The 576,716-nt window shown below is 43.1% G+C and overlaps 10 protein-coding genes across 31 annotated transcripts; 5 read left to right on the top strand and 5 right to left on the bottom strand.

Moving 5' to 3' along the window:
• Positions 1–128,239: 128,239 nt before the first annotated feature.
• On the top strand, positions 128,240–129,122 carry NANOS1 (nanos C2HC-type zinc finger 1; the record flags this gene model as incomplete). Its single annotated transcript, XM_082308045.1, has 1 exon — positions 128,240–129,122. The coding sequence occupies exon 1, from the start codon at positions 128,352–128,354 to the stop codon at positions 129,120–129,122; it is 771 nt and encodes a 256-aa protein (XP_082164171.1). The 5' UTR covers positions 128,240–128,351.
• A 7,532-nt stretch (positions 129,123–136,654) lies between these two features.
• On the bottom strand, positions 136,655–171,801 carry EIF3A (eukaryotic translation initiation factor 3 subunit A). Of its 2 annotated transcripts, none has more exons than XM_082309650.1 (22): positions 171,672–171,801; positions 167,638–167,828; positions 167,299–167,435; positions 163,982–164,145; positions 162,512–162,711; positions 161,278–161,486; positions 160,081–160,252; positions 158,928–159,032; positions 158,013–158,111; positions 157,192–157,308; positions 155,923–156,108; positions 152,762–153,109; positions 152,120–152,224; positions 150,203–150,316; positions 149,811–149,933; positions 148,628–148,781; positions 147,402–147,586; positions 145,526–145,614; positions 140,487–141,268; positions 138,982–139,156; positions 138,337–138,506; positions 136,655–136,982 (listed from the first exon to the last, which is right to left on the bottom strand). In XM_082309650.1, the coding sequence occupies exons 1-22, from the start codon at positions 171,718–171,720 to the stop codon at positions 136,741–136,743; spliced, it is 4,116 nt and encodes a 1,371-aa protein (XP_082165776.1). In that variant the 5' UTR covers positions 171,721–171,801; the 3' UTR covers positions 136,655–136,740. The 2 variants fall into 2 exon arrangements, with proteins under 2 accessions (XP_082165776.1, XP_082165777.1); XM_082309651.1 differs by lacking the exon at positions 171,672–171,801 and adding an exon at positions 171,012–171,143.
• Positions 171,802–174,536: 2,735 nt separating this feature from the next.
• Positions 174,537–196,734, top strand: DENND10 (DENN domain containing 10). 11 transcript variants are annotated; one of them, XM_082309023.1, is made up of 13 exons: positions 174,537–174,610; positions 175,708–175,904; positions 177,145–177,224; positions 178,759–178,907; positions 179,099–179,210; positions 179,593–179,693; positions 180,875–180,982; positions 181,581–181,675; positions 182,379–184,571; positions 185,154–185,535; positions 185,702–190,108; positions 191,610–191,690; positions 195,994–196,734. In XM_082309023.1, exons 1-9 carry the CDS (start codon positions 174,565–174,567, stop codon positions 182,553–182,555), a joined length of 1,065 nt encoding a protein of 354 aa, XP_082165149.1. In that variant the 5' UTR covers positions 174,537–174,564; the 3' UTR covers positions 182,556–184,571; positions 185,154–185,535; positions 185,702–190,108; positions 191,610–191,690; positions 195,994–196,734. The 11 variants fall into 11 exon arrangements, with proteins under 11 accessions (XP_082165149.1, XP_082165145.1, XP_082165154.1 ...); XM_082309019.1 differs by lacking the exon at positions 195,994–196,734 and having other exon boundaries at positions 185,154–185,437; positions 190,030–190,108; positions 191,610–192,515; XM_082309028.1 differs by lacking the exon at positions 195,994–196,734 and having other exon boundaries at positions 185,154–185,437; positions 190,008–190,108; positions 191,610–192,515.
• SFXN4 (sideroflexin 4) lies at positions 189,939–203,292 on the bottom strand. Of its 4 annotated transcripts, XM_082309029.1 has the most exons (14): positions 203,237–203,292; positions 203,071–203,136; positions 200,677–200,751; positions 199,689–199,715; positions 199,530–199,584; positions 198,705–198,730; positions 197,236–197,286; positions 197,085–197,150; positions 196,898–196,966; positions 195,536–195,626; positions 193,584–193,699; positions 192,509–192,594; positions 191,284–191,398; positions 189,939–190,066 (listed from the first exon to the last, which is right to left on the bottom strand). In XM_082309029.1, exons 1-14 carry the CDS (start codon positions 203,273–203,275, stop codon positions 189,989–189,991), a joined length of 960 nt encoding a protein of 319 aa, XP_082165155.1. In that variant the 5' UTR covers positions 203,276–203,292; the 3' UTR covers positions 189,939–189,988. The 4 variants fall into 4 exon arrangements, with proteins under 4 accessions (XP_082165155.1, XP_082165156.1, XP_082165157.1 ...); XM_082309030.1 differs by lacking the exon at positions 199,689–199,715; XM_082309031.1 differs by lacking the exon at positions 200,677–200,751.
• A 1,749-nt stretch (positions 203,293–205,041) lies between these two features.
• On the bottom strand, positions 205,042–210,333 carry PRDX3 (peroxiredoxin 3). Its single transcript, XM_082310364.1, has 7 exons — positions 210,251–210,333; positions 210,111–210,180; positions 209,779–209,920; positions 208,851–208,986; positions 206,964–207,067; positions 205,744–205,909; positions 205,042–205,234 (listed from the first exon to the last, which is right to left on the bottom strand). The coding sequence occupies exons 1-7, from the start codon at positions 210,284–210,286 to the stop codon at positions 205,181–205,183; spliced, it is 708 nt and encodes a 235-aa protein (XP_082166490.1). The 5' UTR covers positions 210,287–210,333; the 3' UTR covers positions 205,042–205,180.
• Positions 210,334–215,999: 5,666 nt separating this feature from the next.
• Positions 216,000–386,294, top strand: GRK5 (G protein-coupled receptor kinase 5). 2 transcript variants are annotated; one of them, XM_082310118.1, is made up of 16 exons: positions 218,905–219,062; positions 288,580–288,675; positions 327,602–327,714; positions 336,447–336,524; positions 357,008–357,108; positions 360,057–360,149; positions 363,217–363,280; positions 363,786–363,926; positions 365,048–365,238; positions 369,784–369,821; positions 370,645–370,734; positions 372,009–372,217; positions 381,030–381,167; positions 383,610–383,747; positions 384,577–384,708; positions 385,505–386,294. In XM_082310118.1, the coding sequence occupies exons 1-16, from the start codon at positions 219,011–219,013 to the stop codon at positions 385,601–385,603; spliced, it is 1,773 nt and encodes a 590-aa protein (XP_082166244.1). In that variant the 5' UTR covers positions 218,905–219,010; the 3' UTR covers positions 385,604–386,294. The 2 variants fall into 2 exon arrangements, with proteins under 2 accessions (XP_082166245.1, XP_082166244.1); XM_082310119.1 differs by lacking the exons at positions 218,905–219,062; positions 327,602–327,714 and adding an exon at positions 216,000–216,022.
• Positions 386,295–414,854: 28,560 nt separating this feature from the next.
• Positions 414,855–437,883, bottom strand: RGS10 (regulator of G protein signaling 10). The gene is made up of 5 exons (XM_082310158.1): positions 437,754–437,883; positions 431,226–431,344; positions 429,656–429,742; positions 422,754–422,897; positions 414,855–419,182 (listed from the first exon to the last, which is right to left on the bottom strand). Exons 1-5 carry the CDS (start codon positions 437,800–437,802, stop codon positions 419,036–419,038), a joined length of 546 nt encoding a protein of 181 aa, XP_082166284.1. The 5' UTR covers positions 437,803–437,883; the 3' UTR covers positions 414,855–419,035.
• Positions 437,884–447,815: 9,932 nt separating this feature from the next.
• On the bottom strand, positions 447,816–470,699 carry TIAL1 (TIA1 cytotoxic granule associated RNA binding protein like 1). 5 transcript variants are annotated; one of them, XM_082310281.1, is made up of 12 exons: positions 470,285–470,466; positions 463,200–463,296; positions 459,643–459,792; positions 459,249–459,303; positions 458,851–458,938; positions 456,865–456,940; positions 453,520–453,628; positions 453,120–453,215; positions 452,949–453,033; positions 452,536–452,659; positions 451,912–452,051; positions 447,816–450,936 (listed from the first exon to the last, which is right to left on the bottom strand). In XM_082310281.1, exons 1-12 carry the CDS (start codon positions 470,311–470,313, stop codon positions 450,819–450,821), a joined length of 1,167 nt encoding a protein of 388 aa, XP_082166407.1. In that variant the 5' UTR covers positions 470,314–470,466; the 3' UTR covers positions 447,816–450,818. The 5 variants fall into 5 exon arrangements, with proteins under 5 accessions (XP_082166407.1, XP_082166408.1, XP_082166410.1 ...); XM_082310282.1 differs by having other exon boundaries at positions 459,643–459,741; XM_082310284.1 differs by lacking the exon at positions 463,200–463,296 and having other exon boundaries at positions 470,285–470,699.
• Positions 470,700–489,648: 18,949 nt separating this feature from the next.
• On the top strand, positions 489,649–507,412 carry BAG3 (BAG cochaperone 3). Its single transcript, XM_082309253.1, has 4 exons — positions 489,649–489,847; positions 501,529–501,885; positions 504,017–504,391; positions 506,089–507,412. The coding sequence occupies exons 1-4, from the start codon at positions 489,671–489,673 to the stop codon at positions 506,860–506,862; spliced, it is 1,683 nt and encodes a 560-aa protein (XP_082165379.1). The 5' UTR covers positions 489,649–489,670; the 3' UTR covers positions 506,863–507,412.
• A 23,665-nt stretch (positions 507,413–531,077) lies between these two features.
• Positions 531,078–576,414, top strand: INPP5F (inositol polyphosphate-5-phosphatase F). 3 transcript variants are annotated; one of them, XM_082309448.1, is made up of 20 exons: positions 531,078–531,179; positions 546,126–546,206; positions 553,442–553,578; positions 554,975–555,103; positions 555,816–555,983; positions 556,360–556,416; positions 558,009–558,207; positions 560,618–560,797; positions 562,365–562,432; positions 562,876–563,000; positions 564,371–564,448; positions 565,206–565,326; positions 565,879–566,007; positions 567,473–567,590; positions 568,157–568,355; positions 569,361–569,432; positions 569,519–569,592; positions 570,895–571,023; positions 571,782–571,869; positions 573,119–576,414. In XM_082309448.1, the coding sequence occupies exons 1-20, from the start codon at positions 531,083–531,085 to the stop codon at positions 574,251–574,253; spliced, it is 3,384 nt and encodes a 1,127-aa protein (XP_082165574.1). In that variant the 5' UTR covers positions 531,078–531,082; the 3' UTR covers positions 574,254–576,414. The 3 variants fall into 3 exon arrangements, with proteins under 3 accessions (XP_082165574.1, XP_082165576.1, XP_082165575.1); XM_082309449.1 differs by lacking the exon at positions 531,078–531,179 and adding an exon at positions 531,653–531,735; XM_082309450.1 differs by lacking the exon at positions 554,975–555,103.
• Positions 576,415–576,716: the final 302 nt, after the last annotated feature.

Here is a 576,716-nt window from a genome sequence, read left to right as displayed (position 1 = left end):
CTGCTAAGGGGAATGTTGAAATAGAACTCAACAAGGACAATTATCTCTGTCAAAGGCTTTTGGTGATCGATGTCAGCTGCTGTCACAGTAGGAGGAGGGAAAACTACAACATGAATATTTGATTAAATTAGGCCAACCTGAAGTCTCTGCCAGAGCATGTGATGCAATGTGTTTTCTATGGGATGGCAGGGTTCTTCTTTCACAATGGATTATATCGTCTTGCTTCACCACCTTCTTTTTCTTCTTCAGCTGAAGTGCTTTTAGCACTCATAACAAAAGGTACGGCTTGTCAGTGCTGGGGACATCTGGCATCCCAGGCCAGCGCAGCAGCAGACCCGCTCCCTCCCCAGCATGCTCCCCACTAACCTGAGATGCAATTATTGCAGACAGGCGGAGGGCACAGTCAGAGCAACCAGACGGGCTGAGCTGATGGTCTAGCAATTGGCTGCCTGCAAAACCAGGCAGCCCTGCTCTTCCATCCCACCTCTCCCTCCCAGTTTAGGTCTGTACATTCCTGTCCCTTTTGTCAGTGCTGACCCTTATATTGACCCCCAGCCTCCTTCAAGCTGATTCAATCTGCTAAGGAGGCAGATATCAAATCTGGGGGACAAAAGCAAGTGAAGTTTCCTATGCCACAGCCAGTACAAGGCCAAGGGACAAGAACATGAGCAAGGATGCCAGAAGGGGGGAAGAGGCACAACCCTTGTGGCAACAGTAAGGAATTGGCTCAGCTCTCCCAGCAGCCAGAGAAGCTGCTGTATTCAGAAGGAGCAAGTGCTATCAGGCCTCTATTTGATGCACCTCAGGCAGCTGAGACAGCCTGGGAACCATCTACACAGAATTTACTAACCCCTTGGTATTTATTCCCTTTTTACTCATGATGCTTTACATCTAACCTAGATGATAAATCTGTACTTGATCCTGTTCTTCATTCCCTTTAGAGAACTACGCCGCTCTGCACTCTCTTAGGCACTACGTGCTGTTAACAAATCACCTGCAGCGTGGATGTTTGCTTGCAAAGACTAACCTGTAGGGAATGGCTTATTTTCATTAGCAGCCTGGTCTATTGTTCAACACAGATCCTAAACCTGAAAGATGTAACCCAACCTGCCCACTCGGTCTCCTGTGTCAAAGACGTTTTCCCAGACTAGCCAGTCTCTTCTGGCAGATGCCACCAGAACAGGAATCCCTTGCTACCTCAAGCAACTCCACAGACCATGCTGCCAAGCAGTCACCTCCCCCTGCCCCAAACATGCAACCGCAAAGAGGGACCTGTCCACCTATCCTGCTGACCTCCCTCTCCCACAGCACGGAAGATGTTTCTAATCCATTGAGGCAACAAAAAATTAGCAAGCAGGAGTGGCTCAGACAGGAAACTGAGTATTGCCTCCCTAAGGAAAAACTGTACATAGCGGCATTTACAGCGTGTGTCTCTGACTGTAAGAGCAACACACCAGTGCTGGAAGAGACCTTCTGGGTTGCTAAGACTCACTCCTGCTATCACAACTAGCTCTTCCATGTAAAATTGCACATACATTGATCAAACTCTCTTCTTAAACTAATTAAGTCTGTGGCATCTGTTGCAAGGCTATACTCCCCTAACGCCTAAAAGCTCTCTGCCAATTTGCAGCCTCTGTTCATTTTTGCAGCTGGTTTATACTCATTTTCTCTGTTTACCTCCTATCAATTCCATTGACTGACTCCTTAACCTCGTATTATTTAGTGTTTCATGGTGTTCCTTCATGCTCCAACACTAACAAAAGGAAGCGCGAACACAGGAGAACACATTCAGAGCAGCAGGAAGAATCATACAGCTTTAAACAATTATGAAGGGATAGGGCAAAAGGTAGGGAATAGCCCACAGCTGATTTTTGCCATTTTCTGCATCATAAATAAACAAAGGGACTAGCAAATTGGACCTATGAGTTTGAAATGAATGAAGATTCTCCATGCCGCACGCAAATGGAACAGCATTAATAATCTCATACAATGGCCGCTTCTGTGTTAGATCTGCATTAACGGGGCTAAGCAAACACAGCTGGGGAACGGGCTTTGGGGAAGAAGGAACGCTTGAGAAAAAGAAACTCCATTGTTGGAAAGAGCCAAGAAGGCAAATTTACTGTTACTGGAATAACATGGTAGAACTCACCAGACAGTCCTTGTAAATAGATGTGGGAAGTTATGCTTCCTCTGCTCTGCAGAGGGAAGATGAACATGAAGAGTTTGTGTCTTGCCTCTAAGCAAGCAAGAGCTACTTTTAGTGTTGTTTGATTCCGTGGAAGAAGGATCAAGGTTCAGAGGCTCAGTGGTGCATGGGTTGGAGCCAGCCAGAAACACGCTGGGGATGTAAGAGAGCATGGCCCTGCAGCAAATAGGGCTTCCTCTTTTCAGTGGTTTGCTCTTGCTTGATAGAAAGTCATTCGTTATTCAGGCTTCTCCCTTCCCTCCAATTAATAGCACCCCCCTCCCCAAGATTAGCAGAATGGACAGTACACAAGAGCAGTTAAGAGAGAGAGGGAGAGCTCTTAAAATAGAGCAGTTCCATTTCCGTGAAGCTCTCAAGGTCATCTTTCTTGGCTTTCAAGACACTTGTTTGCAACACCTCCTCTTTCAATAACCAAGATTCAAAGTTTCCAAAGTCTTTTATGGAAAATCTCCTAAAATGTATCACATAATGGCCTTTCAGAGAGAACATCTTGAATTCAGGCAATGGAAAACATCTTCACAGGCAACAAGCAAAGAGGTAACTTAACAAAGAATCATTATAGGAATGATTAGGCTTTCTGCTGGTAACATCAAAGAGTTTATTTACTTGATACAGGACTGGAAAATAGACCAGAAAATGTTATAAAATGTTCCAGCTCATCTGAGAGCAAGCACAAAAGCTTCATGTACAGTTGTATCACCCTTTCTAAGCTGAAAGCAAATAAAAGCCTCGTGATGAATTCCATGAGTACAAAACCACAAGAAGCTAGGGGCTCTGACCATAGTGCGTTTAAGTATCTGCAGAGATATAACTTGGTTTCAGAGAAATTCTTGGGAACAAGTCAAACCATTTCCATTTCTATGTTTAAAAAAGCTTGAGAATTTTTGAAGTTGCACTGAAAAACTCAAAAATTGATCTTTTCTTCATTTAAAATCACAAAAGCTTAGGTTTTAGTTGCTGGAAAACATTCTTTTCCACATTTTTTATCGAATAAAAACTTAGAAACAATCAGCAGAAATGGTATTTTGGGTGCAATTTCCATTTCTGTCAAAGCTTTTGCTGCTGAAAATTCTGGCAAAGATGTTTTGTTGTTGCTGGCACTACTACTCATTTGTAAAAATCAGCTAAATTGCTAGAGACAAGCACAAGCAATTAACAGTCTCTTTATTGCACTATACATTAGTATCTTGTTTTGTTTCAAGGTAGTGGTGGTTTGCACCAACACAAGAGGTTCAGGAGTGAAGCGAGCGGGGACAAGGCAGCAGTGACAGCTTTCTTCCCAACTGAAGACAAGGGGATGCTCTGTGAGCCCAGCAGAACCAGGCACTGCTCCTGCGCAGGCTGTCCCCATTTCATGATGAGCTGGCTCTACCGATGACCTGCCAGAGTTGGGGATCAGACCTTACTTATTCCCAGAAGTAGGAGTTGAGATGCCTTGTGGAGGAGTCTTTGCTGCTTAGGAATGACAGAGCAAGTAGGATCAGATGGAGCTGCAGGTGTTCATATCCTGATGATGAAATAACGTGAAGAACACCACAACTTAGCAGGGTGGTGGTGATATAGCAGCTAGCGCAATCAAAAAACCAACTCCAGTTCAGCCTCCAGTAGGCATAATAGGTACAGTCATTCATGCTTGCCCTACCAGGACACCTAGCAGAACTGTCTACGTTTGTTGGGGGTGAGCATGCAAGAGAGAATATTTATACCAAAACACAGTGCAGACTTAGTTAACAGAAACAGTTCACAAAGTCCAGTTTTTCACTGGAAAATATACTGGGGTTTTTTTTGGTAAAAGCATACTAGGCCATTCATTTTCACATTTTCAGAACAACATACTCTATGTCAAAGAAATGCTTGGGCCAATGCAATACTTTTTAGCTTTTTTGTTTTACATTTCTGTGGGAAGATGAAAAAAGTTGGGGGGATCAACCCACAGGCATTTTCCTCACACATTCCTAGTTCAGTCAGCAAACCAAAAAATCAATTCTTCACCCATTTCTAATGCTCAGGGTCACTAAATGTGAAACACATTCTTTTCCAGTAAGTCATTCCTAATAAAAGGCACAAAAGTCAGTGGGCAAATGGCTTTTGTGTGGATCTGGAGACATACAAATTGAAATTAAACTAGTGTCCAGCATTCCCTTTTCTCCACAGAAGACGGGTATTGAAGGGGAATCGTTTTCTAGAAGCTAGTGGATGTGTGGGTTAAATTGTTCAATAGGTTTTATGATGATTTTGCTAGCCGTTCAGCATAAGTAGCATTTTACTATAGTGGTTTCTGTGCAGAGAAAGGTATTGGATGTATTTCAATGAAGCATTTTGCTAATCATCACTATTATGAGCTTAGTTTAATAAATAGATGATAGCAGATGAATGGTCTTGCTCTCAATGTCCAATTTTCTTTCATTTCTCTCTTCACAGAAGGGGCATTTACATTAATGTAGAGAGAGGAGAAGGCAGCAGTGTGAGCAGGTCCCTTGCTGATCTAACATTTTCTCCTCTGTAGCTACTCAATTCCCACTATGTCTCTGCAATAAAAAATTCCAGGTCTTTACACAGCGCCTGTCAGCATGGTGGGGTGGGGACAGCTTGATTTTCACCGCAGGGGCCCTCTTGCATCCATCACAGCACAATTTAATAGTGATACTAAAAGCAAAGTAAAGCTTTTGCCATATAGGAAAAGTGAGAAGTCACTCCCCTCCTGCTTCAGCCCACACTCTTTGTTTGACCAAACAAGGTGACCGAGTCCCTCTCACCTCTTCAAAACCCAGGGCTTGCTTCACTTGCAAGGGTTTGGAAACTATTTCCAATGTTTTCTCACAGATGGTCACTGGCAGTGGAAGATCTCCTCCAGCACAGCTAAGCCAGCAATCCCGAGCACGTCCTGCCTCCATCACGCAATCTCCCTCTCAGCCCCACAGCTCCCAGCATAAGCAATGCAGCCACTGCTTCATATATTTTTCTGCTCACACAAACCATGCACTTCATGATTTCAGGAGACAAAGCACCCCCACAACAACAAGTTTTTGCAGAGCTGCAGTGGTCCCACGTCCTGTGCCAAAGTCCTGAGGGCAGTGTGCCTGCCGCTGCGGCAAGTGAGGGGATGCTCAGGGGACGGAGATGTAGCATCGACACAGCCCCTCTGCCTCCAACCGCCAGCTCTCAAACCCAGCTCTGCCCTCCTTTGCCTGTCTCTCCCTTTGCCCTGGCAGAAGCTCCTTGTCTGGGTGCAGCCCTGCACTTATCTTCGGATTTGGAAAGTTCAATATTGCCAGCATGTGTAGGGAGCTGCTAGCCAGGTCCTGGAGCTGTACACACGGATCAACGAGCGATGCAGATCCTGAGGCTATGACCCAAGTTGTGCATAGCGGGTCTAAAGACCTCTTCCTGTACAAAGGCTCAGAGACAGCAACCGAGCACACTCTCCCCATTCGAGAGTTTCATATATACTTCCAGGGGTAATTTTCTCATGCCTCCTAATATTCGAAGGCACAGAGCTGGCACAAGAAAATTACTGCTGGAAGTTTAAGCAGAGACTTACAGGGTGGGGGGAGACTGGCTGTACTTGTTGCTTTAGTAGAGCCCACAGCGTGTTCGCCCAGTAGCTCGCTCACTCTAAAGCATCACCGTAGCTGTACAGACCTGACTTTTCCTTACCCACAGACATACACACACACACGCACTCAGGATGAGGCTGGAGTTGTAACTCCATGGTATAGCTTTGTCACAGCTGTCACTAGTTCAAGCAAGAGAGTCAGGAAACTCCTCTTCCATTTTGAGCTAACCGCTGAGCACTGTGTTAATTTTCTGGGTCAGCATCCCAGGATTTTCCTTTTCCTAGCATGCTGTTCAATACTCTCCACTCTTTGACATCATGTACAACTTCTATAGCAAGAAAGTGCTTAATCCTCTCTGAAGTAATTTCTTTCTTCTTTTATGACTGGAGCCCTGGACAGTCTGTTATGCTTCAACCTCAGCGCTATATTTAACTCAGCCATCTTGTTCATTCTTCCTCTCGCCTACAGCTTGGCTAAAAGGAAGAAATTGCAGTCATGAATAAAATACCAGGAAGAAAGTCAAATCGTTCAACATGCTTTTACGCAAATTACAGCATCTGGAAAAGGGCTGGATTTCTACAATGTTCTTCATTCTGTTTAGGGAGGATTTCCATACAGCTTACTGCTCGGAGGTGAAATGCAAGAGTTAGAAAGATGCGACCTTAGGAACATAACAAATGGGACAGAATTTGAAGCAATGGTCAGGTAGCAATAAAATGACTCTGGTCACAGGGAGCTGCCTCAGACTCCTGAGCTAAGTTGAGGGCTTGCTTCTGCAAATCAGGTCACAGCACATGCAATGGGCAAATGTAGCTCCCAGGGTATATATTTCACAGAGTACTTTCCAGCACACTTTGGCCACCACTGTACATTCTTGCTCAAGCAAAACCCATTCAATGTGGCATTTGGCATCACTTCCAAAATAAGAAAACTCCATTTGTCTACATTCAGATGCCACCGCGCTGTACGTAACTCATTACTCTCCGTGTTAGTTCTGACACCCTTTTCAAAACCAGTGCCCTCTCATTTTGTTATATCCATGGGATGCAGCCACAACACAACGAAGAGGAAGAACATGAATTAGGGCTGCCTGATTCTGACATTGATCATATGGTTGTCCTGCCTCAGCTATATGGGGTGGATACCTTCACCATCTCATCCACACGGCGAGGAATGACCACAATTCACAGTATTGACAATCCTGAAATGTCCTATGTACAAGCATTAGGTATGTTTGGTTTTTGTCTGAGCACCAATGTTCAACATCTCTACAGTTTATTTAATGCTGCTTTGCTCATCTTTAGCAGAGGCATATTTTCCTGAGGCATATAGAGCTTGCGTTGGGGGAAAAGAGGACAGCTTTTTCAGATATCTCTGCCTAAAATGAGGCTCTTACCTACATGCAAAGGCACATGAATATAAATAGTCTGATCTTCAGAAGGATGGTAGATCCATATAATTTTTAATGACCTGGGAACAAAAGTTGCTAATTCTGCCTCTATTCAGTCAGTTTTCTAAATATGACATTTTTATTTTCTGTTCCGCCTGAGCACACACAACTGAGAAGCTCCAGGTTTTAGCCTTTGAAATGTTACTACAACTGTGTGGGTGACAGCCCACAAAGCAGACACCAGCACACACATGTGCTTACAACACAAATGTTCAGATAAGTCTAAATTCGCAGAAGCGTAATGTACTGAAAAAGTTCATCAACAGTCACATTTTTAAACAATTTCAATCTGCTCTATTTCATACATTTCTCTTGGTGACAGCAAAACCCCATGCAAATCTGCTGCATGTTCCCAGCAATAGAAGGGGCTTGCATACACGCTGGCAGCAAATGATGAATTTCACATTCGGCTTTGAGACCTAGACAAACTGAACTTAAAACCCACCTTCAAAAGCATGGCACACACGTTAACGTCTCCATTCCCAGTGTACCATGCATGAACTGCCTCTACCCTGAATCTAGACCCTTTTTGATTGCTCCCCAAATCTGGAACTGATGCCAAAGCCACAGATAAGACAAAAGCACCAATATTTGTTTAGTAGCCAGTTAAAGGAAGAGCAAACTTCTTTTACATTTTAAACTTCAGATTGTTCTGACAAATGAACCGGGAAAAAGACGAGCCAGGAGAAACTGAAGCCTTTAGACTGTGACATCCTGCTCTCAGCAGGGATTTCTATCACGGACAGATGCTCCATATCCCCAAGCCCTCTTAATGGCCCTACTTCCAGTCACAGCAGAAATGCTATTCTCCTCTGCGCCCTTCGCCGCAGCAAGGACCGGTGGGAGATGATGCCTCCAGCCACCACCCAGTGGCCAGGGAAGTCTTCCCTATTCCCGCTGCCCCGTGATAAATAAGGGAGGTGTGGAAAGGCCAGTTGCTTTGCACCAGCTGGCCAGGAGGTTGGAGGAAGGCCAACCACCTCATTGTTCCGTGAGGCTGCTCACAAAGGCTCTTTTTTTTTTGTTGTTTTGTGTCCTTTTTGTTCCACCAGACCCACTCTGAATAGGCATTTCCTTTGCTATTAATGAAATCTGCTTCAATTTCAAAAGTTCTGTTTGCAGGCTGTAATCTCAGTCCCAGTCCAATTTAAATATCTGTTGTTTTGGTGGTGGACTTCTGGACTACGTCCCTCTAGCTCAATGCCAAAAACATAACGGAGAAAATTTCACCCACCGTTAGGAGCCATCTGGTTATGCTGCTCTGAAAAGTGAGACAGATAAGGAGCTGTATGATACCCATGTAAGGCAATTTGCTGGCCTGTTTATCATACCTGACTCTGGGGTGCACAGCTTTATTTTGATTTGATAAAAAGCAAAGGAGTACAGCTGCAGCACGCTGCTGCTTCACTAAGCCGACAGATGGGCATCACTGTAAGGAAGCCACATGGCATTTTTTTTTGTTAAATTCAGCTCATTAGGTTTTATCTGCAATATGTTGCTGTATTGGCAGAAAACCTTTTAGCGAGCAGAAACATTAGCCAAAGTTTGTCAACAGATATGGGGAAGATCCTATTGTGGAAGGATATGTGCCGGGGCAGGGGTGGGGTTTGATTGCTTCTCAATGCTCTGAAGTCGGCTCTTCAAACTTTTTTCAGCTCACTCTATAATTTGTACCGTAATTGTAGTCCTGACTAGCATATTAATAGAGCTGCTATTCACGGTTTGCAGTTGCTGGTGCATTTCAAGAGAGTTGTTCACAAATCACTTTATCTGAATAGGTGCAGAAAGTTTGTCAGCAAAACCTGGAAAGTGGGAATTTTTCCTTGCCTCTAACATAACAAAAAGCTAGATGCCCACATTTCTGTAAAAGTGAAAAGTACATTTCAAAGTTGAGAACCATGTCTGCTTTTTCAGGCTGTATTATTTTGAGACATTTTGAGCTGTAAGCAGTCCTTTCCTATCTTCTGTCACTGCTTTAATTCCAATGGGCCAGTTTAACTTTCTTCAAGAGGAAAATGAAGCTGATTTCCATGCACTAATAGCAGCTTTGGCTACAAATTAGTAAATTTAATATTTGGAAAGCAAAGGAAAGTATTATCAATCCACAGAAGTATCAGAAACTTTGGAAAGTTTCTCCTCAGGCAAAGGAATTGAATGGGCTGCTCTGGGAACTCCCAGATATTTCAATGGTTTAGACTGGATATTAGGAAAAATTTCTTCACCGAAAGGGTTGTCAGGCCCTGGCCCAGGCTGCCCAGGGAAGTGATGGAGTCCCCATCCCTGGAGGTATTTAAAAGCCGTGTAGATGTGGTGCTTAGGGACGTGGTTTAGTGGTGGACTTGGCAGTGCTGGGTTAACGGTTGGACTCAATGATCTTAAGGCTCTTTTCCAACCTTAATGATTCTATGATTCTATGAGGAGCTCTCACAGGTCCCTCTGACATGCAGACACGCACCAACTTACTGAAGGTCATTTAGTTAGCCAGGAAGCAACCGCATCCGCATCTTAGTCCAGGTCAAAATTGTGCTTTTGAAGCAACCAGTCTGACCATTCCCTCTTTGCTTTGGGTGACATCCATGAAGCAGTCGGGGAGCACACACTTTGGATTCCTCTTGGATGAAACTAAACCACCAGATGAGCTGCAATAACACCCCAGTCCTTAATGGGCACAGCCCATTAATTCATCTGAAGCAACCCCCCAAAATACACACAGTATGGACATCAGGGCCTCGGCACCATTTCACCCTCCACATCTTCAGTACTGGATTACTTGCTAAAGTAAATGCATCAAAGAATCTCTCTTGTTTTAATTTATGGGTGGTAAATTTAATTTTACAGTGGGGGGTTTCATTTACTTCAAATTCGAACCAAATCAAATTAAAGTCAACCAAAATTTAATAACTCCAGCTTAAACAAAAGTGGGAATATCCACACAGTTTTCTGGTTACTCTAAATTTACCAGTCTAATATGATACCTTGAATTAAATCCTACCAACTCAGCATCTAAAGTAACCTTAGTATCTGTAAAAGAAAACGTTTTTCAGTAATGCAGAGAGTTGAGCTATGTTTTCCATTAGTGGAAAATGTGATCACATTCTGAGACACTTCGTATTTTTATACTGGCTTTTATTTTTAGCTGTTTCTGTATTAGAGCAGTGCCCATTATCTTGCTCTAATTAAAGGTCACTGCTCCTGTTACTATCTATAGCTATAAAACTTCATGGTAGGCTGCCACATCTTGACCCAAAATTAATAAATGTACGTTAGATCATATATTTCCCCTTTCTTCAGTTGCCTAGCCCGTGTGCGTATAATAGCCACTCTCCAGCTCTTTGCCATTTTAGGAGTGTGTCTGAAAGATACTGCAAAAGGGTAAGAAAGATCACTGTTTTGGGGAGATGCAACTGTAATCATCATTCATTGGTATCCATCACTTCGACTGGGGTTTCACCAGCAAGGACCGTGCAGGCTCCCATAGCGGGGAACACGCCAGCACCACTGGTTTGCTGTCTGTTTGCCAGGGCAGATTTGAGCCCGTGGTCTCCTCCCAGGAGACCAGCTACAGTGCTGGAGGTGGCAGGGATAGCCGCTGCCTTTGGTAATCACAGTCCTCCTACGGCAGTGGTACCTGAGCAAACTAGGTGTGGGAATCACTGGCTGAAACTGAAATCCCTTGTGGGTGGATTTGCCTTTTTGCTGGATTTCTGCAGAGCAGCCAGCAAAGCGGAATGCTAACCCGTAAGTAAAGTTCACTGGCATTTTTGTAATTCAAATAAAGAATACCTTAGACTTATTGCCAGCTCTCTCTGGCCTTACTTCTGCTGCTGTGCAGTCAGAGCTTATTTTACCAGGGGTAAAATGGACTCTATGAAAGCAAACAATGGTTTCATGTGTAGAAAAGAACAGACGTGAAGTTTGCTTTTGACTTTTTTGTTGTCATGATGACCTGAATCTGCTAACCATCAGTGCAACAGAGCCTACAAAATAAGAGAAACATTTATTCCCTCAGAAATAGTCCTGTTTCCCAGTAGTCCATAAACTCTGCTCATTTCAACACCAGACGTTTTCCTGCATCTCAAGCACTAGAAATTTTTCTGTCCTTTTAAACTTCAGTCTTGCTGGGGAAAAAAAATACAATATCTAGTCACACATGAAAGAGCTAAGCTCCGTGGTAATTGAACAGCAGAGATTCTACACTCCAAATTCTGCACGATAGCTTGTGTGGATATTGCCTTTGAAGGGCAGAAAGGGGAATGGCTTTTCCTGATAACCATAACCATAGATACTACAGGAAAAAAGCAAAGGGCTATCAGCATGGTGGGAGGGAGTGGAAAGAAGAGAGGGCAGGCTTGACTTTGGAAAAATGCCCCCAGGTTTTACCTGAGACAGGGTCTCTATAAAGACTCTGCTGGAAGTAAGAAAAATCTTCTGGCATCCAAGTTGTAATTGATATTCATGAACATGTATGAGATTAATGTACTCACTTGGCACTGCCCTTCAACCTTATAATGAAAGCAGTCAGGTCTGAGGGAAGACAGCGGAGAATAAAGAGGAGCAGGAAAAGCAGAAGTGAAAAAGGGAAGGGGAATAAGCAAACAGAGCTGATTGAAATATTTCCTTTCTACGGATCTGCTGGCCAAATGCTGGTCTGTTTTGCACCACATAACACTGGGCTTACGTTATGTAAGGGTCAGATTTTCCCTGCTGACCTGAGCCACTAACATATCCTAGATCTGTGCTCTTTGCAAGCGTGCATCAGAGACTGTAACAAGCTACTCCACAGAAAGCTTTTCTGATCCTAGAAGAGCAGTGCTGACCCTTCACCGTTTGGTTTTAGGGACAGGACACAGGACAAAAGGGACCTAGCACACTGTCAGATTTCCTGCAGCTGTGAGCCATGCTGTGCTAGAAGCATCAGGCAGGAGGATCTCCAGAGCTTGGATGTGACATGCCACCAAAAGCTTCCCAATGGCTTGGTACAAATCTAGGACACAGTATATTGTGCCACAGGAAGAGAGCGGAGAGATAAAGGGACCCCAGACTGTAGCTTTTGTTAGAGTTTTGTTAGTTCCTCCCTCCCTCAGTCCTGTAATTTAGCAGCCCTAGGTGCTAACTCCTCATTGTGCTACACCTTGCACTACAGCAGAGAAAGCCTCTCGGTCCCTGCCGCACCACTGAGCTATGTTGCCTGGCTGTACCCTGAGCAGTCTGCCTCCTGGGCTGCCTTCCTCTACCCAACCAAAGGCCAAGGCTTTTAGCAAGCAATCTGAATGTTTCCAAACAACTGGAGTTCCCTCATTCTTTGTCATGGTCTCCTTTACACTATTTTTTTTTTTCTGACCATCTTATTTTCTGAAATGCTTCATCAGGTAACTATAAAATCCCATCTGTGGTATTTCATTTCAAGGACCAGCAGTTTTTGCATGCTGGCACTGTCTTTGCTGCAGAAAGCAGGATCAAGAACAAGCATTTTCCAAGCAACTTTTCTGTTAAATCTCAGGAGACTCCTTTGTCTCTCCTTATTCACTTCAAGACAGCAGAGCTTCATGCACCAGGCATGTTCTCGTTACAACCTCTTCAAAGAATCGCTGTCCCCTGTGATGAAATCTCTCAGAAGATGAAGTTGTCCAATACCCTGACATGCTGCCACTTTTTGTTTGTGCTGTTCCCTTTATGCTACAGAGGGTGATCAGTGTTGCCTTGTCCTTCATCCTGCAGAAAACACAGATGCATGTCCTAAAATCATTCAGCTGCTCTTTGGAGGACCTTGCCCTAGCCTTGAACACTGGTACTCTCCAGCAGAACATTTTCAGCTCTTTACATTTTGCTGATTATCTTGACAAGACTTTCAATTCCCTGTGCTTTCAAGGTAGAGCAGGAGGAGGGTATTGAGAGATAGCAGGTCATTCTGTCCTCTGCCATTCTGTCCATCATCATCTTAAGAGACATTCAGTCCAGCGTTGGCCATGGCTCAGTCCTGCCTTTTCATTAACATCTTTACAGAAGGACTAGACGATCATACGGTACTAAGTGAAATGTAATTGTGGAGCCAAAGAAAACCTTTCTGTTGACCTCTGTCTGTGATTAGTCTCAGTAATAGTGTTTGCTGTATTACCCATAGACCCTTACAGAAATGATGCTCTTCCTCTGGTGTACTGGAAAAATGCAAAAATACAGCTAAAAAACTGTAGGAAGGGCTTTGTTTGGGGTGAGACGGAGCGAAACCATCCTAAGAAACAAAATCATGGTGATGCTTATAACCCCTGTCTGGCTCCACCTACACCGCAGAATCTCTTCTCCCAAAACTGTGGTGTAGCTCAAGGGTTGTACAGGAGATAATTGCATTCTCTGCTCAGCTTTGCTGACATGCCATAGCAAATCTGTGTACAGCACATTTGACATAAGACTGGACTGCTTTACAGTGAAAGAAAACTTGAAGCTTATTGTGGAAAAGAAAGAAAGTGAAAACTTAAATATCGCTACTGAAGTACTACCATGGAACCTCCTTAGACTAATGTTCCTATGTCCAAGTTTCTCCAGAAGCCACATACCCGGTAATATTATATCCCCATCCCACACTACAAAATATTCTCCAGGGTGAGGAGACAGCTGTTTGTGGTGCATGAGGGAACAGGCAGTCCATCTGGGAAATAAAATTCCCATAAGATGTCCTTTCAGTATTTCTAAATAAAATGTTATTCTTCGTTATCTGACTCAAGGGCGGGGGGGTAAGTAAAGGACAAAGCAGGGCTTTTCTCAAAAAGTTTAACTTCACTGAAAGTCCTGTTTGCTGCTAAAAACAGTTTCAGAGGACGTTTTCAGCCAAATCTAACATATTTCTTAAGGCTCACAGCTGAGTGTGCTGAAGTGCACTTTGGCCCACAGGCTGCTCGGGGGAGTGTGGCAGGGGCAGTGTTTGGGGAGGAGCTGCTGCAAAGAAAGTGGAATCATAGAATTGTTTAGGTTGAAAAACACCTTTGAGATCATCAAGTCCAACTGTTAACCCAGCACTGCCAAGCCCACCACTAAACCATGTCCCTAAGCACCACATCTACACGGCTTTTAAATACCTCCAGGGATGGGGACTCAACCACTGCCCTGGGCAGCCTGTGCCAGGGCCTGACAGCCCTTTCAGTGAAGACATTTTTCCTAATATCCAACCTAAACCTGCCCTGGCGCAGCTTGAGGCCATTTCCTCTTGTCCTATCGCTTGTTACTGGGGAGAAGAGACCGACCCCCACCTCGCTCCAGCCTCCTTTCAGGCCGTTGTAGAGAGCAATAAGGTCTCCCCTCAGCCTCCTCTTCTCCAGGCTAAACAACCCCAGCTCCCTCAGCCGCTCCTCACCAGCCTTGTGCTCCAGCCCCTTCACCAACTTCATTGCCCTTCTCTGGCCACGCTCCAGCACCTCGATGTCCTTCTTGGAGTGAGGGGCCCAACACTGAACACAGTACTCGAGGTGCAGCCTCATCAGTGCCGAGCACAGGGGGACAATCACTTCCCTGGTCCTGCTGGCCACACTATTTCTGAAACAAGCCAGGATGCTATTGGTCTTCTTGGCCACCTGGGCACACTGCTTGCTCATATTCAGCCAGCTGTTGACCAACACCCCCAGGTCCTTTTCCGCCGGGCAGCTCTCCAGCCACTCCTCCCCGAGCCTGTAGCGTTGCATGGGGTTGTTGTGACCCAAGTGCAGGACCCGGCACTGAGCCTTGTTGAACCTCACACAGTTGGCCTCAGCCCATCGATCCAGCCTGGCCAGGTCCCTCTGTAGGGCCTTCCTACTCTCCAGCAGATCAACGCTCCCGCCCAACTTGGTGTCGTCTGCAAACTTACTGAGGGTGCACTCAATCCCCTCATCCAGATCACTGATAGAGATATTAAACAGAACTGGCCCCAGTACTGAGCCCTGGGGAACACCACTTGTGACCGGCTGCCAACTGGATTTAACTCCATTCACCACCACTCTTTGAGCCTGGCCATCCAGCCAGTTTTGTACCCAGCGAAGAGTATGCCTGAACAGTTCTGCAAGCTGTAGTGTCTACTGAAATAAGCTTAATGGGAATTTGTCTTCTTTTTTTCTAAGGAAGTCTCACTTCCTCTTCAGGATCATAAAAGAATATGCCAGACCAAAACCTGCCTGTACTTGGGTGTGGTGCACATTTGATTAAAATCAAAGAGAATATTACTTAGGGTCCCGCTCGCACTTACTGTGTAGTAACCTCATCGCTGCACGAGTGTTGCTGCAGTCACTGCATCGCTGCACGTGCACGCTGCTGTCCTTTGCCCTCCAATGCAAGGAACCCGCGGGTGGTTTGAACACACTGTCTCCATGAAAGCTGCAGTGATAGCTAGCAAGATGCTGAAGACTTTCAGATGGTATTGACCCTGGTGAGAAGGGAGGGGATTCAGAATCTCCTCTGGCCCTCGCTTTGCCATTGTATCTTGTTTAAAAGGGTTGTTTTTACCATTATGAAAGAAGTAGGTCACAGATAGCCCTTACCAGTTCCCGTCTACCCACTTTACTACTGATGTGGATTAGCACAAAAAAAGTAACCTTATTCTTTTCTCACGTAAGGACGATGCAAATTACCTTCTCATGTTTAATTCCATCACATGAAAAAGGGACAGCTGAGCTGCCCACATCTCCATTTGATTTTCTTCTGTACATTTTTTGCTGGGTTACTAGGACTTCCCCTCATCCCTTTTGTATCAGCACAGAGACAAGACCTTGTTAGGTTGCCTCTTTGTATTTAAGAAACCAAATCTGCCCCCCTGCTGACACTGAAAACCCCAGTGGAAAAAAAAAACACTTTCTGACCTCCAAAGTATTTTCTGAATTAAGTAGATCCTTTCTTTTTCACCAGAGACCGCAGAACAAAGCTGGTAGTGATTGGTCTTTATGAACTGAAGAGATATTGGGAACCGATGCAGCTCAGCATTCAATGTGCCGTTACCCCAGAGACGAATTCCCTCCAATTTACCTTCCCAGTTTTGTTTCTCTCTTCTGTGGCTGCATTGTCCTCCCTCTACACTTATCCCAGGGCTGAGCAGGGAAAGCGTCGAGGTCCAAGCTGATAAACCGCAGATGAATTCCACCGCTGTACTCAGCAGCTCTTTCTGTACTTTAACTGACTTCTTAGGTCAATCAGGACTTTATAGGCCAGTTTTTCCTTATCTTGAGAGTAAAAGTGCACATATGGAATGGAGACATTTATATCCAGCTCCAGGAACAGCGTGCTAACTATATTTATCATTCCAGGCGATTGTGCCAGACTCATCACCATGGTACCTGCAGCGCACAGACTTTTAGCTACGGCCTTCTGATACAGAAGCCATTTGGTAGCCCTCACCCAACTGCTGGGAGCCATGAAGTGCAAGGGACCATTGATGCTGCTCTCGAGTTATTTGGGGAGGAGGAGAAATGTTAGTCTTGTTAATCATTTCTTACTGTTTGCATCGTAGTACACTCTGGTATGCTAAGTGCCTCTCCTTCCAGGCTGAGGGTTTGTGGATTATTAATCATCCGTACTTTCAAATATATAAATCATGATAACACTAAAGGCAAAGGAGGAGAAGCAGCAAGCTGCTGTTAACCCTTCCAGCTCAGAGGACGTTGTCTTCCTGCCTGATATATTTGCCTGATCTCACCAGGGGTCCTGGGTTGTCCCTGTGCTAGTCACCTCTCCAAGAGAGAGGCCCCTATACATTTAAAGCCATCCTCAAACCCACTCAACACAGTAATCTCACATCCACCAATTTTGGGGTCGCAGGCCAAGCCCAGATGACTGGGAGGTCCCAGGTGCCAGGCTCCTATAATGAGGGGAACCAGTTGGCTGGAAATGGGACCCCACTTCATTGCTTGTACGAGAACCTGGAACAAAATCACACAGCACTGCTGCAGACCCAAGTATCGTTAGGTGGAGAGAGAAAGGAAGACATGTTGGGCATTGAAAAAATACAGAGAAAATATGCTTGCTGGGGTTCTCAGGACCATAGAAACTGGGCTAAAGATTCACAGGTGACTTGATGCTAATACAATTCTCAGATTGAAAAAAAAAATTACCTCCTTCCCTCCTCCTGAAGCATTCTAGCCTTTGCCTAGGCTAAACCAGCATTTTTTAACTGGAGCAGACCTTCCTCAGCTGGTCTAAATATTATATCCAATAAATATTTATTGGAGTAAGGCTGCATCTAAGCCAAGCCCACAGGCTAGACGGTCTTCTAGTCTACAGGAAATCTTTCAAACTGTACAGACCTTCATCAGTGCCAGAAATCTACGTTGACTTCAGTCCCAGCTAATGAAGTTCTCGAAAGCCAGAGCAAACCTGTGCTCAGGCTGGACTCTCTTTCAAAGCTCTGACAAGCTCTGTAATCCAGGAATCACATCTTCCATTAAGCTCCAGACAGTGCATAACCGTACCATGTAATGTATCACTACACTCCTCCAGCTGATCACAGCTAGGAAACAGTTTAAAAACAAATAAGTTTAGTCTAAATAAATCTGCAATAAACAAATAGGCCTAAAAGGGCTATTTTCAAAACTTTCACTTTTTAAAGTAAAATCTTTACAAAACACTGATATTTCAGGGTAGGAAGGAAAAAAGAATGGTTAGGAAAGGTTTTGGGAAAAAAAATTCAATAAGATTAAGATTTAGTACTGGAAAAAAAGATGTTTTGTGATTGAAAAGACAAAATTTGCAAACCAAAACCACCTGAAGTGATTTATCTCAAGACAGCATCACAGTCTGCTCACAACAAGACTCATCTCAAGTGATTTATCTCAAGACAACGCCAGCTCTGATTTCTCCCCACTTCAGTGCCAGGGAATCCCCGCCAGCCAAGAAAGAGAACGACACTCGCTTCAACTCCGGGACCAGCCTCGGCGTGCGAGAGACGTGCTGCTGGGTGCCATGCTGCTGCGACCTGCCCAAACCCCGGTCTGCCTACCCAGGCCTTCAGAAGGCAAGTCCCTGGCTGAGGCAGGGGGCTAGCTAGATCATTAGGCTAGATCTACAGAAAAATAATTCCACCAACACAAGATTTTATTTCAGGGAGATCTCTCCTTTCTCAAGTTTGTGTATAGACATGAGGTTTGATCATGCCGAGCATTCTAGGCTGGACTGGGGAGAGGAGGAGGTGCTGCTGCTTAGAGCAGAAGAAAGCTATTGTAGCAAAACCACCACAGTACGCATGCTGGTAGTATTTAGTCCAACAGTTTGGCCATTTTAAAATTAAATTATAGCACAGAATGACAAATTATTGCTAATTGTCATGACTTGTGTGCATGTTTTATGCTATGGTGCAGATTAATATTTTGGTTTTTTTCTGTTGTGCTACAATGTTTATAGCTAATAACAGTAAATCTGCTTTTTATGTCACTAGTCAGCCATAATGCTCTAAAGGCCTTGCAGCAAGGCAAAGCAGCCAAAATCCTAATTATAGCGATGATGACTGAAAGCTGTAGTTGCAGTATTTCTAAACGTTGGTTTGATTTCAGGTTTAACTGTGTCCTGACTAGGCATGTTTATAAGAGATCACAGAAGGCTGGTTTGTAAGTATATACAGCCAGATTCTTATGTAAATCAGCATAGTCCCATTTCAATCGCCTGGGCTCCAGCCCCAGGGAGAGGGTTGGTGTCAGTGGAGCCACATCATTTTCCAGAAGCAGAGCCCATTACATTTAAGAGTTTGCAGTACCAGAGTGGGTCTTAAATATTGAAGGTTTTATCCTGCAATGGGCTAAAAGGATTCGCGTGTCCTTGGAGCAGCAGGCATTTAGTGCATCTCTGGAGAAACCCAGTGCTCTGCATAGTCATTTTCTGTTACCATCTGAGCAAAGCTGTGTACGTACTGTCACGGTGGGTAAAATTCACCCTTGTGAAGACAGTCTGCGCAGAGCACACCTTGGTTCGAAGCTTGCTTCAGCCTTCGAAGCAAATACGAATGAATTTATACAAGGGACAAACTCCATCCGCTCTAAATTATCCTTTGTACAGCCCTGGAGCTAAAAACCCTATGCACAGAACTGTATCGTGAACATGCATTCGAAATCTCTGCAGATATGACAGGGTCAGTGCAATACCTCTGCTTAAATTTAGATTGACAATTACAGAGAGCAGCTCTAGCATTTCTAAAAGGAAAAATATATCTGGTTCATATCTGTGCTAAGACTCAATAGGTCCAGCATAAAGTGTCTAGAATACCAGCAGTGCCTCAAGATACATAATAATCAATCTTATCTGCATAACTTATTCAGGTATTTATAAATAGCTAATAAAATTGAGAAACCTGTAAGCATATGAAGCAGGAACAAAAGATATGAAGATTGTTAAATAAATGCGAGCTGCTACAAAACTTTCTTGCCCAGCTGTGATTAAGCCACGGCAAGGTTCAACCCTTCGTGTTCTGACGCGGGGGTGAGGATCAGCAGAGGCATCGAGGTCCCACCTAGGGCAGCCCGGGAGGGTGGAAAGGTTGGCGTTGGTAGAGGAAGCCTACTGCCCAGCTTCGCTCGTGGGGCATACGGGGATGTTGGCTAGCCTAGCTGGAGCCGATAGCAATTTTTCACATGGACAAGCTCTCAAGTCTCCAGGCAGAGGAAAGGGGCTGCCATCCCAAGAGCTGCCTCAGGGAACCTGCTCTAAGATAGAAGCAAAGCTGTTCTCTAAGTAATTATGCCAGGAAGAAGTTAGCTTTATCTCAGAAGTTAGCTTCTGAACGCAAGAAATACTTCAGAATACCTGTAGAGCAGTATCTGTCCCAGAATAGCTCAGCAATCCATCTGCCCACACAAACAAGCCGTCAATGATTCATCTTGCACAATGAGAATGACTTTTCCTGGAGGGAAAAATGAACAGTAAGGATTTGTGGCCTGGCTGAAGCTCAAGTTACATCTCCAATACTCTCTTCATACAGTGAACTTCTCCAGGGCTCTTCTCAAACGCTGTCACAGGCAGAGGGGGCAAATTTAGCTTTCTGCTGCATTGGTGTCAGTGGCTTTGCCCTCACGAAATAAGCAAATATTAGCTCATTTTGTTTTTCATCTTTTTCTCAGATGCCAGCTCTTATTTTTTCTAATCTACCTAAGAGTAAATATTGCCAGAAGCAAGACTCTTCTTAGAACAGCTCCTGAATCATCTCTCCTGTTTTCTAAGAGCATTTGAATTAGCCCAAGAAAGCCACCCTGTAGTCATATAAGCTATATATTGAGCATACTCAGTTGATTACAATCACTGTGGTTTCCTGGACTAACATTTGAATGGGAAAAGACATTCAAAATGAACCAATATTAGATATAGGCCTTGCAGGCAAAACACTTATTGTGCTGAAAACTTGGAATACTGCAATATGAGAGAGGGGAAAAAATCCTGTCTAAGTGTTTTATGCAAATTGTAAGAAAGCAAGAAGAAAAAAACCATACCAGAATCCACCAATTGGATGTTGCTTTATGGGCAAGTTCTTCGGCAGAAAACAGTAGTAACTTATATTTTCCACATTGAAATTGAAAATGCACTTATAGTATAGTGGATTATGGCTTTGTGAAATATCAGTTTTCTTTATTTGCTTTTGCAGGTAGTTAAATTTAAGCACTACTTACATTCGCCCTCATCCCCAAATTTAAAAGGCAATAAATTGCTTTAGTATTTTCAATTTCTTTTCCTTCAAGAGATGTAAATTGATTGCCTCAATCCCTCCACAAACTTTATTCTTATGAATAGGGGAAAATAATTTACAAGGCCATTTGCCCCATCTAACTCCCCTTCAGTCCTGGGTCTCCTTTCTCAGAGGCCACCACTACAACGCTTCGTGTCCAGCAAGACAGGAGAGCAGCAGCAGCCCCCATAGCCCCATGTCAGTGCCGCCCCGCAGCCTGCAAGAGAGGGATGGGCACGCTCAGGGTCTGTTGGACCTTTCAGCTCAGCGGTATGGAAAATACAACTGGACTCAGAGGAGCAAAGGGATAAAGGATGCTCCTCAGAGACACTCTTGGGATGTGCCTGAAAAGTAGTTCTTGGGCTAGCAAATCACTTGGGTATAAACCAAACAGATTGGTTTTCAAACTTCCTGACTGGCTGAGGGACAAATCAGCTATAGAATAAGCATAAAGTAACCTGACCAATTAAAAAGCCAGATGTTGCTAAATGGCACAGTTTAGCAAAGTGAAGGCTTGGACTCAGGCCAGGAGCATGACCACTTCAGGCTCCAGCCTCAGGAGCAGCAGTCTCTGGTAAACCTTGCTGCAGTGCTTTGAGGTGCTGTCACAGGAGATCCGCAATGTTCCTCTACAAGAGGTGACCACCTCCATCCACCGCACAGGACCTGTCCCATGCCTCTGCCTCACTTTCCTCTGGTCAGTTCAACCCATAGTTTAAAATGCCATGAAGGCAGGTCTGCACAAACACCCAGCAGCAAGCTGGGCTGGCTGAGGCAGAGGCCAAAGCAGTAGCAGGGAGGAGGATGGGAGCAGCATGAGTGCCCAAGCCCATCTCACCTACGTTACTGGTTATTCATGGTAGGTTCTGGTCACAATGAGCAACAGGCACATAGGGTGACACCCTCCCATAGACATGTTGCTTGCCACCGGCATGAGCTGCCAGGCACCTTCGGGCTCAGGAGACCTCGCTGCTGAGTGGCATGGCTCATCAGAACCATGCGCCTGCTCTGGCCCTTCTCCTGCTCCCACGCTGGCACACGTGTATGGAGGAACAAACCTGTATGAAAATCCAAAATCTATATCTAAAAAGCCTTTCAGTCATGCACAGTCAGAAAGTTGCCTCCACAGCTAAGATTATTGAGAACAGAAGTTTGTTTCAGTGAGCTTTGTGGGTGGCGGGTCAGGCTTTCTTCTGCCCCCAGCACAGCGGGGATCCAAGCCATGGCTGGAGCCTTGCCAAAGCTACCTATTTGTATAAAGGTCAGAGCAAGCACAAAGCTTCTGTCAGTGCAGTTTCAAAACACATTAGACTGACTAAATAAATAAATAAAGAATTTATTTAACTAAATAATTAACTAAATAAATTCTTTAGCAGGCCAATAGCATGGTTAAAAAAAAAAAGGAAGCTTATTTAATACTATCTGTACCTTTTGATTCTGCCATTCAGAAAATAAAAATACAGCAGCATGGGAAGTGATGAGGGGGACAAATCAACTCAGGGAGGGTACCCTCCCCTACATGGTTGGATTTTTCCAGGAATAGTGATCGTTCCCTAAGCAAAGCCTTATTGCCATTCATTGCACACATTCCGTACAGCCTCATCAGCCGTCCCGTGTGCAGTGCAAAGTGCAAGCGTGCTTACTGTCAGATGACAGGAAGAAAAATGCCATCACCAGGCCAGTGCCTCCTGCAGCAGATCTGCAAAATGGAAACCTGCAAAGCCTTAAAGGGTAAGGGGCTGGCAGCGTGGCTAATTCTGTAAATAACTTGCACGCCTCGAAAGGGAGGCACATCTCTTAGGAGAGATTTTGAGATAAGACAGACAACCCGAGAGCTGCAGCTGACGTGCACAAGCAGCAGGGGTGTGTGGCTGAGAAGTGTCGGACAGCAGAAAGCACGTCCTCCCCGAAGCCCTCGCTGCGCTCTTTCTCTGCTGCTCACTGAAGACACTGGCTCTTCCTGGCTTGCTCATTTAAAAAGCTCCCTAAAAGGTGAAGGAAGCTGCAAGAGAAGTGAAGCATTTGGCAAAATGCAGCCACTTGAAGATGTTACACGCACAGAAAGCCTGTAATCCCATCCCCACCCTCATCTACTGTCTAATGACAGCCCATCAAACGTTCCCTCTTTATTAAATGCAACTGTGAACAAAATGAGCAAAGAAATATGGGGTTTAATTAATGTTTGCCTTGACCATAAATGAAAGAGAACTTTAATTTTTTTTACTGTGTTTTACTAATCAGAGTCATTCAATATCTTGGATGCTAGTAAATTAATTCTGAACTAATGAAGTTAAAGGAGGTCATTTGTTAGAGAAAACTGATTACATATCGGGATCTCCTGGGGACCTAAATGAGAAAATCACTGTAATGAAAAAATATTTTAAATGATGCAGGTCAACCAAGTAGATCATTAAGGATACAGGGGGGTTGGAAATATTAATGACGCCGTGACAGGGAAATGCCAAAAGGGAAGTGGACTGACATAAGTAAGCAGAAAGGCATTTACAGTGCTAGCTTGGGTTTTTTCCCCTTTTAATAATTGAAACACATGAATTTCATTTAGTCAATTCAAATTAGTCACCTGTGCCCAGATATTTCAGTGACAGCATAACAGCAATGCGCTAACGTGCATTATGTATGTGAATTTATTTGTGCAGTGCATGTGGCACCTAAGGACCCAAGCCAAAATATGGACTGCATTGTACGAGACATGGGAAAAAGTATGCAAGGGGAAAGGAGGGATCTCTGCTTCTCAGAGGTTTAATTTCAAGAAGCAAGTAGCAGTTGAGGGATGGAGGCTTACATGGCATGTTATAGGGTCAGGTACAGCAAGCTAGGCTAGTACTTGAACACAGCTAGCGAGAGCAATGGGAGCAGTGGAGCCTGGATGAACAAGAAGCACTCTCAGGGGCTGGAGCTGTGGTCTGTCTAACCCAGAAATCCCACTGCCTTGGACCACGGCTGTGGGAGATGCTGTTTAGGGAAAGCACGTGAGCCTGACCACTCTCTGCAGCCTATTGCCCCTGTGCTCCTCCAGCATCTGTAATGACTGCAATAGGGACATAAAGAGCACTGCTTTACCTGCACTCTTTATATCCACTTCAGACCCAGCGTCTGAAATTAAATGCGTTTAGTTCTGTTTTGAACCTGCTGACACCATGACATTCCGCAACTTCCTGCGGCAAGACATCCCAGAAGTTCATTGCCTGCTATGAGAAACAGTACTTTCACCTGTCTTACACTCATCTCCTACCAGTTTTAGTGAGTTCCTCCACCCAGCAGTAGTGCAGAATTTGGAAGAAATGGTTCTGCATTCACCTGATTCATGATTTTACTAACTTTGATGATATCTTCCTTACATCTTACTCAGCAGCAAAATAATTCCCAATGCTTTGCTCTCAGTGCCCTTCCTGAGGACACCCAACGCTGTGTTGGCTTCTGTGGCTGCCATTGCACATGGATCTCTTGATTTCAAAGAGCGCTCAGTGATGGCTCTTTCCTAACCTCTAAGTGCCAGTTTTGAGCCTGGCATTACGTGGGCAGGATTTAGATTATTCTTTTTCCTGATGCATCAAGTACTCTCCTGAGAATCCCTTAAACATCCCTCTTACCACATTCACATCAACGTTGGGGGTGTGACCAAGCCTAATTCTGCATGGCAAAGCACATAAGCATTCAACACAATGGGAACATCTAGATAGCATCCATATTCAGGTTTGCTGAGTTTTACTGAGTTTACAGAGCTTCAGGATGCTCTCAGGAAAAAAAATAAAATCAAAGGGGTGACTGAAGGTAGAAACCAAACAAGGCAGGAGGTGCAAGCAACGTCATCCCATGGGAAGTGGCAAATTGAGCCTGGCAAGGAAAGTTGCATGGCATGGCTAGAAAAAAAAAAGGGGGGGGGGGGAAGAAAAGAGAAAGGAAGAAAAAAAAAAAAAGAGAGAGATCTCTGTTCAATAGTACAAGGATGGGAGGATCCTCTCATGAACTGAAAGAGGGTAGATTTCGATCAGATATAAGGAAGACGTTCTTCACTACAAGGGTGGTGAGGCACTGGAAGAGGTTGCCCAGAGAAGCTGTGGATGCCCCCTCCCTGGAAGCATTCAAGGCCAGGTTGGATGCGGCTTTGAGCAACCTTGTCTAGTGGAAGGTGTCCCTGGCCATGGCAGGAGGGGTGGAACCAGATGATCTTTAAGGTCCCTTCCAACCCAAACCATTCTATGATTCATTCTATGATTCTATGAATTCAGGAAAGCAGAAGGAATCTAGGGAATATTAGAGGAGAAATTCATATACTACTGAAGGAGAAAGAAAACAGTACCAAGAAAATTAGTTGAAACAATCCTTTATGAAAAGGGAAGTAAAGCAGATAAGCTTTGTAAAAAACAGATGTGTCGTGCTTTATCAGAAAGCCATTTATTCAAAGGAAAGAAGAACCAAAAGCGATCCTAGATCCACTAAATCCACTTTTCAGGATTTCTTCACCAAATTAGGCATAGAGAAATATGCTAGTCCTACAGAGAAGCTGCAGATTATTTAAATGAGTACATCAGGCAGTTCTATCACAAAGAGATGTAATTAGATTTGAGAAGCCAATACCTCAAGCAGAGCCTGAAAGGGTGATCAACAGTTTACAGCTTGGAAAACTCCCAGAACTGGAAGCCAAATTCTTCAGAGCATTTAAACAAAAACTCATCCCCTCATTAAATGGAGCATTTGCTGAAATTCCAGGAAAGACTAGGATGAAGCTACCACACTATTCCCACATAGAAAAAGGCAAAGCCATTAATTATTGAGGGTTCTTATGATTTATTTCTCTTTTAAATATGGGTATTAAAATTAGTGCTAAAAGGATGATGAGAAGATGGAGATTGCTTTTTTCAATGGTAAGCATTTCTGACCTTTTAGTTACCAGTTGTTTAATTGCAGTCTCCAGATGAGCAGTAATAGCAATTGATTTGTGTTCATTAAACTCTATCATAGAACCAAGAACTAATCCTGATGTTTTACAATGTAAAGACAGCATTAGACTGAGTTAAGTAACTACATCAGTTAATATTATGATGATGATTTGGCTTCAAAGTAAGAATGCCTCGTATTGAACCGAAAGCTAGAATTCCCGTAAGAGCTTCTTCATTAAATATTCCTCAAGAATGGAATTAGCCACAACTGTTTGTCTCTTTTTGACTGCTCTTTCAATCAAAGTTTTCTGACCATCTTCAAATGAGAAGCCCCAACAGTTATAAAGCAAATGTTGTAAGACCCAACTTTCATTATAAGTATGCATATAACTATCTCCATTTATATCCGTTATATTGAAATACTATGAAAGCAGGTATTAATTAAAAAAAACCTGAAGTTATCAACCATCTGACACAAAACCCAAAAACATCAAGTCTTTGCATGTGTGTGTAATACCTAGTAGAAAGGGCTGGCATAGTCAACTGAAGATGTTAGTCCAGTACAAAGCAAACAACAGGAAAAGAAAAGCCAAAAAGGAACAGATTACTGACACAGTATAGGGGGTGGGGAGGAGCTTTCATTCCTACAGGAAAGCAGAAGGCAGGTTTAAGGCAATACTATGTGCAGAAATGTAACTCTCACCTTACCGGAACCTGAGAATTAACTTGTGCCGTATCCTACTGGTGTTGCTGCAGTGTGGATGCCGCCCATGAAATTACTGTCCCACAAGGAATGTGAAGAAAAAACATAAGCTTGAAAGAAACTTGCAATATATTTGCTCTCACCCCAATACAACAGAAAATAGTATGACCAGAAGTATGAGAGTGATGTATTTCTCACTCCACTAATCTTATGTGGAGGACTACATTTACAAAACAGCTAATTACAGTTTGAATCATAAGTAATCACTGAAGCTGAGTTTCATTTTACTCAGATGCATAAATTTTCCTCACCTATAAAACTTAGAGCAGATGTACAGCGGCTGTACATGGCTGATGCTATCATTAAACATGGTTGATCCACATAGAAAATGAACAGTGGTTTGCCATACTTCGTATGCACATTTAGAAGGCAGTATATTATCCATGCAATGTTGAGCAATAATTTCTCCATTCCTAACCATGGAAGAACCATATATTTTAATTTCTCCATTCCTAACCATGGAAGAACCATATATTTTTTTATATATATGTGTGTATATACATATTTAATTTAGAGCACAGATTGGCCTAAGTTACAACAGTAAAGCATTTGTGTTCCTGTGACAGGTGTTCTTCACAGTTTGGCATCACCACCCAAATTTCTTAAGACGCCTTCACCTTTTGGCACAGCAGCCCTTGGAATGTACAAATTCCAGCATTTCAGCATGCCCCAAGTTGTGTCTACAGAGACGAGTTCTGGTTGCCGATGGAAATTCAGGCTGCACGACTCAAGATGCACACGTGCTCAAACTGCAAGAGGACATCTCTGAAATCTGCTCTGATGATTATAACTTTTAAAAAAGGGCAAAATTTGTCATCAGTGAAGCACAGGCATTAAAAGAACCCCAAACTTTTTTACTCATTACTGTCAAAAAAACCAATGGATCCATTACTAAAGTTTAGCAAAAGTATTAGCTCAATAACAAAAGGAAATTATACCCAAGAAGTGTGTTTCTAAAGAAGCCAGTTGACACTTGCTGTTGAGGGATTCCTCATTACCATTTAACACAAGATCTTCTTGCAAAGTTTATTTCTCATTTCTAAGACAAGAATGAAGTTCAAGAGATTTATTATTAAGACACAGCCAATAAATTCCTTCTTTTATTTTCCATTCAAGCATGCTCACAGGGTTTCAGCCCCATTGAGAGTTGGCAGCAGATCTTTGTTCTCAGTTACTACTACTACGACGCAGTAGAATTCAAGCGAATTGAAGCACTGTTTCAAAATAAACATCTCTGCCTCATGTCCAAACATTTCATGACATCGTACCACAAAGAGGCTAAAGTAGAAAACCAATCAGTTATTCTAACCGCTATTTCCTACAGCTGCTAACTGTAGCATGGTAACGAAAGCATGGGGTCTTGCACAGTCCTAAAATATTGCAATCTCTTGGCTGTGAAAGAAGAGCGTGGCTCAAGCTGAAGCAATCTACTTCACACCAGTCTAATCTTGATGTAATTAGAGGATCGCTGCCAAATATAAAGCATATGCTTTGTCCAAAATCTCAATGCAAATCTCTATGTGTGTATATATGTGTTGAATTATTAAATTCAGAAACCCATAGCAACATCTATGATAATATATACTGCTGCTATTATTATACACAAGAAGCTCTAAAGCCACTTTTAATCAAAAAAGATCCTTTTAAATCTATACCTGGTTTTAGTGACATTACTGTTAATGCAGCTGATGAAATATTAAGCATGCAATTACTGTACATGCTCTATAAATGGCTTTCCTGACATTCAGGCTATATAGAAGGCTGTGTCAAAATGAGAAGGAAGATATTTTTCTCCCAAGTATCTTTTTCCCAGAGAGGGATTCAAGATTAGGTTGAAAGCATTTCACTCAGAAGAGATGAGAGCCCCAACCAAATGCCGCATTCATTATAAAAAAACAGACTGGAGGAGAGAAAGCAGCAGAGCTCCCTGTTGCTGTCCTGAAAGAAGGTGGGGCAGCCGTGTTCAGGCTCCACACCTGGGGCTCCCATCTGGTACGTGCCGAGTCACTCACAAAAGGAAGGGAGAAGCAATCTTATGAAAGCTTGTTACAGCCTTGCAAGCACAAGGCACACACGAAGAGCGTGGGATAAAGGTCACTTCATGCTCATTTTTCTAGGAAAACAGCATTCAGAAATGAGAGACGGCCACAGTCTGATCCCCGACGCAGTTCATGTACAGTGTAAAAAGGGAGGGTCATTTTGCAGGCATCCTATTGCCACCCCACTTTTGGAACTGCAGCCACAACCGGTATTGACTGAGAGCATCTAATGGTCTGATATGGATGTGCTAGCGTAATTGTATCTACACAGGCGGGTGCCAAAAACGCACAGACGTGAACATTTGAAGAGCTATAGTATCTGTCTGTCAAGTACACAAGGCTCCTAGTAAAACCCAGTATAACCAAAATATAATTCCTCGCTGCAATCAGCATACTGCACCCACTCACCGCGTGTGCACCCACGTGCACAGTCACGCTAGCCTATGCACTGATATGACTAACAGTTATTGGCACACCCAGGTAGAAGCCCTACAAAAACAGTTGCAGCGTGGAACATTTATAACCCTTTGTGATTAGCCCATTAGAAACCTATTGCTGTGGTTATGGGCAACCTGCTCATTATTGAGACAACATGCACAAGAAGGAAAAAAAGTAGGTCCTTTTACTGTCATAGGCACAAATGTTGCTTCTTCTTTACATACAGCATCCTTCCTCTTGGACACTACCAATGGCTCCTGCAAACATAGGGAGAAGTCTCCTATTCTGGGGCACTGCTGTCTGTTCTCCCTATGATTTTTCTCCTATGAAATGGAAGAAATTGGCAGCCAGACTGGGGAATCCTTTCATTTCAGCACTCACCCTTACTAGTTTCAGAGCTGTGCCAGAAACCCTCATTCTCCCTGGACCTGAAGCTCCTTCCTACATTCCTGGCTCCTGTAGCACAATTTTCTTTCAAAAAGAGCATCATCAGTCCCCTTCTATTATACAGAAGCCTCTTCAGGAAGAGGCATAGCTGGAAGGATCCCAACAGCTGGTATTTATCCAGGAGACTGATAATTGTATGCAACATGGGCCTCAAAAAATGATTAGTGCAGTAGAGACAGCTTCTGCTTTATAAATATGTGATATAGAGGAGGTCAGGCTAAATGCAACAATCCCTTCTGAACTTAAATACTATGAATCTATGAAAAGATCATTTATTTTATTCAGTGTCCCATAACTAAATGATTATGCTCACCCTTCTTCCTAGCACATCACTATTGGTGACAGATTCACAAAATAATACTGCTCCAGACAGAATGAAAGATAATATGCTCAAAAAGAAAATTAATCTACAGTATTTAGATATTACTACCAGGAGGCACAAAGATATTATTCATTTTGGTCTTGTATTAGACAGCAACATCTGCATCAAAACAGATGCATTTTCAAAATAGCAGTTAAAAATTACCCAGTTGATACAGCAGCTGACATATTTCTGGTGTATTGCATTGTTTCCATGCAGCTGGAGTTCTGCATTCAATATCTTAGTCGTCTGGATCGGGAAAAAAGTTCTTTCCCTTTCTTCCCTTATGAGCTTGGATCTGGGATACTGGATGATAATCTAAATATTTAAACTATTATTCAAGTCTTTAATCAATTGTACTAAACAGTCTTTCTGGACATATTCCAATATAAAATAAAATGCTTTGTGCTGTAATGGAAGAATTACTGCTATTAAAGGATTTAATCCTAAATATACCACAGTGCATTTCTTTATATATCAAGCAGAGTCTGAAGGGCTGCTATTTTTATCAGGTTTGTATTTTACAGATAAGTATTAACTGCAGATTACAGGATTAGTTCACACCAGGTTTCCCCACTATACAAAGGTAGAGATTTGCAGAAACAGCAAAGCTAGACAGTTCTTAGCTAAAAGTACTGCAAGTTTAAATATCATTAAGATATTTTCATACTTGTCTCTCTCTCACGGTAGCAACTTTCCTGTCGCTAGGACAGATTCACTGGCATCCCAAGGAAAGGTCTATAACAGCTGGAAAGACAAAAGGCAATCGCAGAGGATGGGCATGAATATGCTGGGCTTGGCAACGTGATCTACAGCCTGCGAGAGCCACCGCAGAACCCGCTGCCCCACAGGACACAGCACAGCCCTGGGCAGGGAGAGCACGAGGGGTCCAGCCGATGGGATGCTGCTAGAGACAAGCCCAACGACGGCGGTGACACCCATGTCAGCAGAACCACGTATTGCATTAGGATACAAGGGAAAAACCCACCCATCAGAATAGCTACTGTAAAATAGAGTTAGAACTTCTTTTGGCAGCGTCCTGGAGGGAAGTACAGCAGCAAATGCACTGTGTGAAAATTAAAGCTGAGAGAAGAGGGAGGATTTTACTTCAGAGAGGTGTTGAGGGCAGAAAGCAGGGTTATTCACAGCCCGTGCTCGTCTTGCTGGCTGCCCAGGATAATCAGAGAAGGGATGTAATATGGGAAGCTAGGAATGATGAATGCAGCGACTTGAAAATATTTGCAAGCATCTCCTTCAGTCTCATTAGGAAATAATTGTTGTGGCAGTTTGGAGCTATTTGGGAACAAAACACATTTAAGTGAAACTGAAAGGGAGGAAAAATGATACTCACAAAGCTATCTAAGGATTCAGGTAAGAGCTATTGGCCTGCGTAGAGAATGGATACCAGAAAGCAAATAAAGAAATGATGGGAAGAGAAAGCACTGGGGGCAGAATAATTGAAAACCTCACTAAAGTATTGGGAGACAGGAATCTGGCTTTATGAAGGAAGCACTGAAGAAGAAAAGAGCAAGCCCAGAGGACGCCGCTGTCAAATATTTAAGAGCAGAGAATGATAGATTGGAGAAGATTCCTGATGGATGCAAAAGGAAAAAAGTCCTCAGATGTTTCCTTCAGAAGGGGGCTATACAGCTGAAAGTAGGTGAACCTGCACCGCAGAGGAGGGGATGGGATTAGTTCTGAATCCTTCTGCAGTCTGCATTTTTAAGGTAGCAGTGACATACTTGACTGTAAACAATATGGCTCACAAGCAAGACATGAACAGGCTCGTGTTCACAGTGACATTTTTCAGGACATCTCCCTTTGATACAGGCTGGTTACCTCCTTTTCGAAGCATGACTTGCACTGGGGACACTGGAGCCAGGACAGGTTTGTTGAGTTGGCCTCTGAAGAAAGGACTTTGGTTAGGGACCTGGCAGAATGCACTGGTGACAAATTAAAAGGGAATTTCTCTAAACTGCTTCTTCAAAGAGGAAGGACAAAATTGTCCACCAACTGAAACCAAAAAGCAGATGAGTCACTGGAGGAGACGAGTGTTCAGTTTAATTCATCATCTTTCATATTCCAGAGGTTATTTCTCCCCAGATGAGAGGAACAGGTTTGTGCTGAAGCACCAGCTCATAACTCTGAAACAGTGGTTTCAAATCCTGGCTTTGCTGCTTGGTTTTCCCAGAGCAGTGAACATAATTCAGCTGACCCCGTGCTTCATTTTCCACATGCAAAAATAAAACACTCGCACATCTACATTTACATTTCAGGGCTCTGGGAGAAGACTGGACACCGCAGAAGGGTTGGGCTCAAGAATCTGATGTCCAGATTGACAGAAAGCCAAGTGAAGGATGGATGTAAAGAGCAGTAGCCCTATTTGGGTGGGTCAGAGTTGGTGCCACAGGAATGATTTGTTTTTCCTCTCAATGGCAACACCATAAAAGCCTTTCTGACCAAGGCGAAGCTTTTGATTTTAGAGTACCTGACAAAGTGTGCTGAGTTGGAAGAGCAGTGCCAACAGAGCAGTTGGAAGAGCAATTCCAACCATTAAAACAGTTTCACCCCTCCTCATCCATCCCTTCCCAAACGGGTTTTGAAGAGGAACTCATATTTCCACAATAGGGAAAGCCTGTGCCTGCTGCTAATAAATTCAGGTCCCGTATTACAAATGGGCATCAGTTCATAAGTAATGGTCTGACACCAACTAGATGAAATTCAGTAAAGACACAAAGAGAACTGAAACACAAAAACATGAGTCAGGGATAACTGGTTTGGCAGAATCGCTGCAGAAATGGAGGTTATTACAGACCAGCTGAATCTGAATCACTACCATCATGCTGTACACACAAGGTTGATCCTGCTCGAGGATGCACTAGCAGATGAGTTACATGCAAGACATGGGAGATGAACATTCTGCTCTACACACTGTTGAGAGATCTCAGCTGGAATATTGCAACCAGATTTGTGTATCACACTAAGAAAAATGTGGAGAATTTGGAGACAGTTCAGAGAAGATCAACAAGAATCATAAGTATAGACAAAAATTATTTACAGGGAAAGTTTGAAACAACTGAGTTAATTTTCACTATAGAAGCAGAGTCAGTCATTGCCTTCTATAAGACAAACAGGGTATCAGTCTCTAAATAGGTAAAAGCAGAAAATAACTTATAAAAAGACTAGGTAAATATCTTCGCAGGCTAGACAGACCTGTTTCTGCCATGGAACAGGGGGATAGACTAGCTCTTGACCTCTTAAGTGCACTCCAAGCTTAAATATAGCAACATATATCATAGGATGTACTAGAGAAAAAAAGTGTCTTATTTGTTAAATACTGTGAAATAACATAAAGTAAATCTCAAAGTTATTAATACGCTGAAAAAAAACTACTAAGTTTTTTTGTAACTACTGTAACATGTTGGGCATACGTATTATGACATACGGATGCATGTCTTGATAAAACATCAAAATCAATTACACTCAAAAATACTGTTTGTCTAAGCAATTGCATTTCTTGTAAACACATTTAAGGATTGATTCAATAATCAATCCTCGATTCATCCAGTGAAACTGTAGCCAGGAATATGCATGCTGACCACAGGGAAAGTTACTTAACCCCATTCAGCTGGTAATTGCTTTCTAGCTTGAAGCTTGATATCTTTATAAAATTTTAGCTAGCAGAGCAGCAGATGATATTCCTACTTTCCATGCAAATACATAATCCTTTTCTGAAGGCTACTAAGCTCTTTGCCACCAAAATCAGTGGAACTCCAGCTGTTTACATCGGATCTGTGAAAGGCTTTGAAGATGAAAAGAACTGTGCAAGTGCTAAGTGTAGCTATTTTGGCAAGGAATCTAGACCAGAAACACAGGCTGTTACACACAGATCCTATTGTTTCCTGTCAAAAGTCATCTTTATCAGCATAAAGGCAGAAGCCAGCAAAACCCAGGCAGTCTGATAAAAAAGAGGGGGGGGAAAAAAAAAATCATTTGAGATCCAGTAGTCATTTTCCTAGGATACTTTCAGAAGCAGTCTTAGCAGAAGGGTACAGTAAAACTTTACTTTGTGTCCATTACTAATCTTTTCTTGTATCAACTCTAACGTTGTTTTTCAGAATTATTTTTATTTATTCTGACATGGGATTTGATCAGTCACTAGGTCAGGCTAGTATTTGGGGGACTCCCCAGCAACATCAACATACGCAGAGAACAGGCGAGGGGTATGGAAGTTGAGGTGAAAAGGGCTGTTCATGAAGAACATCTCAAGGTAGAAAGCAAAAATACGGGGTGGAAAGCATTCTGAAGAACCCAGAGCACAGCAGATGAAAGAGCCCTAGAGAAGCTGCCTGGCATAAATAAGAGAGAGCAGGTACAAAGTTTTTTTGTTTGATTTGGTTTTGGGGGGTTTTTTGTTGCTTTTGGTTTTGGAGGGGTTTTTTAGACAAAGGAGTCTAAGTCTCAAGGTCTCGGAAAAAAGTTCAAAAGAGAAAAAGGTAGAAAAAATGGCATTGGAAACACATGCTACAAGCAGGTAGGGAATCCACAGCTAAGGTGCTGTACAAATCAATTCCTCAGTAAATGTAAATAAAAGCAGAGTAAACAATGAAAAGAAAGAAAAGCACTGGGAAAAAGGTGAAAGAAATACCTGCAGATAAACAGGCTGGGTTTAGGGCAGTACTCAGGAAAAACATACCAACATACTATTTTAAGACAAATCTCGGAGAAGTCTGCAGGACCCAACTCAACCTGCTATAATAATTTCATAAAATCTGAGCAGGCTCTGACAGCATCACACAGAAAGCGAAAGATGGTAAGTTCTGTAAACCTGTGACATCCCAAGAGATTGATTAAGCTGACAGAAAACATTTACAGCAAGTCATCACATGCGGCAACAGTGGACAAGATGATGATGGAATGGTTAAGGATGCTACAGAAGTCAGACAAGGATGCATGCTGTGTCCAGATTTATTTCTACTGGCAGCTGAAGCTACGGGGCTTTAGCCTAACAACAGCTTTAGCCTGGAAAGAAGAAACAGGAAAAACTGAGCTGTATGAAAATGCTGTTGATCCGTAAGTAAAACTGACCTCATGTCATGGATCACAGGGACTTCATAGAGAATAACTGAAAAAGTGGATGAGAAGACCATAAAATTCAATCTAGGAATTATTAGAGGACAACAAAAAATATGGCTGTAGGTTCAGGTATCCCAAAATCCTGCAGGCTCTGAGGACTCCAATGAGAATGGGAATCGCGAAGATGCTGGAAAGAGAAGGATCATGCCTGTTGCTACTGACTGCAAATGAATCAAAAATATTACAAGATCTATGAGGTTAAAGCTATTTTTTACAAAATTCATAATTGAAGCAACGCAGCAGGCTGGAATATGAGGGAAGCAAGTGAAGAAAAGTCATTGGCTGCAGAAATTACTTTAGGTAAAAGGTAATGAACTACATGGAATAACAAGGTCTAATGACACAGAGCAGTAGGATGTCTTATTTCATTTCTGTTGTTGCTGTTGAGTTAATGGACACGCTTCACATCCAAGTTTGCGGAGCACAGAGGTAAGCAAACACCAAGCAACATCTAGCTTAAGCTTTCCAGTGTATAAAATAAAATGCAATGTCACAGAAACATGGACTTGAGCCAAAGCCCCCTGGGGCCAGAAAGGCTCAGCACACTCCTGCAGGTCTCTGCAAACCCCAGACCCAAGAGGAGCACAGAGAATCTGCTGTTCTGAGAGAACTGACCACATTAGTCATTCATGGATTCAGACTATTGCCCAGAAAAAGAGCCTCTATGCATTTAGCATAGTCTTTTCATCACTTCCCATCTTATATTTGATCATCTTATGCAGTGAGTCGGGAGAATTTCAGTGAATTCCCTTGAGAGCAGAAGACTGAGGTATTCAGTATTGACCTCTGTGACTGCTCGAAGCACAGATCCAGTTTTTCTAGAGACCAGCTTCCTCTTCTCCACGTGTCTTTGCAGTCTTGTCCTGGTTTCAGCTGGGATAGAGTTAATTTTCTCCCTAGTAGCTGGTATAGTGCTGTGGTTTGGATTTAGGATGAGAATAATGTTGATAACATGCTGATGTTTCAGTTGTTGCTGAGCAGTGCTTACACTGGTCAAAGACTTTTCAGCTTCCCATGCTCTGCCTGGTGCACAAGGAGCTGGGAGGGGGCACAGCCAGGACAGCTGGCCCAGACTGGCCAAGGGGCTATTCCATACCGTATGGCGTCATGCCCAGTATATAAACTGGGGGAGCTGGCCGAGGGGCAGCGATCGCTGCTCAGGGACGTGCTGGGCATCGTTTGGCGGGTGGTGAGCAATTGCATTGTGCATCACTTGCTTTGTATATTATTGTTGTATTATTATATTATTATTATTACTACTACTATTACTACTATTCTATTTTATTTTACTTCAATTATTAAACTGTTCTTATCTTAACCCACGAGTTTTCTCACTTTCACGCTTCCAATTCTCTCCCCCGTGCCACCCAGGGCGGGGAGCGAGCAAGCGGCTGTGTGGTGCTTAGCTGCTGGCTGGGGTTAAACCATGACAAGTCTTCACAGAGAGTATTCAAAAGGGTCAGGAGATCTGCTTCCTGGGGAAGCACTCACAGACAAGGCCAGCATGGTTTCCTCATCCCCTCCAGCCCATCACGTACCTGCAGGCTGCACAGCATTGTGGGGTATGAGGGACCTAATGTCATCCTGCTTGTCTTTCTCTTAAGAGAAGGGCTGCCCTGGACCCTCACATCCTAACAGCTCTTGCTAAAATGAAATAAAACAGGGAGGGGAGATGGGGGAAGAGTAAACTTAAAGCAAAGGCTTGCTGCTATGGTGAATTTCCAAACACTACGTGAGTCACTTAGAGGAAGTTTCTACATGCTTATGTCTTCCAGCTCAAATACTGTAATTAAATTACCTTAGCTACTGACTGGAAAAAGCTTTATTATTGCAATAGCTAGGTCTGAAGATGAATCATATTGCCATTATACACTGCAGGTGGTTTATCACAGAAGTCACCCAATTGCCTTTTAGGACAGGTGGCATTTACTAAGAGAAAAACACACTTTTTAATTTATAATAAAATAATAAAAATAAAAAAACACACTTTTTCTATCTAAGCAGAAGATGCAATCCCAACCATTGTCCATTCTCAAAAAAATAGCCTGAGAAGGCAGCATTTAAAGGGGAGAGACAGACTTCAAAGCTGTTCTAGCACTAGTGATTAAATCCTAAGAATTTAAGTCTGTTTTGCTTTACAAAAAGAGCTGAAAAACCCAGCAGCCCATTACCGATATCTTTTGCAGCCTGCATTAGTGTTGTTCACACTAAGATTTTCCTTGAGCACAACTGAATGTATGTATTTATGTGTACGATCAAAGACGTGGCCATACCGCTGTCACTTAATATGCCGTGAGACGGACAAAAAATAAAGGCATGATGCAAAACTATGCATTCCATTTTAACAAACATTTCTCGGTGAGGTTTTGAAGCAGACCCTGCTTCCATCATCAGCAAAAGCAATATGATTTTCTAAATGGCTCAGCAACGAGAGTGTTGAGATCTTTTGTTATTCTGGCCAAATTAAGCTGAAATAAGTTGCTGCATATTGAGTGCTTTTAAAAATGTGGTTAAGGGATCAGAATGTTTCTCTCATATGCCTTTAACAGAGAAAGGCTACTACATCCAATTTTACAAAGGGCCAGATGGGGCAGTCCCTACAGAGGGTAGGAGTTTTGTGGGTAGCAGCACTGAGCTTGGGACTAGTCAACTGAGCCCTCGGTCAGTATGAATGAGGGCTAATAAATGCTGTGGTGGATCAAATATGGGTTTTTTTCTTCTTGCTTCACCAGAGAAGCCACAGGAGAAGAGACAGCCCTTGGTGTTCTGACCTCTTACCCGTGTTTTATCTCATGTAATGGCACTTATGACTGTTCTTTCTTTTTCTGTAGAGAACTGATATTATTAAGCCAGAGCGAGAACAAGTCATGTACAAAAAAGTTCCTTAAAAAGGCAAAAATTAGTCACCCTTGGAAAAACAATAAGGGAGGAATGTGAATAACACAGCATTTCCTGTGGCTTGTATACTTATCTCATACCATAATGATCAAGTGGCTTACTTGTCTCTACCCGTTACAAAAGGGATTCTTTGCATTTTCACGTGGTCCTGCTGTACAACCAACCACACAGTTTTACTACTTTGTCTTAGCTATTTTGGTGCTTAGATACTCAAATCCTTTCCCCTTCCCCCCAGTAAGTAAATTTTCCAGGCTAAAGTTCAAAGTAAATTCCAATGTGATTATACAAACACATGCATACTGTAGATTGACATCATACAATGCTATTCTTTGTTGCTGGATTTTTTTTTTTTCTTTTTAGTTTGCAACAAATTCTGTATGCCTGGCTTGCTTCCCTAAAATAGTAGCTTATTACACCCTACTGAATAAGATAGAACTGTATTTATTCCTCTGGCAGTTTGGATTTCACAGGAAAAAAAGCTCATGATTTAATTCATAAAAATAGACTTACAAAGGAAAAAATAAGAGTAACAGACCTTATGAATCTCCCTGTTTATTAATGCATGCGATTAGTGGAGTGGAGAGAAAGCAGGTTTATATGTTTCAGTCCATCATGACTGTGAAATTGAACTGTAAATGGTACCTAGTGCAGTCAAGTGAAACAGACACCATGCCGGGAGTTAATGGAAATGTGGAGAGCTTTTCTTTTTAACAAAGTACTCGAGCAATTATCCCAGCACACCCACAGTGAAATGAGATAAAGTTAGTCTGTGCATTACAAAGGCTGTTAACTGCAAAATAAATTTACTGACAGCCATTGGGAACCTTTCGTTCGTTTTTTTCTTTTTCTGCACCTATTAGCTAAAAATGACAAACAGCATCGGTGGGAATACACAGCCAGGGCTTTGTGGGGTGGGACATTTGTTATGGGCATACACTAGCAGACAGCCATTTGCTCCATGTGATAGATACTTCTTAACACAGAACACAAATAAATAGTTCAAGAAAGTAATAAGCTTCATTTTCATGCTCACCTGGAAAAGAGGTGGGGGTTTGGGAGCAATCTGAAGCGGCCTTGTTCTGCCACTCCGGGAATGCCAGCACTAAGTGCTCCTGACAACCCTGCTTTGCTGTCAGGGCTTTGTATTGACATTAACCTTTTATAGTAATAGTAAAAATACATCGGAGCTTCCTCGCGGACTCAGCTTTCCCATCGCTTCCCTGGCTGCCTGTAGCACCAAAGAGTGAAGGTCACGTTTGAGGCGTTAGCTGCTTCAGTGTAGCGTTGAACTCTGGGGACAAACAGGGTGAACGGCAAGTCCCGCTTGCCCTCTAAAACCCACCCGCGTCCACATGCTTAATAAAGATCTCCTTCCTCCAGCTCCACCTGCTCCCCCAGCAGCAGTGCGGCAACACCAGCGTGTCCAATGGTAAAAATGGATCTCCTGGGGCAGAACTCACCCCCGTGTGCACGGTCAGGCAGAAAGCCCTGCCCAGCTGCCTGCAGTCTCTCACCCCCCATCCAAAGGGGAGCTTCGGTGATGAACCATGCGGGTGAAAACACAAAACACTCGTACAGTCAGGAACCTGAAAGGGGCTCTGCTTCCTAAGCAGAAAAAAGAAAACCTCAAGCAGACACCGAGAGAGAAAGGCTACCCATATAGAAAGTATTCATCAGTGATCACAACGGTTTTCTATAGATTTTCCATTTAAGGGAAAATCCTTCCCTTTCAGAAGTTCATTAGAAAGCACCACTGGTATGTTACGGGTTACATTCCAGAGGAGACCCACCCCAGCATTTTATGAGACACCCACTAGAGAAGCTGATAAAGGAATGATGTTAAAATGTTTTGGAAAAGCAAGCCATTTAAATATCAGTTCAACTTCTGTTTTACAAAGTCCTTTATTGCTAGCGAGGACTGTGCTTAGGCCTCTTTGATATATCTTATTGTGATACCTTAAGTAGCAGCACACTATTTGTTTTTTATCTTGCTATTTTGAGAGCAGCTCAAACGCAAACCAGCATCAAATACAGTACATTGACCCAAAGTCAAGCCACGTTTTATGTAATACCAACGACATCTCTTACTCCTACGGCAATACGATCTAGTTTCTCTTTGCATCTCCAGTGCAGATGAAAGAGAGGGCTATTTACTCACAACTCTTCCTTTGCTACCTCTGGTCTCTGTGCTGGGGCATCACTCTGTTCTGCAGGTGTATTGACTTCCCTAATTCCCTCTTCTGGAGCTCATTGCTATCAGCCTCAGTTACTCGACCTCTGAAAGCACCCCTTCCTTCTTTTCAGGGAGGTATGATTTGAAGATCTGTATCTTTTGGCCTCACAGCTATTATTTATGGCTGTCAGTCAGACAACAGAAACTGAAATTGAAATAACCAATGCTATCCCTTGTAACAGACCTGTTACTGTTACTTTTTCCTGACCTTTATTCAACATAATTAAAATTTATTTCGGTTTCCCTACTCATGTATCTTATATAAGCATCCTACAAACCAATATACCCCTCCATAACCTTAATCCCAACCCCAGCAAATAAGAGCCCGTTAGCTCTGGGAACTGCTCTGATTTCAGCCTTCCTGAGCCACACACAGGCAAAGCTGTCCTCACATGGACCCTTACCGCAGAGAAGGGACACTGTAGTTTGCAACAACGGTTAGACATGAAGCCAGCCTGGACCCTGGGGAAGTCACTGTTCCGTCCCGCCCAGAGCTGCTAATGCATGTGTACTGGCTCCTCTCGCTGCCTTGCAGCATTTCCATTTCTTTGCATGTCTGCCAGATTCTTTCCATGTTACTTTTCCTTTGCTGTGCAGTGTAGCAAGATGCCAGCTTTCTATTTTCTGCACCATGTGCGCTCTGGATCTAGCATTACGCTTAAGATGCTATCAAGTAGCCAAATGTGACACGTTTTCAAGGTTGGCCTCAAGGTAGCTAACTCGGGGAGTAAGCCTTTCAATCACAATCAGATACCAATCAAACAAAAATAGATGAGGACTGACAGCAGGCTGGTGTTATTATACTATCTATTTCCAGCTGGTTTAGTTCAGGATGTTTTTATCAAGTGAGGCTCCAGCTCACCTCACTAGTATGCGAGGAAGGCGGGAGGGGACATGGTTGTACAAAAATGGAATAGTTTGTGATTCATAACTGAAGGAAAACTAAGACAATGGTTTCCCTGATTTATTAGATGTAATTGTGCCTCTAGCATCATCATAAGACAAAGCAAATCCTAAAGATAAAATCAATCTGGGGGAGGAGTAGGGACCCACAGCTGCGAAGGCATCGTTTCAAGATGCAGCTCTTCTCCCTCCCCTTGCATAAACATTACATCAAAATTCTTGTAAACCTGCAGCTACCCAAAAGGCACTCCTTGTGTCCTCATGCACAGCACAAAGTTCACTATTGACTTCAAAGGAACAGAAAGATACTGAGAATTTTTACCTTTAGTTTGCCATGCTGATATAGATCAGGGAGATTTGTAGACTTTGATCTTCTCTTATTTAATTAAAGTCAGATGGAGCCCAGTTGAAATGTGAAGTTTCAGCTTCAGCAGGGGACTCTATGGCCCAGCAGAGTTTTCTCCAGTCTTTCATCTCCTCCGATCAAAGCTCCCCATCCTGACCCAGCTGATGTCAAATTATTCTGATCAGATCCTGGTGAAGAACTGTCTTTTTGTTTGTGATGGGGACTTCCTGTGAATATCACAAAGGCATCTCACATGGAGGAGCTACACTGTTGTTTACCGTACTAGCTTCAAAATACATTTAAAAGAAAACAGACTTTGACTGCTCCACAATCCAGTAAGGACCACAGCCAGAGCCCTTTAAATACAGGGAGAATTGCATACATCTTGGATCAAGATCTAATATAGGTTCCAGTCTTTCACTGGCTTGTTGCTAATTTTGCACCTGTAAGGAATCAAAACAGTGATTTGGAGTGTAGCTGGCCTGAGAATAAAGAAGATAAATGAGAAGTTGTAGCTTCTCTTTAAAAAATTGGGCTCAGGTTTCATAAATTCATCATTTCACCTGAACAGGTTATAGATGATTCTAACACTACCTGTTCTCCAAAATGTTATCTCTACGTGTTATGTCTTCTGTCCTGCTTGTTCATCTCACTTTCATCAGAGATAAATGTTGGTGTCACAGTGACAGAACTGTTGTAGCCCACAAAGCATAACACCTGGTTACAAAGCAATATTTACATCTTTGAAAAGAAACGCCACCAACCCATAGGTCCCGTGTAAAGCCCTGAGTCCACAAAGAGCTCTGCAGGAATAGGCCCCTTTGGCTGCTTGTGCAAAGTCCCATTAATTCAGGGGGACTTTCTCAAGCAAAGTTCCTTTTGAGCACACAAATAAAGTCTACGTCTCATGTGCAGTCCCCTCATTCTTCAGTGGAGATGCTCTACCCTACTACCCCCCAAAACCCACCAAATGTCATGGCTGTGGCTACCCATGGCTGAAAGACTACTCTTATGATCCAGACTGATTTACCTTCCCACTTGAGAACTTGGTAGCATGGTCTCAGCAGGCTTGTAACAGCCTACAAGGGCCATAGAGACATGAGGTGGGAAAGACACTTGCATTGCAATATTGACAAGCCAAACAACATTCAGGTGCCTCAGGAGCTCAGTTGCTCCAGTTAATTACCAGGGAAATTAGGAGCACCTTACCACTGACCACATATGCAGTCAAGGCTCCTGTTGAAGGTATCAAAATTACCTGTCTGAAGTTACAGGGATTGAAGACCACTTGTTACTAGTAAGGGCCTGTAATAATGCTGCTCTAACTAGTGGGATTTGGACCTACATTTGCTAATGATCTGACAGCTGGTCCCTTCTTCCAGCGGCAGGATCTTAGAGATTCCCCAAAGTAGATGTATCAGTGGGAGTTAAATGTCACCATCTACCTTTGGCTGATTAAACCATGTTTTCCTACATCTGATACAATTGTAAGAGTGCACCATGCTGATCAGGCACCCATTTTGCACAAAATGTCACACATGTTTATTATTAGATTAAGCTGCAGTAGGTTTAATTTTAGATCTTTTGATTCAAGTGGTGCAATGAAGATTAAATGTTAGGCATTATTAAAGATGCAGATGTGGTTATATTGAATTATAAACCTCATTAAGCGCGATGTCCTAGACAGGCTTGTGAGATAAGCTACAAAGGACTTCCTTACTTCATTCTAAAGTTATTAAAATATTAGAAGGTAAATCTAATCATAAAAATATTATGATAGAATGAAACTGATATTTTAAAAACCTTATTACAAAAGACTATATTTCTTTCATGTATAATTACTTCCCTCTCAGTTTAGATTGCTGGATTGATATTAAAATGCAAGTATTTTTCCTCTTTTGAACACACACAAAAAGCAAATACAATGGAGACAAATTTTGTCACTGCTTTCAGTGCCTGAGCCTTGAAAGGTCCTCCTCCTCATTGTCAAGCTTTTAGTTCTCATCAACATTAAAGTTATCCACTCATGATTATATCTGGTAGCAAGGCCATCCCCAGTTGCACGGATGAGTCGTTGAGACACAGCTATCACAGGAAATACATGGTGGGATTTTGGAATGTCTGAGGTGGCTGAATTTAGAGAAGAGACCAACAGCGTGGAACAGGGCAGAGATTCATGAAAAAAGAAAGGCACACAAAGAGGATTCTCAGATCTCCTCATCAACTCCTTTAATATCAGTCAATTGCTATAGCCTTCTCTTTTGTAGTAGAAGAGCAGGGGGTACACAGTGAAACTTGAAAGGGCAAAAGGAGAAAAGTTTCAACTTAATGAAACAAATTTTATTTTATTAAGCACATAATGAACTTGGGGGACTCATTGCTATGAGATATGGAGGTTCCCTATCATCCCACTTCAAAAGATTCCCTGTCCGCAGGGATAATAAGAATTTCACCATGTCGTTGGTGAGGACAAATGATCTATAAGAAAGAAAAGCATTGCTGGCCCAGACCATCAGCCAACCGGTGACTGATAGGTGGGGAGAAAACTTCCCCATGGGAATTCCATAATTGCACAGCCTAGCACTTCCCTCGCAAGGGTTTTGCTCTGGCTCTTACTATCAAGACCAAGACGTTACTCTAACCCAGCAGGGCAATTGCAGCTCTTTCCCCCCATGGACAAGTGCAAACCATTTCACACTGCATCAGGACTTTCATAGATTTTGTCAAAACCCACTGGAAAGCCGCATCCAAGTTCTGGAGAAGTTCTCACTGCTTTTGCTAAGCATTCCCCCATTGCAAGGCAAGGCTGAGCTATGCTAAAGCCATTGCCCGATCCTTAGGTTTTACAGATGGGCAGCTTCTCCCTCCCAGTTTAAAGGACATAAACTCTTTGTCCTAGCCTGGACCACCTCTAAAAAAAGCCCATAAAATCCTCCCGTTCAAGATCCATGTTTTCTAAACAGGGCTTTCTTCTATTTCCCCATTAAACTGTGGCAACTCTTTGACTGCGCTAGCTAAAGGCCATTCTGATACACTGCAAATGTAGAGATAGCGATACTACTTCTCATTTGCTAAACCACTGTATTTGTAAAGTAGTGTAAGAATTTAAGAGCATTTTCTATAGGTGCATTATGTCAACTGAATGAATTAATTGACCACAATGGACTTGATCCATGATAAGATATTTGAATTTGCTTGTTTGCAAGACTTGCTAGACCAGATAACCTGATTTGCCTCTCAGCATACACAGCAGGTCTCTTTTCAGATAAAGCCGGGAAAAAAAGGACCAATTGATTTGACTGCATTATATTTTACATCAGATGTTCCTTTTGGGATTCTTGTAAAAGCTGGCATTGATTTATAGCTATCTGTCATTGACTTGAGGCACTTGATGTCAAAAATGGCAAGATAAAAAAGCTTGTTTTACAAATAAATCTTTAAGAGCAGAGCTACAGCAATGATTTTTGTGAAGTAGGCAATCACATTCTAGTGTGTTAGAGTTTGAATATTGCAGCTATTATGAGAATTTGAAAATAAAACATGAAGATACCTCACAGCCACTAGGAAGGGAATTGAGGAACTGGGAAAGCAAGACTTGTAGCAGAATATCCAAATCTTTTATTAAATTTTTCCAATAGAGAGTTACAAATTCTCCTGCTTCCTTTTAGCTGCTTTTCTGTGTGACAGGCTAAACATTTTTAGGAACAAGGAGTTTCTCCTATACTTAAACCAAATTGTATTTAGTACTGATTTTTTTTATCAGCCAGAATAAAATGACAGGATTTAAAGGGAAATATTAGATTACTTGTGAGTGTTTCTGAGAAACAGCATGGGTGGATATTTTTATCTTCATTTCCTTGTCTTTTGCAATTTTAATTTGAGAAAATGCATACACTGTGAAATGTTCAGTTAAATATTTCATTGTTGGTGCATGCTGCAGAAAGCAAAAAAAAAAAAAAGATATTAATACTCTAAAGAACAGTTCTCATATATTTGTTTTGGTGGGTAATTTGTTAGTGTAAACTGAAAAAAAATCAAGATTCCTACTGAGAGCAGACACTCTGGAAGAAGGCAAAAAGTAATAAGGCACTATAATGAATTCAGATGCTGCAGACAGAACTACTAAATAAAATACACAAATGGGGGAGCCAGGAATATTGCCTTTTCTTCTGCTCTATAAACATAGGTCTGCAGAACTTGGATTGCTTCCGTAGCTGGAAGTAATAGCAGCTCCTATATCCTCATTGAGCAAAACCAGTCATGACAACACGATCTCTCACACAGCCTGTACTTTTTAGCACATGGACAATTGTAAGATGACTCACTGCACTTTTAATTGCAGCTTTGATCATTAAATCTTTTTTGAATTACTGAAGACTTCATTTCCGCTTTTCAGTTACAAAACCCATCAGAAAAGGATTTGAGGTTTCAGGTTAGGAAGTTCAGCTTTTCTTTTAAAATTCCCCCCTTGTTCAATGAGCATCCACAAAGTGCTGCAAACACCAAGACAAAGCAAAAGATAGGCCACACCAGACCAACCTTCTTAGCCTTTAGCACCCTACGTTGGCATCCACCTCTTTATCTTGTCTACCATTTCCAGGCCATAATTTTTGTTGCTTTGGTGACCTACCAAAACACTAACATTTTCATTGTAGCTGTTCTGCTTCTGGCACTAATTACTCCTTTCAGATTAATCAGATGCTGGTTATATTTTTCAGTGAGACTTTATATTCAATACTCAAGGAAGGCACCACTAGATGGCTCAAGGGACTAGTAGGCTGCTTCTGCTTCACAGAGGTCTCTAGACAGGGCGTTTGGTGATGGCCCCCAGGAGGCATGGTCCTCCAAAGCCAGCCTCTCTTGGCCACGGAGGAACCGTTCAGGCCACAAAAAGCAGGACCCAGTTTTGCCCTGTTTGGGGTCCCTGTGGCACCACGCACTGACACCTCTCCTCAAACAAAAGCAGCTTCTCCCCAGTCGTACCGCATGCTTCGTGAAGTGAAAGGGCAGATCTTGCCTCGTAAAGGTCCTGCCCTGTTCTGACAGAGCCCCATTTCTGTGCGATGCATCAGCAGTCAACAGAGGAAAAGGACGATCCCTCACTGGCACATGTGGTTTGCTCAGAAATGCTCATTCTGGCTTTTTTCCCTTGCATAGCCACACGAATCCCAGAGCAACTTGTCAGTGACTTTTAATTCAAGCTGCTGATTAACGCAGTTGGTAGTCATAATCACCAAATGTTTCCTCGCTGATGTAAATCCCGTCCCCGATGGAAACCCAGGACCTTGCCACAGCCCAGCTTGCGAGGACAGTTCCTCTGTGCACGCTATGTGCAAAGAATGAATTTAGGCATTAGCTTAGCAGACTTTTAAGTCTCTCTGGTCATAGGCCCCAGAGAGGTGCATCCAACTGGCTGCTTCTAATAGTTAATTTGTTCCCCAGTTGGAGAGGGAATTTTTCTCTTTAACAAGCTCTTTAGTGCGACCATTTCTCCCCTAACCAACATCAGATCTTTTTGACTTCCGCAGAGTCACTTTAGATTTACACTGATACAAGAGAGGTAAAATTCAGCTCCTTATTATACAGCTGAGCTTGTCTGCTCAGGGAAGTGTAAAGAAATGGCAAGGGAACTATAAGAGGAAATTACAAATAACGTCGATAAAAGCAGCAAAAGAATCACAGCTCTTATCCAAGTGTGCTACAAAAAGTTCTCTCAAAACAATTCCACTATTGTACAGTCTTTTCCTACAACAGCACTTATTTCATCTACTCCCACTCTTTGGCAGCCCTCAGGTGGACACAGTCTTGCTCCAGTCATTTTCTTATGGGGGAGGGTAGGAACTGTAGCATTTTTAATATTTCCACAAGTTTCACACACATTGATAAGCAGCAGAAACCCGGTCAGCTTTAGCTGAAACGCAGCAGTACGGTAGCCAATTTATCTGGGATATTTAGAAATGAAAAATGGGTCAGTCCACTTATTAACAAAAACCCTCTAGCTGCCAAGAGAGCTTTCGGGCAGCCAAGGACTCATTGGTAGGAGTTTCCACAAATCTTGTTTTTGTCAGACTTCTTACAATAGGGCAACATAATCAGCTGAAATTAAAATGGCCCTGTGTTAGACAGTCAGCAAAAAAGAGGGCCCAGCCTTCAATTAGTGTCACCGCTAACAAGCCATGTGAAAGATAATATAATGGATCTTGGCTGATTTCCTGCCAAGTTTTCCAGACCTCACTTTGCTTTTTTGACTTTACATGCAGTATCATATTTAGCAGGACTAATGAGCCTGCATTCCTCTAATGGGCCCACCCCAGCATGTGAGTTCTTTTTTTTCTTTTGTTTATGATCTCCCTTCCTCAAGAAATCAATGTTTTGAAAAAAAACGAAGAATAAGGTCTTTGCAGCATTATCATTTCAAGGTCCCTGCTCTACCCTCACTTTTAGAGCACTCAAATAATTTTTGCCTAGCAATTTCAGAGGAAAGTCACAAAAAAGATCTTTCTGCAGGATTGCAAGTGTTTCTGCTCCTGCTGCAAGGGCCCAGAGCAGCTCAAATTGTTACACTTCATTGGGGAAACTGATGGAAGGAAACAGAGAAACAGAAGAGAAATAAAAGCAAAAGATCAGCAGAATTCATACAAGAAACTTGCGCTCTGCTTTCTAAAGAAAAGGGTATGAGTAAGAGCCATCCTTTACCAGCAAGGCATTCTCAGCATCGCCCAAGAGCACTCTGCTAGAGAGATGATGGGTTATAACACACCTTCTCTGAGACCAGAGATAATGGCCGCTCCTTATCCCGAGACCTGGAACAAATGCAGCACGTGGAATTGGGGATGCTGAAAGCAACGAGCCTTTCAGCCCTCTGCATTTAGGGCATTTCCTCTGGTAAGTCTTCCAGGACAATTTTGGTGGCACCGGAGGGTCAACCTTAGCAGCACAGTTCATCAGAAAGCAGCTGCCATCACTCAAACGTAGCTGAAAGTTCCTCCCCAAGGACACAGAAAAGGCCAAGATACTCAGTGCCTTCTTCATCTCACTCATTACTGGTAAGACCAACCTTCAGCAGTCCACAGTCCCCGAGACCAGTGGGAGTCTGAAGCAAGGCAGACCTACTCTGGTGGAAGGGGCATCTGGATTCAGGTTAGGGAACATTTAAACAAAGTGGACATACACAAATCCATGACAGCTGATCATGAGGTGCTGAGGGAGCTGGCTGATGTCATTGCAAGGCCATTCTTGATTGTCTTTTTAAGATCATGGTGATCGGGAGAGATTCCTGCAGACCAGAAGAAAGCAAATGTCACTCCTGTCTTCAAGAAGGACAAGGAGGAGGATCCAGAAAACTACAGGCTAGTTAGCCCCATCTCCATCCCTGGGAAGGTGATGGTTTCCTGCCTTTTATGCTCCATTTCCAAACATCTGAAGGAAAAGGTGGTGATCGGGAGTAGTCAGTATGGGTTTATAGGGGAATAGTCCTGACACTCCTCCTTCTCAGAGACCCCAGGGGCACGTTTTTAGTGTCTGACAGCCCTTGGTGACATGAAGAATTTGGTAGAGACAAGTAATCAACAGCAAGAGAAGAGCTTCACTTTTGAACATCACGAGAATCAACAAAGATAATGACTGCTACAGTTTTCTTAAGACATTAGTGTTAATAAAATTCATTCTGAAAAGGCCAAGACATTAAGTGCGAAGCAGATGATGAGCTCCAATTGCAGCAATTACCGATTGACTATGTAATGTGCCCTGGTTTTTGCTAATGTCCTTGTCTTCTTCTCCCCCTTCTTTGCCCCTTCTGCAACCGCTAGCTAGCTCTTCTTAGGCAATGGACTGTGGAGTGAGACTTCATGTGTGACGTGCTTTGTTTGCTGATCACAGTTTCTCAAATTCCAGTCTTCCAGTGATTTTGCCCCCCCTGTTGATTTTATGGGGATATGTATAAGGTCTCTGCCCTCTATCCAGCTGTCACTTTTCACGAAGCCTGTAGGGACACAATTATCGTGAGCACTTTTTATGCCTTTGTGAAGTAAAACCATCCAACAGGTTCTGATATGTAACCATAAGGTCACACCAGTTTGTTTCATGTAAAAAATAAATCTCAGAAAGAAAAAATTTAGGTAAGAAAGGAAAAACCTCAGGTACACACTCAATCTACTAGGTCATGAGGTCTCAACAGATTTCTAATGCTGATTGAATGTTGAACCTTGCTGCACACTGCCTGGGTGGGGCATTCCCATTAATAGTAGCATGGAAATATGCTGAAACGTGTGAAGTTTCAAGTGCAGAAAGTTTCTTGCTAACTTCACTGAGTTTGAGATATTACCAGAATGTAGGTTTCATTAAGAGTTGCTTTTTTATGCATATGACAGAGAGAAATTGCAGCCAGTGGTGTCTTTGCTGAAAAGACTCCATTAGATTGCCATTAGTTGCTAATAATATATCATAATTATTTTTATAGGGTTAAGCTTGTCTCTTTCCTCATCCACCTGCCTTGCAGAGATAACCTCTAAGAATACCCTGAAGGACTGTCAGACTCCAACTCAAAAGCTTTGCCCTAGCTAAATTTTCTAAACAATTCATTACCTATAAAAGATTGGTGAAGAACACAGAGATATGACTCTCTCTCTCTCTCCAATTTACATTCTCGTATAACTCCACTCAATGCCTAGTCAGACTCTGGAATAATTTGATTTTTCTTCCATTATTACTATGCAAAGATATTCCATATATTAGTGCAATATCCATTCATTCTTCAGAACACATCTCATTTGCCGTTAGCTACACAAACACTTGACTGTACTTAAAGAATTGCTAGTCACAGTCGTGTCACATATCTCATTTAAAATAGCCATTTTATTTAGTGTGTGTGGCATGGTTTTCAAAAGGTTGAGCCTTAGTAGTGCATATTTCTACTAAAAAATGAAGAATAAATTCACTGCTAAGGTATATGCTTGTGTATGCGCTCGTGTTGTTGGAAAAATTAAATGTTGATACTTCATTTTCTTCTTACAAGCTTTGCCTGGAAGTGAAGCTTATCAGTGAATCCGTCAGCTCTAGTGACAGCATCTGCTGCCTGACCTTTATGCAAGCATGTTAGATGATTTTAATTGTAGAGTTGAGCACCGCTGCTGTATAAATAAGAACAGCAGAGCAGCTGGCTTGACTAAGTCTCGCCAAGAGGCTTGCTTTTTTCCTCTGCCTAAAATCCTGCTTCTGTAGGCTGAGTCCTGCTGTGCATTGGACACCTCTAAGGCTGGAACTAGCTCCAGTGGCTTGAGAAGGAGCAGGCAAATGGTCTATCCCTAGGAACAGGCATGGATGACTAGACCTGGAAACACTGATGACGTGCTACAGCTTAGACCTGAGCTTGGGAGGAACTGAAATCCATGAACCTTTCAGCAGTGAGAGTCCAGCACAGCCATTTTGAGAGCAGGACTAGTTCAGGTCAGAATAACTAGCTATGCCGCTTGCAGATGAAGGTCAATGACTTTTTCTGCCACTGTGAAATGACATCTTTACACACCATGGCATGCTAAATACTCATTTTCTCAAACTGAATTAACATACTTGAACTGAGTGCCACGTATCTGCTTTCTGGACTTTCTTTCATTGCAGGAACTTTAAATGGTGACATGATCTCACCAGCACATATGAATCTTCACTGCACAAACCCTCTGAACTAAAGCCAAGTTTAATTATAATATGAAAATTTCCACAAGGAGAGTGAATCAGACTTCTTTGTGTGAACCAGAAGATGCTGTAGTGCTCTCCAGAGTACGTTACATACGTAATCTACAATAACAAAAACCAAACTTGTGCGAATGGCAGTATTTTCTGGGAAATGAGTAACATGGTGAGGTGGGAAATTTTTTTTTCTTATTATTCTTTTTGAAGAACAATAAATTTGCAGAGATGGAATTTGGGAGGAAACATAACAATATTAGTGCATTAACATTCAAGGCAGCTAATGCTTTCAGGGGGAAAAAAAAAACAAAAACAAAAACAAGAAGACATCTCCATTTGTGGAAACAGTCAAAACCCAACTGGACATGGGCAGCCCACTCTGGCTGACCCTGCTTGAGCAAGGCGGGTGGATTGGATGATCTCCAGAGGTCCCTTCCAACCTAAACAATTTTGTGATTCTGTGACACTAAAGTATCAAAATATTTTTTTTTCCTTCATGTTTTCAAAGTGTTTCAGCATTTCTGCTTTGAGCAGGGGGAAGCTTTCTCTTCTAAACTCAATGATTCTAGTTTAGAAGTGCTAAAATACTTTTTGAAGTTTTAAATTGAGATTTGAGTTTGCATTTCAGAATGACATAGATGAAGTATATTTTTTTAAATTTGGGGGGCTAGAGAAAGAGGAATAAAGCCTAAATGACTTACGAAAGAAGAGAGATCTTTCAGTTTGAATCAAAAAGAAAAGTTTTGTTTGTTTTGCCAAGATAATTTGCTTGTTGCTATTATTTTTAGGTTCAGCCCTTGAAACAAAATAAGAAAAATTTCTATCTCTGTTTCTAAATACAGTTACATTAAGGTTACAGTCTTCTCGATCTGTAATATCAGTTGTATAAAAAAAAAAAAGTGGAACCAAACTACAGGAACACTGTTCTGGATTCTGGGTGCTTTCAAAGTTCAGAGATGCTGCAAAAGAAATTCATTCCAAGCAACATGAGACATAAGGAACCCCAATTTAATATTTCAAGTTGTGAAAGATGAAGTATCAAATTTCCATCCTATCTTTTCTGCTTAGATTTGTCCAAACAAATTAGCACATTTCAGGAACATTTCCACTTTCTTTCATCTGTCTGGTTATTCCAGAAGAGTTAACATGTACTATTTCTTTTTCTTATCCAACCACTTGAATAATATCTGCCCTCTTCGTCAGCTTCCTAAAATAACTGCCTTTGGCAGGTTAGAAAAGATTTTTCATTCTCAGGCACAAAATAGCAGTCAAGTAATGAACTTAGGGCTCAGCCCAGCAAATATTTAATTTGGCAAGTGCTAAGTTTTAACTCATGATATCTCATCTTTACATTCAAATATTTCAAACAGGCAATACATGCGTAATGCAAAAAGCTAGAAGCAAACATCACAGCATTTAGAAAATAGCTGGAGGTTTTTTGCTATGTAAATTATTTCTGCTTAAAACATCAACCCAGAGTAATTGTATATTTTGTTTAGAGTGACAACTGATTTTTTCATGTATTTGCTGTCTTTTGATGGCAGATAAGTGGGAAGGGAAATGCACTCTCTGAAGGCTTTTATCAACGAAAATCACAGTCACAAAATTGCACCATGGAGCACAGCAATATTTCCATACTTTACTGCACTTACAGAGAGAAAACCGTCATTAGGGCTAATAGGGTGTCATATAAAAAGAGATGTTTCTTTTTACAGATCCTTTATTTGGCCAAAATTTTTCCCCCTACAGTTGCAGGAGGTGGGAGACCATTACAGCACAATTTAAAGCATTAGGCTTTCCGGTGAAGTGCAGCTAATATTTTAACAAGGGGATCCAAGAAAATTCCTGCTAGCTCTGTAGACTGTGCTAAAACCCAGGATGGGACAGACTCACCCTGGGCAGTCTATTCACCTATATTGCATTTAAACAAAAGGGCCACTATCTTGAACCAAAGAGGGAGCAGAAATACATCCCTAAAGCCTTGCTTTGCTGTACAGACATCCCTTGTTCCCAGAAGATAAGGATCGCTCCTCCTGGTGCCCTTCACGCATGGTTTGTAGGACAGACATTTCAGGAGAGCATCAGTAAAGGCAGCTGAGCAACTACCTTTTCCTGGGAAGAGCTTTGGGAGGGCTGTTTGTTTGCTTGTTTTGGAGTTCTCTGGAGGACTTCAGTCCATTTGAAAGGGAAACCATGCTTTTAAGTGACCAGGAAAACAGGTGGTGGACTCCAACCAAGGCTCCATGGGATTTCAGGAGAACAGGCGTGCTCACCACTGGGCAGTGACCTGGGCTGTGTCAGAAGCCCTGTCGTCTACTTCTGCTGTTGCACTGACTCATGTTTACTAACGCTACCAACGCCCTAATTGCCTTCTGCTAAGTGTGAGCCCTGACTCGCAGTAAGAGTTGCTACTTCTACTGTTAGGAATGAAATTCCCGATGGGCAGACCCCTGCGGATTCACAAGAATCATCACAGCAGCTGTAAAACCGTTTCATCTCTCTATGACTCAATCACGCTGCTAATATTTCAATTATTTGCAAGTTGTGTAAACAAAGCTATTCTGAGATCCTTTGGAAGCACCAGTCTCCTTCTCCAAAGGCCACCAGTTAGTCATGGCTTTATTCATCAGGAGCCCCTTCATCTTGGGAAGCGTCTCACCTAGGTGCTCTCCTGGCTCGCTCTGCACAGCTCCTTGTGCCGTTGCTCTCCGCTGTGCTGCAGCTCCTCCTCTGCACCCCCTTTACAGTCAAGAGCACAACATCTCCCGAAACCCAGCACACGGGATCCAGCCCCCGGTGCCGTTCTGTTTGCAATCTCCATGGATTATTACCATAGTAAAAGCAGCAGCTGCCTGAAACAGATTTCTTCTCAGCAGAGTGGTGAAAAATGGCTGAGCCTTCTCAGCCATCCTAGCTTGGCAAGTGACAAGAAAAGCTGCACCCATTTTTGCTCCAATAAAGTGGTGTGAAATTAAAAAAAAAAAAAAAAAAAAATCTCAAATTCTGCTTCTGACCCAAAACAGTATTAGTATTAACACAGGTGCACCTTTAACCCACTGCCAAGGAAAAAAAACTCAGTGAAAAAATGAAGATGATCTCTAAAAAGTCTCTATCTTTTCCCCAACTATCCCAAACAGCTTGAAGCTGCACCAATCTGTTACAGTATCTGGTACTACAGGAGGCCCCCAAGGTAACATTGCAAATAACAAAAGTCCCAATCCAAACTACTTGATTTGCAAACACAGAGCAGGATCCCAGGCTCTCCCCACGACCAGGGAGCCCTGGCTCATGCTAGGGACAGCCGTTAATCATTTATTTGTTTGCACAAGGAAGAACGTACTTCTGAGATGTGGTTGAGATGTGGTATAAATGGGCTCCCAAACGTGAAGAATGCAATCATCAAAAGTTACGGCTAAAACTGAACAGAGAACTGCTAGGGGTAGGAAAGCATATGAGAAGGAAGAATTTGCTTAGCAGAGTAATATATATGCACCATGTAGGAAACAAAAAGGCTTTATAGTTTATAAGGATATACCATCTTCCAGTTAGGAAACAGGGCCCAGATCCCTCTCCGTTCAGGACTGGGAAGCCAGCTGCCAAGAGCATCTTTCACAGCATTAATCAGAACGGGGAATTCGGCCTCCGCTGTGGCTGCGGACAGCAGTCAGACGGGGAAGGCAGGTGGGGACCCGGGCTGGGCGCGCAGATGGCGCTGCGCCCTGCCCGAAAGCCAGGCGGTCTGCACAGGGTCGCGGCTGCCTCCATACATGCGGTGACAGTCATTCGAGTGCTCAGGAAAGGTGACAAATTCAGGCATGGAAACTGCCATTAATCAAGTCACATAACTCATTGTCTGTATGCAAGTAAAACATAGCGAGTTGTTGTTTGGGTGTCCCAGTCACAAGACCCCTTGAACAGCTATCCTTCTGCTGAAACCTCCTCCTGGTTGAGGCACTGTTTATTTTCTCTGTACACATCAGTGTCACAACTATTAGGGGACTATGTGCTTTTGTGTTTCATGTCATGGATTTCATCTTTAAAGCGTTCACCTCAACTCTTTACCTAATCCCCACTCGGCATTCAGAAATATCAAGCACAGCAAGTATGAAACATTGTCTTACTCTGCCAATATTCAACTCTTCATCTACTTCTCCAGCAAGGAGCTGGTTTTATCTTTATTTGGGATACTTCAGCATTCCTTTAGGAACTGATAGAAATGCTGCAGAAAATAACAAGTGATTTTTATTATCTTCTTAATAATTGATTGGATAGAATGGAGCTAGCTCCCTACTAAAAAAAAATAAATAAATAAACCAATAGCCTGATGCCCATAAAAGCTTTAGGTCCTTCCACAAGCTGAGTTTCATTTTAATTGGGAGGTAATAGAGAAAGAGAGAATAGCTCTGAATGGACAAAACTGTCAGAGACCTCACCGTACAAAATAGTAGCTGAAGTGCTGCAGTTTCATCTTTTAATTCTTAAGATGCACAGAGGAAAGTAAAAGCCTCTTACAAAAACATGACCGTTCTCCTTTACACTTCTCTTCTTTCTCCTTTTAGGAAACTCATTGTTTCTAGTTCTTTCACAAATGAAGGAAATACAATTGTTGAGTAGGATCTTAACAAGGAGGAGGAAAATGATACATTAATAGGTACTGGCCGTGGCCCAAGGCCATCTCCTCGGAGTCCATCCCTACTGCCACCTAGATATTGGGAAAGCCCACAGACTGACTTGGCTGCACTTAGTTAATGGTCACTCCCTTAAAAGAAACGTTCTCGGAAAAGACACAGAAAACAACCCAGGGGTACTGATTAGTGGAGATATAAGGGCTAGTTTCTCCTTTGCCCAAGTAATACCTTACCAAGGTCGCACACTTCCACCACTTTCAAACACATTTCCTCTTGGAGCCCAGTTATCACAGAAACCAAGTAAGGCAATCAAATTCTGCCCAACCCAACAGCTGGGATTTTTCCAGCAAGGGAAATATCTGTCTCAAAAAAAAAAACCAAACCAAACCAAAACAAACAAACAAAAAAAACACACTAAAAGTTTTCCTACATTTTATAGATTATTTAGTTGCTGTTACAAGAGTAGATCCAGTAGGTTTATTTGCTCAGTATATTTCATTCTGGTCTTTAGCAGATAACAGACCTGTTTATCTTTTCCAAAAAGATAGACCTACTTCCTTCACTTTTGCTTGGAAGAGTCCTTTTCAAGTGATAGCTACAGAAAAATAGATTATAGGAATATGAATAAATCATATTACACAGGTTTTCAGAAGAGAAAGATTGAAAAGACCTTTACAGATCACCTAGTTCATTTCCCTGACAATTAAAGACCAAGAGGTTTTCATAACGTTTTAACATAGCGTTAAGCCTGCATTATGTGAAATAAAATATTATGTGAACATTCTGCTGTCTTGTAAAGAGGATTAAAAAATAAAACAAAACACACTTCCCATCATATCATTAGAGACCTGATCACAGAACTTCAGCTACTGCTACCAGAAGTACCATTTCTCCATATTCATGCTCTTTGCATAGCTCCATAGAAAAAATTAAAAGGTTTCCTGCAGAGCGTGATAACAACGTTGCTATGTCAAAGCCCAACTCTGCGTACGTGTGTGTGAAGGTAGGGAAATAAATTAGAGGTACTTACCACCCTCGTTTGCTGGCTATAAGAAGATGTAGTGGAGGATCTTCTAGATGAGCAAATACAATGTTCTTGCACAAACCACACTCTCACAGTATAAATAACTTAAGATTAACAATTCATTTCACTTGAACTGAGAAGTGGTTTGAAATAAAGGCATTATCATTTCCCATGACTATCATACTTCACAAACACCAGGAGACACTGAGATCACCGAGATGAAACTTCTTTTATTTCACAGAAGAAAATGCTACTCTGGAAGCAATCAGTGGTCAGCAGAACATAATAGCAGCTGACATTTCAGGTCAATATGAAAGCAGCTTGGAGCCAGCCATTTTGGAAGTGCTCCAGTTTGTCACTTCGTTGCTAACGAAGACAATGTTGCAACATGTTTTGTTTAATATAAAAACCAGGATAGGATCATGGGAGAATTATTTCCCTCTCAACTTCACCCCCCTCCAAACCTCTTTCCAAATGCAATTGTTCTATTTTTAAAAAGCTCATTTGTTCTTATTGTTTTTGCATCAAGTTGGCAGCTCACCCATCTGTCTCCCACTGTGCTTAAAAAGATGTCGTGATCTTGCAGTCCCAAACGCAGTCCTGATGTTTCCACTGAGCTAAAACACATCTGCAATGACAGCTTTCACTTAGGAGTGAAGCTATTTTTGAAACAATGACAACCTCACTAGTCAGATTTCGGATGCATTTATCAAAAAAACAAAAAAATCCAGTACCACCTCATCCAAGGTACCAGGATGCTCATTGGTTAAGACATTAAAACCAAAGCTTGTAAAAGCTTGTTTAAAGAGATCCTAGCTTCACCATGCAAGTTGTTTGATAGCAATACAACACAAAGGTGGTTGGGAAAATGAGGCTGCCTTTAGGGCTGCCCTTCACCCAAAGTCCCACTGCAATATCTTGAGCAAACCCCCAGCTCCAAAGAGATCCCATGGGGTCCCTCAGATCTGTGATGGAAATACCAGGTGAGGCATCCCTGGAAAATGACTACTTGCTCCATGTCAACTGGGAAAGAGACGGAAAGCGAGCAGGTAACTGAACCAATGTGTTAAAGACAGCCAGTTTCAGGGTTTCACATCCAATTCTTGCAAGTCACTGAAGGCAGACCCACTATTTTGCAGTTTTCACTGAAGAAAATAACACTGTCTTATGGCCAAAATCAAACTGCATGTACTTTTACTTGCCTAATAGCAGTGATACATAGCGGAGAGAGTCAGAAATGTAACATGCCATCAGTCTAGGTCCCTCGTTCTCTCTGCTGCCTCAGGTTTTAGCTGTCTTAGTGAAGACAGCAAGGTCTTCAAATCTGGGATTGCCTCTACTGAAACAGTCTCCTCCAGAAAAGCAACTCTGCTTTTAGATGAGACCTCAATCACAAAAGTAGTATAAATACTAAGAAGCTTTCAGACCTGGCACAACTGCCAGCACAGTTTCTGACCCTAAATATGTGCACTTTGGTTACCTCAGTGGGTTCCTTCACCTTATTTTAGGACTCAGCTAAGAGGCCCCAAGACTCTTTGGCCTGGTAGAAAACAGAGATTGAGTCACTTTCTCACTCTTAGACTTCTTCCCTGTGAATCAAGTCAGCGGCAGAGTAGACACACACTTGCCATAAGTATGCTTCATGGAATAAATAGGTTTGACAGCTGAGCATTTCTGGCAAGATTTGCAACCAAACTTGCATTTTTTTTTTAAAGGAACAAAGCAGACAAACAGCCAGGCCACTCAGAGTGACAAATCCCAAGGAGTCGATTTTTTTTTTCTTACCACATTAATGAATATTCTGTCACTTTAGTAGGGCAAACATAATTGTTCAAGCTGCTATGCTGAGACTAATTGCCCCGTCATTTACAATTAGAGGTGTTAATATGGTCATTAAGACGTTACAAATGGCTCCTGAACACCCTCTCAGGTCACCACGATGTATGGAGCACCCTGGCAGATTAGCAGAGGGAGTTAGAGGTTGAGGACCTGAGGAGGTCACAGTGCCATAGGAAATGCAACAGGAGAGAATATGCCACAGCCTTCGTTCCTCCAAAACCCTTGCTGGCTGGCCAGGAGCGAGCGGACCCCACTGAAGGAAGACCCAGGTGTACCCCAGCAAGATGGCCTTTCCCCACAGGAAAAACACCCCCATTCAGAGAGGACTGGCCACTTCTACAGAGCCTGCCTGCAAGACCTGCCAGCCCATCCGACTCCCTTGCTTCCAGATGCTGCAACCCCACCGGCCCTTCCCTCCAGCAAGCCAAGCAAGGCATGTGATGCCACAGGTTCCTGGGGACCATAAGTCATCAGAATTAGATTGAGAGTTCACTTATAAACTTTGCAAAGGGAAAGAGCGTCCTGTAACTGATTTCTTCTGTCCACAGAGCAGCCGACATACAAGACAGTGCACTGTGAAGCTTTTAATCCATATTGCTTGAGAGTGCAATTGCACCCACTCACATAGAAAACTTCTCTCAGTTAACCAAGCTGTTAAAACTTGGTGGGTGTCAGGATAGTGAGCGCAGCCTGTGGGGTTTTGTGCCATATTAGCTGGAAGAGGCTGCATTTGCATGGAAGACTCCAGCTATATTCTACTTTGAAATGATCTGGAGGCATTCTTTTTCAAGAGGTCAATTTTTAAAAGAGGCATGAAAAAAAAACCTCTCTAAAAATAAACCAACTCCTGTGAAAAGGCTTGGCATTCCCCTGTCAGGTTTCAGCAGCTAGGAAAGAGAATAGTCTGTCTGGTGTTGGCTTCCAGCCACAAGGAAGTTCATATCTAATATAATCAAGCCACATTAGAAAGAACTGAGCAGATAAGAAGCCAAATGCAACTCAAACCACAAAGCCTCCATTGAAAATGTGTTTTGACTCCAGAAGGGGGAGAGGAAAAAAGAGAGGATTAGAGATTCAGGGCCCAATGCTCCTCTCAATTGCCCCAGATTTACACCCATTAACACACTATTTACACTCCAGCAGAGTTGGTCCAAATTCCACTTTGCTGTGAGAAAGGCAAGCGCTTAACTTATATCAGCTGCAAAAACATTTCCGATTTCTTATCTCTTTCCTAATTGCCATTCAGGAGACAGTGTGATTTCTGTCACGTCCTGCCTTTGCCCATTTATTCTGAAGGTTAAAAATGTCACAGAGTAACCAGCATTTAAAAAAATAAAAATGTTTGTAGATACACAAGTCTGTTATTGCAACTCCAATGAGAAAATAATGCTCTCTTTGTACTTGTTTTCTCTTGACAGACAGCTTAAATTAGGTTGCTGAATAACTTGGTACATGGTACAACAGTAAACCTGTCACAAAAGCATGTTAATCAAAGCACAACTGATACTTGACATCCCCCGGTGAAAGGCATTTTTACAGTGTTTCATTAAAATTGAAAGGAGGATTAAGAGGCCTATTTCTTGATTAATGTCTCTCTCTGACTGGGAGATGTAATCCTATCTATAACCTCAAATTACTGGAAACAAAATTAAATTTCTGCCAGCAGATCATTCCAAGCACATATGACACCGAGCACAAAAGTATTCATTTCTTTACACTCTTTATCCAACCTGGAGACCCTCTAAGTTGCAAACACCGCAGTGGGAGCGCCACCGCCACTCCAGGTTACCGGAGATGCTGTGGAACAACCCCTGAGCTCTACGGGGGTTGGACAAACATTTTGCAAGCATTGCTTTTGGTGTCAAAAATTATTGCAAAATGATGCGGGGAAATCCCTGGTGGCAAAGTAAATCAGATTGTTAGAGAAAGAGAAAATTTCACAAAAGCAGAAGTTTAGAGAGAAGGTATTCAGTCAGCCTTGTGTGCCACACCAACGCCAACAGTGAAATATTGTAGTCAACACAGCATACCAGGGTGTTACTCAGACATCTTTGGGCTTCGGGGTGAGAAAAGGCAGCCGGTCTGGAAGAAACAAAATATCAGGATTTCTGACAAGATACATCCTCACTCTCTTCGCCGCCAGATGACAGGGATCCTCCTAGGATCCCGACTCTCCCTTGTGACCGATGGCGTGTTGAGAAGTGGACTCTTACCCCCCACCACTGTGCTTTTCATTCTGTAACTGACACAGGGCCAGGAATTCGGTGTCAGGAGTGCACGTTCCCAGCTGGTGCAGGGACCGCGGAGCTATGCCAGGTAGTCCTGGCTCACCAGCCCCGACAGGGAAGCCGGCTCCCTGCCAGCGAGCACAACCTCTGGCACATTTGCTTTCAAAACCCAGCATTACTTGTACCAGCAGTGCTTGGAAGCTGTGTGTGCTCAGGGGAAGGAACAAAAGATGATAAAAGTGGCACTAATTTCAGCCTGTCCAACACCGGACAGGGTGAAGACAGTATCAGGTCAGTAACTCAGCTGCAAACACAGCCCCAGACACCTGCCAAGATCCCCATTTCACAGCACTTACTGCTCACACTAAATGGCAAAATCCTGCGCGGCTAAATCCCAAGAAACCCAAAACAGCTGCATGTCCCATTCAAACAGGATAAAACCATGCCTCAGCAGTCCACCCCAGCAGTACATGGCTGCATCTCCCTCAAACTGAGGGTTACCATTGCTTCCAAGAGCTAACTCCAAGTGGGCTTTTGCAGCATCCCAGGCAGACATCATTTGGCTTCTCAAAGGCCAGCTAGACCAAACCACTTGCAGCTTTGCTGTTTCAGCCACTTCTCCCTGGGAATATTCTCTGCCTGCCTCAGCCAGAGGGTTTATCTTCAGAAGCCAATAGTTGAACTAGAAGCCTAAATTTTCAAGGGCACCAAAATGCACAAGCGTTGGACTCTCAACAGATGCTCCTCATATTTGTGTGCTCCAGTATTCCCCTCACAAGACCATTACCACCCAGTGCCAGGAACAACTTCTTCTGTTAGATAAGAGCCAGAACTTTTCCAAGCACAACCCACATGCACTAAGATGTTAGCAACTCGCCTAAGGCTATATCACGTTTCACAAATAGCTCAACTTTGATCTTCTCTTTAGTTGGTCTGAATATTACTTCCCTCACCTTCTCTCTTTGCAATGCAGTGCTGTGTCGCGGGGGAAGCCCTGTGATTTCAATCTCCTTGGAGGCACTGCCACTGTACCCCGTACTCACCATCGCTGCCTGCCCAGTGGTACCGCGAGACCATGTCAGAGTTGTGCTCGGTCATGAATACCTGGCAACTTTTCTTAAACAAAAGAAAACATTTAACACTAAGCTCTGGAAGATGGCAGAGCATTAAATGCATGTTTTTAAAACAACATTGAAATATGTTCATGTATCTGACCTGGATCTTGACCAATCAAGTCTTACTCCAGATTTCTGCAAAGGGGACAAGTTTGTAGCTCATCCACCCCCTCCTTAAATTTTTCTTCCCCCATTGACTCCTTAGCACCAGCTAAACACCTCTGTTCTCACAACTGTTTTGAGAGTCAGGTTAAAGCAGTCTGTGGAAAGGGCAGGGTTCAAGAAACAAAGAGGGCCACGTTATCCTCAAAGTGTTTTAAAGACAGTAAATATCAGGACACTCTTCTCCTTCCCATATGCGTTTCTTGGCAAACCTGCTAGCAAGTTAACTCAATGTACACATACGGGCAAGTACATCTGAGAGATGAGCTTTGAGATACATCCTTTTATAGTCTCTGTAATAATTTAATAAGCTACATGCTGTTCCCAGAGCACATTCATGGGAGAGAGGGGTTGTTGTTGTTTTAGCCTTTGCAGCTTTGTTAAGCTTTGAACTGAGGGTATGAGGTTGTACAGCAGTAAATGCACGGCAAGTTGCCTAGAATTTTCCATTATACCATTTATATCACATAATCTTAGTACTCTTAAACCTGACATTTTTTATGCTATATCCACTGCCTGAAAAAAGAGCTGGGTCTTTTGTTGCCATTTATAACATCCCAATAGATCTTAGAGTGTCTTACCAAAGGGCAGGTTTAAACATTGCTACAGTAATTAAAAATCTAGTCAGTTTATTTAAAAAAAAAAAAAAAAAAAAAAAAAAAGATGTATCGGGCATTTAAAATCTTCAGGGTGAAGTCCTTCAGAGCAGTATTCAACTAAACTTTTTTTTTGTTAATCTCACTTTAAAAACTCAATTTCTTCCATGAAACAACTTCCTCATTTGCAATCTAACTTGTAAGGAAATATTTACACCACATACACTGGCTTATTTATCTATTAAGTGAGCCATATGGCAACAAGACTGGCAATTTAAGTGGGAACGGACAACAAATAAATGGTGCAGAATGCTAAACCTTAGACAGCAGCAAAGGCTGGTTCAGAGGTGAGCTTGAACAGAGACAAAAAGAATCATTTCCCAAAGAGTGAGAGGAGTCTCGAATAGAGGTCATTAGTGAAGCCACGGGATAATGAGACTGGTGTGCTGCTCTGTTACGAGTATGTTATCATGCAGAGCGTAGACCCCAAATCACTGGTCCATACTGTATTCATGTGTTCATTGCTCGACCTCTGCAGCCCGCTCCACACGACATGCCGGACCATCGGCCCCCTCCAGCCCCGCGCTGCAGTGACCTCCCGCAGCGCTGAGGAAGGGGAGTAGTCCGAAGGGGAGGCCAACCAGGCTGAGCGCTATCAAACAAAATGAACTAACGCTCCTGGATTCTGGCTGTGCCGATGGCAGACACACAAAGCAGGCTTAGGTCGGTGGAGCCATTTGCAGGGATCTGGCAAAATTGAGCACAAATCAGTGTCTTGAGAACACACACACACACACCCCCCCGGACTCTAAAAGCTGCTTTAGAGAGAGGAGGAAGAGCAAAACCTGCCCAGCAGCTCACTCCCTCTGCTCCCCGTATTACTGATGCTGGTGAGAGGGGAGGGAGGAATGCAAATCAAGATTTCTCTAGCTCTGCCCTCATCTGTGTTATGCCCATTTGAAGCTTTCTGCTCGCATTTCTAAGTACAGACATGACTCTCACTGCACAATGCTGGGTAGATATCGTTAACCAAGGACATGGTTATCCTACCTATTTGCTCTCAGTAGGAAATAACAGGAGGGTCATTAGGGAAATGGGAGCTGGCAGGGGAGGGAAGGGGCACATTTAAGTTTTCTGCATTTCAGCAGGGCTAGAAACAGTCAAATGGGTCACCCCACCTTGACGGGGCATGCTGCACTAGGGCATTGAAGGCAAGATCTTAACTCAGTTCACCTCAACAATTAACACCAGTCTGCAGCTCAAACGCTGCTTGATGTGCACGCAACCAAGCTGAATGCAAGAGCACAGGGCAGGGATAGCAGGGTGGCATGAGAAATAATGCAGGAGGACCTGTGCCTCCCATGTGGAGCAAAAACAGGAGCTGCCTGGCAGGGGCACGCAGGCCCAGAGTTGAAGCAAAGCCAAGAGCAGACCTGATGCAAACCCCAAGGAGCTGTGAGGAACAGACCACGTCCCCTGCTCGGTTTTGTAAGATGCCCTTGACCACCAGGTCATCTAAGTGCCCCAAAGGAGTCCCACTCCCTTTTTCAGCCCATTTTAACAGCAACACACAGCTACTTCATTTTTTCCTATTCACAACGTTATTTATCACCATTATCTTGTCTGGTCCTCAGGCTCAGTTTGGATTAGCACACGCAGAGGCAGAAGTCAGTGCTTAAAGGAGGAGCCCCTCAGTAGCCGAAGAAGATGGTGGCATGAAGAGACACAGCAGAGCACATGGCAATGACAGGGTGTTGGATCTGCAGCAGCAATGCTGGCTTCGGGGCCTAACCTGAGGTGCCTTAAACAGCCTTGGTTATCCAAAAAACCAAATAACCCCATTCCTTCCAGCTGGATGCCAGCTGCAAGTCACTGTGGACAGTCCCTTGTGATTCCTGACATCGCCTTGGTACCCAAGGCACCTATCATGAAGGGGTATAGGGCTTGGTACTCTTTACCCTCTAGTCAACATTTGATTTTAATAAGAGGAAGGTCAAGTCCTTACACAGCCAGTAGCACCAATACAGACTTTTTGTGGGCAGAGGGAGATAAGGAGCATGCTGGCTTCTAGCTTTTGTTAAAGCATGAAGTATCACTTAAAGCCTACTGCAGCCAGCATCATAGACCAACTCCTGCCCAACATTTGTCAGCCTTAACTGCAAAAAAAGCAGAATTTCTTCTGACTTATTTAAGATTAGAGCCCCTCCCAATGTTAGTCCTACTGGGGAATTTTACCTGTCATGGTTATCCCATTATTGAAGTTGTAAGCGTGAAGGTTTTGGGCACAAAAATCTCTTTGGTTATCTTCAGAAAATAAATGTCTTTAAAAATGCTTGGGTCTAACATAGGGACTATGTGGAGGGGAATTTGTGCTGGGAATTTTAAAAGGCCTGAGGTATAAACATTTCCACAGCTACCTGATTTGGTAACCAAGAAATGGGAGGATAGCTTAGTGTATTATGAGGTTGATTTCTTTTCTGATTTCTATAACAGAGTGTTTTTATCATGTGAAATGATACTCAGTGCCACAGCTAGTTAAATAAAACAAGTGGGAGAGAGAAGAGAAATAATTCTGAAACCTTTCAAAAATGAAGGCTTTCTTCCAACTCAGGAGCCATAAATAAAATCAAGTATTTGCCCTCAGGGAAGAACTTAACACAACTCCAATTCTGCTAAAGGAATCTTTTACCGAGGCACGTCTTTGCCCTCGCAGTCTGCTACCATGCCTTCTCATCACTCTCTTCTGTTTGGGTGTCAGAGTCACTCTCTGCATTTAATAGCTGTGCGCTACCAAAAGTCACCCTGAAGGAGCCAACAGAGCCAATAAAATTTGGACAAGCCTGATTTCTAACAATTGCAGCTCCCTGAAACAGGACTTCGGCCTTCAAGGCTTCTCAAGCAGCCTTCACACCCCACCAACCCCGACACCTCCCACCATCAATGCCCAAGTTTCTCGCAGCACCACGACGACCCCGTTCCTTACAAGACAGTGCAAAAGCTGCAGAGCTTTTCGCTGCTGCTGCAGGATTATTTCCCCGTACTTGAACACATACTCCATATGAAGCTGTTCCAGGTTGGAGAGCTTATCTCAGAAGGGGCTCCCAGCAAGCCAGTTTACCACACTGTGAACCATTTGCAATCCAAGTTCATTTTCCCCATCCATCTGGAAGACACAGAAGCCAAACAAAATCACAGCTGAAGACCCATGTAGGCACAGTTTCCTTCCCCTTCTTTCACCACAGTTAAATACTGTCGTCCTCCCCCCCTCAAAAGCAAAACAAACCCCAAAAACAAAAGCAAATCAGAACCTTTTATGAAGCAGAGAACAACAGTGCAATGGGTTGTATGATGTCAAGATAGCCAAAGACTTCATATAATAAATCCCAAAGGTCACACAAGGAGCCACCTCACTTATGCACATATGCAAACATCTTTATACTATTAAGGGTTTGTTTGTGAAGGGTTTGTTTGTTGCGTGTTTGTAGTGAAACACACACAAGTCTGATAGCCCTAACAGACCTAATTATTAGCTACAGCTTGATTGCTACTTAGTAGCAACAAATCTATTGCTGAAGAGTTAGAAATGGTACCACACAGTTATGTTAGTTGTTCTACATCCATACCAACATTACATTGGTCCCATCTTCGGTACGTTGGCAGGGCTGGATGGCTCCTCCAGCAACACCTTCAGCAGCACCGATGACAACGACAACGTAGGGACTGGAAAGCCTGGGATATACTGGTACCTTTTCAAGAAGCATCTTTCTATCTCCCCCATCTTATCACTTCCTCAATGTCATTACCTAGTTTAGGCCCCCATTTCTGGTAGTTCAGATTAGCAAACAGTTTTAACACCTGCTACCCTGCCAGATGTCTAAATCAGCCACAAATCCAACTGCAACAGGCCAAATCACTTTTTAATCCCTGTATAAAACCAAATCACTTGTATAAAACCAAAGTCGCTTCCCAGTGAACTGAGTAGAGCTGCCCCAAATTTACTACAGTATAATACAAAATAGTGTGGAAAATGAGACTATGAACAAGTTCCTATACAGGATGGCTTACAACAATTGGTGACATTATTTTCCTCTTGGAATAAAACCTGTCAAAATCCTGTAATTAGGTAAGAGAATGCCTTTGATGCACAAAATTTATTTTCAAATACCAAAATCATCCAATATGGAGTAAATCTATGTTCATCTTATTTGTCAAAAGCCTCATTTCCAGCATGATTTACGTTCTTCCTCAAAGACTTTCTAAGCCAGGCTGCCCTAACCTCAAAACAGTTGCAATAACCCAGAAGTGTGTGCAGTGGCAAGTGGGTGCTGAGGCAATGTTGTTTCCAACCTGGCTTTTTCTGCATTTCCATTTTTCCTGTGTTTACAAAAAGGTAAAAAGTTTTATATTTCAAAAAAGCCTTCCAAAGGTATTACACCTATTAACCTCAAAGCAAGATAAACCAAACGTTGAATACATGCGCCTATAACTGTTCACAGACTGCTTCAAAGTGTTTTACAACTTCTTTGTAAAGAAAAATTACACACAAGCATGCTCACACTGTTAAATAGTATGTGGAAAACTTGGGAGTTGTTTTTAAATAAAAGCTGCTAGCACAGCAGATGCACCGTTACTGCTGTTTTGCGGGGGGTTGTTCACTTTAGGTACAGCAGCCTTCTGCCTTCACAGCCCTCCTGGTTCTGGAGCTGTCGTGAGCAGCTCTGAACAGCTGCTTGACTGTACAGAGGACCCCCAAACTCCACAATACAGCCCCCCAAGTCAGCAGGATAACTCCAGAGCCTGCAGAGGACAGCAGCTTCCCAGTCAGCAAAATGACCCAAGACCCTCATGGGCAGCAGAAATGAGAATCCACCCCAAAAAAAATAAAAAATAAAAAGTATATATGCTTCAGTGGGATGAGGAGGTTGCATCCAGCATTCAGGTGTAGGGACTGAGCTTTCCCAGAAGAAATACAGCCCCACAGAGCCCAGCCAGGAATGTGCCTACAATAGCACGGATATAATAATATGTGAATATTCCAATAACAACATTGGAAAATGCTGAGTTTGCCAAAGCTGATTCATGTGTCGGGGGGGGGGTGGGGGGTGGGGGGATGAAAAAAAAAAAAAGTGATTTTAACACATCTTGTTCCTGCCTCCTGTTTCTCTCTGCTTCTTTCAATTTCAAAATTCAAATGCTATAACTGGAGTCGAGTGAAAAACAGAATTTTTGTCATATGAGGAACTGACATTTTGGCATGTTTTTACACTGAATCAGAACAAAAAAAAAATCTAAAATTTCTCATGAAGTGACAATCCAAAAAAATCCAGTTTTGAACTCATCCATATTGATACATTTAAACATTTTGTTTTGAGAATGTCAAAGCAATGTAACAAATTAAATCCTTCTAAAGTATATCAATATTTTACGTGAAGAATCCAAACAAACATGGAAACAAGGATTTTACCTTACCAAAGCAAAACAAAAATGTTCCTCAGTTGAAAATATCTGTATGATTGACATCTCTCAGTAAGACATTCTGATTTTGATGAAACTGCATTTTCTGACAGAAAATTATTCCATCAGAAATTTTTATTAGCTTTCCTGCAATATCAACATGTTTGTTTTACACATGCCTGGAGCACATGCCACTTTGCAATATTTTCATTGGTTAGGTGCCTCCCCATAAACATGAGGATATTACACTGAGTCTGGGTTGGTTTCTCCCCATTCCCCCCTCCCCACACAGAACATGTACATTTATCATCTGATTAAAAACATTATTTATCTTTATATAAAAACATATATTTCCTAACAAGCCAAGACATTTATAAATAACTTATAATACTACAGCCGAGTGCTAAACATCATGATTTAGGATGAAAGAAGAAACCTTTCTGATCATTGTCCTTTAGTATTTCAAAGCCCATTTTTCATGTTTATTTGCTGTCACTGGTGATAAGTGATTGCCTTGCTGTATTGCGTTTCCTCTGCAATGGCGAGTTGTTTGCAAAAGGAATGGAGGACAAGCTGTCACATCAAAGAGAAAAGACTAAAACCCACCAGGAGGTGAAGCAGGGGTTTATTGTCTTTTGCCCTGGGTTTTGACAGTTAATTAGCTCTCATCCAATTTATGCTTGTGTGGCAGCTACACCAGGGTCAACAGCAACAACTCCAAGGTGAGGCAAATGCAAAGGCTACAAGACAGGAAAACCTGCTACAGAGCCCCAGGAAAGCAAAGGGCTTCATCTTTCACCCCCAGCCACAACTGATGGACTCGTTCCCTAATGAAGCCTTTGACTTGTTTATTTTTTCCCCTCACTGCACAGAGGCTTCTTTCGACAGCTTTGGGCACTGAGGAATTACCAAAGCGGCTGCTAAATTAAGCAGTCAGCATAGCAGCATCTGTAGAAAAAACACTGTCCCTTCAACTTGCTTTGTGTCAGCTGCCTTGGGAAGAGGAAGAAGAGGAAGATGTCAACGAGGAGGTGGTAATGAAGGGCTTCATCCAGAACCTGTGGTGCTCCATGGGGCCGGACTTCACTGTCTGCCCTTCAGGATCTTTGTGCCTCCTCAGCCACCTCTTCTGGCATCCAAAGATCTTTCAAGACTTTGCAAAGCAAATATGCTTCCCCTCTCGTTACCTGTTGCTCTTTCTGCTGCTTTAGTGGGTTTTGCCACCTGCACTTTTTCTTTCCCCCCACACCGCCAGTTTGAAACTCCAAGCGCAGGGAGCAAGCAGTGCCCAAGCTACGTTCCTGGCGCAGGAGCAGGGAAGCAGTATTTTCACACCATGGGATAAAACCTTTGATCAAATCACATGTCCTAGCTGCAGTGAAAGCTTAACCCCTGGAAGAGAGCTGCCCTACTTGATCCCCAGCAAAACGCAGCAAGGCCTCACCTCCAAAAAAAGGTTGGATCTATGTAGAGGGCATGTAAATGTCTCAGCGGAATGTAACAGACAGTAGCACTGGAAAAAAAGAATTGGAAATAGGATGCAAATTCACTTTATATTGGAGTAAACATCCACTGAATGGGAACTTCCAGACATAACTGAATGAGTTGAGGCTCAGACTGGAGAGCCAGCCCTGAATACTACAGAGCTCCTTGGCAATGCCTAAGACATGCTCTATTTCCAGGCAAAACCTTCATACCTTGTAGATAGTATCTGCTGTCTCAAAAAATAGTTTATTTTCTAGACTTAGCCATTCAGAGCTGGGCAGGTTCTAGGCACACATAAAGTATCTTTCCTAAAGAGACAGCCTCATTTAGCCACATTCAACATGGAAAGCACTACAGCAAAACTAGCACTGACAAAATATCCAGAGTCCTATCTAAATATTGCACTTTCCCTGTGTTAGCACCTGATGGGATCCAATGGCTGAATTCCTCCTTTCCTGCCCCGTGCTCCTAGGTACATCCCATCAATGATGCCACAGTCCTTTATACTCTCTTCATAAAATACATTGAAAAGTCACCAGCAAATTGTGAGCCTGAAGCACAGAATTATCCAACTTTTTATATCAAAGTCACTTCTGGGGGAATTACCTCTAAGTGAGCCAGTCTGTAACAGGAGTCACCACAAGCAAATACCGAGCTACCAAAGACAGTGGTCATCCTTCTGCTCATGGCCTCCGGAGGCAGATTGTGAGATGCAGCAAAGAGCCCGTACAAGTTGTCTGCAAGAGCTAACTACTCGGGTCTTGTGGATGCAAAAGGCTGAGAGATTCCAGCTAAGCTGAAGAGCCCGGCCCCACACATTGGGCCAGCAGCAGCCAAGGGGGTCAACACCTTGTCCTAATCCCCTTGGAGGTACCAATAGAGGCAAATGCTTCCGCACGAGTCCCCTGCTACTCCGTGAGGCACAGCCACCCCTTGTGACTTCCCCTCTAAGAGCCCATGGCTGAAGTGACAGAGGGGGACCTCTGTTTTATGAGAGATCTCAGCTCAAGTTCACTGAGAGCAACTTGGAGCCTTGTCACCCTTCTCTCTCTCCATTGACAATGGAGACCCTGATGTCCCTCTGCAGGGCCCAAAACTGTCACCCTCTCAAAGCATAAATGCCTCTTTTCTCTGACTACAAGGAGCTAAGCCCCTAAGAGACCCACCTCATCTGAGCACCTACGGCTAGGCGGGATGATTCTAGCTCCTGCAGCCTATTCCTAACATCATCTGGCATAACCTTATATTAAGCAAAAAACCACAATGCTGTCTTAATGAAGGACAAATGTTAATACAAATTGTATGAAAGTGGTCTCATGAGACGCACGCAGCAAACCAAACAACAGACTAAACTTAGCCCATGAGCTTGTGGCTTTGTGTTTCTCTCAGCTGTGAGTCATTGTGTGGGGTAGAAAACTGCTTTCCGCCCCCAAAATATCACGGAAAGTAAGCAATGCCTCACATTACAGTAAGAGAGGCTCTACGCAGCAGGGGCCAGAATTGTGTTATTCACAGGGAGCCTGAAGACTTGGCAACGTCACGGCCAAATCTGTCAATTACGTTTCACACAGGCCATTGAGCAACCAGCAGAAGAGAATCATTTTCAGCCAGTCCTCAGTGAGGTCCAGATTAGAAATAGGATAAAGACCCTTTCAACTCAAGGTCATCTACCTCCTTTCTCTTTGCTTCCTTGAAAGACTCATTCCAATGTTCTCTCCTCCCCTGCTATCGTGAACATTGTGCACAGCGCAGGTCTTTTCCCTGAGGTGACATGATCTGTGGCTGCTGCCTCGGGACTTGGATGCATCGCCCGGGAAGGCTGCCAGCCGGACAAGGGAAGCGAGCACCTCTTGCAGATTAGCAACGAGTCCAAACAAGCCTTTCTTCTGCAGAAATTTGGAAGTTTGAGAGTTTGAGCATGTACGCTAAACATTTCCCAGCAGATTTAACACATTTGCATTGGCAAACATTCAGTGATTCAGCTCAGGCCTCCCTCACCTTCAAAAATATGCACAGCAGGTATCCTGGTTTGTGTTACCTGAGCATGTCTCTGGGAAGCACCACGACTCACCACACTGCTTTAACTCAGGTACTGCATCCGCTTTGCAGTGCGGGCATTAAAAAAAATAAGGTACTGAATAGTCAACTCAAAGGGAAGGGAAGTCAAAAATCCCTGAATCTGAGTCTTCTGCTTTGATCAGGAGACAGTTTCCTCTGTACACACATCCCTTAGCAAAGGAAAACACGTTCCTTAATACCAGCTCCAGGATGTAATGCATAAGCATAAAGAGACAGCCACCAGTGAGAGGTAAGAAATACACATATAGGCAGCTTAACAGTAGCTTTCCAGATGTTTAATATCCAAGCATACTAACTACTGCCTATTTTGGGACAGTGAGCCATGACTGGGGCCATAAGACATGGGCCCTCATGTGCCGTCATTGCACCAGCAATGAATCACGCAGCACAAGGAGTCAGAAGTGTCTCAAATGCCACGACCAAGGCAGGTGCTGGGCTCTGCAGGAGAGAGTGCTGATCGCATAATGGAGGAGAAGGACTGTGTCTTGTCTGAAGTGTTGCAAGACCAACCAAGGTGGGATTGATACCCACACCAGGCGTTTTCCTAGATTTTTTTTTTTGTACCAATTTCCCCCAGCCCATACCCATAAGGAGCACCAGATACTCCTCCACTATCTCTCACCGAGGATTATCCACACTTCTTTTGGATTTACAGAGCCTGCATGCGGGGAGCAGAAACTTGAAAGGAATCACAGCACTTTACCACCCTCTCCATTAAAAGAGCTTTTCCAAATATCTGTGGGCAGATGCTACTGCTCAAAGGACCTGAATATGCAGGAGAGCCAAGACCCCCAGAGCACAATGACCTGTTTTAAATGTCTGTTTGCCTTTGGGAAGAACACGGTGAGGCTTTTGAGAATGAATTCTAGAAGGTAAAACTTCGAAAGGAAGATCAATATTTGGATATCAAGTACCTCTCCATTTCAAAACCATACCAAGAAGAACATTTTTGACATGGGCATGCATATCTTTTGTCAATGGAGCTGTAAGTCAGACTCATGAGGGTTAAGGGCGTTTTTTTGAGCTACCTTCAACCCAATATTTTACAAACATCGCTTGTCATTTCTGACCGCACTGCAAATCCATTATGGATGAGGAAAGAAGTCCTAAAACACAATTAAGAGCTGGAGCCATGAGGTTATAGCCTTGCAGCTATGAAACAATGACCTCAGCACAAGGAATAGATGGAAGATACGCTAATCCCTATTAAAGAGGGAAGCTGGCAAATAATGCTTTCTAAATCATTTAAATTTGCAGCATGCTGAGCTGAGGGTGCATGAGGCTGGAGGGGAGCTGAAGTAGCTGTGCCAATAGATTTATCTGCTCCCTGGGACTCAAGAGGCACCCTGCTAGCAGAAGCACTGGAGAGCTGGATGAGCACTCTGTGTCTAAACATGCACACAAACACACACAATTTTTGGTCTCATCACCCAGGGACTAGAGGGGCTTTCTGCTGGGGGCCTCCCTGCTAATACAAAGCAGCCTTGTTCACACAGACCAAGCATAGTTTTAGTTTTAGGATGTCACAGCTCCAAAGCAGCCCTCAGGAGACACTTTATTGAAAAGCTTGTCCCAAGCCTTTACTCATACCCACATCTTTTTTGCCTTCCTAGTGCTACAGAGGAGCTCTGAGCTCCCTCAAGCTCTCAAGCACCCTCTGCACAGAAGTTGCAACACAAGATCGTCAAGGGCATCACTTTTCTGGCAGGCTCTTCTCCTCCCTCCCCCCAGTTTCAAAGCCCTTGGCTTTTGAGCAAGTGCAAAGTTTTCAGCTTTGAGCGGCCACTGGAAAAAAGGCGATGCAACCTGTGGAGGAAGAGATGTCAGCAGAGAAGCAGTCGAGCAGGGGAAAGTCTCTGTTCACCACAGGTCTGCTGGCAGTCAGAGATTATGAGATGCAGCTGGGAGGAGAAGTGCCATTGCACAATCAGTCAAAGCAGCAGTGTTTCTTTTAGAGGCATTCAGATGCTTGGGCATCCTACTGAGTCTCCAAATAAATAATATTTGATTGTGACAAGTGCCTAGCATACTTCTGAATGCTGTAAGAAAATAATGCACCGACATTATGAAAATATTAGAGTGGCATAAGTCAATCCCACTCATCCTATTAAGAACAACAACAAAAAAATCCAAAAGCCCACACATTTGATTAAAAAAAAAAAAAAAAAAAAAGGTCCTCACCACCATTAGCAATCATAAAAGCCACTTTTCTGGCAAGGCTCAAGCTACCTGCAGAGAATTCACTTTCCTTGTCTTCTGACAAGAAGCTCAAGGGAAAAATGCCATCCATCCCTCTCCTCTATATGCTTCATCCTGCTCCATATGGTGCTGCCTGATAGTAAATGAGAAATTAAAAACATTACCACGAGCCTCTGCCCTCTCCTCCCCCATCGCTTTCTCCCTGCGGTGACTGTACAAAATATGCTGGCCCAAGCTGGAGATGGAACCATTTAACTGCTGAGCTCCGGAGCCACAGACGAGCTCTCTGTTGTCTGCTCAGTTCATAGATGCCAGTTTTGCCAAGCACTGAGTGTCTTTCTGAATTATTTTGTCTTGGAAAATAACGCTATTGACAGACAAACTCTCCCTATGGATTTTTTTTTTCCAAAACATTAAAAAAAGAGAAACAGAGACAATCAGAAATTAAAACTGACTAAAACCTTTGAGTTTGAGGCAGGCAGCTGTAAGATGTAATATTATATCCCAGTCCTTCCAAAACAGAATTTTTAGAGACAACTTTTCTCATTAAAAAAAAAAAAATTCTGAACTAAAACTATTTTCCAGTAAATTCTAGTCATAATCTTTAACTGCCATTTTACTTTATCTCTTAGATCCCTTCAAAATCAGCTTCAGCATATGCCATGTGCAGTTGGTTCCTTCACAAAAATATTGTAAAGCAGGATCCAAGCTTTTTTTTTTTTTTTTGAAACTTCAGAGTAATTGAATGGAAAGCCCAAGAACTGGGGGAAGCAGTCAGTAGACACTGAGTTTTTATTTTTATTATCCCCCTAGCACCCAGAAGTGGAGGCAGGGGCAGGTGCCACATCGACTTGGAGGAAGCTGTCCCTCCCCAGTGCACGTGGTAGGAGACAAAGCCAAACAAAGGGAGAGGAGGTCACGGCGAAATGGGCACGGTGAACGTGACAAATAACATCACCACGTGCGAGCGTATGATCTCTGTAGATTAACCTTGGCTCCTCACAGAATAGCCATTATAATCATCTCATTTTTGTAGGCATCATAGCCTTTTGGAAAGATTTGAACGCTGAGGGTAATTAAGCTTTGTCATCTGGCTATCACAGCAACGGCCTTGACTTTCACAGGCAGCGCTGCCGGCGCCGCTGAGCCTCCTGCGCACAGGGATGCTCTGCCGAGGCGATCCCTGCCCTGCAGGCAGCACCTCGGCTCCAGGCCTCCGGCCACATCAGCTATTGCCCAGCTCTTCTCTTCCTCACTTACCAAGAGTGAAGACTGAAATATTCATGAGAAGGGTACAAGCGCTGCCTTTAGGAAGGACGCTCTTGCATGCACACTTACACGCACGTACATGTCTGCCTTCTGTGTAAGGCACTTGGCAAGGTACCAGAGCAGAGCCACCAAAGCAAAACCACCAGTGATCAGCTGGCTAGCCCATGAGCCTGGGGAGATGGAGGCTCTGTCCATCACAAAAGTTGCAGTATGTTTTCAACAGGAGGTTTCAAGAAACATTGATTCAATTGCTCCATCGATTTTTCCATCTATGCCCATGATCTGAAAGAGCAGCAGGGCAAATCGTGACGTCTGGTACCGCTCATACAGGGGCACCGGCTGGGATTCACGCTGCCCGTTGGGGTCCCTGTGCAAGGTTTGGGATGCTGCAGTCCCTGTTCCCACCAACCACTACACCAAAACGTCCCCACCAAGAGGACAAGGCCATAAAGTGCCTCAAGCAGAGCCCACTCAAAAGGCCTGGAGAAGCGTGCAAAGGAAGAAGCTATAACAGATCTCCATTTTTCATTCAATCTGTGAAAATAGCTCACTCCAAGATTTAAAAAACACTGATAACTGCCAAAACCACCTCAGACTTCATAACTGCCACATCAACAAAATCTATGGCCTTAGCTACAATTCACTTAGCATACTTTGTACAAGCCAAGTTCAAAGGTACATGGAAGCAGAGAAAGCTGCCTCCTGAAAGGAAACACTGGCTTCATCATTTAACGAAACCAGTATAACCTGAGAAATCCCTGCTTTTCCCACCTTCTTCCCTCCTACAGCAGCAATGGCATGTATTTCCCATAAAGAGAGCATGAAGAACAGGATGCATGAAGCTTGCAAGCTGAGGAAGAAAAGAGCTGACAGTAGCCTATAAATACCAGGGAGTAGAGAGGAGGAATTCAAGGATAAAAGTGAGAAGTGGCCTGAAACTGGAAATGGAAAAATCCATGCTGAGCGTGATGGAGCTCTTATCTATGAAGAGAATTACAAGGAAAATCATTTACCTGGAGAACATGACTATAGATGCTCAAAAGAAAATGAAAAGATACTTGCAGGGAAACACAGTAACATAATTCCCCCTCTAACTAGAGGACTGTTTGGGGTACACTCAAATATTCGCTCCATCTCTTACAAAAGGCAAAGGGATTCATACCTAATCAAAAAACCTACCATAGCATAGGTCAAAAAGTGGGTCCTATCTAGTAAGCCTTTGGAAAGCACACTTTTCAACTAACTGTTTGCCAGGCCAAACACTTATTAAATATATTTTTGCCATAGACATAAAAAAAGAAATCTAGTAGCAGAGGGCTATGTGAGAACACTCCTCCTCGTTTGATAGCTGTTTCTCCAGCAAGAAGGATAATGCCACGTATCTTGCAATGCATATACAGAGGTAATTCCTGTTCTTCAAAAATCAATGGGACTTTTGCCACAACGTCAGCATCCAGATTTCACTCCAGGGCATTTAAAATGCATTTCAGTTCTCCATGCTTAGACCAAAATGCTGGCCAGGATGCCAATGTCTCCTCATTTGAAAGGAGCGGTTAGGCATTTGCCAAGCCTCAAAGTACGTGCCATCCGTGCTGAAGGCAGATTGCACCAGATGAAAATGGTTTCTTCCCTTTTAGCAGGCAAGGCTGCCTCCTTACACCCCTCTCAGATGCAGCCACAGCTCTCTGCATGCTTGTGACCGCTATCCGCGGCAGTACTTACCCACGGGGCCCAGGAGCACCAAACCCAGCACCCAGCCTCCTCCCCAGCACTGGCTGCTCATGGCACAGCGTGCTCTACGCTCAGGAGAGCCTCCTGCTCCTGTGCCCGAGTCATGGCCATCAGCAAGCAAAACCCAGCAACACAGTTTCCCTCACTGCCTTTCCACAGAGCTGCCCTGGCACAGAGAAACATGGCCAGTAAAATGAAGAACAAAAACAGAGACAAGACGTTCCCTCCTGGACAGCTCAGCTGTAAAAGAAGCTGTGAGATGAGACCAGGCTGAAATGAAGGGTAACCCCTTCAGATCTACATGGCAATTCTTTTCGGACAAAGGTTTCCCACCTCAGGCAAAAGGTTTGTGATATGCCCACCACCCTAAGCTTTTGTGATGTGCTGAAATTGAAGTGTTCCAAGCAGAGTCCATTAAAACCTGACACACAGAAAGGCAGGAAACCCCCAGCATTCATAAATCCAGGAATACGCGCACGCTGCTCACTGGCATGGCCTGAGCTCCAAGCCTGCCGACACATTGGCAGATGTCCCCTGGGCTTTTCCAAGCCTTTGAGGCTGTTCAGTCAAGTGTAGACGCTGTCTATGAGCCCCTGTCATTGCTTTAGCTGCTCTGTTTGAAGGTGTCTATAGACTTGGGGCCCCTGCGCTAATGCAGCACAGTTGCAGAAAAAGCTTTGAGGGAAGCTTAAGACTGGGATAAACAACTTATTATGGTTAATGGTTTTCTCAGTATTTCGACCAATGCAATGCCAGTCACCCAAAGGCAGGGCTGTGAGTCTCAACATTAGCACAGGCATAATAGAAAGTGCTTTTCAAGGTCTATCTTCCTGCTGATATTGGATTACTTTATATTGTATCATAAAAATTGTCCAAATGGCAGTTCAACAAGCCAGGACTTGATTCACAGACCTGCCATGTTACTGATGCAGCTGAGGTCAAGAACTATAAATAGAGCAGATAATTAGAAGGGAAGTGCGTGCTGCTGAGCAAACACGTCAGGCATGGGAAGATTTTCTGCTCTGGAAAGGTAGAGAAACTGCGTTTACAGAACTACCCGAGCACCTTTTTTTGAACTGGTTAGAAAATGCATCCAGCAAAAAACAAGGACTTGAAGGCTTACAAATACCAGAATATCAGCCTGTATTTGTTGCAGTGGCTCTTTTAGGGTTTGAACATGGGGCTCTGTATAGACCTGAAAGACCAAATTCACCAATGGCACGACACAATGCAGGCAGCCCTTAGCAGAGCTGTCCCCTTATTTCCCAGGAAAATGAGATATCAGGGACAATCCTTAGGGACTAACAGATCACGTTCATTGCTGGAAGAAATGAAGAGAAATGCATTGCAGCAGAGAGCTGTGCACAGCTTCCACCAGCGGAAAACAACAGGCTTCACCGTCTTGTTTTACACCCTGGAAAGCAGAGCATGGATACCTCCCACCTGGAAGAATTCAGTTGACCTGTCTGCTGGGAGAGAAATGCTTACTTTGATACAGACGCAAAATATCAAAAGGTTTTCATTCTTCCCTTAGCTGTGAGTTTTGCTGGTTTTCCTGTCTCATGTCAAGATTTGGTTAATTTTTGTGCTTTACTTTCTTCTCAAAAGCTGGCAACACACCACCTGTTTTGGATGCATCTTTGTGTCTAAGGACACAGTAGACAGACAGTCCATTCATACTTTTAAGAGACACTGTGCGTGCGGACATGAGGCAATATTCAGATGCTTCAGAAGACATACAATCCGCATAATTCATCTTGTCAGTAGAGTAATGCTATGGCATTGACGAAACCCCTACATAAACACCCAGCTGGTAATGTGATTATGCCCTGAGGAAAAAAAGATTGATAGTCTTAGTGATTTTACTGTGCTATAACAACAGAAGCCATCTTTGTCCACGTATTTCTCTAATCCTTTCCTGAAACATTACTACATACCATTGCCTGACAAAGGTGAGCTCTACAAGTTAATAATACGTCACAGAAAGAGCAAGCTAAAACCCCGGTGTTAAGCTTGAAGCTGTAGCCCTTTTGCTCACTAATGAAGCTGCAGGTACCAGAGATATTTTTAGGATGCCTGCAAACCTTGTTATAATCCACAAAGGAAAGTTTAGCTATGATAGGAAGACACAGAATGTTACAGAAAAATAAAAACTAAAATATCTCCCGGTGCTATTAAAAATGTCCAAAGAGCCAACAGAAAAAGCCTTACCTGACATAAGGCAAAATTGAAACAAATATTCTTCAGTGTTGTAATTCCTGGAACAAAACTTATTAGCAAATTTAAATTAATTCCGCTCCAGGCGTTATGATACGCTATCAGTTACTCCCGTACCCCCCCGGGAAATATTTCGCTATTGCTGTCAGTCAACTGCTTGAATGCTTGGAGTTTACCAGCTGCATAACATATATTGATTTTTGATGAATGACATCTCTCTCTGGGCCATTATGGGTTTGTTTTCAAACCTTATTTAATTGTTCGCCTATTTTTCAGTGAAATAAATGCAAAGTGTTTATTCTCCAAAGGCTGTAAACAGAGATCTCAGGTCTAGTTTCTATGACAACCTCACTTGATACGGCAAACCTAGATTATCTCTAATGACAGACATGAAGTTTAAATTGCACATTCTGCACAAACAGTGCACTGTTGACCTTTTATTGAAAAATGGAATACAGTGTGATTAGCATAATGTGCTATATGAAAGGGAAAATTGTGGAATAATGCAGATTGTACTCTAATCATAACTACAGTGCTAATCTCTAGCAAACTGTTTGCCAGAACACGAAGCTTTAAAAATTAAGATTTTTCCCAGACACCATTTTCAAATCCTGTTAGATAGTAATGCTATCACATTAAATAGTTCTCAGATAACACTTGCTGCTTCTGCTATTTTTCTCCTATTGCAGTTTTTAACAGGGGAGTAAAAGTGGATAAGGTTATGTAGAAATATGGCAAAAAAATTCCAGCTACGAGAACTATTTTTAAACCTCCTGAAGGCTTTTTTTTTTTTTTTTTTCCTCATGCTTACAAATTCATTTGGAAGCAAGAGCCAAAAGACATAGTCCTTTCTGTCGGGTGCTGTCTTCCAAAACATGCATGTTTTCCTAGGAGGAAAATCTGCATGTATGCTAGTGAATAAACCCCAGCTCATCTATGGAGACAGAGAGGCTGCAGGAGACATTCTGCTTTGCAAGAGCAGAGACGGAAAATATCTTGCCTTCATATGCAGCAAGTTTCAGCAGGCTTTGATTTTGCCGGCTATGATTTGTTGCTGCTCACAGAAATGTCTGCAGCAGTTTACAAACTGTTAATACTGGGGGGAGTTCGGTGCATGAATTGAGGTTCCCATTGGAGCTGAAAGAGTTACATGCTGCTGTAAGGGGACAGCAGGCTAAGTCTGTCCTTTCCCCTGCAGAACACTTTTAACTTCATTTCCTTTAAACTTTCATGAAAGAATAGGAAATATTTCCAGTTACTGAATGAGATTTCAGCTCACTTGTATTCAACCTAATCAATGAACAGTCTAGAGACAACCAACCAAACAAAACCGTAATTAATATCAAAATACAGTTAGAGATAGTAGAACTGATGGGTCAAGGATTTGGAGATGAAGCAGAGAGACTTTCATTTCTGCAGCGCCCAAAAGTAATGCCTGGTTGACTGTTACCCTTCTTCCTATGTTTAAAAAAGTGTAAAAAGTAGCATTGACTATGTTTCTAGTGAGTGACAAGTATGAAGGAAAAAGATGAAAGCAGCTCTCCATCGCATAGTAGGAAGTCTTGGATTGTTCGTGCCTGGCCATGAAAACTGAAAAATCATAGGCACTCAGCTACTGCCCCTCTTTCTTCCAGTGGATGACATTCAGCAACCAGATCTTATTAGCATCACATCAAAGTGGTCTCTGCATCCCTCCCTATTCAGCAAACAAGCTAAAAATTATTTTCAGGTGCTAGTCTACAGAACAATGCCATTAGAGGAAACCTATTCCCTCATTTCTCTCTCACTCTAATGGGTTTATGCCATTAATACTGTCAGCTGAGTTGTTTTCAACCAGCAGTTAAGGCAGTAGCAATAATAAAGCATTTTTTTAGCACAGGCAGACCCCAGCGTACTCGCATTCTAAGCAGCTATTCACTACTACTGCTATTCTCTGCATATCAAGAGATCTCTGTTTTTCAGGGTTTTCCATTTGGCAGTATTGTATTTTCCATAATAAGCATTGTCTTCCACTACAGCAGCTGACAGGAAGGAATCGATTCATGTAAAAGACATCCACTTGTTTTCACATGCAGTTATTACACTTGTACATGTAATCCTGTCATTTGATATATAAGATAGGAAACCGTGTGTTTGTAAGGCGGCGCGTCCAAAGCTTAGGTATTTCTAATCCCTGCAACGCTGCCCAAACTTGTCTGCTGTAGGAGTGATTTTCAAACTTCACTGCCTCGTGCGATGGCAACGAGCCTTTGTGGTGCTGCTCAAGTGGTGGGTTATGGGGCAGAGGCTATATGGACCGTATCTGCACAGCTGTTCAAATGTTACCATATATTTTACAAATCTTCACCAAAAAAAAAAATCAACTTAAATATTGACAACAAAAATGGCAGCAACAGGCAACATGTCTGAACAGTAACTTTACAAGCAGTCTCCCTACCTACTGGTATGTCTAAACACAAGTAAATGAGTGCTTTTAAAGACATTGTAAATTATAAACCTATTTAAACATAGTCTCTCACCACCAGCCTCTCCATCAGACTAATACATTCCCTGGATGTTCACCTCCACAGGTCGGAAGAAAGTAAGTACTTCCTTGTGCTTCTACCACATTGCTTCATTTTCCCTTGGAATATTTTTAGTTAGAATACTGGCTAATTTTGGTGCCTCCAGTTAATTCTTATCCTCTGTTTCACATTTCCTTCAGGCACAGTTTGCATAGCTCTAGTCACTTGTACAAATATTTAAAACCAGCAAGACAAACCAAGCATAACAAATCCAGAAATAAAGCAACTCCCACAGAAGCTAATGTTTACCCAAACCAGAGTATGAAATATTCCACACCTCTCTCCAGGCAGCCTCCTCTGTTTCTCTAAGGTGGGATCTGATGGCACTGTGGATAATAAGGACCAAAGAGCCAAAGTCCCTGCCATTTCTGCATTCCCACCTTCGACCCTCAGTTGTTCAACCTTTCCAGCCTACGCTACGTCATCCTGGAAAGGCTGCGGCTCCTGTAGGCTGAATGCAGGTGCAGACTTTGAGGTGAAGATGCATATATCAGTCCCATACTCATCATACAGAAGAGTCTGGACTCCAAGCCAGACACAGACACTGTCAACCCCATCATAGGACTGACCTGTGAACAGGAATCACCATCTCTCTCTATTGCCCCATGCCTTCAACATGAGCTGGGATTTGGCTACCCTAACAAAGTGAATGAAAAAGTTCAATTGGGCAAGAAAAATTAACAGACAGACCTAATTAAGTAAATTATTCCCATCAAAGTAAAGCATGTTGTTAAAAACAATGAAAATTCACACTAGCTGATACAATCACCTTCCCACAGTAAGTAAACATCTCCTACAAAAAGTCAGACAGCTGAAATACCATTTGTTTTGAAATGAACTTTTAGCCCCATAGCTCAGCCAAGCATCCACATATTTTTTTCCCTGAAACATAACCAGCTCCGCGAGATGCCAGACAGCTAGGAGAGCACTCCAGGCTAGAAACAAAAAGATACTATTGTCTTGGGACTGCCACAGTCATTGTTCCTACCTATACACAGCCCACCACTTTTGTAAGGCTGACAAAATAGTTACAGATAGCTCTTCCACTCACAACTGCTTAGCAATGCTGTGAATTAAAGCTGGAGCTGGAATAAGGCAAGTGGCAGAAGTGAAACATAATATGCTCGGTTGCTGCTGTAAGTAAGGACCAGAACCAGGAGTCCCAGACAGATGCAAAACTCCAGTATGTTTACCCACATCTTTATAGACACAGGTAGCTCATCCTGCAGGTGAAACTGGTTTCCCATTCACTTGGAGGATTTCTAGTCCTCTCCCCTGCTCAGTAAGTTGAGAGATCCCTGAACGGCCACCAAGCCTTTAGCTCCCAGCTGTGGGTATCCGAGACTCCCCTTTGCAATCCCCATGAGCACAGGGAAGAGCTGGGGTGCTCAGATGGCAGCCGAATGTTTCTGGGGCTCTGAAATAAAACATCCTGCAATTCAAGTTCTGTAGGTAAAGTACACTATTACTCTATATAGGATTCAGTATGCTCTCTGTCTACCTATATGCAACATTCATTCGCTCTTTGATCCAACTGGAAACTAGATTTTTAAGTAAAAATCAGGTTGATATTTACAGTCACATACTTTAAAAATTACTTTTAATTTTCAAGAAAAAGGCATTCATAAAAGGAGTTCTACCCTTCACAAGAGCCTCTGCTTCAACCATTTGTTGGCATCCTTTCCGATACTCTTTGTAATGACTAAGGACTGTTCAGGACCTTCAATAGCTATCACTGCATCCTCTGGGAAGAACATATTTGATCAGGAGATGTTGGGGAACTATTGTCCCTGTCCATGGAGGGGATTCTTAACCAGGTCAGGAAAAGCATGAGGGTAAGGTTTCTCAAATTTTTTTTTCCAAAGTCTTCATCTGCTGTAGCCCCTTTCTTGCTTTCCAGCAAGGTAACAAGGACACAACACCATAAATGAGTGAATGTGAGCAGACAGACCAATCCCAAAGCAGGTGATGGCTTGCAGCTAGGGTGGCTTCTAGATTTGCTGGATTCCTGCTATATTGACAGGCTGTAGCAGAATTTGAGAATTATATTATTAATCAGAGCCTGTGAAAAACAAGATGAGAGTCAAACTGCCAGGCATGATAGGAATGTAAGTCAAAGGTGTCTGTAAACTTCTGCTGACCCCTTACACCAACCAGGTCGAGAGCTTTTTCATTAATGCTAATGCTTTTCATATTAGTGCTTCACATAAAGAAATCCTACTGACTGCTAGGGTCAAAGAGTTCACAAGATGTGCTGGCCACATCAGTAATACACTGATGATTGTTTCTGACATGACCCCACAGCTAATGAAGGGCCATTTGTGAGGGAATTGCTTTTCACGCAGAAAGAGGTTTGTGATGAAGGTATAAAACACATCTGGAGTAGGACAGGCTGCTGCTTTCGTGATGCAGTAATGAAAAAGACCACCATCCTACTGAGACACGGTGTATCTGCGCAAGTAACACACATCCCTGCGTTTCTTCTTCCCATTCCTGTCACTAAATTTTCTCATACACAAGATGCTGCTTCCACTCCTGGTTTCTAAATGACCAACACCCCTCTATTCATGACCCCGCATCAAGTACTTCACCTGTAAAACGAGACATTTTGAAGCCCAGGTGAATACTACAGCTCATCATTTCTCAGCCTGCTACATCTCCTGCATGCCTCTCTTGCGGGGCCCCTGTCAACAAACCTTTATGAAGGATAAAAGGCTCAAATGCACCGCAGGACAGGGCTAACCAAGTTGTCCCAATCTTTTGTATCTCCACTCACGTTACTGAAGCTTTTGCTTTCTAGCCTGCAGTTTGAGTCACAGTGCAGAAAGGACCCCAGGAGCAGGGATTGCAGAGCAGCAGAACAAGCAAGCCCCTTAGCAATACGGTGGGTTTGTTCAATAAGCAGCTGTCTGCAATCTGTTCTATAGTCTTCTACTAGGAGATCCATAGCCACAAATTAGCCAATGAGTTTGCCTTGCAGTGTAATCCCATGTTAGGCAAGATTTCCATCTCCTTTGGCTGAGATCGGTTCCTGTGCTTGCCCAGGCATGAACCTACTACAGAATCATAGGAAAGAGGTCTGGAGGAGGCTTTAGAAGGTCATCCAGAAAGGGAAATTAACTCTAGCACTCCTGACAGATATGTCTCTAACCTATTCTAAAAGCACTCTATAGAGACCCCCAAGAAACTGGGTCTGAGAAGCCACTCTTCTTGTTGTTTTAAAGAAAGATAGTCTCTCTTACTGCATCTTCCCAGGATCTCAGGAACAGCCCTCACTTTATGTAAATTATGCTCTTTTGTGATAGCCTGGAGGCTCTCTTCCCTAACAGATAACACCTTATCTGTTTATAAAAGACCTTCTCAGACTTGTATGTTTAATTTGTTAGTGAATAATGGTTTCATTATCTAATAGGAGGGGTTACATGTATTATGGGGGACTGCAGAATTATAGGGGTTTTAATCATTTGCACCCTGAGGAGAGCAAGTTACCATAATAGTGTATGAGTATATAGGTATTACAAGATTTTGAGGAAGAAGGGATTGCATGAAATCTACAGAATCAATCAAGCAGAAAATCTACAGAGATCATAAGCAAGGAACAGTCATGCTGAGAACATTTCCCTTCATCACCTTGAAGAGGACTTGCTGGGAGTAAAGAATACCATATTATGAAAAATGTCAAGATGTCAGATATTCCTTTTCATCCCTCAGAGTGAGGTGAGACAGTGTCTTTCTCAGTAAGCCTCTTCTGCTGGATCTGTTGTTCCTTGCATAAATATGGTATAATACCAAGCAAGGAACAGCAGTAACAGAGACTCAGGTTTCCCACCCCACCAGTGACCTGCAAAACCATGGATTCTTCTGCTGGAGCTGTTTGTCTCTATGGTCCAGGAGGAACATGCAACAAAAAGCTCTTTTTTAAAAAAAAAAAAAAAAAAAAAAAAAAAAAAAAGACTTTTCCACAGGAAGTTTTAGCTTTGATGAGCCGTTGCTCTACAGCACAAATACATTTAGTCAACATTCACAGCCTCTTCTTCAGCTTCCTACTCAGGTAGGGGAATGAGGCAACTGTTCACAGCTTTATTATTGCTGCTGTTCAGGTTGCAATGGAGAACAGAAGTCCAAAAGGTATCAGAGGACACAAGCAAAGAATTTGAGGTCAGCCTTCAACCACAGCACTTTTCCTTGGTGTCTCTCATGGGGTTGGTTTTCCCCCAGAGAATAACTGGCAAAACTTCATTCTGTAAATGGCTGCAGTTCAGACGACAGCCACCAGCACGGATGGTGTAAATCAGGAGGACATGTACCATACCTCTTGAGACAAACCAGTTACAGCTGGCAAAGTGCAAAAGTTTTTCATAAGAGCTGGGCTGCTGCCTTAATCTAGGGCTGGCACAGAAAAAAAACAAGAATCCATGTGTTCAAAAGCTTATCTGTTTCATTCAGCTGTATCAGCTGGTCTAATAAGAGATATCTCTCCTTACAGCTCTCACCATGGAAATGGGAGTCATTTATCAAGAAAGACTTTTCCATGAACTACCTTGACCTTTTCTGTCGATGCTGCTTTTTCACTGTGATTTTTACACATTTAGGGGATAGTCACACAGTCTAACTTTAAATGCATTACGAGCTTAGATGACCTATATAATAATGGGACCCCAAAAGGAGTTGCAGAGAGCTGTTAGAGTCCTCCAGTTAGATGCTACTGGTATATCTTGCTGTGTCCCAAGTACTTACCTCCAGTATATATTTCTATACGTAGACTTAACTATGGAGCTAAGTGGATTTATATTGATTGCAGTGTTGTTACAACACATGCCAATATGTATACTTGAAGCATATTCATTAAATTCCAAATTATATATCTTTTTAAAGGGTGCTAATAGCACCATTTGATGTTGTAATTATCGATATTGGCTTCCTGTAGAAAGAGCACTCAAACTACCAGCTAATTTCACATGGAAAACAGCTGTCACATGGTAATGACATTAAAAGTCACTAAGCTGATCTGCATTCAAAGCCATGCCATAGAGGTGAAAGGCCCTGTAGCCAATTATTACTCCTCCGAGCCAGACAGTCCCCAAACACAAGCAACATATGCAGATCCATCCCTCCTTGTCTTTAATTAGATCCTGCTTACCCTCTGTAGCAACAGCAGTATAAGTGAGAAGGGCACATGTTAGGCAGTGGGGAAATAATCACAAAGAGATCCCAACGCGCGCTGCCTGGCATGTCCTGCTAACACCTGCATGCTGTAGATGGGAAGGAAAACCAGCAGCAAGAGACAGCTTTTATAGTGTCCATGCTGCAAAACATATGACTTTTGTGGAGCTAATAAGCACATGGCATTCTGTGCAGAATCTCCCAAGTGTCTCTGTCCACTGCAATGACCATATCACTGACAGATTAACGATGACTGCTTTTTCTGGTAGTTGTGGGTACACAAGGAATACAGGTTTGCACCCACTGCTTATGAGGAAATAACTTTAAAATCATCATTGGCACAATCTGATGCTATTTGAGTGAATCTAGTGAATCTACTCAATTTGCAGTGATTATGAAATTGGGCAAAGGCTAATAAAAAGGTCCAAAGAAAGGTACTAGAGCAGCCAAACTGCCTTAGTAGAGATTTTCCAGCCAAAAACTCACCTGGCTGTTGCTGCAGGTTCTGATACAGAGGACTCCCAGGCCCATATCTATGCTTACTCCCTGCAAGGTCCCACTTGCTCTGACTCCAGCCTTTCTGGTGGAATTGCCACAAAGTCCAGTTCTGCTTCTCTTTCCAGAAGGAAGAAGTCCCACTGCCAAAGGTCCCAGCCCTCGATCTCTTTCTCACATCTCTCAGAAGCTTAAGCTCATCTTTTCTGCAACACCAGCCACTCTACAGTAGCAGACAGACTTCTTGTGAGCAGAGCGGCGTGACAGAGGTCTTCCATTGCTTTAGCCTGAAAAAGTGACACGATCCATATGAGTATATATGAACGGGATTATCCATACCACTCAAATAATAGTGGTTTACAGGTCTTTCCCACACTACTCTAAGGTATCTCCCTTACAATTGCTCCTGCTGTTCCTGCACGTGACTTTGCTTCGTCAGTAAGTCCCTCCTCCTTTCCCCCAGCTCTTCTCCCTGCTGTAGCCAGTTTCACCCTAGGAACCCACTCTACCACTGGAGGAAGAGAGACCAATCCTTTCATGGTTTTAATCCCTGTCAGGTGAATCCCCACCATACCAGCTGCTGCCTATTCACCACCCTACCTATTTGGCAGAACCAGCTTTCTAATGTGGAATTGATACAACCTGCTAAAGAGTGTGGCCAAGCAACAGTCAAAGTCTTGACAGCCCACTAACCCAGTGCAGGTGTGGCAGCAGCATGCACATACATTAGTCCATTGAGCATCTCCTTCCCAATCCCAGAAATCACCTCTAGAAAGGAGACAACCCCCTGGGATCAGCAGACAAGAAGCACAAGATCAAACTAAAACAGTGAGTCATGCACAGAGTCATTCTCATAGAAATCTCCCTCCTTCTCTACAGTACACTGACTTCAACACTTACTCAGTAACAGATCAAATATTTCATTTCTGAATTTTAAGGGCTGCGTATTAAAACAACATCAAAAAGGAAAGGAATTGTAGCATAAATAATCATAGCTGCATCCACAAACTGCAATTAATCACTTATTTTTTTACACTGCAAATTGGAGTCTATGAATTTTTTGTGTTTCCACAAAAAGTTAATGTGGATTTTTTTAAAAAAATCACTGCCTAAGAGTTTCCAGAATGATCCTATGAATTTCACTGCCATTGAGTCAAGAATGACCCGTACATAAAGAATCTGCAGTAGGAAAAGACTTCTGCACTTTCCCCCCAGAAAAAAAATGGAAGAAAGCTCAGAGCACAGAGAAACTAATGGAGTGCACGGAGCGGGAAGGGAGGGTCTGACACCGTGCCCTCAGAGCTATGGCTCAGACTAATGAATTATCTCTGCTTGGTTAAATCTCTGGCATTACTAATCAGACAAGAAGCATAAAACGGAAAGTTCATTAGCAAGATCATAAAAGAGTCATACTGACAAAGATCATTCGACTTGGCGATAGGAAGGTCAGTTACAGGAATCAGGAAATCGCTTTAAGGAAAACAGGTTAGACCAAAAAGCAACTCTGAGTCCAGAAAAGGCCGGCACTGGAGTTGTGTGCAATGTTCTGCTTTATTTTTTGGAACATAAACAGGGAAACATTTCCTTTGACAGTGGATGAACTAGACTTTCTTTAATCAACATCATCTTGGCCCGGGGTAAGCTGGACAATATCAGCTTTCCCCCACGACTGATTCATTTACCTTCACTGGGACCCAGACATCCCACAGCTCCTCTGTAGGAAACGCTTTCAGCACAAGTCACAAGATGGTCTCAGAAGCAGAATTTGTTAATTGTGTCAAATTACATGTGAAGGGTTTACAATATGGATCACTGCCCACTTGGGATTTAAAGGAGATCGCTAAAGTAATTTCAAGACTTCAGGATAATTCAGAAACCCCATTCCCAGAGGTCACTAAACGCTCTGTCCCCTTTTTACTACTACAACCACGCTACACTGGGGGTTGGATTTTTTCTTCAGGGTAGGAGGGAGAGGAGGGGAAGTGGTGGTGGGTTTTTTATTAGAATAATTAGGAGGAAAAAAAATCAGAATGTGTATATTCTCCATATTTAGCCTGGTTTCCTAGAGAAATAAGGAATAATAAGGCTTTATATGCATCCTTTTCACTTTTGAGGTCACTAGCCTAATTCAACCACATTTCGGAGAGAGAGCAATGGTAAAGGGATTCCCACACATCTCATGGACTTGAATTAGGCAGCTAGAAAGGAGGGAAGAAGTTATTGCTGCCTCTCAGGAAAACAATACAACCTGAGGTCGGTCATTCCTCTGTTAGGAAGGCTGCAAAACCAGGAAAAATTCCATCTGCACATCTGTAAGCCTTGAATAACCCCTGCAAAAGACACAGATCTGCAGGAAATTCAGTTGCAGTCCTGATGCGTGCAAACAACAACTTCTAATCCGACGCCTTTACCTGGAGATGCTCCGCCAGCTGAAGCAGCCAACTTCCAGCAAGCATTTTGCTTTCCAAAGCAACTATGCCAGCCAAAATGGACTGAGGCATAGAGGAAATTAAGACATTTGTGTTTGGTTGTTTCTATACAAGCCAGCAATCAAGAAAAAGCCACTAGTCAAGGTTTTCCTGCCTCATCTTTCCTGCCTCAGCTCCAACACTTTGCTGCTGCTTAGTGGGAGCCGGCAAGCTGCATCCTCGCCAAGGGCACTGCTGCATCCCGGCAGCCCTGAGCACTGATCGCCGGCACAACAGGAGCTCCTGCACCCCAAAAAACTGTCAACAGGAAACAGAAGAATCTCACAAAAAAAAAAAAAAAGGTATTTTTTAGTGTTCAGCAGTGAAGTCAGCAAGAAAACATTTCAAGCATGCAAACACGCCACTCCCACTGTAGCCAGGCAAAGGTAGACCCCAAGCACCTTGCCGATGCCACTCTCCCTATACGACTGAACTGTGTCAAGTTCCTCTTATTTTTTCCCCTCAAAAAACCAGCACCCTCCCTACCCTACAAGCAATTGTCACGATGCACATCGGGAAGAAAGTATTAAATAAATGTGAATGGTTTCTAAGCACCCTGCTCCATGCAGGATTAACCTGTAGAAGATACATTTTGGAGAATGGTCCTTTATATTTATCCATGTTCAATGTAAATTGCAGTGGGGAAAAGTATCCTGACCACAAAAGAGCTAGCCAGTTTTACAGCCACGACACATAACACAATAACCATTTAGCCAGATTAAAGCATACTGAGAGCTGCATCAAATATTGTTTCGAGCACATAAAAACTGCTTTAATATTTAAATGTATCCCATGGCTGGGCTCTTTAGATTTGCTAGATTCACTGGGGCTGCACAGCTATTAGCTTCTACATTTCATCTTCAATTCCTCTTCACAGTAGGAGAAACATAAAAATGAGGGTCACTGCTTGGTCATTTCATTACCCCTGGCAGAGAAATGTGCTTTGCGCAAATGAGGAAATATTTTAGATGTAGATTGTTGTAATGTTGGTGTGACAAAATAAAACCAGAGTTAAAAAATAATAACGATATTATAATGGTTATTTTGTAGAATAACATTAAAATAATACGCAATGTAGCAACAGTCCCCTTATCAAAGGGCCTGGTGTATTTCATTGTCATCATTTAAAAGGTCCATTAGCAAGGGCCCTGGAAATGTATGGCTCAAGGTCACAACCAAACTAAATGAGACTGAGCAGTAACTCAAAAACATTAAACTGTTTATGGTTAGAAGTCCAATGAATAAATCCCCAGTGCACACACACACACAAATCTTAGTGGCGAACTCCTCTACGAGTCTCCTTTTATTATTTCTCTGAAAACAGAAACTCAGTGAAAGAAATTGATAATCTGCTTAAACTCAGCAATGGATTAGATGAAATGTCACTTTGGGAGATGTGTGACTTCCTGCCACAAACATGGATTAGGCTGCGCAAACTGTTTGGCAATGGGCACCCTTGCGAGCCAAACACAAACAGCGCGCTCGCCCAAGTCCAGCGGCCCCGACAGACGAAGAGATGGGCAAGACCCAGGCAAGAAACACGGGCTGATGCAGGCATGCGGCCCTCCACCGCCACATTGCCTGGGGACAGCTCATGTTGGGCAGGGGGAGAAGATCACTACTAGTCTTGAGGAGGAGATTAAGTGCAGAAGAAACAGGAACACAACGCTATTTAATAATCATGACCTGTGAGGAGAAAACCAATCATCTTACTAACCCTTAGCTCTATTTGCACTATCTAAAGCACGGCATTTAACGCATATTCTAAGTATCTGAATAAAAGGGACTTGATTTTCAGTCGTCCTCCCTCAAAAAAGTCAGAGGGAGGTATGTGCTTCTGCTTTACCAACTTTAAATGAAGATTATTCTCATATGTTACTACTTTGCAATTACAACATCCAAGAGAATCACTTCTGGCACTGAATGAGAAATTTTGTTGAAATGAGAAACCTAGCATTACTTACTGCAAGGCTATTCCTCCGCAGCTCTCTGCTCTGGCCCTGAGCTCTTCCTTAGATCCTCACGCTGGTCATTTCACTAGCCTTGGAGGATCAGGACATGTGTCTTATGATGACCGTACCAGGAATTTCTGTGTATAAGAATCACTGAAGTTGGGCATACTCAGCGCAATCAAAGTCACAAAAGTGTGGGAAAGTCATTTAGGTGGTTTTGATGAGAAATATTTTGGTATATTTAGACACATGTACCAAAAGACTCTCCTATGAGCAACAAGATCTGGAACAGCCTCCAATGCAGAGTATGAGGACCTAAAGACCCAAGCCCAGCTGAATATTAACAAACACAGGAAATCTTTCCCAGTCTTATTGTTTCTGCCTGAAAACTGTTCTCCTAAACCTCCCAGTTTAATATCTCTCACTTTCATAAGCCTTATAAAAATGCCAGAAATGGAAACAAGATTCACGTAACACAAATGCAATCAATCACAGAAAGTGATTCTTGGGCAAAAAAATGCATAAAGTATACTCCGCTGCCACCTGTAAATGGAATTCAGCTTCCAGGTAACACGCCTTGCTGACAGCATGTTTTATTGATGTCACAGTGATCTTGTATTTCATTTCCTAGCTGAGTGTGGATGCAAGAGAAAAGGCCTTTGCAAGCAATTGTGCTAACGCTTTACATCTGGCTGTGCTCAACAGCCATTTGAAGGCTGTAAGTGCCTGGAGAGCAGTGGCACACCTCTCTGGAAGTTTAATCCATGACAGGAGCTGAATGCACATCCAACAAATTATAAGTTACATATGAGGAAAAACATTATTCTGTTAGCAGTTAAGTCACAGCCCTGCAATAAGTAAATTGCAAAGCAATACAGCTTTGTCTAATGACTATCAGTTGGCCAAAAAGAGCTCAGGGGTATGTAACACAGGCAGAAATAAAACCCCATACATCTTGATTTAGATACGTTGAAAGCATTTCCTCTAATACAGCTTTGTAGTTTCCCACTAAAATCTTTCATCACGGCAGCCCTCAGCTCCCATGCATGCAGCAGTACAGCTACTACAGACAAACCCCCTCTGCCTGGTGGGTCACTTAATCGGGGCTCGCATCTTCCCCGCGTACAGGATATGATTCAAAAGTGACATAATGCACATTCATCCCAATTTCCCAATAATCCCCTTTCACCACTTGTGGAAATGCTTGGTCAATAAAACGTAATGACATTATTGCAGTAAAGTCATTTTCAAGTTAAGTGCCTGGCTCTCTGTCTCCGGGACCCCACCAACAGTCAGGCTCCATCGCGGCAAATAAACAAAGGCTTCAATTTTGCCTCATGTTTGATTAAAAGGGGGATAAAAGCTGGGTTTAATGATCTCATTTACTAAGGGCTAATCCAGATTCCATTTAAATCAATGTGAGACTGTTGCCTTTAAATGCAGTTGGACAAGACTCCACAAATGTAGGACCTCTCCTTTCACACACACTTCTTAAACCCTTCTTGCCAGGATTTGTCAAGTCCCTCATGGTGGCAATTCCTCCTTGTGTCACAGATTCACCAGGCAATCAGGATGCGCTGGGGCAGGCTGCAGGGTCGGTCTCTAAGCAAACTGAGCCCTCGGGAAGAGGGCTGTCCACTAGCTGGCTATGTTCATGGTGCCCAGTTGGTCCAGCCCCAAACTGTAGACATCATGGAGACACAACGTGACGCCTACAGTGCATGAGCCGTACCTGCAAGGCTGGAGGTAGTATCATCCAGATAGATTCAGCTCCCTGACCTGTCCAATTTCACTCCTGTCTAACCTCCTCCTTCTCCCCCGTGCAACAAGGCAGAGCTCCACATCATGGGGTAGGGAAGGGACACAGGACAGAGCCCAGCCCTGGCTGAGCGAGGGGCTGCAAGGCAGCCCAGGCCATCACCCCAACACCAGGCACTGCAGAGCAGTCAGACCCCAGAGCTGAAGCTGGCACAGCACTGTGGACACACAAGCCTGGGAGCAAGCTCAAGGCCAAAGCAATGCGAGTACATCTCCTGTGAGATGCGTGTATCTCAGCAGGGCAACTTCGCCATGGCTGCCACCATCTTTGTTTTGAAGCCTGCTGCATCCTCAGTGAGGAAAAGTAAGCTAGCAACTAAATAACAAGCTTTTAAAGGGCAAGATTTCCAGGCTGGCATCTGACAGGGCTTCCTGGAGTAGCAGAGGGAAGCGCTACTATTTATAAGATGGTCATCAATGTTACCGTCAAAAGCACTGAGCACCTTTTCATTCCTTACAAAACCTCTGTCACTCAGGACTGGAAGTCATCCCTGTTGAATTCCCTCCTCTGTAAAGAAAGAAATAATACTGAAAATGAATAACCAACAGCGGAGCTGGGGAGGGGAAGAAGGACTTCTCCAAGAAGGGAGGATGAAAGTGGCAGCAGAAAGTGGTTGCAGGGGAATGAACTCTAGTTGTCCCAAGGCAGGTTGCACTGGGGAATGGGAAAGAAGTCCCTACCCTCCCACGGACCCACCAAAACCTCTTACAGGTAACCTCCCAGAAATTCTAACTGACCCTGCACACAGCACCAGCCCTGACGTGGCCCCAGCCTTTATATCTCATCCACTCAAATCCACACCCCCTTCAGCACCCCGAGAAAGCCAAGGACACCTGAAAGGAAAAGAAGGTAACTGGAGACTCCCATCAACGCTCTATGTGATCTGCATGTTCCAGCTGAGAAGTTTAGCAGACACCGGCATTCACTGCTTAAATTGCACTGTGCCACCACAGGCTGCTCGTGGTGTAAAAAGACATAGCGCAAGCCTCACAGTACCTAGAGAGCAAGCCATGGACCAGGGCTCCACTTTGCCAGGCACACAAATTTCATGGATATTTCAGGTATTTCTAATATCTCCCGTTTCGTAGGACCAGGTCTCCATGTTCTTGAAGGATCATTTCTCTCAACACATACACTCCCTTCCAGGGGGAGGGGGGGGAAATCATTCTTCATTTATTCTTCTCTCCTCTCTTCAATACTAACTGCAATAATTTTGCTCAGATTTGGAAACTTGAGGGGCCCCCATGGAGACAAGACAGTCATTTTTCCATTACAGCAGTGCCAAGCAGCCATCCCTTCGCACACCCTGCCCCACGACCCACGCTGAGACAGGGAGCACCACTGAACTTACCGCTTAACTTTCTGAAATGTATGAAGAGTCCCCAAAGGAGCTTCCAGAGCAGAGCCTCAGGCTGGAACAGAGTCACGTCCTAAAACCCCAGAGCAGGGAGGCAGTGACTTAATGACAGTTCAGCCCATGAATCTAGAATAGCAACTCATTTATTGTCTGAAGCTGGAATCCACTCTGTGTGATGACAGATAGCTTAGGAGAAGCAGACCTTGCCTGCCAAGTGAACTTCAAAGAGGACAGGGGGAAAGCAAAAATCTGGCTAGAAACCAAATGCTTTGCTAAACCTAGATAACACACTGTTTACCAACAGCAAACTAGATTAGGAAAAAAAAAAAAGATTTATGCAAATGTTCTTAATTTAATAACTGTGATCAGATATGGCTTTGTTTCTTTCATGTAATTTGTGTAATACAAATAAAGTACAAGGGTTCTTTTCCACTATAGGAAATGAGAATTATTAAACATTGCACTGAAAAGCAAAGGAATGTGTTTATTGACATGAAAAATGATCCTGCGGATACAAAAGCTTTTGTACGTTAATTGTTAAATGTCAATGCAATTTAGAAAGTGGTTGCAGAAGGAAAGAATTCCTTTCCAAAACAGAAGTGGCTTTTCCTCATCTACCAGCCTGATTCAAGACTGCATCTTGAAAGTATTTATGGCTGTGTTTTGATCGGTGACACTGGGTCAGTACCCAAAAACATCCTCACTTCATATTGATGTGGTTACTTGCTAGGAGGCATAAAGGAAGTGAAGGATTTCCTCCCAGTTTTATTACTGAATGCTCAAAATGTTTCCTGGGGTAAACAACACTAAAGCCATCTGTTTTTTCCTCTTTTTTTCTTTTTGGAAACAAAAGGAGAACAACAGTAGCAACTAGTGAATGGAAAAGTACAGGTCTAGAGCTATGTAATGAAAAAGACCTTCCTCTGAAAGAGGGAGGGGAAACAACCACACACGTCTTTGGCTGATAATAAATTCAGCAGCGTTGGAAGGACGTCTTTGAACATGGTGTCTCCGGTCTTCTGTCCCACTCCAGAAAGAAGAAAAATACAAAATGTGTGATTCAGCTGCCAGCTAGTTAGAGATGCTTCAGTAAATTAAATTTTGGACTGGCAAATGAAGGCACTTCTTAAATTCTTTCATCACAGCCTGTTGATTTACTGCTCCAGGGGCAGAAAAAAACCCAAACCTTTGCAGCCCCGATGGAGAAAGACAATTGAAGAAAACTTATCATGCAAACATGAGCATATTTGCAGAAGGAAGTGAATACATTTTATCCAAAACCTCTTCTGTGAGGCTTGCAAACACTGCTAGGTACAGAGCAGCCACCAGCAGAGCTAGTTGCGCTAAGTCAAAAAAGAAGACGTGTTTCACCAGGACAGAACAGCAGAACTTGCAGAGCACACTGTGGGGCCCTTCCTCATCGAGCACCACCTGCAGAGCCTCTGGTTGGAAAACCTCAAGACAGTTTAACTAATATAGAGGAAAGGTTGATGTGTCGCGGGGTGTCTGCCAAGCTCTCCCTTCCATGTCCAACACTTTTCTCTGCCAAACCATATTCAGCCATGCTCATGGAGATCTCTCCCTTCCCAAAGTCTCTCCTTAAAAGACATTTCCACAGCTCTGCAAAAGTGGTCCTCATAGCTATGGACAATCCATGGCTTTCCCGGGAGGATGGTCAGAAGCAGCTCATCTTCACTAGCCCTTATCTAGAAAATCTAAACGCAGGATTGGCACTGGGGGAGACAAATACAAGGAAAGCCAACAGGAAAAGGAATCCAAAAAGTAGAAATGAAACCTAATGGCTGAGCAGAACAGTTTGCTGCCCCGCTCCTGCCTGGAGAAACACAGGAAATCATACAGTTAAATGACTCATCTGGTAAGCTGGGCTCATTAATAAAAATGCTTTTATGACAGTTATACAGCAAGGGACAAGGAATGCAGGCGATGCCTACAGCCTTGCAAGTCTACGTGGGAACAAAGTGCCTCTCCTAGCACCTCTGCAGTTGTAGCCACACAGCTCAGCATATGTTCCCCTGGCACTGCTGTGGGGCTGCAGTTGTGTTTCTCTGTAAACCATGGTGGGATTAATGCAGAAAGACCATGCACAACTCTGGGATCTGTACTGTCGTAGAAGAAATTGAAAAATTTGAGAGTATGAAGAAAACTCCCACCAAAATGATTTAAAGGCTGGGGAGGAGGAACTGCTTCCAGCAAGAAATTTGATGGGCAAGATTTGTTTAGCTTATCAAAGAGAGGACCAAGGGTGACTTGATTACAGGGTATTAAGCACCTCCATGGGGAGAAAATACCAGTTGTAAAGGGCTCTTTAATCTAGCAGAGAAAGGCTTAACAAGAACCCATGGCTGGAAGCTAAAGCCAGACAACTTTAAATAGAAAATACAGTTCAGATTTTAAACAGTAAGAGCAAACTGGCAAAGGATGCAGTGGATTCCTCAGTCCATCTTGAAAAATGCCGCACAGCTGCCTCCGTTTGTAGCAAGGGCCAGCCCTGCAAGGAGCACTGCTGACACCCTTCCCCTCCACACCGGGCAGAGCTCCAGCCGCAGGAGATGCTGTTAAAGCGGGAGAGGGGCTCAGCCTCCCACACCCGCCTTGCGCAAGAGGCCCTGGCTGTAGCTGTGCTCCCTTCAGCGCAGGGTATCTGGATGAGATATATGGAGCGCCGAATAGTTCCTTCTACATATATCTAATAGAGAGAAATTTGAAGTCGGCATTCATTAAAATGAATACAAATTTACCGCAACTGATTTTGACTTTCCACCTGCAGAGCAAGATTCAAAGAAGATTTAAAGACAGGTTTTTGGCCACTGTTTTGTAAAGCATTTGGTATCCTAGTAATGTTTGGGATTCTTCCTCCTGTCTGACTAATTACTTCTATTTCCTGTTTTCTTTGGAATTGCTACTATGTTCTGCATTGCTGGAATCTGAAATATTGTTTCATGGAACATTATTGTATTTATGCATACCACAAACTCCAGAGATGCTGAATTCCTTTTTGTTCACTGCTCCAGCTTTTGAAAAAATGTTTCCCATCTCCGACAAATATTAACACCCCTCCCCAAAAAAGCGTGAAATCTTCAAACCTGTATAAAAATGTTTAACCACTAAAACACTAACTGTTTTCATTTAAAGCGAAAAGAAAAACAAAAAAAAAGAGTGGCTTCAGTTTTCAAATACAAAATAACATGTTGTTGACAGTATTGAAAAGACCCATTTTGTCACAAAGCCAGCTTCTGTTCAATAAACAGTGATGAAAAATTATATTTTTTTACTCGCACTAGCTGCCTGCCTAATTCTGTGCTCTAGCAATTTGGTGAAAAAAACAAACTTTGACAGCCAGTTCATGTGTTCATTTCCTTCAGCTGAAAGAAAAGTCTTGGTATTAAAGCAAAGAACAGGGAAATTGCAGTTTTTTCCTAACACTGCCACAGATCAAGTGATGGGTCCATGATCACACAGGCAATTTCTCTTTTACTACAAAAAAAAAAAAGGATATAATATTCAATTTCAGGAAATACTGCTTTTTGGTTTAGTGCTTTCACATCTGTAAGGGGATGCAGGGACAGCTGATGGGAAACCAAATGTATTTTAGCTCTTCATTATGTTCTTTCATACAGTAGCTTGAAGACACAGTTTTTGTGTATAAGAACCTGGGATTCTGCAAGTCAACTCCCATAGAATTTCCACTTTTTAGGTACCTCCCTCTCTCCAGCCAGTGTCATGCTGTAACCCGTGCACATGTGTTTTATAGTCTTTGTCTCCTCCTCATATTCAGGAAGGTTCTCCGCTGTCTTGCTTTTGCGTCCTTTTCCCCACACACCACTCCTATTCTCGTCATTAATGGTTGATAAATAGCTAATGAGTGGATTGGACATTAGGACCTCCCTTTCCATCTGGGCTGCATGCTATTTTACAGGCCCTGCTAGATCTTTATTAGATTTGGGTGCAGATTATTGATTTAGGTAGATGAGGTCGTCGTAACCTCATCTCAAAGAGAAAGGAAGCAGGAGAAGCCAAATGTAATTCAGCTGTTATTTTCTGTAGCAGTGCAAGTCAATGGGAGAGAAAAAGTCAAAACAAAACCAAAAAGTGTCCATTAAAAAAAGTCATAACTGGACCTTATACTAAATGCAATGCTCTTACCAGCACTTCAAAGCAAAATACCTGAGACAGGGTATAAAAGTTAAGAGCTTTTCCCAGTTTAGCCCTACAGAATAGGTGGTAGGTGCTAGTAAAGAGTCAATGTTAATAAAATGCCAGGCTGTTCCTAGGGCAAAGTGACATCTATTTATAGAATAAGAACACTTTACCTAAGATATAGTGATGGCTTAATAAAAGGACATCTTTTGCTTAAGTTATTTTTACTCCTGTTAAATGGCCATATCAGCACCCGCAGATCTAATAAAAACAGAGCTCAGACTTTGTACTAAGCACTTTTGAGCATCCTGCCAGAGGTGACTTAAGCACAGAAAACTTGCATAAAGGCTGGCATTCGAGGCTAGTCCCTCTAAAAGACCTCAGCATGCTGTCACCACTTATAATCCCATGAATGTGAACACTGAGAGTGTACACAGGTTCAAAAAGAGACTGCATAAACACATGGAAAAGAAATCCGGAGAGACATTAGGAAGGAAATCCTTGCATAGATGGGTACAACAGTTGCGTATTCATCTTCACCTGAAGCCCAGTCCACCGGCGGGGAAGCGTGAGCCCAGGAGGAGGACAGCACTAACATGGCTGCTGTGATCCTGGCAACTCAACAGCAGCCATGTGCCTCCTCCTCCTCCTCTTCTCGGAATGGTCTCAGGCCAGCCCTGCCTTTCCCAGCTCCGTCAGACAGCTCACAGCTGTAAGCTCAAAACAGATGTGATTCCAAACTAAGCACCTGCCTCTGGGATAGAGGTGCCAACTGCAACTCAGCACTCCCTCCGCCATCCCCATCTGTCCCCATCTGAGCCCCACGAGCGCTTTTGTCCTCGTTCTCTGTTTTGGGGAATGTAACCCAGGGTGGCAAATTCCACCAGACAGCAGAGCACTTAGTCAAGCTCACAAAGGACTTGTGTATTGTGTGCCTAATCCTTGGGCATTTGGGGATTCCCATCCTAAAACCACATACCAAATCACACAAAAGCCGTTTTCACCTGGACACAGAGTTGTTGTTCACTCCTAATGCACCGTGACAGGCTGCTGGCTGTTTCCAAATCACAGCTCTTTGATCTCCTCATTCTAAAGGAATATGAAATTCAAGACTGCTGGTTGTATCCGGGGCTGTCCAGTTGCACTAAGCTCCCTCCCTTTCACATGACACCCAGCTGGTGTTTACCTCTGCAGCCACGTTCTGCTGTGGAATTCCAAAATCACCCAGCGCGAGAGCTTGTGGGAAGGAGGCTTGGGTTGCTCGCGCACGCTAAACTCCAGAAAGACTTTGTCCAGCTTATGACTGAGTCTGTGCAAGCCACTCTGTCCTATTTAGCAGATGAATTTGGTTACCTGGAAGAATGTCAGGCTGGCAGCACAGCCCTCTCCTTGCAGTGCCACAGCAATGGACAACAAGGAGACCTGACAACTCAGCAGTGCCAGATCTATTTGTTTATTCCTGTGTTTTACCCGATATGGCCAATGGTGATATGAGCGCTCATTTGCCTCTCATCCACAAATGACCAGCATTAAACGTTCAGCTCATCAGTATGTGGTAATAGTGATACAGGATTGTCTCTCTCTCTCTCTGTTTTCGGTAAGAAAAACCACCAGAGAGAGCAACATATTCTGTTTTACTGCACCTGCAATCAGCTCCTGGCCAGGCACTGCAACCTCACGGCCCACCAAGCATAGGTGCATCTCTGACCCATCTTGTTTTAAACCAGCCAGAGAGTCAACACCCTGGGAACTGATGTGATTTCTGAGACACTGGAGAAGAACTGGGACAGTTTTCAAATTGTACACATCTCCAGGCACTTTTGCAGCCTGTGCTGAATGCACCCAGACTGGGCTGTTTTGAAGCTCACGCCGTAAGATCCAAGCCATGCTGCAGTCTGCAGCAGAGCAGTAGATGTAACCCTCCCTCCCTGGGGCTGTGGGGCCAAAACTTGGGTATGCTATGGTGCATGACCTGCCCCAGGGAATCATTCTCCAACAGTGATGTCTGGGACACTCAAAAGAAAAGTTGAACATATTTGTCCAAAATGCAATTAAGAAACTACTGCCACAGGGGCAGAGCATCCTAGCCTTCAGTTACCATTTTGTGATTTCACAATTACACTAAAAAGGTCAAGACATCTCTTCACAAAACTGGTTTGAGTGAAACATTATGTATTTCTATCTGGTGTATGGGATGACTAGCCTGTCTCCAGCTCTTACCAGGTGTGCAATAAGAGGCTGATTCCTAGTCTTCCTCATCTTCTGAAGACTAGAAAGACCTTTGGATCAAAACCACAACAAATAATAGCAGTCACCTTCACCACAGCTGAACGTGCATGCCATCCGTGCGGTGGGCGGGTGTGAGTTGTATGCCCATGTGAATGTTCATTTTCTAGATAAGAAGATGGGGAGAAGCTGTAAAGTGAAAGGTTTTATATGTTTGACCCGGTAAGGGTCTTTCTGCAAGCTCCACTCCCTGACTCCAGCTTAAGCCCAGTTCTCTCTCACTGGACTTCACTGCCACTACAGCCAGAATTTCCTTTTTGCCTCATTAGCCAGAGCAGTAGCTTGTTGTTTTCAGGCTTTGCCAACACTTCCTTCCTTCTCCCCATCCATAATGCTCCATCAGACATCATCACGCTTCAGTGAGAAAATAATGAAGAAAAATGTACATTCGACAGAGTTTGCTGAGACCACTTGCTTTGCTAGTCTCCATTTTGCTTTTTGTTAATTCCTGAAACATTTCTGCCAGGCAATACCCACTCTGCAGCATGAAGTAACAATATCAATATACACTACCTGGATTCCCTGTGGACATACACCAGTCTCCTCCTCACCTTGGGATGATAAATATCTTGCCCCCAACTGATTAGAGGTTACCCATCTTTTTCTCGGCAAAACAAACACTGAGATTTTCCTCACTTCTTTTGTATTTTGCAAATTCTTTGAGAAAGAAATCCTTGCTGGAGATGTTTGCAGAGAAGTTAAGGACCCATGAGAAGTAGTACAGTGAGCAGGACACTGTAAGGGCCATGAGAGCATCCTCCCCTCTCCTGGAGGTTTGGCTGCTGGGGCTTAGGGTCAGACAGGCCTGATCCTGACCCACAGGCTGACATCCCGGCCTGGCCTCGGCCCATCCCTGTCCCTGCAGAGGTGCCTGGTGCTCCGGGTTGGGGGCTGCCCCTGCCTCCCCAGCCTGCCCTGCTCCCTGGCTGGGGACGGTGGGACGGATCCTGCCCTGCCTGCCTGGGGAATCCCCGCAGCTCCTGGCCCCCGGATAGCTGCCAGCCCACATGCTTGCCTACAGCTCCTGAGCTCCCACCTCTTCCTTGCTGCAGGAGAGACCTTTGGGGATCTCAGCACCTCAGTCCCACCCACTTAAATCTGCTTTTACACCTGGGTCTGAGTCCTGTTCCCCAATTCTTCCTCAAGAGAACAGCAGCACTTTCCTGTCTCACAGCACTGCGAGGTTCAACACTGAGGTGCTAAGGCAACGCTGAGAGGGGGCCCTGCCTCAGACTGTAGTCCTGGTCATGACTCCAGGACACTTGCACAGTGTGAATGGTCTCATTTCCTCCACGTATCACCATTTCCATAAGTGGTCTCTGTTCGGCTGATCCCATGCTGGTAGCACAGCAAACGCACACCAGAACTGCACGACTAATAACAACCTCCCGTGGAAGCTACAAAGCAGGGCTGCAGACAGCGATTTCATTAGTCGCTAACGCAGCAACTAAGAACGCAAAGCATGGACACCACCAAATACCAGGTGGCACAGATCTGAAAAACCAGTCAGCACACAAGTCAGCCAAAATCTGAGTCAGGAGCACTTGAGAGACTGTGAGACTTCTCACACCTGTGAGACCAGGCTCCCGCAAACATGACCTGTGGGAATACCCTGCAGAGACCTCTCTGGAGCCAAGCAGTGCTCCTCAGTGAGCTCGTGCAAAGGTTACACTCTCCTACATAACTGTGCTGGTGAATGGTTGTGCTGGCTCCTCACGTCAACCCTGAGGTATCCTTCAGGATGTCTGGGCTCTCTGTAGGCGTGTGTGCACACTTAGCATTATAACTTTACTTATTTCTCAGAGATTCACTAAAAACAGCTTTAGCATCAGTAAATGCTTCCCCCTAGATAGCACAAATAAATCACTAAGAAGCCATAACAGAAGAAACAGTCACTGCTAATCACACGAATGGTTCGGTAATCCTAAGGATCGCCCAAGCCTTCAGTACCATAATCACAAAAAAGAGATCAGCCTCTCCTCTCTTTTTCCATCTTTTTTTCCTCTTCATTTCACCAAGATTTCCCCGTTCCCGGATGGGCAAACTACAGTGCTCTTTGCAAGTCCTGTCCAGCACAAACATACTATAGGACAAAAAACCTATTTCTAAGAAAAGAAGAAAATCCAATGTCTGTGTCTGCACAGCAGCAAAGGGAGATGCGGTAGTGGACCTGGCAGTCCTGGTCCTTGGTGTTCACACTGGCCACGTCCCTGCTTCATATGGATACACCTGAACATGTGCATGAAGCTAAGGGCTCCTCAGGCACTTACCAGCATCTGTGGCAGCAAGCCACAAGAAAGAGACAGAAATTGGTACATCCTACGTGCTTGGGAAGAGATACACCATGCAGTTAACCATCAATGTACACAGCTTATTCCATCCGCACCACCGTTCATCCAGAGAAATCTCTGAGTCACTGCTGCCAAGAAAGCAGTGACATTTCAAAGTAGCCACACACAGATTAACCAGCATTTATGTTGGCTCCAAAAGAGTCAACACAAGCTGATCTTACAGCCTCAGACACACCAGGCCTCCTGCTGCCATTTATTTGGCAACAAACAGAGATCAGTCTCATGTTCTCATTCCTCACCATTAGGTACCTCAAGTTGGCTCACTTCTTGGCCCAGGCTCAAAACCCATGTCATCTGCAGCAAACACAGAGCTAAATTGTGCTTGTGGACACCTGGTCTGTGGATGCATTATTGGCTCTCACTCAGAACACAGTGTTTCCTAAAGAGTTACAAGCTGGGGTAAATGAGAAGGATTACCACATAACAAACACCAGTAGGTCCTCCTTAATCGGAAACTCTGCTCTATATTCCTAACCACCATCATCAGACACCTTATCCTTCAATGTATAGATCGTTTTCAACCTGTGGCCAAGGACACCTGGGAATCCTAGGATGATTCTGCAAAGGGTAATTAAGAAAAGCGAGTCTATTGTTAATGGGCTTAAATTAGCTCTATGGGGATCCACATGCTGACTGAAAAGTTTTTTTAATAAGAAAGAAAAAGGCTTATACAGATATTCACTGCACAAAAGAGATCATTCACCGAGATGGACAGAAGTCAGCTCCAGACACCTTCTTGGCCCTAAGTCCCTTTCCCACAAACAGCACGTACTGCGTCTGTACCCCTGCACACTGACCAGCTTAGTATCTGATGACCTCCCGCTATGCTCACCTACCAGATTCTCAGCCTGTTCCTGCTGGATCCTTGACTTTGCCAAAAAACAGAGCGATGAGTTTTGAGTCTGACTCTTAATGCCTATAGCTACACAGAGAGCATGCCAACAGAGGTGGAAAAGACCATCACAGCTGCAGAAATGCCTCTTACGGACCAAGCGGTTGAGCTCTGATGCAACTAGACTGACATGATGCAGAGGGGAGGTCTCCAGGTGGTGTCACCTCGGAGGCTGCAGAAGGCTAGCAAAATCCTCCTGCAGGTCCTCAGCTCTGTACTCATTTCTTCCTTTACCACACCCAGCTTCATATATATATACATATATATACATATTATACACACAATCCCACCTCACGCCTCCCCTTCCCAAGGGGTCTCAGGCAGCAAAGGCTTATATTTAACATTTTAGAAGCCCCAAATCCCAACCACAAACTCCTGGAACAAGCTGAGGGACATACTTCCAAACTTGTTTGTACCCAAACACCTACACAGTCACCTAGTTCACTCTTGCAGCAATCCCACTGTGTCGATTACTACAAGGTGCAATTCTCTTGCACTTTCGACAGTACTGGATGTAAGCAGTTTGCATGGATCCGCAGCTGTGATAAAGTAGATGTTGATGACAAGCCTACAGCTCAAATTTGCTACTGTATTTGTCTGAACAGCAGGGCCCTGGGAGCCTGCTTCTCCACAACCTGAATTCCCATCTGAGCCAGGACCTGACCCTGCCTGGTGCCCTTTTTCTCCACGAGCTCCTGGAGTGACTCGTTTTCTTCTGCTTCACCAGTACCTCTGCCTTTGTGTTTCCCTCTCTGCTGGATCCTGGAGAGCATACTCTATCTCATGATTTACATGAAGAATCCCTGGGTTAAAGTTGCTTTGGGATTCGAGCCGCTTTATGTTTAAGAGTAGCAAGCATAATATTGTGTGAAGATAAGCAGTTTTTTAACCAGCAACACCAATACCTAAAACCATTAAAAGTCTTCCTATATGAACTCAGCCCAAAAGAACCAAAATCAAACAGCAAAAAGTCACTGGAATGAGAAGGAAACAGGAGAAAACTCCTTCCCTAAAAACAGTGTTCATAGAATTGAAAACAAACTAACACGGAGACAGCTCCTGTAATACAGTATCGCTAATCAAATGCTACAACACGTTCGCTCTGAAGAGAAGGCGCACGTCTTGCCACATGCATCCAGCCCCTTCCAAACTTCATTAAAGTCTAGTAAAACATAAGATAAATATCATTTGCATTTATTGTACGAATGAGAAGAGCTTGCCAGATGGGGAGCTCTCCTCCAGCAGGGCTGTTGTTTTCGAGGAGAGGAAAGCACTAGCACTACCCAGCTGTTTGGGGCCTGTGATGTTCCCACTCTTAGAAAACCATCGCCCCTGGCTTCTCCCTGTAATTAGTTAGTGCTAATACCCTTGGTTAGTCTGTGGAAAAGTCACATTCTGAAAGATCACCCTTGCGAACAGCTGTACTCATGAGACAAAACGTCACCACTCCAAGCTGTCAGCCAATTCATCTCCAGCGAAAGTCAACCGGGCCATAAATTGGGAGTTCTTTATCTCAGGACAGCAGACCGAGCGGGGTTTAATTGCTGAGCTATGCTAATGAGCCTTGTTTGCGACACAAGGTGCTTCATGGTGGCTCTGTTTGAAAACATGGTATTGTAACCCCCCTGAGGGCACATACAATCAGCTTAAAACCACGGCCGTCTGGATACAGAAAAGAAATCATGTAACGGTCCCTTCAGCATGGCACATTATCAAAGGCATCATTAACAGCTGCTTCATGGAGTGGCAGGAGGCTCTCCTGGGTCAGCTTAGTTCAGTTCGCTCCTATTCTTTCCTCCCTCCTGTTTTTTTCTAAATCATGAGTTCTGTAAACATCACTGTCAAATCATCTGCAGGGGAACAAAAAGATATCAAGAATTAAGTCTTTCCTAGCAGATAAGGGCTGTGTCTGTTTTTAAAAGGAATTAAAAACAAAACAAAACAAAACAAAACATACCCAGGGAAAAGCAAACAGACAAAAGAATAGCAGCAAAAGTCTTTCTGGCTGACTTGAGACAAAACCTACTGCAGCCCGGATTTCACTTTGTTCCTTTTGGATTAGGGGCTGCAGTAGGGAAGACAGTATTTTAACATTCACATTTAGGAAAAGAATAGCCCAGGTGGACACGAGGCTACAGGTTTCCTTGTTCAGATATCATGTTCGTTTGCACCATTAACAATGAGGCTTGCTTGACAGAGAAAGCCCATTTCTGTGGGGAAGGCCAGTGCTCAGTGTCTTTAAAAATCAGTAGTACTTAAATATCGCATTATTATTCTTACCGTACTACCCAGGGACGCGTGACAGGCATCTCAGACCCCATGTGCTAGATACTCTCCAAATATCTATTTCCCCAGTCCCCGCGATCTTTTAACCTGGGGGCCCGACCTTGCATATGCTTACACACTCGAGTAACTACCAGCATCGCATGGCCCTACTGAAATCAACAAAACCGATGAATGGAATGAAATCAGTAATTACCCATGTGCTTAATTATTTGCAGAACTGGGGGCTAAGTGCTTCATTTTTAGCTTTTTGCTTGAAAATATTAGTTCTAATCTAGCAGGCCTCACTTTGCGCTCAGTCCCACAAGGAACAGCGCGGTCTGGCCTAATTAAGCAAAAGCACTTAACGAAGTGTTTAACTTTAAGCACGTGAACAAATCCATTGACTAAACGCTGAGTTGCTTGGGTTAGCATGCTCAGCCCTTTGCAGGATGGGACCCTTCAACCCAAGAATTTGGGGTAACATAACCACGGGGGGAGACCAGGACTTGAATCCCAGACCTGCCCAAGGCCATGTGCGCAGGGTGCTGAGCACCCCGGGGCTTCCCTGGCTGCTTCCCAGCAGTGCAGTGGGTGAGCCAGGAGTCCTGGCAGAGCTGGGGATCCACCGATGGGTCTCCCGTTCCCTTCCTGGATGGCATCCGAGTTTGCCTGTGGAAGAGGGTGCAGAGAAGCAGCGCTGGGATTTAAAGAGAAGCTGCAAATGTTCTCTGTAATTAACTGACTGAAAGTCTTCACGCTCAAAAGCACATCCCTCATTTAACATTGGCCACAACTCCCACTCTGCAGCCGCAGCATGGTTCAGGGGAAGCAAAGAAGCAGCCGAGCCCTGCTGCAGTGTGGATGTCCCCGGGGACTGGAGGGGAGTGGAGCTCCCTCGCTGCCGGACTGGGAGAAGCATGGGACGGGGATGGGGGCTGCAGCCAGGGACTTGCAGCCAGCACCTCTCTGCACCTCTGTTTCTGTCTCCTTTTTTGCCAAAGGAGGAGTTCCTGGGACAGGGCGTGTGCATGAGACCCAGCTCTCCCCCCCAGCCTGGGCTGCCTGGGATGAAGCCTCCAACAGCAGCTTGCTTCTGACAAGCATTAATTTTAGGCCCTTTAGGACACAAAATAATGATAACACCCTCCCTGGAAAAAAAAAAAGTCCCCCTGGGCCTGTGTAAAATTAGCAGTGTGCCGACTGTCCCACTTTCGCTCCTGCTATGTGGGGCAGCCTGGCTTATTAATACACTGGACTCATTTCAAGATCCTTTGCTTTCCCCCTTGCAAGGGGAGCCCGGGGGCAGCCAGCCTGCTTCTCCCAGTGCTCCTGAGGATGCCTCTGCTCGCCCTGATGGCCAAAGCCTCCTGCGTGCCACCCTGGGAAGGCAGTGGGAGAGGACGGGGCAAGACAGGCAGGGTGGAGAAACTGCAGGCTGCCCTGGCTGCTGCAGGGGAGGAAGAGGAGGGACACACCCTTTGTTGGCACAAGAGACCCCCCAGCAATGAGGCTGTGGGGCAGAGGACAGCTGGGATGCTCCAAGGGGGAGAAGATAAGCCGCAGGTGCCCTCCACCTTTCAGAGCCCCTGGCAAGGCAGCAGAGACTTCAGTGCCACAACCCAGTGCTCAGGAAGGGGCTGTCCTTCTGTCCTACACACACGGACACACAGACACACACACACATGCCTGGTGTCACGGTTTAACCCCAGTTGGCAACCAAGCATCACACAGCCGCTCACTCACCCCCACCCCCACCGCTGGTGGGATGGGGGAGAGAATCGGAAAACAAAACCCATGGGTTGAGATAAAGACAGTTTAATAGGGCAGCAGAGGAAGAGAAAATAATAATAATAATGATAAAAGAATGTGCAAAGCAAGTGATGCACAATGCAATTGCTCACCGCCCACTGACCGATGCCCAGCCCATCCCCGAGCAGCCATCGCTGCCCCCCCCGCCAGCTCCCCCAGTTTATATACTGGGCATGACGCCATACGGTATGGAATAGCCCCTTGGCCAGTCTGGGCCAGCTGTCCTGGCTGTGCCCCCTCCCAGCTTCTTGTGCACTGGGCAGAGCATGGGAAGCTGGAAAGTCCTTGACCAGTGTAAACTCTACTCAGCAAGAACCAAAACATCAGTGTGTTATCAACATTATTCTCATCCTAAATCCAAACCACAGCACTATACCAGCTACTAGGAAAAAAATTAACTCTATCCCAGCCGAAACCAGGACACCTGGAAACAAAGCACAGCCTAACAGGAAAACTCCTCGAAAGTGGCATCATTACCATAATCCAATATTAGTATAAAATACAGCCTCTACCCAGGAGCTCAGAGGAGATTGGTCCCTTGAGACCTGTTATCTGCCCAGGTGAAAACCTCCTGTAATGACTCCCTAGGGTGAGGGAATTTCAGAGCTGTGAAAGAAAATAAGGTTTTTTTTCTTCCAGTGTGGAAGAAAAATCCTGGCAAACCTCAATTGTCCAAAGACTGACGGGGGGAGAAGGGAAAAGGAGAGGTGACCCCCAAATGCATTTACAAGTGACGTGACAGCATGTGTTACAGAGCCGCTCAAGGAGAGGAAACCTCACCTAAAAGAACAAAGACCTCAGAAATAAGCTTTTTCATAAAGTCACATACCCTGTTCTTTCACTCCAAACTACAATCTGCTCCAATATTATTTTATCTCCCACTGTTCACGATGAGTGTTGTGAGACTCTGATCCTGACCCAGCTTCCCTGTTAAATACTAATTTAACCTTAACAAAGCCTCAGAAAATTAGTACTAGATTTGACTCAGATATGAAACATAACAATGTATGAAGGGAGAGAGAACAGGCAAGACCTGAGGAAAAAATATGTCGTATACCTTAAACAAGAGGAGCAGTTAAACTGCCCTTGCCCCCCACAGCAAAGCCCCAAGAGCTAAGCCTAAGCAACAAATTTATTTCAGTAAACAAAAATCTACCAGAATGGCATTGGTTTTCTCTGTGCAGCTTTTTCCCCCCATAGGGACATCAAGTTGTGTTGGTTTGGTTTTTGGTTTTTGGTTTTTTTTCACAAGGCACATTATTCCATTTAAGTGCTTGTGCGTGTTTATTAATAGAGCAAAAATGAGTGAACAATGAGCTGCTCCGGGGAGGCTGAAAGCCTGCACTGGAGCCATGAATCAGAGGAGCAAATCCATTTAGCAAAATGCTCATTTTAAGACATGTTCCTTTCACACTTGACTTATTTTCCTCTACACCCCAAACGCAATTAGACTCCTAGTGACATGCCGGTCCTGCACCTACGGCACCGTGTACCTTTGAGCTACTCCAGCCCACCCTCCCCACCCGCCCCAGGCACACCAAGAAAGAGGCAGGACCCCCCAGCTGCATCTCCTGATGTTGTGCTGCCAGACAAGCAGAGAGCAACCAATGTCAGCTCCGACAACATGTTGGGAAGCAATGAACAGTCACTAGAAACCTCTAGAAAAACATCCCTCATTGCAGCGAGGCCTGAGTTGGAGTGTAAATGAACCGATGTAAAACGAGCATCATTCAAAGTTATTGCTGCTATGTAGTGGATGGAAGACGTGAGATACTGAGATGATTCTGGCTCTCCGTCATGTACCCTGTAACCACAGGCGAGCCCAAGGGCTGCAAAGACCTCCTGGGCTGATGGGAGACAGTTTATATCTCCTTGCAACTACTCTACAGAGGCATAGGTTGCTATCACCAGTTATCACACCGCTCTGGAGCAGGGAGGAGGCCCCACTGTGCCCCGTGCTGCTGATAAACCCAGCAGAAAGACAGCAGCTGGCATGAAGAAATACACACACGAATACGGACACAAATGTGGGCACAAATTCTCAAAGCAGTGGAAAACCAGGTCCCCATGGCCTTGAAATGGGAGTCAGAAGAAAGCGAGGCACACTGTGAAGATGTGCTAGCTCAGGGCACCAGCGAGGGAAAACACACATTGCTCGCTTGCTATTGAATGGAATTTAGTAACGTGAGAAGAAATATTTCAAGTCCAGCTCATCGCTTACTATAGGCAGTGCCACCTGAACTCCTGCTACCTGGGGACCACAAAGCTCCCTGAAGATACCAAAGGTCAAATGTATTTTATTCATTTACTGTTTCCAAACGGGATTGTTATTTACCAGCTGTCAGTAGCTGTGTGTTCGGCAGTTTCAGCTCTCTCTTGGCTTGGCTTAAATAGTTTCCCAGCCAGTGGGAGGCTCCCGCTGGCTTCAGCAGAGCCAGGACAGTCTCTGATGTGGCCGTATCCCCCGGCGTACCCCAAGCACCAAACCCCTCTGTTTACGGTATCACAGTTTCTATGTTCACTCAAACGAGATTAGCTGATTTCAGACGGTGCCTAATGAAAGCTGAGTTTTTCCGTGCCAGCATTTGCCTTTCCAGCCTGCAAACACAAGGCTGGAAGATCGGCCTGGCATTCAGTCTGCAGCATGTGACCATTTAATGAGGGAGGTCTATGAACTGCAGGACTAATGCAGAGAGGCACAAAAGCAGCTACCCTTGACGTGACTTGCCTCACTAGAGTGGAAGGATTTTTTTTGTGATTAAGGCCCACAATGGGGAAACAAACCTATTCCTGGCTCTTTCACGGCCCTAGTAGGTTGCTATGGGTGAATTCTATAACCATGTTCTGCCTTAGGAGTCCCCCACCATAAAAAGGAGATAAAAATGCCCTTTCTCACAGGATGATGCAGCGGGTTCAGGTATTAGTGGGATGAATGTCACAGTAACGCTTGCAAAATGCAAAGACTAAAATGGAGAAAGCCCTGCTGTGCTAGCTTTAACAGCCTGCATGGAATAGCTGGATTGCGGTGGTCTTTTGGGTCTCTCAGCAGCACCTGCAGCAAAAGCAGTTTCATTGCTTCCCTCCGCCCCGCCATCCTACCCAACAGAAGTCTGCCTGGAAAACATCAGGAAGGAGAGGCCAGCAAGAACAGCAGCTGTATCAGGCACAGCATGGCTGGATGGCAATAAGCATTTTGTGCCCACGCGGGCCACCAAGGGACAGGCGTTCCTTCACTCCCACCTTCGATGACCGCACTGACGACTGGACTGCAGCTTCTCGTGCAGAAGAAGGGTTGGGCTATCTCCAGAGGTCCCTTCCAAGTGCCTGGTGGCTCGCGTTTGCTCGTGAACCTCGTTAAGTCACAGCTTACTCCCTGAGTCTCCAGCAAGGTTGCTCTCTTGAATGACCACGATGAGAACAAAATTACAGGCGTGGAAGGAGGCAAAATATCCCTGTGCTCCATGACTCACCCCAGGCTGAGCAGATCAGACCCAGTTTTAATTCTTCCCTCCGGTTGGACCTCTTGCAAGTGTGAGTCCATCTTCGACCTCTTTCCCCACCTTTAGCAGTGAGGAGGAAATAAATTGAAGAGACTGCGATGCTTGGGCACTGACGTGGCAGGAAAAGCATCTTTTTCCCATTTTTCTTCAGTGTTTGCATACTTATGCCAACAGACATTGCAGCTACACCTAGAGATGCTGCATTGGCCCAAGACTGAAGGTAGCCCCCGTGGCAACAGGGCTTTCCTTGGACTCTGGCAGGACGCAGGCAGCTGCCAGCCCCTTTCCGTCCCACCAGATGAGCAGTGTCAGGCACCACTCAATCCACCCAGTGCCCCCAACAGTTTGTGTCACCTTTATCTAATTTGCCTCTGAAAGAAACAGCGAAATAACATTTTCTGTCTGCTGTTGCCAGGAGAAAGTCACAAATAAACAAGAAGAGAAAGCAAGTAACTAACTAGAAATCAGCAAAACCAAGACAGTAATCAGGCTGAGGAGATGGCACCTGGAGTTTGTTTTTTCTCCTCTCTTTACCTCCTGGTGGTCATGGGGCTCGCCTCCAACAGTAGGTAAAACACTGCTGGGTGCCTTTTTTCCCCCTGTAAATAATTTTACAGCCTTCTGCCTCTGCTTTTAGCCAACAGATTTTTGAAAAAACACTGTCCCTCAAGTCTGCAGGCCATGGCCACCCTGAGGGCACTGGGAGGAGATGCCCCGCTGCAGCGGCCCGGCCTGGCCCTGGCCCATGGGTGGGCTGCGCTACTTCAGTGAAATCAAGACAACATCAACTTTGTCCAGTCCACACGGTTCTACAATTATTGGCGCAGCATCCCAAGTGTATCCTTTAAGCACCTTTTGTGCAAAAGGTTTTTCTGTCCTCCCATCATCCTGATTCAGAATTGCTTCAAACTGTATTTTTTTTCTGGCTTCTTGTTACATCTCTCTCTCCTCCCTTTTTACGCGTTATCCCCTGGTTTTCCACAGAGCAAGTAAAAGCCAACCCAGATTTTCATATTTCACACACCTTTTTTTTTTAATATAAACCACTTCAGGACTCCCACTGTCCTGGGATTAGCTTTGCTAGATAACTTGTGTTTTCTTTGCAGCCGCAGAACAAAAATATTATGGTTACGTACAAAAGCAGGGCTCTCCCTCGGCTAACAGCCATGGGAAGGGAGGAGGGCAGAGTCCGGCCACAGTCGCAGCCAGCACCGCCGACGTGCTTCAAACCACGCTCAACCCGCTGCCAACGTGGGCAGCCTCTGCGTTCACTGTCTACAGCTACAGTAACTTAATGACAAAGTTATGGTTGCAGAAAAATTGCTTAAATAAGGACAGGTTGTTACGGGATGGCCGTCACCCAGAAAGAGCAGAGGGGCACTCGTCCTGGACCGGCGTGGGCGGCGTGGCTGGACGGGCAGCCAGACCTCCCAACTCGGCTCCCAGGCTCGCCTGCAAGGCTCGCAGTTCCTCGTTCCTAAATGCAGGTTGATTTCTGACCTTACACGACTTGACAGGCTTCCCTGGAGTATCGACCGTGGTTTCCATGGAAGTCTCCTCTTTACAATGAGATAAAAATGTGTCTGATCTCTTCCTAACATGTTAGCAAACAGTGAAGGAAAACAGAAGCCTACATGAGAAAATATTTTAGCTGTTTTGCAAAGACATAAAAATCAGTGATACAAAAAATTCCATATTAAACATCTTAAAGATCCAACTCATGATCTCTCTTCTCATTATGAAGATTATTTTACAAAGAAAACAACCTCCTTCAAGTAGGTGCAGCTCTCTGTAACTAGTGAGCAAGCCTGCCCTCAGACAGCATTTCAGGCAGTGTTTAATAAAATTCCAAAGATTTGGGTGCCATTTGCCACACCATATAGTGTTTACAGGAGCAGATCTCTCCAAATAGCAGATTAAAGATGGGCTGGATTTTTTAAATGTCTCTGTCCTGTCTAAAAAGCTTGAAATGCTGAAAGAGTGGTTACGCTTTCTCTGATGTGAGCCCGAGAGGAAACGGGAAGAGGGGCAGGGATGGAGTGAGCCAGTAACACAGAGAAAACCAATCACCACCACCTAGACAGTTCAGCACAGATTATACAGGTCAATTCTGGATTTATACAGGCCAATTCTGGATTTATACAGGTCCTGTATATGTTAAAATATTAGCACGGTTTCACTGGCACAGTTGGTTCAAGGTAAGTCAAAGACGCCATAACCTCATTCACAGGAGTCCCAGAATTTAAGAACAATTAATTCCATTTCTATTTGTTTCATTTCATAGTAACTTTGACCCTCGTATGTTATTACATTCCAAAGCACGTTGAACACCTTCGAATTCCAGTGTTGTGATGTTTTGTGACATTGCTGAACAACAATACAGCGGCTCTGCCTGCTGTCTTAACTGGTAATGGTGAAAAAGAAGGGCTCCTGGCACTTGTTAAAACTCCATTAATAAGAAGCAACCTTGTTCTAGGAAGGATTTCACCGCTCTGTTCATTTGCAGATGAATGAAAACCTCATTCCTGTTCCCTCTTTTGCAGGCGCTGTCATTTCACTAGCATCCCTCCACACCACAGCGACGGCCATGGTCGAAATAACTATCTAAATGAAACCATCTGGATCCTGCACGGGTGAATTGATGTTGTGAGGCTTTCATGAGCGACAGCACAACATAGCTAGTGTCGGATGAAACTTGGCCTGTGTCAAAATAAAATAGTGAAATTTTTAAAATTTCTCACAATTTCTGGGAAAAAGTCAGAAATGTTAAAATGAGCGGTTTTAAATGTTTTATTTCAACAAGGCCAAGACACTCCAGCTCTATAGCTCTGACAGCTACGGCTGCTGAAACAACACTAAGAAGCATTTTGATCTAACCATAAGGTTTTAAAACCGTTGTTCACATACTGATGAATTCCACATGTGTGAAGCACTTCCATTTCAGTAAAAGCTTACAAGTATACTGTTTTCAAAGGGATACACTTTGGTTCCAATACACATGTAATGCATATCTAGGCTCTCAGGAGCATCATAAATTTAAAGAAAAGTCCAACCAAATCTCAGCACTGTTCATTTTTTATCATCATCATTGCTATTTTATAAGCTTGCATAAAATCAGTTCAATAACATTGGCTTTCAGTAGCATGCACTTTCAATTTTTATAACATTTGGGTGTTAAACTTAGGGGAAAGTGATTTATTAGTTTAGGAAACAATGGTGTTTATTCACATTCTCTTTTTTTCAAATGGGAAGAGCACTCATATTCATCTGGAAAGCTATAATAATTTGGTACCAGGACAAAACTGCTGAGAAAATCAAGATGATCCCCCCAGAAATTTGAATGGTAGAGGAATCTTCTCACAACTAAACATACTTATGAACAACTATTTTTGCTTTCCTCAGCTGCTCAAACAAAAATCCAAGTGTCCTGAATTGGCAAATTCCCAGAAAAATGGTAACAAGTGGATAAAATATTTATACAAAAAATACAAAAAAACAAACCAAACCAAAACAAAAGTAATAAAATCCCAGGAGACGTCCCCCACTCTGGGGGTCCCCACCTTGCTTTCTTACACAGGGGAAACAACGCATGACTGGAGCACGTGGCACTCGCCCTTCCCCAGCAGCAGGAAGTTTTGACTGTGATTTTTACTCTTTTTGCCTGAGTAATGAGACAAAAAAGTGGAATATGTTGTCACTATGGCTCTTCGTGTCTCAATTATCTCAATAATATGATTACAATAGAAAAATAAATAAGGATAAAGCTAGCAGGAGTCTTCCCATTAATTTCACTGGGATCAGAATGTCATGAGCTTGTCTTTTTAAAGGATTGCGATCCAGGGACGTACTGGAAATCTGCATTTACATTTGTCCATGTACATTCACATCTTCTAAGTCGCCTGTAACACCAATTGTTCTGCCTATTTGGAAAATGGGATTTAAACATTTTTAAATTGTTTTTTTTCTCTGTGTCTCATCTCCACATTCTTGCTGGCCTCACCTGGCTCTGCTCTTACTTTCAGGTCCTTAATACAACAGCTTTTCCTGATCTCCTTCCCCAGCAGTAAAACACATTTCCTCATCACCAGTCTTGCCCACCACTAGCAAGTATATCTGTGGTTATCTGCATGCCAGCAAGGGCTTGAAACACAAACATATCCATTTCTCCCTCTAGCACTGACTCTATCTTCAGAAATCTTGCTTTTTCCATGGAAGTTTCACAAACAAAATTCTGTGACGCTGGATTATACCTTATTTTAGTTAGTCTGCTACTGGAATGGTCCAAAATACCCACCCTTTCATCCTTCCAGCAGCCCAAGGGCCGCAGTACGACAACAGTGCCTAAACACAGGGCACGTGTTTGCAGAAAGCACATCCTACTGAACTAGCTTGGTGTCTTTTAAATATAAGATGGTGAAGTGTGTTGAGATATGTACTAACGTTGATGCCACAAAATGCTGCATGACACCCAACCTAATACACTTCACTGATTGAGAAACTAGAACTAACCTGGTGCACAGCAAATAACCTGAAACCCGGCTGACAAACCTCCGAGTGTAACTGTAAACAAGGAATCATCACCCGGTAATTTCCAAGAAGGTCCATGGTGATCTGTTCTCAGCTACGTAACATCTTTACCGGAAGAAAACATGAAATCATGCTCTAATAAAGTTGCAGATAATACAACATCGTGGAGTGATAACAGGGAGAGGGTTTGTCGCTGCCGGGGAGCTGGCGGGTCGCATGGCGGAGGGGAGGCAAGGAAGCCCCATGTGCTTTGGTGGGGCCAAGTCAAGTCCCACAGCTCAACGTGCGCCAGAGGCAGGGCTCCGTCTTGGGAGTCTTGTAGTGTCTCTACACTACAACAGATTTGGGGATGACAGTGGTTCATCAGCTAAGCACAAGCACAGTCATTACAGACGGGGAGACATGAAGAGCGTTGTATTAACTCCTTCTTTGGGGCTCAGGCGGCTGCTCTCAGAGCTCCAGCAAGCCTGGCAGGGCCCTGCGTTTGCTCCCAATGCCTTTTTGGGGTGCCAGCCCCTGGCACTGCGGCACGGCCGTCAGGCGCGAGGGTGGCGGGGCAGCCTCCGGCGGGCCGGCCTGCACCGTCCCGGGGGAGCGGGAACGTGCTCTCCCTCCGTCTGAGCCAGGGCTCTCGCCCTGCCTTCTCAGGGCCCTGCTGTGATTTAAAAATATCCTTTCCCAGACTCTTAGCAAAGACACAAATCTTCTGGTTTACAGTTTAACTCCTTGGGCGGCACATGATACAAATGCTGAAAACTGACAGGCGTGAGACCATTTAGACACCAAAAACATACAAATACTGAGGGCTTTGCATAGAATTTCAGACTGTGTCTTTATTTTAAAAAGATAAGGGAAGGGCTATGCAGGGAAATATCACCCTTCAGTATCCACCCACTACAAGCTACTGTCAGAATCAAAATACTGAGCTAGTACCTTTGGTCTGAACCTATTTTTATTTTCCTACTCAGTCGTACGCAATATTTGAGTGTAGTACTGTAGCAAAGAATGCAAATCTTCCTGTGCTCCTGGCATTACGGGTGTAATTCCCGCTGGAGGGCCGTGTTAAATTTAGAGCCCACAATTCATAAAGGATGTTGACAAGTTGCAGAGAGTTCAGAGAGGAATATGAAGGACGGAAAAACAGCCTTTACAGTTACAGATCCAGGAGCTCAAACTATTTAGCTTATGAAGAGAAGAGTTTAAGGGATGACTTGGTTAAAGACTATCAGTGTTTACAGGGAGAATGAAATTTTGAGATCAGGGTCCTCAATTAGCATAGGAACACCTTGACAGTGAGAACAGACAAGTTCTGACTGGAAAGATGGGGCACATGTTTAACAGTGCAAATCATGAATTTATTACCGAAGCCAGAGCTGGAGCAGACAGGATGATTCTTCATTGCAGGTTTTTTTTTAATAACATTTGGATGTTTTTTTCCTAAAAAGACATGCTGAAATTCAAACAACCACAAACAGAAGCAGCCTTGTGACTTGTATCATCCAAGGAAACCAACAGTAATGCTCCCTTTTCCTTTTATAACATTGATAGTCTTCTCTCCCTTCTATCAGCAGTGCTGACAGTAATTCCAAGCGTGTAACGGGTGTGCGTATATATAATCCTGATCACAGATCCTCCTGGCAGATCTGGCCCGTGTTTGTGCAAGCACCAAGTAGCTCTCTGGTCTCTCACCTGAATGCACCTCGAACCATAAAATAACATCGTAGCGGTGGCACCAGTGCTCCAGCTCCCCACCGCCCAAAGCCAGGAGCAATCGCACCCGTGCCACCTCCGCCAGCGCCTCCCTCACCTCTTCCTGCTGCCTGCCAACGGTGGAGAATCCTTTGACACACCCTGGTCCAAGCAATTTCAACCAGTCCTTAATTATCCGTTCTGTGTTTCGCTAATACCCGATGTCAACCGCCCTCACTGTGCTTTAAGCCCATTCCTCTGTGCCCTATCCAAGAGGATCATGGAGAACAGATTATTCCCTTCTTTGAAGGTGTTTAAGACCATTTTCATGCCTCACTGCAGTCTCCTCCTGACTCTACAGCACCAATTCTTTCTACCTTTCCTGAGAGGTCACAGCTCTCATTAATTTTGCCGCTGGACTCACTCCAAGTGCACCTCCTCTTGCTTGAGATGTGACCCCCCAAACTCAACACAGGGCTGCAGGCGTTCCACACACCCCCACCAAAATCCCAAGATCTGTCACGTGTCTGAGAGCAGAACTTCGTCCTCTTTTAATCCCATCTCATTTATCAGCAATATAATGTTTTGCACATTATCACCCCAATTATAAAGGCTTGTAGGTGATAATGAGATTCCACTGGATATATTCCAGCAAAGCACATTCTAGGTTTTACTAACTTCATTAACCAAGAAAAGCTGGTTAATGGCTGAAAAGTGCAATGATGCACATAATCATACCAGTTGCTTTGCTACTACAATTATATTATTAAGATGGATCTTTGAGGTACAATTTCCATGTATAATTAGTGGTTTATCCCTTCAGGAAAAAAAAATCAAAAGCACCCAAAGGTTTGAACAAAATAGTTCTTATTGAAAACACAAATGAAGTCATGCTCTCCGGGTCAGACTCAGAACGGGATTTGTGAGAAAACAGGAGCACAAGAATTTGGAAACTTAACACAGGCTCCCAGGGGATGTGAAATGCCGAAGTGCAAATTGCAATCCACTCACACTGCTGCGCGCAGAGATGTGCACACGGGAGCACCCAATCTCACATGTCATCCGTGGGCATCTGTGCCCAGGGCTCCCAGGGGTAAGGAGCACGGATGGGCAGGAGCCAGCTACACCCCAGCCCCTGTGCAGGAGGGTGCAGGAGGGACCCCATAGCCCAGGGAGCGAGCGAGAGCCTTGGGGGCGGACAGGGTTTGTGTCCTAGCCTAAGCTGTGAGCATGGGCATGAGGTGAGCTGGGAGAAGGGCACAGCCAAGGAACAAGGGAGAAGCCCTTTGGAGGCACACACCGTGGTGGAGAGCAGCGAGAGGTGGATGATACCTTCTGTGCATGTGGCCCTGGCCTGGCACTGGCGTGGCTGCCAGTTGCATGGGCACCGTAGTACATCAAGGGAAACACCAGCCCCTCCACTGCACCGGGGCTTCCCCAGGCAAAGGGCTCTGCTATGGGACCCCTCTTCACACCCGACACAACCACCAAGCTGCAGGACCCAAGAGGCGCACAGCACTGCAGCTCAAGCCCTGACCCTCAGAGTTCTCCAGGAACCCTCCTCAAACCAAGATGCGGTTGACCCGAGATGTTTACATTAACAGGCTGAGGGGCATTCGCCTTCTTGCGCAGCACAAAATGCTCTGAGAAACATCTTGCTGAGATTGTGTCTCTTTCCCCATAAGATCAGAGGAGGTCAGGCTCCAAACCCCAATCTCCTCTCTTCAGCTGGAGGATACACCCAATGTCCCCAAACATGTTTGCTGGAAATCTCAGGGTGGAGGTATTGGATCTTTAGTGAAGGCCTCCTTTCCCCAAAATCTTAAGTCTCAAAGTTAACTATGACTTCTGAGAAGACAAAAGATCCCAGAATATATCAGAAACATAAAACATTTAGACTGATTAAAAATTCTTTCCTGTTCTTTTCTTGACTCCAGTATTCTCCAGTTGTTTCACTGTTTTCTTGGTCATCACTGTTCTTCCCAAGAGAGACAACTTCCACTTCAGATTAAGAAAACCAGCACCACCAAGCAAGCAGAACAATGAAGAACCCTCTGTTTACTCCTTTTGCCAAATAACAAACCAGAAAACAAGAGTGCTGGTTTTCAAGTGCAAGCCTGATTTTTTCAGTTGTTTTTCTCTTACAGTTGAATCATAGTTATCAACTTGACAAAAAATGCAATGACTGTTTTTCACTAGGAATTTTTTACAAATTTAATCAAGTTGTCAGGAGAAATACTATTATTCTCACCATGTGAAATTAATATATCAGAAACTTACCTACTGTCTTGCATGTGTGTATGACATTTATATGGATCAACTAATATTCTGCTTGGTAAAATTTCACACAATAAAAAAATCTTCAGAACTGAATTTGCAGTCGTCTTAAAGTCCTTGAGATGGCTGGCTCTGTCTAGGAGCTTAGCGGGAGCCTTTGCTGGATTTAATCAGCCAGGCAGACCTCAGAAATTCTGCTGGAATTCCTGTCGCTATTAGAAATATGCACTGGCATTTGCTAATTCAGGTTCAGAACCGATTCAGAAACTAAAAGCAATAAATCCTCATGCAAGTATCAAGCTCTCTCAAGTATATCCTGGAGCAGTAATTTTTGGAGAGGAGGAATACATAAAGGAATGTAGAGTGTCTAGCCAAAATTTTATTGGAAATATTCTTTTCAATGAATCCAAAGACTCGTCCAAAACGGAAAGCCTCTGCTTTTTCCCAAACACATTGGCTTGGCCTTCCACTTCCATGACCTTGCACAGGAGACAAGAAAGCATGGGCAGCACGCGATGCAATCAGTACATAAGCTCTTGGCCACCCCCTTCAAGTAAGCAGGAGTTTTGTCGCTGATACCAACTGAACAGGATTTTACCCTGCATTGCAAGTCACCGTAACCTCTCTCTGTGCTTTAAAACCTCCGCAGTCTCCTGAAATCTAACAGAAACTGCCGACTTTGAGAAAAACGGCAAGTACTGTAGCAAGGCCTGTAACGGTAAGCACGTACTTAAGTGTTTGCTGAGCTGGGTTTTCATTTATTATTACCCTGGAGTTAAAAGAAAGCGTGAAACAGCATTACACACAGGCGAAGCTGACCGACACTTCAAATTTAGATGTGTGAAACCTCCGAAATACCAGACCCTCCAAGAGGCACTGACAGCACGAACCTCCGACGCACAGCTGCTGGGGCAGACTCTGACAGAGGCGCGCGATAACAACCTGCCAGCCACGATAAGCTCCGAAGACGAGACCCTGGCTGCAGCGGAGACCGGCGAGCCAGGATTTCAACCTCGGCATTTCAAAATGCACAGGCCAGGTCGCAGGCTGCTGTCCATGGGCGCCGCCGCATCGGCTGCGGTCGAGCAGCTCAGCACAGAGAGCTGCCGGTCCCCAAACACCCATCCTGCCTTGGTCGCTTTGCTTGAATTTGAGATACCCAATAATAATAAAGCCCAATAATATAGAGTTTGATTTCATTCACTATAAAACTGTAAAATGAACACGTTTTTCTGTGCTATTTCAAGTTCACAGGATCTTTACAGAAGAACCTGTTTTTCAGTTTCAACACAAGTCTGATTTGCTATAAGAAGGAAACCTCATATAACATTTAGAAACCAAAATGCTGATAGCATTTATTACGCTTCCCTGATGCATTCATAAAATGCATAAACACAAATTGTTCTTAAACAAAAAACCCTTGCAGTTTTCATAAAAACTGTTTGATTTTCTCATAAACAGTATATATGAATTTCTATGCTACTTTGACATTCTTCTCCATGAGATATTAATGTGCGTTACTATATCCTCAGGAAAAACATGCTTCTGCTGATAAACATTTGATTCTTGGCTTGTATTTGTGTTCTGCAGTAGTTTGGGTGGGCAAGTCAAAAGCCTGGCTGGTCGTCTACGACCTTTATGCTCTGCTTTAAATTCCATGCATTTGCAAGGGATGATGGAAGAGCTGATAGTGTCTACTGTTTATCAGCCACAATAATTAGATTGGATACATTTTTGATTGTAGAAATAGTCTTGTAATGGATTTTTTTTTTCCTGAACAGCTACTATTTCCAACACTTTCAGCAGTGCTCTGAATGTGAAGATTTAAAAAGCTCTGTGTCCAGAAAACACTTTGCCTCCTGAAAACTAGCTCAACTTCAGCTGGCAAACTTCTCTGGGGGAGAGGAAAACCAGTTTCCCTCCTCCCTGCACTGTCCGCCCCCAAAACATGAAGTCTATTCTCCTCCTGTTTGCTGTCAGCCCTGCGGAAGGCTCGGCTGTCCCCTCGGCAGCCCCCCTGCACGCCCGCCGCGAAGGGCAATCACTACTTGGATTCTCCATGCCATCCAAAGCCCAGCTTGTGCAGTGCCCAGGTTATGAGCTAGCTCATCAATATTTTACTCCAGGTCTTTCAACTGGTGGCATTTGTCAAAGTCTGTAGTTAAAGAGGATTATTCATTTCTGTGTGGTTCTCTAGGAGCTGGTCTGGGATCACAGCCCCAGTTCTTGCAGGCCAGTTCCTCACTTGAACCTTGAACAGACACCGCTGCAGTCACGGAGAACTGGGAGGCTTTGCTAGGTGCCGGGACCTGGGAGCCACCCGCCCAGCTCTGCTTCACTGGGGACCTACCACTGCCTCCTCTGGTTTTACACCCGTGAAATGGAGACTAACATCGTGCTGTCTCTTCACTGGGCAACGATGTACTCTTGGAAGCACCTTTATTTTTTCGCCTCAGCTCTTTCCAGTTGTCTGCATGAGAAGAGGTGGAGCAGTAGTTCTTAGAGAGCTGGCTACTGCTGCGTGCTGCTCTGCATTTTCAATGGCTGAATCAAATTAAAAGACAGCTAAAAATACATGACGTTCCCCAGCAGCTCTGTTTGCCCAGGTGAACTTTTGCTGCAATTGCCTGAGGACTGTCATGTAACTCCAAAATGGCTGAAGACGATGGATCCGGACAGTCACTCCTGCCTCCAGCGCGGTGCATGAGTTGTGGTCTACCCCATGGAGAAGTTTGATACCCTGGTACAGAAACACCTAACGTGTTTGGAGATACAGAAATAGCCTGCAGGGCTCAGCACAGATCAGGGGGAGGTGAGACTGCCACTGCCTCCTTTGCAGTCAAACAGATTTCTGCCTCCTTGAAGGATCAGCTGCTTCCCCACAACAAAAACAAAAGCACATCTTCAAAGAAAGATTCCCCAAACCAAAGCCATGTTTCACAGCTGGCTTTAGCTTCCCTAATCCTCCATCCCAGTGTATTTTTGCCAGTAAAAAGGGCTAGAGCCATTTCATCACATTTCTTACCGACGCTCTCGTGCCAGCGCAAGCCCTCCTTTCCCCGAAGCCCGGGAGCTGCTGGGTCCGGGGCCCCCCACCTTCCCCACACCAGCAACACGGAGCAGGGGCTTCCTCCGAGAGCCCCCCGCCCGCACAGCCACCCCACGTGCACTCACAGCATCTCTCCCTTTCTGAAAGGGAAACACTGGGGAAAGCGCTTAGCCCACGGGCACATCGACCATCAGCGCGGGAGCCTCCGAGCAGACTCCAAGCTGAAGCTCTGCTTTCGTGACCTGCGTTTGTATCCTCTGCTGAAACCTAACTCGCCCGTGTTAGTCCCACCAGCTGCTTCCAATCTTCTAAACAGAAGGATCGCTCTGTGCTATAAACTTCAGCTTTGCAAACACAAGCATCATCTGTTAAGCCAAAAGCTTTAGATAGGATCCCAGAGCACTAGGCTGGGAGTCCAACCAGCACAGGGTGTATCTTTCCTGCGTCAGCAGACACCTAATGTATTTTTAGTGCTGTCAGAAACAAACCACTCCTTGATACTCCAGAGGGAAAAAAAAAATCATCTAAAAGTGATAGTGAAGCTAATATTTTAAAAGACCCTTTCGAGAACTCACCAGCCTCCTGGGGGAGCTTGTCAACATCTCCCACGTTAAATAAAAGTCACTTTAACATCCACAGGGGTTTTAAAGAAAAGCTGGAACATATCAAAGCTACTGGGATGGCAAGCTTCATAACGTGCACAATACATCAACACTTACAGATACTAAATCCTCCTCGGCCTCAAGGGAGCTAACAGCCCCCCCGGAGTAAGCTCTTTTTCCTAATGTATCTCTCAAATGAGCTGCTAATCTCCTCTCTAAACCTGACAGCTGTCCTGCATGCACTCAAAACCCCCTGTGCTTAAACCTTTCTATCATTCTTGTTACATGACTCGTTAGATCATTTTTCCTTAAATATGAAGACAGAAATCTTTCCGGGGAGGCGGCAATGTCCAGGGACGCTGCACCCCTGGCACCCAGGGAGCGCTGCTCAGAAAGGCTCTCCCCGTGGCATGGTTTGGTGATCCAGAGCACCGCAGCTCCGTCCCTCGGGAGCAGGGTGTCCACTACCACAGCTCTATGGCTCCATAGTTTTCACATATATATATATATATATTCCTATACTCCCATATGTATATATGGGCTCGACAAACTCCTGCGGCCGGTGGGCGCTCCCATACCGGCCCCCCCAGGCGGATCACTCACTCCCAGCAGATCCGATGGCTTCCTGCGCTCAGAGCTGCTTAAATCTGTGACACGGCTTCTCGCTGCTCTGAAGGACTGCAGGAAACCTTCCCCTTCGCTAGGCAGAGTTTGGCCCGTGGTGTTGAATTCACGGTGCCAACAGTTACTTGTCACTTCTGCTCCAGCCGATAGTTCTCCAGAGCTGCTGTGCAGCCTTGCCACGAAAACTCACGTAAGACACCATCAAGACAGCTGTGGTCTTACGCCGTCAAAGTCCTTACGAGGGTTGCCAAAAGGGTACTTTGGGATAGAGTCAGAAATAGTCCCAACCTCCAGTTGAGGACAAAGCAGTAGTTTTTCTTGCAGTTCTCGATGTTTCAAATGAAAAACATTTTCAAGGAACACCAAAATGCCAACGCTGCATCCTTCCTACAAGCAGCTACTTGTCCATTAGCTGTTCACGACCATATTTCTTGTTTACTGTTTGAAACGGTCTGATGAAAGAGTTCCACTGAGACATTGATTTGTTCCGATGTCAACAGCGGCATTCCCTACCCTTGCACCAGCACTCTGCCATGCCACCCAACGAGCGAGGTTGGCTGAAGTCTGAGGACGCCTGACAGCTCTGCAGAGACCCAACCCCTGAGTCGAGCCGTTCAGTCTTTGCTCCACATCTGGAACGTGAAGGGCCATTTGCAAAAGTCTGGACAGGGAAAGCGGCAGAGTAACTTTTGCAACATACCTTGTACGCTTGGATTGCCGACCCACACGAGCTCTGGCAGAGCTCTCAGTCAAATAGAGGTGCTGTTACTGCAGTGCTGGTGACAGGTATCTATCCTTCACAGTATTTTTCTAGTGTGGATATTTTTTAGGCTGCCCCATGTTCTTCATCACTCCCTGCATTAGGAGTGAGGGGAACAGGACCATTTTCCTCTCTGCCTGTGCTGCTTACACTGCTATAGCATGAAGTGATTTGAAATTATTCACTCTCCAAGACTTCCTCTTAAATTGTCTAGAGAAGAAGATGAGTGACAACAATTGCCCCAGGATGTGATGCTCACCCACTTTGACGGATCACCCTGCGCCGTTTCACCCATCTGTTACCTCTGCCGTTCCCCGCTGGCTCCAGCGCAACCTGCAAGCGCTCATCCCTCGTGAAAATCAGGCCATCCGTTTGCGTTCAGAGAGCCAATGCCCCGTGCCTCACTTGGACAGGCCCCAAAACGCTCCACTGAAGAGAGAAAAGGCCTGTCACGTAACTGCGTCTCGGAGAAGGGCTCTAGGCTGAGCCTAATGCCACAAAACTGTGAAACGCCCCTGTGGTCACCTGGTGTGAAACCGCGTCCCACCACGAGCACAGCTCCAGAACAGGACTTCTTTTGCAAATGTTTTCAGCACAGAAAGGAGCCCCATATTCCAACCAGAGCACTCACGCTCTGAAATGCTGCGTCCAGCCAGCTCCACTCCCCGCAGCCGTCCACATTGTTCCTTGGTCCGTGGTACACCCGCTTCCCAGCCACTTCGCATGGCTGGAGAAGAGTATCACGGCCTTGCGGTGCAGGGAGCCGGCCCCTCGGGAGGTATTTCTGATATCTGAGCTTATGAAACCTGCTGATTTCAGCTGCAAACAAACCACATTGTAACGCTGCTTTACCTGCCAGAGGAACACTTATCAGACCCACAAATGGAATCATAGAATTGTTTAGGTTGGAAAAGACCTTTAAGATCATCAAGTCCAAATCAAGGCTCTGCACAGGGGAGACAGATTTACTACTGACAACGTGCTCAGCCTGCAGCTCTTACCAGGGGCTGGAAATTAATAGGATTTTTAATTGCAGCTGCATTTTAACTCCTCTTGCCCAAGTGGAGCAGCATGCACGTGATGCTTCCCAGAGGAGGATCTGGTTTCTCGGGGGCCAGACCAGATGGGAATCGTCAGGGGCAGGAAAGGAGGCTTGTGTCTGCCCGCCACAGCCCCTCGTCCAGCAGCACGGCTGCTGCTCTGCAACCACGGGTGGGAGCGGGGCCACCGACACCCGGACTCGTCAGACTCGCCGGGTGGGTGCTGCGGGACACCCATGCCCATCCTGCTGCCCGGGGTCCCTCGCACAGCACCCTCCGCCTGCACCCGCCGTGCTCGTGGCCATAGCACGGCTCAGCCCCATCCCTTTCGAGGGCTGAATCCACCAGAGCGGTTCCACACACCCAAGCAGCACTCAAGCGAGCGCACATACCTCATCTGAGACCCAATCCAAAACTTTTATTAGCTTTAGATAATAATAACCAAACCCACCTCTTAAGAGGGGTCTGAAGAAGACATCGCCTCTGCCCCACACAGCTGACTGGCACCGATGGGAAGGCACCTGCTGCCCTGAATGAGCTTGCCAGGTACTGACGGCTTTCCATTTTGGGGTGCCTACGACCTGTCGTGGTGTAACCCCAGCCGGCAACTGAGCCCCACGCAGCCGCTCGCTCGCTCCCCCCCGGTGGGACGGGGGAGAGAATCGGAAGGGTGAAAGTGAGGACACTCGTGGGCTGAGATGGAGACAGTTTAATAGGGAAAGCAAAAGCCGCGCGCGCAAGCAAAGCAAACGAGGAATTCATTGACTGCTCCCCATCGGCGGGCGGGTGCTCAGCCATCCCCAGGAGAGCAGGGCTCCGTCATGCGTAACGGTGACTTGGGGAGAGAAATGCCATCACCTAAACGTTCCCCCCTTCCTTCTTCTCCCCCCCCGGCTTGTACGCTGAGCATGACGTCATACGCCGTGGGATACCCTTTCGTCAGCTGGGGTCAGCCTCCCAGCTCCTTGTGCACCCCCAGCCCCCTCGCCGGTGGGGCGGGGAGCAGAAAAGGCCTTGGCTCTGTGCAAGCACTGCTCAGCAGGGACTAAACCGGCCCCGCGTCACCAGCACCGTTTCCAGCACAAGCCCAAACCGCAGCCCCGCACCACCTACTATGAAGAAAATCAACGCTACCCCAGCCAAAACCCGCACCTCACCAAACTTGTTTCACCCTCGCGCTGAAGGCGGACAAAAAGCCCCGTCCCCGGCCGGCGCAGGCGCTGCCCCCCGGCGCGGCCCCGCTCCTCCCGCCGGCCCCGGCACCGCCCGGATCGGGCCCGCTGGGGCCGGATCGGGCCCCCGCCCGCACGTGCCGCCACACCTGCGCCGCCAGCGCGCGCCCCGCCGCCGCCGCCGCGCCCCTCCCCTCCTCCCGCCAGCCAATGAGGGAGAGGGAGCTCCGGACGGCGGCCAATGGGAGCGCGGCGGCCGCCCCCCTCCCCTCCCGCCACCGCCCCCTATTTGAGGCGCCTCGCGCGGCCGCGCGCTCGCAGAGGCGGCGGCGGGAGCGGCGGGAGCATCGCGGCGGGGTTAGCAGCAGCAGCAGCAGCAGCAGCAGCAATTAGCAGCAGCATCGTCAGCCTCATTAGCAGCGGCAGCGGGTGCTCGGCCGCGGTCCGGGGGCGCGGACGGGAGCGGGCGCTCCCGGGCGGCTGCACCCCCATGGAGGCTTTCCCCGGCGGCAAAGTGGAGCAGCACCGGCACCTCCCGCCCGTGGAGCGCCTGCCCGGCGCCCGCTACGGCGGCCGGAGTCACAGCGCCTGCGGGAACGTCTTCAACTCCTGGAACGACTACCTGGGGCTGGCCACGCTCATCACCAAGGCCCTGCGCCCCGGCAAGGGCTTCGGCGCCGAGCCCCCCTCGGTGGTGGTGGCGGCGGCCGAGGAGGAGGAGGAGGAAGAGGAGGAGGAGGAAGAGGCGGCGGGGCCGTACTTCGAGGGCGCGCTGGACTTGCACGACCTGGACCTGTGCGGGCATCACCACCACCACCACCACCACCACGGCGAGGGCCTGCTGGAGGAGCGCTTCGCCGACTTCAGCCCCTTCCCCGGGCGGGGCGGCCCCGCCGCCGTGGTCTTCGATTGCTCGGGGGAGCACCCGGGCCGGGAGGGCTCCCCCCACGCCTGGGGCGGGGTGGTGGTGGCGGGGCGGCTGCCCGCCCACCCGCGGGCCGCCTCCCGCCTGCTCAAACCCGAGCTGCAGGTCTGCGTCTTCTGCCGGAACAACAAGGAGGCGGTGGCCCTCTACACCACCCACATCCTCAAGGGACCCGACGGCCGCGTCCTCTGCCCGGTGCTGCGGCGCTACACCTGCCCCCTCTGCGGGGCCAGCGGCGACAATGCCCACACCATCAAGTACTGTCCCCTCTCCAAAATGCAGGCGGCCAAACAGCTCAAACACGCCCGGACCGCCCTGGGGAAGAAGGGGCGTTAGGCGCCGGGACCCCGGGGGGCGGCCGCGGCCTCCTCCCGTCTGTTTTCCTTTGGGGTTTTGGGGGGGGTTGTTTTGATTTTTTTTTTTTTTTTTTGTCTTTAAAGCCGATGGCGGTTTTTGTTCTTTCACACATTAATATATGAGAGGCGGAGACTGGCGAGCGGGAGCGCCGGGCCGGTGCCGTGCCGCCGGGGGCGTCTGCTGCGCGCTGGCCCGCGGGAATTGCGCAGCTGAGATGCACTGTATTTGTTTATTGTAAGAAAAAAAAAATATATATATATGTGATTTTTACGGATTTACGGCGGGATCTGACTCGGGGTGGGGGGGAGGAGGGTTAAAGCGAGCACCGGGCAGGGAGCGGGGCTGGCGGGGTCCCCGCCTCCCCGGGCCTGCAGCGGGGCCGGGCCCCCGAGCACGGCTCCGGCCGTCGGGGGTCCGGCCGGGCTGTTCAGCCCCGGGCTGCACCGTGGGGCCGGCCGGGAGAGCTGTCGGCTCGCCTGTTAATAGCAGGGTATTTAATTAGGGTACAACACTCCGCGTTTCAGGTCTTAAAGTAAATATCCGAGCAATTTCCTTTGCTGATCTTAAAAAAGGGAAAAGCAAATCGTGATGAAACCTGCACTGGGTTACTCGCTTGGTAATTAACACCGCCTCCCCGAAATCGCAGCATCCCGCCTGGCAGGATGGGAGAGCAGTGCCCCACGGTCACCCTTGGACCGTCCCGCTAGCGAGCGTGGACGGCGCTGGTCTCGCAGGTCCCCGTGTTCGCTACGTGGCTTTAGGAAGGTCTGAGAGGAGAAGGCATCGAAGTGCTTGTTTGAGAACGTAATGACTCCGGGCTGAGGTGCACACTGAGCCCTTTCTGCTGAAGGAAAGGCAGTAAGTATGGCAGAGGATAAGCTTTGACGCAGGTTGTGTTTGTGGTGGAGAAGGGGGAGGTGATGGGAAGCCTTTGGAGAGGAGAGACCTGGACAAAGCAGAAAGCCGTGACCGTAGCAGAACGGTGGAAGGAGCGGTGACGTATTTTCAAGAGTTGAGAGAATGTGGCTTTAACTCACCGCAGGGTGGGAGGGATCTACCCGTGTGCTTAACAAATATCCTTAACACTATGTAGACTATACAAAACGTAAGGTTGATGCTGGACCCTAGGTCTGGACCCCAGGTGATGGCAGTTCCTTGGTACCGAGTATCAGACAGGGCTACACTGCTTCTGCAGAGATCAGAAATGGCTTTTATTGTGACTCGGAGGCAGGACAAGGAGCAGCAGCAGGTTTGTAGTTTGCTTAGGAGTCCTCCGGAGCCGAAAGGCTTCTCGGTGCAGGGAGGGTTGTGCTGTAGATGGCTTTGCTGTCACCTGGGACACGGAGGGGTGCTCGGTCCTGCCAGGAGCAGCGAGGCAAAGAGAGCCTTGTGCAGGGACTGCTGCGGCATCACCAGGAGGATGAGAAAGGAGACAGGTCCTGGCAGAAGAAGGGAGCTAGGAAAGTGGGGGCTGGCACAGGATTGCGTGGATGCCTTCTGAGAAGCTGCTCCGCAGGGTGGGAGACGGGGGGAGAGCGGGGCAGCGGGGAGCAGCGCCAGAAGATGTGCAGGGTGGGCTGGGAAGGAGGGCCCAGGGTTCGTCATTCATCACTGCTCTTGACTCACAGCTGCAGCAATTAGGAGGGAGAAACCGATTTTGTGTGGAAGTGTTCTCTTAAATCTTCATCAGATGGCTCCAAAGATGGTGTCAGGTCTAATTACCAAATGCAGCGGGGCTTGCATTAAATAACATTTCTTAGTGGCTGCAGCTACCCTCTCCTCCTGCTGAACATCATTGCGTATTGGCTCTCGTTCTGTGGGGCTCGCACCACGGGCTCTTCTAAGCTGTTAGAAGTCAGATGGGTTTGGTTTTGTGATGCCTGGTCCACATAGGTTGAATCCGTACCCACCGCACGTTAGAATCGAGCTCGGGTGTGATGCTGTGGCAAGAGTTTTCTTCTGTACCTCCGTTACCTCCTTGTGGGAGGCTTGATCAGCACATGCATTTTAATGCAGTTGACTGTTACTGGACACAAAAGCAAGAAAGATCTAAGAAAAGCTTCCTCAGGTGTTTTCGGAGGGGTAATTCTGGCAGGGTGGGATCGTAGGTGCTGCTCGCAGCGTTTGCGATGTACCCACCCCTCCTCCCCGGTCTGTACATGACGCTACGGTGTAGCAACAGCCCTATTGCAACGCCTGGAAATTTGTCAAGACACCAGAAGATCCCTGCCCTGGATGGCGCTGGCCGTCAGCGGTGCCTGTTTCTTCCCTCTGCCCGGGTAAGAGGAGAACGGTTGTGTCGAGGGCCCCCGCCGCTGCCGGTCGCTCCCGGTTCCTCGCGTCCGATGCGCGTACTTGCAGCCTTGCTGTGGGAAGGCCAAGAGCTGCCTGTCGTAGCCACTACACGGCGTTAGGCATCTGATCAAAGCCTTAACAGGTAAGGCGGTAGAGTAACAGCTTCAAAAGACCAGGTAGGGGAAAAAAAATACCCAGACTATTCCAGAGGGGAGATGACAAGGTTCAGAATCGGCAAAAGGCAGCCTGAGAGCAAGGCTCTTCGGTTCGTTTCCGTGCTCATTCGACAGGACAACTTGCCCTTTAAACTTCTGCAAGTCAGTGTCTCACGGAGACTCAACCTTTAAGGACATTTTGGGTTTTTTTAAGTAGGCTGCTGCCATTTGCTGTGCACCAGCACGCTCCTTGTGGCACTGAGTAAGCAGAAACATGCTTGTTCTCGCTCGGAAAAGCTTATTACAATAGATAGTGCTTAGAGTGTTACTTTGATTCCTTAAATTACTGGAAGCAGTTTACATGAGTAACTTAAATCCTAGGAACAGCAAATAGCTTAATCTGAAAGCAGCCTGGGTTGGAGGCTGTTACATGCTCCACAGAAGAGGTCTAAGAAAAGCAAGCCTGATACTATTTTCATTTATTTGACAGGCATCTGCAAATCAAAAGATTACGGCCACTTGTTTAAACCAAATATTTTATCTTCAGAGAATCACTTTATTACAGGGAAATATTCCTAAGCATGTAAGTGATGGAATCTTTTCCATAGTGGTATTTTGGTAAGCGGAATGAACACAGAGTATTGGAGAGCTATGATCATCCTCGGTTGATACTAGTCGTGGCAAAAAGCAAGCTACTTCTAATTAAAAGCTACTGTTGGATGCATAGAGAACTTGGTGCAGCTGAGGTCAGGTAAGCCTGTGCCCATCCTTAGGGAAAGTCCTGCCTGGACGGAGTTTGCTCGCAGTCCCGCTGCTGACCAAGTGCCCCAGGCAGCTGCCGTAGCACTAACCCATGGTGGCTGTAAAATGTCTGTACGTCCCATAGACGTGCCAGTTCGACCCACCAAATGTATAGGTTAATGTATACTGGAGGTAGTCTGCTAACAGTCACGTGGGGAGGAAGATAATTACTTCTAATGTGCCTATAGTCCGGGCGAAGCAGAGGAGCGATAGGCTGCATCTTCAAATGTGGAAAAAGATGTAGCAAAGCCAGTGAATCGTCCTGCCCAAGAGTGCAAGGACTAACAAAGCTTGAATTGCAGCAAGGCACATTTTGATTAACAAAAAGCAGCGGAATAGCTCATAGAATCTCCAGCCTACCATAATTAAATGCATTAATAATTCTTTTTAAGAGTAGGGCCAGACAAAATGTGGAGCATTTCAGCTCTGGCTGGTCCTGCCATGGCAAAGAGGAAGGATCGGGCGCTCCCGTTGTGCCACCTGCGTGCCTGCTTCGTGCAATTCTGCAGCGAACCACGCGGGATGGGTACCATACCTGAATAACGGGTACAGTTTGAACCTTGCATTCCACTGATCCAACACCTCTGCTTGGTAGGCTCACACAATTTAACAGTACCTTTTAGTTACAGAAGGGAAACTTGCTTAAATGTAGCAGTTCCTGTCACTGACTGCAGCCCACAGATATTAAAACACCAAAGATACATTTCATTTACAGCAAGACAAGACTTCTCCTGTCCAGGATTGCCTCCTGGCTGGCCAGCAGCACCGTGGCTCCCCAGCGCGCTCCCGGTCCTGCTCGCGACCGTGCCGAGGCCCCTGCCACCAAGGCCGGAGCGGCACCACTTCATTCATTGCCCCTGCCTGCCAATTCTCATCAAATACCGATTTTATTTTTTAGAAGAAAGGCACTTTAGAGAAAATATAATTTAAATGTCTATACCCTACTTCTGCTGAGGTCCTCAGCGCTGCCCACCAGCTGGGGGTCAGTCCCTGGGCTGCTCCTGGAGTAGGAGAGAAACCGAACCGCTCATAGCTGATCCCCTGCCCTGCTCTGCTCTGGAGATTTGTTTTAACCGAGCAGCATTTGCATCCACTTAACCAGCAGCAGCCTTAAGTTCTGCCTTCTAAATATAGCGTGTGACGGTTTGTGTTCTTCCAAGGTTCGCTGAAAATTGTAGATGTTTCACTGAGCATGAATCAGTCAAAGAGCAATGCTTGACAGAGAATGCGTTTGACTTCATCGGCACTTCCAGGTAACCAAACCTTGTGCTAATGTGTAACGATGGCAGTAGATGGGAGGTGTTGGCTGTTGGTCAGTACTGGGTTTTGATCGCTGTAGTATTTTGTCTAAAATGATCAAGCAGTAAAATAAACACACTGGCGTGTCTGTAAAGCTTGCATCTTGCAGATCTTTTCTCGAGCTGCCCAGTCCCGAGAACTGCATGTGTTGGCGACATGACCACTGTCTCAAATAACCGCAGTTAAGAACACAGCTTTGGGAACAGCTTTAGCTGGGGCAATGGTCGCTAACGTTTATCCCCGTGTAAAAATGGCTTTGTTTAGATAAAATTAAAAATATGTAACTGGAGGTATAATCACTCTTTACATCTCCCTGATGGCTGGAGAAAGGCAAATGTTGCACCCATCTTCAGAAAAGGCCAGGACCATCTGAGAAGCTGCAGGCCAGGTGGTGTCCCTGGGAAAACGGTGGAGGATGTCACCTCCAGGGCACGCTTCTGGGCACACGCAGGAGAAGGTGACTGGGAACAGTCAGCATGGATTTACTGAGGGTAACTCATGCCTGACTCACCTGCCTTCTACAACAAAATTCCCTTTCCCTTGTGGACAAGGGAAGGAGCGCTGGATGTTCTCCATCTCGACTTCAGCAAGGCTTTCGGTGCTGTCTCACAGAACATTCTGGTGCCCAAGTTAGGATGTTACAGCCTAGAGAGCTGGACAACCAGGTGGGCAGAAACAGTGGTTGGATGTTCAGGCCCAGCGTTGTGGTCAATGGGTTGGACTGTGCTGGGAGTGGGGTATCGCAGGGGTCTGTCTGGGGCTGGGCCCCACACCCTTCTAAGGACCTGGCGGCAGCGGCAGGGTGCCCTGTCAGCGGGTTTGCGGATGACACCAAACTGGGAGGGCCATCAGTGGGGCAGGGCGGCCATCCAGAGGGACCGCGATGGGCTGGGCAGGAGCCTGATGGAGTTCCGCAAGGAGAAGGGCGGAGTGCTGTGCTGCCAAGGGAGAAGCTGTGCAATGACGGACTGGGGGTGGCTCGGATGCCTCCGGGGCCCTGGCAGGCGTAAAGCTGAGCAGGAGCCCCCAGATCTCGGGCTGTCTGAAGAGGACCAAGGCCTGGAGGCGAGGGAAGAGAGCACCCCCCTCCGAGTTCAGCAGAGGGCCAGCAAGACGGTCAGGGGCTGGAGCAGCCACCTGTGAGGAAAGGCTGAGGGAACGGGGCTTGTTCAGCCTGGAGAAGGGAAGGCTCTGGGGAGACTGGCAGCAGCCAGCCAGCCCCTGGCGGGAAGCTATCGGGAAAATGAAGTCAGGCTTTTCACAGCAGTGCCTGAGCAGGATGAGAGACAACAGGCAGGAGCCAAAAAGAGGGAGGGTTATGCTTTTTCACTGTGGGAGCAGTCAAGTATTGGAAGAGGTTGCCCAGAAAGGTTGTGCAGTCTCCATTCTTGGAGGTTTTCAAGACCACACTGGAGAAAGGTGGTTCTGAGTAACACAGCCTGACTTCGCAGCAAGAAGTTGGACGGGCGAGCTCCAGGGGTCCCTTCTAACAGGAGCGATCCTGTAATCCTATGACACAGGACACAAGGACAGCAACTGGTAGCTGAACAGCAGCAGCACCCGCTACCCCAAATCCAGAAAGCGCTCTCTGCTACTCTCTAGTTCCATCCTTTGTAGGACTCTATGAGGCACAAAGAAACGTGTGTGTTTGTTTAGCAAAGACTACTGTTCTGAAGGAATTCTGTGACTCAACAAGCAATGAAGGGACAGGCTCCAAAGGCACAAAGATCTGCCCCTCAGGAGGTGACTACGAGAGCAAGTTTTTCCTGAGAAGTGAATTAAGACCTGGAACACTCAGAAGAGGACAGCGGAGTATTACAACTTCTGTTCACACACATTAAAATTAAACCAGGTTTCTCAGGAAGAAACCATCCCAGGTGTTCCACGGTCTCCTTCAGCTGGTACAGAAACAGGTATGCATACAGAAAAGAGCTGTTCAACAGCTGTTCTGCATGAACGTACGCTGCAGAAGTTACTACAAAGTCAAGACGCTGCAGCAGCTAATTCCTTTAAGTTGTTTATTTATCATTGAAGAAACACACAGCAGCAAGTTCTGTGTTGGCTTCAGTGTGACCAGATAGTTAATCGTTGTTACCGCACCCCAAAACTGAAGTCAACACAGCCATTACTACAAATCACTTTTTTGGAAAGGGAAAGAATTGACCCTGAAGACAAAGAATTGGGGGAAAATTCAACAATTTCTCCAAAACCACACATTTTAAATATGACAATATTTATAAATCCTTGAAAGGTATGAATTATCCAGTAATGGAAAAAGCGGCTGTGATATTGGCAACAGAAAATACATAGCCATATGCTTACCAAGCACTTAAATTGTGAAAGCTTGAAGTTTTGTGGTTGTACACTGCAGCAGTATACATTACTGGAACAATGACTGCAAAATGGCCTCATAAGCGTTATGTATTCAAGTAAATCTACAGAAAGTATCCCAGTGTAGCTAATGCTCATGATGTTTATTGTATTTCATTCAAATTTCAACAACTTACTGAATTCGGATAGTGATAAAATATGTCTCTCGGAAACTGCCTGCCCTCAAAGATACTTATGTAAAAGAGGGCTTTTGTGTTTTTTCTATCTTTTTTGGCTAATTATGGAAATTGATTTAGCTCCGCTTTTTCAGTAATTCCACTGTGTGAACAGAGGTGTTTTCAAATGCATGTTCTGTGACGATAATACCCCATTCCAAATTAAGAAAGACTAAAAATAAAAAGGTCAGCCGGTTTTGGTGCGAGATAGAAGCATTGCTCAAGACAGCTGTTGGGCTTGCTTCTTTTTATTTTAGCAACAAATGACCCATGAAATAAGCATCATTTGAAATTTCAAAACCTGGCATTCAATTTCCAACCTTCTGCTGTGAGTTTTGTGCATGATCAATCTATATGAGTAAGTAATTCAAGCTCATGCTTTCATGTTACCTCAAAACATTTGTTAAAGAATTCCAATTTAGAATGTTTATAACCACAAATATAATCCGTGGATTCAACCAAATCAAAGCTAAAACATTGGTTAAACTCTGTGATTTTCACTTAGCGTCGTACAGTGGTCCACCCTTCTTCATCTGTCTCATTTTTAGTACGGCGAAGGGGCTCACGCTCCTTTTCTGTTTTCCAGGAACCTTTCTCCTTCTCCCCATCTCTTTCTCGATCTTTTGATGCTGGTGCGGGAGCAGAAGCTGGAGGAGCAGCAGCAGCAGGAGCTGATCGCCGAACTGTTTCACGTTCTTCTCCACGTTCTTCTCTCCTATCATCAGCACGCCGCCATGAGCTTGCTACAAATACAGAAAGACAACAAATCAACCTTTGTCATGCTCCACCAGCAGCCTGCAAGAGTTTAAACAAATATGCCCGGCACCGACAGTCTGATTTACTGATCCTCGGTCTTGCCAAGAGGTAATATGATGATGACGGCCAAATGCAGTTTAATTTGATAGTGAAGTAATGGACAGGAACTACTCAAGCCTCTTTTCAGATTCAGGATTGTTGTGAGCAACCCAAGTGTCAGCTTTAAAACACAGTAACTGCAATAAGAATGTTCTATTGCTGTACCTGGTTTTCTGCTGTAAAAATATAATCTTAAATTATTATCAGAATTAAAAGCATAAAAACATTTCCTTAGAAACAGCTGAACCCTGAAAACAGAAAAATCCTAACTTAAACACACTTGTGGAAAACGTTTAGGTGTTCACTGTCTCAAAAGACAGCGAATTACTCTTCAGCCTACTGAAATCAGAGGTATAAACGGCACTGGATGACACGACTCCAGTGGTGACAGCATTCACCATCCTTTACTACAGGAAAAATTGTTCATTTCCACCAAAAGGATGTTAAGAATTCTACCCCAGCTATGTGTGAACAAAGCTGTGTCAAATACCAAAACTTCTTGATATATTAAAAACAATAAACCTCCACATTGAGAACCCTCAGCCCTTCTGCCAACTGAAGTCCCGTACGCTGTGCTCTGTTCCGGGCTGCTCCCCGAGACCGCCTGCCTGACAGCACCCTCCCACCTGCCGGGAGCACCCACGCTCGGGGCGGAGACCACATGAAATCCTGAACGTGAGAACGCCAGAACGGGAAGACACGGTATCTCAGGCTAAATGTATTTGCTGTTACTGTATTTTTAGAACACAGCAAAGGATTAATAAATGTACATAATTAGAACAGGTTAATGTATGTAATTAAAAAAGGTTATTCATCAAAAGCAATGCCATTAATAGTGTGAAACCCACAAGGCCCTGTTTGGAAATATTTCCCTCACATTTTAATGGTTTTAAGAAATGAGCCAGAAATTACTTTCTGGGACAACTATCTTGATAATTTAAGTACAAGAATTTCATTCACCCTGAACACAATCCTACTATGAAAACTACATACTTAAAATGTTATCCTTCCACTGCAGATGTGAAATGCTACAATAGAAAACAGTACAATTTTTAAAAGGTAAGATTCAAGGAAAAATTCTCAATTACACTAAAGCTTCTTTCTATTACTTTGCTTATGCAAAGGGAGTTTAAGTGGCTGAAAATATAACTTATTCCCATTTTACCACATCCTAGCACTGTCAGAGTAACACGAAGGCCCTATAACGAATGTAAGCCTTTAGGAACACTAAAATAAACGTACGTTCTTCACGGTCAGATCTGAGTGGTGGTCCTCGTCTGAGGGGTGGATCTCTGTCATCAGCACGTCGATCTCTCATGTCACGACCACCTCTGTCCCATTCTTCACGGCGACTTGAATCTCTCCAGCTAGAAGTTTCCTCAGCTGGTCCTCTTCTCCAACCAGCGTCATCCCTTTTGCCATTCAAAACATAAGACTAAATGTTAAGATTTTACCTTTGCTATGGAAAGAAGCAATCATAAATCACAACACGGATATTTTCAGGCCCAGTGGGTCTCTATTTAACATACTGACATATTTCCAAAACCTTGTCTGTTCTTCTGGAGCCTAACATGAAATTCTCTTGATAACAAGTTAAAAAAAAAAACAAAAACAAAAACAAAACAAAAAAAACCCCCAAAACTTAAAAGCAGTAAAGCATTTTGGGATTCCTTCTGTAAACAGTTAACGTCTTCTTAAAAATAACAAAGCAAAAAGCCCCCAAAATGCCACTATCCATTTACTGCCTTAAAGTGCTTAATTTCATACAAACCAATCACTGTTCCCTTCACCAGGCGATATCACATTATTTCTTTATCAGCAGGGCACCTTTATTTTTTTTGTTAAAAACAGACACATTCCAGAAGTATTTAAACAGAGAAGTCAAACCTGGGACGCCTGAAACGATCATCTCGATCAAAATCTCTCTCTCTGTCAAATTCACGGTCTTTCTCATTTTCATCACGATCTTTGTCTCTATCCCATTCCCGGTCTCCTGGAGGTCTGGAGTCTCGGGGAGGCCCCCAGCTATCCTCACGAGCCTTTTCTCGTTCTCTCCATCCCCCTATAAGAAAGAAACACAGTCAAAGGAATTTGTGACTGACCTCTGATCTCTCTATAGACAAAGAATCCTTTACTTCCCTCACAGAAACTGGTTCTTCAAGTTTTGATCCCTGAGGATCCAACTCAAGACGCTTGTAAAAAGTGTGCACATGGAGTGGAAGCCATAGACAACACACTGTAGAAACTGCTGAATATAAAGGCAGTAATATGTACCTCATCTATCAGGACTGCCTGCAACAGTTTAGCAGAGCTGATTACACCCTGCAGTTTTCCATCAGAAATCACAAATTCCTCAGGGGTCTCGTGCAAAACAAGTGCAGGAAGAAGTAAAGGGGGTAGCTTAGACAGCAGATTCCTTTGTGAAAATTGTACAAGTGAGGCGGTTTTAGGCAAGCAAATTTTTTAAGAACTTACTGCTTTTTAAAGCACTACTTTAAAAATATGGCTGTAGTTTACCATCTACTTACACAGTGCATCCTGCAATATTGTTCAGTTATTCATGAATGGGAGTTCTTTATTATGCAGCCTGCTTTCTCTTGAAATAGGAAAAAGGAGAACGCTATTGGAGTGCGAGTATTGAGGTTTATGCTAGCTTTTCTATGGGTTTGGATTACAGAATTAGCATCTATAAAAGCTGATGCGGTGCCTGTGAATACATAAATCTGAATAAAAAGAACCAGGAAATCAAAATCATATTAACATTTAAACGTCATCAACAGTTCTGAAAACTATCAGAAACAGTTGTAGTAGTCACCATCAACAAGACTTAAGACTAGAAATAAACTATACAAGAATAGGGTAACTCAGATCGTAAGGGACCTCAGAAGGTCACCTAATCCAAACTAGATTTTCAAGAAAGGTAGCCGCAAAAGCAAAAAACGAATGGTAAAAACAGGAATATCTTTGTATACAAAAAAAGCTTATCAAAACCAGACCCACTTGAATGATGGATCAAAATCCTCCTTAGGAGGTTAATTCCAGATGTATAGAGGGGGCGGGGAAAGAGACCAAAGCGGGCTGACCTAGTGAGAACGTTTCCCATCAGAGCATTCAACTCGTGTATTTTGGTTTCGCACATAGGTAAATTACCGGCATTACTATGTGACCTTTAGCCATCTTCCAGGCAAGCAATAAACACTGCTGCATTTTTTTTAATTCAACCAAATTAAAAGGTTTAATTATACTAAGTAAAGGAGCGTCCACATTAACCAAATTAATCCAGACATTTTCAGAGTTGATTCTCCCATCTCTGGCACCAAGTACATTACATCCCTTATCTACTAGGTTAACACATGCTTTCGAGGGAAGATTATTATATTATTGTATTTTACCTGGTTTACCAAATGGTCTCCAAGGACCTGGCCTTGAATCATCACCGCTACGCCACGGACCCCTGTCATCATCTCGTCTGGAGAGCCTGTCATCATCTGCGCTACGCCATGGTCCCCTGTCATCATCACGCCTTGACATCCTGTCGTCATCCATCCCGCGCCTGGGACCTCTGTCATCATCCATCCCCCGCCTGGGACCCCTGTCGTCATCTGCGGCACGCCAGCTGCCCCGGTCGTCATCCAGCCCACGCCTGGGTGGCCTGTCATCATCCAACACCCGTCTGGGTGGCCTGTCATCGTCCAGCCCACGCCTGGGTCCTCTGTCATCATCTGCTGCACGCCAACTGCCTCTGTCGTCATCCAAGCCGCGCCGGGGTGGCCTGTCGTCATCCAAAGCACGTCTGGGTGGCCTGTCGTCATCCAAGGCACGTCTGGGTGGCCTGTCGTCATCCATTCCACGCCTGGGACCCCTGTCGTCATCTGCAGCCCGCCAGCTCCCTCTATCATCATCCAAACCACGCCTGGGCGGCCTGTCCTCATCCAATCCACGTCTGGGGGGCCTGTCCTCATCCCCTTCACGCCTGGGTGGCCTGTCCTCATCCCCTTCACGCCTGGGCGGCCTGTCCTCCATCGATTCCATGGAAGGACGTTCCTTTTCTTCTGGAGCACCACGTCGGGGCAGATCGTCTCCTCGTCGCGGCAGATCGTCTCCTCGTCGCGGCAGATCGTCTCCTCGTCGGAAAGGTCTTTCATCATCTCTTGCTTCTCCTCGACGCCAATCTCTATAAAACCATAGGGAATAAGCAAAAGTAGAAGCTGACATCCAGGAAAACCTTACATATTAGATCGACAGTACCAAACCCCTCAAGGCCGTTTCTGAATGTATCCACTTGATGTGTGATTGCAAACACATTTACAGAGCTTGTAGTTTTCAAATGCACACGTTCTAATTGCCTTCATCGCTATGCGAAAGTGGTAGGCCGCCATCCCTACAGATTCAGTAAAGACGGAGCACTTTGTTACCTCCTTCAAAACTACAGTTTGAAGGGGATAACTACAGTCCCCTGTTAGTTATCTGCTGTAACACAACAGAGAAGAGGTTTGGCTTCTACACCAAGCCTAATTTGACAAACTTGAGCTAAGTCTCAAAGAACCAGTATTAAAAAACCCGCAACCGTCAGGTAGGTATCCCCCTTCTTCACGCACATGCCAACCCTACAGGCCAATCCCTGTTTTCATATGGTTTGCCAATCTGTTGGGCCGGAACTGTGCCAATACTTTCACTGACAAGCATCCACAACTAGATACGGCAGGACAACGCAGTAAACTCATGACTCAATCCACTGCTGCTCCCTGACAGCAAGCGGGGTGCACCAGGCTCGGGCAAGCTATCGGTGCTTGCACAGACGCTCCTTACTAGGATGTACATGGGAAGTAAAGAATTGGTGAGAATTTTCCCTGGGCTATTAAGTCATCAGTTCATCTTTGAAATACGTTTGGATTTGTAACACTGAAAAGATCAGACACTGCTGAACAACGGTTAGAGCCTTCCACTCTTGTCACTTCTCTGGACACGCCATTTAGTTTAATGTCTAGAGGATTTTACACATATATTGAGACCATAAACCTTGGCTTTGTCACCAGATTAGTTTCTTTATTTCAGGAAATGAACCTTCCTAAGCTAGTTCCTCAGCCATAAAAAGAAACAAGCAATAGTACATCATAAAGATGTACTGGTGCCTGCTTCTTGGCAAGAGAAGAGAAACTGCACTGGAGTTGAATCTCACGGATTCAAAAAAAAAAGAAATCAAAACCAAACCAAAAAACCTCCACAGGTTTAGAAATCCACTGTGCTACTAAAATGTAAACAGAAGAACAGCAATGACTTGCTACAAAACAACAGATGTAGGACTCCAAGAGGTGAGAACAAAGAGGCAACAGTTTGTGACAACACTGCATCTCAAGATTTTTGAGGAATTGTGAGCAGCGTACTTCCTCGTTTTGGAAGGATAAAGGAGAATGCAATTACCATTGAGCTCTGAGATAAAACCAAGACATGGAGATTGTTAACTTCCATTTAGACTCAAATTGGATAATCTTCTCCTTTGAAAAATCTGATTATTTTGACATAAAAAACATGTAGAGAAATAGTTATAAAGTTTATCAAATTAACAAGTATTTAATTCATTCATACTTAGGTACTGTTTCAGGGTTTTAAGATTTTTTTAAATCTATTTTTTTAACTATCACTTTTAAACTACTACTACTCTAATTTTTAAACTGTAACTTTTAAACTGTAATTATTCTTCTGTTGTTTTTACATTTTTTCCCATTTGACAACTTTAGTGTTCACATTTCAGCTTTTGTCCTTTCCCTTTTAGAAATCCTAACTCCCACTTCAAAAGTTTACTGAAATTAAGTCAAACGGCATCCGATAAATTAATAAGAACAGAGGGATGCATGAACATTAAGAATATTGCTGAATGGCAGTCACTGGTAGTAATGCAATCCAGTTTCTGTTACATAACCCATTTTTCAATAACCTCTAAACCCCTACACACAGATCTACAAGACCTGAAAGCATGCAGACAGCTTTCCCAAATAAAGCAGAAATTTGCTGGCAAAGTTCACACTATGGTGTCCACCACTGTTACAGGTTTATAACTGGAACAAGAGGTACCACCATAAAATGACTTTTTCTGCTAAACCAACAGGCTTTTAATTTAACTCCTACATAGCACTTTTATGTTAACCTCTTTTTCCTGCAACTGCAATATTTTTTTATATCAGGATTGACTTTCTTCTCTTCCTTATAAAATTTTATTACATCTATCACAGAAAGATCATTGATTTTACTTTCCTCTTTTGTTTCTTACGATAACTACCTTTCTTGCAGAGTGAAGGAACAAAGCAAATACTCACAGTCTAGTTATAATAAAGCCACTAGCTGTCCAAGAGACAGACAGCCCTTGCTGGACTCTTCTGCCTTTCTGTAATCTGTTTTTTCATGTAACTGAAACCATGGTATGGAGAAGACTGAGAACACTGGAACGTGCCGATCACCTGGAGTCCAGCACTCTGGGGATTGCTGCACAGTACCACTGGTTGCCCCGTGACTGTACGGACCTGTGTACCAATACAGCATGTACGCCAGGACTGTGCCACTTCCATGAGAAATTGTCTGCAAGACAAATTTTATAGCTTCTCTCCTTGTACTAGCATCCATAAGGACTTTTAATGCATATATCCAATAGCTGTACTTACAGCTAGATACAGGCTGCAAATTAAATGGGATGCGCTGTCCTCTATGTTACTGCTTTTATCACTCGATTCAGAAATACATTTTGGAATTACTTTACTCACTCGCAGTTAGGTTTGCACTGCTGTCTTTGTACCCAACACATTTTCCCTTTAGGATTAAAATACAACTGAAGGTAGACTAGGGGCTACTGAAGAATGCAGAATTACACCTTTCTTCTGCAATTACGTCTGAGCATCATCACTTTTACTTTGTTATTTCTTAAGTTCAGAAAAAAAAAAAAAATAATTGAGAAACATTCCTTTACTTAAAATTCCATAGATACATTAATTTTAATTTTAGTATTCTTCAGTATATTCCTTTTAGTAAAAGAGAGAAGGAAAGTTTTACTGAACATGCTATATAATAATCCAAAATATGCCTAATTTTAACTCCTCAGCAGTCACTCGGCTCAGTTTATACAAAAGTTGAATGAGAAATGACTAAGACAAGACATTCATAAGAACTCTATGCTATAATGATTCAAAAATGAATATGGGTCACCTGTATCATTCTGTTGTGGAAAAAAATATCACATTGAAGCATACAAATAGCAGGATTAAACAATTCTGCAATACGTTAACAGTTAAAGGCTTCACCCAGGAGTTTCATCCAATTTTTGATTTTGCCATTCACGAGAAAGTGGATCATTATCAAGAATGGCAACACAGCTTTTAAGGAAAGACTGGAAGACTTTTTTGTTTATCGAAAGATCATACTCTTCAAATATGTTAGAAGAAATTACTAGAGAGAAATAATAAATTAATTTGCTTCCACTGGAGTCAGAGTAAGCTGTAATGGATTTAATTGCTGCACTGGAAATTAAGGTTAGACATTTATAAAAATCTATCTACCTGGAAGGCTAATTAAGCAATAAAACATACTGCCAGTTGGAACAAGCAGCGGTACCTCCATCAGCACAGGCCTTTAAGAACAACTAGACGTGCATCATCAGAAATATTTTAGGTACAGCTCATCCTGTTGTGGAGCAGAGGGATGGACAAATGTTAAAGATCTTATTTTCTACAACTGCATAAGCAGTCTTCATTATTAGTGAACATATCCAAAATTCCTAAAATATATAGATGTGAACAAGCGTTTGGTGGTTTGGCTTTTGTTTTTGTTTTGGTTTTGTTTTTTTTTTTTTTTTTAAAGTGCAAAGTACCTTCAGAATAGTCTTCCTTCAGAAGTCCTTCCTTTTCTGTTCAACACAGTCTTTCAGAACTTTGTTTTAGTTTATGGCACATATTTTCTGCTCTGTGACTCACTCTGGGACTTGAACAGTTTAAGACTCTGAATTTTGACTTTACTATTCTTATATATTACTGTCAGTTTTCTAACTGGAAAAATCTCAAACAGTTTCATCACCTAGGAACCCCGCCTTTGTTCATCATCCTTCCCCATTCTGTACTTATACAACTGACACCAATGCTTGAGTAGGACAGAAGTTTTTCATTTAAAAAAGAAGCCAAGGAAGTGAGTTGTTTATCAGATGCAGAAGGCGTCTGCTAGCTTTCACATATCTAAGCTAAATAAACCAGGAATGTTATCTGACTGCAGTTCCAAGATAAAACCCCTCTCTCATTCTGAGATCCTTACAAAGCAATTTTTTAATAGAAGGTAACTTTCGGAGACCTAAAGGCATGAGATATTACTCAGTGCAGCTTCAGCAGTAGCATTAAAAAGGGAGCCTACACATTTTGAGCCCAATACAACTGGTGCTTAGTAACCCAACGATTACCTTTCCACTGGTGCTCGTCGCCACTCAGATTCTGTCTCACCACCTCTTCTCCAAGAGCTTTCAGACTCCCTATCACCCCAACGAGATTCCTGTATGTCAAAAGAAATTAGGAACATTCTCTCTGAATATTTTAAAATGAAGATTTTCAACATATAATTTACTCCTTTCAGAAGATGCTATATCATTAAAAACTCACTTTTTACACTGTAGAGAATACTGAACTATCAGGAGTTTGAATAACTTAGTATGGTCTTAACTATTGTTTCTGGCAGACTTAAAAAGCAGTATGGTCCCCTTTGTGACACATACTTTAGTAATAGGGTAGGATACATGCAAATACACTAAAGAGTTTATGAACGAGTGTATGAACAATAGCTACAAATGAGCCATAGCTACCGCCTGTTAACACAAAAAAGATGTTTTAACAGTTTCACTTTCCTGCTGCTCAATGACAGTAGGAATGAATTAAAAAAAATGATTTGGTTTTGTTCTTTCTAATCAGATCAGAAAATGTAACTGAATAAACCAAAAGCTCTCGGTAGCAGGGACCATTTTGGTCCAGGTTTATACAACACTTTAATATGGTACCTCAATGCACAGAACGAGTGAGGTATTTGGGATTCACACAGGTTGCTTAGATGCAGGGCAGAGCAATAATCAACATTTTTTTTTTAGTAAAGGTAAAATGTCTCTCCCCATTGCTGGACAAAGACAAACCATTTAAACTATTTCTAACACAGTTGCTTTATTCCTTAATTCTACCACAAGAAGCAAATTAGGTAAACCATGTAAAATATCTGATTTCACATACTCACACAACCTCTGGTTTTAAACTGCTCTTTGAAAAGTGTTTTTATTTGTCAAAGTCTACACTTCAATACGGGGAAATACACAGGTTGTGCAAGATCTCGCATACCCACTACTCCATGAGTGTCTACTCAAACGTTTTTGACAACCTGATTGTAGAAATGACCCTAACAGACAAGGGTGAGCAAAGAAAGAATCCCAAAACTGCAAACAGCGTTTTTCAAGTGGTACAGATATCTTTCTCAGAACCTGAGTCAGCTTTTCTGTATCATCAAGTGCCCACAGCTAGGAGTACCTCTTATATGAAAAATACTGGTGATGATAGTCTATCAGGTAAATAATCAAAACAATTTATACAAGCTCTGATCACTTATCTTCAGTGTTGCTCAATGAAGTATGCATTAAACAAAGACAATGGCTATGGTGGAAGAAAATTAAAACTAGTTCTCTTATTGATAAGCTCTCAAAAAGTGGAAGCATAGAAGGTTTATGGTACTCATTTATATTTTTTTAAATCATTAAACATTTATTTGCAAATAACTTTCACTTTGTTTCCTGTTGGATTGGGATAATGGTTTTCCCCAATACTTATATTTGTAAACGGAAAGTTGCACACACCTCTTGTTTCTATGCTTTATGTTATAGCATATTTCTTATAAAATATAAAACTATGCTTTTATGTTTAGTCTGGGATTTTCCTTCAGTATCTACTCTAATGCCTGACTTTGGCATATGTCACTATACTTGCTTCCAATATAGCCTTCCTCTTTTGCATTAAAGAAAATTTTATTCAATATTTATTTTAAGTCTTTATTTGTTTAGTTTTTTTAACAGATTGGAGATCTTAATAGTTTCTTTGTTTTACTTTATTACTGAACTACAGACTCCGAATCCTGATAAGGAGCTGAAACTAAGTGACAATCACTTAACTATTAAATTAGCCACTTATGCTACTTATGCTTAAAAAAAAAGAATAGTCTATGATTTTACAATACTACCGTCTTCTTCCACATAATCTACAGAAGAAGGAGCAGTCAAAAAGAAAACAAACCTTCAAGTATTTACCCACCTTTCTTGAAAATGGGTCATCCAGACCTCTCCTTTCTTCTTCTCGACGACGCTCTCTTTCTTCTATCTCCATTTCTCTTTGACGTTTTTTCTTCTCTAGCTCTTCTAGCTTTTTGAGATGTTCCTGGTATTCACGCTGTTCCTGTTCACGTTTCTCACGCTCAATGCGTTCCTTTTCCTCACGCTCTGCAGTTAGGAAAATAAATAGAACGTTTTACCAAAATAAATTCCATTACTTTGCTGTAATGGAAGGGTGTGAAGGGTTACAAAATACCCTTTGACTCCTTAAAAAAAAAAAAAAGTAAACAAGCATTTCACAGGATGTGTTTAACCACAAAATCGGTTTTCTGGAAGCATCCTAACTCCAAAGCAACAGGATAGGAAATCTTGATACATCCATTAACCTGACATTCTGAACAACAGCTGCTAGCGAGGAAGGAAAGAAAAATGTTCCAATACCCATATGTTTACTCAATGCACAGACCAGAAATGTGCCAGCTAAAATATCAGCAACTACCTCAAGCATGGTAGAGGATCCCTTCCTTAGAATACAGCAAACAAAAAAAACCAGCTAGCAGTGTCAGAAATTTGATATTCAGGACTGTTTGTTTTTTGTTGGTTTGGTTTTTAAATACTGCATGATTATGAACTCTGACACATAAAATCTTCATCTGCCAAGTGACAAGTAGGAAAGAAATTTCCCTTACAGGATGCCTATCACCTCTTCTCTTCTAAAGCCTTGAAATGGGCTACCAGACAAAGCAATTCACAAAGAAAGGTGTGTGAGTCGCTTACAACTCTTGAGTTCTTGATCTGACACCAATGCTCCCTTTCTGTTCTCTTTAAGATGTGCACAAACAAGTGGCCAGAACTCAAACTAAATGACTAAAATCAAAGACTCAATTTTTCATTAGCCTCCCTTACTTTATCTCCTCCAGTATTCACGTCTGGGAGAAGTGGGGCAGGGAGGCACGAAGCACTCATTTGCTTTATTTTCCCTTCCTGCTATAAAGCTTTACCTTCATCTTTATGCTGCATGTGTAAGCATTTAGGAGGTAAAATGTAAAGGTACAGTATCTAATAGGAACAAACATAGTCTTCACTGCTGACTGAACATGAAAAGACTTCCTCCAATACAGTGAAACAGGGAAACCAGAATTTAGCTGTATACATATCTGGAACGGGTCAAGGATGCAAAAGACAGAATAATCATGTTCTCAATCATACCTTTAAGCAGCTGTTCTTCTCGTAATCTTTGCTCTTCTTCCTCCTTCTCTCTGTAATAAGTAATGCGTCTCTCCTCTTTGCGTTGTTTCTTGCGTTCCTCCAAACGATTACGCCTCTCTTCTGCTAACCGTTCCTGGAACTGCTTGAGTTTATCCTGAAATACAAAGACTACACATGAAACCACTACAACTGTAACGTTTAAGAGCTACACAGCTACACAAATTGCTAAATAAAGCTGCACAGAAACACAAAACAACTGCAACTTATTAACTTTGCTCCACTGAAAGACAACTACTACCTGTTGGCCATTTCAACCTTTTCTGCAATGAATTTCGTATAAGGGAATATACTCCTACTTTAAAGAAAGACAATCAGCATGCACAATTTTTCGTCCTTCATCTGCTTTTTCAGGAAAGTACATACATAACTTCAGGTAATGTATAATGTTGCGAAGAATCATATGCAGTTACTTAACATGTTAAAGTACATCTTTTGCTCCCCCCCCCCCCCCTTTTTTTTTTTTTAAAACCAGTACTTACTGCAACATAGCCAAATGATCAAAGCTACTAACAGCCTCAGCAGAGAATTTTAAAGATGTAGAGCAAGGGACAAAGGCACAGTTCTTTACCCGCTCTTGTGGTCTAATTTGTTATTAAATTTTGCAAACATAACTTGAAGTAGCAAATACTTCGAGTATAAAAATAATTCCCAGATTCAAACAAAAGGATTAAAAAAGCAATAGACACTTATTTCTATCTATTTCTCAGCTTCAGCATTATTGTCAGTATTATTCCATCACCACAGTAAATCCAAGTACTCATACAGATACAGCTGGCTGCTCATATGGTACCCAAGGCTTACCAACTAATAGCTGTATTGAAATAAATAATTTAACTATCTTTTAGATAACTATTTGCCATATAAGTTATTCCACAAGTTGTCAAAAATCATAAGCGATAATACTTAAGAATGAGTCCAAGCCTGGGTTTTGTTTGGTTTGGGGTTTTTTTTGTTTGTTTTGGTTGGTTTTTTTTTTTTAGTCAAAGCAGAAAATAAACAATTCCATGATTCTGAGCCATTCTAGATACTAATTTGTTTCTAGTTTTCATGAAGAATCACTGGATCACGAGTTTAGTTCCTCACTTCAGGGTAATATTTTATTACAATACCATATCTCATGTACCTCGTAAACTGTTCGCCTTGATGCTTTGAGCCTGGCTTCAAATAAATCTCTGTCCTCCAACATCCTTGAGAGTCTGTTCTTATGCTCAAGGGCTTTCTCACGCTCCAACTGCAAAGTGGTGATCTAAAAACAGATAATATAAAAAGTATTACAAAGTAAAATCTTACTATGTATTTGTATTCAATCTACCTCAGCCACTAGAAAGAGAAATTATCTTTTCCTCTTTCAGATCCAAGGTGGAAGAAACTGCTGTCCACTAGCACAAAGTTAACACTTCATACCAACTTTTTCTCTTCTTCCCTTGAATTGAGCTGGGAAAAAAAGACACTGCAAAACCACTGTTTTCCATTCATTACTAATGGGATTTTATCACCTGAACAAAAAATTCTTACCCTTTCTTCTTCTTGTTGCTCCCACAGCTCCATATCATGCACTCTTTGCTCCTCATATGCAGTCTTTATTAAAGGAATTTCTTCTAAGCGCTTCGCTCTTTCAAAATAGTCAATCTAAACAAAGATAACATACCTTTAGCGTGTCATAATGCAAAGACCAAATCTGGAAGACTCAGTCTTCAGCATCCCCCAAAGAAAACCCCGATATCCGAAGGCTTCTCCAATATATCTGGTATATTACATAAGAGCAACCATGTCGGACCATATCAAAGGTCCGCCTAACCAAGAACCTGCCTCTACCACTGGCAACTAAGTGCACTCCTAGGCAAGGACGGAAGAATAGAGGCAGGCATATACACAGTACTCTCTCAGCATCATCAGTTTTCAGCTCCCAGGATTTCCTGTGTTGAAGTGCTTTTGTATTTAGTAGGCATTTGTGGATTTCTCCTCTTGTCCTTTTGAACTCAAAGAAGCTTTTCATATACAACAACATACTTTGGAAAGAACTCCTGTGTGTCTACGGCTCACAGCATGAAGACCCACCTTCTACCTACAAATAGTACTGAACACAACTCCTCCTAGCTTCATTTGATGCTTCCTAGTTCACTATCCCTTGCTGTCAGTGCGAGAACAACTGCTCCCCATCATCAGCTATTACAACAGGTACACTCTTATAGACTGCTACCACATCCCCTCTCCAGAAGTCTTTCAGATGTAGGGGTATTAATTTACATAGACATTTCTTACACAGAAGCTAATCCACATCATTGATAATTCTTGTTGGCCTCCTCTCAAACATCCAGTTCAACCGCATCCTTTTTGAGATAAAGGGACGAGAACTGCACACAGTGCTTGAAATGCAGAACCACCAAGTTCTCACTGCTGACTAAGAATGTTAAGTCTGGAGCCCATCATGTAATATGCAAAGCTAAAGACTGGGGGATACTTATTTTCCACTTTCCCTACATAAAGTATTTTAGATCTATCTAAACTGAACATCATTCAAAGACTCTTCCTTTTATCCCACAGCTGCTAAGTTTTCTTTGGTGAAGAACTTCGTAAAAAGCCTTCTGGAAAATCCAACTTAGTTACACCAACGAAATCACCCTTATTCATATGTTTGTTTTGACAACTTCAGAGAACTCCAAGAGGAAGCCATGGCTTACAATTCTTTTCCAGAAGCTGTGCTGACCTTTCCAGGTAGATCATATTTACCCAGGTGATGACTAATTCTACTGCTAAATTTTCTACTACTTTGCTCAGGCTTACAAGCCCGCAGCAGAAAAGATCCTCATTGAAACCTTTTTAAGTAACTTGCCACTTTCTAGTACCAAGCCAGTTCTAAGTGACTTGAATGACCAACTGTATCACATAACCTCTGTTTCTTTCTTGAATACTGCTGGAAGTCCTGGCTGAGTTTCACCTTGCCCAGGCTATAGATTTCTATTTACTATGACAACATGTTCCTCACACTTTATTATAGTCACCCAAGTCTCAGGCAGATACTATTCTGCCATCTAGAAGGGCTCTAGCAGTGGAATTTCCTCTGTTTCACTAAGGACTAATACAACTAAGTAAATTTAGCTTCTCTATAATGGCCTCACCTTCTGTGAACATTTAATCTTCCCTGAACGTCTTCCAGTTACAAGTCTTCCCAACTAAGACTCAGTTCACATATAGCTTAAGGGTCCTTTTTCAAGTCAACGCCACTAATTAGAACGGATTTGTGCACAGATATTAGAAACTCAGTTGTTTTTCAACATTTACCTTTTTCAGTTTTATACAATAACATTTTCAAATACGTGTATGTATACGTGTGTGTGTGTGTGTGTACATATATATGCATCAATACAGGAGTTCACAATCACAAACTAAAGTGTTGTACACAAATGGTTTTGTACCCTTCCTACTTTGTACCTTTTTCTCCTGATTCTTCAGACGTTCCTGGAGTTCCTTCTTTTCTTTTTCAAGCTGTTCAACTTGTTTAGCCATAATGAAGTCAGGATCCAATTCTTCAAGATCCTACAACCAAGTAAAGTTATCAATACAAAATAAAGCAAACATTTTTTCTATTATAAACGTGGTTTATTTATTTATCTAAGCTTCTCTGTAGTTTTCCCCTTAACTTTTAAAGTAATTTGCTTCACAAACGTCCTCAGTTTCTTTTCCTCTCTTCTGGATAAATTGTATTTTATTTTTCAAGCTCTCTAAAGGATTTGTATCTTGATTTTTAATTGAGACACAGTCCAGGTACTACAAAATGGGATCTGGAGGTTTATTCTGTATTTCAGATATTGTTTAACAAGGAGAAGAGAAAAACAGGTGGACTTAATTCCTCCAGGTAAAAAAAGGTCCTATCCATACCCAGTATTAAGGTTTACTTACACTGTTGAGCAAATTAAATATTTCAGTGTCAAACTGTCTGTCTCATTTTTAAGAGAGACTGTTTATAAGACCAGCTACAGTATAAAACTAGTAAAGAACGTGAAATTCAGGCAGCCTAGCAGTGTAACACCAAAAGCATAAAAATAACTCAAACTTCGATAATAAATTGTCTACCTCAATATCAATATCTTTAAATGCTTTGGCTCCCAGCTCAGTCTTCTTAATCTGCTCCAAGCGCTCACGAACAGTCTTCTTTTTGATTTGTTCATGCTCTTGTAGGATACGCTCCTTCTCTCTTTCCTTTGCCTCCTGGCGCAGTCTCTCTTCTTCAGCTTTCCGGACTTTTTGCAATTCTGCTTCACGTTGTTCCAGTTCTTCTTTTTCGCGCTGAATGTTTAAACTTTCAAGGCGTTCTTTTCTTTCCTCTATAGTTTGACGACGTGCAAGAATACGCTGATGCTCCTTCCTTGAATTTTTTAGGAAAGCAGTGACTGCTAGCTGATGTTGTTCTTCCTTCTCTTGCTGAATTTAAATTAAGGATAAGACAATGATGTAAGTAGCACCTCTTTAAAAAGGAGCACTGCCTTTAAAAAGGCAGAAAGCACAGCAAATGCTTCTCAAAGAAAACTTAAGGTTAGCTTTATTCTCCAAACTTGCCAACTGCATGGAAATAAAACTGTAATGGCAAATCTAATCACTCATCCAAGTGGCATAACAAAGTAGTATCAACTGACTAGAACCACATGCAAATGGAGAAAGTTGTCTGTATCAGACAATACTCTGCAACACATCTTGGGTATGATATTTTCACACTTTTTTCTGTCTGAAAATATCACACACCCGTATGTTAGTGATTTTTAAGACTCTAACTGAAATGGGGGGGATGTGTGGGGTCAATCTTGTTTGCCTCTGCATGCGTTAGCAAGTATACCACCACGTGTACTGTATTTCACCACAGCTCCCTTATTTTTAAAGTTTTGGGTTTTTCCAAACACACTAGTGTAAAGAGAAACATATCCTAACTGACACTAAGCACTATCTGTGAGATGATAAAAACCTGATGAGTCAACAATTTAGGTATAAACATTGTATATAAAACCATTTTAATTAAATTATAAAAAGCACTAGTCTTCTAGACACTAGCATATAAGACTATTCTTTAAGCAGACTTCTCACTCCCCCCACCATTCTCCTCCAGAGTACCTATACAGTTCTTCATAGAGATTCATTCTGTACACATGGAGAGGTATAATTGTGCCAGCTTGGGGAGCTGCCCATTTTAATCAGTCCAGCAAGCAGCAAAACACTGCACCCCAATCAGCTCGCTACACTCCCTCAGTCACGCTGCTCTTGAAATGTGAGCTAGCTCAGAGGTATTTTTAGTAATCCGTCACTTCTAGGGCATTCAACAAAAACACTTAAACATCCATACTTCACTGCAGATCTGCCAGCATTTAAAGGTAAATGAAGGTGCCAGAAACACAAAAATGAAAAGCTTTAGATGAATTTAACGATTTTGTGAATTACAACAAATTTGACAGAAATTAAAAGTTTTTAGGCACCTGAAAAAAGTGAAAAGTTTTCATCTGAATAGTGAAGGAAAAAATATATCAACTTGTTCTGTAGCTTCTCTAACCACACAGATCGATATTAACCTTTACACCGTATGCCAATTTTACAAGCGTAATTACTAGCATTTGTGTCTTATTCATCTAATTGTATTAACAGGTCAAGGATAAGAGTATTTGTCATTTCTATCTATGAATGTACAGATCAAGCATGTTTCTTCTTTCAAGCCAGCAACCCATCTGTCTAATACCAATCACTAATAAAATCTTTTTCAGGGAAAAGCTACATGGAAATATTTTTATCCTAAACGCTATGAAACAGCTAATATATGTTCAAGCTAACATAAATAAGCTAACATTAGGTGTCATGATACAGTTTTACTTTGTCGTTTATATTTTAAGAATATTAATTAGTATTTCAACCTGGATAAAGAATCTAACATGGACATCTTGCTATCGGCCATTTTTCCATATGGAAAAATTATTTGATATGTTTGCTATGAAATCTTTCATAAACATAAAGGAAAAGAAAAAATTACCACTGCTCTTTTAAGAGAAGTGAAGGTTTAGCTTGCCACAACCAAAGCATGCTGGAAATCCGAGAGTGATTTACACCTTGCTCCAAAGGGCTCTGGAGAACCTGAAATGTGAGCTCATCGGTGAGTCCAACCTTGAAGCCAACAGCCCCAGTGAGGGGGACAGGGAGTGACAAGGACAGGTCAGTTCTTGAGCTGTGGGATCTTTTGTTCATGTTTTTAGATTCCACTATGAAGTTACATTCCAGGTTCTTCACAACAGCAGTTTCTTCTCCAGGAAGAATAAAGAAAGCAGGCTCTTGGATTTTCAAAAATGCATGCAAAATTGTAAACAAATCCTAGCTCTGCAGGCCCATCTATGGGTAAGTTACTATTTGGTATATCCTAAACCTGATATATGCAAGACTGGCAATTTAAACTCAGGCCTCTTGTGTATATTTTGACATGATTTTAGTTATGACTGAACACTAACTAGTTGAGTGCATTTAAGAATGACTTATTCTTCTTCACAAGCACAAATAGCTGACTACCACCAGGCTGAAAAAAAAAAAGGAAATTCAAACGGTACATCTTATCTGAGAAAACACATTAATTAAAATATAAGCTTTGGTATGAAGTGTTGAGTTATTAGCTTACGTTTCTACTTAATCCACGAATATATAAACGCAGCCCATCATTACTGTCAAATTAGATCAGAGATCATTACCACAATGCTCTGAAAAACAGAGCAACACACTTCTGAAAATAAACAAATGTACAAAAGCACCAATCACTACCTACTCAAATCCTTGCGATGTCATGTTAAATTAATCATTAGATAGCTCAGTGCCTTTGCTACGTCAAGGAAAGGTAAATCAAGTAACTCCTTGGTGTAATATTCAAGTATGATCTCACAACTTCAAAGCAAGCTTGTCTTGCTAAACCAGAAAATTTAGATCTATTAGAACAGGTGAGTATGTAACAGATGCAGGAGGATACTTTGTCATTAATAAATACATTAATGCTACACTACATTTGTATATATTAACACCTCAAGGATCAATTATTTGTTCTGAAGGGAGGGGACCGCAGTAACAATATTGATTACCACTGCACTGAAAATAGATTACTGGAACGAGCAGTTAATCTGGCAAGCAAAAAAATAACAAAAGGCTGCGTAAGGGCAACAGATAAACATCACACAATGTTGTTTGTGTTTATCAACATTTTCAGAAGGCTTAAAATGACTTACCAGTAAGTGAGGAGGCTTAATGACTGCAAGAGCCTTAGCCAGAGCTGAGGACATAGCAGTCAATTGATTTCTAATTTGCTCAGAAGGCATGCTTTGTAGTTGAGGGCCTAGTGGAGCATCTTCTCTAGTACTGTAATTCAAATCCGACCCAAAACTCAGTGTCCGGGTAGTATGATCAAGGCGAACCTTTGCAGAAAAAAAAAAGAAAAAAAGAAAAAGAAAAAAAGGCTTGTATTTTTTATTACTTTTAAATAATTTCTCTGTTGCTCTGCCTATGACCAGTATTAGTCAACAAAAGCTCTAAGCAGAAAATACTTTAAAAAAAAAAACTTTTAACTACACCAGATTAAGAGAAACGCCAAATTAGGAAAAAAAAATAGCACTGTGAATAAAGTTTTGTTTAATTTCCATGGTTTATTGGGAAAAAAAAAAAAATCACTGGAAGAGGTTGAACTTTCAATCATTCTATGAAATGAGCACTGCAAGACAAATCATTCTTGCCTCTTCCTCCACATTATCAATATGTGAAACAAAAATCCTGACTTTAATGCAGACAATTTCAACGCATCTAAAATATAAGCTAAAGTTGTGTGTTAACCTAAATGCATTAACTCAGCCTTATCTAAAAATGTAAATGGATAATTATTAAGCAATCTCGATTAAAAACCTACATGGATAATTACCAAGCAATCTCAACTAAAAACTACTTGCATCTCATCACCAGCTTAAACAATTTGTTACAGGCTGTCGTTCACTCACTACAGACAGCTTTACCAACAATGCAATCTTCAACAGCAGCTGAAACATCTCAGACATCGGTGCACATCTCAAGACATTGGTGTTTTACTTCAATTACTTGGTTAGACAAAAACCAACATCAACGACTGCTGCGATGTTCAGTGCTCTTCAGTCTTGCACAACTAATTCAGCATAGTCAGAAATTCACATCCCTGTTTGTTAGACTTGCTTCAGGATATTCTGGACTAAATGACTGGGGCTCACAGGGCAAGTTTCAGCCATTTTTATTTCAACTTTTACTTCTACTGGACCTTACCTTAATGGCTGTTGACCTAAATCAAAAATACACACCAGAATGCAAATAATCATCAGTTCTCAATATATTGTCGCATGCATTGTTTACTCTACTTTATCTCCCTCTATCAGAATCCATTGTCTTCCTTGGGTTCAATGTCAACCAGCTAGTTTTCATCCAATGTAATAAACATGAATCCATACATCATTTCACAGGAGTCTTTTTACAGCACTTACTTGTAAGTCACAATGTCTGGCTGCATCAACAATACTACGTTCCAGCTGGAAAGCATCAACAAAAGGAACCAGGGTAGCCAGACGAGAAAATTCAATGCTTTGATAAATCTGGGCCACCTGTATGTGAACAGAAACATTAGGTATTTTTCCTCACTAAAAAGAGATCCGAAATAACAGTTGTTGTATGGGCTCTAAAGCTGACTTACTAAACAGTCAACAAATGAATGTATACATATTAATACAATTACAAACACTCAGGATTTTATTTTCATACTGTATTCAAGCTTAACGTAAGATTAAATGCCATTCCTGAATGGCTTCTTTGTATGAAGGAGACTGGCAGCAATAACTACATACAGCTATGCTGCTAATTAGCCTTCAACTATTTCTTTAGCACATCAGAAATAACACTGCTCGTCACTTGTAACGAAAGCAGGTCAATGAAATGTGCATTTTATAAAACACCTAGACACAAAAAAACCCAAACTCAAAATATCTCACCCACACCTTACTCCAAAAAGTTTTAAGAAATGATAAATTACCTTAAATAGGACATCACAGATCCCTAATGAAGAAAATCTAGGTGAGAGATTACGCCACTGTATGCAACCCCTAGTAAGTATAGCTATTATGGCTGTACCTAAATGATGTACAAACCTGAAGATACAGGTTATATACTGGAAAAAAATATTTCAAAATCCTAACAGTCTTCTATTTGGTGGAAAAAAATTACTTCAGCATGGAAGTTTCCAACTTAATGTTCTTCCAAAGCATTTTCTAACTTATGTATACCTATGAACATACATTTCCTTTACTCTTACCTGCTGCAGAAGGCGAAGAATGGTATTGTTTTGCAGGTGAGGAACATACAGCTGCAGCTCAGGCTCCTTTTCAGCTTGGTCTTTCACCCAGTTCAGAACCTACGAAAATTCTGAAAAGTTACTCTATCTGCATCAACCCTTAAAAACTTCAACATTAAAGTACGAAGCATGGTTCTTAAATACTTTCAGTTTACAGCTCATGAAACAACAGCACTTCTGTCCAGATACTACATTGTTTTACTGAAGTGTATCTTTTGATCACAATGCTTTTATTTATAATGGATAGCTAACAGTTTTGTATGAAGGCGACTGACAGTACTGGCAACATTTACCACACTGCTAATTTACCTTCAAGTTCTTTTTTAGCACCTCAAATATCTTTGTTCCCACTATCAAAGAAAAAGAACATGATGTGCTTCATCAATTGCAGAATTCACATTAACCTAATCAACAGCTCTCACATCCTGTTACCTCCTAATACTCCACATTTTAATAGCAGAAACAGTCACTGGCATATTTTTCCACTTCCCACACAACCCACTTGCATGCATGCATATGCATGTGTGCACACACAGTTTTCTCATTTCTTCATCTTTAAACAAAATTTAACTCAGTATCACCTCCACCAACAAGATCTTCCTTCTGATATGTTCCCAAAACTCTGCACCTTTATAGGGGCCCTCTGAATAGCAGCCTAGAGACTTGAATGAACTTTCATTCTATTTCAACAATCTGGTGTACTACGTATATCAAATGTTACGTACATGTCGTCGTAATGGAATCTGACCAAATAAAGCCTACCATTGACAATTCTGGTAATAGAAAAAGCTAGTTGGTATTTACCACAAATCAATATCCAAACAACAGACTCTTAGTCCAGACCAATTACTATATACACAAAGCTACAAAACTTACCTTGCTGACACGGCTACATAACTTGAGTGGGTGAAAGTCTACTTCAAGCCAATTGTAAAGTTCTTTCACTTCTGGAACAACATATTGCACCACGTTGAATCTTACCTACAGTCAACAAAAAAATCCAAAGATGTCAAAATTAATACATTATTAACGAATAGTCATGCTTTAAGAATTTTATATTCAAGAATTTAAATAGGCACCACGTGTACCTTTTAATATAAGAGACTACTTATTTTTATTACAGCATTCTTGGCTGCAGTGACAATAACTCTACTCTACACCACTTAACTGTATTTAAAAATGGAAAAGTAGACAAAAAACATCCAAACAACATAAATATTTAGACCAGAGTACCAGCTCAACTTACTATCAGTTCCTAAGACACAAGTCCTACTAGACAGATGTAGGCCTACATCCAGACTAAAACCACACATCTCACTTCATAAGTAAACTTCTGAAGCTTTAAATTGTGATTTTAAGGCAAACCGGAGAGTTACCAGAAAAAGAATTAACACGAATTGTAAAATGAACCTTGAATGTAAGTTTTAGGCATGCATGCAAATGACTGCAAGAAATTCAAACATCCCCTGAAAATACCTAACTATGACTAAATGCCTAATTTGTTTATGAATATCTAGGAAGGTCTGAGGATAGATAAATCCAGCCTCTCTTCAAATTAAACACAAGGAAGTTTTCATTATCACTTAGGTCCTTACAGTCCACTATTCGATATCTGACCCGTGCTTATCCAAAATAAATTTAAAACAGAAAAGTAGACACTTAGTACAGTTAATTACACACCGGGGGGGGGGACCAAAACAAAAACCAAAGTTCTAGCTCACAACCCTTTTCAGACCCCTCGGAGTTTCAAAACAGCATTTGGTGCTTGGGTGACATAAAGGACAATACTGAATCTGACTCTTTAGCGCACACAAGCATTCAGGCCTCCTGTTATTGCTGCCATTTCCAAACACTCCTTCTTGTGAATCTGAAATTTTAACGCTCATTACCATAAATCATACAATTAACCATACAGCTCTTTTAACTTTTAAACTGCTGTCCCATAACTAAGCACAGTGCTCTGGAAGGAAAAGAATCCAAAAAGAGGACTCAACGTTTAAAAGCTGCTCATCTGAACACCACTACCTACCATATCATTAATGAGACTGCCGCGTGTAGGCGGGGCCTGCAGACCCAACAGGGTTGCCAGACGTCGCTGTTTCTCAACGATGATGCCGTCCATATCCAGAAGGCGAGCAATATCAGTTCTCTCGGGAGTTATCGGAATTGACAGAGTGGCCAAAAGGACTCGAGTAGACATCCTGTTGACAGAAGTATAACCGCAAAAGATCAACTGCAAGAGAACGCTAATTAATTCCTTTTCATATACGTGCCAATTGAAGAGTAGGAATGAGTAGCATTCATGATGCAGAACTGTGTGAGAATACCAGCAATAACAGAAAAGATGCCAACTGCACAATAAGAGCACAGAATGCAGTGTTCTTCAGTAATCAGGGGAAAGAATTTGATAACATCTTTTCATTGCTTACATATGCGTGTATATACATATGTATATATACACAGAAATGATAAAGAAATTTAAGCTGCCTCTGTAAATATCAAAATATCATAAAATAATGAAAACAGCACAAAGCAGCACCTTTAAAAACTTATTTTAGCTGCAAATCCATACCAGTCATTTTGATAGCATTGATTTTTTAGATTTACTGTGCAAGTCAGATGCACCTTTTGATGTAACGATATTAATGACATTAAATATTTAAATTCTGACCTTAGTACCCAGGTGAAAAGGAACATAAGAATTTCCATAGAGTATTTATTCCTACCAGATTCTGATTCTATAAAGGCCTGCACGTGAACTTCAGAGGTTATGATTCAACTTCAGAGCCAATGATTCTGCACGCCTCAAAAGCCTTGCCAGTATCATACTTGTTACCAAAAACCTAAAGGCCATTTGGCTATACAGGCTTTTATATAGTAAGGAAAAGTTTATACCAGTTATAACAAAATCTTGTGAAGTAAATACCAGCACTCAGAAGAGAAAAAAGAAGCAAAAGACAGATCCTTATTAACTTGCTTAGCTTCCCAGTCAGTAACAGAGAAGGAAGCTTAACTAAGGTGATCCTGATGTTTACGTTATTTACACTGTAGCTTCGTAAAATATCCTTCTTGCTCTAGGTTTCTTTTGAAGCAATTAGCACTGGCCACTTTAAGCAGAGCTGCTCATAGCCATACATGTCACCCGGTTCTTTTGGGGTACAATTTATTTTTGAACCTATGGGGTTAAAAATGGAATCTAAGATCACATTAAATATTTTTCCCCCACCTCTGCATCTCCTCTTGTGTGAGATTCTTTCGCATTTCTCTTGATAAATGATAAAGTCGGTGAAGTGTGGATGCATGAAAAAGAGCATTTCCTGATTTCCAGAAGACAGTTGAAACTTTGTGATAGTAATTTGCCATCAGTTGTGGTTTCGGTGGTTTCTTAGACAGTGCAAATAGCCCATGAATATCCTCCACTGCTTTGAAAGCTTCCTAAAAAACCAAAATACACTACTTTTAGGAAGTTTTTTGCAACACCCAAAAAAGGGAAAAATATACATGCACTAAAGTCTATATATATAATATATAGTCTATAATACACTTAATACCACTGAAAGCTGTGATCTTCAGTTTCGCCAGCTACATGAAATGAAATACTTCTTTCCTAATAAAGAAATTATTTGGACATACTGCAAATCATTAACTATCTGCTTAGAATTTGGTAGTTAACGATTAGTTTGTGTAATTTTTTGAAAACCAGTTTCTTTCAGATTTTCAAGCTACAAACCGGAGCGGGGGAACACCTACAGAATAACAAGAATTCTACTATTTTACTATTATACCAATTCTACTATTCACTGGTTTTACCATTTTTCATTAAAATAATTTTTGTCATCAAAAAAGGGTATAGTTTCCCTAAAAATACAATCTTGGAAATGCCTTACATGTAATTACTTACACACCTAAAAAGGAAACACAACAAAGAACATTCTCCAAACTCACAAAAGCAAAAAATGACAACCTTGGCTTTTTAAAGAATTTAACATTAGAAAGGCTGGAAAAGCAAAGCGCCTCTTTGAAAAATTTGCTTTGATAGTGCCCTCACTGGCTAGACACTAACATAATTCAACCAGCAATGCTGGGGCCCCAGCCTCATAGCAGGCTTTAACATTTACCAACCACTTTCCAGTGATCTAGTTCACGAGAATGCAAGATGGCAGAGGTGAAGGTGTCATCATCAACTTCTCATTTTCACAACCCAAAATGACTTCAGCCACTTTACCGGTAACTGCTACCAGCAGAAGCTTGGTTTGAAATGCTATGCAAAAACAGCAATCCCAGGAACATCAGACTAAGTATTCAACAGGCATGTAGTACCACACTCTAGATACTAAAACTTTACTCTTTAGCCATTATCCTGTCTTTACCTTGGAGTATATACCATGAAACATGACCTGCGTGGAAGATTCTGGAAAGGCTGTAGCCTACAGCGTGATTACAGGAGCCCTGCTGCATACCTGCCACAGCTCCATGCTAATAGCACTGTCAAGCTGCACAAGCCTGGTCTCCAGGTGCATTGACTGACTGTCAGGATTGTTGAGGTTGATTGCAGTGCTTTGGTTATGATGACGCTGGATCTGCCCCAAATGCATTCGCAGGTTATCACAGAGTTTACGGAACTCAGCTTTACGCGTGTACTGCAGGCAGAACTTAAAAGCTGCAAAAATGAACAATATAAATTAAGAATGCTCACTAATGGTGACTTCGTGGTAGTTCTAAATGGGATTCAAATATGTAAACGGGTACGTTAAGGAATCTTCATTTACAGTCCGAAGACATATCAAACAAGGTGCAATCTGTCACGCATAATGAATAAGTGACAATGCAAAGCACTTCCACCTTGACCTCAAAAAATGAAGACGCTTCGACATAATTAAGCTTACGGAGCAAAAGGAGTGCTTTTACTCTCTAAAAATGTTATAATTTAAGCAGTGATTCTAGCTTTTATTTTGAACTAAGTGCAAATAAAATTCCGTGAATGGCATGAATTCAGGTTTTGGTTTTGTAAAACGTGGGGAAAAAATTCTCAAGTCATCTAAATATGGTAAAGTTAAATGAAGCTTTCAAATGACTGGAAATGACACAGAAAAAAATTGTCTTTGATCTTGTAGTTCCTCTCAAAAATCTGTTTCTGCTTTGCCACTGTCACTCTGAAAATTCTAGAGTATCTCTACTAGAAAGAGGCAAAAAGGGAAGTCTTGACACTATAGCACAAAGACTTAAATACACTAAAGCACCTAAAACTCACCTAACGGTCATCTTTCCTAATGTACTTGCACAATTTGGATCCAGAGCTAAAAATCTTACAGACTCTTTTTTCAAAAATACAGAGCCCTAAGTTATACATACAAAGGAAAACATTTTTCCACTCATCTCTCACCCTTAAGAAAAGATTAACATGCAAGTATTCATTCTTATAAATTCAATTTTTGCAGAACAATGCCAGAAAGAATCAGACTAGACTTTTTCTTATTACCTTCTGCATAATATTTTGCTAAGTTACGTCTGTGTCAAAATCGATAGCGCATCATAATTTTACAGTACCCCTTTGTGTACAAGAGTTTTTGAAGTCAGTTGACATAGAATATGTTAATGACAGACACATTTGCCATTCTGGGTAACAAAGTGAAAACACGACTAATTTTGATCAGTAAGTCAGAAAAAATAAAGACATGGCACCATTCTCATATGTCCAGGAAAAAATAACTTTTTCCTTGCGGGTTCTGTTATGAAAAAAGATCAGTGTCCAGAAACCTCTGTAATTTTAAGAATAGTACATGTGTACATACACATGCTTAAGAGATTAACGTATTTCCAACCCTGAAGCAATATCCAAATAGAAATCACCTTTAATTTTCTATTTTACAGGATGTAATACAGAAGTCCTAGATCTCATTATATGCTAAGTTTCCACCTTTTTGACTTACCTTGCTGTGCAATATCATGGTACAGGCGTTCCACTCGAGAATTATTTCGGAGAAGATCCAAACATTGTCTGTATGATTCCCACAGAAATTTAACCCAGGGTGTCAAAAGCAGTCGGTCAGTACGATCCTGAGTGTCTTCTCCACTCACAGCACTCAAAAGAACACTACAGTAGGGGCAGGGAGGTAAGGGGGGGGGGAAGAAGTGGTTTACTCCCCACAATTCTCACCAATTTTTCTTATCAAGATCTAAGATGAGACTGGACAAATCTGAACAGCTAATTGCTGCTGAACAGCGTATTGCTTATTTTCCAATTGGTCCCTCAGACTTCTCCCTTTTCCTTTAAAGGCTGCAGGTAGCTTTTCTTGCTGTTAAGTTTCAAACTTTGGCCCCTGCACGTATGACTGACATGTACAAGCTCCAGAGGTAAGAGACATCAGGAGCTTCTGTATCCTTCATGAGTAAGCCAAAGGAAACTAATTCCAGGATTTTCACCTTCGCTCTTCTACCAGGGAGCTGAGCGCTGTACCTCTGTTAGATTCGAGTATCACTGTCTACTCAGATACTTTCCTACTTGCTGAAACTTCCTTTTTAGTCACCAGCAATGCTGCCAGAGAGAGCTCACTTGTTGACATATGACATGGAAGCAATTTGTGCCTTACAATCTGCAGACATAGAAATTAGAATACTTACATTAAAGTATCAAATCCTTTAAAAATTCTGACATGAAAAAGATGCTTAAAGGTGTCAGAAGTAAGATATGAGAACCTTGCATTTAGGGGCCATAACTGCATTCCCTCATTCACAGAAATACAAGATTGAAAAGGATTCCCAAGACACTGAGACAAATTCAGTGCTATGGCCCACATGATCTCTTTCTGCTAAACAGTCCACCCAGCATGACAAACTTACAAGGAATCATCTTCCCTAAGCCTTCATTTTTAAAATCCTTTTTGAACTATGCTTCTAATATAAACTCTCAACTCTTGTAACTCTCTTCTACTACACTGCTTCCAGTTCCAATTTACTTCCTTGAGCACTGGTACTATGTACAATATTAAAGATGACATTTCAGCAGTGCCTTCTCCAACAGATCAAGCAGTGAATCCAGCAAAAAAAGTACGAGAAGTCCAGAAAACAGGACCTAGAAACCACTAAAGAAACTGTGGTTGTTCAGACAAAGAAGCGTGACTGAAAAGATACATTTTCTAGTCCTCAATTATATAAAAGAGAACAAGGAAAAGAGCGGTCAGTCAATCTTCAATGTCTAACCATTAGTAGGATTCCTCTGTAACAAAGACTATTTCAGGCACTGGAAATAACATGAATGGCACTGCCATCCTGGAACAAATACTGAAGACAGGTCTGTAACATTTTTATTTTTTGCAACCAATGAGTTCTCAGTCTCTACCAGAGAGCCTTGCTGTTAACATGTAAATCCACAGCCTTCTACTCTATGTCTTGGTGAGTTTTACTTGACTACTATAACTCTGTTCTTCACAGTCGCCTACACAAGACAAAATGTCCTCTACTTTGATAATTTCTTCCAATTTTCTATCATCAGTAAATACAACTTTGACTTTTTTTAGTTTCTGTGCCAAGATTTTAATTGAAAGAATTCTCACTAACTTCACTCTTGCTTCATATCTCCTTTCATCATTACATGTCATCAGTTTCTCACTGGGCAATGTCTTAGTCCCCTGCCAATTCAACTGCAAACACCCCTTCCGGCACAGTATTAACAGCTTTACTTTTCCTCAGGTTAGATCTCTGGCATTTCTTGAACCTAAAAAATTAAATTACCAAACAAAATTTTAACGTAATCAGATGTCATCTACCCTTCGGCAAGCCTCTGCTGCATTTATCTTATTTTTAACTCCATGTACTACTTCCTTCCTTCAAAACTCATACTAAAGACCTGAATGTTATTATGATCAAGATAACAACACACAAGCAACTCTTCAGACCACTACTCAGTCCTGCATATAGATGATGAGAAAACACACCGTCTGCTCAGATGGGTATCTGTAGAGCTTTAGTACCCAAAACATCTGCTGATATTTTTAAAACTCTAGGATAGAAATTATGCTGTCACCCAACATAAAGAGAAAGCTGACTTTTCCATTCACCTCAGACAGGGTAATCTCCATGCTCTAAAAACCTCTCTCTTTTACTCCAGAATCAATATTCTTACAAAAATCAGTAGCAAAGTGTTGCTTTAATCTTCAGACCACACCTAATCTCAACCCACCTCCTCAGAATTCTACCACCATTTTTCCTAGAATTCTCCACTTACGGCTGAAGTTCCTTTTGTTATTTCTTTTAATATCTTCTGCATGTTTTAGTTTGGCTTGACTTACAGAAATTTTAATTTATTCCCTACACTTTTTGATTTTTTTAGAGGATATGGACAGATAGCCTCTTCCAAACTCAGCTGGAATTGTTTAAAACATTTCTTCACCCCCACCTTGTCACCCCTCTTCCACATATGTTACCACATACATAGCTGTACTATCAGAATTAACATGTGCATTCCCTAAATCAACAGATTCATCTGAAGAACATAAATATGCAATCGGAGCTGACGTCACTTTGCCTGAAGCAGATTAGGATGTTCTCCCACAAACCATTCTGACAGCAGAACAGTGACTTCTCGCAGAGCTGGAAAGTGGTTTCATCCTGACCTGGCACTACTTGCTTAAGCAAGGTCCACGTGAAGGTCTATGCACACCCTAAAGCAGATATAATTGCTAAACCTTTTTTCCATTCCTTCTATGTTCTCATTATCCATCCAATTAATTATAACACTCTGAATTTGCTTTTTACGCCCTTTCTTCTATTATCTCATCAGTTACCCAACCAATTATAAAGTAACATTGCCTTTTGTTTGTACATGCACAATATGGTCAGAAAGAATGAAGGTTATCACATACAGGAATTAAATTGGCCTAATATAATTAATAGCATTTGAACACCAACTGATAATGAGCAGCTTTCAGTAATAAACTGAATTACAGATGCAGATGTGAGCAGACCCTAGAAAGCTGTGACCTGACTCTCAGAACCTCTCCTACTTTATGTACATTTTCTGTTCTTTACTACGTATTTTCTTTACTTTTTTTTACTTGGACTTAGGATTTTGTTCAATGCAAAATACTGTTTCTATTTTTTTTCCTACCTTTAGAACCTCTAGAACACCATTAGAATTCCATTTCAAATCCACCATCTTTATACCTCAGTTCTCTGAACTGCCAATATCCTTCATGAAAATAAGGATACTTTGCTGTGAAATGCTACATTTTAAAGACAGGCTGCCTACCTTTCTGGAGTTTGAATGTTATCTAAGTCCTCTATGTCCAGTACCATCTGCTGGGATTCTTCCTTAGCTGCTTCTGTTTTTTCTTCAGCTAATTTTAAATAGGCTCGAACAACATCTTCCAAAGATTTGATGTTCACCTACATCAAAGGCAGAAAATGGGAAGATACATCCACCCACAATAGACAGCAACTATTTAAAACATAAATGTTACAAAACTAGGAACATCTAAAAGGCAGATTAATTCTAACTCAAGACCAACCAGTTACTTTTAGATCATATCAGCCAACATATACCATGCTTGCTACAAATGAAAAAAAAAAAAAAATTCAAAAGCCATACCTGCTGGCAAATATTCTTGTACTGGTACAGTCCTTCTTTCGCCAGATGACTCTTGCGGAGATCCACACAGAGTTCCAGGTACTTCAGCATAATTGGCTCGTGGATTTTCTGCCATGTTCGGTGTTTTTTACTTTTCATAACATCATAGAGAACATCAAGGGCAGGCTGCTTTTTGCCGACCTCAAGGAATTCTGAAAGGAAAATCCAATTAGCAAGACTTGCAAACTGGAAGATGCATGTTTTTATGCTTAACACTGTAAACTAGTAGAATTTAATCAACTCTAACCAACGTTCATTGATGGTTTGATTTAGCTGGCCATATCAAAAGTGTTGGCAGATGCCACTGCCGTGGCAGTCGTTCAATGACTCAACTGGCAAACGAACGCAGACCCCTCCGGTAACATGAAAATTTCAGGATGGCAGAGATGTCTCTCCATCCATCAAGGCACTACTGGGTGCTTCGTACATATTAATAAAATACACACATCCAGTTTGTCCTCATCAAGGAGGACAACGAATACATACCATGAGGCTTGTAGTACAGCACCTACCAATGTCGTTCAACAAGATGCAAACCATCCAGTGAATTTGACTTAAAAAGAAGTTCTGCCCTCAAGCCAAGAAAGAAAGAAAGAAAGTTTACTCAGAAAAGTTGTTTGGATTTTTTTTTCAACTCAGAGTGGTCTAGAGATTCAGTTTATAGAACAGTCACGCTAAAAGCTGCTACAGTCCAATTGAAGGGCCAGACATTTTTTTAAACCAGCCTTGCTGCTGAAACCAGTGTCCCGTTTATTCACTCCCTAAGCAGCTACTGTTGCTAACAGGATCTCTCAGCATCACAGCAACTCCCATCTATGCTATACCACACGTTCTGCTCAGTATGAAGTACAGCAAACCAGCCCCGAGCAAATACCGAGCAGCACTGCCAGCTACCAGCATACACACAGGCCCTACGCTAAAGGCACTCTTAACTGCAGAAAAGCAAGACAAAAGAACACTGAGAATGGGAAGCAAACAGGTTTAAAAGATAAAGAGAAGTCGAGTACAGCTAAAAGGAAATGTGTGTATTCTTAAAGGATGAGGGATGGAGTCAGTACTTTCCATGAAGTACTCTGGAAATCACTACATTCCTAAAGAAATAATGGCAGAAAGGATTAAAGTAGGGGGCTGCCTCAAGATGCCCAGACATCAGACAGAGCTTCTAAGTTTTAGAATCTTAGAATCGAAGTTAAATATGGCTAAAAGATGCATTTTGAAAGCAGCAGGGCTGTTTTAATTTATGGACCACAATAGCATGTATTCGGGGCTTAGTTTATGTAAATGATGACCTTGCGTAAAATGAGCAAGCTACTTAATAGAAAAAACATACTGTTACATTTAAAGATAATTAAGCTTACAATGTGACAGTATTCAGCAGTATTTTTTTACTCACAGAGGGAATTTTAATAAAGCTATCCTCCATCCCATAATTTACCCTGTTATTCTACCTCAGTGCTGCTTTTGAGGCAATTACTGCTCAGCTTTACAACTTTTTATTTATGAAAATAAACTTGAGAAGCAAGTTTAATCTTGCAACAATGGCAGGCCATTCCAACCACAACTCTCAGTGGTCGATAACCAACTGGACAAAGCACAAAATTAATTCATATTGTTTTGAAACTTTTAATTAACTCTGGTTAAGCAAGTTCTTACCAGTAAGTCAAATAATTAAGGCTAAGTTAACACACACTGTAGCAAAAGCACACACAAAGGGAACCTGAAGAGTCAAACACAGCACACCGCCATGCCTTGCAGTAGAAACTGTAAGTTATGGGAACAAAGATTTGTAACAGACAAAATGTAAAGCCTTAGCCCCTGAGTAGCTGTCAGAATTACATTTTTTCTATTTTTTTTCTGTTATACCACTTAAAATGCTAAAAGGTATCCAAAACAGCAACTGAAGCTCTGCAAGGACATGAACTAGCTGATAGACATTGCCAACTCATCTACTGCGAACCCAAAATCCTGAATTAAGCTGTTTTCGATCTGAGAAAATGTACGTCATCACAGAAGGTGACAAAGATGTCATGCGTTATTCAATACCTCTTAACAGAGAGCAAGCGCAATATCTGTGACAATAAAACACTCCCAAAAGTTGCACTACGTCCTTGACTACAAAGCAATGCCAGATATTAACAATAGCTAAGGGCTGGCTTTGACCTACATTTATCGTCTATAAGGAAAAACAGCCTTTCTTACATATCTGTACATATTCACAATCATTCGAGCTCTTCTTATTTCCAAACATCATCTATGTCTGTTGAGGTCGCGGAGAACCTGAAGCATAAAGTGCTCCTAAATGCTCACTTAAGCCTTACGGATAAAACTCAAACACTGGAACTCCGGAAACTGCACTGAATGTTCCAATTTGAAACGTCAGTTTAACCTTAACCTGCTTCCTGTGACATATAACCTGCCTTAGGTACGACTTCTCACCCTTTATTATACTTGGACATGGTGAGATTGAGCCCCTGCAGTCTGCAAGACTTGACATTGCTTGTCATGTTTTCCATTCAGTCTGCCGAGACTCGGGATTGCTAGCTTGTCTAGAGAACACTCCCTTCAGTTCTGCTCTACTCCTTCAGTTTGTTAGAACTTAGTAGTTGCAGCAGCGCAAGAGATGTGAATTTAAAGCTGCTCTTCAATACCAGGAAAGCAACAATAGAACATCAGATTTCAAAAGTTTAAGGTCAATATTCCAGCCATGTGACCTGCCCACCAAGTAAGTACAACTTACTCTACCCAAGAACTCCGAAGTTTAAATAAAGTTTATATACTATGGTATGTGCATCTTTTCCAGTAAAAGGACTGCTAAAATGTAACTTCATCTTTGGAAGGTGACTGAAGCTGATTTCACCTCTCATCTTTTTGTCTTTGTCTTTTATCTTTGTGGGAATGATTTTTACAATGAATTTTAGATTAGAAATCTTGAGGACGTACAGTACTTTATTTAACATTGTCTTGTTAAAATACCAACTACGTGAATTAGGTGTAGTCCCCAGACTACGTAGCCTCTTCAGCTGTCATTTCAAGACCCGTACATCATCTGTAATTTTTGGATGTCTTCAAGTGTCATCCGGCAGTCAGCCCTGTGACAATGAAGGGTCTAAATGGTCTTGCTAAGTGCTTTAAATAGGATACTATAAAAAAAAGAAGCGTCAAAGCCATATATTTAGCTTGAAAGGAGACAGCTGATAAATATAACCAGTCCAGCTTTACGTGTGGCACTCAGCAAGGGACAGCTACAGCACAGTCCTCCTTGGTTTCTACTCCAGGGGTAAACTTATTCATCAGCCTGTGCAACATGTAAGAAGTTTAATCGTTTGCATTCTCACCAGAGTCACATGGAGGATGGGACTACTACATACGAAGCCCACAGGCAAAAACAGGGCCCGGGATCAGACTGCCTTTGAAATCATCCTGGCGCGGGTGCGAGATCCGGGCTGGACACCTCACGCCAAGCCCCCGGCCAGCGCAGAGCCCCTTCCCGTCCGCGGGCTTTGCCGCGGCTCCCACGGGCGCAGGGCCGCGGGCTGAAGCGCCGCGGGGCCCGGCCTCGCTGCCCTCGGCAGTACAGGCCCCCGCCGACGCCGCGATCCCCTCCTTCGCCCAGAGACTGCCCACCGCCACCGCCCGCGGGCGGCCGGGGGCCCCGCCGGGGAGAAGGAGGCGGAGCCGGGCCGGGCCCGCTCCCCGCGGCCGCCCGGGCCTCGCCACCGCCATGCGGCGCGGCCGCCGCCGGCAGGCCTCGGCCGTTTCCTCGCGGCGAGGCGGCGCCGCGCCGCTCCCGGGCGGCCTCTCCTCAGCGCCAGGGAAGCGCCGGCCGGGGCCCCGCGCCGCGCCGCACCGAGGGGCCGGCAGAGGGGCTCTAGGAGCGGGCACGGCCCGGGGCGGCCGGGGGGAGAGGAGCGGCGCACGCTGCCCGCCGCGGCGGGTGGGGGGGAGGGGGGGCGGGAGGCGAACCGGGCGGTGGTGGTGGGGCGGCCCGCACTGACCGTTTGCCCGCTTCAGGGCATTCTCGGGCCGCTGGAAGTACACCGGCATGATGGCGGCGGCCTCTCCTCACAGGGCGGCGGCGGCGGCTCGCTCCGTGCTCCAGCCAGGCAGCCTGCGAGGCCGGAAAGGGAGGGCGGCCCGTCACCCGCGCGCGCTGACGTCGGCGGAAGCGGAAGCCCCTCCCGGCGCGCGGGCGGGGCGGTTGGCGGCGGCAGTGGCGGGACCGTGAGGCGATCGTGAGGCGACAGCGGGAGCGCGGCCCTGCAGGGGCCGGGCCTGGCCGCGCACCGTCGCTGGGAGGTCCCGGCGGGGAACGTCCGCCGCCGGTGGCTTAGCCCGGGCCCGAGCAGGGTTAGGTTTGCCACAGAGGCAGGGGCCGGTCACGGCGGCTTGTCCGGCGTCGGTGTCGCCAGCCCCGCGCACCCGTCGGTTCAGGGCAGGCCCTGGCTCGATCCGACCCCCAATGGCGGCGGCAGCCCTTCAGAGCGGCTTGTGGAGCTCCCCGAAGCCTTTTGGCTAACTGTGCCTTAAGCTCTTGGATGAACTGAGTTTAACGCAGAAGAACATTTTGGCAAAGATGGCATCGCATGTGCTGAGCCTTTGCTCTTGACAACTGGTTCAGCCGGTTCAGAAATTGTGCTTTGGGGCAGTTAGAACTTGCAGAAAGGCCCTTCTGTGTGCACGTAGTCGTCATCAGCTTCGGATTTCATTCTTTATCTTAAAAACTTGGGAAACTGTTTCAGAGGAACTCAGCCATGCCTCTTAAGTCTTAAGCACAATATTCATATGAGCATACATGCGATAACTACTCATGCCAGCGTGTATTTTTCAAAACTACCGATGTGAAAATTTCTGGTGGCACGTGGAGAGGCAATGGAAGCTGTATAAAAGCATGTGAATACACGGAAGTCCTATAACAGCAGCAACAAAAGCAGTAGAACAGCAGCAAGTGAATGTGTGACTAATGGAGTATGTTGGATGAGTAAACAGCAGAAGAGCGCGTCTCCACGTAAGGCAGTGAAGACCGTGTGCTTTTCAGTCTTGAAATGCGCACCTCTGCAGCTAGATCACTGATGACGTCATGACTGTAGCTGTGACCCTCTGCAGACCCGGCTGTCTCACACGGCTTTCTTAAGTATATCAAAGTATCATTTTTCCAAAAATATGTCGGTAGATGGAGAAGTCTGTTGATGATGACTAAAGACAGCCTGTCCTTGTCTTTCCCATTTCTGCTTTGGTACTTCCCCTGCATACTTGTTGCTTGGTTTCTTTTTGCATACTGTTCACATCTTGCCATCCTGCATGGCCACCAGAAAGTTTCATAACCGTTATACAACACATTTAAAAATTTACTTTTAATGTCAGCTTGTAATCACAGCTTATTGCTAAACAGAAAAATAGTTAAAACTAAGAACGAGAAGGACGCAGTCACTGTATGGAAGCTTTAGGACCATCAGTGTATCCATGTAACACCGATCCCGTGTCACTCTACTGCATGAGCCTCCATTGTAGAGTGAAAAAAGGGAGAAAAAAACAACTTTGCTTTTTCAGGCTCTCTTCAGTTGGGAGTTTCTCCATGTCCTTGATACCTCTTTGAGATCTGGTGACCGGTATTGTACACAGTGTTCTCCATCAGGCCACACTACTGATTTATACGACGGTATTTTAGAATGGCCTGCATTGTGCAATGTCTCTGGCAGCCTAGATGTTTCTGTTTCAAACCACGGTTATACATTCAGTAGAGTCTTCATTAAGCTATTTATAGTGCTGAACAAGTCCTTTTCTTGTCTTCATAAAACTAATTTAAAAGCCTGTCAGATGAGTGCCAGAGACGCCGCCCAGGTCTGGGTGGCAGCTTCCCAGCGTCCACAGGCCGCCGGGGCCGTGCCGCCGGAGCCGGTGCCTGCCCTACGGCCTCGCAGCCTCCTCTGGGCTCTGGCAGGGGACGCGCCGCCTGGTATTCATTGCTGGTTTGTAGCACCATTTGCTATTTGGGAGCCCACTCCGCTTCGTTGAATCTCCCTGAAGTTCCCGAAAGCCCTCCAGCCTTGAATTGGATGATTTTGTGTCAGGAGCAGCTTTTACAGCCTGGCTCATCACATCTCTTTCTACTAAGTTAAGTATATTAAATGTGTGTGCTTTAACTTGATGCCTTCATGAAAATGATAGGCTGCCCTTTAGTGTGTCCCCTGCCAGGCGTGGTCCTTGATGGGCCTGGCCTCTCCCCCAGGACCACGCATTTTCCTTGGCAGCTTCTGATGCTCCTGTAGTTACCCCAGCTATTTTGGAAGTTTCTTCTTCCCAATTTGTTCCTTCTTCCTAATCAGCGGCTGCTCTGTGCCATTAGTGGAGTTTGCGCAGTACAGCATTCAGGTACCACCATTCATCCAAACTTGAAAATGGCATCTTTTAATTCTGAAATAAAGACGTGGATGCATGGAGTTACTCGGGAACAGGCGTTACGCTGTATGACTATTCCTGGCCCGACTCAGGCCGCCTTTCGGGCACAAACCAGCCTCGACGCGCTCCGGGAAGCACGGGGCGGCCTGTGTTTTGGGCTGTGTTCAGGGCTGCAGCTTCTGGCCCTGAGTCGGGAGACGGTTGCCATCAGGGCCACCTCCTTGTGTGGTAACATTTCACAGAAATTGTGCCCTGTGACTTACAAAGCAGAAGGATAACGGCAATTTTTGTTGTTTTTTTTTTTTTTCCCCAAAAAGCTTTTTTTTGTCCCCAGTCGCTGCCGGCCCTCAGGCCGATAGGTACCGGAGAGGGTGTGAGGGAGGCGGCTGTGTGGAGGGAGGGCCCAGAAAATGGCGGGCGGGCGGGCGGGGCCGCGGCGGGGCGGGGCGGGCGGCGGGCGGAAGGCGGCGGGGCCGGGGCCGGGGCCTGAAGATGGCAGAGGCGGAGGCGCAGCTGCTGCTGGCCGTGGGGCTGATCGGTGAGGGCCCGCCCGGCACCGGGGAAGGGCTGGGCCGCGGGGGGCTGCAGGGAGGGCCGGGCCGGAGCTCGGGGCCGGCGGGGGGTGCCGGTTAGCTGTGCCCCGCCGAGCTGCGGCCGCGGGGCCTGGCCGGCCGGGCGCCTGCGGCTGTGCCAAGGGGTGCCCGCTCCCTGCGGCCGGCGTCTCGGTCTGCCTGGTACGGAGCTCAGCCGTGCACAGCTCGGCCAAAGTCTCCTAGATTCGCGGCTTCTGAGGCTGTTATGAAATCAGAAATAGGAAAAGCAGGGAAGATCATAAATAAGCTGGTCTGGGCGCTTGTTGGTCAGGACCTTGCTCCAAGAATGTGTGTTCAGAGTGTGTTCAGTGTTGGGCCCCTCACCCCAAGAAGGACACCGAGGTGCTGGAGTGTGGCCAGAGCAGGGCAACGCAGCTGGGGAAGGGTCTGGAGCACAAGGCTGGTGAGGAGCGGCTGAGGGAGCTGGGGGTGCTCAGCCTGGAGAAGAGGAGGCTGAGGGGAGCCCTCATCGCTCTCTACAACTGCCTGAAAGGAGGCTGGAGCCAGGTGGGGGTCGGTCTCTTCTCCCCAGTAACAAGCGATAGGATGAGAGGAAACGGCCTCAAGCTGCGCCAGGGGAGGTTTAGGTTGGATATTAGGAAAAATGTCTTCACCAAAAGGGCTGTCAGGCCCTGGCACAGGCTGCCCAGGGCAGTGGTGGAGTCCCCATCCCTGGAGGTATTTAAAAGCCATGTAGATGTGGTGCTTAGGGCCATGGTTTAGTGGTGGCCTTGGCAGTGCTAGGTTAACAGTTGGACTTGATGATCTTAAAGGTCTTTTCCAACCTAAACGATTCTATGATTCCTGGTGCTTTTTTGACCTCGTGAAGCAGGTCAAGAGTGGATATTTATTAACATTTAAAAAATAAAACCTGTAGCACAAGTGTTGCCCTACAGCTTAAACCATAGCGGCAGAACTGGATGTCTAGGGTCAGGGTAAGGTGGAATATTAATCTGATTCCAGGAAACAAACCTGATTAACCCATCGATTTACTTCCTTGCTGCTGTTTGGCATTCTCACAGTGAACATATTTCCACCATAGAAAAAGACACCAACGGAGATGCTTTGTGGGTTTGGTGTTATCCGTCCGTAACAGCTGAACTGAGGAGTCTATTGCTGCGAAAGTGCTGCCTTACAGATGAAAATAAATTGCTTCATACATTTGTATTTGGCCAGTATAAAAGGTCATGGTTCTACATCACAACTGTGGAAGTTCAAGATTCTCCAGCCTTGAAAAAGGTAGGACTTGTCCCATGGGTTTTTTTGGTCGAGTGCAGGGAAGACTTCTGCAGAGCTTCCTCTGGCTGTTTAAGCAGTGTTTTCTCATTGTATGCTGTGAGAAAGGGGAGGGATTTGAGTTTTTTTTTGTGCTCACAAAGGCAGCTCTTATCCAGCTGTCTAACCAGTCTGCATGTTAAAGTTTTCACCAAGACGTGTATTGGATGGAGGTGCAGAGAGATTGAGAAACACGTTATGCAGTTTAGATTCTATGTATTAAAATGGAGATGCTATCGCACCCCATTATTTCCAGTTACTTTGCATTTCAAGTTCAGCATTTTTTTTTCTCTCTTTTTTTTTTTTTGGTCAAAAAAGATTTATAAAGGGTCTTCTATAGTGTCCAAAATCTTCTTCATGTAGAACTTGATGCTTTTTTTTTTTCCTCAAAGGGTTGAGTTATATAGGTACTTTCTTTTCTGCTGCATTGACAACTGAAAGACTGCAAATATGCTTGTATCTTCTATACTTCCCCTGTTATGAAGATCATTAAATTGTCTGTTAAGTTTATTAAATTTTCATATTTCATGCTATATTGTTAAGTAGAAAGGTAATGTGGTAATTTTGCATGCCCACAGCAGAATGTTGCTTGCCTTTCCTCACTCCAAGCTTAAGTCTCCTGTGAACCTTAAAGGTGGAAAAAAAAAATAATGTGTCCTGGTGCGATCTCTGACAGTGGTGGTGGGAGATGCTGTTTAAGGAGGACACGTGAGCCTGGTCATTGTCTGCAGACTTCCAGCACACAATCATTCGATTAAGGAAGTTAAAGAGTATTTCTGTTTGTGGGCCTGCTATTTGTGATTTTTTTTCCAGTCTCTTTCTAAATATGTTGATGCTGTCTGCCTCCACAGCTTCCTTTGGCCACAAATTCTGGAAGTTTCCTACCTGCTGTGGGGAAGAAAAATGCCTTTCTAGCTTTTAAAATAATCTCACGAGATTAAAGGAAAGCAACTCTTACAGAGCAGATTAAGCAAAAGATAGTATGTGCTAGAGCTGACTCAGTGGAAATGAGTCACATCAGAAATCCGTTAGCCAGGCCTTTTCTGCAGTTAATAACTTGGATCTGCTGCTACTGCTCACTTTTTTTTTTTTTAATTGAAACACCTTGTCAGAGTCCTGCAGCAAGGTCAATAATGTAAAAAAGACTGTTCATATGGCGTCATTAAATAAGATGTGTATTTTTCTGTGTGTGTGCCTTACCCAGGTGACCCACTTCTCCATTGTTCTGACGGCCAAAGACTTCAACCCAGAGAAATATGCAGCCTTCACTAGGATACTGTGTAGGTCTGTATAAAAGCTGGTTTGAGGTACTGCTGTGTGCATGTTTAGATCTTGCCAGGGCAAAAGGCTAAATTTCATTGGTTTTTGTTTGCATTTGGTCTAATAATCTGCTGGAAACTCAGTCTCGCAAACTGTGAATCAGATTATGTAAATCCTTGATTTGAGCTTATCTTGAGTTCATGCAGTAAGTGTTGGGTGAATGTCAGATGCCCAGTAGGTTTTAATGTGTCTTCTCCAGACACACACCACCGCAACCACCACCATCCACCCACGTACTCATTTTTGTCTGAGAACATTTTTAAAAAGTATAAACATTTGGGAAGAGGTCAGTGCTGTGTAGTCAAAGGTCACCGTGTGTATGGTGGACAACTTGCACCCCTCCACGTCTCTACTACAGATGCTTCTTGCAGCTCCTCTGAACTAAGCACAGCACTCGGACATTTTTGCTTTTCCTCTTGGAAAATGAGAACCCTCTGCTTCTCGAGGTCTGTGGCTCCGTCTTCTTCCTTCTTCCAACCACACTGCCATCTTCTCATTCCCTTGTACAGTTCACTCGCTATCCTCCACTTCCCAATTCTCATGATCTCTCTCTGCATCTTTCTTTGCTTTTCCTTCAGTTCCTAAATTAGTTGGGTCCCACATCTTGATACCAAGAGTATTCCCTGAGATTTTGCAGCTAATTGGATGCAATCATGAGGTTATTGTATCACAGACCTGGGCATGCCGTCAGGCTTACCGGTTCTGCAGGGTATTGAAAAACTGAGATTATTGTTTTTCACTGATATATGAAATACTTAGATTTGCTGTGGATCACATTAATGCTGATTTATCAGCTAATACTTCTTTTCAAATCCAGGATGGATTCCTCTAAACATGACAATTGGGTTTCAAATGTGACATAGCTTTGTACTATAGCTAATGTGGAAAACAGTTGAGAGCTTCAGTGCTATTCCTGAAGTACCTTAACCTGTAAAATAGGTTATGGTGTTTCTCTGCTGTCTGGCAGACAGCTGAAAGTGCATGGGTTTTGTTGGTGTGTGGTTGTTTTGTGTTTGGTTTTTTTGTTGTTTTTTTTTTATGAGTATCAAGGACATATGTTTATATTTTTCTTTCATCATTTAACAAAGAGTACAGAAGAATGTCTGATGATACTCGGATAAAAAATGAAAAACTAACTAGCCACACGGTCTGAATGTAATAACAGGAGTTACTGTAGTAGTTGCTTTTTCATAAAGCAGGTGCCTTCCAAGTCTGCAAAGAATCCTTAGTCTGGACACCTGCTTACACCTTTGTGCTCTGTTTCTATGTTGGTAAATGTTGGTTCTTTCACAAAATAGGAAACCCAAATAAAAATACCAGGTGGCTTTTTATCCTAAAAGACAGACATGTTTTTGTGTGCATGTTGAAAGACTTCTAGTTTATTATTTAAAACCTCAACCAGGTAATATTGCTATTTGTGATACTGTGATTTTTTTTTTTTTTATGTCTGCTAGCATTGATTGCAGTCAAAATGCCAGACTCTTTTCTTTTCACCCAGAATCTACCTGAAGCATGGAAGTCCAGTTAAAATGATGGAGAGTTACATTGCAGTCCTCACAAAGGGAATCTGCCAAAGCGAAGAAAATGGATCTTTCCTCAGCAAGGATTTTGATGCTCGGAAGGCTTATCTTGCCGGTTCCATCAAAGGTTAATTAATACCAGAAGTCTCTATTCTGATTTCTTTTGTACAATATAAAATACAATCCAGTTTTCACATGTACTCCAAGTAAATAGTGTTAACAGTATTGTCCATGCTGTTACTATTAAGCTTCTTCAAAAAACAAATGATAATGTCAGCATGTATATCTTCTATAAAATAATTTTCCCCTCTTTTCTAGATATAGTATCTCAGTTTGGAATGGAAACAGTTATCTTGTATACAGCACTGATGTTAAAGAAGAGAATTGTAGTGTACCATCCTAGAATAGAAGCTATCCAGGAGTTTACCAGGTACTTTGTCAACCCATACCTCCCCACCCACCCCCAAAAGTCCAACAAATTTTGAACTTTCATTGAGAGAAATGCCCATATTTTTGGGGGGGGGGGGGGGGGGGGGGGGGGGAATCTTTCTTAAACCTGTTTATTGAAATCCTGCTAAATCCCTCTTAAGGCTTTAGCCGTACGTTCATCAACTCAGAGAAATTTAACTGTAGAATGAGTGATAAACTCTGCTTGCACTGACAGTAGAAATATCTGTTGTTCATGTATATGCATGCCAAATGAGACCTAGCCGTACTAGTTCTTTCTTATGACATGCATTTCATACTGTGAAACTGTGATTAGTGTAAGTAAAAAATCTACTGTGTATCAAGTACCAATCTGATTTCCCTAGAACTTTGCCTGCTTTAGTGTGGCATCGACAAGACTGGTCAATTCTTCATTCATATGTGCATCTAAATGAGGAGGAAGTGGAAGCCTTAAAAGCCTGCACAGGTAGTGATAATTTGTTGATCAAAAATATAAAGAAAACTTAATTTCAGTTTCTGTTGCTGCAAGGTCTTGCACCAGTGATCTTTGGGAGAAAATAATGGTTACTTTGCTATTAACGCTATTGTTCAAAGTTGAACAGCATCATTTTCTTTAGAAAAGGCAAATCAGCTAAACAAGCATGTTAAAAGAGAACTAGCTAATCCGGTGTTTCTGGGTGGATCTGCATCAGTCTACCCCTAAGCACAGATGCAAAGCAGCTTTGAGACTTTTTTTGATGTTGTGATCAGAGGGATTGAAAGTATTACTGTTGTACAGAAGCAGCTCGATTTAGATAAGCTACTTTTTTTCCCAACTTCTACACATAGCTAGTAACTGATTTTTTTAGGATTTTTTTTTTTTCCTTGCCAGTTCCTAACTCTGAAGTCCCAAATTTTTATTCTGACTGCTGCCAGTGAAGTCTCTGGCTCCTAATCACAGGGAGACTTCACCAGCCATGTAGGAGTTTGATCTGCGTGACACATAGCTGTGTATGCATAGTACTTAACGCATAATCCAGGAAGGGGCCCTTGCTTTATGCAAAGGTTAGCATGACACACAATGTGGCAATTCAGAGCTTCTCTATACAGAATAATGAGCAAGAAGACTACTCATCTTCAGTATTTCTACTACATTACCAACACTGCTTGTTTAAGCTCACTAAATATCTTCCACAGAGAAAAGCTGCTCTAAGTTTGCTCACCTGGCATGCTATAAGTAAGAAAAATCTGCTGGTTTTATTCCTCTGTTCCAGTCTAATACTGACTTAGTGACAAGGGGCTCCAGAGTAGAGATTCTTGAAAAGAGGAAGTTCAGAGCCTTTTTCATTTGCAAATGAATCATTTTAGTAGCAAGGTAGGAAGAGAGTTTAAGATTTCAAATCAATAACCTTTTTATATTGCACGTAGTGTTACCAGTTCATCCATGTTCAAGGCCATTTTAGAAGTTGATTTTTAAGCTCCTCAGAAGTGAAGCATCCTGCTGGACACGCTTGTTAAATGACTGATAATATCAAGAGAGCAGCCTCCTGGGTCCAATGAGTATTGCGTCAAATGCTCTTAGAACAGACTGTGATTTTCCGCAATGTCTTGGTTTTGTTTTGGTTTTGTTTATGAAGGTCCTAATCTTGCCAAAATTCTGCTCTCTAGGTTACATTGCTGGATTTACAGATTCTGAAGTGAACAGTAGACCAGACCTCTATGATGTGTATGTGAATTTGGCAGATAGCGAGATCACTGTTTCCCCTGTAGTAAAAGGTTGGTTGCTCTTTATATTTTGGATTTAGAGGCCGTTTATTCCAGAGTTGATAGCAATTGCTGAACCTCGCTGTAGGTCAAGCAGTCTTGATCCTTCTTCCATCCTGGTTCTGAAAGGCCAATATGGAAGATTCTGTCTTTCAGTTTTATTGAGACCCTGGAAGACTGGTGACGGTTGGAATTTGGAAAGACGTGCTTTGTCTTCCAACAAATGTACAATTGAGATTTCAAAACATCCGTGTTAGATGATTACGTGGAAGAGACATTCAGCTGAATGCAGAGATACCACCTGAGTCCTTAGAAAAACATTGCACTAAGTACTTGGATGTTGGGGGCTATTTGAAAGGAAAGCTTGTACGTTGCTTGTCACCTTGCTGTTCCTTGTCATCTGCTTAGGGCTGCTTTGAACGTAGACAATTTGCCTGTGCTGGCATGGCTGTTGATACATCAGGTTACTGCCTTTACCGATAGATTTCAAATGGCAGTCATGAAGAGGACTCCTTGCTTTGGCTTGTTATTCATATGCATTTCTGGATATCACAGAAATGGTCATTTTATGTGAATGTGTGCTTTTTTCCCCTCCCCCCCCCTTACTCAGAGGCAATGACAATGGGAAAACTTCACAAAGAAATTGCACAACTAATTGTTCAATCTGCAGAAGATCCAGATAAATCAGACAGCCAAGTGATTAAGGTTAATATTTTTTTTTATTTTTATTTTTAAATCTAGTTAAATTACTTCTATTGCTAAATTTTGGCGGAAGGGGGGAATAGGAGGAAGATTGTCCCTGGGAATAAGTTGATCTCTTGTACCCTCTGCCGTTTTACAAATGAGCATTTTTATTCTTCATACAGGTTTTTAAGGATGACATTAGTTTACATTATCTCTTGGGTAACCACATGGCTGAAGAAACCTCAGAAATTGTATTGATTATAAGAATTCCAGTAAACTTAGTTCCCCAGTTTTATTCTACAAAGCATATATTTTGCTCAAATACTTTGTCAATAGCATTGTCAATACCTTTGAAAAAGTCCTGCTGAGATATGGCTTCTCAGCTATAAAGCCTGATTTTATGATGATGTTTTTTTTCACTTCCTCCTCTATCTAATAGATTATTAGGCATTTCACAACTGAGCAACTTAGTCAAAAGAGCTCAGTTGGGCCAGCGAGAGGAGCCTGTGGAGTGGCAGTGCTCCCGTTATCCAACATGGCACAAGAGTAGACTAAAGAGCTGTTGAAAGTTTGCCTTAAAATAAATGGGGTCTTTATTTAAAATGAACTACTTATCAATATTTTCTTTTTGTTCTGTATTGATTCTTTTTTTTAATAAGTGTATGTTAAAACATTATAATACCCAATACTATATTAATGGTTGCTCGTTTTTCTATTCTTCAAGGATATTTCTCTGAAGACAAAGGAAATCTTGGCTACTTTAGCCTCACTTACTGAAGTTTCTGATGGCAATGAAAAACCAACCCTGAACTCTGAGGCCCTAAAAGAAAAGCGATTTCCACCAGCTACAGAAAACTTTCTTTTTCATTTAGCAGCTGCTGAACAAATGCTTAAAATCTGATTTTGATGCACTCCAGTGTTATGGACCAACTCAAAAATACTGTCTTTGCCATACAGATAGGAATACCTGATATTTTATATGGAAAAATTAAAGGTATAAGAGTGAATGTCATATTTACCGTGATATAATGCAGGATATCAGAGCTTGACGTGGAACATATGGAGGCATATTTGGGAACATTCCTGGTGTTGTTATCTTCCCCAACTTTGTACGTATGGCTCCCCTATTTCATATCACAATGTGGGTGCGTATACAAGTAGCAGGTGCCTGTGTGTCCTGGCTGTGCCAGACATTCTTATAGCGGCTGTTTGTCCTGCAGGTTCCAGATGTCGGACGACTGTTCTTGTTCTGACTTGTCTTCCTGGGGTCTGGAACACAGGCTGCAGCACACGTGCTGTAAAACCAGCACAGTTTGGATGGGCTAGTCTGCACAGGGATGCACTGAACGTGCAGTTGGTCCGAGTGCTCATTCTGGGCTTCCAGGTATGTGAGCCTGTCAGATACTGCTCTTGCTCTTGACTGCCCGATACCTGGAAATCCCAAATAAATGAACAAGTTCTCTTCTTTCTGCTTGAAAGTGTCTAGGTGTAAAAAAGGATGTCTGGGAAAATCTGACGTGGTAGCCTTAGTATATAAAGGAAGAGGTGTTTTAAAGCTCAAGTGGGAGTTGAGCGCCTCTTTTGGACTCTTGCCTTAGAGGTTTTCCCCCCTTTCACTCCGTCCCATGCCTCTGATGGAGGGAAAAAGAGGATAGGATTACCGTATTTAAAATGGGGCTTCCTAGGGGGGTCACAGACAAGTGCTGCTTTACAGCTGGAGTCATTTAAGAAGTTGTTAGGGTTCTCAGCCGGGAAGATAGCTGGCTGTTCATTCCTGATCCATTTGACAGAAAATCAGATGAGTTAAAGCCTAATGAACTAGAGATGTTCAAATGGGCAGGTACCACAGGTACCACATCAGCCTCTTAAACTGTTTGAGCTGTAACACAGGTACTATCTGATGGTGCTCTGTGTAGACTAAATATAGATGAAACTTTTGAAGTAATAGTGAAAACAGGGAAATAGCTTAGAGAAAATTAAAATTTGCCTAATTGATTGGTTGCATAGCCATAACTCGAGATTTTTTTTTTTTTTCTCCATTGAGCAGCCTGACACTAACTGCTTTGTAATCTTCTGAGAAGAACTTAGATTCTTTGTAGGGAAATACTCTGAGCCAAATGATCTGTATTTCTTCAGAACTGTCCACAACAAATCAGTCAATTCTGCAGTAGCACTTTGTTATAAGAAAAAAATAACCTTTTTCCTGGCCTTTGTACAGATAGGTTGCAGCATGTGGTTTTAAATAGAGATTTTATACTTATGATTAAAACTTTAGTAATCAATATTTATATTGTTAAATAATTGGATGTTTGCTATTCTGAAACTGATAGAGCTCATCAGTAACTACGTGCAAGCAATATTGGATTGAAAAAGGGTTGTCCTTTTGCTATGTATCATATGTTAAGGAAATCTATTTTAGAATGTGGATAAGGAATATGACATCTATGTATAACATGGCTAGTTATTACAGTCAGTAAATGAAAGTGCTTTAGAATAATCCCCTATTTTCAGGGGTGTAAAATTCTACTTTAAACACTTACTCTGCAGTTTAAGTCTGAACACAGAAGAGTGTGCTTTTTTTTTTTTTAACTTCTGAGAAAAATACTGCAATTGCCGTCGTTTACCTGTGAGTGCTCTGCAGCTTTTTTTCCCCCATTTGCCCATTAATGTTTTTTCTTAATGGTTCTTTAGTATTGCTGCATCTGTTTTGGGACTTTCACAACAGTTGGAATAGCAGAACTGCAAAATTATACTGAAAATTCCATTCAGGACCTACTTTAAAGTCCACTGAAACGGCATTGTCTCACCAAGAAAAAACTGAACGTGCTTTCAGTCAGCTGTCGTAACACCACATTGTAATTGTGAAGAAATTCACGTAGTTTCTTGTTAACAAAAAGCCTTAAGGTACCTCGTTAAGGTAGGATGGGTGTTAGAGACAACCACAAAAAGCAGAGAAGCTCAGTTACAAACTAAATACTGAATGCTTACTTTGCTTTCTGTTTTGGAAATGTTTAAGTTGAAAATCTTGGTGTTGTGTTAGATCTTGTATTCTGACGTTTGTGCGAAACAAATGAAATATAATTTTGCACTTAAGAAACTGGAGTCGTAGCACGCTTATGCCTATTAAAAAAAACCTGATCAGTCTACCCTTTAATTTATGTAAATGTATTCTTGAATAGTTGTGACCGCTGAGTCACAGGCTTTGGCTCTTGGTTTCGCAATACCGGGGTTGAGCTACAGCTTGGTGTTTAGGTCAGAAATGTACTACTACACATTCGAACGGTTTTGTCATCTGTGCTGATTTTTTTTGTCAGCGCTGAGAAGGAGGTATTGGCCTCCCTCAGCTTCGGTACTGTCAAAAGATTGTCCTAATGTTCTTGCATTTTCTTAATGACTTTTGACACTGTTTCCTCTCAAAAAGGTTTAGAATAAAATAGAAAAATCTGGAAGGTCAGGACAGGGAAAGATTTCTGCTTATTTCTCACTTCCCTTTCCCCAGGATGCGTCCAAGCAGACTGTGCGTGCGGTTGCTGGTTTTGCAGAGTCAGATGACATCCTTTCTTCTTCCTCCTAGAAGCAAAGACCATGTAAAATGCAATGGTCATTCCTACCTTCCCATCTTACTGCCTTTCTCTTCTTGGATAAATACGAGACGGTGAATGATGGTTCCTGTCAGCCCGCTAAGAGACGTGCCTCCAAAAGGCATGCGGCGTGTAGAATAATTGAAAGCCTTGAATTCAAATGGAAATTGTCGCACTGCTCCTTCCTCAGCTGAGGCAAAAGGTACTCCCGGAGCACTCCACCCTGCCCGTCGCCCACGGGAACCAGTCGCTGTGATAGCTGTCGCATAACATCTGCGCTACGTTTGCAGATACTGGAGGGTAGGTGGTGAACAGAGCAAAGGCTTGCAAAGGGGAGCAGGATAACCAGTCAATCCCGTCAGCTGTAATTTTGCTGAGTAAATGGGGCTAGTCCCTTAAGGCTAGCTCTGTTGGCTTTAATGCTTTCGTCCCTGGTATGAGCTGGTCTGCCCCATTTCCCCTGCAGGCAAGCGTGGGAGGGAGCGAGCGTTCTGATTGAGAGCAATACAACGCTGCGTAACCTGGAAAATAATTGACGCGGGACATCTGACAGCATCCATCTTAAAGCTATGGGCTGCTTCTGATTTCGACCTCTGACTGCTTCAGTTCCCCAGCTACTGAAAGGGCTAGTGAGGATTTAATAGGGTGTTGTGAGATGTCGTTTGAAGCAGGTAAATTTCTAGATAAAAAACACGCCGTAGAGCTCAGTGTGGGAAGTTCACAGCTGCCTCGTGCTCTCCCCTAGGCAGCTGGCTGGCTACAGCCTGAGCCAGGGAGCTTTGGCCAGGTGAGGCCATGCCTCGGAGCTGCCGAACGACGCGCGGCTCGGGAGGAGGCTCCCAAGAGCGGGCAACAGCGTGGTGGTGGCTGTGTGATGGGGAAGGAGCCGTGGCGCAGGACTCCCTCCCTGCCTGCATCCTTCTGTCCCCCACCCGTGGCTGGCGAGGAAAAGTAGTGCGGCTGGGCTGCAGGCTTGGGGGTGGGACAGGGGCGCGAGCTCCAGCTGGGGAAGTGCGTTGATCTCAGTATTTCCTAATGTGGGAGTGGCTGATTTTATATATATATTTTTTTTAAGCTACATTAAAGGGACATGGAAGCCTCGTTGTATATTCCTAAACTTCAAGATGACAAGCTGAGTAGGTGGAGAACTGCTAGTGTATTGTGCTGTACTCGAGATTTACTTCTCCTTGAAGCTGAAAGCTTCCATCTGTTGTAGTTTACCACACCTTAAACTGGTTCCACCACTAATGCACTGTCACTTAACACACTGGCCAGCGCTAAACACGGGAGACAGACCTGCCTTGGGCTGCTACGTTGTTCATCTGTTCTAGGTTACAAATGGGAGGGTTGTCCTCTAGGTGCGGACTCTCCTCCCAGGTCCTTCAAACGTGATGCTTTTCTGCTTGTCCCAGTCTTGTTCCCCTCACTTACACCTCTGGGCTACCAGGTGTCTGGTCCTGGCAGTTCTAATTCTAGCCTTGTAACGAGTTTATTTCAAGACCAAGGATGCCAGGGCCTTTTTAGCAATGTATTTTCCCTGCCCTGATTCGGGAAGCAGCTGAATCACCCAGGCTGACAGTTTAAATGACGGGTGCCTGCCCTCCTCTTCTGGAAAATTCTGGTTAGGGCACTAGAAACATTTCTGAGAATGGGGGAAAGGAAAGAGGTATTTAATAACCCTGAGGGAGCTGGGTTTAGTATGGCAAATTTCAACTCGAGTATCCAGTAAGAAGCTGGCAGAGTCTGATAATGGGCAGCTGTAACAACAGACACTGTTACCAGACCTGTTCCATAAGCCTTACTCACAGAGTTGTAATGACATCAATTTGCTTAAAACACCCAAGTGTGGTGCCAGAGAACTTAGAGCTTGTCTAGTTACCGTGATGATTCAAAGTTTTTCCTCTTTGTTTCCACTGTGGTTTATATAACTCGCATTTACTTTAGCCATTCTTATGTTTAAAAAAGGAGTGGGGAGAGGCATGGGTCTTCACTGTAGTGCCAATTAGTGTTTACCGAGAGTGGAATTAGACCCCACCTGAGCTTGCCTTTGGTATGTTATGGAAATAGGATTAATAGAGAAACAGGGTTTTAGAGAGTTTAACTGTGGGATGTTAGCTGTGCCACTGTTCCTAAAGATCTGGAAGGAGACAAACGCTTCGTTGGGAGAGGCAGGCTGAGCCTGTGGTATCTAAGGAAAACGAGCAGGGCGAGCCTCCTTCTCCCTAGTGCCCTCCCAGCTCAGGAGAGCTGAGGCTGATGTGATCTTTTCTTCTTGTGTCTCCTTTTGGCTGCCGTTGGAGATGACATTTGGCTAGGCAGACCTTTGGTCTGACACAGCACAATCGCTGTTATGTTGTTGACCCTGATGGGATTTTACTATGTACTTGAGAACACGACCCCCAAAGGCAAGGCTGAGTGATCCCTACTGAGTTCCGTAGGTGTAAATGATCCTTTACCTTTAAAAATTCACCGCAGTTCTCCAGCGGAGTAGCGCAGGCTCTGTGCCACCTCTAGGTTTGGTGACTTACAGGCAGTATCCGTACTGTCTTCCTGGAACAGCCTTACAGCGCGCTCCCCTCAGGCTACAGGTCCTTAGGGTGGGCTGCTACTCCCCTCTCCTCGTTCCTTCTCTGACCCTTCCCTGCAGTAAGTTGTTAGGGGAAGGCTCAAAAAAGGCAGAACTCAAACAAGAAACTAAACTCGACCCCCTGCTTCCTGCTTTTGTTCAGTGCCAAAAGCACAGCAGGAACTGTTTTCCTGCAAGAGACCAGGCCTGCTGTTTTTCCTTACTTTGCTCTGTGCTGCTGTCTTCCTGGAGGGATGGAGTGGATTGGGAAACCTTTGGTTCCCTCACACCGGGAAAAGAAATCTAATCCTCCAGCAAGATGGAGAGCAGTGACCCGTGTATTGCGCTCCAAGGAAGTTAAATTATGGCAGATGTTGGAGGCTGTACTTGTAAAATTATTTCCGTGAAAGTGATTATTACATTATTTAGTGCATATTTACCGTTGTTACACACAGCCTTAGCAGCACCTCACGTAACATCTTCAATGATCTTAGAGCCATCCCTCCTATAGCCCCCGCCTATAGTTATCATAACCACAGGGTCTCCTGCCACACTTGTGGAGCTTCTTTCTACCTTGTTTCCCCAGGAGACGGTCTGATCTTGATTTTGTGGCAGGTATAAACCATATAGGTTGGATATTAGGAAAAATGTCTTCACTGAAAGAGTAGTCAGGCACAGGCTGCCCAGGGAAGTGGTTGAGTCCCCATCCCTGGAGGTATTTAAAAGCCGTGTAGATGTGGTGCTTAGGGCCATGGTTTAGTGGTGGGCTTGGCAGCGCTGGGTTAACGGTTGGACTCAATGATCTTAAGGGTCTTTTCCAACCTTAACAATTCTACAGTTCTACATGAAAGCAGCTGTACTGGGCCAACCAAAGATCTATTTGCCAAGTGTCACATCCCAGTGGCCACCAAAAGCAGAGGCAAGAAGAGCATGAGAGCAGACAAATAAGGTATTTACCCCTTCCACTCTCCAGTAGTGTGGAGGTTATGGACTACTTTTGCTGGTGTAGCTTCCATGAATTTAGTATCCTGCAATGGATTCCCTTTGATGGAAATGCCCGTCCTCCTCTGAAATTCATGTCAGCTTTTAGCTTCTGTAACACCCTTTGGTGAGAATTCCAAAGTTCAACTACGTGTTGAGCTGTCTGTCACTACCCCTAATTCCACTCCTAGTGCTAACAGTCAGCTCGCAGCCCAGACACAAAGCTGGATGATCCCTGCTGCCAAGCTCATTACTTTTCACTTATCCATTTGCTATTTCACCTGTTTTTACATCTGTTATTGTAAGCTCTTTCTGCAGCTCTTGGTCCCCTGAATAATTTCGTACGATCAGCACAATTTATCACCGCACAGGCTAACCCTTACGCCACATCTCAAAAGACAGCTTTTTTGGTCGGATAAACACCGTCAACCTGCAAAGCGGGGATTCCTCGTTCTCCACCGCAAGGTCAGGAAGCCACAGGATTTCCCAGTGGCTTCAGTGTAAAAAGCAAGTTGTAAAGCTCAAGGGCAATCAGGCCTCACGACTCCTTCAAGGATGTCGAGAAAGCCAGGAGTCACTTTGTAGCCAGGTTTGACACCCGGTTCCTGAACATTTCTTAAACAACTAAATTTAACCAACATTATATTGCCATCAGGGTTGCTTTGTCTAATATCACTCCAGTGGCCACCTCGCATCTCATCCCTGAAATGAGTGTTACTAAATACAACGGAACATACAAAGTCAGAATTCTGAGAAGAACCAGCTTGACTTTACCCAAAGGACTGCTGCTGTCAATGCCTTTACCAGCTGTGTTCCTGGAGAGCAGCACATCAAAAGCTGCAGCAACAGCAGAACAAACTTTTGTATTCAATAGTCTTTTAATTAAGAAATCAATCACACGAGGAAGCATGTAGAACTCTGTTTGAGACAAACGCTGGGTTACAGTGCTTTCTGGTACAAATATCATTTACAGCATTAAGTTATGTGTACGTATCTGCCTGTGGGCTGGGGCTTGCGAAGCCCTGTCATTCCGCAAAGCCTGCCTCTTTCGTTATAGACCGCCCTGTTGTACGCCAGGTCTGGTACGTACGCCACCATAAATTCACGATTCAATCAATCAATCAGCCACGTATTCACGTATGAATTTGTTGATGCATTCAGAATTCACTGCAATCAGAGCACGCATTTATAGATTAAAGCCAACCTCTAAATCCCCCTATTGTAGAATAACTCCGTTTCTTCTGTAGATGACAGAATTTCCGGTTCGAGGTCTGCTCGCTTTATCTGCAAGGTACAGAATAAGGGAATCAACACCACCATATCCTGGTAAGTATATCTTAAGTCCTCTTTACTGCATTGAGCTTTGCACAAATTGAAATACTGTCTTCAGAAACAAGACCGTATGGGATTTGGGGTTCTTTGTTTATTTGGGGGTTTGAGGGATTTTTTTTGTTTTGGGGCTTTTTTTTTTTTGCTTCTCTGACATTTTCTACATGTGCACACATAAGGGAAGAAATAGGTTTTATTTAAAATTAGAGGTACTCTCAAGATCTACACAGAGCATTAGTGACATTATCTCCATTCACTATAGAATCGTTTAGGTTGGAAAAGACCTTTAAGATCATCGAGTCCAACCGTAAATATACTTGGGTGACTCTCGCAGGAGAACTTCTGCTGTGGGCTGAGCAATTGGGAAGCTCAGAGGGAACCAACCAGCCATACTCTCAGTACATAATTTCTCACAAGTCCCCTCACTTATGTTCAGTTTACCCTTGTTGCCGTAAGAGATTAAGAAATCTAAAAAAAAAAAGAGATGACAGTGCCAGAAAGTTGAGGTAAATAAAAGAAACCACTGAAAATTGCAAGAGCCCGGTCTATGATTTTCTGAGAATATTCACACAGTGCTGATATGGGAGAGGAAATAAATGCAGAAAGGAATGCCAGGCTCCTCTCTCACTTGGCCTTCTCCAAAGCCCAGGGTTCAAGGGCTACATCCTCCGGTTAAAACCTGCCAGGAAGGCGTACTTTCCCAGGGAACAGACTACGCTTCACTGTTCAGTAAGGCAGGGTGAAGAGATGGCGCATGTGAGTTGGTTTAGCTCCTGATGAGCTCATGCTGACTTTGCATGAAAAAAAATCGTCATCTACATCCTTCCTTTCTCCAGCATGACTGAAAACAGTGCTGGAAAAGCCTTGGGTTTCGTTTTTAAGACAGCTCTCCTGACCTTTCTTGCTTCAGACTGTTGTGAAAATCTGATAAATCTACATTGAAAAGTGTAAATATAAAGAACACACTATGCAACTTAGACCTAGCAAGCCCTGCAAGCCTCTGCCTAGTACCTGGGCCTTCACAAGCAGCCTCTCCGCTGCCCCATTTTAGATCCACAACCACATTAATCCTATTCATTTTTTCTATGTGGCCTTACGACTGCTGGCCATAGTTACAGAATGACTGTTTAATATAACAATAATCCTAAATCAATTCTAATGAAAGGACTTACCTCCCCACACTGCGGGAACATACTAAGTGAAACTGGTAGCATCCCCACTAGTGTTGACGTAATCATAAGCATTCTCACTGCAGCCAAAGCATGTGGAGTTTTTGCAAATTTTGCTCTGTCCAAGACATTGAAAAAGTAAGTACGTCAGTTTGGGCTCGAAACATAATCTGACAGCGAGACAAAGAGCGTTAGCTACTACTTTAGTGGTTGAAATTGCGCTGCAATTAGTTATAACCTAGGCTTACGAATCCTAAAGGTGTTTCCTTATTTTATTTCCTATGTTCTTACTCCTAACTTCCTGTTCTTCCCCTTTGTTTTGTATTTAGCTGCAGCATTTTCCAAGCCCAGATTGTCAATACAAGATTAAGACAATAAGCAGCAAGATCAAAGTGACAAAAGACGAGAAGGTGCATTAGTGCTTTCAAGTGTCTCAGTTCTCCATCCCAGCTGAAACCAGGACATTGACTAAGATTTTTCTTGCATTACCCTCTTTCCTTTCAGATTTAGTTCCTCTTGGCAGTCCTTCTTTGCCTTGTGCAAAAATGTATTACTCGATATACATTTAAAATTTTATCTTACATCTGCATTTATGTCTTCTGGTAACAGCAGTCCCTTAAGCTAAAGAAGGGGACAGGGAACTGATTTAGGCAATACCAAATTACACGACATAGATGATCCCTACCTGTATTATTTACGCAACATAGATGATCCCTACCATAAGCTCAGGGCAGGCTAAGAATTCTCTCATAGAGCATACAATGAATTCTTCTTATGATACAGGGTTTCTAAATGTTGCAAAAGCAAGAACATGTTTTACAATACATGGAAAACTACTTGGAAGTTGGGATCCAGTTTTAGTTGCAAATTCAAGTGCCATATTACCTCTTCAGAAATAACAAATCTGTGAACAACCTTGACACCAGACACTGGGCCTCAAATCAAGTTAGGGAACCTAGGTGCTGGAAAGGAGCCTGTCAGGAGAGCACAAACATGTTTCCTGCTTGGGAGCAGAGAGGAAACCCTCGTAGTTTTACACAACCTCCTGCAAACCCTCAAAGCGTGGATGCACACGTAACCAGATTCACTTACTTATCTAAATGAACCACAGTAGCTGAACAGAAGCTTCCCAGATAATCACTTCTACCAAGAAAATATTGGCAAGCCAGACTGAAAAACAGAATAGGCACTGGCCAGGCGCCCCCGGCCCTTCTGCAGCACCTCCTACCTTTCCACGAAGTACATAAGCACAGCTGGCAGGAAGAACGTTGTCCCAAACAAGACTGCTCTTGACAATGCTGTTTCTTTAACGGCCTCCAGGGAGACAGAAAAATAAACGTCGTTACAGCAGCGCTCTGTGCAGCTTCAAATACTGCATGTATTTGCTTCTGTGAGCGCTTTTTTGTCTAGTACTCTGGAGTTTCAAGCAACAAGTTAATGAGGGCTAAAAACATTTGTTAGAGGAATTCTTTCTTAAATGGAATCTAAACTCCTACAAGTGGCAAATATTCCACTCGTGACTAAGAAATACCTTAAAAGGGAGGTGAAGCTACTGATGCCATATCGAGTCTTCCTACCATGATGATAATTTTGCTGAGCCTTGCTTTTTTTAAGTTGTGCTGCACTTCTTCCAAATGGTTATACCTTCTGGGCATCCTAACGACCCTGTGGCAAATATGAAGTTTTCTCTCCAGCTGTCCACAAATCGTTATGCCCATCTAGCTGTTTCCTCCCCTCCGGACAGCAGCATAGAAAAGGAGGGTCACTGACAGCACGTAAAATATGAGTCCTTGCTCTAGTTCCCGTGCCAGGCTCTACAGTGGATGTTGATGAGCAAGGCAAGGAGCAAATACAGTCAGCAACCGGAGCCCAAGGATAAAATGCACTAGCACACCATAGATCAGGGCATTACCCTTTGGGAGGCACAGCCTTTAAATGATATTCCCACTAGAGAAGGTGCATGTGGTATGTACAATACAGGGCTTTTCTCTGAGGTGTCCCATCAGAAGAAGGTCCAGGAGTCCCCTTCTGAGTGACGAGGGAAGCAGAAATGCCTGTGCTAGTGTCTCTGCGGCTCAACTCAGGCACTCGGTATATTGGGCTGGGGAAGCTGCCCACCCTTGCAGGCACAAGACAGGCGCCAGCCTGGCTCCAGAGACCTAGTCCGAGCCTACCCAAAGGCTCAGCACCTGACCTGGGATTCCTCATTTCAACGTATCCAACTCCATCTACTGTCAGTATCACAGTCTGTCTTAGCAGGGAACGAAAGGCAAGTCAAGAGAGGCCTCCACCCCCTCGCCTACCTTCTCACCAGCCTTCTGTGACAGTCCCACAACCTTGCCATTCCTGTCCATCACTTCAATTCCATTCTCAAATTCTGGGCTTCTCACCACCGCCACAGTAAATGCGCTCATCAAGCCTGCAGAGTTAAAGAGGATTTTGCTTTAAAAGATCCAACAGGACTCTCTCAATAGTAACATTCATAATTATGTGCATTTTACATATCCAGTTCAGCAGTTCACAGCAGAATAACCTGGCAGATTAAGAAGAGACTGCCCCATAAAAAATCTACTTGGGATCTTAATTTTTGTTTCAGAAGTTTGAGTGAGATTTTAAGGCTCAATCCTAAAAGGTGCTTTATCAGTACGGATGCAGAGCTTTTAATCACTGCCATCCCGCTCAAACCAAGAGTACTTTGTTCTTAAGAGAAAGGGGAGGGGTTTGTGTTGTCGATAGGTTTTGTACTGGTCAGCGCAAAATCCAGCACAGAAAAGACGACCCTGAAGGGAACAGACTTGAAATAAAGGCTGCATCCCTGATTTGAAAGGGGGGGTGCCAGGGGAACACCGGCTCTAGTATGTCCCACTATGGCACTCCTCTGCCCAGCTGTGTGTCTGTCACAAGCGGCAGTGCTTCAGCTGGATCCCAGATGAGAATGTTTCAGTCTCCTCCAGGCCCAGCTTTACCAGGTACCCGAAAACATCCATCCCGCAGTCAGTCACTGAGAACACAAGCCTAAACCACTGGCACTTATAAAGGCCGTATCAAGTGGGAGTTAGTCATCTAGCTGGTTTTCTCGTTTCTCTTTTCTAGACCAAGGTCTAGGCATAAGAGGGCATAGTCTGCCAAACTGACCTTGTTTGAAATAGCAGATTTCTCTTTTTATTCGTTTTTGGCAGGGCTGCTCAATAAAGAGATCAGTGTAACAGATGGCACTTTTCAAATGCTGGACTAATGCTAATCAATTACCCTCAGGTTTCTCTCTATTTTTAAGAAAATGGAAGCACATTTTAACACCTGCTCCAAGGGAAACAAGTCAGAAAGCTCTTATGCAGATCCTCAGAAAGATCTGGGTAGCCATCTCACATAACTTGGAACAAAGGAGATGAAATTTGTTTTAATTTTACCAGTTTCCCCCTAGGAGAGGCCAAAAATTTCTGTAATGGCATTAGAAAAAGTTAATGACATCAAACAGTTAAACTCGTTCTGAAGCAACTTCACCATGTCAGTAAAGCTGTTCCAGTAATGAACTGAGTCCCATTACCTCGCAAGGTTAACAATATTCTGTTGTAGCAACTCCCATTTTCTACGCTGTCAGCAGCTGGGTAGCCAGCAGCAGCCCCAACCTGCGTAAGGAACTATGCCAGCGCACACCTAGAGCTGTGTCGCACTCTGGTGTCAGGTACGTGCCACACCAGGTCGTGCCAGTTCGAGTGCTACTGCCCTCCTGATCCCTCCTGGCAGTCCTGATGGTTTCAGGTGTAATGTCCAAGTCAAAGAAAAATGCCAGCTGCATCCCTGGATATCTTTGGAGAAACAGTCGCATGTCATAGAATCATAGAATCGTTAAGGTTGGAAGAGACCCTTAAGATCATTGAGTCCAACCATTAACCCAGCACTGCCAAGTCCACCACTACACCATGTCCTCGAGCAGCACGTCTACTCGTCTTTTAAATACCTCCAGGGATGGGGACTCAACCACTGCCCTGGGCAAAACGTCACGCATACAAAGGTCAGAAGAGTGCTCTGCAGCTCTAAAACGAAAAACCAGCAAGCATCAAATAGAGGTCAGCTACGCTGATCAGCGAGTGTTAACTCTCACACAGAGCAGACGGTGGCCAGCAAAGGCAGTCAGAGAAGGCGGCTAGGAAACAGTCAGGCCACCTCTGTGCAAGGGCAAGAAAACGTACAGTCAGGTGGGGGCAGCAAGTGGCCCTCGGACCAGCTGCGCGATGTACAGTTTGCTTATGCTCACCGAGAAGAGGAGCAGGTAGAAGCTTTTTGACGACCAGTTGCATTAACGAATTCTTCAACGTGTATCGATTCATGAAGACAAGAGGAAGAGCCTAAGGCATTGGGAGGAAACAGGCACCTTCTATTAAAAAAACGTGCAGTATTTCAGTATGTGCAACGGTTTAGGAAAAGAAATCTGCGACTTCATACATAGCTACCATCTATAAAAATAAACAAATGCCTTGGTTTAACATTCCAACAAAATACATATGTTCTCTAGTTACTGAAGGTATTTGTAACCACTCTTTTAGATAAGAATACAAAATATTATGATAAAAAAAAGCATTAAATGTTATTATGTATAGGACAATAGCAGTATGAATACAAAGACAGAAAAAGGAAAACAATTACCTCTGACTAATATTCCTTGGACATCTGTCCAACTGCCTTGTGACACATACTGCTCTCTCCCCCAAACAGGACACCTGGGGCACCTGTGCATTTGTTCCTGATTCTCCGCAGTTCCTACTTCCCATAATACACTTGCAGGAAGTTTCATTTAGGAATAAATGCCCGGGACACCAGCTAGCGCTCGGAGCCTCCCTTGGAGGACAAAGGGGAAGAACTCCCACATTCACCCACGGGCACAGCTGCCTCCTCAGACCTCCGTAAAGTCCTGAGCACTGCTGGCCCCACTGTTTTGCCCAGTGGACAGAGGTGAAAGTCCATCTAACAAAAGGAGGAACAGCCATAATTTTCTGCCAGAAGGCTTATAAAAATCACTGCTTGGTGTGGAGAGTGAGGAAATGCATTCTAGGGGCATCTGCGCTTGCAATGAGTGTCATGAGGACACCAGAGCTCATTCTGGTGTAGCGGGCTCTGGAAACCACAAATCCCTATTCCAGCACAGCACAGAGCTAGCTAGGAAGCCCTCAGCTACCTCGCCCTCCTGGAAGGCTAATTAACCTGCATTCAGTGCGGTATTTTCATGGCTATGCTGCTTCTGGGATCTGAGCTAACTCTATCCAGGACAGACGCCTGCAGATTTCACCACTTTTTTAGAACTAGACAGATCTCTTCCACAGCACCACACCAAAAAATCAACCCAGTGAGTTATCGTGTGTTCGTAAACCCTGGCCATTTCCTCTCAGCACCCATTTTCTAAGCTTGCAGAATAATAAAGAAAAGGACAGAAGAGGAAGCTGAGCAAGGTATTGGCTGACAGATGATCAGGAAACTTCTTATTCTCAACAGTTCTGGGGCAAGACATCAGAGTAGAGCACTAAAGCACAATCCTGAAGGATATCTGGAAGTGTGATTATCTCAGTGCCTACTCCTTCTCAGGAGAGCTTATTAGGAAAGCGATCATTGAGCAAATACGTACACCAACACACGCTGCATAGGAAATGGCTCCCAAGCCATAGAAGATCTGCTTTTGTTGAACCGAGTAGTCCTAAGAAGGACAGAAGAAACATCATACTTCATAAGTGCATTTGTAACACACTTGTAAATCATGTTCAAAATGGTCTTGTACAATTAAGATGATGTCAAAAATAAAAATTGACACGTACTTCAGCCTTTACAGTACCGTTTCCATTTAACAGGGTGAATCCTGTGGTGTAAGTGTGGAACACGAACTGCAGAAAGGAGAGATTATAAGCAAAAATGAATTTAGGATTGAGACTAGAAGACTTGTAAATGTAGAAAGGAAGAGATAATTACCTGACAAAAAAAAGTCTGCGTTGCCCGGAGCTGAAGAGATGAAGCAATAACCTAAGAGGAAAACCCCACAAGAAAATTAGGTTTGATGAGTCTAGAAGTTTTTGGTGAGCAGTGGTGGGCGAGAGCACAAAGGGAACTGCTATGTTACTATTTGCAGCAGCATCAAAGGCTCCAGTCAGCACCCGAAGCCATTTGCCTTGATTCCAGGCTAACACACTTGCCACAGATGTGACATACTCACTTTTTCTATCCAATATAAAACACAGAGACACAATTAAAACACTGTGTGCAAGAATATTTGGGCAAGATGCTTTCTTACCCAAAGTAAAAAATGCATTGTACCTGTGAAGCTGAAATAGTTGCAAATAAAATAACTAAGGTGATAGAAATGTAATTAAAGTAGTGAATGAGAAAGGGTCAGATTGTTTTGGCTAGTGGGGATATAAATACTAGATCTACCTGACCTAAGATCAAAGACTCTAGGATTTACTTCCCAACTCAGGCAGTGAATAAGAACTTGAGTTTTAATGTACCACAGCCTATCTTGAGGTCTGGCCTACCAGGTGTGGAGCACTCTCAAAGTACAGAGTCAATCAAGATAAGGCAAATATTGAACAAGAGGAGGGCACGGAATGTCCAAAGCCTCAGAGGAGGATCGGTAATTCATTTAATATCAGTGGATCAACTACCTTTATTATTAATGCCAGCGCTGAATCTAACCACATCTATGACAGAGCATTAAGCTGTAAATATCAAAAAGAAATATTTCTGTTAATTCTATTACTGTTCTTAATGAATTTAATTAATGTCTTGATGGCTGCTATACTTTCCAGTAGTGCCATATAAGTTCATGCTGTAATCTCTATATGGAATGACATATCTCAGTACGTATACTCATATGCCAAAACCAAAGGCGAACACATCTAAACAAATAAACATGCACATAGTTGCAGCTACAAATTTTATCCAAAAAAAAGTGCAATTTTTGAGCACTGTTAACAAGAGTTTATTTTTATACCTTTTGTAATTTTTTGACAACACCATTTCTTACTTGCAAACGCACAATCTACATAAGAAAAAATTCATATTCTGGCTCTGAAACACAGAACACGAGGTCTAACTCCTTCCTACTGCAGTTCCAGTTTTTTGAGGTTAAACAGACCAAAACCGGGCCTGGCTCTCAACGCCTAGCGAATTTCACCTTGCGTGAGAAAGCTGACCTTCATGCATGAACAGTCTCTTTGAATACTGCTGAAGGAAGGTAGCTAACAGGTTTGCACTTCCAATGAGATTCCCTAAGGGCTTGATTTCTAGATTACTCAGCAGTTCCCATAAAATAGATGCCTTTTAAAAAGCTTGTGCTGAAAATACAACTAAGAAGCCTAAAACCTTCTATTCCCTCCCTCCAACCCCTGGCTTTGGAAAAACACAAGCCCTGTGGTACACTATCATCTTTCATGATTACTCACCAATGGAAGAGAGATGGGCAGGAAGGCTAAAAAGAAAGAAAACTTCATTTCAGTAAAAATAACTGCTAAGTCTAGATTTTGAGCAGAAAATTCCCCTTACTTCCCCCCTCTAGTTTCAGCCCTAAGTAAAACACTGCCCACAAAAAAACCACCATCACCATGAACTTCAATTCTAACCTTTGTCTCTCATTCCTCAACCAAGAAGCCAGACTATCCGGTCACAGCTCATAGCCAAAAGGAGCCCTTGCAAACTCCACTCAACATGGCTACTCAGAAACTATTAACTGAGTTTTGAACAGAAATTGCTTCTCCTCACTCGATTCAAAGAGATAGGTGGCAACAAAGGCTGTCACAGCTGTGAGTGGTTATGCAAGATAATGAGTAAATAGCCTAAGTATGGTTATATCTGATTAACAACCTGTGCTAGCTTGGCTCCCTAAACATCACCCCAAGCAGCCTTTATCTGCCACCACAGCCAGTGAATTCATACAGTAGCCACGTTCATACAGCGAAAGCTTAGCTTATAGTAGACTGCTTTACATGTGGAGGGATTTGGGAGCTCATTCTGTAGTGACAAAAACCAGAGACTGGTCAGACTATTTCCACCTAGCTAAGCAGATGAACTGTGGGAAAAATTCCTCAAGACGACTGTAGGAATAAATAAATCTTTAACAGACATAACAACGCAACTAACAGAAGTAAGAGTCTACTTGTTTTTCTACATGGAGAAGAGTATCACTGTAGTATCACAGTGGCTATTTACTATGAGCTATTCCCCTTCGATACTTCAGTCACATACACAAAACTTCTCTTGAGGGAACTTACCGGGAGGTCTAAACAAAACAGGAATTATCTTGTCTGTATCAGGATGTACACTGGACTTAAAAGGAGAAAAAAAAAAAAGGAAAGAAGTTAAATTAGACCACCTTTGCCGTACTTGAGTAAGAAAGAAAAAAATTATTTCTAAATCTTTTGTACACTTACCAGGCTTAGCAGGAAGGCTTGTTTTGTCTAAACAATTTGAAAATTAGGTTAGTAATCAAGTTTCAGAAGAGACTGGGTAAAATTTTCTTTCTAAATTTATTGTATCTTTTTTTTCCAATAACTTACTTCTATATGGAATGCCATATATGTATACACCCCTTTAATTATTTTTTCCCTAAAATGTCTCTCCATATACTCCTGGTTGAATATAACTTACTTACTCATATCCCATGTGCTGTGCAACTGCACCAAAGTACACATTATGGCAGAACAGAAAGTTAATTTTAAAAAGTTAAGCTAGTAGTTATTTTAAAACAGAAAACAACAATTCTTAGATATGGCTAAAAGCCTAAACACTTATGTTAAGACTTCAGCTTTTATGGAATCACAGAAGTTTTTATTTCTCCTTTCGGACTTTGACGCAGAAGGTACTAAATGCCACATGGGAAGAGGCAAGCCCACAGTGAATCAAAAGAAAGACTCCTCCTAACGAAGCAAGGGCTCAGCACTACATTCCAGCAATTCCATGAGTAAGTTTTCCACCCAAGTATTGCTACTGCCCATTTTAAGAGATGTGAAACCAAACCAACCTGCCCTCTATATGATGGTGCAACATCAAAGATTCAAAATGAGCTCAGTAAGCATTATATATATTTATCACCTACTTATATCATGCCAGCTGAGGACAGACAGGCTTAAAGCAATGATTCCTAGAGTAATCCGAGAGCATCTTTTAAATTCAGCTCGATGATACACAACCTAGCATTCCCCAGGATAATACTACTGCAATTTGGCACCAGTAGTCATCCAAAGTAGTTCCTACTAGATTCATAGATGATTAGAAAAATCTCTCTAGTAATGAGTTTTTCTTGTGTTATCCCTTGTACCTGAATCTCAGTATTCTGTCTGCTAGATCTTATACTAACAGCAACTATTTCAGCTATGAAAAAAGACACGTCTATTTTCTATAAACTGCACTCCAAAATACCTGATCATTCTGTACGGGCTCACTTAGCGTCTTTCCACTGGTTTGTAATAATAACCTGGTTCTTCTTATTTCATCCTATACTTGAGAAAAAAACAAACCAGTGAGAAAAAAATAACTCGCATTTCAATATTCTACAGCACAACGTATCAGTTATAAGACACGTGAAATGCAAACCTAGAATGTCAAGCTAATACACCTATCCTTCACCAAAGCCGTTAAAGCAAGAACACACCTCGACATACAACTAATTCACGGTCATAAAAACTTTTAGATTATTCAGGCCCCCTTGCTCCCTTTAAGTATCAATCCTTTAACCCATTACATAAATGCACCTGAACTTTAAGCACATGAAAAACCTCACTGAAATCAAGAACGTTATTCTTGCGCGTAAAGTTATCTATGTGTACTGGCCAATTCGGAGATTTGCCACCGAAGCAACCATCCGATATCCCCACAGGCACCGAGATGACTCTTTTAAAATGAAATTCCAAACCAGACTTTTATAATGACCAGGAATGAATCACAACATCACTAGATGTTCCTGAATGTTCACAAATGGGTGATCAGGTTCTGCATCTTACAGTCTTCCTTTAAATTTGGTTTAAGCTTTTAATTACAGAAAACAGGTACACTTAAACAAAGAGAATAAAACGGTAACCTCATGTGCTTACCCATAGTCTACATAAAAAGCTGCCCCTCTTAGGAGAATTTATGAGATGATTTGACTTTTCTTCAACTGGCACATCTCTATTTGCAACAGTGTATTTTAATTCAAGGAAGTGTGAACTAATCCCAGATCTCCAAGTCCCTGAATGTACTATAATATTTTCCTGTTGGTGTTTACATATATATAATGTATGTTTACTAAATTATATTATTTGTACATGTAAATATATATAAAAGTATGTATTCATACCATGTATACACATATATAGAGACAGATGAATAGATACACACAACACACTAACTCTGCAAGCGACAAGGAAATGTACACACATTTTGACAGTGTTCTTTTGCTTTAATGGAGCTTTCCCTTAAAAAAAATACATTAAAAAATCAATCAACAAAAATTCCTTTAACATACTGACCAATCAGCTGACTCTCATACAATGTGCCATGCTTTTTCCTCTGTCACCCCTGACAAAACTGTACAGAAGTGGATTGACAGAAAAGCACATCTTCCCTAGAACTTTGCTGTCATGACAGCTCCTGAAATTTATAAGCTACACTTTATGACTGACAATGTGTTTAGTGTCACACTTTCGATAACTAATGTTAAAATTGTGATAATCACTCTCTGGTATAAAAAGGCCCTACAAATCAGGCATGCTCCCTCTTAGGGGAGAATTCCTTTTAGTATAGCTACTCAGAGGAGGATCAAAGAGCTTCACGACAGAGGGAGGGCCACAAAAATGACCTGAGGGATGGAACACCTCTGCCATGAGGAAAGGCTGAGAGAGTTGGGCTGTTCAGCCTGGAGAAGAGAAGGCTGCGGGGAGACCTTATTGCAGCCTTTCAGTACTTAATGGGGGCCTAGAGGAAAGATGGGGACAGTCTTTTTAGCAAGGCCTGCTGCGACAGGACAAGGGGTAATGGTTTTAAACTAAAGGAGGGTAGATTTAGACTGAACACAAGGAAAAAATGTTTCACGATGAGGGTGGTGAAACACTGGAAGGGGTTGCCCAGAGAGGTGGTAGATGCCCCATCCCTGGAAACCTTCAAGGCCAGGCTGGATGGGGCTCTGAGCAACCTGATCTGGTTGTAGATGTCCCTGCCCATTGCAGGGGGGATGGACTGGATGGCCTTTAAAGGGCCCTTCCAACCCAAAGCTTTCTGTGATTCTATGACCTTCAGATTAAGCTACACCACAAGGATGGGTACATGGATTAGCCAGCAGAGATTCTGGGTGCCTGTGGTGCAGTTCAGCAAACCTGTCCTCTCCGAAGCTGCGACAGCTCCCAATCACGAGTCCTCCGCAGCTGACTGTTCAAGAACAGCCTGCCCAGCTTCACCTCTCTTGTCTTTGGGGGTTTCCTGATTCCCGACTGGGCTGATTCAATGGTTGGCACAGCAGCCACGGTCTAAACAGGATTGCTGAAATGGCAGCGCCTAGAAACGCCCTTAGTTTTATGTAATTATATAGAGAAACACATACACTTATGTTTGTATTTCTTATATATTTATATGTATGTATTTTAATTGTGCTCAGAAACCTTGCAATGGTATCATTTCACACCCTAGCAAAGGCGAAGTTGGTAAGGTGGGTTGCTATTACCAGCGAGGCTGCGGAGCAGGAGCGAGGGAGGCCCCCCCATCCCGCGGCCCGGGCCCCGCACCCCCGTCCCTCCCTCCCGCCGCCGCCGCCGCCAGCCGGGGCCTGGACCTCAAACTCACGGAGGATTTCAGGAGCAGCAGGGGATCCAAGGCGTCCGCCCAGAGAAGGAACCTCTGGAAAAAAGACTGAGAGAGACACGTTTCAGGGGGACGAGGCGTTATTTCGGAGGCAGGCAGCCCGCCCCAGCCGCGCTGTCCCGCCCAGCCCGGCCGCCCCGGCCCCGACCTGGCCCTCCGCCCTCCAGAACCGCAGGTTGGCGTCCATCGAGCCGCGGCAGCGGAAAGGCGCCGCGGGGGGACGGTCCGGCTGCTGCACGCTCCGCCCGGGCACGGTGCCGCCGCGCCGGGGTCCCACCCGCCCGGCCGGGCCCGCGGCGGGGTAGGCCCGGCGCCGGGGCCGCCTTCCCGCCCTGAGGCGCGGGGTGAGCGCGGAGGCGTCGCGGCCCTGCCGCGGGGAAGCGAGGGAGGGAGGGAAGGAGGGCGGCGGGAGGCAGCTGCCGGCTGGGCCCGGGCCGGAGGGCGGCGGGAGGCGGCGGCCTGCAGCCCCGGAGCAGCCTCAGGGCAGGCCCCGGAGCGGGGGGGTGGTTAGGAAAGGCCTGATCGCCCTTTCCCCTCCAGCGGTTTCCCCCTGCGCCACCCGGGAAGGCAGAGTGGAGGGGCAGGACTGCAGAGAGACCCCCTGCGTCCTCCGCGTTGGCTTAAAATGGCTAAGGTGAGAGAAGGTGCAGCCAGGGAAAAGATCAGCGCGGCGCTGCCCTGCGGTGTCGCAGGCACAAACAGCTGCCACCGACACCGCTAGCGCGTTATTTCGCATCGCTGAGCCACGCAGGGGTTTAACTTCACATACTGTAGGTCCAGGAGATCAGGTTTATTGGAAAAATTGCATGGATGCTTGTGGATGTACACAAAACCGTGTACTGTACACAAAACCGTGACTGAAAAGAGATCTGCCGGTACTGAAACCTGGAGCGTCAGCGGGCACTGCACAACATCAGGCTCGTTTTTTCATCGTTTCACTTACATTGCAGCGTTGATACCTGTTACAAAGCTAATTTGGGAAACAACAGCCCCTTTGCCAAGGTGGTTCCCTCGTGCTTCTGTTTATCTGAAGTCCTTTCCCCTGCTCAAAAGGGCAGAAGGTGAAAAATACAAACCCATTCAGTATTGTATGGGTTTATCCAGCCCTTCAGACTTGCTGCCTGTGGCCTGCTCCCCAGGGTACACACGCAAAGGCAGTGCCAGCTGTGAACTGCTTGCTGTGAACAAAGTAGAGAAGGTAGTTTCTAAGGGAATGCAACTTACCCAGCTTCTTCAAAACAGAGAAACAGCAATCTTTGGGGAAAAAGTGAGAGGAAAGCAACACACCTGCTGCTAGTCAATGTTAAGATTTATTATTATAGCTAGAAATACGCCACATTGTTTTCAAGCAGTACAACATTTCACTCTTAAGTTTTTCCTGGAGACAGATTCAAGCAAATAAGCAATGCTTTAAATGATGGAAGACTGTCATTAAGCTCCAGTAAGTACACTAATAGTGTTCAAGTTTTCACCATCTCCCAAGCAGAATGCAAGTTCTTCATGCTTGTTAATGCTCCCGTGTAGCTGCACTGCATCTTTGACTATATGCAGGATTAAAATGGCACATATTTACATTCATTTTGAGTTATAGTGCATTTACACACAAAAATGGGGATTTTTTTTTTATTTGTTACATTCATCTCTTCCTCTGCAAATTCATTAAAAACAAACCATGTATCAAAATTCTATTTTCTGTATTGCCCCCATTGTATCAAATTCTTGTTACAGAATTTAACTTTTCATGTGAGGAAAGAAAATGCGGGATACTTTGTGGTCCAAAACTAGGTAAGAAAAGAAGAAAAAACGCCGTGGAGAACAACTGTATTTTGTGTACTTGTCACATTCAGGAAGATGACTGGTGGTCACAGAAATTCAGGAAACAAGTTGCAAAAGGGGGGGAAAAGAAAAGTCTTAGTTTTTACCCTTCTTTTTAAAACAAGACAAGGGAGTCAGTAAGTATTTCAACATTTAATTTCTTTTTAAGCATCAGAAAAGGAGAACTGTGATTTTAATTTTTTTTTTATAATCGCGGCTGCTTTCTTAATGTCTCCAGTGTATGGTAACTGAGAGTTCTGTCCGCATATTTGAGTCTTTATGTATGCACTTTCTGAAAATATTCTTTAGAAGCTTCTGGGCTTGGTTTGATCTGTCAAGAAGAAAGTTTAGTTATTATATGCTATAACTAAGATAAAAAAAATTAAAGATTTGACATTTTATCCAAGAAAATCCACACATACTTTATAAAAACAATAGGTTATTTCTGGTTTTGCACTTCGTTGCAAGATGAAAGCCTAAATGATGTACAAGCTCCTACTTGCAAATTTTAAGTATAGAACATATTTCCTGCTAAATACCAAGCAGGGCATTAAATAAGTGAAAAAATCTGAAGACAACTGGTGGAGAGCACAAGTCAAATTTAGAGTTTTAAATACAATTTGTGTCTTCTAAAAGAAAATCAGTGCCTTTCTTCACAGAAGTCACACATTTAATATCATACAAATAGACTAAATCGGTCCAACCGATAAAAGCCTCAGATTTATTCAACCGGCACAGATTCAGTCAAGCACCTCAGGTTAAAGTGGTTCTCAGCCCTTCAGACATGCAAAAATACGCCAGCGTCTATATTTAGAAAAGTGGTATTTAGCAGACACTTACTGTAGGGGAGTCTGGAGTCCAGTTTGCCGGGCAAACCTCTCCATGTGTTTCCACGTACTGGAATGCTTTCACCAAGCGGAGGGTCTCTTCCACGCTACGACCGACGGGGAGATCATTGATACTTAGATGCTTGATGATCCCATTTGGATCAATGATGAAGAGACCTCTGTAATTGAGGAAGAATTTAGGGAATGCAACTCACGTTCCAAGACCAAACACAAGAAACGGGATGAACTATTTCAGCAAGGCAGTTATGCTTAGATGCAGATATCAGAGTTAGGAGTAGCAATACAGCGTTCGATATATTGTTTGTTAGTGCAGTGATCAAAAGCCAAGAACCAGTCAACTGGTACGGTATTGTGAAATTACAAAGTATGCATAAAGACTGTTAATCCGAGACAGATGTACAACAAAGGCAGAACTTCTGATTCCACCTATATGCAAGGTTGACAGCTGGCATCCTTCCCATGTCTTTTTGATATGAAAATCCAAAGGTATTGAGTGAAGAGTTGCTTACGCATTAAGCTACTAAATTAAATCCTGTTGCATATAAACATTTGTGAAAACCAAAGTCCCAGTCTTAGCATATTAATTAACTTAATTTGTCAACAAACACATGTCAGAAGCTCCCGATCCAAAGAGATCAGGAACCGAATATCTCCAGAAGACGCCTACCCAATCCAATGGATCTCAGGGACCACTATTTGCTTTTAATAAGTATTCCCATGGTGGAGAAGAAAATGTCAATTTTTTTATTCTAGATAATTACGGGATCGACTGTAGTGGCCTCTAGGACTACCGCTTTAGAAACCTCTCACACAGAAGTTAAGGCAGTCTCTTCTCCCTTCAGAAGAAAGAAAACAAAACAAAACAAAGGGACAGACCTAAATTGTGAAAAAACATAAAAAAATGTAAAATGCTCTTCTATCCTACTCCTGTTTTCCTCAGTGACATGGAGTTCTCTGCTCACTCAGAAGAGAATAACTGGCTCTCCCCTGCATGTGTTCTCAGAGAGGCCTCATTCTCAACCTAATGGCCGTAACGGTCATGTGCCCTTTTCCTAGGGTGGGATCCAGCAGAAGTTCGGCAGAAAAAGTAACATCTTACAGTCTTCATTTGATCGAACCTTGTGCAGTTTCCCCTGCAGGAGGAGACAGCATGGCTCACGTTGTTTTAGACTGGGTCATGTCATAGCGGAGTTATCAGCAGTCACACGTTACCTTAGTGCTATGCCAGGTCCTTCTAGCAGCACACCATAATCACGGGAGATTTGTTTTGTGAGGTCCGACAGAACTGGAATATTCATTTTGCCCAAACCGCCGCTCTAGAGAAAAGAGTAAGATTCCATTTTGTTACAAAACACTTTTTAGGATTATCCTTCTTGAGCAGCTAGATTGGGTGCTCTTGAGGGGATACTAACAACAAAACATATTCATGCCATTTCCTTCATGAAAGGAACTGGGGAGGTGGGGGTTTGTTGGTTGGTTTTGGTTTGTTTGGTGGGGTTTTTAAAGTAGTCAGCAACATTTGGTTTCTTGCAACATGAAAACTTCTTCTGCACTAAGCAGTTTAGAATTGCTTATTTTGGTGGTAAAAGGCTACCTGTGACAAGAGTCATAGATGTTCAGAAAGATTTCCCTTATACCTTATTCAGGAGCTTTGAATACAAAAATTTCTACTGCATATTTAAGTGTTCAAAATTAAACAAGATGAACATGGTGGGGAGCGAAGGGAAAACAAACCTGCATACTATGAACAGACAAAACACAAGGCTTCTCACAGCCACGCTAGGTATGTCAGAGTTTTGCTGCTCTCTCTATTTAGTGCACATATTTTTTTTCCTCCCCCAAATCAATTTAAATACTGTTTGGAGAGTCAACCAAGATTTCTTTCAGTTTTGCAACATACTGGAACTGCAACAGAGATAAGCTCTCTATCCTTGAAACAAGCCCGGAGTTTGTTAGCTTTTCTATTCCTGGCATCATCAGTGAATCATTGTGTAATCTCAGTCACTCAGACCCTGATCCTGCAAATGCTTGTCTGCAACAGAGTTCTCATAGGCAGAGCTTTGGACACAGATGTCGGAGAAACCAAGGCCTGAGCTTCTCCGAGTGTCAGTTTCCCGTCTGCGCCACCACGGAATTCTTTCCACCCTTTTCAGGGCGTTTTGCTACGCATACACGAGCGGTGCCTGACTGGCATACGCTGAACAGCTTTCACGTAAAACAGTGAAGTCAGTCCACAATCCCGTTTTAGAGCTTTGAACAAAGCATGCAGAAAATTAAATACTCTCAATAGGTTCAGTCGAGCCATATTAAATCTAACTCTCCTCCCTCCCCTGCAGGTTACGACGGCAGAGCTGTGCACCTGGAGGGTCCCAGTCTGCGAGCACTACTGCAGGCTGCCGTCCACACCACCACACGGGTAACGACCGACGGCACAGGAGCTTCTGCACCTTCCTGCAACACTTCTGATTCTCTACAACCGACCAAACCAGTGAGGTGCTTTATGTGATCGCCAGCGTGTATTTTTATATACACGTGGAAGAGGCTCCTCTCCAGTAAAAGGCCGTCATTATCATTTCCTTTCCCTGAAGAAAGCTGAGGGCCTCCGTTTGTATTGCAGAAGTGGGACCATTTCAGCAAGTGAAAGTTAATAATACAAGCGCTTGGATAAGCTGGTTGTTCTTCTGCTTCCATTCTGAAGCCACCACTGTTAGGTACTGGTTAACAATAATGACTAAACAGCTGCTGTTCATTTTCTGTGAGGGTGCACACAAACCATCAGCTGTAACAGGCAGCTTAGGACAGTGACATATATTTGTCTTGCGAGATAAACATATAAGGATATGATGTAACCTACAAGACTATGAAGAGAGCAAAACAAAGGTGAAAAAATCCCCCGAATTATTAAGGAAAAGAGCGAGAAAACAAAGACCGAGGTCAGAATTATGTCATCAAATGTAGAAGTTAATCACTGCACATATCACTTTAGGCAGTCTACTGAAATCGGTGTTTGCACAATTGTTTATTCAACTCTTCTTCTCAGGAGCTCTTGTGAAAAGAAAAACCAACAGGGAAAGCCCCCAACATCTGCTCAATTCATACCTTTCGTGGTGTATTTATCCAGGCCAGATGACAAAAATGAGAATCCACAGAAACTGCCACCACTTCACAGTTCACATCATGAAATTCATTTGCTTTGTCGCTGAAAGCCACAATTTCTGTGGGGCAGACAAAGGTGCTGGGTGGAAAGAGAGAACAGGCTGTAATGATTCTGCAATCTTTTCAGAGAATTTTTTTAGAAAAGACTCTCATGTCTGTTTCTAGGCACTAATGCAGCAGAGCGTTTTTCTTTAGCCTGATAATTTTAACCATGTTTCCTGCTCAAGATTAGTTTCAGTTGGTCTCAAAGCAACAGCCATAGCCACCTAGCTGGCACACCAGTTTTCAGCTCTCAGTTCTAGACAGATTTTTTAGAGATGGAGAAACTGTCTTTGCTAGACCCTCTCTAGACAGTTGACTTTTTGGAAACTATAGCAGAAAGGACTGCGGGTTAAGTCCTCCCATATGCCAGGATGCTCTTGGCGATTCAAGTCTTCTGGACAGGCTCAACCCCATCTGTTCACCTTTTGCTCTGGAGCTGTGTAGCTGCAGTGCTGCTGGCCCTGCCGCTGAAAAGCGGAGAGCCTCCGACGCGACCCTGAACTGCAAGGCAATGCCCTCACCCCTGGGATCCGACCGTGAGAGGAACCACGCTTGCAAGGCCAGGTCTACCTCCTGACGCAGTCCCGGCAGCTAGAAGATGCTCTCTAGCCACTAGATCCATTGCTTTAGCACACAGTGGCCATTCGCACACAGTGGCCATTAGCCCCCAAGTCTTATCACTCACGCTCTAGAAACAGACACGGCTGCCTTGCCAGGCTGGCCCGGATAAGGTAAAACCAGCTGCTTTACACAGCAATGGCCTGCAGCGCTTGGGATGACCTTCAGCAAGGCGGGAGGCCCATCTGCAAGGAGAGAAGCCCGCACTCACAAGTCCAGGGGGTAGAAGAAGAGCACCAGGTATTTCCCCTTGAAATCATCCAGGCTCAGCTCCTTGAACTCTCCGTGAACAACAGCCGTTCCTTTGAAGAAGGGGGCGTGCTGTGTCACCGCCGGAGCGAACCGCGAAGGGCCTGGGGGGGAGAAAACCGAGCTGCGGGCCGGGCCGGGCCGGGCCGCCGCCAGCCGAGCCCCGGGGCCGGGCCGGGCCTCCCGCTCCTCCCCGGCGCAGCCGCGGGCGGGCCCCGCAGGCCGCCGCAGACGTTCCCGCCGCCTCGCCCGGGGGGGGGCTGCGCGCGCCCCCGCCGCGCTCCCCGCACTTACCGAGGCTGAAGCGGCGGCGGGCGCAGGGCAGGGGCCGCGCCGTCAGCGTCCTCCCGGCGACAGCGGGTACCTGCGGGGGGACAGGGAGGGTCAGAGGCGGCGGGGGCCGGGCGGCGGCCGGGGAAGGGTCGCTCACTCACCGCCGTCCGCAGGAGCCTTCCCAGCGCGGCGGCCATGTTGAGCGCGGCGGCGGGAGGAGCCGGGCCCTGAGGGCGCGGGGAGGGACGGGACGGGGAGGGACGGCCCCGGGCCCCGGGCCCCGCCCGCCCCCGCCGGCAGCGCTGGCCCCCGGCCGCGGTTTGTGACCGGGAGGGGGCCGTGACAGGCGCCTTCCCTGGGCTGAGCCTGCGGCGCTGCGGGTCGGCGGCCGGGCTGCGTTTAATCACATGGAATCGTTTAGGTTGGAAAAGAGCTTTAAGATCATCAGGTCCCACCGTCAACCCAGCACTGCCAAGCCCACCACTAAACCATGGCCCTAAGCACCACATCTACACGGCTTTTAAATACCTCCAGGGATGGGGACTCCACCACTGCCCTGGGCAGCCTGTTCCAATGCTTTACAACCCTTTAGGTGAAGAAGTTTTTCTAATATCCAACCTAAACCTCCCCTGGCGCAGCTTGAGGCCGTTTCCTCTCATCCTACCGCTTGTTACTTGGGAGAAGAGACCGACCCCCCCAGCTCCAGCCTCCTTTCAGGCAGTTGTAGAGAGCGATGAGGGCTCCCCTCAGCCTCCTCTTCTCCAGGCTAAACACCCCCAGCTCCCTCAGCCGCTCCTCACCAGCCTTGTGCTCCAGACCCTTCCCCAGCTGCGTTGCCCTTCTCTGGCCACGCTCCAGCACCTCGATGTTGTTTGCTGCGGGCTTCCCGCTGGCAGGGCTGCCTGTGGGACCTAGCTTTGGCGTATGCTGATACAGACTGAAACAGAGCAAACAGCATGGCTTGTGCTCAGAAACCTTCCAGATACAAACTTTTCCAATGCAATTGGCTTGGACTTTATTGAACTCACTCAGGTTATAGTTGTTTAATCGTAATTAAACAATTATGGCATGATAGACGCATGCCTGCTTAGCTCCTCTTGGCTGTGAGCTGATGCAAACCAAAGTCATTGCCTGATTTCTCGCACAGGCACTTACTGCCGCTAATGGGCGGCGCTGCATTAAGCTGAATGTGTGTCTGTGGCCTCCGTCTGCCCTGGAGGTTTGTCCCAGTTCTGTTCGCTGCACTGGGGAACCACACCGGTCCAGCCTGAGCAGGAGCGGTTGGGGTGCACGTTAGCTCTGGGGTAGGTAGGAGAGTCGTAAAACCCCACCACAGGCCTCCTGTCTCCTGCCAGATGGAAGCAGCGCGGGAAAGGTGTACAGCTTGTGGAAGGGACCACACCTGATAGATACAAACCTGTTTGCTTGAAGCTGGGGGCTTCAGAGAGTCTGCTGTTGAAGCCCAAACTGCCACAGCTCAAGCTAAAGGAGCTACTTTAACAGAGTCATTCGAGGAGTACAAGGTTTTCTCAGGCTATTTTTGTCAAATAACTGATGGTGGCAGCAACAGAGATCACCGTCACCAAGAAGCCGCCAGCTGCCCACCCTGTTTTAGGCCACGTGTGTTGGAGCAGCACAAGCGGCGTACACAACCCAAAGTACTGAAAATCAAACACTTTCTAAAAGTCCATCTTTTCTTAGCTGCTTTTTGTGTGTTTCTTCACCTAAGTAGTCAAATGGAGTTGAACACAGTTTCACTTCTGGGGTTTGGTAATTTCTCGTTTAATACTCATATTTGTAAATACCTACAGGCTTTTACGAAGGGGAGATCCCACCTTGTGAACTAGAGAGAAGTCTGGCTGCGCCAGCAGGATGAGCTCAGCCACCAGCAGCTGGGGCCAAGGCCAAAGGCAGCCGGAGCAATGTCAGCACCATCCCAGGCCCCTGGGATGAGCTCAGCGGATACTGCATCTGTACTTCTGAACAAATTAACAGACTTATTCCTGGTACTGATCTGTCTGGCATGGTCCGGTCACCTCGGTAATAGTGCAGTCTCTGAGCCTTCAAAAGAGGGAGGCTGTGTGCAGCCTGCCTGTTAGGGTTGGTCTCTAGCTGGTATTAACTCTCTACTATGCCCAGGGAACTGTTTGGGGCCGTGTTGGTTGGTGTTGTCCAAAAGCATGCTGAGAGCTTTCTGAGCCTTCAACATTATCACTAGTTTCAGTTGCTAGTGCCTTTCTCTGGCACTCCTAAATTTATTAATCCAGATGTAGCCAATGACAGCGGGAAATGTGGCTCTGATAACTGTCTCAATAACTGCAGTGCCCAGCAGAGCAGCCAGAATAACGTTATCTACTTGCACATGCTCAGAGGTACTGGGTGGCTGGCTGAGCTTGTGATGAGGATGGAGGTACCCAAAAGGAGATGATAAAGACGGAGGTGTTCTGCACGAGGGTGCAGGAGATGAACGGTTGCTCTAGCCATGGTGAGATGACGGAGAAGAAAATGTGGATGCTAAAGGATACAGATACCCCTGTATGGGGTCCACCTGCGTAGCAGTCTAACTGCTTCCTACATCTAGTGGTTTCCTTGAATTCAAATAGACATCGCTATTGCTTTTGATTTTGAAGCTGTTCTCTTCAGGCTCCACACCCTCTAACAAGCTCTGCGTGTGCATTTGAGCACATGTGCATAGGTGTGTGCAAGCGCAGTGCTGGGTCAGTGAACTAGCAGGTTCTGAGTAAAGGAGCCTTACGTACCCCTCGCTTCTTATTAGCACTTTGCTAGGGGAAACCTGAAGGTGTGTGAGACAGAGAAGTTCAGTTTTGACTCTTGCCGATGAACCGGGGCTGCTTGAAAGTGCCAGCTGGACAGGGACTCTGCTGGGAAGGTCACTGGCTGAACGAGGGGGGCCAGCTAGCTGAGCTACTCGGCTTATTTGCATGTCTGTTGCCTAAAAGTTAGGGGCATTCTTGCATAAAAACCCCTCCAAGCCAAAAAGTGGAAGTGAGTAAACTATTATTTGTGTGTTAGAAAGTATGTCAGATACGATGTGGGTGAGCTGTGCTGTAGTCTGCAGCCCTGGGAGATGGAGAGGGAAGGAGCGGTTGTCGAGAGACGTGTCCGCAGCAGAGGTTAGGGATGTCTTGGTGCCACTGCTGAGGGCTGCCAGGGGAGCAGTGAGGAGCAGAGCTGAGCCCGGGACACCTGCAGAGCAGGGACTGTCGGTGAGGAGTAGCAAAGAAACATCAGCCACGGCCTGGGCTGATTCCCTCAATAGCAGTGCAGAATGGCACGTCTGCGCTCACGTCTGCCGGACTGGCACATCCCCTCGAACGGAGAGACGTGCTCGCCCAGCTGAGTCCCCTGCGGCTGGGCAGCAAACCATGCACCGGCGGCTGGGCCGCAGCGGTTCCTTTCCCTCAGCTGCGGGAGCTGTATTGTGGCAGCAAGAAAAGGGCTATTGCTAGGATTTCCTGAGGATGGTTGTCTCACCCACAGATGATTATTCACAACTTCTAAGTTGATGTATTCTAAAACGATGTCCTTCCCCCCTCCCCGGAAAGTTGTATTTGTTTAAAACTCTTTGTTTAAATGCTTGGCTTATAGGTGGGGAAATATTGCTCATGCTTTGTTATGAAGGCACCATAATTCAGCTTGTCAGACTCCTGGGCAAGAGCTTGAACTACCGCCATTTAACAGGGGCTTTATTTTCCATTTTCCTGTTTACTGGGCATCCCTACAATTTGAAGACGGACCTTGTCACTGCCAAAGCACACCTGGCAAAAGAGTTTTTCCTTTTTCCTCAGCTCTGGCTCTCGCACAGGCTAGACCAGGGGCTAAACCTGGTTCTTCTTGCCATCCGAAGTTCAAAATAAATCTACTGAGTGGCAGCATCCGCGCATCTTTCTCCGAATCTTGTTGGTTGTCTGCCTTGCTGTCTCCCACAGCCTGGCGGGCCAGGCCCCAGTCTCATGTCTCATCCTGCACTGAGGGAGTGCTGGTTCATACTGGTACAGCGTGAACTCAGCAGTGCATGGACATGTTCACCTGTGAAAGATTAGAGTCTTTAAGCCTGGTTCAAATTGAGACATCTGAAGTTGGTGAAAGACTCTCCAGGGATTTCAGCAGGCTTTTGAGAGAAGTTTGTGTTGTTACAAGGTGCAGAGCAGCGGATAAGGCACTTGAACGGATAATGGGAGATGTACATTTTATTTTTGGTTAGGATACTTATCTGCCTGCTCTCACTTTGTGCCGCTATTTCCCTATCTGGGAATAATTAAATATGCCTTTCTGGTGAAAAACTTTGAGTTATGTTGATAAAAAGTGGTAGATAATGCTTGTGTGTTGTTACCATTATTGTTTTGTGAGAGTTAGTTTCTAAAGAGCTCTTTGAAAAATCATCATTAACACACCAAAATATTAGTGAAAAGGTAGCTGCTTCTCTCTACACTTGATGAAAGGGGTGAGCAAATCCCAAATCGGATCTCCTGTTCCTGTGGGTCACTGGCAGATTCTGTGCAGGGTATGTCTGCTTGTTTAAAAAATAAAATCTGCTCATCTTCTAGCAGGTTATTTAATTCCATGTGCTTAAATGCTGTAACAATAATTTGTCCTCTACCTTGAGGAAATAGAGAACTGAAAAAAAGGTTTGAAAATGGAAAGAAACAACAGAGGCATAAACATTTTTAGCTAAACCAAAGCAAAAAGTTCGGTTTGGACAACACGATGCATCACCCCGTGGCTGTTGGTAGATGGCAGCCTCTGTCCTTACGCAGAGGGGCTCCTTGGAAGGTTACAGCTGCCTGCAAATGCTTTCTCACAGGCCTGTGTGCTCCCACCTGCTGGTACCGAATCTGAGCAGGAGGCGAGAGAATTTACCTGCTTGTAGGAATAAGTTTCAGAAGCCATTCCAAACACAATCCAGCTTAGAGCTAATAATGAACAGGCTTCGCTGCATTAATTGTGTATTATAACATGGATTTAGGAGACAGCTGCTGTTAGGGTATGTTGCCGATTGATAAGTATAGGCAAAAGCCTTTTCGATACCTGGTTCGCTTTGGGTTCTTATCCTGCCATTTCAAGCAGGTTGTACTGAGGCCAAGTGGTTTTTCTCTGGTGGCAGGATAAAACTGGGTGTGTTGCTGCTGTGTTTCTGGCTGGAGCTGCCTGAGCCCACCCTGCCGATGACTCATCCCTTAGAGTGGCTCAGAATATCACACTCTGCCTTGCTGCTTTCCTATTCTTATTACACTGATGCATTTGGGTCTCGCACGGTGTTGGCGTTTCATTTACAAACCTCTCTTTTCCCATAAAGGAAAGATGGCTGCCAACCCTGCTTTATCCTGATGTTCAGCACTCAAAAAGGTTTTTTTCTGAGCCTTTCCTGAATGACTTTGGATGAAGATGTTTTATTTAAAAGCAGAATGACCAAACACATTAAGCACCTTAGAAAGCACATTTGTCAGAGTTTAACTGTTTTTTGGTAATGTCTTTTTTTTATTTTTTCCTTCCAAAATTGGCTGCTTCTGCATATGATTCAGACTAAATTTTCCCTTTTCTCCCAGCAAGCACTGAATCAGGATCTTTAGGCCAGCAAAAAAGACCCGTGTTCCTTCCCCACCACCCTGTCTTTGAGTCCCTGTTTGAGCATTTCAGCACCCGAGTTTACAAGAGTGAATAGAATAAGATAAAGCAGTGGAACAGGCTCACAGGTCTCCTGTTTCTTTCTCCCTCGCTCACAGAGAACCTGACTGCTCCATTAAATCAGGTGTGGACATACGCTGAAATTAAAGGACTGTGTTGTCACAAGAGAAAATGAATATAAATAAATCTACCTCTTCCTAATATTTTTTATTTTTGTTGTTTTTGTGAACCAGGTGTTCCAGGTGACACAAAAATGAAGATCCCGACAGCTATGAAGAAGTCATGAGGTAAGACTCCAAATGCTGCGGTGGGTTTTGCAAAGACCAACTGGTGGGCTTTAAGGCAAGTGTGTCTGTGCAGTGGCACTTGCTCTGGCAACCCATGGGGAGCCACATCCGTGAAAGGGGCCATCCATCTGGGGCCTGCGCTGAAGCAGACCCTTGTCGTGTATCAGTGGTATATTCAGGCTTAAAAAACTGTAGTAGAAAAGAGAGACGCGGTAAGGACTGATTGACTTGATTTTGTGTTTCAAAGTAGAGCATTGTGCTAGTGAAGACACCTCCTTCCATGTCGTGGTGCACCACATTGACTCAGGTTTATTGGAAACAAGTTTTGTTTTGTTAAATACTGTAAGAATCATTAAGAAAACCCAGTCCATTGTTCTTACTGATAAACATGAAGTCAGAATTGCTGCTCTCCATGTAGATGTGTAACTAAGACATGTTACTGCAGAATCTCAGCAGTCTGGTAGTAGAGCTCAGCTTTCCACTCCCTGCACTCAGCCACACTTAAGTTATGTGACTGCTCCTAGTCCATTTCAAAGCAAAGTCATCCAGCTTAGTTGAAATAACCACTCTGGCAGCAGCACAACGCTCCATTCGATTGCTGCCCCTGTTTCCGAAGGGACTGTGTAACCGTGCCTTTGGTTGCCAGGAGCGTGAAGTGCTTCAGAGCTGCGCCGTTCACGAACACTAGGTAGCTCCATGGGATTTACGAACACCGTATAGATCTGTTGTAACTCTTTTGATGAATCTACTTACCCTTCCAAGAATTAAATAAACGCTCACAAAGTATACAGGACACCATCAGCACGCTGGAGTCACGCTCCAGGGCGACACCACAGGTGACTCTGTGTGTCTAGAGGTACATATAGATGTTAGATAAAAGAGGAGCAGTAGAGCCGTGGGGTGCGCGTGCTGATTTCCAAGGGCAACTCAAACTTCAGATCTTCAAGGTCTGCCCTCTTCATTCGGGCACCTCTGTAAAAGTTACACGCCAAACACAGTCAGTGCTCGCTGCGGAGTCTCCCATGAAGGTAAATCCCTCCCTGCTGAACAGCCTGATCCCGAGACGTGGCCAGCACCCCGATATCCCATTGCTGCCAGCAGAAGGTGAGCTTGCTGCTGCAGCAAGTGCGGCTTCACAAAGTGGGGACTAAGACACGTGTGTTCATTTTTCCCTTGGAGAGAGGGGTTGCTTGTAGCGTTAAAAACATCGTATGTAATAAAAGGTGTCACTGTGTCTTCCAGCATCAGCCATGCTGCGATGCTGGTGTTGTCCTTGTGACGACCATTAGTGGGAGGCTGGGCAGGGATGTGAAATGCACTTACAACCTGAGCGTAATTTGCTCTGTTTACAAGCGAGCACCAGTCCTTGCGCAGAAGTGGTCAAACAACAAGCAGGGCAGACACTCCTTAGGAACCTCATCTCTATGCTAAGGCTCTGGTTTCCAGGAAGCAATTTTTCCCTTAAGAATTATTTAATCAGAGAAAAATCTTCCGGTACTTACAGACACAACTGCTGCTGTATAGAGCTTGGCATTACAAAGAAAGTAACCACAACATGGCATGGCTTCCAGAGGCTGAACATTTTCTGAAGCGATAGGAGAGAGGATGTGGAAGATTGTACATAGCAGTGCCACCTGCTACGCACAATAACTTTCAAAGTTCTAACCTCTGACACTTAAATCGGGTTCAAAAGGCATTTATTAGAGCCATTTTATCCTAATGCCCAAGGTATTATTCATTAAATGCATTTCTTATTTTTTTTCCTACGTTCAGAAAATGTGTTCTGGGCAGTCTGCAAGTCCTGCTATTGCAAGTCATTTCTGCCCAGCTGTAGACAGAAATACGAGTGGTGTGATAAAAAAGGAAGAAAAAAAGCAAAAGTAGTATTTATGCTCCACTTACAAGAAGGTGCACGTTAATTGGATTTGCCTTACGTGGATTTAATCAATGCAGATGGGGGAAGAGTGTTAGTGAAAGTAACGGGTCGGTTTTATTCCTCCTCCTTTGCTTGACCTGCTGAATCGATCTACCCTGTTGCCAGGAAAATCGGAATCATGCTGACATGAGCACGTCCTATAGAGACAGAAGAGAATTTATGTTGCAGTAGAGGGCTCAGAATTCACAAACTTTCCACAAGTGGCTGATGTCTCACGCAACTGCTTGCCAGGATTAAAAAAAAAAAAAAAAAAAAGCTGTGGCAGAAAACAGGGGATTCCCTCGGGTACTGCCTCCGGAGGATCTCCAGAAGGTGGAGATCCGCGCCCGGGGCCCGCGGGGCATGGCAGAGGGGGGCGAAGGAGCTGCCGGGGCCCCTTCGCGGCGGTGTCAGCACCTGCGGGGCGGGGGGAGCGCCGAGACCCGCCGCGGGCCGGGCAGCGGAGCCCCGGGGCCCCCGGGCCGGGCCGGGGCCGCCGCCGCAGGGTGGCGCCCGGCGCCCGGGCTGCGCCGCCGCCCCGGGGACCCCGCGTCCCGCTCCGCGCATCGCCCCGCGGCCTCCCGCCGGCTCCCGCCGCCCGGGCCGCCCCCGCCCCGCGCCCTGCCCTCCCCCCCCGGCCGGGCCCCGGCCGCCCCTCGGCGGGGCCGCTGCGCGGCCGCGGGGCCGGCGCCAGGTGCGGCGGGGCCGCCCCAGGACTACAGGTCCCGGCGTGCCCGGCCCCGCGGAGCCGGCGGCGGGGATGGCGCCTGCGCGGGGCTGCGGGGCCGCTCCGCGGTGCCACACCCCCGGGGGAGGGAGGCAGGAGCGCCCGAGCCCTCAAACCGGCGGGGAGCCCGCGGGGCGGAGGATGGAGTAGCGGGGCGAGGTGCGGCGGGAGCAGATAGCGCGGGGAGCGGCGGCTCCGCCCGGGGGAGAGGGGAGGAAGGCGGGGATGCCGCGCGGGGGGATGCCGCGGTAGGGGCAGGAGGCGGGTGGTCGCCCGGAGACTCCGCACCTCGGGAGTGACGTCCTGCTGCAGTGCCGCTGCCTGCCTACGCTGCCCGAGCTCCTCGATGGAGCTGGAAAACATCGTTGCCAACACCGTCTTGCTGAAAGCCAGGGAAGGTGAGAGAGCGGCGGGAGGGGAGGGGGGGCCGGAGCATCCCTGTCGCAGCCGCCCCTCCGCCGAGCGGTGCCCGCGGGCGCTGGCGGGGCTGCGCGCCGGTCCCGCCGGCGGCGGCTTTCGGGGTGCCATGTGGCCGAGCCGGCGTTGGAAACGGCTCGTTTGAGCCCCGGTGAGAAGGAAAAAAAAAAATCTCTTTCCCCCCTGTGTGCGGGGGTTTGGGAAAGGAAGTGAATGAGATTGCAGAGATTACAATATTCACCCGTCTCTTCCTTCCCCCTTCCCGCCCGCCCCCCCCCCCAAATCTGGTCCCACAGATTGTGCTATTTCAGCGTCTATTGTTAAAGGTCAGCTGCAGATGCATTCATTCAAAAGGGCTTAGCAAATCTGCAAATAGCTTTCCGCGCCGTGTGGTGAGACCGGCAGGATCGTATCGCTTCGACCTACAGTCATTGCCTTATTCGGCGTTATTAGGTGATAGCGTGTTGCTGCCAACATGCCCGTTGTGGAGAGGGGGTTTGTCCCCAGCCGGGGCCGGGCAGGGGCACCGGGGGTGCGGGAGCCCCGGGGGGGGGCGGCCGCCTCCCGCGGCAGCCGCTGCGGACGGGCAGCCGGATGCTCCGGGCGATGCCGGTGCCGCCGGCGCGGAGCCGCCGCTGCTCGGCGCGGTGAAAATGCGCTCGGACGCCGGCTGCGGGGAGCATCTCCCCTCCCGAGAGCCCGCGGAGCCGAACCCCCCAGCAGACCGGGCTCGCAGGGCTTTTTTTGGTTTTTGTTTTTTTCTTGTTTTTTTTCCCCCCGTCGTTTCCCCTCTCGGCGCAGGGCGGTGGGTGCCCGAGGGAGGAGGGGTCGCGGCGGAGCGGGGCCGGGGCCGGGGGTCGCCCCGGCTCCCCGCGGGGACCCCGTCCCTCGGGCAGCTCCCCCCCGGCTGCAGGCTGGGCGCCGCGCACCGGCAGCACCTCTCCCGGCCGCAGCACCGGGATGCCACCGTTTGCTGCCGGGTGCAACCCAGGTTTATGTATGTCTCTATTTCCTTGCTTACTGTTTAAAATGAGCCCTTTTCCCAAGCCTTTATTCAAACTTCTATTCCCTAAAATACTTGCCAGACTGGGCATTTTTAGGTGTGGTATAACCTGCAGCTTTTTTTTTTTTTTTTTTTTCTCCCCCCCCCAGCCCCTGCTAGCGAGGCTGGGGACCGCTCGGGTGGACTTCAGCTTTGGTCACCCTGAAGCTATGGAAGTACGAGTAAAGCAATATTAGTTTAGTAAAAGAAAGAATTCAAATAGTCCTCCCCTGGAGTGATCCTTTTGCTGGGAAAATAGTTCAAATTGTAAAATAATGTTTATATAACTTCTGGGTTGTTGAACTTGTGAGGCTTAGCTAAAGAGTAAAGTCCTGAGATCCTCCTGAAAAAGCTCTATAAATAATAAGGGCAAAAGTGCTATGCCATTCAGCAGATCAGTGAATTTTAACTTTCTGACTTCTGATGGAGAATTTTTATTTTCTGTTGTCATTTTTTATATGGTTTAGGATGCAGTTGTTGCTATCAGCCATACAATATCGGTTTAGATTTCAGTAGACTTTAGGAATACTTTAAAGGACTGGTATTAATTACAGTTTTTGTGTGTTGTTTTCAGAGAGCCAATATTTTGCAAGTAAATTTAAATGTTCCACTCAGTTTTATGGTCTTTTTCTACCATCCTCAGCAAGATGGCAACAGTAATGTCATTTTATTGTGTTAAAGTCGTATTAAAGAAGCTGTTAGCTATAATCCAAATGGCAGAACTCTTATCAAGATTTACTCCAAACTATATTCCAAATTTTCTTTTAGCCATGTATGAAGCTCCAACATTTTTTTGAGGCCTGGTGCTTATTTATTTTGAAAGCTTTCTTGGAGGGGGTGTGAAATGTTTGGAAACGAAGAACAAAGGAGAAGTTATGTACCTGACATCAGAACCACAAGTACTATGCCTGTATTGCCTATGTTTCCACATTTTTAGTTATCATCGCAAGCTGCTGTGAGTAAAGTGTTTTTAAAATTTGCAAGGAGTAACGTAGGTGGGTATCACTGCAGATGAAGAAGATGGACAGCATATGGAAGACTAAGAGTAAAAGCAAATTAATATATTGAGGATTATGGTATCTAAAAATAAGTTTGTTCCTGGTCCTGCAGACTCCATCAATAGATTTAGCTGGGTGAACATGTAGCCAAAGCCAAGTACATGCATGTGTGTTTCCACTTGTTAAGTCAAAAGTAAAAGCTATATTAGCTCAATTACATGGTGGTTGGTGCCTGCAATGTGGTACTTAATGTCAGAAGAAGGAAAATGATGGGATCTACTCTGCAGGCTTTAGTAAAAGCAGAATTTTTATCGCAGTTGCGAGCAGAACGCAAACCCAGGATCAGCAGCAAAAGGGAAATTTCAGGTTAGTTTCAAAGGGAGGTTTAGGTAGACCTGCAACGTTAAGTCCAAAGGTGAGGACTTTTGTAAGGGACTCAAAAGCAGGGCCGAGTGACTACCACAAATATTTTCTAGCAAATATTGGCTTAAATTTTGCAACTCATTTGCTTTGGCCTTGCTAGTGGTTTTTCTGTGGTCCCTTGTGTAACTTCATTTGTGACTAAGTTGTACTAAAGCAACCCCCGATGCAAAGTGAATTTTTTAGCTGAAACACCAGGAAGCAAGTTTTATAACTGTTATACAAATACTTGCACTCGAATCCTGATGATTACAATGAGAAGCACACCCAGAATTAACTGATGCCATGTGATACATGAGTAATCTTATTAGAGCAACAAAAAGAGTAAATGCAGTTCACGTACAAAAATGTATTTCACTGAATAATTTTGAGCAGAGAATAAATTTCAGGAAATCTTCATCTTTTTGCAGAATATGAAGTTTTTGACACAAAATTACACATAAGTTACTTATTGTACTCGGAATTCTGCCAGTCTGAACATAAAAAAATGGAGTTTTATTGCATTTGAGAGTTCATTTATAATTTATTAGGAACAGATTTATGCTGTTTCCTCAATTATCATTTCTCATTTCTTGGATGCAAAATCCCATTTCACAAATCACTAGTCCCTTTTAGGACTGAATAGAAAATACATCTGGTTTAATTATAGGAACCAAATAGGTATTTGGGACCATCTCCTATTGCCTGGGGAAAAGAATAAGCAGAGAAGGGAAGACAAGAAAGATGAGAATCATAAAAAGAAAAGCCAAATAATAACAATTGCGGTCATTTCAGGTTGAGTAAGAACCCCAAATTATGAGGTGGTGAAACATTTATCTGATGTTTTCATTAGCCTTCTTGTTTCTGACTCTCAGCAGTCATGTCTGAGCCACAGAATCATCCAGCCATTAGTAATGGAGATGCACCATGCTGCTAGCAGCAAATCCAGGTTGGTGAATGAATCCCAATTAATTTTCCCAGTTTAAGGTCGTTTGGCAGAGGACGTCATCAGAACCAAGGAGCCAATGGAGGGGTCCAGGAGAGACCAAGGACTGAGTCTCCCAACACTTCAGAGGAACTTTAACAGCCCTAACCCAGAGCAGCTTTAAAACACATCCATAGCGTCATGAATCTACCCCTGCCTGTCAGAAGCAATAGGCTGATAAAAGACAAGTCTTTCAAAGAGGCTGATGGGTAAACTTTGATGTTGGTATGAAAAACAAACAATATGGTCAAATAAGCATGACCAGGATATGGTGATTACCTAGATAATCTTCATCATGATCCATTCCTTCCTAGCCATAAGATCAGTCTTCCCTCACGTTAACCTGCTGCTTCTGTGCGCGTGAGCCTTCTTAGACAACCTGAAACACATTTCAAAACCTAAATACAATTCGACTCTGAAATTGCAAAATCCTTTACAAATTTGTACAAACAGGCAGACAATTCCCACCACTTTAAAGTTTTAGTGATAACTAAATTAGTCATCACAGTTGTTAGTTTTAAAACAGCCAGTTTGGAAGATAAACTATTGTTTTTCTCAGACTTGGGGTTTCTAAAGTGCGAAGTTTACCATGTAAACCTGGTAAAAGGGGAAAAAAAAATTTCAACTACTAAAACACAACACAAATGCATTTTTTTTTTTCCTTTTTAGGTAGACTGGAATTCTAAAATGAACTTATTTATGGCACCGAAGCAGAGCCTTTGATCGGCCTAGCCAAAAGGGTCAACCTTCTTTGATATATCTTAGACTTTTTTGATGAGTGCACACTGATGCCATATAACATGCAAAAGGTGCCTGTTCACAAATAGCTATATTTTTAGCTTGCTTTTGCAGGATGATCACAGGAGAGATTTGTGCATGTCCTTATTGGCAAAAGGCTAGCAATAAATCCTAAACAAGAAGCATGATTGCTTTCCAAGAACTTGGCTGCAGAGCAATTGGAAAAAGGGCAGTAGAACAATGAAAAGCGTATTTTGAAGGAAAGAAGGTGACTGTAGCGGCAGCCAAAACCCCATGGAGAATATGACTATTGCAACTTAACTTTAGCAACTTCATTAACCGGTGCTTTGAATGCAGAATCTAAGGTCCTGTCCTCTACCCCTTGATAAAAAAACAAAGTACTTTGTAAGGAAAACGTTGTCTCTGTAATCAGAGGAAGCTTGCATGCAGTGACTCAGTTTAGTTTTCTTTTTGGAGTTCAAGAGAAGCTCTCACCACTGCAATAGCTTAAAAAAAATATTCCAAGAGTGGAATCAGCCATTACTTCAGATGCGCAGAGTGCTTTTAAGCAGTAGTTTAAAAAACTGGGGTTCCTTTTCAAGCCTATAACCATTTCTTTCTGGGGGAAAAAAAAAGATATCCCAAAGAGTCCAGAAGATTTCATTATATTCTAATCAAGGAAATTCAGAAAAGAGAATTCTTCAGGCCTTTGTGAAAAGAATGTGTAAGTCAGAATGACTTCAAGATCTCCTTTTACAGAAGGGACTTATTTCTGTAGCCGTACTTGGCTTAGAGCAAGCGTGGGGGCATGTGTAGAAATGGCTTGAAATCCCTTTCCATGTCTTTTTTTTTTTGTAGCAGGGCTGATGCACACCAAGTTAGAGCTGCTGTAGCTGTGCCCCTGGTGGGCACTCTGTTCTTCTGGGGTTCTCCCTGTGGCCCACTCCACCAGTTTGCAGTCACGGGCAGCAGGTCTTGGGATGTGGCAATGCTGGAGAAACCAGGAGCTCTTCCACCCAAACTTCTCTACTGAAGAGAGAGGGCTATGCCCTTTCATGTGTGTTGTTGCTGTGGAACTGTGATTTTATAGCCAAATTGCTGTCCAGCCTGTCGGGTTTGTAGGCACTTCAAAAAATATTTAGTACTGAGCTGTGATGGTCTCTCAGGTTATTAGCTAGTAAAACTTCTAGAACAAATGTTAACTATGGAGCTTTGAACAGAGCTACTTACATCTGCTCCATTAATCTCATGTGATTGCTTTCCTCAAGTGCAAAATCGTCAATCTAGGAAGAGACTGCCTGTATTCGTTATCAATATGTTCCTTTTCTGAGAAGATTTTTAACTTAGTGTGGCTGAACTTGTCCACTCAGAAAAGAATTTTCAGTATTTGTACAAGACATAGGCATAATTTTGTGACACTATCTAGCTTTTTGTATTAATTGAGAATATTCTGAGATAATTTAGGCAAAAATGTCTGAAAGAGGTGGTTTTAGGGATGCTCTGCTGAGAGTGTTACCAGGCCAGCAGCACTTGGACCAAACTAAGACGTGTGTCTTTGTGATAAACAGCTCCAGAATGAAAGCTTCAGCCAGTCTTGCCCTGAGATGGGCCCTACCACAAGTGCCCATGCCTTTGTCACCGGCGAGTTGGTGGGTGGGTGTGCGCTGCCCCATTTTGAAGGCAATGAAGAAGCAGCAGCTAAAGAGGAATGTAACAGCTCTGACTTTGCTGTTTCTAGGCCCTGGGGGTATGTTATACCTCTTTGGTGGCTGACCTGGCTTCCTTTTTCCTTTATAGCTGCGGACAGTACAATGGGTTACTATTGAAAAAAAACCAAACAAACAAAAAACAAAACAAAACCAACACAAACAAACAAAAAAACAAAAAAAACCAAACAAACAACAAACCCCAACCAGAACCAACCAAACAAAAAATACCACACCTGCATCGTTTCAGTCTTACTTCTTGGAAGATGAGCTCCCTTTCCAGGTACTGCTTTGCTAGCTAAGTTCTGCTAATGATATCTTTCCCCAGCTCAGATGATGACCATCTGCATGCTGAGGACTTTGATGCTTGTAGTGAAGGGTCTGAAGCCCCGATTGTGTATTCAGACTTACTAATACAGATGTGCTCTGATCCTCATAAAGCCCAAAGCTGACTGCTAGGATGTAAGCAGGGTCCTTCTGCATGTGTAGAGACAGAAGTTGTATTTTTATTGTTTGGCTGACCTTACGTATTTAGGCACATAGCTAATTCTTCTATAGTATTTTTATGCCAGTGTGACTCTGTGAATGACTTCTGGTTTGTATTGATCCAAAGAGAGCTGCTGAAGCTCTAATTAAAGTGCAAGGAGTGGTGCTAAAGTCAATGGGATTAGTTCTGTGGCTAAAATATCTTCGAAATCACATCAGGATCCATATCGGTGCATTGAAAAAGTTTAAAAGCAAATTATTTTATCAAAGCAGTTACTGTCTTTATAAAATTTTACTCAAAACCAACCAAATAAACAAGGGTTCCCCTTCCTTTACAGCTGGGTAGAAAATACTACAATTCCATACTTTTTTTTATTGTGTGTGTCAGTGAAAATGGTGGGTAAGGATCTAACTTGTGCTCATCTACGAGATCTTCCCCTGGACCTCTGTTTCAAAAATATTCTATATGCTGTATGAGTTTTCTGTGTGGCAGTGGGTAAGAAGAGAATCGATTGCTCCTTATTTCTACAGGCACATAATACAAGATGATGTAATCCTAATATTTCTTTAAGACCACAGGATGTGAAATTAAATTAAAAGGCCAGGAAAATAAAGAACCCTGCAGTTTGATTACACTCAGTTGGATTATCTTTGTAATTATTTTGCTTGGAGGATTTAAAAATGCATACTGCTTTGTGAGAAAGATTAGGCAGGGAAACCAAAATTAAAGTAAACATTCTAAAGAAAATATTGCAAAGATGATGGGTATTTTATTTCATTTAAAAAAAAAAAATCCATAGAGTTGCCTGTTAAAATGAAAGGATGGAACAAAACACAGGTGAAGGGGAAGATGGATGAGGCTGCGAAGTCTGTAGAACTGGCTCAGCTGCTTCTAGTTCATGTAATGTCTCTTCAGATATAGTTGAAGAAGCTGTCACAAGCATTTATTCAGGGAAAAAGGGCAGGCTAAAAGGAATAGAAATACACACAAGTACTCGAGACTCAATTTGGACCTGGGAGTGAATAATGCAAATAATATTAATGAAGGAAGGGTGGCTGGCTGTGCTCTAGGATGAAAGTAGTTATTCACAGCCAACTTCTCAGTGGCACAGCAAAGGCTGAAAAATTTGTATATCCATCATTTCCAGCACCTAGAAGTGCATTTACTATGCATGAGTAGTCCCATGGACTTCATGGGGGGACTGCTTGTGGTTGGAAACGCAGCTTGTCTGCTCTCAGGCTTCAGTCAGTTCTCACTGCTCCGATGCTGTTGCAGTCAGTAAAACCCCACCGATATAACTGAAGTGAAACAAACCACTAGCAGCCATCGGGATGGGTCTACTATGTCATTTTGTCCCTTGTCCTCCATGCACTTTTTAAGGTTTGAAACAGTTTTGGTATAAAAATGACTCAGTTCATGGGTCTTTCTCTTGAAGTTTTTTTGCAGTCCAAGAAATCTTGATTTTTCTGGTTAAATTTTCTTTAATCTCCTTACTTGTCTAATCCCTTTTGTACAGTTTTCATTCTCCAGGTACTTTCTGTTTCTCATCAGTTATCACCTTGCCAACTTCAACAGCTTTTGTTCTTTCCTCCCTCCAGCTTGTCAGCTTGGATGGTCTACCTAAAATTTCACGCAGTCCGTCCTCAGGACAAGTTGGCTTCCAGCGATGGGTTCCTAGGAGGTGTGCCTAGGGATGGAGTTGGTCCTGAATCCACTCCTCATCCTGGCCCACCTCAAAATCTGCTGAAAAAGCTGGTCAAATGGGGAGGGTCCCTAGGGCAGAGAGAGTACCAAAGAGGGAGTAAATCAGCATATTTGAGTAGTTTCCATCAGTGACGTTGCTTATGGAGTTCCTGGTTGCCCTGAAGATGCTGAAGAGGCAATTAATAAGCAGTAGCAGCTATTTTTGCATTGGTTGAGTGTTGTTTTGGGTCCCTTTGAATGCATGATCTCACTGTGAGCTTGGCTTTTTCTGGTAGGCTGAAGTTATATTACAAGTTCTAGAAGTTACCTTATTTTTGGTGCAATACCTCTTTTGCTTAACTATTCAAAGAGCCAATCTCTACCTTGTCCAGCATGGTGACTTCTGGGGTGCTGTTTACTAGGTCCCAATGCTCCTGGACCATTCCTCTTTTCCTAGCATCATTCTCCCAGTGAATAAATTTAGATGGTTTTGTTTCCCCTCTCTGTTGCAGTAGTGTACATTTTTCTAGACCAAAATTCCCATATTTTATTCTTCCCATTTTTCTAATCTTTCTACTTTCTTTTCCCTGTCCCCCATTTCTGAAACCACTGTTGAATTTGAGAAGTCTTTGATGTACTGTTTAAAACACATTTAATTAGATTGGATTAAATGTCAGTTTACTGGACACATCTAAGGCTTTATGTATTTTTTCTTGTATTATCCTCAGTTGTTCTTTGGTCAGTGTTTAGTCTGTGTGACAAGGCTCCTATCTAAAATGACTGAAACTGTTTCTTTTTTTTTTCTTTCCCCCCCCCCCCATGCATGTGTTATGGGAGACCTTAATGATTCTATAGGAAGTCTTTATTTCCAATGAAAGCTTTAGACTCTGCCTCAGTGAGCTTGTTCCCTCAATTCCATCTAGCCATCTAGTGTGTCCCAGGAAGAGGACTGCCTGCCAGGATGGAGAATCTCTGTGACGTTATAGTTGCGTTCACTTGGCAGCACCTGCAGAAGGCACTGAGGGAGAATCTCATCGTGTGAAAAAAGTCAAAAAAGAGGCAAACGCAGCTGGAAGAAGAGGAGAGTTGGAAACAAAGGGAAGATGCCAGGGATGCCAAATGAAAGCAGCACCAATGAGTCCTCAGTGATGCTTCTGTCAAAATACCCCCGTAGACAGTGCAAGGGGACCGACGTCTTTAACAAGCAGATGAGCTGGGAAGAATGGATGCTAGGCTAAATCATCATTGAGCCAAGGTTGCCGAAAGATATACATATGTATTTCGTACTGGTGGTGTTCAATGCTTGTCATTCTATTTTGTCTTGGATTTCTGCTGATTTCATCTTCCTGTTGCTTTCCTTCCTGCTCCCTCATAGGTTTGGTTTTGTTTCTTACTGTGGATGAAGGTTAGATTGGGAATTCCATTCAGCCAGTGTGCCTTTTTCCATCTTCTTTAGTTTTGGCTGTTAGAGATTTCTTTTTTATTATTTCTTTTTCAGTTCTCTGGGTCTCCATGAAGTTGGTTGCCTTTGGTCCAGCAGGAGAAATTCTAGTGATAAGCATGCTAGAAATCAATAGGGTTGCTTTCTGGAGGGGTGATCTTGCTACTTGCACGGTAAACCTTTCTCCAGCAGAAATCCAATGGGACAACCTGCCTTTCTTCTTTCGTTGAGAAGCATGGTGCAAAAATGCAATTGCTCACCCTGCAAGTTTTGCAGAGGAAATTTTACTTCGCTAACAGTTACGGAAAATTAAGAGAATCTGAACACTCAGCCTTAATCTTCTTACTATTAAAGGAAGAATAGTTGTCCAGTGCAGCATTTGGAAGCAGTGAAAAAGCTTACAAGTACAGGAGTTGAGACTAATCTGTGAATAAACCCTTTCTTCCTCCCTCCATAGCAATTCCACATCTACATTTTGTCTCTGAATCATGATTTTGTGTTTTCTGAGGATGCCAAGTTATAAATCATACGTTGACTGAGAATTCCTCATGAAGCACACATCTGGGAAAGTTTGTGCTTTGTTTGTTTCACCAGCAGCCGAGTTTTAGGAAGAATTATTCAGATGACTAACGTATGATGTAAGCTTCTCTCAAGGTTTCAGGACACCTTTCCTGGAAGCCTTGGGCATTTAGTGTGCATCTCCTTTCACTATTTGCTCAACGAGAGATATAGGAGTGGTTCAGGAATTAAAAAAAAAAAACTTCAGCTCTGCTTTGGAGAGCTGGTGATAGAACAGAAAAGCGTTTGGAGTAAAGCTCCTTCTTGCCAGGTGTCATTGACTGACAGCGAACAGCAGCAGGTGCCTATGGAAAGGCATGGATAGAATGATCCTTCCCCAAGCCTATCTTTTCAGCCTCCCACAGCAGGGACTTCCTGAGCAGAAGGTGGCTTTGCCCTATGGTACTTAATAGCGGGATCTATCCTTTAGGAATTTCTTTAATCCATTTTTTGACCACATTTTTAATTTTGGCCTGAGCAGCTTCCTGTGGCAATGAGTTCCATCATGTAACAAAAGCATGCAAACTTCCCCACATGTGTACTTCATGAGGGACTCTCGGTTGATGTATGACTTATGTTTTGGCAACCTCAGAAAGCAGTCATTGTGAAGATGTGGAAGTGTCTTGGAGGGGAAAAAAAGGGAATTATCCGCAAATCAATCAAATAATTCTGCTGTGGTTTGTTTTTTTAGCATGTTGATTTCATTGCTTCTGCCCTAATTTCTATTAAGTCACCCATGATTTTATAACCCTTTATCACATCTCCTTTCTCCAGGCGGAAAGGTCCAAGTCTATCATCTCTGTCCCTTTGCATCTTCTAATTCTGTATCCTTTTTGAAATGGGTGACCAAAACTATGCAGCGTGTGTGTACACCATGGGCAGTGGCACAGGGATCCTGGCCACTTTGTCCTTTGTTCTTGTCACAGTCTTAACTTGATGTTTGTTTGCTTTTTTCCCCGCTGTCATAAGTATTCATTACTGGGCCTACTGACAGCGACCTCAGAAATTTGTCTCCTGAGCTGGAGTGTTTAATTTAGAGCCCATTGTTCGGTGTATATAGAGTTGTTTTCCTTCACATGTAATACTGTTCTGTCTGACACAGAATTTAATCTCTCACCCCCCCCCCCCCCCGCCCCCCAATCTCGAAGTGATTCAATACTGCAACATACTCCTGCAACTCTTCGCAGGCTGTTTTTGTTACAACTGTTCTGAAGAAATTCATCTTGGCAGCAAATGCCATCTTGCTATTTATCTCTTTTCCAGACCATTTATGAATACATTGAATAGTCCGAGTCCTATCATGGATCTGCGGCACCCCACTAGCAGCCTTGTTCCACTGTCAAATTCTTATCCCTGATTTCCTATCTTGTCAACTGCTGCTGACTCACAACAGGCTCTCCTCTCCAAAAATAGTTTGGTTCCTTAAGAATTGTTGGTGAAGGTCACTGCCAAAGAAACACCATTCAAAAGCCACCTGCCCAAGCAGCTTTGACTACAACCACCTCGTTCCAGAGGTGGAGAAGAAAAGCAAAAACCTGTGAATGAGAAATGTTGGAATTTGCCAGCTGATGGCAGTATTCGAAGGAGCCATCCCTGTGACATCTGGTGATTGGCAAAAACATCAGGGTTGCACCAAGGGCTGGAAGACAAGGTCCCTGGTGAACCCTGTTAAAATGGCCGCTGTTGGAGTCTACCCATCAGATCTCTGACCATCTGAGGCTGTTGTAAGGTCAGCGATCACTTCTAATGCCGTGGAGGAGCGTGATACATGCCAGTAGGCCACTGGCCACGACATGCTTGAAAAAATAAACCCAACCCAAATCTCCTGTCCTTCCCCCAAACCCTGCCAATCCTGGGGGGGGAAAAAAGGGCAAAAAAAGGTGGTTTCAGGTAATTATTCTTCAGGACCAGTACGCTAAATACTTGCCTCTGTCCATGCATACGTGCACAGGCTCAACCTTGTTCATCAGGCAGTCTAATCTGAAATCTCTAGCAGGTCTTGGGACGTTTGTTATTCTGGCTCATGCAGACCTCCAGCTGCAAAATGTTTATTTGGCTGTGAAAAGTCTATGAAGTAACAAGCTTTGATGGATTCAGCATATTGTTTTCTCTTCCTTTTTTGGGATGCTGTTTGCCTCCAGCTCTCATGGGGAAGACATCTCTTTTTCTGTATATCATAAATATTAGAGGCTTCGAGTGACTGCCAATGTGTGTAGCACAGGTATGAGCCGTGCTCTGCTTGCAACCCTTTTGTGGCAGTCTGCGCTGCAAACAGATTGCCTAAAAATAATGGCGCGATATGACTGCGCAACACTTTAATGTTTAGCCTTGCTATGACTTCAAGTTGCTAATTGTTTATTCTTGCTTATTAGCAGTTTACAGCTTGAATAATACCATGATACTGGGATTATTTGTGGAGTCAAGTGAGGGAAGTAAACTGTGGCTCTGTGAGCATAGTTGGGAAAGCAGATAGAGAAATATATTAGTTCTGAGTGACCTCTCTAAGACCTCCTTGTTGTGGTTGGTATAAACAAACTGGTAATTGGAAAGTTTAGAGTAAATAGAAGGCAGCTTTTTAAAACTTATGGATGTGCTATGTAAATCACCCTTCCAAAATGAAGCTCAAGTCTATATGTTACAAATCCTTTGCAAAGGGATTGTTTGAATATATTTTTAAGCAAACATTTACCAGCTGTGTGAAGGCACGAAGCTTGTTTAGAAGGCCAGAAATATTTTACAAGGTGAGGACAGAGTATGCTTTTGTTTGGAGTCTCTGGCCTCCTTTTCAAAAATACTTAGTGATTTTTTTTTTTTTATATTTTGGTTTTTTAGATACAATGAGTTGGGAAGGCATTAAAATTGGGAATGAAGTACTGGATATTAAGCTCTGTTAAAATGTATATTCTGTGGAGGGAAGAGGCAAGTGTGAGAGGTCTGGCATGTTTCTAGGGCCAGATACTGAGGAGGGCAGGCAGTGAAGCTTTGATCTCTGCCCTTTGTTACTCTCCGTGCTCAAGGTTATGGCTCAGATGTTAGGATGCAGCATCACATCTTGAAAGAGGGAGTGCAGAAGGCTGCAATGCTGCCTGTGTGAATGTGCTAGTGCAGGTGGAAGCTGAAGATGCCATCCTATAAACACTAAAGCAGGTAAATAAATTTCAGATGTGAATAGTCCCCTAAGGTGAACGATTTGTTGACAGAGGCAATTTGAGCAATTGCTCATCAGTGAAAGTAAATGCTTCACATCTCAGGCTCCTGCCTGCTTGTGTAAAGAAAGCTGCATTTTGTATAAGTAGTTAGAGGACCTGACACCTAATTCCAGCAGATAATTGTGGGAAGAATGTTTTTTAAGGAGGTTTTGCTTGTTTCATTAAAAATGTGATGAGATTGCAGACACTCCTCTTCACTGACGTAGATCTGCACTATTACCACTATTGGATCTTTTAATCTGGGTTGATTGCAACTCACAATGAATGTGTGTTTTAAAAAAGCACAAGTGATGTATTAACTTCTCTAATATCTCATTGCAGATCAAGTTTCATTTGATCTTAGCAGATGAAGTTCAGCTGCAGGATAAAGCTAATTTTTAGGATGGCATAATTTTGCACAAGAGTGAATTTTGCTTTTTACAAGTCTTACTGTTTTCCTCTGGGGAGGGGGAAGATGGAGAGGAACAGCTTGACAGGAATCAGTTGTTTTGATTTAAGAGAATGAGAGGAAATGGCATCTTCCAATAAATACAGATTATATTAAAGTTGAACACTGTGACAAATACTTTAGACTTAGAACTTCAGATTTGGTATGTAAGCAGAGCAACACCGCTGAGATTTGTGTGCATTGCTAGGATTAATGAAATATACTTTGTAAAGAAGGGCAATGATTCACTGAGTAAAAATAGGCAGCATCTTAAAGAGCTTGTAAACACAGCTATTAATTTTAGGACTAGAATCTTATACTCTTTGTCTTAGTCTGAGAATAATGCCACTGCACTCCATGAGTGGATACAAATCCAGCTCTTGAATAGATTTTTAAATAGATTTTAAAAATGGCCACAGTTGCGTTTTTGTTTGCGTGTTTTGTCCATCCTTTGAAATATCTTTATGATACTTTTACTGTATAAAATATTAATATCTTCCATTTTAAGCCATCCTCTACACCACAAACACTGCTTGATACATTTGCTGCAGTCAGTTAGTAATAGCAATTACAAAAGGAGCCACAGCTGATGTGCCCCTCCTTTTCTACCTACTTATCTCAGGGTTTTGCAGTCTAGAAAGTACTCCTTGGTGTGAGTCACTAAAAAGATCTTGTGATTATTTTTTCCTTTTTTTTTTTTGTGTTGATTGTGCTTAAGGCTTAGTCTGATGCTATACTTCACTCTTGATTTGAAGGAAGGGGAATGACTTTCCTCTTCTCTTTCATAACCTCAGGTCTTGTAATTTTTATTCATTCTTTTCAGTATCAGAGAGAAGCTTTCTTTGGCTCGACACAGCTTTGTGGCGATCTTCCCAACAGCTCCTGTCTTATTCCACTGTTTTGATCTTCTGCATGAAGCATATATTTGTTTTCTTTCAAAAGAAGGAAGCCTCAAAATCTGGGCAGGAGCCAAAGGCTCAATTCAAGCTGAATGGTAGTAAATTTTATTTAATGGAACACAGCAAAATCACCATCGTTTTCTATTGGACCCACTGGCCATGGGTGTCTTTCTTTTTAAGCTGAAAGCACAAAAACATATTTGGGTGCCAGCTTTTTTCACTTTTGACAAATAAGCCAAAGGCCCAGCTTACTGCTTATACAGGAGTATTAGTAATCACTGTGTATCAATGGGGCGAGCACAGAGATCACAAATACGGTTTGCTGTTGACTTTCCAGGCTGGAGCAGGCAGGTGGTGTGTGGCAGGCTGGGTATAGAGACTCTCCTGAAATAAGTTCATGGAAAGCAAGAAGTTATGAACAACATGAAGGTTGTTACGTGCTTTTCGTCCCGGGCTGCACCGGGTGATGTGCACTGGCACAGATGTGAGCCTTGGCCGTTCTCAGCCTCTGGGCTGTCTATGAAGCCCTGTCTTATTTGCCTTGTATACCTGATGTTCTTTAAAACACTAAATATACCTTTTTGTATTCCTTTTGGAAGTGGGCAGATACAACCAGAGCTGTAGAACTGTGTGAAGTCTGTAGGTTTTCTGAATTTTCTCCTAAACTTTTTGATTTACTCGTTTTACCATTCTTGCAGGGTCCTGAACCTCTATTTTTAGACTAAAGACAAGAAGCCATTAACTCATCTCTCTACAGTAACCTGCCTATAGGAAGAATCAGTCTAGTTGACCAGCCTGGTATCTGGATATTTAAAAGGTAATCAAATGCCTAGACTTCCATGACAAAACCTGTAACAACAGGCATAGACCTGATGGTAATTTGTGCTCTGACTCTACCTTGTTTTTAAAAATGAAGCAGTGTTATTTGACAAGCAGATCCCTTTCTGGGCAGGGGTATTCCACATACCAACCCTTACAATGTAGTGAGAAGTGATGGGACGTGACCCGTGGTTGTGAACATGCTATCATTTATAAATGTTCCTGTGCATAGCTATCTACGGCTGCCTGCGGTGTTATTCTACAAGTTTTACATGTATCTTCTAGTATTGCAGGGGCTTATTCCTCTGCTAGATGTGCCGTGTTTAGAAATTGTTTGGAAACAGTCTTTTCTCTGGTAACTATTTAATCAGAATTGAATCATAAATCACATTGCTGCGCAGCCATGCAGGGGCTATAAGGTGTTCCTGAGTGCTGTGGGCTCCTCACCTCTGAAGCCCCTTGCAGAGAAGCAAGCCAAATACAGATAATTTACTACCCTGCCTCCACAAGGCAGAGAAAATACAGTTTCAGGTGAGCCCCTCTCGCTGCTCTAAGGGCTAGCAAAGACTGGGCTGTGACTCAGGGCTTGTCCTCCTCTGCAGCAGCTGTACAGCCCCTGCCCCTTTCTTTGGCTGAATATTAAAGTTGTAATGCAATCCGTGGTGGATCTAACTCCTGTTTCTTCGTCCTGGCTTTGATTGCAAGGCAAACTGAGCTGCGTGGGGGTTGTCCAGTGCCTTGAGTTGTTTGAATGTTTGCAGCCCACTATAATTTTGCATAAAGCTCCCTGGGAGGATGTAAGCGGGCTTTGGGCAGGGTGAATGGTGGAAACTGCTTTCCCTCTGGTGCATCACTGCTATCGTGCAGTGCCGTGTACCCTCTGGCGCGGGCTCGGCGCCCTTCCCTGGCAGCTGAGGCACTGCCAGCCTGGGAAGGGGCACGGCAAGAGGGCTCGGTGCTACGGCCCCTTCGTGCAGCCTCTGGAGAACAAGAAATTTCCAGGCCTGGGAGATGTAGCAGGGACCTGCAGCTTTTTAAGAGGGGGCTGGGGTCAGCGAGAAGGTGAGCAATTTTCTAACCATGAGTAAATCCTGCACCTGGAAAGAGGAGAGGGCTCAGGAGACTGAAACTGGAGTGGGAGAAGGCCGCCAAGCACCATTTTGAGTTGTGTATCCCAGCACTGGCATATAAGACTGTATTTTTTTTTCATCTTGTAAGTCACGATAGATGAGGCTAGAGAAGAGGAAAATGGTCTCTACCACCAGTTAGCTTTGCACATCTGAGTCAACTGTTTAATCTTTCATGGTCAAAATCTCTTCCGCAACAGACCTATATTCTGTAAAGCAGCTGAACTCAGGGATCTAATAAAGGAGGTATTAATGCAGGTGTTTCTGTTGCATGGAAAACACAGAATATTCAATTAAGTTCCCTTCTGCTGTAGAGCTGCATGTGTTTTTTATTTTCTGTGTATAAATCAGCATCTTTTATCTGTTTTGTAGTAATCTGTAATACATGGATCAGTATATTCTACAGTAACTTATCCTACTTGTTTGGGAATGATCCCCTACTTAATTGTTATGACTAATTTTTCAGCCTGGTTCTTCTATTAGCTGTGCCATGTAAGGAAGTAAAAAAAAATGCATGTCATCACTAATTATCTTATGGAGCAATCATGATTAGTGTCACACTAATGTCCACACAGATCAAGGAACAGTCCTATAGCGGACACCCAGGCAAATTTCCCCTTGAAGTCACTGTAGACTTCGGGTGATTGAGAATCTCAGGATTAAATCCAGATCTATCTTTCTTCTCAAAATTAGGTAATGTCACTAATCCAGGTGAATTCTTTCTGGTTTTTCGTGATTCTTTTTTTTTTTTGAGATGACTGCTTTCTTTGTTGTAGTGTATCACATTCTTTCTGAGATATTGAATAGCAAGCACACCTCACATTTTTGTAAGTATCCTTATTTGATCACCAAAATTTGTATTTTTTTTTTTTTTTAGGAAGGGCTTAATTAAATTCTTGAAAATTTTCTGAAAGCTCTTGAAAATCCTGGTTTGCCTTCTAAGTTTTGGGCTGCCCTGTGCTTACATGTGAAAGGGAGTGTGTACACACTTTGAAGTCGATAGTATCAACTGCAAAGTTTGTAACCTTACAGTAAACTCATAACTTTTGCATTCAGCAATAGTTAAAAGCATATAGATATGAAAATCCTTATATAGTCACTTGACCTTCTCTTGCAAAGTTAGCCGCTAGCGGCTACGTCGACAGCTCAGTAATTTCACAGAAGTAGCCATTAGTGTTTCCTGTCCTTGTTATGACCTTTAAAAATATTCATTGTTTACTCCTGATGACAGTAGTACTGCAGATGCAGAATCCTTCAGTGCTACTCGGTATTGGCAAGCGCAGCGAGAGATGATGCAGTCTCTTCCCTGAGCAACGTAAAGTTTAACTCCTCTGCGGACGCGGGCCGGCAGAGCGCCAGGGTAAGGAGAAGCACCTCGTGTGGGTCGCACGGGGGGTCTGGGCAGCAGGCAGCAGCAGAACGTGGGTCCCTTGAGACCTGCTAAGCATCACGCTTGCAGACCTCTGCTCCCTGTCGTAGCGGGCATTTGCAGCCCGTGAAGTTAATTCATGTTATTTCACCTCACCTCTTGGCTGTAACCTGCAGAGAAAGCTGTCCTCTCATGCAGCGAACTTCTGCTTGTTCGAATTCTTGCAAATATTTCTGCAACTGTGAACGTGTTTTACCACAGTTGCCGTGACATGATGTTGTAGGAAAAAAGTGTATCTTGGTTCTAGAGAACTCCTTGTTTCCTACAGACAATTTACCCAAGCAGATTAAGATCTGAGATTTTCCAAAATATAAATATGATTAAATACAGTGGAAAACAAGAGCTCCTGCTACTGTTGCCACCTGTTGAACTCACAACTAAATTGAGATGGAACATGCTGGCCACCCCGTATGAAAGCAGTGGGATTCAAGTGCTTGTGGATGACAAAGTAATTTATGTGAAAACCAGAAGAACTTCTCTGGAAAGCATTGAAGAAGTAACTGTTGTGTGGGAACCCACAGCTGCTCAGGACCTTTTTGTTTTGCCCCCTCTTACCCATACCTAAAAATTTATCCAAGTATATCATTCATCAATGATATTATGCTCCAAACAATAAAGCTCCTTCCTCCCATTGAACCAAGATTAAATATTTTGGCTCTGTAGGAAACATACAGGTAAAATGTTATCTCAACTTTTTGTAAAGAGTAGCAGAAACGAGTACGGTGTTCAGACACTGTTGCGAGTGGGAAGGCCAGTTGGAATATCACCACTCCAGCCAAAAAAAAAAGTCAATGTGCACCTTGTTTAAAACAAATGGTTTCAAAGCTAAACTTAATAATTTGATGATGTGCATGCATTCCAGCAACACAAGTCACACATTGAAATAGTAACGTAGGCTTTCACTGTCATCTGGCTTAAAATTTCTACATCTTAAGTTGGGTTCATGCTGCATAAATTGGCTTTTCAGATGCATTTAAAAATTGCAATCAAAATATTTGGTGGCAAAATTAATAAGTTAAAGATCAGTAAAGCAGAAGCGATCACACTTGTGACATGGTTTTTCCCTCGCGCTGGTGTTTCTCCTAGCCACAGCACGTGACCGATGGCTCGCGCTGAATTCGGTGGTGCCCCCTCACATCAGGTGCAGAAGGTACAGAGGGCAGCGAAGAAGGGGTTGGCTTCATTACCAGCCCGTTCTCTCACCAGGGGCTTTGGGGGGCACTGGAAACAGCCAGGACTCTGCAAGTCCTGAGGAAAGGCTTTGGACAAAAATCATCACCTCTACCATAGCTGGCTCAAGCTGTTACAACAAGTTCTTCACTTCCATCAGGCATTAGGATGTTTTCCAGGATCCACAGAGCAATAGCCATACTGCTGGTCATGCACTTATGGGATGTTTAAAACCTCGTGATGGGCAGTATACTCCCAGCACAGTACGGCTCCGACTAAACGTGCCAAATGTGGCCAGGCGATCTCCTGATCCATGACGTTAGGCTTTTCCCTTCTCTTGCAGTAGGATGTATGGGACAAAGCAGTTGCACTGAGCTCCCCCCCTCCTCTCTCTCCCCATGTTATGTCCCCACCTGTGAGCCTGGACAGTGCCAGCATCTGCTGCAGAGAGCTGCAGCTCCCCCCTCCTTTGCTGGCAGTGCTTCTGCAAAGTGCTGGAGCAAAGCACGGCCAGCGGGCCTGTGGGATCAGTGGTGGCCTTTGTGGCATCCAGGAGAGGAATAGGTGAAGGCAGGTTCAGTGCTGGGTAGGTTGTCCCATCGCCTGGGGTTTGAGGGAGATAACCTAGTGCCCTAGTATTTTACATGCTGCGGCTTCAGTTGTGCAGCAAAGTCCCTTTAGGGACAGGTCACACCTCCCCAGGGAGGTCAGATTGGCCAGGTCAGGCAGAGGGAGTAGAAAGAAGGAAGAGAGAACATTTTGGGACCTTTGTTCTCAAACAAGAAAACTCAAGACTCTGCTTGTTCCTGGTCTGGGAGGTTTAATAGTCTCACCGTATTTAGTGGATGGTGCCTGTGCTCAGAGCAGTGAGTGGGTTTCCCCTCTTTTTAAGTACAGCTACAACTTGTTACCAGTTATGGTTCATTACCATGTTGGCTTCTGTGAGGCTGTATCAAATACTGGCGTGTAATGAAAAAAAAGAAAAGTGGTGATATTAAGTTTTATTTGCGACTTGCTCTTTTAAATGGATTGAACGTTTTCAGACAGTTTAGTAGTGTTAAGGCTAGCTAAGCTTTAAATCCACGCAGGTGTCTCCATGCGATCTGTATAGATCGTGAATGTATGGCTCCCAGCAACAATTACTGCTAGTGAAATATGGAACTAATAAATGTCTTCAGTTAGTGGCAAATTGAAGAACATATTTTAAATAATAAGAATATTGTTTGAACTCCCATAAGGGTAGCAACATGTATCTGTAGACTTGCTTAATAAATAATTATGATATAAAATTAAACATATGGAAAATATTTCCTTTTCTGTTTTCTGATTTATAACTTAATTTAACCATTTAGGGACAATGTTCTTTACTGCAAAGGAAAATAACTTGTGTATGGGCAGGTTATTAAAGGTATTTGATTTTCATCTATGAATATGACTTTGTTCCCCAAACCCTTCTGCATAGGGAAACGTAAACATATGAATGGTTCATATAGCTTCCAAGTAGAACTTTGTGACTTCAGAGTCAACCTCTGAAAGGTGACTTGCAAGTAAAATCTGGAAGAGCTTCAAGAATTCATCTTAAATCGTTGTTCCATGAGGCAATCATCGACAGTCAGTCTGCGTTAAGGAGTAGTCTGGGACCTGTTTCCAAAGCGTATGAACACCAGTAGGTTTTGCCAGTTGGCAGCCTGGGACCTGAAATATCTGGTACTTTAGTGCAAGTACACCACGCTGCTGTCTGTGATTTAGAAGTTAGTGGTTGCAAATCATTTATGAAAACTTTCTTTTGTTTCATCTTGTAAAGCTTTGTAATTCAGCCGTTGCCCAGAGTGGTGTTAAGCTTGAGGGTATTAAGTGCTGCGATGGTATTGTTTTAGAAGCACAGTTTTAATGCATTTTAGGTGTTTTGAACTCCAAAAACATTCTCAGAACATGGAACATTTATCATTTCCAAAGCTGAGGCTGAGATAAACTGTGGGTTTTTTTAAAAAGTAAGTAACGCAGCTCAGACTATGGTTTTCTATAAAATCTTTGAAGTTGAGGGGATGTATCAGGCTTCCATATTTAGGACAAAATGTTTTGATGCTGCTGGTGCTGTAGAGGGAGTTCTTTCTTAAATACTTGAACATCTGTTTAACTGTCACTCTGGCATCATTACCATACATTGCTCCATGTTGAGTCAGGGTATTATTTTATTTGGTTTAGTGTATGTATTTGTGCAGGTCATTGCACCTCCTGTTTATGAATGATACCACAGACGGCGTTTCTTAGCCTAAGACAAATACCAGTGGAGTCTGATGGAAAATGCACAGCCTTAATAGATGTGCCGTTATGCCTTGTTGAATTTTGTTGTTGTGTTTATTTTGCTCAGAAAGAGAAAACAAGTAATTAGCCAAGAAAGCTCACAGCTGTGTAGCATACTCCCCTCTCTCCTATATACGCACAGTCTATTGGTGTACACAAAACTGGCACTAATGAAACATAAATAGATCCTTTTCCTGTGTGGAAAAGACTTTTAACACTGAATGGGAATGAAAGCAATAGGATTGTTGGGAAATCCTAGTTATTTGGGTTCCCAGTTTGGATTTTGGGCTCTAAAGCCTTTTGTGGTTCCATACATAGCGCAACGTCTCCATGGGTTTGCTTGGGGTTTTTTTGTTTTATGTGTTCGTTTAAACCTGTTGGGAGATGGGATCCTGTTTGTGGATTTCTGTAGCCATGTTGTTTGCTGCAAAAATCTAAACTTGCCTTGAAGCTCCTGTTTCTAGGTGGCTACGGTTGTTAAAAGCCTAACCTGAGCCTTCTCAAACCTCGGTCAGCGGCATCCGATCGGGTACTTGCCTGGCGTTAGGGAAATCCTGAAATCATCGTTCTTTGTCAGGGCTGTGGGGAAGCCGGCTGAGCTCTGCTGCCTCCTGAGGAGCAGCACAGCCCGGCCTGTGATACGGGCTGCTGGGCACAAGTAGTGCTGTGAGTCAGCTGGCTGCCAAATATGAAGTGAGTTTTATCTTCTTTTTGAAAGCACTGTACCTTGGGAGTGAAATTACATTTTTCCACCCAAAATCTCCAGGAGAAACCTTTCTTTGCACAGATGCTTGAACAGGCAGCTGCAGTTCCTCCACGTGCCAAACCTCCTTCTCCTCCCGCGGATTTCAGGCCGCATCTCCAGTGTGCTCCGCTTCCAGCAACCACCCCTTGTTCTGGAATCAAAGCTCCTCTTCCTCCCGCAGCCATGGAGCCTCCGTCCGTGAATCATGACTTTCCACCCCTAAGGTCAAAGCTAGGTCCCAGCTTCTTTTGCTGTTATCTCCCCCCATCTTAACTTCTCACCTCAGTTCCTAAAAACAGTGTTGCACGAGAGCCTTGCCAGGCTCCAAGCAGTGCCTTTCGGCACCGTGCTATCGCCTGTGCACTCCTCAACGGCACTCGTGCCTCTCTCCTTCTCAAGCTAAAATAGCCCCCCCACTTGCAGACCTGGCTGTACACCAGGTCTTGGCCATTGGCAGTCACATCTGTTCTCTCCTGCTTCTCTGTGAGAAATGCCATCACGTCCTCTGTTCTTTCTTCACCTACACTGACTCTCAAGTTTATTGTTCTGAGAAACTAACAAGCAGTGCAATGAAGTCGTGGCTTTTATCTCTGTTCCTCCATAGTGTTTCTGGTCAGAGATGCCTCACGTTCCAGGCATAGCAGGATCTTCACCATGGTGCCCTTCAAGACCTTGAATAAAATTCAAATAGACTTTCTGCATTTTATTTTAAAAGAGGGAAAGGCAATTTGGCTTCAGATAAGACAGAGCGGGTTGGCTTACACAGACTGCATGTGATGTGGCAGAATCCTACCCTTCAGTGCCCTCCCAGTAGGAACAAGCTAATGAATTCCCCATTACTGTTCTCATAGAGCAACTCAGAAGAAAATAGTTTTCTCATTTAATGAAACATGTTTCCCTTCTAATTCTTCTGTGCTTTTATTAACAATTACCTTTCTGTTCAGGCAGTCCCTTGGCATCAATAGGAAACCTCCTATTTGAACACCTTTGAGAAGTTCATGCAAGTGGTTAGGGAAGCGCTAGCCCAAGCTCAGCCGCATCTTTCCCGTTATCTAGCAGAAAGCCCTTCTTCAGACTTTCTGCACACTGCGTGGAATTTCCTCTTCTGTCTGGCTGAATTTTTGGAGAGCCTTAAACATTGGCAGTGGCTCTGCAAAATTTTTCTGGGGAACTTGGTAGAAGTAGAGCTGAAATGGTGAATTATAATGAAAGTAAAGAACCTAATATTGTGTCATTCCCCGTGAGACTCGGTTTCTGCTGTCACTTTGCCAGCGTGGTGGCTCTGTGTGCGTACCTGGGGCTGCTGGACCCCCAGCTCTGCAGAGCTGCTCTCGGCGAGTCCCTAAAGGTTTGGACTCTTGAGGCTTAAACAAAATGCCCTTGTCTCGGAAAGCCTTCCTTTTCCAAGATGTGCACCAGTAGACTGCAGCAGGGAGGTGGAGGGTAGGTTATAGACAATGATAAATTTTCAAGAGGTCTCGTCTTCCTATAGACAAGGGTATCGTATACAGGAATCATTAAACTGGCCCCCAAACTTTGCATTTAGTGGTGACATCTGAAAGGTACCAGTGACTAAGTTAGATAAACTTTGAAATGCCTAATTGTTCTGTTTTTCAAACGCACCCTCACAGTAATGTTCAGTGCTTTAATAACAGTTTCCTTAGAAAGTTCAAAATGTTTTATATGTCAGGATGCCAGAAAAAATAACTTGTAGGGAAACAAAACAAATATGTAATTCTTAATAGGAAAGGTCACTTTTCTATCCCTTCCTCCTACCTGCTGGAAACAGTTGTGTAACTGTGTGTGTTTGGCCATCTGAAGTGGTGCTCCCTCAGCATTTTCTGTCTGCATCTCCCTTTTGGCATGGAGAATTTCAGCCTCTTATCATAGCCCTTGGTTCCTTTGCGTATGTGGAAACAGCTGTTGCCACATATTTATCGTGAAGCCGTGAGCAGCCACGGTGTGCAGCCCAGCAGCGCGAGGAAAGCCTCGCTGGCCGCAGCAGATAGTGGTACCGTCAGGGCGATGGTGGGCGCGTCAGTCCCCGGGCGGCTCGGGGAGCCTTATCTTGCCGGGAGCGGGGCCAAGCCGCAGGGAGCTCTGGCTTTGTTTTCTGTCTTCAGGGGGCTTGCGTCCCCACCAAAACTTTGGACCTACAGTGCAGCACGCAGTCACGTAAGAAAAAAGCATCAGGGAAATGTTGGCTCGGGGATAAGATGAGGACGTAGGCTGGTGTTGAGATCTTAATTGTGCGTGCTTGACAAGCTGATAAGGTGGCTGGAGCCTAATCAGAGACCGGCCAGTCGGCTCTTCTGGGGGACAATCGATGTCCCCGGGACACAATGGGAGGGGAATTACGTACTCGCACGCACACAGGGAGAGGAAGCCTCCACTTGACAAAGTGCATATTTTTTTTTTGCATGTGGTTATTTTCTTCTAGTTTCGCCACTGCATATTGGCAAAGAGACTGCAGATCTCTTTAAAAGGAGTCAGAGGAAGTGAAGTTACAGAAGGGAATCAAAATGGCTAATCACCGAATAACTGTAGTTCCATACCGTCTCTGTATGACACATGTGCGTTATACGTACGTACAGACAGAAATACGCAGTCACCTATGGGACAGGTAGCTGCAGGGAACTTGTCCCCTTGCACTAAAGACTGAAACCACTTGAAATTCCGGGGGGAGACACCAATAGATTTTTCCCAGCTGTGATTCCTCTTCCTTTGTGGCAGCCTTTCTTGGGGCTCTCAGCTGGCCTTGCTGCAGTAAACTCTGGTTCTTACTTTTCTCAAGGTCCACGAGCTCTTCTCCCAGTGCCATCGCCTTTCATTTGCCTCACAGCACAGCCTGACATGTCCATAACCTCCTTCTTTGCTTTGTGCCTTTGGTAATGCTTGATTCCCGTACAAAGCCCCTCTCTCCTTATTTCCCCACAGGCTTCTCTTCAAGGAGTACGACCTTTTATCTTCTGCCACTTGATATATTCACAATTAAAAAAAAAAAGTGATGCTTTGCAGAATTCCACAAAAGACCACAAAGCTTTAGGACTCTTGTAAATGTTTTATGATAAATACTACTCAGGAATCTTTTGAGCACACCTGCACTACATCTGGCCCTCCAGTGAAGGCTTAACTTGTTTGCCTGAAGTGTTTTACTTTTTAATTATATATATAATGTGGACTGTTTGTGTATTGTATTAGGCCCGTAAGAATTGTAGGCAATTGTACCTAAAAAGAAGTCGTGTCTTGGACCGTACTGCTGATCTCTCTAATCTGGATATTTTTTTTGTGACATTAACTAGAGCCAGGTGACTGAGGAAGGCGTAATGCTTTGACTGTCCCATAATAAAATATTTGGGAAGGTTTTTTTTTTTTTTTTTTGTTGCACTAGCCAGGGATCACCGTACGGCTGAAGTCTGATGCTTAGCACTGGTTTTTGATGTGTTTGACCCAAACACCCACGCATGCTTCCACATGCTTCCTAATAATTTGCCAGAGATACAGCCCAGTCCTGCATTCTCCCTCTAGGAAGCTGAACTGCCACACCAAGTGACCTTCTGCAGGCACCTGGACAAAGTAGCTAGAGGAGCAGCTAATCCTATTCTTAGCTCGGTATGCTGGTTATCTGTGAGAGGACAGCCTGCCAGAAATGTCTGGTGACACATTTGTCCAAGGGAGGGAGGTTTTTTTGCCAAGATGCTGTGGGTGCTGCTGTATGGAGTTGAGTTTAGAAGGAGAAAAATCTGTGAAGTGTGAATTAAAAAACACAGCTGTTGTTAAAGAAATAAGGAGCTGTTCCCAGTAACACAGATATATTCAAGATACAGATATTTTTAAAAAATTATTTTTTAAGTATCAGGAAATTAAACAGTAAATGCTGCGGTGTCAGCCAAAGTTAACTCTACCTAATACTTTTGGCTTGGCCACCAGAGGTGGTAGCAAGCTGTATGTGCAGTTAAATGCTGTTTTTATTTCATTTCATTTTAAACTTAAAGCCCTTTATGCAGGTTAAACATTCTGGGACTTGTGCTTGCCTGTCACCCAGCAGTTTCGGCTGTGTATGCGTAACCCGGCGGTGAGTACGTGTTACAGTTCTCCCTCTGTGCCTGGTCTGGAGCAGTTATAAATTTGTTAACAGCTTCAGGAGGAGAGCCTGGCTTCGCAGCTTGCCCAGAAGCAGCCTGTGCTTGAGGGTCACCCTGCAGTGCCTTTGCTGGCTCAGGATGGCAGCTGCTTACAGATGCTCGTCAGATTTTGTAAGCCACTAAGGGAAAAAAACAAACCAGCAATTTAAGAGCAATTGCGATACCTGGCAAACAGCTGCTCTCTGTTGTCTGAAATCAGGGCTGCCTCGCTGCAGGGCATTCAGTCTGCCGTAGGCTCTGCCAGGCATCCAGTGGGGTCCCTCAAAGCACCCATCTGCAGGCACCCACCCCACACGGCTGGGGACTCCCGTACCAGGAGCTCCCTGACGGGAAATGCAGCTTCTTCACTCGCTGTGTTTCCAATGACCCCAAGGTCAGATGTTCAAGTTGGGTGGTGTGAAGCCTCCCCTGAGCTGCCTGAGCCCATTTCTGCCCACCTCCCTTTGGCTGGGTGCGGAGGAGAGGGAGACCTGCCTCCTCTTTTGTGTGTTGTTTTTTTTTTTTTTTTTTCTCCTATATTTTTTAGCAGTGGATGCCAGCCAGGATTTAGGCTAAGCCTGTAGTGGTCAGGATGACCCCAGCAGGCACAGGAGGGGATTTGGCTGTGGGAGTCCCTCAGTGGCAGCACTGTCTGGGCTGGGGCTGATGCTGGCAGGATCCATCGCGCTGGAGCTCCTCCTGGAGGACCTCAGTCCCTTAGTGCTCGAGCTTGAAATCTTCAGGTGCTCCTGCTGCCAGCTGGGTGTGATTCTGGTGCTGAGAGTAACACAGCTATTTAGGATGTGGTGTCATCTGAAAGAACATCAGCGTGGAGGCAAGAGGTGACTGGGGCTTCTGCATTGTTTGCTCTAACCATAAGGAAAGGTGGAAGGTGGTCCCTGCGGACACGTTTTGGTTGTGCTCATCGTGCCCTGAAGAATGAATGCAGAGTATTATTGCTTTGGATTCTTAAAGCCATGAATTTCATCTGTGGATATAAAAAGTCACTTTAGTTCAGCAGAAAAATGTTTGGACCCACTAGGCGAGGAATTGTTTTTTATTATCTGCATCTCGGATAACAAATCCTTTCTGATAAACGCAGACAATATCAAGTCCATTGTTGCTGGCACACAAAAATAATAGATAAGTTGTCTTGGGCAGTTCTAGTGGATGATGTCCAAAGATGACAGGCTTTTGCTGCTGATAAGTTCAAAGTAAATGTAGTTTTTTAGGTATACAGGAGAATTGTTGTTACTTCTGAGTACCGAGTGTTCCTAGTCCAGTTACGTAAGAACAAACAGTGACGAAGTTGGCTTGAAGCCTTCTTCAAGGTTTATTTGGATCACAAAGAGAGTTCCCTGCTCTGTAAAAAGAGAAAACTGGGTTGATTTCACACTTGAAGCCATTCACCATGAATGTCTGTAGCAACACCTGGCAGAGGTCCCACTATCACAGAATGAAGGCACCAAACTGTGTATCAAAAACACAAGAAGAGCAAAGCAGCCAGGCAGGACATCTCTGTCAAGGAAATTGATGCCCCATTCATTCAGCCCTACAGTATGTTTTCCTTAGACATCCTGTGCCTCCTTCAGGGTTTTAAAATGAACCATAACAACTTGTTCCTGCAGACAAAGCCTAGTGTTCATTTGTACTCGCCAGGTCAAGCTCTTCACTTGCGTGCGGGCAGAGACCCTCCACTGAATCAGCAGGGGGAGCTTCACCAGTTAAAGTAAGATTAAAAAATTGCACTCCTGCTAATGCATAAAAATGAAATTAAAAGCCAAACGATTAGGCTTCAGAAGTCATGGTTTGGGCTTACTGATGAGTAGGTTTTCAGGCAACTGATATTTTTGTGGTTTTCCTATATTATAGCTAGGTCTCATCTAGGGAAGTATTAGTGGCATGTAGTGAAGGGGCTGGGGAGAGGTCTGGTTCTGTTTCATGCCCAAGCTCCATCAGTGCCCTGCTGAGCCTGTAGCAAGGCATCTTGTCACCTTGCCGTTTTATCAACAGGGAAACAGAGGCAAATGAACCCAGTTTCCCACCAGGATGGATGCATCATAAGACATTTTAGAAGTGCTTTAAGATCTTCATAGCAAAGCTTCTGCTTCTACAGAAGACAAGGTATTTGCTTCTATACGTGGTTGTTGCTGTGATACATTCTTCAGGTTTGTGTGCCTCTCTTATGCTTTTTACAGCAGTCCCTGCTCGTAGCTGTTTCTCCTGTTTCTGTCCTTGCAGGAAGCAGGGCCGTTCCGCGTTTGTCGGTCATTCCCTTCACCCTAGAGTTTATACGCAGTTTAATTCAAATTCAGTTCAATTGTGCATGATCTTTGCTCCCTTCCACTCAGTATTGGTAAGGCGGTGGGAGAGGAATGGAAGATGTCTTCATCTGCATAGACATATGAATGGTACCTTCTGAAAGCAGATGGCCAAAAGTGATGGGGTGAGGAGTAGGTTTGAATACAACAATAGCTTGAGGGCTCTTTTTGACACCTCAATAGCAGTAGTTAATAGGCATTTTTGCTCCAGCCTTTGAATTTTCTTAACCTAGGGTACAGATGCTACTTCACTGATCTGCTGCGTAAGTGCTACAGTGTTTGTGGCCAGTTCTGGTATCCACAGCATCATCCTTCATTCCACTGTTGTGAACATTTTCTGTGATTAACTGGCAGAGGGAGCCCTGGCCAGTCAGAGAGCTTTCTCTTGCTGTTTACTATCATCACAATAAGACATTTGACCCATACAATAACAGCATTAGCGCTGGATCCGAACCAAAATCTTTGGATTCAAAATGCTCTGAACTTTGGGAAATGGTCAGACCCAAATTTTGTGGCTTGGCTCAAGCTCTGAATGAAAAGAAACCAAACGTGCCTAGGATTAAAACTCCTTTAGAATCAGAAGCTTTACTTTCTTTTGAAAGAGTTTCATTTCTTTAATCTTCATTGTTTGCAATGCTTCTTAGGACTTTGCAAATTCAAGTCAGGTTTCTCTACTGATCCCCCCCCCCCCAATCCTTTCATATATGGGGATTAGTTTCATAGACTTCTAATATAGAGGAAGCTGATATTTTCCCCTTTGATTTTTGGTTATGTTTTCACCTCTGTGGTGAGAGGAAGAATTAACGCAGTTGTAGACTTGATGTTTATAGGCTTCAAGCATTTTTTTTTTTTTGTGCTGCGTAGATAGATGCAAACTTTTATATGCCATTCTTGGAAAAAATACTGGTGATGTGGTTTTAATTTTAAATTGGTCTGACATCTGAAGCTAAACATCTTGAGTGTCCATCTAATGCTTTCCCTGTGTCCATCTAATGCTTTCCATTTGGAGACTTGTGTGCTGTTGAATCTTTGATAGACAAGGTCCACTGCATGCCAGACTCTATATTTTATAGAGAAATCCCTAGTGTATCTGCAGTGTCTAGGGAAAGCGTTAAATGCTACCAGATAGCTAGAGAAGGACTTGAGGGCCCTGGGTTGAACTTTTTTGTTTTGATACTAGTTTGTTACTTGACAGATGACAGCCTAATTTTCCTGATTGTTTATTTTTGAGAAGAGCATGAGTGTTTTCAGCACTCCTCTGCAGCAGCTAACTTCTGCCTTTCCAAAAAGTCAGATCACAGGCATTTCTCTTAACCTTTCTGTTTACCCCCTTTATAAACAAAGATTAAGGGGACCTCCCCGGGAAGTTGATGTTTAAGTCCTTTGGGGACCTCAGCGACTGGATCTGCGCGAGGGGGAGGTGGTACGTGCTTACACATCTCAGGGACGCGCGAGGCTGGCACAGGCAAAGAAACATGGGGTTCATTTTCCCTTCTCCTGCCTGGGTCTGCAGCACTGCTCCCCTTCTCCCTGCCGAGAGCCTCCCCAGCAGCCTGTCTGTCCGCAAAGCTGTGGGCAGCCGCCCCGTACCTTGAATTTCAGCGTTGCCCCTTTGCTGCACCAACTCAGAGCCGCGGTGGGGCTGGCGCAGCACCCAGCCCCGTGGTGGGCTCCGCTCTGCGGGCGCCCTGGCAGTCCGGCTGCGTCCCCGCCGTCCCCGCTGGGATGGCAGGAAGCTCGGCAGAGAGTCTTGCGAATGCTCCGTGGTCGGGAGAGACCGCGGAGCTGCAGCTGGCGGCTTGTGGGCTGGAGCTGACCCGCGGCGGGGCCTGGCTCTGTGCCTTTTCCTTGGAGAGGATGAGGAACAGCAGCTTGGGCACAGCAACCCCACTGCTGCTTATTTGCAGCAGCTGAAGACCTGGCCTGGGTAACTGGAAGAAACACAAAACATTCCTGAGCCTGGAGGGGATCCATAGCTCAATTTTGGGCTTAGGATCCTCTCCATATTCTTTATTTCAGTGTTTGTGAGTTTCATATTTGTATTAACTTTGGAGGGCTGTCAGGAGGAAGCCAGATCAGCTCAGAGAGATCGTGGTTAGTGCTTCTTGTAATGCTGAACCCAAGTGTTCCAGTTCCTTGACGTTATCACCACTGGGGGAAAAAAAAAAAAGGTAAAAATAAGGAAAAAACCAGAGTTTGGCACATTGTGTTGATAATGTGAGGATGGTAGACATCCATAGGCATACATTCTAGACATACCTTTACATGTCGTGCCTGAGGAAAAAATTATTCCAAAAGTATGCTTCCTAATGCATCATCCAGACCTTGCGGTCTGAACAAAACAGCAAAAGCTCAGTCAACTAATCTTCTCCTAAAGATAATACCATGATATTTCACATCATTTTGGGGTGGTTTTCTTAGCAAGCTCTGTATGCATTGCTTAACACTAAAAGGCTAAGGTAAATTATTTTCCTCTAGAAATGCCATCTGCAATAAATCCTTCCTCCTTGCCGCTCCTGTAATGGAAGGCTTGGCATTTTAAAGCCCTGAGCTGTTGACTCACCTTGCTTGCAGAAGTCCCCTTCCTGCCAGCTCAGCTTTCCAGTGACCAGTGCCTCTGCTGCTCTGCTCTCTCCATCGGTGGTCCTGGGGTGCTTTACCAGGGACCCTTCCTGAGCCTTCGCATGAGGCCGTGCTCCCTTCCCCGTGACCTCCAGCTGATCTCCGCTAGCATCCGAGGGGGTATCTTGAAGCTTGCAGCCATGCAGGGACCCAAACTAGCATCTGCCACATCAAACTCCTCTTTCTCATTATCTGCAGCCCCTTGAAAACCTTCTTCCAGCTGAACGGCCCAGATTTTAGGTGTGGGCTGTGCTGTACCTTGTGAGTGCACGGTGTGTATATGTACTCTGTGGTATGTGCTGATTGAGCTCAGTACGGCTGCTCTCTGATATTGCTTTATACCGTTAGAAATATTTGCTTGTGAGTAATGTCAAGTCCTAGTTGTCATGTTTATTCTGTGGCTGCCGGTGCCGGTGGGATCCTGTACCTACAGGAGTGCTTTTATGCATTTTTACATTTTAAAAACCGAGTGCACCCTGCTGTTTGTCCCTGTCCCTAGGTCTCTGCCTAGGTCTCTGTAGCCAGAGTTCCCTTACACCAAGCTGCCTCGCAATCCAGGCTCATATTCTTTCTCCAGACTGGAAACAAAATGCCCAGCTCCTTTTTGTGAGCCATTAACCCGGCTTCCCTTGCTGCACTGGCTGGTGGGGATGTTTCAGTATTATTAAAAAAAAAAAAAGAGTGGGAGGAAGATATTCAAGTTCTGCAGAGTGAGGCTGAACTAACAGTATTAAATGCTTATTTATGCTTTCTTCTGCGTTACCACTGGAAAACGAGAATCTGAGGGTGGAGGAGAGAAAAGCATTGTTTAGCGGCAACGCCTTTGTGCCAGCGCGCAGCAGCCTCGCGCGCGAGTGCGTGGCTGCGAGGGGCCGGATGCAGCGTGGCTCTGCCTGTGGTTAAGCTGCTAGGTGCAAGCGGCTTGGCCACCGCCGGCCCCACATTGCGTAAAGGTCGCCTGGCCCGGGGTTAATTCTATTGCTACCAGACTTCAACAAAAGTAAATAGGCGAAGCATTATATAACCCGAGGGGGAGAAGGAGGACAAAAATTATGGTGCCCACAGATTGAGCGGGGAGGGTTCTGTGTGTCGGTAATGAGTAATTTAGAACATCTGCAGACTTTTTATTATTTTTTCTTAGCGTTTTCCATTTCGCTGCTTTGTGGTAGAGCCTTTTTTAAAAGACCTGAAGGCAATGTTGTATCCTGTGATAGGTGAATTTAAAGGCTTGGATGCCTTTCATTTAGGTCAGTGCTGAGATCCAGCATTCAAAATCGGAATCCTAATTTTTCTTGAATAATCTCAATTTGCCAAATCTCTGTACATAAGGAAACTCACCCTGCCTCCTTCCAACGCCCCTCCTCCACCCCCCCAAACTAGAGTGTGTATATATAGGGAGAGACCTGCCGTTTCCCATGTCAGCATTAGCGGCTGATGCGGTGTTATCTGTTGCTCTACGGAGGAACCACGGCGCAGTCACCGGGGCGGACACACCTGCTACAGGCTGGTGGATCGCCTCTGCCTTTACGTTTGGCCATGCAGAGTGCCCCATTTTCCCTCTCTGCTGACACGTCCCCCCTCCATCCCCGCCAGCACGGTAACATCAGTAGCACTTACAGTGTCCTTTCCATCCAGGAGTGGTTTCGGATTTTAAGAAAGCTGGAAAAAAAAAAAAAAAAAAAAAAATCCTCTGCTTGCAGAAATAGGTCTTCAGGCCATTCTGGAGCATAGCAGATCCCCACTGCTTGGGACAGGGCCAGCTGGACCTGTTCAATATTCAGCTTTCAATTTTTTTGTTTTTGGAAGAACTGATCCATATTAGATATTTGAGCATTTCATTCCTTTGTTGTCATCTTTCAAGAGAGGAGACGTTTGTTCTTCCACATCCTCAGTTTAATCAGAAGGCTGAAAATAGGTATTTGGGGATTCCGCTGTTATTTATTTTTCCCTATTAGGAAATGAGTCACGAGTAAGTGACAACACTGTCTCCAATCAGAGGGAGTCAGAGCTTGCGGATGCCAAGGACTCGTCTGCTAATTATGACTTTTAACTGCACAGTCTTACAGGCATTCTCTGAACCTTACCCTGCTTCAGGGTTTGCTTTTGCCTTTTATTATTTTTCTTCCCAGCAAGCTGAAAAGGGCATTTCAGTCTTTGTCAGTGAGGACACATCCTGAGAGGTCCTGAGCGCTTTTTCATCCCAGTAAATTGAGGCGGTGTCGCAGACGCTCAGCGTTGCTCAGCGCTCCCTCCATCAAATACATCGTGGAAGCATCTATTGGCGGAAGCACTCATAAAATTACCCATCAATATCTCTGCATTTCAGCTGCCACATACTCATCGCACTGATAGAAAGTCACGTGCGCGGGCCAGGCTGGGACGGCTTTACTGGAAAGACGGCTGAAAAGTCTTTTCTCTTCCCTGAGAGACAGGGAGTGCTCGGGGTATTCTGCTTCATGCCAGTGCCACTTACAGCCAGATCTTTAAGCCCTGTTAAGTTTAGCATACCTCTCAAGATGTATACCGAGTGCTGCCTTAAGATGCTAAATATTAAAATTGAATGTAAAAAAAATCAACTCTGATCTTTTTGTTGCTCAGGACCTTTGCCTCGGCACTGTAGTCCTTTTTTGTTATATTATCTCTCTGGTATGAAGTCGTTTGTTCTCCCTTCGGTGCTGAAAATGAATTATTTTTAAGAGCAGAATGAACTTAATGTTAAAAACCATTTGCCTTCTGCATTAAGAAGTATAACTGACTCTAATTCTAGGGGAAAGTTATGTTGGCTTTAAGGGAAAAGAAAAGTAATTACAAATAACTGTGTGCGACGCCAGATGAGATTGGCTGGATCCTGAGGAAAATGTATCTTAATCCCTTGATCTGACAGTCGCCTGGCAGTCAGAGCAGGAAAAGAAAGTCACTGGGGTTTTTTTCCATCTCTATGAGGTGGGAAATGCACATCCCACTTCAGAGACAGAAAATGAACAAATAAGTCTATTGGGCAGTATGACAATTGCACACACATTCTTTTCTTGAGAAACTGCACATAGTCAGGATATTCTTCGTTTCTGGAGATAGGAGTATCACAGGCTCTGCCTGAGTCTCCTCTGGATCCCACATGTGTGTTTACATAAAGTACCGCGTTACTAAATTATGGAGGTTTTTATTTTGTGTAGTGTGTTCATCGTAGCTGTCACTCCAAGACCGAAACAAAACTGGAGCCCTGCCACCCTGCTGCTGTGGAAAACCATGGGAATAAACTGTTTATGACCAAATGGTTTGCAGTCTGAGGCAATAAAAACAATGACAGGTAGAGAAGAGGGATAGGATCTGTTCAAGCATCCATATGTCGGTGCATTATGTGCATATGTGTGTGCTTTGTTTGCATAGAGGAGGAACAGATGCATTGTAAATAGTCTTTTTTTTTTTTTTTTTTTTAATTTTCTAATGTTCTCATCATCCAATGGCTTGAAACCATGGTAGGGCAAGGGGAGACATTGTCCTCTCTTCTTTTCAAATCCCAAAGCATTCCTTACCATTCTTATTTTAGACCAGAGTTTCTTCCTCTCCCTGCCTAACCCCCAAACGGGGGCTGGAATTGCATCCCTCCAGGACAGGCATTTCTAGATCATGGAAAGCTTCCACAAAATTACCAAAGCCATGTGTGTCTTGGGGCTACAGAGCTAATTGCCACCTTCTGACACTTTGCTTCCTTTTGTAAAGAGCAAGGCTGTGGTCAAGCTGTAAAACAGCAGCTTGAACAAACATGTTTGAAGCTCTATATGCACAATAGTTGCATATAGAAATACACCTAAGGAAGACATGGTTTCCAGAAATCAGGGTAATTTATCTGGGATCCTTTCCTGTGTTCCTCAGCTCCACAGCAGCCTAACCCAGCAGCTCTTTGACGAAGCTGTAGGTTTATGTGGGGTGTTGGTGTTATTTTCTAGCTGCACTGATGCTTTTACTAATGCATTTGTTGGAGGCGGTGGGGTGAGGTGGACTTCATGAGAGGGGAATGCTAGAGGAAATGGTGGAAAATCTCCGTGCAAAAATATGGTTCATGAAACGAAATACATTATAACTGTGGCCAGTACCTGATACCTGCTTGCGGAAGAGCAGTTCCCAGGTAGAGGGATTTGAATTGCATTTTTAAGTGCTTGAGGTTTGTCCCCTTTCTATGTTCTTACAGCTCCTGTGGCTCCTCATCTTACGCAGAATATATAAACCTCCAAAGAGTGTGTTAAAAATCATCCAGGTTAGGGGGCTAGACCATTACTTAGATTCTGTAAGTGTCTTGTGAAAACTTGTCTTTGGTTCCTCTCCTCTCCCCATCCCCAAACCAGTAAGCCTGGAGAAGCCTTTCCTGCGGTACTGTGTCCAGTCCCTGCCCCTGCCACATAATGTCCAAACACTCCCTTTCTAACCTGACAGCAACCCATCTTAAAACTACTTAGATTTTTTTGCCTTTACTGCTCTTACTGTTCCAGATCCTAAGTGCTTTTCTTCTGTTTCTAACCTGCATTTATCCACAGCCGCTTCATATCCATTTTTTTCTTGTGCCAGAACTGTCCTCTGACTCAAACCGTCCTCTCTCCTCTTACCCCACTGATACACTGGGGCAGGACTCGTTTTCAAACGCTTCACTAACCTGTTCTGGTTTCCCTCAAATGCCCTGACCTGGCCTAATAAATCCACATCCTCTGCACTGAGTTTGCAAGGGCTTGTCAGGCTTGTTCTGTTTGAACTTTTCTTGACCTGCCCACAGCTTTCTTTACTTGCTTTAGTTGTAACAGCGATTTTTCTAATGGGCTAATGTCTATGGCTAATTTGTTTTACTTTTGTTTATCTTTGTATGATACCACCGTGGTTTTATGACTCTACCATAACAATGTAGCGTAGAGAAATACAGGCCTGGTATGATAAGGGGAGCCTTGGGAAGTGGAGACATAGGATGTGGTGTAGAGGCAGGGGATGATAAGCGGCAGGGCACAGGGGTGGCACTGGAGACCCCGCAGCCATTAACAACTCGCCCGTGGTCAGTTAAAGAAAGGCAGACCCGGAGCTGGACAAAACTGGTTCTAGGGGAAACAAAGAAATGGTATCTAGCACACATAAAAGCCATCATATATAGTAAATGCAGATGTAACGTGGAGCTACAGACCAGTGAAGAAAGAGTAAAGGTGTAAAAGCATGTTAGCAGGCATATAAAAATGACCCCAAGTGGATCCTAGAGTGAGGAAGAAGAAAATATGAACGTTATATTCCTGCTGGGGGAGGACTCTAAGTGATGGGGATTCACTGGAACACCCCCACAGCCCCAAATGCCTGAATGAAACCTCTGCCCTTGGGACCCAGAGAGACGGGGAAAGGGAGAGGCTAGCACCAGGAAACAGGGTAGAAACTGAGTGTGTGTGTATAACGGTTCTCGCCATGCTAATATTCATTCTTTTTCTGTAAATAAAATAAAAAAAATAGATCTGGACTAATACTGATGACGGTCTTAAGCCTTCAGTTATTCTAACAACAAATACTTGGCCTTTTGTATATATATATGAATATACATACATACATTTATTTGTATGGTGTGCTTCCTCTTTACTGATAAAACAAGATTGTGAGTGTAACAAAATAATCAATCGTGTGACACCACCTTTCAAATTCAAGCTTGGGCTGCAGGCTTACAGCCTAGAGACGATAAAGGTCCACAGTCTACTATCACACGCATCCCACCTAAATGATTCACACGCCCTTCAGCCTGGCCTTGGCTGCCCTTAGGGCCCTTGGATGTGAATACATGTGTTGGGTCTCAGGCTGGGATTACGTATGTGACGGCTGCTCGGGGTGCAGTGGAGGAGGCGTGCAAACAAAAGACCCTTGAGTGGCTTGCAAGGAGGCCCTGGGACCGTGCTAGGGAAGTCTCTTGTGCTAAGGCAAACTAACTCTTCTAAAGCTCCTTTTCCACAAGTGAGATCTGGGTGATATGTTAAAGTTTCTCTGCTTATAGCAATCAGAATAAAACCCCATGTAGTCTGCTGGTAGGTGAGAGCAAAGCGATCTGCTTGTGCTTTCATACCAGATGGATTAAATATTCCCTGCATAGCAAAGCCCAGCCTAAGCGCTAGTCTGTCAAAAGGGTGGGCAGCACACAGGAGGCAAGGGAGCTCTGCCGATGCTGTGGAAGCACACACGGCCTTCGAAAATATGCGTGTTGTGAAATCGAGGTCAGATCCACGCTTGCTCCCCGTGGCTGTTGCCGTGAGTCAGACTCTGGCTGTTCTCACTTCCCCACTAAGTCTCCTGCAGCTAAAAAGAAAGCGGCTCGGGCTGGGAGGCAAGAAGTGGTTCTCCTTCAGCGGCACCGGGTTTCTGTGCTGCAGGCAGCTGAGGATCTGCTCAGTCCCTTGTTAAATGAAGACGAGTGACTGCAAAGCGAGCTCTCTTTGGAACACATATGAATTGGTCATATTTTTTTAATTCCTTCTTTAATGAATCTTGTGTCGACAGTGGAGATGATTACAGTTGTGGGTGAGAGAGGGGAGATGCCATCTCCTACATTTGATCTTGGGGAGACTATCTGTATCCTCTCAGGTAGCAGAATACAATGTGTGGCACTTGACCACGGTGCTGGGACTCTCCTGGCGAGTAGGTCAGATAGGAACCAGTGTCCTTTCAAAGCGACAGAAGGGTTCCCACTGACTTCAGTACCGTCATCTCACATCTTCAAAGCATGCCTCCTTGCTGAGAGCAGCCTGATGCTCATCTTCAGGACAATCTGAAGTGCCTTAGCAAAGCGTTTGAGCAGACCTGTGACACTAGATATTCCCCATCTTCAGTTTCTCCCACTCTTTCAGTTGATCAGAAGGGTAAAGCTCTCGCTGTAGTCTGTGGGGCAACATCAGTGCAGCTTCTTAAAATTCCCTGAGGTCTTTACTTGCCCAAGTTTTGTCCTAGATGGCCATAAAATTTTGATGTTTGATTTTGTGTTTGGTTTTATGACTTTTGCTGCATCATGGACTACCAGATGTTGAGGCCTGAGGTGACTTGTCTTCACTTACTATGTTGAACGTTAAAAGGAAATAAAAATTCTTGTACTTCAGGCTTCAAAATGCCCTTTAATGCAAGAGGAGAACCTCTGGTACATTTAATGCATTTCATCTACAAGAAGTGCTTTTAAATGATGACTGCATTAAAAATATTTCCTAAAAATGCAGTAGAGAGCCCTGGATATTTATCAACAAATAAAACTGTAAATGAAAGAGGCAGCTTGTTCGAGGTTTATCTCTGAAAATTACTGAAGCATTTACAGAAAGGTTTTGCCAGGTTATTTGCATATTCATAAGCTGTAATTTCTCCAGTTGCTGTATTTAGTTGATAATGCCTTTTATAATACTGTAATTAAAAATTTTTGGTCTAGGTTATACTTCAGTTGTTTGCTCAGGTGCACCAAAACAATTGGTGTTTTGTTTGCTTGTTGTTTTAAATACAGCTATTACATGTTAAAACATCAGTTGTAAGAAAAATTTTCATACCTGACAAATTTCTTGAAGGACCCCCTAGGTAGTTAGACTCTTGATACTGCCATAGGAGAAGCCCACAGCTACAGAGATGCTGAGCTTTCATTTGCCCAGACTGACAAAACATGGTGAAGAAAATGGAGGCACTAAGGTTAATGGAGCAGGAGGTAGGTACCTATAAATCTACTTTAAATGAAAATTCTTTAAAGTTTTGCAAAGCTGTTAGAAAAACTGTAAATATCTTCTGGAGGGTCAGAGAGCATCCTCTGAAGATGTAGAGAATTTGCAAAATGGACGTAGAAAGGTCAAATTAGAAGTGAAAGCTGATGCAAGAGGAGTGCGGTTAAATGCATGGCACTCATTGAGCCTGAGGCATGGCTGACCAAGCGTGTGGTTGTGCAACACTGCCCACTCTTCGCCTTGCGTGGGCTAAGACAAACGCAGGACAACCACAAACCCTGTTGTAGGACCCCCAGCACACTTCTGACCTGGAAAAGAGCAAAACAATCAAGTACAGACTGTGGCTTTTGGGACAGGAAAGGGAAGGGTGGAGGAGGAGATGGATGAGGCGACAAAAGAAGGATGAGAGCAGCGACCAGGCAAGTTGGTTGCAGCAAAGCCCAGAACCACCAGTAAAGTCCATCCATTCTTCTTTTGCCTTGAAGCAATGAAGATTCGTGTCTATGTGTGAGGGCAACAAGAGAGGTTTCTTCAGCAATCCATTCTGCAAATACCCCTGTCTAGTAATCCCATGCTTGGGACTGCAGGCTGCTGCAATCTGGTTGGACATGGAAATCCTATTCCATGGGCAGTATTGAAGCAAATGAGATTCCAATTAGAACAAATACTGAAAGCTGTGAAATTTCCCATGGACACAAATTATGAAACTTCTTTTTAGAAAAGGTTTCTCCTCTCTCTCACATTTTGTCATTGCTTAGTATTTCAGTGAAATATTTTGATGAGACTGAGATATTTAGCTTTCCATCTGTATCAGCTGGTGTTCACTTATATGACTTTATAATAACATAGAAATCTAAATGATGAAGCTAAGATGATGCATTTTGACCTTATCAAATTGCAGTATTCCAGACCAGTCAAGTCTGAATTGTTTTGATCATTTTTAGTGAAAATGTTGACAAATTGTGTATCTTCTCATGCAACACTTGGGTTTAATTGAAGCATCATTTCCCAGTGGGAAAATGTGCCATCAAACAAAATGTCAACAGCTGCTGGGCTGGAGAACATGCTAGTGGACAATGAGAGGGGAGGAAGAAAAGGCGTATGTGTCGTTGACACGCACATATACCGTTGATGAAATCAATTTCAATTTACTCAAGTTGTTCTAGCATCACTTTCAATTACATATGCCAAGTGGAAAGCTACAGCATCCAGCTGTGGGAATCAACAAGACAATTGCGCAGCAGTCGTGAAAAGAACAGTCGGCAGAGAAATGATTTGCATTTGCTTTTCTTGACAGCTGATATTTTCCTGATAAATTGCTGCCCTTTGTTGTTCTAGTTGCTTTGAAGAATCAACCCACTTAAGGGGGTGGTAGCTTTGCCCACATTCCTGGCTTTGCATCGGCTGGCACAGGTTGGGGATGAAAACAGGAGGAAGAGGTAGAAGAGGTAAAGTTGGCACGGTAATTAAAGGTGCGTGGTAGAAAGGGTGCTACTCTGATGATGGTGTCCTCTAGAGCTGTGAGCGCTTAGGGTCGCAGTTTGTCATTCAGAATAAGCGAATTCGGAGGCAGGTTGATGGTAGGAGAGAGACTTTCATGGCTTGACGTAAGCTGATGACCATCAAAACAAATAGGCCTGTGAGACTGCAGGCTGCTGAGACACACAGAGGAGCTATAAAGTTAGACATCTTCTTCCTATGGAGTGTGGGTTTGTGCCAGTGAGAGACGAGGACAAGAGAGACTGTCAAGGCAATTCCTATTTAAAACTAAATCGTGTCTGTGGCTACGTTGTGGGATTTCTTTCCTTCGTGAGCCCCAGGAAGGAGGCTGTAGAGGGAAACATTGGCAGCAGGACATGCAAAAGGTGCCCGTATCAAATATGCAAAACTGCTCCCCCAGGACTTCCCTTCAGTTGGGTCATATTGTTGTTAAATGGCTTGTTAAATAGGATTTAAATGGCTTATTAAATGGGGTCCCCAGCTGGGTTACTCTTAGTGGGCAGACTGGTCCAATTATTCTGGATTTGCCCTCTTCCTGCAGCAGCCCTGCCCTGTCTAATGCCAATATTTCAGCAAAATTCACTTTTGCAAGAATGTTATTCTAGCTTAGGAGCCGGGCCAGGCCTTTATTTCTGTTAATTACAGATCAGTCATTCTTTTTCTTTTCTAAATGTTAAAAAAATGTGTTTTATGTGCAAGAATGGCTGATAAGTGATACACCCACAGGAACATTATATTTTTCTAACATCCGCCTCTGTGTTCTTTCTCTAATTCGCCTGCCGCTGTCTTTGTAGAGGATCTGTCTCCTTCCCCTAGCTCTGTTCCCTGCCTTTTAGATGTTTTCTTTCTCTTCAGCCACCCTTAATTCCTACCACTGGCACATCACAGTTTATTGTGGTTTAGTGCTTTATCAGTCGGCGAGTGTGCATTTTCTCTTTATTTCAGTTATTCTGTGTAAAGCTTCACTAAAGGTTTAACTGTAAAACCTCTCTCCCCTTTCTACGGCAAGGGTGGGCTCATGAAGGGTAGCGGTGGTCCTGGTGAGACCAGAGCAGGGCCAAGAGTGACACACCAGGAGCACCACAAGTACCATCTACCCTGTGTCAATAGGTAGTTCTATTCTTAAAGCCTCTTTAGGGTGTTTTCTATGTAGCATCTTCTATGATGTCCCCTGTTTATTTCAAAATAACACCTTTGGTCATTGAATAAGACTTTTATTAGTGCTGAAGTTAGCGCCTGGGTTTTCTAAATTACACTGAGACAATAGCAGGAGGCTCTCTGCATTAAAACGATGGTCTGCCAGTCTGAACTGGCTTTATAGTGGTGAAGTGTCAGCACTGGTGGCCCTGACTCATCCAGTCCTCTAAAGAATAATCTTTGAGGCATTGGGCAACATTTTTCAAAGTGCTTCTGTAGGCAGAGAGCCCACATCCCCTCCTTGTCATCGAGATTTAAACTTCAAAGTACCGAAGTCACCACGCGCAATGACTGTGCTACGCAAGTCACGGCGTATGAAGTGCTTGTTGCCCTTTCCCTGTGACTGCGTATTCGTTATGGTGCGTGGGATCTCCTGAAGTGTCTGCCTTCGGTTCAGGAATGCGATGCTGAAATCTCAGCAGGTGTTGAAGGCAGCGCCATAGGAAAAACATTTCCTTTGTCTGGGACCTGTTCCTGCTGCCATACAGCTTAATGGGGGACCAGCAAGCAAATGCTCTCCTTGAAGTGCTGAATCTGTCAACTGGTTCAACGCAGCGCAAAAGCTTACCAAATCGGCAGAAGTGGTGTTCCTTCCCAAGACAACTGTTGAGGAACAGCCTAACGGCCTGTCTTCTCCAGTCTCGTGTCTGGTATCTTTTGTGTACCAACAGCATTTCTCTTCAAAATAACCCCTGTAACCTCTGTGGGGTGACCTCATTGTCCTGCCTAAAGAGACAAATCCCTGGGCAGTTTTAGGAGGTTGAGCTGGTCCTTCTTTGCTCCGCATGCTCCACTTTGTAATCAGCCTGAAATCTCCCCAGAGAAGTAAGGTCCACCTGCATTCATCCTGCCTGCTATTTCAGACCCGAGACTATTGGTTTTTTGCATCCCATATTTTAAAACCCCTATTGCCAAATCTGTCCTAGCCTGGGAGGTCTAAAGACACATCTTTCCATGGGATGATGTACAGTTGCCGCATATGTGTGGCGGGAGGAAGGGCCATGGCCGTGCCGCGGATGAGGAGCTGTCTGAGATGAGCAGTCACATCCAACTTGGCATGACTGGCCGGGAACAGGCCCGCAGCCAGCTCCTGACCAGGCACCTTGCTGTTCTCGCCGGCGGGCCTCCGCGAAGGCTGCCAGAAAACCACTGAGGAGCATGAAAACTGTTTTCTGGGGAAAGGGCTCACACCTGGGGCTAGAAACACCACTCTTCTTCTCAGGAGAGACACATGTCTGTCTGAACTTGCTGCCGTCCAGCAGTGACTGTGCGAGTCGCTGCTTCTCCCCCTTGGTTTATCTGGGCTGCGGGGGGGAGCTGTTACGAACTCTTCACCGGGCTCTTTGAGCTTGCTGCGGGAAGTCTCCCTTGCATCTGGCTGCAGTGAGCTGCTGTGGCCTGGCTGAGTCTGGTGTGAAGAGATCAACGCAGTGTGGAAAGCTCCCGAGAGCTGGGAGGGGACAGGACACCGCTGCTTAACATAAAGTGTGAAGAGAGCCACAAAGAGCTTTCAGCTTCTCTACTGTCTGTGTGTGGTACCCACGTCTCAGCCGAGGACAGGCTGGGGATGAATGCACCCTGACTGTCACTCGGCTGAGGTGAGAGCGGCACCGGAGATGAATATGATGCATGGTGTCATCTCCACATTTAATAACAAATGAGACCACACAAGTTCTTGAAATAGTCCTGCTTGGGTTTGCGTCAGGGCATGCAGGAGAGTCTCGGCCAGGGATGGATTATGGTGGCCTGGAAGCTTCCTCACTTCACTGACCAACATCCTGCCTATGGGGTATGAAGAGCTCTCTACGGGACACAAGATGCTAATAAATGATGAACAGGAAATTAACAGGAGTGCAATTATGTTGCCCTGCAGGGTTTCACATAAGCACGCTAGGAGAAGCATACTTGTGTGAGTAGGGAAAGGTATCGCAGCTGAGGGGTTTTAGACCTACACCTCTGCACTGGTCCTGCAGGCATTGCCCCCTGAAGCAAGCCCGAAGGATGAGGAAGGGGCACTGCCACCTGGAAAGCACGCTGTGGGAAAGGGAGGAACTGATAGACCATCTTTTGCTCTGAGCTATGCTTTCCAGCAAAGTCACCACCTCAAATATCTCCCTTTGCCTCTTTGACCATCACACTCACAGAAGTGCTGCAGTGGGGTGCTTTGGAGGCCATCCCAATGCCGTGTCCCACCTTCTTGGTGGTATTTGATCATGCTTCTCAGGGTGTCCTGGACACATGGGTTAAGAGAATGCTTGGAAATACCCAATACATGCATAGTTGATTCTGTACATCTTGAAGTACTGTAACTCCCACTTTCTGAAACAGTTATTTCTTGGCTGCGCAGTGCTTCACTCTTTGATGTATGGCAACAGTAGAGAAAAGGCTGAATTTAAACATCTGGCTTTGGAAGGCCTGAAAAATTCATGTGATTCACAGAAACGATTTTCTCGATCAGTACCTGCTAGCCCCTGACTAGGGTGTGGGTGGCCAGCTCTGCCCTTTGAACCTTTATGTTCTGCACAGTGTTTGTTCAAACGTGCCCTTCGCTCCGCAGCGGGCACATCTCCTGGCACTGACCAATGTGTCAGGAGAGAAGCTGGGAAAGCCCTATGGGGAACGTCCTACACTGTCAGGAGATGCAGTGCTTGCAATGCAAAGGCAAAAGAACTGGAATACAAAAAATATAACCTGGTGAATCAAGTTACTTATGGGATTTCTTTAAATCAACGAGGAACCCATTTGAGACCCTGTCCCTCCAGCTATCACTGCATATGTCATGTTCTTGGGAAACAGGATCTCACCTATGGCTGAGGGGATTTTAAAGCTGAAGAAAAATGTGGAGATGGGCACAACGTGGATTCAAAGCTTCTCCTTCCTGGATCTGCACTGTGTTGGTCCCGTCCCGAGAAGCAAATTAGAGAAGCCCAAGGGCTGCTCTGCTGAGGTGTGCCTGAAGCATAGGTGTCTATCTGCTGAGGTGCAAGAAGAGCAAGCGTGAAAGAGATGATGCTGTGCTGCTGTGAAGGCTCTGTGCCCTCCTAAGATCTCTGTACATGAGGTAGATTTTCCACCATGAGGCAAGCCAGCTTTTGGGCAGCTTCTTCCCATGCAGCGGTACACACACTGCCCTACTTCAGGGGCTGGGCTGGCCCTGGATTTTTAAATGTTAAAAACATTCATCTTTTATTTCTGTTGCTGTTCAATATTATGGGAAAAGATGTTATCACAGCTAATCCGTGCGGTGTCCGTGGAATTTCTTGGCCTGTGAGGGTTTATATTGCATTCATGTATTCCATGAATTGGGCACAGGTTTTGCTTCCGACAGCAGGAGTTTTTTTCAAGGGCATCCCAATAAGATGAAAGTGTGGTCGCTGACAGAAACCACAGTGTCAGGCTACGGTCTTGAGGATGTTTTGGATGGCTCTGTATTTTAATTCTTGATTTCCCCTGGCATCTAGACAACCAGCAATTTATGTGAAATCCTAAGGGGAGGGAAAAAAAGGAGAACCGGAGGAAATGCCTTAATTTAATTGATCGGAATATTTTGGAAATTCATACGTGCCCTTTTTTGAAAAAAGAGGTAACTAGAGAATAGAAAAAATATTGCATAAAATCATACTGAAGCTTTAGCATCACATTTTTCCTTGTTGTTTCAGCCTTCTAAACATTCCAGTATGCTGAAAAGAACAAAGCAATACTTAATGGTTGAAAAAAAATGAATACGTAAGAGCAGTCAACCCGGGGAACTCGCTGCTGCAGCTTTTTGACAGGGAGTCATATTTTTGTAGGAAGATTTTGAAAAACCTTGGTACTATCATGATTTATAAAGTTTGTGGTTTTGCGTAGGAAGAGTATGAAAATGAGATCTTGTACTTCAGGCTATGATCTATCATTTTTCTCTTCCCCAGCTTCATATTAAACACTTCAGTAGGCATTTTCAAATGCTGTTTTCTGAAGTATCAAGCAGAAACAATGAACGAATGTTATGATTGAAGCTGAGAAACCTTAACTGATAACTTACAGCTGTGCACATGAATCATCTGAAAACCACACCAGCATTGTCTTATGTATATCAAAGCTGATCATTTCCTATATTGTTCTAACATACCTGCCCCAGCCTGTCTAGGCTGGAGGAAAACAGGAAAGGAGGCGGCTCTCGACTGTAAATGAGCATCTTGTTCCTTCCTATGCGATGGCGAAACATTTATGAATGAGCTTTGACCCTGAAGTAGACTGAGCTGGTAGGGCCTTTATAAGTTTCTGTCCATTCATGTTTCATTCACAATGTTTACCCTTTGTCTAAGCAAGGTTTTTTGTTTTGTTTTGTTTTGTTTTTTTTTCTTTGTGGAATATAATTCATCCATGAGCCCATAAATCAGCCCTGCTTCCCGGTCCTTACAGCCTTTGACAGCACGTGCGAGGTTAGCTGTGCTGGTGTGCAACACCAGAAAGTCCGAGAGGTCAGACCGAAGATTCACCTTTTGTCTAAGCGTCCTCACTCAGGGTTTAAGTGTACAGTCACTAATATTTCTTAAATTCTGTGATGTGATACACCATCTACACAGACAGGCATTACCTTCTTCAGGGGCCCTACCTAGGCCTCGTGTACAGAAGTTTCTAGTACAATGTTCCACCAGGTACAGCAGTCCAGCCATGAAAATCACTGGCTGTGCTTTCTGGCATACTGACAGCATTCCCTTCCCTCCAGATTTTGCTGCAGAAAACTGGGATTGAACTATTATACGCACATCTTTTCTAACGCACGTTGTCTCTTGCTTGCGCCCAAAAGTTGCTAATCATCTGCAGCCGTTGTTGCTTTACAGCTACAACGCCTGTAAAGGTGGCACATGATAAAGTGAAAATAAAGCATACCCGACTGATGCTGCAAAGCAGCACAAAAGTGAGTGTGAAACAGCATTATGTATGAGAGTACAGGAAACCTTACACGCAAACTTAACTTCGGATAATCCTGGTTAAATGTACACTACGGTGTAATCAGCTTGTGCTGTTGGTCTGTTGTTGCTGTAATGTTATTTGTAATAAGCAGCTTTTCTCAAAAGACTGGTGGTCATGCAAAGTGCTGTATTCTCTGGGTGCATTTCCGAGGGTGCTGGGGTATGTCTAAACTGGGCAACTCAAGGTCGCTTCCCAGTTCTTGGGTCCCAGAGGAACCAGGACCAGACAAAGTGAGGCTGAGAAACTCCGCTGCAGAGGGAAACGCGCTGGGAGGTGAGGCTGTTGTCCCTTTGCTGACTTTGGGCACGTCTGCACGTGGAACAGAGCATCATGCAAAGATCCCTGACCCCGCAGGGACCAGGTTTGCTGCAGACCTGTAACCAGCATGCCGCGTGGCGTTGTGCCTGGGCTAATTAGCGGGGGCTCTTAGCTGGTGCCGCTCCGCTCCCGGGGAGCCCTCGCCGTGTGGCTGCTCTGCCCCGTGCCGTGCTGCATGCTTAGCTTGCTGGTTCACGCAGAGCTGATCTGCAGCACTACGCTGAGCCCCATACGCACGCCTGTTTTTTCTCTCAGGAAAGCAATGGTTAAGACTGGGTGTAAACTCCACTAATTTAACCCACGGGTCTTGGTTTAAAATCTGCACCACAAGCAGGATGTAGGTTTTCTAAGAGCTCCTCAGAGCTCGCAGGTGTGACACGCCATACAGAGAGCTGTCAGCGACTCCCCTCCGACACAACCCTTTTTACATCTGACCTGCTTTTTTCACATAATGGTATTTTTTGTCTTGCCCAAACAATCAGGATGGGTTAACAGCAGAGAGCCCTGCGTGAGGCAGCTTTCCGATAGCCAGGACTCAGCAGCTGAATTTGTGTAATAATCCCACTGGCTTTAATCAAGAGAGAAGACTGTGAGAGGCTTGTAAATTCCTACAGCAAAAATTCTCCATTCTCATTCACAGAGCAGATCTTGCCTCCAATATGCTTATCTCCCTCCCTCCGTGTGCAGAGCCCTTGACGTCAATGGAAGATACGCTCTTTCGGGGAGAGCAGAAGACTGAGGTCACACTCTGCCCTGCAAACAGGAGAATTATATCCCTGGCACTGAGGCAAGAAGGCTCTATGCTTTTGCACAAAAGCAAAAAGACTTGAAACAATGGCGTGCATAGAAAAAGAAGAAGGTAGAGTGCTTTCAGGAGAGGTATTTGGAGCTGTATCAGCAGGCTGTAGAAGGATGCGACTTTCAGTTGCATTTAAAGAATGTGCTGTTTGGCAGCCATGAACGGTGTGGAGGCTTTTCATTCATCCCCCTTACAGATCTGGAAAGGGACATCTGTCAGCGCTGAACCTGAACAGCAGTCAATGGCTGCAGCACACTGTGCTCATAAGCCAGGACATTTAAATCGGGAACCTAGAGGTCAAACTCCGCAGCTCAGCCATTGGTGGCATCAGTGATATTTATAGATTGCATTACATTTACTGCAGCTTTTGTGAGTAAAAGGTACTCTGCGTGGTGAAATTATCAGAGATTAAGTGTGACCAATTGTATTTAACCTAATGATGGATGTTGCTATTTGATTTTTTTTTTCCTTGTATTTGAGAGGACCAAGTATATAGGTTTAAGAATCTATGAAGAAAATATTAGATTTGTTGTTGTTATCAAATTCCATTTATAAAGCTGCTTTTGTTGAGGAAGTGCTTTGCAGAAATTAATGTTTTACCTAGCATAAACTTTGGAACAGCATCCAGCTCATGCAAATGAAATACTGCTATTTCCCTCAAAGAACTGTTTATTTCTTCTTTGCAATAAAGGAAGTGAGTTCCTAACTCTGCAGGAAACTTATCGCTCTGCAAATGAGGCTTGTAGTTGTACAGAAATATACCATAGTTCGCCGAGGCCAAAAGCCAAATGAGGTGACCGAAGCCAAAAGAGGTGTCGCTGGGCACTCCCCGCGGCGCTGCGAGGGAGGATGGCTTCTGCAGGACAGCTTCCTCCTGGGGCTGGAAGTCAATCAGCATGTGGCTCACGCCATGAAGCCTAGAGCGTAAATGGGCAGCTTGTATTGCTTTCGTTCTGTCTCATGTTGCTGCCGAGGCTGTTATTATTCACCATTTACCTTCTCAAAATATTGAGCCAATTAGAAAAACAAATCTCTCTTTTGGTGAATGCCCAAGGGTGAAGCTGTAATGATGTGTGTTCTCCGCAAGCCCTAATCGCGGGTGTCGCAGTTGCGCTTGGGACTGCTGGGCTAAGCAAAAACAAATTCCTTTCTGATATATTTTACACCTCGGCCAAGCCACACTGAGTGGCTGCTTTTGTACAGCTTCATAAACCGGGCAGCTGAGGCTGGTCAGCACCTGGATGGGAAAAGCAGCAACAGGGAAGGAAGGGATGGCGCTTGGAGAACATCACCCCAAGTGGACAGCAAATGAAGGTACTGGCTATTGGATCAGGCTCTGTTGCTTACAAACTGTAAACTGCTAGTGCATTTATTGAAATGGTGGCTATAATTCCAAGTGTGAGATACAGACAGATGTTTCTGGGTTTTTTCCTTGTTCATTGTCAGACAGGTGAGTTGTGGCAATTATGAAGAATAATTGAGACAGGACTACTCCTGGGTGCCGTCAGTTAGATTAAATACTTATCTAAGGTCCTTATGTTGAAATCCTACATTTTTATTGTTTGTGTTTTCTGTGGTGAATTAAGTGACTTATTCTAAAAGTTTGCATGCATGAGGATGTATATGTTGGGTGAGAGATTTGAAGCATATAAAGGTTTTAGTACCAAAAGTCCAAGAAGCTGCTATACTTTCATTTACATGCCAGTATTTTTGACCCCATGCATAATGAGAGCACATTGCTAACTTTAGTGAGGCCCTTTATTAAACTCATCTGATGGCTCAGACTGCCTGCTATTAGTACTGTTTCATACATGATAAGTGGTCTTGCTAAGCCTTCTAAAAAGACTACAACAATCTAACCGGTGCCCAATGGGATATCCATCTTGTGTCTGACTACAAGGAATAAATTATGCTCTTATACTGGTAATTGCCCATGCCTGGATTTGAGGATTACAGTCCTGCGATGCTGGTGATTAGAACTGGTCTCCGTCTTTGTGCACAGATGCTCCCTGTGATCCACATCAGTGTCTGCCTCGGCTTTTCCAAATTGATTGCTCTTTGCAAAAGAAGGGAGACACAGTATCCAATTCTGCAAAAGCATTGCAGGCAGCTAGGACCTGATTTAAATTCTGTACAAGACGGGGACTGGAGAACATGTCTTCCGATGTCTTCTAGGTAGTTTAAAGAAGTATTCTTGGGCAGTTTTGGTGGTTCTGAAAATTGTGTGGATCTTAGAAAAACAGTATGCAGAAAGAAATAGTTTCAGAAAATTCAGAAGTATTAAAAAAACTGTAAAAATTCACATAAAATTAAAAAATAAGTCTATTCTGAAAGGAAGAAACAAAGATAACTACAAATTTTTTGCTCTTTAAAATAATGTCTCTGTGTTCCTTAACAAGAATGGTGACAAAGCAACGTAAGAAGTTATGCTCTACGCTTCACTGCCTATTTTCTCACCCTCAGCTTAAAAATAACAGCTCTGTAGCACCTTCTGTTTTCTCATGACGTCTACACACATTTTATGAATAATCTTTAGGGGGAACGCTGTGCTTGATCTCTGATTGGGATTTTCCCGTCTTACCCGGTGTTGACTTAACCCTGCTTCCACAGAAGTCAAGAGTAAAACGCCCATTGATTTCAGCGTGAGCAGATTTTGACTTTTCAGAAATGCTCAGCCATATGTGTTCTCATTTTGGAAGTATCATGTGGTTGCATTTGGCCCATGTCGTGTTTTAGTCACTCCAAAAGAACACGCGGAGTTCCAGCCTGTCCTCACCTGCCCTCGCGATTGCGAGAGCTGAGGGCTTTAGGGAGGTTTTGAGGGCCAAAAGTTTTGCTGTTGTCCTGTTGGGTTTTGCTTGTTTGTTTGTTTTTCTTCCCAAATTTCAAGAAGACATTTTTCTATTCTAAGACAAAGGGAATGCAATCACTTCTAATTTGCTGTGAAAAATGAATCTGAGAAAAAATGTTTGAACCCAGCCTATATGTTTCGTTCAGTATGATATAATGCAGTATTTTAAAAGGGGTGAAAAATAGTTTGGAGTCAAAAGTTAAACCAGTCTATTTTACCTTGTTGAAAACCTTTTTAATTTTCTTCTTTTTTTAAAAAAAAAAAAGTTTTCAGAATTGACACATCTGTGAAACATTTACTTATGGCTGATAGGTATTTTCTGAGGTAAAAATGTTCCACTGAAAATTTCCATCTGGTTTTAGGGCTTCCAGGTCTTTAATGTATTTACACCCATCAATATCAAAGGGAAGTTGAGGAAATACTAAAGGTTTAGGTTAATGTTATGAACTGATGGAGGGCAAGACGAAGGGCTCGGACTTGAGATAGTAGGTAGCTTTAGCTAGGATGTGTACCTGCAGGCACGGTTTATAGCCTGGTGTGATAATGTGAATTTCAGCAGCTGTGAGTGAGGAGCCCAGCCCATGAAATCTTCTGCTCTCCAAGGGTGATAGCCCCTGGCAGAGGGGCTGGGTGCACAGACCCGTATATGCTTCAGCCATCTCACCTGAGCCCATCTGCAATTATGAGCTGGAGCCCTTAGTTTCACAAGGTATTTATATAGCCTAACTCTTTGCATAATACCACGTGAGAAATCTGTGCTAGAAGGAGAACTTAAAACTAATCCTCCCTGGGTCCGAGGTTAATGTCCTTTCCTCTGGATTATCTCTCCTAGTAGCATCCCTATCCTCCCATCTGCTTAGTCATCTGTAAGGTAAGCTGAGCATGCTAGGGAGAGCTCTTCTCTAGCGAAGGGTATAAGCAAATTAAGGAGACAAATGCAGCCAATCTGTGCTTTCTCCCACATTCCTTGTGCTGTGTCCTGCTGTCACGGTGTGTTCTCCACTGTAATCAATGAGGGATTTGCACGGGACATGCTACGGCCTTTAAGCATGTTTCCTGACCTAGATCTGCTGGTTAAAGGACTGGTTGTCTCCCTAATGTAACTGCATGTGCCATCAAGGTTTTCCATGACTTTGTGAAAAATGAATTTCTGTCTTCATGTCACATGGTTGTCCTGGTTTAAACACACTGGTTTGAACAATGTGCATTGGAAGGGGAGTCAGCTCGTGACTCTGAAAATGTGCAAATCACCCGAAAGAAATTTGTCTCAGACATTTTTATGGTATTTCAGCTGAGGTTCCATGAAAAGTGCAAAAAATAACACTCCTTCGCCTAAAAACAAAGACCCAAACCAAACAAACTCATAATAAATAAATGCTTGCCAAGAGTCATAAAAATCTTTAACTGTGATTTAATATCCTGTTTCCCTTTTGTCTTAGTGGAAAAGGTCATATAGATGAAAGACATCTGCTGTTGTATCTCTCTTGGATTTCAGGGCAAGACTAAAGTCCTGTTCTTGGCTTTTTCTGTGTGAGCAAATTGCCATGAATTCCTTCTATTCAATTGTCAGCTCTTGAAGAGGCTGAACAGGCCTGTGGCCAGTGATTTCAAATGCCAGGCTGCATCCCTTATATTTTATTCTTCAGAGATGGATGCATGCCTGTGTCAGCATTGGGTGAAAGACATCCAGGTATGACTTGGGTTCATCAGTGTGAGCTGGAGGCTCTGGCCAAAACCAAGTCCTGGTGGCAGCTTATGGTGAAACTTTGACCAGGATCGAGTCAACCAACAAAGGATTTCTTCTTTATATGATAGAGGACATCTATCTTAGTGAACTAAGTATAGCCATGGCGGGAGGGTTGAGTGCTGGTGCACAGTTGTCCACACCCTTTGCTGTTAGGACATTTTTTGGCACAATTTTGGCCTACACCATGTCCATATAGGGCTTAAGCACAACTTGGTGCAGGGACTGTTCAATATAGGCCAGGAAGTGTTCCCCAAACCCCCATGCTTAGGTATCCTAGCTGTTGGAGCCTGCATGTGGGAAACATGAGACATTTGGCTCATCCTGATGGGAGGCCTAAATGTCCGACACCAGACGGCTGGTTAGGCTGGTGGTGCTGGTAGTGAGGGTTTCCTGCATGCTGAAGGTGTGCACGTACGCAGAAGAGAATTGAGGGTTCATGGACCAGAGAAAGAGAGAACAAGTGAAAGGGAACAGGACTTTGCAGTCCACTCCTGGAGGCATTTCCCTGAAATGCTGGAAGAGAAGAGCAACAGGCTCCAGGCCCTTACTCACAGGGTTGCTTTCAAGAGTCGGAAGGATGTGGAGGGGTGGCAGTTCAGCTTGCAACAGGTCCGAGGCAGAAGGTGGCATCAAAAGCTGGTGGATGTTGATAGGCAACAAGAGTTTTGAGGTGAAAAGAGGACAAATCTGCAAAATAGAAACAAGTAGTTAATGCTTGATCTGATAGAGATGGACAGAACTGGGGAAGACAGAAAGACAAGAGATGGCAGGGTGAAAGTGAAGGAAAACAACTGGTCTGACTCGCCTATACTCTTCAGTGTTCTTTCCATCTTCATGTTTTTATTAAATCTATTTGAAATGTAGTCAGCTCTGGACAACAGTGCATTTGCAGTCCTTGATTTTTCCTGACAACTTTTTGTGGTTTTTCAGTAATACCACCCCAGTTTAAAAAAAGGGTCTTCCTCAGAAAGCAGTTGTGTTGATGAGTGGGAAAACTGTGACCCTCTGGAGCCACAGGGGATGAAATCCTAGCCCTCGCTGAAAGCAAAGGCAGCATCCCCAGCGACAGCAACGGGCTCAGGATATCACGGGGAGTGCTTTTGGCTGCTGTACTGCGAGCTGGAAGCTCTGGGGATGGGAGCTCTGTTCATGCGTTGCCTTGTACAAAAAGGTCCTGAATTTGTTGGCCTCCAGGCATTGCAAAAAAGCAAATGTTAAACAAGTTGTCCTGTGAGCAGTGGAAGTAATGAAACATCGGCGCCATTGGAGTCTCTGGTGTCTGGTAAAGGGTGAGTGTCAGCCTTTTTTTCTCAGCAGGTCTTTTTGCTCTCTCCAGCTGCTTGTTCTCCTCCCGGCAGTGGGAAGGTGGTGTGCGAGCCCCTTGACAATTGCCCAACAGTTCAGAGTTGGTGGAGGGGATCCACACCACACCTGCATGTGCACGGTGCACGCAGCAGCAGCCTGCGCTTTTTCTCTACAAAGCTGGCCTGCTTCAAACAAACGGAGTAAATAGAAAATAAAGAATGCTTTTCCCTCTAGAGTCTAGCAGTCCTAGTTATCTTAGGTCCTCTGACAATATAAGCTGGAAAACTTTCCAAGAAGAATGGGTCTGGTGTTATTTTGTTTTTTGTAATTAAAGCTGTGCATTTAAACTGTCTGTGATAACTTCTTTTCCCAGTTGTGCATGTGGAGCACCTCAATAGGACTGTAAAAGTCATGCTAATTTATGTGAGGGCAAAATTCATCTTTAAGCTGGAAAAGCTTTGTTATTTTTGTTTGCAAAATGCTTTTGGGTTCTTAAGCAGAGGGCACTGCTGAAAAGCCAAGGAGTGTGTTGGTTTTATTATTTTTATTAATATACTTTAAAAGCAACTCAGAAATGTTTTACTTGATACCTGAAGCCAAGACAGCAAAGTGCAATCTGCTTTGTTATTTACTAGCATGGAAAATGTGGAACAAAGTAGATGCACCTTCTACTTTTTTTCCTTGTCTTTCCTTCTCTACTTCTGGGAGATAAACATTTCTTTTTTTAATAATTCAGAACACTGCCTTTTTAGGCATAAAATACAAGTAATTTATATTTATTTTTACTGTCACTGTCAGCACTCTTCCACGTCTCCCACGTTATTCTCCCATGAAAAACTTCCATACCAGGAAGCCTTAGAAACCAGCACTTACTCCAGAAACAATCTGCACTTAAAATTTTGTGCAGAGGGGACTCCTCAGTTAGGATCCTTATCTCTCCCTCTCTCAAGGGGCTTGTTTAAGGGCTTGCTGGCATGCATGGCTCCCGATGAAATCAGCTGGAGTTGTAGGTGCTTGACATAGCTGGACTTGAGGCTATTAGGGTTGAGAACTAGTTCTGCTCTTGAGACACTAGTCAGGCTGTAGGGCAATCATTGCCTGCATTTCAACAGGATTAAATATACGAAAGCATGGAGTACAACTGAAATTCCTAGTACGGTAAGGGCGAAGCCCTTAGCTTGAAAAAAAATCCTGTGTCTTCATGCATATGAGCCACTTGTATGTTTACTGGAGATGGAGGGAGGGTATTAAATCCAGTCATTCCATCAAAGGCAGAAAAGACAACCAGGACAATCCTGCTTCCACCTTCCACCGCTGACACCCCGCGTTGCTGCGGGAGAGGCCGAGCGCGGATCCGTGCCGTGCAAGGTGCAGCGCCTGAGAGCCCGAGCGCCGGCAGCCACGGGCAGCCTGAACTGGAGGCTCCCTGCCTCGTGTTGTTTCTGCATATCTTTCCCATAAGCACTGTTTTCAGCTGGGATCCTTTGTTGACATTTTAAAATGTAATTTGGAACATTAGCTTCAGCCAGCTGAAATTATTTCCCTTTTGCCCCCTTACTGAGGAGGTTTATAAATATCGAGTTACACAGGAAGCAAATTCTCTCGTTATCAGATTGTTCTGTAGTCACTTTTCTTTTCCTCAAAAGCATAATGGCAAACTTTATCAGTGCTCAGTCATTTGTTTCCTATTAAACACAAGTGATTAAGGTACTGTTCGGCTCACTGGGAAGAGTTACTGACCTGTTTTGTCTGTAAACGTAGCTTTAAATTAGGAGACACCTGAAACTGGTAGGAAGCAAGTATTAATTGGGTTCAAGTTCCATAAGCACAGATTGCAGTTTCCCAGTGGGACGTGGTAAATAGCGATCACCAAAATAATATTAATTACATCATCTCCCAGAGCGGTCCCAAGAGGTGCTAAAATAGCACATGTGCAACTTGGGCTTAGATGCTTAGACATGAAGATCAGTGTGTGCTGCTGCGTTGCTTTGCAGAGCGCAGAGCATGCTGCGTCACTGGGGGAGCTGAATTAGATAAGGAGGCTTGGATTTTCTGTGTAATTGCTTGGGGTTTTGCCCTCGTGAGTTTAAAAATCAGAATACCATCTAAAGCAACAGCTGAATTTCTTTTTTCTGCTCTGACACCCTGAAAGGAGTGATAATAGCAACACAAAATATGGATTTTATGAAGCACCTGAAGAGAAAATGTTTCTTGCAGCAGAGGATGTGTCTTCCCTGTAGGTTTGTTCAGCTCCAGAGTGACTCTCAGTGCCACACAAGCAGTATATATACCTCGTTTATCAGAATCACGCTCTGTGCGACCGACTTTATACCTGCTTGAGCCCCTGGCATCGCAATGATGCGCTGCCCTGTTCTACCAGCACTGCCACAGCGTGTGAGCTGCACCCTGACCACTGCCCTTTCCAAAACGGCAGCTTACAGGCTTTTGCTGCCAAAGCCCCTCTGTTAATTTTGCTCGGCTAGTAGGCCATGGGCCCTGGGTCCGTGGGGACGGCCCGCTGGCCGGCAGAGGCCAGGTGGGCAGGTACCTCCGCGCAGGCCAGACCGCTCCCACGCCAGGACTTGCTCTGCAGCCTGTCAGGCAAACTGGAACTGCTGGGCCGGCTGCCTCCCTTCGCCCTTTAGGACTATGTTAAGTCTTTGGGGAGACTGTTCAGCCTCGTAGACCCAGCAGCCTTCCTCCCTTGGGTATTGATGAACAGCAGAAGTGAGAAGCAAGGAAATATAGAGTTCAGTGACAGCTTGTCACTAACTTCTCTGTTGTTAATTGAAGCTCAGCAAGCCGGGTTCACGCGGGATGTAAGTACGCTGGCCTTGGAGCTAGAATTGACTCTGAGCTGATAATCAGACTTTTCCATCTGGGCTAGAAAAACATGAACCTGGCGGTTTGTTAGGGACATGCTGGCAGACACTTAAAGACGGCAATACTAAAGGCACCATTATAATTAGCTCAGTCAGAGACTGAGCACATAGATTTACTTGAAAACCAGTGTGTCTGCTCCCTGGTCAACGTGGCCTCTGTGGAAATACACCGCTGAAAGAATATTTAGACTTTAGTCACCTAATTCAATGTTACACATTGTTGTTGACAGTGTTACATATTACCGCTATTAATTAAAGATATCAGCATGTACCATAATGAGGGGAATGACTTACGACTTAAGAAGTTACTTTACAGATCTCAGAAGCTGACTGGTAGGTTGCTACTGTACTTTTTAAAATTCAGAAAGTGCTTGTTCCATGTTTAGGTAGCTTAAATTAAACACCAGAGGGGTTCACGTATTTTCGGATGAATGGGAAAGATGTGCCCTTCAGTCTGTTTCACAACAGCTCGAAACCAACTTAACCACCTTAAAACAAAGGGAAGCTTTCATCCTTGTTCCTACAACTCCACATGAAAATCTGAATTGAAATGAGATTGGGCAACAGGAAGAAAATAAGTAAGTAGACCTCATTCTTAAGTGCAGATGAAGTTGTTTCAATAGAAAAGTGTTAGCTAGCTTCACAAGATGTCATTAACTGGATAAAAATGGTCCCCTAGTATTTCCTGGTTTCGCTATTCCTCCCACGATGACACTTTCTACTCAAAGATGCATTGCTGAGCAGGGGTTATACAGGACAATGGAAGAGGAATGTTTTCTGGAGAGGGAAAATATAAAGAAAAATTTTGCTTTTTATCATGCATTTTGGTATTTTTTTTTCCTGTTGCTCTCGATTTTTCTTCAAAACAGGAAGAAACAAGCTCCGACAGATTTTTGTGGTGCAACTCACACTCCTCCAATTTAACTTTTTTTTTTTGCACTTGTTATATTCAAAGATCTGGATCTGATTTTTTTTTTTTTTACAATATAAGCAAATAATCTTTCTTTCCAAAGCGAGCAGGATAACCCGTGGCTGCTCGGCTGGGCCCAGAAGGTTCTGTTCTGTGCTGGAGTCAGCAGCAGTTCCCTACAATGCCTTCGTTTGACCCACGCTGCTCTGACGGACTGGGGCTGGCAACAATCTCAGCTTCAGCCATCAAAACATTCCTTTGTGGCCAAGTGCCCTCCTGCTTTCTCTGAAATATCTGGTGTCAGTTTTAACAAGAGGGGAAACAGACGTTCGTCACCATTAATTCGTCGGACAATTAAGCTGGTGATCTCTGACCTCCTGCCATTATTGGCTTTCAGAGCCAGGGTAAAGACCCTGCAGATATCTGTTCTCTGTCATTCCCCGCAAACTGCCCTAGTATTTTATTTACTCAAAGGCTTAGCTTTTGCCTACCACCAGCCAAATCTATATGCTTTGTAATAAAAATTGGTAATAAGCTGTCCCAGACAGTGACATTAATCTCCGAGCGAGGATAACAGAAAGCAAAGGGAACAGCTGGCTGTCAGGAAAGCATGTGAGTGGGAATTATACATTTATTTAGATTTATGTACATATTAGAGGTGTCTGTCCCTAGCTGCAGCTGCTTTTGGTGCATTGGGCTAGCCTGGGCATCCGGCACCACCCAGAACCAGAGTCAGGGTCTTCACCCTGGGAGGCATGGGTGGTGTGGGGTCGCTGCGCGGTGAAGTTTTCTTCTTCCTCCTTCATCTTCCAGGCTATGGCAGTACCTAGGTTTTGCTCTCTCCTGGAGTCCCCGGTGATGGGATCATTGTTCATCGTGGCCTGTTTCCACGCTGCTCCTGGGGGGCGGTTGGCCCAAATCAATACCTTGTTTTAATTCTGGCCCCAGGGCTGCGGGGAGAGCAAGTGGAAGTGCAGGCTTTTGTGAGCAATGAGGAAATAGTTAATCCATCCCTGGCACAAAGCTGCTGTTTTGTGTTTATTAAGATGGTGCTTACCACCGCCAGCTCTTGGGGTGGGTGGGTGGGTGAGAGGGGAGAGCGAAGAGCGGGCCAGCTGCTTGCATCATCTGACACTTACGCCATGCAGACTTCAAGCCTCATTTTTCAGTCGCTGCTTTTGAAGCACTTCATTAGCGAATCAGAGGAACCCTCTCCTTTGCTTTACGACAAGTTTCCTCTTTTTTGTCTTCTACCTCCTAATTTTCCCTTTTTATTTCTGCTTTTCTTGTTGAGTCCTTCAACTGGTAGCTATAGTAACACCCGTGAATGAGTGACTGTAGTACACCGCTACGACCCACTCCCCTCGGTAAAGCTCTGCCGGGCTTTCACACGCCTGCAATGGCTTGGCACCCTCTCGTATAGGGGTTTCTCCAAACAACAGGGGCAGTCTCAGCTTGGGAGCCGGCTCCATCCTGCTTGCTATTTGCAGCTGCAACCCGCAATATATTGTGGCAGAAGGAATGAGTCACTGGCAGAGCAATCTGTTACATCAGATAATCGCAGATTACCTCCATTAACCCGAATCCCTTCTGTAACCTTTTACAATAATGATCCTAAATGCTGACGCATACAATTGTGTTACCATCATGTCTTGGGCTGTCAGTGATTTTTGAAGGCAATGTTTTCTATGATTTCAGGGGTGATTTAGCAGGGTGTGATAGCGAGATCCGCGGGAAGGAGCTGTTGGTACCTTGTTGCTGGACAAGATGATGGGGCCAAAGCCAGGCTTTGTAGCTAAGTAAGGGGAAGAATTTAGGTGAAATGCAGAGTCAAGCCTCTTTGCGTGTTTTTGCCCCCACTGTTTCCCTCCCCCTGTGATCGTAACCCTCCCATCCTCCTGGCACCAGTCGCACCACAAGCTCCTGCAAGGCTGCAGCCTCGGTCTCCCCCAAAGCTGTCCGTGTCCATTCGCATCAGCCCTGGGCACCCTCTTCCACCCTCACCCTGCCATCCATGAAGTACTTTTTTCTTCCAAAGCCAAAGCATGTGCCAGCACGTTTTCCCCTCTGCCAGCCAGTCACTGCAACTGTAACCAGGCATTTTGGGGTGGTTTCATCCCTCTCGCCACATTTCCTCTATGGAGCCTGTGAAGGCTTGTCGCATATCTAGGGTTCAATTTATGCTTTATACATACATCTATAGGTGAGATCCTGACTTCGTATTCAACCAAGGAGAGCTGGGAAGATGGACAGGGTCGCTATCTGCTTTTGTTGTAAAGAAAGATGTGGCTGATCCTGGTCTCAAACAGAAAGTGAGCCAATCTAAGGCCTGTTACGATGCTGTACTTTTCTTCCTGGCTGACTCTGGAAGCAAAGGGCTGAAGTGTCACAGAAGAGATGTTCCTCTAAAACAGTTCTGGCAGTATAGCCCATACACATGTTCTCAGGAAGTTCCCAGCCTAATTTTCACAATTTTTAGCTTGTTTACATCAACTGTCTGAAAAGCATTGAGAGAGAAGGGTGAATCCAGCCAGCATCATTGAAGGACACTTCTTATGGCTGTTGGGCTATCTTCCTGCACTGCAAGACTGAAGTAATGGTCCTCCAGACCACTGCAAAAATACAGAAATGCCACAGGATAAAAATGTACTGGGAACTTGATAACAGTTCCTCAGTGCCCTCCTTACTCAAGCGTCCACATCAGCACCTTCGCTGAGCCAGGATCTCTGGTGGGATTAAATGTGGGAGGAGAGACTGTGGTAATGCAGCGGTTCGGTGGAGTATTTGTATGCGTAGGAAGCACAAAGGGGCTGCAGAGTCACTTCGATTCAGGCTCTGTATAGCTGAGACCTGTGCGTTGCATCTCTCAAGATTTGCGGTCTGCCTGTCTGCCTGCCAGAGAGCAGAACTGAGTACTCAGGTGGACTATCTAGATGCTTGAGGAACTTGCTCTTCTGCCTCCTTCGTGGAGACTCTACACTGTTTCTTTCTTGCTTCTCGGATGGCTGTTTTCCTGACTCGGACATAAACCATCTAAACTGAAAGAGTGTGCTGTTATTTTTGTATGGAAAGCAAAATACATCTGGATTTCTGGGTTCTTATCAGAGCATCTCAAAGCTTTACTGATTCTACCAATTAGGTGGAACTAATAAATCAGTCAGGCCTAATAAAACAGCCTGTCTCAAATCATTAATTTTTCATGACGTTTACTAAAATTCTTTTCTTTAGCCCTGTTGGTAAGTTTATTTAGGTGAGGGCAAAAAAACAGAAAAGAACATAATTCTCAGAGCTTGGCTACAGACTGCTGATAGGAACACACTTGAATTCTCACCTCCCATCCAGCTGGATCTCCTCCCCACAGTTCAGAAATACTCCTTATAAAACTAAAATGTCAGGAACACAGAGGCTAAGTTCTTTTTTTAGAGACTGCAGAACTATTTGCAGGAGAAAAAGCCCACACAGCTCTTTGACAGGGACAGAGCGAACCCACATCATTCCCTGCTCAGGGCTGGGTTTTTGCATGTTCTCCCTCTAGAACTGGCACCAGAGTTTTCGGAAGAGCCGAGCCCCATGTATTTGCCTGTACCAGGGCCAGGTTTCCTTATGTCTTCCTTCTGCCTGTGTCGTGCTGCCCGTTGTGCCGTTGTGTCGCTCAACATGAGAATTGCACAATGTGGAGCAGCAAATCGGCAGAGCCTTCTCAGACGTCTAGTCATTTCTCTCAGTGCCTAACTAGGACCCACAAGTCCTTTCAAGGCCAGCCCTAAGAACGTTTGCGTTGCTTGAGGAACACCACTGAATCCAGGAGCAGTTCACGTGCTCCTGGGCAATCTACGTGGGCAATGGGCAATACATGGGCTGTACATGGGTGATGAGTTGCATTTGCAGGTTTGGGTTGGGAGGTATTGCTTAGCAGCTGGCATGCGTGTTACTAAACCAGGGTAATAAGTATATAGAACAGGTCATAGTTTAAAAAGCCATTGCTTAAAGAGGAGTTCCTTCCTGGAAAGATGTTATCAAGCCCTATTCAAGCAGGATTTCTGGAGCAGGGGTTTGCATTCTTTCTTTGGAAGAATGGGACGCAGGTCCGCTACAGTCAATGTAAATCACAGCTGTGCAAATTAACTTAAGGGAACAGGTAAGGAATGTGGGAATTTAGATTCGCTTGAACATTCAGATACGGGGAGGCCACGTTCCTTGTTTTAATTCTTGTGTGCTTCAAAACATGTGATGGTTGAGAACATTTCTGACAAAAGAATCTTCCTTTCTGAGAATGAAGTTTTGTCAAAAATGAAAGGGTTTGCAGGAAAGTGTCTACTTAAAAGAAAAAAGGATTTGCTTTTTCTAGCTTCTTTTTGACAGTATCGAAACATCATTTTAACACAGTAAAGAATGTCAATTTACCGTACTCATTTTGTTCCAATGATATAATATATCTTAATACTCTATTTGATATGTTCTATGATAATGTTTTGACGTTAGAGAACTGAGATGACTCAAATGTTATCAAAATGAAATGGTTTAATGTCTTTAAATCAGAATTTTCTAGAACTTTGAAATACTGACTCTCAGCTCCAGTTTGGAGGACAACTCCACTGAGATACTTAGCGTTTGTAGCAGGGTGATAACCTTGATTCTCAACAGCTCTGTTCAAAAGGTTCGTCTCCCATAGTAATCATGGATACTGAAGTGTTACAGACAAATGTTTTCTATTACCTACACCATTGATGGACAAAATCTCTTAATACTTCCCAGGTTCAGACATCGTAGCCTCTGCATGTTCCTCCAAGAGACCTTACAGGTCCAGAAACAGCTTCCAAAGGAGCACAGTGGCTCCAGATTCACTTGTTGCATTGTCTGTTCTGCTCTTGTTGCCAACTGCAATGTCAAATACTATCCAGGCACCTTTCAATTTGAAGCCATCAACTCAGTTCATCTCAACAGCCTGTTGAACTGCCCAATCCATGGTAATGCATTCCAAACACCTGGATTTGTGCCAGCAGCCTAGTTTCCATTGAGGTCAAGAATAAGAAGTTAAAATTTTGGGCTGTGCTTTATTTTACTATTTTAGATGATAGCTGGTTTTATTATTATAAGATTTACTGTTTGGTTGGTTTTTTTAATAGATTGTAAATCTTCAGTTTACTTTGTATCTTCTAGATTATTTTTGTTTGTGGAGTAAAGAGCAGTGTTCTCTTTTTGCTCATTCATCAGCTGCAGATAAACAGAATACGGTTAAAATACAAGGTATAAAAGAGAGAGATGCCATGACAGACAAACTAAAGGTGCTTACGCAAGGGAAAATTCAACTGCATCCAGGGAAATCACGTCACCAAGCAATTCCCTGTTAACATGCGTAGCAGCGGAACGTACACCCAGCATATGTGAACTGGCGCAAAAAGCCCGAAGACAACTTGTTGAAATAATCTCAAATGTGCATTAAAAATACCCAGTGGAGGATGTAGGGAGACTTGTATGGAGAGTGCCACAATTTGGGATGCCCACTCCAGAGCAACAGAAAAAATTAAAGGCGTGTTTTTTCCGGTTAGTTAAGATCCTTTCAATGTGCTCTGACTAGGCATTACATAAGGGAGCTTATGTAAAGACTTCTTTATATTCCTAGAGTAGTACCAAAATGGCCGTGACACATGATAGTCAAGCTCTGAGCATCAGTCTTCAAAGACTAATCCCTTAGCTTCCTCTGTCCCTTCAGGGCAGTGGATGTTATTAAAGCATATTATGAACATATGCATTATTATTAACATATAAAATGTGTTATTAAAGTCATGTTTCAGTCACTCATCAGTATTTACAGTACTACTTGACCTCTTATTTAAATACTAGGTAGATATTCCTACAATAAATATTTGTTTATGAACAGTGACTTCTGTAAGCCAACGTTAATAGGACTTTAGATGCCAGTTGTGTACAAAATGTTTTGCCCTCTGGTCCTCTGGTAACCAGATTGCAAAGCCAGCCTGACTGCTGGGGAGAAGCTTGCATTTTTGGTTATGAAATTCCCATCTCTGTGGTTCTGAAGGCTTAAACATGAAATACATCTGCTGTTCATTTCCAAAAAGCAATGGGATGTTTTGCACAGCAGTTGTCAGGCTTATGTATTTATAGCAACATGCAGATAATTTATGTGCAAACATGCCGTGACAGCAGGGAAGATGGGCACAAAACCGTTATCACGGTCTGTGACTATTCAGAGAGTCACGTTCATCAAAAAAGGCTGCAGGAGATAAAGAGGAGCGATGTAACGTGATTCTCTTTCGAGGGCATGTTGTGGACTTTTTGTTGTATCTTATAAACGAGAGCCTCTAAAGACTGGTTGGCAGAGGCATTGCATCCCAGTAGATGGTGGACACCTACCTGCTTTTGAAAATCCAGCCCTCGTACTCTTCCTTTCCTTGGGGTGACGTAGAAGGGGATTCATAAAGAGGTTCCTAATGGTCTCGTAAGTGCTTGTTTTAAGCACTGGTTAGTCAGGAGTATCATCTAAGATTTTGTAAGGATAAAACAGGGTTCCTGTTTTTTTTTCTGCTTTCCCAGATATGAAGGGCAGAAAGCAAGCAGTGTCTTTCATTCTTTGAAAACAAACCATTTTTATTTGCTAATAAAGCTGAGCGTAGGTGGGACTAATATGAAGGAAGAATGGTGAACCTGGGTGAACTTCCACGTGAAGGAAGTCTGAGAAGGGTGGAACTGTTTGCCTTAGAGGCTAGATGTGTTAGATATGGAAAATTCTTCAGGGAAAATGATGGGCTGATAAATTTTATTCATGCTGTCTCATTAGGAAGAGACACTCCAGGAAAATAAGCAGTTTAAAATAGGTATTCTTTTCCTTCACAAATACACAATTAATCTTTGGGACTCACACCCACATGAGGCAAAAGGGCATTCAACAGTCCAGGGCATTTACCAGGAGCATAAGAACACCCTGAATTTAAGGAGCATAGATTCTAAAAAAGAAGAAATTTTTGGAAGCAATATACCTTCATGTTTTGTTAGCCATATCTAATTAATAGGGTATGGAAGAAAGCTCCTGCTTTCCAAATACTTCAGAAACAGCTTTCTAAGATCTTCCTCTGCCTGTGGTCTGTCCTGTACTAGACAGATCAGTTGTTTAATCTAGTATGGCAATTCCATATATACCGTATAGCTGCATACACTTCGATGGGAGAGAGTGAGTAAAGGAAGGCTGGCAAGAGGAAAAGGAGAAGAAATGTAAACTTCTTTTGAGTGGAAATAGGACACTAACCATGATTTTTGGACTTTTAATATTTTTTGGAGTTTGTTTCACTGCTTTCACGTGCTGTGTAATCAAGGCCTTGCAATCAGAGCATACAGAGCTCTGTACTCTTGTTGGGAAGGACTTGGATGAGAGCCTAGCTACTCTTGCGAAATGGAAGACACAAACTGTAGTCGTCCTTCAGTGATCTGTGGATAGTTTACCTTAAATTGTGGATTAACTACACTGCAGATAATAGAGTTGAAGGCAATGAAATGTTTGGCCATCTTGTGTTAGCTAGGCCTGGCAGCATGGGGTGTGATGCAGGCTTATGAACTTGGGCAAGAACAGAGCAAAAGTATGAAGCCAGTTTAGCCATGCTTAAAAGCCACCTTGCGTGGTGGCATGAGGCACGAATGGAATATGCTACAGGCCTTATGCTGGAATGAATTCACCCATCATTATGTTTAACTCTGTGTTATGAAATATCTTTAATCAGCTGAGCACGAGTATGGCTTGATCCTGTCCTTAGCAGAATTAATGGGCTCAAGGCCTTGGCTTCAGCTCTTTGCTCTGTCTCTGATTTCTCATGTCGTTTTGGACAAGCTACTTAATATTTCACTCCCTTAACAATATGTGGGTACTTTCCTACCTCCTCTAGGTGTTGAAAGAGTAAGTATATCCTGAATAACAGAGGCAAAAAAAGTAGGCACCTTAGGCTAAGAGTACTCCTGCTCGCAAATGTTTTACATGTGTGCCCCTGGTTATGTCTCTCTCCTTGCACGCAGAGATCAGAGCTAGATTTGCCATCCAGCATCACAAGATGATATGAAAAATGCCATGTATTTTTCAGTAGGTAGGATGTAGAGCAAATGCTTTTGTTTCCTGTAGGACTGGTTGACATGTCAGAGAATTAGCTTCAGTCCTTGGGTTTGCAAATGCTCAGTTGTTAAGTGCATGCAAGGGAGCAGAGCTGAGATTTCATGCCGTTGCTGGGAGCTCACCTTTTGTCATCATCAGCAAACCAAGATTTTAAAGCAGTCAGCCCCTCCAACACCACATGATGGAACTCACAGCTAAAACATGGCACATCTGTCAAGTCTTGCCCTGAGAAGCTGCCTTGAAGACTGCAAATCCTCCTGCCCAGAACAGACAGTGCAAAGGCAAGCAATCAAGGCAATGTGTGAAAAGCTTCCCTTTGCAACCTGCACAATTACTGACCTATTCAGAGAAACCTCCCCTTTTAGCTTTTAACTCTGCTAGACAATTTACTCTGTCTCAGCTGTCTCACTGCATTATGTCCTTCAAACCCCCTGGAATTAACATTTCGAGCCAGCAAACACTGCTGGCTCCACAAGAAAAGCTGAGAGCAGAAAGGTCAGGTCGATTAAAGCGGTTGATCAGAATCTTTAACATAAAGACGTCACAGGCAAAACAGTAACGCTACTTCACGCTCAGCTAGGAGCAAATGATTCATCAGGCAAGGCTGCTTATTTTTGGAGGATGGCCACAAAAGAGAAGAGAACATGCTGGCTGTATCGATCACGGTTGTAACAGGGGACCGCGGAGCCCTTCTCCAGTTTTGATGGAAATTTAATGTCGGAAATACATCATCCAATGTAAATATATCAATATATATTTTACATCGAATGGATTTTAAAAACATTCTGGCCCAGCTTAGCAGAATCATTTCGTCTCTGCACGGATCTCAGAGCTGTCATTTAGAGCAAAGGGCTATTTCACAATGCTCTGCACAGCTTGATGCTGCTAAAGATGCAACCATTTTGTGAGGACTTTTGTAAAGGTGGCTGGGGAAGCAGGTGTGCTCTGAAATCACCAGTGCTTTGGTCTAGAGGGTAGACCTTCAATGGATGAAGATGTACCAGTGTTGAGCAGATGCAGCCTAAAGGATGCTTTCGTCTGGCTTACTCCCACTGCCTCCTGTGTCCAGAAATGACTGGAAATCCTGTTCCAGCAGGCACTGCTGCCCAAGCAGCCGCATCCCCCTTGTGCTGCCTCCAATCCCTGCTCATACCCTGAGCAGAGAGCTCCTGCCTGCCCCCTTACAGCACCCCTCTGTCTGTTCCTTGGTAAGAGCAGACTGGGTCTCTGCAGTGGGAGAGGCAGCAGGCAGAAGCGAGAGGCACGTGTTTGTACGTGGAGGTGGGATAAGCTGCTCTGGGAACTGGCAGCCTGAAGAAGGGATCCAGAAATCCAGATTCAAAACCTGTGGCAGTCAAAGGGGGATCATTCTGTTCTGACACCAGCCCAGCTGTTTCCCTCCCTCCTTGCCCTCCCCTTCCTTCCCATCACTCCCCCAGGGCTAATAAATATATACTTAATTCATTTAATTCCCATGGAGGTTTGGCATCAAGGCGTAGAACTCAAAGTTTACAAGATGAATGAGTGTGAGGAAAAACATGAAGCAATCAGGGAAGAAAATGCAGCCAAAGAGAATGACTGGTGAAGAGAAGGAAGTGGGAATTCCTGGAGGATCTTTCCTCAGAGGAGCGTGCGAAGGGAGGGGGCAGAGAAGTGTAAGTAAGTGCAGTGTGATGAGACATAAGGGCAGGAGCACCAAGGAGTGTGCAGGAGGGCCCCGGGCAGAGAAGGAGAAGAGGGGCGAGTGGAGGTGGCAGCCTGGCAGGCAGGAGCAGCTGTGCAGGGTTGCAGGAGTGAGCTTTCAGGGAGACAGAAGCCAATGGAGGACCCTTCGGGTTGCTGAATCCAACCCCTGCAGTCGCTGGCAACCAGAACAGAGCCATGCGCTCCAGGAAAGCTGGTGAACATCACAGTGCCCACCCCAGCCCACAAAATGCTTCTCAGAGCCTTGTAGCATTCCTAAGACCTTCAGCCTGGAAGACCAAGGGTTGCATGCTGCAAGAGGAGAGCAAGACAGCTTCTCTGATACTGTGGCTGGAGAGATGGGAGAGGAAATGACTTTAGCAGCAGTGCTTGGGATGCACTGAAGAGGGGAGGCCGAAGCAGAGTTCATTACAGACCCAAAGGGTCCATCTGTGTTGTGTAATACTGCGTAGCGTGGAGGCAGTCGCAGCTCTCTGTGCTTTGCCGGAGACTAATTCCTGGAAAGGGTAGCACAGCTGTACTCCTGATAGTCTAAACAAGCTGGTTCCTTTATGGCTAGTGCAGATATCTCTGCTATATATTGCATAACGTAGACATACAATAAATTCCTGTCAATAAGGAGTTTAAAATAATTCAAGGCAAGCTCTGCAATAACAAAACCATTGGTCACCAGAAGCAAAGGAATGATGCAGAAGGAGGTGAGATGCAGAAGAATCAGAAATGCCCCACAGAGAGCAATACTTTGCAATTTTTTCCAAGGCTGATGTTTTCTCTGTGATGGTCTGCTACCTTTTGAGTCAATGCTCTCCTAATTTAGCCTGCAATATCATGTAGTACCCAACACACCCTCAATCTGCAGTTGTGACTCTACCAGCCCCTCTACAGAATTAATTCAGCTCTGAATTAGTCATTCGACGTGCCAGCGCATGTAAAATAGACTCAAGTGAATCAGATTCTGTGTGCTGGGACTGAATTGCAGTAAATACAGTGACTGGGAGAATCTCAGTCTGCATCTGGGCTTTTACGGCTGGAGGGATACTCTTTCTCTAGTGGCTGTGCAGGATCCGAGCAGGACAGGCACACAAATGAGCTGGGAATGAAACCCCCAGCACACCACACCACACCACACCTCCTGCCCTCTGCAGTAATGCTGATGTGGCAGCATAAAAAATGTGGAGGCATAAAAGAAAAACCCAGGGGAGGGCTGGAGTAAAAAAGTGCCTAACGATAGTGAAAAAAACCCAGAAAAATATAAAAATGTCCTCTTAGGCTGAGCTGCTTTAGCTCTGAGTGCCCATCTAGCAGACACTGGGGGAGAGCACGCACGGCATGTCAGCCTGCATTAGACTTGCTTGGGCTGAAGGAGGCTAACCCCGTAGGCACTGTGTCGTCTAGTGAGGCCAGCAAGGAGCAAAGTGAGGTATGCTGGAAACGCTACCATTACTGGTAGGACTGGTCGGAGTCCACTGCAGAAGGCATCTGCCTTGCAAGCTCAGGTGTGGCACCTAGAGGTGCCAGTGATGCCTGCAGCAGGGTATTTATGAAGGGACACGGATGCGGGAGATTCGTCGGCATGGAAAGGCCTCACTGGCCTCATTGAGGTCTTGGGCCTCATTCAGCCAGAGCTGGAGGAAGCCAGCTAGGTAATTCACCTTGAGGACAGTCCAGTTCAAGAAATCTCAGGGAAGAGTGAGAAGGGGAAAAAAGAACCAAAAAGAGATTTTCTCTTCATGAGGATATTACATTAATTTTCTCCCGTTGGTCTCCTCCTGTGGAAGCAGCAGTGACCAGAGTGTGTAACATCAGCGGTAATGCCATGTTGGCAGTATATGTAATGTGAGGGATGGATGGCGAGAATTGAATTTTGGTCTTCAGTTTCCAGCACTTCTTTTGGGATGGAATCAAGGCACATCCCAAAACCAGAAGGGGGAGATCCAGGTTGAAAAGATGTGAGCTGTAATTTTATAAGATTATCTGACTTGTGCAAAATGGCTGTCGGTTGGGTCAGAGATGATGCGGGAGATGCTCAGTTCAGCTCTGTCATCGGAACTGGACCTGATGGGTCCATCTGAACTCCCAACCTTTACCAACCTGGTCATCTGCCAGATGCTACCTCCTTGGTCTGTGTCAGCCTAGACGAGCTCAGACTCGATCTGTACATCTACCCACAATGTCTCAGCTTTAATTATTAACGATATCCATAAGAACTGTGACTGGGCTGGTAAACTCTGGATGGGGTTATGCCTCCAAAGCAATCTAATCCTGATATTTCTTTCTCTGCAGGGGGTGGAGGGAAACGCAAAGGCAAAAGCAAAAAGTGGAAGGAAATCTTGAAATTCCCTCACATTAGCCAGTGTGAAGATCTCCGAAGAACAATAGGTAAGAGCTTTTCCCTTCTTTGGAAGTATTGCATAAATAAAACGTGCTATCAAAGCTGGTTCAGCAGAACGGCATTAAAGGTACTCATCATTAAATGAAATCAGTTTAGAGATGGGCATGCAATGCATATACCTCCCACGATGCTGCCGTGCAAACTCAACATTTTCTGGTTCCTCACAAGGCACTGTGGATTGGGCAGGAGAGACTGGCATAACGCACTGGCAAGGCAGGGCTTGGGGCTGGCAGGGGCCAAGCCCTTTGCTTTGCATGCTCTAGGAGCCAAAGGGACTTAACAGTTGGACAATACCTGGCATATGGGACAGAGGCTTTGACTTGGTACCTACCAGGGCCAACGTGGCTGTAAAAGGACATTCAGAAATTAATCCCCTCATCACATCCTGCATTCCCTTGTAATAACTAGCTCTTTATCAGGGAGGAAATGAGACTTGATGAAAGCAGAGAGATTGCTGATGTAGTTGACGGTTAATATTAATTATACTCTGGGTATGATGTTTGAAGCAGCAGCCACTGCCCTCTGCCAGGCAGGTTTGCTCAGCAGTACCATCCTCTATTCAAACCAGAACACTACTTTATGTAGTTTTTTTATAGGATGTGTAAAAAATTTTTTTTAAATTACTTCTTTTTATTGATGTGAGCCAAACACTGCAGATGTGGAAGGGAGCTTGCAGTGGCCATTTATCATAACACAGCATTTCTCCTGCTCATACCTGCCAGAATTCAGCATTCTTTTGACTGCTGCCTTGGCAAACAAGGCTAACAGCTATCTCCTTGTGAATTCTCCACTGGAAAACGCAGCGTTACTGATCTCACCACAAGAGGTTAACTTCAGCAATTGAGGCTTCTTTTCTCCCCTACACTGACATAAAATCCAGCCACTGGCAATGAATGAATGAAAGGCAAGAAAGTGTAACAACTGAGATAACGGGCAGCATAATTTGTCTAACTTGGGTGAACTCCTGGGGTCTGAGTGACAGTGCCCTGGCACTATGTACATTCAAAATTCACAGCGTGTTTTTGCAGAGAAAATATGTGGAATGTTTTGAAACTCTTTTCACAGTCTGCTTCAGTAAACTTTCCTTCCCTCATCTTCTGCTGTAGAGCTAAAAGGAGGTAAAGAAAGGAGGGGAGGCAGGAGAAAAGAAAGAGCATAGGTTTTCCCAGTTTATGGCCACTCGACAGACACACAAACCCTGGAATAATTTCTGAAGGTACAGAACCTGCTGGAAGCAAATCTGACTTAATATATTGTGATTTGCATAGGGAATTCTCTCCGTTGTTCCATCAGCCTTGGTTTCTACAGGGGAAAACGGCAGCAGATAAAATTCTTGCTCTTCACAAAGGTGTGAAGAGTAAAATGAGTAGTCTTAAAAAAATTAAGTCTGCCAATGATTTCTGTTTCTGAAATGCTGTTTCTGGCATTTTATTGGTATCAGCTTTGTCCAAAATGTAATTTGTTTTGCATTTTTTTGGTGAATAAATAGGTGAAGAAACAGGGCAAGATCCCTTATGATGCTCTTGGTGGATTTGGCTCCACTGCAAAGATTACCTGTAGACTGGGAATTTTAGCAACTGACTTTTACACAGTGGGAAATAAGGTCCAAATCCGTGTTCTGTGACTCTGATTTTTATTGAGTAGCCTTCCCACTGAGCTGGATGTGATTACACAAGGAATGAGGCACTGCTCAGCCTGAGTAAGGTCACCTGTCCTTGCTGGCTCTACCGTTTTTCAGTTGATCTAGCTGAGGTTGAAACATCCCAGGCAAACAGCTGCTGTTTAGAAACTTCTTCTTGCTCCTACAGGGGATCTGACACATCTTGGATGAACCAGACTCTCTGGCTCTATAGCATTAAGTCTTGCACGTGTGTGGTTGATCTGAGGTGCTGAGGGTGGATCTGTTGCACGTGCAGATCCATCGCACTGGGCTCTGTGTGGCTCATGGACATCCAGGGACAAGCACAGGTCATTGCAGTCTGGCCTTAAACTGCGTCTTTTATTGTCTCTGCTGAGGAAGAACAACTCTTTAACCCATCTTCATTTGTTATTTTCTGCAAGTCCTTTAAAAGGATCTCAGGCTTTCAGGCGACAAGGTGTCTCCGCAGGTGATTTTGTGAGGGAATGTACTGAAACATCTTTCTTGAACCATCAGCTGAACTGCTCTGTGATTTGCAGGGAATCCAACTGCTCGGTGTGCCTGCTATCAGTCCCTCCCCTAACAACTTCTTAGCCCACTGGTCAGTGCCAGTCGGATTTGATAATGAAATAGAGACCTCAGAGAGGCTTTTTCCTCCAATCTCTATGGAAATAGGCAACCAGCAGAGAACAACTTTATACAAGGAACAGGCTACAGCCTCAATTCAATGTGTTAAGAGATCCAGACAAATACTGGTAGATTCTGCTCATCACAGGCCTCTTTGCTGTGTGTCAGCCTCCCAGCACTTTTGGTCAGACACAGTCTTGCCACTTTGCCACATGTTAAAAAAAAAAAATCACACCGAGTCCTAGAGGGTTGCCTGAACTGGAGGACTAGGCTGTTGAGGTTTTGTTGTGCTCGTCTTTTCTGGATGCTTCCCAAGAGCCTCCGTGGAAAAGCTGGAGGCAGGGATGGGATGGACCTTTTGATTTAGAGTGGGCATGGACTGCTGTGAAGAAAGGCATGGCTTAGTTTAATGCAGCTGTAAGCCATGGAAAATGCTGCTGTTGTACTTGTGGCAATACAGCCTACATGTGTGTGTAGGTGCCCACGTTTTGGTGCAAAAACGTGTGTGCTTTTGCACCCCACTAAGGTGTACTGAAAAGAGTCTGTGTCTTAAAAAAAATAGTGTAGTGTGAAAAGAAATCTGTGAAAAACAGGAAGGCTGAAATAAACCAAGGGTCTGCGACCTGTGTTGACACAATTATGAGTCAGTTCATACCTTTTGGTTCCCTCTATGTTTACAGGAGACTCTGTGTTTGACTATCCATCATCTGGTGTCTTACTGAAAGACTTGCTTAGTAAAGCCCTTTTTTCCCCTCCTTCTTGTGCACAGAAACAAAAATCAAAACACCCGAGAGAAACACTGTTTTTTTGATGAATAAACAAACACTGGAAACATCTTTATTAAAAGTGCCATTTAGCCAAGGAGCTGTTTTTTTGGATTGCACTTCAAAGCAACTTCTTTTCTCCTTTCTTTTTTGTCCAAAGTACGCAACACCTTTTGCAGGGAAATTCAGTGGCCTTCATTGTGTGCTAATTAAATAGGCAAGTGGAGCAGGGATGCTACGTTAATACCTTTACTGGGCTCTGAGAGAGGCTTGTATATGTATGCTTGTATACTATGAATGGCTAATGTATATTTCTATTTGCAGCCCTCTTCCCGGCTGTATTTAATTGTATTAAAACAGCTAGCCCTTTCCAGGTTAATATTGGCATTAGCAGCCCTTTCAGTCGGTGAAAACTGGTGTTTGAGACACTAGTGACTCTTGTGATGGATGCTGCTAGTCGATGGTGTTCTGCTATCTTTAAAATTCACAGATGATAGCTTAGCAAAAGAGAAATGTTTCAAGGGAAGGGAAAAAATAGCAAGGCGCAGCTTTAAAAATTCCCACATTTGACAAACACGGTATGAAGAGATGCCACAAGTTAGGGATACCCACTAGTTTAAAGGCCATCAGTAAACAAAAATATAAGAAAAAGTTGTAATTTTAAAGGCCAGAGTGTCTTTTTGATGATAAAAGATTCTAGATGTCTGTAAATATTTCTGAATGACGCAAAAGGTTCTGTTGGTTAAAAGTGTGGAATTTTTATTTATTTTGCTCAGACCCATTCTGTGCTTTTTTCTTCCATAAAAAAACGGCTTGGGTGAAAGAGTTGATTATTCTGATCTTTGGCAGATTTTCTTTCGCAACTGTCCAAATGCTATATAATAAATCAAGACTTTTTTTCCCCATAGATTGAAGTTTGTGGGGAAACTGCCACAGAATGTGTCTGCTGTTTGTTGCATAGAGTGATTTGTTGCATTATTGCAGAAAACTTTAACTCCTTCAGTAAAGCAGTTTCTGGTTGTGCGTTGTACTCAGGTCGAAGGAGAACTCTGATGATTTCTCATGTTAAATATTTATATTCAGTGAGATTTCACAGTCAGAAAGATCAGCCCCATTAATACTAATTTTGCCATGCTTGGTTTAAAAAGAGGAAAAAAATCCTCCCTGTGCCATTTAACCTCTTACGTGACATTTGTGTCCCATTTATCCAAGGTAAAAGTAGCTTGAGCTTCCAATTCTGGCAGGTTCTTTTCAGTGTCGTCAAAAATACACTTCTGTGTGAGAAACGCTTTGTAGAGATGGCGAACAGAGTAACTGGGACAAAATTGAAGCCACGGAGTTCACATGCTCACTTTTTACAAAAGCTAGCTCTTCCCCCCCCCCCCCCCCTTTTTTTTTTGTATTGTACTTTTTCAGACATGATCAAGACCTTCACCTACATGAGTTTTTTTCCTGTCACTTTGGAATTTATCTACCTGCAGTCATACTGATGGTGCAGGCTCTGCAATAGGGTTCAGACCTACCTAAACGAGGTTTTTTGAGCCACCAGCATGGGCACTGATAGCAATCAAGAAGCAGCAGTATTGGACAGTAGTGACAGAGAGATGCTCGAGTATTTATCCAGCTTCCTAGAAATGCTTTGCAGCCTGCACTGAGCTCCATCCTGTGGCAGAAAGACAGCTACTATACCCCAGTTATCTCGTCTAAAGGTAGCTTGGGCACCTCTGCTAGGCTCCACGGTGCTGGGATGTCTTTCATGAATTGCCACCAGGAATTCTCAGGTTCCTTGGGTTCAGAGATTTACCAGTGCTGCAGGGATAAATGCATGGGTGAAGGGTCTTGGAAAAGAAAAGTGTGAGTTTCCAGGCTTACAGGCGAGGGAAGCTGCCTCTGAGAGATCAAGTGACAACATGGAATATCGATATTCATCGCAGGATCGTGTGTCTGTGTGGTACCCTGCCCTGCTTCGGCTGGGGACGGCGTCAGGCCCGGGGGTGTATCTGCTCAGGGAACGGAGAGGTAGGCTGAGAAACACAGTGCATCTGCGGATCCCAGAGCCTGGGACTATGTGGTGGTGTCACTCATAAAGCCCAGGCACTGAAACTGGGAAAGAGAAGGCATCAAAAGCCCGGTCTGATCAAAACCACAAAGAAGTAGCCAGTTTTCTCTCCACCAAATTCTTCAGCTCTGATGTTTACAGTGATTAAAAAGCAAGGTTTAGAAATACAATCCTGAAGCCAACAAATAGATCAAAGGAAAGAATTGCAGCTTGCCTTCCACTGTAAATAACTAAGCACAACTGGTTATAACTTCTGTGATTGTCTTATAGTATCGGTCTGAACACTACACCTAAGGTTGTTCTCATGTTTTTGGCTAAAACCAGAGTTTGAGTTTTTGAGAAATATTTTTTTTGTAGAAAGCATCAGCTTTCCTTGGAAAAAACCTTACATTTTTACTGGAAATAGTTTTTCAACAAGTAGTCAGGATTCCGTGGCATGAAACGACAGCAAGGGGAATTGTCTCCTATTTTCTATCCAAATGTGTAGGAATACGGGTAGCTGTGTCGGGAAGATGCCGGTGGCATGTGTGTGCATACAGCCAGAGCTGGGTACCCAGCACGGAGCTTCACAACACCTCTGGGAGGCACTAGGTTTTCTGCAAACCTGGGGAACTGGAATCAGTGGAGTAGAAAATACTATCTAGTAAAAAAAAAAAGAGAACATACTGTATCATTGTTATGCTGTTCATTGAAATATGTTTCCAGTGAAATTCATATCATTTAAGGCCCAAGCTGATAAACACATAGGCTCACAAATAATTTTTTTTATCCACACAGGGAGTCACTTTAAATTCAGTTGACAACAGATGGGGTTTTTTTTCAGCAATCAGAATTCTGCGCTGTATGAAAATAAATTTTCCCACATCGGTGCCCTTAGATAACTGCAGCATAAGATATATTTCAGTCACTATCAGCAACAGCAAAGTGACATCTTGCTGGTGTTCTTGCATCACCCAAGTCTCAGCTCCTAACCCAGGTGTTTGGCAGCAGCCCAGGCTGCCTGTGCTTGGGGGATGGAGCGGGGCTCCTCCCGCCGGGGCTCCGTGTTGCCCCTTGGGGTCACGCTTCTTGTGGCAGGACTCGAGGGCCAGTCGCGATGCTGTGGTGTGGATAGTCCCTTTGATGCTGGAGCGGTACCTAACAGAAAATCTCCCCCGATGAGTTCTCCTCCGTGGCAGTTGTCTGTGGGGCGAGTACAGAAAGAGCTCAGAGAGAGAGGAACCCAAGAAGGACTGAAAGCAAAATTGGAAGAACTGCCGAAAGCTGCGGATAGGGTTTATTGCTCTGGAAAAAGTTCTGCAGATTTTTTTGGATAACATTAATGCAGAAAAAAACACTCAAACAGATTTATTTCTAAAGAAGAAACAAAGCCCTTCCCCTTGACAGTCCCCGCTCTGTACACTTCCCTTCCCCCTCACTTTCTTTTTTTCTTTCTCCTACAGTAGACACCACTTTCCCCTCTCTCCCTTTAGCCAAAAGGTTTCTGTTGCTCCTTCGAAGTACAGCTTATGCAGCCTTTCCAGCATAGACCTTGCCTTCAGCAGTACCCTGCAGTTTCTTGGATTTGACGTGCTGTCCCATATCATGAATACCTCTAAATTAAATTAGATACTCTTCAGGGGCAGGAACTGGCCGCATGATAGAAACTGTTCCAGCGCATGAAATGATATGGCTGACGTCAAAACCATATTGTTTGTTTACAAACCCACAGTTGGTTCAGTTCCTTTCTTTAAAATCCTTCAGATTCAACTATAATTCTATCATAAACATAGGTTTCTAGTGCTCTAATGATGGACAAACAGCAATGTTTGGTGCCCTTGCAAGATTAGCTGAATCCAGTTTATAGCGATGGGTGGAATTGAGAAGGGTTGTTTTTTTTCTTGTAATTTTTTTTTAATGCCATCACAGAAAGTATGTGAAAAACAAGCTGGTTTATGCATCTAGTGAGACTCAAGACTAACACTGGGAGAACAGGCTGCTTGCAGGCTGCTTGTACTTGACAGCTTCCAGGACGGGAAGGGGACGCAGGGGAAATGAGTTGAAATGATCTCAGCCCACATTCTATTTACAGAATTTATTTCACAAGACTTAATCCATTAAGTATTACCTTGGCAGTGGCAACCCAGAAAGAAACCAAGACAGACGTTGCTATTCTCCATAAAGAACAGGCAGCAAATCCACATCTCCTTAACGAACAGTGGGTCCACACCAGTCGTCATTCAATAGAAAGCCTCCTAAGGAAGAAATATTATCACTAAACCTCTGTATTTTTATTTTGTGGCAAAAGACTGTATTTGGTGCAATAAATTAGTCTTCACAAATTAAGAAGAAAAAAATGCCACGACACACTTTGAATTATTTCCAGAAGTTATTACAGGGATGTGCAGAAAAGGAATTAGAAGAAAATATATCCTTTTAAAAGATCCATTTCACCTCTCACTGAAAATAGAAGTAGATATTGTGAGCTGCAGGGTTTTTCATTATCTTATTAGGTAATATGAGTCATTAAGGCTAATTAATACTTATGCAGTGATTTGGAATTGTAAAATGCTATAGAAGTGCTCATGGGTCCTGTTAAATAGTAGTACTTGGTTGTTAAGGAAATTTATTTTAAAACCAATTTAGCATTTGCTGGATATGGGGAATGAGAGCTAGGGCTACATTTATGATAAAAACTTACTCTTCTCCCTGCTGAACTCACTTGTAACTTTGCTGCTGGTAGTGATGAGAAGAAGGTTGGCAGGGCAAAGCAAGCCGCTGGTTTGGTTGACTCTGTTCAGCTCTGCTGGAGTCAGTGAGAAAGTTTCCCTTAAATTAAATTGTACAGGAGCCCTCTTATAATGAAAGGAGGGAACTGGGGGGAGGGAAAAGAGAGAGAAAAGATCTACCAGGCCTACGTAGGGATGCTGTGAGTTGCACTCATGGGATGAGCAGCCTGAAATCCTCGCGTGTGGGGATATGTTTAGGTTTTCAGGGAGGGATGGGGTTAACCTAAGTTAATGCTTGTCGAGGAAAATAACTCATTTGGAGTAGTTGGTAGAGGAAGCATTACTTTGACTTGGCTTCTGCTAGTCGTTATAGAGGCCTCTAGGATTGTGGCTGGGCTTTGGTTTAGGCTTTGCTAGAAGCAGTCGTGCTAGAGGTATGGCACGCTGGAATGCTGCAGGTCAGCGTAGATGAACATAAGAGACTGAGCCCTTCACTGAAACGTTTTGTAACAAAAAATGGCTTTTTGAATGAAATGTGTGCAGTAGAAATGTGGAGTTATTATTCTGGTTAAAACCTGAAACCCAGCATTTTTTTCTTTTATTTCCCCCTTCCATGCCCTTCTTTGGTGGAAGAGGGGCAGGAGAAAAAGAAACATCCTATTCTTTACTTAAAACCAGAAAATAAGTGTTAGTCGTTATTTATATGAAAGTCCCCCAAAGTCCATAAAATATTTTGAGTGAAGCAAAATTCATTTATATATATATATATATGCAATTTTGAATATCTGCAAAATATAAAAGCAATCTTGTACTTCTTTTTTCAATTTTATTTCTATCTTTGTAGTACTTCTTTTACTGAAGCACTCTTTGCCACAAAGTGTATTTCTTCGGCACGAGGTGTACTTCTTCCTTTGTTGTGAAGGTCCTTGATCTGTGCATTTGGTTCCACTGGTTTAGTTATTTTTTCCTGACAGGGCAAATGGACAATAAAATGGATGTAAATACAATATTTCAGTTTTAAATACAAAGTAAGCCACTGCAAATTATTTTATGAGTTAACAGGGTTGGTATTCATACTCCTCGTAAATCCATGTCTGAGGCGAGACCCCAGATAAAGTGCCTTAGTGCAAATCTGGCCCATTATTCTGCTAGTGCCCTTCATTTCTGGCTTTTGAGGAAAGGAGAGGTTGAGAGCTTTTAGGGTAATCCCACACGTAACTTTTAATTCTGGTTTTGAGACATAGTGTGGGGGAATTCACGTGGGGAATGTTAAAAGCCTGATTTTTGGTGGTTTGGCTGAATCCCTGAAGTCATTGCGAGATTCCATTTATTTTTCAGGTAATCACTATATTCTGCTTTGAAAACACTTTGGAGGTGATAATTAGAAATATTTCTCTGTGCTCTGTAGATCAGAAATTGGGACATGGCCATGAATTCTGCTAAATATTGATATTAAAATAGAACCCCTACTTGGCAGGGTTGAAGCAGGAGTTATGAGACCATTTCTGAATAGAGTTCCTCGTTATGCCAGTACTTTTATTTACTTATTAATCACATTTTTACCATGCTAAACCAATGCCAGGGAATTCTAAGACAAGTAAAATAAAAATACTGTCTCTTAGCTGAAGTAATGGAAAGGATGAGTGAAAGTCCAATGTAGGGAAGGGAAACAAAATTATAGAGCAAGATGGTGTAATGCAAACTGTGGAAAATCTCCCGAGTTTGGGGAGGAAGGTAGATTGGTATTTGATTTTGTTGAAGAACTCCCTGTTGTCCTGGGATTGGTAAAGTTCAGTGTAAAAATGGCTCAACAAAAAGTCTGAACTCTTTTAATCCTTAAAAAATATGTTATGGACCAAGACATTTAAGTCACAACTAAATTTAGTGTATTAAGAAAAATGTGAAGTTTTTTACCTTTCCAGAAGAATAATTGATTAATTCCAAAAGATGGGAAGTCTCTATGGTGTAATAAATGACCTGTAAAAATATAATCTGTGCAAAGTTACAAACTCCTTTGTACCTGCCTGTTGTGGCTTAACCCAGCAGGCAGCTAAACAGCACACAGCCGTTTGCTTACTCCTCAGTGGGATGGAGGAGAGAATCGGAAAAGAGGTAGAACTCGTGGGTTGAGAGAAAGACAATTTAATAGGACAGAAAAGGAAAGGAAAATAATAATAATGATAAAAGAATATACAAAACAAGTGATGCACAATGCAATTGCTCACCACCCGCTGACCGATGCCCAGCCAGTTCCCGAGCAGTGGCCATGCCCCCCTGGCCACCTCCCCCCATTTTTTTTTGTTCAGCATGACGTCATACGGTATGGCATAGCCCTTTGGCCAGTTTGGGTCAGCTGTCCTGGCTGTGCCCCCTCCCAGCTTCTTGTTCACCTCCAGCCCCCTCGCTGGCAGGACAGTATGAAAAGCTGAAAAGTCCTTGACTTACTGTAAGCACTGCTCAGCATCAACTAAAACATCAGTGTGTTATCAACATTATTCTCATCCTAAATCCAAAACACAGCACTATGCCAACTACTAGGAAGAAAATTAACTCTCTCTCTCACCCGAAACCAGGACACTACCAGATTCACTATCCTCCTGCATTATATTTGCACAGTGGCACCCTGAAGGTCTCTTCAGATCACATTGATTTTCTGAGCTCTCGCTTGGACAAGTTAGGACAAGGCAGTGTTGACAGATTGGTGAAGGCTGTTCTCATGAGCAACAGGACCTGGCTCAACTACATATAAGTATTTGCAATGTTGAAACAGCCCTCTATAAGTAAGTGCTTTCAGGCTTTCATAACTCCTGCTTCAAAATATTTTTGGCATTTGTAAACATAGCTTGTTGGGAAAATGGTTTTGAGCACAGGAAGAATTTGGTGCAAGTCACTTCAGAAATATTCTGATCAGTCCAAACAAACAATATTCAGCACCTGAGAATCACATTCATCACATTTGACCTTTCAGCATAGGTATAGTTTGTCTCATGAGCAATGACTTCAACACACTGAGCCTCAAGTGAGGTCTAAGAAGTAAGGACGGACACCCTGCAAAGGTACAACACTGACTCTAAAACACAAAAGAGAGAAACCTCTGGTGGGGAACTTACTGAATAGCGCGGAATATGTGATTTCATGTAGCAAAGTATGACATATTCATGCTGATCAGCTCTCCAACAGCCAAAGCCAACTGGCAGCCGTGGCACTTCAAGGAAGATCCTTTTCAGATCTCTTTGGCTGAACCCGCTAAGCCTGAGCATGAGTAACTAGGTGGGATATCTTTGGGAAAGCCCTCCGTGCTGGTGACAGGTTGGGCCTCACATGGGCGGGAGCTAACCTGTCCGTGGGGTGGGAATGGGCCAGCACTGTTGGCTCCTGAAGGCCTCTGCATGCCCCAGATCTGTGCCCAAGGAGGATGGAGAATGGAAGACAGGAGAGCAGGTGGGCTGGGGACAACGGCTCTGTAGGTGAATAAGGGTACATCCCCTTTGCATAGTCAGTGGGAGTATTCCTGAGGCGTGTATTGCTTGGGAGAGGAGAAAAAAGCCAGAGTGAAAAGAGCAGCTATTAAGCAGCCCTTGTGTTGGGAGTGGACGTCGTGAGTCTCCTTAGCTCCACTGAGGCTTTCTTCCTCCAAGGTAGAGACTCTTTCCTTCTGAGACTGCTTTCATCCCTGCCCGGGAGACTATGGGTGTCCCTGGGGTGCCATAACCTCATTATCTTCTATGGAAAAAAAAAAACCAACCTTCTAAAAATATTGTCTATGCCGGTATTGTCTATGCCAGTGTGACTATGAATCAGTGGTCAGAGCTGCAAGGGAGAATTACAGCCTTTTCTCCCTGTTCTTTGCCATGGACAACCCCTAGTCCTATGACTAGGGCTAATGTCTTTTTCAGAATCTGCTTCAAAGTCTCCTCGGGAGCCAGGGCCTTTCTTATGAGTTAAAAATCAACTTGTTTAGGTAAGATCTTAAGGAGTAGAAGGCGACAATGAAAAGTTTCAAACTCTGCAGAGGAGCTGCCAACGCAAAGGTCACACAAGGTTGTGGTTACTCCCACTGCGTGCTGCAATGGGCTTCGTGCATTAGTACAGTCTGGGATTACACCAGGGCCAGCACAGAGAGAGGGAAGGCGTGGATCCACCCTGTAGCCCTGTGGTTTTCACAAGTTTTCTGGCACTGGCCTCTGTTCCAAATCCTAAAGGAGCTCTGATGGAGACCTGCCATCCTGGTTCAAAAAAAAGGGATAGGATTTTATTCTCAATAGCACCGTTGAACTACATGGACAGTAGCCATCACCCACAATCAATTACTAGTAAGCACCTATAGACTGCCTGAAATCTGTAAAGAGCTCCATAAGTGCTCACTGTAACTCAGCGTAGGTCGCATATTCCTTTATTTCCTCTTTTCTCATATGATATGAGACTGGTTGAAAACTTGTCCTTCTCCATCCCCAAGGAGAGATTATAGTTTTTTTCCTAAACCCTAGTGATATTAGCCTTCTGTCTCACTAGTTGCTGGGGAGTGATGATGCTAAATCACATCTCCCAAAAAGCCTTTATCCTTTGTGTAAATTAGCTGATAGCTTCCTTCTACTGATGCAAGTCAAAACAATGTTTTAGCTGGCAGAATTATGTGGAATTCTGCCTCATCTGTTTTTTTTTTTTTTTTCCTCCCATCAGCAAACCAGTATTTCCCTAACAAGTCCCCAGATCTGGCAGTTTTCCAGGGTTTCCCTTTTTGGTAGGCAGCAATAAGGAAGGGAATCTCATCTTGCTGCCAGCTCACCCACTTACAACATGCATTGGGGAGGGCTCAGAAACCCTTTGCTTTGACTGCCTCAGAGCAGAGGAGGCACTGGGAGTTCAGCTGGAGGCTTTGCCTGTGAAATATGGATCATAAAGACTTGAATTAGAGAGCAAATACACCCATTTGCTTTTCTTCCTCCCTTTTTCCCCTTCATTTAAGTGAATTTAAGTCCCAGTGACAGGTAATGCACAGATAGCCCTTGGAAGGGAAATGTGTTTCTCTCCCAGACAGGTGCAGTCTGATTTCCCTTGCTCTGCTCTGGTCCCTTCCAGGGTGGAGGTACAGCGGCAAGAGAGAGAATATTTCAGCGCCCGTGATCGCTCGCTCTTGGCTGGCTCTGCCAGCCTGGATGCCAGCTGTGGTGGTGGGTTTTGCATAGCTGTGGGTTTGATACCAGTTTGGCTTGCCAACTGCCAGCATAAGCTGTGTAACTTGCAACTCCACAAATGCCATGCCAGCATCTGTTTCTTACCCTACAGCATTTTAAATAATGCACATTTCCAGCTGTCTTCCCCTTCCTTCCCAGTTTCAAAGCACAGTTTGTTGGTTTAATTTATTGCTCTGAGATGCGTTTCCAGGCTGCGCAGTCCATGTGCAAGGCAAAGCTGGTCAGGGGGCTGCAAGATTTGACACGAACTATCCATGCCCTCATCCTCCAGCACGATCGTGTATCAAAGCAGAAGAAATCCTCAGCTGTGAGGAGTCCTACAGCTTGTGGAATGCGTTAATTAAACAAGCGTCTCTGGAAGAGGTAAAATGGTGGAGGACCTCTGCAGATAACTTGGCAGCTCCCTAATACAGTATTCACAGCTTCAAGTCTCTCAGGAAAAAAACTGAACAGCCTTTATAAAGGGTTTTTTAAAGCCCTACTTTCCAGTAGGAATGTAACTGAAGAACACTGTGAAGGCCGTGGAAGCATGCTGCTCACAAGCAGAGCAAAGATTAAATTCCAGTGCTTTGTTTGGGGTAAACTGCTGACCTTTGTCTTCAGCATTAAAGCCATCTGAAGAAAACCATGCCTAGCATACAGCAAGATGAGTTGCTTTTGCTGGATTCTTTCCTGCGTACAGTGTAATAGCTTAGTATGAATATAGCAGGAAACAAGGAAAATTAAAAGCATAATTCATTTTGAATGGCATGATTTAAGTGGTGATTTCTTTTAAGGAGCTAGAAGGCAAAGGGATCAGTGTTAAATATTTTAAATGGGCTCTTGGAACAATCCCTTAATGGAATTCCCCCCCCCTGCCCTTTACAACTGTAAAGTCTATGGTTCCTGCTAGTTCTCTCTATTTTTATTTATGGACTTTAAAACCTTAATCAGAACAATTTTACTTATCAGGTTATAAAAATCCTCTATCTTCTGTCCCACAAAGTCAGTAAGCATTTGTTTCTGCAGCTCAGTAACAGTTCCCCATTCGGCTTTCTGGGCAGATTTACTCAGTTTCAGTACAATTTCTACCCACCAAGTCAACGTCTCAAGGCACAACCTCTTCCTGACGTGCTGCGACTAAGCATTTCCGATAGGAGCCTTATAATTTCCCAAATTTCTCCTCCCACTTCAGAGCCCGGGAAAGCAGATGGACCCTACAGGATGACCCGCAGGTCACGAAATCCAGGCTATTAGAGCTGAAGTGGGGAATTGCATTCCAGAGGAGACAACCCTTCCACCAGGAGTGTTTGCAGCTTGGGCTGCTCTCCAGCCCACACCGCCGAGCTGATACTGAGCTCTTCAAGTGATTGCAAGTGACATGGCCTGGGGCACGGAGACAGCAGATGTCTGGTATTTAGGTTGTTGTGGCTCGGTGTTTTCCACTCAACTGCTAGCTAATGACAGTCACGGGGACCCTGTGCAGAACATGTCTCGAACAGGGCACCAGGGAAGAAAAATCCATTGAAAAGCATTGTGCTGCTCTCAGTCATTTGAAAAGGGAGACAGCGTGTGGGAAGCCAGCAGAGGCATGAATCACCGTAGAGAGGTCCATATTCAGATGTCAAGCCCACAGTTTTCTCCTCAGTCATAAGGAGAAAACCACTCGGCAAATCCAACCCAGCCCTCAACCTGAGTGACAAAACAGCCCCCTTCAATTTGGCCTCTCATAAATGCTGGCTTTTTCATTATGTTTAAGTAAATCAGTTTTATTTCTCACCCCAGCCTTATAAGCTCCAGTTATGTCCCTGAATCATACTGGATTGACCTGTCACTCAGCTGCCCTACAGCATATCCAGTGCTGTCCAGATGTGATGAACCTTCTGTCCCATCAAAGCTCTAAATGTGAAAGAGAGCTGGAAATGACATGGATCTCCTGTGGAAGTCCCTGGGGCCAGAGAATTGGTGCTTGGCATTGCTCTGCAGCTTCTGTCACTGAAGAAGGGGAAGGCCATGTGGTCAATGTGCTGTAATAAATATAGCTGACCTATCTGAAAGGGCTGCTGTGGACGAATAGTTATCTGTGGCCTGGAGGAGGTTATCAGTCAACACAAGGAATGTGGCCTCTGGTTCATGTTCAGGCCTAGAATCAAACAGATCGGGGTTGAAGAGTCTGAGAACGACAGAGCTACGGCCATGGTAACAGATCATGCTCTAATTCAAGGCAATGGAAAATGCGTACAAAAGCTGTATTCTCTCAGGCAGCATGAGGTTGAGATGAGTAGTAAAAAATTAATGCCACCATAGAAACACATCATCAAAAGGCAAAACTAAACCAAGAACAAAACCAGCACCACAACAGGCACTCTGGGTTTGTACTGGTGGAAGCTCTCGTGATCTCTTGATTGGGTAAACAGAAGCCATTTTGTCCAGAGCCCTTCCCGAGCAGTCCCTGAATTATCATAGAATCATAGAAAGCTTTGGGATGGAAGGGCCCTTTAAAGGCCATCCAGTCCAACCCCCCCTGCAATGGGCAGGGACACCTACAACCAGATCAGGTTGCTCAGAGCCCCATCCAGCCTGGCCTTGAATGTTTCCAGGGATGGAGCATCTACCACCTCTCTGGGCAACCCCTTCCAGTGTTTCACCACCCTCATCGTGAAAAATTTTTTCCTTGTGTTCAGTCTAAATCTACCCTCCTTTAGTTTAAAACCGTTACCCCTTGTCCTGTCGCAGCAGGCCTTGCTAAAAAGTCTGTCCCCATCTTTCTTGTAGGCCCCCATTAAGTACTGAAAGGCTGCAATAAGGTCTCCCCGCAGCCTTCTCTTCTCCGGGCTGAACAACCCCAACTCTTTCAGCCTTTCCTCATAGCAGAGGTGCTCCATCCCTTTGATCATTTTTGTGGCCCTACAGGTGTAATTGCAGGTGATTTAATGCAGTGTGCATGGGAACAGCCAGAAAAGAGTGGCAGCATAGGCTCATTAAGAAGTAGCAGGAGCAACTAATGTTTCTGAAGGGTTTCACCTGAACTGAAGATGAACATGCCATGGTGTTTCATGCTGTTGCCCATTGCAGCTGGGATAACCTAGCAGGCATTTGCTAAATGTACTTGCACTGCCATTTCATGTTGTTGATCTATTCTACTTAAACAGAGTACTACAGAGTAGATCTTACTTGGACCTCCTGGTGTCTAATTTGCAGCAAGTGTAACTTATGCCCCTATTAATTTTAGAGAAATAATATTTTAAGGCTTCATTTCAGGCATCTCTTGTTATTAATGACCTAGTGTAGCTCTTTGAAACTGCTACTCTTATCCAGAACTCAGCTGCCAACTACTCATAGACACCAAGAATCGTGGGATCCAAAAATGAAGTCGGTGCCTTCAGTGTAGCTGGACTGATGTAGAGGTGTGCAGCTATGATGTGATACCAGATGCAAGAAATAAAAAGTGGTCTCTGTCTTAACTGTGGGAAGTAACAAACTCAGGGTTTGTTAATCAGTGATTTCTTACCTTCCCTTGATCTGAGGAACCCAGATATATTCCAAGTGAAATGTGGATACCTACCTGGGAAATTTAAAGCTTACTGAGCTTTTAGAAGTCTTTGGGTCGCTCTGAGTGCAGGCTGAAAGATGTGGTCTATTTCAGGTGATTTCAGTTATTTGATCAGAAAATTATGTGAAGGCTGGAGTGAAGAATACAGGAAAATCTGGTAAGAAACTGAGATAGATCACAAGTTAAAATACCACAGAAGAATGCTGAATTGTGAAAAAAGAGAAGCAAACCATTTAAATTCGATGAATTCTCTGATCTGGAGAACTACACAGTATCATCGTTCCCAATGAAATCAATGAACGTTGTGTGAATTCTCGGAGTATCTTGGAATATGTGTAAAACTTTTCACAGTGATGGACGCAGAGGGGAATTATCTGAATACAGAAATGTGAGTATTATAGTACCTTCAGTGAGGCTGTGCCAAGGGTAGGACCAGGCGACAGAATGGATGAAACAGGACTGGGTCAGCACAGGCACCTAAGGCAAAGTGAATGCTGTCCTACTTCTGTTCAGTGGCAATATCATTTGTGAATGACACACGCAGATTATTCCATACTAGAGCCAGGTCTTGCCACCCTTACGGATTTAATCAGTCTTGACTGATAAGAGTAACCAACACCAGTTTTCTTAATTGTGCTGGAAATCTTACGTCTTCCTTCTATCATGTCTTTGCTGACTTGCTGCCTGTATTTGCACAAGCTATTTTCATTGAACAGTGTAATTTGATTCTGGGAAAGTAAGTCAAAGAAAAGGCCTGTGATACAGTTTAGCCTCCCTCCCACATCCTAAATGAGGTTGCTGTTGGGCAATTGGCACTTGGAGAAGTTACCCTCGTGAAATTTATTCCCTATCGTGCAGTTATGAAAAGAATTGCCCAATCCTATCCTATTGAATCACAGACTCCATGCTTCCTCCAAGGTCCTCGCAAAATACAGCAATTTGCCAGAAGCAGAGCCGTGTTCACAGCTGCGCAGATCTTGGCAATGTTGATCGAAAGTCTACCTGTCTTGACCACATTGGACTGTTGCTACTGCAAGTACTTCCTGCTGCCTAGAGGGCTCTTCAGAAGTCACCGTATGGAGCTGTGCCACGCAATGGAGCAGTGGAGAAGAGCAAACTGCCCCCTACTCTGTAAGATGAGTAGCAGTTCTAGAATTAATGACTAAAACCGGTATCACAAAGCAGGCCATTTAGCCTACCTGGCATACAGGAAAAACCGACTGATACCTTAACTCAACTGAAGCATTCAGCAGTAGCCATGTGATGAATTGTCATCTTAATTCACCTGTTTGCCTGATGGACTGTGAAGGCAGATACGTAGTGATGAATGTAGTGGCAGCAATTAGACGTAGCCACATTGATGAATTTTTTTCCTTGAACATCTATCAGCAAACCTAAGAGTTTACTACTTACAGCTCTACCGTTCCTCACTTTAAAAAAGTAAAATGTAAATGCATATTTAAATATTTTACTTTTATTGGACTTCTGAAGCTAGCTCTCCATAATCCTTTCGGTCAGCTAGCAGCAGTTAGATAGGAAGCACTCTTGAAGAGTGTTCTGGAAATAGTCTCCACCACCTTTTTTCACACGGTCTCTTGTACTGATTGAAGCTTATGGTTTGAATCCTAGTTTTCTCTAAGTGGTAAACCTACTTACCTTTGCTTGAAGAAGCAAAATATATTGATACCTAAATGTAAATGGTGTAGAATGCATCTACATGCATCCTGAATGAATGTAGGATGCTGACCGGCATCTAACCTTGTCCATTTTTCCTTTCTGGTTTTGCTCTACTGACAGCCTTTTCAAACACATTTTGGTTGCTAATTCAGTATATGACAGAAAGCAGTTGGACTGTTGATAACACTTCAGCTGTTTTTTGCTTCCTAACACCCCATCGCAAAACTGATGCATCATGGAGGAATGAACGCTATAAAATAATTAACTTCAGGATATGACAATTTGTCTTCCTTTCTCCAAGGACCAGTCCTTTCACATTAAGAGTGTTGAATACATAGGTTTGATACACTTTGGTGCCGTCAATTCTTACTCCGTGATTCAGATATTTTTATTTTCCAAGGCATTGATCGTAGTGAATATTGCACATTTCTTCCATCTACACAAAATCTCACTACCTCTTCTCTTGTAATTTAAGCCTTATAAGTAGTGTACCTATTGAAAGCGTTGCATGATGTCATCGTGTCTAATAGAGAAGCATACCAAGAGTATTTAGTTCCATTTTTAATTCTTCTTCTAAGCTGTCTTCTGATAATGGTGCCTGAAATAACTGGGGACTGGACTTACTCACTTTGGAGGGACCTGGCAAGGCTATGAGTAGTAACAGTCTAAATTATGTGTTACTCTCAACAGTAATGAATTAATTATATAGCCTACGCATTTTTAATAGTAGATTTAAATGTAGATTGTTAATACTTATAAGAAAATTATATATTTCTTATGAGTTTCTCCATTAGATACAATTCCAGTCTAACCTCAGCAGATGTGGAATAGTGTCTCCAGATGCTCTTAATATTTTCCATTCCAACTTCACTGATAAATTGAACATTCCCTTGTACAATATAGTGCTACATCTGTTTTGCTACCAGTATTGCTATGGGCTATGGCAGATAGAAGTTAAAGGACTCTTTTTTGCTAAATGCTTCACTATAACTGTGATGATTAATATTTTAATATCCTTCTGAGGCTTAAAAGTATTGAATAAGTAAGTCAGTGATATGGCAGAGTCACTGACCTTGCCTGCAGAGTGTCTTGAAGTAATTTCTGCAAGGTTTTTCAAGTCTCTTTCCTTTCTGTTTAGCTTATATCTGTGGATGGGCTATTTAAGGAAGATTGTTGTCTAGATACCAAACTTCAAGATCAGTGAGCTTCCTTGAGCTTAAGCAGCACAAGAGATTTACAGCTAATTTCAGATAGTTACATTCAGAATAGCAATAGAATTCTTGTTAGAGACCTTCAACGGTTATCAATGGAAAATAAACAGTTTGGCTAGTCCCCGTGAGTTTATAGATAGAACAGGATGGGAATATCATGGTATGAGTAAAAACAGGCACACACAAGGCATGTCTACACTAGTTTGCAAATGCCTATGGGGTTCTGTCTGAAATAACGAAAACCCCAAAGCCTGTTTGGTTATCACATTTTCCCAGTCATTGCAACTCTGCTGAATTCAATGGAGTTAGACCAACAAAATTGAGGTAAATGCCATGGTGAGCACAGCATTCAATTTTTATCTTAAATATCGTATTATCTCTCTGTTGGTTGGTGAATTGCCATAAGGCACACTAGTATCATGACTTTGAGGTTGGAAGGAGCCAACCTGTATTCCTATTTGAACAGGAAATATGAAAAGGAAATAAGAGCAAAGGAAGAAGGAGGAGAGAGGAGAGGAGAGGAGAGGAGAGGAGAGGAGAGGAGAGGAGAGGAGAGGAGAGGAGAGGAGAGGAGAGGAGAGGAGAGGAGAGGAGAGGAGAGGAGAGGAGAGGAGAGGAGAGAGGAGGAGAGGAGAGAGGAGGAGAGAGGAGGAGAAAGTTGCATGCAAGAAAAGTCAAGATAGAGAGAGGCAGATAGGTAGACAAGACCAGAAATAGTATGGCCTGAGCATGTAAAGCAATAGTATAGAAAGACAGCAGAAAAAAGGGGTGGGCAGAAGAAGAAAGAAGAATAGACAATTATGAAACGCAGTAAATGTGTTTAGTTTTGTTTTAAGGCAAGTCAGCCATACTCACCATGTTGACTATGTGATTCAAAAGTGGTTTGGCCGCTCCTAAAAAAAAAAGGAAAGAAAATTCTCCTGGTCTTTGGCAGAGGATAAGGTGACAACCTTCCAAACACCCTAATTTCCTTTCATTTAAACTCTGGCATCCAAAAAATGGGGAGGTTGTCATCACATTATGAGTGAGTTCATTTGAGAGCACGATGGTACACACAAGGGAAGCTGGCCAACAGAACAGGGAGGAAGAGAGGCCTTTTGCAGACAATTTTTTTTCTGTGGAACATACCTGGGACCCTCCAAGGCAAAATATGCTTTCTTTCATCCACAACAAATGTTCTCCAAGTGCTATACCACATTTGGCAGTTGCAGCCAGGGTCAACTCAACACTTTATGTTGCCCAAGACTGTAAATTCTAGTCTATGTAGTTTGCCGTGTGTGGGACTATCAGATGACATCTTTTAATAAAGCTTGTGTCTGCTCTGCTTGGACATTGCAGCCTATATGGCATTTCTCATTAGGAGCAGGATGTAGGATGTTAAATGTAGTGTCCTGGCCAAATTCCAGCCAGGGTGTTCATATTCTGCTCACTTAAATGCCGCTGTTGAATCATTATATGAGAGAAACTGTGGAGCTTGTCCTTTGCTAGTAATGAATATGGCCCTAAGACCTGCTTTATGGGGAGGCATATCAGCTCTCCTCTGAGGACCATGAATTCATGGTTCACGTTAATAATGATAGCGTGCACCAGACCAGACCTTGTGGATTTTTTTTCTTTTTTTTCTTTGTAATCTCAAGGTTTATTTGCTTACTCTTGCAGTATCGTTGATTTTTCTACAGCGTTAGTGTCCCTGAATTATCACATGATATATCTCCAGCATTCTGCCGTGCCACGGGTCCACGTAATGGGTGAAGGATAAAAACCATATCTTTTAAATCAGGGCAGTTTCTCAAATGCATATTTCTTCAAGAGGCTTGTTTAGTCTGTTTCTGTTTTGCCAGAACGTGTGCTTTTAGGGAGTCTCCTCCTTTACCGAATAAATCATGATTCTCTTTTGCTACATCAATAGTAGCGCTTGAACCTGAGAAGTCTTGGAAGGTGTCTCCTACAGGCATCCAAAAGCAATGAATGGTTATTCGTATTCTCTAAACCTTTCCACTCACTGAGGCAGGACTGCCTTGTTTTTCTGTGTTTATTCAATGCCTAGCACCAAGCTCCCCTTCATATGATCTTGGTCCTGTGCCATGATTAGGCATTAGCACAGTAAAATGATTTTTATTAGTAATAATGTTACAAATTAATAACAGGAAGAGTGAATGAGGAGGCAGGACTTTGCTTTCTCTGCTTTGCTCCTCTGGGAGATTTGTCAGGCAGATCTCTATGCCAGCAAGGCAATTCTGCGGGGATGGAGCAGAGGTCTACTCCTCTCTTCTCTAAGTCATATATCAGTGAAGTAGCCACTTATTTCCCCTTGTAAAGAGGCTGAGTGGGGTACCCAGTATGCTGTATCCACGGCTCACACTACTTTCAATATTAAAGCGCATATGTAGGAGTGCTTGAGCATTCCCACTGGAGTTTCCCACTTAAGGCTGATAGATAACCCAAACCATACCTTGATGAATTACAGAGTTCTTCCTCCACGAAGTCTGCTTTGCTCACACTTTTCCCTCTTTGTAGGCCCAAACCAGGTATTTATTTAATTTGTACAACTATTGATTGAATTATCTTATTTTCTAAGTGCAAAGAATGGTAGAAATTACTGAGCTGTAGAATGGTGGCTTGAATCGGCCATGTCAGGCATACTGACCTATTGAAAGGTAGCAAGATTTTGGGTTTCACATAAAAGAGATGTGTGCCATGGGGTGGAGAAACAGTTACAGATCTCATTAAGGCCAAGTACATGGGCATACCATTTTATATTTCAGGTTTATTTTTACCTGGAACATAATTAATTCAAGAAGCTAGTTCCAGAGGTTATATTTTTAGATAGTCCTGGGCCCAGCTGAGAAAAGGAGAACTCATCATTTCCTTATAGTTGGGTTGCAGTGAACAGAACAAGAACAATAGTTTCTAAGGGGAGAACTGAAGACTCAAGCCTTTTTACATAATGTAATTGGAGGCTGGAGTTCACATATGAAGAACACGTTTTCATATGTATTCTGAAAACACCACCACAGGAATATTGCGTTGTAACTTGCATAACGTGTAACTCTCTTTCCCGTCAGTTTAGTGCACACTATTACTAGCAGAATGCAACACCATAGCTTTAATACCAAATTCATTGTGGGAATTAAACACACCCAACCAACCTTAAGTTGCCTTCGGATCCCTTGACTGACAAAGAGTAGAGCTGAATGTGTGTTTTTCGCAAGGGGATGGTCCCATTAAGAGGGTCAAAGTTATGTTAAGGCTGATGTTGGTCATGCAACAGGCAGTAAAATGATCTTGCCCTGCAAGCGCTACTTCCTAGGTTTTCTTCTTGACTTCATCTCCACAGATGAGATCAGTGGAAAGGAAGATGGGGAGGGAATAGCATGGAGATTGCAAAACATGCTGGGAGAAATGTACTTTTCCATGCATGTCTTGCTTGCTGGACTGCACATTCCTCTTTCCCTGATGACAGTATTATGTGCTGGGTTTTGCTGGTAGCTAGGCAGCTACCCAAAGCAACAAATCCAGGTGCCAATGAAACTTTCCATTGACTGAAGTGGGTTCAAGGGCAGCAGTAACAACTCACAATTCAGTCTCTTCTGAGGCCACAACACAAGGCCCCATACAATATTTTTAACTGCAAATTATTCCAAAATCTCTCTCAAAACATAATCTGTACTTCATGTTGCATATCTGTACCAAGGATTTAGAAGGAAAATGGGTTATTAGTACCTAATTTACATTTTATGTTTTATCCTTCCTGGCACGTTAAAGCTGTGGTCAATGGTTCGGCCCCAAATGGCCTTTCATTACTCAGGCTGTCCAGACATTCATAACCTTATGAGTCCTTACCAAAGAGGCTCATATTTGTGCCAGAAATGTTGAGAGAAGAGAGCGCTCATGTGGAATATGCATAATGTAAGAACTAAATGGAGTTCAAGGAAAGTAAGGTAATATTCATCCCTGATAAGCAGATAGAGATGCTTAATTATTAGAAATCATAAAATTAAGTAAAACATTGCAAAAATCTTATGAAGTCTCTCTCTTCTTTTTCCTCATATTCTGCTGTCTTATGTTTATCTATTCAGGCTGAAAAAAATATCTGGAAAAGAAGCTGCTTGTGTTTTGATTCCCATATAACCCTCAAAGATAGCATCCTCTCTGAATTTTCCAGTCAAGCTTTCTGAATTCAGTGAAACTACTCACAGGTCAAGGTCCTAAAACATCAGCAGGCAGGACAGAACTGGCCCTGTAACACATCATAAGTAATAAAGACGCTCCTCCCAAAGCCAAACCTTCTGAGTAAGGGTTGCTGTTACTAGTGGGCTGGGTAGCACCATCCATTATTAAGGTTGCCTAATATTGCACATTACAAGATTAAGATTTTGCCAGAGTTATGTAAACTGAAATTTTCCATGATGGATGTTTTCTGTGCTATATTTTTTCTTTTCTCTTCTTTTTTTTTTCTTTTTTTTTCTTTTTTTTTTTTTATTAAAAGCAACAGTCTGAAAGTGGGAGCCAGGATTGATTGTCCGCTGAGGGAATGAGCACTGGTGAACTAACATCACTGTAGCTATTCCCTTAAATATTCAGGCTAAGTGCAAGATAGCTTATTCCACTTCCAGATGAGGTTAGTTACATTGCATATTGCTGAGGGAGTTCACAAAGGTTAACTGTATTTTGCTGCAACTCATCTACCTATACAGCCTCTGAGTCAAAAAGGAAAGAGGCCATCTAAGGTGCATTTCAGGGAAGGATCCCATCTTGAGGATCTCTGAATGCTTTTCCTTCCAGTGAAGGAAACTAGCCACTTCACACTGAGCTGCAAACTCTTAGCAGATGTCTCCCAAAGGATGTCCGCTTGGAGAGCTGTTGCAGAATTGCCAGTATGCAGTAAATTCATATCCCACTTGTACTGCTGCACACTATCTTGCCAGTGTAGGATAAGTCCTGGGATCAGATGGAGGGAGGGGATTTGGGACCCATTATCTAGAAAGTTCGAGGTTGAATGTAGAAGTGGAGGAAACTTTCATCTTAGGGGAACTAGAAGGCAGAAGCATTGCTGCTGGGAAAGACGTAGAGGAGTTAGGGAGGGAAGGTGAAAGAAAAAACATGGGGAGTCATGGTCCAGAGAGACCCTAGAACTGAGGATGATCAGCTAGCACAATGTACAGCTCCTTTCCCAGCTCTCAGCAGCACGAGTGGATACAGTGACATCTCTGTTTCAGCTCTGCTGGTATGGGTATCAGTATGGGTGTCAACATGATGGAGTTTCTGTTTCGAAGAAAACTTAGGAAAGAGCTCAGGAAAAGCTGTTCGAAAAGAACATTCTTCAAGTTGCCAAGTCAAAAGTTCCCAGCCTTTTGTGTGATCTCTTCCTAATGAGCACGGGCTTCTGTGTTCATCCACGGCAATTTTTTTCTCCAGTTTTCCAGTTCCTTAAAAGCTCAGGAAATTAAACATACAGAAATATGGGTTAAAACGATGAGCACCTAAAATGGATTTTGAATTAAGGCTGCCTATGCAGCTTAAATTCATATCTCTGTATATATCACATGCTTAATTTTCTTCCCCAGGAGCCCTAATGCAGTCAGTTCAAAGACTGAGCTAGTCTGGGGTGAAACTGGGCTGTCTAATGAAGGAGGGTTGAATGACTGACTCATTTATTGCATGAGGTAAAAGGGGTGTAATAAATTTAAATAGGGATTTGCAGCATCAATGGAAATTGTCTTATGTCCAAAGGAGCTGAATAATGCACTAGGGAACTGGACAGGGATACACGCTGGTCAAACTAGGTCTTCTGTGATGACAGGCAAGTCACTTAAAATGAGTTTTTCACAGTTGGCCTCTAATTGTGCATTTTTCATTTTCTGAGTAGCTGCCTTGAGATTTTTGGGTCTCAGTGGTAACATCTGCAACTGAAGCAAAGGGAAGACTGGTTGTGAACAGAGAGAATAGCGTATGAAGTTAAATACATGGAAAATCAAGTTGCACCAATCAATGGATACTTTTTACATTAATCTTCATATGTTTAAGTTTCCCATCTGTAAAATTGGACTAATGACATCCTCTTTGTCTCCCAGAGGTGGTGTGAAAATAGATGCATGAATACGTGTGAAGTATTCAAAGGCTACAGTGGAGAATGCCACAGAAAGGTCCATGGGGAAATGAATCACTCTGTCTTCAGAGCAGGCCTGACTGGTGTGCAGTAAATAAAGTCTAGGGCCACACATTGAACCAGAGGAGAAAACGAAATACTGAATAACTGCTCATTAAGTAAGCACTGTCCGTTCTGTGTGTTGAATGAGGCAAAGGTCCTGTGGGAAAAACAGTTTGCAGTGATGTAATTAAAGACTGTACCAGAACGCACGCACAGTGAGGAATGGCATTCAGCCTACACAGGCGACATTAATTTAGGTTTTTCCTAGGTTTTAAGGCTTAACTTTGCAACCTCAGTCATGTTCCTTTGATCATTTGGGGTGTGTCAATGTAACACTACAGCTGAATTCTTCCTTGTGGAATATTATGTCTTATAGAAAAATTATTCTCTAATCAAAAGTCAATGTGTTGCATTACTTCCTGTTTGCTTCTCATGCTGCTACGGTTAATTGCTTCTTTCCTGCGGGTGGAATGAAGACTGTTGAAGTCCAATGGCCTCAACCATGGGCTGCTTATTCAATGTGGCATGTAAGCAGCAGGGATTTCCTTGTCCCTGGCTAGAGACCTGCATACTTTACCTCTTCCATGCAAGTAGGATGAAATTAATCAGTGTTGGTTTTCTCAGCAAGCAATGAAATTTCAACCGCTGCAATGTCGGAGGAGGAAGATTCCTCAAAGGGGACCAGGAGAAAATGCGTGAATGAGAAGTTCCTGCCAAGATATGAACACTACGCTTGAGTGTGTCTGAAATGCTGGGTGCAGAGAGTAAATAAGCCCCATGACAGGTCTAGCCTAAATACCCAGCACTTCCATGGCAAGTAGCCCATACTTTCACCGACCTTGGCATTGAGACGAGGATAATATTTTTGCAAGGATGGACTGCACTCGAACAATGTCTCTAATGTTTCAATGTCGTTGCAAACATTCTTTCCTTTCAGATTGGCCATGTGGCTCCTCTTTTCCATCCTTTTTTTCCCTTTTGCTTTCATAGAAGTACATTTAATGTGTCTGCTGAAGAGGAAATCCCTGTCTTCTGTGCAATTCCTGGGCTCACCTGAGGACTCAGAAGACAGTGCACCTCAGTCCTGGGAATGTAGGTGTTAACCCTTAGCTGATGGTTCTCTTCCAGCCTAGCTCACCATACTTAGTGTTCCCATATCTCACTCTAATAGGCGAATCTGTATATCTCTAAGGGTATAATTTCACAGGGCAATCTTGACTGTGAACTCCTCCTGGCAACCGTTGCACTCACTAATGAAGTAGCAGGAGCAGTCTAGCTATGCAGATGCGCCACAGAATATTGCTGATGAAGCGCCAGCTTGCTCTAAACATCTGAGCACCAAAAAGCCATATACAGCATCTACCCTACCCATTCTGGAGGTCAGCGTGAAGGTACAAGCAAAAGAGGCTACTCTTTTTGGGGGTAGAATTGAAAGGGTAACCAGAATCTAAGTGGCTGCCACATAAATGATCCTTTTCCCCAGGAAAGGGGTCTTAAGAGCACTTTATCTCCGAGCATGACTTCACATTTATGGACACAGAGCTGATGCTTCACACAGAGAAGGTGGTGTCACCCAACTGATAAAAGGCTGCGTGAGCTGTTGCCGAGTTCCCACAGGTGGAAATAATCTCATGCTTATTTCTAGCCTGAACCACCTCACCTCCCTATATGTTCTTGCCCAGAATAACTTGGGAACAGGTTTCTCAAAGGACTAATAACATCTAGTCGTGATGCTGCTCTTACCACACCAGTGCCGTTCCTTGCCATGTGTCGGTCTGGTATAGAAGTTTATGAGATAACCGGATTAGATGTCGGTGTTTTTTTTAATACTCTGCTTATTTTACCAAGCAGTGTGTGCAGACCTCCTGTTGATATCCTTGAGTGAAGCAATGTCTGAGTGGGTCAGCACTTGTCTGGAAGGGTGCTGGAGAACAGTTCAGACATGCGTTAGGATCTCAGTTATTGATTTCTTTCTTCAGATCTAACATGTAGTACAAAGGCATGTTGAAGTATCATCTTCCAAGTCAGAAGTAAAATGTCTAGATATGTTTTCAGCATCTAAATACCATAGCGCTAATTATCAGGTAGGCAACTCTAGCTGAAGTTCTTGTTAATTTTGTCTTCTGTCTGCTGAAATTCTTTCAGTAGCTTTGGAGATAATAGTCTAGGCTTCTTGTTTTGCAGATCTGAACACCATTATTTTGTTTTGCTGAACATTTGTGGTTGTATGTTGAAATTTAGGAGACAAAATGTTATGGGTAAAAAGCACTTTATAAGGGTAAGACATTACTCATATTACAGTGTGAAATTAAACCAAGAAATGACAGAAAAAATGAGAGAGATAAACTGAAAAAATACAAATATTAGAATAACCTTTAAGATTACAAAAGTTCTCAGTTTCCCTGTGACAACCTAGTTTTCATAAGAATGAAGAGGAAGTTCTCTCTAAAATTGCATTTTTTTTTGTAGACCTGAGTAAGACTGTTCATGGTTCTTATGTATGGACACGAACTGCCACACTCTCTACATCCATCTCAATAATTTGGTATAAGAGATCCTTGGTATTGCAGACGTCTGTCAAGAAGGAGAAAAAAATACTTTCCGTTGGCAATCCCCCTCTTGCACAAGTTCCTTTTAGTGTACGTGGGGTTTCTAAATGACTTTAAAATCTCTTTTCCACTATTCATATCAATTTTACTCAGCAGCTCAGCTCCTTCACACCCACTCGGAGGTGGCTGTCATTCAGCAGGCAAATCAGCCTGTGAATATAAACAAAGTCAAACTCAGTGTCTGTATTACTGCAAGTAGACCACTTGTACTTGGGCCAAAATTCCAGTTAAGTGGTAATTTAGCAGTGTTGCCAAAGGTCAGCAATACCCCATAAAATTGCTGAGGATCGATTATTTTTTTTCAGTGTATTATTGTCTCTTTGATTATTTAGGTTGATGGTTGAGCTTATTTTGCAATTTTTTAAACGTTGGGATTGACAAACACTTAGAAAAATAACTTACCAGTGTAAGATTGTGGAGTTTTCTTGTATTTGAAGTTTGGGGTTTCAAAACATCAGGAGAAAAATTGAAATTAAAAAAAAAAAAAGTAAATTTAGCAATGAAGTAACAACTAATAGCATCTAGTATTTTGTTAAAGGTCACTAATAAAATGGCTGAGATGGTTAGAACTTGCAGTTACTGTTGAATAGCATGCAGAGTTAGTAATCCCTGTGAATAGTTTTATTATGTGCCTGTCAGCAACGTATGCTGCTTAAATATGCATTCGCAGAGTGACTGTGCTGGTGGCTGTGTGCATTCTGCCATTTTATTGACCTGGTAAAGGTTTAGTCTTGCCAGCTGCTTGGGTTTCTACCCAGGCTAGTTTAGAAGTCAAAGCGTAGTTTTGCAGAAGTCTCTTTGTCTTAAGAAAGCGATTCACAAGATGTCTCCTTTAGTTTCCTGGAACCGAGATGTTTATTTTGTGCTATGTACAGCAGCAGCAGTTCTGTAGATTTCATAACCTTAAACATTCAAATTACAACTTTTACTGAAATTTTCTTTCAGCACATATTACTCAGAATATCACCAGGCAGGAGTCTAAATAACAGCACTAGACAGAAAATAAGTTCAGTATTTCAGTTAAAATCTTAAAGACTGGACATAAAAGTCCCAAATAAAAAAAAATCTCAGTAGCTACTTTCTTTGAGGACAAATCATCCAGTTCTGTCATCCCAGTCCAAAGCAGAACAAAATGAGAACAACCAAGTGTTTGTTCCCCGACTTTCCCAGGGCGCTTCTGAGGTGAGCTTTCATATTTATTTGGGGGATTTTTTCCATTCCTCTGGCCTTGCCACAGAGACATTGTTGAAAGTCATTTAAGAAGATAAAGACAAACTCCTTTTCTAGTTAGGGTGGTAGTCACAGTTATGGTGTGGGCAGCCCTTCCCATGGGGCTGCAGAACAAGCACCACATTCAAGTGGTGGGAAATTTTGGTGATGGTGCATCTCCTATGGTCACTGTGAAGTAATTTGGAAGTCCACCATGCCCTGAATAGCTTTGTGACCAGCTATGAAGACAACAGTTCAGACACTGTGCTCAGGAAACCTCATCAAAGGCATTGATCCAGGCACATGTGCTTTTCAAGTGTAATTTATGGGAATGGTAACCAGTTTACTACTAGTCATTTGAATTTTTTAACTAGCAGAAGGGTAACATACCTGTCCATCTGTCTGTCTCTCAGTCAGTCAGTCTGTCTCCCTGCTCTTTTTTGCTTTTTGTTCCCTTTCTATGCACTGTTATTCTAACTGGTAGCCAAATGCAAAAGAAAGGATGCGTTTAAGAACCTGGTACCTAATAATTTCCATTAAAAAAAGATTTTAAAATATTCCTGTTGCGCATTCGCAATCCAGATTTCCTGACAATTAATCCTGGTGCATGCATTTCCACTGTCTTGCTGATGTTGACTGTGGAGCTGAGAGACAGACTGAGTGTTTTATTCGTGTAAATTGTGCTTGACAGAGTTGGGAAATGTAGGCTAGATCAAAGACCCACTGGAATTGATCAGAATCCATCCATCCATTTCAGCAGGCTTGAAGATCACCTTCATTATTTGTAAGAATTATTTGTCTTTCCCTGCACCCCGTACTTCATCCAACAATACATATTTTTGTTTCTATGATTTAAAGGGGCTCAACTATTAATGGCAAGCTCCATTTTCTCAAGCTAAACCTACTCTTGACCCTGCGGTATCTGCAGTCTGCTTTTGAACTCACGGCTTGGTCAGTGACCCACGTGAAAAGGATGCAGTTGCCTGAATGAATAACTTTTAGAAGATAGCAGAAGTGTTGGAGGAGGTCTGGAATAACTCAGCAGAGTAACTCGGATTTTGTTAGGATGAGAATTTGTCTTCCACTGGCGAACAGCCTAGTCTCAGGGCAGAGCATTCGCTCTTCGCCATTTGACTGTGCTCCTGGCACAAGGCTGGGTGACAAAATGTCTCCCCTGAGACAGCTGAGGGTCCCTCCCCAGGCTCTGGACCCCACTCGTGTTTTTCTGTGCGGTGACTATATTGAGCTCACAGGATCTCGTTTGATCCTCCTGCTGCTGCTGCAAGAAGGGTGGGTGGGTTGTTATCCCTCCTGCCAAAATCTTTGTCCAAAATCAACAAAGCCACATACGCGTTCTGGTTCAAGTACTCGTGCAAACATATTTATGCAACTGTTTGTGGGATTTGACTTTGAAAGAAAATTCCATGAGCAAAGCTTCAATACAGCTGCTTTCAAAAAACAAATGAGAAGATCCATATATATCACCGAAGTGTATTTAACTGCGAATTTGTTACAATATTCTCCAAACATTTTTTCCATATTGGTCCAACTCTAAGGTTTGGACTGTTTCCATCTTCAGTGTAATGCTGCTGTGATGTGTGGAGTTTATCCCTGTAGCCTAATACCATGAAAAGAGTGGAAATAAGGAAAGTTATACAAAGCAAACACTGTCTGCATCTGAATAATTACATTAGATGTTCGATGATCGGGAGATTAAATTTCGTTTGTTTTAAAAAAGACAGCTGACAAGCAGAGAAAATTAAGTTGGCAGGACTTAAAACCAGTTTGGGGTAATTCCATTGTCTCAAGTAAGCTTGATTGCATTTGTATTTTTAATTAATTAAACTTGGATAGCCAGTGCCAAAGCAACGCTCACTGTAACAGCATAGATGAGGTCTCCAAGTTTTTTTATTGAAAATTCTAAATTCAAGGGGAAAAAATCAACCAAGGCCAAAAAATACGTTCTTCCCTGAGGCTTCATATGTAAGGTCTAGAGCCTTCTACAGTGATGAAGTGCTGGTTTTAACTGCAGACCGAGACAAACTGCTGTTTAAAATAAGGAATCTGTCAAGCCATTATCCTGTCATAAGTTGTAACAATTTCCATATTTTATTAAAAATAAAGAAAACAGATGAAATCTTTATTGTTAGAGGGAGTGTGCTTTTGCCACCAGCGACACAACTTCATCATAGCCCTTGGCTTCAGAGTTTCTGTCCTGCACCTGCGCAGCTCTGGCCCTGCCAAGATAAACACTCTCCAAGACAGGGCTACGTCGTCATTTTTAATCTCTGTGAAGTGCCAGGTGAAGTTATGGAGCAGTATAGCGGTTAATGTATAAAAAGACTCTGCTGTGCTCTCTTGGACTAAATTTCCGCTCCCGGGGTTTGCATTGCGAGTAAATAGCAAGGAGCCACAGGGCTATCCAGTAGCACTTTGGGCTCACACACTTTAATATACTTATTCTGGCCATGCTGCTTTGAGGTAGGGCAGTGCTATTAGCCCCATTTTATAAATACAGCATGCCACTGAGGTCTGCAGGACGCAGAATATTAGTTGTACTGGTAACTGAATTCCCACGGGAGCCTAGATGCTTGTATTAGGCTTTTATAACATGACTTACGGCCACAGTTCCTGGGAATTTTTGAATGAACTGAAATGAGGCATTTTTATTCCTGTCTTGTATTCTCTAACCATCTGGCTTGCCTCACTTTTTAAATGCGTTGCTGCAGACAGGGCAAATGGAGAGTCCTCAGCATTTCAACAACAGGTTTCCATACTTAAAAAAAAAAACCAAACAAAAAAACAAACAAAAAAACCCCCCAACAAACCAAACAAACCCAAAACCCCAGAAAAAAAAACAGACAAAAAGGACAAGAAACTTCCCTTCTGTTGCTTCCTCCCATTCCTGCAACATTCCCGAGTAGTCGCCATGAAAAGGAGATCCCTCACTACCTTACTGTACATGTACTTGGCCAGGTTCTACAGTTTAACAGCAATATCCATGTTTCTTCATCAGAAATGGGCCCATATTTTCAGTTTCTCAAAGAAAGAAACCTGGCTTGTTTTTCACTGCAAGTACATGGCGTCCCAGCAAAGTTTATGAAGTCCTGACTGGCTGTGACGTCTCCAGTACTGAAGGCCATCGAAAAATCAGAAGGTAATAAGTGGGTCTGCAGAAGTGTTAACACGGCCAATCTCAGGATCTTGCTTTTGAACACAAGGATTATCTTTTGTGTTAAAGCATATTTATTAGAGATGGAAAACCGTCTTTTGTAGAATGCAAGAGCTAATGTTCCAGCTTTCCAAATTATTCTGAAATAGAAGAGCAACACAGACACTGTTAATAATGCAATCAAAGCAATTTAAATCCTTTTAAAGCATCCACAAAGGATCCTTTGATAAGAAGCAACTTTCATCAGCCTCAAAGACTAGGCACTTTAGTATGTACTGTTTATTAAGTTTATATGTAGACAGTGGTAATTCCATTTTTGGCTGGAGAAGAGCAGCAGTAAATTATAAGACATTTATAAGCACTAGTGTTAGACTTACTGGTTTTAAATGAAAAATGTATTTATATTAATATAGCTCTAATGGGGTTATTCAGTGTTTAAAGATGCAATTTGTTTTCCGTTAGTACCCTGACTGGACACAAAACAATTCTGTAAATTTTAAAGACTTCGTTTTTTTGGTTTTTTGGTTTGTTTTTTTTTTTTTTTTTTTTTTTGATAAAAAGAAGGAAATTTCTACAAGTGCACACCGTACAATGGGCTGTGTGAGTCTGTTTAGTTCAGTCATGCTGCATATTTTTCAATCTTGCTTTTAGTTCCTGCTTTTGTCCTCCTTTTCATTTTGTCCCCCTGTAAGACAGCTTACATATAGAAAGCAGAGATGGGCAAAAAAAACAGAAATGATTTTAGATTTGGGCTGGGGTGGTTAGGATCTCTTTTAACAGCATCCCTCCCAAGTTTGAATGAGGAGGGAGGCGTGCGATTTTGAGACATCTCTAGCTGAAGTTTCCATCCATGCCAGGGCTGGTGGGAATTGCTTTGACAGGCCTCAGCCCCTTGGAAAAAGAAAGTTTTACTTTTGGTGTGCCAGCAGTCTTACGAACTGACTACTGGCCTTCTGGCTCTGATGCTGCTCCCTATTGTCCGGCTTGAGCGTAGGGACTGAGGGTTCCCTTGTAGTCGAATGCTTTCTTCCATGAGTTTGGTTTCTTCCATGAGTTTCTGTTGTTCTGGACTAAAGCAGGCTAGAGGAAGACAACAGCAGGTAAATAATAGACTTGGAACAATGTCTGTCTGAAAGATTTTTATTCACCTTAAATTAAAAAAAAATGGGAAGGGAAGATCTCATCTTCGGTCATTCAGCACGAGCAGGAAAACAATTAATTCTTCCTACATCCACTTTGGGGTTTCCAGGTGCTAAGGAAGGCTTTTTTGTTTGGGTGGTGTTTGGTTTGGTTTGGTTTGGTTTGGGTTTTTTAGGCAGCAGAATTACATTGCATTTGCATCTTACTCAGTTTTAATCCAGGCTGATTTAATGCCAAGGAGAGCAGAGATCCAGAGGCCAAGTCCAAATTTTCCCGTGCAGCAGCATGGTGCACATCTTCTTGGCAATTCTCCAATGCATTTCTTTGAAATATCTTCTCTTGGGATTCCAGCATGTTAAAAAGGAAAATAAAAGGCTACTTAATAGATAGTACATAAGTGCAATCATTGGCCACACCAGTAATGACCAAAAAGCCGAAAAGATGCTCCTGGCTTTTGTAGACTTGAATAGAGAGATTTAAACTGAGCTCATCCTTCCCCACAGACATCTACAGGAGGAAACCTCACCAGCTGTCTGCAGGTGTTGGATTAGTAGCCCTTCAAAATGAGGGCTTCTGCCCAGAAACAGAAGTACAGCTTTCCATAGCAGTCTCGCTTAGACACCTGCAGTATATACTGGATGAAACAGTGTCAGAAAAGACTGTTTTTCAGCCAAGAGTCCTCACCCAGTTTTGTAGCTCACCACTAACCCATTAAAACCCACAGGTATATTGCAAATGGGAAAGAGGAGGGGGGACCTGGTTTCTCTGCAGACCACTGTTTCTCTCCAGAATTGCTAAGGTGATATTTTGAGCCAGAAAAAAAATGCTAGGTATTTAAATGGGATTAAGATGAAAAAATCTTCACAAGGCACAGGAAGTTTTTTATCCAGTTAAAATATTAGTTTTTTTTCCCTTTTACTTGAAAGTCAGAGATTTTATCGGCAGCAACTTTCTTTATTACCTTGTTTTGTGTTTTTCACTTCATCAATGGCATGCTTTGATCGGTATGAAATTTTACTAATAGGACTATTTTTCCTAGGCGTGTGCTTAGATATTTTTCAGAACCTTACCAGAGTATCTGTCAGGGAACAAATTTGGCTACAGACTTTGAATGGTGATGGCATTTTCTTTATGCAGGTGTAGCTGTTTTGCTATATTCTGTGTACTGGGTGCTCTTTAAAGTAGTATTTCGATACATAAGCTACGAAGTAAAGGGAAAAATGAGTCAGTAGAATTTAGAATAAACATTATTTATCTTTATTTATCTTATGAATGTTTATGATGGCGTTTTATACAATACCTTTTCTATATTAATCTGTGTTGTTACTCTGTTAGGAAGATAAAGAATTCATTTGCATGCGCATGTGCATGTCCAGAGCAGGGCAACGAAGCTGGTGAAGGGTCTGGAGCACAAGGCTGGTGAGGAGCGGCTGAGGGAGCTGGGGGTGCTCAGCCTGGAGAAGAGGAGGCTGGGAGCCCTCATCGCTCTCTGCAACGGCCTGAAAGGAGGCTGGAGCCAGGTGGGGGTCGGTCTCTTCTCCCCAGTAACAAGCGATAGGACGAGAGGGAACGGCCTCAAGCTGCGCCAGGGGAGGTTTAGGTTGGATATTAGGAAAAATTTCTTCACGGAAAGGGCTGTCAGGCCCTGGCCCAGGCTGCCCAGGGCAGTGGTGGAGTCCCCATCCCTGGAGGTATTTAAAAGCCATGTAGATGTGGTGCTTAGGGCCATGGTTTAGTGGTGGCCTTGGCAGTGCTGGGTTAACGGTTGGACTTGATGATCTTAAAGGTCTTTTCCAACCTAAGCAATTCTATGATTCTATGATTACTTGCCAGTGATATTTTCTAAATAAGGAGTTTGGCGTCAGTGAGAAGTGACTGCTTTCTTAGGGCTTTGACCCACCCAGCTTTTCACCCCCATTTTGGGTGACTTTGCAGGTGTTAAACAGGATTGCGCTGAAGCAGGAGGATCTGACTGAAGCAGGAGATATCACTCTCAGAGCTGTTTTCGTTACACTTCATCATCATAAGCATATGGTTTCACTTCCAAGTGTTTAACATTTCCATTTCCTCAGGAAACCATTCTTTCTATTTTTTAAACTTTTGAAACTGGATGGATATTTTTACTGGCAGGCGGACCGAGAGCGACACGACGATCAGCCCCAGCCCAAGGGAGCCCCTGGCTGCGGTACCCGCCTGGCTGCCCGTCCCCTCCCCTCGTGCAGCAGCTCCTGAGCACGGCTCGGGGTGCTTCAGCCAGGTCTCCGGGGTGCAGCATGCTGTTAAAACACTTCTGCTTTCCTTACTATACTAAAACTATCCACTCCTTTTTTCTGCTTTAGCTGAGAGAGGTGTTTTTCTTTCTTAGTCCACTCCAGGGCCCATGCATCCCAAGAATTAGTTGAGAGCAGACTCCTTTAGCTGACTTAGTGAAGCCAATGGCAAGATCAGGGCCTAAGAAAATATTTTGTGTCACCTACAAGGAATGAAAACAGTTGCATCATGTATTTATTGTCTGTATTGGTATATCCAGCACTTAAACGAACATGACCGAGGAGTGGATGGCTCCAGGGACCTACTCTGGCTCTCGTGTTTTCAGAGATTATTTCTGGTATTTCCTTTTTCCTCATTATGAACGGGTCACGCTTCTCACGTGTTGGCCAAGTTATGTACTGTAGGAGGAAGTCTATGCTCATGTCTTCTTTATGTTTCATTTATCCACATATGTAATAGTGTTTAGCTGCTTGTTTTCTTTTCCTGCTATGCTATAAAGTACAGTTATTGGATGTTCAATTTGCATGCCTATTTAGCTGGTATCACTAGCCCTTTTGTTAGAAGAGCATCCTCTGCTACAGCGAGTGTCACCATATCATAAAAACTTTGATAAACTAACTGCATTTTGTACAAGCGTTGTCACCGTGCATCAAATAGCATTGTACAAGAGAAAATATAGGGCAAACTAGCTGATTAATGTATTTGTTCCTTTGTGTTTTATTCTGTTACAAAGTTAGGCAGTCGCATTTTTTCCACTGCTTGTTTAACATGAGAAAGCTTGCTGTGGGTTTCTGTCGGGACTGAGTCCTGCCGTCAGGCAGGCGTGTGCTACTGATATTCAGGCTGTGTATTTTATTCATACCCTCAGAAGAGGGAGTTAGTCAAGGTAGCAGAAAACAGCATCAGACAGATGTAGTTCAACTTCCAGACCTCCCAGGAGACCTCACCCAAGCTGCTGAGCCTCTGGCTTCATCCCAGCCTCTGGGACATTGTGAGTTGCTGTTTGGATCCACTCAGGCTCTTTCCTAACTCCTTGGCTTACCTTCGCGCTGTGCGTGTCTGCACATCCCTTCAGCAATTACCTTCTCACTAAAAAAGCTACTCGGTCAAGCAGCGCAAGCTTGTACCGCACGCAAGGCTGCTCAGGGTCCAAGCGAGCCCGCTGCCGCGCTCGCCGTACCTGTCTCTGTCGTGATGTTCCACGCTGGAGGCTCCGGCTCATGCAAACAAACCAGTGCCACGGGCTTGCTGCTGATAGTTAGATAGGCTGGAGGTCAAGTTAGGATTTACACAGTGATTTCAATCCAGTTTTATTTGCTAGAGGGTATCAAAGCATTGCAATCTTCTGGACAGATTGAGTGATATCCTGATCCGAAATGGACTGGCAACGCCAGCCAAAAAATGGTGCTGGTACGTTGTTCCAGACTGCTTCAGAAGACCGGACCAGAGCAGGACCATACTGCGTTAAAAGCACAGTCCAGCTAGCCCTAACCTGTGTTTCCAGCAACCACCCTGTGGGTGCTTCAGGGGCCAGTTCCTGAAGTACAGCCATACCTGGACACAGGCGCAGCGCTGGGCACGCACCCTCCTTCCTCTTACAAGAGGCAGCCTTGGGTGCTCCTGCCCACCGGCCACCCAGCTACCGGTCAGCAAGTCCAACATCTCATACAGCATCTTCCGTTCAGGAGAGATGTCCTGGTTTTGCAGAACATGGTCCCCAGGGTGTGACCTGTGATGAGCAAGGCCTTCGGCTGGGTGCCTCCATGGCAAAGGCGAGCTCCATCGGAGCCGCGGGCCTGCAGATGTTCTCCTTGGAGTGGATGGAGCTGCAGGGTGCAGGGGGCCAAAGCAAAGGAGGAATAAAAGACATTGCAGGAGCGACTCCAGGCCTGAGAGAGAAGTAACCAAAGCACTGACAACTTGTGTGGGTTTCATATGTCTGTTTGCAGTGCTATGTTATGTGTTTAGAAGCTGGTTGTTTCCATAATAACAGCAAGTGCCATATGGCAGCGAGGAGGGTGGTGAGAGGAACACTCAAGGAAACACAGTATGTTGTTTGACATGTGTGTGCTTCTAGAGGAATAACGTGTCTTGAGCAAGTACTGCTGCTCCAAACAGGCTGGGGGATTTGCTGCTCTCACCAGAAAAATATCTAAAGCCCTTGGCATTCGTACTGGTGCAATGCCAGTTAATGATGCCTGCACTTCTCCCATGTTTTCCTGCAGATAGTCCCTGTGATGGGAAAAGGATCTTTTGCTTTACTGGCAGTGACGGTTCTGGATGCACTAGCACAGGAGAATGGCATTTAAACATGGCGTTTAAGGGGAATTACAGTTCTGTAAAGGAGTGCTGTGTGAAACTGAAACCAGCTAGATGCCATATGCTCCATCCAGTCGTTAATGTTCAGCAAGTAAATAGCAGAAATTTTGAAACCTTTGAAAATACATAGTTTGCAATAATTGTTTAGTAGAGAGTGGGTTGAGCATTTCCAGAGATTAGGGGCACTTTAGTGCATATCTAGGAAGCATCCAGGAAGGTCTCCACAAATTCCAGCTTTTCCTACCCTTTAATGTATGACTCACATTTCAAGGACTTGTAATTTGCTCCCCACATTCCCACAAACACCACCAGTCTGAGCGGTACCTTTGCAGAGCGCATAGATTTCCACCACAGAAAAATGTGAAATTATTTTTTCATAATAGCTGAATGGCTTTTGTGGGACTTCTACCAACATCAGCTCTATAAAATTCAGCCTCTCTTGTTTGAGTCTTAAAGCCATTAATTATATTTGTATTTGGATACCTGAAATGTGGTGGCGAGGAGAAGGCAGTAGTTCTGATTTGAGGTCGTAGTTCTGCACTCACTTGCAATGCTTTAAACTCCTAACCAACCCAAACGGCAAAGCTCTTCTCATTTTCATGCTTCTCTTCTTCTCTTTATTGCCTCTAGAGAGAGATTACTGCAGCATATGCGAAAAGCAGCCGATCGGAAGGCTTCTCTTTCGGCAGTTCTGTGAAACTCGACCCGAGCTCGAGTGCTGCATTAGGTTCCTCGACTCGGTGGTAAGTCAATTCTTGTGATATTTTGGGGTGCTTCACAGTGCTCTCCTGACAGAGGAGACTCCCCTGACCCCAAGAAATCACTGTTTCATGGGATGTGATTTTGTGTCTAATGCACCTGAGCAAGCAGCACTGGGCTGACCCCGTCAGCGTCCCAGTGTCACTGGTGGTAGAGGGATCGGTACCAGCCTCGGGGAGCACGAGCCACCGGAGCGGGAGAAGGACAGGCACCCTGGCACAGTGCTGGCGTAGCCTCCCTTCGTGTCAATGCCCAAGCAGCTGAGCTGCTGTGAGTAATGTCTTTTGATGTGGGTGAAGCCTGCAGTGCTGGGAGGCACTGGGAGGACAGGGAAGATGATGAATGGACTGACAAGAGAGGATGAGGAGTATAATACTAATATCTATCTCTTACCAAGCCTTTTCATCAGTAGACTTCAGGGTGATTTACAAAGGACACCCTGATTGTTATCCTGTTTTTTCAAGTAGGAAAACAGAGGCACAAGGTATAGAAGTGACATGGTTGAGGTCACCCAGAAACAAATCTGCTCCATTTCTCACCCCAGTGAGCTATCAGTTAACCCAGTGACTGAGCAACACCCCACAGCCCTGGGGGGACCCGACGCTCTTTCCCAGTCTGGCAGCACTTGGCCGCGTGTAGTGCCAGCAGGAGAGGCTGTTCACACTGGAAAAGTCTCTCAGTGTCTCTCCTGCTGGGAGCCTGCAGAAGGGTAGGGTGTTGATGAGCCAAAAGTCTAAATCATACCAGAGAGGAAAATGAACTTGTCGCTGCTGAGTGTGAGTGTCCAGGGGGCTTCTCTCTCTGGCTTACGCTGACAGTCAAAAGCAAAACGATGCATACCCACAGGAATGAAATTTGTTTGTACCATGGTGAAGCTATTCTGAAGTATAGGGAGATGTGAGGATTGCACTGAAGTTGTAAGAGTCTGGGAGAGGACAAGTGGTCACTTAAAGTTTATGTTAGTACTGCAGTATCTACAACAAATTACAGCATCACAGAAAGGGTTGGATAAAGTCCTATTCAAATCAGTTTTAGCTGATCACAACTTCTGCCTGATATTCCTAGCCCTGGTCATGATTTTCCCCCGTGAAAGGTTTAGGTATGTGAAACTGCTACATCTGACAGATGCTCTGTGCAGCTGTGCTCAAGGCTGGCAGGCAGGAGGACATTTTGGGTACCCTGGATGTGTTTGTCCTGCACCAAACCAGCATCATCTAGTGAGATGTCTGCCACTGGTGAAACTCCATGCACCCATCTGGGGGGAGGCATCCCTGCAGAAATGCTGCGTAAGGTGTGATGCCCACAGCCCCGAGGAGACGGGCGATGACCGTCCCTCTAGGAAGCCGCAGAAATCCTTTGGGAGACAGCCACAAAAGACTGCTTCCAAGTGATTTTAACTTCAGACAGAAGAGACAGAGCCGTCCTCAGTCTGGAGAGGGTTAGGGAGGCTCTGTTCTTTTCTCAAGCCTCCTGGTAGCGGCAGGCGTCACATTTTGGTTCCAGCAGTGCCCAGGGGCTGCAGAGAACAAGCCTGCATTGTGCAAGCCCTGCACACGCCTGGCAGCAGGCGCTCAGGGCGTACCAGTTAAGCTGACAGCAGTAATAACATCTGGGAGAAAGGAAACATTACTGTCCCCACGTGTGTCCCCCAAGTGCCACCAGCCCCAGAGCACTGCATGATAACCTTTGCTGCAGCGCTGGCCGGAGCCTCTCCCAGCAGCGCCGGCTGCCCAGCCCACCTCCGGCTGTGGGAATTGAGGGCACTGTGTCATTTCATTCTCCCAAAGCCCTGTGGAGTGGTGCCAAGTGCTGAAACTCCGTGTTCTCCCAGCATCCGTGCAGCACAGGCGACACTGGTCCTGCAAAGGCTTGCGGTGGGACTGACTTTGTTTTAAAGTTCCCTCTCCGAGCAATCCCAGACTGATATCCCCAAATCCTTTGTAAGGGTGTGCTTTGCACCCACCCCTGGGTTGCTTTTGCAGACTGGAGCTGCCCTGCATACCCTTACTGGGCCAGCGATCTGTTCCCAGTTAGGCTCAGACTGGCAGTACAGGGATTTCACAAACAAAATGCCTGGCTGTGTGGAGGTCTGAATATTTACTCTTTCCCTCTTCTTTTTAACGCTAATTAACAGCAGTCTCCTTTGTTTATTGATTTCAAATTCTGTACAAGCTTGCTCCCAGCCCATGACAATCCCTGTATTAGGCAATATTAAGGTCAAGCAACACAGCCCATAGCCATTAAATTGGTTGATTGCTACTGAAATTTGCCCAGCGGGGTCACACTGTGTTGAGTGAGTAGTGGGATTCAGGCCAAGTCCTACATTAGGCAAAAAAGTCCTGTAATGAGACCAGAAGTTTGACTTTACAGCCCTATTCTGAGACCACCAGGAATGTGAAACCTTTTGGAGACCACCTGCTGTAACAAGCCCCGAGCAGAAAAAGCGAAGAGCCTCCATTTTCTTTTGACTTAGTAATTTTTCTAACATGAGATGCAAAACTTAGCTTTTGTGTAATATCAAATAAAAAGAAGAAAATAATAATAGAGGAAAATATTTAGGGGTTTTTGAGAGGCCTACAGAGCTTTTTGTGCATTGAGAGGTAGGACCACTCCTCTTACAGAGCACAGCTAAGTGACTTCACCAGGTCACACAGTAAGTCATTGGCAGAAGCCAGGAATTGATGCCTTCCAATTTTTAACACAGTTTTTTAACCAGTGCACTCAGCTGCCTGCAAAGAAAGCAGCGATCAGGGCTCCTGGGAGGAAACCAGAAGCTGAGTCAGACACTCAACAACCTACCAACAATCTCCATTCCCATACTTATGTGAGACTGTCTTGCAAGCTCGCTCTCACACCTTTGCTTCCAAAGACTGGTAAAATCAACCAGACCCTGCAGACCAGAATATGTAAAGAGAAAAAAAAAAATCCCCTTTTTGCTGGACATTTATTTCAGCTGTTGGGTGAAATAACTAACCTGGTCTGATGTAGTCTCCTGCAAATCTAATTATAGCAGCATCTGGGGTTTTTTGTCTGTACAGTTAAACAGTTGTTAGGCTGCTTTCTGAAGAAAAAAGGATTTGTATCATTAAATTCTGCATGCATGTAGGTGTGTATCTGTCAGTTCCCTCTGAAACCTGTGAATACCTTGGCCAATTTCAACTAATAATTGAGATTAAAGTGCTCAGAGGCATAAAGTTTCTACATGTATTCTGAGAACAGTGTTTGGGAAATTAGCCACAATCTAGCAATAGTAAAATGGACTACAAAGATATGTGGTGGCTTGTAAGCAGTAGGCCCCAACATTAAATGATAAAAGCAATAGAAATGAAGAGATGCAGAGCTTTGCAGTGCAGTGGTGGTGGAGCTGTGGGTGTTTGGTTCCCACGGCTGCTGTGGGACCCGTAAGCGGCCATTGGTGTGGCTGTCTGCCTGGGAAATGGAACAGCAACCCCTTCTCCTAGCCGGTACAGTAAGGCTATAAGGACAGAGAGCCATCTCTTATTACAGGTATTGTGCAAACAATTTCATGACGGAGGTCCTGACTTGACTAGATAAAATATCTAGTAAGAAGTACCGATGGCTGCAACTTGTGCCTCTGAATGCATCGCGTGCTCATCTGTGCGCATGTAAACACAAAGATCTCCCATGAATAGTTCACCAAACCCTTACGTAGCCATTCAGATGAAGAAACTATGCGAACATAAACTATTATCATTAAATGGAGATGGTTTATCAGCTCCCCTATAAGCCCTTAACAAAGAATTCATGCACAGCCCTAAAGCACGCTTTGCTGTGCTTACAAATATTTTAGCGACATCGTACAACTTTGGAGCTGTTGAAAGACAGCCATGAAAATAAAGCGTGAGGGGATGCGTTTCCTGTGCTGAACGGCAGATCAGCGAGCAGGGAATCTGCTAGCAAGATGCGTTTCCGTGCCTCCAGCACAAGAAGGTGGCAGTTCAGCGGGGACCTCTTGTCCCTGTCCCCTTCTCAGCAGCACGTCCCTGGGGTGCCGGCTCCTGACGTTTCCCTCTCCTCTCCTGTGATTTTTGTGTGACATTATAATGAAGACTTTAGCTTCTGGACTCCCTTTCCTGCTTTGTCTCCTCAAACTCGTAATTTTTTAATTTTTCTTTTTCCAGGGGAGGGCTTTTAACATTTTAATGTGGACCAGATTTAGATTGACTGGAGGAGAACATGCCTAATTCTGGTCAAGGAGAAAATAACGTGGCGTTATTTTCTCTCTAACCTGTACGATGTTATTTCTTTGCACTGAAGTCGCACAGAAATATATCCTCTGGAGGGAAATAGCCCCACTGCCTCTCCGGGTTGTTTCTGCTTGTGCTATCCGGGCCGGGGGTGAGAGGCATGATCTCCTTGGGTGGACTTTTCAGCTGAATGCTTCACTAGACATTACACTTATCTGGGGTAAAAGGATGAGCGAGCATCCATTTAATGCCATTTGTAAAAACCCTGTCCTGCTGTTAGGGAGATTTCGTTTGGTTAAGTCCCGTACATGGTATATAAACCATCTGTGTATGTGTGTCTTAAAGCTGTTCAAGGCTTTTTCCATCAGAAATGCCAGTTTGTTGATATCAACAAACTCATTAACTCAAAACGTGTTTTTAAACAGTCAAAAGGGGTCTTTTTGCCCTGCGTTCAAATATGAAAAATGTGGTTTCAAGTTCACTTTTCATTTAGAAATGCGAGTTATTATGAATCCCAGCTGTTTGGGTTTTGCCTTCCAATTTTCAGTCACAGATTTTAAATCTCCAGCAGAGGCAAGTGCAAGGGCAGTCGCGGGAGCACAGAGCAATAACAGGGCAGAGCCTGGAGTCTGAGGAAGGAGCGGGCAGGAGCTGTAGCAGAGAGATGCAGGGGGTAACAGAGGAGGGAGCTGAGAAAGCGAGGGTGTAAAGTTGGGACCAAAACGCCAGTAGCCTCCTGCAGATGCTCAGAAGGTGACTCCACTGCTCCTGACTTACACCAAGAAGCTGAAACCGCTCTGGTGGGAGCATCTGTTCCCATCTCCATCTCCTGGTGGGTACGAGGGACTGACTCCTGTGGCCATGCCACGCTCCTACAGGGAACCAGCAGCTACCTGCTGTGGGAAAGAGTCCTCCCAGATCTGCAGAGAGATCCCCTTGGCTCCGTTTTTCAATTTTCACATATTTTTAAGCCATACAGTTTCAGGAGCTCAAAGAATATTAAGATGACAATCAAACACTAGATAAAAAAATGTGTCAGAATTAAGGTTGCTGATGCGAGCCACCGCTGGGTCTCTGTGCCATTGCTGTGGCAATGCTCTCCATTGGTCACAGGCACCCTCCAGCTCCTGAACCTCTTGCTCGGCTGTCCCTGAGCCCGTGGCCCCATCCCATGGCCAGCCACGGTTGGACGTTTCTCCCTTTCCCAGTGGAAGTCCGTTTTCCCATCCGATCTCGCTCAGCCCATCCCGAAGGCGGCTGCTCCAAAGGGAAGGACGCTTCGCACCCCTGTGCCCCATTCAGCCAGGGTTGCTTCTAGGGAAGCAGAAGCCACTGAAGTAACTACTATCTCTGAAACAGCAGCCAAAAGAGAAGTTAGAAACAAACAGCGGCCAGCCCACATCCTCTCGCCATTTGGACTGAAGGATCCACGCCTGCCCGCAGACAGAGCCTTCCCTGCAGCTCGTCCCATGCAGTCAGGGTGATCGTAAATCCTCCCCTCATTTATGCCCTATGAATAGGGCCCTGTCTGACCTAACTAGGGCATGGAGAAGCTATTAGACTTCAGAGCAGGAGCCTTGAAACACATGCCTGGATTCATCAAAGGAATAATGGAAAATATTTTGTTCCACGTGGATTTTAAGTAGCAATGTTATTTCTAGCAATTAGGGATTTGCAAACTGTAGATGTGCTTTTCAGTATTGTGGACAAAGGGGATGTATCTTGTGATTTAAGCACAAGATTGAGAGTTGAGGACTTTGGTCCGGTTCACAGGCATGCGGCAGAGTGAGCATGGAGAAGTCACTCTGTCTCTCTACACAGGTAATTCTTCCTGCGATAACAGTCTGTGGCTGAACGTGTACCAGTATCTGTTGCCGAATAGTTCAAAAGTGGCACTGAAGGGAGAAATAATAATGAGCTTAGAAACAAAATGAAACGGGCTTCTAGTACTTGAGCTACAGTGAGATCAACACTGTTCACAGTTGGAGCTTATGGTTCCTTCTCGCATCCTCACTTGTCTGTCACTTCCTACCTTCACCACCACAGTGTCGCATTTTCTAAGGATGTCAAATGCAAGTATAATTAAACTTCCCTTTTATTCCTTCCCAGCTATCTTGAGATAGAATTAGATACTCTGTGTATGTGTGTGTGTGTGTGCATTTAGCTCTGTGTATCTTGAATCCCATCAGGAACTGCATTTCAAAACACTGATCCAATTCCTGCTAAACTTGTATCTTCTTCTGGTCTGTCCTGATTTGCTTCCCGTTGTACAATTTGGATGGGATGTAAATCTAATAGGGTATCTATCTGTGGCAAAAAGGACACCGAAGTTTTTCACATCTCCCTGGTGCACGTCAAATGGCAGATGGTGACTTTGAATCAAGTTTTATTTGCTAGGGAGACAACATATTACCAGGATCCAGATTTAAAAGCAAATGAAGGAGAGAGGAATGATCATCATTGGATAAATTGTAAATAGCATTGAATGGAGGACTCAGAAGATCTCCTAGATGCTTCCATGCCGAGGCAATGCCAAGGAGTTCTCCTTTCTTTCCGATCTTCTGCACAGACAGTTACATTTAAGTACAATTATTTTCTTTCATTAAAATACATTATTTCTGGTTGGTTTTTTTTTAATATGAAAAACACCTAGTTTATCTGTGAACCTAACTATAAACTGTAAGGTCCAAATAACATACAACTTTCCCCTTTAAAAAAATTGTTGCTTCTGTTACTCCTGCCATTACTTTATCCCCTAGCAAGGAATTATGGAGAAAAATGTTGTTAAGATGCTGTAAACATTCGAGAGTGTCTGTGCTTTAAGAGCTGGAATGACCCATGCTCAGATACCATCTAAAAGGACAGGAAATTGGATGAAAGACTTTTTTAAACCCTTGTATTAAGTTTTATGAGAACGTAATCAGTTCATCCCCAAAATGGTCACTAAAAGAGAAGTACTGCACTTGTGGATTCTAGCTTTCGGTGTATTTTTCATCAGCAATACAGGTTTCTCTGTTATTGCAGTCATTGTCATTCCCCAAACCAAATCAGATCATAGTTCTAGATTGTTCAAGCAACCTGCTATGTATTTGTATAAATATGTAGCTTCAGACTTAAGCTGCAATGGCTAAATCAGCGCTGGCCAGATAGATGGGTAATAGCGTTATTACTACTTTGTGGTTTTCATGTCATTCCTAGGTCTGCTTAGCTAGGGTATCCATTACAGCCTGCCTTCAGATTTATTGCATCAAGCTCGGAGCAGTACATACGTCTTCCAGTGGGCAACAGTTCTGAAATATTCATTCTTCCAAGTGTTTGCCAGTTCAGTCTGATTTACCTTTTCTTTTTTTTTCTTTAAACTTCCTCCTCATTTATCATCTCAGACAGCTTGTATTGGACCGGGTTATTTAATTGGTTTGGCAGGACTTTCTGGGATCCTTTTTCTAATACAAGCAGTCATGAAAGCTGTTAGGCTGTCTTCTTTTATTTTTTTCTAGAAAATATTTTGATCCTAAGGCTAAAGCTTTGTATCCTAGGCAGTGCCAAGTAGGAATGTCTCTAAGAACTTGTCATTGTCATTTAGCCACTGGAGTCCCATGCGACGCGTGTTTCCTTCGAATGCCTGCCATGGATCCAAAATTCCATGGATTAATGTCTTTGTGGTGCGCAACTAATGCTTCCTTTGATTCTTATGTAAAAGTTGTCCTGAAACTCATCAGAAGTCAGTAATGCTACAATACACAGAATAGTCAGAATTTTAAAATGTAGGTAAACTTTGTGTGGGGGAATGTGGTGCTCTCTTTTTTAATGCACCGGGGAAGTCAAAGACAATTTTGCCTACAGTGTCTATTCCTCTAAATGGTGTCTCTTGTTTTATCTTGGTTCTAGGAAATCTGCCTAGGAAATCAGCTCTTAGGTCTGCCTTCTGGAGGGACTAAGTCAAGGATCACTAAAAGTGATGGGCAAATCTCTCTGCTTTGCAGAAGGAGTATTAGACCAAGGGGAAGTGTTAGATCAAGGGGAAGATGTAAATAAATAGGAAGGACACATTTGACCAACAAGACGATCTACTGAAAGAGTTCACCTGGTGCTTGAAATACCACTGTGGCAAGAATTAACAAACGTTCACTTTCTCTACTGCTCAAAGAAATAATTTTACCTTCTGTGTCCATCTTCCCTTTGAGCAAAGCCAAATAAAGTTGCCATCTCTAGTCACTGAATGCTTTCTGAAAGGTGGCTTGGGAGGCTATAAAATATAAATGAATTACATTTTATTGGTGTTAATTAAGAGACATCGTCTCAGAAAATGCACCACTAGGGTTTGGTCAAAATATAGTGGAAGTTTTTTAAGAGGATTGTGTGTACAGGTTTTACTTCCATCAGAAAATGGTATTTATCCTTCAAATTTTTCAGACAGAGCATTCCGTTAAGGCCACATCCAAAATGAAGTTATAATGGTGAAATATGAGTGCAAATATTGACTTTTTTTTTTTTTCTATCTGTTCCAGGCAGAATATGAAATTGCTCCAGATGAAAAGCTGGGAGAGAAAGGAAAGGAAATCATGATGAAATACCTCACCCCAGAGGTAAGGGGCAGCCAAGTGGCATTACTGAAGGAATGCTGCAAGGCACACCTTTGCTAAACAAGGTTGTTATAGGCTTTGTAAACCAGCGTCCTAAAATTTATGGTAGCAATCTCCAGTGAATAAACCTGCAAGTCTTATACAAACAGTCAGAGAGAAAAAAAAATATAATCCAATCCAGCAATTGACTTCTAAGGATGAACTTGAGCTTACCAGGGGCTTAATTCATCTGTGGATGAGCAGGAGGCTTCTCTGGTCTCTTCTTGGTGTGCAAAGCTCTACATCTGTGGTGTAATGCAAGAGACCTCAGCTGTTATCAACAGATGCCACAATCATTTCCTATCCAGCTCAAAAGAGGTGTGGCATTCATATACTGTTATGTGGAAAGCACCAGCAAAAATGGTCTTTGGTAACAGACACTGTATTTTGGTATAAAAATTCCCACTCCTCCCCCCCCACCATTTGCCCCGGGGTAGCCAGGGACGTGCAAGACTGACAGGAGACAGCATGTTTTGGAGGTGAGAGGTGCTATCACCCGTTCGTGTTTCCACCGCTGTTGGTTCCTCAGCGTTGCATCTGGGGGCTGTCGGAAGGAGAGGAGCTCATGGTAGCAGCTGTGTCCACAGGGTGGCACTCCAAACAGAACTACAAATCTGCTGCTGGAATTTTGGACAGGCTGCACTGGGACTAACCCTTTTTTTGGGGGGGTTGATCATTTGCTGACCGCGTTTAACCTTTGCAACAAAAGTCACTGCCAGTAAGCAATAAACATCCAACTTCAAACACAAGAACAATCCTAGGATTTTTCCTAAGTTGCTTTCATAAGGGTAATCAAGATGTACAATTGCTGCTTCAACTGTTTTACAAGAGAAATACATTTGACCTTCAGGAGAATTAATTGCATTTTTGGCAGATGTCTTTCTAAAGCGTTTAAATGGTACAATATGTTTTGGAGGTGCAGGAGCAGAGCAGACCACTTTTTTTCCAGTCAGTCATTTTCCTACAATAAATTTCAATGCATACTTTCGGTTATCTCAGACTGCATTTGGGGATCTGGTTTCATTTACTGAGCCTGGCTAGTTTCATGTGCAGCCATTTAGCACTGCCAGTATGAGTTCCTGCTGCCATTCGTTCGGGGCATGAAGTTCCACTGCTTTTTAAATCCACCAAAATGACCATTTGTCTTAAATCTTCTGTCAACAGAGGAACAAGGGACAAATACTGAGGGAAAATATTTCCCACTGGTCTAGTTCTCATCTGGAAATGGAGAAAGGCATTTTGCTGATAGTAGGGCTAGTGAGAGAAGGATAGTACTGTTCCGTTTCAGATGGTTTTGGTGCAAGTTTCCAGATGCCAAATCCCTTCCCTGCTGTCCCATGGCACTCCTGCCATCCTTGTCCATTTGCCAGCAGCCCCATAGTGCAGCAGAAGCACATGGAATAGTTTAGTGAGGTAAGTGAATGTGCGATGAAGACCAATCTGAGAGCAGCTGCTGCTCCGTCAAGAAAAAATGGTGGTGTTACAGGAAGGGAAATTACTGGGACTCCAGAGCTGGAGTTTCCATTCTCTGCCATGCTCTGCACTTCATATTTGACCTGTGTGCCTGGTTTCTCAGTATGTAAAATGGGCACAGGATATTTACGGTCTGTTCTGAAACTTTTCTGGTATTTGCAAGGTACCTTAATATCTTTGGGCAGAAGGAAACACAAAGTTGCGCTCTTTCACTTGTAATCTAAAACTGCCTCCCTGGTGGTGGTGCTTTAATGTCTGCATTGGTCTCGCTGCACTTTTTTTTCTTAATGGGAAACTTCTGCGTCTTCCCAGAGGGATGTTTAAACCCTGTGTAGCAGAAAATACTTGGGTTGACTCAATACACAGGTTAGCTGTGGTTGAATGCGAGATCCTCTAACAGGTCTCCCACGCAACAAATACTTAAAAAACTAGAGCAAGGCCTGGATTAATTTCATTTCTCTTTAGATACCGAACTAAGGTACTCAGGTTAGGAGTTCAGACTGCCTACTGTCCTTTCGTGTCAAGAAACAGAAATAAGAACCTCCAAAGGACAGATTTTAAGCCATTAGAAGTCAGTGATTTGAAGCCAGGTTAGATGCTTGCAGTCAAGAGGGATGAATCTGGACCCAAATGTCTTAATGGGATATCATCCTGGCCAGCAAAGAAACCTCCTTTTCATTAGGAGCTGCATTTCTCCATTTAGTTATCAATCCCTTGAAAGAAACAAATTGTCGCTGGTTCCAAAGTCTTCTGCTTTCAGAGGAACACTTCTTTTAAGTAGGTGTGTGTCTCTGCTTCAAAGAACCTGATTGTCTTGATATAAAAATAGTGTGACATACAGCTTGACTGATAGAATAAAATTATAGGTTTAGTTCTTGGACAGATAATTCAGTCTTATAATGTGAGAAGTATTTTTCCCAGAGTGCATGATCAGAAGCAGAATGAAAACAAAAAGTAGACTTCATGCTCTTTAATATTTATAAATGATTTTTATTTCTTGCTTAGATTTTTAAATGTCATACATATTTAACATACAGTGTGTCAGTATATCATCATTCTAAAGTGCATTCATTTGCATAGGGAACGTGCACTTTATTTAATAAAACATATACTACTTGCACAGCAGAAAGGAAAAGAAAACACTTTCCCAGATGAACAGACATCACACCAGTACTTACAGCCTCGTGTGACTCACGCAGCCACTGTCTGCAAGATGGTGCTACACCACACAGTTAGCAGGCTCAAACGTGTGGGAGCAGTGAATTCCTGCGTGGAAAGCTCTGTGTGAGAACATTCAGCGTCAGCCCCAAGGCCGCTAAACAAGCTCAGCACTTGCCAAGATGGTCGAGGGGGGAGGCACTTTTTCAAGTAATCACAATTCAGGCTCTTTGCAGCTTTAACATCCTGAACAGCCCCTATGTTCTCGTGGGGGAAGTTGAGAAGAGGTCTAGCAGCCTTTTCTTGTGGTTGACACCAGGGACGGCATGAGCAGGTCAAGGCTTCCACCATCTCCCTGGCCTACAGGCAACAGCAATGACAAATTCTGAATGTGTCCTGGTACCTAGAAGGGAAAACAGGTGGTTTAGGCCTCTTGAAGAAGTGGCATGTAGGAACAACCTCCCTCATCACTGGAGGTTTTCAAGATGCTATTGGACAGGGTGCTAGATAATCTCATCTAGGCTCCCTTTCCCATGAAAGGCTGGACCAGCTGATCTTTAAAGGTCCCTTCGAACCTGAGCTGTTCTATGATTCTATGTACTCAGGTCCTCACCTAGGAAGGCATTAGTATGCCCTCTCTCTTGCCTAAAGTTCGTTGAAATATTCGTATCCAACAGGCCATTCTGAACAATTTGATGGGAGGGAAATGTAAGGAGTACATGTGATCTTCACACTGAGGATGCCAAAATATGAGCGTTTTCATGGCTTCCTTAGCAACTTCACTTGAGTGGTGAGCAGGAGAGTGAAAACCCACAGAAGAGGTGTCCTGTAGCTGAAGACACCCCCATCCTTGAAACATGCTCTGAAGAATTGTTAACCTATTTCTCCAAAGAGGTCCAACTGTGAGCTGGCTACTCCTCAGGGGCTATGTGCGGATGAGCTCTGGTGAGAGGGCCTTGTCCGTTAAGAGGAAGAGACCTAACGAGGCATGTGCCACCTTGACCATTAAGAGGAAGAGACCCAACGAGGTGTGCACCACTTCAGTACTGTAATCTGAAGGGAACTCCACTTGCGGCCTGCCTTTGCTTAACAGGAGCAGCGCAATGGTTGCCCCACTGGCAAGATCAATGTTTCTTGACTAGAGTCTTGCTTCTTCAAGAGAGGCTTTAACAGTTTCCATGAAAAAGGCACTTAAAGCTGCCTTCTTGACTTAATAAGCCCATAGGGCAAAAGTCCAACCCACAGGAAGTCTAAAATTTCTGAGGTTGTGAAATATGATGGTAAAACTGCTAAAATGAATTGGTCACAAATATTTCTTTCCTGGCTTTTTCTAATCTCAACAGTTGAGTGGGAATGTTTCAGTTTTAGGTTCCAGTTCTGTCTGTAAATGGAAAAGCCCTCAGTGCTTTGTGGAACAGTTGAGTTAAGCTGAACCCAGCCTGGCTTCATTACCTGGCTGCTTCTTTTACTGGAAGAGCAGAGAGATATGTTTACCTTTTTACTGCTTTTAAATTAGAGTTTTGCATCTCCATGCAGCATTTTTGCCTTCCTGCCTGACAGCTGCCGTGCCATTCTCTACTGAATCACTAGCCCATTATTTTCTTTTTCACTGTAAATCACCTTGAGATACTTTGAGAGACGGTATATAAAACTAAATTGATTTGAAATGGCTCTTAAGACAGTCTCCATATGCCATTATAGTTTATATTTGGACTCAGCTGGGTACTGAAAATGTTACTGAACAGGATGTCTAATGTGTATTGTTATCCCCATTAATATACTTCATGGAATACGAAGAACAGCAACAGCATTAGTTTTCTTATCTGAATTCCTTTTTGGTCTACTTTCCTTCAGGAAATGCACAGAATAAAGGCCATGTTTGCAATTTCTTTCTTTGCTGCAAGAGGTTAGCTGGACGCAGCAATAACCTCCTTACTCCAGTCTAAGGCTAGCAATGGGTATTTTGCTAAATGAAAATAAGTCTTTGTTTTTATGAACAATTATAGGATAAGGAAGGGAGGGAAACATCCCGTGAAAGGGAAACTGGCTGGTCAGCAGTGCCTGGCCTTCCACTTGTCTACTGGCTGAAATGTGCTCTTCTCTCAAATCAGTTCTTTATGGAAAAGAAAACATCTATGTAATATGGGTGAGATGAAATTAAAATGATATATGAGCCCTTCTGCTGGACAAAGCCATGCAGCTGAGTCCGGGCTCCTGCTCACAAACACCCTCTCTCAGCTCTGTGCATTGGCAAAGAGTAGTTTTCTTTTCGCACACCACTGCTTTAATTTTGATGCTGAGGATCTTTGCCTTCGGTTGCTCTCTCCTTGAGAGTTCTTTCCTCCTTCCTATTTTCACCACCAAAACAAATGCAAACTTCAGCACTTGCACTTCCAAGTGAGTCATCTTCGCTGATCACTAAAGCCTTCCATCTCCCATAAGGAAAGTTTCATGTATCACTTTTTAATGATTCTGGCTGAATCCTGGAAGGGTAGGTCATGCTGTACCAAGAATTTGATTCAAGTACTGAGACCTCTTCCCCTAACTGTTTAGTTTTACTAAATGCCTTCTAGGGAACGTGTTATAATTAGTTTTTGGAATGGCCAAACCAAAAGCTGAATGTCACTGTAAGGGAAGCTCTGAAAGAAAGAAACATTAAGCTTCTGTAAAGCAATCTGCCGAGTTTAATACGAAACAGAGGCTTTGTGTTTTGAAAAGTGAGCCTTCAGGGACTGTTTTCTACATTGTTACCTTTCTTGTACAAATTCAGCTTATATCACTTATATCCAGCGAGTCATCTCCATCCCCCTGTAAGCTTATTATCTTGCTGATAAAAGGCCAACACAATATCACTTTTCACTGGCTACAGCGGATGGTCCCTTAAGGCTTGGTCCAAGAGTTATCTCCACAGCTAGTTTTCAAATTTTTCTAAACCCTATGCATTTCGTTAATGAGCCAGTTGAAGTAAGAAATGAATGAAGTGCCTGTCTGAACACAGTGTGTTACGTGGATTCGGGATGGGCTAGAATTATTTACTTGCTCAAAGCGTTATTCACTGTGTCCTTTGGCTTCCTATTAGGAGACTTTCCAGGATGCTAAATACTTAAGTAGAAATCCTGGCATTACTTGAGCCAAGGAGAGTTTTGCCATTTAATTAATTGCCCTGGGACTTTACCCTTTGACTCAATGGATTTCTCATCTCCCCTTTCTATTGACTTCACTACTCTATGGGCACCATTTTAGCCAGAGATGATAGCATTACTTAGGCCTCTGCTTTGCAGCTAGCATAATCGATACATAATCCAGTCTCCAGAGAAATCAATACATAATTCTTGTTGTTGTTCCAGAGACAGCACGATCAATATCTCTGCTGATCACTATGTCTTAGTCCAGGAAAGTACCTTCTCAGCGTACTTTCTGCATAAGCTCATCTTTCCAAAGTTCTATTCTGGGAAAATATCTGAGCAGCAGAACAGCAACCTTGTTACTCAAATTAATGCTTTCTAATAAAAATTTATTTTAATAAGCATTCTTCTGTCACTGGGGCCAGGCTGTAATATAGTGTGGCAGAGGAATCTGAAAAATCACAATGTTGCCTTGATTAGGAGTCCCTTTGCTGTGGTCTCAGACTAAAAGGCATTTTCTCACGGTTTGTTCAAGTCCTATTTCCTCATCCTTTACCCACTGTTTATAATACAAATGTTAGTTAACTAAACACTTACTGAGGATTTCTGTCTCTTGCGATGGTGCCAAACTGCATGAGAGCCTATGGAAACAACATGGAGTCTGCTCTGTCCCGATGATGCTGTCCCAGAATAGGTCCTTGGGCAGTCCTGTGTCCCATCCTTTAGACTGAAGGAGGGCTGCGGTTGCAATGCATTTGCTCAGACCGGTTGCAGGTTTGGGCTGGAGTCATTAACAACACCGGTTTTATGCTAAGCAGTGCTATTAGTTGAAGCTCTGCTTTTCCTTCCTTCTTGTTTTGGAGAGGTTACACTCCCAAGTTCACATGCTTCTTAACTGTTTGTCATTTGTGGTCGGGGGAGTCAGGGATGACTTGGTCAGTGGGGAAAAGCCTTCTAGCTTCCCTGTGTTTGCTGGAATAGCTCTGACTTGACCCTTTGGAAAATGGAAACTTGCTTCAGCTAATTGATGTCAACCACACATGTAAACCTGGCTCACATCTGTCTGCTGAGGCAGGGCAGGCCCCCCAGGCGGCTCTGACTCCTCTCGGAGACTAGCCAAGGCATCCGAAAGGGCTGAGGACACTGTGCAAATAAAGAGCCGTCTGCTCTGGATTATCTGAGAACGGGAAGGATGTACGTGTTTGCCCTTGGCTAATGAATATGCTCATTATGGTTTCCTCCTCTTGTTTTCAGGGGGTCATCTTTTCCCTATCCCCTCTGTGTACCCCTCAGCACTTAGTTCATATGGATTATCCAATGGCCAGGGAAGTTAATTCTAAGCCTTTAACGTTCATTCAGCTTCCCCAGAAACATATACAGGGAGCCCAGGGAGACTTTGAGTGTCTCAGTTTTTAGGTGATAAAAGCGCAATGAGGTGAATTCCACACTAGGTGTAATGCAGAATGCATTAAATTACATTGCATGGCATATCCACACAGGTTTCTGTGCATGATTTCTCAATAGTACAGGAGCCCTTTGAACACCTGACCTCCACAGCCCTTCTGTCCACCCACTGCCACTTGCAGCAACTTTCCTGGTTCGTTCAGTTTTGGATTTCTGAAGCTAAAAGCATAATGGGTCAACAAATATCTCTCTGAGCTCAGGATGCATTGTGCTAAACTCGGAAGAAGTAACAGGCAACTGTATGCATGATCCCAACAAAGAAGAGAATGGAGAGGCACGTGATGAAAATGGAAGTTAAAAATGCCATATTTCTCATCTTATTCCCTCGTAATAGGAAATTAGGATTCTGGAAAGACATCTAGAGACTTCAGCAGCTGAGTAGGCTCACAAGGGTGGGCCAGGCAAATTCAGATGAGATGCCAGAGGCTGACACCTTTGACTGGGATGATGCAACTACAAGAATCACTAAGCCAGTAACGTTAGAGCGTGTTATTTTAACTTGGAACCAGGAATCACAGCATTACCATAAGGAATGTTTTAAATCTCACAGAAAATAATTATATTTCAGTTCATTGAAATATCACTATGTAAGTGTAAAAAATAAGAAAATAAGAATTATTTTTTTAAAAAAATCTTTTGATTACAGTTGGACTTTGAAATAACCAGCATGTTTAAGTTGTGAAAATGTGTCACTTCAAACTATTCATGTTTAATTTTTTTTTCCCCAGTAATGCAACTACACTTACAAAACTCACTTAACCTGCATGCCAAGCCTCAGCTTTTATGTTAATTTATTATTTTTTAATCAAGCCAGACTCTGACCTGAGTCAAAAATCAAGCGTATAGCAAGTTTATTATCCTGGCACAGATGCTGTTTGTCCAACAAGCAGAGCTGAGGAAGAGCAGAACAGGCCACTGCAAACAGTGTGTCATCTCCTACAATAAATGTCTTCCCTCTCCGTTCTTTGCTGATGGCTATTACCATATGATCGTTAATGGATCGTGTGACACAGGTGATTAGGGAATGCCCTGTTTCCAGCAGCGCTAGGTAGTGATTTTGTTTGCTTTCATGGGTGTTTCCAGTCTTTCTGTGAGTGGGCCACTGGTTCCTGCCTGATGTTTATTTAATTCACTTCCTAATCCTTTTCAAGGTCTTCCCAAACTCTCTTTCGGATTTTCATTTCTTCATTTAAGTGTTTCCTCAAGATTTTGAACGGCTAATGGAAAAAGATGAAGGCAAATTCTGCAAAATCCCCACTGCAGCTGATAGCGCTACAGCCATAGACTTGAGTGCAGCCTGGATCAGGCCTTCACGCATGAGCTACCTTCATGCAAAGCAAATAGCTTATGGGCTTCAGCGTGAGGATCACTTGCAAGGGAAGGGCTACTCATGTTTACAGGCTTATGTCTCAGAGGAGTGAATTCAAGCAGTGATCTGTTTGTTTTCCTGCAAGAAAGCCATTCAATAACGTTGAGGTTGTAAATGAGTGTTTATAGATTTAGGGATTTTTTTTAATGGAACAAATGACATTTGGTTTACCAGAGGAAGCCAAGCTATGACTATTGCAACATAAGGTTGCTTGCTAATGTTTAGGCTATCCATCAGTGCGGGAGGACATTAAAAGGTAGAAAGGTTCTGGTAAGAGGCTGGACACTGGATGCTATCCAAACCTATTAAGCACACGTGACAAGAGAAAAAAAGCTTTCTGAGAACAGAAGCTTTCAAAATTGTCCTGTCATCTTTGCTGCCACTAATGGTGAGAAGACTGTTCTTTTCTCAAAATGCTTTATCAAACATCTGGCTGCTTGTAGTAATGCACTATAGCAATGATTCAGTTGGGTTGCTAACAAAAGAGGTTACCTTTTGAACTAATGTCCCTTCCGAGGATTATGTGAGTACCCCAACTTTTGGGTAGCTAGAAAATCCTGGTTAGTATTAATTAGTCTTCTTTTCTATTCTGTTTCATAAGCTACCCCCCTCATCCTGCTGACAGCTACTGGTACTGGTTATTTCATCTGTGTTTTCATCCTTTAATCTGTGTGCAAAATGCTTTTAAAGCAGAAAAAAGGCAACAACAAGTAAAACATACTTTCTCTTCTCCCGCTTTAAAGCAAGTTTATATTAAACAATTTCATCTGGCTAGTTTATAGAATAGAATCATAGAATCACAGAATCATTTAGGTTGGAAAAGACCTTTAAGATCATAGAGTCCAACCGTTAACCCAGCACTGCCAAGGCCACCACTAAACCATGGCCCTAAGCACCACATCTACACGGCTTTTAAATACCTCCAGGGATGGAGACTCAACCACTGCCCTGGGCAGCCTGGGCCAGGGCCTGACTGCCCTTTTGGTGAAGAAATTTTTCCTAATATCCAACCTAAACCTGCCCTGGCACAGCTTGAGGCCATTTCCTCTTGTCCTTATGAGCACCCCTACACCAATAAACCTATGTGTCTGCAGAAAGGAGGAAAAATGTGTTTCTTTGGTAAAGAAGCCTCTATAAGCAGGTTTCCAAAAAATTATTAAAACAGTATGGGTGGGGAAGGACTAGGGTTTAAAGATACTGAAAAATATCTTGCCAAGGACTTCTTGTGAGGCCCAGTTTCTCACTAATTGAAGTCAAAAGCATAGCTTCCATGGTGACCAGTTTAGGTTCTTAATTTAAGCTGTACCAAAACCCCCATAGCTGGTTGGGATTGCGGTGAGTGTTTCTGTTTAATTGAAGAGTAGAAAGTCTGCAGCTGATTCACTGGACTTGCAAAAGAAGCTGATGAAACAACTAAATTTTGTCTCATGGGACATTTTGTTATTTCAAAATTACTTTCTGTGGGGCTTTGAGTGTTTAAGATTTCCTCTGGTCACCTGTAGGAGCCAGGAAGAAATTTCTCTTTCTTGATCTAGGCAATCTTTTCTCTTCCTTTGCTGCTCCAAAGCTCATGTTGTGGTTACACCCCCAAATTTCTCTGAATCAAATAATTTAACATTCCAAGGAAACCACACTTTGGATTGAAGATCTTTATGTAGGAAATGTTTTGACTCACAGCATTTGCATGGCAGTTGCTTGTTTGCCACCATCAGGAACAGAAATGCAGTTTCTAGAAAGGAGCACTTTGTTTTCGGTGATAGCAGCTACAAAAAGTTCTACTGAGAACAGAAAAACAAGGTATAGCTAGATAGCAGATCCTGTTGCTGATTAACAGGAGAACCATGAAAAATGTTTCATGTACTTTCTATGCACTTGTCAGAAAGGAAACCTCAGTGGTTGCTGAGTTTCTCCAAGGAAGGGCATAGTTCAAAACTACAACTTGTACCCCAGCACCAAAGAGGAAGGATGCTGGAAACCCAGAGAAGAAACTAATCCTTTTCCTACCCATGGGCTTGCCGAGGCCCAAGAGGCAGCCCAGCAAGTCTGGAGCAAGCAAGTCAGCCTGAAGCTACATCAGACCTACTGCAGTAAATGAGTTCATGAACTGAGGTGGTTAGCATTGCCTTTAGTGATGGATTAGTACAACCTTTCCAGGCAGAAGAACATGTTCAGCTGTTTGCTCAGGGCTCTATTGTCTTCAGTCGTATTTTTCTCTGTGTCAACATGTGTTTTGATAGTTTAGTAGAATATGAGGGAAAACAGATTCATCATGACTCCAGATCAGCTTGTAGCTACAAAACAAACCCCACAGTTGATAGGCACTGCTGATTTACTTCATTTAGCTACGAGCAAGTGATCCTGCCCTCAGTACTGAAAATACCATTTGATCAGAGAATGGGATCAGGTTCAATTTTTTCCTCTGTCATTGGCCCACTCTGTAATCCTGGGTGAGGTATTTCGTGTCTTTGGCCCCCATTCCCACTCCCAGGGCTAGTGTGGTTGGTTTGCTTTGGAAGCTTTAGCTCTCATGACATGTGTACGTAGTGCCTGGCATTAGGGGCCCCCATTCTCAGGTATAATGTATACACACTGTTGTAATAGAGAAATCGCTACTAATAACACAGCTGCTCTCCATGCTCCCTGTCCACCTCACTGCCAATTCCTACATCTGTCATCTCAAAGCAAATATCCTGGAATTATGAAGCCTTGTGCTTTACTGGTTTGCCTCATACAGACCCAGATGACTTTGTGGTAGGAAAAAAAAAAAAGAAAATGCAGAAGTTGATTACTTAAAGTGTTGCAGCTGCTGCTGATGTAGAATTGGCTGTTTACTACATATACAGCTAACACCGAACAGACAAGATCAGACGCAGGGCAAGAAACAAGAATGTTCCAATATTTTTGTGCATAACACCAAAAAGTGTCAGGAGACTGCGTGTGCTGTGACAGTGCTGGGAACCTTTCCCTCACCAGGTTGAAACATGTGCCTAACCCGGACTTCCCAAAATCAGAGTACCACCAAGACACTCTGTCTCCTCTTCCATTGCTTTCCTCTGCATTTCTCACCGTCAGCCCCTACACGCTTCCCCTCCGTCGATCACCAGCTGCATGGTCCGTACTGCCCAGGCTGTAGCTCAGACTGAATCCCAGTTGGCATTGGCCTGCCCCTGCCCATAGCGGGGAGGTGGGGGGACATCAGAGTCATCAGAGCCTGGGCTGTGCCCTGCGCTGGCGTGTTCCTGCTCTGAGGGCAGCAGTGCAGACCCCAGTGGAGATACCACAGGCCAGTTCTTGGGGTGAATCTCTAGCCACAAGTAGCAGATCAGCCTTGGAGGCACAAAGAGGCAAAATTTCATGGTCTCTGTTTTGCCTTCCATTACCTTTTCCCTTTGAAAACATGCATTACCTGAGCACGTAAACTTCTCTTCCCCTGATTTTGCGCCTACCAGCATGACTTGCATATATCTACCTATTCTCCCTTTTTCTAGTAACTGCTCTGATTACAGTCCTCCTTATGACTCCTTATGAGTGTTTGCCTCAAAGGACTGAGGACAGTCTCCACTGATAGTCATACCATTGCTACTTGTCCTGGCAACTACTCCCCTGCTAGCTGAGCTTTCCTCAAACATCTGGAGAAGGATGTGACTCTGCAAAAGCAACAGCAGGAATGGCATTGCATGTGGCAGACTTCCCATCCCTGACACAAACCATTGCTCTCCCTTGCTGGTCTTGGGTCACGGCCGTGTGAGAGGAAATCAAATGCAGCAACATAACGACTGGATGAAGCCAGTATTTCCAGGGTTTTGTGTATGAACTCTTCTCATCCCATCATGCACCATCTCACACCAAAGTTCATTTTAGGCTGTTTCTTCCATAGTTTTGAGGTCTCTGCTAGCAAGTAGCAAATCTGTGTGGAGATTTGCAAATAGATTATATGTGGAAAATTGCTGTCAACATCTGAAAATACACATATCATTAAGACAGGAGTGCTTGGAACCAGAGACAGCTCAAGAAAAGTTATGGCTTGAACTTTTGTCCATTGACTGAAACATTTTTAATTGTTTTAAGCTAGCTTGTTGTGGAAAGTTTTCATAACCTGAGACATAACATATGCTGCACATTATTTGTTTTATGCAAGTGACTTTTAAAATAACTCATCGTGTTTCAGTATCATGGCTGCAAGCCTGAAGCTTGCCAGGAGAGCAGTTGTGTTTGTGACAATAGTTTGCATGAAGTCTGTTCATTCTAAAGAGTGTGGTATTTTTCTGCTTCATATAATTTTTGTAGTGATGAACAGTCGTGCTTTAAGATACCGTGATGACTCACATCCACTGGCAAGAGTTGGTATAAAATGAAAGCCTGTATTTCTAGGTTTCTGTTCCTTATTTACTAATTGCAAGCTACAAATGGATTTATTTGAGGAATCTGAGCATCTCTAGCTTTCATTTATCTCAGTGAGATTTCTTTGATTTCGGTCACAGATGATGATCAACTCTTCTGCAAAACACAACTCTTAACCTCCCTGTTCACTGTTCTGTAAAATATTGTGAGATTGCCACCTAGCTCATGAAGACTTAATCATGCAATGAAGCTTTAATATTTTGAGGTTCTTAGATGAAGGGCAATGTGTAAGGATAAAGAATTACCTCCAGACTAAAAACCTGCTCTGTTTCTTGCAAAGTCAGTCTGACCGAAGTCAATGCTATCCCTTTTTCTGATCTGAAGTTCAGGGTTCTGCAAGCTATTTCTTTTTTGTAGGAGACAGTGGTGATTGAGACAAGTGTCTTTCAAGCAGGACTGTTCATTTGCAAAGAAGATACTTATTCCTTTGCTCAGAGCTCCAGGTTTCCTTTGGTGAGCACTCAGCATGCAAACTCCCTTCCTCATCTGTTGTCGGGGCCATGCCATGTGCTTGTGTTTTACAGAGTCCAGTGTTTTGCAAAATCATTGGTACAAAGGGCTGCGAGAGGGCTCAAGAGCCTCTTGCATTGAGGAGAGATCAAATACACTTAGATCATCAACAGATGTCTGTCTGCCCTCAGAGGTCTTTCAAACCTCCGAGAACAGATTCCACAATATTCATATGCCCGTTCTTGTGCTTCCCTGTGTGGAAAATTAGAAAAAAAGTCTTCATATCCAATTAAGTGGATTCCTTCTCATCATTCCCCCAGTGTACAGCAGAACATGCAGAATAATTGATCCCTGCCCTCTTTATTAAAAACATTTCTATATTAAAAGGCCTTTATCGTGTTTCACTCTTACTTTTCCAGACGAAACAAACCTAGTTCCTCAACGCTTCCCTTTGGCACTTTTTTCCCAAGCATGTTTCTCACCCCTCCAGACAGTCGGTGCTCTCGTCAGCTCTCCATAGCTTTCTCAAACGGTGGTGACCCCAACTGGATACGTGTCTCTAGCTGGAGTCTCAGCACATCCCTCTCAGTTCCTTTTGTCATTTGGGCACTTTTCCCACAGAAACAGCAGCGTTGCACACGATAAACCAACTCTGCACATGCAGGTTTGTGTTGTGTGTGCATCTGCGCTGGGCCCTGTACAGCTATTGGAAATAATCGGAGTCGGTTACACAGAGACACCTGCTACTCACCCCACCCCGGTTTCAGAAAGGCCAGCCCCAACTGCTGGGTTGTCAGGAAAATGCTCTTGTGCTTTCAAGTTGCAAATCTCTGCTAACTGGCTGTCTGCTTTCACTTCCACAGACTTGGAGGCAACACGGCTATAGTGCACTACATCTTGACCAAAGTCGTACATTTTAAACATTTGGAAGTTCTATCGTAAGGAAAATTAGAACAAATAACATGTTCTAATGAAAAAGTAAAATTATCAGAGAAGGTCTTCTGAATGCCTCCCTTGGTACTGCCAGCATTTCAGTTTGTTTTATAAAGAATTTGATTAGCTGATAGATCAACAAAAGGTCAGGTGTTCTCCACACAGTCATAGGGGAAACACCATCAGAGAAATGTTGTAAGTACCATGGCAAACGTATAGAGATGATTTTATGAGAAGGCTTATTTGCTGTCCTGTTCAGTGAAGATCAACAAATACTGTGTCTTGAAGGGCTGAGTGAAGTAACCTGTAGCAAAACTTACAGAGCTGTCAAAAAAGGAGAGTTTACATTTTAAAGTATGGTGATATACTGGAGAAACCGGCTGCTCTTGGCTTGGATGGGTGTAAAGAAGGGTAGACATGGTGCTTGAGGACATGGTTTAGTGGTGAACTTGGCAGTGATAGGTTAACGGTTGGACTCGATGATTTTAAGGGTCTTTTCCCATGTTAATGATTCTATGATTCTATGATTCTACTCTTTGCTGGGTAAAAAATTGGCTGGATGGCTGGGCCCAAAGAGTTGTGGTGAATGGAGTTAAATCCAGTTGGTGGCCGGTCACAAGTGGTGTTCCCCAGGGCTCAGTACTGGGGCCAGTTCTGTTTAATATCTCTATCAGTGATCTGGATGAGGGGATTGAGTGCACCCTCAGTAAGTTTGCAGATGACACCAAGTTGGGCGGGAGTGTTGATCTGCTGGAGGGTAGGAAGGCTCTGCAGAGGGACCTGGTCAGGCTGGATCGATGGGCTGGGTCCAACTGTGTGAGGTTCAACAAGGTTCAGTGCCATATGAGCCAGCAGTGTGCCCAGGTGGCCAAGAAGGCCAATGGCATCCTGGCTTGTGTCAGAAATAGTGTGGTCAGCAGGACCTAGGAGGTGATCGTCCCCCCGTACAGCACTGATGAGGCTGCACCTCGAGTCCTGTGTTCAGCTTTGGGCCCCTCACTCCAAGAAGGACATCGAGGTACTGGAGCGTGTCCAGAGAAGGGCAACGAAGCTGGTGAAGGGTCTGGAGCACAAGGCTGGTGAGGAACGGCTGAGGGAGCTGGGGGTGTTTAACCTGGAGAAGAGGAGGCTGAGGGGAGACCTTATTGCTCTCTACAACTGCCTGAAAGGGGGCTGTAGCGAGGTGGGGGTCGGTCTCTTCTCCCCGGTAACAAGCGATAGGACAAGAGGAAACGGCCTCAAGCTGTGCCGGGGGAGGTTTAGGTTGGATATTAGGAAAAATTTCTTCACTGAAAGAGTAGTCAGGCCCTGGCACAGGCTGCCCAGGGCAGTGGTGGAGTCCCCATCCCTGGAGGTATTTAAAAGCCATGTAGATGTGGTGCTTAGGGCCATGGTTTAGCGGTGGCCTTGGCAGTGCTAGGTTAACGGTTGGACTTGATGATCTTAAAGGTCTTTTCCAACCTAAATGATCCTGTGTTTCTATGATTCCGAGATGCAACATGACATCCAAAACAACAGATAATGGGGAGTTACACAGCCTGGAAGCTTCCATCTGATCTGAATCAGATTTCACTTGTTTTCAGTACTTCAGTGAGGTGCCGAGTGCCGGGACATGGGCAGTACCAGATGGTGCACAGGCACAGCTGCCTGGTGTGAGTCTCTTGGCATTCAGGCTGCCAGGGACAACTACAGTAGTGCAGGAAAGACCAGATTGCATTCAGCTTGCGACACACTCAGCTCCCACCAAGAACCTGGTATTTATGGGTGATATTGCATCCAGCTTCAAACCTAGCCACCGTGCTGTTTATCAGTGGTTACATCCTAGAGAACAGGAGAGGAAGGGGGAGAAGCCGCAGTCAACCTCTCAGCAAAATATGGAAAGTATCTTGCAGGCCCAGAGGCTTAATTTGGAAGGAACAGCGATCTCGAAATTTTTTTGGACACGAACACAACTAACCTCGAACAACTGTGTGATATCTCAGCTGTTTTCATGGCATTTTCTGAAGTAGAAGAGCAGCTGGGAGGATCTCTTTTGTCTTTTAAATTAAAAAAAACAAAATGTAGAAGTGGAGACTTTTTTCTCAGAGTGTGTTAATGGCACTCAGAAGTAACTGAATATCCATTTCTTGTTTCTCAGATAATCACTAATCCAATTCCAAGTTGCGTTCTTTTCTTAAAAATTAAACAAGAGGGCATCATAAAACTGAGATGTTGCTTTCCCAGCAAAATATTTATACAAAGTTTCTGGCCATAAATGAGAAGATACAGGAGACAGGAGATTTTGATTAAAACCTGGTGAAAGTAGTTTGGACTTCTGGCCTTTTGTTAAACTGTCTGGTCAAAAAGGATAACGTGATGAGAGAAATTTTTGTTGTTGGATCAATTTAAGCACTTCTTTTTGCACTGCCAGAGTCTTGGGCCATGGATCTGGTTTCAGTTCCATCAGCTTTACCCTAGTGTTACTCTGTTGACTTGACTGGCATCATTTCTCATTTACGTTATCATAAGTGAGATCAAGAATCACTTTCTTTGCCTTCAGGAAAGAGAATAGCCATTAGAGAAAATACAGGACTGTACTTGTTAAAACTACCCAGTGTTTTGTTTTGAATACAGGAAAACGTAACAGGTTTCTGCAGGTATTTCTGAAGAGTTAGCAGAGTATTCTTTGTCACACGCTCAGATGTAATGGTCTTAATCACGGTGTATGGCTCTCCTAGCTGCCACAGGGCATTTAATATGTTCAAAAAGGTGTCTCTGTTCCCTTGTAAAAGCCGAATTTGCTTTTACAGCCATTACCCATAATGCAGTGGGAGAACAGTGTTAATAACCATTTCATCAGGGCTGCAGAAATCTTTTGCACCTCTCCAGGGAAGAAGCAACTTTTTCTTCCGTAAGTGGACAAAGTGTTACCTTTGGAAGCTTTTGCTCTTGGGATCCAAATGCTTTCTTGCACTCATAACCTGCACTATCTAATTGTTCTCCAGGGGAGCAAAAGTAGGTTGGTGGGTTGGGTTTTGGCTTGTAATTGTTTCTGGCTTTGTTTGATCATTCAAAGGCTGTAGGTATGCACAGCACTCAAACAGGGAAAATGGCAGTCATGGGCATTTAATGGGAGCAGTGGGAACTATGAAGTCTCAAGGAAAATCTCAGGAAGGATCATACAAAGGCTCCCTAGAACTGCATGCAGAGTTGGAAAGGGTTGGCTATGCTCCTCCCATACACGTGGTGCAGCTGCTCTGCCCTGAACACTATGAAGGGCTGCATAATGACATGAAATGTTTTGCTGGTCCTACAAAACCTTTGGAAATGATCAGTCTGTGAAAAAAGTGGTTTTTTGTTACAGAAAGTGTAAGGTCTAGTAAAGTGTTTGAACTACACTGTAAGGCTTTAGTCCATGTACAGAATGTCAGTGTATTTATGTCTTTACCTACCTTGATATTGTTAGCTTGCTCTCAATTTGTCCAAAGGTCAGCAATGAGTGGTTTTGAAAAACCAGGTGGTGACTGTATCTCCCACAAACTTGGAGAGAGGAATCACAGTTCATGCCATTTTAAAATACTTCCCACATTGCCTTACAGTTTCTTTTGCTCATTTTTCTCCCCTTTCCTTATAAGAATTTTGTTTCTTCTTTATGAAAAAGGCTTAGCTTATGCTTATAATTTATTTTTTAAATGTACTTTGATCTTAGGCAAAATTTGATGGAATTCTTACTATAATAATGCATCATGTGCATGATCTTCAACACTAACCTCAAGGCAGCTTACCTCTCTTTGGGAAATGAAGTTGCGTGGTGTGAGCAAGAATCAGGTCACTTGGTCTAAATGCCTAATTATGGGGTTTAGTACTTAGTTCTTGGATCCCAATTTTGGTCTATAAATGTTGAACAAATCCTAGATTTAATTAGTAGTAACTTCAATTGGAGGCCCTACTATCAATTTTACTTAAGTGCAGCTCCATTCACGTCAGAAAAGACACTCCTGATTCACAGCAGTACAAAGACTACGGGGTTCCGTGATGTTTCTGTACCCTATAAATCAGAGAGATGTTCAAGATAACCAGGTCTCAGAGCAGTGGACTCACGCAGCCGCATACAAGCTTTGGGTTGCCGATGAGCTTGTGTAGCACACCCCATTGAGTATGCAAAGTATAAAGTACAGGCATTAATTCATATGGTTACTAGCCCAAATCAACTGAAATACTGCTAATCATTATGCTTTGGTTCCTATCTGAATATTCCTTTAAAAGCCTTCTTTTTCTTTTTACCCCTTTTTTTTTTCCTTGCAGTAGTTTCAGTGCAGCAGCTGTAAGACTGGAAAACATGACTTTTTTTTCTTTCACTGCTTCACTCTTGCCTCTACTTACTCTCTTAACTAAAACTGGGACTTAGATTTAGTCATGGGCATCTACAGTTAGGAATTTCTGTAAGTTGTCTGACTTACTGAGAGTTGTTCTATGGTTCTCAGTTCCTGTCAAACCCAGTGGCCAATCAAGCTGAGAAAATCTGGCTTTGTCTCCATCTCTTCATCTCTTAGATGATAATGTGGGGGCTCATCTACCACTCAAGAAACTGTGAGACTTCTTAATTATTAGCAATATACTCTGTCTGCAATTAAAAGTGGGTGTTCCCTAGCTATCTTTTGCTGGAAATGGAGGAATATATGGAGGAAATGAGGAAATATTTCAGTGAGGTCAAAAATATCCAGCATGTTCTGCAGATTGTCTGTCAAGGTTGCATAGTGAGACTGCATTGCGTAGCATGCACAGACAGTTCTGTAAACCATGTTCCTATTTAAAAACATTCAAGTGGAACAAACTTACTTTTTCATGTCACAACCAGGATCATATTCACGTTTCAGCAGTGGGAAGGAAAAGATAAAAGACTTAATTCAGCTTTCACCATGCTGGAGATTTTCTCTGGCTCCACCTCTGCCCCTTCCTCTGTCTTCATTCCCAGTGTTTTTGAACTTTGCCTGCAATGCATTTCAGTGCTTGCCAAGATATCCCCAACTAAGGGTGAGTTAATGAGAACATCTGGCCAGGAATGAGTGATGATGCTCTGTGACCCACCTACTCAGCACATCTGGTGGTCATGGCCATGGATGGGGAACCTTACCGAGTGTTAAGGCTTCTGCAAGGAAAGAGGATTTTGTCATCTATGGCTGGATTTATTGAAAATACCCAAATCCTATTGGTTATATAAAGGGGCTTTCACGTCAGTCGGAGAAATGTCTATTAATAGGTGCGTGCGCATGCACACACACATATACACTTTTTTATATAATTACAGTATACTATCAATAAGTAAGAATGTGGACTGCCTAAAAACTGTCCTTAAAGACAATTAGTCCCAAAGGTCCTAAACTGGTTAACCATCAGGGCATTCTGCGAAAGACCTCTCTTTGGTAAGGGCTTTTTGAAGGGGCTGAATGTACATTCTCTCTAAAGGGAGGAGAGGATGAAAAGAGGTTATGTGCTTGGTTGGCAGAGTTCCTTTTTGAAATTATTATTTTAAAACTGCTGGATTATTTTTGTCCTTCTAATGATGAATTAAGGTGTCCAGACACTCTTGCGAGCATCTTTTTATATTATTTATATGTAAATCAATAAATACAAATCCTCTGCTCTTGTTTTCCTTTGCTGGTAAAAAACAAAAAAGATGGATTTTTCAGACTGCACAATGAATCATCTGTGAAGTGAAAACACTGGGCAAATTCTCTTTTGTTTAAGAGAATGGCCTGTACACAGTTCAGGCCAGCACATTTTTCATGGGATGCAAGGGAGCAGTTCAAAGAATTGGCAAGGAGTGGGTCCTGCATATTCATGAGGCTGGGCACGGAGGTGAAGGTACAGGAGAAGGCAAAAAAGCAATGTGAGGATAGAGTGGAATGTGGAGCGAGTTACCACGGTATCCTATTTTACTGCTGTTTGACGTAAAGCTCCTTTGCTTTTACACAACCGCTGGAATTGAATGGAAGCAGCTCAGGGCATAAATAATGAATGTGTCTTTTACACGTTAAGAGAGGAGAATCTGCACCTCATCACGGAGATAATGTGCCCCTCTCTTCTCTCCCCAGTCTCCAGCCTGCGTTCCCGAAGTCAGTCAAGATCTTATCCAACAGACAGCGGAGAAACTCAAAAACAGCCCCTGCAAAGAGCTATTCTCTCACTGTACAAAGTAAGTATAACTCGATACCCGAAGATCGCAGGGCTGCAGTCAGCAGCTTGTAAGGAATGTGTCAGGTACAGAGAGACATTTCAATTTGAACCTGAAGCATGTATCTTTGGTTTATGTTCATAATCCTAGAGGCATTGCTGACAAGCGGTGAAGTCATTTCATCTGAACAAAATATAATAAGTATTTCCATGCCATTATATACACTACACACAGGCACTTAGTGTTTCAGGTATTTGACAGAGTGTTCTAGCCAAGTAAACCAGCCATGGATTTCATGCTGTGTGAAAAGAGCTACAATGATAATGTATCCAAAGAAAACATCTCTGTTTCAAAGTGAATAAAAATTAAGTGGCTATACAGTCCATTTAGACAGAGGAATGTGCAAACTTGCTCCGCATGGCTTTTCCAGAAAATCTTCACCAGGAGAATGGGGCTTTTTTAATGCTTTCTGTCTGTCTGTGGCGTTCAAATGAACGTGCATTATTTCATCCTTTGTCTGGGAAAAGGCTTATCAGTTTTTGTAGCAGCGAGGCGATTTGTACTATTATGCGCTAAAGCTCCAGGTATGCAATCTGCATTTGCAAACACTGACCCGAGTACATTCACGCCAGTAGATCATAAACCAATAAAAATATGAAAAAGAGGGATCATCGCAAGCTGGCCCATGTGGTTTCTGGCTGAGCATGGTTTGTTTTCCCTGGGTGATGTAATGGGGATTTGTAAAATTCGCTCCTCTGTCATTCATTGTTTTGACTCATTTCATTGACCTTTTCTGTTTTCAGTTATTCTTTGCGTTGGTAGGATATGTGGGTTATTTCTGGCCTTCTCTTATAACATAGCCAGTTTCCTTGCATTGGCCTGGTGTCATGTAGAGATGCTCGTATAACTCGCACCAGTTGTGTGTGCCAGTCCCAATGACAAAGGCAGAGCTCTGCTCGACACAAACCCCCTTGACGCCTGTTTCCAGTTCTCAAATCGGTTTGGAAGCTGACAGTTCCCTCTAAAATGTACTTTGTTGTTGCCAACAAGGGGAACTCAAAAGCAAACAAGTGGTGAAAAGCAGCTATTGTTCTTTAAAATATGTGCAGCTTTTAATTAACTGAATGGAATAGGCTAGCATTGGACACCACTTAATTCAGGCTCATATTCGCCGACAGCCGTTCCTTCATCTCAACTGAAACAGATAAATGAGCCAGGTTTGAGACCTCGTTAATAAATATGCCAATCATTTCACATGGACTGAAGTGGCGTCAAAAGGAAGTTTTAAAAACTTGCTGTTGGTATTTACTAGATGTACTGAATAATGTTAATTTTGGAAGAGTTCACAATCAGACCAAAAAAGGGAGGCATACATACAAATATGAGGCTTGCTACCCTGTAGGAGCAGGAATGGGGATGAGTTTCAGACGTGTCTTCATAGATAAGATCAGTTTTGCCAGAAAAATGCATGTATAACTCTTAACTTCTGTGTTGACCTTTAATATTTTGACTGTCTGCTTCTGCCCCCCTCCGATTTCCCCTATAATTTTGGCTTTGAATTTGGACATTTGTTAAAGCTCATTAAGACTTACTTACTTTTTATTTTATTTTGTAAGCTTGAATCCACTTAGGGGAAACCGTATGATCTGTGTCCAAACAAAGCTAATGAAGACAACCACAATTTGACTTCTGAATACTGAATATGTGCAATTACCTGCCTGTTCCGAATTGATGGTGCAAGAATTATTACCAAAAAAAAAAATCAAACAGCTGAGAAATTCCAAATATTTATGAATAGCAGCCCATGAACAGGGAGGAATTAAACTGAGGAGACATGTTATTCATGGTGAATTGTTTGCTCAGGTCTAGAACTGCCCCAGGGTAAGACAGAGATTATCCATTCCCAAACCAGAGTAGTCCTTCAGAGAGGATTTCCTCCTCCAGCAAAATCTAGAAACGTGTCTTTATACCCTTAGATATAGACTCAAAAGTGTCTGTATACACCAAGACAGAAATACTCATTCCTTGTGGGCATTTTTCACCCAAAAGCAAGTTTTGTCCCCACCAATGCTGCCAGCAGAGGTGGATGCAGTAGCCCCAGTAAGCAAGGCAAGAACCAAAACCAGCAGGTCAACAACCCCCTGTTAAACAACGTGATCACCTTCGTCTCAGCCCATCTCTTCTGAGCTCTGAACCCTTGGCCTTCCTTATGGGATGTCTGTTGGTCTCTGGCTGCTTGTTGCCTGTCGTAAGCAACATACTTATTTCTCACATTTGCCGACTGGCCTTTTTATTCCTTTATTCCTTTGTCTATGCAAAAGACTTTGCATCCACTGTATGAGCCCCAAAATTCTTTTCTTGATCCAGAAACAAATCCACATCCCTGTTCAGACTTTATTTCCTCTGTTTTACTCTACAAAGCACATAGCTGTTAGGAAAAGCCCTTTGACTTTAATCACAGTTATTACTTCTTCTGTATAGCAGGAATTGAAATTGATTTTTTTTCTCCAAATAACATCTCTCATGGTCCCTCTTTGACAGAAATGGGCTTCAGCCAGAAATTTTCAATCCAGATGTAAACACCCCTCAAAGTTCAGGAGCTCAGTTCCTGAGGGTGATGTGTTAAACCAGTCTTAATTTACTAACAGAAGCAAAGATGTTTGTTGTCTAGTGACTAAGAGCCTTTGTAAGAGTCCATTGAAGCCAGTGGGAGATGCCCTGTTAATTTTCAGCAAGCGTAACAAGTATATATTACTATTCAGCTTGTATAAGGCCTCTTATTATGAAATCCATCAAACATATTACTTTGTTCCTAGATTGAAACCGTGAGTAAAATAAAGTACAAAATAAAGTAGAAGTAAAATGATCCTACCATAGAAGTCGTCTGTATTTTCTCCTCTTGTTTTGTTTCTCTTTTGCTCCAAGTTCAGGATTATAAAATACTTATATATCCTTTTCATCTGAGATAGATCTGTCCTCGACCACCTCAGTGGGGAACCATTCGAAGAATACCTAAACAGCATGTACTTCGACAGGTTTCTCCAGTGGAAGTGGTTGGAAAGGTAGGTGTCACAATTTTTTTTCTTATTAAAAATGAGTACAAAAGGTTCATTTTCACTTTCCATGTAAAGCCTTTAGAATATGGTCAAAATCTGGCAGCTGAGATAAGTAGTACATGTTTGCTCCCTTTGCCTTCAAGAGAAAGACAGTTTGGCCTTTCTACAGCATTACTGTGCCTCATCCTAATGTTTGCCATTTATGGCCCTCTCTGTGCAGCAATTCCCTCCCTCTTTTCACTGTTCTCCTTCAAGAAGGTCCGTCAAGACTCACTCCCCATTTCCTTGAGCTGTACTCCAGGGAAGCTCTCCTAGAGAGCTCCAGGAAGGCTTTCTTAATTTTAGCATTCGTTTGTAAGTGTTCATTGTTAGAAGGCTCATGAAGAGGTAATGGCTTTAGCCACAGGAAGATGCAATATAGAAAAGTCATGGTTACGTTGGCATTAGACTCAATTTAACCATGAGCTGAGTCTCCAGCTGTGACCATCCAATGAGCACGATTGGTGTCTGGGACATACATATTGCTCCTTCATCGTCCATGAATGTGCTTACACCCATAAATACTCTCCAGCCCCTCCCTTCTCTCTTAGGGACACCGCACTCCAGCAAGCAGCTTGGGCACCTTTTTTGCACAGTATGCTTGTGCACAGCAAGTGAATAGAGCAAGACCTACAGCCTATAAAAAATACAAAAAATGGGAATCCAAATCTCCTGCGATCTGAGAAACGTCTGTGGGCAGTTTCATTGTAGGCCTTGTCACAATGAGCTAGTCGTGGCACAGCCTGAAGGACACATTGCACTTTTTTTATAACCAGTGCTTGTGCATCAGTATGCTAAACGTAGGATACACATTGAGTCTCTGCCTTTTGCATTTGCAAACACTGTGCCCGAACAAGACTGAAACAGGCTGCTTGCTAGGGAAGTAAAGAATAAAACAGAAATCCACCCAAAACCACCAGGGAGCCAGTTTTGGCTTCTAAAGCTCAAGTGTTCAGCCATTTAATGGTATTAGGTACATTAGGCACATTAGGTATGATTAAAGTACATTCAGCAACTTCAGTTGTCTTTCTGTTTAGCTACGCTCTGAATATGGTGACTTTTTGTCTGGACCAGTTATCACAATTATTAAATCACTGTAAACAGACAAAAATATGGTCCTCGCACCATACTTATTGGCTATACATTTCTGAGCACAATTATTAACCCCGCAGCCTTAGTGGGTATTAATTTGCAAAGAAAGGAGCCTTTGCCTTCTCTTGTCGGCGAGGGCTGTAGCAGACATACACTGCTGGGTAACAGTGACCTTGAGTTGAGAGAAGCCCCAGTTTGCACAAATGGAATTAATTACGGCAGATGAGTTAGGGCCAGATCCATGAGCAGTGTGTATCAGCATGATGCCTCGGAGATCAAAGGAGCTGTGCCAGTTCCTCTCCCTGGAAAGCGACAAAGCTGCTGCACAAGAGGGAAGGGAAGCAGTGGGCAGAAGGGAGAGCCATTTCATGCCAAGACATGCTCCGCATGCCATCTTTACTGAATCCAGCATTTACTCTTCCATTTCCATTAAAAAAACATCAGCTGATTCATCTCTAGCCAGGCTATTTCCTATCTATTTTCACATTTGGGATAAGGAATTTTCTCAAATGCTTTGAGGATTTGTTTTTTCCATTCCCCCAACAAACGTGACAAGCTATTGGATGTGCCTATCCGGCTTAAGCTGGGAGAAATGTTTTTAGGATTAGCAAAGAGATGTTAGTAGTACAGAGTGATCAACTGCTCCTTCTGACAGCCTGCTGGCTCCAATGGAGGAGTCAAACAGTCCATTTATTCCAGGGACATTGCTGAGCATGTAGTTATCACTGCTAACTGTTGCTTTTAACCCCAATAGCATTTGTAGTATCCTCACAGAAGCCTGAAAATAGCATCTTTTCCTCTTCTAGTTTTGGCCTTCTGCGTATTTTTCTTCCCCCACTTTTAAAAACAATAATGAATATAAATGAAACAATTCACTTTAACATCTATTCCTTATTGTCATCAACCTCATCATCACTGTTGTGGGAACAGCCACGTTATTGTGCTCCCTCTGCCGACTGGCGGCCTGCCAGAGGATAACAAAGCTGGCAGGAATATTCATATCGACTGCTAATATAATTGTAAAACTTCGGTGATGGAGCGGTGGATACAAAATTGGATCTCTCCGAATCTAGAGTTCTTCTGTCACGTTATAAAACTTTGATGATAACAAATGTGGTATAAGTTAGATGTAGGGCTGGAGCCCTTTTGGTAGAGCAGAATTTTGTGGGAATCCTGTAAGATCGTGTAGTGATTGTAGCTAGTGATCATTAGGGAGCACTCTGCCCTCAGAAAGACAGACCGATGTATTTAACCCTTACTTTGGTCCTTAAAAGGAAAGCGATGCTTGCCCTGCCTCCTTGCCCGTGATGCTCTCCCAGGAGGCAGGTACTCCGGGGCTTGGAGCCTGGCTTCCTGCTCCCCGCTCCTGCGAATGGGACCTAAACCCACCTCTCCGGTTCCTGGGATTGTTTCTTTCCTTGTTTCACATCAGTTTCCTGTTTTGTCTAAGGTCAAGAAACCAGAAATATTTTCTGGTGGATTGAATTTTAGATCTCTTTCTCATCTTGAAGACCAAGCAAAGCAATAAAGTGTTAGCCCAGCACTACCCTTAAAAAATTCCTGTATATCATGAGAATTAATATCTTGTTGGAAGCTCTCAGGCCTCGTCTTTGCTTAACAAAGGCCAAAGCTATATAATGGAGATTCAGAACCCTCCTTGGTCCTAAGATGCTAGCAGAAATTATACTGATGACTCACTAATGTGTTGTATTTTATTACAGCTTAATATGTTGGAATTGAAAAGTTCAAGCCATACATAGTATTGAAGTAATGTAATTACATAGTTATATATTATATTATATAATATGATTACCTTAAAATAATGTGATTACATAATATTTATCTATTTTGCTTTTCAAAAGTATGCTCTGAAATAAATAAATCACAGAGAGTGCATTAAATGGAGTGTGTGTTTTCTTTTTTTTATTTCCTTTTCTTCCAGGCAACCAGTAACGAAAAACACGTTTCGGCAGTACAGGGTACTAGGGAAGGGCGGCTTTGGGGAGGTGAGTAATTCTGAAAGTTTCTGTTAAGAGTGTTTCTTACTTCTCAGGCACTGCAGGTTACAGGAGCCTGATGTGACAGAGGCTGATTTTCATTAATTGCTGACAGTTTTACTTAACCTCTCATGACACTGTAATCTCAAAAGAACACTTTTGAGAATTATTTTGTATTCGACTGTTGCATTCACAGTGGAATTAGGGTCACACCCTTATTTGTATTGTACTGATGGCTCGAGGTCGCTGCCTAGGCAGCAGAGTACAATCTGCACAGACAAAAGGAGGTGGGATAGGAAGCAGGCAGAGGAAAGTGAAATAATTAAACCAATATTACACAGCAGGTTTGGAAACAGTAGTTGGTTCCCCAGCTGCCCCCGCCTATGCCTTATTCTCTATGCCGCCGTCTCTAACCTTAAAAGGACTAAATCAGATCAGATCGTGAGGAGTAAAGTGCAACCCAGACACAGTGTTTGCTTCGACTCACCCAGCAATTGTTCTCTTGAATTCGCAGGTCTGCGCTTGCCAAGTCCGAGCGACAGGGAAGATGTACGCCTGCAAGAGATTAGAGAAGAAGAGAATAAAAAAGAGGAAAGGCGAATCCATGGCACTAAATGAAAAGCAGATTTTAGAAAAAGTCAATAGTCAGTTTGTAGTGAGTATTGAACTCCCTAGCACTCAGCTCCCTGCTCACCTGCTGAGCACTGTTCTTGTTGAATCTGATGCCTCCTCCTCCTGCTACAGGAAAGGTGCCAGAAGCTGACTCCCTTTGCTTTGCACCTTAGTGCTGCTCCAGGCACCTTTACCAAGTCTCATTTTAATCTCTGGTCTGTGAGAAATGCACCATACAAGGTGCCTGTTCCTATGATGGGAATATGATGCATTTTATAGCCCTGACTTGCATCAGGGCTGCATCAGGCTGAGCTATTTTTATCCAGCGTTGATTACCTGAATTCCCAGTGTCTGGGAAAGCAGAGCTTGGAGGAGACTGAAGGAGATTCAACCCAAATAGACCAGAAGAGATTGGCTAATAGGAGCATCTAGCCAGTGACGTGGAGCTGGTCTGCCTGATGCAGGGCTTTCCTGAGATCTGCCAGCTCTTGTGTCTCTTTAAAAACTTGCCTTAGATTTAAAAAAAAAAAGGTGTTATCTCAGCATTTGTCATGTTCTTTACACTTATTTTAGGAAATACTGAATACAACAGATGTGAGATGTTTACTTACCTGTGGCAGAAGCAAAGACAATGGCACATATTGAAAAGTGATGGGTAGCTTTTGGCTTGTCTGGTCGTTCCTGGGGCACCCACCAGAGCCTCGCAAGGGTGATGCTGACCTGCATGCCTCCGCGATGGTCCGTTTGACCACCGCAGGGACTGGGCTATCTGGGCCTTCCTGGGAACCTACTGAGATGATGGGTTTTTGACAGCCATCCAGCAAAACAGTGCAGCAGGAGGTGTAGATTCCCTTGACTATTAAGATTTCTCTTATGTGGAAAAGTATGTCTGGATTTAGTATGTTTGTCCAGCCTCTGAAGCTACCTGAGCATTAACCTTGAGGGTTTCTGATGATGAGTAGGCTGGATTCAACAAAATAATCTATAAAATCCTAACATCTGGGTTTTCTGTACTTTTAAAATGTATGTTTGCTATTGTAATAAGGCCCATATCAAATTCAGTCCATGTATTTTTTTCCTCTTCTAGAGAAAATCTTTAATGTTAGTGCTTTCTTCCTAGCAGCTAACTGAACTGTCACAACTATGCTACAAATGTTCTTCTAGGTCAATTTAGCCTATGCCTATGAAACAAAGGATGCACTGTGTTTAGTTCTGACCATAATGAATGGAGGTGACCTGAAGTTTCATATCTACAACATGGGAAACCCAGGCTTTGAGGAGGAAAGAGCTTTGTTTTATGCAGCAGAGATTCTTTGTGGCTTAGAAGACCTACATAGAGAAAATACTGTGTACAGGTAAGCACTCTCTAGAGTCTTAGGACATCTTTTCTGGGTAGAAAAGAATTGCCTGCATCCTCCCTACTCATTGTGGTGCTGTACAGCTTAGATGCCTCAGTGCTTTGGCTGAAATTTCGCAGAGCCCTGTACAAATACAGTATGATACAGTAATCATGGAAGGAAGCAGTTGCTTCACTAAATGCATCCTGTCTAAATTACACAGAACTAACACAAAGCTCCCCAAACCCTACCTCAGCATGCACTGGGTGACAAAAGAAAATTATGAAAGTTTCTTTAAAGGGATTTCATTAAGGAATCTAGTTTCTAGTTGGTATGGGATGGAGATCATTCTATTCAAGCCTCTATTTTAGTTAGTTAGATTATATTGCATTAGGGGCCGCAGCACGTCAGATACGGAAAAACCATCTCTCCTATCCCAGAGGGAGTGCAATTAGCACAAGAGGGTGTTTGAGACACAGGGCATGGATTTGCACTCTAGGACATGAACTAGTTTGATTAGCTAGATTGGATCGTGATGGTGGCCGTAGCGTGCCAGCCATGGAAGGAGGCACGTTCACAGCCACGCAACGGAGGCGTCCTGCGGGCAGCATCCCACCCGCTGCGGGTGCAGCCATCGGGCAGGGCCCAGGGCGGTGACAGACAGACAGCTTTGAGAAGGACAAATTTCAAGTTCTCAGCTTCCAGTCTGGCTTACAGCTCTATACGAGCACTTTTCCAGGGCATCATAGGGTTTACTTGCTGGATAAGCAGGGTGATTGCAGACAGAGTTCTTGTGACTCCACGAGGATTTATTTTTTTTTAATCAACGACTAATGTAGTTGTAAACAACATTTAATGTTTGTCTTCATTATCCCAGCTTGTGAAATCATTATTGCTGGCATTCACAGCAGAAGAAGTCCTGTAAATTGATGAAAGAACTTCCAAGGACAATAATTAATAGGCAATAATACGTTTTTAAAAACTAAGCCACACTTTAAATCATTTGATATGCCCATGTGTAAGGAGCATTATGCGTATGCTTGTATACCTAGAAATTACAATATTATTGTTCCTTGGAGGAGATCTCTACCACTTGGTTGCCTCACTGTGACTCAGACCTTGCTAGCTGGCATAAGGAGGGCAGACAGATAACATGCTGATTTAGTTGGCTCTGGCCCAAGAAGGAGATTTTTTTTTTTCCCAAGGAACAAAATGGAATTAAGTGTTTAATGTCAATTGAAAACTCAAATAATGAGTGACGTGTCTGGCTTCCCTTTCTTTAAAAAAACATCCTACCACCATTCAAAAAAGTTTTAGGAGGTGTTTCTTTAAAAAGTACTAGATCACAAGCATACTTTATTGATGAAAATGACCGGTACATTCATAACATGGCTGGTAAAATGCCATACTAATGCCACTTTCTAATAAAACAAATTAGATCTGGCCACCTAAAATAGTACGTGGCTGTGAGAGAAATGGCATCCTCCTTCCTTAAACAGTTGTTTTCATGTTACTCTTCAAAGAGCTGCTAGTTTACACCTTAGATGGCACATTCATTTTGGTGATGAATGATGTTATATCCTTGTAGGTGACATTTTCTAGCAGTATTTTAGGAGCATCTGCAGAGACCCCTAATTTGTAATACTGCAGTGTGTTTTGGGACCCGTGCGAAGTGCTATATAGGTCAATAAAATATAGCAGCTAAATGCTGCCGCTTTCTCAAGGTGAATAATTCATTGCAAAACACTTATTCCTCAGACTTAATTTCATTTTCTATGAACAAAATGCTTCTGAGTAAATCACAGCATCGGAAAATACATCCCCATCTCATGGGCCGGTGACGCACGCTGCGGATGTGACCCGAGAGAACAACCAGGCTCAGAGTCAGATTTATCCGATTCAGAATTCCCTTGCCAAACATGGCACTTATGTTACATTTCTCAACTGCATCATGTTAGTAAAGGTCAACAGGTTGATTGTTCATGGAAAGCAAACATAAAAAGCTGCTGGTTCTCATCAAATTATTTATATATATAAATATATAGATATAATTTTTATTTATATAGATATAAAATATGTATATAAATTATTTTTATATGTACTATAGCCATGCCTGGAAGCTCCAGTCAGCATCAAGATCACGTTGTCCTAGGCATTACACAATTATACAGTAAAGCCTTGTCCACCGTGATTGAGTTGTTTATGCTGTCCTGTACAGCCAAACAACGTACCATCGCCCTTCTAGCATGGGCGCAGTGCCAGCAGTTTATGTTTCAGTATATTTAGACAAGGCTAGTTGACATATGGGAAGCTGTACCATTGGGAAGTAGCCTTACATGTAACTGTGTCCACCGGGGAGTTTTATTTCTCCTAGACATTTCAGTACAAAAATCACGTTCCTCCTTGGCACTTGGAAGCATTGGCCGTGCAAAGGAAGCCAGCCTGGATCCTGAGGAACCAGAAATCTGAAAACAGAAATGACAACTGATGTCTAGGGGGAAGGAAAGACTGCTCTAATTGCCCTAAATCACAGAGGACTGTAAGGACTGAGCTGCTGTTCTGAGAGTCCTCGTGGAGTCTCTCATTTTCTCATTCAAAGACAACATTTCCCAACTTGCACACAGGATTCTTGTCATTTGGCCACAGTTGCAGCTTTAAGTGGGACTAAAAACTGCTGGAGCAGAAGATGAAGGAACTAATGAAGTCTGAGTTCGTCAAGGAAATAGTTCTTAAGGGATTTGGAATAAATCTTTAAAAATAAATAGGAAATGCCCTCGACCGTGTTGCTCCAGCATTGGAAACCTTCTGCTGATAGACAGGGAAAGCCCACAGTGGTATGTTAAAATCACAGCTTCTCAGCAGTCAGCTGCCCTTCACATATTTCAATATTGTTTATTTGAAAAGTAGGCTTGGTACCACTGTGCACCCGGTCAAGTTTATCTTGAGAGGTCAAGAGGGTCTGAAGCAAGCAAGAAGAGGAGATTGTTCACAGCCCTCTGTGTTCTTGCTTGAAATAATAAATAAAAACGAGACAAGTTTTGAAATTGTCAAAACTATAAAATACCCCTCTCCACTCACAGGAAAATTCACGACACCGGAGTGGTACAGCTTGAAACACAGGGCGGGCTCCTGCACAGACTCTGTGCAATGCACTGATCTCCTGGTGCGAGGGTTTCTCTTGCACACCCCCCTCTCTTTGCTCTTTGAAAAGAAATGTGTCATGCTGGGAAGCTAACAGAATCAAGCTGGTTCACAAATGCAAGGAGGCCTTAAAAAAAGATGAGGCCAAGCAGTTCTTGGATTTGCACCAGGCTAAACGCTGCGTTTCAGTAGGAGCTGATCAGATAAATGTCATGGCATGATGTTGTGAATTGCAGCAATACGTTTTTTCCTGCCTCACCCTGCCGCACTGGTGCCTTATTCAGGCTCCGGAGCCAGCACAGCCGGCTCCCGTCACACGGCCCTTCTGGGATGCTCCCTGCCCAGCACGTCCCCATCTTCCCTCTGACACCTCCAGGTCCCATCTCCCAGGCTGGCTTCATTCCCGCTCTGCACTAGCAGCAGGCTGTGCCTTGTCCCTGCTTGGCGGCACGGGGAGGACGGGAAGGAGCCCGCCTGGCTCCTGCCCCGACAGCAGCCCACCGCACCCAGGAACGGCGGCGGCGGCTGCAAAGGTGTGCGCAGCTCCCAGGTTTGGAAAACAGCCTTGGTCAAGCAAGGGGACTTGAGCGTGGCTGGCCTGGGCAGCATCTAGCAGCAGCAACTGGTGGAATGGGTTTGGTGCAGACAAACCTTTCAGAAGAATGACCTGCCAAGGCTCTGCTAAATATATAAAAACTGAGATTATTTTTTTCAGAAGTTTATAACTTGGCCAGATTTGGGAATTTTTTTTTCACAAGAGCAGTAAAAGGCACATCTTTGACATCAGAGTGACCACCTTGCCAATTTTCATGGCGTTGCTCCAAACCACACAGGCACTAGAGTTTCACAAAAGTTTGTAAGAAGGATCTTAATCTGGGCACAGCATTACCCCCTCTGCCCCTCATTTTCCAAACTCGCTGAAATTATTACACATGCACGTAAGTGCATGTGCACACATTCACATATTTGGTCTGAGTCAGATGCTGGGCATAGAAAATTTGAACCCAACAGATTGCTATTTCCATTTTCATATGCAAATTAAATATTTTAAAATTTAAAATATTTTTCTTTTTAAAAAAGGATTTTATAACAGAAAATGTTACAGAGATATAACAACACGCTGGGCTACAGGGCTTGGTTTACAGGGCTTACTGGACTAGATGGATGAGTCCATCATAGAGTGGATTAGGAACTAAAAGCTTGGCTTAGTGAAAAAATGTAACTCCGGTTTAGAAAAAGACATATGGTTTCAGTCTATCTCTGAAGTGAGTTGTAGAAAGTTGTATTGGTTTCATGAGTTCCTTGCTGTTTGAGTTGACACTCAATTGGTTTATTACTAGTAATAAATGCACTCACACACTGTCATATGGTTATGTTATCAAAACCAGCTTCATACAAATAACTGGTATCTTTCATTTTCAGAGATTTGAAGCCAGAAAATATCCTGCTAGATGATTATGGTAAGTCTCAGAGGTTTACAGAGATGCTTTCACAGTAAAGTAGATTAAGTTAGTTTTAGGATATATATTGTACAAAGACAAATAATGCTCTCAAGTGACTAAGAGGCTCAGCATACACTAATACTTCTGTCTTGGGGTGGGTGTGTGTGCTAGAGCTAGAGCTCACCGCACGGGTGGAATGAAGCCGCCGTGCTGCTCAGCGGGGCCTGTTCTCGGGAGCGCGGCTTTGCTGGGGGTGTCGTGCCTTTTTCCATTGTTTTTCCATCCTTATTGTTGCAAGGCTGACACAACACAAAGGGAGTCGAGATTTCTAAATCTGTGCTCCCCACTCCATTTCCAAAAGTACTTTCATCCTTTGGTGAGCCAGCTCTCATTTTATGCAAACCCAGGTAGCCATTTGTTGCTGAAGGCAGCGATAATCAAATCTCGTGCTGACTTACAGACCAGATGTAGCTCCTTCAGCCATCAGAGAGTTACAGAATTATGTCAGCCCATCCATCCTCTGTGATCAGTTCCCTACAGCATGCTCCTCATTGCCTTTTTTCAGTTGGTTTTAAAATACCTAACTCAATCCACTCTAGTCCATAGCCTCACTGATAAAATTACTTTCCCTGCATTATAACACCCTTAATCATTCCTCTTTTCCTTATCAATGAAACTGCTCCAATTCAGTGATTCAGAACAGTCTTTTCTTAAAAAGTCTCAACAGTAAATTGCAAGAGTATTGCAGCGATGTGTTTTTGTGTGCAGTTGTGTTTTTGAACTAATTTGGGTCATGTTATTATATCTGTTCTGTGTTGTTTTGTTTCTTTTTCCCTTCCAGGCCATATTAGAATATCTGATTTGGGTCTAGCTGTTAAAATCCCCGAGGGTGAATCAATCCGTGGAAGAGTAGGAACCGTAGGGTATATGGGTAAGTCTTCAGTATCTTATCTTTTCGATAATTTGCTGAGATTACTTGAGTTTTTGAGATCTTTCTGCCATGTAGGCTTAAGAAAAAGAATAAAAAAAGATTCACAGTCAGCTGGGTCCAGTTCCCTGCAGCAACCCACCATGGAGTCATGCTAGTGGAAATCAGAAGTGGGCAAAAGGATGGACCACAGCTGCTCTTAATGAGACTGGTCTATAATCCTAAATTGGCAAAGAAAATTAAAAGAAGAGACAACAACTGGGATATTAGTGTGTTTAGCATAGATTTATTTTAGGAGGGTTATGTGCATAAAAGAAAGGTTTCTTTCTAGTTGCTACTTTGTATAATAGTTAAAATGTATTTGCATGTTGATGATAAAATGGGTAAGTCCGTACCTATGGTCATCTTGACCACAGTCATCTTGAGTCCTCCCCTAGGAGCAGGGGAGGCTGCACAAAAGAAGAGTAGAGTTTTGTGCATTGGTAAGAAACACACTCCCTGATTTAACTAGATCTGTTTTCTAAATTCAGTGTAATTATTTTCATGCATTCTCTGGGTGGGCATATTTCTTGGAATAAAAATTGCTTGTGCTTATTTGGCTAAATAGAAACTAGCTGATATGAGCCACTGTTACACCATACGGAGACTTTAATGAAAGCAAGCAAATCAGTTGTCATGTCTAAATTTTGTTAACTCAGTGTGAGTTTGTGCGCACACTAAGACTGTGCTTGTAAGCATGCGTGTGTGTGTTTGTACCCATGTATGGAAGTGGGGAAGCCTGCAAGACAGTGACTATATGCCCAAAGCACACTGGATGGTTGCAACACAAAATAAATGGATTTGGTTTTTAAAGGGGGGAAAAAGTAAGTTATAAATTGAGCAAAAAGACAGAATTTGCTTTTGAAGAAATGTCACTGCTGTTTACAGGATGTATGTTTCTTCCCTAAATGGAGAAATCTGGAAGGACTCTTAAGATTTGACCTCTGCTTAATACTTAGCTTCAACTTCTTTTTGTTTTTTTAATTGGTCTGACTTGGTAGAGAAATCAGAAGACAACATGCACATGGCATGGAACATGCAGATCAAAAAAAACATGGCATGTAGCATGCTGCATTTTCTGTAATGCCATCGATAGAAATCAGGAGGTATTTTTATATTTTACCCACCATTCTCTGTGCATGTGAATTCAGTCACCAAAATTGAACTTCTAGAGATTTAATTTTTTTGCTTATGCAAATATCAAGCATTTCCACAAGACACATCTTTCTCCTCCACAGCTCCAGAAGTGTTGAACAACCAGAGATACACCCTCAGCCCTGACTACTGGGGGCTAGGCTGTCTCATTTATGAAATGATTGCTGGGCAATCACCATTTCGTGGAAGGAAAGAGAAGGTGAAGAGGGAAGAAGTGGACAGAAGAGTGCTGGAGACAGAAGAGGTGTACTCCCATAAGTTTTCTGAGGAGGCCAAGTCCATCTGTAAAATGGTAAGGGGCTTGAAGGCCCAGTGTGGCAGCTTCATTAGCAAGCTGTATCTGACACGGTTTGAGCAGTAACACAGTACCATAGAGGGGCTGCAGAGACAAGGACTAACCAAGCTCATCTGTTGATGGGATGACTGCATTCCCTATTCATTCAAGTTGTGTTTATTTGGGCTTGCTTCTCCATGAGATTCATCACGGTCATCTTGAGTCCTCTCCAAAGTTTTATGGCCAAGGGAGCGGCATCTATTCTCGTGAGACTTTGAATGTTAGTTTGCAGTCAAGAATGCATTTCTGTCTTTTATAATCTTGTAGAAAAAATAAAAAAGACTTGATGATGCAAGACTCTGATTGTCTCCTGCAAGGAACTGAAAACCCCATGCTTCCATTGTCTTTGGTGAGAGCTGGGGGTAAGCAGGACAAAGATTATGCAATGAAATTATTGTGACTCTCAAATGTTGTCCCACCCCATCGCACTAACTTTGTTAGCATCTTTTCCCCCAGGGTGCCGGGGTATCCAGCTTTTTTTAATACTGTTGAGCTGTCCTGTAAAATGTTTTCTCACTCTTTCAGCTGGGAGTCATTTTCGTAGCACAATAGCCATGTCTGACAATGGAAATCCTCAAACCCTCTGAGAAATCTCAAAGCTGTGTCTGAATTCATCAATGTCTTCTCGACATCCATCTTTGGAAGGCTGAATTGTAATTTGGAAAGGGATGTGGCCTTTTTCTTGATGTTGTTTGCTGAAGAGTGAAGTCTCCTTTGGAGACAATGACATATCTGTGTATACTGGTAGAGAGAGAATGAAGGGAAAGAAAGGTCAACAAATAGGTAGTGAGAGTTTCACCAATATCTTGTGCAACAGGCAAGCAAACAGCAGATCAACAACAATCTGGTTGGCTGGCTTCATGAAGAGACATTGAAGTCTCCTTGCAAAATAATAATGGTAGTATTGCCAAGTATCGTGCCTGGAAGTCATTAACTCACAGTGCACCAACTCGTTGCTGAATCCCAGGGGTAGTAATTAACTGACATCACTCTTGATAGATACTCTAGGCCATTCACTGCCCTTAATCTGCGATTCAGAGCCCCCAGTGAAGTCAGCGTGGGAGGATCTAGGACAGCCACAGGCTCTTACAGACCATTTCATGTGCTCAAACAGCCTGCTATCTCTTCTCTAGTAGCATCTCAACTCCCACCAGGTGAGGAGCAGCATCTGCTGGAGTGGCAGAGAGTTTGTGCATGTCCTGTTGTTAGCATGAAATGAAAATGTCATGAGGCAAAAATTATATTTTTGTTGGTTGTTCAGTAGTTAGTTGCAGGCATGAGGCATAATAGAATGAAAGTATACTTTCAAAATAACCAAGCCCATGAGAACTTAAAGCTGAGAAGAATTAAATGTCACATTGATGGGATAGTGCTGGAGATGACCTACCACATCCAAGGGAGTAGACAGTGAAAGTCATTATACTGTAGTGGTCATCTTCATATTCAAGCCATAGAGTCTACGGTTTCAGGGAGTCAGGGACCTCAGGAAGTCATCTAGTTCATTCCCTTGCCTCAGGGAACTATGAACTATGTGTAAATCAGTACTGCTTCACTGTCCAATCACGTGGCATGTTTATTTAGGTGGTCTGTGGAAACACTTAATGGATCCAAAGATAACCCTGTTATTTTTGAGCATTAATGCATTGAAATTACTGTGCCTTAAGGCTGGAAGAGCCTTATTTCTGATACTGAGCATGATGGCATTTGTGGTTTTCCATCCAAAAGTCATCTATTTTATCAAGTGATATTTTAAAAACCCATGATTCAAATATATTTTCTCAAATACTTTTTGCTCTTTATATTGAAAACCAGAACTTTGTTGCTTTGTATCAGCATCTTAATAAGGAAACACAAAAGTGATAATTAAGTACCCATCATACCTGCAAAATGAAGCATAAAGTTGCAGTACATAAATCCAACTTGAGCCTTCACAAAGATCCAACACAAAAGACTTTCCTGTAGTGGAGTCTTCAGGGCAGGAGTCGGGAATGTGTTTTCCACGACATCTCCTAACCTTCTCTTCAAAGCTTACTCCATGAGCTAATAGCATCTCCATCAGGAAATATACTGTCTCTATTAATTTACTCATATAAAAACCCTTTAGTGTCACCCCATGTCAACCTTCCCCTCTTGGATGTTTACGCTCTTTGCATTTTTGCAGGCACATATCATAGCTCCCGTTAATCATCATCCATCCCATATTTCCATGTTTCATTTTGTAAGTCACTTCCCATAAATCAGCCCTCATTTTGGACTGAAACAGAGATGAATAATAAATAATTAGGAACAGGGGCAGCTGGCTTTCTGGGAAGCTCCCCAACCCATAGTTCCCATATATCATAACTGCTTCATGGTGTGTTTTTTCTGTGAAAAAATCCAATCTTTCTAGGAAATGCTCCCTGTTTGTTGTTGTTATGACTTGTACTTCCTTGATGAACGCGCGTGTTTTCCCTGACAAGTGCAGTCTTGCATCCAAAGATGTGACTTGAAGTGCATTCAAGTCAACAGTATTGGATGGCCCCATATTGCTGTGCTGTTCTGTCACTCTGTCAGTGTCCTGTTTGTCTGTGTTTCCTGCAGACTGTCTTCCCTGCCACTTCTTATTCCTGCAGCTCCCATTTCACTCCGCAAAAGGGATCTCTGATGGGAGGGTGCAAAGAAGATGGAGCCAAACTCTTCGTTTGGTGCCCAGTGACAGGACAAGAGGCAATGGGCACAAACTGAAACACAGGAGAGTCCCTCTGAATATCAGGAAACACTTTTCCATGGTGAGGGTAGTCAAATACTGGAACAGGTTGCCCAGAGAGGTTGTGGAGTCTCCACACTTGGAGATATCCAAAACCCAACTGGACACGGCCTTGAACAACCTACTCTAGGTGACTCTGCTTTGAGCAGAGGGATTGGACTAGACAATCTCCAGAGGCGCCTTCCAGCCTCAGCTGTTCTGTGATTCTGATCTCCATTCCCTTCCCAAAGTGCCTCCCCAACCAACTAAAAGATGATGGATTCTTTTTTCCCTAAAAGCAATTTTTTCTCTTCCTCACTCACCACCAGAAACTCTGTCATTATCCTGCTGCTGCTCCTGCCTGCTTTCATCCCTTCTCTCTGTTTTCACCCCTGGAAACCAACTCGTTCACACATTATGACACCTAAAAGTTTATCAGGGCTGTCTGAGAATAACTGCTCTTTTATCTCTCTTGAGAGGCACCTCACACACATCAAGGTGCTCTTCAAATAATTATCATTGCTATCGCTATTGCTAATAATAATAATAGCTAATAATAATGAATCTTCTGTAGTAAGCCTTTGCAATAAGCTTAATTGTCACCCACGCCTGAGAGAGTTTTGACTCTTCAGTTGGCCAGATTGGGCTGTGATTCCATAAGCATACAGCCATTTATGTCATGCTGGCATCTTCAGTTCCCACACCACTGTCTTGTCTCATTTAGTTATTGAGAGGTGACCATAGTATTACTTTTCTGTTCTCTAAAAATTGTTAAAAATAGTATGTTTACTTCTGTTTCAGGGTTGAAATTTATCTAGGTGATCCCTTAAACTACTTGATCAGCTGGGTCAATGGAAGTGGTTTTACCATTTCCCTTTTCTCCTTTCATGAGCAGCAATTTTTTGCACTCTTACCCTACAAAAAGTTTCCCTTGCTCCTATAATTTTAGGACTAACATCTTAGGACTTTGAGTTATTTATTACATGGTATGATGTGGATGTGAACTGACTGATCACATGAAGATAAAGTAGTGCTTTGGGGACTGTTGGCTTTTTTTAGCAATCCTCACAACAGTTGTTTCTTTTTGTAAAGGAAACAAAACCAAGTCATGGAAAAAGTCTCAGACATTGATCCCCAGCGGGGATCAAATGAGTGACATGAAAGTATCAGAGAGTTCTTTATATCAAGAAAAATATCTTAATGTAACTTCACCGCTGCTACTCAAGACTCTTCTTTGAAAGTCCTGTTCTAGTTACGCTTTGCCCATAACTCTGTAGACTAAATCCTGCCACCATTTACATACAGCCAGTGTCATCTGGAGCCTTTGTTACCAAACATAAAGCTCTGCTGCTTGGTATCAACTTCATGCATGGTTGGATGGCCTAAGCCATCTTTAGATCTGAAGCTCTGTGAATTCTCCATAGGCTTTGGCTGTAGAATTACATTTAAATTATGTTTGATTGGGTCATTGCACTGTTGTCCCAGGAGGCCTTGTCATCAGCCTGATGTAGTTGCTTTTGTTCTGCTCCCTATTCATATCAAATGCATCTTTTGAAACTGAATTAAACAAAAGTGTAGAGATGACTCAAAACATTCAGCTGTTATCTCTGTTTCATTTCCCTGGTCAGATTCCCAAATGGGATGCATATTTCAGGTTATTACACAGGTTTACTATTGCAGAAAGCTGCCGAGGCTTCAGGAAATGGTAGAAGACTCATTATTCCTTGGAGAAAGAAAGGACTTTCCCTTCTGGAAAATATTCTAGTCCATGCTATCTCTTGATATCCACAACAGAAGCCAGGAGAAGTGTGTGATATCATCTGTTGCCATCTCTAGAGCTGGCTGCAGCTACAGCTTACCAAATTCCATTAATTTCTTATTTTTCCTCCATTGGAACTCTCCTCAAGAGACAGGCAGCTGCTCCCCTGCAGCAGGGCTTTGCAGGAGAATCCTCTCCTTTCTGTGGTCTTTCAGTCGCAGCCTATTCCCAGTGGCCTGTTCCCTTTTGTGTCATTCAGCCTGCAGTGGCCAGACACCCATGACCAACTGCATTCATGCTCCAGAGGCTTCCTTCGTGCATCTGAGGTTACTGAATACTCCCTTGTTTATCACAGAGGACCTCAGGAATCCCCAGAAAGCCTTTTTCTATCCTCAAGTACCCTATCTGACCGCACACTCCAAAAAACTTCTAACATTTACAGCCTGGCAAGCATAAATTCCCAGATTAGCTTGGTCTTCCCACTTAGTCCAGAGGCATGAGAATTACTGGCTGTGCAGACAGGAAAGTCACCCCCTTTCTTCCCTTCACAGCTGACTTGTAGAGCAGAAACTGCAGAGGCCTCCTTTATCATCTGCAGGCAAGTCCAAATCTGCCCCTTCCTACTACAACTTGCTTCTCAGCAGCACTGTTCCTGAGAGCTTCAAGGTATCATTTCCAAAAGTGTATCAGAGCCATGGGTAGTAAAAGTGGTCCTTCTGCCTTCAGATTCTTCTTTCCACCTGTCAGGAAAGTCCTCTCAACATGAGAGTAGGAGATCAAAAGAACTTTTGTCTTCTCTGCCCAGCCACAATAGAGCAAACCAGATCTTGACTAGAAATTCCAAAGCAATCTTCTTCACGTAGGCTAAATCCATATGCCTGCTGGGATTTAAAACAAACAAATGAACCACCCCACCCCCACCCCCAAAAAAGAAAAAAAAACCCCAAACACAACAAAAAACCTTACCTCAAGACCCTGAGAGCTGAAAGTCTCATGAAAAGATCTGAAAGCAAAACATCCCTTCTTCCTTGTCCCGAGGGAAAGCAAGCTCCAGAGAAGTGCCCTGAAAAAGATCTTTTTCTATGAGCTGGATCAATGTGGTGCTGTATCACATGAATCTAAGTGGCAAGGCATAGAGATGTTTCTTCAAGTCTTTCTCCGTCTCTATGAACCAGCCAGTCGTGGTGACCAGTCAGACCAGATGTCACCACATAGACAGCAGCAGAGGAAACAGTGAGGAAGAAAGGGACATTGCTATGTGGAAGCTGGAAGTTGCTGTTGTGGCCAGAACCACTAGCTTTTTCCCCATCCCTCAATCCATACAGTCTGCTCTGGCTATTGCTGCTGCTGAGGCAGAAAGAGCTGAGCAGAAAACTCTTATGTCCCACAAACCCCTTCACCGCCTCTTCTGGCTGCTTGGCCTCTGCCACTGTAGCTTGCTCAGGACTGGCTGGAGGATGGTCTCTGCACACATGGGCACACTGATTGCCAAAGCCATTTGCTGTCTCAGTCTGGAAATGAGAGCCCTAGCAAAAAAATGCAGAACTGAGAAGGCTGTGGAAGTCAGATAAGAAAACCACTGATGCCCAGGGGGTAGCAGAGCATTCAGGGAAGCCTAAAGAGCTGTGACCCTGTAAACCCATGATAAAGAGAAGAAAACCCAGCTCTAGCCAGACAGCAGAGGAAAGATTACCATTAACAACAAAGAGTTCTTTCAAGGTTCCTCATTGAGATGATGTGGCTGAGACAGCAACACAACCAGAGGGTACTGGGGCTGGAAAACCTGGAAAGCCTACAAGCAGCATCTCGAGACAACCTTGCCTTAGCGGGGAAGCTGCCTGGCTCCCCGTTCCCAGCCTCCTGCAGGGCTGCACCTGGTTGTCTCCCTGATCGCCTGCAACACTTCTCTTCCTCTCCGACCCTCCCCAAAGCCATTTGCCTCCTGCTCTCCTAAGTGAGCCCCAGCCAGGCGCTGCAAGGTACAGCTCAGTTTGCTGCCTGCCCTGGCTGCCAGGCACAGCTGGTAAGATCCCCGGGGACTTATCCAGGGGGGCTCCCAAGGGCTCAGTCCCTTCACGGACTCAGATGCTCAGAGAAGCCAAACCACCCCACTGTCCTGCATGGGCGCTGAGGTCCCCGCAGGCAGGCAGTCCCAGCGAGTTTGCTCATCATTTCACTGCGATTGGTCTGCACAGCCCACCTGGGGAGGGGGCAAGGGGAGGTTGCTGCTTTTTCAGCTCTCGCTTTGGAGCGGCAAAGCTGGAGACGGAGGAGGTGAGCCGCGAACTTTTCCCTCCCCCGGGCACCCAGGCACCAGTCCCCTCCTACCCCAGGGCAGAGTCCCCGACACAGCTCCAAGGCCACTTCCTCCTCGGGGTCCTTCCCCGGGGGCCCGGAACGCCTCGCCGCCCCCGGCCGGGCCCGGCCGCCGCCCCGCGCTGCCCCGCCGCCGCCCCGGCCGCGCTGCGCTGCCCGGCCGCGCTGCCCTTTCCTCTGCTGCCCCCCGGCGGCCGCCGGCGCGCCCGGCAGCCGCGCTCCCCTCCGACGGGGCCGCGCCGGGATTCGCCCTCCGGCCCCTCTCCCTTCCCTTCCCTTCCCCAGCCGGCGGTGGGGGTAGCCTTGGGGTCAGTGCGGGCTGGCTCAGCCCTTTCCTTCAAGCAGCCGTTTAGAAATCGAGGTACCAAAAGTGCTGAGCGGTGGGGTGTCTGCCTGGCTGCATGCTCGGCTCCAGGAGGCATACCCTTCCTGTCGAAAAGGGCTGGTGTTCTTATTCCTTCCATGATGTTACAGTGTAAGTAAGTATGTAGTCTTTTCCCCCAGAGTGGAGACTCCAGCAAAGCTAATCTCGACCATTTTCTTAGAATCATAGAATGGTTTGGGTTGGAAGGTACCTTAAAGATCATCTGGTTCCAACCCCCCTCCCATGGGCAGGGACCACTGTTCCACTAGACCAGCTTGCTTAAAGCTCTATCTAAACTGACCTCGAACTTCCAGGGATGGGGCATCCACCAGTTCTCTGGGCAACCTGTTCAGCCTCACCACCCTCATAGTGATGAACCACCCTCATAGTGAAGAATGCATTTCAATGCATGTTTTGTTTTCTGTTGTACTAAGGCACATGTTACCCATCTCTTTAGTAGGCAGTTGAAATATCTGGGCAGACTATGGTGAGTTCGGAGTTATATTTTCCCTCCTCTGTCTAAGAGAGCATCATGCAGGCTTCCTCAAACATGAATGGAAGGAAAAAAAGGACAGAAATTTGTGAACCTTCAGTTTTCAGCAGGTTGCCTGAAGTCAGTGGTACATTTAGAAAGGTCCCTCTCCCAAGTGATGGTCTTTTTGCGTCAGTCATTTTCATGCTGAGCTCTGCCTCTCTTCAACTGTTTAGATGTGATCTCTTAAGACATTGATTTAGCCTACTTGATTCTACACATATGATTTAAAAGAAGAGGCGTTTTGGTGAAGATTTGGCTACATGTTCTGTCTCCTCATCCACCAACTACTCTGTGCCAGAATTGTTCTTCCATTGAGCTGGTCTCTTGCAGATCAATTAGTCCATCCATAGAAAGTCTTCCAGGACCTACAACCCCTGTGTTTGTGTTCATGGGCCTGCTTATCTAACAGACCAAGGATGCTGAGTTCAGTTAGTGTCCATTACAGGTTCCCACCAAACAGGCAGGACTTGCTGTAGCAGGTGGAGGTGGTGCATTGCCCTTCTCTGAAAACAAACAAGGCTGAACTGAGGATGGTTACTGATACTGGCTCCATGGACAAAACTCCCCTTGAGTTCAGCAGAGATAAGCCCATCAGCACAAAGGGTTGGTTCCATGTGTCATGTGATGTACTGGAATATACTGCAATGGGTGGAGGGAAATACAATTTGATAGTGAAGTCATTCGGCCTAAGCAACACGTGAAAATTATTCTTACAAGAGTAACAAGAAAAAAAAGAACTGAGAAAAAGCACATGGGACTTACTTATGAATATGCTGTATGTGTTATTAGGGTATGTCAGGCTTCTTCTAGAAAGCGTTCACTGAAAGTAAGCAGAAGCAACAGTCTCTGTTTTGACTGTAAACACTTTACAGCCAGTAATTTTCAAAGGGTTTCACCAGCATGTAGAACAGTGCAGTCCTAATCCGTTTAACTTTGGTCATTAAGTAACAGCAATTACAATTCCCCTCTGTACTTCCCTCTGGGCACATTCAAAACCAACTGGAGATAAAAATATCTTTGCGGAGCTCTTGCTTTTCTGACGTCCTTACCATTCCTCTTGGCATGTTTCAGCTCCTCACCAAAGACGTGAAGCAGCGGCTAGGATGTCAAGGGGAAGGTGCAACAGAAGTGAAGAGGCACCCCTTTTTCAAGAGCATGAATTTCAAGCGGTTAGAAGCAGGAATGCTGGATCCTCCCTTTGTCCCTGATGTAAGTACAATATGAAGAACCCCCAGTGGCCTCTTTCAAGAGATTTGTTTCTAAAATAACGTCCCTCTCTTAGAGCTGTCATCACTCTCTGCATGGGTAGCTGCCCTAGGAAGATGTGATAAGCGATAGGGCTGGAGAGAGGAGGCTGGGAGGAAGAGGAGAGCTGCTCCGTAGACATGTGCATGCAGGGTGGGTGGGCCTCCATGCAGAGTGGTAACCTGGGGCTTGATTCATTCCCGCTCACTTTACCACAGTCTTCCTGTGTGACACTGGAGGCACCACTCAGTCTGTTCATGCCTCAGTTCCCAATCTTTAAACTGGGAACCTTTGTATTCCCTTGTCCACGGTAGTAGTGTGAGAATAAGTACGCTCAGGACCAGGTGGTGCTCGGAACCAATGAAAGACACATGTATGCATACAGATATCTAGATATATATGCTGAGGTGAAACCAGAATTACAAGTCCAAAGCTCTACGGAACTGAGGAACGGACTGGCTCATCATGAAAACAGGCATTTATTACAGTGTGTCTGAACCAGGTTCAGGTATCAAGTGTCACCTCAAGCAAAGGAGGTGACTTGGAGCTGAGAGAGCATTTTGAACTTGTAAGTGTTCCTGGGGTGTGGAACCCAGCACTGAGTCCTTACTCAGGTTTACACACCAGCCTCACACACACTGAAAGTCTTTGTTGCATTGGCAACAAAAAAACTTTTTCCACCCTTTTGTGGTATCCGTCTCTACCCCAGTGCACAGAGTTATCTGATTATTTTCCTCCTGCAGGGCTCTCTCTCTGGCTAGATCCTCTATCCTTAAAGTTCCCATATGGTTCTAAGTAAACACTGCCATTTTAACATATTAAGGAAAGTAATATTTTGGCAGCTCTCATTCACATTGCTGCAAACTCAACCAAACCAAAGTGGTTTGAACGCTACAAAAATTTACTTTAGCTGCTCTGGTTTTGCTTTACATTTTACTATGTGGCCTAGTTATTCCTGCCAATTAGCCCATGGTGTTACGACCTGCTTTAGTGGGAAGAAATAGGAGACAAACTACTATTTCTTTCTGATGTAGAAAATTAGAAAATTCTGGTCTCAAATCTGGGATCCACCAGAGTGTATTAAAAGCTTAACTGTGGCATGTAAGGCCTAGAAGGCACTTCTTATAGACATATTTGCTAAAGCAGAGGCACATAAATTTTTATGGGTATTTATTGGGAACTCAAGAGCTACCCCTAATTTAATTTATTGCACACTTCATCCATAGATTTCCAAGTCTTTATGGAATTCAGCTGAATCACTCAAAGCTATATAGCCAATGGCAGAGTTTTTAGTCCAACCCATGTCTCTCCATCCTTTTCTGGACTACTCTGTCTCCACAACAATGTTGTGGACTGCAGCCATCAGGAATGCAGAGGGATGCAGCTTCCAGCAACTAAGACTTCCATCAGGAATCAGCGTGATTTGTTTGATCACGCTGCTCAGATCTAGATAAAACACTGCATGGTTGGACCCCTGGGCTGTGCAGTCATGGCACCATGCGTAGACAGTAGGATTGAACCCATGCTTGAGTTCAGCAGGTCAGGCTAGTCCCACAAGCCACCCTTCAATTATTCCTGCTCATCAAAGGGTAACTGTGCTGCTGATGGGCACGTCAGATGACCACACTAACTCTAGGCATGCGGATGACCACACTAACTATGACAGGTAGCCTGTGATAACTATTTCTGCTTTCTGTGGCTGACTGCTGGAATATGAGCTAAAAGCAGCATCACTGCAAAGATTCCTGTCTTTGTCATCCCAGAAAATTAAGCAGTTTAAAAAGGCGAAGCCATTTGACTATTTGTTTGAAGAAAGGCAGCCAAGTTAAAAGAGTTAATAGAGGTGATTCTGGACAGCTTCCAGCAGCTGAGCTATTAATAAAAACAATTGAAAAATGCCAAACCTCTTCTGTTTTCTTTAGCAATTAGTATACATTCCTTTAAACTTGTAAGCTGCAAACTGCACAGCTATCTGAGCAGAAGGACACTTCTACTTGAAGTCCCTTTTCAAGGCTGTCTCCAGCGTGTCACTCATAAACACTCTGGTTTTCTGTTGTTCCCTTTCTAACAGAAAAGACTACAGAAGGATTTGATTTTTGTTTTCTTGCTCTTTCTCTCCTTTTCCCCTCACCTTTTTGCCATATGCTACATGGATGACTAAAACCCACTTTGGCTGCGCTGATGCTTTAAGGACTTCAAAGTGGGAAGCTTAACATGCTTAATGCGAAGTCGGCCTTTGATGATAAACATGCGGACAGAGCAAGTCTAGAGAAGCAGGATGCAGATAGTCACTTGTTGTTAGGCATTCTCACTTGACTGAACCTGTGAATGAAAGCACATGGTCAGACTCAGAAGTATTTTTTTTCTCTTGCTGTTTTTTCTTTTTTTTTTTTTCTGCTGAGATAGCCCAGAGCAGTGTACTGCAAGGATGTGTTAGACATCGAGCAGTTCTCCACAGTGAAAGGAGTTAACCTGGACCAAACAGATGATGATTTCTATTCCAAGTTTTCCACAGGATCAGTGTCTATTCCATGGCAAAATGAGGTAAGGATGTGTCATAGCAAAATTACTCTACTAAAACCCCTAACGCAGGTGGTTTAAGAGGAGTTGTATATTTCCAGTAATATATAGCTACTGGATAACTTGCCAGGCTCCAATGCTTTCAGAAGTTACAAATGGCCTCTTGCAAGACCTATAATGTACCACAGATGTCAGGTTCAGGTGACCGTATCAGTTGGCTCCGCATATTGGTGTAAATTGGCAAGGATCCTACTGTACTTCCTTCTCCTGGATTTCTGCAGAGGTGTTTTGACACCAGCTCTGAGGAACTTCTGTGGGATGGCTGGAAGTCCCAATGGGAGGCTCCTCCGTTGGGGATCCTGATCTCACCCATTCTCTTGTACCTGCAGCGGGTCCCAGCTGCAGCAGTTGGCTCTGGACCTTGAACTGCTCCAGGGTTTCCAGATCTGGGTCTTTGTTTCTGTTTGATATCAAAACACAGCCAACAGTGGATTTCATAATCCAGCTCTGGATGAAACAGCAGATTCACTTGGGCAGAGGAGTGCTAATAACTGGGATTTTATGAGCCTGTCTTTACACAATATTCTCCACAGTGCTAAAGAAAAGAACAGAAAGCTTTATGGCACAACCTCTAATAAGACTGATGTGCAAACATGCAGAGCAGACTCAGCCCCCCTTTTTCATACATCCTATTTACCTTCTATAGCCACCAGCAGGAATTCAACTGGTATCTCTCCTGACACATTGCTCAAGCTGCTGGTCCTGATCCTGACTTTGAACAGCCTAGCACTACTGGAATATATTTAATGCAGATGTATAATTTCTTTTTTTCATTCTTATTGTGTTCCACTAGATGATCGAAACAGAGTGTTTCAAAGAACTGAATGTATTTGGACCAAATGGTACTATTTCACCAGACCTAAACAAAAGCTACCCCCCAGAGCCACCCAAGAAAGGATTGCTACAGAGAATATTTAAACGACAGGTGAGATCTTTTATGACGAAGACAAGGAACCTCCCATAGATGCCCGGTGTCACAGCTGTGTTCTGGTAATATTTTTGTAGGAGAAAGAAGTGTGTCTTAGAGAGGACTTGCTGTCACAGTTACCTTGTAATTTCCTGACTAATACTGCCTGTCCCAGGTTTCCCATCTACCTCTTGCAATTTTTTTACCGCCAGAACTTCCAGCATTTTTCATCAGCTTTGTTTCCAGTGGTTGAAAACTTCTTACTCAAACTATTTTTCAGTGGTATGCTGAAATGCCCTTTGAAATGGTTATATGGTTTTGATAAGTTCCTTGTGAAAACCCTTGATGTGTGTGTTAAAAAAAAGGAAATGCAAATGTTGAGTGAGGTAGTCATGGCAGGAAAGCAAGACACTAGAGAAGAGAACAGACCAGATAATATGTGATTATGGCTTTCATGAGGCACCAATAAAATTCTTAGACCGATATATTTCTGTAGGGTTAAAACCATGCCTGAGCATTGGCAGGCATCCTCTGTGTTAGTCAGATTTAGCAGATACCAACATTTTGCAGTGAATTGATTTGATTCCTGGAGCTCGAGTGAGTCTTTGCTGCATTCCTCAAGAACTGCCATGGTCCTCCTGACCTAGAGAGAATACAGGTAAGAAAGTGAAGAATATTTTACATCCAAAGACCTTCAAACAAAAATCTTGCAGTCCAGTCAGTATGTTGTCACATAAAATGAACAATGTTGGCCTAAAAGAAAGCATGGCATGTTTTGGGAATCTAATTGCTAATTGTCTTCCTCTTTCTACAGCATCAGAACAATTCAAAGAGTTCTCCAAATTCAAAGGCCAATTTAAATCACCACCTAAATTCAAATCACGTAAGTTCAAACTCCACTGGAAGCAGCTAGTTCCAACTCAGTTTTATGAAACAACATGTTGCATCCTTCCACTATAATCTATGGAGCTTCTATGGATGAGAGAGCCTCCACCGTTGAGTGAAAAAAAAAGGATCTCCCCAAAATGGAGATTTTCTATCCATTCCTTCCAGTGGAGCCTCGCATTTTAAGAAGAATTTTCCACTCAGGTCTGTTTTTGGAGGTGGCACTCAAGACTGTGTGAATCAAATTTGTCTATTTAGAACATTGCAATAGAATTCAATGAACATGACTACTTGCACGTATTTAAATAGCATCATACTAGAACTGAATTTTGTCTTTATTATTTTTAAAGAAAAGTTTTGTAAATTTCTCTATTGTCTCAGTTTACATTTTGTACATTTGTATTTAAATGAAAGTCAGACTTTGGAGGTGTATATTTTCCAAGCAGCAGCTGTAAAGCCATGTGTTTTAAGACATTTTTTTAAAAGAAAAAAAATGTGACTCAAGACTTCCAGAGCCTCAAACGAGAAATCATTCTTTTTAGTAATTCTAGAAAATTATTCATAAATCACTTTATCAGACTGGGTTTTATTGACATGCATTTTTATGGAACAGTTTATTCTTAATTATTTTACATCTGTATATTTGGTTTACAGCAACACTGCATACATTTCTCCTCTTCATTAGTTTGTAATGTCTCGCATTAAATGCTAAAAGACAAGATTTTGATGCATTCAAGAATGCTACTTGCTATGCCTAAGGTTTGTGATGTCACGGGACCAGCACAGCTGAGATTTGCACTTACTTACATTGTTAGCTCATCAAAAACTTTTTGGTTAGAAAGGGAACCCTATTTTCAGCCCTTCTCCTTCACTAGTTTTTGTGCCATTTCTAATGACAGCAAGAACAAAACTGAGCGAGAGGTGACCAGGAAAGCAAATGACCATTTGTTTTTCAAGGACTTGAAACCTGCACCTGCTGAAATGAGAGCAAAACTCAAAGTGTTCTCCCTGCTGCAGTCAAAAGTTCAAGGCCTTTCCACAGTTGATCATATCAAACAGGTAGCAAGAGAGAAATTCAATAGTCTGGTTTGTGTTGACCGTGAGATTCATGTCAGCTTTCTAGAGCGGAGGTGTGGAGGTTCAGAGTGGGATCTGAGCTGCTTTTGAGCAGTAGCAGAACCTGTAGGTTGTGTCTGCACTTAGAGTTCTTCCATGTGTCATGCCAAACACACCGTGACTCGTCCCCTCAAGTAGGTCCTCAATTAAATAAAATGTCAGTTATGAAATAATACATCCCACTTCTGGTTCCATCATTCTTTGTCCAGAATCCTTTAACCATTGATGAAAACATTGTTCTCACTAGTATGAACAGTATCAGTCAGGATCAGTAGCAGTACTTCAGGCATCAGAATCATGTTCTTCTCAAGTATGCCACTATCTACTATTATTAGGAACACCAGATCAAAAATAGGGTTACTTCCCTTCAACAGGAATTGGAAAACCTTTGTCCCCTCCAAGTGCAGTCAGGATCTCCGTAACACAACATGTTCTGTAAAACAGGTTGGTTCACCATGCTCTTTACAATGTTGGCTAGAGTAGACTGATGATTCTACACCTTTGGGTCAATCAGGAACATCTGAAGGTCAGCCTGGTGTGGCTAAAACCCTGTTAGCTAGTAGTGCAGTTATCCCAGGGTACAAGGAAGCACTCTTAATAGCCAAAATTCATTAGACTGTCAATCACGTATATGTTCTATCATCTGGCCAATGCAGAAGGGAAAAAAGATGCAGGTTAGTAGTGTCAAAGCTCTGAGTGAGAAAGTCACAGGAATTACATACTAAAACAGCTTGAGGTTGTGAAGGAGAGAGACAGAACAGGGTCAGAATTTGCATAAAGCAGCTGACAGAGAAAAGTCAAGAAAGGGAGATGGGGCTTTGTCACCTTTATCAAGAGTAAAGTATGTTAAGATGCAAGTCCACATCATTCCAAAAGCCTCCAGTTTTCCTGGTCACTAGTAGACATGCAGTGAAGCTGTGTAAGTGTGCCATAATATCACCCAGAAGTTGTTCTTCTTTTTCCTTCAGATCAGCGTGGCCCAGAAATTCCTTCTCCCTGTATTGGTGGTGCTCAGGGAGAGCTTCAGCCACTCTCCCATGTCAGATGATGGCATTGCGGATCTTATGGAAGAGGCAAGATTTCAGAGAGACAGTAATAGATGAGAAATTTGAGTAATTTTCTCTCTCTCTCTCTCGACTAAACCTATAATGGTTTCAGCTTCCTGACAGGAGTGGAATGAAATATTGTAGAGGTGAAAGCCACTATGCACAGATGGGGCTATTACCTCCAGTTCTGTTCTCATGGCCTGACATAAAGCTACCTACGTCAACATGAATCTGATCAGTCACTTTAGCATGCTCTGGATGAAGACATACTTGCTCTGGAAGGTTTTCATAGGCCTTCCTCAATGACGTGTGGGATTCCACCTGATTTCAAGAGATGTAGGTGAGAAGTGGAGAAACAGATCTTAGCCAGACAACTGATGTATATCAGTGTACCTAGACAAGACAAGACACACATCTTAGTTCTTCTTGGAGAGCTGCAAACATTGTGCAGCTCTGTTCTGTTTCTATCACTCTAAGACATCACCTTCTAACAGCATTGTATACAATACGCTGGTGCACCCTCAATTGATTTCATCCTGTGCACTGATGCTAGGGGAAGGGGGTGCTGGATGGGGGCTAGAGTGAAAGATTAAGCTATTTTTCCACTGCTGCCATTATCTCACTTAGCCGGAACAGACAAGCATATTTTCCCATCAGAAAAACGTGACTGGTAATATCTACCTGCCACCATGAGGAAGGAAAAAAGATGGTTGGAGGAAGGCTTAGCCCATTAATGTTTCATTGGATAAATCTGATAAAACTGCAGCTATTGGCCCAAGGGCTTCATCTCCTACATGTTACCAATTTGGCACATGAAGACTAAATTTTCTTTCTTTACTATATTTCCCACTTGGGAAATAAAATCCTAATAACAGCAACCCCCTTACTGAAAGCTGGTGAACAAATTGCAAATATAGATTGTAGATGGCCTTATACCTCTTAGATGCTATCAGCCTTAACTAGTGGTGGATGACTTTTTTATATGACAACAGCGAATAATAGCAAATGTGCCTTCTCCTGCTCTCCTTTCAGCTGGGACAGTTTCTTACTCACCTCTGGGACTCTAGGAGTGGAGACACAGGGACGGTGCAAAGTCCTCACATGGTGAGAGCTGCATTCAGTGAGTCCTGATACTTGGAGGACGTTATGCTAGGGTTAGATATCCTGAATCCGCAAGATGGCATGGAAGAAGGATGCTTATGTGCACTTGAAGCTTCAAGCCTGGGATGAAATCCCTCTGGAAGCAGTGAGTGAGTAAGGGGAGAGACAGAAAACAAGACCAGTTGAGGGAGATTTCATGCTGCATCGCTAAAGTGTTGCTATCCTGTCTGACAAACTTTAAACAGTATTACAATGCTGGGGCAGCAGAATTGTTGTATTCTTTCAGTACCCAAGCCCTGAAAGATTCAGTCAATATCATACATCACTAGTGATAATGAACAGTCCTAGGAATCTTCTAGTCAGGGTTTGCCTACAACAACAAAACCCACAGGATTTTTTTATTACTTCTTTCTTTTTTTTTTTTATCATTCAGCTCACCTTGCACTCAAGGCTGGAGTAGGACCACAGTCCTGTCACTTCCACTGTGTGCCCAGGAGCAATCTGAGCCCAGGACTCGGGGCTGAAGCCCTGCCGAGGCAGTCCCCTGCGCAGCCAGGCTTCCACAGACACTTGGCATCTGGCTCCGTGGAGTCAGATTCAAGAAACACTGGGAGCTGTGGTTGTTCAGGAACTCTAAAAAAAAAACAAAAAACAAAAAACACCTTACAGTTTCATCATACAAACTTGGAGAGCATTTGCAATGGGATTTTTAGTATTTTGCTTCAAAGTGAATAGTTTTTGAGGTGCATTTGCACATAACGAAGGAGCAGAAGGGAGTAATTATTTAATAGCTTTCCAGATCGATTAATTGTCTGTATCTCCTTTCCAGTTACAATACGACTTCTTTCAAAAAAATGCATACATTCAGATCTGGTTGCTTGTTTTAAATAGACAGATGAGCAAACTTAGCTCTTTTTAAGAATCAGAAATCTTTTGCAATCTGATCCTGAATTGCGCAAGCATGTTTTTTATTTTTAAATCTTTACTGAGTAGTCTGATGAACACTAATTAGTTTACAGGCTTTTATGATTCCGATGTTTGCTATTCGTTTCCTACAGTGTCTCAAGGTTCACTTAAATCTTGTAGCATTTTTTGCTGCTCTCTGGGTGGATGAGAGGCTTTTTTAAACAAAGGCATAATGAAGGAAAGAAATAACAAATAATAAACTCTTATGTGTGCACTCTTGACCTGGATTATCTAAAAAAGAGATTTTTTACAAGAATGGCCATGTCTCAGACGTTGTTTCTGAACAAAAAACTGTTTGTGAAGATAATCAAACCAAACAGGTACTGGAGATCAAACTGAGCATTAGGGAGCTGCAGAATTCAGTATCACAGCGTTCGTCTGGCCCTACTGATTAGGGATGCCTGGTAACTGGCAGTTCAGAGACCATACCAGCTATCCATAAGAACAGTTTGGTACCATCTCAATTTGCAGTCATCCCCTCCCCCAGGAACTATGGCTCGGAGTGCCATCAGCAGTAGGGAATCAAACTTGGCTGACCCAGTAAAGCATCTGATTCGAAGACACTGATTCTTAATGTCGTTCAACCAGACCTCAGGATCCAGCTTGAATTCTTTGCTTCATCTGTCAAACCCTCGCATTTCAAATCCAGTTGCCGTTGATCTTTTTCAGTAGAGATGCCTCAGCTAAAAAGAAAACCAAGAAACCAGTCTGTAATACTAATAAAACCATGGGCAGGACAAGGCGGACAGACAAGCTGTGAGCTCTGGAGGACGGTGTGAGAACTACCATAATGTGTGTATCTTCAACAAGTGTCCAATGGCACTTGTTATCACACGTTGCTGCATGTTCTTCCTTGGTTCATCATATGTTGCTCACAGTTTTTTGAGTAACCTTGCAATTGCACACACAAGGTCATAGTAAGCATAGGGTTTGGCCCGTGGCTCAAAGACAACATCATCTCTATGAGGGTCAGATGTAACACTTTGACCGAGGCAAGTAGGTATCTGCTCAGCCTGCAGGAGGGTCTCTGTTCCCATGTACCTGAGCCTCAGTCAGGAGGTCCCTATGTAGACTTTTCTGGAAGAGCAATAAATGCACACCCTTATAGCACAGCTGCTGCTTCTTACGGACATCCATGGAATGGGTGGCTGCAGGACATGACTTCATTGTGGACAAGATAAGGGTGTTTTAACCTCTGCTCCACAGTTAGTTGTGATTATTTTTTTTTCACTTCGTATTTGTAATACTCACTTGTTAAGTCTCTCAGTGCGGATGAGGTCATTCATCAGGCATTCCTAGGCATTTCCCATACAATCTTTGAAAAGACCGGACTTCGCTTTGAAAGAACATCCTTGGGTTAGTCTGCCCCTTGGAATGTCAACCATCTTCCTTCATGTGTGTAGCATGAAGCACAAAGTGGCCTGCAGGAGCTCTAGAAGTCCAGACTTAGAGGCTCTCCTGCCCAAGGACGGTCCTAGCCTGTCTCAGGCTGCGGGGAGCTACATTTGGCAGTGAAGTTCGGGAGAATCGGTCTGTTCAGTGGCTCCGTGGAAGACAGAAGGTTCCAGAGTTGTCTGTGTCAAGCCTTCTACAAATATGACCTGCAATTTAAAATTCTACTAATTGTTTAGAGCAAGAACAATAATGACTAACACCCTCCTGCTAAAGCTGAGAGAAAGACTGCATGAGTTTAAAACAATTCTTCACTTTTGTGTGCTGGGCAGGACACAATCTCTTTTTAAACTAAATAATATTGTTTATGCAGTGCTGGCTGGTAATAATTCTCTGTCCTTAACTGCAAAAAGAAAAGAGAAAGAAATCAGTTCAGAGAATTTCGCAAATTATTTCCTTTAGGGAAACCACCAAAGAAGGTGAAAGCCAACAGTATGCTACAGTATTATACGCTCACCTCCCCCAGACGTCTCTGTGATAATACAAATACAAGCTGCTGCAGTTGGATCAGCTAAGCTAGAGTACTGACCAACGGGCTTTATGAAAGAAACAATTTTAAACAGATTGCTGCCTATTCACTGAAATGAATATTACTGCTGGCGCAAATGTATTCTCCTTGATTTATGTACTGGAGCCAGAAGCGGTGGTTTTGCATTTCTATTCTGCCCATGTTTTTCTTCACTGCCCTGGGCAAACCTCGGTGCAATTTTGTTTTCCCATTCTTAAACATGGAGGGATCCTCTCTGTCCATCAATGGAAAGCACTTTGTGCATAAACCAGATCAATATCAACTCTTTGTATTATTATTTAGGTGAAATAGGCTTAATACAGCTGTTCTTATTTACATGTCTAGGGAGATGACTCTTGTAAATTGGGGCTCTTTTTTATTATTGGTTTGCCTTAGTTCCTTAGAGATATTGAAACAGAATGCACTGCGCTTCTGTAAAGACATCTCCAACAGAACATGAGATGACAGTGAAAATGTTAAAGTATTCATTTCTTATTTAAGAGCTAGCTAGTAATTGCAGCATTCACACGAACACTTTTTATATTGGAAAGAAATAGTTATGAGGGAGAGAAGAAAATAACATTCATTGGTTCTTCGCCAACTTTTTTGGCCAAGCCTGCAAATGAATCCCTAGGTGCCAAGTGAGTGAGATGCCCTGTGAAGCCACAAAGATGCATGCGTGGCAAACATCAGGTCAACTCCCTGCCCAGCTATGGAAACGATAGAGGCAACCACATGCCCGGGATCAGCGGGCTCCAAAGGGGAACTCCAGGTTTTCTGGAGAATCGGCGGTCCTGTAGAGAAGATTCACTCCCAGAGAAGAAACATTTCAGGTAGTGGCCGGATGACAAATGTGTTTTCCTTTCTCATCACCCCACACACAGCTGTTTGTTAGATATGTTTATTAGCAAGCTCAAACGAGTTATGTTTCATGTGTACTGAATGCGGTCTCCCTTAATTGCGTTTCTTTTAAACACTGGACACTCTTCTAAAAGACTTAACATTTTAGCCTTTTGAAGGTGAAAGTTGTAAAAACTTTATTTTGTGTTTCTGAGCAATGTAGATAGACCTAAAGATTTCATGAACTATCATGTGGTTGCCCATATCTGACTAATAATTAAATTGTAAAATTGCAGTTTCATATTAGGGTTAGTCTTTTCACCTGCTTTAAAATTTAAAAATCATATTTGGTATATAAACACACACAGAATATCCTTCTGATTGAATTTCAAGAGCATATCCAGGATTAAATGTTTTTAAGCACTTCTAATACTGTAGTCTATAAGAGGAGCAGACACTTCTAAAGCAATGTTAAAAGTTGTCTTTCATAACTGAGTCAACAGATCATTTTTGTAATAAATTAAAGCAAGTGTTCTCAATTAGAAGAGCTAGTGGCTGTTGGTATTGTACAAAAAAATCATTCTAGTATCCAAAGGGTTGGGGTGGGGAGGGTCTGTTTGGTTTTGTTTCTCTTTCCAGGGAGATCTTTAACATTGTTTGATGAAGCTAGTTTCATTTTGAGATTGTGACTGAAGATAAAGGCTTCTGTGTTCTATGGCTGCTTGGATTCTTCGTACATAATGTCCTAGTAATGTCACAGTGCTGCTGTATCTAGATCAAACCACTGTTTTGATTGTTTTTTTGGCTTTTTTTTTAATAAATTCCTTAATTTAACTACATGAAAACTATACGTTTTGCTTTAATGAGGCATATAATCAAACGGACCTTCCTCAAGTCCTTGGCATCTTGAAGATGATTCCAGTGAGAGTGAGATGCCGCCCATACCATGCTAGATGCCTTTGTGGCTTCATGTTTTAATACTACTGTCTTTTGTGTTTTCTGTCCCATCACATCTTCACAGAGATTGAGGGAACTGAAAACCAAACCGAGGTTGTATCTCACTTTGTGGAGGTTCAGCTTCTCACCTGAAAGCAGGTAGTGCTTCCCCTGAGATGCCCTTCCTCTGCCTTCCTCTGCACTGCAAACTGTCAGCCAACACAACTCTTTACGACCTTAAAAATAAGTTCAAGGAAAGGCTGACAAAATCACTAGCAGGGATGTAGGTTTCAGAAGACACAAACTATATTTTTAAGTTGAGCACTGTCTGATTTATGAGGCCCTAAGCCCCAATCAGGCAGAAAGTGTTTAGAGAAGGAAAACAACAGCCACCACCAGCCAAGTGTGCTCTTCGGTATTCTGTACAGAAAGATCGAAAACAAAGGTAAGGAGTAGCTGCAAAATCACCAGGAGGAAAGTGGTGCAGTGCTTTTTCTTTAAGAGGAGGAAGAAGAATTTTTCAAAGAGGCATAGAGAATATTTTTATGAGCCTGCTAATGGCAAACAGTGTTTGCCACAAGTTTCGTGAAAGAACATTGTGAAAACAGATTATCTGCATGAAAGCAGCAGCTACATCCAACAGCTAAACTCAGTAAAACCTAAGGTAATAGACTACATAAACTCAGGTCATGCATATTATCGCTTTGCAAACAAACCCAAGCCATTTTTCACACGATTTTAGCAGTCTGAGAGGATGTGAGATGCAATTTTATTCCTTCTCTAACAGTTCTTGGTGGTTTTGTTCTCTCTGTAACTTGATGTCCTTTCTGTACAACAACATCTAGATATGTTCCCTCTTGGGAGATGTAATCTTCTTGAGACTTTTCCACTATCTCTGGCATGAGCTGAGCAGCCCCTCAGAGGAAAGCCGTTACACTATTTTGAAGGAAATCCAATTAAAAAAAAACATGTCAACTTTTTTAATCCCTTAGGGTGCTTTACAGATGAAAAATACCATAAATGGGCCTGACTGTGCAGTCCCAGGTCTATGGGGTGCTTCTGGGGGAGGAGACAATACAAGTTTCTGCCAAGTCAGAATCTAATATGTTGGGGTTTGTAATTCTATTTCATATTTGGTATACAGTAAAAGTAAAAAATAAAATTAAAATAAGGCCTATTAAAAATCGGTGCTCTGACTCATCCTGAGTGGAGAAGAGTAACTCCGTCGCAGAGGCTGAGCAGCTTCAATAGCCCATTTTCAGATGTTTGGGTAAATTTTACCTGATTTTCTTTTTTTTTTTTTTAATTACAGTGTATCACTGCTAAATTTTCTCTTAATTCAAGGGAAGTTTGTTCCTCTGCTGTCAGCAAACATCAGTAGTGCCCTAACAGTGCAAGGCTCCGTGGGCCTCTGTTAGCTTATATGGCAGAGGTCTGCAGAGAGGCTCGGGATGCTCCAGACCTGCATCTGGGGTCACTGCAGTGCGATAACGATAAAAATATCAGGAGCAGGAAGGCAGGCAGTTTGCCTTTTTTAAAAAGCTTGTAGGTAGGAAGTGACTTCCAAAACTAAACTTCAAAAGCACATATTTAAGAGTGCAAAGCCACACGGTTAAGAAAAGAAAGAATTAAGGTTGCCTGTGTTCCATTAATATTGTTCCCTTGTCCTTATGCACTGTTACTATTATGCCCTCACATAATAGTATGTTATTATTATGCATTCACTCCTAGAGGAGAAACTAGCCTCTGGCAGATTTACAACGAGAACCAGATGCATCCCCTCTGTGGCATCTGCTAATACATTATGTGTTTCGGACTTTCATTTAAATCTAAAAAAATATTTTCCTCCGGGGAAAATCTCACCTAATTGCCTGCTCCCCTCCATTTGCAGCAATAAGGCAACTGTGAATTCTGAAAAATTCATTTAGCCTAAGTATATAATGCTTCCTCCCCCACACAAAGGACCAAGAGCTCTCAGTATCCCATCTCAGTTCCCTTAGATGCTATTGATCCCAGGATTGGGAAAGGGATGTGGAATGAGCCTTATCTGTTTCCCTTCCCTTTTTTGGGGGACACTCTTGGTTGTTTCCTGAGGGGACTGGCAGGAGGGACGGGGGGGATTCCTTAATCTGCCCTGCCCTCTCCGCACATATTCACTCACACACTCTGAAAGACAGAAACGTGAGGCCCAAGAGCTGAGGAGGCAATGCAGTAGAAGAAGTATTTCTGCAAATAGGTGAGTATTGGGAAGAGGGAAAGTATGAACTGCAGAAGGGACGAGACACACCTTGGGGCAAGTTTCACCAGGGCTGAAGAAATGGGAGGAACAGGGGGGTCAAAGTGATGGAGAGAAGCCAGCACTGGAAGGGATGCGGGCTAGCCAGGGGCATGGCTTACTTGTTAACGCACGTTAAAACAAGTTGGAAAGCACAGAGAGGAACATCAACTCAAACCAACACCGTAATGAGGAATTTATTGCTGATGATACCACAGGCAGTAGTAGTTTTTTCTGGAAGTTTAAAATAATTGCTCTGCTTTGGGTCTGATATTCAGTCGGTGTACTGTGGAATTAAACATTGACATTTCTCATAATAAAAACATTCAGCTGCAGCTGACATTGTATACTTAGATGACCACTATAAACACTAAAATACAATAAACAATTTGAAGTTCAGATTACATTAGTAATTTGCTATGTTGTTCTCATATTTACAGTAGGAAAGAGGAAAGGAGCCTTCTTTCATACTTAATTCCACCATTTGCACTTAAATCTAGCATTTTTTCCTCTTTGCCCTTGTAGTGCTTTTTAAGTCAAAGGTTTGTGAGTCTGCAAATGAAACCATAAGGGCCAATCATACTTAAAAGTAAAACTTACGTCTGGGTTTGCTTCTTCATCCATCAGCCACTTGCAATGATCCACCTGGTGATTACATGTGGCAACGAGTGAAAATCAACCATTTCTCATCAACTATTTGCATCTGTGCAAACCATCACCCTAAATGAGTCGGGCCAAAATGGCATGATAAAAACCGAGAGGCTTGAAACAAGCAAAGTAACTAGGCAGAACACAACAGTTCTTCAGATTAGCTAATACAAACGGCCCACTAAAAGCTACCAGCAGGAAACCGAGCTGCTCCTCCGACACTAATCACCTTCTTTTTACGGCAGCTTAAGAATTCAAGTAATATGTGCGTATATTTAGAACACTGCGCTCTGTATATAGTAAGTCACAACTATGTCTCAATTATAATGATTCTTTGCGGAAAATAATTGAAAACAAATATATGCAACGTCAATCACGAACACAAAGTGAGAGAACATTTTCTCCCACAAACAAGCGCGTGTCTGTGTCGGAGGGGACTGACGTACACGAACTGCTTAGGTCAGAATGGTGCTGAACAGGAGCAATTCCTCCTGACTTTCAGGACTGCACGAAAAGCTGTAACCAGCTCCAGTATCATTTGTTTTGCACAAATGCTTCTAGGGGAGCGGCGATGTGCATTGTCAAAAGGTCCAAGAAGTCACCCTCGTAGAGGCTCAGGACGTTCCGGGTTTCCCCTTGATCGATACACTCGGTTGCTTTTTTGTTGTCTTGATTTGCTGAGCTGCAGGACTCTTCCCTCTCCTTGCCATGCCCAATCATTACCACAGCGCTGCAACTGCTTCTGCGCCGAGATCCTCTGCGGCCGAGGAAGGCGTTCTGGTTCTTATCAGCAAATATATTCATCTTCCTATTAGACCTCTTACTTTCATAGTTCCTGAGCTCCATTAGCCTCTCGTTGAAATACTCTTGCAATGGCTTGTCGTGGAAGCCACTGCTGGTTGTTGGGTGGCCTTTCAAGTAGCCTCTCGAAGAGCTCCCCAGGCAATGGACTAATGAAGCTCTGTTTGGAAAATTATTCAAATCTGATGAGGAGCTCTTTCCTCTTCCCAAATCCTGGAAAAGTCGGTTGAAGTCTGGAGTTTCCAAATAATTTCTTGATAACTATTTAAAATAGGGGAGGAGGGAGAGGCAGGATGGGGGGCAGAAGGGAGAAGAAAATCTGAATTAAAATATGCTGGCTTAAGTAGCAAAAGGAGCTTAAGTATAGGGTTCCATACAGTAAACAGCTGTTAGGGAAGGTTTTAGTTTCTTAACCCAAATTCCCTGAAGGCCTAGCAGTTTGGTACCAATCCCTCTCCGGACCAGAAGTCCCTTGGGCTGAGGTTAAACAATGCTGAGTACTTCCCACTGGCTCTGACGTACTGCCGCAATTCTGTGTAGCCTCCCTGAAAATCTAATTTTCTGAAAGAATCTCTCACCTGCCTGTGTTAACAGAATTTCAGGTTTATCCTTTTCAAATCTCATTAGCCCGTAGCTGCTGTTTCCCACGGTAAAACCAGATCCCACTTGTAGGAGATTTTTTTTATCCTTTTTCCCTTTCCTTACTCCCAGTGACTCTGCTCTGAATTGCAGCGTATTATTACAAGAATTGCAATTTTCACATAGAATACATTTCTACATCTTAAAACTATGAAGTTTATTATTATTACCCTGCAGCATATCATAGATGTGCACAGAGTTTTCTCCTCCTTTCCCATCATAGGATGCCTGTCTCCTTGCTAACTGACCAGTTTAATACCTGAGTTACTTGAATAGTCAAGGAAAGGCCCGATCCAGCCCCCATTGACACCAGTGGGTGTCTTTGGGGTGATTTCAGGGGAACACCCATGCTGCGAGTCCTTTTATTGACTGCGAGAGAAAACGTTGCTAGAACTTCACCAGGTAAAAGATTGTCTTTCCGTGTCCCCAGTTAAATCCCCCCTGGGTTTCCAAAGGGACGGCTCTGCCATTTCCACCTTTCTCACAGCTATTCCAAAACACCCCAGCCTGCCTCAAGCTACCAAGAGCAACAGCTGGTTTCTGTACACCCAGTTAGAGCAGACCATGGCTTTTTCTCTGAAAAACCTTAGCCGTTCAGCTTGAAGGGAGAAATGTTTTATATTATATTACTGTTTCAAATCAATGGAAAGCCTATACTGTGTGTAGATGACAGCCGCAGCAGGATCATGGCACATTTTGCAATCATTTATTATGCCTGACAATGAATTTGGTATTAAAAAAAGCCATCATTCATGAAGTTTTTGACAATTGCTAATTAAGTCTAGATACTTGCCAAGGGTCCAGCCACAAATCTGGTTTCAGAGCCCAGCAATGTCTCAGTAGGGCACTCCATCATCAGCATTTGGCATGTTGCCTACTGGTAATGAATGAAAAACATTGAGCGCAAACGAGAAATAGTGGGTTGGACATGCCATGTAAACTGAAAAGCAATCAAGTTTTTGATCTCTCACTATTCCATCACACTTCATTCTGGAAGGGACCCAGCAAATCTAAAACGACCCTGCCTAGAGTGGTTGTACTTTTGGAATAAGTTAGGTAATTGAAGAACACTAAAACTTGACTAAAAAGTAGTCTCTCTTTCCTACCTCAGACCTTAAAAAAAGGTTTAAAAATTAATAATCAACTTTATAATCAACTTAAAAATTAATAAACCACTTAGTAATGTGGCAGAATAAAAGTCTTTCAAGTTAAGATTTTCTATACTGAAACACAGCCCAAAACTTAATATTATACCAAATATCAACTTAGCAGCAAGCAGGGGAATTACTCTAACAGAGGAATAGGTAGTAGTTATCATATATTGCAAAGAGAGTTTTTGCATACAAACCTTGACGTCCTGGAAGCCTGGATATTCCGGGATGATGGGCAAGGTGCACATGCTAATACTGTTTGACCGCCTTTGTTTCATTGCCCTACGAGAGCAACCGCAGCTCCTGGAGAGATGGGATTGTCCCAGCTCAGATGGATTTTCAGCAAAATGGAGTGGTTTACAGTCTTTTATATAGCAAGTTCTCAGGCACATCATTGAGGCAGGTCCCTCCATTTCAGTACAATTCAGAAGAGTCTGGAAGCAATCCGTATTCCAGAATAATTCTCTCTTCTAGTTTTCCTCTAATGCGTAATCTCATACTAGTGAGCCCCTTGACAATCCGCAATGCTGAGTGCCAGCAGACACAGTCCAACAGCTCTGACCAGCATGGCTCTTGCTAAACTGGATTCTTAGAGATCATAGGCAAGCGATGCCTTCACTGAGGTCTGGAACCCTCAAAACATTAATGCCGCTTTTATCCCCTGAAAGCTCTTCACAAAAGGTCGGTAAATCCAAACCATGAACGCAAAGGGCTCAGGTGAGGGGGGAATTTGCAGGGATTATAAAGTCTCATACCGTCATCTCAAACAGCCTAATTTGACTGCTGACGCGGCAGCAATTAGAGGAGATCAACAGCCCACACGCAGGAGCTGTCACTCGGCTTACCTCGGAGCAGGCAGGTCACTGCCCGTCTGAGTAGGGATCCCTGACAGCAAAACATCACGGGCTTTTCCTCAGCGAGGCAAAAGGTGAGTACGTTAACACAATTAACCAACAGGTCAAGAAAGACAGTGTAGACAGCTGTAATAAAAAATTCCTTCCAAGAAATCCTATGCCACTAGGCTTCCTCAGCATGGTTGGAGATGGGCTACAGCCCTGGAGATCCGAGATCCAAACTGCCTTGGTGTTTGCGTAGCCATGTCTGGAGAGGGATGCACTGCCTTCAAACAGCCCGGCACCAGCGCAGATTTGGCAAGAGGCCATGGAAAGAGCAAGGTTCCTTTCAGCCAAAACTGTGCAAATGTTCACAGTAAGAAGCAATAGCTGCCCTGAACAGCTTTAGGTTTAGGTATTTAGGTTGTAACTTAAATATCATAGATGAAGAGCAGTCGGGGAAACAGCTCTATGGTTTTGATTTGAAGATATGATAGTGGTATCATCTGGTAGAAACAGATAAATGTATGTAGTTGCAATAGTCGGTATGTCACGAACTTTGGCAGCATGGGGCTCCTCGCTGTCTGCAGCACCAGTGGATGTCTCCTGCCGTTTGGAGGGCAGCACCTCCATCCACTGCCCCGCTGTGACCAGTTTGCATGCAGAGCATCGGTAGTGAGAGATGAACTGCCTCTTCTCCATCACATGCCATGGAGTAATTATCTCACTGGTGCTTGTGGGAGGTAGATAGAGGGGGGGTTACAATCCCCTCAACCTCCAGGGCTTCTAGCTTATCCAAGGTAGCCATAAATATTTACATGCTCTGAATACATGCATGCAAATATTTGTGGATGTCCTGGATGAGCTAGAAATCCATATCCACCCAGGCTATCCATAAATATTTGCATGCACGTATTCAGAGCACTGACTGTGAGCTGTAAAGAACTTTGGATCTTATCCATGAGACCATCAGCTGGATTCAGGTTAGCGCTTTATGCTATCTGGCAGATGGCAGCTTGGCAGGCTCAGCGCAGAGCCCTCAATAGCAACACCCACCTGGCTGCTGGTCAGGCATAAGTAACGAACTCACATAAACTGTTACATCCAGCTCTTCACGACCCAAACGCAAAGATGCAACACCACTTCTTACCAGTTCTGGCTCTGGCTTTTTTTTTATTTCAGGGTAAAACGATTCTCAGGCAGACGGTAAAGCTCTCAGTATGAGTGACCATTTCAGCTACACCCACGCCAGCGTATCACAGATCAGGGGCTGTGTCCAGAGCTCTGTGTGAGCCACACGCAAATTCAAATATGAGGTTGACAGTAACAATTTGCATGTAGAGATGTCACGATGCTCACAAAGAAATAGAACTGTGAGTCATCCCTGATGCAGCCCTGATTATGTGCATTGTTGTTTTATACATAACGGTACCTTAATACAGAAGTACAATGTGGCCTTGCTAGTAGTACTTGAGAAAAATTCACAAAGCATTAACAAGTCTTCCTGGCACTGAATTTCCCCCTAAAAGACTTTCCTGGTCCAATTTAGCAGAAAAAAAAAAAAAAAAAAAATTACTACTCCTCCTTCCCAGGTCTTTCAGATATTCTCTGAGCCAAAGTTGTCTTTGGGATATGTTCCAGGCAAACCTGGACCAATAAGTCACAGTGGACAGGCAGGAGGTGGGTCTTGCCCGTAAGTCTTTAGGCCAAGTCACTACATCCAGGTCTAAATTGCTTCAGCCATGCAGAGACAAGTAGTGTGCGATCTGACTGGTGGCAGAATGTGCCTTACCCTGTAAAGAGAAGAGACAGAAAAAACAGAGCAGCAGCAGGAGTCAAACTAATATCACTGGCGACAGAGAGCTTTATTATTTCACAGATCAAGGTATTCATGGCACTGCCCACAGTTGTCATCTGATTCAGAGAAATAAGACCTGTGCAAAATAGCTGCCGTTGACACCGTTGCTTTAGGTGATGGGATCTATTGTAAGTGTAGAGGCTTTGCAGGGGACCTGCAAATGTACCGTTGTTGTCGACAGGTAAAGAGTTCCCTCTTTCCATTTAAACGTGCAGCCTGAAAAACCTCTCATTATCAAAATTCATTCCCTCTTCTCCCCTGAAAGCATTTGCCTGGTTGAAGTGAGACACCAGCAGCTTTTAATCTGTAATTGCTCATTGTGCCTAATGAATATGCGAGTGCTACATACAATGGGCGACTTGCATGGAGCTTTAAAAAAAAAAGTCCCACGTTCCTGTTTTAATGGGAGGTTCTGATTCTACTCCTGCAGTCTGAAATCGGAGCTCGCGGAGTCTGTTCTTTTATAATCTCATGTCCCTTCTTGTACCATATCATTACTGCATAGAGTGGGGCCAAGGTAATTCTCTCTTCAGCAAAGCTCTCTATCCTGTTTAACATGAAACGTTACATTATCCTTTGATCCTTGGTGAAAAGAAACATGACTTTCAGCAGTGTGTAGGCTTCATTAGTTACCCACCTTATATCCTAACCTTTACACTCTTCTAAAAAGGTCTTCTTTTAAAAATGGAGAGTCACATTATTATACCATTCCTCATGTCAGCTAAGCCAGCATTGTTTACAGCAGTTTACATGAACAGCTTGTGGCCACGAATCTCAGTTCTTCTGCCTTAGGAGTAAATGACTCAAAAGAAAAATCATGCAAGGAACTATTTAAGTTTCTATAAGCCCTACTATTGCTAAACATTTGCATTTTCTCTGCTATCCCTTCAACGAATAAGAACTGGTCTATTTTTATATCTAACCTTCAAGTAGCATAAGTAAGGTGAATGACTGATAACATTCCCAATTCATCATAAATTGCAAAACAGAAATGTTTTTTTTTTCAAAGTACCACTGAATGACGTAGATGCTAATAAAAGTCCAAATCCAAAACTGGATGTGGGGTCCAAAACCAGATCCAAAACCAAGTAATAAATACATGGTATCACACTCTCTATATAAATTATTAAATTCCTTGCAGCAAGAAGAAAAGCTACGCTCATTTAACGATAATTTGTATCACATATGTAATGTGATTAATATTTCCTAGTTAAAGATCGCTAACCTGTGTTATGAAAGTATGGATTCATTCCCATAGTATCAGCTTCATGAAGCTATAACACTTTGAAGGCTACTTAGTTTTACGCAACAAACGGGCAGAACCTCCTTCCCTGCCATCTACACTGGGCTAACGTCTGGGACTGCAGCCTGCTGACTTCTTTCTGAAGTCAAGCTGTGTTACAGCCCTGCACCCCCAGAACCAGTCATTTTGTCAGAGGAGGCACTTGGGTCGGTCCGATGTGGTTTGCCGCCTCTTAATGGTCAGAGTCCTAAATCTGCTGCTCACTCCGGGTTCCTCTGGGTCTTAACTCCATCACCCCATAGCCACTGCAGCCAAGCTGTCATCTGTGACCACATTTGCAACTACATTGAGACTAATTTTTACGTGTAATAATATTTCCGTACTGCTGCCATTGCCCCCATGCTGTGCAGAGACAAACCACCATGTTGCCATACTCTTCAACCTGCCATTCCCGACATCGGCTGCTTTGTCTGACAAAAATCCCAAATGAGTTGAATACCTTCTGTGATGGTTTAATACATTTTTTAGAGCTAACCACAACCAAGGGGCATTTGCTGTTGTTTATTTTTAAATGAAACCAGAGGTTTCCATCTAATTCCTTCACTCCAGGAGCTGCATCTTTAAAAGCTGCTACAAACCTGCATCAAAATCCAGAAAGATGCTCTCGTGTAAGAGTATGAGCATAAGCAAACTCACGAAGAGAGCAAAGCGAATTGCACAGCAAATCCCTTCTTCCTCGCTGTTAAAGGGATGTCACTGTTACGGTACCCTGTCCTGTACTATAAACATGCCAGAGTCCAGAGGACCAGCACAGTCCTGCTGCAACAGCCCACAGCTCCGCAAAGCCTCCCGGAGCTGCCACGTAAGCTGGTAGTGCCTCCAGAACAGGCTGCTGCTTCCCGACAGCCATTGATCTTGCACCAGGAGCGCTCCAGTAGCACGTGATGTAAAGCCTTTAAATTATAAAGAGTTTTTGTTACACTGTGAAAAGGGCCGGTTTGTAACACTTAAGAGCAGAGACAGGGAAGGTAGTCCCGAATCCTCCGTAAGCCAGAGCCAGGTGGGATTGCAGGGGGCCAAGCAGTGCTGAAGCTCCCGTGGCAGCCTAAGGGCCTGGAGCAATGCCGGGGGGTGGGAGAGACGGGAGGCGAGCACGCCAGCTCCGTTACCTACTGACCAAGGGGACGGACAGGCTTTACTAGGAACTATGGGAGCAAAGTATGTCGTGGAGAGAGAAGCAACGAGCTGTTCCTTGCCCAGAGATGAGTGGTTGAGGGCAGGAGCAGAAGGAGAATTGCAAGAGGTTGAGTCAAAATTTTTGGCTTCTGAGGTTACTCGGTTCCTCATTTAGAAAAGGCTTTGGTCTAGCCCTAAAAAGAAGCCTGGGCTGTGTCACTGCCTCTGCGTCCAGACTTCCCCCAAATCTGGATGGTATGACTTTGTGTCCACTGCAAGTATCTCCCTCCACTTGCAAAAAAAAGCAGCGTGGAGGTGGGGGTGGATCTATACACCATTTTACTTGGCAATCAAAACCCTGATCTCACTCGCACTCTTTTGACCTCAGACCAAGCTTCATGCATCTATTTTCCTTTCTTAGATGGCTAATACTCTTAAAAGAAGAAACAGATGGCACCCGTTTGCAGATGTCAAATGCTTGCCTCACGTGGCATGTTTACTATTGGATTTTCACCAGAGACTCCTGGCCCAGATAGCGAGATTTTTGTCCTAATCACCAGCTTTAAACCTGAAGCAAACATTCACTGGCTAGGCTGAGCCACAATTACATTTTTATCTCTCAGTGCTTCTGATTCTTTTTTAAATTGACTGCAGATTGGAGTACAGGAAAGGCATTAGGGATGCTTAGAGTTCAGGAAGCAGAGTATTAGAAGTGGATGTTAAATAAGAGATGGAAAAAGAATAAAAAATGTAACAACTCCTGCACTCCTAGGAGGGGAAGTGCAACCTAAGAGCAGAGCTACAGGAGGAGAAGACCCACATTTCTCGGTACACGTGGAGCTGACTTGGGAGCAATGCTGTGGGTGCTTGTGATGAATACTCTGATTTATGCTCTGCTGCCCTTCTGCACAAACTTTCCCACGTCAGCATCTCAAGTGGAGCAGACAGGTGTGACCCTTTGTGTCACGGAACAAAGCAGCTGTGAAGCGGCGAGGTTTGCCACTGCGTTCCCCAGAACAAGGCGCTCAGGGCTTTTCTTTCTTTGTTTCTTTTCCTGTTTTTGAATGCAGGTTTCTGAGCTTCCTGGCTGGTTGACTGAAAGCACAGGGAAAGCGCTGATCCCTCTGGGACAGCAGTGTTCAGCACGGGATGTCCTTGTCTCTGCTGGCAGCTGGTCCTGTGTGAAGAACGAATTCACCTGAACCTGTTGACAGTTTTGTAGCACATTTACAACATTGCACATCCTCAAGAAAAGTGCTCTAAAAGGTATAAAAGCAGCCTCCTCCCTCATAGGGGGATTAATTCTGGAAACTAAAGGTGGACACTTAATGACAGCGCTGACACTGCCAGGTGTTTCAGACGCATTAAGCTAATGGGCTTATTCCACAAGCCCAAAGTGCCTCATCGACCCGCCTTCATCCCATGGCAACTTCTAAAGCACGAGGAGGCATTAGCAAATCTACAGCTGAGTAAAATCCAGGGTAGAGGAAAAATAGAGTAAAAGTCATATTAAAAGTCATAAACAAGGTGACTGGTTGTCACCAGATACAGATCTGGGCAGATCTGCTCCACCAGATACGCTCCTTTTGTCTGTGTTCAGTACCTGGACTGTGTTGAGCTACAAACTGTGCACAGATTAACCATGCTGAAGCAGTGTCAGTAAGGGACCTTCCCACACTCATTTGGGTACCTCAGCTGGCTCAAGACTATCGTATGTCTGTCCTTCTGCCCTCACCAGGTGTTGCTTCTTGGGGACAAATTGAGTTGCAAAAGCATGAGAGCAATGAGGGGTGGACAGGTTTATCAGCTGCACCAAGTGGTAGCAGCAATACAGAGCCAAAGGAGAGGGGAAGGTGAACCTCCCCGGATCCCCGCATCTTCAGCTGTGGTTCATTTCTCCTCTTTTTGGAAAGTATGTAACAACCCCCAAAGCAGAGGTGATTTCTTGTCTCACCTGCTCACAGGTGGTCTGATCGCCTGTCTGCTTTTTCTCTCGGTGGTCTCTACTTGATTTTTCCTGATGCTTGCATGCTGCGCTAGGTGACGAGTCTAGATATGAGCACATCACCTTCCTTCCTCCCATCAGCTGTTCCCATTGACTTCTCCTCCATCTTCCCTCCACACTCTTCCCCCCATTTCCTCTCTCCTCACACAGAGACAAACAAATTAGCCTCCCCACCTTGTTTTCTGCTGCTCTCACAACCACTCCATCTAGTACCTCTTTGCCACAGTTGGCCAAGACACCTGGAGAAATGGTGGCAAACAAAGAAGTTGAAGGTACATGAGCTCAGCTTTAACTCTCCACCTCAGCATGGCTGGCTGTGGGTAAGTATTGGTGCGTAAGTCACATCAGGGAGAACAGGGCAATGTTCTGACAAGCAATGCTCTTTACCCCCCTGCAGTGAGTGCCCGGTATTCTGATCATCTGCGCTTTCTGGAAACAGCTCTGTTGCAACTCTCTCTCTCTTCAGATAGAAGCTCATATAGGGCAATCTCCAGTATCAGGGCAGTATTTGCAAATCAATGAAAAGCCTGTCCGTGATGTCAAGTTTTATCAGTGTTACCAAGAATATCACAGGCAGAGAACAAGAGTCAAGAGCAAGATCAGAAAACCCAGGTTGCTTTCCCTAGGACTGCTCCCTTGGTGCCCAGAAAAAATGTCATTGCTGGGACAATGCTGCGGCAGCCGCTTCGTGCTGGAGAGGGAAGGTACTGGTTATGGCTGCGTTCTCTGTTAGTGGGTGGGAGGGCAGTTCCAGAGGAGACCATCAGGACTGTTACCTCTCTTCACTTCCCAGGAGATCCTAAGCCCTCCAGATAATTTTCCACAGAAAGTGGAAGGTCCCCTGTGCTAAAGCATGTGGGACAGAAGGAGTGATAAAAAGGCAGTTTGAAGTTAGCAACAGAGTGTTAAAAATCAGGCAGCTCCTCAAATCCATGTGGATTCTGTTCTGTTTGAGGCCTGTGAGACTGCATGGCTAATACCTGAACACAGACAAAATCCTGCAGAAATCTCCTGTCTCGGTGCGCTGCTTTCCTTCCAGCCGTCCCCGCGCTGCCTTCTCTCTTGCGACCGCAGCTGGCACTGTGGGATCCTTCTACCAGATACAAGCCTGGAAAGGGGGCATGGGGAAGGTGATGTTTCCGACTTCAGGTAGGAAGCAGGACCCCCTTCCCCTCACAAGCAGCCTCTGTAGACCCTCCGCTGTCCACGTCAGCCAGAGCTGAAGCTCTGCCTACAAACTCACAGGGCTAAAAGCACTTTCAGACATCATCTCCTGACAGCCAGCACTAAGCAAGCCGCTCCTCCGTGGCTGACACGCAGTGCTTTCAGCAGCCTGTGCAGGCGGGTAAGGATGTAGCACCCCACTTGGTATTTACGTGTTGAGGGAAATCGGTCCAGATCCAACAGCCCAGGAGAAGCAGGGCTGCCACAGCTCCGTGCCCCCAGGTCCAGCTGGGACCAAGGCTGAGTGTGTATTCCCAGCAGGCAGACCTACACAGAACACACATACACAGCACACATACCCATATATGCACACAAAAATACATAAATGGCTGGCCATACAGGTCCCCAGAGCCCACGGTCTCTCTGGCAGCAGCTGGGATTCCCCTTGTCCCTCCGACCCCCAGCTTCTCCCATGGGCTCACCCTCAGAGACTCACCCATACCCCCAGCTCCAAGGCAACTTCACCCACTTGCCAGCTTGATCGGCACTAACCTCACTCGCCCACTCACGCTCGCTCCAGCTGCTGGCCCCACAGACACATGGGCTCCCGCGAGCCCCGGTCCCACTCCAGCTGCTGGCAATTACGGCCACTCACCCTGCTCTCGCCTGCTGCTGCCACCACAGACGGACAGGGCCTCCAGCCAGCGCTGACTGGGCACAGGGCATGGCCAGGCCAACGCAGGGCATGGCCAGGGCACCAACAAGAAAACTACTGAGATGAGACCAGCACTTTTTATCCCCTTACCCCTCCATTTTCACACCCTTGTTCATCCCCAAAATGACCTACATCCCTTCCATTTCCCTGCCTGTGGTTCCTCCCCTGGACATCCCATAAAGTAACTCCCCTCAGTCCAAAGATGCTCTGGCATTGACTCATCCCAATGGATTTATGAGGAGTGGCTGAGGGAGCTGGGGGTGTTTGCCCTGGAGGAGGCTGAGGGGAGCCCTCATCGCTCTCTACAACGGCCTGAAAGGGGGCTGGAGCCAGGTGGGGGTTGGTGTCTTCTCCCCAGTAACAAGCGATAGGACAAGAGGAAATGGCCTCAAGCTGCGCCAGGGCAGGTTTAGGTTGGATATTAGGAAAAACTTCTTCACTGAAAGAGTTGTGAAGCATTGGAACAGGCTGCCCAGGGCAGTGGTGGAGTCCCCATCCCTGGAGGTATTTAAAAGCCGTGTAGATGTGGTGCTTAGGGCCATGGTTTAGTGGTGGCCTTGGCAGTGCTGGGTTAACGGTGGGACCTGATGATCTTAAAGCTCTTTTCCAACCTAAACGATTCTACAATTCTATGATTTCACGCCTGGACAATGGGGCTGACAGCTCTGCCGGGACAGACCTGAGGGGCCCAGGACAAGGTGTCCCTTCTGCCGAGCCCTTACCTCAGCTTCCCTGCCTGCCATTCTGCCCTTGGGGCTCCTCCGGGCTTGTGAAGGTGGACCTTTGACGTGCTGGTGGCTCCTGGCAGGGGCAGGGTATGATGCGGACCCCCCACGCGCCGTCCCTCTGCGCTCCTTTGGGTGTGCAATAACGACCCCCCCCCAACGCCTGTGAGCCCGCCTCAGACTGTCCCGCAACAACACACAGCAACCCACAAACCCACAACGACCCGACCCCCCCCCCCCCGCTGCCCAAACAAGCGAAGCGCTGCCTGCAGCGCCGCAGCCGCCGGAGCGCGGCCCGCGCGCTGCCCGCACACGGCGCCAGGGCGCCCCCTGCCGGCCGCGCCGAGGCGGGCGGGGCGGGGGTCCCAGCGGGAGGGGTCCCTCCTCCGGCGGTGGGGGCTTTGGTTGCCACCGCGTCCCCACGCCGCTCGGAGGGAAGCAGAGCCGAGACTCCCAGCTCCGCCTAAGGGCGAGAGTTCACCCCGCCTGGCGCAGAGGTGTCACGGGAAGGATATTAAAAATTACGGTTTGTTTTTTTCTTTTTTCCCACTGATTATCAGTCGCTGTCACCCTCCTGCCATCATCCCGCCTGAGGACAGGCTGAGAGTTGGGGTTGTTCAGCCCTGAGAAGAGAAGGCTGCGGGGAGACCTTGCAGCAGCCTTCCAGTACCTGAAGGGCGCCTACAAGAAAGCTGGAGAGGACGTTTTACAGGGGCACATAGCGATAGGACAAGGGGTAATGGTTTTAAACTGAAAAAGGGGAGATTTAGATTAGATATAAGAAAGAAATTCTTCACTACGAGGGTGGCAAGGCACTGGAAGAGGTTGCCCAGAGAAGCTGTGGATGCCCCATCCCTGGAAGTGTCCAAGGCCAGGCTGGATGGGGCTTTGAGCCACCTGGTCTAGTGGAAGGTGTCCCTGGCCACGGGAGGGGGGTTGGAACCAGATGATCTTTAAGGTCCCTTCCAACCCAAACCATCCTATGGTTCTGTGACTCTATGATTCTGGCTGAGATTTGAGCACTGTTCTCTTACGACCGAGTTTTCCAGGATGTTAAATATAAAAGATGGCCATACGGCAGAACCAACCTTCCATCCTGCAGCAGGGCAAGGAGGCCATTCAGCAAATCCCTCCCTGGCTCCAGCTACAATTTTAGGTATTGCTTAAGCCTCTGCAAATCCCAGCATTAATGTAATGGTGGAAATTGTTTCTCTGGCTTCTGTCAATTCAAACAGGCATTTAAGACAAGTCCCCAAAATGCAGATCTATTAATGGTGTTAATTTAATGAAACCTGCAACAGATGCAAAATTGTCACCTGATTAAATCACTTTTAAATTAGTGCTGTAACCTGCAGAAATAAATGGGATTGCAGCCTTGGTGGAACACGCATTTGGAAAGCATACTTTGCAAATTTAGCCGTGGCAATGCCAACCTGCGGCATGTCCAGGCTCCCATAAACGATTTGCTGCAAGGTATGGCCAAATGCACTTTCGCCATAGCTCCATCCATATCAGTACAGCTACAACAGGAACGGACCGAAACCTTAGTTTCCAGTCTTGCTGGCAAAAAATAAAACAAAACCAAAAAAAATACCCACAAACAAAAGCTTCTCTTTATTTTTAAAGCAGCTCTCTTCTCAAAGCAACAGTCACTTTACGAGCCCCGAGTGCCTGCCCATCCTCATTGCCGCAATTCCCGAGGAGCTCACCAGCACAAACGACGATTCACACGCTTTCTGCGAAGCCTCCCGCGTTGTTGAAGCTCTGACCGCTATCTTCCACTCCGCAGGACAGTGTTCCTCTTGTGCTGTGGTGGGAAGCTGGAGATGGCCCAGCGTCCCGTTTAACAGGGCCTCTGTTTGAGAGGGGCAGGCTCAGCCCGCGGCTCGGCGGGCTGCCCTCCCTCCCTTGCAGAGATTTTTCTCAGGGTTGCCTGAGGTTCAGCACTGCCCAGCTTGAACCCAATGTACGTGATGAGCTAAGGGAGCCGGACAAGCAGCTGTACTATGTGGGGGCACCTTTTAGATTTGAGGGCGTGATGTGACCCACCCGATCTTTAACTTCTTATAGCTCTCTGAAGAGCATGGACTGTTTTGTAAAAGCAAGTTTTCTACATGGCTTCTATGTATTGCCAAATAGAAAAAGCGGTCATACCCTGGTAAAGGGTATTGTAACTTCCTCCTGCGTGCCCCTGTTCATGCTCCACGTTGCCACGTGCCTGTTCTGCAAGCCTGGGGATGGCTAGCAAAAGCCCCGCTGCCGGCTACCGCAGAGGTGCATGAATGCACCACAACTGTGTAATACATCCAAGTGTTGGGGAAAAAAATATCATGGAACATGTTATGGAACAGGTTACATCTTGTAAAAAGTTAACATACTTTTCAATGGAAAACAGTAATGCTCACATTACTGTGAGCCATGATTTTCCTTTCTTTGAAAAGCTCAGTAGCAACTACTTCTTTTCCCCATCACTGCATTTTTCCTGTGATGAAAAATGGTGATTTTTATAGGGTATCTAGGAGGACTTGTGATCCATCAGCCCTCCAGAGGTACAACCACCGCTACACACTCTATTTATGAGCTTTGAAGGGGAAAAAAAGGTCATAATCTCGGTGTGGGTTATGCCTATGCAAAATTGGAGTAGGGTGAAGACCACAGAGTGAAGAGGATGGGTGCGAGGACTGCACAACCTCTTGGAAGCGGGTGCTTCATTCTGCTGTAGTCCAGATGCTCATAAATCTCCCAACCTGGTGAAGCAAGGTGTGCCTTGAAGCAAGATGCTGCTTAATATGAGATTGCTGACACGTAAGTAGAATTAAAGTTGGCAGGACATACCCGCACCATGCTTTTGGAGACCTTACTTCCCTGCTGAACTCGCTGATAGGCAAACTAAGAAACGATGGTGAAGTGAGTAATGGTTCTGACCGCGTAGCTACAGCTACCCTGCTCTAACGGTCTCGGTCCCACTAGAGTCATTTCACATGGGACCAAACCTAAAATTAGGCTGAATGCAGACTAATGCCCTTTTTCTTCATGTCTCTTTGGTCACTGCTTTGGCTATCTCAGTTTTATTTAGCACCCCATGAAGACCTTTTGCCATATAGACTGATTCCCCCCCCCCTTTTCCTATCCAGTTTGAGAGCTTTACTGGGACACCAGTTACGTACACAAGGGCAGCTGAACCTTAACAGCGTAACCTTGAACACCGCTGCTCTTGACAGCATTCAGATGTGCGGCTTTCCCTTTCCATCCACCCCCACCCCGCCGTGCAGGGGGTCAGCGGCATCCCTGGGCATCCCTCCTTGAAAACGCTAAAAAAACCCCTCATCGCTTCCAAGTTCTATTTTTCTAGCTTGTAGCCTCTCTTCTGAAGTGGGGGGAAAAATGAAAGAAGAAGTAAAAAAAGACCGATTCAGGTTTTGGCAGCTCTCCTCTCACAGAAGAACCTTCCACACTTGCACATGAAAGGGATTTTTTAGCAAACCAGAGCAAAGAGTCAAAATAACAAACACAAACAATTAGAAAAAAATTGCCACACTCAGTAGTTTTTCTGACGGCTGCTAGTGGCTTAGTGAGAGGTTGGTTCATTGCCTAATCTTCAGCTCAGAAAAAGACAGTTCATCTTTAAGTTTACAGTGTTATTGGCCCAACTACAGAGGGTAAGATTTCCCTTAAGTCTTTGCCCAAGGCCTAATGATGACTCCAAAAACAACAAGTCGCCTTGAGGTTGGAAATTCTGGTTCAGAGAGATTTCGTTCATGTTCCGTAAACGATACACAAATATTCATCCGAGTGGATGGAAAAGGCTTAAAAGCTACATAACGTAGTGAACGAGACCAATCCCGAGATGGAAATAATTTACTTAATTCTTCGCAGCACTGCTGTCACTTCCAGCCATCTGTTAGCTGGGACGCTGCTGATAATCTATTAAGCAGCTCGGGAGACGAAACCTTCCGAAAGCAGAGATCACAAAGAGTTCACTTATTTCTCCGTGGCAGAAAAGGAAGTGGGTGGGGAAAAGGGATGAAAGGACGAAGCACACAGCTCGTACTCGTCTGGCTTCGGGATGAAAGCTTTGGTCTAAAAAAACCCTGGTAATTTCATACTTCCTTAACGAGAAATGGTGTCAAAGCTGTGGGGTGAGCGGCAGTCGGAGGTGTTCTGCGAGCCTCATTATCTTCATTACGTGGTAGACGGTAATTTTAATCCAAGAGGTCTTCTCTAGGCCTGTGGATTTGCCAAGTAGCCTGGTCAGGGTGCTGAGAACCCTGGTTTTTAATAGTGGCTAACGGAACAGTGCAAGAGAAGCAGCAGAAATGGATTTCCCATTCATTTTGGGAGTTACTTGCTCCTGCAGGAAACACCAAAACTCTGCCCCTGCGATTTGGTCCTGTACCGAGGCACTGGGTCTCAGCGATATCCATAGCAGTGCTGCCTCTTGTCCTTCCGTTTTTGGGGTTTCATATCATTCAATATCTCTTTGTGGACTATAAGAGGGGCATCAGGCTTGTCCTTTATACTCTCTGCTGCCTGGTCAATCTCTGTAGCGTTTCAGTTATGCAAAAAGGACATTTTTACGTTGTATGTACTGCGGATGTGAAAGAATGTTTAAACCTAGTATTCAAACCATGGAAAAATTATGAAGTCAGTAAATACAGAACAGGAACTGAGAAAAATTTATGTTAGGCTGTTCCTCTGGACTGTAGCTTAAAAAAAGAACCTGAAAGGTTTTAACTTACCTCTAAGTACATTTTTTGTAACAGTGGGAGAGCTTTAGTGCTGCAATTGTTAGCATAACTTGTTCAAATATTTCAAGTTCCCACCTCTTTTTATTAATGGCATGGAAAAACAGTTGAAATCTATCTAATCAAATGCTCACAAGCCGTCACATCCCACGGGCAGCTGAGATCGGCTTGATGAAAACGGAAACCACATTTGTTAACACCGATACGGCTTCAGCTCTGCTCCTGCCAGCGGGACCCCGTGCTGGCAGCTCGCTCTGGCGAAGCCCCGTTGACCACCGCGATTCCCCTGGGCTGAGGGGTCCGGCCAGGCTGAGCGGCTCACAGACAAACCTGGGATTCCCTCGGGAAAACACGCACTGAGGGGGTGCTGCAGCCACGCTCCGGAAAGGAAACAAAAAGCCAGATGCTGCTGGAATTTTATATTGCAAAGCAAATGAAAAGCCCCCGTGCATTTATCGCCCAGCATCGGGACATCCCACTGACAGCAATGCCAGTGTTTGCCCGAGACACGAAACCGTGGGTAGCGCTCCCCCTTCCCGACCCCTACCCATGCAGTACTGCTTTTCTCAGCCAACCCTTTTTCTTTTTTTCGGTTTGCACATTTGTGTGTAAAGTGAAACAAGCTTTACAAGGCCAAAGAGTAACGCAGGAACACAGACAGGCAACGGGTTTGACTTTTAGATGTGGTACCTTCGGAAAAGCTAAAGCAAGAGCAAAGTACGCCAGAAACAAGCGTGCAACAGCATCTGTGCCCGGTGCCTGGGCTACAGCACTCAGCATGCCGGTCACTGGTTCCTTGAGGAAACGTCCTCTCTTGGAGCCATTCAAATGAGCAGAGCCCAGGGCAGGAGCAGTCGTGGGGGAAGGGACAAGTGCTGGCCCTTTTCTGAAGTCGTTCTGTAGCATGAACGTGCTCAGGAGGTTGAGAGCGTTATCTGCTCTGTAATGCCAGCTTTCAAAGCAACTTTAATCAGTTTTGTTATACACAATGATCCCCTCAAGTTTTGATTAAGTTTTGTTCAAAGCAACACCAACTGCCTTTAATGAAAAACAGAGCCATTTGAGTATTTTAGCACAGTATTGTAACTTAGCTGCATGTATTGCTTACAGAAAGTTCACCAAGTCCATCGCACTTGAGGAAACAAGCAGCTGTGACCTTCCTCTATTTGCAGCCTTACTCCAAGATCAATATCCCTACATGTTATTCTGCCAAGAACCAGGAGAGGGTGCTGTTAAATTTGGCTAGCATTTCATTTATCCGGCGAGCAGCCACATTCTGTAAAACGCCTCTCCCTATTTCTCCCCACCCCACCCCAAGCCCCTTCTCAACTCCGGACTGAACTGGATTTGCCCCGCTGATCAGCCAAGATATAATAGCACCGATGAAAAGCATCTTTCACTTAATTACAGTAAAGCTCCTACATGGGAGGGTTCAGGAGCGATGCAGCAGCTGCCGAGGAGCGCTCGTATGGCAACGCAGTAAAGTTACACAGATCCCTGGATAAAGGATGCCTCGCAGCTTGTTTTTAACTGTGGCTCTGCCAAAAGAGCCCTTGAAGCCCCTGGACATGAGCTGTGTTGGATCTAAAAGAAGAGGGACTGCGTCTGGGACAGGGAAACGAACGCTATCACGTCAACAATCGTTCCGCGGTGTCGGGGCAGACATTTGGCAGAACTGGGTGACTTTGTAAGGCTTGCTGCTCTGTTTTAGGATGAATAAAGTTATAAACAAACAATTCATAAAAGGGGAAATATATCCCTTTTCAGCTTTGAACCAGTCATAGAATCATAGAACGATTTGGGACCTCTCTGCATGATAGACCTGATTAGTTTTTAACCCAGATGCAAATGCTACCCACTTAAAACCAATCTGAATCTTCATTAAAAATATAAGCACATTCCAAACTGTTATCCAGACTGGAATATTCAAACCTTGTTCTCTCCCTCCCTACAGTTTTCCAAACCCTCCTTCTCCACATCAATGGGTCAGCAACTTGAAGCAAGCGCGATGGAAGAAACGCGACGATTGGGAAGAAAGAAACGGGAGGAGATGAAGAAGGTACAAGAAGCATCTTCTGCTGTTCAGACGACTTTCTGCAGTCGGTTCAGACAACGGCTCACCCAGAAGTGAAACCCACTGCGTCATGCCGTCTTCCTAGTTTCCAAGAGAAAAACATACTCTGACAGAACGCAAGCAACTGTGTTAGCAGGGACTGAAAGCAGAAAATGGGCTAACTATGGGATATGAAGTGATCTTGGCCCAAACTGTTCAAAGCATAAAACTGTCAGCAGACGGATTTGGTGTATTTGTAAACTATTTTAATTTTTAGCTGAGAAACACACAATAGGGTAGAGTTTAAGGCATGCAATCAGGCATGGAACTTCTCTTGCTTCCTTTTTGCGCTCATACCTTCAATGTAAGTTCTGTGAAAAGGAGTAGATCCTATCTTTAATCTCTACGTAAAGCAACTCTGAGTGCCCACTTACAGCCTGAGGTTCGATGCAATGTTTACAGTTGTTCCTGGAAGGCAGGATTTACTTATAGGGAAACTCAGTTCTTGTTCTGTCTGTGTGATTTGTTCTATGCCACATAGAGACAATATCATATATTTCACAAAGTGAGTTTGATCAGTGATAATATCAACAGAAGCAAAACAACCTTCTCCACAGATATACATGCTGCAATTACAGACATCTGCTTGCATGGTTTTACTTTCATTGCTCTTTTACTGGAAAATACAGATAATCTAACGGACAGGGAAAAACCTTTGATTTCTGCACCTTGCAAGTCTAGTAGTTGGTTTTCTTCTAAAAACACAGACCAAAACCAGACACCAGACACCAATAAAAGCCAACGGGGCAAGGAACTTTTTACTGCTGAGGCAAAAGAGCGATTCAAAGATTAAGAATTTTGTGGATTTAGGTACATTATCTTAGAAACATCATAGGTGTTGAAATAAACATCATAGGCATTGAGATGCTGCTAAAAAATACATTTCCATTTGAGTAACTTTTGGCTGGTAGTAGTGTAAAGCACCTTTGTGTCTACTCCTGTGGGGCATTTGCTCTTAACAAGCAAATAATACAGTACCTGATAGGGAGCATACTGCCAAGGAAAATGTTGTTTATAAGCAGCTACAAAACAAGTATTTTCTCTCTTTAATGCCCTACCATCGTCCATACAGCTTCTGGTTTTATTTTTAATTATTATTTTAAAACATGATAGTCAAAGACTCTTCTCCCTTACTCATGCATTTTTAAAATCAATATGATTAAAAATGAACCTACTGTGCATCCATGTGATGAATGCGGTAAGAGCTCATTCTGCATTTTTTCCCATGAAGGTCCCCATCCTGCATTTTTCTCTATCACCGAGACTTCTGCTGCAATAACTGGGGAGACAAAACTCAACCCCTGAATGTGTTTAAGCAGCACACTCCCAAGGACTTCAATGGTATCAGAAGTTTCATCCTCTGTGGTGGCACGTGTTAAAGAGTTCGTTATTACAGTGAGTTTTCAAAAGAGGTAATCCTGAAATTACAAATAGTTGGCAAATCCAGAACTAGATGGTCCCATTTCCTAGGCCCCATCACAACAAAAGGATTCATGCACGTGCTTACTTCATTCCTATTCAGCAAAACACTGAAATACAACTTAAGCATGAGGTCAAATACCACTGAAAGTGCCTGAAGCAAGATTGTGACTTCACCATTAAATCTTTTGAGAGCATAAAAGGAAAATTAACTCAGTGCATAAGAATTACATCTTAAAAGGTAAACATCAAAAAAGGCACTGAGCTCTTCTTTGATTTCCTAAAAATGAACAGGCCATTTAGCTCTGGGGGAAGAATCAGGACTCCCATTCCCGCTCCTACGTCTAACTAGGAAAGAGCCCATGGAAACAATTTTCTTCACACATTACCTGCAAGAGTGGCTCAGAGTTAAAAGAAATAATCAAGTCTACCAAGTGAGTCTGCATCCTCAAAAATTACAATCTAGACTTAGTTTTAAAATGTTGATAGTGACAGTAATGTATAAAACACATCTGGCCTTTCCAACAAAAAAGAACTACAAAACGATCAAAAGCTAACTGTGCATTTAGATTAGCCAGCACATAAACAGAAGTTCAAGAAAAGCAGTGCAAAAAATGAAAGAGTAAATAACGAGAGAATGTGAAACAGCTAGACTACACACTGCGAAGCTTGTAAATAGAGCATGTAGCTAATACGCTTTCCCAACTTAAACTGCAATTTAGTAACACTGCAGTGAATTAATTCAAAAATATATGAACGCATGAAAAATTCTATGCCAAGATGTGCTTTTCAGCTCTGACACAGTCCCAGGACGATATAGAAGGCTCATGGGGAATGTCTTCCTTTACCACCCTGACATTTCATCTTCGATTGCTCTGGGTAGAAATAAATTCCCCTTCTGCTCAAGCTTGATCTGAGAATGGCTAAACTACAATGTCAACCCCCTGTTCCACTGCAGCTATCAAAAATTACGATTAAGAAACCCTGAAATACTTCTCTGGGGCAAACAAAATTAGGCAGGATAATTTTAGACGAAAGATTTTAGTAAAAGAAAGCCAGACTTTGTTGGTTGGTCCTTTGCCAAAGTATTCTTGCTGCACAGAGCAGGATTGCTCAGGAGACCTAGGATAGACCAGATGCTTCCCAACACTGGCATCTCACACTGATGTTACGCTGACATGCAGGACATGCCCCGGTCAAGCTCTGCTGAAATCAGTGTGTCTTTGCTGAAACCAGTGTGCCCAGAGTGGGATATTAGCTGTCAGGTTTCCTAATGGCTGTTCTTCAGAGATTGTCTCTATCTTAGAGCTTTTGTTCCCAAGGGAATACAGGTTATTCCATCCTCTGAAAAAGGTGATTGTCTACTGCAAAAAAAATGGGGGAAATTTAAGAAATACAGAAATGAAAATCATGAATAGAGAAGTGTTTTGATTCAACAATAAAGGCAAAGCAAAACAGATATCACCTTGAAAGAACAAAGTTACATAGGAAGGGATTGGATTCTACTGAGCTTAACCCTGAAAGATGCTGTCCCTTCATGATTAAGTTTGCTATGAATGACTCATCCACAAAGTAACGTGAAATGTACTCCTCAATAGCTTCTCCCGGCAATTCAGGATGTAAAAGCCGGTCACAAATAAAAATTACAAGGCAAAAATAAACAACCACCCTATCTCCCATTCCTCATCATCATGATGCCTCACAAACGAAAATACAAAAATTGAAAGCATTTTAACTTGTGAAATATGAAACGCAATTCATGCTATGGAGGAATACCTCAGCCTTTTAGCTAGGAAACAGTCTTTCCATGGGTGCTTGGTTATTAGCTATCATGCAAAAACAGTTAGTCGTTCAAGCAATTAAGAAGGTAAGTATCTCCTAAAAAGGTTTTGAGCTTTTCAAGCCCTAAATGCAACTGCTATAAACCTAGACTGTTCCTGAGTGTAATCGTTATTGTATTGCCTCTCCTGAAGAGATTCATCGTATCATGTGTTGTAAATTCTTGATGCTCTTTTAGCTGCAGTCTGAGCCTCTGGTGAGTTCTCCTCTTGCTCCTCAGACTTCTTATGATTTAGGAATATGTCTGACTTTAAGAAGCGGCTGTAGCTGTCATATTTCATGAGATTGAATATCTAGTAGGAGGGAAAAAAAACACAAAAATAATGACCTAAGTAAAACTAGATTTTAAATGAGAAGGACAGTACGTGAATTCTAATGTATTTTTGTTCTGTTAGTACTGGAGCATGACTAAAAAGCATGACATTAAAATACACTTCAAACTCTCAAAGGGGGCTGCACGTAGCAAACAATATTGTAGGTTCCACGGTCACTGTTTTGCAATAACGTCCATATTAGTTTAAGGCTCAGATTATGGTTTTCACGATAGCCAACTTTGAAAACCTAACACTGGAAAGCGGGAGGTGACACGCCATGGTCACTAGGTAGGCTTTTACAGCTGATGATCAGATAACTGCACGTGTGGACAAGCCAGGACATTACCTGGTCCCCTCCCACAGCAGCCTTAGCTCTGCAGAGCCACCAGGAGCAAAACCTAGCGAGGGTGTCCTTCTGGCAGGGCAGCAGGGAGATATTCAGAGGGATAAAGCAGAGCTGAAGAAAGAGGTACCTTTTAGGCACCTTTCTGACGGCAGTTACTCTTGAACATTACAGAATAGCTCGTTATACATGAAGAGCACTGGATAATTAAGAAAAGCCTCTAAATAATTTACACCAATACTGAAACTGCAAACTGAATCTAGACTGGTTGAACCAATGTTTCTTAAACTTGTGTCAATCCTCCTATCCTTTTCAGATTACTACACAACCAAATGCCAAGAGGGGTCTCAGGCCAGATCAGAAATGTTGCAGGTACCTGCCACAGAACACTGATCTGGTACAGATGTAATTTGCCAGTTAAAGTGTGGTTTAAAATTGGTGATGGATTAAACTGGTGCCATCAGGCTTTTCACTAGCCCAAGATCTGCCCTTACTCCCACAGCCAGTATACAGCCAGCATGGAAGCATGAAGTCAGCACGGAGTACAGCTTTTCTCTCCCAGGGCTGGAATTTAGGCTTGTCCCTCAACAAAACTGCTCTCCCTTCTATTTATACCCATTTCAGACAAAAAAGCTAGAACTCATTTGGCGTTTTCTGAAAACAAAAGGGCTTGGGAGAGGAGCCTGGAATCTGTTCAGGTGTCAAGACCAGGACTGTAATTTGCTTGGTCTTGAAACAGAGGGGAAGGAAAAAAGTAAACCGCAAAACTATAACTGAGGCAAAACCAAAGCCTACATCACCCTCTGCCTCTTATTTTACTGGCGGAGCCTCTCTGAGTCATGCTTCATGACCGATTACATTTTCTGGTACTCAGAGTAAATTTCCAAGAGGAGTTTCTGAATTCTGACCTGCATGTGTGGATAACTGGAGCTTTACCTTTACGGGCCTCATTTCTAACTGGTAGTACAACTGGGTAATACAACTGTTTGTTAGGAGAAAAGAAAAAAAATCTCAAACTGCTTTTTCATTTCACATCCTCGAGGAACCTGGACAGACAAAGGCAACCACACAAAACTTGACTGTTCTTGTCTGTGTGTTTGCTGAAATACCCCCCTTGCAAATAAATTACATGAAACATTTTACTAACCACCATTTGTTTACATTTAAATATTTAAGTTCATGGTTAAAACGGTGGAAATCTTGCTTTATAAGCTCGATATTGGAAGACTAAAAATCCTAAAACACCCTCTTGATGTAGACCCAAATCAATGCAGTTAAGCGAAGTCAAATTACACTTCCTGGTGTTGGCCAACTACAATATAATTAAATTTATCCAATTAGCTTAAGGGAAAAAAATTGCAAGGAGGACATCGCCCGTTAAAATGTCATAAGTCAGTGTTAAGAACTTAGACCCCTCTTGTTCCTGGTACCATTTAAAGCATCTCCCAGAAAGAGCACTGTGAGATCAAAATCTTTTGGAGTCTGGTGAGCCAAATGCACAGAACAGATTGTATAATCACATGCAAAAGCAAAACTCTCTTTTTCCCTCCTCTCATCGCCTCTGTGGAGCCAGAACATTTACGCCGTAAGTATTTTGAAATCTACAGATTTCTATGAAGCACTCTAACACCACTTCATTCAGCATGAACTGCTGCCTCCAAGCTATTTGTTTAAGGCCACCCCATGAGCACGGAACCGCACCCCACAACCAGCCCCATTTCAATCTGCAGGTCTCTGGAGAACTGAAGTGCTAGTTACCAGTTAACGTTGCAGACCACACTGTGGCTTTCAAGCTCTGCCTTTTTATACTTCAGACACACAGTGCCAGCAGTAGTTAACACTGTTCTTTAGAGAACAAATTATACCACTCTTCATAACTTTATAAGGATTGAAAACTAGAGAAGATCATAACTCTTCCTGAATGATTATCTAACAGCAATAAACAGAAGCTTCAAGCAGTGGAAACCTGCAACAACCCGTAAATACTCTGCATTTGGTTTTAAAAGTTCACAGACTTTCTTCCCACACCAGTGGGACTCCTCTACCACTGATCTAGCACGTTTCCAGTTCAGGTATTACTAATCCCCAGCTGTTCATCTGCATGCTCATTTGTAAAACTGCAAAACATTTTCGCTCCAGCAGTCTCTCCAGCTTCACTCTCATGATCACCCACCCTGAACTGCAGTGCTTAGATTTACCAGAACATTTTCTTTCCCTTCCTCCAAGTCAGAAGTTCTTCCATGAAAAGCTTTGCTTCTTCACATGGAAACTGATTTTCAGACATTTCCACTGCTAATGACTTGGAACCTGCTTGAAAGACAGCAGAGCCTTTGCTCCTCAGACCACTTCAGTTGACCCAGCCAGTGCCCAACTAACGTATTCAGTACCTGATGTGAAATGGGCTGAAAACACTATTTAAATCAGCGTGCTGTTTCTCCACAAAAGAAAACAGCCAAATGGAAAATACAGGTAGTCCTGAGGATGGTACAGAAATTAAAAATAGTACAGACTGCAAGTGCTGGAAAGTCGCAGATAAGAATGACTCACTTCATAACTTACGCTTTACAATAAGCTAAATATCAAGAAAATTTACCACCAAAAGCCATGGCTGCAAAACGTCACCTAATTTCTACCAGACCTCCCAAGATCTATAGGAAAAGGCAAAGCAGATACCAAGTCCTCTTTCGTGTGTTACAGAAGAGGAGGCTTTTCAGGAAATTGCATTATATTCATATCAATACAAATACCAAAACAAAGCAAAGTGAGGAATCCTGAGCTCTCAAGGAAACCAGTGGCAACTACAGAAACAAACATCAGCAGTGACTCAGCACAAGTGAATACACAGGAAAACGTAGGCACAAAGTTAGTCAGCTGGGTGATTCTCAAGCTACCGGCAGAGGAACCCAGGAGGAAACTTCATCCAATTTTCCAGCAAAGTCCTGAACTGGAATTAGCACGGTTGCGCTGAGTCTCTTAACTAATGGGCCCTACTTAGATGGGGCCAAGGACCTGGGGTACAGTGCATCCACCCGCTTAATATCCCCAATATGGCAGCAACCCAGCTCTGTGCCTACCTATTCTATCCATGCCACAGGTAGCAGTAGGCAGATTCGCAACTTTCCTACACTAGCTTGTGCTTAGAAAGCAGAGTCCATTAAAAGCAGACAAAAACTAAAGAAACTGTGTTCCTGAAGAAAATAACTTTACCTGGTCCTGAAGCTTCTGAAACATGAGAGGGTGAGGTGTCTCCAAAATGGTCTCGTTCAAACGGGACTGCCCTTCAACGTTGACTTGGGAGGAAGCTTTACTGGACAGGAAAGTCATGTAAATTTCTTTAGCTTTTTCTTGCATCTGCAAAAGGACATATTTATTTAAAGAATTATTTGCTGTGGGAATATACTCTGTATTTGTTCATGTTTTATTGGAGACTGCTCTCGGTCACTTACTTCTTGAGGTTCACATCTTAAACCCAAAACATAGTCTGAATTAAAAAAGAAAACAAGTAACAAAACAAATATACATAGATGATCTTATTTGTGGATATTCATTTGTACTGGAAGAAAAATATCTCTGCAGGCCAACTCCTGCACTGACATGAGTGGAAGCTACCAGTATTCGGCACCTAGGTTAAACAGCAGGTTGTGATGTTTGAATCTGAGCATCCAGTGTAAAACTCCTCAGCATCATCAACTAGGCCTTGTCTTCACTATTTAGAAGACGATTTTTACTAACAGATAACCAGCATGCGCAAGGAACCCAGAGAGAAAAACCACCGTGGAAACTTAATCTTATTGCAAGGCGAAAGTATGCAAAGTTAGTGTATAATCCATGCTACTGATAAACAACCTTGTCGTACTACGTGCTTTGTCATAACTACGTTTCTACCTCAGGGCAGCTCATGTGCAACACTGGCTACATGATTAAAAAAAACTCAACAAGTATTTTTTTGGCTAATGGTAAAGATAAGATTCCCAAGAGACTCCGAAAGCTGATAAATAAGGGTAGGTGTGACTTGCATAAAGCAGTTTGTTAGTGTTTGCCCTGATTTCAGCAATCCTGTTTCAGTGGTCTTCTCTTGATAAATCAGTAACAGCGATAACATTTTGACCCAACCTAGCATCTTTAAGCTTCAAAGCAGTAAATGAGTGACCACAATCCCCTGAAATTCAATGCAAGCTCCCCCTTGACCGGAAGGTTGGATAAGAGAAAGCCAGAGGGGGAGAAGGGAGCCAAGCCAGGCAGGAGGCAAGCCTCCCTGCTGCAATCTGAATGCTGCACACCGAAAGCAAGGCCCGTGCAGCAGCAGGCACTGTCCGATCACGAGCCGTGGGTACCTGTCCATGTTCCCCATTGCACATCTAATGAGCAACCGCATCTCCAGACCAGCACCAACCAAAGGGCTGTGTCCTTGATGGGAAGTGGGCTTGAGGAAGGAAGGTTTTAAACCCTTGCCCACAAAGGAGTCACAGACTTTCTTTCATGTTTTACAGCTGAGAATCAACATTTGGGGATAATTAGAAGGAAAGCTACATGTGTTTGACAATTCACAAGGCCTAAAGAGTTAACTCTCTCTCTGCTGAAGGGGACACACATTTTCCAGGAGTATTCCTTTTTAAAACAGATTATTCATCTGATGGGTAGAACGTGACGCGTCAGGTGCATTAGGTCACAATGAAGTGTTTTAACAATTTCCTATCTTTCCAGTTTCACAGATCAGGGAGGACTGGGTCAGCCACGTCTGTTCTAAATGAGCAATTAATCCAATCAATCAGAGGTGTGACTGCTTTAACTGGTAAAGTTAATACCCTAATGCAGACACAGTAAAGGTACCTTTAGCTATTATCGCATGAGCAAGCATAAGTGATTGTACTGACTCTCAGTCCTACCTAAATAACTTTTGAACCTGCTGTCCAATTTCAACCATATTTAAGAGAAGGGCAAAGGAGTGAGAAATAAGTACCCTCCTACCGATTCAATGGAAAAGAGTGGCAAGAGAAAAGAAAGGGAGAGAAAAAGCAGTACAAGCACCAAGGGAAAAGCTGCAGTATATGTTCAAAAGTTATCTACTCTACCTGAACTGCCAGCATGTACTTAGCTGCTGGCTAATCAATGCACACATAGCTCCACGTCAGCCACCACACACCGTGCCGCTTGCCCAAGGAACATAGGAGCAAGCTGGGCACCCTAGAGAAAGAGTAGAGGAAGGCTTGAGGGGAAATGCGAAACTAGAAGTACTGTGAGGAAGTTTAAAGAACATGGCGGGGAACGAGAGGATTGTGTGGGAGGTTGGTGAAATGGGGAGGATCGCTGGATTTTGTGGGGAAGAATGACAAAGAAAGGAAGTGAAAGAGCTGCGGTAGGGAGAGGGGGGTGTTGGAGGGACACAGGGGACCTGACTTTGTAGTAATGGGGAAATATGGAAATGCACAGCTAAACATTACCGGTTCTGCCGCGCGTGGAATAACTGTTACGCTACGTCTATGCTTCAGTAGTGGAGCATCAGTTTAACTACAATGTTTTGTTTTGTTTTTTTTTAAAAAGAAAGTACAGTTAAAGCTGCCAGTATGTTTATACATCCCTCAAATAATATTCAGGGAGAGCCAGATTCAAGCGGAGGAGACAGCGATGTTCCCCATTCAGTGGGTGGCATTCTTTGTTCTGTGTCAGCCTGAAACTAACGCCTCAGCACAGGGGACTCTGGAATTTAAACAACACTTAAACTGGGATCTTGTTCACAGGTGGTTATTAAAAGATTTCTGGCACTTTTCACTTACATCTGTGTGCTCGCCCCAGCATCCGTGCCAAATTCCCATTTGGAGTATGAAGTTCTGTCTACAGAAATCCCCCTCGCTATTTCAAGTGGATACAATATTCTTTCCCACTTCCTTTCCTAAGGTCAAATTCAGCTCTCAAGCATGTGTGGTTCCCAAATGAGGTGAATGGAAGTCCCAGATGCTCATCAGAACAGGCTCCAGCAGTCAGCAGCTGTGCAGCATTACCCAGTCCTGCTTAACCATTGCCACATTGGGAAATGGCAGAATGGGTATACTTTGTTCTGAAATTGTTCTCTACAAAACTTCTCGACATGGGTATTTTGGTGCGTTTTAGCAATAGCTGAAAAGATTCCCTGTTGTTTGAAGCATTCATTACAATCCGTAATTTATTTTTAAAGCTCAGCTGCAAGAGAAGAAACATTTAAACCTTGGGAAGTAGCACAATGGACATGTTGTTTATTTCATTAACCATCACAAACGCAACAGCATATGACTAACTCCAATAAAATATTTAAAGTTAAATTTTATTCACTTATCCCCACCACTCCCATTTCAATAACTAAATATGTGCCCTAAGATGAGGACCATATGGGTGGCAGCAGAGCTCACTGCTACAAGTGGACTTGACCTAATTCCTCCCTCAATCTTCACTAAAAATTACATTTCTATTTTAACTTCAATTTTAAAGGAATATCCTTTTTTATTTTAAACTACAGAGATGTGTCTTGAGCTGAGGGGAGGGTTTGTGCTTTCCTGCTGCAAGAAGATGGGCTGAATTCAGTCCATCTAAAACCTGGCTAGACCAGTAATATCTGCTTGCTGCCTAGCTCTGCAGATGCTGAAAACCTTCCCTGAAACATGCATGCATTTTGTATTAGCTCACCCAAACACGAAAATAAACGCAAATGCATGGAGCGGTCTGGTCTGAACTCCATTTCTGCTTTCTCCTGACCAAGGATTCCCATCACTAGTCTAGAGCCAACACAACAGTCAAGAGCCTGGCTTCTTCTTGCCAGCGCTCCCTCTGGTCCCGTGATCTGGCAACCCTGGCTGCACAGTGGCTCACATTCAAGAGGAAGGGGACAGAGAAGATGTATCTGCACAGCATCTTGCAAGATCTGTCTGTGTTGGCTTGATATAGTCAGATTCTAGGCAGAGCCCATGTGACTGTGGTTAGAGTAATGACTGAGCCAAATTTAGTAAGTCTTGAGGAAAGGCCCAGGATATTTTCTTAGAACGGCACTATCGCAGTTAGACAGTTTGCAACCAACAGAAAGCAGGAGCGGAGTGAGTCTGCAGCCACCTGCGAAGACCAGAAAGGACGCGAGGGAAGGACAGAACATTTACTGGGCCAGCCACCCTAGCGGTACACCAGCCTACACGCAACCGAACACTGCTCCAGGCTGACGCAGAAGGGACGACAATAACACTAGGCGCAATGGATACCTAATCCGCTGGCCAGGTGGTGACCTTTGTGCAAGTTTAAACCCACCAAGAAAAACCCCACGCTAACACTCTCATGTCAAGTAATTAAAAATTTATCTTATACTTTAAAAATATGAAAAAAAAAAACCCATTCAATACGGGTTCAATTGAAATCAGCTTCCTCTGACCAAAAGTCTAAGTGTCTACGAGCTAGTTTCTGTGGTAAACCAGTTTTAATGAGAAGCATGTTACAAAACAAGTAAAAAGTTGGGTTTAGAATACTTTCCTCATATCAGATAGATACAAAGTGATTTCTGCAAGAGTCACTTTCAGAAGACAAATTCATGATTCATGCTACCATAAACACTGGAAAGATTTCTATTTTTAGTCCTTTTTCTAGCTTTGTAAATTATCTAAACAAAGCCATCCATAAGGAGTAGCTATAAAAATTTACTGTAAGTCTGTCTCATTCTAAAGCACATTTATTCTAGCCAGCTATAATAGCTTTGGTAGTACTAGACTAGATTGACCATACTGTGTAATGATTGGTACGGAATAATTAAGCTAAATGGAACCTAGTTAAGCCTCTGTCCATTCATTTCGCAATTCATTCAAGAATTCACAAAGCTACTACGGCTATACATCAGTTTACCATTTCCTGTACTAGCACGTGCAATCTTAAAATAGATAAAGAGATGGAAATTATTTAGCAAGGGAAAATACGATTATTATCCCATTACAAAACGTGGGACCTTACAGAAGGATTTTCCACTTTCATTTCCATTTTAAAACGCAGTTTGATACCTGTCCAAGGGGTATCAAGCAAAGGCTACCTACCTCTTGGCAAGGACACTGTACGATGTTGCACGACGTACAAAGAAAAAAATATCTGCCCTGTACAAAGCAAAGGGTTCTTCCTATTTGGTCGTGGACTGTTATGCTGGCCTCTACTTCACCAGCTCAGAAAGTTTTTAATTGAGTAGGGAGATCAAGAATGCCTAGATGCCCAGCCCAGCATACCGAACGTAGCAGCCAAGATGCTGTACGGGCATTTGGGGACAAAAGAGAGGAAATGCTTTGTCACAAACTGACAATAATGAGACCTGCAGCTTGTGCCAAGGCAGAGCCAGGTCAGTGGGACTGACAGTGCCACGCTTGCCCAGACAGGAGGTGGCTTCCAGTGCAACCCAGACACGCTGCAGCTGAAACACTCCCTCACAGGCGAGGGGACAGGAGGACTCCACGCCTCACTCCAGCTACTGATACTGCTGCCATCATAGTGGCACCTAGCACAATTCCCTCTTTTATCCCATCGCATTTACTTTCTTTCTCTTTCTGCCTTACATCTTACAGAAAACCAGCCCAATTAGTCGTTCTTTTCTGAAGACTATCTGCATGCGTGGACCTTAATGAGCGACGGAAGCAGCTAAAGACACAAAGCTGAAATAGTGCTAAATATTACAAAGTGTGCAGTCAAATTGAACATTTTCCTCATCTTGCAAAAATAATTATTTTTGTATTTTTTATGGATCTATCAATACCAAAAAATATTCGCAACTGAAACAAGCAAATTGTTTTGAGGGGAATGCTTTTTCAGTGCAAAAGAGAATATTTACAGAAAGTAAACTCCCCTCTCAAAAATATGTTTTGTTGAAAATCCAGGGATTTCTTTTTTGTTGAAAATCTTCTGGGAAACAGTTTCAGCTGACAATATTTGACTGACCTTAAGAGAGGAATCTTGCAGTCCGGACACAGCTCTCTCACGCCTGCACTTTGTAACGCCCCTAGTAGCCCAGCTCCCCCACCCGGTTCCTATTCCTTGATGTTTCTGACGTTACTCAAAGCACGTATGGTCCCACTGGAAGCAGGTTTAAGTGGCATTTTCCCAGCCTCACCTACTCATGGTACTTGCCTTACTTTGGCCAGAAGAGTGCAAAAAGGGCTGTACATTTGCACCTGTTGCCTTCTAAAATGCTCCCTTTGGCAACCAGAGCTGTACACACATGAAAAGCGTAAAGGTGAAATTTCAAAAAAAAGGGCTTATGGCATTTAGGAGTCTGACTCTCAAGGACAGTGATGCTCAGCTGGAGTTTTGAAACTACTTCATTTCATGCTCACAGAATCCTTGTCTCAAAGATCAAACAAATCTGGAATTTCTCGGAAAAAAAAATATCACAAAAACATTTTCAGAAACAAGCAAACAAAACACGGTACCTATTTCAGGCCTGACTCTATAGGCTTCAAAGCCTAAAGGTGAAAGTGGATTTTGTGTTCCTGGTGGATCTAACGTAGGCAGTGGAAAAAACTTACTGGAGGTGGCTGGTTGAAAAATTTCCAACACAATATTTTCTACTAGAAAAATATGGCTTTCATGAAAATGAAAATGGTCTGCAGGTATATATCAATTTGAATAAATATTTAAAGAAAAAAGTCTAAATAGACCCTCAATTTCTTTTGTTTTGTAACTTGTAATTTGACAAGGCAAAACTTTTCATTTTGGCATTGTAAAACATTTTGTTTGCACTGTTTTTTATGTTCCACTAAAATATTATAATGGTGTATATTTTCATGTAATAGCTGCTATGCTTTAAAAAAAGTCCTGAATGAAACGTCTTTCTATTTTCAAGCAAGATGATGCAACATCACTGAATGAAACCTTTCGCTATTCCCGAGCAACAACAAAAAGTTCAGTTTTCAAAACATGGGAAACTTGACAATTTCAGCATTTTGTTTTGATTTGAAATAGAACCAGCTTTGTTTCCAAACAATTCCACCGCTGTGATTTCAGTGCAATTTCTTCAAATATATCTATTTGCATTCACATGAAGCATGTTATGCAACAGAAACGTTACAGCTCCAGCTCTGCTACGGAAATTTTGTTGACAAGTAAAACTTCTTTAGGAGACATACCTGTTTTTTTCCCTGTGTTTTCTTAAATTCTTCACATGCTAGCCAGAACAAAACATTTTCTTCACTAAATTCTTTCTTTAAAAATTCCTAGGGAAAAGCAAAACAAGCAAACAAATGTTAGATTTCTCAATTGTTTTTCTCCCTCCCAACTACAGCTATTAAAACTAGAAGCTGCCTAGGGCTAGCTTTACCAGGATAGGAGTTTACTTAATACAGTGTAACAAAACCACTGCATCAGTGCATCTGCACACTACCAAGACACAAACGAACAACCATATATTCAGCACTTTGAAAGCACATTCCAGGAGAGTGATAAGCTACATTTAATCTCAGAGCACATCAGTAACGAACAAGAAGAGTTTCTTCAGTCTCCCTTGAATAACTTGAGCAATTTTACAGTCATTACTCAAAGGGAAATCCAAAAATACATGAATTCATTAGCAGGTGAGTATAATGAACTATTTTCATGAGAGTCACAGATCACTTGAGATTCTCATCTAGTATCTTTCTGATTTTTTAATGAGTAAAATCTCTACAAATAAAAGTGTTTCTAAACATGATCATCAGTGGCAATAAATTCACTTAAGTAAACTAAAGCAGAAGATGTACTTGCATTCTCTAGACAGTGTTTAAACAAAACACATTCCTCCAAAAGTGAGGCACGTTTTAAAATGGGGAAATAACGTACATCAAATTTATCAAACATAATGATTGAAATATTTATAGCTCTGAGATCATCAGTCTTCTCTTTCAAGTGTTGGAAAATAGAGATCAAGTAACACCAATAATTAAATAGCACCAAGATCACTTTTTTTTTTTTTTTTTTTTTTTTTTTAAGAATTCTACACCACAGTGTTTTGTAATTCTAGTTTACATCACTTGTCAAAACAGTCTGGCAGGAAACCATTTTATCCCAGTGCATTTTGTCAGTGCTTGGTATGGCAAAACCATACTCAAGCAGGTAGTTCCTACTCCTATAGCTAATATGGCAACAAGGTCTCGAAAAACCAACTTGCCACCCTCACCTCATTAAGCCTCAAGCCTGCATTTTGAGCTGCACAAGCCCACACTTTGTAGTAAACTTAAAGGGAATTCTTTTCAGTACAGCTGCTGCCACACAGAGTAAGAGCCACACAGAGTTATCAGGCTCAGGAGCTGTTAGTGGTAACTCATTGCTTAAGTAAGGGCAACATATGAGAATAAAGAGCACAGGATCAGTCCTCAGTGATAAATAATGCTTGGCAAGAGAGATCAGTGGTTCAAGGGCTATAGCTTATCCAACAGTGACTCGTTAATCCTTGCAACAGCTGATAGATCCGATTAGAAAGATGCAACCAAAAGTCTTCCGTGTGCCTTACGAGAGCAAGCTGCAGTGGGCAGAAGGCACTACCTCAGAAGCTCAGCAAATGCCACAGCTCCAACTCTGCCACCTCTGCTCAGGGTACGTATCTAGAAGGATGCACGCCTATGTGCTTACAGCACTGGGACAGCTGCATCTTTTATGCTGAGGCTCGTTCAGTTTTAAAACCTAATTTTGGTTTATATAAATATCGATAGTTAATATAGCAACCCTAAATCGTTTCACTCCTTCTGGATCTTCGAGGAGATTCTCCAGCGATGTAGCCCATTTTGAGGTTCCTTTCAAGGTTTGGTGGCTGCTGCTTGGGTGACCCTCGCTGTCATTTATCTCTGGAAAAAATTGAAAAAAATGCCATCTTCGTTAGAAGCAATGAATGTCACATGCATTTCTTCCCCATTGCCCTCTCCGTGCTTCGATTACGGCTGCTCTTTTTAAAGGAAACACCATAAGACTGAAAATAAACACACACACACATTTGAATTCTGCTTTGCCTATAAGGAGGCAAAAATGCTTTGCAGTTAGATAACTCATGAGCATGTAAATAGGCACTGTCACTTTTTTATAGGAGTTCAAGCACCTTTTGCATGTGGAACACAATGACCGCAGCCTGTGTAGTAAAAGGACCATTTGCCTTTTTTTCTGGCACCGTCAACAACGTTGGCTTCTATAAAGCAAATCCTGGTCAGTCACACACATGAAATCTGTTTTTAAGAAAAGAATCATCACTGCAGGTTGGGAAAAGGCAAAGAGAAAAAGAAAAATAATGCTTTGTTTAGCTGGAGAACAAGTGCAATATGTTAACCCAGTCTAACGGGAGGAAAGACAGCTGGCAGAGGAGCCTCATTCCAGCTGCGTCGACCTGCTATCGGGCAAGCGGTATTTGGGCGGTTTTTCTGTTTGCTTGTTTGTTGTCAAACCCACTGAAATTCTGCTTTTATAAGGTGTACTGGACTGTGCCCACATCTTATTTGCCAGCCAGCCTTCTCATAGAAAGAAGAGATGGCATACATTTTTGAATGTTTCTGTCCCAGGCACAAGTATGTTACATCCAAGGCTGGTGCTGCCAAAAAAATTGTTTGCTGGCTACCCATCAGAAAACCTATTACTTGGGAAGACTCCAGGAATTTTACTGCTGATCTGAAAAACTCTAAAAAAGACATAAAGCGCTTGGCTTCCTTTCCTCCCCCCCACGAAATGCACAGGGAAGACAGCAGGAGTGCAGGCTATGAGAAGTCAGGCTAAGAGCTCCACTTCGTCACTACACACTGGAAAGGCGCACAAAGCTCTTACTGTAATCAATACAGCTTCTATTTATTTTTATAACCCCCTTCATTTCTCCCTACTAACATATTGGAAATATAGATCTTAGTAACTTCTGCTTAAGCTCTGTTAAAAAAAACCAACCTTTCTCCACCATGAAACTAAACCTCAGCAAGTATCTCAAAAAACTATCTATGCAGAGCTATACTATCAGATGCCCTTTTCAGCTAGTAGCTAGAATGATAAATGCTAAGGTTAAAGCCCTACAAAATATTGGCACGACAGCAAAGCCTACTGAGTTTTGGTTGGTAGGGACCTGTAGAGTCTATTTGTTTTTCTAACAGTGAGATGGACCACTGTTTTAAATGAACGAACATCTCCTCCCTTGCTAGGAGTGGTTTTTTTATACAAGAGAAATTACAAAGCTGGAAAAGAGGTAAAGTTTCTGGAGCTGTGGATTCCATACCCACTGCCTAATACTGAGATCTACACTCATGCCCCAAGTGAATACAGACATAAACGAAAGGAACGCATCTAAAATGATTGAGCAAGTGGTCACCGCAGGCTACATTTTTCATGTGTAAATCCTGTCTCTCCGTTGCCTGTCCGGCTCTCGCTCTATGATGCAGTTACAGCACCAACCTGAAATTTCTTAGACAATGAACGCATGACTCTACGCCTGCACAAAACCTCTCAGGACCCAAGATCATAACCAATTTGGGTAAGGACTGTGACAAATTGGTCTCCAAAGCAGCAAGCATACCTACAGCTCTGTATAAGAAACACACAGTCTGCTAGTTAAAGGCCAAGAGTCAGAACCTGAGGATTGCCTCCAAACCACTACTGCAGACTTCATACATGACACGAGTACAACTGTGCCTCAGTTTCCCCTCCCCTCATGCAAAAGGATGTGGTTCTTGATTATCGCTTGCAAAATTTATTTTAGGAACCTGACTCAAAGTATCTGGGCATCTCATCTTAGTAAAATCTGTGAGATTTAAGTGGGAATAGCCAAGTACACTGGAGCAGAACACAATTACCTCTGAGGAGCTTGAATCGCTTGTTATGATCACTCTCACCTGCAAGCAGAATGGCAGCTCTGTGTGTACAGCTGCTAATGGCCTGAAGAACCAGGCCATTCCCTTATTAAATATCTGATTTAGCACAAAACATATGGGAGTGAAATTTTATTCCTAGTGTTTCTTTTCCAGCCAAATTTTAAGTGGACATTAATGATTGCTTTGAAAAGCATGTATTTCAATGAGCCAGTACAGCCAATACAGGACAGACCCAGCACCATGAAAACCTAAAAAAAAAAACTTTCTCATGAGCAGACATGGCCGGAACAAGTGCTTCCATGCACCCAGGATACATCCATCTGCTTCCCCTCAGCTTCCACTGGGCTCTCATTTTACTGCTGGCCATTCTCTGTCCTCCCTGATCACCACTCTCCCCAGCTTCCTCCCACTTCCAGCCTACCCAGCACAACCCCAGTCCACCCACCATTCACGTGTCGTGTGTCGTCCCCCCCCCCCCCCCGTCACCCTCCAAACCCTGCGCTCTCCGATGACCCCGCTCCCTTTCTCCCTACCTTCTCCTCCTACAGCCTTAGTAGGGAAATATTTGGTTTTCAAGGGAGGACCTACACGACTTCTTCCTAATGTCCATTCTGCTGAGCCCTGTTGTACAGGACTCTCTTACTCAGTTTGTTTCTGCACTTAGCCAGCTCCCCGCAACCCAAAAAGTACCATGGTACTAACATGAGGCCTGCTGATCCATTGCTCGTGCAACGCAACCCTTTCACTTACCCCTCGCCTCACTTATTCAAGCTGGGAGTTCCCCAGAGCAGAGGCTACGGGACGGCACGGGTGCTGGGCAGCTCTGCCGAGCCGGCGCGGGGGCCACCAGCAGCCGCAATCCCAGCTCATCCCAGGCTACAGCTCCCAGCATCAGTCCACACCGAGGCAGGGGACACCAGCCGTAGTGTCGCGGCGGGGGCAGACCCTCGGACCGCCTGTATATAATAAACACAAAAGGCCAGGGAACACTCTTGGATCCTGCCAGCGGGTAGCGCAGCACAGCTCTTGTCCCGAGCAGTCCCCCAAAACCACAGTAACTCCATCCAAACAGCCTGCTGGGGACATCGCCTGGCTGGTACCACCCTGCCACAGCTGTGCCGGGGGCAACGTGGCTGGCAGGGGCCAAAGCCGCGCCAGGGAACGTGCCAAGAGCTGTGGAGGGCTCAGGTCTGTGTGCTGGGCACGGCACCGATCAAGCTCTCTCCCTTCGGGCTGAGCACCATTAATCCGCATGTTCAGTGTTCCTTTGCAACTGCCATAAAACATTAACATTCCCTTTCAGCACAAATGGAAATAGGCTGCACATCATACATGACAGTAGGAAACACCCTGACATTTTATGAGGATACTAAAACCGCTGGATATTTTTATTATACCCCAGTAAATATGCCATCACATACATTTTTTCTAATACAAAAGTGACCCCCCCGATTAGGATCATAACTTCCCACTCCACACGCTGGTTTCATTCAGCAGATTTGATGTGTGATTTCTAGAATTTTTTTAAGAGCTTAAAAGATAGGAAAAGGGTTTTCCCCACAAATGACTCAAGAAGCTAATCCCCAAATCCACATCCCACAACACATTACTAAATTACCTTACAAATGATACTTCCACTGAAGTACAATTTAATGAAAGTCTGAAACAATTTATTTTAGAAGGCAATACTGCAGTAAATTTAATTACATGAATGACCCTCCTGAAACCTATTTATCTCTGTTTGCTATTTACAAAGATAGCTTTCTCCTGTTAAAATCATCTAGTGACAAAGTTAGGTAATACACACTTGGAAATAACGAGCACGATACCAATGTTTAACAACCAAAATGTACACATTAGCATGATCATTTAAATGAGGAAGGCAGACATTTGCTGTTACGGAAAACTGGGAGATAATTTTGTGCATCAGAAAGGGTATTACAAAATGGCAGTCCTTCCACCAATATTTCTGTAGAAGTAACACACAGAATGTGCAACAGATGATAAATAGGCTAACTACATTTCTTACTGTCACAGGAGAGCGCTCGCTGTCTTTTATGTGGGTTGGAAACCAAGAGAAAGGCAACAAAGCATGCACAGCAGAGCACAGCGCAAGGTCTCTGCTGGAGCAAACTTTCCACTGAGTGTGCGACCATAGCACAACTGCCTGCACGATGTGCGGTGGCCAGCTGCTTCCACAAACGCGGTAAATGATTAAGTGCTTATTTTAACAGCGCCATTATTTTAGAGAAGAACCCTACACGAAGCCAACAAATAGGCAGTTACGTTAGCTGGAGCATTATTTTAGAGAAGAATCTTGGAGAAGCTGCCTTCCCCCATCACACAACAGTACTGCTGCATTAGACTGCGGATAAAGGCTCTTTGTAAGCAGTGGATATAACGGTAAGTGCAGCGCTAATAACACTGTAATTATCAGCTGAAGTGTGGTATCAAAAACGCCAAATATTTGCATTCTCCAAACAGGAACTTGGACTGAAACCACAGAAAGCGTCAATAACATCAAAATACACAACTATGCAGGTTGAAACTCACGGTTCTGGCCCTTGCTTTCCCCAAGCACAAAAAAATGCGGAAACCCGTCAAACTTTTAGAGATTCGGACACAGCTAATTGAGTTAGACATGCTAATCCGTGCCTTCCAGAAGGGCTACGCACTCCAACGGTTTCCCAAGCCGCTGTCGTTGTCAGACTGCCGATACAGGGGCCGGCGTGGCACCGTATCAAACGGCACAGACTCCCGCACTTGGCAGAACCCCGCCGAACGCACCCCTTACCTCAATGCCTGTTCCAGCTGCCTCCTTCCCGCACGCACCCTTTGCCAACGCCTTAACGAAAGACAACCAGCACACAAGCAGTAGATACGACAAAAGCACCATGTAAACAGCATATTCCTTATTCTATATTTAAACATTAATATACGTTAAGAAAAGCCTGGATTTCTTCTTGAAGAACTTCTGATCACTCCGCCTGCATTTTCCCCTTTTTCACCTGGATCATAAAGCTGCAAGCCACGAACCTTTATTATTACTTTAAAAGTGTGCTGAATACCTTGTCTTTCCCTACGGTCACCGGAATGCCTATCCAGCAACAATCACCGGTCTAGAATTAATAAATCCAAGGTTATGAAACAGCGGGAAACTTCAGAAGTAGGCAGCTGAAAAGGGAAAATTCCCTTACTTTCCATGTGTCCAAGCACCACCGGATGAATCCTCACACAACAATTTTTTCCTAGTAGCAGCCGAATTTTAGACCTTTTCACTACAGAAGGGCCGTCCTTTGCATGCCTTGGTTGTTCAAAGCGTGAGCCTCAACATCCTCTTTTGACTGTCTCTAACGACAGATGGCTACTGGATTCCACTTTTAACTCTAAGGAAGGAAACTACGGGGACGTTCTGCTTTTGTAGCATCTCTGGAAGTGTTCACCAGACATATGTCCTTTAAAAAAACAACTCTAGACAAACACCGCATTTGGCTTTTCTTAGAAAGATTGTAACATCGTACTGCACGTTATAAAACGCAGTACTATTTTCTGGGATTCTGAGGTTGTAACTTTTACCCCGATTGTTTTAGCAATGATATGTATCACCCGCTTTGAATCGACAGACTTACAGCACCCGAGACACCGTGCCATGAGACGCCCCGTAACAGCACCAACACGCTACAACGCCCGGCTGCGGCGGGAACTGCGGAGCCCTCGTTTATTCACGCCCTGGTGGCTTCCATTCCTGTTTAAGACGCTCTCTCCAAAGGCAAAAACTCTTCAAAGCCACTTCAGAGCTTGAACAATCGCGCTCTGATGTTCTGGGCTATTGCCTCGCTACCAGTAACAGCGACAGGCAGCGGTTCGCAATTAAAATTTGGCTGATGAGGCACAAACCCGAGCAGAATCCGGTTCCCTCTTCGCTGCCGGAGCGGGAAGAACCGCGCTCCCCTCCCGGGCGCGGGGGGTTCACGCACGGCGGCGGGCTCCCACCGCCCCTCCCCGGTCGCCCCCTCGGCAGAGCCGCGCCGGGCACGATGTGAGAGACCCGGGCAGGGGCCCACGGCGAGGCGGACCGCCCCGCGGAGGAGACGAAGCCCGCTGAGCCCCGCCGGACGCGGGGACCGGAGCGCCGGGCGGAGGAGCCGGCGCGGCCCAGGTAACGGAGCTGAGCAACGAGCGCTGCCGGCTGTGGGCTCGCTCGGGCCCCCCGGGCCGGCGGAAAACCGCCGCGCCGCCGAAAGGGCGGGAGACCCGCTGCCGGCCGGGCCCCCCCCGCTCACCACCCCCCGCCGCCGGGAGGGGGCTCGGCCGCGCTTCCCTTCCCCGACGCGCGGGGGAGAGAGAAGCGCAGCCCTTCCCGGGCCGGCCGCGCCTCCTCCGGCGGCGGCGGCAGCCGCTGGGGCCGGGGGTCCCTTACCTGACGGCGGGCGCTTCCTGCTGAGGCGGCTGACGGCCCGGTTGAACATCTCGGGGGCGGCGGCGCGGCCCCGCGCTGCCCGGAGCCGGAGGGGGCGGCCGCGCCTTCCCGCTCCCCTCCGGGCAGGCGCCCCGCGCCGCCCCGTCCCGCCCCGCTCCCCCGCGGCCGACCGCCCCCCAACCGCCGCCTCCTGACAGGCGCCGCGGCCGCGCCCTGCCCCGGCCGGCCGTGAGGGGGAGGCAGCGCCTGCCTGCTGCCTGCCGCCGGGCCGCCTCGCCGGGGCGGGCTGGGGAAGCGGGGCGGCCGCAGGCCAGGCGGGCACGGCGGAGGAGCGGTGCTGCCGGTGGCCCGAGCCTGGAGACGGGGCCCGGCCCGGCTCCTCCGCGCCGCACCCCGGGGCGAGGGGAGCAGCAGCGCTTCCACGTTCCCGTCAGGCACGCGGCCCGTCCCGTGCGACGTGGCAATGGCGGGTCTCCCCCCTCTCCAGTGCCTGTGGAGAGGCACCCTTCCCCTTCCCAACCTGAGCCCCGTCCCTCTGGGCTCTTCCCCCTCCAGCCTTCTCCCCTTGCATCCCCCTTCCAAACAGCACCGTTATTTCAGTTCACCCACATCCATCTCTTCTCTCCCTCCTCCTTCCTCCTCCCAGGCTCAAGCTCCCCGCGCCCCAGGCTGCCGCCTTCATCGCGCTCTTGGACAGCAGGCAGCCACCTCCAGCGAGCATTGGGACACCGCTCAGTCTTTGCTCAGCAGGTGCAAGAAACAAAAGCACTTCCCCAAGGCGGTCACCTTCCTGAATTTGTGCGCTTCCTCACCAAAACAGAAGTGCCGAGTTTCTTGTGCTGGGGCGGACTCCTTTGCTCTTCCAAGATACGGAAGAACAATTATTTCTCAACAGGAAAAGCACCATTACGATTTTAACAAAGCTATTTTCACTTTCAGAAATAACTTTTTACCAAAATATTTAATCAAAAACCCAGCATGGAGCCAGTGTGAGAAATTTGTGTAATTCTGACAAAATCGTGAGCCATTGACAGACAATTATCTCGGGAAGCAGAGGCCAACAGCAGTGGGAGGCAGTGCTTAAATCCCACTGGAAATAGCACCGATACCTAAAAAGCGACAGAGATCAGCGCTAGCAGACAAGTCAACACTTGTTTTATTTCCACCTAAGCCAAATCCCATTCTGAACGCACAGTAATGCATTTATAGCTAGCTCTGTTCACAGGGGGAACTTGGATGGGCTCCCCATCTCACTAAAACGCATGGATATTTTCCACTTACATGCACAAGGCCAAGATTTCATTCCTGGGAATTGGTGACACCAGAACACTGAACACAAGAATAAATTGCATCTGTGCTTCCAAAATAAACAGCAGCACAATACCTTCCAGCTGAAGTGATTTGGCCTGCACACCACTGGACTTCTGCCTTCAGTACCAGGGCCAAAAGCTGTGTTAGCTGGTAAAGATTTCTTGGCTCTTGGTGGGGATTAAAAAAAAAAAAAAGTTTGCTACGCTGCTGAGGGAACTGCTCAACAGCTGCACGTGGCATTTCCAAGCAGACGTGCGAGACAGGCACGACGATATCGGGACAACTGGCGTTTCCGTGCAACCCTGAGCAGAGCGTGGGGTACAAGCACGCCAGCAGCAGCGCACAGCCGGCAGAGGTACCTGGACGGGCACAAGTGAAAGGACCGTACACGGTGCCAGTTTTGGGAGAAGACAGCTTGGACACGTGCTCCAGAAGATGTTTCAGTCGTATCTATTAACGCTAGGTACTTCAGGGCGGTACATTTACACTGAAGCAGTACAGACATCACCAGATTTTATTTTGCTTTAAGAATCAGGTCACAAAGCCCAAAGGTTTTGATTTTAAACACTAAGAACTAGTACCCCTAGGCCAACTACATCATCTTCAAGCTAATGTACTGACAACAGGTTGTTGGAGTAGTTTTAAGACTTAACTTCATGGATTTGAAGATGAGAGTACGTAAGAAATATGAAAGCGTGCCCGCGGTGCTGTGCTGGTATCTCCAGGACGCCCCGCGGAGCCCAGCTGGCCCTTTGCACTCCATGCACATACTGCTAAACCCCACCTTCAGGTCTGCCACAGCTTTCCCTGTAGAAGCCAGGACATTTTCTGTTCCTTTCCTCCCCCTGATACAAAACTTGGTTTCTAAGATTCTTGTTTTCCTCCCTTTTCCTTGAAAACATTAGCATTTGGGCTGCTCCTTGCAGAGACGGTACCGCGAGGTGGGCACACCGGTGCTGCTCCGTCAGGGTCGCCGTTCCCAACGCCTGTTCCGTGGGTTCTGCTCTCACGTTTAAGTCTCAGTGCTTCGTTAGACGTAATGACATGCGCGAATTTTCCTTCCAGGTGAATTTGGTGGAGATAGTCAGGCGTGGTTCACTTCCTGGGGATTTTTTTGTCTTTTTCCACGAATAAGCTGCAATACCTGTATATAGCCACATGCAACTTGAATTATGACTTAATTCATACTGTGCCAGTGTCCACATGCCAAATCTACACATTCTTACATTGATTTTTAGACCTTGCATCACAACTCTTACCAGCTTTTCCTTAATTTCACAGGGTAAAGCTGCCCCTAAAAATTATTAAGCTAAACATAACCCCCAAGTTTGAGAACCTTTGGCTGTCAAACACAACATGCTCCCCAGACAGCAGGCCATGCCACGTAACACACAGCAGAAGAGGCGCTCTGTACTTGCCAAGTCATTGCACTTGCATCTAAACAACTGTGTACCATTAAAATAGAAATGTACTGAAATTTAGAGATACATTTTCATCAAGGAAATCACACCATCTCATTCTATTTTATGTTCAGCTTTTATTTCTACTTTCACTACTCAATGTTCAAATAGTAAAAGTTCACTTAAAACTGAACGTAACAGCTTCTGTGAGCCTTGTATTTCCTGCTCCATTCTGTACATACATGGCTTGCTAGCATATCATGTGGCAGCAAACCTTGGACTGCTCATTATCCTAAATGAGAGCAGGTTTAACAATTTGGATAAAATTCAGCGAATTTCCCATTGACATTGGTAGGAACAGGCCGGGGGGAGAAAATGAAGAGTGTGCAAGACACCCAAAAAGGCAGAAATACACTTGAAACACACTTGATAAATCTGTGATTTCAGGCAAAGATATTAAAGATTCTATTCTAAAATTTTACTTGTATCCTGAAGAGTAATTGGTGGACTTAAATTTAAATAGCTGGTTTTGAAAAGAAATGGAAGCAGTTGTGCTTAGCTGTTGCCATTGCAAAAATGGATTCTGGAACATACTGAACTATGAATAACATCACAGAAAATTCGTAAAATGTGCGGCTCATTTCAATGCCAAACTGCAGCTGAAAGGCTCAACACTAATCAACAGATTATGAGAAACTTGACTCATGATTTAAAGCCCTGATTTCATTCACACCAACGTAACGCAACTGATTTCAGTAGAGGTACTTCTTATTTACGTGACTGTAAGAACTTAAAATCTGAAATGTTAACAACGAGGAGAGGCCTTCAAAGTAGGAAACTCCCATCTGCTACACAAAAAGCCCTTGAGAATCTCATTTTAGACTTGCGAAGTTTGTTTTCCAATTCTACTGCACGCGTTTCTAAAGCGCCCCAAGCACGCGGCGCTGCACAAGCGCTACTATACACATTAAAGGCCAGATTCACAGACCTTGGGTGACGATGTACTGCAGCCGCCTGTTCTGGAGGTGACACTTGCACCAGTAAAGAGTGTTTCTGCCGCCAAGTTCCCTTCAGACAGTTACCCAGGCGCAGCTCTACCCGCTACCCGCGCTGCAGCGGTAGGAGCTGCTGATTCAGCACGTTCTGCAGCTGCCCTGTCAGGTTCCTGTCCCACCTGGAAGCGTCCTCTGGCTCCCTCAGCTTAGTACAAGACTTACAGCACCACTGTCCCCAGCACCATTTTCTTTGCCAGGGCACGTGGTAGAACAGACGCTATGAAAAAAAACAGAGCGTACATGAGAAGTTCGACCAGACTAGTGTGATTCAAAAGCCCATGCAGCGGGATTTCTACTGGAAGTTCCCTGCTCATACTACCAAAGCCAGAGCATCCTTGTGAGAATTTTTAATTATTTTTTTTTTCCTTCTATCAATCTTGGCTCGTCATTGGCAATGAGGTTTTACAAGCTGAAAAGACGAGAGGACAAGATGTTTAAGTTTCCTCAAAAATCTCCAAAGCAAATGAGCATGCTTTTGACTTGATTTCTAAGAAAATTCATTTTCACTTAAACCCAAAGACTAACCACTTCATCCTCATTTCTATAAGAGATTCAGAGAGCAAACCCAAACATTACTATACTTTTACTATAATTGTATAACTTTCAAAGGACTTTTTGAATATGGCTAACAGTTCAGCATTTTGCCCAAATATGTTTTCACATGAATTTAAACAGAAAGTCATGTTAATATACATTCTATAAATGGGCAACCCTAGCCTCATACGATGTGACATTACAGGTAACAAGAGAAAATAAGACTAGATGCCACGCTGAAACTGTATTCTGGCCAGAAAACACAAGGCATTTTAATCCAACAGAATCCATGCTTAAAAATCGTAGACTGTTCAAAGTATCATAGGTTCAATACGTAAACCCAGGTTTCAAACTTGATGAACACTGATCTTTGTGTTCACGATGGGCTGGCAAACACTGCTTTGAAGTTTTTCCTTCCAAATCAGCCAATGCTGAAATGCACACAGAGTACCGTGAACCTAGAGGGACACAGATTTTTTTCTTTTTTTTAATCTAAGTATTTTAGCTCCTATGTTTTCACAGTTTAAACACAAAAAAAATCAGTGACAAGCTCACTGCGAGAATACACTAGAGTGTGGTTAAGCCTACTCCTTTTGGAAAAAGCAATGTGATTTGATGTTGTTAAGATCTGCTATTTTTTTTTTTTTTTCAGTTCAAAGCCAGGAGTCACTTTTTAGTTACATTAACCTTAAACCAGCAAGCCGTTTTTAGTTTCAAATCAAGTTTTGTAAGTCTTAGCTAAATGCATTTGCTATCTGAAAATTCACAAATACCAGAGTAAAAGAGCAGATAATAAAACATGTTTTTAATCTTTTAATAAGATACACACAGAGAAAATATAACCATACTCTTCCTGTATGGTACACAGCATAAAACAGCTTTGAAGAGAATTCTGGTAGAAAACTGTATTCTGTTTCAGGTTTCCCTAAATAAACCAGGGGAATTTGTCCAGCACCCCTCAACTCTGAACTCAGAGAAAGCTCTGACTCACTCCTTTGTAATACTTTCTAGTATAAGGAGGTTCACAGGGTCAACTTTTATCCCTAATCTTGTGGAACATTCTTCCAACTCCAGCAGCTTTATGCATGCCAAATACAGACTGCGAAACTCTAGCAGCGACATTTAAACACGCAGAAACTGGAGTACAGGCTAAGTCATTCCTGCAGTTGCTCCTACCTTATATTACTTATACCTAGACTTCTTCATAAATTGCACTGAGGCAAAAAAGACCAAGTGTTTCAAAGCTTGCAATTTAAGTGGGTGAATTTTTTTAAAACAAAGCTTTATGTTCTTCTTTGCGTCTGACAGTGAAGAAGCAAAAATGTTTCATTAGGTTAGTATTAAATGCATATTTAAGTTTGATAAAAACCTTACTGCTAAACTAATCTTACTTTTCCAGTTTCTTCAACTTTGTTCGACAAAGAAGAAATAAGGTGAAGGAATTTTATTTTCCTTTTATATTGCCTTCAAATTGCAAAAAAATAGGCAAATGTTGTCTTTTTTTTTTACCCTCCAGGGTACCTGCAGGATTTAAAAACAGCTTTCAGAAAATAAAGTAGCACCATGAATTAGAACTTGAGATGAAGAAATATGGTTTTCAACAACCAATTTTACAGCAATAAAGTACTGACTTGGCAAAACAATATTCATATATTCAACTAGAAATACATTAAGAAATCATCATCAAAACCTTAAAAGCATTCTGAGCCCCTCTGGACTATATGTAGTTAGGACCGGTGCGGGGGGGGGGGGGGGGGGGGCCTCAGTAAAGAAATCTCAGTTTTTGTGAATTATATCCAGTCTGGTACGAACCTGAAGATACCAAAAAAAAAAAAAAAAAGGTACTTAATACATGCTTTCAACATTCATCTGTAAATATTAAAACATGCACAGAGTACAGAAATCAAAGACTTTTGCAATACAAGGGAACATTAGAAACAATACCTGAGGTCAGCGTGTGTCTCTGCTAAGAACCAGATGCAAACGCAACAGATTGGCTCCTTGGGCATGATAAGCAAGTACAACTCTGTTGACTAGAAACATACATAATTAAAGTGAGAAACACCACAAAATAGACAGGGTACGAAAAACAAGAGTTATATATAGCCTTAACAATAACCGAATCACAACCCACAATTTAAGTATCCATATGTATTTTCTACGTTGAAAACAGCTATGAAGGAATGCCTATTTCTACAGCCTCAGTGAACCAAGATTTGGACATACTTGGATACTTCTAATGAGACTGCATCTTGCCTTCCTTTTATTTAGAAGTCTTACACACAGAAAAGACTGGCAATATCTTCCAGTAAGATTTTGCTGTAGAGGCATTTCAATGAAACGTCAGTTTTCTAACCTACGCAGCCTGTCAGACAGTTGTTGCTAGATGTTGGGACCTTGTAAAATGTATTTAAAGCATAATATCGCCTACCTTGCCAAATTTCCATGTATACATCTTGGAGGACAGGTTCTATATTGTTTCTTAAAAGGCCATAAAACAAGATGATGCTGGAAGGAACGCTCTCAGAAGTCAACGTGAACACAGCATCACCTTGTATGCCGGCCTTAAATCTTCTTCAAAATGCAACATATATTCAGCAGTACATGTTGGTCCTCTGACCTCAGGTATTGATCATTTAAAAGTATATTAGCAATAAACATGAACAGCTGTTACACTCCTAGAACAAGGCCTTGTTATATGCATACTGCAAGTTTATTGTGATTTGCTCACTTCTGAAATGTCCCTTTTAAGCGATTTGAAAGACATTTCACGGACTTTCATATCCTTATTCCATGGAGTACATAAATCCAAGCAGGAGGCAATATTCATCTAGGAATAGTATCCTAGAAATACTCATATTTTTCTTAAAGTCGGTCTGAAATTAGCCATGTTTTTAGATAATTAGTCACGAATACAACAGAAATTTCTCCTACAAAACCACAGAATGTACCTGGAAATGAAAGAAGCCCTAATTCACACTAAGATAGCAAGAGCTCAGAAAATACTGTCGGACCTCAGCCTTCTCTGAATATTTGCAAATATACAGGACAGATTTATTCTCTACAGAACACAAGCTTTGCACTTAAAACAAAGCAAGCAGCAAGGCATAAATGTTTCCAGCATTTGACTGTACAACCGTGATCCGGTACGGTAGCTATAGCACGTAACAGCAGCTCCAAGAGGTTGATTCCATCTTTACGGTCTAAGGTGTATTCGTGTAGCCTCCTCGTGCCTTCAGGTGCAAGTAAAACTCAAGCAGAAGTGGTTCTACAAAGGTATACTGCAAAATTAAATGGTCCTTTTAATATCTAAGAGAGTGATTTTCCCCGCAGTCAGTACCTGAGTTGTAAGATTTGAACTAAGCAATAAATTCTATCGATTGGTCTTTCCCATCATGCTTGGTAACCCTACATCAAAGGAAACAAATCATTTGTGAAATGAAAAAGATCTGCTTCATTGAAAGGACCAAAGAAACCACAAAGAGCATTTTTCATGGCACAGCACCCCAGTAATAATTCTCCATTTATTAAGGTCAAAGAACTAGCTACTCAAATGGAGGACGGCAGCTTTTCACCTTCACCTGTGATATTTAAACGTCTACAGAGTTGGCTCTGGTAAGTCAGTTTCCATCTAGGAAATGTAAGCATTATTCAGTCTTTCATGTGGCAGACTTGTGATTCGTATTCAATTCCTACCCACTCCTGCTCCAGAAATTATACATTTAAAGAATGGGAAGACATTCAACAAGCAGGTGTGCACATCTCAAAATACTTCCATTATACAAACAAAAGGGTCAGTACAGGCAAACAACAGAATGCCAAGCTAAGAGGTCTAAATTAAGCAAAGGTGTACAAATTCAGATGCTTAACGCAATTTGCTCCTTTAAGTTTTCTTTGTTTAGTCAACTTAAGATATTCTAGCTTGGCTGTTTAATGTGCATCTATTTTCTCAGGAACCAAAAAGAAAATGGCCACAGGTTGTGCGTTTTCTATTTTTGTAACTTTAAAGCAACATTATTTTAAGCAAGGAGATAAAGCACGTTTGTGTCTGAACGGTCGTAATCCTTTGGATGCTGCTGCGGTATCTGCGCAAGCCCGTCATGATTTTAAACGTGTTTGACAATATGACTTGGCACTGATGCTGCTGCCTCGTGCACCCGGGTCTGGCATGCATACCTCCTAGCCTCACCATTTTTCCCTTTCCTCCTCCTCCCTTCCCTGCAAGCGGCTGGGAAGGACAGCAGCCGAGTATCTGGGGTCAGTGAGAACCTGGGTTCATGCAAAGAATAGCGACTGATCCCTTGTTTTCAAAGGGAAATACTGAAGTGCTATCACCCATCACTACAGAAAAGTCAGCTTACGCCGAATTCCCTGACAACTCCATTGTGTGTTTTTCTCCTAAACAAAAAAACACCGTCTGTGCAAGTCTGATGTCTTATTGACAGCTTGAATACTAAGATAAAAGGTAAAGCAATGTTTCTTCCCACAGCCTATCAGGAATACTTTAATAACCAAGAAGATTCAGATCAGCTTTAATCAAAGCATGAGTGGCTGGGTATTTAAGCAAGAATAACTTGTATTCAAATAATCATTACTGATGTCAAATTAACTTTCTGAGTCATTACCCTTTAAATGTCAGCGAGCAGAGCGTGTCATTCACATCCATGATTTAGATCAGCAGACATCCCCACATCCCCAAAAAGATGACAGAATTAGTGTTTACTCATCAACATAAAGCCCCATTTCTTTTTAAAGTAAAACATTCAGTAAACATTTCAGCATTTTCTTCGATTTGAAGTGATGGTAAAGGCGGGGGGAGTTTTATCCATGTGACACTGAAAAACAAATATCTTAAGCTTTGCTTTTTAAACAAATCAACTGGATTCACGAAAGTTGGCCGAAATGAAACGCGACGACCTTCCCGGCAGCTATTGCCTTGCAGTTGCCTTTTTATGAACAGAAACGTTATTACATGGTGAAACCCTTACATCTACCAACGTTGAACAGGCACCACGTATCATCAGAAGAAATAAATTCTCACTCAGTTTCAAAAGAACAACTTCCTTTTGCTATTACAGCAGCAATCCACATCCCAAACCGTATCCATGTATAAAAATTCAAGTTGGAACAAGGCAGTTCTTTACAAACCCCATCCATTTTTTTTTTTTTGAAGTATACTGAATAAAAGATTGCCTGTCTCTTGCAATGTAAGAACAGTGCAACAAAATCTTTTATTGCTGACCAGGAAACAGTTCCACGTGATTAACAAAGGCTTGTGCCCTTGTTCAAAAACAGTCAGATAATTAAGAAGTATCAGACACTAATCATGTCCATACAGTTTAAGTCTGCTTCCTTGTGTACAAACACAAGAAAAACAAATCACTAATCTTCTGCAAAACTAAGCCGCATTCACTGTGAGACTTTTTTGGCGAGTGAAATGAAGGAAATGGTTCTGATACAGTGAATAGCTGTCTCATGAAGTTATCTTAGTAAGGAAGAAGGTTCTGCAGGAAGAGTATGTCTGAAAACCGCTAACAAATATACACAAGGAGGCAGGACTGATGAAAAGCTACATGTAACCTTAGATTCACAGCCTTACTACTGCAACTCTGCAAAATACAAAATGGCTTTGTACGAAAAAAAATTTAAATAAAACATCTTTTACATGATTGCAAGTGCATAGTTTACAAGTTCGGCCTTGTATGCCTGTTGTCAGTTTTACAGCCAAGAGGGACAATGTTTTGACAGATGACAATACAGGATAAGCCCTTTATCATGTTTCACTTTTATTGAACATTTTCTGCAAATGCTGATTACAACCTTGCTTCAGGTTGCACGCATCAACTTAAGCCATGATAAATCAATACGTTTTGAAATCCAAATCCTAGTGGTAAGGGGTTAAGTAGTGGTTGACTTCTGTAGTTAGAGAAATTACAACAGTGTAACAGTCACTCATAAAAGCAGTATGGTGCAAGAGGCTCTTTGGTGCCAAAAAATTGTCAGTGATGCATTTATGAATGCTACTGAGTAGAAAGCAATGCAAATTACAACTCTTCCTCGCAGTGCTATAGAAACATTAAAGTACACTGGAGACTCCCGTATCTTGAGCAGTCTGCGAAGAAATATCACCAGTAAAGAAAAGCTGTATAAAAACCAACGACAAAAGACTTAAATGAGAAAGTATATCCTGTCTTTCATCCTGAAATACAGGTCAGGTACGGCCCAGCTCTACAGCAGGCATATTAAATAATCAGATTTAAGGTGATCTACACATTGAGACCTGAAAGATCACTGCCTTAATCTTACACCCATTTATATGGGCATTCATGTGGCAATGTACTTGCATCATCTAAATCTTCAGTAGCGCCTAAAGAACATACTGCTTACATACCAGCATGCATCCAGAACATGGTCAAACACCTAGAATTATGTAGAAACCCCAGATTTCAAGTGAAGTCTAAGAAATCCTAAAGTAACTTGCAATTCATACATCTACTGAGTCGTGATTTCCTTTTTTTTTTTTTTTTTTTTAAACCGGGTAAGTATAACAAAAATGCAGACTTCGTTGGGATTTTTTTTTCCAAACTACAATGTATAGGCCGATCCTCGCGTAGATATACACATATATACAAAATTTATAGAAAAACAAAAGTCCTGTAGACAAAATTCCTAACTTGAGCGGAAAAACACTACGTATGCCATAAAGGAGAAACAGAGATAAAGGGCCAATTCTGTCATCACAAGCACTTATGGTTCCACACTAACTTCAGTCATTATTGCATGCATTAGATGCCCAGAGTTACAGGTATCTCTGGGTACAATTGAGCCAACTGACTAAATCGCTCTTCCAGTATATCTCACTTTCAACCTGATCTAAAAGTCAAGGTACTATTAAGCATGTCAAGTAGAAGAGGAGGAAAAAACCTCATGTGATTTGCTACAGCATTAAGTGTAGTTATTTGCACAACCTGGCTGGGTTTAACAAAACTGCAAGTTTCCAATTCAAAAATCTATTCTAACTTGCAACACCTGCATGGTAAGAAACAGAAAAGATAAAATACGCAGCTCCTCAGACACTCATTTAGAACTATCATCTCTAAAATCAAACATTCCGTTTCTTTTAAAATGCAAGTTTGCTTCACTGAACTATCACTGCAAATCCTACTTTTTTTTTTTTTTTTACTTGTGCCTGCCTCGGTGTATTTCAGCATACAGCTGAAACATTTGCACCCCCTAGCTGTCACAGGTAAGACACAGTACTTATATCTAACTTACATTCATTTTCAACTTCAAATTTATTGAGGCAGTTTATATCAATGTATCCATAAAATAATTCAGAAATAACCCAAGTATACCATTTAAACATCTTCATGATTTATCCATTTACACACTCAGTACACAAACAACCCAGCCTCTGTACAGGTTCATCACATGCAAACCACCCATAAAGACAAAAACTTTAATTAAAAATAAGTCACAACTCAGTGTACTGTTTCAACTGCATCTCCATTTACCAAATGGCACATTGAATATTCTCTAAAATAAGATGTTTTTAACAATCTTGTTAAAAAATTCTTGGGCAAAATATTTCTAGACTTAAAAAACATCAAGATTTTTCAAAACACTCAAGATACTATACAACTTATAATAACCTTGAAATAGGTTTACAAGGTTGTTAACCAAGGTATTTACATACCAAATAATGTAAAGCAAAAAATTCGTATTTCTAATGACAAAAAGGTGATGCATTAAAGATTTATGAAATTAAAATTAAGGCTCTTTGTTATAGTTCTTTGTGTAACTTTACATAATAGCCAACTTTGGAAACGTCAGTCTTGCACATTCTTGTCAATCTACTGCATTTAAAGCAGTAGAGTATATTAAGTATTACTTTGAATAATTACATTGCTACTTCTATGTTTGAGCATGCTTTTGAAACACTGTAATTATGAAATATTTACAATGTGTAGCCTTCAAACTATGTAAAAGCACAAGTATGACTGTCTGATTTGAATACAAACAACATACTTGCAAAAACGTTTTTACTTCTCAAAATTAAATGCAAATTTCTACAGTCTTAATAAGCAAACCAGCTCTGAAGTTTTAATGTGTGCCTGAATGTGGACAGTAAAAGTTACGTGAAATTACTCAGACAGTACTGTTTTTCATTTTAGACTGAACCACTCTTTGTATCAGACTGTTTTCTTTAAGCATGTAGAAAAATTAAATATTTTTTAAAAAAATTATTCCAAGACCTACATATGCTTTCTGAGCTATGCCCACAGGTTTCTTGAAAAATCAATACTGTCTAGCAGGTTGTAATGATTGGTCCACAGTTTATTTCAGGATGTGTGTTCAATTAAAAGCAACTTGCTGTTTTTCAACGTCATTTCTCTTAAAAAGCACAGTGATATAAAACACTGAAGACAGAACAAAAAAAATGGAATGGTAACCTAAAGATCAAATTCATTAGCCATTTCTCCTACTATATCAAAATTTGTAGTCAGAATTGTCTTTATTGACTTTATTTTTAATTTTTGTACACAAAGGAAAACATGTTCATATCCATCATGAACAAAAACTTAAAAAGGCAGAACTAGAAGACATTTGTGTCCTTCACCAAAGCAAAGCTGTGCTAAAGGTTCCAAACATTTCCATTTTTAAAATAAATATTTTCTTTTTTCATTGTCTACATTCCAGTCTTCAGAATGTCACTGGAAACTGCAGCCTATCACGAAATACACACTTTTAAACAGAGTCCCAGCTCACTGCGTTTGGTAGCTTGCCATACCATATCCAGCTTGGTTAGGTATTACAGGAGCACCTTGTCCCTGGGCAGGTTGAGCACCAAATCCACCCATCCAGGCAGCAGATGGAGATTGGCTTAAAAAGAAACAGGACGGTTAAAAAAAGGAAAGGAAGGAAGAACAAAAAAGAAAAAGAAACATGCAAACCAGTCAAGTTATTTACAAGACAACAGACAAAAAAAAAAAGAACATAAAAACATACTTCCAAAATCACTATTCATACCAAAATAAAACAATTTCTTCTTCTCCTTAAAGAGTAATTCAGGTTAAGTGCTACAACATGTGATTCTTGAAAATGGCATAAGCTTTTTAAGAACAAATTAAAAAAAAAATTCCCCACAAACCTTGGGTACTAGTTGCATAGGACAACTGCCTCCAAAGGCATGTACACACGCAGGTGGCTCTAAGTCAACATCAGTGATGCAGAAATGCAAAAAATTCCCAACGCCTAATTGGCACGAATACCAGCGATAGGTTTATCAGGGCTTACTATGTTTAATTGGCAAGAGATAATGAAGAATTACATAAGCAAAGAAGTTACTTTAAAAGTACGTTAAAACAAAAAAGTTGTTGTGAAGACTTCAGTCTTCAAGAGATCAAATATTAAAAGCCCACCCAAATTCTGAAACTGCACAAGTTAAAATGTCAGTATGTAGTTTCTTCTCTCCAGGGTCATGAACCCTTTAGGTAGATACCTGGGCTCCCTGGTTCAGACTCTCCAGTATTCACCACTTCAACTCAGAATCCAGAAAATTTTTAGATATCAGACAAGACCACCATCCCAAACTCTACCATAGATAAAGTCTTTGTGCCTCGAGTCTCAAAACACCCATACACATAAAATGTGTGATCGAGTACAAGTCAGAGTGACTGAGCGATCGGAGTGACTCACCCCATCATTCGGTCCATGGTAATCATTAAACGTAAGCTTTAAGCACGTAGGAGTCCACCTAAGGCTTGACACCTTGTGCAATCCTTGAACCAAATGAGCCTGAAACTCAGATGTAACACTCTCGGAATATTCTAAAAAAAATTAAATACGATTACTCACTCTACTCCAAAACCCTGTTGATTCCATGCTTGGCCATACATTCCATATGATGGTACTTGCCACCCATTCGCCATATATTGCCCGTATTGTTGTGGATTTCCATACACTTGGCTCCATTGCCCCCACTGACTGTAATCCACCTAAGGAGAGAATAGTTCATAGTACTTCAGGTCCTAGAGATGGATTATGTTCCTTTTGTGCTGCTAAGGGCAAAATTTTTCGCTATATCAATCAGAGGCTAAAACGAGCAATAATAAGATCAGAAAAATAAATAAGACATCGCTGTGACTTGATTAGATTCTTGTACTGTAAAACGCGTTTGTGTGTGTTCGAAATACCAAAGAATATTTGGATGGATAGTCACCTAGTCTGCAGTAAGTGAACTAGCAAGAATCAGAATTACCTCAAAGTTTCTCCCTATCTTGCATCATATCCAGAAGACAGTAACAGATATTCCATCAAAATCACTAGCCCAATTTGATGAACAACTGGAACATAACTGAGACAGAACATGGAATTTCATAAGAACGCTACCACAAAATTTAGCTATGACAACTGGGAAGGCATTACAGGTATTTACACAATTGCTTCTGTGATACAATGAAAAGGTTAAAAGGTAGTTACCTGTTGGAAGTTTTTAGTCATATCAGGGGATTCTTTACCCCAATAACATTTAACAACATGTCCTTCAATTGTGGTTCCATTAACTGAAACGATAGCATGTGCTGCACTTTCATGGGTTGAAAATCTAAAGAATGTAAAAACAAACCAATGTTATGCTTTATAGTACTTTCACTGGATTGTTAAAAAAGGGTGACTCCATACATACAGAAAATCCAGAGAAAAAGATCTGCTTTCACAGATATTCATCTTCTCAGGTAAAAAGATTGGTGGCCACTTAAAAGTTCCAAATTTTTCTATGAACATACGGTGACAGCTTTTAATGTATCAGCAGAAGTTCAATCAAGTGAAATTACAGAAAGATGAAACATTACAACATGAACAACCTCACAGATTTTATTTTCCTCTGTCCATACCTGACAAATGAGTAACCTTTTTCTGGAAACACTCTTATTTCCATAATCTGTCCAAATGGTGAAAAAGTCTGTCTCATAAGTTGATCTATAACATATAATATTTTTGAATTAGTAACCATCTTGGTGTCCAAAAAGCTTCAATAATAAAAAAGGCAATAAAACAAATCATACCTGTTAGCCCAGAGGCAATTCCTCCACAGTATACAGTACAATTTTTTGGACTTGACTGATTTACTACATCTTCAAATCTCAATTGTTTTGTATTATCTATAAAGAGAGAAGGCTGTTTTTAAGCAGTAAGCTAACAGTAACCACAAAGTCCCAGATACTTACCTTGTACACAAGTGCGGATTATACATTTAACAAACACATCTAGTATTTTATGACAGACCAGTAGTGCCACCACTACGCTGATATAATATACCCAAAAAATCTGTTCTTTAAGATCTGGAAGTCAAGCTAGATATGTAATTAAGTGACATGATTTTGGCAACATTATGTTTTATTCCTCCATCGAACGGTGCCATGCAAGAGAGCAAACACAACACAGCATTTCACATGAAGGTCTTACTTTCTTGTGTACTTTTGGGGGCTGGCGGTTTCCGTGTTGCCCAGTTAGTTCTGATCTGACGGCCTCCCAACCACTGGCCTCCCATGTGTACAATAGCATTTTCTGCATCCTAAAGAGATTAAAATAAAGATTATAACACATCCAAACAAGAATTATGTGCAAGTCTACTTTTAAGAAAGACTTGGTTGTCAGTTAATTCTGTTGACAAAACCAATAACAGTACAAAAAAAAAAAAAAGAAATTCTGAGCAACCACAGCAAGAAGCCAAGAATGAAGCAACATGAAGCCAATCGGTTACAAAGAAGGCCCTCACAAGTGATTTGGTAAAACCTTCCTCCCACCCCCATTTTCTACACACAGGTTAGAAGACAGCTTACATATACTCATACATATACTACCTTCACACAACAAGCATCTGCATTAGAATATTTGAAGGCTGCCCCAAAAAACTGCAAAGGTCACGCAGATGCCAGAAGCAATTACTGAAATAAATCAACTATAAATTATATATATTAAAAATCAAATTACTTTGCCAATTGACTGTATTAAAAATACAATACACAAAAGTATATTTAATACTAACAGATGAAAAGTCAGGAAAGACTTTTTAATCATCAAAATCTCTCACTGAAAAATTTCTCAGATGTAACCCAAGTAACTATTATACCATGCACTACGTGTTTGCAAAAGGCATTGTATAATAAGATCTGAATGCGTTTTTTCAGAATCTTAATATGCACTCAACATAATAGGCCAAGCTTAGGTAGAAAAATCCTAAGTTCTGGGAAGGCTGAATGGTAGTTACTAAGACACTGTAATGCTGAGATACAGACAGACTGAGCATGTAAGCTTCCTTTCTTTTATTATTTGCACACCCCCCTGTCCCATCCTCTCTTCTGCCCTCTGGAGGCATGCAATTTATGTCTGAACATAGACTGCTTTGCAAGTTCTCTAGATATTAAAGTCATTGTATGAACACACACACAAGTCCGTGGCCCACGTGGCTTAACTTCTTATCTTGAGCATCAATTAGAAGACAATCTTTAAGTTCACACTGTAAGCAGAAACAGCTAGTAATCAAGGGGTAAGTTTGCTAATACTTCCAAGAAGCAATTTTTCCCGCAACTGCTTTGAAAGAAGAGAGGCAGAGCAAATAGTACATATGTTTGAAATGCTTTTCCAAGGGCAGAAAGCTTAAGAAAGAAAACACCAAGCACAAGGGACAAAGAGAACATATGGAGAAGTTAAAGGTGAGCAGCTACCATTGTCCTGCCTCACACTGAAGGTTTCCAGTTATAGCAGACTCATCTCAAACTCCAATCACTAAGGACCTTGATCCTTCTAAGTTCTAACTACACAGAGTGCTCATTTTGAAGACAATACTTAAATACAAAAAAGCAATTATCAGATGACCAATAAAGGGGATGGGGGGACGGGACGGCAAACAAACAAAACACGAGACAACAAAAATCTTATTCAAGCACCCTCACTCCCAAAACATAACGAATAGGTCACAAACTGACTAGGAAAGGAAACTAGCTCTAATGAATCTTGCTGCCAGTCTTGAGGATCATAGCTACGACAAAAACGGAGACCATGCCGTAACTGTTCCAGTTCAATGGAGGAGTTTTAATCTTCTCATAACTGTGGTGTGCATTAAGACCTCAGGCTGGAGTACCTGAAGTCTGGGAACATATCCCACTTCGCCAAGTCTAGCAGGATGACAACAAATTCTGAAAAACAGGCCTTAAACTACCAGCTCAGGATGGTCGTGCCGTAACCCTATAGGTGCAGCTGCTGTTTGAATGAACAGCAATCAGGACATAAATTTCAGAAGCACTTTTTAGTATCACATTTAGAATTCATCCATTAATTTTGCAGAATGAATACAGAATTTAAATTGGAGTTTTTATGGCTCAGTCTTAAAAGAATCCAGTAACTTGCATTCCATGTGACTTACAACATTTCCCCTATGGTCACAGAAACCAAACACAACCATATGATAAGGGAAGAGGGGTACAAGGAAATAAAACATTCATTCCTCTTGTCTATTTCAGCTGCAACAAAAAAAAAAATGAAGTGGAAAAATGCACTAAATCAAGGCATTCAATTGTAATATCCTACGGTATTTGCAAATCTGAAGCGAAGAAATTCCAACTTCTTCTGATTAAGATTCAGCTCCAGACAACCGTTATGGAAGACAGAAAAAGTCCTGACATGTAGGACTTCTGACCACACAAACAGGCTTAGATGCCTAAAATCCATAACCATTGTGTTTCTTCTATGCAACATATTTAAGGAAAACGGTTTGCAGTTTCCCCATGTTGTCCTACACACGCCTCTCAATTTTCCAAATAACTTTCACTAATTTCTTACATTGTCAAACACTTATTTAACTTTCAAATTACCAAGAATTATTTGTTGAGTCAATTGTATTGCTATAAATGGTACGGCGTAGCACTATTTTTATCAGTGCTATACTGATTAAATTCTACAAATGACATCTTTAATATCAGAAAATAATATCCGACTAGTCACTTGTCGGAAGCATTTTTTCCCAAGCAGACATAAGATTATCCACTATGTAACACCATCCAGCACAAAACCAAGAACAGCCTTCAGTTTTACAATATGCATAAGCAAAATACTTTAGAAGTACAGAATCAACTCTTAGCTGTAAATTCATTGCTCAATACAAAGAACCATCTTAGACTTCAAAGCGTTCTACCACCTCAAGCGAAGGACCAACCAAGAGCTTTACTGAGACGCAGAGCTCAAGCAAATCGATCCAGCAATAACTCGGTGTATGACAGATCTGGTTGCATTAGGTCCCCAGAAAGACTGCGCTTTGGCACGAACCTAAACCTGGCAAACGCCAAACCCTGCTGCGTAGCACTGCACTGCTTAGGACTGAGGGCTCCAGGGCGCCGTTTTGCAGGGGCTCCCACCTTACACAGGGCACTGCACTGGGCCTGGCGCGGTGCCTCAGCTAAGAGACCCACAGCACCGCTGATCAGACCAGCCACCCAGCTCACGGTGGGCGAGACGGTTCCACAGACTAAGCTGAACTACCCTAACGCACCCAAACAAGCTTTCTGTGTTCAGGAATCTGCTTTCGGTGTCCTCCCATCTTTTTTTGCAATGTTCTCATAGCATTGCTGTCATCTGAAGTGTTTCAACCCTTCACCATAAATAACGGAAGTTTTTGACTGAAGTAAATTTGTCCTGTACCCGCAAATTTATTTCCCTTGGGAAAGTCTGATACATAGTGAATACATAAACAAAGAGGCGAAACTAGAAGTGCAAAATAGGCAATTATTTTAAATCTAAATTGTGATTACTCACCAGTTTGTTATAAAAAGATACAAAACCATAGCCTTTTGACTTTCCAGTTGCCATATCTTTAACTACCCGTGCATCCCTGTGAAAAGAAGCACAGCTATATGAGGGTAATAATAATAACCTGCAAAATAAAAACTAAAAGGAACCACACACACTGTATTGTGAGCATAATTTTTTCTTATAAATTCAGTTAGCCCTAAAACTACAGTCATTCCTGAACTCTCCCTATTGCTTCTTTACCTGTTAGAAAAAAGCAGTAGGACAAAAAAAATAACATGTAATAAACATGCAACCTATCCACATAACCTATACTGGCTAAAACTAGAATGTTCAAATTTGAAGTATAAGAGAAACAAAGTTTCCTTGTCTAATATTCTATTGGCTAGGGTCCTCTAAGGTTTACTGTTCTATAAATTACTGTAACAATTCTATCTAATTTACCATGCATTTTCTAAATAGTTAAATGTCTTCTGCCTAGTGATACAAAATATATGAAATATTAAAAAAATCGAAAAAGAGGAAAAAATAGGAATTAAAAGGCATACATGGCCTGTTAACAGATTTCTTTATTTTTCTTGGTCAATTCTCTACCATCATTTTGGAGTTTGGGTAGCTGTAAATTTTGAAAAATTGACATTTTCAGAAATTTAAGAAAGGAGAATAAAACTAACAACAATGCTAAGCACACCAGTACGAAAACAACAAATTTACACAGAAATTTTAGTGAGTAAGTTAAAATGATTGGAAATATAGAACTGCACTGAATATAGAATGTTAAAATGTAAATACTAAAATATGTATATATAAATAATGTATAATAAGAATAAATAGAAATGAGAAAAAATCTACAACTGAGTTCCAGTGTGCACAGTTCCTTGCAGTTAGCCTTCAAGATCCTGTCCATTCTTATGAGCAATTCTGCAAAATAACCAGAATGCTATTACTTTTAATTGTGACTTGGACTTTAGAAAAACTGCAGGTCTCAGGTATAAATATAGATTGAGAAACAGAAACCTGAATTATTCTCTTTAAATTGATTTTTAAAACAGTACTACTTACCACATTAAGAGACAAAAAGCAAAGTAAACAAAATAGCAGAGGTAAGAAATAAGATTTATGATTCATTTAAAAATATGCGTACAGAACAAGAGAAAAATAAGAATTTTGTTCTTAGAAATATAATCCTGTAAAGCAGTACAAAAACGTTCATGTGCAACTTTGAGAGATTTTTATAAAGATACACTGATAGAAGATTAACAGACTTTTTTGGAGCAGTACTCTTAAGGACACACATACTTTAGCACTCACAAGGATTCTTGTAATGTTAAATATGTTCAATTAAAACACCAGGTGATTTAGTATCACCCGAGTTATCTATGAGAAGTTTAAAGAAACATTCTCTTAACTGGCAGAAATGTGCACATATTGTAAATCCACCATTCTTTCATTTAAATATTATAATATTAATTTATCCCGTTATCATCCAAAAAAGTAGATTTCATTCTCATAAATATTAGCTTTTTTCCAAAATGTTCACAAGTTATTTAACTAGCTGCTTCATAAAATTATATTCTAATTGCCCATTTTTCTATACTGCCCACGAAATGCAGTATGAACGCATACAAAATACACTGAGGATGCAACATATACCACTTGTCAAGTCACTATTCTGTACACATTCTGAACAACAAAAAGTCACACTTAGGAACAGTAATTAAATTTTAATAAAAAGTTGAAGGACATTAGCATATAAATTAGGTTAAAAGCACATTGCTTTCAGCAAAACTGGAGCACAATTACATTACTGTATTTACAATCATGATAGATACTGAGATGAAACAATAACCCCTCTTTACTGCCCGCCCAACATAAGGAAATTAACATCAGAAAAATTATCTAAAAAGATAAGAAATAACATTTCAACTCAGAAACAACTATTCACTGTCATATTTTCTAACTGATATTGGAAATGTTTATTGTGATACTTACGATATTTTACCAAAAGGAGCAAATGCTGACTTGATGTCTTCTGTTGTTATTTCTGGACTTAAATCCCCAACGAACACATGGAAGTGATCTGAAAATAAATAATTTACTAATCAAATATTTAACTGCTATCTAAAATTTCAGCTCCTGAGAAAGTGATGCTCTGCACACAGCACTGGGAACCAGGAACGCCCAGGATTCCATCTGATGAGCAGCAGCAATTTAATCTGTCCACTCCAGTTTCCCCAGTTGCAAAGCAGAAACAGAAGAATTAGTTTGCAAAATTCTATTAAACACAAGATGGGAAGGAGAAAAGTTATGTTTAAATGCAGTTATGACAAATTATTACCACGTTGTGAAGTATTTGTGTAGAAGTGATACTGTGGCATTACTTTACTTACTGGATGTATCTTTTTTCTGGCTACTTGGTGTTGTTGCCCAGTTTACTTTGACCTCCTGAAAATAAGTATAAGATTTAGTATAAATTCACGAAGTTCTTACATTTCATAAGTTCATTCAAGGGTGGGTTACAACTGTCAATGTTTACAAATCATCATTCAATATAAAACGCTGTAGTAATCAGAACATCACAAACAATATGTTTCCTAAACAAGACTTACTTAAATCAGTACAGTACTTACAAGACTTACTTAAATCAGTATTTTAACAGTATTATTCTAACAATATTTAACGTTGGTAAACATCTTCCAACAAAATGAATGCCCCACAGTTTTATTAATATTTTTACACAAACCTATATTTCTTAAATCTAAGATTACAATGTAAGCAACTTACCTTTCCCAAAATTTTTCTCCCATTCATAGCAGCTAATGCAGCAGCTGCATCTCTGTGTTCATAAAATTCCACAAAGCAATAAGGGTCATTGCTTGTATGCTGCAAAACAGAAAATCCAACAGAAGAGTTGACCCTTCTGCTATCGGGTTGCTGAGAAGAAAATCCAGGAAAATATATTACTTATAGCTAGAAACTTTAAGAATGATTTGCATTAGATTTATGAAATAGCCTTTGACATTACACTTAAATGCAAGAATTATTTAAGATGGACTTTTTATTAAAGGTCTAGCCATTTCTGAAGTATAGTTTACTTTGTAGGAGGGCTCAGTACTTTAAGTTTACTAAACTAAAAATAATTCAACTACCAGAAAAGTGATCTGCAGACTGGATGGAAGGGGGGAAAAAAGCAGAAAAATTGAGAGAAGAACAAAAATGGCCTTCTGCCTCATCTATATACACTCAAAGCTTCAAAGGTTTGCTCCCCAGATACATTTTCGCCAGTTTTCTCTCTCCTCCTGCTTAAGAAGTCTTTCCTTTTATCTGCCTGAAAATCACTAGCAGACGGCAACCTAGAAGTTGCATATTCTCAGTCTCAAGTGAAAAATGTTATACCCAGCAACTGGGAAATATTCCTTTAAAAAGGCTCAAAATAGTTTGACTGAGGGAAAAAGATATTAATCAATTGATTGTTACTCTGTCAAATCTTGGGTATAACCTGTTTTTGTAGGATGGCCTATCAAGTCACCTTTAAAAGTACTGACAAACAAAGCTCATTGAAGTATTAAATGTACCAGAGTATTAAGTGCAAAGAACATAAAAGTTTTCAGAAAAGCTGATCAAGTGGAAACGATGATTAGAATGCCAACTTTAGCACTGCATTTAACCTGCCTAAAAGATGTAATGAGTACAAAAACTAGAGCCTTACACCAACATATCTACATCAACTACTCTGCATGTATATGGACCAAAAGATGATAAACGGCAATATTAAACTACACAAATTATTTCTTGCATGGACAGGGAAGGGTCTAGCACATAAAGAAACTGCTTTGACATCTATGTTCTTGAGTATCAACCTCCCTCAGTGTCAGACAGAGCACAGCTCTAACACAAGTTAAGTGCAGGCCTTTACCAGTTTTACTGTTTAACTTCTGAAAATTCACGCACGCCTATATCGACAAAGAAATCCTAATTCTGCCCCGTAAAATGGGACTGTACATCTTCAAACATAGTTCTGTCTTCATCTGAAGAGGGGAAACTATTAAGATCTAATAGCTGAACTGATCACAAGGCCTTTATATACCTAAAATCATCAAGTAGTCTGAAGTCATCCTCCTAAACAGTCAGTACTAACTGTCCCTAACTGATGCAAAATGAAGAGATGAGAGAAAATGTACCTGAGATCATAAAAGAAGAGTTTAAGTCACAACAGCCACGAAGTGCTCCAAAAGCACATTCACCCCAGATGCCCCAAAAACACTAAGCCTTAATTCACCCCTCTTCCCATACCACTTTCCTGCTGCAATGAATACAAGATTTGGGAAATCCATTTAAGGCCTTAGCAGATTTACTGTAGTTTATGCTTCAACTGAAGTGCAATTTTACTTTTAGACTGGGGGTTTGTGTCTCTTCTTTTGCACTAAGCCGTTGTCTGAACATGAGAAGAGCCTCTTTTGCAGATGCCCAGATCTTTAGGTGTTTAAGATACCCGTAAATGCTAGTCACACCATCCCTCTGAGTATTATATACCCCCAAACGCTTGAAATATCTAAATGCTTGACATATTCATGTCACGTATTCTACAAATGAAAAAGAGAGCGAGCAAACAGTTGGTACACCTGGCTAAGGGGGGGGGGGCGGGGGGGGCGGGTGGTGTCACAAAAGGAGAACATTCAGGTATAAACTTGACTGATGGCGGTAATAACAACGGACAGGTAAGAACCACTTACATGTAACTCAGTGCCTATGAAAAGTCTGCAACAAACTGATTAGAAGGCTAGGCAATAGGGACAGGTACTTTGACAGTTAAAACCGCTGTAGCTGCAGGCCAGTTCCAGCCTCGAATCCAACCTGCACTTGCTGACTGCTTGGTGACAGGTGCTGAGGTCAGCCCAGCGCCTTCACCTCCGTATGACTGAATATAGCTGCAAGTAGCTTTCTGTTTATCTACTTATTTCATAAAGACATCTCACTTGTTATTTCTATGGTTATGTAAAATCTTAAAACCACAAAGCCTAAATCAAGGTAAAATGACTGTTGGAATTTCTCATCTGGTTCTCAAGAAATCAAACGGATGCTAACATCTCTCAATCAGCTGAAGGCTGGAGCAGCAGTACCTTATTTCTGAAGACTGTATGACAATCAAAGGTTTCTCTCTGAAGAAACAGTTAACAACTGTGCTCTGTTATCCTTCTGTTTAGTTATCTTTCTTCAACAACCTTATAGAAAATGTGGCAGAGCTCTTATCTTCACTAAAAAGTTTTAATAAAATGCCACACGGGAAATTATTAGTTAAGACAAAGATGAGAGTGATTAAACAAGCATCAGGTGGATAATAAGCAGCTAAAAACCAAAAAAGCAGTGTGTCACATTGAAAAGAAAAGAAGACCACAGAGGAGTTACTAGTAGTGTTCCTAAAGAAGTCTGGTCGCAAGACTTGCCTTTTAATACTTTCATTAACGGTCCTGACAAATAAAGTGTGACTGTACTCAGGAAATCTGTAATTACAAGTTAGTACGAACCATAAGAAGTAGTAAAAAGTAGGAAGAGCATACAGAAAACCAGAGTTGAAGAACCAAAGATTAAACCTAGCAAAAGTTCCAATTAGTCCCTGCCTGCTTGAAGTCCATCAGTTATAAATGCAGAAGGAAGGAAAAATATTAGGGAGCGAGAAGTTGCCTAGGATGTGTCAACAAGAACAGAGAAATGGCTACCAAACCTAAACATACTAGAGTATTTACAACGGAGAGAAGAAATTATTAATACTTACCAACACTTTGAACAAAAGACCTTATCTGGAATACTAGGGAAATTTTGTCACTTTGTTTCAAGAAAAAAATAATTTCAGAACAGACAGGTGCAGACAAGAGCTATTCGCACTGGCACAGAAGAGGCTCAGGAAGAGCAAAACTTATTTTGAAGGATTTTTTACTTTTCATCCATAGTGAAGAAGGATTGATTTGAGAGGGAAAAGAATTACTGAGGCTCACATTCAAATAAAGTGAAAAATGTACAAAATAGCCATGAATAACACTTGAAACAATAAGGTTTCTGATCATCAGAACAATGTGGTTCTGAAAAGAGGGGGTAACAACCTTTTAAACAAAGTGGAATCTCATCATCAGCTGGTAAAAGGTACGTCAGGGCTACAGGCAAAGTACAGGACAGTACACAACAACACGTCTCTTCTGCAAAAAGTAATCCCCAAAGCCAAACACAAGCAACCTAAAAACCCACTACCAGTAATGTAAAAAGAAGCCCCCAACTCCATTTATTTTGGACAACTTTATCCTAAGTTACATTATATTTGCTACCCCCCTGGATGTGGAAGGCCTTACCTCTGTTATCATTTTACAGCTTTTGCATGGTCCAATCTGGCTGAATAACTGAAGTATAAGAACTTCAGTCACATCTCTGGAGAGGTTTCCTACATAGCTACACAAGGAAACAAAAGCAACATTTTAAACCAGAAATTTTCATCTTTTCTAATGTAATTACTATTTTAAAATCTTAAATGACTATGAAAAATCTCCCTTTAGATAGCCCAGGTATCTTAAAGACAGTATTTACAAATTATTTCACGACATAGTTTTAATGCAGCATTCATGTGGTTTCTAAATTATAAAGTTGGCCACTCAACTGAGAACATGAAGCTTGATTGAGACATAATACTGGACACCGATATCTAGTGTCAGTCGTTTCTTTGGCAGAGAAACGTCAAAACCAGCAAGAACATTGCTCAAGAACGTTGGGTAGAACAAGCAACCAACTGGGCAAAGATGTTTTAAGTTTCAATTCCCACTGAGCATCTAATCAAGACTACTTCTGAATTTGGGTACGAACCCACATCTAACTCCTGTTAGTTCAGTACCAGCTATCAGACATAAACTGCACTGCCTTGCAAGTGACGAAGTCAATTTTCCTGTTTTCCTGAACGTTTGGAAAACCAGCCCACTCACCAATAGGCAGGGCAATTTATGCAGCATTATGCCATAGGAATGCTCCGCACAGCACCCATCTCAACAGCTACCACCTCTATAAAACTCCCCAAAATTTTGGCAGTGTTATTTTAATATCACCCAAACTCTGATTTTTTTATTTACAAAACCTTAGAAATAATTCCAAGTTTTGAAATACCTATCTAGTTTAGATAGAGTCCTAGATTTACCCAGATAGCCAGAAATCCAATAGCAGAGTCTTAGAACTACTTCTAGATACTCTGCTACAGGTTACACTCACAAAAAGTAAAATCAGGTCACAGAGATGGCTGAGAGAGAGTCATGCATGCAAAACTGAATTCTTTAAACAAAAGTGACTAATTTGTAATCAAATTGTAAACAAAGCGATCAGTTAAGAGAAAGGCTTGTCACAGCAACAGAACTCAAAAGTCATCAGCACAGGGACATTCATTATCTTTACAATTAAGCCTGTCAAAACAAAGTATGCAAATGCAACCAATAACACGAGCAGAACTTTTGTGATTTAGCTGTTGAAACAATATACATTTATTTTACTGTGATCTATTATAGAATGTCACAGTACAGTAAACTAAAGTCAGTCTGAGCTGTTAATACACTTCTGTGAACATAAACGTGAAACAGCATTTCTTAAGTCTATGCATAAGCCAAATTCTTTTGAGTACAGCGATTTAAGTGCACACTTCTTTTGCTTAATGGGCATCCCTTTACAAATTTTGAAAGGCAGTTTCTGTGTTTGACAACTGGACTTTCATCTAGCTTCAGCAAAATTAAAATGGACACTATTTGTTTTCATCTGAACACCATACAATGATAAAAACAGATTTTTTTTTTTAATGTTGTTATTCTTTCAACAACTATGAAACTGTTCTGCACTTTCTCAGTCAGGACTCAAATGCTACACAAGATCCAGAGTGAGTTTCTTATATATCACATCACCTGAATATAGAAACATCCATTAAAGGCTTTCATGTACTCATTGCTTTCTTAATAAAGACATATGAATTAATATAAGTCATTAATAGAAGCTACATTCGCAGTCTGTATTGTTATGAAGCATTTCAGTAAAGGAGTTAAAAACTGCAGAATTCTGTAAGACCAATTACAGGACAAATTGCCCATCTCACTGACTTTTCAATTCTCTATTCTGAAAACTTAGCAGTTAAACATTTATCCATACCTTCCTTCTGAAACCTTAACTAAATTTTTGTTAATCATTCACCAAGATTAAATTGTAAATCACTAATAGTTTTAAATGGAAATATTAACCTTTGCAGATACTACTAAAATCAGATAGAACATGGATATAATCACCAGTAGGAATTCCCACATAAAGTGTCAGCAGTGCTGTGAACTTATTACTAGTACTTGTTCCCTTTGTATGTTGTAGAACACTATTAGTTACCACCATTCCTTAGCAGGATGCTGATATAAGCACCTGTACAGCAGCACTGACATGAAATTAAATATGGTGAAGTCCTACTAACATTATTTCTACTGCAAAATCAGATACAGCAAGGAGTACAATTAACACTATAGAAGAACAAAATCTCAGCCTCTTCTGCATAATATCAATATGGATTTTGGAAATGCAAGAACTCTGAAAAGCCATGTGAAGAATTCCTCTTGGTCTGACAAAAAAGCCAGGAAAATCCATTCCTTATAAATCTATTCAATTCAGGCTAGATAAATTACACTAACTGCTAGAAGAGATACTAGGTGGTTTTCCAATGCCACTATGTCTTCATCAAGATAGTTGTGAGTGAGGATGTTGCATCATAAACTTTAGCTATGAAACAGGTTGCCTCTTCATAAAAATCAGCAGTGTAATTCTGGACCACCTGATTGCTAGATTCAAATGGGATGTAAAGTCCTAACGGCCCATTAATTCTCTAAATGTATATGATAAATACTGCCTTGATGTTTAGTATTACCATACTCAGAAGGCATTAATACCTTTCACAAGTTGCTAACACTCTGAAACTTGAATAATACACACAGTGAGAATACTTCACAATAAAAGGTTCACATAACAAGGACAACATCCACAGAGACCCAAATCTCAAATTGCATGTAAAATAGGGGAATACAAACCCCTACAAATTTGAAACAATACACTAAAAAATAACACCTGATAGTTACTTTCGTGTCTTTAAGTAAAGTAGGCTGCAGTAATATTACCTCCTTCAGTAGTTAAAGATGACTTAAAAAAACATACAAGCAAACATCTTCAGTGTACAATGTTTGAATACTATATAACTAAGGAAAGAAATATATTCAACACATTAGGAACAGAAACCTTACCTTTCTGGAAACACAAAACTTTCCTCAGCTGATGCTAATCACCTGCCACACATCACCAGCCTATTGGTGCACCCAGTTTTCCCCTTTCTAGCTCAAATTTATACAGGATATAACATAACATCATATTTTCTATTCTACTTTATGAAATCAAAATAAGTAGAACCACACCTAAAGAAAACATATGACTTTTAACATGCTATTGCATGGTATTTCTACCTTTTTGTTTTATTACATTTTAGAGGATATATAATTCAAACTTCTTAAAAATTATAAAAGCCAACAGAGAAGAAGCACTTACTATACTTTTATAGGCTGTTGTCTTGGTTAATGTGACAGGGCAGCAAAAGTTGTGGCTTTTTGCATACAGGCAATAGTGTTTGTTCCCTTCTGCAAGTTTGAAGCACTTAAATACCAATTAATAAGCACATACAAAAAAACCCAAACCATATATATATATATATCTGTATGTAATCTCCTGACATAAATTTCAATATATTACACTTTTGAATGCTGCTGACAACACAAAGAATAAGAAACTGTATTTGAAATTCAGAGATCTTGTAAAATTGTCTAAAGAATAGAAGAAGCACATATCAGCAAGTAATGAGTTTTAGAATTAAACTCTTTGGCTTGAACAGAAAAATCCTCTTTGTGAAGGTATACAGGTTTTCATTGTATCCTAGACAGGTAAGGAAGAAAGGGACATTGACAGCCACTACTATTAGGTCCACAAAACTCCCCTACATACTACTTGGAGGAAAGATGGTAAATATGTTTTCACACTCACACAGACAACATGGAAGAACTGGCAGACTCCATATTTAAATGAAGGACATATGGTAAGCAATAAGGTAACTGATGTGGTGAAAAGTCCATAGAAATTCTAGTAGCATCTCTGCCTAGTGCTAGTGAGCTACTAGAAATAAAATGATACCAAGAAAAATCCCCTCTATAGACTCCACTAGAAGACCATATTCCTCTACAAGAGAACTGAGCTGAAAGGAAGTATAAGAGAAGTGAATCCAGCTCCCGATTCACAGTTGAAGTCTTACTTCTGCACCCCATCCAAATTCCATGGTACTTAGAATATACCACGGCAAGGCTAATGATACAACAACTTCTAGGTATCCAGTGACTGCTCATGAAGCTTTTTCTAAAACCATTAATAAGAAGAACATACAAATTTGGAACTTTTCTTCCAGTTATCAGTGACACCTGATAACATTAGCAACACATTAGGTTTCTCAGAGCTTAGTTTCCACTTTAAAGTAGAGAAAGGACTTTGATACAGCTTGTGATGGAAGAAGATCTGGCAGTACTCACAGAAAACAGAGCTTTCAAGTGTTCTATAAAAAAAAAAAATCAGAAGCCCACAGTTCATTTTAGGACCAGCTAAAAAAACTACACGTCGTAAATTTTCTATATCACATTTGAATTGAGGGGTGTGACAAATCCTACAAAAATGCATTCCTTTCTCAAGTTATCTTCAAATTGTTTAGAGCAGTAAGGAAAACTTTTTGGTAGAAAATATTGAACGTTACTCTTCACAATTCTATGAAGGCCTACTAGTTATGAAATGTGAGAAATAAAAATGCAAATGGTGTCTATTTTCTATATTAAGCCTCAGAAAATATTTTGAATTCTTAGAGGTTCATGACTGGCCTATCATGACTGAAAACAACGTAACAGCCCTGTAAGCACCGCAAATGGAAACAATTATTCCAGAGATATTTAAGATGGGCATAAACGTTTGGTGGTTTGGTGGGTTTTTCTTTTTATAATTAAAAAAATTGCTTGCAAGTGTTAAAAAAGAAAACTCCTTCCTAACCTACAGGTTTAGTTTTTCTTTCCTGAAGGAATAAATGAAATAGCAAAGACATTGATAAAGTATCACTTAAACTATCAACCAAGTACCTATGCACATGGTCAAATAGCTATAGAAACAATTTGTTCTTCACTTTTTTCTCCCTGCAAAAACAAACAAAAACAAGTTCAACGAACAATATTATTAGTTGTTCTTGGGGGCCAGTGAGTTTTATTTATATGAGAGATCATAACAGCTCTACATGAAAAGTACTAGCCAGGATAATAACCTTTAAAACACAACTTGCAATTCTAAATTTAAACATATTTCAGATAAAAGTAGGGACAAGAGGGAGATGTAAGAAATGCTACAGCAGAATTTTTGTCTTCTATGAAAAAAGCACTCAAATAATTACAGGAAAGTAACCCTACATGACTGTGGTTACTAGAAAACTACTAGGAAATGGACGTATATGCTGTTTATTAGTTTGACAAATTAAACAGTTACATGTGTGCAATAAAACATCTTGGGCAGCTGTAGAGATGCTGTTTCAGATGTCTTAGTACAAACGTAATCTTTTTCTTATCAGTGACTATGGGCTAAGTCAGGTCATCAGTGGATGCGTTAGTAAGAAGAACCCACTCCCAATGCAGCACCAAAACTTGTTAGCAGTAAAAGAACATCTTAAAACTTAGCCTAGATAGAGCACTTATTTTCAAAAAGAGGAGCCCATCAGGCAGAGAGGAACCTTGAAAATAAAAATGAGTAAAATGCTGTGTACCTTTGCCCTTTTCCCTCCTCTCATTCTAAAGCAACACTCTGAAAACTATGCCCACTATCTGGGCCAAGCACACTCAGACCATTTGGGTAGTCAACACAAAAAGCATTTAAGATACACTTATTTAAACTATGCATCTCAGGGAGCAAGGACTAAGTACTTACGCTACACTATAAACAAGTTAAAAGAACTTTTGCAGACATGGGAAGGAGAAAAAACACAAATCGCCTCGAAAAGCCTTAAATGCCAAGTCATCATTTTGGTAGTGGAAACAAGCTAAAGCAATTCAGAGATGTTTTACTCTGTTTCAGTAGTTTCTTTAAAGTGGCCTTGAATCCAAATTATCTTTGAAAGACTTTCTGAAGGCTACTGTCCCCAGAATCAAATAGACAAAGATTTCATTTGCACTGTTTTGAGCTGTGTTTCTCATATGGGCAGCCTGAGCATTGTACTGCTGAGGCTGCCTTTATTGTACGGACAGCCCAAACGCTGTACCGTTCATACAGCACCTAACACCCTTTGGCAACTGGGAACTGAAAATCTACGAACTAGTTAAAATAATCATCAACAGAATTATACGCTCTCAAGTGCCTAACCATACGTACTAGCCCCCCTCATGTAAGTCAATAGGACAAAGAAAACCCATCAAAACCATACCTGCAGAGTTGAAAAGAACTCAACAGCAACCAAAAAAAAGCTCAAATTTATATTTTTAAACAGAAAACAGATGACAGCCACCAAGTGATTAAACACTGCCTAGAGAGACACGGCCAGCGTACAGTTATTTCATTTGCCAGGGCCCAAGAGACTGCTATTGAACCACACTGCAAAATACTGGAGGGAAAAGCGATTTTTCCTATCCTGCCCGCTGCAGAGAGCCTCGCTTCACGGCGCTCCCACCCCACCACCGCAGGGGGAACACAAAGAACTTTCCGAGCGCCGGGGCCGCTGTGAGGAGGGGACCGGAGGGCGGGCGGGGGGGCGGCCCGGCCCGCTCCGCTCCTCCCGGGAGAGCCTGGCTCCCGCAGCCGGGCAGCGGGGCTCCCCCCGGGCCCTGGACGCGGACCCCCTCAAACCCCGAGTCCCCTCGCCGCCACCCCGGCGGCGGCAGCCCCGCTTTCCCCCCGGATGGCTGCGACGCCAGCCCGCGCCCTCCCGTCCCCGCCGCTGGCAGCGGCGCTCTCCCGCGCCTCTCCCTCCGCTCCCCGGCCGACACCCGCCCCGGACCCCGCTCCCCGTCCCTCCCTCACACGCTCTCCCCTCAGGCGCCCTCCGCTCCGCTCCGCTCCGCTCCCTCCCGCCCGCCGCCTCCCTCCGCTCCCCCGGGACCCCCGCGCCCCGCCGGCCCCGCTCCCCCCCTCTCCACGCTCCCGCCCGGCCCGCGCCTCCCCGCCCCCATCGCGGCCCGGCCACGCACGCCTCCGGGACCGCATCCCCCTCCCCGCCTCGCCCCGCCGCCGGCCCGGCCCGCTCCGCCCCGGGCCCGCCGGGGCTCGCTCCCCACCCCCGGAGCCCCCCGGCCCGGCCCCGCCGCTCCCCCGCCGTCCCCTCCCCACTCACAGGGTCCTGGGCTGCCCGTCGTCTTCCATAATGGTGGGCGAGCGCCGCTCTCAGCCGCAGCCGGGGGCAGCGCCGGAGGGGGGGCTCCGCCGCGCAGGGAGGCGAAGGGAAGGTGAGGGTGAGGGCCCCGGCTCCCCCCGCTCCGTCTCGCCCCCTCGCCAGGTCCCGACACCGCAACCCGAACAGGAGAGGGAAGAAGCACCACAAAATGGCCGCCGCCACCAGACACTCAGGAAGCCGCGCTCTGCGCAGCCGCGCCCCGCCGGCCCGCTCCCTCTCGGACCGGATTCTCCTTCCCGGTCCCCGCCGCCGCGCCGCGGAGAGCGCTGGGGATCGTAGGCACCGACGGGGAGAGCGCGGCGGGACGGCGGCCGGCGCCCGCCGCCCTTCTGGGTGTTGTAGTCCTGCGGCCGCCCACCGCGGGGAGCGGCGCTGGGAAGAAACTACCGCTCCCAGCATGCCCGGCGGCCGCGGGCGCGGCGGCGCGGCGGCCCGCCTCCCTCCCCGCCGCGGGGGGCGAGCCCGGCCCCCGCCGATTGGCTGCCAGCAGCCCGGGAAGATTCGCTTCTCTGCGCCGCCGCCGCCTGGTGCCGGGGCTCAGCGGGGCAGGGCCCGGCCCCGGCCCCAGCTCCCGGCCCCAGCTCCCGGCCCCGGCCCCAGCTCCCGGCCCCGGCCCCAGCTCCCAGCTCCCGGCCCCGGCCCCAGCTCCCGGCCCCGGCCCCAGCTCCCGGCCCCAGCTCCCGGCCCCGGCCCCGGCCCCGGCCCCAGCTCCCGGCCCCGGCCCCGGCCCCGGCCCCAGCTCCCGGCCCCGGCCCCGCTCCCGGCCCCGGCCCCAGCCCCAGCCCCGGCCGCTGCCTTGGCCGCTGCCTTGGAGGTAGCTGGGGAAAGCCCGGGCTGAACCACAGGCCCCCGGGGGTTTCTGCCCGCTGGGGGACTGACGCAGAAGTGTGACGGTAGTATGGGCATAAATGACGAATAAAGCGACCTGGTGCACCTCCGGGGGCTCATCTTGTGACGACTTATTGTATTGCCAAGCACTTGCCTGAGGGGAGTCTGGTTCATAGCATGATATGTTACTGCGTGCCATGTTTTTAGCAGGGCCAGTGGCGACAGGACAAGGGGGAATGGTTTTAAACTAATAGAGGGTAGATCCAGACTAGATATAAGGAAGAAATTTTTTACGATGAGGGTGGTGAAACACTGGAACATGTGGCCCAGAGAGGTGGTAGATGCCCCATCCCTGGAAACATTCAAGGCCAGGCTGGATGGGGCTCTGAGCAACCTGATCTGGTTGTAGATGTCCCTGCCCATTGCAGGGGGGATTGGACTGGATGGCCTTTAAAGGGCCCTTCCAACCCAAAGCATTCCGTGATTCTGTGATATGTTCACAACCAAAGACCGTGATTTTATGTACTGTCCACACGCGGTACCCATAACACAGCCTGCCTGTCTTCAGGTACCGCAGCACGTAAGTACGGTATCGGTTGTGAAGGTCACGATTGTTAGGAGATGTGCAATGCTTAAGGGGCTCACCGAGAGCAGAGGCGGTGGGGATAGAGGCCTGTCCATCTCGTTTCGTTCCATATACGCCACAACGGGGTGTTTTATAGGAAGCATACTGCAGGCACTGTTATTTGGGACCATGAAACCAACCTCTGTCGTAGGCACAGAAGAAAGCGCCGTTAATTAGCACTTAGAACTCCAAACAGCATTGGCATCACGAAGCAGAACTCGGTGCCAGCGACAGGGACTCCGGACGAATGGCAACAGAGCGGTGACGATGTCTCAGAGTAGTTTTGAAGGACGAACCCTTATGCGTTATCATCCTTCGCCAGCAATCATCAAGCAATGGTTTTGGGAAACCCGTCTGGAAGTGCTCTCCTTTTTACATCAAACAAAAATCCTTGCTAACATCATTAAACTTCTCACTACAAAAAAATGGTTTCATAGAAGAATTTTTATGGCAACTTTTCTTTAGCTAGTGAGAAGTTAAGTTAGGAATTGTCAATGAGGAAATGGATCAGAATAGCTCTGCACAGGCGGAGTACGAGCATCCTCACGCCCAGTTACTGCAGAGTAATCGCAGCACTCTTACTCTGGAAGAAATTCAATTTGCATGCATATTGAATATTCAAGTACTCTTAAATACTCTCCCTCTTCCAAAATAGTAACATCATGGAGAAAACTGCCTATATACTTATCAAAATAGATATTTTCATGCCTGCTGCTCACACACTGTTTTCCTATCTTTAACTTAAACACGCAAGACTGTTGCCAGGCTTATATTTCTGGAAGAAGCTATTCTAGCTCGGAGATGCAGATACAGGTGGCTTAAGTAACTTTTTAAAATGTATAAAAAACACAGCAGGCTGAATACATAAGGAATTACTGGAATACTCTAATCATGGGGTTTGAATAGCCAAAGATCTGCATATAAAAAATGGGCATAGCCAGCAGGGATCAAACGCTTTTTTGTCAGATACGGACACAAAAAAGAGAGAGAGGTGGTGGGTACCGGTGGCGAGGGCAAACGCCAGCTGCATACTGCTTTGAAGTGGCCTGCGTAGTACCCTGCATGAGCCCGAGTCTCAGACCTGATATAAACCACATATTTCTATAGCACGGACAAAACTGACTCCTGATGCAAACCATCTGTGTGGCATTCAGGAGTGCCTGCACGGGGAGCTGCAAATTAACCAACAGCACAGCAGGAGTTTGCACTGCTCTATAGGTCCCATAAAATTCGCTACTGGATCTGTGTTATCCATACCTGGCAGCCCAAAGTCTTGGTGCAGTATATGCGGATTAGCAAAGCCTCCTGGTAAAGTCTGTGGGCTGAAAAAGTGAACGAAACTGGAGTACACATCTATACAAATAATTTAGTTCCATATACTGCTCTGAGAAGAGACAATTGATTTACAGCAGCAATGTAAACCAGTCATCTTCTCTTTCAGAGACATGCAGTTTTGTAATGATTATGTTACAAAAATATTTTAAATATTCTGCCATATGCAAAATGACCAGCTATCTCCAGAAAACAATCAAAACAGCACAAAATGTTACTCCCCTCTTCCCTTAAAAAAACATTGCACTAGAGCTTTAGTAAAGTTTCACACAAACTGTCCTCGTTTCATGCCCTTTAAACCTTGTTTTTCTCCGCTTTTTTTTTTCCCCAGCATTGCTTGGGAAACTTTTTAAAAAGTAGCAAGTGAGAAAGTTCATGTCAGAAGATACACATGTCTGGATATATAGATTTTCATGTATATATATCTCCAGATCAATAAGTGAAATTATTCATTTCATGGGTTTGGTTATTTGGCCTATAGGCAGTAAACCACAGGCGTTGTCTGAGCGTTGTGATAGTTTCCAGGGCTTATAGCTACAAGAGATGACGCAGTGTGCCAGATGAGGTGCTGCGAGACAGAATGGCGTTATGGTACCCATTACTGACTAGCATCAAGGATGTGCATCACTGTCATAACTGCCAAGTCCCTGACAGTGCAAGTACTTTTCTTTAATGCAGCAATTAAAAATATTTTTTTTTACATCTAGGAAAAAATATTTTTCTGAGTTCGAGCTTCCCAGATTGTATTAATCAAAACTTACGGCACTGGTGCTTCTATTTTATTTTTGTCAGTGATTTGAGAGTGTAGGAACAGTATGAAGAGCTGATAATGGAGATAATTTGTGCCAAACGACTCCAAAACGAATGACTACAAAAAATGCTTAAGAAGTTTCTTAAACCACATCACGCTTTTCCATCCACAAAACCAAAGAGGCGTTTGGTAGGAACCCAGCATTGGTTCTGTACCCCAGTCTGGGGTGTCGCAGAAAACCTTCACCAAAGCTGAGAACAAGGTCAAGGAACTGGCTGGACAATTTGCTAGAAAATGGAATATCAGCTGACCCAAAAATTGTCTTCTTGACCTGAGTTTAAAAAGAAACTAAGGTTTGTTTCAGTTTCAGAGATATGTAAGGTTCCTGCAACTTGTACACAAAAAGCAGGTGTAGATTTAATTACATCAATATCCAAGGAGTGAAGCACTTGATAAAGCAATTATACACTGCCTTGGAAATCTTCTCAAAGTACATACTGAAAGCTAAGTTTTTCTACTAGTTTTAAAGACTGACAGATTTGCAGTATTCAGTGTTGAATAGCATTGATCCCAGGAGAACTTCTCTGGAAATACCACTATGCAATTATGTTTTCCCATTAACAAGTACCTTTTTGAGATTTGTTAATTAGCATGTCTTAATCTGTTTGATATGTACCTTGATGCCTTTCTATAGCTCTAATTTGCTAAACAGAATATCATTTAGTGTTATGGAAAGACAATAATTCGTTAAGTCCAATGGCCCATTTAATGTCTGCAGCTATTTTTATCAACCAAAGCAGCAATCTCCTTAAAAAATGCGATAAGGACTAGGCTTATGTTCCGTACAACCACTTTTCAGGCACTGAATCCTAAGCATCTGGGAGAAGTCTCACGATCGCTAGCCCTTGTTCTTGTAGGGGACTTCAACTTGCCAGATGTCTGCTGGAAATAAAATACAGCGGAGAGGAAACAGTCTCGGAGGTTCCTGGAGTGGGTGGAAGAGACCTTCCTGACGCAGCTGGTGAGGGACCCAACTAGGGAAGGTGCCCACTGGATCTCTTGTTTGTGAAGAGAGAAGGACTGGTGGGTGATGTGATGGCTGGGGGGCGTCTTTGGCATAGCAATTGCAAAATGATAGAGTTTTCAATTCTTGGAGAAGTAAGGAGGGGGGTCAGCAGAACTGCTACCTTGGACTTACGGAGGGCAGACTTTGGCCTGTTTAGGAGCCTGGTTGACAGAGTCCCTTGAGAGGCAGTCCTGAAGGGCAAAAATATCCAAGAAGGATGGACATTTTTCAAGAAGAAAGTCTTAAAGGCACAGGAGCAGGCCGTTCCTATGTGCCGAAAGAGGAGCTGGTGGGGAAGAAGCCTGGCCTGGCTGAACAGAGAGCTTTGGCTGGAACTCAGGAATAAAAGGAGAGTTTATGACCTTTGGAAGAAGGGGCAGAAAACTCAGGAGGACTACAAGGATGTCATGAGGTTATGCAGGGAGAAAATTAGAAGGGCCAAAGCCCAACTGGAACTTAATCTGGCTACCGCTGTAAAAGGCAATAAAAAATGTTTCTATGAATACATCAGCAACAAAAGGAGGGCTAAGGAGAATCTCCATCCTTTTTTGGATGTGGGGGGAAACAGCGACAAAGGATGAGGAAAAGGCTGAGGTACTTAATGCCTTCTTTGCCCCAGTCTTTAATAGTCAGACCAGTTGTTCTTGGGGTACCCAGCCCCCTGAGCTGGAAGACAGGGACAGGGAGCAGAATGAAGCCCCCACAATCCAAGGAAAAATGGTTAGTGACCTGCTACAGCACATAGACACACACAAGTCTATGGGGCCAGATGGGACCTGCCCAAGGGAACTGAGGGAGCTGGCGAGGTGCTCACCAAGCCATTCTCCATCATCTATCAGCAGTCATGGCTAACCAGGGAGGTCCCAGTTGGCTGGAGGTTAGCAAATGTGACATTGATCTACAAGAAGAGCCAGAAGGAGGATCTGGGGGACTACAGGCCTGTCACAAGTGGTGTTCCCCAGGGCTCAGTACTGGGGCCAGTTCTGTTTAATATCTCTATCAGTGATCTGGATGCAGGGATCGAGTGCACCCTCAGTAAGTTTGCAGATGACACCAAGTTGGGCGGGAGTGTTGATCTGCTGGAGGGGAGGAGTGGCTGGAGAGCTGCCCGGCGGAAAAGGACCCGGGGGTGTTGGTTGACAGCCGTCTGAACATGAGCCAGCAGTGTGCCCAGGTGTGTCCCACCTCGAATCCCTTGTTCAGTGTTGGGCCCCTCACTACAAGAAGGACATCGAGGTGCTGGAGCGTGGCCAGAGAAGGGCAACGAAGCTGGTGAAGGGTCTGGAGCACAAGGCTGGTGAGGAGCGGCTGAGGGAGCTGGGGGTGCTCAGCCTGGAGAAGAGGAGGCTGAGGGGAGCCCTCATCGCTCTCTACAACGGCCTGAAAGGAGGCTGGAGCCAGGTGGGGGTTGGTGTCTTCTCCCCAGTAACAAGCGATAGGACAAGAGGAAATGGCCTCAAGCTGCACCAGGGCAGGTTTAGGTTGGATATTAGGAAAAACGTCTTCACTGAAAGGGCTGTCAGGCCCTGGCCCAGGCTGCCCAGGGCAGTGGTGGAGTCCCCAACCTTGGAGGTATTTAAAAGCCGTGTAGATGTGGTGCTTAGGGCCATGGTTTAGTGGTGGGCTTGGCAGTGCTGGGTTAACGGTTGGACTTGATGATCTTAAAGGTCTTTTCCAACCTAAACAATTCTATGATTCTATATTTTTATCAACCGAAGCAGCAATTTCCTTAAAAAACACCATAAGGACTAGGCTTATGTTCCATACAACCACTTTTTAGGCATTGAATCCTAAGTGGCCTTTTTGTCAATTTATTTAGAGCTGCTTAAAGTTACATGATTCACCCTTTCCTTTCCTTTCCTTTCCTTTCCTTTCCTTTCCTTTCCTTTCCTTTCCTTTCCTTTCCTTTCCTTTCCTTTCCTTTCCTTTCCTTTCCTTTCCTTTCCTTTCCTTTCCTTTCCTTTCCTTTCCTTTCCTTTCCTTTCCTTTCCTTTCCTTTCCTTTCCTTTCCTTTCCTTTCCTTTCCTTTCCTTTCCTTTCCTTTCCTTTCCTTTCCTTTCCTTTCCTTTTTGAATTTTGATACAATACTTGTGTTTAATCAATTTGCTGGAATTTCCCTACTATTCCAGAATTTATTGTGAGGAATAGTGGGATGAGAAACTTTAGCCCATTCCTTGAAGATCCTTGTGTAAAAGTTGTTCAGGCTGACTGATTTTAAAATGTTTCTTTCTAATCAATATCCTACTCGTCCAGAAGATCGCAAATAAATTTGTCAGTCATTTATAACCAGAGGTCCCCATTGACTGAAACATTGTTCTACTTAAAAATCAGTGTCAGAGTATCGACCACAGGTACTAGAACCCACTTGTCAAAGATAAATGATTATTTTTGCTTAAGCAAGAAGTTTTGACAGTCCATCTGGACAGTGTGTAATGTGAGCTAAATGATACCTCGTAGCTGCTTTATTACCCAAGAATGTGGTCAAAATAAGTGGATCTGATTTTTGGACAAACGCAATCAAGAGAATCGACCCTGCGCTGTAGTGAAAGGATCAGCCTTTCAGCTCTACTGGGTCGGTTTTCTCTGCTGATATAGAGAGGCTTGAGGGCACTTCTTGATTGTGCAAGAGACATTTTCAAACAGCTACATGTACCATTTAATGAGAGTTAACATTTATGTGGTGTTTTGCCTCTCCAAAGCATGGTTTTTCTGGTTTTTTTATGAAGCATTCCTTAATAGCAAGAACTTGCAGCAAATTTGTATTTCATTAAATTTGTATTATAAATGGAAAACAGAAACTTAAGTCTATAGACAAATTTAATGTCTCCCATCTCCTGACAAACCGGTGATATTTTCAAGTCAGATACAGCAATTCTCATCTGAGACTGCCGGCAAACAAAGTCTCTCGGTGCTGCAAGTCAGCAGCCCTCTGTTTCAACACACCTGCGACTGACAAAGAAGGCAGGAAGCACTAGGAATGAAATGGCAAAGTTATCAAATGATAAAGGAGTTAAATGAGAAATTAAGACAACATTGATAATCTGTGGTCACCCAGTTATCTCTGTTTGCCAGCACCACTCTACTTATTCCAGTGGGCAGCTGATGGTACGACAACATACCCTGCAAACAAGTTTTCACTAATACAGACTCTAGCAAAGGAATTGTTTTGGACTAGCCTCTTTTGATTTATCTCTTTGTCAGAGCCGCTTATCTAATCAAACTTGTTAGCTCGCATACCTTATTCTTAATTACATACGGCAAGTCTGGAAGCTGTACTGTGGCAGTGAAATTTTGCAGAGACGGTTTGCTAACTTGTCTTCACCTCAGCTCTAAAATCAAAATTTTTTTTACTCTACAGAACCTGCATTTTACAGATTTATGGAGGAAATCAAGGCGCAACAAAGGTTCGAGTTCCTAATCATCACTTCAGACCACTAGAGGTCTACCTGGAAGGTAGCGCAAGCTACCCTAGGAGGGCAAGGTGGAGTTGGGAATAGGGACACCCCGGGAGGCAGAAGCCAGCGCAGCCTCTGGCACCTCTGCTTTCCCAGAAGGGAGAAGGAAGGTACAGAGCAGGAGGGGAGGAATTTGGGGCACAGCACACTTCTGTGAGCTCCGTTCATGAGAGCGTCTTTGAGGGGCTATTCTCATCCAGCACAACGCAGAGCAGCAGTGACGCTGTGAGATGCAGGACAGCCAGGTCAGAGCCCTGCTGAGAAGCAGGGGGAAGGAAACAAGACTTAAATACAATCTTTTCTTGTTCTCTGTCATCCTCAGTTCAACAGCAAGAGGGTTAGTCTTGATATCCCGTCTCTTTTAAATTTAATTACTTTAATTTGTCTTCCTTTACAGATCGAATTATCCTTACAAAGAACAGCAGGTGCAGTGAGACTTAAAATAATTCTTCCAGTATGGAAGCTCTCAGATGTGTAATAGAAACACCTGGGGCAAAATCTGGAGGTATCCTCACGACTGCTACCCAGCCCTTGGTCAGACTGGCCAGACTCCTGTGAGCTAACTGGGATTTAGCACAGAATTATGGCATACAACCAGGAAAGGAGCCTGAACTTAAATCATGTCCTGAGAACAGACTTTCCATTCCTGACCTTGTTTTTTTGGTGTTGGTTTGTTTTTTTTTTATTTCTCCCCCAAAAAACCTAATGCTTCATCTAAATGAAATGTATTTATGTTTTATCCGACTTAGCTGAAAGGTTGACATGTACAAGGAGACAGGACTAATAGTCTGAGCTATTTGAATTTTGCAACTGCTAAGCACACACATACAGACATAGCCGAGCCTCTTTCCTCACAGCAGACAGGTAGGAGACCAGAACTAGGTCAGGATGGGAGCTGAGCAATGTAAACTAATTAACAGTAATGCATAAAGAAATGGAAAAATAATAGTGAAATGACTAAAAATTTAAGAAATAAGAAAACACAAAGAAGGCTTGGTTTGCTGCATTGAAACACTCTTTCATTTTAGCTGCACTGAAATGTTCTTTTATATTAACATCAGTTACCTTTTTCTAAGAGGAAGAAATCTTACCTACAGGTCAAAGCCAGAAGTGTCAGTTCTGTTTTTTCCTGTAGCTCATCGACCCCATCAACTCTTCCAAAACACCTGGTTGTAACGGCAGACAGCACTAGGAACTGCAACTAAGAAAAAGCAAATTACATTTCAGCTTTATGTTTCAGGTAAACGTCCCGTCCCCCCCTCTGTTTATCTTACAATTTGAGCAGGAGGCTGTGAGAAAGCAGAAGATATCTTCATCAATTGTTCCCACATAATTCCTCTGAGCTGCGTTTTCCACGTGGAAGTACAACTTAATCAGGAAGCATCTAGGGCCTTTACGCATCGAAAGGTCATTCCACCAAAAATAAACATAAAGACACTGCCAGCTTAATGAAAGTTTAGTTCAAATGCCATCCAGAGTTTGTCATCTATTTGTCAACTCTTAGTTTGCAACAAGAAAACACACACGTATCCTAAAATAAAATAAAACCTTCTGTTATGTCACACTCTTCCTATTTGATCATAGTCTAAACTCTGAAAAACCATTGGATGTGATCCCACAGGGCTAACAGGAGCAAAATGTGATCTGACAAAATCAGTGAGCTAAGTATACAAATAGACTGATGCGGTTTTGCTTTCCTGAAGCTAACAAAAAGAGACTTTGAAGACTGTATCTCTGTCTTAACTGGAGCTGCTTTCAGAAGCTAGGATGTTCACAGTGTCTTCATTTCTGTCGTCAAACTGAGCAAAAATAATCTGAGAGAATATGATTCTCTGGACACCTTAGCAGAAGATATCTGCTTGATGAGGAGTGAATGGAAGATGGACCAGGTCCCAGTGCCCCTTTTGTTCATCTGCAGCTCTAGGAAAATCAACCAGAGGAGCCAATTCTGATATACTCTTTTTTACTGAGGACTTCACTGAACATGAAGTTACAGGACTTAAGTTTCAACAAATTCTTGCCAGATGTACTGACAACTGTTACATTATTTTTCCAAACCAAACTATAAAACGTATAGTTGCTGTAACTTCAGTCTGTGGAAAATTTCCCACCACCTGGACTACATAATGATTTTCTTAAATCTGCTTATCACAGTTACCCCAAGCTTTGATTCTTGCAGTTCAAGAGTTTATTGTATCAAAACCATGATGCAGAACTGTAGAAGATATGCCTTTATTTTCCTGTTCAGAACTAAAAGAGACGTTATTCCAAACTACTGACATAAGACTTAATTTTTTAAAAAATGTATTTGCGTCCATTATGCATATTTCATAATCACTCAACATTTTTGTTAAATTATGATAAATGATGATGAACAAGAATATTATACTAGGTCTTCTTTACACTCTCACTGATGATGCAGTTAAAACATTATTTGCTGTCACACGAATACACCATGCTATGAACGTACAACCTTGCATCAAAAACTCTTACAAAGACTTTGTTTCTAAGATTTTAGTCCTGGAACAGGCAAAAAGAGGAACCGTGTGCACAGACAACTGTCTATTATAAAAACAGGATAGGAGTTCTGTGCAAAATTCACTTGGATATTCTTTGACTAGTGAGCGTGTAAACCTGCAACCTGAAATTCTCTTAATGTATTTTCTTTTGGGAAATCTTCTAGCTGCATTCATGTTAGAGAAGAAAGAAAACTATGTATTTGTCTAGAGACTACTAGATTACAGCATCCCACACTAAGTGTGTATTCCGTACAAGGGCTCAGGCATGCAAGAGTCTGGCTTTTACACTGTTTTTTACTCTACTGAGTCTTGCTGCCTGCTTGATATTGCTGCAAACTTTCTGTGCTCTGTTCCCTCTCTTGCACGTTCTTTCTGGATGTTCAGACTTGGCGTTGCTCCCAGTGAAGATGTGGAGCTAAAAAGCATGGTGAAACATGCAGAACTTCAGCCTCAGAACTTGGTTCTGCTCCCATTGGTTAAAGCAGCCGAAGGTAAAGGCTTAATACATAATTTTCAACACAAAAATTTGTACCTATTTCAGGATGGAACTCAGCAAACACAGATACGGAGCTAGCTTTTTGCATATATTTCCATGCTTTGATGTCTCGAAAAGAAACTCATCAAACGCATACACATGGAGCGTACTCACCTTCTTACAGGTGATAACCTCTACAAACACCATTAACCTTAAAAATAGGGCTGTGCTAGAGTTTATCCTAAGAAGGATTATTTGGTCATTTCTAGTCTCTCTTCCTCTCCCAAGCTCCTGTTAACATCTCCACTGAGCAAAAATCCCATATTGCGTGGCGGGGCTATGCCCACGCTGATTAGCCAGCGACCAGCTGTTGAGCAGCTGGCTTCTGCTCATCTTCCCTTTGCAGGAGATGTTCGGATGGGTTTCTCTCCTCTGCCCAGCTGTTGATTTCGATGGAGCGTATTGGGATACAATTGCTTTTGAACCGTTCTTCCTGCTCAAATTTATGGGAAAGTGGCCAGGGGTTCAAAGGAGTGACTGACAGACAGGGAGCAGGATTGCATAAACACCTTTTCGTTGGGACCAGGCTAAAAAAGAAAAAGAAGTTATTCAAGAGGGTCCAAGGAATTAAAAAAAAAAAACAAACAACTTTCTCATCAGAACCTGCTAACCCCTTGAAACCAAACTTTTCTCAGGACTACGAGCTTTGATAGTAAAATTTTCAGACACAAAAAAAGACAGAAAAAGCACGTGCAATGATCTCATGGTATAGAGCTCAACTGGGCTGTAAGAAATAAAGGTTAAACTCTCTGGTTTGGGTAAGAGCCAAGAGACTTGAACCAGAATCCAGTGACTGCCCTAAGCATGGGATTATTCTGGGATGATATTCTAATTTTTCTACACAAAGACAAAAAAAAGTAAAGATTTCCTTCTCAATGAAGATCACCGACAACCAAGAAATCTCAAAAGATTTTGTGGGATGGAAGGAGAGACCAGGGCAGCAGACTTCTCCTCCGGCTCGCTCACCTTGCCAAGGCAGACTATTTTGGCAACTGAGGATTTGCTGAAGACTGGAAGTGATCTCCTCCAGCTAACTGCCAGGCCACGTTCCCAGCACCAGGGAACAAAAGGAGGGCTGTGCTGTCCCAAAGCTTAGCAAGGATATTTCCATGCCAGCATAACCCTCTGGAAATCAGATCCTCTGGTTTTGTGTTTTGCACCGTCTGTGATTTTTTTAATAGAGGTGATATTTAAACCACAGAAGAATACAGAATAGATGATGTTCAGCCAAAAGTAAAGTAAAATAAAATAAAATAAAATAAAATAAAATAAAATAAAATAAAATAAAATAAAATAAAATAAAATAAAATAAAATAAAATAAAATAAAATAATATAGAAAGATAGGAGAAAATTTGCAATATGCACTTAGAAACAAAAATCTAGTTTTTCAGTGCCCTGGACTATTTAGAAATATAAACATTGGGAAAGGAAAACAGCCTTGTTCTGGTTAAAACGAGCTAAAGATTGGAAACAATCCTTTTAGCTACTACAGACCAGAATTTAGGGGGGGGAAAAAAGATTGTTATCACCATTTATAACAACAGCAGTTCTGCAAACTAAGATAAGCATCATCTAATCTTCTGTTTCAGAAAATTAGTTACGTTTGGAAAGTATTCCCCTCCTGCTGCAACGAACTCCAGGTTTGATGCACTACCCAGGTTTCAGTCTTCCTCTGAAACCCTGGAGATGCAGTTCTGACTCAGCCAGTTGAGCAGAAGCGGGGTCCCCAGTTTCCTACCGCTCTGCCCTATCAGGCATTACTGACCCTCGAGCAGGGATGGCCGAAGAAGATAATACGTGATCAAGAGCTACAGATTACAGTCCTCTGTTCTAATTTAAGAAGGAAATTAGTGACAGTTGAGATTAATCTGCAGGTTGTGGACTGCAGCGTAGTGGAGATGTTCCATTCTGTGTCCCTGTTGTAGGATGCTGCTGGAGACAAAGCCCATAGGTGTAAGCAGTAATCACTGAGCCATCCTACCCAAATTCACGTGTGAACATGAGTCAGAGCCACTGCCAGAGATGGGATATTTACCCAACTCCATTAGCAAGGAAATTAGAGGAGAATGATTATGAGTAGGATTCGCTCCTCTGATCAGGAGAATTTTATAAATGCCTCCTCTGAATATTGTTCTGTTTTTTTCAGGAGTATGCAGACTAAGATTTTCTGCTTGGATTTCCTTATTGCTGAAGACTGTATTAAAATTAACCATGGCAAAACTCACTTTTTCATGAGTATACCTATAAGCACGGTTTTGTATATAATTTCGTCTTCTGAAGGCTATTGTGCAAGTGAAGATTTGTCCCGCCTTCTTGGCTAGTTCAAAGCTCAGCACAGACGAGGTAATGTTTTCCATTAAAATAACGTGTACGTTGGGTGCTACCCAGGAGTTTTAGTTTTACCTGCTCACTTGTTTGCAGCATTGAGTAGATGTGTAAATGTCTACGTTGATCAGAGAGCTGATGCAATTAGTAACGCTGTCCAGAAACTCTCCACCTCACATCTGCCCATCCCGCCGACACAACTGTCGAACCCCTGAATGATGGATATCCTCCGTAGGTAAATAATAATAACGGTAGTGCAGCCGTGGTGTGGCTTTGGTGGGGGCCTGGAGTGAGAGCTCAGCTGGAAGCAGCTCCCCGGAGAAAGGCGGGGGAGGCACTAACGCCTCTTCCAACTCTCCTCAACTGCTCTTATCAGCGAGCCAGCCTTGAGCAGCCAGCTACACGCCTAGAAGTGGAGGGGTTGCATTCCTGGCGTGGACCCAAAGAGCTCTTTGTATGGCTAGGAAATGCTAGCACTTCTAAAGCTGAATTCCCAGGCAGACACTGCTCCAAGAAGGAGAGCCAGAAGGAGAAGAGGCTAAAGGACATGCATTTGTTTCTCTTTCCCTCTCAGTCTGCTGCCTCCTTTGAGACTCCAGTGTGCCAGGGAGAGAGAGAGATGCTCTCAGCTGTGCATCTGCTTCTTCAATTCAAGGGAATAAAAATTTTTTGAAAGGATGATTAGGGACAGAGCACCGGTATCATGAAATCAGCTGCAGTACCCACAGAAACTGGAGAAATACTTCTGCCTCCACATGTGCCATATTCTGCTACTGCTTATAAAAGGATCAATTTACTCATGAAAGAGGGTTTTCCAGTTCCCTTTTCAGTTGTTTTTCCCAGCCTCTGTACCGTGCCTGCTATTGGGCACACTCAGCTCTGGAAATGGTTCTTTTTTGGCCCGAGATTTGCTAGTAAACCTTGAAAAAGTAACCCAGATGTCCCAAGGTACATTTGGGTCATGGCAGCCCTGAGTACAGAAGAGCAGTTTATCCACTAGGTGGAGGCCTGTAAATGCTAACGGATAATGACCACAGCAGCAATTAAGAAAGCTGGCTGAGATTGACGCTTCATTCATTCGCCTGATTTCTAATGAAGTAAGGCAAGGTTATCCTGCTCCCTGGGTAGGCCCAGACACCTCTTACACCAAAGAGCTGTCTCCTTAGGCTTCTGCCTGACTGACTCGGGAAGAACAGGGAGTGATCAACCAACAATGCCTATTTTGCAAATATTAATTTAGCTTACATATGCCATTCATAACCTATTAGGAAAATGAGGAGCTCTAAAAATCCAAGTTGTCTTCTGCTGCCTATGTTCTGGATTGATTTTTGCTTTTTCTGCATACAGATCACGGAAATTAAAGCTGGTTTTGCTGTGTTCACAGCCGGATTCACTCCCTGATTTAAGGCACGTTGCATTCCAGGTGGAACTAAAAAGGCAAAAGAAAAAAAAAAATTTTTGTACTGGAATTAGCTTCTGGAGTCTTTTTCAGGTTCAAAAAATCTGAAATTTGGAAATCTGAGTATGTGCTTTGTGAACGCCCAGATTTCGTGTAGTTGCACTGATTGCAACAGGTATGTTTAAAAAGCTTTTCTCCATTTAGACAGTACACTTAGCACTCTATTTTTTCATTAACGTTTTGCATTTTCTATTAAAGTTCATAGGACCTATACTTATCTATCAAATAATTTGCATATTATTACTGTAACTCCAAGAGGCAGGTGACATGATCAAGCTATATGAACCGTACAATGTCTGCACCAGTACAGCAGTCGGTGTGAGATCAGACCATTTGTGGAGGGTTATCCACTTCATCAGCAGTTACACTAAATCATGTACCAAAGAAACATTGAAAATCAAGTCAAAAGCGGTCTGTAGCGTAAGTGGCAGATTAGTACAAGATTATCAATCCCTTTGCATCTTTAATTTTCTGAAATAGGGGATCCAATTGTATCAGTGGATCTTTTTTTATACTGTCGATACAAACAAGTCCACAATTCTGAAGAAACCATGAAGCCAAACATCCTCACTTCTCCAGTTACAGTTAGCAGAGAATCCATAGTTGAGACTTCTTTGCTTTTAGCTGAAACGATTCATAGACCTGGAATAGGATATTCAAAATGCAACCAGTGAAGTTCTGGGCTATTCATTATTGATACTCTGGGTTTGGATGAAACATCAGGCGATGGAAATCATGCTGGTGGATTCATCATGGCTCTCAAATTTGAAGATTGGGAAGCTCTGTGTGCTTGCTGCATTTATTAACAGAGCTTTCATATGACTCAATCTTAAATGCATCCAGCAGAGAACTTGGACTGGCGCCTGCTTAGAAATACAGCACTAGACACGTGCCGTATGCATCGCCTACCCGCAGGTTCATCGATAACAGCTTTCTACAATACCTGATCTAGAACAAACATGTCAACTCACAGTCCTGATTAATAGTGCCTTTTCTGTTCAGGTGATCTGCTAAATTGCCATGGGTATGCAGGAGGTAGAAAGCCAATTTAGAGCTTACCGCAAGACACGTTGTTTCCTGACACACCAGAGATATCTACTTGTTTATACAACAAATAACAATTATATTGTTACAACCGTGCTGCTTCGTACAACCTGAGCTAGAGCTGGAGTGCCTCTAGGAGGGAGATCTCGCAGCAGGACAGTCCACACAAACGTGCCTGACCATCTCGGACAGATCTGCAACCAGAGACCTCCTGTGAACTGTGGATGAAGCAGGTGACCTCTGCAGACACTTACTGATCCATCCACCGAGGGAGATGTGGCAGCATGCAGTGAAGAACCTCCCCAGGGTGGTCCATACTCTGTCTAGCGAATATGCTGTCCTGAGGTTCCTGGAAAGCAGCCGTCCTATGGACTCAAGTGACCACAGGTCATCGTATAACTCAGAAGCTGAGGCCAATTCTCTCCACAGTTCTAAGATCAAAACTGAGAAACGATGCAATTGATGGCTTGAGGAAGGAATGGCTTTGCTTTGATTTGGGGTCCTGGGTTATTCCTTGGAAATGCAGTTGTGCCTAATAATTTTCTATCTGGTTTACCCAGAATCAGCCTATTTTCAAGACAAAGAAATGCGTGAAGACCCTGTAGAGTTTATTAACTCTGGATAATTACACAGTTTCTAGTTGTATTGGAACACCCTGGAGCAAATGCTTAGACCGGTACTCCTGAGTGTGCAAAGCACCGCACAGACAGGCACCTGGAGAAGTCAGGAGTGCTGTGTTTGCACTTATATGAAGACAAAAAATAGCAAATGCTTCTTTATTGTTTTCCCTTCTGAAATGGAATATATAGACCTTCAGCCTGGAGTCTCATCTGAGATTAGCCAGACACTACAGAGACTTTCTTATTTCAATAACAAATTTTCCTGAACCCAAGATTTTTGCTTGGCAGTATTCCTTAGATGAACATTTCCATAAATCATTCTGATCTGATACGGCTAATGACAATATAAATTAGAAGCTGTATTGCCTCAGGGTTGCAGTTATGGCCCAGTGACAGCACACTACAAGAGAACCAAAAGTGAATCCCTGTACTGCTAACCCATATAACCTACCTAGCTGGGCATCCCTTCACCTTCGCAAGAAACCAGGCTAAAACCCACCTGTCAAGGAAGACAATTTAATTAACAGAAAGAGCACGAGGTCTAGCCAAATTCAATCACTAAAGTGCTTTTCCTTCTCAGCCCAGACTGCTCCGTCTCCAGCTGGATGCTTGTCCACCCGTGGGTTTCTTCCCTGCAGCAGCTCAAGTGAACCCTGAACCACTGGCCTGTGCCAATTTCTGGGAAATACAATCCCCTCCGTTTCTTAGCAGGGCTTGACCTCACAAAAATATCTAACTTAAGCCTGTTAGATACCCCTTTGAATTTTCCTTTTATTATTTTTTCACCTACTTGCTGACCTTATTAATTACCGCTGCTGAGTACATGGCTAGCTGTCAGCTGCAGCAAACAAAGAAACCCCATTCTTCATGTCTCTGCTTACACTCGCTCAGCTACAAACCCCATCTGTATCACTTCCTCAACTTACAAGAGTCATTTTCCTGCAAGACCTTTTAACATCTGTCCCGGGTGTCTGAATCAGCTGCTTTTGTTGATTTGGCAAAGGCTCTGGCATATGCTACGGAGAACATATGGTCTAAGCATGCCTTTCTGTGATGAGACAGAGTGACATTCCTCTGCAGATCTCGACAGATTGGAAGCAGAATAAATCTCTGATGTTACATCTTTGGAGGCAACAGTGAGGCTGAGCAGAGGTCTTATGTCACTGAGAGAGCGGCGAGGTAGCAGAGGTAGGAGATATGTCCAGGGACGGGCACCGCAGCCCCGGACTGATGGCGAGATGCGCAAGGTATGTGACTTGTTGCTGTCGGAAATGGGTAAGTCAGTCATGGTGGTGATAATACAGACATCTGAAAGGAAATGCTGGGGGAAAAAAATGATCTGTTTACAATACTTATGAGTCAAAGGCACACAACAGCGAGGGCAGAAACCCGGGTCCGTGACGGACCACAGCGGGGTTCTGAAGGTGAGGGATGTGCAGGATGGAAGAGCTGCAGGAACGAAGGAGCAAGTTTGAGCAATTATTAGGTTTGTCAGCGTGATGAACAAAACCCACTCTGTCAAAAGATGCATGACTATCAGCGCCAGGCAGTTTCGAGGGATCTTTGATCCTGCCCTGAGCAGGAGGAGATCGTGGCTGTCCCCGGGGGGTGTGAACAGGCAGGTTTTCCTGAAGTAAGAGATACTTTGGAAATGAGCATCTATCTCCGAGGAATGCATACCTTGGATTCCTTGAAGCAAGTAGCATTTGCAGCAGGTAACGTCTGTGTTTGAGGAACACTGTGCATTCAGTCTTCTACTTAAAGTAACTATCAACAGGCATCTGTGGCTGTTCGTGTGACTGTCAGATGACTACGAGTGGTGTAATTGCAAAGTACAGTTACCTCAAACTAAACGCACCGAGTGACAGCACCCATGGCGAAAGGGATGATTTTAAAGCTCACAGACACATTCTTTGCCTTTAGATGTGTTTTAGACACATCTTTGCAAAGAGCTGAGAAAGTTCAAACCAGCCGAATCTGAAGGACAACGCCTGCCTGAACCCTTTTTTGGGAAGAAACATTATTTTTGTTATTTGTCCATTATAACCTCGAATTATCAGCCACGGGGCAAGGAGCTTTCGCCGGGGGGGGGGGGGGGGGGGGAGTTTTGTGCCTTTGCTCACTGCGCGGGGCGGTGGGAAGGAGCCAAGGGGCGATCGTGCCCCGGCCGAGGGAGGCGCGGGTTCCCCAAGGACGGCGCCCGCCCAGCGCGCAGGCTGCGAGGCACCGGACCCGCGGCTGCAGCAGGCGCCGGGCGGAGCAGCGAAGCCGCCTGTTTCACACGGACTTCGCTAGGCGTGCTCGCCGCGGACCCTCCCAGCCGCCTTCCCTCGCCGCGGACCCTCCCAGCCGCCTTCCCTCGCCGCGGACCCTCCCAGCCGCCTTCTCCGCCGGGCGCCAGGCGAGCGCTGCCCGGCTGCGCGGCCCCAGGCGGCCGGGAGCGCCCGTCCCGCTCCGTGGGTCCGGGCTGCGCCTCCCGGGGCGGCACGACCCGGCCCCGCGTAGACGTGTCCGGTAACCCGAGGGTCGGCCCAGGCGTGCTGGAGACACCCAGAAGTTTCCAGCCGTCCGGCCCCTCCGCCTCCCTCCGCCTCCTCCTCCTCCGCGTCCCTCCCCTCCGTCCCTCGTCCCTCCTCCGCCGCCGCCGTTTCCAGACACTTCCAGCCCCGCCGCCTCCGCCCCCCCGGCCCCGCGGCGGATAAAGCCGCCGGTCCGGCGCCCCCGCCCGGCACTGGGCACACGGCTCGGCCCCGGCCCCGGCCCGCCATGAGCGCCGCCGCGCACTCCCCTCCGCCGCCTCCGCAGATGGAGGGCAGCGCCGAGCCGCTGCCCCCGGGCTGGGAGATCAAGATCGACCCGCAGACGGGCTGGCCCTTCTTCGTGGATCACAACAGCCGCACCACCACCTGGAGCGACCCGCGCCTGCGGGCGGCGGCGGGGCAGGTACGGCGGGCGGCGCCCACCCGTGCCCGCGTCCCCCGGGGCCCGGCGGGGCGGCGGGCGGGCGGGCGGGGGCCGGGGGGGCCGGGCGCTGCCCCCGGCGCATGGCGATGCGGTGAGGGCAGGCGCTGCCTTTTGTCTCTGACGCACTGCAGTCCCTTTTTTGTGCATTAAATCATTTGATACCTCGGCCCTGTAATGTTTATTTAAAGTTGGTTAAGTCCGCCCGGCCTGCCAGGCGGGACGCGAACCTTGATTTATTTTTCAGCTGCGAACAGCCCAAGCAATGAATGCCCTTAAAAAAATAAGAAACGCAGCCTGGGCTCCTACTTGTCAAGTTTTGGGTTCCTTCTTGGTTTTTTTGTTTTTTTTTTTTAATCTTTCCTGGTCACAAGCTATCTCAGTAGCTGTCTGGTTTTATTCTGAAGCGCGCTCAGAGAAAAGCCGTGTCTCAGTCCAAATATGTCCATGGAAGGAGAGGCGCGGCGGGGAGAGCGGCTGTGATTTTGCCGGGGCCCTCGGGAACGGCCCTTTCGGGCCAAACTCTCTCGGTTTTGGGGAATACAGCCCTCCGAGCCGCCCTGCTATTGGAGCAGCGCAGTGGCTGCGGGCAGAAAGTGCTGGAAACTGGAGCCGAAGTTGCCCGGTGGGAGAACGGTGCCCCCGGGGGGGGTGGTGGTTCTTGGGCTTCTCTGCGAGCAGCAGGGCTTCCCCCGGCCCCCTGCCCCTCGGCGGCCCGGCTTGGGTTTGGCCGCCCCGGGTCCCCGCCGGGCAGCGGGGTCCCCACGGACCGGGGGGGGACGGGCCGGGGGGGGGGGAGCGCCGCTGGGCGCAGCCCGAGCCCCCCAAACTGTGTTAAACTGCGCTAAACGTATAAAAAACAGCAGTGGGGGGGGCACCGGCTGTCCTCGAAACGTGTCTTCGAGGTGCCTGTCGCAACTTCTTCTCCTGTAGCCTTACATCAAACGCCAGGATCAAAGCACTCCGTAAGTGTTATTATTTTAAGAACTTGCTGTTTCTTAAAATAGTCATTGCCCACTTCGTGAGTGCAGACCACTCGGTGTGAGAGCAGCCGGGTGTTGAAAAGAAACGGAAGGGACGGGCTTTTCCATCACAAATTAACCCCCTGTTCAGCTTTCTAAGGGCTAGTTCATTTGATCTACGAATAAACGACTCCATTCTAGTACTAGTACAAAGACGTCTTAGAAAAATGTAATGTAAGAGTATGAATATTGAGACTGGCATAGGAAAAAGTGCTCTAACTGCTTTTTGGAGGGAATTTCTTCCCAGTGTAATGAGGCACCTGTTAACGCTGGCTGTTACAGCAATAAAAATAATAAATGGTATTTTTTTTATAACCATAAAACATACTTGAGAAGACAAGTGCGCTGTTTACTCAAAAGCTTTTGTTATGGAAATACCACTTGAAACTAACCCATTTAACAGAAAAGTCCCATTTCGGCTGCTTTTGATAATTGTGCGAAAACAGCGTTTGAAGTTCGAGTGGCTCAGTACTCCCTGAGTGGGTGCCTGACACAAAACAACTTTTCACCCCTGTCTGATGTGAAATCTGTGGTAGTGCAAAGTGCTGCTTCTTCTGCCAGCTTGCAAGGGTTATCGCAGATAGGAAAAGTCGCACCTGCTTTTGAGCGGCATTTGCGGGATACGCTTTTTTCCAAGCAGGAAAATGTGTTACTGCTCAGTTTGAGCAGGAATGTGTGTATGCTTTGGGATCGCTCACTGAAAGAGGGAGAAATGCTTCTGGAGATGAATATGGAAAATCGTTGATTTTGGGGAGTTCCAGCCTAATGTTGCTCAAAGAAAATAAACTCTCCAGCTCATGGCGATGGAAGTTGCGTGTAACCATGATCTGATACAGCCCTTTGTCAGAGCCTTGAGTTAAGAATATCTGCTGGAATTAATGGACAGCTTCTGGCATTGTTTGTTAAATACCAGTGCATTTGACAAGAACAGGTACTATTTAGCAGAAGAGTCTCGGAATCACATCTGATGAAAGTATTTATAAATAATGTTTTTTTTTTAAATAATGTTTTTTTTAAATAATGTTTTCTTAGCTAGACAATGCCAAAGAAGACAGATTACCCACTGACATTGAATGTCAGACCCAACAGTGATTTTTGAAGGCCTTAGACTTTTTTTTTTAAAATCTCTACAGGTAGAAAGGACAAAATCACAGATGCAGGCAGAAAGAGCGAAGATATAGGAACAGCTTTCTGGTTTCCCTCAGTGTTAGTCTAGCTCAAATGAGAACTTGGGGTTCACTTTTGGAAGCGATAGGAGAATTGCAAAAGCGGACTGTGTGTGTCAGAGTTCATGCATCTTTTCAAGGATAATTGTACAAAGACCAAACTTGCACTGACTTATCGCTGCCTTGCTTTCATTGAAACTAGCCAGTGGAACTAGCGATTTTGTTGATCACGATTGGTGGTTTCGTTGGTGGTCTTTAAGCAAGCCTTACACTGTATGTATCGATATTCTCTCGGAATATTTGTTCCCTTTCTGAAGAGGCCTAGGCAATGAAGTGAGGTAATACGCTGTAAGTGGACAATGAACGGAGCACAGGTCTAAAGCTAACTGAGCTTTTTTAGCTAAGTACTATAGCTGAGGCAGCATTAATAATGTAGTCCCATTTTTCCCAAGTGGTTGATCTTGGTCTTCTTACTTATTCTAGGCTTGGCATCGGAGTAACGATGCTGACTGCAGTAAACTGTACCAGATATATAGTCAGTTAAAGGGAGAAATGGCGCTCTTAAAATTTTAACTCATGACAGAGCCATTTTAAATCAACGGAACCAGACCTTGATTTTGCATTTAAGATTAAAGATTGAGATTTAAGACTGTATTTTAGATGCGTTCATCAATTCAGATGGCTCTCACTTTCTCATTCGGTCTGGCCTCTTTTTACCGCATGAAGGATGGGTGTCCTTCCTCTGCGTGTTTAGCTCTGTCACTTGTGTGGAATCATTGCGGTGTAAGGCTGGACTAGGGACACCTTCCTGAGAAAGAACAGAAAATCTCTTGCTGTACTCTAGTGAGAAGTAAGCCATGACTTTGCAAATGACTGAAGAACATTTATTAACAAAACCTTTTGGTAGACTAACAATTTTCTTCCAAGCGTCTAATTAGTTAATAGTAAGACATTCAAAGCGTAAGGTACAATCAATATAATGAGGCGTGTATATGCATACTTTTACTAAAAAAGTGTTTACTAGCAATGCCACTCCCCTTCCTCTCTTTGGTAGAATTACTGATTGCCTGTGCTTATCCGTGGTTGGTATTTTCTGTGTTTTTTCTGGTATTTTCTGTATTAACTTATGCCATCACACCTCAGCATACTTTCTGCGAGATTGTCTTATAGTGTTAAATTGTTTACTTGGTATTCCCCAAAGTGTTGATAAAAATAGATTACGTTTAAAGAAGAAAACAAAACCAAGGCTTGTAGAAGTACTTATGGATGCCCCTTCCATATGTTGTTTCCACATGCCGTAAACCCAATGGGAAATACTGCAACTAAAAATAGACCAAAGGAATTGACTGTGCTGAGCTTCACTGAGCTAATATTGCGATGATCGATAGCTCACTAATGCCTTAGGTTTGAGATAAAAGCTGTACCAGCCAGCCACAAAGTCTGGGAGCAGTCGTAAAAGTGGTATATTTATTGGTTGCAACAATGACTGCGCAGGCCTAAAGAAAGGAAGAGGCAGCCATCTTGCCCTCCTCCTGAGGCCTTCGTTGGTATTTGGGCAACAGCTAACTACACCGTCACTATTCGGGGAACAACCAACTACACCTAACTTTCTATCCTCACCCTTCGTGACTGTTGCATCTCTTTTCTCTCTGCTTCCCCAAATAAGTCTTAAGTCACTCAATTCCCATCTCTTTAGCAGTGAACTTATTTTTGAGCACTGACTTCTCACGTTCGAGTTGACCGAAAAATTCTTGGTAGACCAAATTAGAAATTGCATTGAAAGTTCAGTACAGCCTCTCTCAAACTCCGCGTCTTTTGCAGTGGTTCACATCAATGGAAGGGAATGTAAGACTGGGTAGCAATTTAGGTCTTTATTACCTGCAGTGTTTTTTACATTACTTATGCTGATGATGTGCATTCTGTCACAGTCAGATTAATAAATTGGTTACTGGATTAAAAAGGTACTGTATATAAAAGGCATAATACGTAGGAGTGGTAAAATTATCAGTAGGGGGTTTTTGGAGGGTTGTGCACTGGCTTTGTCCAGATTGCCCGAAGCTGCTTTGTGTAGTTATTTAAAGTCCCCCTAGATAGAACATGGTAAGCAGGGAGTTAATTTATGGAGATACCGATTAATCTGAAAACAAGGAGTGGATCAAATCGGAAATAAGAGAAAGGAACATGAAGAAATCACGCTAGAAATAATGCGGCAGCGTCTGGGCAATCATGCAAGAGGAAAGGCAAGGAAGGTCTTGCGTGGCTCTGTGTAACTCCCGACCCAGCGTACCTCTTATCTAAAGGAGAAAGGAAGAACACGTGTGCCAGGTGGCAGCGTTCTTTCCTAGGAATCATATTTTTAACACTTCCAACATACACACGGGCAGGACTTTTCCATAACCACGTGGCAAAAATAGAATTGTTCCCACTTGAACCATGATAAGGCAGGTAACAATCCAATACGCTTTGGGGTATATAGACACTATCGCTCTAGGTAAGCTCTGTCTCCACCTTCTTCTGTGGCAGCTATGCCCTCTCTTCATGCCAAGTTAAATATAAAATAGAAGAAATGGCTTGTTCACACGAATTACATGACTTCATTATAGATGAAAAATGCCGTATCTTCAAATGTGTTGCAGAAGCTGTTAATTTGAAAAAAAAATTTTTTTTTTTTTCCCTTCTTGGTTTCGCAGACAGGAAAATGAGACATGGGGTGGTGAAACGACTTGTCTAACGTCGCCCAGTAGGTCAGGTAGCATGAAAGTATGTTTTTATGGCTGATGGCAAAGCCTTATAATCGATAAATAGGGTGCCGTGTAGCAAGTGTTTTTATAGTGTTGGAAAATTGCTGTTTAAGGAAGTGAACTCAGAAAATTGCTGTGTGCAAAATGAAATTTAGATAAAAATGTAGACCCTGACTATAACCTGTGAAATTCACAGCTGACTCTTTGAATAGCTAGCTACTTATTCTCCTTTTTTACAGGGCATTGTTTTGCTAATTCTTCAAGCTTGTACTTTCTTCTGTGTTACAAATTTCTGGCTCCCAGCTAAGAGCGGGAAGGCAACAGGTTGACCACCTGCTTCTTAGGTAAGCAGGCAGTGAACAGAAATAACTGAATAAAGCGTGTCATTCTCATCACCCTTGACAAGGATATTTCTGTTAGCGCTCTAAAGGGCTTTTCTTTAACCCCGTCCATTACAGCTGGCGGGATGGCTGGCGATGCCGGCTCTCTCCTAAGAGTGCTCTGCTCTTCGTAGCAGTCACTGCTGCTTTCTCTGAAGGTGTTTGGTTTGGCCCATCGGATGCTTTCTGTGCACGGGCCGTCTTCCACTCCCGGGCATAAAGGGCAAGTGTCTTCATGTCTGCGCCGAGGCATTTTAGCCTAAGAAAGAATCATCTTGGTGATCAAAAAAGAACAGTTTTAGTTCCTGGAACAAGATTGGTCTGCAAGATAGCCAGCATATTTGCTCCAGGAAGGCTCTCTGTTCTGGAAAGCTTAGGATTAGATTTCTCCTTCAATTTTTAATAGCGTTTGTTTATTTATTTCTAATGACATCATTGCGCTTCATCAGTTAGAGCATATGTTAATATAATACTTGTATAATACAACATGATAATTACAGGAGAGAACAAAAGGCCTATTTGCCTACACATGTGTATGTTAGGAAATAAAACTCAGCATTCAACAAGTAAAACATCAAAAGCAGCTTGGTGTATAAATGGGTGACATGATGTGACCGACACGAAGCTCTACTGAGACAGCTCATGCGACTAAGCTTATTCATGGTTTCCTTCAGTCATTAGCTAATGATATCTTGCTCAAATGCCTATGTGCTCAGTGTATATATTTAAGCACAAATTGTGAGTAAAAGAGTGAGAATGTAAAAATCTTTAGTGGCTGAAGCACGGGAGTAGGAAGTCAGGGGTCAGCGCTGAGAGCAAATCACTCTCCACCTTCCCACTTGTATCGTTCTCTGGGAAGCAGTAATGAAACGTACTTCATGGTAATGTGCTATTAATATGCTTAAACACAAGGCACTGTTGAGAAACTTTTTAGTGCTTTAATCAACTTAAAAGGAGTACTTGGATATGTTGATTTCTATCGGTAGCAAAGCTTGTGTAGTAGTTTTGATTTGTCTAGTTAGTGTAACAGAGAAGAAAAAAGGTCTGGCCAAAAAGTAAAATATGAGCAGGTATGGAATCCAATTCTAATGGTGAAAGTTTTGCCTTTCCATGACATAAAATGTGTTGTGTTGTTTGTTTGTTTTTGTTTGGTTTTTTTAATAAATAGAATTGGTACATCATTCTTAGATTTGAATATTAGGTACTACTGGCTTTTTTGGTTATTCATGGCAATTTCTGATAAAGAGTAGATTTGAGTATATGTCAAAGAAAACTTTGTTGTCATATTTCAGTCACTCCTTTTAGTTGTATTGATGTGTTCTGTTGTGAAAGAACAGACTCGTACTACTCCCTTCTTCCTAAATGTGTAGGAACCAGGCTTAAAATTATGGGAAGTTGTGCTCTCAAGTCAGATTTGGTCAGATAACTGGCATTTTCTCAGTCATTCGAGCAACCAGAATACTTTCATTTGCATGATACTCTTTACAGCAGCAGCTTAAAAGTTCAGAACCCTACTGAAGTCAGTAGACCTTCTGTTTGTATACAGAAAGAGATATTTCATCTCTTGGTAATGCTTGTGAAATCTGCGTTCCTTTGCTAGGTAATATTTACAAAACAAGTATGACTTAAATACTCGCACTGCTGCTCTGCAAGAGCTACAGAGGTGCTACCTGTGTGTATAATACATCCATGCTTTAGAGAACTGAATTTACTATACTACAAATAATATCAGTACAGGTCAAGAAAAATGCAAGAGTGTGATGGCAGCAAAACTTGCCTTTTAACTACTTTTTCTGTAGACCATTTTAGTGTAAGAGGAATGAAAAATGTATTATGCAGTCTCAAAAGGGAGATTCCAAGTTCGATACAACTATTCCAGTAATCTAGCGTGCATACAGAATATTTTGACAAATTTCATTCTACTGGTACAGCCATCTGGATGACTTCAGTGGCAATTTGCTAGCATCAGCAGTGACTGAATTTGCAGGTTTCTGTGTTTCAGTCTGGAATAACACTTGAGCAGTCCCTGGGGCACATTAGGAGTTATGCCATTATCCACTCGGGATAGACAGTACAGCTGTACCAGGAGTTTTGTTGCAAGGTTGTGTTTTTCTCCTGCTGTCGCTTTTTTCATTCCAGTGGCACACAGTGTCAGAACTCACTAAAAATCTGAGCAAGTTTGAGGATTTTAGCCTCGCTCCTGACTGTGCCCTTCCCATGGGAAGCCAAGAGTAGGATGTGGGGGTATGAAGTGTTTTTTCCAGTTGCACAACTTGTGCTGGCTGCACCTTTATTTATCATGGTGATGGCCTCACAACAGAAACGCATGTCCTCGTCCCGAGAGGTGGGAGCACTGTCATGCCTCCTGAGCAGATCTCCCAGCACGGCGTGGCTGTCCCACTCACAGCCTGTTCAAAACACAGCGATGCTTTTTTCTCTTAACTTGACTGGCGATGATGGCTCCTCTATACTTGCTCGGCTCCTCCTGAAATGGTGGGTCGGGTCTGAGTTTCTGCTGGTGTTTCAGGCTACCTGACTGTTGTCAAAATTTCTGAGCTGCTTGAGGGAGTTTTTTGCATTTTTGTGCTCCCTCCTTTTTGGGGATTCTGTCTCTTAAATGTAAAATAAGGGTGCGATCACAGCCGTGATTCCTGCAGTGCTGATTGTCAGTCCTCCTCCTTACGGGGAAATTCATCGATAGTCTGTTGCTTATAATTACTCTCAAACTTATTGTCAAAGAACTTCTTGCTTCCTTGGATGAGAGCAGGAGAAATTTACTTCAGTTTTTTTTCATGCAGAAATCTGAGTTGGGTTCCTGTTTTTTATACTTCAACTGTATACTTAAACATAGAATCATTCTATGATTCTATCGTCCTTCCCAGTTTAAGTATAAAAAAGGATGATGGACTAAGGCTTGTCATTCATTTATTGGTCATATCTCTTTGTGCAGATTTGTGTTAAATGTGGGCTTTTTCAGATAACGTTTGTTAATATAACGCGCAAGAACTGTATTTGATAGAAGGCAAGTAAAACCAAAAAATGGCCGTTTTTGGTCTCCTGGCTGGCTGTCCCATGAAACAGGAATGAAAGCATTCAGAGGGAAGCCACGAATCTCTTCTCTGTAGTGTTAGGACGAGAGTTTTCCAGGTCTCGCTTCCGTTCCTCCCCCTTGCCGCAGTGTCCGCAGGCACACCTGAGCTTCTCCCGAAGTCTTCCAGAACCTGTTTGTCCAGGCTGGAACCGCAGGCTCCCTTGCACAAAACAGAACTGCTTTGGCCGAAAGCCTGACTATGGGGGCATTGGGATCTGTGTGCACTCTGGTTGTGCTGGATCCTCGCTGAAAAGGAGCCTGAACCGCTTGTAGCCATCCGCCTGACCCCAAGGCCTCTTTGTAGTCTTTGGTCAGGGTGCTGCGGTGTCATGCCTCGCGTGCGGGGCGTCTCGGTGCACGCAGATGGCGCGTGTTCACGGTCTTATGAAATGGTGGGGAGAAAGGGAACAGGAAATAAGAAGGAATGTCGAGGATGTGGTGATACAAACTGGCTAACATAAGAAACTGTTTAGAGAGTTAAATATTAACGAAGTGTTGAAGAGAACAATGTGGATCAGGCAAAGCAGTTGTGTTGAGAGCACCTTCCTTAAACTTGTGATCTGTCTGCCTCAGCGCTACTGACAGTGGGGGGAAAAATAAGCATGCTGCATTTGTTTCTTTACTGAGGACTGCTCTGATATGACAGCACTGTTAAGAGACACACGCACAAAAAAGTCCTCTGTTGTTAGCAGACCTAACTACAGGGGAAAAAAAAGCCTGGAGCAAAGGACCATCTCGAAATGTTAACTTTCCGCAGGAGCATCACAGGTTGTCTGAAGCTGTAAGAATAAATGACAAATTATGAGAGAATAGTTTATGCTGTGGCTCTTAAAGAGGGGCCAGTGTTTCCATTAAAAAAAAAAAAAAGTATTAAACTTGCTGAAAGTTTCACTTCAGATATAAACTGAATGGTTTGAAAAAGCAGTCCAACCTGTTTTTCCTTTGGTTTTGGGCTGCTTCTTTTGTATTTCTTACCAGGGCTTAAGTTGCAGAGGCAGATTTCTCAGGTTGCTAAGACGGTTCAAAACAAGGGCAGCCTCAAGGGTCTGAAAATGAAGACAAGGGAGGGGAAGCCTGTGGTCAGACTCCTAGGAGGGGGTTCATGGAGGCTGGGGGGAGTGGGACACTGTCCGTGTTGAAGCCTTGGCAAGGATTTATCATTGTGGATTACTCCAGGAGATTGAAGGGCTTATCCCCAAATGGAGCAGTTCAGAACATTGCAGACCCCTAAAATGCCAAGAGAGAGAGGAGCTGGCAACTAATCCCTTAGGGCAGATTCGTTGTACACCCGGGTGGAGGGGAGCAAGCGTGGCCGAGAGCCTTCTCATGTCAGGGCATCTGTGGGTGCTGCTGGCCCACCCAGCTCCTACACCCTTCCCAGCACCGACCCTTCCTGCGGGGAGTCTGACAACGCTGGAAGTGAGGGAATCTCCTTTTTATAGCCGTGGGAGCCATGCCTGTAGGTGGGGTGGCTGGCTGTGGACTCTCGGGTTACACCGCAGCCTGCCGCCTGCTCCCTCCGTCAGGGAGACTGTGCCGAGCAGCTGGTGCGCGCCGGGCGCAGAACGCATCGACTCAGCGCGGAGCGGCAAGGTGCTTCTTCCGACTGTCAAATCATCAGTTTCCCAGCCTGCTCGGCTCCGCTCGCCCGGCAGACATTTGGCTCTGATGTGGCCTCGCATTGTTGCTAGCTGAGCGCACGTCAAATTTATTTTCCGGCAAACGCAGTTTGCTGGCGTAACTGCGCGTCCCTCCAGATCCCAGGAGAGACGGCTGCCGGGAGTGCTGCGGATGCGGGGTTATGCTGCTAGAAGGTGAACTGGCAAACGCTTGTTGGTCCTCGGGGTCCTGAAGCCCCTGGACAGCCCGCGTTCAGCAGAGGAATGTGGTTTCCCGGTAGGGTGAATTTAGAATGACTCATCTGTCGGCAGCGGATCCCGGTGCAGACCTTGGCATGAGATCATCCTTGTTCTGCAACTGGAAAAGCCAACTTCAAATTACTTCTCTGTGCGAACTTTCTAGGCCTGGCTCTCCTCTGTGCCTCTTTCTGAATTTTTCCTTTGTTTGTGGAGGTTTTTTTTATTGAGTAAAAGGAAATGCAACGTCAGGGCTCTGACTTTGAACTTGTTCCTTTCAGTGCTTGTTATCTTTATTTTATTAGCTTACCTAAATAATAGTCTTTATTCTCTGCAGTTTCCTCGCTTACAGGAATTCTCAGAAATTGCTTTTTAAGGGGATACGGTCATGTAGGAAGAACACTCAAAATCTGGTTGGTAAAATAGTTAATTCTTAATGAATTAGTGTATTAATGTGTACAGAAGAACATGAAATATTTTTGCAGCTTAAACACCTCTTTAAAAATAGGGTTTCCAACACTTGCACCATATGTCCCCTTATTAAATTCTCCTCTTACTGAATAATGACATTACCCTCTGAATGACAGAGGTGCTTGTTACATGATCTGACTTAGAGATACATCTGGAACTTGGCCCTCGCAGGGCCTCAAAATAGAATGACCGATGCAGGAAGAACTTACTAGAGGACTTGTGAAGGCTCTTAGTACAAACCACTTCCACCCTTGCCAGAGCTTTGACATTGTCCAGTGAGCACACTCAGGCAACGCAGGGATTTATTTTGTCTGGCTTTTTAGTGTTTTCCTCTTCCTTACCCTATCCTGTCTTCCTCTCTCCTCTTCAATATTTACTGAACTGGATCCTCCCGTAGCTAAAAGTTGATATATCTTTCAGTATGCGGCGTTAGTAACTCTTGAGATAGCCAGTGGGAGGAACACCACCAGTGAACACTGTGCTTCTGATGGGATTAGGCTTCCTTGAAAGTTTCTTGTCAGATGTTGCCTCTAGCACCGGGTGGGTTCTGAGAGGTGCTACGGAAATGTCTCTGGGCCCAAGGCCACGTGTTTGGAGGAGCTCTGTCTGAAGGGTGGCTAAATGCAAGGGATGTACGCTAAGTAAGAAATCCTGTTGTAATTAGGCGGGTATTTTAAAGGCTAAGTTGGTATCTATGAGAAGTGGGGGTGAAACACTCGTACATACACAGATTTTTTTAGCTTATTGTCTTCCCTTGCCTGCAGATCTGGAGCGTTAGCGCCTGCTGTTCGCTGCCCTCCACGGACCCAAGAGGGTCTGAACTTCTCCTACGCAGCTGATAACTGCTTTTAGGACAGACCTTTAGGGCAGCTTTTTCTTACCAGGTGTATTGAGCCGAGCTACCAGCAAGTGCTGTGTGATGTTTTTAACTTCCAGGAAGGCCAGTCGTCAGCAAATGGTCCATCTCGCGACAGCCCCAAGCAGCCACCAGCAAGAGAAGGAAACATGGGATACCCCAAGCTCCGGGCTGGCTATATCCCTATTCCCGTCATCCACGAGGGCATCGATGGCAGACGGCAGCACCCGTGCTTTTCTGCTCCGCAGCCCGCTGTGCAGCGATACAAGACAGAAGCTGTCCCTACCGCGGTGCAGGCACAGCCACCTCTCAGGGGGGCCTATGCCGGCCCCGAGTCCCCTCCAAGGGGACCGGCGGAGCCTTCTCAGACAGATAAACAGTGTGGACAGACAACGGCAGCTGCGGCAGCCCAAGCGCCGGCCACGCAGGGACCCGAGGTAACTTGTCAGTGTTGCTGGGGTGTGTTTGCCTTGGTCTTTGCAGCGCTCATGACCTGAATGTCACACGGGTACTTTATCCTTCAGAAAGCCAAACTTGCCACAGGATTACATTTTCCCAATACTTCCAGAGCATTAAAATGCAAAAGTGCACAGTCACGGCAGCATAAATATGAAAGGTTTTTTTCTAGCATCGCCTGCTTTCGTTCTGGAATGATTCTGCAGAAACAAACGCATGTAAATGGCTTCTGCGAAAAGGGAGCCTCTGAGCCGGGCAGGTCCTGCAGCAGGGGAGGGCTGCTTTAGGCTTTATACCGGTTCCCCCGCAAGCGGAGCATGCAGGCGAGTCTCGTGTTCCGCACCACGAGTCAGAAACTGAAGAGAACAAAGTGGGAGAGAAAAAAACCAAACTGGCCAGTTAGCTAACCACCCAGGCCACTTCAGAAGTTGTACTTCTGTGATCTCTGCTTTCCAATTTAATACTTCAGTTGTGTGAAGTGTATAGATTTACATATATACAGGTTTAAAAATGAATTGTAAAGTATTTTTGTCATTCAGTGGCATGTTAAAATACTTTCAAACTATGAACTTCTTTAAGAAAAAAAAAAAGTCACCCTGCTTGCTGTGTGTTTCAGAAGGTAGGATTTTGGTTTGCCTCTTCTCTCTAGAGAATTAGCAGAATTTGTATTCTTGTAATACATGGAAATATCAACCTCATTTTTATTCAAAGTACGATGAGCAGGAAATTCAGCCTTCACCAAGCTGAAAATACATCATCAGGTCTGTAATTCAGCAGTGGTGGCTCTGAAACCTGTCTGGAGTCTGAACAATGTAATTATAATTCTGTTAGCAGGTTTCTCAGCTGTCCTGACTAACCATGCCTTGTCCATGCAGTGCCGGGACAAGAGCCTTGGCTTTTCCTTCTCCCGACACTACAGTGGGGAATAAGCATTATCTTGTACACAGACTGGCTTCAGGAGCACATCTTCTGTGCCTCTTACCGAAGTCCTCCGAGATGACTGCTGAGGACCTCAGACCTTGCTGTTACAAACTTCGGCAGCGCAGTGTGGGTATCAGCTGCGCAGAGCCTGTGATGGTGCCTTTAAACCCCATGTTGACAAGGCCACCAGTAGTGGCAGTGAGGGGCACCGTAACACAAACCAGCATTTATCTATTTATTTATTTATTTAAGGTTGCTGTTTCACAGGCAGCTGAGCTCAGCAGTTCACCAGCACCAAAAGAGGGGTCTTGTTTCCCTTCTCCTACCTCGCCTGCCCTTCTCTTGCCTCTGGCTGTGTTGTCCTGCTCCAGTCTGACCTGGCCTTTCACTGAGCTGTGTAACAAACCCATCAGGAAATAATTTTTTTTCCTCTTACTTAGTGAGTGAAACTGGTCAGAGAATGGCCTGACAACTGCTGGAGCCGGTGCAAAGTAGGTGCGGTGATGGATTGGCATAGCAGGAGGAGGGAGGGAGCTGTGAGCAAATAAACTGCCTGTCCCCAGCTTGCAGCCCCACAACCCGGAGCACGCCGGGAACAGGATTCTGCAGCGAGCCCGGCGCTCGCTCCTGCCGACAGCAGGTCTAAGCCAGTGCAGCTCTTACTGCTGGTGCTCGGGGTTGGAAGGCCGTAGGGGAGAAAAAGGGGGCATTGCCATCCGTGCATTGCCATAGCCTGCTACCGAATTACATGCTTTAAAAAAACAAAACAAAACAAAATCTGTTAGTGTGAGCAGGATCAGAAGTCTCAATGTTGTGTGCCTCTGTTAGGGGTTCGTTTTTGTCTCCAGTATATAATTTATTTGCTTAACTTTAGTTTGCCTCAAATTTAACAGGTTTCAACAGGAACAGCCAGGCAAAAGCAGCAAACATTGTGACTGAGCATCCACTCCCTGCTCATTTGAGGGCTGGGAATGCTGTTGCTCAGGTTTGTACTTGTTACAGTGATGCTCCCTCACCTTCTGTGGTTTGTCTAGTGAGGCCCTCGGCCAAAAAACCAAGGAAGTGGATCCCTTGCGTGTCGGACACGAGTTCGGTTTCTGTGACCATCTCTTTCCATTCTCTTTGGAAATGAAAAGTACTGTGAGCACAAAACTAGTTAAAATTTAATAATGGATTTTGTTTTCATGGCAGCCTCAGTCTCCTGGAGCTTCTGATTCTCCAACGGTTTCCCCTCAGTCCTCTGGCAGGCCCAATGCAGGAAGCCATCAGCTTCCTCGTGGTTATATTCCAATTCCCGTGATCCACGAAAATATCCAACGGCAACCAACGCAAGTCTACCACCAGGCACAGAAGACACACTACCCTGCCCAGCAGAGCGAATACCACCAACCAGTGTTTCACAAAATTCAACCAGATGAGAGGGAGCCGAAGACGACGCGAGCGCAGTCTCCGTTCAGGGTGTCTCAGAGAGGCTCATCCAGCCGCGAAAGTTCACCGGCCAGGGTCACCACCCAGATACAGCCCCCAGCTCCCATCAGAGTGCAGACAGTTGTAGACAGACCCCAGGTACGTCGAACGGGGAGGGGAATCACCTGCCAGCTGTATTTTTCATATGTATTTCATATGTATTTTTGTATGTTCAGTGTGGGTAGAGGTGAAAAATTGGCTCATACTAACAAGTACATGAAAGCACGTAAAGCAGTCTCCATTTCTGTATTTAAACAAATGGGGAGATACTGAGATAAGATACCAGCAGCAAGCTGCCTTTCCACCTATGAGGATTGTGGAGTCTTTGGATCACTGAAATATGATTTAACACGCGATTTGATTTTCCTCTCGTCAGAGTATAATTCGGTGTAATTACACTGAGGTCACTGATGTTGCATTATGTTTGTGAGAAGAAAATCAGGTCCGCGGGATTTGTGGCATCTATGTAAATATACCTCGTTGATGTCTCAGAACCATTTAGGATAGCATCAGATTCACAAAGTAATTTTAATTATGAGGAAAGAGGATCAGCAAAATCTAGTCTTAGAGCTTCTTATACTTCCTACAGGAAGCGTGCGTTTGCTCATAGAACATGTTGCTCATTGAACATTTTTTCCATGTTAAAATTCTTACTAAAACTACAGTTAAAGACTACTGGGAATTTGACAACTGTGAGTGTGTGCAAGGGGGTATGTATAGAAACAAGCCTTGATTTCCTCGCTGGAGAGATTTCAGCTTGAAAATGACAGGAGCAGAATTAGGTTAATACTTTTGAAAATCCAGTTGCTAGGACAAAAAAATGAAGACTTCAGATTTAATGGCATATTCTAGGTTATAATGTTAATTTATTTTTAACAGGTGAGAATTTGAGCTCCCTAATCAAATTTTACATTTAATGGGTAAAGCAGTTAACAGATTGTCAGTGCAGGCCATTACTTATTTGGTTTAAATATAAATGTAGGTGTTTTACTTCAGCCATCTAAATCCATGAGAGCTGGATCTAGTACCTTTCCAAAATCACTCTATATGTGCACAAATAAGTGAAGGGGGTGACAGGGGAAGGAAAATACAGATCTCATCAATTCGATTTTTTTGCTAAGATTTCAGAATGAATCTCAATTTCAAGAGATTTCTGAGTTGATGACTTAGATCTATAGTAATCCCAGGGATTGTCTCTAATTGCTACAGTGTAATAAGATTGACATAGTAACCTCTCCATGTAAATACTCTAAAGGTAAAATCAGTAAAAATAAGCACTAGCAAAAAAAGGAATGTCCTGAAAACAGGAACAGGATGAGAATAGCCCAAAATGTGATTAAAACTCAGCAAAGCAGTTAGCTTTTCAAGAAACACCAGCTCTGAGTTTGTGACATGCTGAGGATGAAATCTCGACCGTGCTGCAGTGAGCTCTGTAAATCTTACTGACTTAAGTCAGGTGAGGGCTTTGCTCTAAGGTCCTATCTTATCAAACTGCTCATAGGGCTGATTTTAGTGAGCGTGGGCAGGATTTGGTGGGTTGAAGTTTATTGTCTTTGAGAGTCGATTGGTGCTTGTAATTTGCAGTAGCTTGAAAACAATAACTCTTCAGCACAGGGCTTTTTTTTTATTTTAAAACAGTAAAATTCAGCAATGAACAGGAAAGATTAGTCATCCGGCGTGTGTGAAAATTGCACTTCTAGAAGTACAGAAAATTGGATGTTAGGTTACTTGTTCTTTAGAAGGAAATAAGGAGCATTGTTCATTGTATCTCAACACACACTTGCCTTGCTCGCCAGGTTTCTCAGCAACAAGTCCCACCTCAAGAGCCACCAAGACCATCCCCACCGCCTGAAATCAAACCTGAAAACAAGGCAGTTCCGCCGCCCGAAACTGAGGTGCCGTCATCGTATATCCCAATTCAGGTCACCCACCAAGAACCGGATTCTAAACTACCACCCCAGAAGCCTCCAGCCATGGCAGAGAAAGCTGATAAAAAGGTTCCCTGCCCAGCTAAGATTGTTCCCCCACAGGAAAGGCCTCCTCCTGAAGAAGCGGCGACACTGAAGACCATGGAAACGGGAGAACCTCAAAAGCATCCTGGTGTTTTGAAAGTGGAGGCAATTCTGGAGAAAGTACAAATGCTTGAGCAGGCAGTCGACTCCTTTGAAGGCAAGAAAACTGACAAAAAATACTTGATGATTGAAGAGTATTTGACCAAAGAGTTGCTAGCCCTAGACTCAGTGGACCCTGAGGGTCGTGCGGATGTGCGCCAGGCCAGGAGAGATGGTGTAAGGAAGGTCCAGAACATTTTGGAAAGACTTGAACAGAAAGCAGAAGATGTCCCAGAACCAGTTCAAGTTGATGGACTTCAGCCAAATTTGCCAGAGCCTAAGCCACCACAGGAAATCATGGAGATTGAACCTGTGGTAGTCAAGAGCAAGGGAGATATCAGTAATAAAGATGCCAAAGAGGAAACCAAAATGGAAAGACATCAGCCTGAAACTAAGGAAGAAGTGTTTACCAATCTCGCCACCACGACAAACACACCTAATAACCCAACTGAACCGTAGCCCCGTGCTGAAATTAAAATCTCTCAGACTCTATAACTTAAAGTGTGTTTAAGTGAATTTTAAGTTGCATGCATTTCCAGAGCTCTTTTCAACTGGTTTTTAATCAACATAGCAGCTTGGGACACAGTAAACACTTTGTGGGGGAAGGAGGGAGTTAGAAAGAAAGTAATGCATTTATCCTTTATTCTTACACTATGTAAAAGACATGTTTCAAAAATAAACCCTGTATATTAATCACTTTTAGATCAGCTGAGTGGGGGGGAAAAAAACCCCAAACCAACTACTTCAGGGTTAATACTGATGCGTGTTGTTTAGGGTGTATTCTTTTGCAGGTGATTTTTGTAAAATCAGTGGCCTGCATTGTCGGAATACCAGTCCTTCTATAAGCGTAGCCACTCTTAACAGTAATGTTTTTATTTTTAATGTTCACAGTTGGGCACTTTAAGTAATGATGGATAGAAAGTGTGTAAGAAACTGTAGGGATATTTATATGTGTGCAGGACTTCAATGCTATATTTTAAGAGGGAAATAAAATAATATAGAAGCCTGATTTAGTCTTGTGATTTTATAAGCTGGAAATGTAAGGGTAGTAATCGGTTTCAAATACACTCTTCTAAACATAGATTTCTTTTAGTACACCATTGTAGTTGAAGTCTGACAGCTGCTTTCTCATCAAGACCAAAATGTGCCTTTCTCTATTCACTTCCTCCCTTATAATGTCGTTGCTGTATCACATATGTGGATTGAGGAAAGAATTTCGCTTAGTGTTTCCTTTTTCTTTTTTCTTTTCTTTTTTTTTTTTTCTCCCTCTGCCCTGGGAGTCACCATTTAACAGAAATGTTTATAACATTAACAAATCCATATCTACTGCTGTTGTCTTACAGAAATTTACTTTACAGCATCTTAAATTGTTACGTGAAGTCATTAGCCTTTTATTAACACCTACTTCTGAATTTCCAGCCAAACACAGTTTGTACGCATAGAGCCAATATGATTAAGAGGTAGTCCTCTCATTTCATGAACAGTTTAAGCAATACTTCGTGGTTGTTTTAAGTGATTAGCAACTTAACTTACACTTAAGCGAGGGATGTAAACATACTTCAGCTACATCCATGTAAAATGAAAGCAGCAGAGTCAGACCAGTGCAGAACGAGTGCAAGGGAGGAAGGAGTCCTAACCAAACTCCAGAAGTTACCTTTGACTTGCATTTGTAAAACGAACAAATCTTTTTTTTTTTTTTTTTTTTTTTTTTTACCTGATAGCATATGTTTACAGCATATGAGGAAAACTTTAATATAGCTGCTCAAGGCAATTGATTACTTACTGACTTCTACTCTGAATCATGAGATTAGATTGGAAATTGGGTTTAAACCCATCTGAAAACCTGGTTTTAAGAGGTAGGTTGAGAGTGGTCATCTAAAACTGTCACTCTTTATTTTAAAATAATAACAATATAGCACATAAATCATAATGCAACGAGTGTTTTGAAATAACAATTGGACTGGGAACTGTCTGCTTAGTTGGTTAGGTAGAAGGCTGATGCTTCTTTTAGTTTCATTTTGATAGTCAACAACACCATGTAAGAATACTTAATGTCTTGTAACCATTTGGCTACTCTAGCTTTTGGAGCAGCATTGTAGGCATTCCAGCAGAAGAGGTGTGAAAGTTTATCCACCTGCATAATTCTTCTATGAACTCACTTCTGTGACACGTTCCTCCTGCAGGATTACATTTCAGTTGAGGACACACGTCTCTGACATCATATAACAAAAATACTTAAATCAAGGAAAATCAGCTATGGGTTCTTACAATTAAGCTGTAAGCCAGGCCTGTGGGAGGCGTGAGGCCCTATCTCTTTCGGCCCTATGTCTTTCTGGTTTCTCTTAGTAGCCCACTGAAGTAATTCAGATCAAAAACATCTCATTAGCTGAGATGACAATGTGGAAATTCAGATTGCAGTCATAAAAACATACCATTTACAGGAAGTTAAACAGGTGCTATCCTTTTAAAACATGTCATCTGCTGCTAATGGAGCCTGATTCATGTTATACTATTCAATGTTTGTCAGAGTAGGTGGAGTCCGGTTTAATTACAACTTTTTTTTTTTTTTTTTTAAAGAAGCAAAGCTAGAGGTAGAGTTACATTCTGCTAAGCAGTATTTAAAAAGTTGATTATTAAAGTCAGTGATACTACTGCAGAATTAGGTACCACTCAAAATGAAGCAAGGTTTCATGATCTGGCCTAATAAGGGAAAGTACATTTGGCTGCCCTGTAGCTGCCTCGCTGGAAGACTGTTGCTCTGAGTCATAGTCTGTCTTTGTTTCCTCTCTTGCTCAAGATTAAACTACACCCAGTCCAGCATATATGTCTTGACACATCAGCATAGCCACAAACACTGCATATGGGCTTGGAGCAGGGAGTAGCAGAGGAAGCAGATGAAGATTCCCACCTGCTCCCTGTAAGCTTCTGACCTACTCTTTGCAGAGCCTGCTTGCTTCTTTGCATTGGTACCAATGATGTGGGTAGCTGGCAGAGGAGAGGAAAAAGACCCTTCATTAACTTGTATTTCTGCAGTATGGTACTAGCTGGTCTGTGGCTTGACCCTGGCTAAGTAACTGTGGAAACTTGGCTTTGAAACTCTGGTAGACAGTAATTAGGGTTTTAATACTAGCAATAAGAATGACACTACATCGCACTGCTTTTCAAAAAGAGACGTGCAACAAACAGCAAATGTGCTGTGGAATACACGGTATTCCGTGTACACGGAATACAGAGTGTACACACGCTGCATTTGCAGTAGCCATTTTAAAAAATGAAAATACCCCAAAGATTTTCAGTAAGAAAAAAAATTAAGCTGCCTGTTACTCATTTTGAGCCAATGATGTCAAGCATTTAATTTATTCAAGAAGCAAATAATCCCCAAGCCAGTGAAAGACCCTGTTTCAACTCATTTAAAAGTAGCAAGAGGGCTATGAAAAGCCTGTTACACAGAATCACAGTAAAAGCTTAGGCTATTTTCTGATTGCACTATCTTGTCCAGCTAGTGATATTTTAAATGCCAGTAGTGGCCTGTTCTCTATATTTAAACTATCGCAGCAGCGAGGCATTGTGTTTCCTATAAATATAGCATTTTGACTATTTACACATGGCCAAATCATACCATACCCTGAGGAAGGGGCAGCAGATAGCAACATTGCCCCCAAGAGCATGCTGAGACAGAACTGTGGCACTCTCTGGTGACCGATTCCTCCCTTTCTCTGGTGGGAGGTGCAAGCCCTTTATCTGGGATATGTTCTACTTCCAACTTCACGTTAGCTCAGCTGTCTTTGCAGACGAGTTGTGGAAGGGAAGGAGTACAAGCGAAGCTCCATGCAGAAGGCAGGAAAGCAACATGGCACAGTTGTAGAGGCAGGTCATTCCCCTGCACTCCAGTAGCAACGTAAGCCAGCCTAGGAAAGCCCTGGTCTCAGTATCCTCAGTGAGGATATCACGTGGCACTTCTTACTTTTTAAAATGATAGCTGAAATAATAAAAAAAAAAAGCTTCTGGTAGCTGGCATATAGCTGCTGAAGAGGACAAAGGTTAATCAAGGTATGGTTGTGAGAAGATTTTAATTCGGTAGGTTTTCAATCATCTCCCTCCTTAGACGTGCACGTATTGATCTCTTTAAATATGCAGGTAACCAAATAAAAGACACTCCTGTATCATGAACTTAAGTAAGATGAACATGAGGGTAAAATGGGCATAGACTGAAGGACTAGTTATGAGCAGTAACTTCTGTGCTTTTGGTACTGGTGTGTCCAAGTAATGAAATGCAGGTGTCTTTCTTACGAAACTAAAGTCTAAATCATTAGCTGTAAACATTTAATATCAGATCAATCTTTGGTTTTGTTACAAAACCTAATATTGATCAATAACATAGTTTTTCTGACAGAAACCAATCCAGCCCTCTTGGGCCACTTGGGTAAAGGAGGCCTTTAGAAAAAGCTAATCTGAGCTCCATAGCGCTGGCGGTAGAATACAGGTTGAAGCCATAAGTTAATCATACAAAATATGATTTCCTGGAGCCTTAACATAAATTTTAAGACTCAAAATCCAAATTTCTCTGGATATATAATATTGTCATTAATGAAATACAATAATTTTAGCAATAGATACAAGGATCTTATTGGCACTTTCACTTTGTATTTATGTGGGTAGGGGTATCTCATAATAGTACGCAGGAGATCCGAATGAACTAGTCTGTTTAAACTATTTTTTGCTTAAGACAAAACATTTGCTCAAAGGTAAGTGGGTGACAGTAAGACACATTAGCCTTGCTGCACAAAGAAAGAGCCTTTTATACTGGATAATTTGGATTTCCTAGCTCTACACAAACAACGCATTCATAGTATTGTATATGGTATCAGTCTACACTCCGGCGAACCACAGTGTGAATGCGAACCGTCTGTCCACTCTTTGTAATACTAGATAGAAACGTAATCATATGCCAGCTAACGTAATCCAAAGCAAGAGTTATTCTAAGATAGGCAAGAAGCTGGTTACAAAGCAGTGGAACGTACCAATTCTCAGTCAAATACCTTTCCAGAATTTATAAATAGGCAACTTCAAAAAATAAAGAGGGTAAAAGTTAGAGGCTAGTTCAGTTGTTGCCTACCAGAATTTTCACTGCTGTCTCCAGAAGCTGGGAATCTGCATGAAAGGAAGGAAGAGGTCCAGCCTTCAGTATCCATATGCCCCTGCACGAGCAAACTGTAGGGCAAGCAGAAGTAGAGGATCACAGGTTAAATTTCAGATTATAAGAAGAAAAGTGCATTTGCCACATCTATTTGAGAAAAGAATGCTGAAGGGCACCGATCTGTAAAGACACGCTTCACGTTTCAGAGTTAAACATGGAATATGGAGTTCTTCATCTCTGGTCCTTTACATTTGACATCCATACAAGGACTGTGCAGTATTCTGTGGTGTGTTCCACAGCAAACACAGAAATCACTGTTAGAATTTGCACTAATTGATAACGTTGTTGAAAGTCTCGGTAAAAAGGCTGGAGACTGAACAAGCGTGAAAATAAGTAGCTTCTCCTAATGAGAAATGGTTCCTTTTCTAGGAATGAGGTGAGCAGGCAAGAAAATGTAACAAACTTTGAAGTGTTACTACTTCTGTTATATCTACTCAGTGGATAGAGGATCTGTCTGCAGGGCTGTTCCGCTGCCTTCACAAATATAAAATTAATTAAAAAAATGGGGGGGTTGTCTTATTTTTAAAACAGTAAAAGAAATACACTGAATTTAGCAACAAAGAGGTATGGAACTTTGCCTGGCTTTACTGTATTTCTGCGGCACCTGACAGCGAACAGCTGAGATTTGCAAAATCATCTACATGGATTACTTGAATCCCTGACTTATTGCTTTTCATCATTTGGTGAACTTTGTGTTCCCATCCATTTCTGTCTTGTCAGGAAAGCTCAGCTCCTTCCATTTGCAGAAATGAGCAATGTCTGGAATAATTCCCTTGTGCGTTTCCCACAGGGTTGGCAGGCAGATGATGTATGTTTTCTGCAGCCCATATAGATCTGTAGCAAAGAATATGGGGAGTCAGTAGTCTCTCTTGCCTCTCCAAGTGCACAGCTCAGAGTGTAAAATCTGTTAGTAAGAGCCATAACATTTAACCCAGTGTGAGTTTTTCTGTTTTATTTCAATAAAATTGAGATTAAACCAAGGAAAACCTAAAGCAGTGCTGCCCAGCAGCCAAAAATACAGAGATTTTTACTTCCAAAGGATTGATGAAATGGTAACACATATGCCTAGTAAAGCATTTCAGAAGGTGTTGGTGATTACTTGGTCCCCAGGACCTTCCCTCAATAATATCATAATTTTTGATGAGCTCTCATCTCGTCTCATCTCCATTCCTGCTCTCCTCAACTGCCTTGCCAGCTACCATGAAACCTCCTTCTTTCTCTTGGCCTATTACCTCCTCGGAAAGAGTGAGACAGAGCAGATTTGCATGTGAAAATTTCTCTTAACAATTTCTAGAGCTTGGTCAAAAAAAGTTGGGAGTTCAACTCTAATGTATCTCTCCAATTAAAGGTGATCTTGATCCTCAGCCATTAAATTCAAATATTTATCAAAATTTCTGCATGCCTGCATACCAGGTATAAAGTCAACTCTTAGGGTGGAACATGCCTGGAAGCATGAGGACAAAGATGAAGGTAACTGTAATTCAATCCAGATTGGGCTTCTCTCCACCCAAAATACTGAAATCAGATGATTTACTTTAAACTTTGGAATTTTGGACTTTTGAAACATGTAAGCACACGCAATAGGTGCTGAAAGCGCGTAGCAGCACTACCAACTTTTAAATGGCCTTATTTAAGTATTTTATTCAGTTTTGAAGATCGTACAAAGAAAGAAGAAAAATGCTAGCGGTGCATCCTGACAAAGAATAAATCTGCATCAGAGGTATTTTATCATTCTTAACAGTAGTTACTTCAATATGCTACTCTGTGGAAAAAAAAGTATCAGGACTGAAATTTAACAGTATGGATATATCAGATTACACTGAATAAAGGATATAAGGTAGAAAGGGTTGTATAACAATATCATAAACAAATATTGCTGCCTAGAAACAGCAGGCATAGACACATTAAAATATTTAAGGTACCTTAAATATTAACCACCTAGCAACAAGTCCCTGATTACTTCAAGGAAAATATGCACTAGTAGGGAAGGCAGAAATCATAGCAATCATTATCATTATACCTTTTTTTTTACAGTAACAATTAGATACATCACTCTTGTTACATAACGTACAATTAACATGCATAGGGAATCCCTGCCGTGAATAGTTTATGCTTGACTACACTAAGAAACAATATATGGCTGTGAAATTACAGGATACATTTGATAGAGCTGAGAAACTGGCTCTCTGCATCACTACGTTCCAGTTCCTCCTCTGCCTCTGATTTACAGCGTGACCACACCAGCTCACTGATGTCCACGCATTCCTATTTTGGTGCTTGCAGTTACAACGTAGTTGTGCCATAGCACAAGCAAACATAATCTGAAGCATGTTACGTGACATCATTTGGCAAGAGAACCCGGATAGGCTGCGAGTCTTACTTCCCTTGACGTTGCTCACGTCACTTAATGTTCCTGTACGTTACTCTCGTAGTGACCTATGGTGCACTCGCACGAGGAGCTCCCTGGGGTTACGGCTCGGCACTGCTAAGTCTTCCTGCACCACCATTACGCGTTCCAAGCCTATGAGCCCGAAGGCAGAATTTCCTCCTGCAGTATTTGTAAAACAGCTGAAAGGACTGTGATGGAAAATGGTTTCCAGTAATAGTTAAACAAACTTTCTAATCCTGCATGTGTTCATTACAGCAGTGAGTAAACATGTTGGCAGGATGCTTACATGCTGTGGTGGCAGGCTCTAGTAGATGCCTACGTTCCTATGATTTTTTCTAAAGCTTATAAAAGGTGTCAGGTTAATGCAGGTTTGCAGGGTGCTGGAGGCCTTGGGTTCCTGCAGTTCTAGTTATAACAAACAACATGGACATATCCAGCATTTTAACAGCCGGGATACTGTCAGATTCAGCTTCCAAACTGGGTTTTGTAGAACCCTACTTGCACATGACACTCTCAAGCTTCACATAAAACCAATAACCGTTTCCAGTCTGGGATCTGCGCGAAGACAGTAATCCCCTAGCAGAGGGATTAGAGTTTGGTTTACAGTTTATAAACCAAAAAGAAAGCCATGGGCTCATTTCTGCACCTCTTTATTCCATAACCACAACTCTAATCCTCACTCCAAAGCTTTACTCTACACACAATAATAAACCATCAACCTCTACCTGCCTCAAAAGAAATACAAGCCTGCAGACTCGGGCAGAGCAAGCCTTGAATTTTTCCAGCAGCACTTCTAGACTGAACACTAGTAGCGGTTCTTAATTTCCCGCAGGCTTGAAAGTGAGCACAGCCTAACTGAGGGAAAGGATGGTAAATTAAAGTGGAAAAAACACAGAGAAGGTGTAGTGTCAAACACCTTATTCTCAGTGACACCTACTTTTGAGATTATTTAACAGGTTATCATTTATATGGTAGGCTTGGCTTTTCAATAGGAGGGAATGAATCAGCCCATTATAAAATCAGGTCCTATATAAATGTTCATCTGGAACAGGTTTACAGCTTTTACTCATTCACTCGAATTTGTGCTTTTATTGAATGAGGAATGTGGAATTTAGCCCCATCTTTATTATTTGTGAATATGTGTATTGACCTTTCTTCTGATAAACCAGTACTTTATTTCTTTACCATAAGTCATGCTTTCTTGTTTTTGTCAGTTCTTGACAAACGCGCTGGTGCATAACTTACAGAGGTGTTTTCAGACACCTGGCTCAGCTGGGGCAACAGCTGAGAGGTACAAACTGCCCCTTTTGTGCTTGCGGTTTGTTAGCTTCAGGACAGACTGCTTGGGAAGACTCGCTGACACCCGTTTAGCAGAGGGTCTGCACGTAAGTGGCAGGCAGAGAAGGGTGATGGAAGACGAAAACTTCACGATGTTTGTTCTGGTTGCTTACAGCGTGGCATGTTCCTTATGATCACCACTCCAAGCAAATTACTCTAGATTGTCTTAATTCCATTAAAATCAAACCTGTTCTCAGGTTTTTACAGGGAGGCTTAAAGAATTTATTTTTATAATTGATTGAGTTAGATTTTGTACCATCCAAGCTCCTTCATCTAGAGGGTGAAGTTCTCCCAGTGTCACATGGTGGTATTTTTGCTTTTTGTCCACAAGTTTTCCATTGGGAACTCCGCGTGAGTCTCCAGTAGTTGTTGAGAGAACCTGATCCATCAGCGTAATCCACTCCTGATGCATCCCTTCCTGTAACACTCCTCTCACACAGGGTCAGGGAGCTTTTTGTGCTTTTTGTGATTTTCCCTGTTCTCCTTGGTGGATTTTCTGTCTCAAGGACCGCATAGCTGAAGCTTCCTTTGTTGCCAGAAGTTGGAACAGAATCTGAGCACATTTATGTAAATGATGGAGGAAGAAAAGACCAATTTTTGTATCGGTTCATAGCGACATTTCAGGTGTGATTCAGGCAGGTCATGTGCAGAAGGCACGTCTTGGCAAAACCAAGCTCTGAGAATCTTTCAAATTTAAAATCTAAAAAACTAAAGTTACTTGGGCTCGAGCCAAGAAACATGTTTCTAACTAACTTTATATGCTACCTGGTGCTCTGATAACGGCAAAATCCCACCCGTGGAAGAAACTAACAATGTCAGTAAATGGTGATGTAGCATTCAGCACACAGCCAAGAGTTACATAAAGAAAATGGGCCATTAAAGCATGATTATTAAAAACGGCATATACCGCGTCATTTTATACCACGACAAAATTATCTTTCTCAGGGCCACCTGACGCAGTTGCATTACTGCAAGTGGAAAATACGGCCCATTTGTTCATTCCAGCCGACTCCCGCCGCTTCTTAGCTCCGGGTATGACGTCAACAGCCACTTGACGTCGAACCCGGGACGCGAACGGTCGCCAGCGGCCAGCAGAGGGCAACGGAGCCCCGCGGATGCCGCCGCCTCCCCGCCGCCCCCCGGTCGCCAAGGCCGGGATCGGGGGTGGCGCCGGGGGAACCCGCGGGCTCGGCGGCTCTTTCGAAAGCAGCCACTTCAAAATATACTTTTCATGAAGCACAGGGGGTTGAGCGTGGGATGGCGAGCGGAGAGACGGTTTGGCAAGCGATTTGTGCCACAGCAGCCCATAGCTCACGCTGCAGAAATCCACCCGCCGTTCCAGGTTTGGCTGGTTTGGGTTTTTTTTTACAATACCTACTGTCAATATAGAAAAAATGATATGAAAGAAACGCACCTCCTTAATTTCCTTGATTTTATTCATGTCCCCTACAGCACTAAGAAATACATGTTCTTACTTAGCAATTTTATATGAATATATGACATGAAAAAATCCGACCTGGGAGCAGCACAAGAAACAGGGACAGTCACTGCAGCAGGCACTTCTGCGCCAGAGCAGGCAATGTTTATATCAGTTTTATGGCACATCAGCACCATTTTCAGCTCCGTACAGGTGGTGTTCGTGTGAGCAGAGGCTAGCAAGAGAGAGCTGAAACCCTCCAAACCTCAAAACTACAAAAGATGAGCAGGAGTTCAGTAGTTCCAGTACTCTGTATCAGAGTGATTTTTCCTTGTCAGGCACCAGGGAGCAGTACTGTGAGGCTTCTGAGGACTAGCAAAACATAACATTTCAGCTCTGCTTTTTAATAAAGCGCTGCTTCAAGTGGAAGGTTGGACTAATGATCTGCTGAGGTCCCTTCCAACCAACATTGGTATATCTACACTTTGATTTCTGAAAAGACTCATTTTAAAAGAGCAAGACATTAAAATCACAATCTGTTATTCAGTAAACCTTTCTTTTGTCGAGGGTGCTCTTTCTCAAAGCCAGGCCAGGCCAGAATTCATATAAGCCACTTTTTCCCTGAGATGGAGTGATTGCATATCCTATTTTTAAGTGACTTACATCAGCAATAAAAGCTGCCAAGGAGTCACAACCATCTGACTCTAAGGGTTGCTCCAGTCTTTTTGATATGATAGCTGATGCAGCCTTCTCTTGAACAAATTGGACTGTAAGTTAAAGAGGACATGTAAAGCATAGAGTAAAAATTGCTCTTTGCATAATGGAGAACTGTCCACATAAATTCATCCTATTATCACTACGGTTGGGGATTATTTTTCACCTAATTTCCATCTCAGGGAAGTTTGCATGCTCTTATGTGTACTTATCTAGTATTTTAATTACATGATTCCAAAGTCCTTTCCAGTCATAAAATACTCCACGGGGATAGGTCATATGCCTATTATTCGATTTACAAGTGGCACGGTAAATTATTTGCAGTCTCAGTAGTATAACACAGCGGTGTTGATTCCCAGTCCTTCTGAATCCTTTTCCACAGGCACTATACTGCTCTGGCAGGACATAATTTTGTATTTTATCTTCCATAGGCTGCATCCAAATACACTGAACAAAGCTGAAGGATACACGGCTACTTAAAATGACATAGTCCAACTGAGAATCAAATCTGTGGCCACAGTTGGTTTTGTTAGCGTTAAATTGCATTTGCCTGTGGATGCTGTGTTTGTTTAGGAGGAGGGTAGCAGCATCTATTTTTAGGATCGTTATCAAATTTAAATAGAGAGTCTGTATTTATCTTTTCCACTATAATTAACATGGAGGCTTGAGGCAAATCAAATCAGCCAAACAGAACAATTGCATGCATAATGCACTAGCTGGTCTCAGAAACCTTGTTTCAAACTCTTTTAGTTGAGCAGGAAAGTTATTTGGGGACTTGCTCATGTCTGTTTTCTCTTTTTTGGGGGTTGGGGTATTTTTTTGGCACATACAGAGCTGCTGCTTCCGTAAAGAAGTCAGCATGGCTGAGTGGGGAAAAATGGAATGCCAGCCTTTTTTCTCTTTTTCCTGGGGAAAAATGGAATGCCAGCCTTTTTTCTCTTTTTCCTGTTCTCTGTGTGAACCTTTTTCCTTACGTTGCTTATTCATTGCTTTTTTGGAAAACACTGACAAAATCTCCCTCAAGTTTTGAAGTATGTTTGGACAACAGATGCCTAGAAAGAAAGCATTGCTAAACAGCACAGAAAGAAAGGAAACTCTTATGAAGGAGGCATTTTTTTTCTTAATTAAAACAATAAATTGGGAGGCTATGGCCCAAACTTTCTGACAAAGTATCTACAGCCTTAAGGAAGTGCTAGAATCCATTGGCCTGAAATTTGAAAACCCTACAGTTTCTCAGGTGGATCTGGATGCTTACATTCAATTTGCACATTATTTATAATGAGGCAGGTTTAAATTAAATAACCTCACAAGACCTGAGCATAGGACATGACACTAAGGCCATCATTCTGAAGACTCAGAACCCAACCAGAAGAAGAGCAGCAAGCGAAGAGGGTTAGGGAGGATGAACATTGCAATTTCTGGTTAGCTAGCAAGTATTTGCAGTTCTGTGGTGTTGCTATGCCTTGACAGGAGCTTCTGCTACTACTTGATCGATATAGGCCTAAGAGGAGAAGGACAGAATGGGATGGATGAAAAGAAGATTAAGGAATGTGGAGATGGGCAAAGATACTGATATTCAAAAAAATAAGGTTGCAACAAATCATCATAGGTTGTGAACAGGAAGAGATCACATTACCTCATTCCTGTCTTGCCCAACCTGTTCTTAAAAAAACACTAGTGGTGGATATTGCCCAGCTCATTTCAGTGAGCAGTCTGTTCCCATGCTTATTTACCCAAACTCTTTGTTTCTGTCTAACTCTGTCTTCTGTCTTCCTGCAATTATGCTCACTACTTCTTGTCTTATCTGGGATAAGACCTGGGACTGTTTAGCCTCAAAAAGAAAGGCTCAGGGGGGATATCTTATCAATGTGTATAAATGCCTCATGGGAGGAAGAAAAGACGATGGGGCCAGACTCTTCTCAGTAGCACCCAGTGACAGGACAAGAGGAAATGGGCACAAACTGAAATACAGGAGATTCCACGTAAAGATAAAAAAAACCTTTTTCATTGTGAGGCTGGTCAAACACTGGCAGAGGCGGCCCAGAGCAGCTGTGGAGTCACCATCTTTGGAGACACTCGAAACCCCACTGGACATGGTCCCGGGCAACCTGCTCTAGCTGAGCCCGCTGTGAGCAGAGGGGCTGGGCCACAGGTACCTTTCAACCTCAACCATTCTATGATTCAGTGACAGTGAACAAAGAAACCGGTTATTCTTGTCCTCTTTCCAGCAATTTTTATATATTTCAAGACTGTTTCCCTGTTTCCCATGAGAAACTAGTCTAAAGAATCCTCATTCTTCAAATCACAGATCACAGCCTCTAAAATTCAGAATACCCTTGATTTCCTTTGGCTCATTTAGTTCATAACTCTTGAAATGGTTCTATCAAACTGAATATAGTATTCCCACTGAGGTCTTACTCATAGTAGAGTCAAAGGATCACTGCATAGGTCTTACATATAATGCTCCTGTGTATTCATTTTAGTATAACTGGATTTTATTTTACTATTTTGTTACTGGTTGGTTGATCAATTTATGATCTAGGATTACCCCAGAACTCCCAATTAACCAGCTGTTCCTGAGCTTGGATTTATACAGATGATCATTCCTCTTGGAAATTTTTCTCTTGCCAGTCATTTCATTCATTTCAGATAATTTATTCAACTTGCCACAATAATCTCATAACGGAATCCTGATACCCAGTGGGCTTTCAGGCCCTCCTAACGTGATAATTTACTAAGTACACATGTTATTCCATTATTTGGGCCATTGGTAAAGATACAGGACAGTACCAAACGCATGAGTTAACCATTAGTAACCACTCTCCAAGAGAAACTTCCCAACTATTTGGGACTGTGGAGGTGTCCTAACTGGACCGTATTTCCTTAGATAGTTATGGGAAAATCACAAGAGACAGGATTAAAGGTCATATTAAGTGCAGATATAGGCTATCACCCAGGACTGCTAGACTGTCATAAGAAGAAAGGGTATTGATTCAATCTTAAATTCATTATGTTAACTGTTTCTTAACACTTTGTTGTCGTGCAGGTACCTGAAAGTACATGCTTTGATTATTTGTTTCTCTTCATTTTTCATTTAAGAAAAGGGTCTGACTGATCTAAAATTCCCTGAGTCTTCCTTCTTTCCCTTTTTTAAGGCTCAGGATGGTGGCACAGATTCATCAATATATAGCAAACTATAACCTCCCGTTGATTTCGCAGACATTGGAAAACAATAGTAAATTAGAAGCCCAAATACTTCTCCTGCTTTCTGGGGCCTTGCTCATCCTCTGTTAGTTTTCAAAGATCAGTACTTACTTCTCCAAGGTTATCAGATCTCCATCTGGTCCTACCGGGTCAATGACATAGTGTAGAATCCTGCAACAACAACACATGCTTGTAATTCTTCCCTTCAGTAATTACTCAGAGATAGATCTATTTCCTCCTACATTCTATATGGTGCAATGGTGTATATGGCAGGCCTATGATGCCTTAATAAATTAAATGGTGCCTTGCAATTCCTTGTGTGCCTTTTCCCCCAAAGAGGCAATTCACTATTTCTAAGTAGTTTCTAGGACGTTTTAAAATTTTGTTCAGGAATGGCTTTGACCTTTTCTCAGATACATCTTCTGGTAAAGCTGAGTCATCTGAGTAGCTACATATCAGATATAGTGTTATAGCTCTCTGATTTATCACACATAGTCATACATCTAGGGTAGAAAGCTATTATAGATATGCAGTATATATATTGCTCAAATATATACATATATATATACAGTAACATAATTAAAACGTCAAACAAAGTGAAAAGCATGTTAGTAATTGCCAAGTGTTACATGTGGCTCTGATTTTCTGATTTCACCCTTGGCTTCTCACTGGCATTCCCCTTCACAAATGCAAAACCTGACTGACTCCAACGACCATACAGAACTTCCCTGATTTGTCTAAGGTATAGTCTTACATCAGTTTTTTTCTTATTATTTCCGTAAAAAATAGAGCTTGCTTTCATTTATCTGTATATAAATATGATCTTAATCTCTTTCACAGTAGCAGTTTAAAACATTTTACACGTATCAATATAGTCAGGCTATAATACCTCTGCACAGTAGGGAAATACTACCTTTAGTCATATATGTAAAAGTGAGGTAGATTAAGTTATTTGTCCAAGGCCAGGCAGATAGGACAAGGATTCAGATTTTCTGATTTTCAGCCCTCTTTTTCAGTCTCATGTCTTTCTTCTTTCCCTAGGTTTTACAATGACCTACATATCATTGCACAAGAAATGCAAAGCCAGCAATAAACACTTTTAGCCTGTATATAGCAATGATCATCTATCCTAGTTATTCAAGTATAGAACATATAATCTCACAGGACAATAAAGTTCTTTTAATCTTCTGGTTTAGCCCTTTGAGAGGCATAAGAATTCTAATTACTGGTTCAGTACTTAACTGCACATCAAGAGCTTGAGGATTGCAAATTCGATACATGACTTTTTTATCCACAAGCCACAGATGAAGGAAAAGCTGATTGATAGTGGTTTTTTGACCTAAATCATCGCCTAGCAGCTAGAGATTCTGCTCTGGGGCAAAAAGGATTCAGTGTCACTCTTAGCACTTCATACATCCCTACTCTTCTCTTAAGTAGTGATGTGTTTATCTGCAGTATAAATGCAGCTTTACATAGAGGTTGAGATTCTGTAAACAAGAGTTCTGTTAGAGAGCAGTGGGTATGTATGTCAATAAGGTTTTATTATGGCTCTATACGTCTGCTAGAATAAATTCACTAGCAGTGTTAAAAATAATCACCTCTTCAGGCACCATTTCTGTGCTGGCAAATCTGGTTGAGATACACCACGGCTTACAGAAGACCACTTTTACTGTTCCAGCTCATGTCATTTGGGAAAGTGATGTAATGGTCTCTGGAAAAGCTCCTTCAGATGCCACCTTCTGTGTCTCATCACAAGGCTCTGCTGCTCTAAGTACGAATGAGCACATGGATTGGATTCCGTACAGTTGAAACAAAACCAGAAGAGGCACTCCAGGACTGCATCTGATGTGCTCCAGTTGCTAAGGGGCCTGTAAGACAAAACTAGATCTAATCTTAAATAAAGCTCCTTGAATGTGCAGGCTGCAGAAGCTGGATCCTCAGCGCCAGCTGTTTTGTTCTCCAAATGCTTTCCCGTTGTACTGCTCTGCTTGCTAATGTGGGCATGGCTGGCATTCGCGGATTCGTCATATGGACATGATCTGATTCTGCATCGCTTGGCAGCTCAGAATGAACTGCCAAGTGAGTGACACTAAGGCAAATCCTGACCCTAAAAAATTAGGCTGCTTCTGTTCAGTAAGGGCCGGGTAGGTTTACTGTTACTCTGGTTACTGTTATTTGGAATCCAGTTTCATAAACAGTATTTTAGTAGGTTATTCCGCATCTGCATTAGTTCCCTGAATTCAGTTCACAATATGCTGCACAAATGCTTGTGGCTATACAGCGCAGGCATGGTACAGGAATAGAAACACACAGCTGGGAAGGAGGAAATGATTATTTAAGCTGGCTTTAGCAGTACTGTTGCTGAACGTCACAGCATGTCAAACCTTACTCGGGAAAGTTCCCTCTGGAACATCTTCTGGGGTAAGGAAAGGAGAATTCGACCCCAAATTAATTTTTTGCATAGGCTTTTGCTGCAACTATACAAGTACATATGCTATTTTAACAGCATGTTAGTCACAATATAGAAAATGAAGTCAACTAGAGTGATGGAATATAAATATTTCTTATTAAAAATGTAATAATAAATGGAGTATTAAAGTATGTTTTCCATCACAACTCGGTAACGCTTAAATTCTGGAGTGCTGAGACCACTGGCTTTCAGGCTGGTCAATAATGTCTCCTTATCTTATGTTCCATCCCTTAAACATTTCCTTCTGTTACTGTTCCTTGTCTTTTGTAATGGTTCTAAATCTCTGGAATGTGAACAGACGTTACGCTCTGGCTTTGTAGAGTACCTAGCACAGTGGGGGTTCTTATCCATAACTAGGGTTCCCCAGGCACAACAGTAATGTAAACAATGCATAACAATTAATAAATATTGTACAAAATAATAAGTGCCATGAGAAAGGGGAACAAAAGGAAAGTGATTTAAAAAAAAAAACCAACATGGAAGGTTAGACTTTTCCAGCATTTATTTTCATCACATTCAACTGACAGAGATTTTTGCACTGAATAACTAATACATTTCTTTTTCATAGGATAGCCAAAAACAGAGTGAAAAGTGACAAAAAGAAATGTATAACACTTCAGTACTTGGCAACTATTGCTATTCTTCAGGCATTATTTGATGCTCAGCCTTAATAGTATTCACAGCACATAAAGTTAGTTATGCGAAAAATGGAATACATCTATTTTGCTATTTTATCTATTTTAATATCAAATTGCCACAATATTAAGAAATTAAGGTCATATTCGTAAATAGAGACAGAAAGTATGATAAATCTCGAGGAAAAAGCTAGATTCAGTGAACCCTAATACCATTACAAAGATAACTGGATGTTTTTTGTTTCTATAATATTAAAACAGAAAAAAAAAATTAGAAAATAAAGCAACTTCCAAGAAAGCTACTTACAAAATTGATTTAAATTGGCTGAATGGTATCAGAAAAAAACAGACTTTTTAAAAATTGTTTTTCTAAAAGACATATTAAATTAAATTAAATTAAATTAAATTAAATTAAATTAAATAGTGGCCCTAAAATTTTACTTCTCATCCTTTCTAAAAGCGAAAGTCTTGGGGGTTTTTTGAAATGTGAACTGTTTTGCTCTAAAAAAAACCAACCTAAATTAAAAGTAAAGAAAGGGAGGTAAGCTCTTCCAAAGGGCAATAACACCATTAACTTGTTCAGACTGTTTTTAAATCTTATTTTGCTGAATATATCTTCAATGAGTTGCTAATGGATTTCCATCCCATTTTTTATTAAATTTATTCTGCTCCACTCCCAAGACACAGAGTTAAATACTGTTTTGTAGCTAGAACCACCAATAAGACAAAGTTGTCTTTAAAACATTTCCATGGAAGCCCAAGCTGTGATCTCATGCCACCCTAATGAGGACACATATGGCTGTGAGGAAGCCTGTTTTAGAAACACCTATACTGAAACTTTCTTTGACCGAACATAGGTCTAGAAGGAAAGGCTCTTGTAAGGCAAATGTGCCAAAGCCCACACTTGGGAAAAACGAGTCTGTAGTGTAGATTGCCTTGATGCTTTCTGGACAATGGGATTAATCAGCACTTAAATCAATGACAAGACTGAAATGGGGCTGTGGAGCAAAAAATACAATCCACTTGGTGGAGGACTTTCTGTGTCTGAACTGGTCTACTCTGTACACTTCCACTGGAAAAGCAGCGTGCCTAGGTGATCAGATGAGGAAAAAGCAAGTACAATCTCTTTTAAATTAGCTGTGACTTTTATTACAATGGCCATGAAGAGCAGCCTGTCATTTACCTTGGAGAAACTCCAAATTAAATGTGGCTTTGGTGTAGTATAAATAGCATTTTAACGGATGAAGGCAGACCAACAACACAGTAAGGAATCTTTCCACGTGTGACTGTACTAGCTTGGTAGTCTGCAAAGTGAAATTTGTAATTGTAGAATAAAAGAATCATAAGCAGTCAAAACATTCTCATTTATTTTTGCAAATGGTCTCATCTGATCTTAACAGTAAGTGCAACAGAGAGAAATCAATACATTACCCATAAGCCATATAGTATATTGCAGATGTTAACCATGTACACATCACTTTGAAGGGAAAATGTTATTGTTTTCTTTTGGGCTCAGTGAAGCTCAGTGAAGCCAATGGAAATATTCCTATTGGCAAGTAAGAGGTTTTCATGGGGAAGAAGGAAATACCAGAGTCCCCCTTCCTTTAGAGATAACAACTACAGCTGCCATATGAAAAAGTTATTTCAGTGGAAAGAAAGCTAAAAATAAATTCAGGCAAAAATTCTTATGCTGAACTGCTTTCCCTGTTTTTGAGAAAGTTTTCATTTTCTTGCCAAAAGCTAATATTCATGCCAGTGGCTTTGTATCTTCCTGTTATAAAACACAACACACAAGTATTTTTCAGGGTATTTAATACTGAAAGTACATTTACAGGTAATTCAGAAGTGTTCTGGTGGCAACTGTTGGCTGTCACAAACAAATCTCTTTTTATCTGCTATATTGCCAATCAGAAGATCCTATCATGTTACTTTTGTTCTGAGGAGATTCCTTCTGAAAGTAGGCTTTTTGGAGTGTCTGTTTAATGCATAATATAACCTCTCTAAAAAGCACACAAAAGCCTTTTCAAAAAAATGTTTGAGAAGAAGAAAGTAACTCAAGAGCCTTTCTGGCATCATGGTTTACTAACCATCTCACACAGCTGGGGAGCTATCAGGTTAGTAAATATGTGACGAAGGATTAGGTAAATTAAAGAATCTGATTGGAATATTGTAGAAGCCCCGATCCATGGATGTGATTTAAGATAGTAAGGGTATAGCATCATGGATTTATTATTCATATTCCTGTATTAGTAGGAACACATTAGAACCATCTGAGTTACAGAAACAGGTAAACCAGTTTGTCTTGTCTGCAAAAAAAGAGCTTGCAAGAAAACCAGCAGGCGTAACAGGAAGGCAGCCTGACTGAATGGGGAAAACCTAACTAAGCTCAAATGCAAAAAGGAAGCACGTGGAAGGCGTTAAGTGGGTAGGGACTATCAAGGAGGAATACAGATGCATTGCCTGGGCACACAAGGATGGAAATAGGAAGGACAAAGAGCAGCTAGATTAAAAACTGGCAAGGAGTATGAAGGGCAACAAGAAAGGCTTCTGTAGTTACTTTGGCACCAAAAACATGACCAAAGAAAACTTAAGCCCACTGCTGAGTTGGTGTCCAACCCTGTGATGAAGGACACAGAAAAGGCCGAGGCCTTTTTTGCCTCAGATTTTACTGGAGCATCTGCTTTCAGGCCTCCCATGCCTCCACGTCTAATAGCAAAGTTGGGGTACATAAGTCCTACCAGTGGTAGAAGAAGACTGAGTTAGGGACTACTTAAATAAGCTGACATACAAAAAGTCCATGGGATCTGATGGGATGCATCCAGAAATGCTGACGGAGCTGGCTGATGCCCTGCAAGACTGCTGTTTATCATCTTTATCGAAGCATTTGACAATCCTGTAACAACTAGACTGAATATCCCGTGAATAAATAATAAGGCAGCAGAAATTATTTCCACTCATTGTCGGATAGCTAAATAAGTGATGGCTCAACCTGTCAGTCAAAAGCAAAGCAGCAAATGTCCATACTATAAAATTTCCACCAACTGCACCTATGAACTGGTATCTCTAATAGCAAAAGAGGAATGAGCTGACTACAACAATATCATGCAGGCAAATAGGAGTGCTTCAAATATGTTATAGGTGTATTCGCTGCCAAAGATGATTTTTCTGATGTTCGTCTGGAAGCTACCAGGAGCATGAAAGCCAAACAAACAAAAAAATGTTCCATGACTTCTTAATCACTGGCATTTAGAAATAAAGTTCCTCACACTCTCTACAGTGTCATTTCCAAAACTGGTATCATTCATCCCAGGAGGAGTTGTGTATTTGTCCAATCCATCCAGTCAATTGTCCTTCCAAGTATGGAGTGTTGCTAAATCAGATCACTTCCCATTAATCAACATTTAAACTCAAATCAAGCTGTGGGCAATCAGGTAATACTGAGAGCGAGACTGCATGACTAATTGTCAGCCTACGCATTTCCTTACCATTAGCTATTGACAGCGAATTGCAAAAATGCAAAATTCCCTTTCCAATTTTTTTTCCTATGCTAACTAAAGCTGACAGGCTTATAAAAACACTGCCCAGCTGTGAATCTATGGAAGACACACTGAATGTAAACAGAAAACTACCCAAGGGGAAAAAAACCCTCATCAAAGGGTGAACAAGGGCGAAACAAAGTCTGTCCTTGAACCCCTGCAAGGAGCTCTGAATTATTTTAATGGCAACCCTATGCATTGTACTACAACACTGAACTATTTGGGAAATGCATGCAGGATAGAGATGACACTGCAAATGGCAGTGATAAATATTTAGCAAATGATAGTGCAGACTGCCCAGAAATAGAGGAAAGATATAGGACCAAAAATAAAGGGTTATGTTTTGACGCACTGAGGTTTTCAGTTCCTAGTCTTAAATCAGAAAAGTTCTGAAGCACATGCTCATCTTAAAAGATGTTAATGTCCGATCAAACATATTTAATTTATACATCTAAAGTCACGCATTCACTTAAATGCTTTTCTAGACTGGATGCTCAGTACCTTCCAAAATCAAGCTCTTGCCTGGGTCTTGAATGTTAACATTTAATAAGGAGTCTTCTAATTTCTTAATGTCCTTTAGTCACATGTTTTGTAGCATAACTAATATATACAAATAATACACTAGTGAAGAAACGTTGTATGAGAGAGAAACCAATCTTTTCAAAGAATGGTTTGAGAGTAGTGCTGTTCAATGGTAGGTAGTTTAATAATAATTGGTAAATCTTTTTATTTGCGAGTTGCAGAGGCTAACCTCCCCAGTAGTCCATCCCTCTCTGTCAGCAGAGGCTTCAGTACTCCCAGCTAGAGTGTGTCCAGAGGAACTCCCGATTTGGCATGACAAAGGGAGGCAGAAACCGCTGGCAGGGGAGGGAAATTCCTAAAATGGATCTGCCACTGACAGAACAGACTCATTCTGGAAATCTCTGCCCTCAGCTGCTAGTTCCCATGCCCCAGCTGGAAATTCCCACTCTCCTGCTGTGTGACAAATGCCAAGTCAACTGTTCACAGAGCCACTCTAACCGAGTGGGTGGAATCCGCAGCAGAGGACAGGACATCTTTCTCACTGTCATCTTCATATTGGTTATAATATATTCTTACAAGACAATTTTAATCGTCTTAGTTAAAGTCTTTATGGGTTTCTCAGATAATTAATTCAATGTATACGTAAAAGTCAAATGCTTACATTTACGCAATGAAATGAAGGAATGGTACCACGGAATAAGGCGTTTATTTGCACTGTCCAGAAAACAATGACAAAATATTTCAGGCAGGCAGGTCTGTACAACTGACAGCTAAACGAGATTCTTCTACCTAAGGAGAGTTAACTTCTCAAAAACGTGCCTCACCTCCCATCTTAAGCAAATCTCGGCCCCAAATAATTCTCAAATTTCTTTTTTCCTTAAGGCTTCACATATTTCTCTGTGAAAAGGGGAATGCTGCAGCTACTGCCACTAAGATGCCTGCTGCCTGTGACTCATTATCTAACTAAACTACTGTCCCTCTGCCCTGCTCATAGTGCAAGGCAGGGAAGAGGCAGAGGAGAAGGGCAAAACTCAAGAATCTCTTTTAGCTGTCAATTTCCAGCTTCCTTGCAGGGTCACAGAGTGAATTCCCTCCAGGAGAAGCCGCAGCAAGGATTTTACTGAGCTGAGCATTTAAAAAACCTGAGGATCTTGTTGTTCCTCACCCTTCCCTTGAGGCAGCTAAAACTGAAAGAAAGACACAGCTTTCTTTGCACACCAGGAGCTTCCAGTTAGACACACATAATATGTCCCACTGCAATCACAGCTCTGCTCTCCATTCATTTTACCGGAAATTTCACAATGCCTTCCCTACTTGGGCTAGGCTTCATTTTATGGCACTATAAATGTAGTTCATTTACAAGTGAGAAAACAGCACTATATTGTTCTGCTAGGAAACAAGCTGTGAACCAATCTATCCCTGTACTATATTTCTGTGTATGTTTGACATGCCTTTGAAAATATGTGACGTTGTGCTCATGGGAAAAATCAAGAAAAAAGTAATTCAAAGGAGATGTATTTATTAAAATGCTGAGAAGCCATTTCAACCCTTCTCTTGCCCAGTGCCTGCAGGAGTGACCTGAATTACTAGCATTACTAACATTCTGCCAATGGCATTGACTGCTACGTATAAGAATTAGGCAGGACAGTGCTACACTGGAAGCTGTAGGGTATTCACAAGGCACAACATTTTCAAAATTGGGATCTGTAGCCAAGAAAGAATGGTGTGTCCTTTTGCGTACCTGCTCTGGGGAAAATGTTAAGAGATACTAGCATCTGTTATCAAATCCAGTAGAGTTCAGTTCCATTCACATTGTTCCTATACAATTTAAGTGTACTTAAAAGAAAAAAAGCAACAACATCAGAGGTCAGACCTTATATTTGAAAGAAAAATCTTAAACTGCAGTCAAAATAATAAAAAGTCTGTCTAGAGACATCTAAAACAAAAAGATCATTCTTTTAATAAAGAAGGGTGGATGGAAATAAAAGCATGAGAAAATTGGTTTTCCAGTACTATGTAAAATTACTTACTTGCACGCAACATTAATTTTCAAAATATACTGATGTTCTTTCAATAAACCAAGCTGCTCCTAAATGGTTGTATGCATGATGGGATGCTTTTTGTCTATGTCCATTTCTACTTCAGTTTTATACAGAGTGGGACTTTAGCTTTTGTAAACAAACAAAAGCTCTGGAAACCTGTGGACAAGTAGCCAGGAAGGGTCTGTAGTGATGAGGAGTTTGCTGGTACATTTTGCAGTGTTGCCTGGAGAGGAAAGAAAGGGTGTAATTACCCTTGTATCAAGAGGTGCTTCTTTCTGGGTAAATATTTAAAACCGTAATGAGTCCTGTGCTATGGTGTTGAGATTTCCTTTCACCACTAGCTGATATACTACATTAACTCCTGCCTGTTTCCACCAATTATTGAAGTTGCTCCCTCTTGGGAAAAGCTGAAAAAGCTTGGGGGATACAGGCTTGGTTGGTATGACTTCGTCTGTGGTGCCTTGCCATAACCTCCTGCAGCTTTGCGGCTTGTGCTGCTGAAGGCTTCCAGGCCCTGCGGGGGCTCGCCACTCCTCCAGGCACCGAGAGTCGGCAAGTGCGGGCCGGGGAAAGCCGGGGCCACCCGGGAGCCAGGCCGGGCTGCTCTCCTCCCCGGCGGGAGTGTGCCGAGGCCGGGCAGCGCCGGTGCCCTCGTCCCCGGCGGGAGGGCGTCGAGGCCGGGCAGCGCCGGCGCTGAGGGGAAGGCGCGCGCCCGTCCCTCAGACCCTGCCGCCGCCGCCGCCCCCGGCGGTTATCGCCGGTTATCCCCGCCGCGCAGGGCAAAGCGTCCCCGCCGCGGCGCCTCAGCCCGACCCCTCCCCGCTCCTCACCGTCTCGGCGGCCCGCGGGCTGCCTCCCTCCCGGCGGGCGAGCGGCGGGGCTGAGGCACCGGGCGGGAGCGGCAAGCCCCGCCCCTGGCGCTCCGCAAGCCCCGCCCCGCGCCGCCCCGCCCCTTTAGGCGCTCGGGGAGGCGCTGACGGGCAGCGTCACGTGCGGCGGCGGGGCCGGAACCCGAGCTCGCGCCCGGCCGGCTCCGGGACCCGCCGTCCGCCCTGCGGCAGCGCGCGTGCGCGCGCCCCCGCCTCGGGAGCGCGCCCCGGCCCGGCTCTCCCCCTTCCGCCCGGCGTGAGCGCGCGGCAGCCGCGGGGCTGCGGAGCGGCGGGAGCGCCCCGCTCGCCCGCCCGCCCGCCCTCACTCCCGGCGGCGGCGAGGAGGATGGAGCTGTTCCAAGCCAAGGACCACTACATCCTGCAGAGCGGGGAGCGGGCGCTGTGGTGCAGCCGGAGGGACGGCAGCCTGCAGCTGAGAGCCGGTGAGACCCCGCCGCCGGGCTGGGGCCGGGTCGCGCCTCGCCTCCCCGCCCGTTTCCTGTGTGGGGAAGGGCGGGCCGGGACCCTCCCGCCCGGGGCGCCCTCGCCGGGGGGCGGCGGCTGACAATGGCCGGGGAGGGGGTCGCTGAGGGGAGGGGCGGCGGCGGTGCCGAGCCCCGGGGGAGGGCGGGGGGCGGCAGGGCTCGGGCGCCGGGGCTCTCCCGGGAGGTGCCGCGGGTCGGTCCTGTGGGGACGGGCGCCTCCCTCCATCGCCCCGCTCCTCGGCGGGCCGGCCCGGGCCGCCGCCGTCCCCGGCGCAGAAGGTCCCGCCTGTCCCGGCACCGGTGGCCCGGGAGACACGTACCTGCGGCCGGCGGGGGAACCGTTCTGCTTGCACCGTGCCGGCGCTTCGCTGCCCCGCCAGCTCCCCGTGCTTAACCTGCGTAGTTTATAACGTTGAAATGCATCTGGTCAGCCTTGCTGGAGCATCGTGAAACAAGAAGGGCCATCTTGTGTTGGTGTCAGCCCCATCTAAAGTGATGCTCGCCAGTGTTTCTGGTAAATGGTGATTGCGTCTTGGAACAAACCTATTCCGTGGTCTCCTCTTTTTAGGAGAAATTGAACAGGTGTCTACGCTTGCAAATTGCTCTCAAATTTCTTTAGTGACTGCAGGCAGTATAAATGACAATTACAAAGGGAGGGCTATGTGTATTAATATCAGGCTGCAAAGAAGGTAGTGGGAACAAAAATTGTAGATAGAGTGAGTTGTGTTAACGGAGATTTTTGAAAGAATGGTAATTATAACATCCTATCTGGGAGGTTAGTCAGTAAAGCTGTCTATAAAATGAAATACCGTCCTTAGAAATTAGCTTGCTTTGAGTAATATATGTAGCTTAGATATAAGGGACCATAGCGTGCCTGCTTATAAGTTCAAAATGCTCTAAATAGCTGGATGTTTCACCAAACACGCGGCAGGTTGCACAGATGTTACTTACAGCTTTCTAAAATTGGGATCCATGTTATGCCATAAAAGCCAGTTAAGCATGCGTATGACCAGGCTGGCTATCTGAGTACAGTACCCTTCGTGAGGTTTTTTTAAAAGGCTGGAAAAACTTTATACGTAAACATCAAATACCATTGTTATCTGTGTTGATCCAAAGAACTGTTTTTCATACTGGTCGTGCTTGTGTTATGTTTTCATACTTGAGTCATGTCTTGTCAGTGCAATTTGTTTGCATCTCAGATAAAATTACAGTATGTCTCAAGTTTAACATGACTTATTCTTGTCCAGCGGCTTCACTTATGGTTGAAAGTCCAGTAATGCTTTGATTTATAAATCACCTTACAAAATACTTGATGTTAACCTAGCAGACAATACTGCTAGTCAATGAAATGTGTGTTTTCGTGGCGGGGGGGGGGGGGGGAACAACTCAATTTTAGATTTGCGGTAGTTATAATCGCCTGCATAGGCATAAGAGCTCTTACTTGACCCTGAGTAATAAAAGCACAAACTAGTGAACTGTAGTTCTGAAGATTGCTGTTTGAAAGCTTTGATTTTAAAAGCATCAATAGCTTGTTTTCATGTAGCTGTTGCTGTGATTTTTTTTTTTTTTTTTCTTTCTTTCCTTGAAGTCTGTTAAATTCATGGAGGCTTTGCCAGGGCCCAGCAGTTTGTCTGCATGCTGTTCAGCAGCATTTTGTCCTTAGCCTACCTTTAAATTTTCAGCCAGGATACATGTGATCCCTATTGTGTATGACCTGCAGATTGATGAAAGGTAATACGATATTGAAGTCTCTTAGTCTGCTTGAAACTCTTGATTGTTAGTCACGCTTTCCCAATTCAATGCGTTGGTAGTTTTGTTTTTCCAACCCTGTCTGTGGATCATCTTATTGAAAGTGGGCTCTAGGGCTGTGAAATGAAATACCTTACTATGTTGAAAGTAAGCCCAAGAAATAAACAATTGCCTCACAAGAAGTATTTCTTGGGTCAATAGCTCTTGCTTGTATTAAGACAAAGCTGGATATCCTCAAGTTTACAATTTTATTACATTTGACCATTTATAATCAAGGCCACTGACCGGAAATGAGTACATGGATTACTGTGTGATGAGTCACTGCCATATTAAAAAAAACAAAGTCATAACTTGTGTTCATTAAACATGTTTAATAGTCCGTCAGAAGGCTATAATCTAACCATGTGTCTTCACTTGTTTTTGGAGGCCTTGGTTTTATTCTGTCCCACAGAAGCTGCTCTGAATTAATCTTCATCCATTCATGGATTGAAATAGATAATACTGGCAAACCTTGCAAAGTATTGCATTATATGATAGGTGTGAATCTAAAGGGCTGACGCTAAGCTTTATAATACACTCCTCTCTCAACTCTAAAGGCATGTTCAGAAATTTGCTAATCTTGAAAGCTGTATTTCTGACCTCTTTGAATCATGGAGAGAACAGCTTGAATTAAAAAAAGGCAAAAAAAACCTTGGTAAATATTTGCTATAAGCAAAGTCTGAGGTTGGCCCTAGTTTGAAGGGTGTCTGCCTGTGTTTACAAGATGTTTCTGGTGGCTTTTTTCTCTAAAGTGAAAGCACTAATGAGTCACCTGCAGGAAATCCATGAGTCACTTTGGCATCAGAGATTTTGTTAGGAATTTAGCTGTCTACAGTATACTTTTTTCATTGTAGTGAAAAAACATGTGTTGTTCAACCATGCTTTAAATACCTTACATCGGGTCTTGATCGGGATTTCACTCTTGGTTTACTCTGTTTATGCTCTGCTTGGCTGCTCCTGACTGGTAGTTCTACACAGATTACAAACAGTTTTATTGATGTTGTTGGTATAAATTATGTATTTATATATGCATGTGTAGACACATATAGAAAAGAGTGGAAGTATCAAAGACACTGAATTCTTCTCACCATTTTCTTATCAGCAGAAAAAGGAATGAGACTGTTTTATGGGATGAAAACTTCTATTATCACTGTGTTGGCCTTGATAATATTCTGGGCAGTAATGCCAGACCAAATAAGATTGAGAATAGTTGCTACTAAAACTATTACTGGTAGTGATGCTGGTTCCCACCACCCCAGAGAAAAAAAAAAAACTATGAGAGATTTTGAGTGATACAGGAGTTGGAATTATTCTAACACAGTTTTTGGGGACTTCATGCTCAAAGACTCCATCGCCTCTGCCTGTAAGAGTAAGGTGGTGTTAAGATGTGTCTTACCTCTGGAGCTGTAACTAGAGGCAAATGAGCATTTGTTTGTTTTAAACACTTTAGGAAAGTAGTGTTACAGTACTGATTTTCATCTGTTGAAAATGGTTGTGAATCAGCAACTGAAGCAACGCCTCTTAAATATTTTTCTCTTAATGAGAGATGTGTTACCGAACAGCATTTTCAGAGTATCAGGGGACAGATTGCAGGTTAGGTGTCTTCTGATAGTGTGAAATCTTCTCTGAATCACAGACCATAAGGCCATCTAATATTCTAGCTATGTGTGCTTGCCTTACTCCTCAAAGACATTACAGGAGTCATGTGGAAATTACTTGCCAGAATTCCTGAGCTGTTCTTCATGATTGTAGACTGGAGGAGAAGAGTAGTGCCTTTATTTGAAGTCTTAATGCCTGTAAATGCTCAAGTGAAGGCCTTGGTCTGATGAGTGGTGTAAGGAGCAATGCCACTGATAACAATAGATGTATCAGTAGGTTTAAGGCTACAGAATAGTCCTAAGCATGACTCTGAGGGATGATGGCCCGAGTCTTCACTCATGCTACTGGATTAAGTATTTCGTAGAAAACTGACTTCCAGAATTTCAGTAGTATGTCTTGGAAACTGCCTATCTGTTCTGGAAAATGAATTCCAGAGGAGGTACTTGTAGCTTTGGAAAAACTCCATATTTCAAGTTACTTCATAAGGAACCTCAAGCTGGTTTTTGACACTTTTTTAGCTGCAATGGTTACTGAACTGTTTCTCACCCTTGCCTGTTCATTCTGTTCCTGCTTTTCTGTACCCTTTCTTAGTTGTCAGCACAATGTACTTGTGGTGTATGTGACAAACCAGATGTCAGAACTGATCTGTATTAGCTGCAACCCAGCAAGAATGTATGCCTAAAAAAATCTTGAGCAGTTAGTTCCCTATTGCTGCTTGCTCCTTCTCGCAAAAGAGGGGAGAGGGGTGGGCTGCTGTATGTCCTGCATCTCATTGAATATTACATACATCCGTCAATTTTGTAGCTTCTGACTGTGAGTTGAGATCTTCAAATGTATTTACCAGGGAACTTATTTTCTGCTTTTATTAAATAAGATCTACTTTGTAATTCCATCCATGATTATTTTTACAGAGCGTAGTAAAGCTAAAACTGAGACTTAAATGGGTTGATACTATGCTACATCCTAATCAAATGAGAATTAAATTGGTGAGAATTAAATAAATCTTTAGGTGAGATGTTTCTTGTTTTGTTTTCTGTTGAGCCTGAGTAGCAGATGACAAGTTGAATATAACAAGAGTGTTCCTGTCTCTTTTTTCTTCCCCTTTTCCTTATATGAAGAAGTCTGGAAATGCCAAACTTGTTCCAACTCAGATGCATAGGTGTCTTGGAATTCCTGCCCACGCTGAAATGACTTTAGGTTTTAAATAAATATATGAAAAACCTCTTAAGCTTGATATGCTGTTGCTTTTTTTTTTTTTTTTTTTTTTTTGGTGATCTGAAAGTTACTTGCTTTGTGGAGGAAAAAAAAAGTCAGTTGTGTCTGTCTCCCTGTCCTGTCTCATGTTCCTCCCTGCCCCCCCCCCCCCCCCCCCCCCCCCGAATTAAAATGAATCTGTAATTCAGGTGGATTTTTGTGGTATGTATTTTGCTAGCAAAGGTTAGACCCGTCTTTGATCTCATGGGTTAGTATCAACTAAATAGTGAGTAGGAAATTGCAGACTAACTGCAACTAAAATATTTAGAACACTGACAGGTAGCAGCCTTTCAATTAAGAAGGGTCTGCATCTGTATCAAAGGCTTGTGTCTTTTCTATCTGTGAATACTGTTGTTCTTACTAGGTTCTTTCACAGTTAAACAGTGTGGGTGATATTTCAGCTGTATGTGTAAGGAAACATTAAAGTTTTAAGTGACTTAAGTTTTAAACCGTCTGAACTGTAGTAAAAGGCGACCATTTATTTGATATGCCACTTAGGTTCTTTCAAAACAACTGTTGTAGATTGGAATGTGATTTTTTTTTTTTTTTAATGGTCTTTAATTGATACTATTAAGCATACAGGAGAGACCTTATGTTGCTGACGTTATGCCTCAGAAAGAATGGTTCTGTAGCTTCTTAACCTGAGAGGTTTTTAAGATCCTTCCTGAAGGTTTTGGGTGACTTCAGGAAGGGATTTGGTGGGCAGTGGGGCATTTGCTGGTAACGAAAGAGTGAGACTGACAACAAGAAAACTGCGTCTCCTGCTTCTCTTCCAAACTGCTGTGTTGCAGGGCAGCTGCAACAGGAGCCCTGAGATGTCAAGGACTGCAGTAACTACCACTAAGTACTTCCCTTGAACTGTGAGACTTCTCAGATGGTGGTTTAGAATTTTCTTTTAGAAGCAAATTCTTCAGTGCAATATCAAGCAGGTCTCAAATATAGCTTAATTAAATATTGAATATGTGTTTCGGAAACTCATTCTGTTAGGATTGTGTATTGAGACTCAGGGGCCAGAGTTTGGCTGATTCTACTTTTTTCCCTCAAATGTCTCAAAGATTTGAGACCACTGGCAAAAGCTTTTTTTGTCAATGTTTAGATGTTTCATGATTCATGTTTAATGTTATAGAGAACATGAATTTTTAATATACATAAGGTTTTTAGAGAATAAGATACAAATTCGGTAACTCAGAATTTACTTCTCATTAAGTGTTAAACTTGCTATAAACTTGTGATTTTAAAAAAGTAGTTCATTGAATGTTCTGGATTTGTTACAAAAACGAATATGGTTATTCTAATTGAGAAATTCGCATGTGCAAATAAATCTGTATTTCTTGAAAACCCACTATCCTGCTACAATACCCTAACTTGATCTAGGATGATTCAACTCTTTATTTCAACAAACAACAACAAACTCTTCCCACTTTATTTTCAGTCGTGATTTAGCTATACCACTTACTCTTGCAAGTGTCATTTGTGAAAGTCTTAACGAGGAAATAACACTTGTTGTAAGATAGAATATGCAAACAGTCCACCGAGGAGGGGTGTGCCTATGGGTATGTGTAGGTTTTTCTTCTCCCTCCATCTCTTTAAACCTTTTGTGAAGTGCTCTAATTCCTGTTTGTGGAGTTAACGCTTCCAGCTAATGGTTATTGGTTCCATCAGCTGATCATGTTCTAACATTATCCTTATTTGTTAAAATCATTGCATTTCACATGTCTTCATAGGAAACAGTAATAGGAAAGAGTATCAAGAAGAGAAGAAATTGTTGGACAGCTTTCTAGAGGAGAAGTTTGGAAATGGTGCAAAAACCATTTTTTTATGAAAGCTCTGCTTTAGTAAACAGGAATATTAATACTCAATGATCAGTTGTATATTCTTGTTCCAAACACCTTTGATTCCTCCCTCAATAAAAACTGGGAGAGGACTTTTTTCCTGAAAAGCTGAACCGAAATGAATGGAGTTCCACTTGGACACTTAGATTCTTCCTTTTAAGGAAGAAATCTAGAAGCCCTGCAACAGGGCTCATTGTGTCTTTGAAAAACTGAAAGCAAGCCACTTAAACATACTCTGAGCTCAAACTTGCGTCCTATTTTGAGTAATGTAGTAAGTCTTTATCTCTGATAATGCAATAGGGGATAGTAGGCAAGATCATACTGAGATGCTGAAGTAAACTACATGAGATGCAGCATTGTGCAAAACAGAACTCTGAGCCAAATTTAGAAGTATATGACCTTGCCCAAGAGGTAGTTGCAAAATGTAAATGGCAAATGTGCTGATCTGTCATTAATTGTTAACTTTCAGTTTGTTTTCTCCTTGTCTGTTTCTCAGTTTAGGAAAAACAGCAACTTTCCCACATATGGCTGATGCTTAAGTTTTCCCCTATACTGAAATGTCTTCCAGTAATGTTTAAATGATGTATTGCTTGTTGTCATTTGATTAAATAGTCAATTTGTCCCCAACAGTTAAAAAAAAAAAGAGGGGGGAGATATGTGGTGTGTGTGGCATGAAATCCTTTACTTTCTGTTCCTGAAACACGTGTGCCAGGTTTTTGAGTATGACTCCCTTGTTTAGGGTTTGAAATGGTTGTTCCCAATCCGTAATTCTTTTTGCTGCTGTGAGTTTGATTAGTTGGGCAGTCTGAGAGGAAAGTTAATTATGGAGTGAGAAGAAAAGGTGACAGTGAGGGAAAACCTTACCTTGCATAGACTTGGCTCACCACAGCTATACCAGTATTTCTCTCATGGCTCTTAAGAAGCATTAATGTAAGTCAGTTCAGTGATAAATAAACCAAACTATTTTTCATGATCGTGAAATCCTTCTGCTCAATTAACGTTTATATTTAAATCTTTTGAGGATGGGATAGCTTTCTTGCATTCTCTTTTGAGTATAGCTGTAACTGTTGAGCAAACTTGTTAAAACAGCATATCTTCTGAATGAGTGAACATAGTGTTTAAACTGTCAGTTTTGTAAGTAGGTTTGAATAGAATCTTTCTCCTGCCTTCCTGATAATTTCCCTCTTACAAATTAAATAGGATTAAAAAAATTGCAGACAACCTACTGCTTTCCTAGCTTTAAGGATATACCCACAAACAGCTTGAGCTTTGTTGAAATACCAGCTGAAAATGGGAATGTGTGTGGATCTGTAATAATATTAATTATACAGCAATTGTTACTTTTGGAAGGATAAAAGATATTATTTCCTTACTTGTACCACTTCTGAGAAAGTATGTGTTTACTAGCAGAGTTCAGCAGTTTGGAAGAATAAAGGGAAATTTTAAAGTAAAAATAACCCCACTGAACTTCAGTGGCTTAGCGCCTATTCGTGTTTTAACAGAGTCACTGCTGGTCCCTTATCTGAATGGTATGTGCAGGTTTGTGGAAGGGGTGAGGAGGAGATTCTAATTTCAAGTGGTTGAAACGCATCTAACAGCTTGTTGCACACATTTAGCCACCTACAGCAGTGGTCTCTAAAGTGGGTGCACAAGACAATCCATGGGGGTGTGGGAAGAAAATATTTTGTACCATTAATAAATAAAATAATTTAAAAATAATGTTTATTTTATCTTTCTCATCCATTTAAAACTTCTATTTTTGTGTATTTTTTATAATGTGTGTCATATTAGTACAGTAGAACATACATGTATATTTCTTTATAAATTATATACGTCTGGGGTGTATACTGAAATATTTTTTACTGGTGTGGTATGTGATCAAAAATGTTTGGAGACCACTGATCTACAGCGTCAAATTCTGTTTGGAGGGAAGATGTTTCAGCTGGTAACAACAACTGGTACCGGAGTTCCTTGTGTAATTACTTGTAATACTGGATACTTTCCAGGCAACTGAACATTTTCCGTATGTTTTTAAGCTTCCTGAGCAATGCCTGGTGACTCGGGGGATTTTATAACTGCAACAGAATACAAAGAAGTGTTCTTTATCAAAATGAGTAGTAAGGATTCATTTTTCAGGACTTGCATCCTGTTTTTGCAGCAATAATACAAACTTGTATTGTATACTCCAATCCCCACTGCTTTAAATCTGTGACTATACAACCTGAATTGTACTTGAACTGTTCCTGTTCATTTAGTCTGACTTTGAGGTACTGAAGGAAAGTGTCCAAAGAAACTAAATCACTGTTGCATTTTCCTAGACTCGAGCAGGTAGATGTGTACTTTGTAGTGTGCTGTGCTTCCACAGTTGAGACAGGCACGCTGTGAGAAACTTGCATTGAATTACTGTTTGGAAAACATGGTTCTCATCATCGGAGATCAGAGGATAAGCAGGCTTTCTAGCAAGGCTGTGAGGTGTAGTAGCAATGAGAAGACTAACTGGGATTTTTCTGAAATCCTCCTAGTGTAGCCTAGCCGTAGGCTTCTTAAGGTTGGGGGGGGGGGGGGGGAGGCGGGGAGAGGGCAGATTGGGGCATAGTGGTGATTTAGTATCTCTCTTATAAAGCAGAGCATTTAAATTCTAAGTGATTGAGGGCTCTCGATCATTAATACTTACAGACAGTGCCAGCTGTATCAATGACAAATTAAAGATAATTAAAACAGGTGATTAGTTGAAGGAATAACTTGTTTAAAGTTAGGTGGAGTATAGGCAAGTAAATAAAGTTCACACTTCATGACAATTAAGAGCTTGTACTTGTAATACTAAATGTCTTAATACCCATCTATCTTTCTGCAATTACCGTAGCTTAAATATAAAACTAGAGATCTGTGCCGAAAGGAAAACTTAATTAGCCTAAGTTTGTTTGTGTAAGTAGTACTTTATTTCCTACAAGAGAAAGAAGTTCAAGTTTATACTCTTAAGTCTTCCCAGTTAATTTGTAATCTCTTAATCCTGGCTAATATTTCAGAACGCTATTCAAAGATGAACTGGAACTTGGAAGTAGATTTCCTGTTGAAAAGCCACAAGAGGTCATAAGGGTCAAATAGTGCTAATAATAAAGTCTTGTAGTTGTCTTTGATCTAAAGCAGACACAAGTTAAAGAAGAAAAATCTCTATTTAAAAATAGTATTGAAGTTTTTTTCCCAAAAGTTAACACTTCAGGTGTCAAATGTTATATTAGCAGAGCTGAAAGATTTACTTTGGCTATTTACAGCGAGTTACTCGGCTTTTACTTTTTATATATAAATGTCTATTGTTTGTGTTGAATGGTGAGAATGATTGTTAGAATTGCTACTCTCTCAGCCTATGGAAAGAATTTTTGAGAAATAGCGTGCATTTATATCTGTGTTTATACACTTCCATATAAACTGATCTTGAAGTTCAGTGATGTTTTGTGTGTTTCTATACTGAGTACACTGACAGGAAACCCTTTCTAGCCGAGGTCCATTCCTGAAAGCTGACAAAGTTTGAGGAAGATAAGAGTAGTATACTCCTTGAACCAGGCAGCGCCTCGGTAGTAAGGGCTGGATTCAAGTGACTACAAATGAAATCTTTTTTTCTTCCTGCCTTCTCCCCGAAGGAAGCTGATAGCCCACCTCCTTAAACTCTTCAGACTTGCCTGGAGTCATTCAGTGTTGAGCAAGTGGCTTATCCCAAAGCAGCCGTTTGTTTTCTTATCAGAATTTGTGCCTGACCTCGGATCAACTCTGCTGGTGGTAGACTGGAGGAAGAGCTAGAAAGCAGTTTTGGCTTTTGATGCTCTTCCAAGTTACTTTTGTATCACCTTTTTCAATGTTCTGTTTGTGTAAACACAAAGAATTAAAGGAACTTTATCTGACATTGTGTGGCCCTGCATCGCGGCTGGTAAGCTCTGAGGGGCGGTGGTGGAAGTAACCACATCAAAGCCGGTTTTGTTCCGAATTTGTGATGGAATTTCTATTGTGCTGCGACTACAGTGCTGATATAATCGCTGTGAATCGTAAATGTATCATCCATGATCATTAATCTCTGACAGGAATGAGCAAAAAGACGCCATGCTTATTTCAATAGCTTGAATTTAGTTAGCGGAGCAAGGGAAAGAGTGAGCAATTTTGTACTTCAGGATGGAAACTTGGTAAGCAAGTGCATACCTCAAAGTATTAAGGGCACGTGTTAAGGCCTATCAAACCCTGGCAATTCTCTCAAATTAAAACTTATTTGAGGACACCAGAGAACTCCCCGAGTCAGAAGATCTTCCATGGGGCTCTGCTCGCTGCTCATAGTGACTCCGTACCCAGCTTCCTACTTTCTGATTTGAAGGACATTGAGTGTTTTGACAGTGCTTATTATCACCAGCACAACACTGTAAGAAGTCTGTTTCAACAGCATTGTGTTGCAGTTTCAGGTTGATAAGTCTTTATTTCTGGCTGTCTGAATTTCAAGAGATCTACGAGACAACTCATATGACATCTATAGGAACATAAGTTTGTGTGGGGAAACAAGAGTAACCATATTGATAAACTTTATTTCACATTCTATCTCAAAGCAGTCAGTCTGTTTTGAGTGTAGAGGAAAGTCCACTGTTTCCTTTGATAGAGCCTTGTGGTAGTTAGTTCTTGTTGATAAGGCATTTCATTTCACACTTACTACGTGTTGTTTCAGCAGTCAGAAATGTGGTCATGTCTCTTATGCATGCTATCCAAAAACTTTTAACTGAGGATTTTCAGTTTTGTTTTGTATGGTTACTTTCCCCCATGGCTTTAAAAAGATGTAAATACCTTCTGTAACATGTATCACTGTCTACCAACTTATGCTACCTCTTAAATTCTGCTGTATTTTACAGTTAAAGACTAATCTCCTACAGGCTTGCAGTTAACTTTCTTGGATCTCTGTATATTTAAAATCGTTACATAAGCAAAGATTAAGTGGTTATAATTTTCAAAGATAAATGATGGTGGCTGAAGATTGCTGCTGCCAGAATTGCCAGGCAGACTAAATGGCTGCAAGCGAACAGTCTTGAGCAATTTTACAGTATTAGACTAAAGTTGCACAGCTTCTTCCAAAACGGAGTAAATAGGATGGCACTCAGCATGGAAGCCTGTATTCTTTGGGAGTGGGTGGGGGAACGATAGTTAAACCTTTTAATTTGATTCATCCATCTTACATTTCCAGAGTGTACTCTTCAAGAGCAGGAGGTTCATATGGGTATTTACTGCAGTGATATTTATTCAGCGTGATTGGGTGTTGGCTCTGAGTTGAGATACAGCTGTCACACAGGAAATTGAACTATATAACCAGTGACGAAGATCTAATCAGAAGGTCAGAACCAGATGTGCTTTATTTAGTTAAAACAACCTGCTTCTATGCTGTCACACACACTCTCCTCTAGAAAGTTCTCTAGAAATAGTGTAAGAAAACAAAACAAACAAACAAAAAAACCACCCAAAACACAAACAACTTGTGATACTGTTGCCAAAGAAAGCCAGTGTGATTCCACAATTGGTATTTTTTCACAGCCTATAGGCATTTCTCCTGTAAGACTTCTTCACATCTAGGTTTTCTTGCATGCTGAAAAAAACATGTTAATCTCTTCAAATGTTGCTAAATACTGTCGTTTTTCTTCCTATGCCCTGCTTTCCCCATGGAAAATTTTCTTGAAACAGTCAGCCTTCACTGTTATAGCTTGGTCATCACACTTACCTCTAGAGCCAGTGCTGCCCAGCTGGTGGATCTGTATTTGCTGTCTTTAAACTCTTAAAGTGTAACGTGCATTTAACTCCAAATGCATTCTCTTTTTTTTTTTTCTGAAGCTCATCTATGCTTTAAGTGAACATAGGAGTCAGAGTTTAGAGCCAGTTCTCATTGTGGCTCTGTGCTACTAGGGAGAAGTATTCCTGTAGAAGTCTTGGACGTTGCATATGATTATGTCTAGGGCTACATATGTCAGAGTAACCCATAAAACCAATAGAACACCTACACAAGACCCACTTCTCGTACAGTCCCTGATACCAGTTTCCTTATGCCCTTTTGCAAGCAAGTCTAAACTATCATTTCCTTATATCTGTAATTAAACCAAAATTTTATTTTTTCATTTTTTTCTCTTGTAAGCTACTAGAAGAAAATCTCACTTCCTACCCAGAGCTTTCCTACTAATATCTCATCATAGCAGGAAATCAGTGGTTTAAAAATACTTAGATAGTATTCTAGATTACTAGGTTTGTAGTAGCTATGGTAAACCTTCAGTAGTTTGGTTCTGTAAATTCCTCCTGTGCTGAGCTTATTTTTTTTTGGCTGCTTGATATATCTAGCTGGTTTCTTGCTTTCACAATAGAATATGAATGTGGAAGTCAGTTGCAAAGATAGCAAAAAGTAGATGAAGTCTGAGACAATACAGCTCTAGAAAATTCCCAGGAGTGAAGACAAGACTCTGGGATTGATTGGGTGAAGTGGGAAAGAAGGTGGAAGATTTGGGAGTGAGGAAAGCTGCCTGTGTTCCTGTTTCCTATAAGTTTGATTGTGCAGGTTTTCCACTCAGCATACAGATGCTCTTGTGTGTTATTTGGACTGAAACTCTGAGCTCAGGCTGTCCTAGAACTTGTTTTGTGTCAGCACAGGTCTTTGGCATACGGATACAAGATGAGTTTAGGTAGTTCAGCAGGGTTTGAGGGTAAATCAAAGTGTTCACACAGTCATAGCCGCTGTCACTTATTTGCTGGTGCTCATCTATCTGTATTAGTCTCCTTAGAACTTCATTTAATGATGGCATGATTCATGCCAGGTTCTGTACAGACCAGCTGACTGACTGTAGCGCTCCTACAGTGAAAGAGGAAGAACCTGGAGTTTCTCTGCAGATGTAGTCCATTAAATGGTGCAGCCTGGTTACACGCACTGATGGTAGCTCTGCACTGCCTCCTGCAAACATCACTTCAAATTCTGCTACCAGGTGCTTTTAGTTCTTGCTTGCCTGCATACAGGCACATGTGATATCCCATTTAAGTGAGTTCAATTTAGATCTATCCTGACTTAAACCATTTCTATTGTATCTAAAGTAAATGCTTGTATTTAATGATGACATTAGCTGATCCTGGCTTACTATTAGAAGTTATGCTGAAAACTAGGAATAAATGTGTGTTCTTGGAATAGCAAAGTCTCAATTATAAGTGTTTCAAGGAGGATAGAGTGTTTGAAAATAAGTACGTAAAAAGTATCAAACTGACTATCAGTTGTCACCCGCAGAGCTCAGTTCCAAGAAGAAACTAAGGTCTCGTAAATAAAGTGTGTGTAGGTGGATGATTTGTACTCTGCTGTATCTTAAGATATTGTGTGAGTTTGTTCTTTCAAATGTTCATCTGCTTACACTGGGAGCTAAGATACTTTAATTTGTCTGGATGTTAAAATTGGAGAAATTCTCCCAACTTGGAACAAGTGAGTTTTGGCAGGTAATCACAAGCTGATTGTCCTTCTAGCTATAGAAAAACCTTCTCTTTGCCTTTGCCGAGTTTGTTCTCTCCTACACAGATATTAATTGCTTGTAAGGATTTGTTTTCACTTAAAAGCTTTGACTTTACGAAAGTTATTCTTTCCCACAGTCTTGAACTCTTGAACAGGTACTACACTGCTGTTAGAAACTCTTACTGAATATCAGCGTGTGTGTCTGCGTGACCACAGAGTACTCTTGATGCCTATACGATCTTACTGACTTGCATCAAGTGATGGCGTGAATGCATGTTGAGAGGAGTACCCTTCACAGATCAGAAAGTTGATAGTGTTGCCTTCCTGCTTTCTCTTCTGCTTCCTATGGGGTTCACTGGAATTTCTTAACAGTAGGAGAACTAAAACCTAAAACTTAACTTTGCGTACTTTGGTATTCCATGTAATTGTTGAGAGTGTTTTAACAAAAGAGGAAGTGTGTGTGTGTGTGTGCATGTGTATAGAAAGAGGATGTGACACTAATAGTAATTGGATAAGTATGGGAGAGAGCTGGGGCTGAAAGTTAACATCTGCTAGGTTTTTGAAGCTACATTATTAACTTAATGACCTGTATTCAATTTCACTATAGCCATGTAAAATTTCAGTTCAGTTACAAATTCTAATGGATATTAGAAGGATTAAGCCTCCATTAAACTGAATGACCATAGCCCAAAACGATTATATATATTCTTTTCTGAAATATCTGGGAAATACCAGGGGTGGGCCTTTAAACTGGGAACTTGGTGATTTGGTCATAGCTACTTGGTAACAAGCAAAAATTGAACAGCATATGTATCTTAATGCAGGAATCTTGGGGTATTTTCTACCTTCTAAGGTGGGGAAAGTGGAGAGAATGATCATCACTAGATTAATTGTCCTGTTGAGTTTACTTTGAAAAAACAGGAGCTCTGTTCTTTTTTGCAGCCACTGATCTTCTTTTGGCTTGGAATCCCATTTGTCTGGGCCTGGTAGAGGGAGTCATTGGTAAAGTTCAGCTTCATACAGGTATGTAGTTGGTTTTTTTTGTTGTGGTGGTGGTGTTTGTTTTTTTGTTTTTTGTTTTTTTTTTTCTGCTAATGCACTTTGTTTTGAAGTCAGTGATACTACAAATAATACTGTGTAGCTCAAATGGAATTATGTAGTGTTCTTTGCAGTAGAGGAGTACTCTCCAACTATGTGAACTTGTCAAAGTGATTATATTACAGCTGCAGATGCAAATTCCCTCTACTTTCCAGTGTATGTATTTTGGTTTGTCACTGTCTTGTAAAAATGGAGAACTGCATTCACAAAGAGTAGAGATTTGTGTTTGAAGTTCTATCTGAGGCTCCATGTGAGATGCATAAAATTCTTGCACATTTTTGAATAATCCTTTCAAGCAGTTTTCTGTTGTTCTCCTATGGTACAGTGCAAAAACTAACGATAGAAGTTTTCACAAAAATATAAGGCTTGAATTCTCAATGCTATATGAAAACCTAAAGAATAATTGCTACCTTGGTAGATGACTACTGGAAAGTAAAAGGAACACTTACACTTGTTTGTAGTTAAATGTAAGACATAGCTATGAAATGAAAGCAGGCATAGAATGCATTGTGATTTAATGTTAAGGTGCTCTCTAGCTGATTCTAGTAACTTTTTCCTGTAAAGTAAGGTCAGTGCACTTTTAGCTTTAGTCAGCTGCAAATTCCTGTAGCCATAATAAATATTTATTTTGATATATACCAGCTTTGTCTAAAAGATTTTTTTCTGCCAGTAGAGCTCTGGATATCTATTTACTGACAGGTAGGAAAGCTAGCCATAAACTCTGCTTCACTTACTGTGTGCTGTTCTTTTTGTGAATGCTTAGACCCTGCATTTAAAGTAGTGCCTGGCAATATGATCAATACAGGTAAAGTTTCAAGTGTGTTCCAGGACAGCAGGATGGATTAAGTGCTGAAATGGATCAGATGTTTGTGGTCTGTTGAACAGAAACAGATGAGTCAAGGGGGCAGTGGCACACTAGCAGTAGGGGAGGGAGGAGAACTGGGACTGGTACGCTACTGCATGAGTGTGTGACAGACCTAGTTCTAGGAAATGCTTGGCTCCATAGCTACTGTAACCCCTAGGTCTTGTTCCTGAGAGTAATAGTTCAGAGCCCATCTCTCCATTAAATTTATGATCACGTCCTCTTTCCAATTGCATCGCTTCATCTTTGAATTTCACCTGATATTTTTGTCTGTGCTCATTCTACAGATCTATTCAGCTATCCTTTTTCAGATCTGATGATATGAAGTGGTTCAGACTCTGCCATCTCACTTTCTCTTCTCATCCAGGTTGTCCGTGCTGTTCAGCATGTGCTGTTCATGATAAATGATGGCTAAACTCCAGTAATGACCTCTTCTGCTGTGGGAAAATGCTCAATGATTGTTTTTTAGCATGTTTTTTGTTGCGTGTGTTTGTGTGGTGTTTTGGTTTTGTTGTGTGTGTGTGTTTTGTTTTTTTTTTTTTTTTTTTTTTTTTAACCAAGCACTTAAGTACATAAAGGCTTTCCCCTCTCTCTCTAGGGAGTCTAGTATAAAAGCCTTTGAAGGGGGAAGACCTTGTCAAATACTTTCTGGAAGGTCTAGTATGTTATGGCAACCGAATACCCTTGCATGGGTTCTTATTGTGAGGCACTGCCTCTGCTTATGAAAGCTGAGTTGAAACTTTCCCCAGCGTGTGACACTTCAACAGGTGCCAGCGTGCTGTTGTCAAGTAAATTAAGATTATCAGGTAATAAGCCTGATACCTGGTCTTCTTTCCATGTATCCTATAGAGCTACTGAATCAATTATGCTCACCTAGGCAGTCCATTCAGTTGCTGCTTAGGCCAATGGAAGCATTTTGTTTCCTCTCTGCCTTCTTCAGATGACACCATCACAAACTGTTCATAGACTATCCTTGTCGATATTCTGGTATTTAGTGATGCAACTGTCCTGTAAACAGACATTTATTTTCTACCTTTAAATGCCTGAAGAAAGATACAATCTCCAGCTATTGATCCTTACTCTTCTGCTGAGAATTATTGCTCCCTTGAATCTGCTGACAGTTGCTGATGAGTGTCCTCCACCAGGCTGCAGTCAATGTGAGAGGGCTGACTGAGATGTCTTACATAGGTCTCTTGAAACCTATTATTGTCAATGAACTCATGTGATCATATTCAAATGTAGTTTTATGTGATCTTCTAGCTGAATCATCTAGCACTCTGTAACAGTAACCTGTCTTCATTACTTATTCTTGTATCAATCTTTGTCACCTGGAAACTTTATCAGCAGAAGTTGTATAAATATTTAACATTACTGGACCATTATCTCCAGACTTACTGAGAGTATTGTGCTGTGGAAGCTGGGTGAAATGCTTTTTTCCCAGAACTGATCTGGAACAGGAGGACTTGTTGCTCTCATTTCTTCTCCCCAGAAAACTTAATTTGAAGCTCTTTTGGCTGAGTCCTGTATGGGCTTGTCCTACTCAGAACCTTGTTATTAGCTATTATTGGAAAGAAGTACTGATGTGTTTTTTAAAATGCTTAGCACATACTGACTAATGCTGGAAACTTTAAATACCTTTTAAGCATTGAAGTTGCGACTAGTGCACTCTAAAGCTGTCACTAAGCCTATATGCACTTTAATGTCTTGGGCATAGATGCTTATATGTTCTTGAAAGATTTGCTTAATGCAAGAATGCTGGAGTAGTCTTAAGATGACCTTGAAATGTCCCTTTAGTCGGTCTTGGGCTGTCATTAATTTAGTACTGAAATACCCTTGCCAAATTGCTGTAACTAGGGATGAGATTTAATTTACTCTTAATCTTGCTGGTTTTATTGCTGGCCTAGTACAGGAGAATTTGTAGAAAAGCTTCTGTGGGAGGGAAGCAGTCTCATAGAAACCAGCTAGCCAATATTACGTGGTTTATTTTTTTAATTCTTTAAAGAATTTTTGCCATGATAAGGTCAGTTATACATCTGGACATAGCGGTACACGCACATTGGAGATGAAAGTCTACTTAAAGTATGATTGGGTTCTTCCCCAACACTGAATTTTCTTAAACAGTAAGATGCTTTTTTGGGGGGAAAAAAACAAATCCCAAACGACAAAACCTTAATGGAATATCAGAATGTAAGGATATGGTCTCTCACCTTTTTCTGGCCCGTCCCAAGATGACTTGTAAGACAGTGTGGAGTAAAAATGGGAATAGAAGGAAAAGGATTTTAGAATGTGTTGTGGAGATAAATTACTGAAACAGAACATTGCACATTTTCTTGGTACAGATGCACAATTAAAATTGTCTCTGTGTGATCTTCCCATATAGAGGCAAGCACATCTCTTGCGTAAACAGTGTCTCCTTTACAGAATATTAATTTTGTTTTGTGGTCCAGTTAGTGTGCATACGTACAAAATATAAGTGTAGCTTCTCAATTTCTTTTTGTCAAATTCCCAATACAGAACTAGAAAGAGGTTGTGTTATTTTTTTGTTAGAATAAAAGGTAGGTGCTGTAATCCACTAAAATGGTAATGGTAGCCTGAAATTGAATCACTTTTGTTCAGAGAATACTTGGCAAGTTGATCAAACATTGTAGTGCTAGAACATGCTCAGAGTTAATACTGTGTATCTAACTATAACCAAAGCTGGATTTCTTAACCAGTTCCAGGAACTGCCGCTTAAGTCATTCATTGCTACCACACGTTTTTCTGTTTCTTGGTCAAAGCAGACTCCTATGCAGTTTAACGTCTGTACTTATATCAATTTGGTGTGCTCTTCCAGGGCTGGTTAATTAAGACCAAAATGAAATGCTGCTGACAAGGTTCCATAGGCTCGGTGAACAGAAGGGAAGTGGAGATCCTCCTTCCCCACCCCCAGGAAAGGAAAGCGTTTTTGTTAGCGTGCCTCTGAATCTTGATAGAAAGAATGAGTGGTTCAGCACCTGAAATCTCTTCAATGAGGTGTAACTGCTGCCATTTCTAACTTCATCCAATCAATAACTAAAAACATTCTTCTTGCTTGCAACTAATTTTTCAGTTATTCAGGTAACAAAAAATAGTAGCATGGAATTTCTTGGCTAAAATCAAAATACTTGCAAAAAGCAGCATTTATAGTAAAGTTATGCAGAGTTCAAGAAAAGTTACTGCAAAAGCATTTGGGGAAACTAAATGCTAGGTTGTTTGTGAAGTGTTAGAGAAAATAAACAGCAGTGGTGGGCTGACAGCGCTGAGGCAAGAGAGGAGCTAAATTTCTGTTGTAGTGAAGAATGGGAGATAATCGCTTACTTTAGATATAGTAGTTTAAATTAGTTGTTGCCATCTGACTGCCATAGTTCATAAAACACTAAAAATTAATATTAGATCTTAAGAGATGATTTAAAACATGCCCTCTTTTGGAATGACATATCGCTGTAGTAGTGCTCCCCCTGTACGCACTGTGCCTCTCACATTGAGTAGACAACAACTAATCTTTTTTTTTAAAGCTATTCTATGGAACTACTCTTTTTTAACTGCAGAAGCACATTCTGTATTTAGGGATTCTGTTATTTAAATATTGCTGGCAATTATAATATCCTCCTTCTATGGCTATTGTTGAAGCTTTTACTTTAGGGCATACTTTATCTGCATAATTGCTTCCTGACTGTTTTCTTTTGATCTGCTGGGGATTTCCTGTTATCTTTCAATGTTCTGTGGCTCTGGCTATAATACAAATAGAGTTTTGAAATGTGCACCAAGATGACTTTGCATTTTAAAATAAGAGGATACAGAACTCGCTTGGCTGTATTAAGCTCTTAAGTTCTTGTTTACTGCTACCATTCTTAAAATGTGGTAAACTGAAGAGTAGCCAGAGATTTTTTTCTTTTCCAGGTTTCACTAAGGTGTATCTGCTTAAATGCCTTTACATCATACTATTTTTTCCAGTTGAATTATATTTATTGTTTCACTGGAGCTCTAGATGGTATCCTTTCTTAAAAGAGTATTTGTTTTGTTTGTTGACATACACTGGTGATCTCCTCATAGGAGTAGGTTGTGTGGCTAACCTTCTGTAGGTGGGAATGATGAGATTATAGAACTGCCCAACAGGAATATCTGTCTGGTCGCCCTATAGTGCTACCCTTCTGTTAAGCTTGGATTGCCCTGGGTTTCCAGAGACTGTATTGGTTTTGTCAGCTGGAAAGCAGTATAGAAAATGGTAGACCTTCTTTTCAGATGAAGCACTAGATATGTTCATCTGTTGCTGGTGGTTTTGGCAGCATTTCAATTTCCCCTTTTTAAAAGTATTTTCGTAACTATTCATCGGTCTTCTCACTGTTGCACAGAATTGGTCCTGTTTTCCTCAGCTTTCCTCTTCTTATTTCCACCTTGCCCCCATGGTTGCTGGGTGGAATGCTGGATGCAGAGGCAGGTGTTCTCCAAGTCATGTTGCCTGTACCTGTACAGAAAAGCTGTTCTAGCACCTGCTGTCAGTGAGGATAACTGTCTTGCTGGCATTTGCTGTCACTCTCTTGTCCTTATTTGTTATCCTTTGACCAGTTTTTAGGAGACTATGCTTATGCCATGGCTTTGAGTAACTGGTCCAGCCTCAGAGCTGACCCTGCTTGAGCAGGGTGACATCCTGGGATCCCTTCTGACCTGACAGGTATCTCTGATCCTGTAGAGATTGTGGTTACTGATGCTGTGTTCAGGAAGTAGCGCAGGACTCCCTTTAGAAGATCACATACATTAAATAGGCAGTGCATGTCTTCATTCCCCTTCCCCTCCTCTCTTTTTGGGGCACAACCTCTGGTTCTCACAGCACATTTGTAATTATGAGGATCTGCAATTTTTAAAGGCTTCTTAGTACCCAACATAAGCACGTATCTTTTCTAAAGATACTAATAGAGAATCAAAGTAAGGAGTGGAGTGTCATAACGCACAGCAGTCTATTTGCAATGATTATTCCTTTTCTTTAGATAGAAGAAACTGCTGCTGATACATATCTTGTCAGATTTGGGTTGAAGCATTCAAGGTTTTTTAATTGCAGTTATTGGAAAGGTGCTTACAACTCTGGTAGAGCTTTAATTCTGTGCTGAGAGTATATTGAAAAATCTGGGAAAGAGAACAATTCTGGGTGTGCTGTGACTTTAAACATGTTATCCTTGGGTTTTCTTTTTTAGCACTTAGAGGATAAAATATGGTTTAGAATTTACTGAGCAAGGAAAGCAGACTTTGTATTTGCTATAAAACCTCTAAATAGGTTTTTTTTGAAGACTGTATATTGTATTCAAAGGCATAATACATGACACAATCTACTGTCACAAGTGTGGAATCATATTTAAGTCTACCATAGCAGGCTTTTAATGTCTGTATATCACCTCTTCAGTTAAACTCAGTTGGTTGCTTCTCAGTTAGGAGAAATAGTGAGCGTATATGTGTGTGTCTAAGACTTTCTGTGCCTTTTCCATCTCTCTTAACAGAACTTTCACTTTTGACTCATAAACGCCCAGCATGCTACTGATCTGAGCGATTAAAATCTAGGAAGCTGATGTCCAGGCACTATTCAGCAGTCAGCGGGAATGTTTGTTGTTCTGTGTCCCTGTCTCTTTAAAGTGTTGAAGCTATAACTGCAAATGCTGTAGATTGGATGTGTGTATGGAATGCACCTGTTACCAGTATCTTCATTAATCTTTGGGTCATTAATTTCTACACCACTTAGATGCATATACTTCAGGAATGATGTTGTGAAGCTTTAAACGTACATGAGCCGCTTTATGATGCACTCTGTGTTTGCTCACCAGATTTCTTAACTCATCAGTCTTGTAAGGAGATGTTGCCTGTGTCTGTCTTGTTCGCTGTTTTATACACAACAGAAGGTACAAAGGGAAAATCTTAGCTTGCTCTCTGAGCTCCAGCTATTCTTTTCAAATGGTACTGCTATTAGTGACGTTGAGTGGGAATGTACGTCATCCTAGAGATTGCCTAATTGCTATAGATGAAGCAGTAGTAACTTTACCTCTAATGGGTAAGTCTATGAAATAGTTAATCTCCTTATTCCATTAGAGACTGAATAATTATTGTTTTTTTGAGTGTGTTTTTTTTTTATTGCAATGCATAATAACAAAACATAGCAATAGCAAGTCATCATTCACTGGAGTCTTCTAGTGAAATGGTTCCTGGCAGGGGTTTTACACTGGGGAGAAGCTTCTGGCAGACTAATCAAAGTAAATGCCTGACAGACAAATCAAAGCATCTACTAATCTTTTTTCAGATTTACCATGGTGGCTACTTTTAATTCGTCAGAAAGCATTGATTGGCAAACTTCCAGGAGACCATGAGGTTTGCAAAATAACAAAGATTGCAGTGATTCCACTTTCTGAAACAGAACCTCAGGATCTGGAATTAGAGGTATGACTATCTTCAATGAATTCTGACTTCCCCCTTCTGCTTCAGTGAAATTTAAATGTGAAATAAAGTTAAACACATGCCTCATCTTTTTCCTGGTGCATGCAGACATATCGAACATTTTTTTGCTTTTTAAATACTGTTTTTTTGATTAGAAGTTTTTAATTTTTAAATAGAAATCACAAGTTCTGCTAGGGAGGGAAACTGCAATAAAATTATACCTAAATTTAATAAAGACCCTTGAAAATACCACACAAGAACAAAACTTTGTTAGTGTAATTGAGCAACAGGTCATTTGAAAACAGAACTGAATCCACTGGAATCATCTAAAGGGATAGACCAGGACAGGAACCTTGTGTTTTTGCTTTAACAAAAAAAAAAAAGCTCTTCTGATTACCTCTTAATGACTAGGATGGTAAGACTTTCAGTAAATCCTAGTACTTTAAGATGATTTACACTGTGGTTAGTAGACTGTTGGGAGACCAATTCTGTCTTCAGGCTTCGGGCTTCTTTTTTGAGTGTGTGTGGCAGGGGGGGATGATGATGGGGGGACAGGATGACTTGTGATAGTCTTTATGGTGCCTGTATGACAGCATGAGAATCCTTCCATGAAGAGGGAAAGAGTAACATGGAATCTCCAAAGCTTTGGTGGAAGTCTAGGAGCATGAAGAGCTTCTGAAGCACTGCTTCAGAGTCTGGGCATTAGAACAGGGTCTGAGATACAAGAATATGACTTGAAATCTAGATGTAATACCTTCCTGTTGTTAGTCATGTAGGCAAGAACTGCATCGGCTCTGTGTTTCTGTGCCTAGAAACCTGTACAAGAGCTCACATTTGCAGTGCCCTCTCCCAAGTACTTCAGCTTGCTTGTGCCTGAGGTTATCCCTGAATATCTCCAAGATTAGGGCTTCACGTGTGTGTGTGTTGGGGGAGGAAGCTGTCATACCTTTGCCCTCTGAATCAGAAGAGAGTATATTTTTTTTCAAGGGATGGTCTTGCTTCCATCCTGTTTTGGAATCTTAATTCTATAACTTGGCTTCAAGGGAAACCCTTACTTTAAATGTTGCAGATTTTTTTCCAAAAGAGAATGAATAAAGGAAAAACAATACAAGTCAGTAATACTAATTTACACTGTAATTTGGGTGGGAAGTTGAGGTGGGTCTGGATACTCAAGTTGTGTCAAATTGAGGCAGACACTCTCACAGTCACAGGAGAAAATGCCTTTTATAAAAAAAAAAAGGGAGAAATCTGCTATAGATAGAACTGTATGTTTCCCCTGTATTTCAGTGTCTCCCCTAGGCTTGTGGACATTGAGGTCTTGCTTTTGTAGACTTTCACATTTTCTTGAACTTGTTAAAGAGTATTTAAGTATTGGCTTTAATTCCATATCATTATTCAGCTTTGTAAAAAGCACCATTTTGGGATAAACAAGCCAGAGAAGATTACACAGTCCCCAGATGACACAAAATTTCTGCTGAAGACTCTTACTCAAATTAAATCAAATGTGTCTGCTCCAAATAAAAAGAAGGTAAAACTTCCTACTGTTTTCTTGTTTTTTCAGAATGTTTAGTTGATAATTCAAAGGTTGTGGTGGATGATCAAATGGAGTACTAAGATCTAAAAAGAGAACTAGTGAAAACCTGCAGAATGTGAAACTATTGTCTTGAAGTTCAAGTTAATTTTTGATTATTTAACTGTTACTCTTCTGTGACTTTTCATTTTGTAATTCTGTAATTTTGGCAGAATTACTAATAGAGTGCCTTCTTACCAGGGTTTGCTTCTAGCGGGATTCTGAACTTCTGCAAATTGTTCTGCATAATCATCTCTTACCATATAGAATTGGAGACAAAATTTGGTGCACAGTTCCTCAGAGAACATCACACGATCTTATCAAAACGCTTTTTACACAGTAATGGCTTGGATATGAAAGTCCAAACAATATTAAAAGTAGAACAGGTAGATGCAGTATTTCACAGAAACTCTTGAGACTGAAACTTCTGGAGCTTACATTCAAGTAGTATGTTTCAGGGTCTGACTGCTCTGAATGCCCTTGCCGCTAAAAGTAATAGCATGGTATTTCTGAAGATGGTGGCCCCTATCTCTGCTAGGAATTTTAAGATCCTGCTCCTCAATGAGAAAATGTTTGTCCTACAAGGTTAGAAATGGCATTTAGCAAATGTGGCTGGAGTCTTTCTCAATCAAAGAGAAAGACCATAAGAAAGCCATTACTTTTCTTTCAGATTAAAGAAAGCAAAGAAAAAGAGAAGCTGGAGAAGAGATTATTGGAGGAGTTGTTCAAAATGTTCATGGATTCAGATTCCTTTTACTACAGCCTGACCTATGACCTAACAAATTCTGTGCAGAGGCAGAGTGCGTGTGAGAAAACTAACTTACCACTGTGGCGAAAAGTAAGTGTGTGTCTGTTTTTTGTGTGGTGGTGTGGTGTTTTTTTTTTTTTTTGTGTTGTGTGTGGGGTTGTGTTTTTTTCTTTCCCCTTTTGGGAGATGTGCTGTTCAATAATGTATGTCGTCCAAACTTGACTGGTCACATTCTCTGTTGCTATAATCTACAGCATCTGAAGATCTTGCCCTGTAACCAGCTTCAGTGCAAGGAAATGAAACAAAAGCCTCCAGCAGCATGTCTTGAACTGAGCTGTTATATTCAAAAGTAGTAAACACTGGACTTTCATGTACAGTTGTAGTGAATAACACTGGTCTCTTTACCAAAGATATTGCCAAACCTTGCTTGAAATATTGCAGAAACTGCCCTTTTTGTTTTAAACAGGTTGATGACAGATTCTTTTGGAACAAGCACATGATTGAAGATCTCATCAGCATTGATGTGAGTCTTATTTTTAATGATAACGTGTATTATGAGAACCATGCTTTAGTTTTAGTTGAAATGTTTTCTTAAGGCCTCATAGAAGTTTACTTAAAAACCTGCTTGGCGGACAGGTCAGGATCAGGGCTGTGCCTTCTGAAGCTGAGCAGCTGGCATTACCTTCTTCTCCCAGCTGGCCTTCCAGCAGCCTTCTAGTTAGCCTGTGATCATTGCTATTGAATGCACACCAACTGAATTTAAAATGTTATTACAATAAAGCAATGCAGAATAACTTGATGTGTGATATGTTTGTGCTGATTTCTGGAGGTAAACTTAAGATGTATTTATCTTTGAAATGGATTGTCCTTGGACAGAGCTGATTATTTGATAAAGAGGAGGAACCAGAAAAGAAAGAAACTCTGAATTCCAAAATTTTCTTGAGACAAGATTTTTGTCTTTCTAAGTGGAGAACACTGCTTTTCTCATTGAACAGAGTAGCTGATCAATGTAACAGTAGTGTAGAACAAGTTATTCTGAACAGCTATTCAGAGTAGTAGATAAAGCATTTTCCTCGCTAATGGGCACAAACAAAGAAACATAGAACAACCACTCTTTTTCTTCAATATATAATCTCACTTCATTTTAAATTAACCTACTAGATAAAGGACTGAGTTACTAACTACTGTATGCCAGTTCAGGTCAAGTCTTAGGTTCTTGTCAAGATGACAGCGGACATCTTACCTTGTGCCCTGCATCTCTCTTTCATTAATAATTTTATATACTCTAATGCTTATGGAGTCACAGCAGGGTAAACCTAGATGCTCTGTGAAAGGTTGTATATAATGCAGGAGTTTAACTAGTTGTATTTTTCATATTACAAGATATAAATGGATAACCTTGAATTAGTATGGAAGTCAGATCTAAATTCTGTTTAAGAAATTGAGGTTTTAGGGTGGCAAAGCACTAATGTGCAGAGCCCTGAACCACTTGGCTGGGGTACTAAGTTGGCCCATATAAAGCTGATGCCAATATGTTTTGCTGAAAACAGACAACAACATTTCGCTTTCAAATTTTTATCTATTTACCTATACAAATGTAATATGCTGTATGTCCACATAGAGGTTGTGAAACTGCCTTAAAGCAGAAACTAGATAATAAATTACCAATATCTGTTGCTCTGTCTGAACTGACTATCTTTTGTCTTTGACATGAGAAGTTACTACTTTAAGCTTTTAATGTCTATTAAACATCAGATGTAACATTGTATGAAAACTCCCTTTAGGGAAAGAGGAATAGAAGCTTTTAAATATTGTAGGGTTCTCTTCTGTCCCTAGATAGCTGGGAGTAGAGGAGGGCTTTTTGCCTTGCCTTGATTCAGCTTGCTTCATCTCCACAGAAAAATCTTAAGTTGCTTTCTCTTTCTTCCTCCTGATTTAAAAGCCCTATGACTAATGGAGGAAAAATGCTGGTACCTCTTACAGAAATAATATGGCAAAAATTTCTTAAAACATGAGAAGCATGCAAAGCAACTGTTTATAAACATGAGAAATGGCAGAAATAATTGTAGGTAATATAGAACCAACAAGAATGTAAATGTTTTTTGTAACCTTCAGAATGCTGAAGTGGACTTCTGGATTATACCCATCATACAAGGATTTGTGCAAATTGAAGAGCTTGTAGTAAACTATAGTGAATCTTCTGATGATGATAAGAGCAGTCCTGAAACTCCTCCTCAGGAATCAACTTGTGTAGATGACATTCATCCAACATTTCTGGTGGCACTTATTTCACGCCGGAGTCGGCACAGAGCTGGTAGGCAAACATAGTTCAAGGTATTGGGATTGTTCCTGAACACTGGAGAGGGATGCAGAAGATAAAACTTGGAAGAGTGCTGTGTCGTTCAGCAAATGGTCAGCTCTTGTCAAAGTACGTGCTACAGCCTTTCCTGCTTATAGGAGGAAAAGAAAAGGCTGTAGTGCATACAGCGCTACACAGCTGTTGCTTAGAGCGGTTACTGAGTGAGTTTCACGAGTCTCCTCTTGGGCACTGAATGTATCTGAGTGTATCAGTTCTGAGATAAAGTTCCATCTTTGCAAACTACACCTTGATTCGGACCTTGCGTACAGCTCTGTCCTGATATGTTTTCAGTAGGCCTGCATGGGAGTTAAATTTTCAAAGGTCTTCCTTTGAGGGCTTGACAGCAGCTGAATAGAGACGTGAAAAGGTGTGTGCGTGTGTGCCTGTGTCCCAAGAGAAGTTTACGTAGGGCCAAGGTTTGAAATAAGAACCGTGCTTTGGTCTTGCACCTGATTTGACTTATTCTAATAGCAGCAAGGCAAACAGAAATTGTTCCCTGTCCTTAGGAGCACCAAAAGAAAGATTGAATCACTTCACACTTTAGTAGGTCTTGTTCAACTCTAAGCCTTTTCAGTCTATCACATTTTTTTTTTTAAGATATTCTCTGCTGTGTCCAACTCCTTTCCTACAGAGTTAGGTTTTTAACATGAAAAAAAACCTGGTGAGCTTACCCTGATAGGGGACTGGCCTTTGTGCCACAGCTCACTTCAATGCATTTAATTCAGTTCCTGGGAAAATTATTTGTCAGAACAAGTCAGAGTAAATATTTGAGGGTTTCACAGTAGCGTCTACTTTGCAGTATGCCTTATTTATACTGAATTGTTTTACAGATGCAGAAACTGCATTGCAGAGGGCAAATTGCTTATTGATTCTCTCTTACTATTCATGACACTGTGCTCATCTTGATTGCTAGTCCAGAGCATTAACTGTATAGAACTTTCTCCCTTGACTCAAAAAGATTGTTTCAGTAAACTGATTGAATGTTTTGATGAATAATTATAGGACTAAGTTGTGTGTTTAATTCATTCTCAAATACATAATTTTAGCCAAAGCGCTTTCATTTCTGAAACATTGTAGTTAAAAAAAAAATGCACACCAAAAAACAGGAAACACTGATTTGAAAGCTTAAGATAATTCTATGTTAAATACGCGGATTCTTTATTTGTCAGGCAGCTTGTTTGTGATTTAGAAAAAAAAATAATCACTGCACAAAATCATCAACATACCTAAGACCTTAAGGAGAGGTATCATGAGAGAAAGGAAGACAGCTGCTCTTAAGCTTAAGAGAGCAAGAGCCTAATGTCTGCAAAAGTTGAGATATCAAAAGTAAGGGAGCTGAAGTTTCCTGTGCAATGATTTAGTTTGGGTTTTGGTGTAACAGCCACTGTTGGTGGCAGGACATAAGTAAAAGGTGTCTGATGCTTTCGGCTGAAAGCCCCCTTCTGATTAAATGCTGCAAAACTGCTTTGACATTTCGTGACCCTATAAAGGATCCCTATGATAGGTATTCTACATTTCTTTCACCTCCCTATTTGTAACCTCTTCCCTTCTCTCTCGTAGTCCTTAGCTAGGGCTGTTGGGGTTCAGTTCAGAAGTTTGGTCCAGTGCTACTTCAGGACTTGGAACAGAGTTGTTCTGATTCTGTGGAACTGAATTTCCATGCTATAAACCATGGCCTTGAATCTTTCTCCCACCCTTTTTACTTATTCCTTCCCTATCCCTTGCTGCCACCTGCATTCTTTCTGAAACAGTGATGTATTCTCCTTTGAGTAAAGGCTGTGCAAACCTCCATATGCAAACACTTACCTGTTCTGTTTAATGATCAGATCAGACATGGCTAGGCAAAAAACTGTAGTCAGAAGAGCAGTGTCTGTTCCTAATGTGCAGAATTAGTTATATGGATTAAAACAAGGTGGGGAAGTCTTCTGTTCTGTGGAACGTGCAAATCTTCTTGGGCTGCTTTTGGGATCTCTTATTGTAAGTGGAGCCATCTGTCTGTGACAGTGGCCTTTAGGTTCATGGAAAATACTGAGCACTAAAGTAAAACTCGGTGAAACTTGACAGAACAGGAAGTAACACATCCTTTAGGGTGGACTAGATATATCTGTGACTTGATAGTGCCAGTAGACTGCCTTGCCCTGTCAACTTACTTTCTGCTGCTCGTAGTATATCAGTAAATAAACTTTATCCATATAGTCAACGTAACTTTTGGGGCTTAGACTAGGATAGGAGTGGCTTTTACCATTGATCATGGATTTTGGCTAGAACTCTCTTCTTGTGTTGCTGTTGTCAAAAACAGTAACACAAGTTATTAATGTTTAAGACTAATACTTAAATACGGATTGGTCATTCTCATTCCTCCTAGGAATGCGGTATAAGCGAAGAGGTGTTGATAAAAATGGAAATGTGGCAAATTATGTTGAGACGGAGCAACTGATTCATGTTCATAATCATACTCTTTCATTTATACAAACAAGAGGCTCGGTGCCTGTTTTCTGGAGCCAAGTTGGATATAGATATAACCCACGGCCCCGACTGGACAAGAGTAAGTATTTGAGTAGAATACCTAAAGATCAGAGTTGCCTTAGAAATAGGTTCATTGGAGTGTTGCTTTACCACTGGGCTTTCAGTGGCACTTTCTAAAAGCCAGGAATAACAGTAATGACTTGACTCCAGTTAACTCCTACTCTAATTGCAATTATGCAGAGCTCTGACTTCTTGTCCGTTGTAAAGTCCCAACAGGTCTTGAATTTCAATATTTAATGAAGTACCTGTTTTATGTCTAGTCTTGCTTGTTGCAGTGTTTTCTGGGTTGGGAAGGGAGACAATTTGGCTTTCTCTTTTGAGAACCTGCTCAGACATTGATATCTTACAAATATCTTTTGTCCATGAAGTTAACTTATGCTGAGATTCCTTCTGCGTTAAGAACTGCTATTTCAGTGTGGGAAAACATAGACATTTCATGTAACACCTATTTTATAGTGTGCTTTTGTCTTCTCTGAAATTAAGTACTATCTAGTGGGCTTTGTCAGATCTAAATTGCTTCCTTTTCTACTCAAAGATAATGCAAAAGCCAAAACATGCAAGAATATTGATGAGACTGGCAAATCTGGATTCGTGCATGAACTAGGTATTCATAGCCTGAACTTTCTTAAAAGACAGAAGTAATCAAAATCTTCTAGGTTTAGCTTTGTAAAGGAGGAACTTTTCTTGGCAGGAAGCTAGTATGTTCATGATCTTGTATAACCAGACTCCCACTGGATTGGGTTGACTGGCATCCTCGATCATAAGTATGTACTTCTGCAAGTCCAACTTATGTGTTGGATTCACATTCTCGTCTAGCATTAGCAGGACCGGTCTTCTGCCATTGAAGACAATTTTTTTAGGGCTGAAAATTTAAAAAAAAAAAAAAAAAAAAAAAAAAAATCTGCTCTTTCAGAGGAGGCTGTGATGTTGGAAAGCTAAAGGACACTTTTTCCCTGTGTCTTGAGTAAGACCAGGTAAAACGGGCCTTCAGGCTTGCTTAGGAACTTGGACAAAACACACAGTTTTAAGTTGGCAAGCAGTTACTATCATTGCAAACTTAAAGAAGGTGCATCAAAAGATATGGTTTTCTTGTAATTTTATGCCAAATAATCTGGAGATTACTGGAGAGGGATGACTTGTTGCCACATCATGGAAATGGAAATTTAAGTAAGTTCATAATGTGAGGAAAATAAAAATAAAACACCTCCCCATCCACCTCCCCCCCCCCCGATATTTGGAAGCAATGCTTGATTAGTTCCAACTGAAAGCTTGTGCTGTGACATCTGTTTATAGAGCTGAGAAGGGTTTTTTTGTTCATTTTTTCCTCTTTTTTCTTTAATAGGATTAGTTAAAAAAATTGAGGAATATAATTAAAAATAATATTATATTCAAAAATATTGTGGAATTGCATTTAATTATTATTAGATTATTAATAATTAATCTGCTCTGCACAAAAAGCAAAATAAAGCAACTTTAAGCGAAGTTATCTTGGTTTTTTAGAGTATAGATTTGGACATGATGTAATACTTCAAACAGGACTTGTTGCTGAACAGGCTGTTTCTGTCTAACATTGCTCTGCCTTGTAGGTGAGAATGAAACAGTGTCCTGTTTTCGTGCACATTTTGAAGAACAGCTGAAAAATTACAAAAAGCAGGTGAGTGCTATGTGATAGTCACCTTATGAAAATGCAGGGGATGAAAGTTAATGGTTTTAGTTTGTTTTTCTTGTTGGCGATATGTTTTGTGGGTTTTTTAGAAGCTTGTTGACAATTGGAAGGGTGGCACATAGATAGAATTTTACTAAGTTTTTCAAGTATCCTTGTAAGTAACCTCTAAAAAACAGCAGTAACTTACAGAAATGTGTAAGCCCCACTTTTGTGTACCTGTCCTGTGAATTCATTGCTTCTCTGTATTAAAATTCAGGTAGGCACATAACTGTTGGAGCTTATTGATCTTGGGTACAATCTAGCAAAGACTGTAACTTCAGCAAGATTACCTACAAACCTTTCAACTCCTGAGCTATTTGTTATTCCATGGTATATATCTAAGCAAGTCATGTAGCAGATGACAAGTATTAAATAATTAAACTTTTGAACAGGTTATTATTAATTTGGTGGATCAGACAGGCAGAGAGAAGATTATTGGAGATGCTTACCTTAAACAAGTTCTTCTGTACAACAACGCAAATCTGACTTATGTTTCATTTGACTTCCATGAGCACTGGTAAGAAACCTTTTAAGAAGGTCACTTTGCATCTATTTTTATTAGCATGAAAGGAGAGTAGAAGGGACGCGAAAAGCCATTATTATTTCTACTTCTGCATGAAAACACTTTTAAATAGGAAGAATACATTTTGTAAACTAAAGCACTATAAAAGTTCAAGTTTGGGTAACAAAGCATTGCTGTTTGTTGATCTTGTGTCCCATACCTGTTAAATATGCAGTTATTTACTAGGCCAAGCTTTGAAGTTGTTATGCATTTTAAGCAAGAGAGTTTCCTTAAACATACTATGAATGTAAAGCTGTGGCTGACTTGCTTTGCAAACTATGTAGCATTCTGCTCTTAATTCTTGACTACAAGCCATTCTTCTGTTGCTCGTTTCTGTAAACATACGATGGGTTCTTTCAGGACCCTGATGCTGTTTTTCCATTATAAAATGCACTGGATTTTATTTTAATCCAGTATAAATAGTTGCTGTTTTCATGACCCCACTCTGATGTTGGCATGGTCTAGTGCAGTGTTCACATGCCCAAGCATGTGATCCGTCACACAGGCATCTATTTCTCATGCTTCCCTCAAGCAGACTGCATTTGTTTACGAACATGGGGTCTAAAAACTGTTTTAATCTTCATTTCCGAACTTAATCTAGGGATTGCAACTGGCCTGGGAAAGCATTACTGACTGAATAAGTATGTCATTAGTAGATATTGTCTGAGAGGGGGAAGGAAAAGGGGGAAAAAAACCCTCAAAATAGCAATGGCCTTTGAGACTTCTTTTCTGTAGGACTGTTGGCATCCTGAATCGATTTGATACTTAATCTTCTGTTTAAACAAGCTTTCATTTTTGTTTGTTTGTTTTTTCTCCTGAGAACTGCTGTAGTGACCAGGACTGTTTGTTTTTGTACTGTGAGCATGAGTGAATAGAGAACAATACTGAAAACAACCTGGGGGGGAGGAGGGGATGATCTCTCTGTAGGGTTTTTTTTCTGCAGAACCCCTGGTAAAGCAGGGCAGGCCATCCCAATTTCAAACCTATAGCGGTTACTTTTGTTGAGGCTGTGCCTAAAATGAGAACAGAATGTTCCACATGCATGAATAGCTGCGCACTTGTTCTTCCGTATGGAAGCAGCATTCAAGAATGCAAATTCTTGAGAATTTAAAGATATGAATCTCTTGCCTTGGATTTAGATATTGAACTGTACTTTAAAATAGTTCTGAATATGAGCTGCTATTTAAAGTTTATTGCAGGAGAGAATGTCTGTCTCTCTCACTTAGCGAAAACACCATTTTTGTTAAGATTACTAATAATATAAAGTAATTAAGAAAAATCACTACTCTAGTTAAAACTAACTTCTGTGAAATTCTGTATTTTAGCCGAGGAATGAAGTTTGAAAATGTTCAAACACTGACTGATGCGATTCATGATATTATTCTTGACATGAAGTGGTGCTGGTAGGTACTTAACTGTTTTTAGACTAGTATGAAATATTTGTAGAAAAAATAAACCGGTACACGTTCAGAGGCCTTGATTTTTGTCACAACTGGTGTGTTTGATATTCCTCTCCTGGTGCTCAGCTTGTGCATAAGAATTTTTGTGTTCTGAAGTATTGGTGTTCTACACATGTAACAGCAAAAATTGTCAGACACTGTTTTCTGCCTGAGGCTTACTGCATTTAACACTTGTAGGGTTTCTTATATTTAATGTGAAACACTTCGTATTTGACTGACAAACCCTAGAATGCCAACATTACTGTTGAAAACAGTAGGTACGTTTGACCTTTAGTTCGTAGTGATTAAAGTTCATGCATTTTGGTAACGAGTATGGCTGCAGTCTTCAGTCAATTGCTGTATATTGTTCAAAGAATTTTGTGAGTGAGATGTTGCTGTCATTGGCTTCTGTGATTTTTAAATTAAATAAATGCCTTTTCTCTTGAAAGCTCATATTATATACGTATGAATTGAATTCAACATCTGATTACACATCAAGTTTATGGCTGCAATAGGATCTATGTTGGATATCTAGCCTAGACTAAAGAGGAGGATAGGTGGGAACAAGAGTAGTTAATTCTGAGTGGGGTGTGGCTGGGGTGATGACTGCAACTATAAATAGCACTCCGTGTTTGAAATTTTCTGCTGTTTGTAGAAGCTGATAAATTACACTGGATTTTAAGTGTCTCAGTATACTTTTGCTCTATTTTTCTGTTGACAGGGTTGACCAAGCTGGTGTGATTTGTAAACAGGAAGGAATTTTTCGAGTTAACTGCATGGACTGTCTGGATCGTACCAATGTTGTGCAGGCTGCTATTGCAAGAGTGGTCATGGAACAGCAGGCATGTATAACTAATGTACTTTTTCAAGTACTGAGTACCTCAGAACTTGATTGTTGTTCACAGGGAAATCTGTGTGTTTGAAAAGTGCTAAACTAACCTCTACTGAAAAGGATCTTATGTATGTACATACATATGTATGAACATACCTATGTACAACTAAAATAGCTTGAAATCATTCTGAAACAGTGATGCCTAGTGTCCTCCTTCAAAGAGGAAAGGACTGTCTGTCCACATCTTGGAGAGGATTCTCTTGTTTTGATTTAGTCATTTTAATTTAAGCTATGCAGTAATACAAAGTTTAACCCCTCCCCAACCCCAATAAATCCTTCCCCCAAATGAGATGTTAAGGGACTAAAATCTAACTAATCATTGCTAACAATTAATTTAATCTGACAAATTAGCAGAATGGGTTCCTTTTTCAGATGATATAAAATTTAACAATTTAAATGCTTGGCAAGTGTTCCCATTTTCTTTATCAAGCTCTGATATTGAGAATGATTTTTTTTTTTTTTATCTTGAACCTTATATTAATATGTGTATGTCAAATTCCAGCTCAAAAAACTGGGTGTGATGCCACCAGAACAGCCTTTGCCAGTAAAATGCAACAGAATCTACCAGATAATATGGGCGAACAATGGAGATGCCATAAGCCGGCAGTATGCTGGCACAGCTGCCTTAAAGGTAAAGGGTGAAGAGTGTTATCTGTTCTGATGATGAGCAATATGTTATGTTACGGGCTTTATGTCCGATGGAGAAGTCTTGTATATGTAGCAAAGTTAGCCAAACATTCTGCATGTTTTTGTCTTGAAGAGATGTGAGGCCTTTCAATAGAAGAATATCTTGTGTCACACTTGGGGTGAATTGGAGAAGACTTGAGTGTCCAGGTGTCCTGTGGCAGTGCTGGCTGTAGTTTAACTTCATTCTGTTAGTTCCATGTCTAGATACAAAGCATAGCTGAGCTAAGAGTTTAAGATCTATATTAAGCATTACTTCTGTTGTAGCTGTTGTAGTACTTTTAAGCAGTTACAGTACTTAAAAAAAAAAAAAAAAAAAAAAATACTGTGAAGGACTGAAGATCAGGATATGTAGGTAGTAGGGTGATATTAACTAGTTATATTGTCTAAAGACTTTTCTTAATTAGTTGTAATACAGTCTGTCTACCAAGATCAGAAATCAGGCATGAAACTCCTTACTGTTCACTCCTGCTGCTTTGAAAAGTCATAGAATTTGAGTAACTTTCTGTGTGTATAGTCACTTGTGGAACAATTTTTCAATCTCTCTACTGAACTTTGATTAGTCTATTACATTAATCTTTTTTTTAAAAAGTAATAAAAAATGGCTTGACACGCTTGTCTTGATTGTGAATATTTAACTTGCTTTGTAGATCTAAATTTTCAGCCATTCTGCTTGAAGATTACTCACTGTTGAGGTTCACGGATTAAATTTATTTGCAGTTTGTGGTATTTCTTTTGATTTGAAAATGAAACACAGCTGAAATGTTCTTCATAGTAGTTGGCGTGGCTTTTAGAACTGCTCTGTGCCAATGTTCGGAGTGCAAATAGAATGCGTTAATGAAGTGTAACTACCAAACCTGCTTTTTATCCAAATTCTAAGCCTTCCATGGCCTAGAAACTTTCTTTTGTTTCTGAGCTTGTGTGGATATATACTATTTTCCTTCAGTATGTTATGCTTGGCTTGTTTTGGTAACAGAAGCAGAGAAGATGAAAACCATTTCTCAGTAAGCTCCAGTCTTCTCCATTGTTCCAGTAGTGTTCCTTTTACATTAAAGGCCAAAAAATAAGGGGTGTGGTTTTAGGTATTCAGGCATCCCAGCAACTGGTGTCTTGGAAGTCCTACTTTAACGTTAGCTGGCATATATGTCCAGATCACTGTTTTCCATTAGGACTTTATATAGAATCATAGGTCTGTCAAAAACATAAGATTCTCTGCAGAGCCAAACAGTGCCATGAGAAGTAGATACTCTTTGAAAATCAAGTATTTTCAACTTCTATATGAAATAGTTACTTGAACGTGATTTCTGAGTTGTCATCTGTTAAATTCAGAGTTTCAGAATGCCAAAGCTTTTGAGCTGAGACTGCTGCTTCAGAGTGGCATATGTGCATGATTTGCATGTTCTGTGTAACAGGGTGACTTCACAAGGACTGGTGAAAGAAAGCTGGCAGGGGTCATGAAGGATGGAGTTAATTCTGCAAACAGATACTACTTGAATCGTTTCAGGGATGCTTATAGGCAAGCAGTCATAGGTAAGAATACAGTTTCAACTAAGCTGAACTATGGTATTTAGAAAAGTTTTTATTAAAATAATCTTGGCTTTATCGTTCTGACTGTTTATTTTTTTCCCCGAAGCTTAAGAGCACCTTGAGTGTTTATAATGTTCACGTCTATGTAGTGGACACCATATGGAACGGTCATTCTCTATTTGGAGACTAAACAGCACTCAATTCAGAGGGATTACATGCAGTGTAATTCATCGTAGAATTTGCTCCTAACTTCATTTTAGCGTTAACTGTCTTGTAACATCTCTCTTTTAGACAAAATAAATCTTTTAGACAAAGTTAAATTTATGTAGCAAGTGTTTCTTAAAATGGTGAGTTAACTCTTGCTTTTTCACTGAGAGAAAATAATGTTATACCTACTGAGTCTTCAGTTTCAGGCAACATTCTATTCAGAAAGAATAACTAACCATTCTTCCAGAGTATCTTCAAATATGAAACATTTGGAAGGAATTTACAAAGTAATCAACAGACTATCACTGTATATCACTTTTAACTGTTGGTTCCTTGTTTGATGTTTTGTGTGTTTTATTTAGATTTGATGCAAGGTATCCCTGTAACAGAGGATCTTTACTCCATATTTACAAAAGAGAAAGAACATGAAGCCCTGCACAAAGAGAACATGAGAAGCCATCAGGAACTGATCAGCCAGCTGTTGCAGAGCTATATGAAACTGCTCTTACCAGATGATGAAAAATTCCATGGAGGATGGGCACTTATTGACTGTGATCCAAGGTTTGTTGAATAAAGTCATAATTGATCAGCTGCTGCTATGACACCTGTTAATTACCGCTGATGTTAAATGATTTTGATAGCTGATGCGTTAACAGAATACAAGTGGACAGTTTTGTAATATGACAAGACTCCTTGAAGGGATTGAATACTTGTAATTGTAAAAGGAAAGGTCCTTTAAACATGCGCTCTTCCCAAAGTGCCATAAAAACGGTGCATGCTGGAGTTACCTTTGAGATGTCACCTGGAAATGCATGCATTCGGTTAATATTGCCAAAATGTGGTAGGTACCATGAAGAGAACTTCTAACCACCCTTAGTTCTAGAAGGGGCTGTCTGGGGAGCTGTTGTTCCTTATTGCTTTGTAGGGAAAGTGTAACTTGACTTCAAAGCTGTATCTGATCAGATTAAAATCTTGTGTAATGACTCAGTAGTAGGAACACCTAGATTTCTCTTCTAACTGAAGAGTAGTGAGCATAAACTCTAACTTCACTGATAAGTCTCCTTATCAAGTTCAGAGTTCACTAACTTGTAAAAGAAAAAGTAGTTAGATTTTCTGCAGGTTGAACGTCAGCATCTAAAAATAGCAAAGCAGGATCTTACGATAGCTATTCAAAGTACAGACTTACCGCCTTAACTGAGTGTGAGATTTTTTTTCCATTTCTCTGTTAGCATTTTTAACAGCTTGTGGGTTTTCTATTTATTTTTGGACCTGACCTATCTGAGCTATTAGGTAACTCCAGGTTTTAAGAGAGAGTGTTGCTTACGTGGTTCCACTTATTCTATGGCAAGTCTAATGACACATCACGTTTTGGCTTGTGAAGTGTCTCGCCTAACTTCGTTCTTCAGTAGCTGTGAAGAGGTAGCAGCATCACACGAGACAACATACCATAATTGAAACCTCTTTTGTAATGTGCCTTCAGTTGTAGAAGAGTGCCCCTAAAATACACGGGATGGGTTACAGCTGTGCAAATAAAACCTTCTCCCCTGTATTCTTCTTCCCTTTCAGTCTCATCGATGCCACTCATAAGGACGTGGATGTTCTGCTGTTACTTTCTAATTCTGCCTACTACGTGGCCTAGTAAGTTACCACTTTCCCTTACTGTGTGTAGCTTATTGCTAGTAGCTTTGTAGGAAGCATTAAATTCTGATTCTTTTTTTTTCTAGTTATGATGATGAAATTGACAAAGTGAATCAGTACCAAAGGTTAAGTCTTGAAGCTCTGGAAAAAATAGAAATAGGTAAGAATATAGTCACCACATATCTTTCTTGAATGCTCTTAGCAATAGCTTGAGCACTTATCAAAGCATCCTACAAATACATTGGAACAGCAAGCATCAATATATTGCATATATCCTGTGTGGTCCGCCATAGCTAGAAATGTGCTTTCTTGCTGATAATGGATGTCAGAGTTGAGTTTGTGTTCTCTCACAGTCCTGTCTTATTGCTACTGCTTAAAATGGAAACTTTGATCAGTGGTAGGATTCTAAAATTTTCCCTCTTTCAAACTTTTAAAAAAATGTGGATTGATCAAAACAAATTTCACTATTTATCAATTGGCAGTAAGAATTTGATCAACTTCTATAATAAATCATAGGTTTGTGCATTCAAATGCATTCTTTCTTTGAATACAGCAGCTGGTTCTGAATTGTACTTTAGATTTGTTAGCTTTTTTGAAACTCTTCTTTCTCAAGGTCTGGTAAGAAACATGCTATTATGAAATCACCTTGTTAGGCTGAATAACTTATTTATTGACTAAAGAATGTAACATCTGCAGGCTAAATCCAGCACTTTCAGCTGAAAGTATTAAAGATGTGATATCTTTAACTTTACAGATGAAAAAGGTGGTCCAGTTGGAGAGAAGGGAGGGAAATGTTCGTGGCCTCCAGTGTGTGCCCCCCTGCCCCAGTAGAGTTAATCCTCCATTACACAATGCATAGTGATTTCATCATCGCCTCACTGTAACTTTCACTATGTGCAATTTCTAAGAGTTCAGTGGAAAGGCCTCTCTCACTTCTGTATTGTGGAGACCTGTAATACATTCTGACATACAGAATATAGTCGAAACATCTAGACCAAATACCTTATAAAAACAAAAAAACCCCACCTGTTTAATGATCTAGATATGATGCAGTGCATTGAAGAGCTGAAGTACTTGGTCTAAAATCTTGAAACTTACGTTGTTTCCACTTGGTAAAAATATATTAGCTTTCCCTTTAATCCTTGCAGGAGCATACCCTAAAACACAGGATGTAATAAATGTAGATTTTCTTTTTTTCTTCTATTTGAAAGGGTGATCTGTAATAAATAATCAGGCTGGATTATAATAGACATACACAGAGTCTAATTGCTTTTTGTGAGTAATTGATTGTTTAGTTATTGTGCAAATATTTCATGTAAAATGACTATCCTGCTCAAAAGAAAACCTGAAGCTTTTTATGCTGAAAAACTGTCAACTCTTACGTATGTTTAGGTGCAGTCTTTGTAATCTCTCTTTCAGTGTTTGGTTAAAGAAGATTTCTAATCTCCTGTTTATTTCTCAGGGCCTGAGCCTACTCTCTTTGGCAAACCCAAGTTCTCTTGCATGCGGCTGCACTACAAGTACAAAGAAATGAGTGGGTATTTTCACACTCTTAGAGCTGTGGTACGCAACCCAGAAGAAGATGGAAAAGGTTTGTTTCGTATGTAAAAAATTTTATACATAGAAGTGTATTCAGTGTACCAGTGTTTCTCTAGGAAACATTGCTCTTAGAATAACTTCTGAAGAAGGATAAATTTTAACATAATTTAGTCATGTGGGGCAGGGAACCAACAAAAAAACCCTCTATGTGGCTTCCTGTATGAACGCTAGAATGGTACTGTTTCAATACAAAGAAAAATGTTTCAGATATGGCTTTAAAGCAACATGTCTCTCTAGAATTGAGAAATTTCTATGTCCAGATCTTTACTGCTTCAAAAACTTATGAGTTAATGAGCTTAAGTAAATTTCTTCCACTCTTTAGGAGCTAATTTTAGTGAAATCAATGTCTAGAAATGTTCTTGCTTGTTGTTTAACTGAATTAAATGAACACTAATAAGGGAAAAATATCGCTTCTTACATGAAGCACTGAGTTTTGTCAACAAGGATTAGGATAAATATCATTGCTTCTCTTCCTTCCACAAGTGATGAACCGTGGCAGTGATTCACTTACACCCAGTATTTAGGGCTTAAGGAGAGTCTATTCTTTAAGCTTATTTTGTATGCTTTAAATCAGAATTGCAGCTTGTAGGGAGCAACTATTCTGTAGAGTGAAAGGAGGAAAAAAAAAACAAACCAAGAAAACCAAACTAACTTAATCATGTTAGAGAAATAAGTCTAATTTTAGATTCTGGAATATGGGATTTTAAGGTTTTTTTTTAAGGGTCTGACAGGCTGTTAATTGGATTTCAGACACTCTACAGTGCATTGCAGAAATGCTGAGAATCACAAAGCAAGCAATGGGATTAGATGTGCCCATTATTGAGAAAAAGCTAGAGAGGTGAGTACTTAAATGTGAACCTTCTGTGTCCCACTTTTGCTCTCATCTCAGTGGCTAACAGTACACAGTAACAGTAATATATACAATGCCTAAAAGAAACGTCTATATCTAGCTGCTGTGCTAGGAGCTACTTTGTCTGTATGCTGCTTCCAGTAATAACTGTCTGCAGGTGCTTATCTAAAAGTATATTTTATACATGTGTGCTTCTAGACAATATACACTACCAAATGTAAACAACATAGTGCAAATCAGATGGTTCGTGATTAGTTTGTCAAATTTAATTTTTCCTATCTGAACTTAATGTCTGCTTCACAACCTGTGAAGTGTCAGCCTGGCTTGGATTCCGCTGCAGGTGAGTGTTTAAGAAATCCAGATAATGTTACAGGTCTTGTGTGAAGAAATGGCTGAAGTTAAACTTTTGAACTCTGAAGTGTTAGTCAGAATGGCACAGAAGTTCTTGTTTTGCAAGCCCATTAAGAGAAAAGGGCACATGAAAGCACAGGTGACAATTAAAAGTACTTACTGGAGTTTTTTAGATAGTTTTCTCTAATAAGTCAATTGTCTACAACTAAACAGAAGTAACCTTTACCTGCAAATATTGGTGAGGTGTTAACAGTGAGGAAATAATTTACAAAGGACAGTGGAGTAGAAATAAGAGAGCATGGCTAGCTGAAGTTTAGCACGTTTTACCAGTTCAAGTGTGATCTTTTGCATTATTTTGGGGCCCTTCAAATTCAGACTGTATGAACTACTAGAAAATGTGTTGTGTAGTACAACTGTAAATTGTCAAGCAAAAACTGTTAGGGCACATATTTCAATAACTTTCTTCTGCATTTGATTATTGGGCTACTATTTCAGCTTCTTTTCCCAGCTGAGTAGAAACTAGCAAGAAAATCTTGCTGCTCTTTACAGGTACTGAAGACTGAGTATTTGCTAAATCTGGCTACTGAGTACAGCATACACAAAGTCAGATGAAACTGGATTTGAATTCTCTATATTTGTAATTAAAAGTGCCCGCAGAAGCTTGTTTTCCCCCTTATTTGGCTACTGTCCTGCAGCAACCCTCCTTTGTTTTTGTTGTTTTGAATTTGATTGGCTTATATGGGTACAATTATGTAAGGAAAGGATAACGTAGTTACGGAAATGTCCATCTGTATTATGGAAATAGACTGGAAGATGGTAAATACTTGGTGTTTATAAATGAGACTGCCTTGGTTGTACATCAGGGATTTTTTTCTTTTTCTTCCAGGAAGAGCAGTAAACCTCATGAAGACATCATTGGCATTCGGTCTCAGAACAGAGGGTCCCTGGCCCAAGGCAAGAATTATTTACTGAGCAAGTTCTCATCTCTCAATCAAAAAGTGAAGCAAACCAAGTCCAATGTAAACATCAGCAATCTTCGGAAGTTAGGCAGCTTTACCAAACCCGAAGTGAAAGTAAATTTTTTAAAACCAAATTTGAAAGTGAATCTTTGGAAATCAGACAGTAGCCTTGAAACGTTAGAAAATCCAGTGGTAGATACTAAAGTCCATACCGAATCTGATACAGAAGTATCAGATAATGATTCGTTCCACTCGGATGACTTCCTGACTAATTCGAAATCGGATGAGGACAGCCAGCTGACTGGCTCTCTGGAGAACATAGGGCAGACAGACTACGTGCTGCCTAGCTGCGGCATCATTGCCTCAGCTCCGCGGCTGGGCAGTCGGTCGCAGTCCGTAAGCAGCACTGACGTGAACATCAGCATTCATGTTCCCTCCGAGATCCACGTCTCTGGGGCTAGCCGCTCTGACTGTGGAGACGTGCCCACGCCTTCTGCTGAGAACGCGGAGGTGGAACTTGCTAAACCTATTGATGTGTACTGCCAGAGGTTTGTGCACGATGCTCAAAGTAAGATGTCAGATATTTTGGAGGCTGAGACTGGTTCTCAAGAGCCCCATCACGTAATAAACCAAACCAGCAATAATACGTCCAAGAAGGCAGAAACCAAGGCCGAAGCTATCGGAGACATTCCTTCCAGGCCGTCGAAGTTGGACGTACAGTCTTCTGAGCCAAATCCTCAGCTCTTAGCTGTTGGTGGGACTGACTTCACTAAATCCCATAAAAGCCCCGGATCGGTATCTGGTAACCTTGAGACGGGACTCCACACGACTCCTTCTCCAGCTGACAGCAGCAGCAGCAGAGCTGTATCTCCTTTCGCTAAAATTCGCAGTTCCATGGTCCAGGTCGCTAACATCACGCAAGCAGGATTGACTCAAGGGATTAATTTTGCTGTGGCAAAGGTCCAGAAGAGCCCTGCAGAACCAGAAGCTATAAATGAAATCAAACAAAAAGAACTGAAAGAAATGTTTACGCAATGCCAGACACGAATAATTCAAATCTAGTTGCTAATTTAGGAAGTGTTCTTCTAGTTGTGGCTTTCAATATGATACTAAAACTTACATCAGGACTCATTGTGGCGTGAACTGCGACTGAACACTGGGATCAATAATACAGAGAACTTGTTTACAGGAAGTGAGAGATGCAAATGAATTTGGTTCTGACCAAGCTTCAGAATTCCCTCGGGCAGCTGAGGCGTAAGAAGGGTAAACCATATTTAAACAGGTAGCTTAGACACTGGGATTCACTAAGCATGCTCTCTGTCTTAAATGTGTTGCACAGTTATTTTTGGAGACTAATTTTGTAGCTCTTCTGACTTATGTAGAAAGTATTTATACTAAAAAGGTGATACTGCACTTCTGTGACCTTACTTACCTTGCACTGCACCAGCAAAATAACTTACCGGTAAATTACACTTTATTTATTTTTGGACTAGTATTTTTACTTGTTTCCATTGAAGTTTTAGATGCCGCTTTCTATGAATTGTGCCTCTACAATGGGAATTGATGCGGTTTTGGTTGAATTTAATTATGTTAACCAGAAATTAAGGTTTCTTTTTGCTGGCCTTTTTCTTTCCACACATCCTGGGACACTTCCAGTAAAGCTAAAGCATATAGATCCAATCGGAAATATCCACGATCCTGCAGTGCAAATTTAGTTTGTAGATTTTTTTTTTTTTTTTCTCACTTGTTTTGAGGTGGGGGGAAATGGAGCAGATGTCCTCTAATTGTCTTGCCCATGCTAAAGCTATTCCTATTTCCTTTTTTCTGAATTCCAAACACTGGCAATTTGCTCTAACTTTTTTGTCTCTGTGTAAAGCAAGACAAGCCAGATACCTGACCTTCAGCCATTGTGTCCCTCTGCGCTATCATTTTTTTTTTAAGCTGTATTCTAACTGCAAAAGTCCATGTAACTTCTAAAACAAAAGGCAAGTGTACTGTTTCATAAAATCAGTGTTGCATTAGAGCGTAGTTGTCAGCACCTAATCAAAACCAAATTCATTACCAACTCAAGCTTTGCATACTTGCAGGATAAGGCTAAGCATCCACTCGTGCTGGGAATCAGATAAAAACCCCCTTATCTACGTGTCTCAAAAGATTACATCTATCTGAATTACTCCTTCCCAGAAATGCCTTGCCGTGCCATTCTAGTATAGGACATTATCCAAAAGCTACCGTAAAGCAGGATCCTGCTGTGCTGTGGTTTGCAAGGACAACCACCACGCCAGACCCAGCGCCTCCGTGCTCTAGTCCGTGTACCGTAGGTAGGCTGCACGTGGTGTTCCGAGAAATAGTGTCATAGGGGTAGGGTAGTACGGTGTCTTAGGGCTTCTCGTGTGTCTGAAGTGATGATCATCTAACCCCCATGGTCTGAAACTTTGATAAACAAATCTGGTTTATTTATTTGTTTTATTAAAGTGATGTGGGTTTGGGTTTTTTGAGTGTCTATACTTGTGGCTATATTTAAAATTAAACTGCTGTATTTTAATGTGAGCAATATACCTGAGATATTTTAATAAAAAAAGTGGAATCAAAGGATGGGTTTTGGCAGGTGATGTTACGGGGTATGGTACGCCGGGGTTCTGGGGTGCTGAGTTTCAAAGGTGGGTGGGTTGTCTTGACTTTCTCTGGCTTAAGAGTCCCAGAGTCCCAGGATGGCCGAGGTTGGAAGGGACGTCTGGAGGTCATCTTGCCCAGCAGGGCCGCCCGGGGCCGCGTCCAGATGGCTCTTGGCTACCTCCAAGGATGGGGACTCCACTGCTGCTCGGGGCAACCTCTTCGTGTGCTCCGTCACCCTCTCCGTGGCAAAGGGGTTTCCCGACGTGCAGAGGGAAGCTCCCGTGCCTCCGTTTGTGCCCGTGGGCCATTACTTTGGTAGGAGAAAGAGCAGCAGAGTGACTTCCACAGTCTGAGAGAGCGCAGCAGGGCGGGCGAGGGTACCGACAGCTATAATCTCGCTCCTGTGTTTAAAAAAAGCTTGGCTTATGCCCCAGGCTGAGACGAGCTTCCTGGAAACCAATTCTGGATCTGCTGTATTGGCTCATTGCTTTCTGCTTGGTGATCCAAAAGTATCATGTGAATTGTCCAGTACTTATGAAATATTGGAAATAGCCTCAAATAATCCATATTTGGATTAGTTGCAGTGTGCATAAAGCCATCCCCTAAGCAGCACTGAAAGAAGGCTGCTTTCCAGCCAGGCTGCCTTTTGAAGAGAGACTTCATTTTCTTTCTATATTTCTTCAGTTGCTTAACTTCATATTAATGTAGCACAAGTCAGATGAAACCATGAATATTCATTTTAGTGCCCAAAAAAAGAAAGAAACTGTGAATTGAAGGGGCATCAAACTTTGCTCAAGTGTACAATATGCAAAAATTGTTTATCATAATAAATACTCTGATGATGATTAGTGTGCAGAGATGAAGGAGGACAGTTTCAGACTGGCTGTGCAGCAAAAACCCACGTTGTGT

Source organism: Platalea leucorodia, assembly GCF_965183815.1.
Source record: "Platalea leucorodia genome assembly, chromosome: 4".
NCBI classification, from domain to species: Eukaryota; Metazoa; Chordata; class Aves; order Pelecaniformes; family Threskiornithidae; genus Platalea; species Platalea leucorodia.
The sequence above is the reverse complement of the archived record's forward strand: the minus strand, read 5'-3'. Positions and strand labels throughout refer to the sequence as shown.

What these genes read in the sequence shown, in the direction of transcription:
- EIF3A (XM_082309650.1), bottom strand. Translation starts at nt 171,720, where the DNA reads ATGCCGGTGTACTTCCAGCGGCCCGAGAATGCCCTGAAGCGGGCAAAC. An exon ending in TTAAGCCTCCTCACTTACTG is followed by an intron (nt 153,110 to 155,922) that starts GTAAGTCATTTT and finishes ATTTAAATTCAG; the next exon opens with CAAGAGAAGGAAGAACAACA. An exon ending in GAGACCATTTGGTAAACCAG is followed by an intron (nt 139,157 to 140,486) that starts GTAAAATACAAT and finishes TCTTTCTTATAG; the next exon opens with GGGGATGGAGAGAACGAGAA.
- DENND10 (XM_082309023.1), top strand. Translation starts at nt 174,565, where the DNA reads ATGGCAGAGGCGGAGGCGCAGCTGCTGCTGGCCGTGGGGCTGATCG. An exon ending in TTCACTAGGATACTGTGTAG is followed by an intron (nt 177,225 to 178,758) that starts GTCTGTATAAAA and finishes CTTTTCACCCAG; the next exon opens with AATCTACCTGAAGCATGGAA. An exon ending in TCTTGCCGGTTCCATCAAAG is followed by an intron (nt 178,908 to 179,098) that starts GTTAATTAATAC and finishes CCTCTTTTCTAG; the next exon opens with ATATAGTATCTCAGTTTGGA.
- SFXN4 (XM_082309029.1), bottom strand. Translation starts at nt 203,275, where the DNA reads ATGGACGCCAACCTGCGGTTCTGGAGGGCGGAGGGCCAG. An exon ending in TCTGGAGGGCGGAGGGCCAG is followed by an intron (nt 203,137 to 203,236) that starts GTCGGGGCCGGG and finishes TGTCTCTCTCAG; the next exon opens with TCTTTTTTCCAGAGGTTCCT. An exon ending in AAGCCTTCCTGCTAAGCCTG is followed by an intron (nt 199,585 to 199,688) that starts GTAAGTGTACAA and finishes TCTCCTTTTAAG; the next exon opens with TCCAGTGTACATCCTGATAC.
- PRDX3 (XM_082310364.1), bottom strand. Translation starts at nt 210,286, where the DNA reads ATGGCCGCCGCGCTGGGAAGGCTCCTGCGGACGGCG. An exon ending in TTCTTCTACCCCCTGGACTT is followed by an intron (nt 208,987 to 209,778) that starts GTGAGTGCGGGC and finishes CTTTCCACCCAG; the next exon opens with CACCTTTGTCTGCCCCACAG. An exon ending in GGATAAATACACCACGAAAG is followed by an intron (nt 207,068 to 208,850) that starts GTATGAATTGAG and finishes TCTTTTCTCTAG; the next exon opens with AGCGGCGGTTTGGGCAAAAT.
- GRK5 (XM_082310118.1), top strand. Translation starts at nt 219,011, where the DNA reads ATGGAGCTGGAAAACATCGTTGCCAACACCGTCTTGCTGAAAGCCAGG. An exon ending in TTAGGTTCCTCGACTCGGTG is followed by an intron (nt 327,715 to 336,446) that starts GTAAGTCAATTC and finishes TATCTGTTCCAG; the next exon opens with GCAGAATATGAAATTGCTCC. An exon ending in TGAAATACCTCACCCCAGAG is followed by an intron (nt 336,525 to 357,007) that starts GTAAGGGGCAGC and finishes TTCTCTCCCCAG; the next exon opens with TCTCCAGCCTGCGTTCCCGA.
- RGS10 (XM_082310158.1), bottom strand. Translation starts at nt 437,802, where the DNA reads ATGTTCAACCGGGCCGTCAGCCGCCTCAGCAGGAAGCGCCCGCCGTCA. An exon ending in AAGGAGTGAAACGATTTAGG is followed by an intron (nt 429,743 to 431,225) that starts GTTGCTATATTA and finishes GCTTTTCCCTAG; the next exon opens with GAATTTTTAAAGAAAGAATT. An exon ending in AAACACAGGGAAAAAAACAG is followed by an intron (nt 422,898 to 429,655) that starts GTATGTCTCCTA and finishes GTCCTTTTGCAG; the next exon opens with ATGCAAGAAAAAGCTAAAGA.
- TIAL1 (XM_082310281.1), bottom strand. Translation starts at nt 470,313, where the DNA reads ATGGAAGACGACGGGCAGCCCAGGACCCT. An exon ending in GCTGTAAAATGATAACAGAG is followed by an intron (nt 459,793 to 463,199) that starts GTAAGGCCTTCC and finishes TTTTCTTCTCAG; the next exon opens with CAACCCGATAGCAGAAGGGT. An exon ending in CCCCAAAAGTACACAAGAAA is followed by an intron (nt 453,216 to 453,519) that starts GTAAGACCTTCA and finishes CTCTCTTTATAG; the next exon opens with ATAATACAAAACAATTGAGA.
- BAG3 (XM_082309253.1), top strand. Translation starts at nt 489,671, where the DNA reads ATGAGCGCCGCCGCGCACTCCCCTCCGCCGCCTCCGCAGATGGAGGGC. An exon ending in TGCGGGCGGCGGCGGGGCAG is followed by an intron (nt 489,848 to 501,528) that starts GTACGGCGGGCG and finishes TTTAACTTCCAG; the next exon opens with GAAGGCCAGTCGTCAGCAAA. An exon ending in CGGCCACGCAGGGACCCGAG is followed by an intron (nt 501,886 to 504,016) that starts GTAACTTGTCAG and finishes TTTTCATGGCAG; the next exon opens with CCTCAGTCTCCTGGAGCTTC.
- INPP5F (XM_082309448.1), top strand. Translation starts at nt 531,083, where the DNA reads ATGGAGCTGTTCCAAGCCAAGGACCACTACATCCTGCAGAGCGGGGAG. An exon ending in TAAAGTTCAGCTTCATACAG is followed by an intron (nt 546,207 to 553,441) that starts GTATGTAGTTGG and finishes ATCTTTTTTCAG; the next exon opens with ATTTACCATGGTGGCTACTT. An exon ending in ATTGAGAAAAAGCTAGAGAG is followed by an intron (nt 571,870 to 573,118) that starts GTGAGTACTTAA and finishes TTTTTCTTCCAG; the next exon opens with GAAGAGCAGTAAACCTCATG.